At 46.8% G+C, this 563,120-nt stretch overlaps 48 protein-coding genes across 54 annotated transcripts; 21 read left to right on the plus strand and 27 right to left on the minus strand.

The window, feature by feature from the left end:
- Positions 1–33,608: 33,608 nt before the first annotated feature.
- Positions 33,609–34,909, plus strand: LOC128298459 (uncharacterized). Its single transcript, XM_053034209.1, has 2 exons — positions 33,609–33,710; positions 34,298–34,909. The coding sequence occupies exons 1-2, from the start codon at positions 33,609–33,611 to the stop codon at positions 34,907–34,909; spliced, it is 714 nt and encodes a 237-aa protein (XP_052890169.1).
- A 28,136-nt stretch (positions 34,910–63,045) lies between these two features.
- LOC128297868 (uncharacterized) lies at positions 63,046–63,939 on the plus strand. Its single transcript, XM_053033581.1, has one exon. It carries the CDS (start codon positions 63,046–63,048, stop codon positions 63,937–63,939), a length of 894 nt encoding a protein of 297 aa, XP_052889541.1.
- A 9,990-nt stretch (positions 63,940–73,929) lies between these two features.
- Positions 73,930–74,874, plus strand: LOC128298533 (uncharacterized). Its single transcript, XM_053034286.1, has 2 exons — positions 73,930–74,385; positions 74,473–74,874. Exons 1-2 carry the CDS (start codon positions 73,930–73,932, stop codon positions 74,872–74,874), a joined length of 858 nt encoding a protein of 285 aa, XP_052890246.1.
- Positions 74,875–101,210: 26,336 nt separating this feature from the next.
- On the plus strand, positions 101,211–103,028 carry LOC128298229 (uncharacterized). The gene is made up of 3 exons (XM_053033976.1): positions 101,211–101,351; positions 102,260–102,518; positions 102,709–103,028. Exons 1-3 carry the CDS (start codon positions 101,211–101,213, stop codon positions 103,026–103,028), a joined length of 720 nt encoding a protein of 239 aa, XP_052889936.1.
- An 8,077-nt stretch (positions 103,029–111,105) lies between these two features.
- On the plus strand, positions 111,106–114,842 carry LOC128298873 (uncharacterized). Its single transcript, XM_053034676.1, has 3 exons — positions 111,106–111,131; positions 113,596–113,780; positions 114,130–114,842. Exons 2-3 carry the CDS (start codon positions 113,624–113,626, stop codon positions 114,840–114,842), a joined length of 870 nt encoding a protein of 289 aa, XP_052890636.1. The 5' UTR covers positions 111,106–111,131; positions 113,596–113,623.
- A 5,989-nt stretch (positions 114,843–120,831) lies between these two features.
- Positions 120,832–122,088, minus strand: LOC128298569 (uncharacterized). The gene has a single exon (XM_053034336.1). It carries the CDS (start codon positions 122,086–122,088, stop codon positions 120,832–120,834), a length of 1,257 nt encoding a protein of 418 aa, XP_052890296.1.
- Positions 122,089–125,268: 3,180 nt separating this feature from the next.
- Positions 125,269–126,060, plus strand: LOC128298490 (uncharacterized). The gene has a single exon (XM_053034240.1). The coding sequence runs from the start codon at positions 125,269–125,271 to the stop codon at positions 126,058–126,060; it is 792 nt and encodes a 263-aa protein (XP_052890200.1).
- Positions 126,061–141,309: 15,249 nt separating this feature from the next.
- Positions 141,310–142,381, plus strand: LOC128305212 (uncharacterized). The gene is made up of 2 exons (XM_053042599.1): positions 141,310–141,745; positions 142,074–142,381. The coding sequence occupies exons 1-2, from the start codon at positions 141,310–141,312 to the stop codon at positions 142,379–142,381; spliced, it is 744 nt and encodes a 247-aa protein (XP_052898559.1).
- A 3,385-nt stretch (positions 142,382–145,766) lies between these two features.
- Positions 145,767–150,505, minus strand: LOC128305131 (major royal jelly protein 1). The gene is made up of 4 exons (XM_053042476.1): positions 150,350–150,505; positions 147,049–147,890; positions 146,788–146,982; positions 145,767–146,706 (listed from the first exon to the last, which is right to left on the minus strand). Exons 2-4 carry the CDS (start codon positions 147,879–147,881, stop codon positions 146,079–146,081), a joined length of 1,656 nt encoding a protein of 551 aa, XP_052898436.1. The 5' UTR covers positions 147,882–147,890; positions 150,350–150,505; the 3' UTR covers positions 145,767–146,078.
- A 6,490-nt stretch (positions 150,506–156,995) lies between these two features.
- LOC128299463 (uncharacterized) lies at positions 156,996–158,975 on the minus strand. The gene has a single exon (XM_053035439.1). The coding sequence runs from the start codon at positions 158,973–158,975 to the stop codon at positions 156,996–156,998; it is 1,980 nt and encodes a 659-aa protein (XP_052891399.1).
- A 4,361-nt stretch (positions 158,976–163,336) lies between these two features.
- LOC128298900 (actin-87E) lies at positions 163,337–165,465 on the minus strand. Its single transcript, XM_053034708.1, has 2 exons — positions 165,372–165,465; positions 163,337–165,068 (listed from the first exon to the last, which is right to left on the minus strand). Exon 2 carries the CDS (start codon positions 165,056–165,058, stop codon positions 163,928–163,930), a length of 1,131 nt encoding a protein of 376 aa, XP_052890668.1. The 5' UTR covers positions 165,059–165,068; positions 165,372–165,465; the 3' UTR covers positions 163,337–163,927.
- Positions 165,466–165,820: 355 nt separating this feature from the next.
- On the minus strand, positions 165,821–167,120 carry LOC128299032 (actin-3, muscle-specific-like). The gene has a single exon (XM_053034869.1). It carries the CDS (start codon positions 167,028–167,030, stop codon positions 165,900–165,902), a length of 1,131 nt encoding a protein of 376 aa, XP_052890829.1. The 5' UTR covers positions 167,031–167,120; the 3' UTR covers positions 165,821–165,899.
- A 3,505-nt stretch (positions 167,121–170,625) lies between these two features.
- LOC128310171 (band 4.1-like protein 5) lies at positions 170,626–193,447 on the minus strand. 2 transcript variants are annotated; one of them, XM_053046744.1, is made up of 8 exons: positions 191,398–193,447; positions 176,272–176,419; positions 176,013–176,189; positions 175,732–175,940; positions 174,422–175,646; positions 174,229–174,341; positions 172,346–173,281; positions 170,626–171,948 (listed from the first exon to the last, which is right to left on the minus strand). In XM_053046744.1, the coding sequence occupies exons 1-8, from the start codon at positions 191,548–191,550 to the stop codon at positions 171,811–171,813; spliced, it is 3,099 nt and encodes a 1,032-aa protein (XP_052902704.1). In that variant the 5' UTR covers positions 191,551–193,447; the 3' UTR covers positions 170,626–171,810. The 2 variants fall into 2 exon arrangements, with proteins under 2 accessions (XP_052902704.1, XP_052902705.1); XM_053046745.1 differs by lacking the exon at positions 172,346–173,281.
- A 917-nt stretch (positions 193,448–194,364) lies between these two features.
- Positions 194,365–196,122, minus strand: LOC128296915 (WD repeat domain phosphoinositide-interacting protein 3). Its single transcript, XM_053032446.1, has 3 exons — positions 195,786–196,122; positions 194,843–195,718; positions 194,365–194,778 (listed from the first exon to the last, which is right to left on the minus strand). Exons 1-3 carry the CDS (start codon positions 195,850–195,852, stop codon positions 194,672–194,674), a joined length of 1,050 nt encoding a protein of 349 aa, XP_052888406.1. The 5' UTR covers positions 195,853–196,122; the 3' UTR covers positions 194,365–194,671.
- A 558-nt stretch (positions 196,123–196,680) lies between these two features.
- On the plus strand, positions 196,681–198,450 carry LOC128310452 (histone RNA hairpin-binding protein). Of its 2 annotated transcripts, none has more exons than XM_053047096.1 (5): positions 196,681–197,156; positions 197,309–197,417; positions 197,581–197,956; positions 198,033–198,158; positions 198,252–198,450. In XM_053047096.1, the coding sequence occupies exons 1-5, from the start codon at positions 197,007–197,009 to the stop codon at positions 198,268–198,270; spliced, it is 780 nt and encodes a 259-aa protein (XP_052903056.1). In that variant the 5' UTR covers positions 196,681–197,006; the 3' UTR covers positions 198,271–198,450. The 2 variants fall into 2 exon arrangements, with proteins under 2 accessions (XP_052903056.1, XP_052903055.1); XM_053047095.1 differs by having other exon boundaries at positions 196,685–197,156; positions 198,036–198,158.
- A 164-nt stretch (positions 198,451–198,614) lies between these two features.
- On the minus strand, positions 198,615–199,677 carry LOC128310451 (uncharacterized). The gene is made up of 2 exons (XM_053047094.1): positions 199,475–199,677; positions 198,615–199,413 (listed from the first exon to the last, which is right to left on the minus strand). The coding sequence occupies exons 1-2, from the start codon at positions 199,576–199,578 to the stop codon at positions 198,615–198,617; spliced, it is 903 nt and encodes a 300-aa protein (XP_052903054.1). The 5' UTR covers positions 199,579–199,677.
- A 527-nt stretch (positions 199,678–200,204) lies between these two features.
- Positions 200,205–205,701, plus strand: LOC128304015 (protein dispatched). The gene is made up of 9 exons (XM_053041140.1): positions 200,205–200,622; positions 200,727–201,255; positions 201,328–201,740; positions 201,822–201,913; positions 202,018–202,295; positions 202,394–202,682; positions 202,772–203,004; positions 203,070–203,224; positions 203,313–205,701. Exons 1-9 carry the CDS (start codon positions 200,491–200,493, stop codon positions 204,879–204,881), a joined length of 3,690 nt encoding a protein of 1,229 aa, XP_052897100.1. The 5' UTR covers positions 200,205–200,490; the 3' UTR covers positions 204,882–205,701.
- Positions 205,702–205,742: 41 nt separating this feature from the next.
- Positions 205,743–211,346, minus strand: LOC128304026 (uncharacterized). The gene is made up of 3 exons (XM_053041151.1): positions 211,187–211,346; positions 209,073–210,043; positions 205,743–208,979 (listed from the first exon to the last, which is right to left on the minus strand). The coding sequence occupies exons 2-3, from the start codon at positions 209,226–209,228 to the stop codon at positions 207,366–207,368; spliced, it is 1,770 nt and encodes a 589-aa protein (XP_052897111.1). The 5' UTR covers positions 209,229–210,043; positions 211,187–211,346; the 3' UTR covers positions 205,743–207,365.
- A 1,467-nt stretch (positions 211,347–212,813) lies between these two features.
- On the minus strand, positions 212,814–215,004 carry LOC128297337 (protein C12orf4 homolog). The gene is made up of 2 exons (XM_053032963.1): positions 213,606–215,004; positions 212,814–213,525 (listed from the first exon to the last, which is right to left on the minus strand). The coding sequence occupies exons 1-2, from the start codon at positions 214,980–214,982 to the stop codon at positions 213,316–213,318; spliced, it is 1,587 nt and encodes a 528-aa protein (XP_052888923.1). The 5' UTR covers positions 214,983–215,004; the 3' UTR covers positions 212,814–213,315.
- A 579-nt stretch (positions 215,005–215,583) lies between these two features.
- Positions 215,584–218,343, plus strand: LOC128307298 (aspartate aminotransferase, cytoplasmic). Its single transcript, XM_053045063.1, has 4 exons — positions 215,584–215,880; positions 216,338–216,997; positions 217,088–217,396; positions 217,484–218,343. The coding sequence occupies exons 1-4, from the start codon at positions 215,772–215,774 to the stop codon at positions 217,618–217,620; spliced, it is 1,215 nt and encodes a 404-aa protein (XP_052901023.1). The 5' UTR covers positions 215,584–215,771; the 3' UTR covers positions 217,621–218,343.
- Positions 218,344–220,121: 1,778 nt separating this feature from the next.
- On the minus strand, positions 220,122–231,852 carry LOC128310176 (probable Rho GTPase-activating protein CG5521). The gene is made up of 6 exons (XM_053046751.1): positions 231,673–231,852; positions 230,465–230,575; positions 224,136–229,018; positions 222,967–224,027; positions 222,650–222,882; positions 220,122–222,555 (listed from the first exon to the last, which is right to left on the minus strand). The coding sequence occupies exons 1-6, from the start codon at positions 231,776–231,778 to the stop codon at positions 222,263–222,265; spliced, it is 6,687 nt and encodes a 2,228-aa protein (XP_052902711.1). The 5' UTR covers positions 231,779–231,852; the 3' UTR covers positions 220,122–222,262.
- Positions 231,853–232,550: 698 nt separating this feature from the next.
- LOC128310177 (serine--tRNA synthetase-like protein Slimp) lies at positions 232,551–233,912 on the plus strand. Its single transcript, XM_053046752.1, has one exon. The coding sequence runs from the start codon at positions 232,555–232,557 to the stop codon at positions 233,893–233,895; it is 1,341 nt and encodes a 446-aa protein (XP_052902712.1). The 5' UTR covers positions 232,551–232,554; the 3' UTR covers positions 233,896–233,912.
- A 3-nt stretch (positions 233,913–233,915) lies between these two features.
- LOC128310175 (lysosomal-trafficking regulator) lies at positions 233,916–246,323 on the minus strand. The gene is made up of 9 exons (XM_053046750.1): positions 246,208–246,323; positions 246,053–246,132; positions 245,561–245,780; positions 245,318–245,437; positions 242,501–245,231; positions 237,991–242,081; positions 237,757–237,916; positions 234,312–237,678; positions 233,916–234,246 (listed from the first exon to the last, which is right to left on the minus strand). Exons 1-9 carry the CDS (start codon positions 246,298–246,300, stop codon positions 234,120–234,122), a joined length of 10,989 nt encoding a protein of 3,662 aa, XP_052902710.1. The 5' UTR covers positions 246,301–246,323; the 3' UTR covers positions 233,916–234,119.
- Positions 246,324–249,827: 3,504 nt separating this feature from the next.
- Positions 249,828–251,024, minus strand: LOC128310179 (RNA-binding protein pno1). The gene is made up of 3 exons (XM_053046755.1): positions 250,786–251,024; positions 250,628–250,721; positions 249,828–250,558 (listed from the first exon to the last, which is right to left on the minus strand). Exons 1-3 carry the CDS (start codon positions 250,902–250,904, stop codon positions 250,142–250,144), a joined length of 630 nt encoding a protein of 209 aa, XP_052902715.1. The 5' UTR covers positions 250,905–251,024; the 3' UTR covers positions 249,828–250,141.
- A 115-nt stretch (positions 251,025–251,139) lies between these two features.
- On the plus strand, positions 251,140–253,207 carry LOC128310178 (uncharacterized). Its single transcript, XM_053046753.1, has 2 exons — positions 251,140–251,324; positions 251,470–253,207. The coding sequence occupies exon 2, from the start codon at positions 251,533–251,535 to the stop codon at positions 252,544–252,546; it is 1,014 nt and encodes a 337-aa protein (XP_052902713.1). The 5' UTR covers positions 251,140–251,324; positions 251,470–251,532; the 3' UTR covers positions 252,547–253,207.
- A 533-nt stretch (positions 253,208–253,740) lies between these two features.
- Positions 253,741–257,568, minus strand: LOC128310180 (ras-related protein Rab-1A). The gene is made up of 6 exons (XM_053046756.1): positions 257,209–257,568; positions 255,595–255,667; positions 255,472–255,519; positions 255,344–255,391; positions 255,036–255,263; positions 253,741–254,923 (listed from the first exon to the last, which is right to left on the minus strand). The coding sequence occupies exons 1-6, from the start codon at positions 257,220–257,222 to the stop codon at positions 254,729–254,731; spliced, it is 606 nt and encodes a 201-aa protein (XP_052902716.1). The 5' UTR covers positions 257,223–257,568; the 3' UTR covers positions 253,741–254,728.
- A 258-nt stretch (positions 257,569–257,826) lies between these two features.
- LOC128301680 (exocyst complex component 5) lies at positions 257,827–260,474 on the plus strand. The gene is made up of 2 exons (XM_053038307.1): positions 257,827–257,951; positions 258,019–260,474. Exons 1-2 carry the CDS (start codon positions 257,919–257,921, stop codon positions 260,128–260,130), a joined length of 2,145 nt encoding a protein of 714 aa, XP_052894267.1. The 5' UTR covers positions 257,827–257,918; the 3' UTR covers positions 260,131–260,474.
- A 37-nt stretch (positions 260,475–260,511) lies between these two features.
- On the minus strand, positions 260,512–262,252 carry LOC128301859 (serine protease easter-like). The gene is made up of 4 exons (XM_053038551.1): positions 262,117–262,252; positions 261,575–261,901; positions 261,358–261,466; positions 260,512–261,130 (listed from the first exon to the last, which is right to left on the minus strand). Exons 1-4 carry the CDS (start codon positions 262,196–262,198, stop codon positions 260,512–260,514), a joined length of 1,137 nt encoding a protein of 378 aa, XP_052894511.1. The 5' UTR covers positions 262,199–262,252.
- Positions 262,253–263,680: 1,428 nt separating this feature from the next.
- Positions 263,681–267,361, minus strand: LOC128301765 (CLIP domain-containing serine protease B9). Its single transcript, XM_053038429.1, has 5 exons — positions 267,289–267,361; positions 264,629–265,522; positions 264,429–264,531; positions 264,084–264,361; positions 263,681–264,018 (listed from the first exon to the last, which is right to left on the minus strand). Exons 1-5 carry the CDS (start codon positions 267,359–267,361, stop codon positions 263,681–263,683), a joined length of 1,686 nt encoding a protein of 561 aa, XP_052894389.1.
- Positions 267,362–271,101: 3,740 nt separating this feature from the next.
- On the minus strand, positions 271,102–273,559 carry LOC128296855 (uncharacterized). Of its 3 annotated transcripts, none has more exons than XM_053032361.1 (3): positions 273,309–273,559; positions 272,123–272,370; positions 271,102–272,033 (listed from the first exon to the last, which is right to left on the minus strand). In XM_053032361.1, the coding sequence occupies exons 2-3, from the start codon at positions 272,348–272,350 to the stop codon at positions 271,749–271,751; spliced, it is 513 nt and encodes a 170-aa protein (XP_052888321.1). In that variant the 5' UTR covers positions 272,351–272,370; positions 273,309–273,559; the 3' UTR covers positions 271,102–271,748. The 3 variants fall into 3 exon arrangements, with proteins under 3 accessions (XP_052888321.1, XP_052888320.1, XP_052888319.1); XM_053032360.1 differs by lacking the exon at positions 273,309–273,559 and adding an exon at positions 272,625–273,302; XM_053032359.1 differs by lacking the exon at positions 273,309–273,559 and adding an exon at positions 272,512–273,302.
- Positions 273,560–274,249: 690 nt separating this feature from the next.
- On the minus strand, positions 274,250–276,413 carry LOC128309760 (serine/threonine-protein phosphatase 5). The gene is made up of 6 exons (XM_053046223.1): positions 276,164–276,413; positions 275,656–276,045; positions 275,451–275,572; positions 274,659–275,380; positions 274,495–274,576; positions 274,250–274,403 (listed from the first exon to the last, which is right to left on the minus strand). The coding sequence occupies exons 1-6, from the start codon at positions 276,306–276,308 to the stop codon at positions 274,353–274,355; spliced, it is 1,512 nt and encodes a 503-aa protein (XP_052902183.1). The 5' UTR covers positions 276,309–276,413; the 3' UTR covers positions 274,250–274,352.
- Positions 276,414–276,573: 160 nt separating this feature from the next.
- LOC128296840 (uncharacterized) lies at positions 276,574–278,450 on the minus strand. Its single transcript, XM_053032341.1, has 2 exons — positions 278,191–278,450; positions 276,574–278,119 (listed from the first exon to the last, which is right to left on the minus strand). Exons 1-2 carry the CDS (start codon positions 278,448–278,450, stop codon positions 276,574–276,576), a joined length of 1,806 nt encoding a protein of 601 aa, XP_052888301.1.
- An 86-nt stretch (positions 278,451–278,536) lies between these two features.
- Positions 278,537–281,781, minus strand: LOC128296839 (TELO2-interacting protein 1 homolog). Its single transcript, XM_053032340.1, has 4 exons — positions 281,594–281,781; positions 280,693–281,529; positions 278,930–280,630; positions 278,537–278,831 (listed from the first exon to the last, which is right to left on the minus strand). Exons 1-4 carry the CDS (start codon positions 281,779–281,781, stop codon positions 278,537–278,539), a joined length of 3,021 nt encoding a protein of 1,006 aa, XP_052888300.1.
- Positions 281,782–283,923: 2,142 nt separating this feature from the next.
- On the plus strand, positions 283,924–286,493 carry LOC128298614 (uncharacterized). The gene is made up of 3 exons (XM_053034382.1): positions 283,924–284,205; positions 284,261–285,477; positions 286,358–286,493. The coding sequence occupies exons 1-2, from the start codon at positions 283,924–283,926 to the stop codon at positions 285,461–285,463; spliced, it is 1,485 nt and encodes a 494-aa protein (XP_052890342.1). The 3' UTR covers positions 285,464–285,477; positions 286,358–286,493.
- Positions 286,494–287,495: 1,002 nt separating this feature from the next.
- On the minus strand, positions 287,496–390,576 carry LOC128310611 (protein serrate). Its single transcript, XM_053047295.1, has 18 exons — positions 390,511–390,576; positions 368,116–368,233; positions 367,723–367,970; positions 341,041–341,095; positions 340,102–340,207; positions 339,842–339,990; positions 338,859–338,919; positions 316,950–317,083; positions 313,745–314,215; positions 309,472–309,585; positions 309,155–309,379; positions 307,016–307,143; positions 299,103–299,256; positions 290,198–290,353; positions 289,180–289,641; positions 288,705–289,099; positions 288,429–288,638; positions 287,496–288,344 (listed from the first exon to the last, which is right to left on the minus strand). Exons 1-18 carry the CDS (start codon positions 390,574–390,576, stop codon positions 287,496–287,498), a joined length of 4,101 nt encoding a protein of 1,366 aa, XP_052903255.1.
- A 52,351-nt stretch (positions 390,577–442,927) lies between these two features.
- LOC128298069 (synaptic vesicle glycoprotein 2B-like) lies at positions 442,928–444,641 on the plus strand. The gene is made up of 5 exons (XM_053033800.1): positions 442,928–443,054; positions 443,133–443,417; positions 443,494–443,908; positions 443,984–444,400; positions 444,476–444,641. Exons 1-5 carry the CDS (start codon positions 442,940–442,942, stop codon positions 444,639–444,641), a joined length of 1,398 nt encoding a protein of 465 aa, XP_052889760.1. The 5' UTR covers positions 442,928–442,939.
- Positions 444,642–445,797: 1,156 nt separating this feature from the next.
- LOC128299471 (synaptic vesicle glycoprotein 2B-like) lies at positions 445,798–447,600 on the plus strand. The gene is made up of 5 exons (XM_053035452.1): positions 445,798–446,059; positions 446,119–446,403; positions 446,480–446,894; positions 446,960–447,364; positions 447,432–447,600. The coding sequence occupies exons 1-5, from the start codon at positions 445,798–445,800 to the stop codon at positions 447,598–447,600; spliced, it is 1,536 nt and encodes a 511-aa protein (XP_052891412.1).
- A 489-nt stretch (positions 447,601–448,089) lies between these two features.
- Positions 448,090–448,977, plus strand: LOC128309338 (uridine diphosphate glucose pyrophosphatase NUDT14-like). The gene is made up of 2 exons (XM_053045694.1): positions 448,090–448,362; positions 448,432–448,977. Exons 1-2 carry the CDS (start codon positions 448,170–448,172, stop codon positions 448,872–448,874), a joined length of 636 nt encoding a protein of 211 aa, XP_052901654.1. The 5' UTR covers positions 448,090–448,169; the 3' UTR covers positions 448,875–448,977.
- LOC128309337 (NADP-dependent malic enzyme) lies at positions 448,962–453,906 on the minus strand. The gene is made up of 4 exons (XM_053045693.1): positions 453,568–453,906; positions 450,177–451,578; positions 449,813–450,107; positions 448,962–449,734 (listed from the first exon to the last, which is right to left on the minus strand). Exons 1-4 carry the CDS (start codon positions 453,585–453,587, stop codon positions 449,571–449,573), a joined length of 1,881 nt encoding a protein of 626 aa, XP_052901653.1. The 5' UTR covers positions 453,588–453,906; the 3' UTR covers positions 448,962–449,570.
- A 2,364-nt stretch (positions 453,907–456,270) lies between these two features.
- On the minus strand, positions 456,271–473,946 carry LOC128304622 (suppressor of lurcher protein 1). Its single transcript, XM_053041832.1, has 9 exons — positions 473,715–473,946; positions 460,222–460,370; positions 460,026–460,097; positions 458,617–458,782; positions 458,365–458,482; positions 457,912–458,001; positions 457,475–457,749; positions 456,561–456,696; positions 456,271–456,476 (listed from the first exon to the last, which is right to left on the minus strand). Exons 1-8 carry the CDS (start codon positions 473,944–473,946, stop codon positions 456,584–456,586), a joined length of 1,215 nt encoding a protein of 404 aa, XP_052897792.1. The 3' UTR covers positions 456,271–456,476; positions 456,561–456,583.
- Positions 462,302–468,554, plus strand: LOC128304633 (uncharacterized). The gene is made up of 4 exons (XM_053041843.1): positions 462,302–462,430; positions 466,236–466,357; positions 466,430–466,611; positions 467,293–468,554. The coding sequence occupies exons 2-4, from the start codon at positions 466,267–466,269 to the stop codon at positions 467,296–467,298; spliced, it is 279 nt and encodes a 92-aa protein (XP_052897803.1). The 5' UTR covers positions 462,302–462,430; positions 466,236–466,266; the 3' UTR covers positions 467,299–468,554.
- A 9,411-nt stretch (positions 473,947–483,357) lies between the features above and the next one.
- Positions 483,358–484,982, minus strand: LOC128298745 (myosin regulatory light chain 2, smooth muscle minor isoform). The gene is made up of 3 exons (XM_053034524.1): positions 484,812–484,982; positions 483,925–484,061; positions 483,358–483,541 (listed from the first exon to the last, which is right to left on the minus strand). The coding sequence occupies exons 1-3, from the start codon at positions 484,980–484,982 to the stop codon at positions 483,358–483,360; spliced, it is 492 nt and encodes a 163-aa protein (XP_052890484.1).
- Positions 484,983–485,391: 409 nt separating this feature from the next.
- Positions 485,392–486,108, minus strand: LOC128298627 (uncharacterized). Its single transcript, XM_053034397.1, has one exon. The coding sequence runs from the start codon at positions 486,106–486,108 to the stop codon at positions 485,392–485,394; it is 717 nt and encodes a 238-aa protein (XP_052890357.1).
- Positions 486,109–487,335: 1,227 nt separating this feature from the next.
- On the minus strand, positions 487,336–489,282 carry LOC128299897 (glutathione S-transferase D7). The gene is made up of 3 exons (XM_053036038.1): positions 489,083–489,282; positions 487,787–487,928; positions 487,336–487,688 (listed from the first exon to the last, which is right to left on the minus strand). Exons 1-3 carry the CDS (start codon positions 489,280–489,282, stop codon positions 487,374–487,376), a joined length of 657 nt encoding a protein of 218 aa, XP_052891998.1. The 3' UTR covers positions 487,336–487,373.
- Positions 489,283–496,172: 6,890 nt separating this feature from the next.
- On the plus strand, positions 496,173–500,346 carry LOC128299790 (glutathione S-transferase 1). 3 transcript variants are annotated; one of them, XM_053035872.1, is made up of 3 exons: positions 496,173–496,296; positions 496,532–496,692; positions 499,741–500,346. In XM_053035872.1, the coding sequence occupies exons 2-3, from the start codon at positions 496,558–496,560 to the stop codon at positions 500,233–500,235; spliced, it is 630 nt and encodes a 209-aa protein (XP_052891832.1). In that variant the 5' UTR covers positions 496,173–496,296; positions 496,532–496,557; the 3' UTR covers positions 500,236–500,346. The 3 variants fall into 3 exon arrangements, with proteins under 3 accessions (XP_052891832.1, XP_052891831.1, XP_052891833.1); XM_053035871.1 differs by lacking the exon at positions 499,741–500,346 and adding an exon at positions 498,392–498,964; XM_053035873.1 differs by lacking the exons at positions 496,173–496,296; positions 499,741–500,346 and adding an exon at positions 497,499–498,380 and having other exon boundaries at positions 496,537–496,692.
- Positions 500,347–502,009: 1,663 nt separating this feature from the next.
- LOC128299595 (glutathione S-transferase 2-like) lies at positions 502,010–502,639 on the plus strand. The gene has a single exon (XM_053035599.1). It carries the CDS (start codon positions 502,010–502,012, stop codon positions 502,637–502,639), a length of 630 nt encoding a protein of 209 aa, XP_052891559.1.
- Positions 502,640–502,767: 128 nt separating this feature from the next.
- On the minus strand, positions 502,768–534,438 carry LOC128299593 (cadherin-89D). Its single transcript, XM_053035597.1, has 11 exons — positions 534,369–534,438; positions 509,920–510,236; positions 509,275–509,721; positions 508,937–509,190; positions 508,615–508,747; positions 504,776–508,549; positions 504,316–504,686; positions 504,177–504,245; positions 503,908–504,114; positions 503,078–503,368; positions 502,768–503,000 (listed from the first exon to the last, which is right to left on the minus strand). The coding sequence occupies exons 1-11, from the start codon at positions 534,436–534,438 to the stop codon at positions 502,946–502,948; spliced, it is 5,988 nt and encodes a 1,995-aa protein (XP_052891557.1). The 3' UTR covers positions 502,768–502,945.
- Positions 524,916–526,194, plus strand: LOC128299594 (uncharacterized). Its single transcript, XM_053035598.1, has 2 exons — positions 524,916–524,957; positions 525,020–526,194. The coding sequence occupies exons 1-2, from the start codon at positions 524,916–524,918 to the stop codon at positions 526,121–526,123; spliced, it is 1,146 nt and encodes a 381-aa protein (XP_052891558.1). The 3' UTR covers positions 526,124–526,194.
- Positions 534,439–563,120: the final 28,682 nt, after the last annotated feature.

Below are 563,120 nucleotides of genomic sequence, written 5' to 3' on the forward strand. Positions count from 1 at the left end.
TGTTGGTCGCCATCTTGTCCGCCATCTTGGCCGCCATTTTGTCCGCCATCTTGTCCGCCATCTTGTCCGCCATCTTGGCCGCCATCTTGTGTCCGCCATCTTGTCCGCCATCTTGACCGCCATCTTGGCCGCCATGTTGTGTCCGCCATCTTGTCCGCCATCTTGTCCGCCATCTTGTCCACCATTTTGGCCGCCATGTTGTGTCCGCCATCTCTTCCGCCATCTTGTTTCCGCCATCTTGTCTGCCATCTTGTCCGCCATCTTGTGTCCGCCATCTTGTGTCCGCCATCTTGTCCGCCATCTTGTCCGCCATATTGTCCGCCATCTTGTGTCCGCCATCTTGTCCGCCATCTTGTCCGCCATCTTTTCCGCCATCTTGTCCGCCATCTTGTCCACCAATTTTTCCACCATCTTGTCCGCCATCTTGTCCGCCATCTTGTGTCCGCCATCTTGTCCGCCATGTTGTCCGCCATCTTGTGCCCGCCATCTTGTCCGCCATCTTGTCCGCCATCTTGGCCGCCATCTTGTCCGCCATCTTGGCCACCATCTTGTCCGCCATCTTGGCCGCCATATTGTCCGCCATCTTGTCCGCCATCTTGTCCGCCATCTTGGCCGCCATGTTGTCCGCCATGTTGTCCGCCATCTTGGCCGCCATCTTGTGTCAACCATGTTGGTCGCCATCTTGGCCGCCATCTTGTGTCCGCCATCTTGTCCGCCATCTTGTCCGCCATCTTGTCCGCCATCTTGGCCGCCATCTTGTCCGCCATCTTGGCCGCCATCTTGTGTCCGCCATCTTGTCCGCCATCTTGACCGCCATCTTGGCCGCCATGTTGTGTCCGCCATCTTGTCCGCCATCTTGGCCGCCATCTTGACCACCATCTTGGCCGCCATGTTGTGTCCGCCATCTTTTCCGCCATCTTGTGTCCGCCATCTTGTCCGCCATGTTGTCCGCCATCTTGTCCGCCATCTTGGCCGCCATCTTGTCCGCCATCTTGGCCACCATCTTGTCCGCCATCTTGGCCGCCATATTGTCCGCCATCTTGTCCGCCATCTTGTCCGCCATCTTGTCCGCCATCTTGGCCGCCATGTTGTCCGCCATGTTGTCCGCCATCTTGTCCGCCATCTTGTCCACCATCTTGTCCGCCATCTTGTCCGCCATCTTGTGTCCGCCATCTTGTCCGCCATCTTGTCCGCCATATTGTCCGCCATCTTGTGTCCGCCATCTTGTCCGCCATCTTGTCCGCCATCTTTTCCGCCATCTTGTCCGCCATCTTGTCCACCATTTTTTCCACCATCTTGTCCGCCATCTTGTCCGCCATCTTGTGTCCGCCATCTTGTCCGCCATCTTGTCCGCCATCTTGTGTCCGCCATCTTGTCCACCATTTTGTCCGCCATGTTGTCCGCCATCTTGTCCGCCATTTTGGCCGCCATTTTGGCCGCCATTTTGGCCGCCATTTTGGCAGCCATTTTGGCCGCCATCTTGTGTCCGCCATCTTGTCCGCCATCTGGACCGCCATCTTGGCCGCCATGTTGTGTCCGCCATCTTGTCCGCCATCTTGTCCGCTATCTTATCCGCCATCTTGTCCGCCATCTTGTCCGCCATTTTGTCCGTCATCTTGTCCGCCATCTTGTCCGCCATCTTGTGTCCGCCATCTTGTCCACCATTTTGTCCGCCAAGGTTTCCGCCATCTTGTCCGCCATTTTGGCCGCCATTTTTGCCGCCATCTTGTGTCCGCCATCTTGTCCGCCATCTTGGCCGCCATGTTGTGTCCGCCATCTTGTCCGCCATCTTGGCCGCCATCTTGGCCGCCATATTGTCCGCCATCTTGTCCGCCATCTTGTCCGCCATCTTGGCCGCCATCTTGTCCGCCATCTTGTCCGCCATCTTGTCCGCCATCTTGTCCGCCATCTTGTCCGCCATCTTGGCCGCCATCTTGGCCGCCATCTTGGCCGCCATCTTGTCCGCCATCTTGGCTGTTAACTTGTCCGCCATCTTGTGCCCGCCATCTTGTCCGCCATCTTGTCCGCCTCTTGTCCGCCATCTTGGCCGCCATCTTGTCCGCCATCTTGTCCGCCATCTTGTGTTCGCCATGTTGTCCGCCATCTTGTCCACCATCTCGGCCGCCATCTTGTCCGCCATCTTGTCCGCCATCTTGTCCGCCATTTTGGCCGCCTTCTTGTGTCCGCCATCTTGTCCGCCATCTTGACCGCCATGTTGTGTCCGCCATCTTGTCCGCCATGTTGTGTCCGCCATCTTGGCCGCCATCTTGTCCGCCATCTTTTCCGCCATCTTGTCCGCCATCTTGTCCGCCATCTTGTCCGCCATCTTGTGTCCGCCATCTTGGCCGCCATCTTGTCCGCCTCTTGTCCGCCATTTTGGCCGCCATCTTGACCACCATCTTGGCCGCCATGTTGTGTCCGCCATCTTTTCCGCCATCTTGTGTCCGCCATCTTGTCCGCCATGTTGTCCGCCATCTTGTCCGCCATCTTGGCCGCCATCTTGTCCGCCATCTTGGCCGCCATCTTGGCCGCCATCTTGGCCGCCATCTTGGCCGCCATCTTGTCCGCCATCTTGTCCGCCATCTTGTCCGCCATCTTGGCCGCCATGTTGTCCGCCATCTTGGCCGCCATCTTGGCCGCCAGCTTGTGTCAACCATGTTGGTCGCCATCTTGTCTGCCATCTTGGCCGCCATTTTGTCCGCCATCTTGTCCGCCATCTTGTCCGCCATCTTGGCCGCCATCTTGTGTACGCCATCTTGTCCGCCATCTTGACCGCCATCTTGGCCGCCATGTTGTGTCCGCCATCTTGTCCGCCATCTTGTCCGCCATCTTGTCCACCATCTTGGCCGCCATGTTGTGTCCGCCATCTTTTCCGCCATCTTGTTTCCGCCATCTTGTCCGCCATCTTGTCCGCCATCTTGTGTCCGCCATCTTGTCCGCCATCTTGTCCGCCATATTGTCCGCCATCTTGTGTCCGCCATCTTGTCCGCCATCTTTTCCGCCATCTTGTCCGCCATCTTGTCCACCAATTTTTCCACCATCTTGTCCGCCATCTTGTCCGCCATCTTGTGTCCACCATCTTGTCCGCCATCTTGGCCGCCATCTTGTGTCCGCCATCTTGTCCGCCATCTTGACCGCCATCTTGGCCGCCATGTTGTGTCCGCCATCTTGTCCGCCATCTTGGCCGCCATCTTGACCACCATCTTGGCCGCCATGTTGTGTCCGCCATCTTTTCCGCCATCTTGTCCGCCATCTTTTCCGCCATCTTGTCCGCCATCTTGTCCGCCATCTTTTCCGCCGTCTGGTCCGCCATCTTGGCCGCCATCTTGTGTCCGCCATCTTGGCCGCCATCTTGGCCGCCATCTTGGCCGCCATGTTGTCCGCCATCTTGTCCGCCATCTTGGCCGCCATCTTGTCCGCCATCTTGTCCGCCATCTTGGCCGCCATCTTGTCCGCCATCTTGGCCGCCATCTTGGCCGCCATCTTGTCCGCCATCTTTTCCGCCATCTTGGCTGTTAACTTGTCCGCCATCTTGTGCCCGCCATCTTGTCCGCCATCTTGTCCGCCTCTTGTCCGCCATCTTGGCCGCCATCTTGTCCGCCATCTTGTCCGCCATCTTGTGTCCGCCATGTTGTCCGCCATCTTGTCCACCATCTTGGCCACCATGTTGTCCGCCATCTTGTCCGCCATCTTGTCCGCCATTTTGGCCGCCATCTTGTGTCCGCCATCTTGACCGCCATCTTGGCCGCCATGTTGTGTCCGCCATCTTGGCCGCCATGTTGTGTCCGCCATCTTGGCCGCCATCTTGTCCGCCATCTTGTCCGCCATGTTGTCCGCCATCTTGTCCGCCATCTTGTGTCCGCCATCTTGTGTCCGCCATCTTGTCCGCCATCTTGGCCGCCATCTTGACCACCATCTTGGCCGCCATGTTGTGTCCGCCATCTTTTCCGCCATCTTGTGTCCGCCATCTTGTCCGCCATGTTGTCCGCCATCTTGTCCGCCATCTTGGCCGCCATCTTGTCCGCCATCTTGGCCGCCATCTTGGCCGCCATCTTGGCCGCCATATTGTCCGCCATCTTGTCCGCCATCTTGTCCGCCATCTTGGCCGCCATGTTGTCCGCCATGTTGTCCGCCATGTTGTCCGCCATCTTGTGTCAACCATGTTGGTCGCCATCTTGTCCGCCATCTTGGCCGCCATCTTGGCCGCCATCTTGTCCGCCATCTTGTCCGCCATCTTGTCCGCCATCTTGGCCGCCATCTTGTGTCCGCCATCTTGTCCGCCATCTTGACCGCCATCTTGGCCGCCATGTTGTGTCCACCATCTTGTCCGCCATCTTGTCCGCCATCTTGTCCACCATCTTGGCCGCCATGTTGTGTCCGCCATCTTTTCCGCCATGTTGTGTCCGCCATCTTGTCCGCCATGTTGTCCGCCATCTTGTGTCCGCCATCTTGTCCGCCATCTTGTCCGCCATCTTGTCCGCCATATTGTCCGCCATCTTGTGTCCACCATCTTGTCCGCCATCTTGTCCGCCATCTTTTCCGCCATCTTGTCCGCCATCTTGTCCACCATTTTTTTCACCATCTTGTCCGCCATCTTGTCCGCCATCTTGTGTCCGCCATCTTGTCCGCCATGTTGTCCGCCATCTTGTGTCCGCCATCTTGTCCGCCATCTTGTCCGCCATCTTGTCCGCCATCTTGGCCGCCATCTTGGCCGCCATCTTGTCCGCCATGTTGTCCGCCATCTTGTCCGCCATCTTGTCCGCCATCTTGTCCGCCATCTTGGCCGCCATGTTGTCCGCCATGTTGTCCGCCATCTTGGCCGCCATCTTGTGTCAACCATGTTGGTCGCCATCTTGTCCGCCATCTTGGCCTCCATCTTGTCCGCCATCTTGTCCGCCATCTTGTCCGCCTTCTTGGCCGCCATCTTGTGTCCGCCATCTTGTCCGCCATCTTGACCGCCATCTTGGCCGCCATGTTGTGTCCGCCATCTTGTCCGCCATCTTGGCCGCCATCTTGTCCGCCATCTTGGCCGCCATCTTGTCCGCCATCTTGGCCACCATCTTGTCCGCCATCTTGTCCGCCATCTTGTCCGCCATCTTGTCCGCCATCTTGGCCGCCATGTTGTCCGCCATGTTGTGTCCGCCATCTTGTGTCAACCATGTTGGTCGCCATCTTGTCCGCCATCTTGTGTCCGCCATCTTTTCCACCATCTTGTCCGCCATCTTGTCCGCCATCTTGTGTCCGCCATCTTGTCCGCCATCTTGTCCGCCATATTGTCCGCCATCTTGTGTGCGCCATCTTGTCCGCCATCTTGTCCGCCATCTTTTCCGCCATCTTGTCCGCCATCTTGTCCACCATTTTTTCCACCATCTTGTCCGCCATCTTGCCCGCCATCTTGTGTCCGCCATCTTGTCCGCCATCTTGTCTGCCATGTTGTCCGCCATCTTGTGTCCGCCATCTTGTCCGCCATCTTGTCCGCCATCTTTTCCGCCATCTTGTCCGCCATCTTGTTCGCCATCTTGTCCGCCATCTTGTCCGCCATCTTGTCCGCCATCTTGTCCGCCATCTTGGCCGCCATCTTGGCCGCCATCTTGGCCGCCATCTTGTGTCCGCCATCTTGTCCGCCATCTTGTCCGCCATCTTGTCCGCCATCGTGGCCACCATCTTGTCCGCCATCTTGGCCGCCATCTTGTCCGCCATCTTGGCCGCCATATTGGCCGCCATCTTGACCGCTATTTTGGTTGAGGGGGAAGGGGGGGAGGAGGAAGGAAGATGTCACCTCTAAAGTACATGCTCTCCTGGTATCGGAAATCTGAAAACAGCTGGTTTGTATGGAAAGTTAGTGTTTAAACATTGCATACCTTACGGCGCATTGAATTGCTAGTTGATTGCATACCTTCCGGCGCAGTACCAGGAGCTACCTCTTCCGTGGATGCTCTCCTGGTAAAATACATTCGAAAACTGGTAGTTTTCGAAGAAATTTTTCACGACCAGCGGGAAAGTTAGTGTTTAAACATTGCATACCTTTCGGCGGTTTTCGAGCAAAATTGCTGCAAAATTTTACTCGACCAACGGAAAAGTTAGTGTTTAAATATTGAATACCTTTCGGCGGTTTTCGACCAAAATTGCTGTTCAAAGTGCTACCTCTTCCGTGGATGCTTTCCTGGTATCGGAAATCGGAAAACAGTTGGTTTTGTATGGAATTTCGTACCAACCGACGGAAAGTTTGAGCGAGATGAGGGATGCTTTCCGTTTTATTGATATTACTTATTAGCGATCGTTCTCGCGTGTTTGATAGTATGCAATAGCAATTGTGATGGGCAAATTTGTTCCAAGCTGCAGATGTCACCTCTGGAAAAACATGCTCTCCTGGTATCGAAAATCTGAAAACAATTGTGTGCGCGGCTACGGTATAGTGGTTTTCACAGTTGCCCAGCTGATTCTGTCATTGGGCAAATTTGTCAGCATTTTGTCAACTCTAGTGGCACATATTAATGTGAATTTCGATCGTTCGCTTGATTTTCGCGTATTAAGTTTGATGCTCCAATTTTAGGTCGGTTGTCCGTGCGTCAAGAAATACAAGAATTTCTGGGTCAATCTCTTCGGTCATTGTGAAGACACTTGCGATCATTTCGTCACATTTACATCAGTATGAAACAGACTACGTGCTCCTCATGCACAATTTGATAGTCAGTAGCCAATTATAGGGATATAACACCACAGAGCACTCACTAATTTTTCTCAAACAAACTGAGTTTTTAATGCAAAAAAAGGGGACCGCTTTCAGCACGCACGACAATGTTTTAGCAAGACTACTATGATAGGTTCTTGACTAAATATATCGTTTTTATATCAATGCATACTTGATTTCTTCAATTATCTTTTTTCGTGCTCTTTTTTTAATTTTAATTTCGCGGCCATGATCGTATGGATTTAGAAATGGAAATTAAAACGATTTCAGTCTAACAACGATGCAAATGTTACCGAGATTATAACAATGTAGTTTGAACAGTATTCTACAAGGGGATATGATGAAGTGTTTGGACAGTTTGGGATGTGTGGACATAAGCTGGACCTACAATCCACCTTCGAATAAGAAATAATCAAGAAAGACAGAAATAGTATTCCAGACAGACAGAAATAGTAATTGTAATATCAAACGAAAAAGATAGTTCTAATAATTGCAATATGATTTTATTCATAATCTATGATAATGCTAGCTATGTCGTAGTACACTGACAGATTGTGTCGGATGTAACATCATTACCGGCTTGCAAACTTGCAGAAATTGTGACAATCGAAATACTAAACACAATAATCCACCACAATACTGTTCCGAAATACGCAGGCAGGACATTTGCACGGTTCAATCAGTGAAAGATATCACACCACGAGTATCGCAATGGCAATAGCTTGCGAGTATTGCGGAAGTGAAAACAAGCATGGTTTCCATTCTAGCATCTAACGGTAGAATCATTTACGAACAGATGAAAAAATATGAAAATCTTGAGATCGAAAAACCCGTTCAAAAAATAGAGTACATGAATAGGTTGAGGCAAAAGGGAATATAAGGGTTCACGGGGCGGCCAGATGGTGTATTGGTAGCGCAGCCAGACCGGCAAAAGACAGGACCACGGAAAAATTTCATCTGGACCACCAAACCTCCGTACGCAGCATTGACTATCCTACGGGTAAATGAAGCAAAAAAAAAGCCAGAAATGGTAGGCTAAAACATCCTAAAGATGTCGTGCCGATAAAGAAGAAGGAGTTTGAGTACACTGCATACTTCTCTTGCGTAGCCGTGTAACAAGGCCGATATAGCTAATCAAATAGAAACAAATGTTTTATACAACCAAGGATATATAAAATCCAAGGAAATTTTCGATATACCAAGGATATTTTCGATCAATTTTTTACCTTTTTAATAAGATTTTGTGCCCAAATTGTTTGGGGCCCCCAACACGGCGAGGCCCTAGGCGACCGCCTACTCCGCCTACCGTTTGATCCGCCGCTGGGTATAGTGGTTTCTTGCAGTTGACAAGCTGATTTTGTCAATTGACAAATTTGTCAGCATTTTGTCAACTCTCGTGGCCCTGCCCTTATTGAGCATCATAGATATGACGAAAATCACTTAAATATTCTCAGAGTTACCATTGCAAATTAATTGAATTCTATCCATCGTGGATAAACAAAACCTTCTGAGAATATATTATTTCTACGGCGTAATATCATGACCTTTAGCGTCACAAATCATTGAACCAAATAATCTCCAACAGTACCAACAGTTCAGCTATCCGTACCATACATCAGGGATTAACGATGCTGCCCATCTCAGATGCCCATTGCACCATCGGCATGTGGCGTTCCGTAATAAACGCCAATTTTGCACAGTTCCACCGGAAACGAGTTCAGTAGAAAGTTGAGCGAACCCCCCAGAATAGATCATAAACCGCGCTGCGGTAATGTGCGGAAAAGTGAAACGTGATGGTCAGCAGTACATACGCTCAAATTGTGTGTAGACGCCAACCGGCAGCTAATGCGCCCGTTCCTGCCGCGATCTGGGCCCGATTATCTAGATTTGCTCTAATCGAGCTACCCATATCAGCATGAGCCTCTTCAGCCTGCTCGCAAAGCCAGTGTGCGTGCTGGTTGCTATCGTACGGTTCCTTCCGTATGATGCGCTGAAATTAAGCTTTTCAGCGCAAGCTCAAAACAAGCACTCGTGCAACAAAAGACGAATCGAATCCAGAACGACGATAATCAGAACAACGCAATGGGAGATTGATGGATGGCGAATGATGGTTGAGAAATGAAGAAAGACAAATAGGGAGAGAGATAGAGATAGGGTAAATCACTCACGCGTAATGAAAGTAGCGGAAACTTCATGTGGAAAAGAGGTAAATAGGCCCAACGGTCACAGCATCGGTAGTGGCATCCCTGGAGACCGGGGACCGTCTAGTCTGATCTGACGTCTAAATTTTGGGTTAACTTCAAACGATTACTTTAATGAGACATTTTGTTAGGCTACATGTAGGTGATTTGATTTTTTAATGTTCTATTTCAAATATGACGTTCAATGTTTCGGAGTACATAAACATCCTTCGTTGAGGAGATACCATGGAGGAGCCTTGAGCCTTATTAATCTGAAAGGCCATTTTATAGCCTTATGATGAAGTCGGTGACCTTGTTCAATAAATTAATCAAAAGATCCTAGTTCCCATATGCCTCTGAAGTGTAATGGCATTTCACAACATCAAAAAGAGAATTTATGGAAGATTTTTCAGAACAAAAACATAAGCACACCACAATTTCAGATTGTTCAGTCTTGATGAAGAAGATCAGTAGATGAAGCCCTTTTACGTTTAAGAGAAGATAACTGATGTAAAACGTATCTTAAATTATGTCATCGGTAATAAAAAGATGTCGTTTGTTTATGGATGTATAATTTATGTAAGTAAAATTAAATGTTTAGGAAAATCTGTAGTAAAACAGAATGCTAAAGATAATGCTTGGAATTTGCCATGACTGATTAAATAGATAAAAAGGCGTCATACACCGCCACCTAAAGTAAAAATGTTTATACGAAAACAATAACCACAATTGTCTAAAATCACAAATTTTGTACAAATCACATCACGAAAGCCCGTTGTGCAATATCGACATTTGCGATGGAAATGTATGCAATGCGCAATACACAACCACATTGCCTACATTCAGGAGTTGGAAACGTTTTCTCACGTCGAGCACTTTCACCTGCGATGTCGCGCGAACGTAGGCAATGGACCAACACTGCTTTACCTTCATTCAGTAACGACACATTTCAATTCAATACTCAACTTTAATACATATTCAACTTCGTGCACAAGTATTTCCAGTTCTATGAAGCACACATTTTAATTAAATTCAATAGAGTAAATAAAATTAAACAAAAGACTCAAGTGGTGCATTCAATCTACCCTACTCCTTCATGCACATCGTCATGAGTACGGTTAACATAATCAGAGAAGCTTTCGTTCCATCACAACCACTTCGCAGCAATGCTACCTATTTTCGAATCGTTCGGATATCACCTTGTCCATTCGAGGGTTTCTTTAAGACGAAATTCTTAACTAGCTAACACACCCGTCCACCTAACACTAAATCCGGTTCTAATCCTAGAGCTACCACTAGCATTATTTACAAGTATGTCCGGACATCACCGGTTGCCTACTCACAGGCGCAAACAACTCTCGATCACAAATCAAACAAACGATGCTTCCTAATTCTGCTTGTTAATTGGAGCATGTTCTTCAGGCTCTACTTCTATGCCATTCTTGGTTAAAGTATTATGTTTACTACTGTGCCGATTTACACTAAAGTAAGCTGTGTTAGGCAATGGAAAGCAAAACGAATCAATTTAACCATGCACACCAACTGCACCATGATGTGCTGTGCAATGCGAAAGAAGGAACAGTTTGAAGAATGTTTCAGGGTGGGAGCTTTTGGAGTATTTCTGTCCCGTGTTAAAAGTGCCTCCAACTGCAGGTAGTATTGCGAAATTTTTCTCAAAATATCCATTGAAAGGGTTGCCCATTCGGGGAACAGCACTTAAGAAATTTAATTAAAACTTTACCAACTGCTCGGTTCCACCCCAAAAACCGAACAAATACTTGCTGCTGTTTGACGTAGAATTTAGAGAATTTAAGCACGTTCCATCGGGGATTCTACGCAGAAGGGTGCTGCACGGCTACGATAAATACTACCGTCTACAATCTCGATTCTGAGGTTGTTTTTCTGTCGGAGGTTGTCTGATATCGGAACGATGAAGCAAAATAAGCACATCGTAAGATTAAACATTCAACTTGGTCACCAAGGAGCAGAGAGCACCATCGTGAGTCGAGCGGAATCCAACCACGGAGGTGTTCGATTTTCGTAGTACGATACCCTGGCCACTTATCAATATTCCATCAATGAAACCTTCCTCACCATGGCAAAGGATCAATATCGTTCGCATGGCACGACACCTTCGTACATCACCAGCGTGACACTCGTCCAACTTGACGCAACTACCGAAAGTACAGCAAAGCATACATGCTAGCTGCTCATAAGCGTGATGGTGAAAAGCAAACCATACTGCCCATAAGTGCGTCGACGGGTGCGATCGATGCGATCGCATTTAAATGTGGAACGCTTTAGTGGTCCACTCCGGGGGTAGGGGTGCTATAAAACACCTCAGCTCAAAAACAAAACTTTCTTTTTCTATGCTGCACCGTCGATGTATGCCATCATACCCATTCGCACAGTGGTCTACGTAGAGCTCCAAACAGCACCGCGACACTGGACGAGTTTTGTCATTAGGCCCGTGGCGGATCGAAGGCGGAATACTTTATCGCTGCTGCGGTTTTGTCTCCGTGATTGTTCACGCACTCATGCGTCTGTGTGTTTTGTGTGTGGTCCTTTGGGGAGGGAGTGCATTTGCACGTACTAGCTACGAACCTGGTTAATGTTCATGTATGCTACGGTGATAAATGGTCATGTCACGTGCTGGATGCGATGGTCCAGCGAACCGGCCAACACACCTTTGATCGGTAGCACCTACGCCGGAATGCACTAATTTATTTTATCATATTATGTACATGTACGCTTGTGATTATTGTTGCCGATCATGTCTCGGGCGGAGCAATGAAAAATTACCATCGTTACGCATAATGGAGACTTCGAGTGACACACCTCAATCTGACAAGTTCCGGTAGTTAGGACACGTCAGTGGGGTACGAAATGATATGTAAGCAACGTAACGCTAATGATTATTAACTTCAAGCGATGGGTATTTCCTCTGGCGAGGAAACATTAGTGAGTCCTTTGATCTTTTTTCTTTCCATCCCTGTCGCTCTTCCGCTCTCTCTTTCTCGTATGATTTTTTATTACATAGTGGAAGCGAGTAAGTGCTTCCATCAAACGGAATAGTCAATTAAACGGATGATTTACGGATTACTGAAACGGTATTTGATTAAAGTAATGGGAATTTCACAGTTGAGGTTGAGTTACATTGCGCCATGACTAATGCACAACTTCATTTATAATCTATTGCTCTGTGCGAATGCTCAAAATGCTGTTTTGTAGCGCTCGATTATTATAAGGAAAACAAAATTTTCATCGTTGACTCTGCTGCAAATAGACATTTTATGACTAAAAATAAACATAAACCGACTAACACAACCGAATTCTTCGACATAACTCTTCGAACATAACTTTTTAAATTCTACCAGTCGGAGTGCCTCGCTGTAATGGTTTCGGTGGGTTTTGGGCTTTGGACTCCAATTAGTCGCTGCCAGTACTAATGAGAGTTCATCTCGAATTAGGCAACGTTCTTAATTTAGCGTTGCTAATTGCACTGAATCGACAACAAGATATTTGTTTTCTTCCGCTTACTCGAAAAAATAATTAAACGGAAAACTTAAATTACAGGTGATCCATAATTTCCAGAACAGCTTTTTTATTTAGAAATAAATCTTAAAGAAAGAATGAACGTATTCACAACAATGATAAATCAAGCGAGAAAAAAAACAGTCTTACCTTACGTTACCTATATATCCCTCTGTGGCCCTTAGGCCCTTAGGCTTATGAAAATAAAAGTTTTTCTAGGATTCCAGGATTTTATTTTTCAAGATTGTAAGTTTTCATATTATAATGAAGTAAACAAATCTCGAATAAAATAATTGTCAACTAATAACATCAATTCCAGCAGAAACACATTGCGTTTATGATTCTCACCACCAATGTTTTTCGCTTCCCATTCTAAAGCTCAAGAACTATTCAACATAAATAAAAAGCACATAAATGTACTGTAATCCATGTAATGCAATTTATGTATACGCAAAACAGCCATAAGCACACGGATGAGTGAATCAATTCCTCCAGCCAAAATGCGTAAACCAACACGCCCCAAAATGGTAAACCAACACGACCGGGAACAGGGTGAGGGGGAAAGCGAGAGTATTGGTTGATTCACGAATAAATATTTAACGGAATGATGAAATTACAAATTTCTCTGCCACCAGGTCCAAACACAGAACACACACGCCCACCCACTACCATCACGGGCCACCGACACCAATGCGAAAGTGGAATAAGAGACGAAGTTCAGCTGGGCCAGTAAAAGTTGCCGTTTGTGGGTCACTGTGGCGCGTCACTGGATGGGTGATGATCCCGGCGTGGTGCGGTGCGATGGTAGGACATCGAAGCCAACCATGCACAACACCTTTGTGTCATTCACATTCCAACCGATCGCACAGTCATCAGCGGGTTGTTTTCATGTAGAAAACATACACGGGAAAGTGTTTGGAAGCGGAACGGTCGCATTGTGCCGCTATCGGGTGACCACGGTTGGTGCTGCTGAAGTTTCACGGGAAGGTGTTGCGATGAAGGTCAAGGCCGAAGGAGCCGCCCGGAAGGTTTCCGCCTGATGCGAAAGAGCCGTTTGGCACGAAACGGATCCTTTTACGAGATGTTTCCATCGATCGCAGACTAATGGACACGGCTTGCTTTCGATACTCTCTCTTTCCTCATCTCCTCCGCCTTCCCACCACCACCTATTCTTACCCTTACACACCCTATCGTGTTTGGCTCGTGTTTGCAGGTGATGATTGATAATTGATAGTGCAGTCACCACACCACTACTCCCAGCCATCAGGGGGAACCATCGGGAACCTCACTAAAAGCTTTTGTACTCCAAGGCAAACAGTGCCGGTCCTTCTGGCCGGGTGTGGATGTAGGTTAATTAAAAGACGCCGCATCCCCGCTGGTGCTAGAGCACGAATAGAACGCCCACTGCCATCAATCAATCCAGAAGGAATGGAAATAAAAGCTCCGGAGAAAGCTTTCCTACCGTAGCGACTGACCAATTTCGATCACTTTGGGCTCGTCTAATGGGACTCCCCTAGCGGGCTTGTGGGATGGTACCACCGGCAAGCAATCACAGGCAAAGTGCGAAGTTGAAATTCAATTCGACCATTAACCTCCTCCCTTTCGGGTTCCAATCCCATCCCCAATATGCTGGGCGTGACATTTACACAGCTATGTCGCACCTTGCGAGGCAAGCATTTCCACGCGGGGCGCACCGGAATCAAAGTGCCAAACAAGCGTGAAAAATTAAATGACACACTATTACGATCACCTTTTAGGACGATGTAATTACGAGACGTTGTGCTTTCAGTCGCACAACCGAGGGAAGAGCAAAAAAAAAAGCGAAAAATCCCTTCCGCGTAAGCCGCACACAACGAACGGGAGTACGCACGGCACGTTTTCGGCGAGTCAAGGTTAATTAAACCGTAACTTGCGTGCACATTCGGCACACGAGTTCGTTCCAGTTTCACGCCCGTTTCGGGTTGGTTTAAGGTTTCGTCAATAGACAGAGCCCCAGGGCAACCGGGGTGGAAATGGCGGGTAGAAATAATGTTTGTTTACCTATAGTGCGCAAAGTTGACGTTAAATGAAGAACTGATTTGTCGAAAATTATTGCCTCGTTACGGTCGAGTGAATGAAAGTGAAAACTAGCATTTCAAGTAGCTAGCTTAAATAAACTGCCAGCTATTATTGGCGTTTGAATCTTAATTTGAAGAGTTGGTAGCATTTGTCATGGGTTCCTAGATGACTGAGATTTATCATTATTCTCATGATGTCGTCTGTCCCTTGGCATGAAGCCTAATGTCTATAATTGGTCTAAAGTCTAAATGATTTAAAAGTTATATTTTGTCTCTTAAAAATTACTCCCATGCAAGTAGTTTAAAATATTTTTCTATACACCATATTTCTTTTCTTGTAACATTTAGAATATCTTCAATCTCACATGTCAAACCATAATAAAAACATTAATAATCACTGGAAAAGAATATTCCACTAAATCCTCAAAGTTTTAGTATCTTCTTTGCCGACAACTTCATCGCCTGATTTTCCAAATGCCTGGTTTTATCGATACGTATTGAACCAAACTCTGCAGATATTACAGAGTTCTTATATAATTTGAATTCAAGGTTTTAAACAGACGTATGGTCTGTATTCTAGATGTCTCTATTTTTTTTAATTGAGAATAATATTAAAATTATAAACACCACAACATAACTTCATAAGTACACCTATAATACTTATTACAAAATTATAAACACCACAACATAACTTCATAAGTACACCTATAAAACTTATAATATAATATGTTTAAAGCTAAATTGTGTTGAGAGAGTTATTTATTTGAAATTTCAACGAATTTCCAACGACACTTTATATTACTTCTAACCTAAAGTTCCCAATTCTTACAGTATGAAACATCTTATTCATGCTAACTGATTAGAGTTCTCCCGAATGGTTTAATGTGAAAATTGTCGTTGCAATCCTATAACGGCAATGCTTCGTAGTCGCAACCTAGCGTAACCTAACTATCATTCGCCTCCATTATCTCTTTATCACAGTCTGGCATTAACGTTACCACCCTACATACACCGGTTGGTAGCGCCACTTACCCACTGCCCGTACATATCGCGCATAAATTATGAGAATTGCGTCCTCAATGAGCTTCCAAGCACACGAAAGTAAGTTAAATGAGTGGCGATTAATTAACTGCGCCAAGATGGTGAACTTTTCGCTACCTGAACGAAAGCAAGGAAAAGCCACCCTATCCGCATATCTTCCCACCGACCGTTCCGAAACTTCCGGCTACACTTGCGCCCCTGTAACCCGTTATTCACACGGCGAGCGAGTTCCCCGAACGATTTCAACCGCTAAAAGGATTTTATCGTCAACTTACCTGTGATAACATAATCAGTGTCGGCAAGCGTTTGCAACTGCGTCATTCAATAAAGAGTTACGAACGCACCGGCGCGTTAGACAGCGCGAGTTGGCAGTGTCTTGTAATGGCAGTTAATTAGACGTCATCACGTGGCACCGGTCACCGACAGCCGTTCCTGGCTGAGCTTCGTTGTGCGATGGTCGTTTGATGACGAGCGCAAGCATAAGTGTCGATCCGTAGCACCATCATCTGCCACATTAATGACACGCGTCGGCAAAAAACGAACGCCCTCTGTCAATTGTATAATGACAAGGCGCGCGTAATTGTGGGACCTCATGCTGGGAACCATTAATTTGCATTAGTCATTGACGTCCACACTGCGGGTCGGTAGTGCTGCGCTCAAGATTATCCGGCACGCATCAAGTGAGATAAAAAAGCAATCGGAAACTATATCGGTTCGAAGCCTAAAATAGATTCATACAAAATTTTATGATTATCGCTTCATCGCAAATACTTCCACCCATAATTAACTGCCACAAGGTCCTGGGTTGACCACCCTGTATCTCTCTCTCTCCCGATTAATTAATCTATTTGTTTGTCGCTTTTACTACACCGCCCAGTACCGTACGCAGGCCAAATTTTTTCACTGTTGGCCTTTGGTGCCTACTTTCCCGGGCACCCCGGCAGGTCAGTAACCTGAAGAGAAAGATCAATAAATAATTGGCATCCGGCTGGACGGACAGTACCCATTGTCCAATCGCTCTCGCTTACGTAAATAAACATTTCTTCCCTTAATTTATTCGCCCTTTATTTTTCGGACATTAATGCCACTATTAAACCACACTCGACAGCTTTTTGTTTACATGTGGAATGGGGTAGGAAATGAAAAACACAGCATCTGCAAAGATGGTACTTAAATCGGAAAATCAGTTAAACCATCTCGCGATGAAAACCCATCCCCAACTGCAGCCAAACGAGCGATTTCTCTTTCGCCCGTACAAAATTGCACTTATTAAATCGATTTCAAACAGCTCATCACCAGCTTGATGTGTTACTTTTTTGTGCTTTTGCAATAGTGGCACCGTCCAGGTGTTGTTTTTCTTCCTTTTTTCTCTGTACTCGCTTTTCCAGCTAAACTTTACCTCCAGTTAGTGATTACGCTTTTCTTTCGACCGGTCACACCAAGAGGTTCCAAGAGAAAAGCCATCCTAATGGACACACATACATGCAGCGATGAAGAAAAAATAAAGTGGAGTAAGGTGTGGGGAGGTGGGGAGGGGTGGAAATGCCAACGGCCGCAAATAGAGATTTCCGCTGCAACACCAATTTTAACAACATAGCCGCAACAGCAACAACATACAAACAAAAAATCCCTCAAGTGCATTAAGCGGCCCGATCGCCACCAAGCGCCGAGCAAGCGAAGAGGAAAAACAGTACCAAACGCCGCAGTAATCTGGCCAGTTCATGCTCGCTTTTATCTTCATCTCACCGGCTGCTGATGTACATCTGCGCATCGCTAAACGAACGATGATTAATTCCTATTGTGCCTGCACCGGAACCAACCATAACCCCCGGTGCGCTTTTTGGGTGGGACTACGCTTTTTCCCGCCCCATTGCGTTGCGGATCATCAGATGCAGCCGCAGCCTCCCTGCCGTGTGCTGCAATTGCTAAAAACAGACAAATTCACTTTCATTTTCAATGCCAACGCACATTTGGTGTGCGCACAAAAAACACAAAACCCCGCTCCGTGGAATACCCCCAAACAGGTTTCCATGGTGACGATGGTGATGCTTTTCCATTTCTATTTTGCACTTCCAACTGTCCGCTGCCGGGAGTTTTCCCATAAAGGGTTCCGGTTTTTCTTTGCGTCTTTTTTTTCTTGTTTTCAGCGTGCCGTGCACACCACAAAGCAGCAAGTCTTTTTTGCAAGCGTTAATGGTTCGGGTTGAATGTTTTCCTAATTATTCCGTTTGGGGCAGAGTTAAAAGTACCTCGCCGGTCCGCATCATTACGCTTCGGATGGGTTACGTAAAATGGTAGATGATTGCTAACCGGCCGACCTTCGTTGCGGATGGTTTTCATGATGATTGCTGCTTGCTACAGAATTTCATGAATTAAAGTATTTTTTTTTAATTTAAAATAAAATTGCATTGAAACGTGAAAAACTTGAAGAACATCACAAGGGCTCTATTCGCTCATTTGCAAGTGGAACGAAGAATTTAACTTCACCCTCTTTGTCAACAGTTATTTCTGTTTAACTGGAATATTTCCACCAGTTATTTCAGGCCCCTTGCATGACAAACTACTGAATACATCGTGAAAAATTAGTCCAGGGGTTTTCGCGTCCAAGTGTGTCCAACGAGTACAAGTGAAATCTATCGTGACAGATCTGCAATACGAACGTCTGGAGCTTCTGTAAAATTAAAACTGATTCTCGTCCAAGATTTCTTGACGGACACACTGAAGGCTAAGCAAATGTGTATGTGTATTAAAAATGATTTAAATAAAAACAATTCATACCATGCCAAGGTTTTAAAAATTGTTAAAAATTTCAAATATTTCCCCTAGTCTCACTTGAAAAGAATCGCAACAGTGGCTTTAACTTTGCCACCTGAACTAGCAAACCCTGTCACGTTACGGGTAATTCATCTTCTTTGGCCGCACGCCAACGCCGACACGTTTGATCTTGACAGTGAACAGTTGGCATACAAAACCGGGAAAGAAAACCTTCCACCCTCCAGCAGCCCATGGTGTGAAAACTCATTAGGCTCTAAGATGAAAGAGCGCGCGGGTGATGAATAAAGATTGCATAAAGAAAGGCTTAACATATACGCTTTCGTGACGGGGTGTCCAAAAACACAATGGCTGCAAAGAAGCGTTCCTCTCGCTTCTGGGTGACAGTAGCAAATAAGCCCTTTATGCGTTCTCATCCCACACACACACATACAGGGGCGCGCGCTCGCGAACACCGCGAAGCCCGGTGAAATTTGCAAACAGATGGTGGCCCACCACCGAGCATGGGCACAAATTGGAGCAACAAATGCCGGCCCATAAAGGATCGCGCAGATGGAAAGTAAAAGTACCCAACGGTGCAGCCATCGCCCGCGGTAGTCCACCCGATCTGTTTGCTCTTGCCCACAAACGCACCTTCACCTTCATCTGTACTTGGGGTCTTTCGCATCTTTTATTTTTTTGTTAAATGGTGAGCTGCAATTGTGCATTCGCTGCAGCAGCACACAGCGATCGGGCAAGGAAATTGGTGAGTGGGTAAGTGACCGCAAACGATCCTCCTTCCGTTCGCCGGTGAGGATTCGCGGATGTAAGCGTGGAGGCAGAACAGCAATAACATAAACAAACACCGTTCCGTCCCGTCCACGTATAGTAAAGACGTAAAGTAAGCCAGAAACAACCCACAGCCGCGGCAAAACCACATTCGGTCGGACTGATAAACTGCAAAGAAAACCGAACACGGTGAAGGAAAAGGAGCAAAACCGACACCTCTCCCAGGGCGGTTCGGTTGGCGTGTTGACGAAAGGAAAAGTTAACTCCTCGGCGCTGGCAAACGACACCGCCAGCAACCGGAACTGGTCTTGGCCGAAATGGAGAAAGAAATTACCGGGCCGCATGACGAACGGCCGGGCCGAACGGGGCCTGCAGCAAGACGGATGCAGCTCGGCGCAGGTCAGCGAACTCACCTGTTTCGCGGCGGCCACCGCGCGTGTGTATGTCCCGCATGCGATGGCAAGCGGCGAAAGAGGCTCGGTTGCTCTCCGTGGTCAATTTGCAACACCTCGGCAAAGCGCAAAACCGTGTCCCGGACGTGCAGTTTTACCCATTTTCCCGGCCGAGCGCGTCTCGATTTGTGCTGCAATGCTCGATCCCGAAAACGATCGCTACAAAGCAAATGGGCCTTCCCGAGGCTGCGTCGTATGTAGAACAGTAGGTTAGTGACCAGCGGCCAGTACCGCTGATGGCCCGACCGCAGAATGTGGCAAAGGAAGCGAATAAAATTAATCGTCCCGCCGCGGCTGACGGGCAAAGTGGACCGATAATCCACACTTGGAATATGGGGAAAAAAAACACATTTTATCTCACGGCCCAGGATGGCCAAGGAGAGTAGCCGGGAAGCTTTGAGCAAAACGAGAGCAAATTCTGTTTCGGTCGAATTTAAAGCGGTCACTTAATACACTGTTTTTGCCGAGGATGGTTTCTTGCCGTAAAGTGGAAAGCGGATGTTGCGAGTAATATTTTCTGCACAGCAAATTATCTGTTATGCGACCGATGTCTTGCAGCATTTATCAAAATGAACTTACTTCCAGACGAGCAAGCGCTATGAGTGCATGTCAAAAGGTTGGCTGTGATTCAATTTATGAAAGCAAGTTAGGTTCGCTCATGCTCTGTACGAGTAACTTTGATACGAGATTTAAAACTTCGTTTAGTGCTTGAGAGTTGTTATTTTTTTATTAAATTGTCTTTAGATTGAATTACTCACAGGGACTTATGCATAGTTCAACAAATTATTTACGATTTTCTGATGCATATAAAACAGATATCCTGTAAAAGTTGTAAGCAGAGAGCACCAACAGAGTGAAACAATTACTAATTGTCCGCCATCAACCAGCTTTGACGTTACGTTTGATTTAAATTCTTGCAAAGCTCTGGAGAGTATAATGAAGCTAATACTTCCAAGGTTGTGCAAAACTGCTATTAGATTGAAGTTAAAGTTATTCAAGTGAAACTAGCGCGCAAACCATCTCCCCTACTTTGGCTCATCACACACCAACGCTAGTGACTTAAAGCGACGAACCCTTGCTTCTTAAAATGTAAGCTCAAAAGCCATTTATTAAACTCCATTTGACACATCGCACTATCAATCGTACCGTACAGCCTTCAATCACACGTGTTCGATGTTCAGCATCACTGCGCCCGTACGCGGATGCAGCCAAAATGCTGGACTGTTAATAATCTTTCGATGCCGCGAAAGTGAAGAATAAAATGAGACCCTTTTTGGGTGAAAGTTTTTCTTTTGTTTTTAATTCCGCACCACCATCGATTCCGGGGGTAACTTTCCTTCGCTTCGCCTTTTTCTCGCCACTATCTGGTTTGGTTGGTGGGTGATTGAGGGGTGGAAAAGGGGGAGGGTGGAAGGAGGGGGCATCAACATTCCTTTTCCCCGTCGGCGTACAAAAATCACCGATGGTCAGATCACCATCATTTCACCCCAAAAATGGGCGGTAGGCGTGTGGCGATGGTGGGCATGGCGCACGCAGAGTGCCAACCCGTATGGAAATCTCTATCGGACCATCATTAGTGCGAGGCGTAGGTCGTAAAATAATCAATTAGTTTCTTGCTTAATGACGGGACTATTGTAAAAGTGAAAAAGGCCCCAACTGCGGAAAGGGAGCGTTGGCACTTGCCGGGTATACCCACACACAGGCGGGCGTATACTTGGGTGTTTCCGAAAAATACTCCAACCGTTTTGAATACTTGTCTCAATTGCGGCGGAGAAATGGTTACCCCAAAACGTTGCCTTATCACCAAACGCCTTCGCCTGGGTTCGTAATTTCCGTCTGGCGGCATATCGGAACAAAGAACCCACCGCGAACATAAATATCGAGCACGGCCCTGACGACGAGCGGCCGCCCTGATGACAGCGTGACAAATTCCAATCGACAAAAATGATAACAGGTTTCTGCCACCACGGTGACGATGCTGTATTACTATTATCATCGTTTGAGTGCAAAAAAAGAAGGAAAGAAACAAAACAACCACGAACAGCATAACAACGACTGCGCCCCAGCACGACAATGATCATCATCAGCAGCTCCGATTTGTCTTGCAGTGGAGCACAGCATCCACCGCACGGTCGAAGAAAGTGAACGGAACCGGAGATAGCTTCCATTCCACTCCATGCCCAGTCCCCGTGCGGGACCCCCGGGACCCCAAAAACAAAAAAAACCATCCCACGAAAACGGCATCCTGCCATCTGTCCGTGCTGCATTCCTTCACTTCGGGGGAAGCGAACCGCACGATGATGACGGGATGGCGTGAAACGCCTATGAGCAGGTACCGGGTAGAAGCGAGATACAAATTTCAACATGTATGAATAAATAACAACACCGAGGCACATAACGGCGAAGAAAAGTGACGCGAAAACCCGCGAATCCATTCACGAAGTTTTGTGCCGGCCGCATCGAAGCTAAAACGTTTTATTAGCACTCGCCGAATGTCCGAATGTCTCCGATTTGCTCAGCGGGCGGAGCACACACACGGAGGGGGAGGCTATGTGGAAAGATCCGGAACAGGTTCACGAATGCTTTCTACATTCTCCACATCATCGGCGAGGTCACCATAAGCTGCGAGCACCACCCTAACCGACCAACCTGCCACCTTCCCGGCGCCCGGTACAGCCAATCTACATGACATACTATCGATCCGGGAACTACTTGCGAGAAAGTGGTGCGCCGTCGGGAAACTAAAGGCACAGGACAACGGTGCCGGTGTTCTACGAATGTTGCCGTGAATGAATCGGCCAATCGGCCGAATATACACAACCCCCAAAACGATGCTTACGATTTGTGTTTGCATATGTCTTTTATTTTCGCTCCGAACGGTGCTTTTTTTACGTGCCACACACATTGTGTTCTTCGACATTCGACGCTTCGAGTGCTGGAGCTCCACTCCAGCGTATGCCGTGACAACAGCCCGGCGCCTCGTCATTGAGCGCTCGAGAGTACGGTTTTGATGATCATATGATGGGTAAACAATCAGGCCTCGGTATCGTACGGCGTACCACCGTGGGTTATATTAAGCTCGTCCCGAACCGAGCTGGGTGTAGACGAGACCCGAGAGCAGTAGACTCCGACTTGCCGTGTGCCTTTGTTCGCGCCCATACCCATACGCTTTATATCGTACCTTCAAGTCATGCGACATGCGTACACACTCTCCGGCAAACATTATGCCACCTTCGGCATCACTCCTCCTCCGGTCGCTGGCCCGCGTCACCGTGAAGGCGTGAATAAGTAAGGCAATTTTGCACACTTTGCAATGAATCCGAGCTATGCAAACGTCGTACGCTATCGAGGGAAGTAGGGAAGTAGCAGAGTGATGGACAAACAGTCCCAAACAGATTGTCGTCGGACGGAACATTGTTATTACAAGCGTTTGCTAACAACGGTGGATGGGACCATGAAACGCCTAGTCAGTGTTTACCATTTGTCCTTTGCTGGGTAAAGGATTTCATCGACCAGGGAGCTTTAAGGGATTTAAATTCCGGTGAAAGCTTCTGCATGTTGTGATGAGATTTTCCCTGCGGATTCTTGAGATCTTTAAAGGGAAATTTATGTTCCTTGGTGAGTTTATGCTGCATGCGACACATAAAGTTGCATCTACATCTTCACATCCCTGATTGGATTTGGAGAGGATTTGGGTGTTGAGTTTCAGAAATTAATTCCATTAAGCTCCAATCTTCGTCTATCTTTAAGGTGGCTATTAAAATCTTGTAAAGGGTAAATACTGAATATTTGCAAGTAATTGAAAGCAATTGCAAAGTTTGTTCATGAGATGAGCAAGATCTCTCCCCATATTCCAAGGTATTGCAAACACAACTTGACCTTCATACCCTCCATACATGCCATAAACAACATCACACTTCAGTCTGTGTGTTTATTTATTTTTTTTTGTCAGCAAGCGGGTCACTACTATCTGCTAGGAAAGTAGTGCAGAGTTCAAATTATAAGTTTAAAGCCACTCTTCAACCCGGCCAGCAGCAGCACTCACGCCTCGCCAATCTCTTTTCCAAACTCGCGCATCACAAACGATTCCCGCTGGCGCGCGGCAGGTTTGGCATGCACACTTGTGCTGAACTATTTCGATGCTCTTAATCCCCTCGCGGGTATCGGCATCGATAGCATCGATATGCTCGAAAAACGCACCAGGACAGCACGGAGTGGAAACGATAGTGGAACCCGAGGGGGGGCACGTATATAGTTGGGGAAGCACTCACCTATCAATAACCGTTTTCACGCCACGAGTAGCGGCTTCTCCATTAAGGCGGATTGCCTCCATTGCCCCAATGCTGGAAGGCTACTCTCGACGGTCAACGGCTCCAGCCGTTTGCTACTTCGTTTTTCTACTCTTCATTATACTGTGTGTATGCGTGTATGTGTGTCTGTGAGGTGTGTTTTTTTAATATCTGTTTCCACTAGTATGGCGCTTTTCTACTCCCCCTGCCCTGGACAAGACCGGTAAGCAGTGTGGCCGGCTCACCCGCACCATTCCATACTTTCACCACATTCTTTTCCGCCGGGATGGCCTCGCGGAACGATTTATTTTCGGCAGCTTACCAGGAATGCACCCGACATGTTGCAGAGCATCAAACCACGAACCGGGTGGGGGGGAGGCAACGTTGATAGGGTGAAGAGAAGAAAAAATGGGCCAATGGGATGGTTTTCGGACAATTATCTGCATCTTGCCCCGCTTATGAATGGGTTCGAGCTGACGGGGGTATGTTGGGGGATGCCGATCATAGTTAGTGGGTTGAATTTGGTTACCGCTCCATCTTACCTTTAACGTGTTCCATAATCCCGCCAATGCTTGACCAGCCTGGTTTTTTTTTGCTGCTGCTGCTTCTTCGTCCAACGCGTCCACTGCTTCCTACTCGTGGCTGGTATTTTTCACTTCCATTCAATTTTTCTTTCTACTATCATATTTCTTGTGCTTTTTTTTTATTCTCTCCCGCCCCGAAACTATCAGATACAGCCCATCATCTCATGTTGCACGGTCGATTTCCATCCACCCGAGGGCCGAGATCGCTTTCTGGCCGGTACCATCCTGCCTTTCCCGGCACTATTCCGGTACGTGGTTTTATTTTTTCGTTTTGTTTTTTTTTGTTGGGATAAAATTAGAATGCAAATGCGGATGACCAACAAAAAGCGCCCTACTAGCCCACGGGAGCTAGCGGTTCAACAGTTTTTCTGCCCCCCCTTGTGGAACGGAATCCCTTTCGGGTTGTGACGTGGGTTTGGTTCCGATTTGTTTCCGACCCCCGCCGAAAGCGACGCCGTTTTGGCCCATTTGGTAACTCCGCCAGACCTCTGACCGAACAGAAGCAACTGATAAAATCAAATTTAGGACAGCAACTTTCCCTATACCTTTGGATTTCGAAAGATATGGCAACCGCCGGAGACATCTCTCGGGCAGCTCAACCTTGATTCTTCAACTGATCCCAAAGCTTAGCTTTAAGGCATCCACGAACCGTGTTCTGGGTAAATGCTATTCTTTGAGCTTCATATTGAGATTTTCATCCGAGTCGACTTTTGGTCGAGTAAGCCATCGCAGCTTTAACATTATTACGCAAACTTAACACAGTTTTGCACACTGAAATCCTCATGAACTGCTATCGAAAGCGCCACGCAGTCAAGCAACCACCGGCAACCCGTTCACTCTCAACAAAACACTGATAATCGGTTTCACCCACCTCATAACTATTGCTCAGCATAGTCAACTGCCAGCCTGCTTGCGCAATGCCCAAGTTTCCCAAGAATACGATAAAGTTTACCGCACTGAATAGATGTTTATATTGGCCATGTTGAGGTGGGTTACCAGCTGCTGAATACATGTATGGCCACCCCAGGGCTAGGGAGAGAATTTGTAGTCCGTGCCGAAACGAGTCGCGTGTCTATTTGCCTACAGCTGCCGGAGGAATTACTGCAGAACAAATTGTGTGCTAAATTGTCTGTGATCTATTTACCCGGCGAAAGGTTCTCGCCCACAGCATTGAGGGTAACTATGATGTACTTGGTTTATGCTACGAGTGCCTTGATTGTTGGAAATTTTCCTCGAATACGTTCTTTGTTTCCGTGCTGGCGCTTTCAAGCTGATCTCCATCGAAGCCCACTTAGCCAACTGTTCTTTCGAAAATACCCGCCGGACTTTTGCTTTGCCGGACCTGCTTCGACGGACCGATAGTCTCTTCCTCCAGGCTTCTAAACTGAGCACGAACAACTTTGCCCCGAATCAATTTAACATAAAGTGCAACGAGTTTTCAAAGCTCCATCAAATGCTGATCTGAAGATGACAAATATTTCTCAGGACACCGAAGGGAAAAACAAAAACAAACTCAAACCGGCTACTCACCAACTCACTTAAAAAGCCATTTATCGATAGCATCTGGCAATGGCTTTGCTCGCAGCTCACAGCAGCGAATGTTCTGCAGCCAACGGCAATAACAGTGCGCAAAAAGAAATAAGTATTTTTGATTTAATCACTGCCCTCATCCGGGCCGCTCCAAACCCGTGGGTACACTGCGCTTTCTTTCACTTTGTTGCGGGCCCGGTGTTTGTTTCCCACTTCCCACAGGTGTGAAGCGGCGGCGTGCGGACGACGGAGGGGAAGGGCCAAAATTTCTGCGTCGACGCCACCGAACGTCTTCCATTCGGGGAAGGGCGGGGGGCCCATTGTTGGCTTTCCTTTTGACAGATGACTAAATGAGCAAGTAATTGCCCGATTACCTCTTCGGACGCACGCGAACTCTCCCATCGCTCCCGGCACAGCGCCTGGCCGTGATGGACTCCACGGTGAGCCCTCCACGGGGAGTTGATTTTGCTTTTGTCCAGAAGGTTGTTTGGGCTACGCTTTACCAGTTTCAATTTGTATCATTTTTCCACGGAAAAACACGGGAAAAACAGCTTTACGCTGGGTTAGACCGCGATAAAGATGAGATATTTTAACGTTACGAGTCCAGTGCGTGCAAACGTGCGAACGGCACGCCTCGTGACATCGCAACCGGAACCGGTGCATAATCACGCGTAATGGCACTGCACTTCGGTGTTCCGAAACCGTGGAACAGTTTGCCCTTTTTGGGAGGCGGAGGCAAAATTAGACGACCGAGAAAATGGCTCCAAGCATCCAAACGCATCACGGTTGGCGGAGGTTGTTGCACTTTCTCTTTCACTTGGGTGATCCGTCACAGGAGACTAAAGTGCGGGTGAAGATGGTGTTCGGAACATCTGTCCATTTTTTTTTAGCCCCGGTACGGCATTAATGACCATTCGCTAGTTTGCGAACGAACCGGAGACCATTTCGACCAGAAGGGTTGAGAAATTCCACTGCCACACCGGACACAAAATAATTATCCGTCCGGTGCGATAGTGGCGAAGAAAACTATCATCCACCCCCGGAAAAAGTTTGACTTTTGGCGGTTCGGTGTGCTTCCTTCTCTGATAATTCACACCCCAAGTGTTGGTTCCGGTCTGATTCCAGACGCACTATAAAGTACGCCTCTCGGAACGGTGGAAGTTTTGAAAACTTTGCCCTGAGCCTGATGTTCATCGAGTAGATTAAGTTTTTCCCTGTTGGTGAGCACTATTTTTTGGTAAACATCTTAAACAATACGCCGCCAACACCGTGTTGTGCTTTGGTGTGGATGATGGTAAACAGTTTCATGAAAGTTGTTGGCAAAACAATATTTTTTCCGCTGATGGCTTAAAAAAAGACAAATGGGCTGGAAGTAGTACAGCTGATTGTGAACACAAATTTTCACAAAAATCCCTCCACATCCATTAAATTAATTATAATTAATACGTTCCTTACCGCGTCACCCACGTATGGGTGACGCGAAATGTTTCTAAGGACCGGTGTCACCCAAATGTGGGTGACACTCTAGTGCACTGATAATGCCATTTTAATTTGCGTTTTTGGCATGGAGTCAACAAAGCAAGCTCCTTAGTGTGATTAGAAAATGAACAGCAAAACTGTAATCTTAAACTTTTACTGATAAAAAATACATTTCGTAAAGAAAAACAATCTTTTTAACGTGTTTGTCGCACGATGGTAAAATAAACTTTTCACATCGGTTTTAGACAGCGCAAAAAGCTTTAGTTGGATTAGTTTTCTTTTTGTTGAACAACAGTTTTCTCTGTTAGAAGTGAAGATGTGTTCATTACATCTACTTCTCCTTTAGTGACCCTACAACCTCAAGACGTCCAGGCCTGTCGTTTCTGACTTTCTTGCTGGATAGATAGTTCCTGCGTTGAGATAGTGTAGTCCAGACACAGTTAGGAATGGGATTTTGGACCGTTAGTTGTATGACAAAATTATTTTTTTTCCAATCCCTCGAATGAAAAGCTACCAATATTTATTGAAAACTTGTAACCCTCCTAATGAATAATTTTCCACTCATTAATCATACTACTCCAGGACAAAAACTTCAACTTCCAAAGTGTTCCAATTTTTCCCACCAGCTTTCCTAGCTTTCCATCGTCTGGTCGTGACGTCACTGGTAGCGGGCACACGGGTGTTTCGCCGTACTTAAAACAGCAAAACCGATCGTCAACTACCGATCCGCACGACTCCCCCGGCGGCGTTCAGCTACCGGGTGAGGATGCACAAGGTATAAAAGTAAAATGCGAAATTTACGCTCCTATCTCCGGTGCGGCGGTAGCAGCCCAGACAGTGTGGCAGGCAGCATTCGCACGAGCCACCGCACGCGTCTAATTAAATACGACCGATTGCGGTCATTAAAATGAAATCTACCAACGGAACACACATCTTACTTCTTCGCTGCGTTTGCAGGAGGGAGGTTTTTTTTTTCTCTCCAATTTTGATGCTCTTTTCTGTTCGTTCGCCAACCATTTTCACACTCCTGCTCGCCGTGCTGCTTGGGAATGCTGATAAACATTCGAACCCGGGCGCGGGAAGCGAGCGATAAGGAGGGAGCGCGACGGTGTACGCGGTCAACAACATCTGTGCCACGGGTGAAGGCGATAATTTTCCCAAATCTCGCGGACACCGGGACCATGAATAAGCATAAACCTCGCCCCGGAGTTACGGGGGCGCAAAAATTAGGCCAACCATCACGCGCGGGTCTCTGCGGCCCGGGGTTCACAGACGCGAACGGAACGGACAAAAAATCCGCTAACTTTACCCACAAAGGTACGGTGGTTACCGGGCATCGGTACCACGGTGCCCTGTCACGGCACCGGCACCTATCAGCGCGCTGCCTAATTTTCGGTCGTTTTCCTATGCCCGGAACGGTACTCCATCATTTTTTTACGCCTTTTTCCCCCCTCTTTTGCTTTCCCACTGTTTGACTGACGGATCTGACCCGTACCCGTTCGGTACACTCGGGCGGAGTTCGGAGGTTCCGGCAGGATAACGCGTTCCTTTGCGTGATTCACGCGCTAGGAAAGGTCACGAACGGTTCCCGCGCTGGTCCACTCTGGCCTCGCGTTGGTTTTCCGCCGCACAGACCTTGAACTGACTGCGTTCGGAGTGGATTGATCGTTGCAGCAGTAAACTGAGCTGTTTGCCAACAACGCTTTCCATTCGTCCAATTGGAAGATGGGTCGTTTTTGCGGTGAACTGCTTCTAATGAGGATGCAATTAATTTTCCAACCCGCAAATAGTTTGCTTCCGATTGGCGCATTACGCCCGATCCGCCAGCCCGAGCCCGGTACTACTTCCGATTTCGCTGCTTTCGATAGTGTAAACCCATACGGCTACTTTTCTCTCCATTTTCCAAACAGACGCTGAAGCTTCGTTTTGTAGTCTAATTGGAGGATTTAAGAGAAAGCTAAAACCAGACGTTTGGGTTTTTCTTCAACCCAACTCCGCCACCCGCCGCCTCCGCCGCGATCTTCCCTACCGCGAGAGGACTTCTTCAGCTACCCGGTTACCCCCGGGGGGCGAGAAATGGTGGCTTTTATGCGTCCAATATTTTCTGCACACATACAAAAAGCCTCCCATCCACCAAGTTTTCCTTTTCAATGCGTTCGAGTTACGTCCAAACGCGGTTCCACTACACTTCCAAGCGCTGGGCCAACACTTTCCACGGTGTCTTATATTTCCTGCCGCGGTCACTAGCCCATAGGGCACCGGGAGGGAACGATGCATTTGCATGGGCCGGCTCGGGTTTTGCAGCGTTCGGCGGGAAGAGCTGTGGTTTTTGTTTTGTTTTCAGCGAACCAGTGGCTCCTCAAACACCACTCGACAACACTTTGTTGAGATGTCTAGGGCACGGAGAAAGGTATGGACCACAATACCTCAAGGGCAAAAGTTCCCGCACAGCTTTTTTGTTTTTTGTTTGTCTTTTTGTTCTATTTGAATTCCAAACACTGCCTCACGCGGGACGGGCACAAGATGCTCGAGAGAAAGAAATTCATATTAACCTGCATTTACGGACGCGAATGGCGCTATGCTTTCCCCCATGATGATGAACCTGGCTTGAAGTGTGTATTTTACGTTGAAAATTTCGGGTTTCGATCAAATGAAACAATAAATAGATCCGTTTTACGGAGTCGAATAAATTACTTTCAATCCAACCAATTGCCACTCGGCTCCCTCATTCGAGTACTGCTTTATGTTTTTTTTTGCTGCATTGCCACTACCTTTTTCTGTTTGCTCTCGTCTAAACCAAAAAAAAACCTTGATTTGGTTTCGATTTTATGGACCAGTGAAAGTGTCCCTGCACAACCGAACGAAGCAAATGGCAAACAAAGATTCTCCAAAGAAGGAGCGCTAACCCGTCCAATGTCGTTGCAGTTTTGCAGGTGATGCAAGTGTCTCCAACGTAACGACTTCCCTGCCAAGCACGGTACCGTATTGGCAAAACCCTCGAAATGGAAACGGCAGCTGAAAAGAAAAGCCACAAACCGGGTGCATGATGCATTTTTGCACGCATTTGCACGATCTCTCCTACTGCCAGCAAGGACGACCCTAAAGCCGGCCCATCGACAGTCTTTCACTTTCATTGCCAACCGCCTACCGCACGTTACCGCGTGGAAAGAGCGCACAGAGCGGGTGAGCGGCATCTTGCTGAGGGGAAAGTCATTGACGTCACCGAGGGATAAACGCCATCCGCCGGATCTACACGACATCATCGACACCGGACCATTGCATCAATCCGTTCCGACAAAGGGATCGATCGAGCGGTACCTACACCACCATCGCTCCAGGGCGCACACAGTCGATGATGAAACGCACGTCATTCGCGAAAACAAAAAGAAGGTTGGAAAAACTAGCCAAACCACAACCACGCTTTCCGTACACCCTGGGCAGGAAAACGTGTATCCCGCAATCGGCTGTTTGGTTTTCGCGAGGACGCGATCGACCGATCACCGTTCCAAGATGTGAGTGAGTGTGCGGTGTGAGCATGCGGGGAAGAAACAACTTTCATCTTTCTACCCGTCACTATATGTATGTTTGCCGATTGCATCTTTATTGCGTCGACCGGATCTAGCCGGATCCGGTGGTCCGGAATTTGCGGACCATTTCTCCACCGCGGCCAGGTTGTTCGAGACCCCAGCCTGGGACCCTGACGCTTCATGCGGGTAGCTGGCCCCGGTGGGAAAGCATTGCAGCGCTTGGCCGAAACGCGCCGCGATCAACGTGCCAGTCACGAGTGCGAACCGCGTACTTCCGAAGCGAAACATGTGATGCAATAAATGCGGCGTATCAACGGCACAGAGCGGCCACAAATCGGTCGTTTGGAAAGTTATCAGGGCGGGAAGTCGGCGAACCTCGGCACAAAGGGTATATGGGTGTTTCTTTGTTTTTTTTTGTTTGTGTGTCGTTGTTGTTGCGTCTGTGTACAAATATGCTTGACCATCGGTAATTTTTTGGACGGAATATTATTTCAAGTGCGTTAAGCAGCCCGCCTTTAAGTCTTCACTAATTTCATGGCAGGGAAAACTTCACGACTCGATGCAATTGTAATAAGAAAAAGCGTGCTAGTTGTTCAAACCTTTGTAGGATTAATATTTATATTCTTCCATTTCACAAATGCATTATTGATACCATTTTGAGGAAAATTGTTTACAAAATTTTATGTTTTTAATGCTAATATTTATTTTTTATTAATTTAACAGAAGAACGGACAGGCCGTACATCATATAGACTATACTTAGACGCTAATAGTTCAACAATTTTTATGCTATGTGGTAGGGAGACAATTCCTTCTCGGTTTATTTTCAATGCTAATAGTATAAACAAAATGCTTCATTTAAAATTTATTATCAAATTAATTCATTATTATCCAAATCCAAAACCAAATTATTTTTTATCAAAATAATATTTACTTTATAAAACTGTATCCAAGTGGTTCCAACTCCGCCTTCTGGTGTAGGCTACATCTTTAACTTGATATACTCCCCCTGATACTCCTCCGGATATTAAACGGCTGTAACTGTCAATTTAAAACAGTGAATTCTTGTAGTAAAATAAGAAAATTCAACCATTTTTGTACGTATTTTTATATCATTCAAATCAAGCATACACAATTTTCCCAACAATAACCATTATCGGTCTATCAAAAAATGATTGGCAGTTGCCAACACCCAATGATTTACTAGGAATCACTTTTTCCAGCATCGTCCTTCTCCTTGGGAGATAAAAATAAAACGCCACCATTTTGTGACGAATGCCCAGTGTGTGGGTGGATGGGTTGGACAAAGCAAAACAGAAACATATTCCGGATGTTTACAAACGTACGGGTACTGCATTGAATCAGCACCGGATACAACCCTACTATTTCGTTTTCAATGCTCCTGGTCGAAACCCCACGCACTCCGGCCGCAACCCTTGCACGCCGGATAGGGTTCAAGATCCGGGTGGACAAAACCGTGACTGGTAATCGATCTTCCACACAGAGGCCGCTCTTTTCTTCGTTTTTTTTTTTGGGAGATCCGCCACACTTTAACTCTCACTCCGTGGAATGCTAATCGTATAATCAGCGGCAATCCGACAGTTAACAGCCGATACACTGCATTCGATTCCAATCAAAACGAATGCCCCCGGGATGCCGGTTTGATCGCGAAAAAGGGTCTCTCTAATTTGATTGCCGTCGAATTTCCGGCCCCAAAAAGCGTGCTGGTCCCGGTTTGCGACAACACGGAGAATCCTCTGCGTCATCAGCAACAGGGAAGGGGAATCGAACGGCCAAAAAAGCACATTAATACACAAACATGTAAGTGAAGCGACCAAGAATGAACACGCGCTTTCGCTGGCCAGAAAAGGAACGGAATGGAACGAACGAACGAACAGCAGAAGCAACAAAAATCACTCAGTTTCCAGTGTACCAATGTACCAAAATCAACGAACCCGTTCGCCAAACTGCGCGGGCACAGAAGTAGGAGAATGTAAATATTTGTGAATCGATTCGAAGCTGCCCCTGGGTAACGGTGAGACGCAGGAAAAGATGCAACGAAAGGGACGAAAAAATCGACATCCGGGCTCGAACTCCCTCCCCCTCCCTACAACTTCCAACCCTTCCACCCACCCCTCGCGGGAAGACGAAAAGCAGCTGCCCAGAAAGAAAGAAAGCCCCCGAAGAAAGCTTCTTCGATGGCGTTGCCACCCCAAAATAAAAAAAAAAAACTCCATCCCGGACCCTGGAGCCGACCTGCAGGCTGCGGCTACCCATGATGCTGAGCGCGTGCGTCCCAGTGTGTGCGTGCGCAAGCGCCACCACCTTCGCACCCTGCAAAACAAGAGAAGAGCATAGACCGAAGCCACCCGGGCGGTTCCACGATCCGCGATCGCCGCATCGCACAATCGTGAAGATCAGGAGAAAGAGAACGAGATGGATCGAGCCGGCGGCGAACGTGCGCGAGCGAGTGGGAACAGCAGCAGGAGAAAGCGCACTACGAAGAGAGAGGGTATCTGGGAACGCCAGCCTCTTATAAACACCTCGGTAGCGTGTGGAAAATTGTCAATCCGTGTTTAGTTCCGTACCGGTGAGGAGCCCGAAAAACCCCCAACGCTAGCGCTGGTGTTTGTGTGTCCCAAAGCTCGCAGTAGCCCAGCTTGATCAACGTCGTTTTTTTTGCCACGCACACCGTGATATCCGCCATGAAGTTGTTAATCTGTGTGCTGAGTGTGTGCGCCCTGGCCGCGGCCCAGGACTTCAAGGAGTGTTTGGAAAAGGATTCGATCTCCTGCCTGCAGCTCACGGTACGACATACCAGTGTGTTAACGATCAGCGTTACTGGGGGAGATGTGATCTGGGAGGGGATTCAGTGAACTTCAAGGACAGTTGCTAACAGCTAGTGCAAGAACAGTGTGCTACATCTAAATCTAATTCGTGAACATTTGTGATGGTGATGAACGGAAGCGATAGAAATGTGTCCCCATTAGAGGGGTTGATGCACCGAGTATCTCTGTTTGTTTGCTGCACAGATCAATTGTAATAAGCGAGTAGAGGATGTTCAAAACCAAACAGACAATTGCTCCAGTGATGATGTAAATAGTGCAGTTCCTTAGACCTAATTTACACTTCATGAGAAAACCTCACGCTTAAGCAAAAAATCAGCCTGTAACGTCATCTCAAAGCGAATTCGTAGGAAGTACTTCTGGATCTTTGAGTTTTGACATTTTAGACCAATAATCGACTATATCCAATTTGAAGATTAATTGGAGTACTGTTCCAGACCTCTAGATAGATTCGCTCACGATTGATTTGCCATTTAACTAATTAGACACTTCAAAGATGCAGATAAACCCCGACGAAAGCCTGACTGACCACCAAATTTTCTTTCCAGTTCTACCGCAAGGCACGCGACTTCTTCGACCAGCCACAGATTAGCCTGGCCGGTGGCCTGTCGTTCGTGAAGACGGCCGGTCGGGATTCCCGCTCGTACAGCGCCGACAGTGCCCAGGTCGAGTCGGCCAACAGCGTGGAGACGCGTGAGGATGCGCTGGAGAACTACGTGTTCGAACGCTCGGTCAGCTTCTTGCGCGAGCGCTCGCTGAACCTCGATATGGCCGGTGCTGCCCGCAGCCTGTCCACCGTCATCCCGGAGGAGGTGAAGGGCCAGATGCGCGCCATGGTTGCGGAGGCCCGCGGCAAGAAGAAGATCCTGAAGGCGCTCCTGCCCATCCTCGGACTGGTGAAGCTGAAGATCGTCGGTCTGGCCCTCTTGGCCCTGCTCGGCATCGCGCTGATCGCCAAGAAGGCACTGATCGTGTCCGTGATCGCGCTCGTCCTGTCCAAGTTCCTGTTCCTGAAGAAGCTGCTCTCCAAGAAGGACGACCACACCTCGTACCACGGTTCGTCCGGTGGCTGGGAGTCGAGCGGATACGGTGACTACGGTTCCCACAGCCAGCCCGCTCACTCGATCGCCTACGCCGGCCACAAGCCCGTGCGAAAGTAGAAGCTGCAAACCGAGCGACCCGCAGCAGCAGCAGAACGACAAGATCCCCTTAATTTATTAACGCTAGCGGCTACACACACGCTGCACGGGGCTTGGCACGCCTTTCGCCCCCACCCAAAGTGTGCTCCGCCCGAGATCGAGATTAATTTATTAACTTAGCCGATAGATGAGGAATTGATTTGTTCATTTGTTTTGTTGTGACCATGTTTTGCTCTACCGACAGGACCGACACTGTCCCGCACTAGACACACACACACATACACGCGCACGCATTAAAACACATACACGCGTATGTGCAGACGCATACCATTTCCTCCTTCAACACTGAAACCTGAAAGAGGCACTCGATCCGCGATCGTGCGCGATCGAATCTCGTACCAAACACACACTATCACTGATCACTCTGATAGCTGCTATTACTGTTACTATTACTACTACGTTTTACTACTACTATTACCGCGGTCTGTACCTTTAAACGTTTAACTTTAAATCCCCATCCCGAGCACTATTCTTCGATCTAGTCTAATCCTGTAATCCTTACGTCTCGTTCAAACCTACGCGAAACCAAGGCCGATTGAGGTAATTCGATCTGGCGTCCCAATCGATATATAGAGTTAGTAGCGGGCCCAACCGGGGGTTCGGGGTGGACCGATTTTCTTTACTACAAGAAGACGCACCCCGGCCCGAGCCCGCCCCGGGACCACGCCGTCACCCCGTAGACGGGTGACGGCGGTCTCCAGTTCTCACATCAAACACCTTCACTCACTAGACATTACCTATCCACATTCTTCGCACTCTGCACTCGATTTTGCCATCGGGCTGGTAGCAGTAGTGTGGCTGCCTGCAGCTGCCTACACCGCAAGCATCCGTTGAGCGTTGTCGTGTTTTTGGTTTTGATTTTTGTTTTCCAATTACACCCAATTCTCCCGAATTGGGTTCTAGTCTTCTAACCAGCTAGCTTTCCATCGGAACAGAGGCGAAGTGACGATAAGGGTGGGAAGGGACACGAGCGCGGACGGCGAACGAGAAGAAGCTTTTGATAAAGCTACACCGACTCCGGTCCCGTTTGGTCTTTGGCGGACGATTTGTATCCGTTAGTCTTCACTTCTGGGTGCTGGTGGGTGCCTTCCTGTGCATAATTTGGTGGTGTCTGAGCGTACGGTGGTTTGGCAATCTGCTTGCCTTACCACCCTGTCGGCCTACTCACCCTGGTGGTGGTGGTGTGTGAATAGGGGTGGCGGAAAATTCGCTTAACTGTTCAACCCACCCCACCAACCAAAAAAGCCAATTATGTGCCGAACCGTACCGCGTTGGAGTGGATTTCTTCTCCGGAGCCTCATCCCGTTCCGTCTCATCCTTCAACACGACCTCTCTTCGTGCCCGTATCGTCACAACGATGGGCAGCAAAACTCACTCACAATCCCAGCAGCACCCGCACTACAGGAACGGAACCGGTGATCTCTTCCGGGAGATCCCCGGGACGAAAGTCTTGTACGCAATACGCCGAAGGAGAAACAGAAATTCTCCCCCCTTTCCGTCATACATAAACCATTGTAAATAAGAAGAGCAAGTGAGAAAATGCAAGAGGCAATAAGAGCAGAAATCAAAAGAAATAAAGAAATGTGAAAATAAAGTTACGAAAAGTACATCCAACAACCGCCGTGAGTCGGCCCAGCCGGTCGTAGAGAGTTGGCTGTTGAGCTCCCCGAACGGGCGAGTAGGGTAGGGTGTACCGGGTGAAGAAATGTCACAGCTGGATCGAGCTCTGGTTCCTTTCACCTCGATCACCGCACGGAAACCTTTCCAGTGTAACGCTCGGCAACCGGAAACGATTCCACGCACGCAACACCAACGACACCAATGCAACGTCACGTCGTTCCCCGTCGGCCAATCGAAAGCGAAACGTTCTGACCTCATTACGGGCTGTGGATGGAAATGGAAGTGGGTGGCAGTGGCATTTGGACCACCCTCCCGTGCCGCATTAGTGACAACCGTTGGTTCCGTTATTGGGTGACACATTCAAATAGGACACACGGTGACGGAGCTTTGCGTGCACGGAGCGTGCGTTTCCGTGCCCGACTATCGCACACGATCATGCCGATAACGTCACGGACTGCTTATGCTACGCTGCCGGCTCCACGGAAAGTGCGTTCGGGACTTTGTTTTTGATTTCTCTACACAAAAAAAAACCACCCGCTCCACTGGTAGCCACCGGCACTACCCCTAATGCAGGGGGGATAAGTTCGGAATAGAGCAACAACGGCAAACATAACCAGTTCACGAGTCCAACCAAATCCATATAAAATTTATTCCACCGTCATTCCAATAAAACCATCGACTCCAACCAACCGCAACCGGGCGGATCTCCCCATCGGTCCGAAGATGCCGTTTGCCGTTGGGAAGTGTGTTAATTGCGTGGGGTTGAGGATTTCCACGTTTTTGTTTTGGCAATTATTACCACTATCTAGCGCTCGCATGATTATCTCGATTGCGGGACCGAGATTTATTCTTTCCCCTTTTCTGAATGCGCTGTTCTCGCGCTGATTGTAAGCTTCGGCCAATTATTTCCAAACCACCACAAACCAATTCGAATGAGCATTTTTGGACGAGGTGCAGTGCTTTGCTCCAGCGTTCCCCGATGCATTTGGGGTTTTATTAATTTATGCCCACCCGAATCCGTGGCGTTTGTTCGGGAGGATGGGCTGATATAATTTATAACCTCATTTAAACTTATTTGTGCACCGGCATACTGTCGGGTCTTTATTGACCCTAAATAATCCCGCCCTAGAACGCACCTATTAGTGGGATTCCAGTTTCGAAATTATTAAGTGGAATGAAATGCAACGGAGCGAAATTAATGCTTCACACCGCATGCCTGAGAACTTCTGACCACCCGTGATGAAGTCAGAGTATGTGTGTGCAATTTCGATTACGCTATGCTTTCACCGGGTACCGAACCACGTGTGTTGGTGGATAGTTGGCACATTCAACTGCAAGACTTTCACTTTTCTCTCTGTCAGGTTCCAGGTTCCGGCGGGAGAGCAATTCCGGTTTCCGGATTTCCAGGAGCAGTGTAGCAAAGGATACATACCTTGCGTGTGATTCTACGGAATCATTCTAGTTGTATCACTTCCCTTCAATCTTCCAACTAATAGAATTTACAAGCGGTACAAGCGAATCTCCCTGCCAAAAAGATATTTACAATACATGGTCTGCACTTTCACGAATCGCCTTCTAGGTTGTAGTATCACAAAGAAGCAGAATTAATATTGAAAATGTAGCAATACCATGTAGCTTGGTTTTCCTTTTTTATGTAAACTGATCCTCAAAATAAATACAAGTTACTCACTTGCCATGTGGTTTCATAAATATTTTTCAAATATATATATTTTTGAATGATCTTAATTTTCTCAACCATCTGGGCTGTTCAAAAATATTCATACTTCTTAAAAGAATTAGAATATTTAGTAGTAGTATTAATGTTTAGTGATTTCTAGTTGTAGTATTAGTTTGGGTGAAACAGCTTCAGAACTGGATCAAATATATCTGAGCCTTTATTCTGAAGATTCATGATCCCTCATAAATTCATGAATCGTAGAATATTTGAGAATCCTTGCAGATTAATGAACACCTACCATTGTTAATTTACAAATATGTTTCCAAAATATTTGCAACATATTATAATATATACAAGAATATAACAAATTCTCTTTCATTGATTTACGAATCTAGTAGTACTTGAATTACTTAAACAGTCAATAATCTTGCTTCAGAAACTTAAATCATATCAAATACAAGAACTTATATGCGAATCCTGAATTTTTGTGGACTCATGAATGATCAAACATTTATGAATCTTTGAAGATTTATTAGTCTTTGAGAATTCGATTATTCATTAATGTTTTGATAGTTGTGCGTGTGCGCGTTATTAATACAGTAAAAATTAAACAATAGACAATATAATATCAAATTAAAACGTGGTCAAGAAAATAGTTGTCTGCTACACGTACCGCTGTACAAAAAGGGAATTAAATATGATCACGAATGATCACATCCCCTTAATTTTTCCCATTGTGCGGAAAGCTAGACGTTTGAAACTCGTCATAGCATTGCTCGACGAGTTGAAATATTTCATACAGAACTACCAGAACTATTCGCAAGAGGAATTGATCCTTGCTCGGGTTTCTATTTTGTTTATTACACCCTAACAGATTATATTAGTCCGAAAACTACCCTTGTTTAACCATTAAAACTTATTTAATTCAACCAACATTTCTCTATGGGCAATAAATAAAGTTTGGTACTCATGCGATCAACGTACATAATCGATGAAAGATTTGAATCGAGTGATCGCATTTTTAAAATGATCGTTATTAATACCAGTTGGAAAAGTAACTTCATTTAACTCTTTTATTAACTAAATCTTACGCATTTTTATAATATCACTTACACCTTTGATTGTTTTAGTTTTAATTTTATTAATTTTTTAATATCCACCTTTGCTGATTTCACAGTTCGTTTTATTATTAATTCATAAAACACGCCACGAATGTTAATCATGTAGGTAGGTCTCGTTCTCTTTTATTCCTCCATCTTTTTATATTTCTTTCAATTTTGACATCAGCAAGTTTTCGACATCGCCAAAATTCTCTACTACGTAAACAAATTTTGATTAAATTAAATTATCCATTTTATTACTGTGAGCATTTTACAGCCTGATCAGCTCTTTCTTCGCGCAAAAGAAAAAGTTCTTTCTGGCATTATTTTTTCTTTCGTGTTTCATTGAAAATCTCACGCAATTTTTACGCTCGACGGTCCCTTGGAAACTTAATGTGAAGAAACTCGCAAATGAAAGGAGCTAAATCAGCTTTGCATATTTCCAATAAACTTCAGTATAATATTGAGAGCGTTCCGCCGTCAGCTTGAAAAGGACCGCTCCCTGACCTCTTCACCTCTCCGTCGGGGAAGTTTTGCCGGGCATCATTGACAGGGTAGTCAGCTGCAAAAACTTACCCAGCACGGCACTCAAGCCGCCACATCCAGCCGCCTCCGAATCGTGACCCGAACCCGGCCAGCGGTAAATCAGGACAAAACGGACCGAACAAAGTTCGATTGCGGGCGGTTGGGCGTATGCAAATGATGGCACAAGTAAGAAAAGGAGCCGATAGCAAGATGATAGCTTACGTCATTTCGATGTCCGCCTTTGATACCCAAGAGATACGGTACGGTTCTTGGTGGGAAATACAAGTTCATGCTTTCCTTGCGACCGTCCCGGCACGCGATGATGGAATAAAATGAAAAACGGTGATAATTTCTTAATTTCTCGCCTCATTTCATCGCGAGGTGGTACATTGCAGAGGGCGAAAAAAAACCGTTCATCGTTCATAACTGTCAACCCAGTGTTGGACAGCTCGATAAGTTGCCACGTTCCATGAACGTCGATTCTTTCTCCTCATCTGCGGCAGTGATCAAACGAAACCGGGAATTACAAATCGAACTTTTTGAAGTTAAATATTGAACCATTGATCAATAACCTTCGGCCGATTTGATTCACGGTTTCTAGGCCAATGGCATCGGTGCGTTGGAACGGGTGGCGCTCATCGTTCGAAAGTGCGCACACTAAAATCAAATGCATGGTACGCACCTCAGAAGCGGTTTCCGAACGACTCCGGTCTACACTTTGGTTTTTCTGCAACCAGCACCAGGGCCCAGCATACATGGGAAACGTAAAACGCTCAACGGGCGGCTCCACGACCATAGGAATTTTGCCCACCATACCACTCGGCATGCTCGCCAATCGTTTGCAAACAACGAGTGCATACTAAAAACGAAATGAAACCATTTCACAGCCTAGGCCGTCGCTGCCAACCGGGAGCACTGCACCGGATGCAATGCACTTTTGTTCCTTTCCACGTAGGACGGTTTTTTATTTCTTTTCGTTTCTTATTACATTTTCTCCGGTGCCAGTGGGCTTCAAGCAGCGAATGCAATTACCGAGCGAGTGCCATTCGCTGTAAACCAATGACACCCGGATGGTATGTGCTGCTGGCTAGGCGACGATGGCCCTAACATATGGTGAGCTCATTCGGGATGAGGAATGGACGAACTTTCGGTCGAAGAAAATGGAATCCACATTAAACTGCCTAATCATAATACATATGTTCGGTTAAGGGTTTCTAACGCAATTTGTTACATATTCTCATTAGAAAGTGCTGACCATTCCGAAGATTAGTAAAAAAAAAAAACAAATATAAATGATACATAAGATATTTGTATACTTTGAACTTATTTTTAAACTAAGCATAATAAAAGTAGCATCAAAATGTTTGATGAAAGGCACAATTTGCATATCCACGCCCGTTACCCACACATCACTAGCACAGTCAGCCAAATTAGAAAGAAAGCGTCCTGTGGCTGGATAGTGGATCGTACCCGATGCACGAGTAATTGAATTTCTAGCAATTATTCACACTTTGCTTACTTTTTCCGCTCGTTTGCACTTTTTTACAACTTAACAGTTTCATCTTGCTTTGGATGCTGTAGGCGGTCAAACGGGGAGAACGGGGCTTCGGTTTTGTGCCTGTGCTGTGCGTGTGCGCGTAGTTAATGATGCTGTTGACCTATACCTAATAAAATGAACACTTCACAAAAAAAAGGCAAAAGTGCTGCACTTTTCCTAATTGCAGTATCGACCGCGATTCCGATGGATTCAATTAACATTCGCTTTGTGATAGATTCTGAGCCACAGAGCCACATCATCTGATTGATTTTAGTTAGACTTCCTTACAGGGTTTGCGACTTACAGGATTTGCGAGTTCAAATGATAATGTATCAAACCATGTCTGGATTCTGGATTATATTTAAAATCATTTCCAGCACTCATAGTGATAATGGATTCTGTTCAAGTTGAAGATCTGCAATTCATCCCAATCTCCGGAAATTTTCCAAGCTAAAAAAGATCCTGTAGAAATGGAGAATACATTGTACAGAGTTGATTGCAGGTTGTAAAAGTGCAAAATAGTCCACATCTACCACAACATATTCTGAATCAAATTGAAAAGAGCTCAAACACAATTCCAACGTCGCCAACTGAACTCACAATCCCTGTATCTTAATAGCAGATAATGACATTAAGAGAATATATAAAAGTGTAATAAAATCTTTACAAGAAAATAAATCAGGCTTAACCCAGCACATTTCAGAAGCTTTACCATGGCAAACATTCACACAACCCATGTATTGTCTTCACGCGTAGAGCGGTACGTCGCACGTGAGAAGTATTTTTCGCACAGCGATTAACAAACTCTCGACCGTGGCTCGGGGACCGGAACGTGTCGGTGTAAATTATGGGTGTCTTAATTATGTTTTGATTTGATTTTAGTCCGTATCATCCCAATCAACATCATCATCATCATCATCATCATCATTATCATTAACATCATCTTCATCGACCCCTGCTTCGATGGGGAGTTTTAGTCGCACGCTGGGACCAGCTGCGCTGTCCCGGTTTGATTTTATTCGTTGCGTACGTATGACCCTCATTTAACAAAAAAAAAATCCCCCAGCCTTCGATTCCGGCAGTTACTATTTGCGTGCGGGGACTGCTACACACCCGGAAAATCTATGGGATGCAAGCTTCCGGTGAAAGTTCCAGATCGTCGAATCGAATCCCCCAAACGCGTTTGGTCACTAGTGTCGGTCCGAAAAAATGAATCGAGCTTACTATTTCGAACTGGCGTGCACGCAGCCCTACTCATGGAAAATATAAAATTACGGGCAACATCGAGAGAATAATACGTGTTCCGTGCCAGGAACGAGTGTCGATGTGATCTGGAGCACAGGGTCGTGGTCGTGTAGCCCGACCGCAGGAAAGTGAAACCAGTCTCGATTAGAAACGCACTCGGGAGGAGTTTAATTGCCCATTCCTTGCATGCATATACTAGGAGTGTTGGAAATGATTTTAATTTTTATTTAAATATAGCTAAACAATTATATTAATTATTTAACTATAACATTAATTGCAATACGCTATTTCTTTTCAAAAATTGTTTTGCATTACAGTCTATTTTTAATTTCGATTCTATTTTATTATTTTTAACGATGCAATCAACAATTCATAGAAAAGTTTAAGAAGAAAAACTTTGTTAAATATTTATCAATTCTTTACCATACAAAACAATGCTTAATAGTCTAAATAGTAAACGATTGTTATTTAATTCGGATACCTAAAAATGTTAAAAAAACAAATTTATATTCCATGAAAATATTAATGATCTGCATCTCTTCTGAGCGGTATTCATATTTAAAATCTCTCGCGCTAGTTTGATTATAACAAGTAATACTAACCCACCTCACGCCGTCAATGCTTGTCTTCCCTTTCTCCCTTCGCTTCACCACTGGTCATTGACCAAACGCCCGAAGACCAAACGATTAATCATCACGATTCGCTTCACCGAACATAGCCACCGTCCATCATGGATGCAAGACGGATCAGCCTCCAGTGCTCAGATGGCCACCCATCAGAGAACCGACCCCGGGGCGGGGCGGCACAACTGACCCAAACTGCTTCCGAACGCGCGGGCACCAGAAGTCGGCACGGAGGGCGAAGGTTGGGCAAAGATTTTCTCATCACAACGGGAACGACCGTCCGAACCCGGGGGACCTTCCCGGGTCAGTCCGACAGGCCAGGCCCATGGCCACAATTAACCGAGAGCGAAAGTGAGTGAAACGAGGGTAACTTATAAGTGTGTGCCTGCTTTTTTTTCTCACTCCCCTTTCCCGATGTACAAACTTCTTTGCCGTGCGGCTTATGCTGCTTTTATGCTCTGGCCCGGAGTGCCGTCAGGCTCGATATAGAAATAGAAAGGAAGCAACACACACGTACCGCGCCCCGGACACGGGAGGAGGATTTTTTTTTATCGTTTTCAATTTTACTTTTATTTCACTGCTCTGCGCGGACTCAGCGCCATCCCGTGTACCGTGGTCGGCTGTTTTACTTTCAATTTCCATCATTCCCTAACGCGCCTGAATCCGCCTGCGCGTGGAGATAAATCTTAGGAAAAGTACGAATTTGATTGTGACCAGTAATGGTTTTTCCTGTTCGACCGCGTGTTGGGGGTAAGGTTTTTTTTTTGTTGTGTTCACCCTTCGTCTTCTTGATAGGTTTTGTTGAAAAGTGAATGTACACAACAAACGATTAGAATGCGCAACGGCGAGCCAACACTTTCTTTTGTCCAATCTATTTACGGCTCGCAAACATTTCCGCTTCCTTTCGCTGGAAATCCACATCGGAACGATTCCTATCGTGCAAGCTGTTGGCGTTATTTTTCTATTGGATGAAATAATTATAACTATGCATTGCAAATAAAATAACATATCGAATTAAATCACCAAATAGCCAAACACAAATAATTTACAAAAATTATCATCAATTTCCTTTTCAATATATTTACAGCATGAAGTTCGAAAAAGGAGTTGTAGTTGTTGCAATTACATGAGTTTAGTCTAGCAGTTTTTGAGATACACCTGATGTTCCAAATCTTTATATAACCCTCAGGGATTCTTGGAATACTCAGGTATTCTTGACTCCTGCGAAATCCCTGATGAACTCCTTCAAGTTCCTCCAATATTTCGAGACTAATGGAACTACAGGAATTCGTAAAGTCTAGGGTGATTCGAGAATTTTCAGATATTCAACCAGTCTAATCACGATTCGAATGATTCTTCTCTAATGAGTGATATTAATGACTGAACACTAAATTAAACTTCCACAAATTGACACGTTGGTGCAGAGGTTTGGGTTTTGAGCAGATTTGCGTCAATTCTTTTGACATCTTGTGCTGCAAGAAAATGTAATGTAACTGTACTCGAACTTGTTGATTTAGTCCTTAAATAATGTTTTCATGTTCAAATCAACAATCACCAGAACAACTATTGAGTTACTGTGAAAAAGCAATGTAATCTTGTTTCATTTTGCCACCTTCAATAATTTGTTATCATTATTTAGTTTGATATTTATTCCGGTGAAGTTAGAATATGTATGTAATGTGGTTATAAATAAATAATAACGATTGAGAAAATATACACCGCCGTATCCGGGTACGTCTTAATCTGGTAACTGTTTCTTATGCAAACTATTACCAGCAGCACATATCATCAGCTCACTGTGTCACACTCTATTTGATCGATACGTGTCCCATGTCGGTGTCCCGCTCCTGCTTTACCCATTCACCGCTAACCACGAGCCAAACACGATACACCGTGAACGATAACTGCAGCTTTATAAATCATGAAAATGCCCAGCACCATAAAGACATTTGTCACACGCACAGCCTCACGCGCACATTACGGTCCTTTCTCTCCATCCATCATCGATCGCACCAGTGCACAGCGCGCGTTGTTGGGCGAGAAAAATGGCTACGTTTGTGCGTTCGATCGAACCAGGCACGCGAGCTCGCTGTGGCGCAGAAATTGCTGTTCGATTGTGCGACATAAAAGCAAATACCCGAGACCGGGACGGGATGAACGGTGGCGTCCCATCGGCGTCCCACCAGACCAGTTACACCGTTATCGCACCACCCGTACAATGTAACGCAAACGCACACACACGCACAAACAGACGCTCCCTCTCGTGGCAGCAGCACACGCAATTTCCCACCGCATCTTCAACCTCGATAAATTGTAGCCATCTTCAGCCCAAACCCCAAACTTGAACTTGAAAGCGCAAGTAAACATGAGCGTACCCTCCGCGGGGACTTGAAAGCACTGTTGTGGTGCAAACACACAGGCAAAGGGTGCCACGCGCAGAAGGGCTCCAACCGAAACCGACCGCACCGTGTTTATCTCGCGTGCAGCACAAGCACGGCTGGCAATACCGCTGCATCGAACCTCTCTCGTGCGCGCGTGGGAAATCACAAATCAGGGTCCACCACCCTTTTGCAACACCTCCCACCTACTGCAGCGCCATCTGCGGCAAACCCTTCGAAGGGATAGGAAGTGTTGTGATCGGGCGGGCGCTTGGAAAGGAAATGAAACATGGGCGCTGGTTTGTGGGGCCGGTTCGCTTACATCAGCGCGCGAGGGTCTTCGAAAAAAGGGCCCGTACGTAATACCCCACTCAATGGTGGCCCTTGCGTAGTGCTTGGGTACTTCTTTTTTTTCACGCGCCTTTCGCGCCTCGATCCAATGGTTGGTGGGAAAAGCAGGTGGCAAGCGTACGTTGATCACATTCGCGTCCTGGTCGTATTTTGCCGATGTGCGTGCCTATGTACGGTGGACGCCCGCTCACCCCATCTTAAAGGTAAAAATTGCTCCAGGGAGACAATCATAACGACCGGGAACCGGAATCCGTCGACAGGTTTCTGTCGATAAAGAGCCTCTTATCGGTGGCGCTACCTTAGCCGAACCGGAAGCGTTTGTTTATCGTTTCTTTCTCTTCATCAGACTCGCCGTAACAGTCCCCATCGGCAAGAACGTTCTTGCGTACGCCGTTCTTGTGTACTCGGGGCGGGATCTACAGGAAATGGCTTACTTGGTTGGGGAAAACATTGCGGAATGAAGTAATCTGCCTGATTTACGGAGTGCTACCTTCGTATCCCCTATGGCGGTTATTTTAGCACCAGTAAGAACGCTTATTCGCTCTCAGGTGATTGCCTCGGGAGTTTATAGGCCATTCGCTGCTTGATGGTCCAGTTTGTTTTGCCATTTTACTTTGTTACATCATCTTCATGACTCATGGAGGGTTGTTTGCAGTTCTGCAACGGTTTATTTACTACTTGCAAATTCTTATGTGTAGTTGTGTTTATATTCTTCTTTTAAAACGTTTGTATAACATTGTTGAATTCTTATAGATTTTTTTACGCGTTAGAAAATGTAGAAAAGTGTATGTACAAATATTCGATTTATAATCAAAGATAATTCCAATTCTTAATATACGATATTCAATATTGATCGTATCTTATAGTGTGTGTTAAAACCTTTTAAAACATTTAAAAACACACACTATCAAAGAAGATATGTACTAGCATGGTTTACTAGCGTTTACTAGAATTGCATGCTATCCGAATTCGGTATTTTTAGCATATAGGTAGTGTATTATGTTTAAGTATGTATGTTGAGAAAGTATGTAGATAATTTTTCTATATTCTTCACCTTCTTCTTGAAGTATTCACCTCATGTTGTCATGCCTGCTCTTTGTTGCTTACTAGACGAATTTTACCAAGTCAGTCTTATGGTATGTATAGTCAGTCTTTGCTATGGACGAATGATTCGGATAGAATTTTGTTTCGGTGCTGTCGTGTGGGACCGTTTCTGCTACCAAATACATCATCGAGTTGATGTTTGTATCTATTGCTTGTTCTTTTACCTCTCTTAAATTTCTCATAATATTATTATTCTCAAAGCAGTAAATGATCCTACAGTTATGTTAGGCACTGTTGTTACCGCTCCAACAGGCATTAATTGTGCATTAGAAGTAGGATCCAGATATGACATAGTCGGTTTATGCTTCATACTAAACCCTTTTAAATAACCATTTGCACACCTCTGTATTTTCATAAAACAAAAGTCTGAACCAAAAAATTGATTGAAGTCTATTGTACCATAGCGAATCGTTGACAACCGCATGCCAGATACCAACCAAACTGACATCAACACAGCCACTTGTTAACGATTTCCTTATCAGTGTTCAGCTACACATGCCGGATATTGCTTGGGAAACAACCATCCGAACGGTTTGCGGAAAATTCGCATGCAACGGAACCATCATCACCTGTTGTTTTCCTCACATGGCCGCACAAAATTGGAGTAACAGATTTGCCATCAAATTGTTCACCTCGTCTGCTTGTTCGTTCGCATGTGTTTTGTTCGTTGTACCCGGTTCTCTTCATGCTCCCTGCCCCCTCCGGTCTAGCTCCTCCACCACCAAGAAGACGAGAGCTACGCTACGGCTACGGTGAGACAGGGGTAGAAGTGGCAAAAAGCGAAAGTTACCCACGGATTGGGCCGCCCCGGCAGAGCAAAGATCCGCTTTCGGAGGAAATAACGGCAAACGCGAACAGCAACAGCCAATCAGCGAGCAAAAGAGCACAGCAACCGCTGGCTTCCGTGGCGCATTTGTAATCAGCACGTGGTCTGCACCCGCGAGCATCGCGAGCGAAGGTTTGTTGAACCCTTTCTGAGCGTCCGGCACGGGACGGGAGAAAAAACGCGATCCACGTTGGCGCGATGACGGCGCGCGCGGGTTGATCCGGTTTTGTGCGGTCGGATCTGATGCTGATTACGGCGCATTACGAAGCGATGCGTCCGCGCACCGTGCGGTCGTTGTGCCCGTACGTACGTGTCCGCTTCCTTGACGTCAGTGCAGGCATTTGTTCGGTGCGCTTTTCCTGCGCCGCCGTTTGCTGGCGTTACTCCGTGTGCAGCGTTGCATTTGTGGAGACGGTATAATGTTTGCACTGCCGGATGCCGGCGATGGTGAAAGTGAAGGATGGTATCACAGACTCAGAACGGGGCTCCTGACGAAAATATCCCGTGCTGTGGGATTATAAATGTTAGACAAAATGTATGTTTCGAGTATACATTATTAGAATTTACAAATTTCAAAACAAAACCCCGTGCAAGTTGATGCAAATTCATTAATAAAAAAAATATCAACATAATTTTAATTTTCACGAGAAATCTCGTTTAATTTCAATGCTAAGTTCAATTCATATTATATAAATCTACCATCTTCCTAAAAGATACCAGTAGGATAATCTCCGGGTTGATCACTTCCGTCACATTGAATCCGTTCGATTTTGCGAGCAGCCAACGAATTTGGTTAACTTCCAACGTAAATCTTTCCGGTCCGTTCCTGACCTTGCTAACCCAAACAGGCGTACGCTTTTCCCGCTAAACACCCTCATCCCGATCCGTTTTGGGTGGAACAAATCCTTAAATCGCAACCCCGATGCATCCACCCGGAACACAGTCGCTCGAAGTTCGAAGTTCCAATTCAAAATGAGGGTAAACGAAGGCAAAAGGGAAAGAAAAACAAAGCATAAGAAGCCATCAACTCCCTCCCCTCCCCTCTCACCCCTTTCGCACACACACACACACAAACTGAGGCAAATTCAATTCAGCCAAGAAGTCAATAACCGAGGTTTGCGAATCTTGTCGGCTTAGTTGGCCGGTTTGCTGTGATAGGCTTGCCCCACTCTGACCACCGGTCTGGCGATAACTGTTCGCCTCGTGGGCTGTATTTATCAGCCGTTGCATGTGTGTGTGTGTGTGTTTCGTGGGGCACCGTTGTCGATGGGGACCGTTGCGGACCAATAGATCCACCACCGGTACAACTGACCCTGTGAGTGAGCGCCCCTCATTCGACCGGTTCAGACGAGTCCGGGAGCGTCCGATACCCGGAGCCGTCGGACGGGCGAGACGGAAGGAACCGTGTCGATGGTGAGGAATTTAATTATCGGTCCGTGTGAGACCATGCACCGGCTGGTTTTCATACTTTTGCCACCATGCGCAACCCACCACGCCCGGCCCAATTTCCACGACGAACCGATCGAACTGGCAACGGGGCCTCCCCATAACGTCGGGCGTCAGTTGTGATCACAGTACGCTTCGGTACATTGTACGCTGGCACCGAGCAGATTGGTTACTTATGACAAAGATCGATTTTGTGCACATCCTGGAAGCAGTGCCGTGTACTGAAACGAGAGTCAATGGGCTGGAAAACTTAAGGACGTATCGGTTGACTGCACATCCCGTCCTGAGGCTGTACATATTGGCTACTCGCTTCTTAATATGACTGTACGGGCCGTTGTCTGTCGTCTTAGCTTCCCGGACTTATTTGTTGCACCTTTTGCCATAAAGTGGCAACTTCAACTATCCATGTATCTATGAACTGTTCCTTGATAATAAACTATGAACTTTGAACGATCAATTTACTCGACAAGTTTAAAATGCTTCTAGATACTTACGTTGAATAAAATCGCTAAAATATACACTTTGTGCTCGTTTTCGAATATTCTTCCAAGTTATTGAAGTAATTTATCAATTTATTTGTTCATAATTTAATTCGATATTTTAGGAAACTTACTTATCGCTTGAATCACCAGAAGTTCTCTAAACTGATGAAGATCCATTGCCGCCACATCATCGCCATCGCTTCATCTCAATTTGGAGCAACTACACATCGACGTGTCCCCATGTGGATGGTCTAAAACACCTTAGAAGTGGAAGTTTTGTTTTGAGTGTAATCTTTGACCTGAGAACGGTACAATTTTGGACGTCAAGCGGGTGATCAATATTTTGGTAGGAAGCCACAACTTAGGAGAACCGTAAACTAATGACGTCAATGTGATGAGAGTTGGTGTCCAAAATGTCCATACCTGAGTACCGGATGTACCCTACTGATTACCAATACCAAGCCAGAAGATCAGAAGGTCCTGAGAATTTCCCATCCATTAGCATCTGGCATTTTACGTTGATCACTGTTATTCTGACGAGTAAGTTTTCACGGGAATGCGAAAAGGACATCATGGCGTTATAACATACGGCAACGTTATCCTATGAGCAAGTCATGCAGGTTGGAGTGAAGGATATTCTCCTAATTCTCAAGAATCACGCCACACGGACGATTTTCCATTTCATAATTCCTTCTGATAGTTTCCAACGATTTCTTCAACGAAGTGGACTAATCGTTATTGTAATATCGGGGAAATTCTCTTGTAAGCGACAATCCTTCACTGTAACTTAATGCACTTTAAATTCTTTCAAACTTTTACATTCAGAGTATGATACACAATAAAGTGATGAATGGAATTTTCTAGTACTGCACCTCCATTTTGATTAGTTTTTTAATAATTTTTTAGAGTTGAAATATCTGAAATCCGACACAACCCGTCCCATAAAATGTTCTATCTACACAATTACACTAATAGCACTTATCGTACAAATATTAACTGGCAAACAACACGCGCCGTTTAAACAAAACAAACATAATATTTGCCCTCGAAGTGTGACGCGTGAATACGTGCTAAAACAACACCATTCTTGTTTAAAATGAAACACTCAAAGAGAACCAACACAATTACTGCAGCCAATTAAAACGTGAATATTATAGTGCCCAATGAGCAAACGTGCGTTAATCGCATCATTGAGCCCCAATTGTCCATTTCATCGTGGAACATGGTTACGCTAATCGATTACGAGTCATTTCGATTATGCCATACCGCCAACCCACGGACCCGCCTTTCATCCACCCGTCGCCTCCATTACCCGGAGCTGATTTGCATTTGCTACCATTCCCGAATGCCAATTTTGGGTACGGAAGGAGGCTATGGCTTGCTAATTTGTGTCAATTCACACAGGCATTTAAATGGCGATAGCATCATCACGAACACAGCTTTATTCATTTCCGCCTCGAAAAAAAAGGAGAACGAAGAGGGAGACGGCTCGATCTGCTAATCTATTCCTGGAATGAAGATTTTGTAGCAAAATCTGCCCAAAACAATAACTCTAGCAGGAGTGCTTTAACAGTGCACTGCGCACAAAACAAGAACGAAAACCCATCGAAAACAATCGACCATTTCACACTGACCTGGATTTTCGGATACCGGATCACCGTATTCCCAATGCCCTGTTCCTGCGTTTTTCCTCACCAGCCACATCCAAACAAAATTGCAACACGTACATGTACACGTACACACGTACACCGATGCAACACACCACCAAACCGTTCCCGGTGTCTGCACTGACCGGATGAGTTATCTCGCGGTCAGTCCCGCAAGAGGCCCGTTTGGCCCCAAAATCAACAAACAGCCACTTAATCCACACACTCACACATCTGGGACCCCTTGGGTGTTTGGCATACATGGACACACGGGCCGTTTGCTCCACTCCGCCAGCCACCGAGGCCGGCTCGGACGATCCGAAGTGGCTGCCGAAAAACCAGTTATCACGTGATGGATTGGAAAACTAGCCCCAAGTCCGGTGCGGGTTGGGATAAAACCAGAACCGGAAAACGTCTACAAAACGAACGTGTTTTTTTTGTTTTGTTTGTTTCGTCTGGAGCCCTCGTTTTTCGACATGGTATGGACGCGAATTAAAAATATGGCCACATTAATTAACGCTCCGATGAACTTCCCGGAGCGAACGGAATGCAACCATTTCCTTTATCGCTTTACCATCGAAAGAATGGTTCTGATTTGGGTGATCATGAAACCGTACGCCACCGCCGTGTTGGGGAGGGGTAAAAGAAGAAAGCAGGAGGAAGATTTATGTAGGACATTGAAGAAAAGCGTTCGCCCAAGAACGCCCGCTCGAAAGCTAACGGAGATTAGCCGGGGAAATGTTCTGACCGTGTGCGCCCAAAATTCGTATCAGCCTTCGCCCTGACGCTCACGGTCTGATATTAATTTATTCACGAACAGCCTTTTCTGCTGCCCTACCTTCTTCGAAACCTCCGTGGGGGTATTATCGGTTTGCTTCCCGCCTCGAACCGATACGGGGATGGCTATTTGAATAACAAATCCCACCCGAAGAGTCGCGCCCGATTCGTGCAGCAATGATCGTTGCCGCTTCAAAGCATGACATAATTTTCCCTTCCGTTTCCTTTGTTTTGTTTTTCACTCCACCCCACGCACCAGGGGGTTGAAAATTCGACTTTCCAAACTTACACCTACTGCAACAGCGGCGGAGGGGGAGGGGGAGGGGGACCGATCATGCGGGCGGGCAGGGTGCAGTGACCGTTCCGGGTGCTTGGAAGGGTCCCGGTAAATCTTATCTGGGTCAGTGTGGCAAAGTGTTTTTCCCCCTTATTGCGAAGGAGCACTTATCTAAAGTGGATTCGATTTCATTCGGTATGCCCGTTTGCCCGTTTGCGATGGATTGGTGCGATGCTTCCTTCCTTCCTGCATGCGATTTGATGCCAAAACCTTGATGCCTCCGACGGGTGCAACGGTGCCACGAAAATGGTGGTGCGCGCGCGGTACGCGATGTTTGTACTACTTTCCTGATGCGAGCAATCGTTGCTTTTTTATTCGTCCGCTTTGCTGCTGTTATTGTTTGGTTCTGTGCTGTTTAGAGGTGCTCGAGTGTCTCGAGAGGGAAAAATTTACAACGATGGCAAGTGGTTTCGGTGCTGGCACGAGTTACCGCCACACTCGGCACAGTTGCGATTCTCTTTAGCATAATGTTCCTCCCGCTGGGTGGGTTGTGCTGGAAGCTGTTATCATGTGCAGAGTAAGCCAAGGAACAGTACACGAAACTTTCTGTACATAAACACAAACATGTTCTTAACCGTGTGGCGTACGATGCATTCTTGCCGATGAATGCTCTCCATAGTGATTCCATGGCAATGCTGCAATGTTTAGTGGTGAACGAACAGTGCAGAGCCACGAAAGAATGTTTGAAAAGTTTTGCAACACTTCCTTTCTTTACTTACCATTTGTTTTTCAAACACTGTTTATTAAATCAAACATTCACTCTCACACGCTCTCAGGCGTTATTCCTCAAACGCAAAGGGTCTTTATTAAACGCAAAGGGGATTTGTGGGATGGACATTGCGACATAAAATCAGAGGATGTTTTTATAAAGCCTCGGATCTATGATATTTTTTATCAAACTCTCAACAAACACTTTATTTCCGCGGTAATGAAGAATTAAGTGCGATCTAACTATAATTAATTGAAATGGTGTGCTGTACCGTATTTTGGTACTAACAGTAGATCGCTAAACAGCGATCCTTTCTATAGTTGGAGGATAGGAACTAATGAACTTTAGGAAAATAGTACGCAGAGAACTATTTTTCAAGATGAATGCTGCATCCTCAACTTGTGCAGAGTTTTTTTTCGGGTGGATACACTATGACAGTAAAATGTATTTGTATTTCAGAGAGTATTCTCCTGAAAACTACCCAAAATCATCGATGCCAATTCCATGAATACTGAATTCACTATTTCTATTATCACCGCTTGCTTGTATTAAGTATTATAAAAAAAAAAACTAGAATTCTAACCCTACAGTGATGTCTTCCATGTAGACGTAAACAACCTTCAATGCATATAACCTCAACTATTTACATGTTTTCCCTATCTGAATAATAATTTAGGATATAAATTGGTTTTCCTTCTCTGTGTAATAAATGTTTATACTTCATTTTATACTTCATTTAGTTTACAATACAACTAGCAATTATCGCCGAGTGGGTAAAATTGCTAACAAAACATAATGCCAATTAGATAATGGACTTAAGCATTGCCGTTGGTGGCACATAAACGTTGCCGTTGAAGTCCTTCAAATATAAACGAGAATGTAAAAAAACCTTCGATTATGAGGGTTTTGCTGTTAGTAGTAGGAGTTATCAGTAGAAACAATGACCAACGGGAACATTTTAAAAACTGATGTGACTTATCATATTCATCTTAGTGTTGAAGATATGATGCGTTATAAATTAGTTTTAAAACATAGAAAATGATATCAATTATGAAAAAATACAAACTTTTTAAATTAGTTAAGTGGGATTTACGACATCCTAGGTAAATCCTTATCTTGTCAGTAAATCCTTACCCAAGCCATTAATTGTCGTTTGTCTATATTTTTTGTGCCAAATTAAACCTTCAATACTCCATTTTTTATTACTAAACTGACTCATGAGGTTCAATTGCGGCACGTATCCTAAAACTCATTTGTTCCAACCCCTAATTCATCGATGAGCCATTAGCAATGCTTTCATTTTTCGACCTCTTCTTCACACTCTCACACACAAACAGTCTGTGAAGTAAAAACAATCCCGTGCATGATCGCACCCGCTAGGAATTACCGTATTACTTCCAAAAAATTAGTACCCCCCTCTGATGCACCTGATCGCACCTTTGCACCCGATAAAAGTAGCAGCTTTCTGTCAATTTTCGAGATGAGCGTATGCTGTTGGTCATATTTCGGGTTCAATTTTCACAGAGCAGCGTTGATTTGGGAGCTGGGAGATTTGGGAAACACATCCGTGCAATCCAAAATTCCACCCATGGCCAAATATCGTTTTTGGCGGGTGGAGCACACACTAAAAAGGGAAGAGCAAATCCGTGTGCCTATTTTCACCAACGTGCCCAATTGATGGTGTACATGGGGTACGATAACTGTTTTGACACCGATACGGTGGCCACTTCAGGCGGTCGCCAGGGGTTCGTCGTCGGTGTAAAGCCGGTGGAGGCGAGCGTGCAGCTGAACGGAAGTAAACAAATCCACCAAAAACAATGCCAAACGTGATGACCACGTGTGGGGTAATAGGGCGATAGAGGACGGGGAACGATAAAAAATATACATCATCCGCACAAGGCACACACGTGCACACATGGCGCTCATACCATCAACAAATGGATGCAGATAATGAAATTTTTCGGCCACTTTCGCGAGTGGCCCTCTTCCTCGATTGCTATTATTATGATGCCTCGCTTTATTTTTTCGCCACTGTTGGTTGTTTTCCTCTCCCTCTCTTTCGCTTACCTTGCCCGAGAGTTCCGATATGGTTCCGACTCATAAACCATGTGCGTATGTTTTGCCCAAATTTCTTCTTGATTTCCGCTTTCATTCCGGAACCAGGTGGTAGTGGAAGCAGGGGAGAGAACGGGGTGGGTTTTTGGAAAAATTTGGACATTTTCCTCGCTAAGCTGCCGGACCCGTAACGATAGTGCAGCAAGAAAAGAAAACACAAACCTCTCTCCCCAAAAACGGTACCCAGATGCAGCCCCATCTTCACGCGGTAGAAGACTCAAACACCAAAATGGAAAGCTGCGGCGAGTTATTTAATTTATAGCAAATTAATACCGTTCGCATAAAGTCAGCGGCACGCGACCATGACGGAATATACAGTGTTTATTTTCGGAAAAGATATTCGTTCACCTAAGCGTTTCACCAGCTGCTTATCGCGATCTTTAATGTTAACTAACACAATCGGTCTCGGGGCTTTTGTCATCAAGCTTTGTTACTGCTGGTGGTCTAATTTTACTTCTCATTACAAATTGAACGCGTTTATAAACAACATTGATTTTGTTACGCTTTCTGACAAAAGCATTTAATTTGGATTCAAAAAGATTGTATTAATAGTACACCGAGTGGAAAGTTAAGTGACGAAAATAACAAAACAAAACTTATTAACTCAGTGTCATTTAAATGAACTTTGCATTTTTCCATACGTAATCATGCACGGATTTCCCGTGAAAAGTGCAAACTATATACTTTCAGCAAATACATCAGCAAATATTGAAGCACCATTTTAATTTTAATTTAATGTTTTAATTTCCAATGATTGATTATTAATTTTTCTTTCGGTGAAATATTTAAAAATTCACACTGTTCCTTAAAAGAATTGAATATTAGAATTTTATATGTTTTTTATTTATTTTTTATTTATTTCCATTATGACGGCCGAGGGCCGTATGATAAAGAATTTTATATGTTTTACGTAAAATTATTAAAATATATGATTTTGTTGATTTTGCGGCATGAAAGGAAACTTTGTAAACGTTAGATATATTTTTTTGTAATATCAGTTATTTAAGAACTACCTAAAGTGTACTCTTAAGTCTTGAGAGTCAAGTCTTCGCATCGATTATTTCTCAAGCCAATGATTATCTTTTTTGCAAGCATGTGAGTTTAACAGGTGGGCTGATAATTGTTTGGCCTATGACAGTGAAACACTTTTTTTTGGCCAAATTATTTTTTTGTATTCAACATACGTCCCTTCAAGGGCGATACACCGATTTTGGCGGTCTTTCAATTTTTCGATACCCTTTTTGTAGTAGTATTTGTCCTTTGCCTCAAAAAAGGCCTCAGTTTCGGCGAACACCTCTTTATCCGACGAAAATTTCTTCTCAGAGGACATCCTTTTGGGATCTTAGAAATGGAGTTAGTCACTGAGAGCCAGATCTACGAAATACGGTGGGTGGCGAAGCATTTCGTGGCCTAATTCATTAATTTTTGCCATTGTTTTCACTGATTTGTGGCACGGTGCGTTGTCTTGACGAAACAAAACTTTCTTTTCTTCAAATGCGACCGTTTTTTGGCGATTTCGTCCTTCAATCGCTCCAAAAATTTGATGTAATAGTCGCTGTTAATGGTTTTTCCTTTCTCAAGATAGTCGATAAAGATTACTCCTCGCAAATCCCAAAAAATTGACGCCATTACCTTACCAGCTGATTGTTGCGTTTTCCCCCGCTTTGGAGCAGGTTCTTCGCGTCCTATCCACTCGAATGATTGTCTATTGGACTGTGGAGTGAAGAGGAGAAGCCAAGATTCATCTGTGGTAACATATTGACGCAAAAACTCGGATTTATTTCGCTTAAACAGCTCCAAACACTGCTCCGAATCGTCAAATCGTTGTTGTTTTTGTTCAAATGTGAGCTCGCGCGGCAGCCATTTTGCACAGAGCTTTCTCATATCCAAATACTCGTGAACGATATGTCCAACACGTTCCTTAGACATCTTTAAAGTGTCAGCTTTCTCGATCAGCTTCACATTATGGGTGTTCTTAATAATTTTGTGATTTTTTTTAATGTTTTCGTCAGTAAACACCATTTTTGGGCATCCACTGTGTTCACCATCTTCAGTGCTCATTTTATCACTTTTAAATTTAGCATACAAATATCTGATAGTTGATTTTGGTAGAGCAGTGTCCAAAGACTCTTCATCATGCCAATTTTTGGCTTTAACCATATGTTTCCCCTTCAAAAACTAATATTTTATCATCACGCGAAATTCCTTCTTTTCCATGATTACGCAAAACACAAAAGTTGCGTCACACAAAATGCTCTAGCTCATTAGGTTATTGTCCGAGTGCTGTCAAATTTGGACAGAATTCGTTTGAAGGTTGGTACAAACGAAATATGATATGGATAAAAATCTTCTAGCACGATAAATGTGTTAGGCCAAATAATTATCAGCCCACCTGTTATATCTTCCCTTAATAAAGGAAAATTGCATCCTGATAGAAAGATTACGACAACATCCCTGCCGCTTAAATGCTGTCTGTTTAGTTCCCACCGTTTACCCAAACACAGCCCAAACATATGCGGATATACGGCAGACCACTTATTTTCCCAGCTACCATAAAAAACAACCAACTTCCATCCCAACTAATTAGTGTCAAACTGTCGCTGACCTACGTATGGCCGGCCAGGTCTTTCCACCCATGCTCGAAGAAAGTTTTGCTAAGCTTCTAAATCTTTCCACAGGCAAGTATGACATAATCCATGTTGTTATCACCCTACCCGAGCCAAACTGGCAGCTTACTTTCATTGCAGCAAGGTTTCAGCACGGTTCATGGGGTTAATGTGGTTTACACAGTTTGTTGTTACTTTTATAAGTACCGTCACTTTTATTGAGCCACACTCAAACAACAACGGCTTCGGGGAGGCAGCACAGGCACAACACTTTCCCCCGTGCAGACCAACACCGGGGGGCTTCACGTGTGACATGTGACCGGTGCAAATGTTTCATTTTCACTTTGACCAACCACTAACGGTCAACGTACTGGTGAGCCTTTTTTTTCCCCCTACTTGTTCATCGACCACCGCAGCATCGATGGCGTGCGCACCGTACATTGGCCGTATGCAATGGAAAGTGGTTCTCTGCTCGTAAGGTTTCAAAGCGGCTTCGTCGATCGGTAGACTTCGACCCGATGGAGATCGTATTTCCTGTTGCTGCAATATTATTGCAATGCACGGAAAACCCGCGACCACCGAGGCAAATAATCGCCCAGGACCTACGGCAAAGCGCCAGCGCAAAGTTCAAGTTCAATGAGCAATGGGCTGTCTGTCGGTACCGAGTGCGAGTGCAAAACTTCCAATCACCCCGCGGGTTGGGTTTTTGCGGTTTCCGGAATGGAAAGCTTACTTGCAACCTAATCGAATGCGTAGCCGCGGGACGGAGAAGAAAATTCGAGTCAGCCCTTCAGTAGGCAGATTCGCCGCTTTATACTGTCAAACAAGCATTCGCTTCAAGATCACGCATGCCCGACCCGGATCCAATCCGTTAAACCTTCACTAATCCACGTCCAAAAACGCAGCTACCTTCGGGACGGACGTACCGGTACCAGAACCGATGAACCGCACGGGATATCCATCCCGCAACATTTTAGCACCTTCGGCACGTTTCATTTCAGAATTTGACAAAACCTTCGCCAAAATAGCAAATCGAACTTGTTTTTGCAACGAGTTGAAAGAAATGAAGAAAAAAAATCATCCCCCGAACATCCGAAGGTGAAAGAAGCAAAACAACAACACACAAAACGCCGGTAGCAATTTAACTACGATCCGTAGCCGTACCTTCAGCGCAGATTGGCACGGTTTCGTTTCGGTCTCCGTTTTCCCGACTACCGTGGCGTTTCCGTCCCGTCCATCCGAGCCCTTTCCGATGGGGTTGGCGGGGGATGGATACGGTCGCGGAGTAAGAAGGAAGCACCCGAGACGCATCTCGCATTGTTACGAGATCCCCATCACCATCATTATCCACTTGGCCCGCATATGGTTGAACGGGGGGGAGGGACAACCGACCCGGGGGGGGAGAGGATGAGAGGGATGGGTTTTTAGGTCAAGAGATCCAAACGGTCAGATTTCGTCAGCGATCCCTCAAAGTACGTACCATTCGAAACCTCCAAAGGGCGCTCCGTTTGCTCCGTTCGAGAACCGACCCGCGCGGCGAACGTTTTCCGCGCGAGCCCCAAAGGGAATGTGTTGATGCGGTGAAAGAAGCCTTCAATGGCATATCTTCAAAATCATTAGAAAGGCACTACATTTAGAGCTCGTGCTTTTTTGTTTTGTTTTCTTCCCATCCCTCTACGGCATTTTGCTTTGATTGGTCAGTGTTGATGTATTTTTTCCCCTTGTCGTCCACTCACCTGTAAGCCGGCATTTGGTGCGTCTTTATTAAATTCAAAATCAACCAAAATCCACCCCGGAGAAAGGGACGCCAACAAAAAAAACCATGGGATGGGCTGATCCTTCTTATCACTTTCGGGGCCTAGATAAACTGGAAATGGTTCGCACCCTAATGTGTTAGCACATACTTCGCTCGCCTTAGATCGCAGATAAGCACACAGAACGGCTCGAACAAGTAAAGTGGTTCGGAGCGCCATCGAAAACACAAAACAAAAAAACAAACCAAACAACCTCTGCAAAACCTGGTGCGCTCAGCATTTCTAACCCGATGGTCCCGATTTTCCCTTCCCCCCAAACGAGGGGGATCGCTCGCCTTAATGAAGTGATGACACAGTAAAATGCGGAAAATTACGCACTAAGCACGGTAGTTAAAAACAACTTTCTCTTTCCTGTCCCCGAGAGGTCCGAGAAAATCACCATACGAAGCAATCGAACTGCGCCAGGAGATCGTGGAACAGTTGAGCGGTATAATTCGGTTTCTAATGTGAAGAAAATAGTGCGACAGATCGATATAAGTGTCGTCCGATGCAGACAATTCACTTTTGCTTACAAGGATTGGACCGGAATAAAACCGCAAGTTAAAGACCTCTGAAAGCGAATGAATGACTTCGAAGGACATGTGTCGGAAAAATTCTTGCTCCTTTGGATGCTTTCCAAGAGCATCAACCACATCGACAATATTATGCAGCATGGGTGCTCGGACAGATATGCATGTGAAAAATGCTTACGCTGTACAAGCACGTCCGGCAGAGAGCTTAAATTGCTCCAGAAACTGTGAGCAATGGGTGCCCGGGTTTGATGTAAAGCAGGCAATTTATCACACCCGACGGCATCGTGCGAGCGTACACTTCACTGCCGAACATTTTTCCTCACGCTCTCGGACATAATTGATGCAGAATGGTTATGGTGCTTGTTATGAAACTTCGGTATGTATATCGCAGGAGAAACAAAAAAATGAGGCTCGTCCCGTCAGCTAAACGCCCCGGTACCACGCAGTGAACTACTCGGCAGGAGGAAAGCTTTGTCCTAATCGCCACAGCAAAGCCTTGGCATGGTTCTTCAATTCCCCATTGCCAAGCTCCAGGCAAGGAGTGTAATTAGAATTTTGTTATCCTTCCTGCAAGCATTCCACGCGGTTTCCCTTCCATCGCCTTGCAGTAATGGGACGGCAAGAAACGTTAAAATGGAGAGCAATTTATTTATGATCATATTTTAACGTTGCTTTTGTCGGATGAACATGAAGCGTCTAAGCAAAACAGACAAAACAGACAAAAAACAACATCCCATAATTGGTCCTATGATGGAGTGAAGCGCTATTGTTCTATCCGCTTGCGGATAAGCATCGTGGATAATCCTGTATCCTGCGAAAGCCCTTTTCTCCGCATGGGCATTGACTAATCCCACGTCGTTTCGGTGTACTATTTCCCTGCTAAGCCATCCCACAACCCGGGGGCCGGGATTAATTGCACGCAAAGTACGACATAACTGACGGTTTGCAATTTTAGCTGTTTGTACGACGTTTGTATCTCCTTTACAGAAAAGAAAAGTTAAATTAGTTAACAAAGTTAACAATTCTACCAATGCAATACCAACACTAAAGAACGATTTGAAACGATGGTCAACTGTGCTTTTAACTAACACGTGTCCACAATTAATTTTAATTAAATAAGTGCTTTAATTCGCTTGGATCACTTTGTTGTTCTTGGGTGCGTCTGTCGAATTCCATGCTGCACCGTGTACAATCTCACCGGCTTGCAGGTCCTTTCGGTCCTTCATCCGTTCGTCAGCTCCAGTAAGATCGGATTGCACCCGGCACAAATTCCGCTCCGGATGATAGTTTCATTCATTAGTCATTCTTTCGTGTTTTGCGATGCTCAGAACAGTAGATGCCATCGCCGGAAGTTTGCGTCCGTGCAAACAACGCTAATTGAAGGATGTCCCTGTGATGTGGCGCTACCGGCACCCGTTACCCGGCTGCGCCCCCAACACGGTCAATCGTAAATGCAAAACTCAGTATCAACAGTATCAAGTTTAGGCTGGAATGGAAACAGCTCGGCGATGCCCGGTGATCCCGGCAGCAGGACGGAAAGGCAAAAAGGGAAAGAGAAATGTAGATGCGCAGTGCAGCAAAGGAAGCATTAGACACACTCGACATTGGATTGCGATGTGCGATGGAAAGGCATCGCGGGGCGTCGGTGTGCTGAGATTAAATATGCTTGTGGTGAAAAGAAAAAAAAGCCTCCAACGATACAACCCTGGTGGCTGGAGAACGGAAATGGGCCGAGGAAAAGTGGAGATAAAGCGAGATAGTGGTGCTGGGGTGCCCGGGAGTGCGAACGGGCCAGCGGGCTTCATTTGCCTGAGGTGAGCGCGCGAGCACCAGAAACATCAGCGTGAAGATGCAGATGAATGAAAGTTCCTCCGGGTCCGTGTGGTGGGTATGCTGGGAAAATTGATGCCTGCCTTCCCCTCCCCGGGCTGCACCCGAACGCCGTTGGTGGGTAGTATGTGGAACGCGTGTGCACCCTTTCCTCGAACGGGCGATCGGGCAGGGAACCTCCCGCGGTGGTGATACACCCCTTGGCAAGGGGTGCAAGGGGTGCAGTTTGCTCGAAATGAACTGTAATCGAGTGAACGTTCAACTTCCAATGCTGAAGCGAGAGCGATAGCCCCCACACACACTGGCGCGTGCATATGGTTGCGTGTGTTGGTGGTTGTGTGTGTGTGCGCGAACAGTGCCGAACGATCGCGGTGGAGAAAGGACGGAGAAAGAACGAAAGAAACAGGCGAAAGCGACGAACCCGTCGGCCGCGCGAAGGAACGGAAAAGAAACAGCCCCACAAAAGCTCGTAATATTCGGTTTCCTGCGGTTCGGTACCGGCGGGTGCAAAAGAGGGGTGGTTCGAGTTGGGGGGCTGAGTGACGCTGGCCGCAAACAGGTATCACATGCGTACGTACGTTTATATAAATTGAGCGTGCAGCGTTCCGGAGAGCAACAGATCCGCCATACCCGCATCACGGTCGAGATCGTCGAGATTCCTCAATTCCCCGTTGGACATCGGTGCCCAGTTTGTCCGAAAGCAAAACAAATACGACGTTCCCCGTGCCGTTCCGGTGTCCGTGTCCTGTCCGTGTGTCCGTGCGTAGTGTGTTATCCTTTGCGGTTTTCCCGGGCTTTTGTTTGTGCGTGTTTTGTTCATATCCAGCAGCCGAACGATGGCCTTCGCCTACAAGGTAGCCGGTGTGCTGTGCGTTGTCCTAGCCGTGACCGTGGCCCTGCCCGCCGAAGAAGCGGGCCGCTCGTCCCGTAATGCGATCGGTGGCGGCGAGAGCGATCTGGTCGGCAGCATCTACAAGGAGTGCCTGTCGTCGGATTCGGTGTCCTGCGTCAAGTACAAGCTGTTCAGCTTCATCGACCGGGTCGTGGCCAAGCGTAGCGTGTTCGCCCTCACCGATGGTGTGACCGTGGTCAAGACGCCCGGTGCGCCCGAAACGGAAGGTGCACCCCGTGCCCTCACCGGTGACGAATCGCTCGAATCCCTGCTGCTGTCCCGCGTCCAGTCCTTCCTGGCCACGCACACGATCAAGGTCGATCTGAAGGGGGCCGACATTGTCAATGCCGTGACCTCGACCGGCCGTGCCCTGGAGGATGTGTCGGAGAACCTGCTGGCGGCCGACGCGGACGATGAGGACAAGTCGGAAGGCCCGGCCGGTGGTGAGGCGCGCGGCAAGAAGAAGAAGGCCGCCAAGATTCTGGGCCCGCTGCTGTTGGCCGTCGCGCTGAAGGCCGCCGCCCTGCTGCCGCTGCTGCTCGGTGCGATCGCACTGATCGCCGGCAAGGCGCTGCTCATCGGCAAGATTGCCCTGGTCCTGTCCGCCATCATCGGGCTGAAGAAGCTGCTGTCGCAGGAGAAGCACGTCACGTACGAGGTCGTTGCCCACCCGCACCACTCCACCAGCCACACATCCAGCCACGGTGATGCCTACTCGCTCGGCGGATCGTACGGCGGTGGCGATGTCGGCGGTTACAGCGCCAGCTCCGGCCACGGTGGCTGGGGACGCTCGATCCAGGATGCGCAGGACGTTGCGTACAGCGGCCAGAAGCCTTGAAGCCGGCGCACCGATGCTCCACTAAAACCACACCAAACCACACCACCACCACCATCATCACCATCATGAACATTATTTATTTAATTTATTTAGCGTCAAGCGAGGGTGTTAATGTTTGCGTCCGATTGATTGAGGAGGTTAAGGTTGTTTAGAGGGCGACGAGGACTGCGGGACCTCGCCAGGAGCTAGGGTCGAACGGGATGGGGCTCGCCATCGAACCAAAGCCAGCGGTAGAACGGTTTGGTTTTGCACACCGTTTTGCCGCCCGTGTGGCTCTCTATTTCTCACTCTATCCCTCTGTCTCACTCACTGTTCTTAGCTCCATGCTCAATTAGATTTCCCACACGTTCCCCGGTTTCTCTCTCTCTCTCCAACTTCATTTTCTCTGACTAATTTTTCACACACGGGTTTTCTTTTGTACTATATTGTTTCCTTAGCTGAAATCTTAAATCTACTACCAAAACAACAACACGAGCAGTGATTCGTGATCGTTTCTTCAGTATTCTCGCATTTCCTACTGCATCCTTCCCCCTTTACACGGAACCCTTTTCGCGGAACCGTTCGATGAGCTTCCGGCGAAGGGAGCTCCAAAGCCCGAGCCCAATCCCGAGCCATCCACAGATCACCATCAAAACCAAGCGAAGGACGAAGAAATAAAAACTGAAATTATTTCCAAACCTGTACTGTACCGCGTGTGCTCGGCGTCTAAATAGCGTGAGAAATTCAATCCAACATCCACAGGCCCATTTTCTTACCAAAACCGCTGCTAATTTCTTCAGATTTGCACATACGACCCAGTACTGACACAGTTGCGTGCCAGTGGAGATGGAAAACTTCCCCCATACATTGTTTACTCCTGTTTCTAGCGCAACCCGTCTCAACCTCGGGAGTCGGTGGTTGCTCTGCACTCGGGTTCGGTTCCCGTTGTATTTACTTCGTTGGTTAAATTGCAGCTTCCCGGGTTCGCACGGTTACCTGATTACCGGTGGTCTCGGCTGTGGCCCTTTAGCATCGAGCGAACCAAATTCGCAATGACGTCCCCAACTCTAAGGGGGTACGCACCGGTGGAAAGTAGAGCACCAGCGAGTGGAAAATTGTGCGCTCCGAGCATGGGACGGTCGCATTTTCCCAGTGCAGCCCCATCGGCATTTGCTGGAAACATTTCATTTCCATAGAAACGTTCCGGGCCGTACCAGAAGGCCTGCACTATTTAGTGGGCGGCACACCGGAGACTAACGTACGAAGCGAACGTTGGCCTGCAAAATTCCCAAATGTACCCGTTGCGTGTTGTTATTATGTATGAGCGCAATGCCTCGACCGGCATAAACCGGGTACGTTTGGAATTTGATGGAAAGTTGAAATGAAAAAGGGGATTTCGCTCGAAACACTAATTTGAAAAGGTGATGCCTGCATGAATACGACTTTGAATTCAACCGTTGAAGATCTGCAAACTTAAATTGAATGTTTTTTGACAAAAAAATATTACATCCAGCAATCACGCAATTTGAAAAGAACAAAGCTTGAAGTTTTCAACACTTTGAAGAGTTTGCAAGCTGATTTATCTCGTTTCATGCGTTTGGCTTCAAATATATAAGCTCCCAGTACTTTGCAAAAAACATGAAATCCTTTTTTCGACATTCTTTTCCACAGCATATCACCCAATAAAGCTTAATAGAGAATAGGAATAAAGCAATTTCAGTAAACATAAATACAACAAGCAATCGACAAGGAAACCGACTATGAATAGTCAATCTTTGGCTAAACCGTCAAGATTATTCTTCCTTATCCATCCTTCATTCATTTCAAGAGCCGTGCTAGATAGCAACAACATAAAATATTACATCCAAAACCAGGTATTATTGCATAAGTACGAATAAAAATTATTATTTAAACGATTCCGTCACTCGCCTGTTTGAAAAACTACTTCTTTTCGCAAATCTACAGCAGAGTAATCCAATTAAAAGCTAAGTAAGCTTATGAAGTTGGTAAATGTTTCCCTTCTGAACTTTCTTTCTTTGCGCAATCGCGTGTATTCATAGCAACGTCAGTCTTCACACTACAGGACCGAGGAAATTTTCATCCAATCCAAACCTCCGTAACATAACGGCCGTACACAGTTTTCCTCCAGTTCAACTTTAAATGTCGAGAATCGAGAGAACAGTGTATATTATTTTTAAAACATTCGCCAGCGAACATTGCATAAGTTCAGGGGGAAAACTCCCCTGCCGATATGGAACAGCATCCATTGCCCATCGGCAATGGCTTGGCATCGGCTACCATCTTACATCCGGACAAATAAAAGAAAACGAAACGTATCTAAAGACTTAAAGCTCCTGCCGTGGATGCAATAACATCGCTTATGACTCCATTATGGCACCAGACAGGAAAACTTTTCCACCAGACCAACTAACAGTTGCTTGTGCGCTTTCACTGTGTAGATTTCTCCCGAACAGATCTGCTGCAAGACATTTCCAAAGCTGAAACCAGAGCTGCAGCAGAAAGATGAAGCTCGGCAGCGAAGAGCTTACGGCTCTGATTTTCTTCGTTTGTCTTGATTGCATAAATGTGGGCGATTTTTCTTCGCTCGGTCTCTACACTATTTCTTTGTAACTGGTATTACGCTTCACCGTTCGTACGATAAACTTTAGCCATCATGTTTAAGGTAAAACTGGTAATGACTTTTAATGGGAGTTTATGGCTGAAATTTTGAACAAAAACACGACATTGCTTTAATAAAAATCAGTTGACGATGTAATTCTTACATACATCTATTTAATAACGATTAACTGTAACTTTCTAATAGTTTTGTAGTATTTATATTTTCTGTAAGTATAAATTGTAATTATATTTGTCGTACAACACGAAATAGTACTTCACATATATTTACATTTTATGCTTGTGCAATAAAATGCAATACTTCAACACTATTTCAAAGTTAGAATCAATCCTTATTTTAACGACTAATTTAATTATATGTAGGTTAATATTTACACTCTGCTATCTTCATTCATTTATGTACTCGTTTTCAACTTTCCAGACTCTTTCCAGATTTTTCATCCTCTTTAAACTATTTCCAGCCCATTGCATTCCCATCCTGGAAGCTTATCGGAAGTTATTCAAAAACGAGTGCCCACCGAATGCTATTGAGCATTTTTCATTATCTCAACTATTCAAACTAAGAAACTTTTGCGTCTTTAAATACCAGGGCTTGCCGTACTTACGCTCGTGGCTCATATTTAACATCGTTTCAACTGATTAAATATTCGCGTACACTACAATATTCAAACTCCCGTTTTTCTTTCCTTCTGTCACATTAAGATCGTTTAAAAGCCCTCGATGGAGACAGGTTTTTATAGCTACTAGACTAGGCTACGCAAAAACGCACCAGACTTGCTTGGAAAGGTAGCAGCAGAAGGAAAACTACAACTACATACTTCATTCCTTCGAAAAGTGAAATGTGCTAAAAACGAAACCTGGCCACCCAACCAACGTACACAGTTGGCTGGTTTGCTTGACCATTTCCTTCCGAACGCCGAGAAGATTTTCACGAACCAGCTCGAAATATCCTACTCGAAACGGTGCTAGTGCGACAAGAAATCGTGGCCAGGGCAAGTGAACGTGCGGAAGCATACGAGTTATGGTATGCAGTCCGAAACCCGATCAGTGTTTGTAAACATTCCAGTTTTTCTTCCTTCCTTCACGGGCACTGTGAGGATGGCCGTGTGGACCATTCGGACCAGTTTTACGTTACCATTGAAACTAGGATCTTGCGACCCTGCACCGATGGTGCATCAGACCTTCGTACGATCGACTAATTCCGTCGTGGGTGAACTGTGTCTGCAGCAGGAAAATGTAATTGATGCGTTTTACTTCCCGAAACTGGTTCTACGCGATGCCGTTACAGCACGTGACGCAGCCTGGCCCGATGTTGGCAAGGGTCAGTATTTTAGGCCACAGTTTCGGAGGCTTTCTTCGTATGTGGAAGCCGCTTCTGGGAATCAATGAAAGGGTAGTTAATACTTTCGATGCTCTACTTACACGCGGTACCGGGAAGTATTAATTTCAAAAAGCTCATATAAGTTCATGTGATCCAAAGTTTTATTTTGGGAAGATTGCAAAAGATCAATCGCACTTTTTTATCAAAATTTCAATGGAATAAATAAAACCTTAGGTAAATTTTTACTTAATTAAAAAACTTGTTTTATTATGAAGTACTTTGCTTTTACATTGAAGCTGTATTAAAACTATTTAATACAATAGCCAGAAATAAAAGAATGACAAGATTTCTTTCTGGTACATGGAATGAATTTTTGTCCTGAACTATTTTGAAATATGGTGTTCAAAAATGTTTTAAAAATCCGTTTCGGGTCTCTTGGTGGTTGCAATAGCCTAGAATTAAGAATTAAGCCCATCCAGATTCATCGGAATACATCAATTTAAATATTAAAATGTGTATGAAAAGCAATGTATGCGTCGTAATGCAATTTAAAGGCATTGGCCTACGTTTACTTGGACGTCCAGAGTTCAATAAAATGTCAAGTGTTTACTTATGGTTGATAGTTTTTTTAACTACACTACATGCTTAAAACCCATAACTCTACGAAAAACAAACTTAAGATATTAACTTTGGTTAATCTTGAATAAATATGATACATAAGTTAATATTGCACAAATAATTAATCGCACAAATATCCCAATTTCTCGTATGTTTATCGACGGGTATTAAGTGGCCATTAAAATATTATCAAAACATTTTCTATCATTGCAATGATATCAGATCTGCTACAGAAGATTTCCTGTAATTGAACTAATAAACGACAACCCAAGGCGAAATATTTGCTAAGCAACCTCCTTTCCTCATGTCATCAGTGCCAACTTGCTTCATTGCCATTTTCATTGCTTTTATCCATATCAGCTCGAACAATCCATAATGCAACCATTGCCCGTTCGTATTACTCATTTTTTTAACTGCTATCTTTTTTCGTTCTACGAGTTGAACATTTTTAGATTAAAAATCTTCATTTTCACATATTTACGAATGTATTTCTCTTATTGGTTATGTGTTTATGATACATTAATTTCATTGTAAAACATTCTTTGGAAATGATACAAAATGGCACACAGTGATGTGTGTCCATTACCATAACGCATCAATGTTCACATTAAATGCTTATTAGATTGTAATGAAAATTAATATCGACATTTACCAGCGTTTTCCTTCACACGTAAACCGACATTTGTTCCCTACTCTTGAGCGTTTCTCGTCATATCATGATCCTCCAGAAGTCACCTCCTTACCACTAATGCACACAGTTGAACCACCGATAGCACATATTGCACATCGCATTGAGTGAACTTAACAATTCCAGCTACTTGCACATGATAACGGATTATCGTAAGGGTTCGCTGTGCACCGTCCTCGTCTCTTTGTTCACGTTTACGTTATTACGCAACCGCCACACTGATCCTATCTCAAACCGTTCTGTTCGCACCGTCCGTCAAGAAATTTACTCAATGTAGCTGCATGGCGCATTATCTAAACAGAGCACCTACGTATCCTTTTTACCAGCTCTCCCACAGAATGCGGCATTTCTGACAACGTTAAAGCTGCTTCCCGCTGAACCGATCTGCACCAGCGTCTAATTACAACTGATTCTAGCCCACCGTGTAACCGCTACAGACAGCAGCCAGCCTGTGTATTGAGAGCGTTGCCACTTAACCAAGGAACCGTGGCCACCTCCTGTCTGTCGTCGACTGATCAGGATGGTGCTTTCCTTTCGTACTTTCTGCTCGTTTCCCTGCAGCGTACTACATCTCGCCGCTTCCTGCAGACTGTGGCCCGTGTTGGACGCAGTCATGCCTTCCATGTTAGCACGCGTGACTCCAACGGCGAAACGTGCGGATATTGGGGCATGGAATGTAAATTCAATTAACAAGGCTTCAGCAAAACCGACTGCAGCACTTGGTCTTCGAAAGCACATCAATCATCGGAAAAGAAACAATGAATCGATAGAGGTTTCATGGAATGCAATTAAGAAATTCGCTTAATACAAGCAAAAGCTTTATTTATAAATATTAAATACATCGTGTTCTTTTCAAAAGGACATCTCTAGTGAATGTCTGTATTGTGAGTAATATCGTAACATAATATCAGTATGGTAGGACCAAAATCCCATCCGGACCAATCTAAATAAAATCTAAAAATAAAATAAATCTAGTAATCCAGAAGCGACAGACATAGCCTAGTAGGGTTGTTACGCCAAGAAGAGGCAGAGAGAAAGAAAGAGATTATAAGTAAATCAATCAATCAATGGATTTGGATTTAATTTATTTAAAATGAAATGCCATTGAGCTCTTTACTTTTTGCATCATACAGCACAATTTCAAGACGAAAAACAGATAAACATTAATTTAACTTAAAGTAATAACTATCATACTGCAACTGCTTGAGCTCATCTCTCAAAGTTGGACCTGTTCCAGGATTATCGAATTAAACAATGTTCATATCTCAAAAACACATTCTTTTCTTCCTCATAGCACCATTACGTTGGATGGTTTACTCTCTCATTTGTGCCATTCCTTGATTTGAATTTACCCATAGCAGATGCCTTGTAAGACCTTGAAAGAAAAACACTTAAACGCAAAAATATTTCCAAGCAAATAAGATATTTTTGAGTCTGCACGTAGCCTAACTGTATCAAATTCCTTTACCTTACAGTCTGAGGATCGGAAAGCGTTTGACATTTACTTCACCTGTGCGACTAGCTTTTTAAACACTTTGTCTGCAGAAGTGCACCTCTAATTGAATCACTTTACACCGTCTATCACTGCCTCGTAGTGTTTGCTTTCCTTTCCGCTCCCATAAACAATTCTCAACGAGCATGAAACGACGACCATAAATGGGCAGATAAAAATAACAATTTAACTCTGCAATGCTACTATATACAACAGCAACCTTAACCCTTGATGAGGCAGAGCGATGATCAGCTGGCCACTTTAGGAAATATCCTTCGTTGTGAAACTGCCTAACATTTGCTCATTTTCTATTCTCTAGCAGAAAATAAGATAACCTAATATAACAAATATTATAACAAATATACATAATATTTTCAGATAATTTTATTGTCCAAAAGAGGATTTCTTTTCCTCAAGAGTTTAAGAAGTATACCAAGATACTCTCTAAGTGATCGCCGATCGATTCAACCGACCATGATGCAAACACACGTTATCAGGTGCTGCAGAAGCGACGAAACCACCGCCCCCGCTTACACTCGTTCAAATTTAACTTCGCTGAACATCTTCTTCTAACTCACAGCATGAACTGGGCGATGGCCGAACAGCATCGCATGCCTCATCAGTAACAGCTGGTGTGCAGCCAAACGATGATGCGCTTTTCTCCTGTCCCGCCCTATCGGTAGGCTGGAAAGAAAACGCATTCCGAGCGCCGTAGCGATGAGAAATTCGCATGTTTGCATGCATTGCACCTCAATGGTAGAGCACTGATTCGTAGGTATACGCGTCTAATTGGCTTATAATTTGCGGAGTTTATAGAACAGAACGAGCAGCTCGGGGAGGGAATTGAAAGTGTGCAAAAGCGGGTTTTTACTTTACGGGGTGGCCATCCCCAGATACCACCCTCCCCCCGGTCAGTCGATGGTGCCGTAGAGCAAATGCGAATGGAAAGATCAGCTGATGCGTACCTGCAAAACAACACATGGCCGAGTGGAAAAGCGGGGCAGGATGTACAGAAGATTTTTTCCAAATAGCACCCGGAGCAGTCGAAATAAAACCAGCACAAGTGCCGAAGGGAAGCACGGCAAGCTGCACTGGAATGGAACATGATACACGCCGGGTGGCGGGAAGCTCAAACATCGGCCGGTTACAGGTGCACGGGCGTGATTGAATCGCACTCCAATATTCGATGATGGACTTGTTTTTTGTTGCACTCCAAGCGCTACATGGAAAGCAAACACCCGGTTGATTATGTTGTATGTTTGTTGTTCCCCCCTCCCAGGACGGATATTGGAACGATGGAATTGTGATGGATGCGTGCAAAAAGAGAGCACCGAGAGCACCCATCGAGGAGGCGACATGGCTGGTAAAAGAACCGGGCGTACTTCGGGAGCGGAAGTGAACGGTACTCTACCAACGATAAGGACTTTCGTTTTCATACCATCTCGCTACAGCACTGCACCAAGTCGAGCACAGCACTAACACTTCCGGTGCGACATGATGCAGAATATTGATTATGTCAAAGCACACACATACACACACACTACACCTCCTTGTGGAGGAAACTCAATCGGGGTAAGACGATCGATTAACTACCTGACCACACTAATCAATCAGATGAACCGGTTCCTACCGTTAGGGTGAAATTGCTACTGATTGCGTCAACGAGCCGACTCGTTCTTCACGCGAACATGCTGATTCTGCTGTAAGGATCCCGTCGTAACGTTGGGTGAGCACTAGGTTAGCAGGGGCACATTCCTAGACGGTCCGGCATCGAGGGCAGAACCGTTCTGAACGACGACGGCCCAACTAATTGTTCCTAACGGGACGATGAACGTCCGTTTCCTGCCCGTTTTGCTGTTGCCCGTGTTCTGGAAACCTACTGCCTCCGCTGGAAGCGTTTAAGATAAGCGTTGTTCTTGTACTCGCCTAACACGACCCTTCTGGAGGAGTTTATCGTTACACGAGAATTTTTCCTAATTGCATAATTGTGATAATCACTTAAAACATACTGCACTTGCAGCCATTAACAATCAAACTTCATCACTGTTTGCTTCTATTGAAGAGTGTGAAAATATGTGTGAATGTTCTCAACCGTCGTTCTTCGCATCTTCTCATGCACTATATTTATTTATGCTCTTCTTTCTGAAATTTATGCTGTTCTTTCTGAAATTTATGTCACCAACTTGTGATATTGGTGACGCAATGATCTTCGTGAAATTATTTTATCTACACTTAAAGTATCTAAAATGTACTCTAATGCTAGATATCTCCAATCAAGATCAAGATCAGTCAAGATCAAGGCATCTTTTACCTTATCAAACTGCAGTTCATTCATGTTGTCCTCGCATAGGCACTCCGAGAGCAAAGACTTGAATCTCCAAGATGAAAAGTGAAAAGCATAAGCGTACCAACAATTAGCACTTTCCATTATGCTAATGCTATCAAAAGCCAACGAGCCGCAAAATTACCGACCCGCTCCAGTAAGGGTCGCGATTGTCCACGAATCCTAAACCCTACAGCAAGCCCTCCTATGTTGTGAAAATTCGTGTAAAAGTGTCATCGATACCAAGCGCGCAGTTGACCGTGAAATCGTCTGGCCATCGACAAGGCCACCGGCCCCTTGCGATGCAGTTCCGAAAGGCCCTTGCACCTGCACTTGCCCATTGGCTCGGGAGGAAAAGAAAGGAAACGTACCCGTACCCAGCCCATCGAACGGATTCGTGGACACGGGTTTTTTTCTGCGGTGCATTCAAGCGGTACGGCCGGCCCCCGTAAAGCACGCGATCATCCGCCGACGCGGGTGCCTTTGCTCGGTGCAGTAGAACAGAACGGCTCAGCGGCGGCGGCGGCGGCCCTGGTATGCAGCTACGCGGCCACCGCATACGTGTGTGCACCGAACGATAGCAGCACACCGGGGGCGGGAGCGAATGAAAAGGCAGGATCGTGGCGCTGGCACGAAGAAAGGGGCCAAGATACGATGGATGCAAGTGCATCTGCCGCGGTGTGCGAACAGGATGGTAGGGCCGGTTTTGCGTGCAACGAGTCCAACGGGCGCTCGGAGTATATATTGATGGTGGCGGCCCACTGGAAGGCACAGTTTGAGTCCATTCGTCCACAGTTCTAGAGCCATCCACATAGCGAGCGAGTTGAGTGTGTTCGGTCTCGTGCAATTGTGGTCTGTTTTCGCCGTAAAACAGATTTACTAAAAACCGCTCCTAGCGCAACAAAACACAGCAAAAGGCCATTCCTGCAACGATGCAACTGTTCAAGTGCTTACTGGTGATCGGGTGTTTAGCGACAGTGTCCTTCGCCCACAGTGCTTCCGCCACGCTGCCGATCAGCTCGAACTCGATCGACGACAGCAACGGACCGCAGCAGCAGCAGCAGACGCCCCGCGCCGGCTCGTACCTCGGCGAGATCAAGTACCTGTACAAGACGTACCAGGACTGTGCCAGCGGCGATGTCTCCACCTGCCTGAAGATGAAGCTGTTCACCATCCTGGACCGTGTGTCGCGCTCGACCAAGGACTTCAAGCTGAGCGAGGGTGTGCGATTCGTGCGCGATCAGGAATCGGCCGCCGATGCGGCACCGCTCAAGACCGAGGCCCAGCTGGAGGCTGAGCTGCCCCGTTCGCTCGACGAGAAGGAACGCTCGCTCAACTCGATGCTCTTCGACAAGGTCCTGTCGTTCTTCCAGTCCCACACCCTGCAAGTGAGTAACCCGCGCGGATGTACAATCCTGCTCCCGATCACTAATGTCCTGAATGTTGTGTTTTGACTCGCTCTCCCGCTCCCAAAGGTCAAGTTCCCGTCCAGCGAGGAAATCAAGCGCTCCATGGATGAGGTCCGCGGAGGCGGCGGTGGCTTCGGAGGTGGTGTCGGAGGCGGTGGCTTCGGAGGTGGCAAGGACAAGGACAAGAAGAACGGCCACTGGATCATGATCCCGCTACTGCTCGGCAGCACGCTCGTCCCGCTCGCTTTCGGTGCCCTCGCCCTGCTCGCCGGTAAGGCTCTGATCGTTTCGAAGCTGGCCCTCGCCCTGGCCTCGATCATCGGCATCAAGAAGCTGATCTCGAGCGGTAACGGACACCACGAGTCGGCCCATGAAGTGGTCGTTTCCGGCGGACACGGTGGCGGTTGGGGCCGTATCGGATCCGGACAGGGTCTCGCCTACAACGGCTACGGACACTACGCCCAGTAAGCGCAGTTTCCATTGACCTGCCGACACCCCCCAAAACACATCCATCCCCCCAAACCCAGCAAAAAGAAGGCAGGTTGCTTGGTGCAACGGTTTCAACCGGAGGGCACCTGACGCACCGAAGAATGTATCCGATCCTTGCGCAATCGATCCGCCACTCCGCTCACCTCAGCCAAAACTCCCAAATCAGCGGAAGATGCTGATCGGTGCGAAAAACGTTTAGGATCGCTTCGTACATCTTCGGCAGCCGTCCGGTTCCCGGACAGACGCCAGCGCAACAAGCAGCGAACTCGCACAATACCGACTGACGAACTGATACCCCGCCGGTAGGGCATCGTTCTATCACGCCGTGTCACATGGAATTTGCATGCAAAACGTCATCTACAAAAACCGAAGCGAACATTACACACAACCAAAAACCGTACCTTCCTTATCCCACCCCCTCTCCCCCAACAACAACCCAACTACTCTCACACATCCTCATTACCCCCCACGGCAATGGCCCACCGGGTTCCGGGCATTCCCGTCCTCGAATGGGAAGCTTCCGATGGGCACACCAGCTTTAGCTCTTAGTGGTCGAGGCGGCTCCCGTTTTTGCCGGAGCGCGGCCCACCACACGACGGTTTATTTATTTAACTTAATTTAATTTATTGTACTGCTTCTCAACAGAACTGATAATTTATGTGTTGTAGTTTTTTTTTGTTTTGTATTTTTTTTTTATTCGTTTTCGTTATTTTTTTGTACGATACGTCCTATTTTTGTGTAAAAAATGCAGTCAAATAAAACTTAATTGAAGAAGTATCCAGTTTGTTTTTTTTGAGTATGCGCCAAAGATCCACAGAAAAACTGTTTCGCATTATCCGGTCGACACATATCCCAATCCACAGTCGGTAAGAAATAAATGCAATACAGGATGCGATCGCAATGACTTTCACTCCAGTTTTGTAGCAATCATTCATCTGTTCCGGTTTTACATTTTATTTCTATAATGGTGGTCTAAATTCTGCGAAAATTCAACATGAGGATTTAGAAGGGAAAATCGCATCATGCCTACTTTGTGGACATAAACAAACAAGTTCCAGTGCGTGCCACGTCGCTCGCACAGCTGACCCAAGCTCTCGAACGCACACTGAAACGGGCATTCGCGGAAAATTGAGTACACAGCGTCACTGCGCACCGGTTTCTGATGCGAAAGTTGTGAGGCAGGAAAAAAAAATATAGACGGAACCTGCTTAGGCTCATGACAGAACTAGCCCAACAGGGAGGAAACAGTTCCCGGAACAACCCAAATAGCCGAGGATATCGCGACCGACTGGGGAAAATGCATTTCACTGATTTCTCCTCCAACATTTCCACTTTCTTTCTCGGGCCAGCGCACGTCCAGATGGCAGTTTTTCAAGGCGGCCCCTCTAGAGGAACTGGATCATCTTTCTCATCTTTTTCAACGCACCGTACCTATAGAATGCATATCGATAGTCAGGCGAAGAAAACCCGAGCTAAATGCACTGTAAAGACGAGTGAAGAAAAGTGTATTTCAACGGAACCAACTTTCCAGCTGGTTATCAATATTGCACGACTCAACGAGCGCGACACGCATGTAAGTCATTGATGACTGTGTTGAGAAGGAAACTTGTCGAATATAATTTAAAGCTCTACAAAAACCACAGTATTTTCCTAGTACCTTTTGTAGGTAGGGGGTTTTCCTAGTTTCATACCAGTTTTCCATATTTCTATTGCCTACAATCATAAATCGACCCACATTTCGCACTCTTTCGCTTATTTGGTATTATTTCTCATTGAATCACAAGTTATTCTGATTGGGAAACTTTTTTCAGACATTCCTGAATACAAAAAAGATCTTCAAAATTAAATCCGGCGTCCATTTTTGACCATTTCCAACACATTTTCATTTCACTGTTCACAACGATCAGCAGCGATCTCAGAAACTTTCTACGGCTCAAAGCTTTCAGGTAACGCATCGACCAACCAACGTAAGATCAGGCATGCGTTATGCGATCATTCATCGATTTTCTTTCAACCCTTGCTTTCGCTTCATGGCGACTTTTTAATGGCATCGCGAGGGAAACATTTCAGCGTATCACCATCAGTGCTTTTACAGAGCTTTCGACTGATGAGGATTGAAAGTTGGCAGTTGATGTTGATTTCAAATATATTCACACCTTCGAACATAGTAACCTCTGCTATTCCATTTTCATTTTACACATGAATATTAACTTGGTAGCCATGATTATAATATTAAACACTAAAGTATATTACACTCGCGGTTTCTGTACGCTATTTTGTATTGTTTTGGATCAGTAATTGCTTCAATTTTATAAATATTATTATTATATTACAAAACCCATCATCATCGAATGGTGTTCAAGTTTTCATAAAATGGCCATATCTTCTACAATTGGTCGTAGCATAATGTTAAGGATTCATGGTATCACCATAAAAACATTTGTCTTCCACTTCATTTTCCCCAAAATGTCGCTACGTACATTGTTTTGTTACCAATCAGGCTCGTCGTTGCGATTTTATTGCTCATTGAACGCGTTCATAAACGCTGTTCAACACCGTTTGAACCAAACCATAACTTACCCACGGGTTATTGTTTTACCACTTCCGAACTAATAAAAACAGTCATTACTAAATGCACCGGCAAACGACCGCATAATCACATCGGTTTAGGTTCTGCCAGCGAACCAAGCGGAACAGCCAAAGCAACGCCGTTGCTCGTTATGCTCACACCGCATTGTTGACTTGGCTCATTGGCTCATTAAACAATTCAGCACAGGGCGCCTCTAAAGAAGCCATCATCACAGGGGGGGTTAAAGCTCATTTATACGCGCTTACACGATACGCATCAGCAAACCGTGCAAAATCAACTGGGAAAACGGTGTAAAATTGATTTGCTTCATTGTAACGAATTAACTCATCGGATGCACAAACTTTACTTTCATCCAACCAGTAAGATCAAATCGATCGAGCGAGTTTTGTTGCGATATATTTTAAGCGATCGATTGTTGCGCTTTTTGCAACCAGAGCAACAATTAGCACTGTACCAGCACATCGCGATCTCGTACCTTATTACGTGAAATTCGATAGCTCCGGCATCTTTGCCACCGGTAAATGCGTCACACGTCTTCAACCGGCGTGCCACGCTAAGTAGAAAGTGATCAGCGCAGCTCATCGCACAACACCACGCGCGGGGGGGTCTACCATCTACATCCGATCATCACGAACACGCTAGTTAGACGAGCGAAAGTGGTACCAACGGCGATGTGCCACCGTTGCATCATTAATTTCCATTACTTAGCACGCATCGCGGCCTACGGTTAGCATTAAGAAAATATGTTAAATCCATGTCCGGTTCCGTTTTGTGTCGCTTCGACCACCATGTGTCTACCGTAGCAATGGACAACAAATCGTTTCTAATGCCGTCCGCTATCGTATACAGACGTCACGACTTACACAATCCCAACAAAACGCTTTTACGGATCGCGCTGATATTTGGTTGGGCTTCTCAATTCGGTCCGATTACAGTGTACCCCAAATGCGACAACGAGCCAGATTGGTGCGAAGCGGTAAACTAGGTGCAGCGTAAATCATATTGTGTAATCAGCGAAAGTCCCTAATCGGTCTAAAAGTATGCAAGCGTGACAAATATACGTGCGACCAAACTCAAACATAATAATGATTTTAATTTAGTGACAATGTGACAAATATCTTTCGATTGTAATTCAGTCTAACCTTAGAACTATTGAGACATTACGAATGTAAAGCTCTCTTAATCTTCAATTGTCGGTGAAATAGAGCCGAAAAATAATAAAATGGTAGTTATAGTAATTATTATTGTTGTATTTGAATCAATATTAATAGTAGAAATTTTTTCACGCCATAATACGTCAACATTAAAATAAAATTAAACAATATTTATGTTGTTTAAAAATAAATGTTTAAAATAAATGTATGTTTAAAAATTAAACAAAAATTTAAAAAAAATATTTAAAAAAACAACATTAATGTTTGTTTTATTCAGATTCATCGCAATTCTACAATTAAAAGATACCACTACTTGAGAAGTTATTACAATACTATACTTATTATGTGCAATTCCAACATTTTGAAATGATACCGAAATAGTTGAGGTTTGAAGTTTAAAAACAGCAATTTTTAAAATGATTTTTTTTAGTATTATTAAAATTATTTATTTTTCTTCAAGAACGGCCAGGCCTATTTGCTCACAACTAAGGGTGACTTTATCTATTGTACAATTCACATTCGATTGAAAAATTTCCTTCTCCAAAATTATAAAAATTACTAAATAGAAAACAATCAGAAAATTAAAAAAAAACATTTAAAACTGTCAAGTACTAGTCAACAATAGAATCAATCAATAGATCCTGGTTTAAAGATTTATGAGAAATGTTGGCAACCGATTTATAAACGCGTTTAATTATTTAAAATTTAATACCGTAAATGTCGATTTACCATTATTAAAGATTTTTTTTTTTACAAAATTGGTAATTCCAGGAAAAAAATCAAAACTATGTCTGTCTATAACTGTTTGTCGTACAAACTGGCGATATTTTACATTCACAGCTTAACAACCTATCCAAAAACTCATAATTTTAGCAACATTAATTTATTTTTTATTTTTGAATTTATTTATTTCCAAATTATAATTTTATCCCCATATGGTATCGAATCATTTTCAATTTGTTTTTTTTTAAGGATAACAGTGTAAAGTATGGTCAAAAAAATTATTGTCTTACATCAATTGTACCAAACCTACAGAGACGCATCTCCGAACATAATGCCCCCCACGTCTCGTACGTGTTTGCTTTCCGAAGCTGCAATCTCGCTCCCATCAGCTAGCAAAGGCCAGTCATTAACCTTAACCGTGCGATGATACTGCGCAGCAAGCCGCGCGGGTTCGCAATCGATTGATCACGGCGCGCACAGTTAGCCCGCTCCTTCCAAATTCGATCACTTTCCATTTTCATTCAAAATGCCGCCCCAAAGCCGGATCCGGATGGTGAAAGAAGAAAAAAAAAACGGTGGAAAGTAAGCAAACAGTCCATCCGCAAGACGCGCCCGAGGAAGGCACAGGATGATGGTTAACCATAGGCTCGGACCGAACTTCAACCGAATCGGGGCGGCAGGGTCAAGCAAGGAGTGGGGCAATGATCATGGGGCAGAGTGCGAACCCAAAACCCCCGAAACATCCGACGACGTCTTTGGGACGGAAACGAACGTTTGCTTTCTTCGTCCTTCTGACCGCCATCGATCATCGTCCGAAATCACGCTGAGCGCAGCAATCACTCCCAGCTCCATAAAGCGCAACATAAAGGCCCACTCTCTCCTTTGCCCACCCCCAGCCACCCCCAGCGTCCTACCCTTAGCTAGTTTGGGCCACCCTTTTCGCCGTGAACCGTGAACCACCCTTTTGCCGATGCCGATGCCGGAACTGATGCCCGGCAGCATCCTTGCCGTCCCCAGTCCTAAGCAGCGAACTTCGCGTGGATTGAACCGTCCCGCAGTGACCGCGACAGGTCACGCGAGAGAAAACACGCATCGTGTGTTCCGAACGAATCCGGCAAATTCGGACAGCGTGGTTTTTGTTTCTTTTTTTGGTTTTTGGTTTTTCGCCCGCACACACACACACACTCCCACTCCGGCGGTGGCTCCGAGTGGCCCGGGTTCGGTAGGATTGAACAAATTTTCGAAAGTTTTACATTTTCGTTTCCACCCCGTTATCGTTACCGTTGCATCTCGCGTTTCGGGGCTCGATACGAAATGGTCGAACGCCGTGCCATTGCTGACTGACTGTTGACTTGCTGTGGAGCGGTGGTTGATGCGAATCGGGAGCGACCGGGCACAATCCGACCGTCTGCCGGTCGGCAGATAAGACGCGTACGCGCGTACAATAAAAGTTTTTGTCATGATTAACGATACTACGAGCGTGTTTTTTTTTTTGTTTGTTTCTTCTTGTTTAATGATTTTTTCTCATCGTTTTGTACTACTCTTTCCCTTTCTGCTTTGTTGTTTCGCGTTTTGTTTTGTATTTGCTGTTGTACATTGGGCATTGATTCGGGCATATCTTGTTAGCCAGTTTAATTTTTCATTAGCTATTGTTAGCTTGCTCTTGAAGAAACATCGCACAGGTTTAATGATGTTGCTAGACAGTCTGTATGAAGCGGAATTTTCTTTTGTTAGTTAGGTACATGCAGCTTATTTTCGGGATGTTTCTTTTCAAACCAGTGTCCAAAGAGTTCCCTCATGGTGATGCCTTCATGATTTTATTAAACAAAAAAACTCGCTTTCACTATATTCCTCCCAGCAATTAAGCATTGGTGTAACATATCCTTTATGATTTGTCGATCCAAAATTGCAAAGATTCCCAAAAATCAGTGCCAAATCTTCTCAAAACACTCAAGATGCTGGAAGGAACCTTTCGGAATCACATCAATCCACCATCAACACCGTAATTTTCGCCAGTGTGTTTTGCGATAGAAAGCGAAAACGTTATTTGCCCTTTTACGGCAGACACTTCAAACGCAGCTTGTCAAGCCATCGGGTTCGCATCCGTCCAAGCGATCGATGTCACTCGATCTTCCACCCTCCCCGTTCAATTCCGCTTGAGACGCAATGCTCAGTAAGCAATTAACACCTTTCCCAACCGCATCTTTAAACCGTCGATGGCGCCGCAAGGCATCTCGGCTGGAAGGGTTACCACGATCGCAAACTTTCAATTTTCATTCAGAAAATTTTACAGCCTCACCAAACCACGACCATCCTGCTAGCTAGAGTCGGGTGAATGAATTTATTTGTGGAAAGTTTATCAAACACTCAACCGTTTGGCCGAAAGTGAACGATCGACCGGCTAACAGCTACGGCAACCTGTCGTCAAGCGCACAAATCCTGCCACTTTCGCGACATTGCCCATCATTGGCGGGTCCACCGCTAGCTGTCACAAAATCCATTAGTGCTCGTAATGAGACACCAGCCTTTTCTTCACTTATCTCATCCCAACTCCACCACCCGGTCCCCCTTTCGCTCCCATATGACGTTGTCTGGCTGTGTCCGGCGTTGAGTTGAGGCGACATACAGAGTGGCGTGATGGTAGCGGCGATCTAATTTCTTCAAACACTACCAACATTTAAAACAGCACAGCTTTAAGCTGCAATCTCGCCCCCCACTTTTGCAAACTATCCCCTCGTCGGATGCACAAATGATGACATTGTCTTACCCACGGCACCTGCGGGTAATTTATCATACTTACACGCTTAAAGACCACCACCGCGTCCAACGTGCGAGCCCACCGGGCGCAGGACACGGTACGCAAAGTCGATGCTACACCGTGGGGAAAAAAGGGGAACAAAAAGTGCATCATTTCCCATCCGGGGCTGCGCGAACAATACGTACCACCAGACGCACGGTGAGCACCGGTTGCGAGGGCTTTCTTCGGTGGACCCACACACCGTCCGGTGAGCCGGTTTCGCTGGCCAATCAATGAAACTAAACGCTCCCATCATGCCCACGATCGAAGCGGAAGCTTGTTTGCGCCGCACAAATGCTGGGGCCGTTTTGTGTGCCGCGCTTCTCTCCGGTTTTCCACGGGCATTCGGGCACCGTTTCGCTGCCAGCAGGGATGTTTCGGACGGACGACGGGATGGTATACCAAACCAAACAACAATGCAACACAACGAAAAACACTAAGTAATACAAGGTACCAGCGTGTTCGGTGCAGCGGACATACCACGCGTACGGGAGAGTGTTTCGAGTGAAAAGAAAAAGCGAAAGTGGAGCCGGTTTCCTGCCATGCCATGCAAGCAAACTGCTTGTAAGCCTTCCGAAGGCCAACGTGCGGCTTGCCATTACGTTTGCTGGCTGGGGGATCCTGGCTGAGGGAAAGACACGCGCACACGAAAAGAAACAGTGGCAGAAGATGAAAAACATTGAACAGTTTTGCCCACAAAAAAACCTGATACTACAATGAGCGATGGGTTTCTTTTTTTTGGAATATTTTTGTAACGTTCAACTTGCTGTTTTGGTTTCAGTCAGTTTTACATAGGTACATCTATAAACTCTATATTTATGTCATTGTTGGGTTTTTCATAAATCAGCTTTCAATATCTGAACGAAATTTCAAACCGAACAAAACTGAGTATGTTCAAAAGTGAAACTCGTTTTTCAACGAACTATTGTTCCGATTTGCTGAAAATTTTCTGTGAAAATCGAATAATTTGAACCTTTTATGATCTTCTGTTTATACTACGAGGATACGAGGATTTGAGAGGAGAATTTATTATTATAATTAAAAATATAAAAGAATCAGAGTCTTCTTGGACCTTCTTAGCATAGAAAATCCTCATTTCTGAGTACAAATTGAATGAAAAATGTCCAAAATCTGGCTCGTCTATATTTTTAAATTACTTTCCATATTATATAAAAATAATTAATGTTTTATAGCTAGTAACTTCCTTTACAAGGCTTCCAAAACCTATATCACTAAGAAAACAAGTATGTGGAATTTAACACAATGCTAACTGACAATAAGGTATGAGAACATTCCATGGAAAATAAGCATAAAGTACCTAGAAGTCTATTTTGACAAATGTGAACCCATTGTAAATAATAGCAAATTATCAAAGTTAACATTGTAATCATTCACTGTCCAAATAAATCCCTCTACTACTACTATTACTACTAGACTTCCGATTTAGAAATATGTCATCTACAAATCATTTTCAAAAATCTCTAACAAGTTCATTATCAAAACCATCTCGTCCAAAATTTAAACTAGAACGTTTACCATTTTATTAAACTTCAAATTTTCCAAACCTAGATCGTCAGACAATAGAAGCATCTTCCATTACAATATACTAACCTTGTTCTCAGGTATTGCATTTACGACAATTCGGGATTTTTAGAGAATGGTTTTTGACTTGTAGTACTGTTTTAAGATAGATAGTTATTCCAGCTTTAATTGGTTTTAGTAACAAGATTTTAAGGACTCCATAGAGCAGAAAAGCCAAAATTCTAACGAGCGTATATCCTTTTCGAACTCCGAATATGAATATTTCTATTCACGGAGCAGCCAACAAATTACTGCAAGTACCAATATCTTCTAAAACTGGATGCTATCCATTTATTATCGATATTGTATACAGCCTGCTCATTTGTCTTTGACAACTCTTTTCGCCACAAATGGTGTGATTGTGGCTCATCTTTTCTCATACGAAACTTATCACCACCCTGCACAAAACGCCACGATCAACCCATTCTAGCTACCGGTTGTGTAGATCTCTCCCTCACATGTCGGGTGCGATCGCAAAACCCGGCGCTAGCGATGCAGTAATTTCTTACGACAATGTCTCGTGCAATCGCGACTATCATGCGACGCGCATGATATGCCCCGTCCGATAACGATGACTCGATCCCGCGCACCTTCGCAAGCCCAAACTAAACGGGCTCCCCATTGCTGTGCTGGATGTGCAATTGGATAATCACTGGGTCTAACGTACTGCAGGTCGGTGGAATGGTCGTCGGGCCGCATTTCCCGAGCCATTCACGACTGCCAGACGGCCAGACGGGTCGCACTTTCCAGACGATCCACCGGAAAGACGCGGCTCAAACGGTCGCGCGACGTTCGTTGACACTGCATGTGGGTCGGTTTTGTACCGAGCCAACCCCCATAGATCAGCGCTTGCCAGCATCCCTTGCCCGGTGCCAGGGACGCAACCGGACTTTGTTGGCGACCACACGAGTTTTATCTCTTTCACTTTCTCGAACTTGCAAGAAAGTTTTCCAATCGCTCAACTTTTACCAACCCCAACCAGCGGACGGATAGGAAAGGGGAAGGGGATGAGGGTGGAGGAGGATGAGGGAGGAAGAGAGGCGTTTGGGGTTGATGCTATCCGTGCCCGGAGACCTTTCGTTCGCTGTGTGGCGTTGATTTGGCGTCATCGTTGGCTGCGTGCGGCTATTCCTGCCTTATCCGCCAATCGCTCCGTCCGCGCGGAGTGCTATCAAATTTCTTTGATCATTGAGAAATTTGTACAATTTTCTCGGCCCGAAAGTTCATTGATCGCTGACCTGGAACTGGCATGATAAAGCAACCGAACCGAATACCGTAAAACCCGACAAAAAAAACGCGAGCCCCGGAAAACTAGTTCCGTCAAATCGCGACACCCCCGGCCATCTCGAAAGAAAGCCATCGGTTTTGGAAATCGGAGGATGAATATGTAAAATTTACCCATCCTCCTCTTCCACTCACCACCACCTCACCTACCCTCTCGCACCCATATCACTGCCGCTTGTGGAAGTGATCGGCTGCCATCGAACCGATCGGAATGAGATCCCCCGTTTGTAAACAGGTCAAGCGAAAGTCCCACTTTTTCGGCATGGCACAATAGCACAACCGGACGCAAAGGAAGCACACGAACCGGGCTGGTATGGCGAGATGAGGAAAAAAATAAGTGGCACCCGTACGGATCCTCAGCGTTGCGCAACGAACGGATCGCTCAAGCCGTTCTTTCCACTGGACTGATTTTGCATTTCGGCGCACGGCAGCTTTATTGTTTCGCTCGGTTTTCCTCAATTGCCCACCCTTCCCGTGCCCGTGCGCTGCTGTCCATCAGCTGACCCTTGGCAGATTAACAACCCGGCCGAGTGTGGTTGGCCGCGTCCGTTCGTTCACAACCGACCGACCTGATCGCTTCCGGGCACTTCCGGTGCGCGGTATGCCTGCTATCGGCCGATCAGCCGGCGGCGCGGGTTGCGCGAATCATGGGCAGGCTAACGGAACGCGCTCCATACCTTGTCGAGCGGATCGTACTATACCGGTTTTAATGTGTGGCACCATTCGACGGTGAAAATGAACTGTACCCCGAAACTTCGACACTCAAACTTCACATCCCACATGACTTGCTTGCGGGGAAAACTCTTCATTTACACAGACGGACGAGTAAACGAAACTTTCAGCTGATTTATTATGAAGATTGTGTGAAATTATCTTCACCCAAGATACGGATAATATGAATGATGATAACATTGTTATCAGATAAGGTTAAAATCGCTACTACAGTTTAATTTTACATTGCGCTACAATTTGTTCTCAGAAAGGATCTTTGATTTCAAGTCTACTACTAGATACATTTACTTAATTTACATGTCCTCATCTTCATATTTCTACTGTTTCCACCATTCGTTGCCAATTTAGCACTCCTTTTTTCATGGCAATCCTTGATCATTCAGCTTAACCTGAGTTAAAAGTAGATTTTGTTAAACCTAAAATATAATATTCCAATTGTTCAATCCCAATAAAAAGTTGGCGGAAAACTCATTTAACGCAAGAACGTCTTTTTGTACATTGCTTTTTAAACAATTTCTATGATATAGAATTTGTTTTTAATGTTCTCTAGAGTTTGTACTATATAATAAATTTTCAAAAGTCGTAAGTGATGATGGAAATAAAGCGCACCAGTCAAATTGACCGGCCATTTCAAAATGAACCATGTAGTGTGAATGCAACGCGAAAAATCGAATTTGTATATCCATTTTTATCGGTCTTTCTCCAAATCGCTATACACCACTTTTTGCGGTTCCCATTGGCATTTATTATTATGGTGTAACAGATGATGATTAAAACATTTAAATTTTCAATTCACAGAAAAAATACTTTTTATTATTATTTATATTATTTTTTTGCTTTTGGGCGATAAATGGCTCGGTATGTGGTATGCAAAAACATGCATATTCAATTTTCCAATCAAAAGCACTCGTTCACTACCAATAAATCGCACAAATTTTCAAGGAATTATGGCTACTAATTTGCTCAACCATGTTATAGGTCATATCGCTGTTTGTAACATTTTTATGAGCTATACGGGGAAGTAGGGTTCTGAGAACCATTAAAATTAATTTGCCTTTCAGACCATTCTGCCCTTACATGAAACTCGATAGATTGTGCATAGTACTGATGCACCCCATTATTGGAAGGCACTTTTCATACTTTTCATCGCATTAACATTCCAGCCCTTTTTAATGTTTCGTTAGTATCAGTTTTATGGGGACCCCCACTTGAGTGCAAAATTTAAAAGTGATGTGTTCAAACAATTAGTCCAACAGCGTGGTACTGACATTAAAATTAATTTTTCTCCACTTTTTATCCACCCGGTACAGTAATGCATGCCGCGTTCGTACATAAACAAACATCCACTTCCCGAAATTCATTCAGCAACAGATTTGTGGCCACCGTGACGTACCCAGTTTCGCTACAAATTAACTGTATTTTCACCCTAAGCAGGCAACGACTTCACCACTTCGCCCACACTGCGCTGTGGCTATAGTTTTGCCGTTTTTTTTTCTTCTGCTGACCTCTAACCGCACATCAGTGCCGGGGTGGAAACGCCGTCCCACAAACAGCCGGAGAAATGTGGTTAACGAGGGAAAATTAATTTTGATTCGTGGTGAAGCATGCGGTACGATCTTGGGTTTTCCTTTTTTTTTTTTTTTTGGCTGCAACCCGACGGAAGGCGCCTTTACGAGCGAGTTGCCAAATTGGACCGAGGACCGAAAATCTAACCACACGTTGCTACCAATCAATGATTGGAAAATTAATGGTGGCTCGTTGCTGAAATGGTACGTTTTGTGGCATTCGAATTTGGTTTCGCTCCTCTTCCTTTATTCCCTTTCTTTCTTTCTCTCTCTTTCTCTTTCGCTGTACGCACCGCAGGGAAATTAAGCTACAAAAAACAACAACAAATCTCTCGCAAACACACACACACACACAACACGATGAACATTCCGCTAATGGAGTCTTTATACGGTGATCAGCATGATGGAGCGGCAACCGAGTCCAGCAATTCCATGCCTTTCAGTGCTTATTTGTTTTACGGAAGCGTTCACATCACACACATCAAACTGACCAATGTGGCCATTGTGGCCAGCTGACGAACTGTGGGAGAAAGCAACACACAAAAACACAAACAACTCATTCCAGGTTGAAAAATGGGCCCAACCGCAACCAAGTACTGTGCCCGGCTATTGATCATGCAGGAAAAACTTCGATCGTTCCGATTTTCCGATTCCAGCGTTTCGCTCGGGGGCCACAAAAAGCTCAACCAAACAGACGGCCGTCTTGTGCTCTCCTTATCGGCGTTATCCGTTTCGTCCCCCTTTTTTTTTTTGGGTACAATTTTCTGCATTTATCATATGCGAGCTCAAAACTCGGGATGGATTATGTACGATTTCTCCCGGATTTCAATACTATCGAGACCCTCGGGGTTGGTAGGTCCGAGTGTCTTATCGGGGGTTGTTGGGCATATTAAGCGATAAATCTTGACTACCAAAAAAAGAAACAAGAAAGAAAAATAAAATCTAATAAAAACCAAAAAACGAGACAAAACGAAACGTTTTCCACCGACACCAGGAGGGAAACATGTCTCAACAGCACGGTATCTTACTGATGCTTTTGCTTCCTGGCGCAGCGTCAAGATCACCCTGCCAAACGTTTTTGAGCCCCCTGCCCGAAACCTGGTGCCTGGTGACGGTGGAAATGGAGCTGCATAAATAGCCAACCAAAAAAAAATAAACACACACACCACGCACGTTTGTGGGGAGCGAACGAATTTCCAACAGCGGAAGGAGCGGCATCCACCACAGCGAACGAACCGAACTAAGCCAAAGAATATACCTTAATTGATGGCAATAAATAAGCGCACGCTCACTATCGAATTCGTGGCTGCGATTTGAAACACCGCCGGATGCTGCCGGAGCCAGGGTTTTTTGCCCTGGTGACCGGTGTGGTCCGTCCAACGGTTCAACCTAATTCTCCGCCTTTCCGGCAGTAATCGATGCCCGATGCCTTTTCGGTACACGGGATAAGGGAGGAAGCCAGTACCATAAATAATGCAAATCCCTAATCAACAAGCGGCCAGATGTGGTGCCAGCAATTTCGGTTCCAGCAAGTGGCACGGAAGTAGTAGCTTGCCGAGGGCCGGTACCGTTGCTGCTGGAACCGGTCGCTGGAACGATGCCCGCTCGCATTGTTTCATCCGCGTGTGTGTGGAAATGCCTTCCCAATGCTCAAACGTACCAGCAAAAAAAAACCCCTAACCAGCTAACGGTAAATGCGTGAGGATCTTGCCACCTCAAAAATCCTGCTGCCATACTACAACAGCACCAGCAGCAGCAGCAGCAGCAGCAGCAGTATGTCAACCGCGCCGGGGCTGATGAGCACGCGAAACTTTCCAACCACCACACCCTTAGGAAATGCCGAACCCATTACGAAAGACTGGTGTAGTGAAATCGGTGCAAGCAGGATGTAGGATACGTACCAACACTGCAGGCCTGCAGGCAGTAATCATCATCAGTTTCATCCGTAGCTTCACATCAACGCCATCGGTTAAGACATCAAGACAATGAGAGCTGCCAATGCTCACGTTTCACCGTGGATAGAACGCCTCTTTAAGTTAAGGTTAAGTTCATCAAGAATTTATATCGATAGGGTTTTACATCCGCAACTTTATGGTACGTAATAATTCAGTTTAGTAAAGTTTGCTCCAGAAAGTCTCTAGCGAATAGTTGTAGAAGTTTTGGATCAGTTGGTAACGCGCACATCCATTGGAAACTGATACCAATCCGCGTCATAGAACGTTCAACTTTCCACAGCTGGATGCTATAACGATGAAGATATCCAAACCTGACGGTTCCCTTGACATTCAATAAGCTTCCTCACCGAGATCGATTGTCTTGCTCTGGAGCGAACTCTTGGAATTAATAGCCGAGTCCTACATATTGATTTCCCCTTTTATCCACTCAATCAATAACGCACGCATTCATGACCCGGTCCCGGGTAGAAGCGGACCGCAGCAAAAAGCACTCCGTACCGTACCGCGTAGATGATCGCCTCCGGCCATTCGCGTGGACTCAATCACTGTTCATGCACATGCTGCTCACGCGCCCCGTGCCGGATGAGAGCGAAAGCGGCTATCGCCGAAATTCCAGTCCCACTGTGGCGGTACGGGCTGAATTCTGGTACCATCCTCACGCCATCCCCGGGGTCCTGAAGGTCCCGCACCTGGGAATGCACCGGCACTTTGTCACCGTATGCAAATTTTGGCACGAAACACGGCGCCCACATTCACCTGTTGGCGAAAGACCGCCAAGCAAAACGAAACCGTGGGACTACCCACGGGAAGAAAAAATAAAACAGCAACCCACCCCAGGACCGGGGTGGGTTTGTGGGGGTGGTTTATGTGTGTGTGGCACGAAAATGGGGAGAACAAAAAAGAAAGCAAATCATACATCAACTGTCCCGGTGGTTCAGCGTAATGGACAGCGAGACAAAGCAGCGTCCATCAACCGATGCGTGTGTGTGTGTGTGTTTGTGTGTGTGTGTGTGTGTTTGTGTGTGTGTGGTTAAAGGGGTGATGCCACAATTCGCATGCCGATTCGGGATGGTTTCCCGTATGACGACGAGTGTCACCTTCACGAAAACGGGACGAAATGTCAGTGGCAATGAACGGTTCGTTCGAAACTCGTCCAGCGCCAGATAGCAACTGTGCGAATGGGAGTAGTGTAAATCGCACTCACACCGTATCGCTTTCACTTTCGGACCACCTTGCACCGCCTGCGCATGGTGATCTCCCATGCGGAGGGACACCGTGTTTGTTTCGCACTACAGCTGCCACGAGCTGCTCTGCGTTCGGTATCGAAACGGTGCATCGAAAAACTCAAACGAACCACCACGGGTTGCACCAAAGCCGATATTCAATTACGGTTGGCTACATTCCAACATTCCAACATTGTTGCTATTTTGTACATCCCCCTGGCCGACGCACCGTTCTACATTGACCACCCAACGCAAACCCAACGGGTGCCGTATGACTCACAGGTGCGTGTCAAATTCCTTGTTTTCTCTTCGCGCATTGCATTTTACTGCGAAACAGAAAAAAGAATAAACAAAGCGCAACCCAACCCCAACACCGAACCTTCTCCATTCCGACGATGAGCCTCACAACCGGCCGGCAGGGTGACAACTCGGGGACGCCGGACTCTCCGGCCGATACGCTGAACCCTGCTCATTACAGATACACACCGGGCTGGTCATGGTGCTGTCACCGAACTTTCGCTGAATTCAGCTCACAGCACACCTACTCCCCGGGTCCCGGTCGTCGTTCACTCATCAATCTACCAAATAAATGCGAAACAAACAGGATTCCTCGCACACACTCAAGCACACACGCACCCCCGGACAGACGAAGCTGGCTGAGAAAGTGGCACCATTTTTTGTTGTGGTGGCTTCTTTTCTCGCATCGGCTATTGCTGGGGCTGATGCTGCTGCTGCTGTTGCTGATGGTGGTTCGATTGTTGGTGATTTCAGTTCGGTATCGTCTCATTTTGTTTACATCCACGCATCCACTGCTGGCTGATCTGGGAGATGTTGATGTCTGAAGTTCCGAAAACGAACCCTTCCGTGGCACAAGCTGATACGGGTAACGGTGGAGTAATTGGAGTAGATACGAGTTGCCAGCCATCAAATGATGATACCAAGTTTGCTTCTGGAACTGTTTTATTACCCTCAGACAAAATTCGACAACATTGTTAGATAGTTAGCAGCATCCTCTATTTGATAATCTGGATAACTAGATTCCAAGAATTGTCCAACTAGATTCGAAGATTTTCGAAGATAACGTTTGAGGTACTTCGCTTCAAGGTCTTGGCCTGCTGCAGGAGTTCCGTTGTCAGTCAATCCGTAATCCTAGTCTGTTCTGTTAACGGGGTGGATCGTCCGGTATCATGTTCTTGACGTGATAAGCCCAACGAAGCCTGATGAGTCTAATCCCCTGTACGACAGCATTATAGCAGCTCTTCCATTGTCATTCCACACGTATGGGGCATAAATTCCTTCTGAGTATCTTCCTCTCGAACGCGGCTAAAGGGTTTCCTCAGTTTTGGACAAAGCCCGTGTCTCAGAGGTGTTTGTGAGTACTGGAACTATATAGGTTCTATACGGTCTCAGCTTCGTTTGTCGCGACAGGTACTTTGAGCAGAGATCCTGCTCAGACTACAAACGTAGAATGTAGCAGTATCTGCAGATGGAAATCGAGGGCAAAGTGATGTTATCTACACACCTGAAAGGAGAAGCAATCGGCCACATCATGAAGAAGTACCTGAACTACATGAACATAGTTATTTGATAATCTTATATAATCTAAATATAGCATCATTAACATTTTCATCGGAGCTGAGCTAAGGTTCTGACTAGCTGACGCATAGAAAGTCTGCGATAGGGAGTTGATGGTATTTGGAGGAATTGAAACAAAGAATGTTACATTCACTCAGTTTTTTAATACTTCACCACATTTGGAGCAATTCCTTCAATTTATTTCAATAATTGTTACTTGCACCTTAAAATAAAACGCTGTTATACAGAATGGTTTTGTGTGCACGTAAACAAGGAAAATCAATTAATCATGCTGCAATTAATTCCTAACCAATTCAATATTCAATGAAGCAAATATTAACCTGTCGGAAAAACCCGCCAATCAATGCCGTGACAGAGCAGAAACGTGATCCTTGCGCAGGGTAAAATGCTACGATTATAGCAAAACTGTACCGAGCAATGGAAAGCATAAAAAGTTATCCTTTCTCCTATTCGAGCTGTACGAACATTAAAAACTCCCATAAAAAACCATCGATTCCCTATTTATTCCTTCATCGCCGGGTTGTAATGAACTTCCCATTCGGGCAGCTCCGGCGCATAATGACGTCAATCAATTTCCTCACAATAAAGCCATCATCTAGAAGCGCTACAAAAATGTTCATCTTTTGGTGCTCGGGTGTGTGTGCGTGTTTTTTTTCATCCGATCATTTTTATTTGCCAACTTTTCACCGCACCAGCAGCAAACCCCCCCCCCCCCCCGCATTGGGAAACTTATCACGCGCGTAATCCCACCATTGAACTCTTCGCTTCGTACCGAGCGTCCATTCAAACACGATCTACATCCAAAACCGCCCAGTTTGCCAATGCGTACATGCCATGTTAAACACGAAGCAGTAATCATCCGGCCCCGAAGGGGGTGGCCCTGGCCACAACCCACATCCGAGGGTAACACGGGCGAGGCCGACAATTTTCGCCCCTGATGTGCGGCTCAATAGCAAAAACGGGCCGGGCTTGGAAAATTGATTCGCTCCAGTTCAATGGCGTACGATTCGCAACTCTTCAATCCTTTGACCACCTTTCTATGCGTGCGTGCGTGCATCTGTGTGTGTGTGTGTGTGTGTGTGCGGTGGCAATTTTTGAGAAAGTGCGACGCCACTGTACCAACAGCAAAACGGGCGGTGGCAATCGGATGTACTTTTAATATTCCTGCGTCCGCATTTTCTCCACCACTGGAAATGGGAGTCCATTTCCATTTCGACCGGTATCGGGCGATCGCCTACCCATCTCGCATATACGGGTGCGTTGCTTATTTCCCAATTGAGCAGAGGCAGGGCTACACAACGGCTTAAAAAAAATATATGAATATACTGCACACAGCGTCGACATGGTCGACACAACGTGCGACGACCCACCCCGTTGTGCCAATGACCAGGACCGACCGGCCGCCAGAGTGTCGACCCCGGTGGCGTGTAACTCTGGCGATCACTTTGCGCGTCCTCTTCCCTTCCACAAGCCTCCCTCTCAAACCGTACCCCCAGCAGCGAGGTATCGGTGCACAATTATTTTCCAATTTTCCACCAAGCCGGCGAGAAGCCGTTTCCCCCTTTGACGGGACACTCACCCTTTTTTTTTCTCCACGGGAAAATTGATTCACACTAAACGGTTTCGCCACTAACCGTTCGAACGGTTCCAATATGGACACTGTGGTCCATGCCCCCCGCAAAGGCGGCCATGCAAAACTCCTCCGGATGCTCTCGATCCCTAACCGTGGCGTGAACATGATCGTTGCGCTGATCTTCGGTGCTTCATAATAACCTATGCACGGTCAATGCCGCAATGGGGGAATTATCTGCTTCACTTTCACGCGGCCATCCCGCCGCAAAGCCGCGGTCCAGGAAAAAGGTTCCCGTTTAATGTACCTCACACTGCCCATATTTACCTTTTCGTTCGATTGCGAACGTTTCACAAATCGGTCTTGGTTGTGATTTTTTTTTTTTTGCTGATCAGTAAAATCTCTTCAACATCGGCGAATGCTCTCTATTTGTGTAAAACTTCGACCGCATGCGAAGATAAAATTGTTCGCGGTATTCAACAGTACAACCAGCACAGTGGAGCCAATGTGTGTGATTTTTTTTTCGCATTTGTTTAACAGTGAGCATACTAATTCACGCTAAGTTAATTAACATCTTCCACACACCATCCCACCGGCACGGGAACATTTCAAGAGGTCTCTAATCTGCCTGATTTCGCCTGTCAGCAAACAACACGTTTCCTTTGTTTTTGCTCCCGAAAAAAACGATGAAAATTGCACGACGTTCGTCGTCTGCATGGCAAATCGTCTCTTTAAAACCCATTCACCAACAAATTAACAGCCGATGAGCATCTCCATAATCACCGACGGCTTAACGGTAGATGAAGGCGTCTTTGGTAAGGCTTATTTTGTTCGGTTCCCTCTATTTTTCCGTTACCGTGCAAGCTCGATCGATTCCGTGCGTTTCGACGATATCCTATTAATGTCCTCCTGTACAAAGGTAAAAATGGGTGTATCAAAGCGTCCAAATCCTCAGCTTCATAAACCACTCCATTATTTATTTATTTTTATTTAATTTATATTATGACGGCAATGCCGTATTTTCAACACCGCTTGTGTTGAGCGATAATAACAATTGTCCCAAGGCATTTCCTCCTTGCGATTTGCCTTATCCCGGGCATACTCGGTTACTCCATTATATCTATTTCGAGATTATTTTTTTTTTCTGCATGGGTTCGATCGAAAGAGTACACAGCCAGAAAATAGCGTAAAATTGAGAGTTGCTAGCCATACATGGCCACACAGCACGTACCACTGCCAGTGGTAAGCACTATAAATCCACTGCTAATCCTCGAGTATACGAACCAGTAGATGACAACGGCTTTGAAAGCAAATTAGATCAGATTACGCTAGCTCTCGGGGGGAATTCTTTATAAAGCGTAGTACGTGACGCTTGTGGCAATTGGGTGCTATGGAGAAATGTTGAAAGTTTTCTTGAAAAAGTTGCATTTACAACCACTGACACTGTGCACACTGTGCTTCTTAATCCTGTTAACATGTGACGGTGGAAATTTTCACGTGTGGACCAATGCACTTAGAACCGCGAAAGAAACGACCTTTTCGTGATTTTTTTAAAAGACGAACTAGCGACTACTATTTATGGTATACTCACATAAAGGAATACACATTCAAAACTATGGATTGCAATTAAAAGTACAACTTTTTGAGAGACTTTTTTGTCAAATAAAGATGAAACATTTAATTATTTCCAATTCGGTTGATAATTTCATTTCAGATAAATAATAATTGATAATTGATTTTCGTTAATTATTTCAGATTCTTTCTGCAGCCTTATATACCTACCTGAATATCAGATAATGTTTTAAATTAGGTCTCAAAAAAGGTTTAATAAAAAATCGATCGTTTCGAATATTCGGCATTTTATAAAAAAGAGCGCTTTAATTTAGACACAAAAGAGTAGGAGAACGCAGAGAATACTTGAGCCACTTCCCTCGCAACTCACTTCATCAATTTTCTATACAAATGCCACCACCTGCAGTTTGCTTTACTTCAACCACTTCAGGAAAATGTACCTCGTTACAATAAGGCCGGTAAACTTGGCACCCATTTTTATTATGCAAATTATCAACTGCCATTATCAACTCCCATCCAGGTTCCCTATAAAGCTCCCGCACTATGCAATTACACATATCGAGATGGCGGTGCAGAATTGGGGAAAGGAACTTTTTATCTAGCTTCCAGGAACCGCAAACAAAAAAGTTTTACCATAAAGTTAGACTGGCAGCCAAAATTTGGCTCACTAATAAAATGTAATAACACGCTTGCCAAAGGGTGTCCAGAGCACAAGCTGAAAACTGCTCAAATTCGGGGCTGAATTCTCAGTTCCACCACTGCCGCCCGACCTGCATCCAGCCCACCATCCCTTGTCGCATCACAAATCGGCTAGAGAAAAGTCCCGCTAAATCGCTACCCAGCGCGCCGCGCAACGGTGTGAGGGGATCGCCCGGGCGAGGGATGAATATGGATCGGATTTCCTGTGCCTCGTGCCCCGATGGCCCAAAATGTAATGTGTGTGTGTGTGCATGTGATTGTATGTGCGAGAAGGTGGATCAATATTCGGAGGCTTCACGGGATACTTTTCACCCTTCGGGATGAATAACGTTGCTTTTAGCCTCTTCTTCTGACGCGGGATCCACCCTCAGCCACCACTTCACTTCTCGAACCGTCTTCGAACCCGCTTGAAGGCCACCCGATCTGGAAGGGTTTACCAGTGGGCACACATACAGCACATTCACAAATGAGGATGGCCTATAATTCTTGCCTTCACTAATTTGACCTAGTAATAAGGTTTCCCGCTCAGGGCATGCCCCGCCCTGGGTGCCGCGTGGCCGGTGGTAGCGCGTCCGTGGAATATTTATTTGACACTAACTTCCCTTTTTCTTCCCAATTCTCTATTCAATGGGATATAAGCTTGATGTGGGTACCATTAAGCCACGGTAGCAAACGGTTTATGTCCCGAGGAGGCTGTCCCGAAGAATAGGCTCCCTACGGGGAGGGAAGGCCTTTTTTTCTCGTCTCGATCGTTTCGAACTTCATTCAATGGTTGGATTTTCGCGCTTTTCAATTTGCCGTTTGCGGCGTCGAAAGAGGCGGCAACCAAGCTGGGTGGAGGTATATTTTTTGACTCCTCCAAAGTTCGCGTCCCCAAACCTTTTCCCGTTGCGTACAATAGCAGTCAGTTCACTGGGTCGCTGCTGACGGGCAGTCAAACCGTTCAGGTTTCGCTTCCGTCGTACGGGTTCGGGGAAGAATAGTCTCCCGAAAAAGCAAAATCAACCACCAGCAGCAGTCTCTTTCGGTCGGAAAAAAAAAAACCAGATAACCACCATGAGCGGGTCCGTGGCGTTGACGATGAAAATGGCCAATGGAAACTGGCCAGCCAGTACGATGATCGTGCAATAAATGGACTCCGTATGGGTGATGCGAAGCAGCGCAGCGCGAAGGTCACAATTAGTGTTACACTGCTCCCGCACACCACCCCATCACCACCACCATCAGCATCCTAATAACGGCCCGGCAATCCAGGCACCGTGGGCACCGTTGTATCGAATCGGCGGATCAATAAAAAGACTCCAATCACCCGAAAAATCTTGCACGCCGCATTTCCTTCACCCGGCGCTGACCGATTATTTCGTTGTTTCGTTGTGTTGTGTTCTTCCCGCCATTTGCGTTGCTTTCGTTCCACTCATCTTTTCATCCCGCGACTGGCAGCGCCTGGCTGAACCCACCCCCCAACAAAAAAAAGTGCTGCCCGCACCGATCGTCCAGCCATCTTTTGCTGCCCCGCAGGGATAGACAATATTTAGGCACTATCATTCCACGGCGAAAGAGGTTGATGGGTCGGTTGTAAGGGTTTTGGGGTTTTCTTTCCCACTTTCTTCCTTTTGTTCCTATATCAGCTTCCAGCTTCCAGGAGAATGCGTCCGATTTAGCTGTTTAGCTGTTGTGGATAGTGGAGTTGTTATTGTTGTGTTTAGTTACTACCCATAGCCAACGCATATCAGCGTGACAAGCGCCGACCAGCGGTGGCCCTCCAGCAGGAATCGAATGTGAAATTGTACTTTCGAAACTACATACAAAAAAAAACAAAACAAAAACACGACACCAAAGGCCAAAATTGACCGGAATCTGGAAACTCCTCAGCCTAAGAAAGAGAGAGGAAGAGGGCAAAATATATATATATATATATATATATTCAGAGACGATCAGACACATCCGAGTAGCGATTGATTAGAAAACGGGTCAATCGCTTTCCAAACGAGAAGAGCGCTATCCCAGATGAATAAGGTTCGATATCGGAATAGAAAAAGGTGAAATAAAATAACATGCATGTTCCGATAGATAAACACACGCACACACATACACTACCATTCAAGAGATGGACATACTCTTTGGGAACTATTTCACACAATTCCAAATGGTCCAACACATCCCAAATCTTCGGGTCTTCGGGACGACGATCGCAGATATCGAAGATCATTTTCAGAAAAAAGTTTCACTCGAAACCCTGTTTGAAATACACAAGCAAATGACTTTTAAGAGAAAACCTAACCGGGCAAGAATTGAATGCCTTTTCCCTTTCATGATGATCGATAAAAACGAAGTAAGATAGTTGTTTGCAACTGTTTTGCGTTATTGCATCATTATTGTATTACTAGGTTTCAATTTACAAAGTAAATCAAATGCGAATACAATACAAAAAATTTAATACAGCATGTGATATTTCATTAAATGTTGGATTAAGTTATAAATTATTGTCGCAGAATTTCATAACTTAACACCGATCAATGAACAACTCCCAGCTCTATTAAATCTCTTTTACCACACACAAGCCTATGATATTCGGTCTAATACACCGTTCTACAATCATTTGGAAAATAAAGCCCATTGTGATTGTGGTTTATTGATTATTTTTAAAGTTAAAATAAAAAAAACTCCATAGATGGTCAACTTATTTCATTGCTATACATTCTCAAACATTATTTGAACAAATCACCTTTTATATTTGTGCTGTGAAATTATTTTTGTTTTTTTTTTTTCATTTTCATATCGCTTGCCCCACAAGCCTCATACTAACATCCGGGTTAGACTTGTACCACGTCAACATAGACACTCGCACAGCTTGAGCGGATGTAAATGATCCTTATTTCGTTGATTAACACTACATCCTTACTTTCTTCTACTTTAATCCCACCCAATTTTACGAAAATTGTTCTTATCTCTTGCACATTCCACACCCCAAAATAGCCTGCCTCAATTTGACGGAAATCCCGCCACATTAGCTAAACACGTCCCAGAATGGGTGGCAATCACCCTTAGCTCCCCCGCGAGACCACACTAATGTATCGTCCATTAGGACTCATTGATAAAATCATTCGAGCCCAAATGCAAATAACCGCTACCACCAACCGAAATGACCCACAAACGCTGTAAAGTGAAAGAAAAATCATACCGAGCTGAACCGCAGCAATCGACCCTGGGCACCGAATCGATTCCGTCCCAACAAGCAGCAAGGAATCGAGGAATTCTCTATCGCTTGCCACGAGAGAAAGTGCTCCTAATCTACTCCTTGTTCGTGGTGAAAGATGAGAGCCGGAGGTACTACTTTAAAATTCTAATTTTGACACACAACTTTCGTTGGACAGCACAGCAAAACGCGCCACGGTGAATTCAACTCCGGCGCATCAGCTAATCGTTTGATAAAGTGTGTGATTTGCATTTTTGGATTAGTATTGCCCGCTGATGCGACACTGTTTTGCTGGTGTTCGATTGCCAACGGCTCATAAATGAGTATGATTCCATTTGGCCGTAATGCCATTTTTCCAATTATGCCGATTGCCAACGACTCATACTCGATCGGACCCCCCGGATCCATTTTGCTCACTGCGCATGGCTTGATATTGTATTAGCCAAGAACCAACTGATGCTGGGTTTGGATCATTTCTAGCAAACCAGCAAACATTATTTGTAGCCCACTAAACATGGATAAAATAAACCTCGAACGACCTTTCGGTAGTATCAGGGGCAATAATTTTCGGTACGCATTTCTCGGAACGGTATCATTCGTGCGAGGGAAAGTGAGCAGAGCGGTGCGTACGCAGGCGACGACGCACCGGGCCACTGCGCATAGTTGCGGTGAAAACCATCGAATTTGCTCGCCACAATCATACATGCGCTTCCTTCCCATCATCGGTCCGGGGGAAGAAAAAATATTTGAAAATTATTTAAATTAATCTACCCGATCCCCACCACAGCAGCCGAAACCTGGGCTCCAACCCGCTCGTGGTACGCATTCGTACGAGATACTGGTGCGGATACGAGCGAACGTATGCACCCGCGCACCCGATTCCTTCGTTTCCGTCGATGCGTGCTATCAGTGGGGAGGGGGTGGAAAACACACATTCACACGCACTACAGCACGGGCAAGGGGGATGATGGGACGGCAAGGGGGATGGCGGAGGAAGGACAGTAGAAAAATCAAACCATCGTCCGAATGGGAGAAGTTACGAAGCAACAGCACACAAAAAAAAACATACCGAGCCACAAGCAAACCGATCAAGTCAAAGCCGAAAACAAACGAAGAACATCAACGCCACGGACAGGCGACGAACCTCCTTTTTCTCTTTCTTTCCTCGAGCGAACAGTTTTGGTTCAAGCCCCCAAATGGGGGCACCGTACTGCGCTCGGGCATCAAGAGAGTAGAGTGAGAGGGAGAGAGTGAGAGAGTGTGAGAAAGAGAAGGATCGCGTGAAAGAAGGGAGGGAAAAATGGGGTGGTTTGGTGGACTGTTCGCCAGCAGAAACCCGATCGTGCTTTCTTCTTTCTCCAACCTTTAACCATGATCGTGATCGTGAACAGCACCGGTACGGAAGGCCAATCGCCGCATGCCGCCCCAAACCACCCCTACAGGCAGCGAGCCTGTCCACTCCCCTCTAAACCACCCCTCTACCCCGAACCCTTGTGTAGGTGTCGAATGGGTAAAGTGAAAGAAAACTCAACGGTACAGCGGTATGGTAGTATCGCATGTATCTATCCGTACGTGCGTATGTGTGTCTGTGTGTGTGTGTGTGGGTATGTTCGTCGGTTTTCCTCCCCCTCCCCCGAGGGTGGGCTGAATCCCGAGGATGATCGTGATGATGGCGATGATGATGATGATGATGCGATCGGGCATCACTCTTGCATCTCGCTCGGTACGTAGCCGCTCGCGTTTTGTTTGCCGGCCAACCCGGCTTCGGTTCGCCACCGGGAAACCCGAATGGCCAGCAGACGGGGCACCGGGCCCGGTTATCGGTGCTGGCTGGCAAAAGAGAATAAAACCCGCGGCAGCATTGTCTTCCAGTCACAGTTCACCGGTTGCTTTCCGACAATTAACAGCCTTCGCTAGGACTCGTCCAAGGCCCGGCAGTGAAACCACAGTGCGTGTGTGTACTAGTGTGTGTACAAAAAGAAACAAGGACTTGCAAGTGTGCAGTGTTTGTGAGAACCGCAGTGTGATCGCAAAGCTAAACAAACAAAACCAAACCAAACAAAAAAAAAGCAAACGCAATGAAGCAGTTCTGTGTGTTGTTCGCCGTCCTGGCCGTGGCCGTTGCCGCCCCACCACCCACCGAAACCGATGGATTACTATCCTCCGCCCTGAAGTTCGTGCGGGACTGTGGCGATAGGTCGATTGTGCTGTGCGCTAAGGTAAGCCGCCAGACCGATACGGCACGACCCGTCGTTGTTCTATTGGTTAATTTTGCTATCGGTGTTTCGGTGACATTACCTTACGGACGGGCAACTGATCGATACGGATCAGCTGGCAGGAGGCATCTTGCAAAACGAAAATGAAAACCAGAACTCATGCAATCGAAAGTAGTGCACAGTGTAATTGCAAGAGTTTACCGTTTCGCTGGTGCAATAGAGAAGACGAACCCAAAGATGGAGAGCGACCTAAACAGTAGGACGTTAAAAACGAACTACGCATGCGCATAGCCAGGGATAAGATGTGAGCTGGGGGAAAATTAGCACAACGGGCAATGGATGCAATACAAGCAATCATCACCGAAACCGGCCCTCCCGGGCTGCGATCACCCCGTTCCGTTGCCGTACATGATTTGTGTTACAATTATTATCACCTTCTGCTAAGGCTGCTGCTATGTGCTTTGCAGAATGGGAAGCGTGCCTGCGAACAGATACGCATTCCGCCGCATCTGCCGCTGTCTTTTCACAACCGAGACCCGAGCCGACTTGAAGCCGGTGTCGATCTGCTGGGCCGGGTATCCATGACTTCTATGGTCAACCCACATTCAGACCTTGAGGAAAATCGGCTCAATACCTGTTCGCACAAACAGATGCGAGTTTTGCTGCAGTCCGACAGGACTGATGGCAAATCGCTGGGAAAAGACTCATCAAGCGCTAATGTCGCGTTTGCGTTTTTTTTTTTGTAAAGACTACCACGTCCGATCTTGTCGCCGATTGCACACTAACCTATATATTTGTTCTCTTTCTTCAAACCCCCCACCGTCTCTCTTCCTTTCTGCGCTTGGGCCCAATGGTATCATCCGTTCCATAATTCCACCCCATCGTTCACATCGCTTGATGATGGATGGTAGGAGCGTGCACTACGCCTAGCTGACGTCGCCGAGGGCGATTACGAGATCACCGACGGTATCAAGTTCGTCCAGACCGAAAAGAACGTCCAGAAGGGCCGCTCCCTCAACGACATCTCCCTGCCCACCGAACCGGAAGCCCGCGAATCCGAGATCGATGGACTGCTCGTCGAACGTGCCGCCCGTTTCCTTGGCACCCACACCCTCCAGTTCCAGGTACCGAAGGAATCGATCGAGGACATGCAGCGCTCGCTGGATGAAGGTAAGGAGCTTATGTACATCGAACAGCAGCATCGAACTCCTCGCTAGACGAGATTCAATCCTCGTTCAGAAGTTCAAGAGATCCTAAGTCTTCGCAGATGCTCCATTAGCGAATATCGGCCATTAACATCTTGCCACTCGGGGTTTTTTTCTTTGCTTGTTCTTGCTCCGTTCATTTCCCCTCCGCACAGCTCGTGGCAAGAAGAAGAAGGTCAAGAAGCTGCTCCTCCCTCTGCTCCTCCTCCTCAAGTTGAAGGCCGCCGCTCTGCTCCCGCTCGCCCTCGGTGCCCTGGCCCTGATCGCCTTCAAGGCTCTGATCGTCGGCAAGATCGCGCTCATCCTGTCCGCCATCATCGCCCTCAAGAAGCTGTTCGACAAGAAGGGCGAGCAGAGCTACGAGGTCGTTGCACACCCGCACTACTCGCACTCGAGCTCGTACGACGATCATCACGGATACGCCCGCTCCCTGGACGCCGCCCAGAACCTGGCCTACGGCGCTCACGCTCAGTAAGCTTGCCATATTGTAGCGAGAAGCCAGAAACCACGGCCGCGGCCTGGCATCCAAAAGCCAAACCGTAACCGTTAACCGTCAACCGAAGTTTACCGTCACCGATCGCTGGGGAGGCAAATGGGGTTGCTGGGTGACAAGAGGGTCCCGGAAGCGTCCAGGACATCTGTCAGCCGACCATTACCTCTCCGCGCTCCCCTGGGATAGCTGTCTCAGGGGGGGAATGAAAAACCCCACCCAAAAAACAAAACACTAAAAGAAACCTTCCCCCAAGCACTAAATGCTAACCCACCACCCAGGTACCAACCCCCGGGGGGGTGATGCAGCATCTCAAAACATACTCAAACCAACAAGTGGCAGGAGATAGTTTAACATGAGTGAGTGAGAGAGCGAGAGAGAGAAAGATAAAGATAAAGAGAGAGAGACAAAAAACAGTGGGACAGATCGGGGATAGACATCAGGTGCCCGCGGAAGGTGTGGAGACCGAGCTTAGATTAATTTAATTTATTTGCAAAAAAACACAACCCCTCACTCGTTCTCCACCCTCCCCTTCCCTTGCACCAGCGTGCATCCCGTACAAACAAACAAACAAACAGTAGAGACATACATTCACACAAAAACTACAAAAACCGGTACGGATGAATGAAAACGTATTTAAATTAATTTATTAACCGTCAGGATCCGTTTTTCCGACCCCTTTTTTCATTTCTTTGGCTTTCCTTTTGCCGTGTGCACCTGCCAATCGGGCGGTGTGCCGCGCGAAAGAGATATTTATTGCGAGCTTACGATCCTTTCCTTTTTTTTCAATTTTTTTTTTTGTTTGTTTGCTCCACTTTTCCACAAACCCGCCAATCTCTCTTCCAGTTGTTTTTTCCTTCCATTGGCCCCGCTTGGAAGCACAAACCCAGGAAAAGCGTTGGTACAACCGTGCCGTTTTGGGGGGTGTTGATAGTTTTGTGATATCCGTGGGAATTTGGCCCTGACTTAGGGGATTTGTTTCCGTGCGACCTTAACCGACCTTGGGCGCCGTTTTGGATCGCTTGACCCTTTCTTTACGGCTCGATTGCACGGGCGCCTTAACACTTCCAATTGTAACGTCTTTCACTCGCGTCAACTATGTAGCATTTCACCGTGTCTCCTCTGTACCGTCTTCATCTATGTGCCATCTTCGCACCGCTAAAATAGTTCTTCTCCCCCAAAAGCGCTTAACGCCAAACGCGGCAACGAGAGCATCGATGATCGACAGAATCGATTATGGAAGCCGAAGTAGGTCAGCTCAGATCCCCGGGAGTAGGGAACCATCCGAGTTCTCGGATGGTGATGTTTTGCCTGCCCATGTCTTCTTGTGCCCAATTTCGGCACATTGAGATGTGTGCGTGTTTTTTTGTCAAACCGGTTCCCATCCAATGGGAATCGTGACAAATAACGGGGCTTTTGCGAACTCACAGCTCCACTCCGCTTCCTGAGGAGTACCCCTTCGAAAGGGCCGCAATCGGCGCTGTGCGCTCATCTATCCAGCCGGCACACCATAACTAAAACGAAAAGTTTATATTAAACTAGCTACTTTTCACTTTCTGCGCGGCGCACTATGTTGCGTTGCGGCTCTTCTTTCCACCTAAAAAATTGGGGCCCTCGGGGGGTGTTTTCGTTTTTTGAAAAGGCCCACCCTACCCCAATGTTCTACCTCTGTCCGGGGGAGGTGAATGGACGGACGCGATCGCTGGTAACCGTCACGATCGCTCCGTCAGCTCGCTCGGAACTCTGCGACAATTTTTCGCACCTTCACTTAGTGCACTATTATTAATACTAATGCTTCCTCAAGCCACTGTTCGGGGCAGACGTAAGGGTCAGGAGACACTAGCAAAGGAAACGGAAAGGAAAGCAACAAATTCACAAACACACACAAAAAATGTCACAATCCACGCACACCTCACAAACGGTGCCCCGTCTACGTCTGTTTGCCGGGGTTAGTACCATGCGGGCCCGGAAGGAAAGAACGTTTTGTAAGAATGATCTGTTCTGTTATTTATTGTTTAAATTATTGTAACTTTAATGCTTCCTGCACCTTGCGCTGCACGCCATCGTGGCGTTTGGGCGTTTGGGATGGGAGATCAATCCAAACAAAAATTTGACAGGAATGAAATAAAATGAATCGAGAAAAAAAAAACAATCCGCGCACTAGAAAGCTGTCAAATGGGGTGAATGTGTTTGAGAAATTGAAGATACATCTGTACGGTGAGGTTCCCTCGACAGGGAGGAAGTCGAATTCAATAATCCAATAAAACCAGAAAACGTAAAACAAACAACACACCGAGGATTGGTAACAGCGGAACGGCGAACCAGCGCGATCGTCATGGGTACACCCCAGACGGTGAAGTTCGTGCGACCGGCAAAACCGGCTTTTGGGAAAGTGATCTTCAACGGTGGTGACTCCACCGTCATCCCAACTCGTCATCCCGGTGCGGTCCTTAACCTTTTGGGTGCCCGTTCGCCTTTCGCTCCTTTTTCTTTTGGCTCGGCAAGAGTTCATGCCGGAAGGGAAAGTGCAATGTGTGTCAAGAAGTGGCACCACCGGAATGGTGCCCCAACCGACCGAAACCGCTCGGGACGCTCGGGTGTATTGCCAGTATTCCAAAAAGGCCCACGTACGCTGTTGCTCGAGATCGAAAGTGTTGTCTTTCGGTGTTCTCCGTCCGGTTTCACATAATCGCTCGTCGATAGCGAGATCGGAGCGTACATAGTTTTCGGTTTCTAGGACGCATGTGGTAAAGTCCAGAAGGGTGGTGGGTGAAAGGATGAAGGAGGGTTGAGGAAAGAGTGAAAAATAAATACCCAACAAATCCTTTCCCCCCCACCCACCGTTGCCTACACCAACACCGACGCAAACAGTGCTGGGTAGTCAACAACCCCGAAAACCAGCCAACAGCATGAATTAGAACGTGCAGGTCATTATTGGAGAAAGTTTTTTCGGACAGCATCATGCGCATCGAATAAACGATTGCCTCGATCGTTTCACCGAACCCCCACCCCGTTCACATTCTTGCTTCTTTCCGTTTTTCCCTCCTTACAGAAAACAAAAAGTTAAAACTGTGAAGCCAATCCAACCTCATTCGGTTGCTTTCGATAATATTTTTACTTTTAAGTGCTGCCACCACATCATCATTTTATTTTTTATGTTGGGCTTCTCTTTATCATGAAGCTATGAGGTGGGTGTGTGTGTGTGTGTATTTCTCCTTTTCCCTTCGTATGCCGTCTGCTTGCTCCTCGTGCCAGGTAGGTCGGAGAAACTTTTCCTGCCCATTTCCGAAGTACCTGTTTGATTTTTTATGATGCTGCTCGTAACAACTAAAACGCACCGACATTCGGGCTCGCTGGCCGGACCGGTGCGTCTGCATGTCGGGCGCCCATTTTAACTTACCCACTATGGTTTGTTTCGATTGCTTATTTGCCTGTAAAGTGTATTATTTTTATTTCATCATCCCAAAACAACTCACCCCCCCGAAAACACGGCTTCTCGCAATGGAAATTTGGAATTATACACCGGATCCGATGAAAAAAGCACTATTCTCTACATATTTATGTTCGTTTCGTTTTATTTCGGCTTTCGATAGAGCGTTTGCTTTTGATTCGACCACAAAACAAAAACAACAGCCAAACTGGCGCAAGGAACTTTCCTGGTGCGAATGTATGCAGTTTTTGGGAGAGTGGAAATGGACCCCCATCTCGCTCGCATCCGTGGGAAGAAGTGAAGCGCGCGTTGGTTTGAACGTTGCGTATTTAAACATATGCACAATGCTCCGATTTTTGGCTGAAACCGTACCGCACATTAGCCGGTTAAGTGCAGGATAATTGTGCTTGTGCCGGTTTGGGGTGGAAAATGGTATGCAGTACTTCCAGCCGTACCACATTTCACGCTGCAACCGGTAGCGTTCGCGCTGGAAAAGGTTAACAGTTGTTGTACGGGCTATGGTTGTGAGCTTTTTATTCGTTCGCCTTTCGTCCGCAATTTTCCCGATCAATCAACTTTACTTTGTTGCTGCAGTTTACCTAGATTTTGCTAGCTGCGGGTTTATCGGGTTTCATGCCAACACAAACACCGCGGCCAACAATGCGTTAGCCGAGTGCTGAATTTGGAGAAGCTCTAATTGATTTCCCGTTTGCGGTCGGTTGGAGTGTTTTAATGGCAATAGAGTGCATGATTCTGTTCCGACCCTGATCCGTATAACGTTACATTTGTGCAAAGTTTTTGACCTAGTGTGTGTTGTGCTCGAATAATACACTTCTGGAGCTAGCCAAAGATAGTTACAAACAGAAATGGATTGTGGTTCACCGTAAAATGGAATAAAAATGTATCAATAGTATGCTTTCAGGTGAATTTAATTTCATTCATCCAGAAAGGCCAGGTAATATTGATTGAATCTATTGGAATTATAATCTAAAGTTTAATTCCCATAAGCTTGGAGTTATTTCCTTCTCCGAACAGTGAAGAGGTGGCTTATTCCGGGTGTACTCGGTCGAAATTTTTATGTGTATATGTGAAAACCTCGCTGTAACGAATTTTTCCCAAAGGAATTCTGATGTAGAGTATATTAAATTCATATTGCATGATCTATCTATGAACGATTAATCTTCCGATTACATTGCATAACAGGGTTTATGAGCTCTAGTCATAGGAGTGAGGACATTTATCTTTTATATTCAACTCAAAATGGTAGTCATAGAATTCTGCATGCACAACGAATTTGATGCTGTTCAGAGTTTTTCTAACTGCTCCCTATCCGCCATGTTGGAAACCTTCATAGACGCTGAAGTTGAGAAAATGACTCCTCTTGAACCACTTACACTAAACAGTCTTTTAAACTCGAAATTACAAATCGGAAATTAGTCTTTAAAATTAATTGTCATTACGAGAGAGATTGAACATGGTATATTTAATAATGTTTAATTAAATCATGGACATTTGAAGCCTTCTAATAAAAATATTTAAATGATTTTGAACAATAATTTATTTTTAATTCAATCTATTTTTATTCTTATTTATTTATTTATTTGTTCTCTCCTTTATTTCACAGAAATTAAATAATCTCTGAAAAATATATATCTTATTCTTAATAGCTTATGTTGAACTTCAAATATTAGTAGCAACAGAAGCTGAAATTTATAATTATTCGATCTATAGTTCGACTTCAAAGTTTACCTAATATTACGTAACTAATTATGATGGCAGAAGGGAACTTCAGTCTTTTCGCGTCGTACCATTGTTTGAAGCAACATAATAAAATAATGTTGCATTTATATACCTACTTACTTTTACTTTTAATATTCAACACTAGAACCCCGACTCGCGTACCAAAAACCGTGCGGCAAACAATAAAATTTCATCCTACTTGAACCACTCGATTATAACCAAAAAAAACGATGGGGTGGGGGGTGGCCAAACTCTCCATGATAACCCCACTGTAATAATTACCACCTCTGCGAAGAGGAAGCATCCATCCGCGTAAGAAATGGGAGCAACAACAGCAAAAAACGACAGCGTCATCTTTCCATCAAAAAGATCACTTTCGCAGAAAGCAAGGAGCAAAGTGGCCTGACAAGACGGGGAAACAAAAACGGTGCGCCTTCGCGAAATGGCCATCCATCCAGCGATCATGGCTGAACTCGCGCGAATTTTACCCGGTTCGGCCATTGTTGCGTGCGAATACAGAGATATTCATTTCGCCGAAAAAAAAACACATTACACCAAACAAAGCGCACGACACACGTACACACGGGACGCGGGACCATGATACGCTCGGTCGGCGCTTCCGGCGACGGCAAGATACTTTCGGCACATTCTTTGTAGCTTTCGTTCCTGCACGGTTGCCATCCCAGACGGACCCGTGCGTCACTTTCACTTTCCGGCGGTGCAACGGACACTTTCGCATGGTTCGCAACCAATTGGGTGGTTGGTTTGTCATTATTTTTTTTGTTTTTTGCAAGCGCCAAATACGCATTTGCCATTTCGGATGGAAATGAGTTCTGTTGCTTTTTTCTATTATTTTTTTTTAACAGTTCATACAGTCTCTCACCAAAGTCTGACCAGAGGGTTTTATACGTTTGTTGTTTTTTTTTTGTTCCACCACCTGGTCGCCGGGTGGGATGTCTTTATCTTCCCATCGACCACCCGCAAACGGTCCCACTAAGTGGCCGCTACGCAACACCCGTAACGATGATCTTCCGTATAACCGCGGGACCAACCTTTTGACGGAACTAAACCTTTGACAGAAGCAGACGCACAAAAAAACAACAAACAAACGAAACCACGAATTGCTCCGTAACTGAGGGAGAGTGAATTCGCAACACAAAGCCCCCTGCACAACCGAAATCCTCACAGTGGAATTGAAATTGGTCTTTTTACTTTTTTGCGTTTGGTTTGCATAATCACTTCCGCTGATTACATCCTTCAACGGAACATGACTATGCTTTTGGCTAGTTTCCTCGAGGGAGGTTTTGTTTTTTTTTGCGGTGCACATCCCCAAATTAGCCCCACCGCTTAACGATACGTCCAACCAGGCAGAAGTGTCCTTGTTGGTTTGGCTTCTTTTTTTTCCTTGCATTGTTCTAACCGAATTATCTGTCAATTCTGTCCTTTAACGCATCCCCTAAAGTGTAATAGCAACGTTTTGGGACAAAACAACATTATAAAACCCGCAAAAAAATGGGTTCCTTTCCAGGTTAGATTAGCTTGTCCGCTTGCATTATGATGCGGCTCACAACCCTCTTCGTGGAGGGTGGCGTAATACTAGCAGCGTGGCTGTTGGGGAATTAGTTCATTGGGTTCATCATAAGACGGTACACTTTTTGTGGCTAGTTTTTGGTGCCAAAACTCGACCGCAATGATGTCACGATGGTCACATCAACTTAAATAGACGCCACCCTCTTTTACCTTTTTTCCGAAGGGTTGAAGGGACCCAAGGGTTAAATCATGTGTTTTTTTTCTGCTGTTGTGCCGTATAACAATCGGTCATGTTAAAACTACCCAGAGGCTAAAATTGTCTTCCTCCTCCTGGCCCATCATTGTCGCCGTAAGCCAACCACCCACTGGCCACTTTTCCTTTCATTTCCTTCCGTTCGGGGTTTGTAGAGGAGGGAAACATTTTGTTTTCAATTTGGAGCTTCCTCTTGTCGTGCGCTCGGTTGGCGCTTCTCACAAGAAAGAAACGAAAAAAAAAAAACAAATGGTTGGCGCGAAAAGTGCGCACGTAATTTCGAGTTCGAGGTTATGTAAATGTGCACTCATAATCGCAATTCAACTACACGACTAGGGCAACAGGGTGCAAAACGGGACACGGCACCGGAGATACGGATCGCTGATCGCAGGGATCGCCCGGCTCGGTTGATGGTGCATTGTTGTGGGCTAGTGAAGTTTCCCATACCGATCACCGGCGACCAGCCCGACGTCGGTGGGGAGGCGTCCATTTCTACCATTAAAATATATAAATTTCTTTCGCATTTCGTGCCGCGACGCCAAGCATCCGATTTGCGCGACTTCTGTGGACAGTGGAGAGCTTTTTTTTCTCACGCGTTCTCTGGCGGGGGAAGAATTTTCCAGCCCGCTTTGCAGCGTGACAAGCTGGCCGGTGGAGTATATATACATTTTAGAGATGATTTTTGCACTCAGTGCCCATCCGGAAGACGACGGGGTATAGTTCAATCGGTGCAAAAAATACCGATGCCGTGCCGTACAAGTTAGTGTCCCAAGTCAACCCAAGTGCTCCTGCAAAAAGGACGAGTGTAAGCGCAGTGTGAACGTCTTGCTTTCCGTGAGTGTAAATACGTAGTGTTACGTAGTGATAGCGCCAGCATGCATCAGCTCCTGACCTTGATCCTGTTCGCGGTAACCGTCCGCGCACAGCTCAATACGTTCGACTACTGCATTCGCATGACACCGTCGCCCGGTTTGCTGCAGTGTGCCGGCCAGCAAGCCCTCTCGTCACTGCAATTCCTCGAGGAAGCGAACAACTATACGCTCGCGAGCGGATTGCTCATGATCAAGGACGAATCGTTGGTCCCATCGTCACGCATCATTCCAAACATTGTCGATCACGATCCGCTCGATTTCAGGCAAGTTGACCACTCGACACATATGTACACACGAGAACAACACACACACACACCCGTAGCCACGGAAGAAAAAAAAACCATGCCAGTAGGACCGAAACGAAACGGAAACGTCCGCCAGAATGGAATTTGTGTCAATCGGCCGAATTGGGAACGGCCGGCCTCAAGAGTGTTTGTCCCGGCCCCGCAAGCTACCCAATTGATATTCCACTTTTTGACCGGGTTTTTGGGGTTGCGGTTGCCATACTGCCGGGCTGGTGTGTTTTGAATAAATTACGGATCAAGTGCGAAACGAAACGAAACGAAAACAAATGAGTGCCAACAGGAAGCCAACGATCACCGGTGCTGGGGAGGGGAGTGTTCGATTGAGTCTCAATAATGTGCTGGACGAGTGCCGCGGCGAGTAGCTATTGACTTTCTTTCCAACGTGCCCTTTTACAGTGTAAAATATTCGTCCAACTTTAAACTGCAGACGGAAATATTTGTGCATGCTTCTAATATATGCACATTCCACTTTGACAACAGTGGGTTCCGTGAGGTTTATGGGCCGCTTCTGATTTTGCCATTTCCTAATCCGTTTCGAACTACGCTCTGTAGCAGGTTGTGCTTAACCAACATGTATTATTTAATGTGAATAGCATTAGAACATCAAATATTCTTGCACAGTAACATACATAACTGCGATAAGTTTGATATTATGTGCAAGTTAAATTATGTGCATTAAAAAAACGTGTTGAAGTGATGAAGTGCCAGAATTCTGGAAGAAATTTCTAGAATTTGTGAAGTTCAAGATTGAGTTGAAGGGTTTTGTTCCAATTTTTTTTTTTGTATACGCAATTAGCTCAAATTATAACATCTTTTAAGAACGCTTGCTCTAATTCCTTAGTCTAAAGCACCGAAGACTGGGAACACCGTCTAAAAGTACGGATCGACTATTCTTGCGGACAAGAGTTAGCCAGGAGTTTGACCGAGAATCAGCTTGCAGCCCATGAAAAGAAGCTTGTGTCCTTATTCTTGGACTCTATGGTCAACTCTATTCGTCCTTTGTGTTGTTCAGGAAAATATTTGAAAAACTATCCTTTTCAAAGTTTCCCAGAATTTCATGTTTGAGAAACTACAATGGTGATGGTCATCATCAATCATGAAGCTCTGTGAAGAATTTCACTTGAAACTCTTTAACCAGAATCTTCAATTTTTTTTTCTTAATTTCCACTTGGTTCTTCGACAGAACTGACTTGGACAGACACTTCCACATATTATTTCGGGAAAATACTTTGGGTTATTCTTTTGGGCAAATACTTGTTATCCATTTCCCGTAGTTCCGACATCCCTGCCAAACGCATGGAAAATACTGACAATTTAGTCTTCTGCCTTCCGTTTCATTTTTTGTTAACACCTAACCGGAACCTTGGAACCGCCAGAAGTGCTAGAATATTGTCATTCAATCATACCCACCAATAGTTACCAAAATATAATTTTAAACAATTCATTTATGCGTAGTTCATAGTTCATCCTAAATTAACTTGAAAACCCATTCGGAGTAGTGACGGATGAGGCCCGTTTTAGGCCCTAGGGGGAATCATAGTTAAAGCTCTTAATTGCAAAATGGGCTAAAGGTTTCGTTTGGCAACTGATGGTCGGGGGCTCCTGTGGAATCCGCTCTGTTTTGGGGCCCTTCAGCATCGCTTTTTGGGTCCTTTACTACCACAAACCAAATGCTCTTTGCTACGTAACAGTTTTTTTTTCGAGACCCCCTACACAGTCTCTAGGCAGGCGACTATTCTACCTACTGTTAGATCCTTCAGGGAGTTGTGTAGCATATTTAGTCAATAATTATACAAATTCATTATTTATTAAATTGTAAATTGTTAAATTTAAGCGACATACTTATATTCCTCTTCATGAATTCTTAATCTATCTTCTTGACTGTTAATCAATACTTAATCACTTCTAAAGCTCATCTACCTACATTTTAATACATAGCATAGGCAAATTCTCCTACCGATAGATTACATTTCCTCACAAAGATTTCCCCATGCGTGGTAAAGATATCGAATGCCTTTGAATAATATCATATTAAACTAATTACCGTCCTAACCCACGCTTCAAATATATCAAACGTCTCAAAGCGTGATAAATCCTATTGATTAAAAGTTGTAGGCATGAAAAAAAAAATCATATTCGATTCTCTGTTCCTTGGTTTCACCGAAATGCCATGCTTTCTCCCCACCCGCAATGTCGCTTTGATCTTTTTCCCGCAACAGGGAAATATCCAGCAACATTCGTAACGGAACCATCCCACTCATACGCTTAATGCGTCACTGATCCACGCGAAAGGCTTTGCCACCGGAGTGATCGAACGTCGACCACCGGTTGTGATGAAAATTTTGCTCTACCCGTCCTAAATTTTCCTTTTGCATTTTTCACGCCATTTTCATGCGCACCCTCGAAATCCGACACCCTGCAGAGGAATTCTGGAGAATGCAGGCGCCGTGATGGCCCAGCGGCAGCTCTTGTGGGACATGGGTATCATCTACCCAGGGCTGAAGCTAAAGCTTGGCCCTACCATCGGTGCTGCCGGTTTGCTGGAGTTTGTGCTAGATCCATCCGTGCAAAACGACGAACGTTCACTTTTCGAAGAAAAATCTACTGGTGAGTGTGTTATATTTATCAAATGTTTAACTTAAAATTATAATCCAAGATACTTTTGTTCGAACGATACTCATTTCTTCTTGCTTTAATGAACAATGTGGAAAAACATGATTTTTATATTATTTTGTTTCTGATTATATTATTTAAATAAATCTCACACCCTTCATTTACCACCGTAATGAACCTTTCTTTGGGTCGAAGCGTTTTTCACTATCTACGAATAAAAGCCATACGAAAGCTCACTTTCCTTCCAAGGTTTAGCTTTCATCCCTCTTGCGTGCAAGCAAGCTCTGCCCATTTGCGCTTTCCTTGATGGTGATACAGCCTAACTTTCCCATTTTCCCCACAGCACGCATACTGACCAAAAGCTTCGTCGTACCGTTCCTGCTTGGGCTGAAATTCAACATGGCAACACTGCTTCCGCTCGTCTTTGGAGGGTTGATACTTCTCAGCAAAAAAGCGCTCATCCTAGGCAAAATAGCCCTCTTTCTGTCCGGACTGTTTGGCTACGGTTCGTTTCTAACTCCATCCCTCTACGGTGGCGGATTCGGTGGCTATGGTGGAGGCTATGGCGGAGGCTTTGCCGGTCATGGAGGTATCGGGGGGTTCGGGTTCGGTGCAAAACCCTTCCGTTACAACAATCCGCTCGCCGACAGCCCAGACTTTGACAATCACCAACATCATCAGCATCATCATCACGAAGACTACCACGGCGGTGGCGGTGGTGGTGTGTCCCATGATTCCCACACCAGCGGTGGCTATTACAAGAAGAAGGATAAATTCCTCAATCTGGATGAGCGTGTCGAACCGCAAACGGCTGCCTCGCTGGTGGATAAATTCTACGAGTACGAAAAGCAGCAAATGCTGAAAGATCGAACCGCGCGACTGTTCGAACGGAAGTTCTACGAACGGGAACAGCAACACCCGGCCGGTGGAGCAGCCGGCGGTCCGGATTATCCCTTCGTCACCGCAGACTTGGCTACGGAGCGTAACGAACGGTCGCTACCGGAAGGAGGCGGCACGGGAACTAGCGGACGTAACTTTGCGTGGAACGATCACTAACAAGGAAAAGCGAAGGCACGTAAGTGCAAGTATTGCTCTGTAATAGCGTACCAAAAATCTAAAACCTCAGTATTATGGGAAATGCTTTTGCCTGCCTAGCAGAGTCGAACCGTGATGAGTTTACTTAAATTTTAAACAGCTCCGGTTATTACTATCGGGGTTAACATTACCAGTATTTTCATTATATGAAGCTTATCGTTTTCAATCTCAATAAAATGCATTTGCATCGGTATCGTAACACTCATTTGGTCATTATTTAAAATTTCCAATTTGAGAAATTTTGTTTACAGTTTTCACCAGCAACTTGAGGAAAAGGTGTATTTTTCCCGAATAGTTTTCTAAAATTCACAGCTCAACATTTCCACTCAGTCAAAGCTTAAGTGTGTTAAGAGTGTTACGATAGTTTCCTAACAACAATTATAGGTCCGAAATAGTCGATAACTCCGCGGATTTACAACCCCTTTGGGGGTGCTCAAGAAGTGTATCCACAATTGCATACCTTCAGGCGCGCGCTTACTGCAAAAATAACTAAACAGGAAATAGTTGGGGTTGAATTGAATATGAATAACCAATTACATCCCAGCAGTACGAAATCTTAATCCAAATGTCATGAAAACGAGAGACTAGGAAAATATTTTCATTTGCTCATCTTATGAACTCAAAATTTCCTTACAACACGAATTCTTTTCCATACAATTATTTTGATGGAAAATATATTCTACCGCATATTTATTTACTTCTTCAATATGGTTGCCATCAGATAAAATGGTAAAGATACAACCATTTATGGATTAACTTCATATAAAAGTGGAATATGTAAAGGTGCATCAGAAGAATCTCTGCACCTTTCGCGAGTTTTAGCATAGTTACTTGTAAAGTTTACTAAATTTACACATTTACAGTGCTTTCTTACATGACACACACTGTCACTTGTGTAAAGAAGTGAATTTGATTATTTACTGAAAAAGTTATTATTTCTACTGACACTGTTCTGTTAGCATTTCAATTAGCTTTTGTTTTTTCAATAAATCAATAGAAAATGACTCTTACAAACAGATGCTCAGGAAAGGAAAGTGTAAGTTCCGTTCAGAATACGTATGTCCCCTTGCAATCCAATCGCATTCCATCCCAAAAACGCATTCAAACAGCAGAACATCCACTAATAAGCCATACGTTACGCTCTAATGGCCACCACTGAGCCCGAATCGGGTTACTAAGCCAAACGCCCTTACCCGCGATGAGCTGCCCGAGAGATGGGTGCATGGAAAATCTGAGACCCCATTTTCCTTTGGGAGATCGGTAAGAGGGTAGAGCGCTTTTTTTGTTGTTGTTCGCTTTTCGCCACAATCAACCATGCCGACACGCATATATGTTGTGCCTAATTAATCTACTGTGCACATACACCTTTGGATCCAACCAGCCCCACATTGCTTGCAGCGTAATGAAGAACTTGCCGGGGTTCGTTCCTGTTGGAATTTACTTTCTTTGTTGATTCTTTCCATCTTCTACGGTGGATAGATGTGCCATGCGATGCGCTGTGCGTCGATGCCAACCGTCAATCGGGGTCTTCTCCCAAATTTCATCTGCTCTTCTTTCCATACTCGCACACAAAGCATACAGTGAAGAAGACGGAAGAGTGGGGGTCAATTTTGGAAGCAAAACCATCAAGAATGAGGAAACATGTAAGGCGAACAGTAATTAGCAGAACGAACTCATTTTCCGTCTGGTGCTTTTCAAGGCCACGACCCTATGAGGATTGCTGCCGAAAAGCGTTCGGGTATTATCCCTCAATGGTGGTACGGTTTTTGGGGATATGGTTGCACTACTTTTTAACGATCCCCCAAACAAAACCAGAACGTATCACATCCCTATAAAACTGTCACCCATCTGTCACTGGACGGATATTTAACATTCGCCTGTCGGTGCTTCGAGACCTGCCGTGATCTCGACGAGATGTCGCGGAGTTGCTGTTACTGGTTAGGGCTAGTGATCGGATGTCTGCTTCGAGGATCGTGCGTAACCGAGGCGCGAGTGTTGCTAGATGCGGTATCGGCAGAGTCTACGACGAACGATACCCGTTCCCCTACGCTACAGCGACACCTGCTCAATCGAGCCCGCAGTTGCTTCGACAGTGGCCAAATGGTGGAATGTTTTCGTGGTGAAGTGCTTCGAGTGCTCGATCGCGCTATCGACTCTAACGTGACGTTTCGTGTAACCCCATTCGTAACCGTGCGCCGAAATCCCGATTGGTCCAGCAGTGATGCACGCAGCCCAACGGACGTTGCCCGTCTTTCCGGTTGGTCGGCACTGTTCCGGAAGTTGCGCGAGCTTCTGCTCTCGCGACTGTTTCAACTCAGTTTGGTGGATGTGGATGGACGAGCGCTGCTCGATTCCACCGAGGAAGGCCGGGGTAAAAAGCACAAGCAAAAGGGTGGCATGTTCTCGATGGCGCTGATGGCACTGATGGCGATGATAGCGCAGGTCATTCTTGGCAAGGTGGCCGTCCTGGCGGCGGTCGCACTGATCATGGCGAAGATCGCACTCGTCTTCTCCACCTTGGTAAATACGCTCGCACTGGTGTTCCGCGCGGTCCTACATGACGGAGGCGCCCACCATCACTGTACGTAGCTACGAAACGGCTGAAATTGGATTCTCTTTTCCCTCTCTCTCTCTCCCTCTCTCCCTCTCTCGCTTTCGCCCCTTTCCCCACACACGGCACTGCTTTCCTTCACAGAATGGGCTGAAGAAATCGAACGGTACGGGCGGTGGGCACGGAACGGAAGTCGTCTACGACCACTCGAATCATGGGGGCGGAGGTGGAGGTGGCTGGCAGCGGAGCATCGAACCCCGGAAACCCTACCCGCGCTACCATTACTACGAGGAGGACGATCTACCATACTGGAAGCGACGCCCCGAGCATCACGATTATCAGGACGCATTTGATGGCGCCTAAATGTAGGCAATCAGGACGCATTCGTTGACGCCTAAATCTAGGCAATGCTTCAAACCTTGTAAATAGCTCCACTTAGACGGGTAGGAAATTAACCGAGAAACAGACCTCGTTATCGAGGAAAGCGGTACGACGCTGTACACAGAAGAAATGAACAAAAAAACCCTTCCTTCAGCCCGCCAGTCTTAAATGAGCATGGCGAGGGCCCTGCTTAAGGCAAGTATAGGCAATAAAATTAACCCACTGCAAGCTGCATCTTAATAGACCACTTAAGTCCTTGAGGATCTCACACACGTTCGCACATCAAACCATCGCTAATAGCCGTGTGACTGCCGATTGATTGTGTGGGAAATCTGGTCAACGACCGACGGGAATGGGTTGATGCTACTGGAAAACAATTATATCACAACCACCAACTAGTTATGGTGATGATCCTCCAGCAGAACGTTAGGAACCGTGGGTTAAAAACTCCTCATAAAGACGTGGAGTGCGACTACCGTAATCGATTTCACTTTCATGTCACGAACCACTCGCTGCTATCCGCTGCTAGCCGTGGTTTGTTATGAAATCGTCCCCAACAGGGGGGAAATGGTTTCAAACGTTCGGAAATCGCGATAGCTTCCGCTGTCACCTCAGCAGGCAGCACGCTTAATCCAATCGAGCCAGCTTAAGCCATTGGTACACCCTCACCTACGCTACAAGCTTCCTTCCTCACACTGCAGAGGCATTTGGAAAATTAAAATTGCCATTCTTTTCACTCCTTGTCCATATTACCGTTTCCTTTTCTCTTCACTTTCCCGTGATGAGCTGCTAAACGACACGTGGGTCAGATCGTGAGCAAGCATTCGAAACATTAACTTAACCATGCTTCGCCTGCGGTTTGCATCCATCCCGTTGAACGTGTTGCCGGATTCTTGAGGTTATATTACGGTGAAAATTAGAAAACGCTTTCCATTTTGTTTCTTCTCGTAGCTCACGACCTTTCTTGGAGCTAAAAATAAGGGGATTAATTTTGTGCGATAAATTCTTACGATAACACGTCGAGGGGCGGATAAGATCACATGTTATTGTGCAGATATTGCTATCATTTAATTAAAACCTTAGGTGATCCATAAAAAAACACGAAAGTAAAAAGGAGAGTAAGCAACCTAAATGGCACAGAATAAAACAGTTTAAAGAGCATGTGTTGTCTGAACGATAAATATACTTACTGTTGTAACACATTTTTAAACCATAAATTTATCATAACAAAGTCCCACAACAGATTTACCCAACTTTTCATCATTAAAACAGCACCCAACAACACCATGTTTCTATCAAAATGGAAAAGCTACGCAGTTGAAATGTTTACGACCAACATTAAACACATTCACCTCGCGTAGGTGGGAACGATATGAATAAAGTGAAGGTGCACATCGACACGACCGGGAAAGGCAGATGCACCCGAGTGCAAGCTAATAAAATCAAACACACATACACATATTTTCCGGTGAGTGATGTAAAAGGGGTAAAAACAGGTTGCTGACTGCCAATTTCTTCCCTTACGGCAATCTCACCTTCAATTGCATCCCAACGGTGTACGGATGATGTGAGCCGTACGCCAAAAGTAACAGCGTCGAACAAAAGAATAAACTACCAATGGCACCAGCAGTCAAGTTTTCCAGTGGGAAAGAAACTACAAAACAACGGGCTGCGTCCCCTAATGCCAAGTGCAGTAGCCCTGCTTGGCTGCAGCTCAGTAAGAATGTGACAAGGCAGGAGAAAATGCATTGGAAGAAACTTTGATACACACACACCGACCAAAACATACACTTTAACCGTCTTATGGAGCCCTTTGGCAGCCCCCCCTCCCTTCACCTTTCCATTCACCTCACCTCTCCGTCCTAGTGTGGTACTCCCGGTACCACATAATCCACCACACCAAATGGGGAAGCTATAAAGCTTACGCGACCATGCAACCTGTGGCCGATGCGATTGCGCAGGGCTATACCTGGGTGAAAGTCTTACCAGCTGCATGTTGTTTTTCCCTCTCGCGACCTCGGGAAATGGGTGGAAATCCGCTCCCGCATTTGCTTCCTTTCTAGCCGAATCATTTTTTTTTTGTTTCGTTATTCCCTCCTTTCATTGCATTCGCGGATGGATTAGTCAAACAAACAGAGACGACTTCGACAGGGGCGACGGCGACAGAAGAACTTCTTTGCCCGAGCTTTGCCAAGGGCCCCAAAAAGAGAGCTAACATTTCTGCTTTCCTGTGTCGGCCGTTTGTTTGTTTTTTTTTTTATCTGCACACACATTGATGACAATAAGTCACCCTGGCCGGTACCGGCGGCTAATGTTGGCTGTAACAAAACAGGAAGTTTACGGGAAAAGGAAGGAAGCCAGGGGCCTTGGACAACACTTTTGCTTTCCCATTGGGAAATGGATGAATGGTTGGAAAAACGATGTTTCGTAATGGAATTGTGGCAAAAAAAAGATCCACAACCGGAGGTAGTTGCATGGACATCGGTTGCCCGGACTGCCAGCACGACAATGACCTTTCGCTTGGAATATGAAAGTTATTACGTTTCGTAGTATTTCGCTTCGAAAGGTATGGATGAAAGTGAGCGTAAGATTGATTTGCAATTGAATGTTTTTATTGGATGATTTTAATTTACAACATGCAAAAGAAGTAGACTTACGAGAGTTAATAAATGTAATGTTTTTATTTGCAAAGATCTTCACTTTATTAAGCAAATAATTCAAAATTTGTTGCACGTCAACATACTCTAAATCGATTTCTAATGTATTGCTCTGAAGGGCACATCAAGCACTATTCAGCCTGTCATAATAAGTAGTTAATCATACCGTAATAGAAAGATGTTTAATTTTCATCCTAGTTTTTTTATGTGAAATCTATACGTAGGCATCTAGTGTGCTGGATTCGTGGATCTGAAAATTCTAAACGAGATACGTCTAATATTTAGTAACAGCTCTCCTGGGAATTCTAAACATCGCGATCGCTAGTGGTTTACTGATCATCCAATAGAAAAATATTCTATATTAAATGTACTCGAATAGTTCATCCATTAGCTCTATCAAATGTGTCCTGTAGCTTTCATCTGCCTGAAAAGCCTTTACGCATACCCACACCTTCTTATCCGGCATGAAGCTTGCCGTCGTTTGCAAATCTCCGAAAATTTCCTCCAGAAACCGGCTCGGTAACGTCACCTCACCACTAATTATCGTAGAGTGAATAAGCCCTGCCAGACGATAGTGCTCGCAGCATCGAAGGAACGTTTCACGAGGGAAAATATCACTCGCGTTGAGCTGATTTCGCTCCAACATCACCCGAAAGCACCTGTAGTAATGATCTAATAGTGAGGGCAGATGCTCATCCCGCATTTGACGGCTTGTCGTGAGATACAGCAACAGATTGATGTCGTACGCCGGAGGCACATAACGCGCCAGCTGATAGTCCACCAATGCACAGCCAGTCGGCACCCCTTGTTCATTGCACTTGAACATGATATTGTTGCACCAGAGGTCACCGTGGTTCAGACAGTTCCGGAACTCTTGCGATGGTTCCACATACGAATAAATCCTTCTTATCAGCGGTGCTAGATGCTCCAGAATGGTTTGCTTACGTGCGCCCTGCCAGTGTTCACATATCTTAACCAGCTCCGCGTACAGTTTGATAACATTTGCCACATCTTTCACTCTGGTGCTGGTCGGTGTTTGGACCCAACCATTTTCGTTGAGAGCGTTGGGAAAAAGCTCCGACAATCGTGCACCTCGCTGCTCTTCCAGCACGATCGAGCCCGCATGCAAACAGGCTAACGTTTCGAGAGCTTGCTGGACAAATGCTATTTCCAATAGGCCACTCGGACACTTGATAGTCGTATAGCCGTCCGATTTGAGATTATTCATGACGAGCATATTTTTACCCTTGGCGAAGATCACTCGCGGAGCCACCGTTCGCCATGGGCAGTAGCGCTGGATCGATCCCACCATGCACTGCAACACACTACTTTCCTTACGGAAGCTGCCCATTTCTTCGATGTAGTTCCGCAGCACCGGGTTCTCGGTGGGAAGACATTTCACGAAGAAACAGAGCTCCTCCGTTCGAACGCTTCGCTCGACGGTAACTTTTAGCGCATAATGATCCGCTAGAAAACCTTCCGGGCACGGGCTAAACGGTTCCAGCAGTGCCCGCACTACGCGGTACGTTTGGTCCGGAAAACTCCCACTGGACGACAAGTAATCGCTCACTATTTTTTGTAGATCTTCATCGGATAGATCTAACTGCTTTGCTTCCATCGTTAGGCGTATACTGAGTGCAACTGACCCGAATCAAACTAAGCAGAGTTAATTTAAGATTTACCTGAAATAGCATTTTAAATGAGCACTCACAGGTTACGAATGGGTCATCTGTTTGTAAAGCGATTTTTTGATAATGAGTTCCACCTACCAGCGGAAACAAGAGAACATACACTAACGATAAGGAAAAAGATTTACCAGCTTTCCAGTGGCGTGTGTATCGTGTGAACAGTATATCTCTTGTTCTTACCCTTATGTATGTACCCTTTAGTGTAAACACTACACCACAAGTTTTATCTACCCAGATTTATACCGGCTTTCTTAATTTGTGCCAGAGAGGAACAACACGTGCAGATAACAAAAGGCCAGGCCAGTATGGATACATGTACTTACCACCAATCGTTTTCGGGTGGTAAAATAATATATCAGGTGTCGTATGACTCTACCGCACACCAGATTTGAATTAAAATATATACTCATATAAACGCTATGGTTAAAATAAATGTCCATAGAAGAATTCAGCTCAATATTTCAGCCGTTCTGAACAATGCACAATAAATGGAGATATTTTTTAATGTTAGAACAACGCAAGCGTCTATAAAAAATGGAACAGAAGTCATATCAACGATTCGGAGACAACAAAGTGGTATTGTTTGAAGCAGATGATAACACAGTTGAGGCACATGATATCACGACGATGTAAGTCAGTATGATTTGGGAACTCTTGGAAGGAAAAGTTCTGAGTTATGTTTGAATTTACGTGACTAAAGCTCGAAAAATTGAACGACTGTGTGTTAATTCAGTCTTCAGTTTTCATTCACTCTTGTAAATATTACAAGCAGACTACTAGATCATTACGTGATGAGATCATTCATTCTCTCAGCTTTTTCTAATTCTCTTTTACAAAGATTACAATAATAATAAGATAAGGTAATAAGATTGGTCCCGGCCTTGAGCTGTTTTATTTACATCAAGGACCTTTCTATTGAGAGGAACTCTTTACCAACTATATTCTATTTTTCGTCTTTGTGACATTCCAACTTCAGAGATCATGTACTTTATTTTAATTTTTTTTATGTGTGAACGTTTCGGATACGATTTGAATTTAGATAAGAAATCAAAAATGTAATGTTATTAAACAACTTATCAGAATTCCTTATGAAGAACTTTATTTCAAATGTCTATTTTTAACTCATTAAAGAAGGCTCGCTTGATTTTACAGAAAGAAATCCAGCAAATTTGCCAAATTGTAAATACAATCTGATATATATCTTCACCACAGTGACTTATGTACCGACTTTTCTTTCCACCAACACATCTGCTTTCACTGAAAATGACTACTGTAACGACATGACATAACGGACACCTGAAAACACGTCGTAATCCACAGTAACGATCAATACTGTAGGTTTCGTGTCCCGCAATGCAAACAAAAGCAAACATTTCACGGCACGCCAGTAGGCCAGGGTCATGGGCCTTGCCTGTTAAATATGCAAAACACTTCCGGGGTGCATAAATGCACACTCCCCCTCCCTTCCTCGCTCCTCCATAGACTCCATCACAACTATCATGGCCCGAGTGACATCGAACTCTCGGTAACCCATCCCATCACACCGCTTGCGAGGCAAATAATAAATCTCGCTGAGTGAAAACTACTGTTTATCTGGTGGCGAAAAAAAAAGCCACAGCGCTTCAGCACCCCCCAACCCCATCTCCACGGTCGTCGGGCGCTACAGTCATGGTCACGGTCTGCAGGACGCGTGCTGCTAAACGACCCGCACGCCTGCTTCGTTCGGTTCTTCGCGGGGCCAAGAATCGAAAAACACGAAACGAACCGTCCGAACGAGCGAATTAAAAGTAAAAATCCGTTGCAAAAGCGCATCGAACAGGTGCGATGAACACGCGCTGCTACCAGTGCCAGTTACCATTTCACCAAAGCATTAGCTGGTGTTTGTGTGCATGCGTAACTGTGTGTGTGTGTGTGTGTTTGCGTGTGTGTCCTAGTGATTTTATGCCTACCGTTCCTCCTTTCGTCTAAATCCCGCCGGTGCAACTGAAGAACGCCTTCGCTTCATTTTTTCAGCTAGTTTTTCCTTTTCGCTTTCTGCACAGTTCCACTACTACGGCGGGGAGCATCCACCGGGTATGCATTTTCTGACTGCATCAGGGTAGCAGCGGTGGAGGAGTGGAGGAACGGTGTGATAAAGAGAAAAGTTTTGCATGTCCATTCGAAGGAATCAGAGCTCACCGGATCGGATTAGTTCAGTTCGACTTTTTCCACCACCACCACCACCACCACACGAACCTTCTTCCCGCTGACTATGTTGCCGGCACCGGAGCTACCAGCGTGCATGTGTGGAGTAACTCGGGGGTTTCTACCTTTTTTGTGCATAACTTTTCACCACAACATACCACCCTTCCTTCCTGCACCCTCCCCCAACCGCCCACTGCTCCAACAGAGATCTCCGATCGCTGTAGGCATGTTTACTTTTTGCATGTTGCACAAATTAGTGAAGCAGTTAGGCGAACAGCCGCCAGCACGGTAGAAATCGGTACTCGGAGATCCGCCTCGCGCCCACCAACCTCGGGCTGCTAATATCGGCCCAGCAAAGGCAAAATATCGGTAACGCTCACCAATCCGGAGCGCCGTTCCTGGTGATCCTCCGGGCGTGCAGTTCGTTGCATTGCGTGCCGAGCGGTGTTGCAGATGGATCTTTGCTTTCACGCTCCAAAAAGTTCTAGCAAATGCCCTTTTTTTTTAAACGTGAAGCGATACTGATGATGTCGGTGCAGTCAGTCAGCTGTTTGGTCCGAAATGCATGCAAAAGCCACTTGTGGGAGGATGGTTCGTCTATGGAGGGAAGATGTACGTGCATGTGTGTGTGTTCACGTGCGTTATCGCTTGGCTGGCCAGCACCGGGCCCTTACCGTCGGGCGATAAAATCTGGCCACAGCTCCTTGAAAGCTATCAGTAGTATAAATACCTTCGAGCGGCCAAGATCGGAAGGAAGTGCATCCAGTATCCGATCGATAGTAGTCTAGCAGCAGCAGCAGCAGCTTGATCAAGACCGTTTTGTGTGGCAACACAAGCAAAAGGAAGAGTTACGCTCTCCTTTTCGTCCTTCGTCCCACCCCACCCCCAACAAACAAACACCCCCCCCCCCCCACCCCCACCGAACAATGGTTTCGTTGAAGTTTGTGTGCGCGGTAGTGTGCGTGCTAGCAGTGGCCGGCCGTGGATATGCCGCCGAGGACGGTACGGTGCGCGCCCTGCGCAAAGTGTACTCGCTGTGCGAGGATAGTGACGAGCTGCTGAAGTGCATCAAGGTGCAAGCCCTCAAGCTCACCGACCGGGCAATCAAGCTGCCGAGCATCAAGCTGCTCGACGGTATGTCGATCGTGAAGAAGGCCGACGGTGGTGAATCGAGCAGCCGCGCCCTGAACGAACCGAGCCTCGGCGAACACGACCTGGCCAAGCTGTCCTCGGCCAAGATCGATGAGCTGCTGTTCCAGCGTGCCCAGCGCTTCATGGACGGACACCAGCTGCAGCTGAATGTGCCGCGTATGCTCGCGTCGGGCCAGCAGGAAACCGGACGTCTGGTCGAGGAGGGCCGCAAGAAGATGAAGAAATACCTCGGACCATTCCTCGCTGCAATGGCTATCAAGGGAGGTATCCTGACCATGGTCTACCACTCGATCGCCATCGTCGCCGGTAAGGCGCTCATCATCGGCAAGATCGCCCTCGTCATCTCCGCCATCATCGGTCTGAAGAAGCTCGTCACCCCGGAGGGCCATGAGAAGACGACCTACGAGATCGTGAAGCACCCGCACGTCCAGCAGAGCCACACCTACTCGTCCAACCACGGTGACTTCGACACGCACGAGGCTGGCCAGTTCCACCGCAGCTTCGGCAACTCCGTCGACATGGTGATGCAGGACCGTGCCTACCGTGCTCACGTCCCGAAGAACTAGAGCCGTTCTTTCGTGCGTGAACTGTGTGGATGATGATGACGACGACGACTACCCCCCCAAAAAAAACCAAGCAACCCTGGCCATAACCGCACTAACAACTACGAAAACCATGTGTCGCCGGAACTGGAATGGAGGAGCAGAGCTTCGATGCGCGAACACGAACGCCTGCCGTCCAGCCGCCCGTGCTCCCGGTGTGGGTGGGGGACAGCAACACAGGCGTCTGAACCAGGGATCAGAAAACAACCAAAACCCATCCGGAACTGCTGCGGTCTGCTCATAGAATTAAGCTCCCCGTAACTTCATCGCAAGATCCCACCCCCGGGGTGTTCGCCGATGGAGCAGCCACAGTTCAACGTGCGCCAAGCAACCTGAAGAACAGATTGACCCCTCCAATACCTTCCAATCAGTCAGAACGCACACAAACACTACACGCTCCAAAAACCCTCGACTCTACACGTCACACGAACACGTACACACAGACACACCCCCAACACACCATTAGACATGGCGCGGAAGCGAAACTGCCGATTGGCGCAAAAGGGTTGATGTGTTTTGTATTTATAATGATTAATTTAAATTATTTATTTATTAAATCCCTGATTCCCAAACGAAGTAACCCCCCCCTCCCCCTCCCACCTAAATTCCCAAACCCCCCTTCGAACTCGCCCTTTTCATCACCAGCTCGTGTTGCTTCCACGGTTTGCCCATGTCTTTTCCACCGTTGAAAGGGCTGGGGTGTCGGACCGGTCGGACCAACGGATGCGGGCGAATCTTTTGTCGTCTTCTTCCATTTCCGCGAGCAGACGTTGAAATGTGTAATTAAATCTCCCAACAAATCGAGCAAAATAAAGAATTATCATTCAAAAAATATGATTTATGGCGAGTTTTTTGTTGTTGTTGTTATCGTTCAAGCATTTCCGAAATAATACGGTAAGTCATAAAAGTAAAGAATAAAAACCGAATATAATAAATAATCGTAAAATGTAAACAGAGTAAAGAAGTTGGCAAAACATTAAAATCATCTATCCTCAAGCAGTAATCCAAGCACAAGCAAGTTACCCCAAGTGAATGGGCTTCCCAATATTTAACAACTTCGGACTTCAGTTTTTTGCACTTTTACCGCAATTAGATTAGAGAAAGTGAATGAACCTGACTTACACACGGGGCTACCACCGTCGATCCATTACTGCCATTAACTGCAATTTATGCACATTGTTCAGCGAAATATTTACATAAGGCACATTTACCTACTTCAACTAACAGCGCTCCGTTCTGTCCGAACCAAGCACCGTTTGTTTGTTGCTGAAATTAATTCCGTTCCAAGCGGGAAACTCTTACCAATTTCGCTCCCAACGCAAACCGTAACCCGGTCAAACAACACGACAACGGCACCGTTGTTTTACAGTACTGCCACGGACCACGAAACAAGTAGCAAAGAATGCCAAAACCCAGCACCGGACACACTCGGTTGCCCTTTCTGCAGTCACTTTTCCTTTCGCCAAATCCGCCGCGCATCCGTAATGAGTTTGGGCGCACAAACGAACGCGTTTGTTCTCCAAGCGGGGCCAAACGTCAAACGCTACCGGAACCGTTTGCAAGGACCCGCAAAAACCCGTGACCCATGAGCGTCGACCCACAATGACTCATAAATCGGCATCGGCGTTTGGGGTCGAGTATACTCCCCGCTTCCATCGAGATGGGCGGCTTTAAGGGCTTCGGCAAACAGGCCAAACAGCAATAAATCCGTCTCGGCGTTTCGCGAGATTCGCTCCCTTTCAAGCGGCAGGCGGTGTCCAGAAGGCCCGGTAAAAACGGGAGCATAAATCAACCCTCGTCGATGGGTGGTTTTGGACCGCGTAATGGAAATGTGCAAGTCTGCCCATCATTACTGCCCTTTCAAATTCAATCGCGCACAATTTAGGTGGAGCTTTGTGCGCTTCGGCACAACTTTCTACCATGAGTCGACCGCTCCAGTCCATCAGTGTCCATCGTGTGCCGGCCAGAACTGTCGTGCAATTCCTTTCCCTTCGACTGACTGAACTGCAGCGCCTCTCGTTACCTATTACATGCTTTAGTACATGCATCAATGAATGTACACTTTCAATTTCCCTTATTTTTTTGTCAAAAATCAAACCCCATACATCTTAATTTAAATGCTTTGAGTGTACAACCAGCCAGATCGGAACCTCCAACCGCTTTGTCAGTTCTGGACGATTTGACAAAGCATCACTTTTACCTTAATTTCAATCAACAAACCGTGATTGGAGCTTTCTCAGATGCTCGGATTTAATCTGCCTGTCAAATGATCCCGGTCCGATCTTCACTTGCCGCTGGAACGAGCTGCATTCCCAGCCGTCCAAACACCAACTTTGCACACTTTCTCATGGGCCGGCTTGGTGTTAATCGCTTGTTTTACAAGCCATTAATCTTGCAACCACGGTTTTGCTGTGAACCGATCGGTAATCAACGTTGACGAGTTGTATGCCATCGGGGACGATGCGCCTATACCTCCCATATGATCCTTTTATTAATGGTGTTTTGTTGCATGTAATTTCACGCGCGTAACGATCTTGGTTGAATCATTTATTATTTTATTAAATATAAACACAAGTGCGAATCCCTACGCTATGTCCCATTCACAAGCAACGGGGAAAATTAGAATTTTTTGATAGAAAATCTGTGAGAATGTTTGTATTCAAGTGAGTGCTTTAGAAGCGTTGACAAATAAATATAAACTCTGATATGAACAAAATATATCGACACTAAGGATTTTAACTAAATTGTTAATATTAGTTCATTTTGCCTCGAATTTTCATCATTGCGTTCTCTGTCAAATATCGTTAAAACATTATGTTATTACTATAACAGCTTATGGAATTCAATCGCTCAGATTCAATCAGTATTAGTGGAAATAAAATATAAAATAAAATATGTTTGCATGTTGAACATATTGAAGATGAGAAGATCAGCAAATTTTTGTGAACTTTAAATAAAGCCTTTAAAGTCAGGAACTATAAGAACCCCAAATCAAAGCATGAAAAAGTTCATTTCTCATAGGCGTATAAAGCTGCCCAGCACAAAGTCTCTTTTAAAAAATACAACAACAAGAGCTATTTTAAAATCCTTTCTCAACTTCACCTTCTGGCAGGGTGCCTCTAATATTCTTAATCAACAGCGAACTTTGACGCATTCTCCTACTTCCTGCCACCGTAAAAGCGTACTGACCATTCGTTGAAATTGCACTCAAATCTTGCGCCGATCGCTAAATTGACCTCCATCGAAGGTCATTAGTGTACCGGTCGTTTCAAGGTGCTCAACATTACCTTGTCTCCCACGATCAAAGACACACACACATGGCTTCTAGCTCAACCTTCATTACACTGCCAAGTACCCTCCCCGTGCACGTATGTTTTCGATTTCGTTTCACACGCCAACTCTGCAATCCCTAAATGACCCCATACCGCATGCAGTACCGCGCATGGTCGAAAGAAAGTGGCCGCGCAGATGGCAAACTATCCAACAAAACGGTTGTATCCGCTTTTCGCCCTTCAGCGCGGTTTTTATTTTCACCCATCAATGTAGCTCGGCCGTTTTCATCCAGCTCTCGCGGCATCTATCATCGGGGCGTTACAGATTGTTGCAAACTAGCCACCTGTCCGGGTGCTTGTCAAGCTCGCGCAGGTTGGAGATGCTGATGCGCTATCAACGGCACCGGGCACCAGCAGTGAGATGGAATGTAAATTAATAGTTATTCAAATAATGTAACTATCCTTCTGCATCATTTCCGACGGAAACTAGCTATCGTGCGCGTCGCGTGAAATAATCGCTCGGTAAACTAATGGTAGTTAAAGTGTGCATTGCGTTGGCCACTTGTGTGCAGTGAGTTTGACGAAAGTGAAACGGTAAAAGCATCATATGAAGATAGTTTCATCAACAAAATATCATTAATGATCAATTGAAAGTAAACGTTAAAAGTAAGGTGGTGATCATTATGAAATATGCTTGTTATGTTCTCCGTTTCGAGCATATAACAACATTAGGCAACTATATCAAGTTAATTTGTCGCACTATACTTCAAACAATACATGAAAATCGAATGAATATCTATAAAATATGCAAAATAGTTGTTAATAAATATATCAATAATACATAAATAAATAAATAAATAAATAAATAAGTAAATAAATAAATAACAAACACTAAAGGTATACTAGAAGATCTTCTCTTTAAGATCGTAAATCGCACTTTTATAAATTTTCAAGCCGAAATTAAAGCTCTGTTCCTTCATTGGACATTAAATTTAAATTAATTAACTATTTTTATGTGATTTTTATTGCTAGCTTATGCCTTGTTATATGCGACTATAACGAATTTTTCAAAGTTTTCCATTGTAGCTATTTAAGCAGTGCGAGTACCATGGAACAGCAGTTTCTCTTTGAACTTCAGCATGCTCTCTCATTACTGATGTACATAAAAAAGCAGGATAGGGTGAAAAATCATACTCCTTATTGCTAACATCCTTCATTCAAACAGATATTCGAAGAGCTTCCTGGTTAGTACAAGAGATCCCTTTATCCTATTTGTCCTTCATCATGCTCACCGTATAAATCATTCTAAAACATCCATCATTGAGTGTCTGACATTCCTATGCAGCTCAATCTCACAGGAACACACTCACATCCATGATCACTTTCCCTCTTCGACCATTTCGACCGTCCATCCCAACGCCCACAACCACTCGATCATGCAGCTGTGTCTGTGATGGCACACACGAGTGTGTTGCACTACATTCTTTCCTGTTCACATCCCTCCGGCCACCATTTAATGGCATCCCGTGGGAGTCGTAAACGCTGCCACCATTTATAACCCCCAAGGAAACACTCCGGACATCCCGAACGATGAGGTCTAGGGCAGCAATTTGTAAGGAAAAGCTAAATGATCCACAATCGCCGCAGCAACAGTGCAACAGCCAAGTGTCAAAAAGGTGTGTATGTAGTACCGCACGACTGCATGGACTGCAACAGCCTCCCAAACAACGAGTTTCCCTCCCGGACGGACTACCCCCGGAAGGGCGCACCACTTTCTCACGTGATCGAACGGAACGAAAACGCGGCCATGAATCGAAAAAACCTTCCGGCCAGAACGAATTACCGGTCGGTTGCTAAATCGTTCATCATCTCTTCTAGCAAGTGGAGGCTACTTCCTGCAAGCCGGAGGACGATTTTAATTTAATTTTCCAATCGGGTGCCTCACCCGCACCTTCGCACCTCGGAGCACGCCCATCAATGAAACGGAGCGCCGTCATTGTTTTCGCCCTAGTCGTTTTTCGGAGAAAGCACTTTTTGCCTCGAAAATTTTCAAACGCCCGAGATGACTTATTAAATTCACATTTAAACTAAAGAGGCAAAAACTGAAACTCGAGGGCGAATTGTTTTCACAAACGTTACCCACACCCGCCAGCGCGTACGAAAATGTTACTTGCTTCGCAACGGTAGTCTCGGATTCACCCATTAACTGTGCCGGTTGGATAATTATGACGGATTTTTAGATGCATTAATCGAAAACGATCCATGTCCCCTAGTAGCCGGCACACTCAAACCCAGCACTGCTATGTTTCTGTGTTTAACCTCGCACGTTGGTCAACACTACACCAACCGAACGGCCGTTTCTGCCCGTTTTGCGTTTAATGGCGAGAGAAAGCCATGTCCTACGGTAACATAATTGAATTAAACTTTTTCGGTGTTTTTTGTTGGTGTTTTATTTCCTTGCCCTTACACACCTGTGCCCACACACCTGACCTGGTCCCAGGTGCGTTGGGTGGAAATTTTTGGTAGCAACAGCAGCAACATTGTTTTTATCTGCATGCGTACAAGCGTATCGGTTCCAGGCGAGCACTGCTCAGTAATGGTGGGTTGTAGTTTTCCTTTGTAGCGGTTTTTTTTTGTTTCCTCTTCTACACACTAGACAGTAAGACATTCATCCGGTTTTGTGCAATACATGTGTTTTCCGGACGATGGAAAAACAGCAGGACCAGAACGGGAAAAAGAGGTGCAAGAGTGTGAAGGAAATGAAAATGATTTTATTGTTAATAAACTTGCTTTTTCACCACTTCCGGTGATTGGTTTATGTTCTGTCAATGCTCCAATGTAACTTTGAAAATATTTTAGCAAATTCCAACTCAAAAATAGATCAGCGATCTCAGTACTTCGTTGAAATAATCAGCATAATTATTGAAATCATAAATGTTCTTCTGCGAAAGCATTATTGATCAAGGCCTTAACATCATTAGCCACAGTGCAATCTTTGTCACTCTGACATATCTCTTGTAATATTTAAAAATATTTAACTAAAATTTATAACAAAGTTCGGAATAAACATTATTTCTTCTTCTTCTCTACGAAGAATTCGCTGTAAATAAACCATATAATTATGAAAAATAGGACGTACAAAAGCTGATCGGTCAAGCCCTGTAGAAAGACATCAACAGCCACACAGACAACGAACCTTTCAAATGCACAATGACAGCTATGTTATGTTTTGTTAACCTTCCGAATTAAGCTTTAAGATATTTGTTTGCAATCAATTCCTCAATACAATATACACTCTAACCCCAAAACATATCATCTAACATATAACCCAACTAACCTCTTTCCATCAACCCACATAAGTATGGCAAACATAGTAGTTCTGCTACTGCAACGGTTGAACGGTGCGTTCAAGCGCACTCCAAAGACATCAACAGCCGTAGCGACAACGAACCTTCTACTTCATACTTCAAAATTATTCCCTTGTGCCCGTTCCCATTTTCCCGTGCTACTGTGCCTTTTCCCACACGATTCTGGCATGATCCGCTGTTCGGTGTATGTCTAACATTTCACAAATTAGTAAAGAAAATAATTCTACCACTCCTCCTCCACGAGCTACATTTTTGCGTAGCGCACGTCCCTTTCCACTCCAGCGGCCGTGCAACCAAACACACTCATGCACGCCTGTGAATCATACATTCGCGTCGGTTTATCTCATACGAACAATCATTGCTTCTCACATTAGATTACCAATCATCCGCCAGGAACCGACGTGCCAGCCGCCGGAAGAAAGCAAAACGGGAAAATAAAAACCCCCAGCCTCATAGAAATGGTACTATGGCCCGTTTGCAACCTGCCCCGCCATGCCATCGCACACCACCTTTGCCGGCCTTTGCGAAAACGACTTCATACTGTACCAACACACCGCACTCGGTGATTGTGATTGCAGTGACAACTAGGTTGCACTTTTGAGTTTTGAGAAGGGCGATAGAGAGAGAGTGAGAGGGCCTCCACGGGGGGATTACAATCGAGTGTGCTCAACATTAAACCACATCATGATGTGGTTGCGCTGGCCCCAGTACACAACAATATCAAATCCAGGACGCTTCTCTTGCCGGAGTTGAAGAACGGAGAAAGATAGATAAAGTATCCTTACGTCTTATCAATACTCGATACAAACTACCCTTTGCGCTATGTTTTGCCTGCAATCACTGGTGTACACTCCACCCCCAAACCCTCGTTACGTACCACGTGCATACCAACCAGGTTTCGTACACGGCAAAGTGCATCGAACCCATTCCCTTGCAGCATCACAAACTGCAGCATTGTTTCGCGACTTTGACACACTTTTCCGCGCGAACAAAAACGAGTTCATTCCATACCGTCGACGAGAGTGGCATTAAGGGCTTCCCCTTTCCTTCCCACAAATACTACCGCTCCTTACAGTTCACCCGCTTCGTAAGCTGCATCCGCAGGTTCAAAGGTAACTGAACTGAACTTCCGAACGTCGCTCGCGCAAGGGTTCAAATCGATTACCTACGCGTCATAGCTCGGATCGGGCAGTTTCTTGGCACCATCATCGAACGTATTGCTGCCGATATGCGCACATGCTGCACTGCACCGCACACTTCCGTTTGATTTTCACCCATTCCCGTCCGGTATTCGCATGCAGCCGACTGTGCTGGTTCGACCCCGCGAATGTGGCATTCGGTGGAAATTTCTCCACCGCACAGTGCATGATTTATCATCGCAAAAAGGCCGTACCCGCACCCGTTAACCCTGTGCAGTGCTGATAAATCGCTGATAAAATGTCGGCGCACCGTGGCCGGCGGAAAGTTTGCCACTGGTGAACCTCGATAATAGGTGGGTCCGATTAGTGGCCTTTCGTCACAAAAACGGGGTAATATTCGGAACGTAGTTTAAATTGTTGAGGCTTTATTGGTCACTCAGGAAACCATATTGTCTGTAACGTGTAATTTTAATAATTTGCACTGTTTTCATAAATAAAATCTGCAGCAATCCACTTGTTTAATTTAAAGCTCCTAAAGAATTATATTAAAATCTCCATTAATCCTTAATTCTAACAATGTTTTTCTTTGCGAAATCCCATTATTTTCATTCCCAATCATCTCGGAACTCGGCGAACAATTTCTTTTTCGCTGAAGAATGCCAAACACGTGACCAAGCGGCAGGAAAATTTCTCTCTCTCCTCTATTCTGCGTGAACACACTCCACAGTGACAAATGATTTTCACCTTCGATTCGTGCCAGCGAACTATTGCAATAGCATTTTGTTTTTATCTTGCCGAGGTGAACGAACGCGAGTCTGGGGTCATTCGTAATGTGATTAGCCAAATGAGCACAATAATCGGGCGGGTGACTGGCGAGGGCTGAATGAGTATGTACAATTCGATCGGGACGCCTTCAAACTGGCCGGAAGTTTAATCGGCAGTATGTTTGACACGAATCTTCTATCAACACGGTTGGCCCGCCATACTGTGCGGCGTAATGTTGTTAGGTTTTGCGTTCCTGCTTTCCTTTATTACACTCACGACCTGGACCAGGGCCCCGTTTCTATAACAGTCAACAGCCGCCACAGTGGTCTACGTGCCTGCCCGTGTGTCAGAATGACAACGAAGTTGCAGTACTTTCTCCCGCCTCTGTTCAGCGGGACTAGCGGGAACATTCCGATCGCCAAACAATGGCATACCGCAATGATGAAAGCAATTGGTTCACCCACGGTCAGGCTCGTCGACCATCAGCGATCAGAGCATTAATTGTCACGTGTTGAAGCGAATGAATTGATGGGAGGTGTATTTTTTTTTTTGCGCGCGTTCTCTTTGATCACCCTCACGATCATGCTTCGATCCTTTCCGATCGGTGCGCCTTTCGATGAGTAGAGTGTTTGAATGGTGATCGTTGATCCTCACTCTAGAGCAAACTTCTTTCCACCTTCTCGTGAGCGTGATAAATGACGCACGTCCGAAACCGTCACCATACGACTTCCATTGTTACTTTCATTCGCATCGGAGCGGAAAATATCCGAAAAAAAAGCTCAACGGACAGGAACACTGTCGAGCATAATGTGTAACATATGTTTCGCTCACGTGCAACCAAACCCATTCACACCCCTCCTGATGCAGTGTTTATGCAGATCGTTTATCCGATTCGATCCGCCCGGAGGATGGGTTTGGTTGGCGTGAAAAAGAAAAGTGAAAACGCAGCCCACTTCCGTTTGGTTGGATTTTCATGTTTTTCCAGCGTAGTTTTTTTTTCGTTTCTCCTTTATCGAATTAGCGAAAAACTCGATCGGCACCATCCCGCAACGCCGATGTGGGCCGAAAATTTTCCTCCGTTTGTTCCGCTGGTCCAAGTGGTCCAAGCGGGGGAGGGGATTGTGTGTGAAACGGGACCGGGTTGCGTCAGAGGGAAAGCCGACATTTGCTCATGATTTTTTTTCATTTTCGCCCCATACGTTAATTGCCCATGATCACGGTCGTGGCGTTTCGGTCTGTTATCGGTTTAATTTTTATAGGTGAGTCCAACGGACAACCCACAAACCAAAGGGAAAACGAAGAGGTTTTTCCGGGTGCCAAATTAGGGTGAAATTTTTTCAAGAAAGCTTTTCCACTGCCAAGCGCCACCCATGGTGCGAAACCGCACACACGCACGGTCGTACAAAACGCACGTAGAAAGGTGAACGCTGTGCGGGGGAAGATGTGTATGGGGCTATTTATTTATTCGCAATTAGGAGCGTTTGGTGCCATCTGGAGATGCAACAATCAGGCGTGCAAAGAGGTTTCGATTTGTGATTGAAAAGAGTACAATTCATCCATAAATGCTGGCCAATCGAAAGTACTCTACGCGATACTGCGTCTGAGCGTGTTTCCCAGCGGAAGAAAGAAAAGGAAAATGTCTTCTGCTTCCGCAAGCATTATTACACAGCAAATCCAACAACGAAACGCTCAAATCGAGCAACAACCCGCGCCACCCTAAGTGACCGAAAAGTGGTCTAATAATTGCAAACTCTTTATGGAGCGGCTGTCAACAAAATGGCCCAAAATCTGGTACCCGTAATCACGTTGGTGTTTGCTCTAAATCGTGAAGCACCACCACAAAACGATCCAAATCCGGCTGTCACACATTGCCCGCCGTGGCCGTTTTGGAAAAGGGAGAGAAAAGCGATACAATGATGTCTGATGCTTATCAATATTTAGACAATTTCGGCTCGTAACGCTCTGGGGAACGAGCCGTTTGCCGATTATTGTGCTGCTAAATTTTTGTACCGATTATTTTCCACTTTGTGCGTTTGTGCCAGATCGTTGTCGAACAGTTTTGGAACATTATTAAATTATTCTTTCGTTTTGTTTTGATTTTTTTTATAGCCTGCTCGTTTCTTTTTCTTTTCCGGACACAATTTGGACAAATTTCCACGATAAAGTAGGTCTCGTTTGTGAGATGCTCCTGTGAGTCATCAAACATGTGTTGACGAATAAATGCTGGTCGAAAGTTGGTCAAGCAATCACGTTTTTTCCCTTACAATTAACACTTACTATTCGGAACAATGTTTGGCAGAAAAAAGATACGCTACTTACTTGAAATTACGCTACATATTTGATTTTTTATTTTACTGTTATTCTACTATTTATTAATATTTATTTCACTTGTCGTTTTAAAATTATTTAAAAAAAATTTCAAATCTTGTAAAGGAATAAATGCTTAGAATAATACACCTGAGAAGGGGGTCATTAGTTTCACAAATTATTTAACTACGATCTTACAGCATTTTCCACTTGAGAGAATGAGAAATGAGAAAGTTGTAATCAACATACTTGAAAATAATACAAAAAATCTTCCAAATTGTCATTTTTCCTCGAATACCCTGTATTTGCAAAACAAACCCTGCAGTTGTGTTCAAAGCCAAAATGATTTCCTGTTCCCTTTTCCTCGCACGCAGTTGTTAAATAAGCTGAATTCTATTTTGCATCTTCTCCCAAAATCAACTGTGAATCTCACAGGACGTTTGATATTAAAGGTCGTCTCAAAGAACAGCCGTAATGGAGAAATTCAGCTCGTTAAGCATAGCCTACACACGAAACTGGAAACGCTTCTTCACTAAATCATCTTTTGAAAAACGAAAGTGGAAGCAGTTTTGCACATGCAAACATACGATACTTGACATCAGATAGCGGTACTAGCTCAAACTAGACTGGTAGTACCTGTTTTCGCTGGCCACTTCTAAGCAACAATCGTCCCACAGTTACAACCGCGCGCCACTCAACAACCAGCAGATTCCTTCCGAAATTCCCTGCCCTGTGGTGAAACGGACGCGCGAAGGTCCGCCAACCGAAATTTATTATTCCCGCACGCGAAGCTGCAGGAACTTTCCTGCACACATACACACTGGGCAGACACATCTGCGAGTTGGCGACGTCTGCATCAAGACTCCAGGGGAATCGGGGGGACCGAGATTAGGCGAGAAAGATTATTGCTCTCGGCCGCACTTAACCATGCAGCGCGATGCGATCGCACGGGGTGAAAGTAAATCTAATAAAATTGTAATTGTTAATTTCAAGTGACGGTCGCGGACGACGTGTGCGATTGTGCGACCCTTTGCACCTACCACGCTCTTTGCCCACTCGTAGGCCACACAGTGAATGGGGTAGCGTTACTCAAGACGAACGGACGCATCCTTGGAGCAGCCAGTGCCGGTGCCTTAATGGTAGGTGCGCAATGATTAAAGTTTATGCGTCCTGAGGTCCTCCCTTTTAGGATTCATAAATTATTGATGAGCAATCCACAGTTACGGAAAATACGGATTTGATTGCAAAAAAAAAATCAAATGCCACCAACAAACTAATCGCTGTGCGCAAATGAAAGTATTATTGGGAAAGGTTTCGTCACGGTTGGCGAACAAGTGGCGAACGCTTATTCCGGAAGTTGAACGCCTATATGTATTATTTCAATTTTAGATACGGTTTGCCCTTCACAACTTGAGCCAATACTCTCTCCTGTTATGGTAAAAGCACATGACATAAAACACAATTTATCTAAGCCTAAGACAGCTTATAAAATTAGTATTCACATTAATTAGAGATTACGTTTGAATGTTTTGAGTTTACAAAAATGCATGTAGCATTAACATAAAATATACTTTTTTCCAGTTTAATGGTGCTTGTTCGAAATATACAACCCAGTAGTAAGATGCTTGTGACATGACTATTAATTGGCATACAATTTTATTTCTTATTATTATTACTTCTTCTTTCTCTCTCTCTCTCTTCTTGCTGTAAGGACCTAATAGGTTTATCTTGCTTATTATTACTTATCTTACTTACCTTACTAAACTTATTTTATCATTTAACCGGATACCGGTGCTAGTGATGACCGAATACTTTTAAGAATTACTTCTTAAAGTTAGATTAAAAGGAAGTATTTATTCAGCAGGGTTGATAAAACTCATTTTTTTAATTAAAGTTCTCTGGAATATCTCAATTTTTTCTAAAGAAAGCAACATTTTTTATTTGTTTCCCGAATTTGGTCATTCTGGATCAATAAGTACTAGAAATTACGATCAATTTTCTAATTGCATTTAATTAGTTTTAATTTCATATGAAAAGCCGTCCAAATGCTTGAGAGTAATTCTTTCATATAAAATCTTTCTGCATCCAATGTTTGCTAATGTTTGCATTACAAATAACACAAAATAGACTGTGTTCCGAGCATTGAAGCTTATGTGTTCCCTTCATTTGTGCCCAAATACAATTAGAAAATATGTAAAACTTCTAAAATAGCGTGATAATTACTATGAACCCATTAGCTAGCATATCTGTGAGAGTTAAAATGTGAAATGAACCGTAATGGGCCAAGATAGATTTAGCTGTAACTGGTGCTGTTTTGAGAAATGTTTTTCCCTACTTTCAATTAGATTCACGATCTTGCACACCACACACGTATCAATTATCGTACTTACACGTAAATTCGTCTGCTGCGCCACCATACCATCCGCGGGGAAAACTGCCCGGAAGGAACGTGTGCCTTCCCAGCGCCAAAACGAACCGCAATGCCGTTTCTTACCCGTTCATTAAGCACCAACAAACAGGTTCATTGCTTTGACCTACCGAAAAACGCATTAAATACGTCGCGGTAAGCTGCCGTCATACCCATAAAGCCCCGAAGCGCTTCCCGCCCGATGGCCGGACTCCAGCACGCACTCCAGTTGAAACACACTCACCAAACGTATGTGTGTGACTTTCTTTGTCTAATAAAATGAAAATAAACACCGGGCCCCACCTGCTACATTTCTGCTCCTTCCTACCGTTCCCAGATAATAAACGCAGGAACAAAAAAAGCGATAGCGTTGAGGTCACCAAATTCATTACTTCCCTTGGGAGCCCTCGAAGGAAAAGCAGGGCGCCAGAGCAACAGAGCTCAAGTTAGTCGCGCGTAGAAAAGGAAGGCAAAGGACGTCGAACCGTTTTTTTTTTCTTACTATGAGAAATGTTTAGGGTGAACAAAAACCAGCAACAAGAAACAAAAAAACGTAGCTAAAACTATGGCAAGCATCTCATCATGCGAGTGTGCTTTTATGATACCGTCAGGTGAATATACTCCGACGCTTCAAGTTTCCACCAGCCAACCATCCCGCCACTAGCGTTCGTACGGAAATAAATCACAACCATTTGCCACAACCGGTGAAAAGTTAAATATTAATTATTCATTCCCCCCAGGATGGACGGGTGGTGGGATACAGCCGGTCGCGGTCTTATGTCAAGTATCAATGTTTCCACTTCGCTCGTGCACTTGCATGAGTCATTCTTGGGCAGGAATTTTCACTCCACCGTTAGTTTTCCAAACCACCCCATTGGGCTGGAGCGTCACACACAACAACAACAACTACAAAAACAGGTGAGCATTCCACATCGAAAAGGAAAAGTCATTCCAAAGGCCCTCCCCCAACCGCCACTCAACCCTCCCCATGACCCCTTGCACATCGGGGGAAGGAAATGGGCGACTAATGCTGGCGCTGGGAGACCATAAAGATATGTCTGTGTGTGGGTATATGCAAAGTGCGCAGAAACAAACGATCGTATGCGATCACACGCGCGTGCTGAAGTACTAGACACATCAACCATTTCAAAGCCATAGGGACTTCGCGTCCACCCCTACTTCTGTTCTGCTGCCCCGAAAAACAAAGTTTAGCCTGTACGGCACGGAAAAGAGAGTGTTCCAGGGTTTGCTCGGTGCTCCGGTGCAAACCGGGACACGCTTCGCTCCAATGTGGAAAGGTAAACTCACGACCACAAACGGCTCGTATGAAAAATACCCAACCAAATCCCTTCCAGAATGGGACAGCACACACGGGCATGCCGATCGTTTTGTGCATGGTGAAAACTATCCGTACGATTTTTCCCACCGTGAAAAGCGAAAACACTCGCCCCATCACACTCGGGCCTCGTGCGCGAACGGCTAAAGCGAGACGGAAAAAGGTCGGAGTTCTTCTCCACTTCCGCTCCGTGCGGCCAAAACCACGCGCACACACACACGCGAGAAAACGCGCGAAAAGGTTCGCCCTTGCTCCAGCGAGATTGAACTTTTCGTCCGCAGACGCGCCCGAGAGTGAGAAAGATCCGTACGGCGCTTTCTATACGCTTGCTCACTCTCATCGCTGTCACTCACGCGGGATCGCGCGGGAAAAAGCTCACCAACCGTGGTGGCGTGTGTATAAATATGACGTTACCGTTGCAGTACAGCATCAGTGATCTTGCAACCGGCGATCGTGCCTGAACAGTCTTGAACTCGTCTACCGCTGCAGAGCGCAAAACCAGTGCCAGGACATTACGTGTCGTTCCGGACATTCCGCGTTCTTTGAGCTCTTTGTGTTTGTGTGCGTGTGGGTGTACGTGTGAGTGCCTTTTTGAGCAGTGTCTAGTGCCGTCCGAAAAATGAATCCATCCACGATGCGTATCGTCTTTGCCGTTGTGATGCTGGTCGGTGTGGTTGCCGCCTCCACCGAGGACTACCAAAGCCAAAGCTTACGGGCTATCGTGCGGGTGTACGACGAGTGCTCCAAGGCAGAGACCGGGTTCACGCCGTGTCTGAAGAAGCGCGCCATTACCTTTATCGACCGGTTGTCCCGTGTGGATGCCCTTGCGCTCGGTGATCTTAAGATTGTAAGGAACGAGCGATCGGCGACGGAACAAACCAAACCACTGACCGAGGCCGAGCTCGAGCAGAGTTTGCCCCGTGGACTGGAGGCGCGCGATGAGGCACTCACCAACATGCTGCTCGAGAAGGTTGCCGGTATCTTCAGCAGCCGTACGGTGCAGGTTACGCTGCCGAAACTCTCCAGCGAGGAACTCGGCCGTGGATTGGAAGAAGGTGAGCTGTTCCGATAGGAAAAGTGTGTTAGAAGTGATGTAGCATTGCAAAGCATCTAAATTGAATCGAATCTCAGAATTAAGAATCTCTTGGAATTTAAGATCCCCAGGAACTGTCTGTTTGAGTGTTACAAGTCAGACTTTTGGCACTGTTTTTTATCATTTCTCACTATTACGGCACCGAAAGAGACTAGGATCTCTCATTTCTTCTCTAGGAGTCATTTAAAGTGATGACTCCAACTTCAAGAAGATCTTATTTTTCTACACCTCCTGAACTTTTACTGATCTCCACTGTCCTGTTGTATCTTTCCGGAATTCTTGATTTGCAGGCCGCGGCAAGATGAAGAAGATGATGAGCATGATGATCATGGGCTTCATGATGAAGATGGCAGCCATGGTGCCGGTCGCAATTGCCGGGCTCTATCTGCTCGCTGGTAAGGCACTGATCGTGTCCAAGATCGCCCTGCTGTTGGCCGGAATCATCGGACTGAAGAAGCTGGTCGCCAGCAAGCAGCAGCACGGAAGCGGCTGGTCGAGCGGTGGCTCCGGACACGGTGGCTGGGATCGACGATCGGCCGATGCAGCGGCGATCGCCCAGAACATGGCCTACAGTGCGTACGCCAAGAACCAGGCGTAAAACAGACCAATTTCCCTGGGAGCTCACCACCCAACCATCATCACCATCCCCGTACATTAGTTCTTTCATCACCGCGAAAACAAACAAAAAATCACCATCGTCCTCCTTTCCTTCGATCATCTCAAGACGGCCCACAAAACAGACGCGGACCGCGTCTAGAAACATATTTATTTATTTATTTAAGTTATTTAAATTATTTAACGTTCGACCGTTTAACCCCCCGCGCTCGGTTAGGTCCTTGTCAGCCAGAGCCCGGCACACAAATTGATACACAAATGGGGAAAAATGTCTTTTTTCTTTCTGCGATCCCACAATCATATGTGGCGCAAGGTAACCTGCAGCTTACGATACATTCCGTCCTACACCCCCAGCGCGCCCTACCTCTCGCCCTTTTCTTCCTACCGTTTTCCCATTCGCAACGCGTGACACTTTTCTTCGCGGTGGAAAAAATGGCAAGCGCCAATCTGCATACAATCGTCTACGACCCGTTTGTTTTCTTATTCGTTCCCACATTGCTTCAATTCTATCAATCGTCTATCAACAGTTGACCCTTTGCATACTTTCTCCACTCTGGCTGGGTGCCCTTTTTAACTTTTCATCGCCCTCCCTGTATTTGCCACCATTTCTCTCGCCCTACCGTTCTGCCAAACCGCCTAGTAGAAAATGCTTTGCCACGCGATTTCAATCTCTTTATTCAATTGTTTCGCGCATTTTCACGCTCGCGCATCATCCCCGGGCCTACATTCCCACGTGGGACAGGCCTCTCACCCCCCAATTGTCCCCAACTTTCACTCCACGCTTATCTTCGCGCCACCATGTATCGGGTGTGCGATTTTTCCGACCTAGCACTCACACAATTTTCTCCACCATTTTCCGAACCATTGTCAATTTGCAAAGAACGATAGACGGTAGACACGGGAGAGTAAGGGGTGGAACACGCGGAGAAGGGGAAGGGTATCACAATGCGCGAACAAACATCTTTCGTGGCACTCGTGGCGGCAAGTAGGACAACAACTTTGGCGTGCGATCGCGCACATTATACGCGGCATAAAATGATACCGATGCAAGTTGCTGTGTTATGTTGTCGTTTTTTGTTGTTGTTGTTGTTGCTACGGTATGCCAGAAGACGACAACGACACACCAACAAACACACATGCATGCACGCACACATACACATAAACTCACACTCTTAAATGGCCGCCCGAGTTTCCCGAAGCGATCGTTGTGCCTTGTGCATTAAAAAACGAAGAGAGTAAAAACAAACGGAACAGCAAAAACAACAGTATCATAGCGCAGCAGCATTCAAAGATGAGCCGAAAATAAGAACAGAAGAAATGAAAACAAGAAAAAAAACAAGCAGCAACAACATTTGTTATACGATGCAGCAGCAGTGAGGGAAACTTCAAATCACAGAAATGCAACCAAACAGAGTCAAATCAATTACAGACACGCAGTGTTGTGTTTTTTTTCTCTCCTTTCGTACACCATTAGTCTCGCTTTTCACCGGTTTTCCGTCACATTTTCATCACCTACACCTTTTTGTCGGAAAATTCCCCAAACCGAAAGAAATCACATTACGCCCCCAAAACCATCTCACATAAGGTCATTGAACGGTGCATTATTTCTTATTGCTTCGTATGGTTGGAAAAGTATGCTTTTCCTCCCAGTTGACCCTGGCCACGGGAACAAAGCGTCCATCATCGCAAAGCACGAAATGGGCGAAATATCGCGTTCGAATATCACACCATCTAAATATGATGAGATAGATCTTCATCTTGCAGATTATGCAGTACGATCGCGTAAAAAGCTCCTTCACGTTCGTTAACGTAAATTTTCCGGGTAAACGAAGAAAAGGTGGAAAATAAAGATTCTCACCCCGTATCGCATCTGTACAAACTTCGCACACAACGAGTTCCGTATCGGTATGGGGCGATCGATCAGTTTCGCGCACAACGGGTACCCGCCAACAGGCTTAAATCGTGCGTAGCTAAAAGCTGGATCGTTACCCGTACCACCGGGTTTTGGTAATCTAATATATGCTAGCTTCCCGTTCGCCGAGAACGTAGCAAATTATCATGCGCTAACTGCTCCAAAACTGCCACGGTTTGTACGGTAATGCTTTCAAGCTACCCACCCGAAGTGGGTCAGTAATCAAGCGGCCTAACTAGATGCGGCTATGGATAGCATCTTTAACGGATGATTAGCGATTAACTACGCGATCCGGATGCCTTTTCCTTCTGCGGTATAATTTAAATTGGTCTTTTAAACCGTTCGTCCGAAGTGTTGTAAAAGTTCTACCGGATGATCCGATGGATCCCCACTTAGCGATGATAAGTTACGGTGCATTGTGACATTTTGAACAATCACAATCAATTGGAACATCTAGCCGGAATTACCAGTCACCTGATTAATCGGATTCTTTCGACTTCCGAAAATCCTAGTCTTCTCTGTTCGTATTCCTGTTCCCTGTTCCCCAGTTAAGTTTACAATTAATTAGACATTTGAGTAGATAAATGTTCAATGTTAAAAAATACGGCCCACTGAAAGTCTAATAAACTCTTCATTAATAACTAATTACATTATAATTTCTTTCATTTATTTCACCAACAATTCGAGTTTTCAAAGTGTTTAGCTTGCATTTTCACCTACCCTACAGTGCCTATTTTGCTCGGCCTTCGCGATGATGCATGTTTGCGCCTAAATGTATGTAAATGGCTTACAATGTTGAACTGGTATACTGTCCAGGAAAAAGCATTGTTATACCTTAACTATTCTGATTTAACGGATTTCGTTTTCAATTCCTAGCTTGCAAAAAGCTGATGATACTAGATAGATAATACTATTTAGTATCATAAACTGTAAATATAAACAATAAATACATACAACAAATAATCCAAAATATTTTTAACATTCGCGAGAAATTATTGGTATGCTAAAACACTTCGTAGAAATACTATCCTAAGGTATTCACAGATCTAAACATCCCAAAGGAAATACAAATCGTTTCTTTTTGATAAAAAATTAGGTAAAACATCTAACTTTACACATAACCAATAACTGCGAAAATAGTTCAAAACGAGCGTTTTAATGACAATAAGAAAATAATAACTTAGCAATGAACAAACAAACAAATAAATATGCCAACAATTATATTATTTTGCTTTGTTACTATAGTTATTATTATATCATTACTATACTTCACACGATAGGACTATTACCAAAATCCTTTCCGGGTTTTAAATAGGACGGACAGGACCTGACAAAAAAATGGCAGGTCACATCTTTCTGAAGTTGTAGAGTTACCAAAGGAGACAATTTCAGAACAAGTCATATAAAATAAAAACTCAAATACAATACATCTTTCATTACTCTTGAGGATGGGATGATGATTCGCTTTATTTTGCAGAACATGAGCTTCAGCTTTAAATACAATTTACAAAAGAAATGTTGTAATCTTACCTAACGATGAGTATTTCGCTGCTCCGGTCGCGGAACCTTAGATCAATTATGGGCAGTGTTACTGTTTGAATGGCGCTGTTTTGTTTACTAGTCGCATCATCGTCGTACCGGCAAATGCCATACTTGCGTCTGTCACCGATTCGAAAGCTATTGCAGTAAAATCTCTCCTTGTGTAACGTCCTCTTACTTATCTTATATACAAACTTATCACTCGTGCGATATGCTCGACACAGCGTGCTCAGTGCACAGCCGTCTGGTTTACCGGCAAACTCTTCCTGTAACGCAACAGGTTCAGATCGTTGAAGTTTTGATTGATTTTCGGTACGAATATCGGTGCACCACTTGCGCCGTACTGTGGCCGCGAACCTAAGTTTGATGGTGGGAACGACATTTCACCGTTGTTCAGTGAAAATAATGGTTGCGATGGTTTTCCCTGGCCAAGGATGGTACTGTGTCCGAATGTTGATTGTTTGGTGAAAAGCCCATGATGACCGAACGGCATATTTTGTGCGTTGAACACGCTGACCGGCGTGGAGGTTGTGGCTGCCGGTGGCAACGCAATGCTTTGTCCCGGTGGCAGCGGTTTGTACGGTACCGGTAGTACGACCGATGGATGATAGTAGGCGTTTCCGTGCAGCGTATCGTAGGGAATCGTCGGCCGCAGGTGGCTCTGGGCCGCTAGCTGTCCGCTTGGAATGGCCACGCCATCGATGCGAAGGATGTGCGTGTTGAACTCATTGGCGTCGAGGTTTTTCAGGAAGAACCGATGGAATTTGGACGTCAGCACGTAAAGAGCCGTTGCGTCGCGGTCTGGTGTACGAAGATCGGCAGCAAACTGGATTTTCTCTTGATCTTGCGCAAGGATCCTGTAGGAGACGATCGTACAAAATATCATTTTAGGACCAATTCTTGGGACTTTTAACTAATAGTAATCCAGAGATACTTACTGATGCTCGTTCGTTCGTGGATTCCAAGATGCAACGGCCGTTTCGGACAACGGAGCATAGAAGATAGTACCACCGCGGGGAGAAGCACCCAGTCCAATACCCTGGGAAGACTTGCGTCCTACCAACTTCACGGGCAGATCTTTTCCAAACGGTAATGGTCCAGCACGGAGTGCAGCAGTAGTCACGGAGAAAATGCTATATTTAGACAAAACAAATTGAGTTGATTCCACAAAACCTGTTATGGAAATGAGGAGTTCTCACCGGTCAGTAGCTAACGGCTGGAAGTACACGATGCCTGCCTCCATGTCGAACGCCAATCCCACGATACCATCCATCAGCGTAAACCGGTGCTCAAGAATCGATGACTCCGCAAAGTCCGGATCGGGATACATCGCCGGATGGCTAACACGCCAGGTCAGATCTTTACCACTGTCGTACACAACAATACCCGGTGCAACCGTGTCCGTGATGTACACGAACACATCGTCACAGTTGTTCTCCGGCCGGGACGTAGTTTCGTCCACGATCAAGTTAGTGTACAACGATTCGCGGCGCACTACCTCCGGTGGAAAGTCGATACGGCGCACCACCTGATCGGTGTGCAGATCGTACACGAGAATCTTTGGCGGGCAGGTTACCTCAAAGTCTTCGAGCGAGCGCGAAACACCTGCATCCAGTGCCCACAGTCGGTTGCAGGAATCGATACGCAGCCGGTACACCGACACGAGCCCAATGTCGGAGCAGTTGTACTCCTTGGTTGCGGCACGGTGGTGCGTCCAGTCGGGGTAGGCCTGCAGCACCGGTGAGTCACCGTTGTTGCCGCGCGGAATGCTCGAAACCGTTGCCGGGACGCCCGAGAACAGGCGTGGAGTGGCAATAAAAATTCGATCGTACCCCACTTCCAGACCGGTGGCGACGACATTTTCCGGGTTGTAGTACTCCTTGCTGGCGGCCGGATAGTCCCATGGGAAGTTGTAGTTGAGCAGGTTCCACTGCTTCACGACCTCCATCTTGTGCGAACCGTCGGCCAGGCAGGGAGCGTATGCAAGCAGCACGCTGCTGCACAGGACCGCCACCAAACTCCAGCGGTGCATTTTGAACAGCTGCAACGGAAAGAGATTGGAAGTCGATTACATCACACGGGAATGCCAAACGTTGAACTCGCGTGACAACGAGCCCAGCGGTGTGCTGTAGATTGACCCGATCGAGTTTCGCGCAAGCAAAAGGTTTTCGCATCGTAGTACAGCTTAGCGTTGGTAAACTTGGTGGACCCTAATGGCTAGCCAAATGTCAACGGTTGCTGGGTAGGAGATGTAGCAAATACTTTCAGTTTCGTTTAACTTCGTTCGAATAGGACTTTAATGTAGCTGTGCTTTTAGGTATAATAAATGGAGGTCACGAGGTGATTTTTATATTACGAGTAATAAAAAAATTCAAAGTTGTTACATATAAAACAGACAACAAATTGTATTGGATTTAACTATAAATATGGAAAATCTCAACCCTAACTAAACTATTTGGAGTAGCTGCATATCATTAACGTCCAGATACGTTGATAACACGCTCAATTTCTTATGAATTATTAATTAAATTATCAAGAAACGAACCAATCATTTGATTACTCCATACGCAGTAACACTCTTATAACCTCGTTAAAAAGCTAAAAACAACTTACAGCTACATTTTATAATCCATTGTTGTGTAAACTACTGTACACAACTGCTTCTCTATGCACTGCACAACCATCCGACTACAGATGATTGTCAATGGCTAGCAGATGGTAGCCGTTGACAATTGGCAGGTTCGTGCTTGCGCAGACTAGATGAAGCAACGGAAGACAAAATCGTGTATTTTGCAGTATTTCTTTCCTTGACCGGTGCGTTGCAAAAACCCTGGTCAAAACATACGCCTACGAAGCGCATTTTGGGGGGCGGATATGACTCCATCCAATTATTGCCTGTTTCATTACGGTGCGTCGTCTACGCCATTCCGTCCACAATCACTTGTCCATATTTGGGAGGGGTAAAAGAAAACAGGAGAATAATCTTATGCAATCGCCCGATTGCACCGATGGAAAGCCTTTTTTTGTTGGACTCTAAAAGAGATAATTGCTTTTAAAAAAAGGACTCGAATAAATGGAGCTTTTGGGTGTTATTAAAAGTTGGTAATACAAATCAACTACAAATTAGTTCCCAAGCTCGTTAAATCACACCCCAAGAAGATGTAACAAGCTTTACGATTCATTGTTCTCATCGGAACTCTCACATAATGGCGTAACGTGGTGAGGAAGTGCTAGCGCCATCTAACGTTAGATTTAAATGCCTTCACTGCCTGGGCAAGGAGAAAAGCGTACAATGTCAAATCAAAAGGAGGGGATGAAAACCACGGAAACTTGAAACCGCACCAACATATCCGGCACTAAATGAAGTCAGACAAGCAACGTGGTAACGCGACGCGAAAATCCCACACGCGCTTCGCTAATTAAGTCTCCAGAGTGTCTCAAACCTCAACTCATTGCCGACCTCGGTCATCAGACCCGGAGGCTCGAAGACACCGTGCCAGGCGGGTTTCACGCATAAAGACAATCTTTCAACACCCGAATTGCAGCAGTTTGCAGCATTAGTATCGATGTAAACTCTATTCGCACAGCCTTCCCAACACACACACTACACACCGAGCCGAGAACAGTTTATTAAAGGAACAACTTCAATTTCCCAACCGAATCGCAAACTGGCTGGCTGACCGGATTGGCGTGAAAAATGGACCCCAAAATGACTCTATTTACACAATATGCATGTCGTTCACATTTTCTCGCTCAAAGCCCTCCTCTCGGTACAATGCGCGGCCAAGAGATTCCCATGACGATTGTCGATCGTACGGCGTGTCTCATTTAGCGACCCGTGTCATTTGCTCCATTGTTCGATCCGGCGTTGCCGGAGCGCACGATGAGCCGCATCGGCCTAGATCACTCTCTACATCGGAATTCGTCACACCTTGCATGTACCACGGTATGTACACATCCACACACACATCCACACACATACGGACACAGTTCACATGCGAACGGATCATAAGCGGAGCATTATGCAAACGTGCCATCCTACGGTAAGCCTACTTAACGTTCACACGATCGATCACACTCAAGGCCACCGCACGCAAGCCCACGGCGAGTCCGGAATGGAGCGGTTCTTCCCAAAAATGGACCGGACCACTCCACTCGAACGGGACACGTTCCCGAAGGAGCGACACCACATTCTGGGCCGATCGGCAATTAGCGCAACTCCCGCGAGCGCCCACCAGCAGCGAGAGTTCGAAGCGGGAGATCCGGCAGCGCACGATCGAACCGACCACCACTGACACAGAATGCACCAGCGGATCGGATGGGCTCGCCCTGTATGGGTTCGGTTGTCCCGTGTGCGCGTATGGCGGTCACCATCTGGACCGGTTGCACTCGGTTGGCCACCAGCTGCATGCTGTGCTTGCCTTCGCCACTGCACCGTTCATGGGCACCTTTCACTTTCCGCGATTCTGGTTCTAAGGACACTGGACTGGCACAACTTACATTGTCTCTTGTTTTGCTGCTACTTAAACACTGCGGTACGGCCCCGCAACAATGGGGAACACAAACACACCGCACCAACACTGGGCCAACGCGCACACTCCAAACCACCGAGTCGGAACGGACGGTTACTGCAAATGTGTCTGCACCGATTCGCAACCGAACGGCAACTGTGATCGTGCGCCGTTTGTCGAGGCTCTTTTGATGCGTTTCTGCGCGACCGAAGCCGCGCAACGCAACGCTATGAACCGGACGGTTTTGTCGTGGTACTCCTTCCATCTTGGCGGCGGACCACTGCTGGTGACGTAGCACAGGAACGTTTTGCACAGCAACCACCGAACGGCAACGACGTCCTTTCGCCAAACGCAATTTCGTCCTTAGCGCGTGCCATCGGCAATCGACAGCCACAAAAAATAATTTGGGAAGGTTTCATTTTAGCACGATTGTTAACAATCTAACATCTGTCAGGTGTATGCTGTCAATTTGATCTACGGACAGGTTAGCAATCCATCATTGTTTTATTCGGGGCAATTTTAGATGTAACGACGTGATATTGAGAAAGGAGGCGTGTTACGTAAAACTATGCATTTTCAACTGGATCAACATAATTACTTCTATTGGCAGCAGTGTTTTCTTCAAAATTGATTGAATAATCCTTCAATTTTATTAGTCACTCCTCCGCTCCTCAAGCATAAAACTGTTGGGTGAATCAGATTCTGTCTCATGAATATGAATGAATCTTTATTCTGAATGAATGAATCTGAATCTCTATGCTGAACATACCGGATTCTTAGAAGAGTTACGATTTCTTTATAGGATTAGGAATATAATAGGATTTATTTATGAATCTTTCAAGAGTCACCATTCTCTGAGGATTGATGAATCTTTGAAGATTCGTGGGTTCTTAAGTATTTGAGAGTCCATGAGGATTCGTGAATATATTAATAGTTGATTCTCAAATGATTCGTAATCAAACAATTACTGAAACAACTCTTCGCTAAAGATTCATATGAATGACTGCTCTCAAAATATTCATGAGACTTAACATCAGTCAGAATCTTTTGTGTTTTAAGTTAAGTTCTCCTATTTTATGTTTCAGTTTTAACACTACAGTTCAGACATTTACTCTACTAGCTTGTTAATTAAATAGAATTATTCATTTGTTCATTATTATGATTGAACCTTTATATCAGTATACAGTTTATATTAGTAGTTAGTATTTATAACAGTATGTACTCTTCACTGCTACAAAAGTCTGTTGTTTTTTTCTATTTCCATGGTTCATGGTTTCTTGGTAACTGAATACTTAAAAAAATATCAAAAAGGTTAATTCAATTTCATTTAATCAAAAGAAATAATTGAAACACTTGAATAAAGGAACTACTTACCAACCAAAAACTTTATTTAAAATTAATTCTTTTACAAATATTCGTCACTCATCGCTCACTGAAACTGGCATTATAAGGTAACGGGATGAATATCTCCTTTATTGCGGATACGTTCGGTTGTGGTCGTGTTGTTTTATTCATCATTTAATTAATTACAACAAATTGAAACAATTTTATTTCAGTTCCTCCATTGCTGACACATTGCAACGATGATTTACAATAACAGGGTAATAAATGCTTCATGACCTTACTTTGACGTAGGTTATGATTGCATTTTTGCTTAATGCTTATTTCTTAAGCCTTTTGTTGCAATTGTATTTCTTTTATTTACTGGCTTTATCCTTCGTATTTAAAACTTATTCATTTTTAAACCTATGTAATACAACATTAGTTCATTTAGCTGCATCAGCTTTGACTGAGCAGCTCAATTAGCTCTCATTTAGCTTAGGAGATGACATTATTTTATATTCACTTTTTACTATAAATCAATGTATTCTTATTTGTTTTTGTTTCGGTCGTTTAATATAAACTTACCATTTACGTTAAATAGTCATAAAATGGAGTATCCTCTTCTTATATAATGCATTGACCATCGTACGTGAACTCTTTTGCTTCCTTCAGCCTAGTTCAAACGGTCTTCACCCATTTTCCCACGAGTTGTACCGTTCCCACACCCAACACGCGAACACCGTACCCATTAAACGATAGCTCAATTTGGGTCCGTGCCTTTAAAGCACCTTCTCTTGATGTTTGACATTTTAACGGACAGCGGTCGTGCGCCAAATTTCGTCTTACTTCGAAACCGGGTTTCCCCAAAAAAAAATCCGGGGCCATATAATTCACACTAATAATCGCCTGGTAACCAAATTTGACAGGCACGTGGCTGATGAAGAATTAGAATTATTTTTTTTAGGCGCGCATGTCTTGCCATGTTCGATACAGCAGAAAAGGAAGGTGGCCCCGTCGTGATTGGAATAGAACTGAAATAAATAAATGTTTAGTCAGTCAGCCGTTACACGGTTCATGGGGCCAAAGCTGCTATCGACGACCACCGGTCTACTGCAGGTACTTGCGCGATCTGTTGCTGATCGTTCACTCTCACTCGCTGTCCAGGTTTAAAATATGTTTTTGCATTCGTTGCGATATCTTACGAAACAGGTCACGCTACACCTTCTGTCAGATCTGGCTAGCGGTCGAACATACTCAACACCAACCTGGCGTTTTTTCCTCTCCATCTCATGTACAAATTCTTACTCTTGAGACGACCTTCGGTTGTACTAAAAGTACTCCGCTTTCAGACGTTTAGTAGCTATATTTAGCTCAACAATGGAATAATCATAACAGTAAGAACGACAGAAAATACACTACCCAATCAAAGTCTGCTTATGATCTTGTTCACCGTCACTTAAAGCTTTGACCTCGGTCTACCATAGCCCGGCGGCGTGCACCGAATCAATCAAATTCTTTTTTCGGAATACTTTTATCTTTTAACTCCGAATTTTTTTTTACGTGCCACCTTACACAGACCTTAAGCACAGACACGTGCAGGCCCAAAAAGGAAAACAGCACTGCATTTACTTACTTTCATTGCCAAACCTGTTTCCGTTTTGCTATCGGTTCGCTTTCGATGGAGAGATTTTGCCCTGAACAAAAAAAAACCAGAGTGTCCCTATCCGTGTGTGCATTGCGCACTGCACGCCACGCCAAGGACCGGTGCGACGGGTCATAGCGCGTATTCACTTTACTTATTTTTTACATTCATGTATATTCCTTTCTTTCGCTATTTTTTCGTTGTTGTACGCGGCCATTCCAGGAGACCCGGATTGGGGGCTGGATTATTTTACATAATACCCCAATACCACTGCCTATTTCAGCACCGAACTTCGCACGCATAAGCTGACCCGGCCGCGCCATGATCTACTGTAATCTACAACCGGTCAGCAAAACAGTGCCCCGCATGTCAATGCTGCACATTGTTCACCGTTCCTGTGCGAAGGGTTGTTTTTAGTGGGAGGAAAGAATTACCTGCGACTTTTAGCTACGGGCCATTTGCCACCGTGGACGGTTAATAGTGGACGGTTTGCAATTAAAACTGCACGTATTCGATCGCTTTGCGAAGGTTAATATAAGCCAATTTGTTTCGTAGCTTACGGGCAGGTCTCACTTGCACCTCAGTTCAGCTCTAAGGAGGTCGTTTACTTGTTGGTAAGGGCCAACAAGATGTTTAATGCACTTATTGTTCATTGTTCATGTGTCTAGATCAAATATCCAAGTTGGCCAATTTATTAGAATGTTTGATTTGTGGGTTTGTGACCTTTTTGTCAAGCTGATGTGTCTAGAAGGTGATAATTATGTTTAAGCCCTTGAATGGATCGTTAGTTTTACATACATTACATAAATGTAACGAGAATCATTCAACGAACATCATTCAAATATTAACACTGAGAGGCATGTACAGATGAACTTACAGAAGGATATAGTGATGGGAATGTTGTTCCGAACCAAGGCTCATTCCGTTCCTTCTATGGAACAATCGAACCTAGGTGCGTAAACACTGATAAACTAGGGTTTTGGCACCTACATGTTTTGTTCGACTTGCGTAGATTGTAACGTCAACGTTTATTTGCTCAAAGCTGTATAGAAATGTAAGCAACACTCCTAGCAACACGAATGGGCCCACGTTTGTTCAATGATCTTTTGCAAAATTGATTGCCCTTTCTTTAGAGTAGCATTCCATTGCTGTTTTATTCCATTTTCATGGATGACAGCTGTCCGTGTGCCACGATATTATTGTGTAGGAATAGGAATGGATTCTGTACGAACCGAATTTTATTCCAAACTGAGCAGATATTGACTAAACGACAGAACAAATGAAGAAACAATAAATTCGTTTCACATAACAGACATAACATAACGGTCGTAACTGTTTTGCGTAATTGTGATCGGTTCGAATATTACATCCTTTCAATACACGTCTTACTTTTTGACATTTTTTTCAAAGTTTATTCGATCTTGAGATACCATTCATTTCCTTATTCCTTAAGTTTATTTGTTTAAATTTCTTCCTCTGTTTAATGATTTTTTCAGACCTCTTATACAAATACATGTAGTCGATAGTAGCGACGAATTCATAGTCGCAAATTTCAAATTAAAACTTTTTGTAATCCAAAAACAGTAAATAAGTAAATTATACAAACATGTTTAATAAAGGTAACTAATATGGAAAAATCATATCATACAGGATTGCTCGTGAAAGTAGGTTCAACGAACCTACTAGGTTCGTTCCGTTCCGTTACGAAAAAATGGAACTTTCCCATCTATCTTTCCCCACTATCCTAATATCGACTCCTAAGGGTAGCGTTTTTGTATAAAATCCCACCAAAATACAACTTTGTAACTTCCAGAGCTTAGATTTCTCTAACTCAAGCATAGAATGTTTGAGCTCATGCTTCCTCAACCAAGCATTTCAATTTACTTCTCCTTCGTTCGTAAGCACTTTAGAGTTTCCTTATGGAAACAATGTGGAAATGTTTCTTTTCATCCTGTATTTCGACGATATATTAGCTTGTATTTTCCACACCATCTATCACCTGTCGACGCAACATTATGACAGCCAGTAAAAACTGTGCGAGATTGCGAGAGACTACAACGAGTTGTGAAAGTTCACAACCAGTGGTGCGTCCAAAATTCATCTATCATTTTGTATGTAAAAGTGTTTTGTGGCGGCTTTCACTCGATCGCGTTTTCCTTTTTGGGCACAAGTATTACAGATAAATGGAACCAATATCAGCTGTAGAACCACTCCGATGTAGAACAATGCGTGATCTAGGAGTTTCGATATAACTTAACTCTGGTTAAGTTAAGTTAATCTAAGTTAAGTTAAGTTAAGTTAATCTAAGTTTAATTAACATTATGATATTATGGTATTAGAATTACTATTTAAATTGAATGTCTCTTCAGGCGATACGTCGTCAGATTGAAGTCAGTTTGGGCAGCCGAATCTATGCTACCATCCTTCAATCAACGTTGTCTTTTTTTGAATCTGAAATCCTAAATAGTCAGCAGGGTTCGGAGTTCTTGTAATTAATTTACACATTGTACTTCATATTTAATTATTCACAATTATTTTATTTTCCACTTGACTACACGAAGCGCTAGCTTTGCGCCGTATTGATAATTGCACATCAGGGACATTATTGAGCAATAGTTATTTACATTTTGTTCACATTTTCACAACAAATTTTACAACTGTATACACAAATATTTCTCCCACATTTAGCATTCAAACGTCTTTCCCCGTTACCGAATCCACTTGCACGCATAAGCGATTGGACGCCCTTCCTTTGGACAAGTTTAGGCTTAAAAAAACCGCCTAATCCTAACTGACAACTGTTAAAATTGTACGTTCGAACCTTCTCTTCTCATCACTTCCGCCCGCAGGGGCAACGGCGCACACTGAATAATTCATGTGTACTGCCAGCATTGAAGCATCGGGTAGTACTTTGCAAAACAGATTTCCTACAACCGATTTGGGGGGAGGTGGCCCGGTGCCCGGTGGGCATACGTAGGGATTTTCCGCACCCTAAACACATAGGTATCGCACCCCCGCACATTGGGGCTACACACCGTTAGCTCGCACAAGACATCGGTACTCATTTTGTACCAAACGCCGTGCTTATCGAGCAGGAATTTGCGTTTTCCGCACCGGCCGGAAATCGACGCAGGTTCCCCCTGCTGGCACTAATTACTACTCCCAACCCGCTATTGCTCCAAACCGTTGACAACGCGTTCCACCATCATGCATGCCTCGTGTGTGAGTACAAATGGATCAAAAACCGTCGGCTAGCCACAACCGAATTGGACCTTCTTTTCAAATGCCCTCCCTCTTCGGCAGGGTTCCGCACATTGGAATGTAAGCGAGTTCGTGAGCTCCCTTCCTCCGTATCGTACGTCACAAACGGAACAACATTCGTCCGAATAATAGGTAACAAAAAAAAATCAAACATTTACACTAGTTGCCCGTGCACCACATGCTCTCTAGGCCTGTCCGCAGGCATCAAACAGCAACAAAAAACAACAACGCACCGTATCTTGGCTACAAGTTCCTTACAAGCAGAGCGATCGCGGGTGCGCGCGCGCGCTCGTGAGCCTTCGATCGGTTGCACAAGGTCACTAACTTCCTTTCACATGGCACGCGCCAAGTTCCTCCACAATCCCTTCCATCCACCCCCAAACCCACCTCTCCTCCCTTGCTCTTTTTTTCACAGAAGCAACCGTTCGAGCGGATTGTCTCGCCATCGATAGCGCCGCTTCGCCCGATAGTATAACACCTCACCGATGAACGCGACCAGTGCGAGGATCAGCCCAGCGGCCCCCAAATAAAACGCACCCTCGATGTGATCCAACCGAAGAATGGTCTGCCCCTCTCTGTTCTTCTCCCCGCCGGTCCCCGGTCCATCCTCCTCATCCTGGTCGATGCGGATCTTTTCGCTCTCCTTCTGCCATTTGCCCAGCAGCCCCGATTCGCTGATCCGCCGGATCAGCTCGTTGATTTTCGGCAGCAGATGGAAGTCCTTCTTCGCCAGCATGCTCACCGAGTAGGTGTAGATGTTTTCGACCTTCGGAAAGCAATACAGCTCGGCCTCGCCGATCGCCCGGCTATTGCTCGAGTGGGCCCGGCTCATCGCGATCGCGATCGTACGCTCGATGCGCAGCCGGCCGAGACATTCGTCCAGATTTTTGCACACCCGATAGTTGGCGGCGATGTGGCGCGAGTTCGCGTCCGGTTTGTCGAACTGGCCGAGCGTATTTTCGGCCCCGGCAAATCCAAACCCGGCCTGGATCGCTTGCGGGATGGTGGCGATTTGGGGTTCGTAGCGCGGGCGCGTCAGCACCGAGATCAGGAAGCTGTGGTAGGCCGCGTTCCAGTGCAGCCCGTAAAACATGTAGCCGATCAGGAAGAGCCGGATGGAGACGCGCCGCGGCCAGTAGTGGGCGTACACGCTCAGCGAGAACGCTAGCGACTGGAGCAGCATCCACGTATAATTGACCCGGTACAACCGTTCGACGTAATTGAAGCGATACAGCAGTGCGGCCGCGGCAAAGATGATGCCGATCGCGATCAACCACGTCCACACGTTGAAGATGATAAACACGTTCAGCCATTTGGGTGCGTGCCGGGCCGTCGGCACGCACCACGTCAGGTCGTCCTGGTAGTACGGTATGGTGGCGGACAGCAGCTTGCGGCTGATCGGGTTCTCGTGCAGCCCGCCGACCATCAGGTCGGTGCGGCGCTGCAGCACATCCGCGTACAAACCCGTCTGGTTGTCGGCGGTGATGCGGGCCGTGGTAAGTGCCGATTCGATTACGCTAAATACCGGTACCAGCCGCATCCGGGCGGTAATCGCGTCCAGCATCAGCACCTCCAGCCCCTTCTCGATGTGGCTCGCATTTCCCACCACGAACGGTTCCCAGATGCTGGTCGACACCTTGAGCGGACAGTAGTGGTAGTACTTCGGTATCTTCGGCCCGTAGTCGGAGAAGTAGTGCCGCTCGCGGTACACCCACGCGGCCCGCACATTGTGTTCCGGTTCGGCCGCCTGCAGCGCGTACTCACACTCGTCGACCAGCCGCAACCGGTCGATATTGTCCGCACAGCCGCCGCTCTCGTACGGGAACCAGGTCCACACCTCCAGCACCGATGTGTTGTACCGCTGCACCATCACGTTCACGTTCAGCACCGAATGGTCGAACAGCTCCTGCAGCACATTGCGCACCTCGATCTCGAACACGAGCGGCGTCAGCTCGGCGGTAAACACCACCACCACCTGGGCGAGCGGGTTCCACGTCGGCAGCCGACGGAGCTGCCGTATCGGGGCGGCGAGCGCGGACGAGTCCGCTATCAGCATCAGATAGTTCTTTGCCTTCTCCGTCACGTGCGATGCGTTCCAGTGCGGTCGGCTCGCGTCCTTCACCATCACGCCCAGCTCGTGGCGCGGATCTTCGTTGAACGAGCGCAGAATGTGCTGCTGGAAGGCGGACGCATCCGGCTTGATGTTGATGATCGCCAGCGAACCCTTCATGGCGCGTTCCGAGCGAAAGTACTTCTCGCACAGCCGCCTAATGCAGGGAACCACCGAGAGCAGCTGCTCGTATTCCGACTCGTCCATCGGGATTTCGCCGATGGTTTGTGGTGCCGTCGCCAGCACCGCCAGCACTATCGCAAGCGAAACACGCACCATTCCGGTTGCATTCCGTGACTGAGCCTGGCGAGGATGCGACCCCGAATGTGTAGCGACCCCCGGCCGGGATGACCGGGGCGTATTTATACCACACACGGGAACGCTCGAAACAAACCCATCCGGACCCCCATTACGGTGTGAATTATTAATAGACAAAGCCCAACGGGGCGCGAGGGTGCAATTATTGTTATTGATTTATCATAACGACACGCCGATTAGAATTGGTCCTAATGCGGGACATGGATCATTACAGATGGTACGGTGATAGGACGAAACAAATGATTGTCTGCCGCGCGACGATAAATCCACAACACGACATTAACCTTTCAACAAACGATCAGCTCGCAGTGGTTTTGCGGGATCCCTGCGGTGGTGCCCGCCTTCTTTCGGGTGTCACATTACCTGGTGTCACCCGCTGCCGGTGAGTGGTGGTCGCGTCCAGTGCAATAATCATGTCGTACCGGGGACACTCACTCACAAAACCGTCCCAAAACACACCCGACACGGCGTTCGCTAGCGAAGGATCAGGTTCCGTATTCCAAGGTCGTTCGGCCCAAAAATAACACAAGAAACCTGTGCGCACCAGCACGTAAGCCAATTACAGGATAGTTAGCTACACCGCCGTGGTTTTTTACCGTATGTGGACCGTACACAAACCAGTTTATCATTTTGATTAAAAGCGCTCCATCCAGAAGCGGTATACAAGTGGAGTGTTTTAAAACCCGGGGAACAATAACGATTCTTAGCAGTATTACGAACTGGATTACAGCAGCTGTAAGCGTTATATCATCACAGGAAAGGATTGTATTAGGGGTTTGCGATACTTATGGTTATTTTATCGAAGAAACAACACAGTTACAGCCAGCAGCATTCTGCTTCTCTGCACCCCGTAAAGAACGATTAGTTCGCGTTCGTACACATTCTACCTACCGTGCGGATTCGTACCTTCATTAAGTGTGACTTTAACCTCGTTTTATGCCGTTTCATTTAGCACTCCCTCGGTGTCTGGTTGAAATGTGGCCACGCGATTGTCGCCTTTTTTTACGTTATCCGTTCCCTCGCTCGCACGAGGCGGACATGCGGACAACAGCAACAAAAACTGCCCAGCACATGCACATGGAAACCTCAACAACGAACAACGGGGTGGAAAAAAAAACGTCTACAAACCCCGCGATCGCTATCTAATTGGAAAGTGAATGTGAAATTTGATCCCTCGTTTGTGTCATCTATTTTTTGCCTATGGTTTTTACATTGAACCATTGAAATTTGATAATATTTAGTGTCAGCTTTAGGCGAGATGGAAAAAGCTAGCTTAAACTACAAGAAAGAACTGCTTGTAGTCATAAGTGCTCTAGATGAAATTGGATTCCACAAGGTCACAATTATATAATCACATCTAAAGAATACTTCATACAAGTTGTCTCTGCTATAGACTCCACTTCAAATGGAATAAGGTCTACCTTCGTATCTCGAGGACTTTAACATTAAAAATCATCGAACAGAAAGTTCTTTTTCTTACATCAGCAGACGGGTTGATTAAGTTCTAAAGGGCCGAAAGTTCAATATCGTGTACTAATGGTTCCCGCAAGAGATCAAAGTAGCCATGCTGCAAAGATGGACGTCATAATACGCAACAGGTGCCAACCAAACGGTGCAATTGAAGGAGCTGGTTAAAAATTTCGTGACTAGTTGCGTCCTGAGCTCCGACGACTCTCTCAACATATCCCCCAAGAAAGAACTTCTACGGTTGATGGACATCACGACTTGTGGCTTCCCATCCTCATGAAGAACTAACAAATAATATTCCTTATACCTTGCCATTTTCATCAAGACGCGAAAAAATATGAGACTCTTTGGTATGACCTACTTTTAGTCCATTACGCCAAGAGATCGCTGAAGAAGATGAACTGGTTGAAGATAAAACATTTACTGCTGCACAACCATCCGTTCCAATGTCTTTCACACTCTAAAATACTTGCGATGCCAAAAGGGAGAACCCAATTGACTGGCAAGGTCATGAACAATCGGCCCCAAACATTTATTTGTTTCATCGAGCTTTGCTAAAGTGCTGGTCATCTGCCGTTACAGTTTACCGGGCACGATTCTAAGCCAGCTCTCTTTGCTATGCGCTATAATTATGCATATTCATAGTTTATTATTGATTTGAAACGAAACACCACTATACGACAACAACTCATAATACATTATTTCTTAACCAGTCCCACCAAAATGTACAGTAGAATCTTCTTGATCGTAAGACCTGATTTGGCTATGAGTTTGAGTATGAGTCTGGGTCACGATTCGTTTGTCCTCACTCTCTTCCCACTTCTCACCATCCGGTCACCATCCGCTTTTGGATTTTTATTTTTCCCATCCTTGGAGTGGACCCTGTAATGGAATGTTTGATGTAAACTTTCCCTCCTGCACAAAAACTCAGCAGACGTTAAATTACAAAACCATTTAACGCACCACCACAATACAGCATGCTATCATTTTAAGCTCGTTGCGTTTCAAATATAGTGCACTAGTGGCACCACACTCAACCTCAGTAGATCGCCACGTTCATAATGGAGCAAAATGGAGCAAAAACAACATCACTAAACAGCCAAATTAAAAACCAGACCGTAAACTTTTGACCGCAATTAACCGTGCGCCACACGTTGATAGTGTTATAAATTCAGCCTCCTGCCTGCTCCAATAAAACACTCCAACATGATTCCCAGAAATGGCACAGGTACTACGCCACCCCACGTTTGTGCCATTCCTTTGCAGTGCCACCGGGCTACAAATTGTGCAAAAAGGGGTGCGAGCGCGCACTAACGCAATTAACTAGCCCACTCCTAATAGCATTTTTTGCGAACTTTAGCTACCGGTCATAGCTATAAATTATGCCACCGCCCTAAACCGCCCAGGTTCCATTTCTGCCACCGCGAAGCAATACATAAAATACATCTATTTAAATCAATCGCAATCAAATGGCGCACTCTTCTTGGGAGATCAAAATGCTTTCCAGCGCGATCAAAGGCGATCGAGCTTCCGGACCTGTAATCCATCCATCAATTCATGAAGGAACACGCCCGTAGGTGGTGGTATCGTTGCATGCCTAAGAATGGAAACTGTGTGCCTAGAGAACGTGGCATTTCGTTTAACCTTGATCACCAAACGGAACCGCTTGTTCGTGCAAAAACCCGGCACCGGTACCTTTGCTCGAAAGCTTTAGAACTTGTCCGAAAGTCTGTCGGGTTGGCAACCGGGTTGCATAAGCAGTGCGAGAGATAGAATGATTGTACACACACAAATCACTCCGAAGGCTCTGGAGTGCTGTGACGTGACCGGTGCCTTACATTGTCGCTTACCGGATTGGCCGCTTTGTGCGGCGACGGTGTAAACAGAACAGCAGTTTTACACTGTTATTTCCTTCGTCATTCTCGGCCAGTCCTTGGAGCAAAGTAGCATGATCACCTAGCGGAGCTGGAGTGAAGGACAAGCAGGCCCGTTAAACAATCCCGTTCTTGTGTCCGAACCGTAATATATTAGCGGATCGATAATGGTACTTTTGCTGTGGATCAATTATTTCGAGGGTTGCTTTGATAATCGGCCAATTTCCCAGCCAACTCCAACTACACTGTGCAGTTGAAACACTGGAACAAGCTCTAAATATCAAAATAATAAACAATGATAGATGTGTTCGCCCCGGTTTTCCTTTTCCCAAACTGCGGCAGCTAATCGGACACTTTCCCCAAGGCCGTCATAAAATTATTGTTCGTGAAAACAGCAGCAGAAAAAAATGAAACCGTTCCCGCTGCCGATTTCGATACTCCGGATCGTAAGCACAACAACAGATTTATGGCGTTTGTTTCATCACCATTAGGTTCGCGCAATACTATTCCAATACTAGAGGTTAGTGCGGTTTTCTTAAGCGAACGATTTGGACGAGGTGGGAATTTGTACATCCAACAAACACACAGCAATCGCTCATCTTCGCTCCGGACTGGCTCAGTAGCAACACGATCTTTATAAGCCGCTGACTTCATCGTGCCGCTTCGACTATTTGTTTCGTTGCACCTACTATAGATGGCCGCACGGTTCTTCTGGATCACGAACCGAAACGGACGGCGACGGCGCAAACGCATTTCGCAAAGGTATTATCCGAATGCTATTTTGGTATCCGAAGATAGATTCGAGCTGATGGTTTTGCACCACCCAAAACGATGGAGTCATTCACCTGCCTGTCATTATGCACTCTTGTTGCAGCATCTTGGAATGCCTTCGTATTACAAGTCCAGCCGAATAGTTGGACATCTTCTAACTCTAGCTCTAACGTTGAAATAAAACAAACCATAAACGGCACACTGTTGTTACTCTCTTCAAGTCCTTAAACATTCGCTTAATAATTTATTTGTATAGCTTTGCTTCCGTCGTAAATGTAATAAGTTAAAATAACAGTACAATTTATCGTTGTTTTTTTCTTCTCTCGAGCACGATTACTAATTATAAACAGGCGAGTTAAGTGAACAAATAAGTGCCGTGGGTCCGGCACTTCTCACGCTCACGATGCGATGCGTTTCACGTAAAAGCGGCAGTCTTCGTACTGTTCCAGCGGTACACGTCAGTACGTTCCGTATGAACAAAAACAAAACCCAAACCCAAGGCGACAAACAGTGTTTAATCGAATTTCTTATGTTCCGGGGTCGTAGATCGTCATGGATAAAGGGTCACTAAGGTCACCTAGGGGTGAGATTCAGGGATGGATGGCACGGGGCTAAAGATGCGCGGGGAAGGAGGTAGGGTAAAAATAAAGGAACCCGAGCCCGAGCAACAATTGCTCATTAAAGCTGAACCGGTCTATCCGCCGTTTACCGTCGTACGGCAGACGGTAGTCTGGATGGTATTTGGTGTAGCGCTGTGTATTAGTTTGCCTCCAATTCCTCTTCTAACCCAACTTAGACACCTTAGAAGCACTTGCGGTGAACGATTCCAGGGCCGGATTCGTCGTACTCCTGCTTGGAGATCCACATCTGCTGGAAGGTGGACAAAGACGCCAGGATGGAACCACCGATCCAGACCGAGTATTTGCGCTCCGGTGGGGCAATGATCTTAATCTTGATGGTGGACGGTGCCAGGGCGGTGATTTCTTTCTGCATACGATCGGCAATACCCGGGTACATGGTGGTACCGCCGGACATTACGATGTTCGCGTACAGATCCTTGCGGATGTCCACATCGCACTTCATGATCGAGTTGTACACGGTCTCGTGGATACCGCACGATTCCATACCCAGGAACGAGGGCTGGAACAGTGACTCGGGACAGCGGAAACGCTCGTTACCGATGGTGATGACCTGTCCGTCCGGCAATTCGTACGACTTCTCCAGGGCAGTAGACGCAGCGGCAGTAGCCATCTCCTGCTCAAAGTCCAGCGCAACGTAGCACAGCTTCTCCTTGATGTCACGCACAATTTCCCGCTCGGCGGTGGTGGTGAACGAGTAGCCACGCTCGGTCAGGATCTTCATCAGGTAGTCGGTCAGATCGCGACCGGCCAGATCCAGACGCAGGATGGCATGGGGGAGTGCATAACCTTCGTAGATTGGGACGGTGTGCGAAACACCATCGCCAGAGTCCAGCACAATACCGGTGGTACGACCGGAGGCGTACAGGGACAGAACAGCCTGGATGGCCACATACATAGCGGGCGAGTTGAACGTTTCGAACATGATCTGGGTCATCTTCTCACGGTTGGCCTTCGGGTTCAGTGGAGCTTCCGTCAACAGAACCGGGTGCTCTTCCGGTGCCACACGCAGCTCATTGTAGAAGGTGTGATGCCAGATCTTCTCCATATCATCCCAGTTCGTGATGATACCGTGCTCAATCGGGTACTTCAGCGTCAGGATACCACGCTTGCTCTGGGCCTCATCACCGACGTACGAATCCTTCTGTCCCATGCCGACCATCACTCCCTGATGCCGGGGACGGCCAACAATCGACGGGAACACGGCACGCGGCGCATCATCACCGGCAAATCCGGCCTTGCACATACCGGATCCATTGTCTACGACCAGCGCGGCAACATCGTCGTCACACATTTTCGGTTATCTACAAAACCCCAGCAATGAGAAGCGAGCACAAATGAAACGGGAATTACTATCAAACCGCCCTGTTGCAAAACACTTCAAAGACTAGCTCAGCACCGATAACGCTCAAGTTCGGTCGCGTCCCTGTGGTCGAACCAGTTGACCGATGATGGGTGGCGTCGGTACACTTATCTCGACAGGAAGCCCACCACTGATAGTGTCAGGGTGACTATTACTCGATCAACTGACCTTCCACAGCGATTGTCCACTTGAGCGCCATCCGCGACGTTGTGCCATCACGTGAGGCCTTGCCACACATGCTTACCTGGTGGGGATTTTACGCTTTACGCCGGGGAATAAATTCACTAAAACGCGACACACGCTGGCCGTATACTACTGCTGGACAAACTCTGCTGCACAACTGGCTAATTGGATTTACTATAATCCAATATTTATACTCTTTGGCAGCTCAGCTGTTGTCGCGACGCTCGGTTCGCTCGGGAAAACCCTCCATGGAACGCATGCGCATCACACATTGTCCGCACAACATCCATCCCGCTGACCATCGGCGAATGGTTTCCCTCCCGCGCAGCATCGTGCGTGCAAGAATACGAGTGGCAAAATCGGATTTGTACTCCTACACCTAACCTCAACGCATATCCTCTGCACACATTCCCCAAATAACCTTACCCGCTTTCGGTAAATTATTCTCCCGTCGGTAGCGTTACAAGAATTCGCATGACTCGAACACCCCTAGAGGACGCATGATTTAATATTAAAAGTGTGGTTTATTTTAATTTACTAACAGAACAACGCTTAATACATTAACAAAACAGGAACGGGTTGAGATGCTCTAGAAGCACTTGCGGTGAACGATTCCGGGGCCGGATTCGTCGTATTCCTGCTTGGAGATCCACATTTGCTGGAAGGTGGAGAGCGACGCCAGGATGGAACCACCGATCCAGACCGAGTATTTGCGCTCCGGCGGTGCCACAATCTTCACCTTGATCGTGCTCGGCGCCAGAGCATTAATTTCCCTATGCATACGATCGGCAATGCCGGCAAACATGGTCGATCCACCGGACAGCACAATGTTGGAGTACAGATCCTTACGGATGTCCACATCGCACTTCATGATCGAGTTGTACACCGCCTCATGAATGCCGGTCGATTCCATACCGATGAACGACGGCTGGAACAGAACCTCCGGGCACCGGAAACGCTCGTTACCGATGGTGATGATCTGTCCGTCGGGCATTTCGTACGATTTCTCCAGCGAGCTGGAGGTGGCCGCCGTATCCATCTCCTGCGGGAAGTCCAGCGCAACGTAGCATAGCTTCTCCTTCACATCGCGCACAATTTCCCGCTCGGCGGTCGTCGTCAGGGTATATCCGCGCTCCATCAGAATCTTCATCAGGTAGTCGGTCAGATCGCGACCGGCCAGATCCAGACGCAGGATGGCATGGGGGAGCGCATAACCTTCGTAGATAGGAACAGTGTGCGAAACACCATCACCGGAATCCATCACGATACCGGTGGTACGACCGGAGGCATACAGGGACAGCACAGCCTGGATGGCCACGTACATTGCTGGGGTGTTGAACGTTTCGAACATGATTTGGGTCATCTTCTCACGGTTGGCCTTGGGATTGTGGGGAGCTTCCGTCAGCAGAACCGGGTGCTCTTCGGGTGCCACGCGCAGCTCATTGTAGAAGGTGTGATGCCAGATCTTCTCCATATCGTCCCAGTTCGACACAATGCCGTGTTCGATCGGGTACTTCAGCGTCAGGATACCTCGCTTGCTCTGGGCCTCATCACCGACGTACGAATCCTTCTGTCCCATGCCGACCATCACTCCCTGATGCCGGGGACGGCCAACAATCGACGGGAACACGGCACGCGGCGCATCATCACCGGCAAACCCAGCCTTGCACATACCAGATCCATTGTCTACGACCAACGCGGCAATTTCTTCGTCACACATCTTCACAACCTGTTCACGTTCACTGTTCCAGCCGAAATATGAATACTAGCCAGAGTCGAGGCACACTACGCGCTGCCGCTGCCAAAAACACCAGGTTCAATGAGTACTATGATCGAAATGTGGAGTAGCATGTAGCATTTATAGCGATTGCTACGTCGAAACATCGAAACCCTTATCGAACAGCGTGCGATACACCTTAGCAGGCCAAATGCTTCACCGTGCGGTGCATTGGTGTTGGAGCGCTGTTTTATCATTCCAGCTTATTGTGATCGGTGTGATATGATAGCAGTTTCCGTACCGTCATGGTATACATACTGTCTTATCGCAATACTGTTTCCAACGAAACCGGTCCCCGAGAGAAGTACACCCAGCATGGCAGAAACTGCGACGGCCGGGTAATCGGTGCGAACGTGTGCGGGCATGTGCGGCCAGTGTTTCGTAAAATTTCGTTTGGAATTCACCCTCGTGGGTGGACACCGACACAGGGGCGCAGGGGACGTACTGAACGTGTCAACGGGTCAATCTGCGAATTGGCGCGAATATTTCGTAATTACCTTCGCCCAATTTACAACCCTCGGCGTTAGGTAGGCGTCATACCTGACCCGACCCAGACTCATTAGACGTCCCTTCGGCGTACATCACCAGCAATGGACGTACATAACAAACTCATCAACATCTTCCAATCTTCAACCGATCCATTCATGACCACCGATCGGTGTAGGAAGTTGTTGCGTTGTTTTTTTCTCCAACCGACGACGGATGTCACACGTACGTCCATCTCACCCACCCCCGGGTGCAGTTTGGGCAGTTTGAAAAACATTTCTATTTTCGCGTTGCACCATCGCACCCATCAACGGCACGCGCTCCTGAGGGTAGCGTCGTGGAACACTACATCAACCACTGCCCGCTGCCATAATCGGGAAGCGAGGGCCGACTCGTGCGTTTTGGTTTGTGTACTTTTTTTTTCGACTCGCACCTGTTGCAAACAACGCGCCACCCTCCAACAGTCGGTCAAACGCTACGTCACACCACGGTGGAAAACGACACGAGATGAAATTCCTCATCCCAACTTCATCCCAACGTCGCGCCGGAACGGGCACCATAAAAAAATAACGACCCATGTCTGTGTTTGAAAATAGATTCTCCAACCCAAGCGAAGAGTAGGCCGGGGATCGTTAGGGCGCCATGGAATTCCTCGTGCATGAATCGGCAAGCGCCCGGCAAATGATGCACACACGTCCATATTTGGTGATGTGCACGATGTTTTGGATGTTTCTCTTTCTACGCCTGTTTTCCCCCAGTGCGATATCTGGAACGGTGAGGCTGATAAGGAAAAGCGAGTAATGCGTTTGCCCACTTCTAGGTAAGTCTTATCTTTTATCTTGCACGTTACCGAATTCTATCAAATCCCATCCAGGCAAAACAAAAGTATCGAAACGAATGTTGGGAAACTGTTTCAGTGCTTCCGGTTTTATCGTAGATTGGAAACGATGATTCAAGGGCAACGCTCCCGACGCACAGGCAACGAGGAATTGTTTGTAAACATCGGTTTTTCGGCGTGGGACGGTGGCAATATGAATACGAGCACCTTATTTTCCGTGCCGTGACCACAAATGGGTGGGTGAAAAATTTTCCCCTACCTGTCCTGACAATTGTCGATGTCCGTGTGTCAGGTGATTGGCGACGATGACGCGACGATGCCTAATCTACCTCGCCCGCGTTCGATTGCCGACCGAATCAGCCGCGCGGTGGTGTGTCTTATCTAGATCGGGCCTGTGTGAGAAAACGCGCCACTCACTGGGAGCATCATAAAATGTCCCGCCCGATGACGGATTGTGATTTCACCGTACGCCGTGCCCGGCTAAAAACCGTTGCCCATGGAAAGCAGCGTGACCATATAAGGAAACAATTTGTAGCAGAGAACTGTACTTCACATTTTATGCTGGCTAGCATTCGATTGTTCTATTCACGGGGAAGGATTTCGTTTTCTTTGTTGAGTCGCTTAGAGTTTAGAGCTTTAGAGCTTTAGACAATTTAGAGCATATCTAATCGATATAGGAATGTATATTATAATTTATATGGAAGATAGTTCCTACACCGTAAGGTAATTCAACAAAACACAGACAAATATCACAAAACCATCAAAGCAACAAAAAAGCAATATGAATTGCATTAAATGAACGAATTAATGATACCAATCATGCTGACGCATTACATTGTTACCACATTTCGGTGACGAGTTTCAATGCTTCCCACCATTATGTAATCCCTCACCAAGCGTCACCGGTAATGATAAGCTCGTCGGTTATTATTTTTTTCGCAACTTTTTTATCGTTATCAACCCCTTTATTCCTCTTTTTTTCGCACGGCAATTCCACGGACAAATCACGTCAATTGCAGATTTTATGGGTATTGTCAGTGCGAAAGATGGTGGTGCGTTCTCTAAGCACTGCAAATAGCCCCAAACCAAACAATCAATTTATCACAAGTTCCTTGTGAGCGTATCGTGCCCTCTAACAATTGTGGTCTGATTTCGATGCAAGTTTGCGTTCCATTTCGTTCGGTGTCGTTCGGACATGGCTCTTGAAATAACACGCATTGGTAGAGGAACGCGTTGCAATTATGGATTGAACACTGACACTGATAAGTTTGTGTCAGTGTGCACGGAATGTGTGCAGATTACTTAAGCGCACTACGCATGCACTCACGCCATCGTTGGCGAAACAGTGCAATGCTTAACTATGTTTCCTATAGGAAAATATATTATAAACCTCAGCGGTTTCTTTCCAAACTCTTTTTATTGCATTTCTGCATTAAGGTTCCAGAGTTGTATCAACAGCATCAGTAGTATATTAATGCTTAAGCCAGACATAACCTTAGCAAGGTGCTCTATGTATAATAAACTCTGTCTTGTATAAGATGTTTTGAACTGATACTTCTACTGGAAAACAAACCACAAGAATTAAGCCCCTAGTCAGCCATGCTTGGTCAATCAGAAAAGCATAATTTTCTCAAAATATGCCTTTTTTATTCAGTAGTGCATACTGTGCCCAGTTCAAACAAGAATTGAACCTAAAAAAAGTGTATTCATTATTATTTAATAGGACTGCAATTGTAATATTTAAATATTATTTCCCTCAATTGAACATGTTGGTTAGAGAGGAAGACCAATGATTAATTTGTTGATTAGTTACATAATTTGTTGGGGCTTTAGTAATTTAGTTACTACTTAGGTGCTTGAAAACAAATTTTAAAAATATTCTGCACATAAAAGAAGTTTAATGCCTTCATTTAAATTTAAAATGAATTTTGTTCATAGCAAACTGGTAATGTCGACATAGTTATTCGATACACAAACCATTACGAACGGTAAGTCGACTTCACACCTGACTTCGCTCGTTCGTTCAATTTACATTCCACCGTTTCTTCAAATTTATAAAACTGAAAATTACAGGTTTTGTAAGAATTTTTACAGATACATAAAACATTATGAAATTATGCTTAAAATCGCATACCTTAGTGGGCTTTTGTCGCGTTCGGATATCTACAGCCTGTGTTGAATTTTAAATTGAGGCTACCAAATAACACCGCCATATATAACTTACACAGTTTTTTTTATTCAACAACTCGAATAAATTCTCTTTATCGAACAGTTCCTTCAGGTATTAAAATCATGCATCCTACTTGTCAGCATGTTCCACTATATTCAGTTTACACAACAGAGGCACACACATAGTTACTATGTAGTTTTGATTAATTTTCTTTTGCAAACCCCCTTCGTTTGTTTTGTCTAACCGTCTAACCGTCGTCATCTTCAATTCACTCTCAATTGCAGCTACTACTTATATACGAAAGGAGCCGAAGCAAATTATATACTGAAACATTTCAAATGCATGCACAATGTGCTCCAATCGATTCACTCCTTCCTCGCTCTTTCCATTCATTCTTGCATCCATAGCATTGCTTATTGTATAAGGTCACTTGTTGAAACACCTTCACGGTTAGCAGTATATATCGTACAACAAAAATACTAAAACTTCTATTCATGCACATCCACATTGGTCGGTCGTAAGACGGATACCAAACAAACAAAAAATAACGAAACTCGAAAACGCAGCATTTTCGTATTCTTTCCATAGCACTAAGTTTTGCAGATTAAAAATTAAGCGGATTTTTCCTACCGAATGCACAGATGTCGCACAATATCATGTCGGCGACAGGCACTTCTAAGTACGTTTAAATGTTTAAAATTCGTTGTATAGTTTCATACTGTTCAGTAGCAGGCATTTTTGCGGTGAAGTTTGAACGAGTGCAATTCAGCCAAATTGAAACGGATCGGACTGTATTCACCGCAGTGGAATGTACTGAGATCACGTGTAATACTAGTATGCAGTTGCCTCCTTTATTTCCTCGGCCTTCAAAAGAACACAATATACGAACTCGGGCGCAATCGAACCCTTTTAGCATATTCCCAAACAAGCACCCTTGCCTGGTTTTGATTCTCAGTAACGTCATAAAAAGCCCATTTCTTATAGTCATTCTCAGTTCATCAGTCACTCACTTACCACGCGCCTCATATTAAGTACAATGTTTGCTCTCATCTGATGAACTAGCGAAAAAAAAAAACCAGTACAAATATGTAATCTTTTAAAACATACACAATAATGACAGGAATGTGGTGTTTGCCTTTTCTATGCACATATAAAATAAGCACTCTCTAAAATTAATATCGTACCAACTGCTATCTGCATCGCCCTTCACGGTTCCTAGAGATTATTCGTTACAACTGCGTTGTAATGACCGATTTGCGAATAATCGTTGCCTCCTTGGGTTTGGTCGGACCAGTGACCACATCGGACGATACCAACCATGGCGATATGTCCACTGGCGATGGTTTGATGTTTTCCTTCATTCGTTCCTGCACCATGGAAATGGGAATAAATCGAAACGGGGTTTAGTTACTGCTTGCTGATATTATTCATGACTTACTTTAACAATTTGTGACCTCTATTCCTACTAATGAAGGTGTTTCGTAATGTTGCATTAATGAAAATGTTGGCAGTGATTGATCTACAGCTACATTCCCAAATCCATTCTAAACACTAGTTCAGGCTGTGCTTTAGCGGTACAAACAATCAAACATATCGGTGTGTGTTTACACATCATAATATTTACACGATCAATCACCAGTGTTAGTAATCAGTTACTTACCCATCTGCTTGCTATTCATACTGCTCGGTACTCTTCGCAGTGGTTAGTAAATAATAACCTCTCTACAATAGTACAACCACGTAGCACAAAAATTCAACACAAACCTTCAAAGTTGCGGTACTTGCAGTTGCACTGGATATGACAGTGGATGTGATGGTTGCCACACCATTACTATCAATCACATCCCGCTCTACAGTTGGTTTCGTTGTTGATACAGTTGTAACGACCGGCAATCCCTGACGTGTTTCGCCATTGCTCGACGCTGCTCCATAAGGCGTATGTTGTTTCGTTACATTTTTTGTTTCGCCAACCACCAGTTCGGATTCCGATTCCATCTTGAAAGGATTACTATTCTTAAACTCGCTTACAAGGGCGGACGTTAACTTTTCTCCTCCGGTATCGGGCGTCGTATCGGCCAGCGGATTCTGCTCGTCCTCTACCTGCCCAGCAGCGGGTGGAGGGGAAGAGGATGCGCCGGAAAGGTTATGGAACGGGTTGGTCGATTTAGTGTGCACCGGTGACGAAGGATTAGACATATTCAAGAACGGATTGTTCGCATTGTTGCGCGGCGGAGCGAGCAACACTTTGTCGAGATCCGATTCACCTGCCGCTGCTGCTGGAACGGTGCCGTTCGTATCGACTGTAACCAGTGAACCGCCCAGAGGGGACGATGTAGGCGAATTGGTAGGTACACTAATTTTCTCCACAACGCCACCTTGCTGTTCGGAGAAGTGCGTGACCGTAACGGTGTCTGTCGTAAGGGATGCTGCAGGTAGAGCCGCAATACCGTTGGTAAACGGTAGCGTAGGTGATTCGACCGTGCTCATCTGGCCTGCTCCACCCCCGTAGGTGGTGGAAACGGTCGTTATCGGTGGTCCCGGAAGGAAGCAGCTACTGCTGGCCGGACCTCCAGTTGGCGATGTGGCCGTACGAGTGGATGCGCTCGGTGAAGCAATCATAGTCGTAATCGTAGTATGGCTACTACCACCCGTAGGTATAGTCGTCGTACCAGTTAGATTTAATGTTAGCTTGTCGCCACCCTATATTATCGCAAGTGCCACCAGGGTTTTAGGTGCAGATATTTTGGTACAATGTTTTTACCAGAATTTTATCATTCATTATTTTTACAAACATAGCCGGACGGAACAGTTGAATGGTTTAAAACAAGGGACACGCACACACGCACGCAATACATAAAACCACAAAACAGTAACACATTTTACAAAAGATCCATAATGGAACGGTATGGGGTTAGGAAGGTTTTATGCATTACGGGAATTTTGTAACGGAAAAAAGAAAAGAAAAACGGAAAAAAATAAAAGGACGTGACAAATTATTTTAAAATAATGAAAAAAAAACACGAGCACACATATCATACATATAGCAGAAAGTAGCATCGTACGAGCCTGATAAGAGATCCGAAATAGGAACAATATTTCATATTTCTGAAATAGTTTTTTTTAAATTTTCTTTTTTCGATTTTTTAACTATTCCAAAGTAATTGATTGATTTCACGAACGAAATAATAACCACATGTGCCTGATATAAAACATTGTTCCTTCTCAAATCCTCATATCTTCATATTCAAGCTGCAAACAATACGTAAGCACGATACGACCACATAGGCAACACAATTACAGGATAAGCAAACGCTTTAGCAAGACAAAATGTAGATCACAATGAACCGACATTGCACACAATGCATAAGAACGGACATACTAACGTTATGCTTAAACTTAAGTGCTCCGATGATATTTCGACTGGCAAGAACTGTATGTGATGCGTGGATATGTCGGTGTAATGATACATTTTCGATTCGAGATGGTATGATTATTTGTGGTGCAAATATTGGACTAACATTAATGATCCTGTTTTATATTGCGTTCGTGCTTCGAAAGATGTGTGTATGTGTTGTGTGTACATGTGGTGCAAGTAAACATTTGATTTGTGGCTGGATTCGGCGCGTTTCGCTTAAAGCAATACATACCACCGATACGAATGTCGCCGCATTCAGAGACTCCGGACCGTCGTGTAGTGGCTGGCTCGGCACGTACAGTTGATGATTAGTAAGCTTCGGATGCAATTCTTCCTCAACGCGTGCTGCAATGGGTAAGCGTGTGCAGTTAGTAGTGCAAAGAAGCAAACGACCGAAAAAGGATTTTCATTCCCCGCGAACGTACCTTTCAAAATATTGCACTTGATTTGACCGGGCGGCAATGGTACACCACCACCGGCAGCTGCCGCCGCACTGTTCGACAGTTTGATCTGATTGTTCGGCTTTTCCGCGTGCGGTGACGTGGCCAGCTTCTTTAGCGTATCGTTGTTAGTCTCTAGCTCGGAAGTCTTATTGATTGTGATCTTAAAGCTACTAGCATCGTTTAGCTCCACTCCATGCAACGAGGGCGACGGATCCTTGGCGATCGTTTTCAGCAGTGTATCTATTTGACTATCCCGATCGGAGGATGCCGTCGTGTGAATGCTAAACCCGGAGCTTATCGATGCCTTGCCGAACGAACCACCGTGATGATTAGCGCCGGCAAACCGTCCAAAGGTGGTCATTTCATGCTCGACCGTGGGTAGTTTGACCGCTTCATCGTATCTGCTGGCGGACATGTGCGATAGACCCGCCTTACCAAAGGAACCGAGCTTGCTACCGTAAGCCACATCTTCACTCGACGAGATGGATTTGTTCGAACTCAGTGAGGGCAGATTGCCATTCATTAGCCCAACCGATAACAGGCCTGCTCCTCCAATGTCCGAGGTACTGCTACCCGACCCAGGCATATGGTTGTGTATCACCGTGTTCGCGGATGGAGTCGATGTGCCGGAGGTGGAATGCTGGCCCTCATCGGCCGAAGAACAGCTGGCGGTGTTGGCGATGTTGACCGAATGTGCGGCAGGCTGTTGCTGCTGGTGCAACAGATCTGCGGTGGACGATGATGGCGGTGCCTGCTGCTTTTGGCGCTCACGGAGCACGTGCGACTGACGGCGGGCGAAGCGTTGCGATGGCCGCCTCTCAAACTGCACCGTCCGCCGGGCACGGTTTTGCTGCGTGGTCTGAAACTCCGTCTTGCCCGAGTACCGGAACCGTGATCCCATTCGAAAAAAGTTCTGCCGCGCGGACGGACCCTTTACCGGGGCCCGTAACCGGAAGAATGCATGATGCTCGACCGCACATTTCCACAGATGCTTGCAGGCTTTCTCGTTGTGCAGCCGAAACACGAACGTGTGCTCCTGCTCTCGCCCGTGATCGTCGTCTTCCACGACCACCAGCGTGAGCTTTTTCTTCTTGAAGTCTAGCTTTCCAATTTTTGGCCAGAAGAACAAACCGATCTTCTGAATGCCTTCAAACACGAGGATACCGGTCGGCGTTAAACCGAGATGATACTCGCAACCGTCTTTACCCTGTGTGTGTGACCATACAGAACAAAAAATCATACAAATTAACACCCTTCCTTTTATCACGTTTGCCCGAATGGGAGTTGCTTACCAAAACGGTATGCATATCGACACCGTACATATCCAACCATTTGACTTTGTTGAGGAAACTCGTTTCCGCCTGGGCGGGCGTTAGACCGCGGCATTTCTTGTACTCCTCCAGTATAATGATCTCTAGCTCCTCGGTTTGATTCGGCACAAATCGAAACTCGGACACGGTGGCCGCCGAATGTACGGTCTCGTCGAAATCGCCCAGTTCCGCTGTAAATGATACCCGATTGTGTTAATTCATAAACGGAGACTCCAAAGCATACAACAATCAATAATACGTACACTGTAAAGCCAAGGCGGCCAGCTCGGATGCCTGCGGATCGGGACATTCTAATCTGCCGTCAAGTAAATCCTGCTTCAGTTGCAGGAAAAACTGATAGCGCGTTAGCTCTTCGCGCAATGTATTCGGTTCCGATGAGTAGAATTTTACCTTCAAGCGTAATGTGTATGGCGGACCAACTGAAACGTAAAACAAGAAAAGCAAATGTAAATTAGTAACATTCGTCCCAAAAAAAACAAAGATATCGAAGCGTTTACTCACTTTTCACCTGCTTCTTTATCGCCTTGGTCGGATCCAGCCAATGCTTCACGTTGTTCGCATCGGTAAACTGTAGTCCGAAGTAATCTTTCTCGATCAGATCGAGAGAATAGAAAACCTGCTCGTACAGATCGCTGGCCATCGCCTTTTTCTGCAAGTACAATTAAAGCAACAACAAAACATTAGTTAAACCGTACTCGGAAACACATTTGCTCCATTAGGCCGTTGATTTTGGCCGGTCGAGAAAAGTTGCAAGTGCAATTAAACTTTCCCAAACTTCCCCACAGAAATGTTTGTCCGTCGGTTTGGCCGCACAAAATCATACAAAATTACTCCTCGCCGTGCTGCTGGCCGGCTTCCATCTTTTGAAAGTCCTGATTTCTTTTCACCTGCCAGGTCGTATTATTTTAATTACTCCCATGGATGTGGATCGCACCAAACGGTCGCGGAAACTTTCTTCCGACACGAAATTATCGACACCGTGGTATGGAAAATGTATCGATCGGTACAAAAGCACGTACAGATATACAAACAGTTACATTATGCAACCCTAGACCCACACATCTAACCAGCCGTACAAATCAAAGCCCTTGCAAATTTGTATGGGAAAAAGAAAAAGAAATCCTCAGCTTACGATGTAGTTTGTCCTCGTTTCCACCAACACGGGACACGTATGTACCGGGGAAGGTATGCACTTGGAGGGGGCAGGGAAATGCTAACAAAGTAAAAGATGCCCGTAACCGTCACCTCCACGACGCAGTAGGGTTTCTTCGTATCATATCAAGTGACATATCCGCTTAAAGAATTCCATTACTAGTGACATAGCGCTCGCTTGCCGATACCTTCAGAAATAACATCAGTTCCCTGAGATGCAATAACTTATTTGGGAACTCTTCTGTTATGAATTGCCCTGGAATGTATCTATGTACGATCAATTTACACACTATTACTCAAAGTAACGATCAAGAACTACCCTTTGCATGCATCGCAAATATATATTACACTGTGGCTAATTGCATATCTTCATAAAACTGCCGCTGTGTATCGCCATTGACTGATGATCACGTACGAAGATGTCTGAGAAATGCATCTTCCGTCCCTTGACAGTCTGGTCCCTTCCAAGCGCTTCACGTTCCCTTTTACATTTCTCACCGACCACGAGGCAAAGGCAAAGGTACATGGTGCAACAATGAAGGTCAAACACTGGGCTACTACTGCCGTGCGAAAGCGATAGTTTCTAAAAAAAAAGTTGCCCAATTTTCCAACAAACGCATACACATCGAATTGGTCGGTTTGTTAAGTACCGGGCGGATCCCAGCCGAAGAAACGTTGTTAATGGATCGTACAACACTACTGAACAAAATGCTGCATTTGCTGCTAGATAATCGCACTCTTCCTGTAAGCAGCACGAAGAGCCGCGCGCATGGAAAACCAAGCAAAGCGATTCCCCATGGCACATCCTCACCCCCGAAAGGGGACGTTAATCGACGCTCTTTGGAGCTGATTGGTGCCTTACGCTGTTACGCTTCCATTTTCTACAACAACTCCAAAGCAAAGGGGTGAAACCATCCCGTAGAAGGGCTACTTTTTCCGGTCATCGAAAGCGAGCCGTACGCATAATGCCCTGGGTAGAAGGTGGCCGGGAAACGGGTTCCCAGCAAACGCTTTCGTTTGTTCCAGTTTTCCGGACGCGAAGAAGAGGTTTGCTGTCGCTTCTGTCTGCAGGCAGAAATGCAGACAACTTTAAATTAATATTGGAAAAACAACCTGAAGTCACTCTTGATTCTTGGAGGATATTAACTTCAGGCTGCTTATTGACAAAACGTCAACGCGGTAGATCGGATTAATAAGACTTAAGGCACAATGTACAAATAGTCATTTATCCACCAAAGAATACGTGGTCGGCTATTATGTTGTCCAAGACGAAGTGCTTGAATAAGTTACCATACACAGATAGATAAGATAGAGATAAAATAGATAGCGTCATATCCATAATGGACATCGAGGCGATAGGCGATGTTTTGATTGTCTATTTTTATACATCCCAGAATATCTGAGGCAATGTAAGTTCCACAAAAAATGCAACAGATAAAACCTGACATTTTCCTCTACTAATTCACTGATGTCTTTAACCTGAGATCATCTGCAAACACTTCAAAAACATCAAGTTGGTAATATCTAGGATACACAGTACCTCCACAAAGATTACTTCCATGAGGATCGCCACCTAACGTACTATTCTGCATTTTGCAAAATGATTGTCCATATAGGACAATGCAATAGCGATTTTTTTAGATAAGACTGTAGGCAAATGTGCAGCACACGATGTAGCCCTAAATCGGCTTTGATCTCTGTGCTTGTACAGTCTATCTGGAGACTCTTTATCCTGGACGTTGGTACGAATACGAAAACAAATGCCAATATTGCATTATTCAACACACACACAACAGTCACATTCTAGAGCCTAGAAATTATCAAAATAAATACAACGCGTTGATGCAACATGGTCACTGGACGCTTTGCAGCTCGTTTCCCAATTTTTCGCCAATGGTCAATGCCAATGTCAACCTTACGTACCGCACCTGACAGTTCCTATCGCAAAGAAAAAAAAACAATGCATTTCTCATCTGTCAACCGTACACGATCAACCCCTCCATTGTTCTGCATCGCTGCAGCGATCGCGTCGATCGCCCTGATGAGTCATTGTGCGTGGCACAGTTATCAATATAAACGCAAAAACCCAACAAAAGGGGGCGTAAAAACATTTCGCAGCCCTTTCCCCCGTGTCCCATGCGTTCGTGGCAGCCAAGCACATTCCAGCCATTTCTCAGCGCAGACAGCTCACACGTCCATCATCATTGCGCACCGATCACGGAGGTGGCGATATCATATCGGCCACTGGTAGTAGCAATAGTAGCAAACACAAGGGAAGGGGATGATCGTAAAACCGCGTGACACCGCGTATCGGCAATCCAATGTCGGGGTACCACCGTCGTCATCGACTGACACCTACCGCTGACGTCACGCGATATATATTTATAGCCCCTTCAGCCAGTTGGCTGGCGAACAATGAAGTCGCCTATGTACACCGGCGGTCAAAAGTTGAGTAAAAAAAAACGATAATCGCTGAGGTAATCGGTTTTCGGGGCCAACAGCCAGCCGGGTCCGGAGCAATGCAGCGATGCACAACCGGTGGTGACCGTGCCGTGTGGAACGTTCCACCAGTGAATCCAATAAAATCCGAACCAAAACAACGGTTAAATAACTTGCACGTTTGTTGTTGTATTTTAATCGCACTAGACGACGAACGACAAGCAACAAAAGTTCTAACGTACACAGAGTTTGTTGCGCTTTCTACGTGCGAAGCACTTGAGTTAGACATAATGTGAATTTTTGTACATCTTTTATTTAGCAATGTTTCGAAGCGCAACCACCATCCTCCACCAGTGCTGGTTGCATAATTGTAATTTTTGTATTAAACAACTGCAATAAAAAAAAAACATAAACAAAAGTGAAACAATCACAAATGTGACAAATAAAATTCGAACACACGGACGGGAGGTAATTGAACAATCATGCCAAATAATACACCGACCACTCCGGCTCAATGCGAACTGCTTGTGCTAATTACAAACGGGTTCCATCATTCCGCGTGCGACTCAACAACCGTCCCACTATCGGCGTTCAGCAATCAAAAATTAAGTTTTATTTTATGGCAACACCGTCCAGGCACTAAAGTGTGTGTGAGTGTGTAACGAAGCGGAGATAAAAATCAAAGCTAAAACGAAGCAATATAACAGCAAATATCACACAACCATCGCCCATAAAGCGCACTGCAGCAGTACACACAATTTACTGTCAACAACAATGATAATGTTTGTGTGGTTTGTTTATGTAACTAACGCTACGATACCCGTCCGTCTCGCCAAAGGAGCCGGCCGATTAAAGCAACCTGAAAACGATTGCGCTTTCTCGCCCGCAATTCTCGAGCTGTGAAGGGAAGGGGGGTAGTATACTGGGAGCGAATGGCACGCGGACGAAAGAATCTATGATCTTTTCGTCAAAGTTTGGTCGTAAACGTTGCGTCCGGGTACGGTAAAGTTTAGGGTAATAAATTGCAATAAACGACCCAATTACATGGTGAAGTTTATTGACTCTGTTTTGGCGAGTACAAATTAATATCTTTTTTTTCGAACAATTTTAAAATTTAAAAGTGAAGATTCAAATAGTCCCCAAGATGTACGATATCCGATATGTCCAGATATGGAGCTATTAAAATTTAACAGCTTAGTAAGTCGATTAGTAAGTTTGTTTGATAATGCAATATTATTCAATCCATTAATTTTTGTTTTAATTTTACATGTAAATTCTACAAACTTTCATCAAAAATATGAGACAGATTATCAGCATATAAGTGAAGCCGATTCAATACCTTTTTCAGTATAAATGATATTGCTTCCAGATTCAGAAATTCAAGACACTTGAGACTCCACTGTCCTCAATAATAGTGTATCTTTATAGGTTGCTATAAATTTGCTATAAATCTTCGTTGTGGGAAATTTAATTGAGTGTCTAAACAAACTACTTCAACCCCTTCTTAACTTAACTTATCAACTCGTGTGACACAGTTCCCGCTGTCTCCCATAAGGTGTCTGCGACTCACCTGGGGTGTGGAGGGTAGTCACCCCCAAGGCACACACAGCAACATCGAGAACATGCTGAAACGACACCACTATCCCGCACAACCGGCACAACAGATGAAGACAGAGAAAACTGTGTTGGTTTGCGTTCAATGGCAATTCTTCGCCCGGTAATGGGCGTCTTACAGACGTACCCACACGCCAACAAGTAACACGCCATCGCCGGTAAAAGGGGTTATGTGATTTGTGCAGCAGCGCTTTTGCTCTGCTTTATATAGTCGCAACCGTGCCCCGCAAAACCGCAGACCCCAACCGATCTTTGTCGTTACCATTGGCGGGGTGCCGAGTCGCACAAAGCCACACTGCACATCGGCCGCTCCTCGATTGGGGATCGGGGTTGCTATTCACAGAACGTCGTTTCCCAGCACGAAAGCTCCGTCCCGTGCACGGACGGGCAGCAGAGATACGGCCGACGTACCAAATAGAGCACGCGCAACAAAACATGCGAAATTTTGTGATCGAACTTTGTCCGAGCGAGGGCCCAAAACGTCAGATCGGTCGATGCCGTGTGGAGGCGGCACGAATGGCTGCTGGCTGGCACATCGTAGGAATAATAAACAATACAGCACAGATTACTCAGTTCGCTTTTCTCATTGATTGATACTAGCCACCAACGGCCAGATGGCAGACGATTTTGCGACCGGGCAAACAATTACAATTACATCCATTAATTGCTTTATTGGGAACGTTTAAATGGTCAAAAATTGGGCACAACTGGGAATGATGGAATGGCCCCCACCAGCCATGGCGCAATTGGTCGGGCGCAATATTTTCCATTAAAAATATGTTACCTTTTCTTTGCCCGCCAAAGAGCACCGATTCGTTACGCCGAATGGGCCCGAGAGAGGTGAAAGAACCCCAGACCTAGTTACATTTTCATCTGGATAAACCACTTTCGAAACTCGTTTTCCAGCCAGCTGACACAGTCCCCCGATGACATTTGGAAGCAAAAGGCTCCACTCGCCGATGACGATTGGTCCGGTGGAAGCTGTTACGAGCCGTGGCCGTACGCGGAGTTGGGAATCTCAATTGAATTGAACACCTGAAGGTAATGGACGGTTAACTGAAAAAGGTTTAGAAGAACTCGTTCTTAAAACTCCACAGGACTCAAATGCATGATCAACGGGTTTTAACATTGATGACTGACTGTGGGGTGCTTCATCGCAGGTGAATCATCAACTGTGCCATCGGTTGAAGTTGTTTTCAATGCGCCGTATGCTAATAAGTGTGGAATCATCACACGAGGATGACTTCAACCAAATGATTCATTTCATTTATTCGTGCTAAAAACGCTAGAGCTGACTGCATCAACATACAATAATTCAAACAACCTCAACAACAACCCTATTACACTGCACACACGGACTGCATTTCATGCCGCATCCAAGTTTTGCTTCAATTTAATTTCATTTTTCACGTCCATCTTGATCGAGCCATTCATCTCGCACATGGTACACACGTTACGTTTCTTCCTATCGTGGCACAACACCAATCGTGAAAAGTGTTATACGGGTTGCAGTAAAATAATCATCACCACCTGGGTCATTAGCTGCAAATGGGATGGCGCCCTCCCCTCTCGCGGGCAAACCGGTCAGAGAAGGTGTGGACCCCAAACGGTCACTTTCTACTTTTGGACATACTGAGAGAAGCGGATAGACAGCAGCAGCAGAGGGTACAAATGATAATACACATGTAGCCAACCGAACCAGATCTCATACTGCTCCCGATACTGCAACCAACCCCGAAAGGGGGGGGGCTCGAATCATCCAAACCCATCTCGAATGTCTGATGAAGTATATTCCGCAAAGCGTTGGATGGAGAAGCATTTTGCACAACATACTTGCCGGGGTCATCGGTTTTGGATTGGGTGTGTGTGTGTTATTGCTTTCTTTCCGCAGTAACGCACTCACTCGGGACCGGCCAGTGCGCCACACACCCACCGAGCGCTACGAAATTGTTTTACATTTTCGCCACAAATTATTCCACCACCACGATCGATGATGCTGCTGCACCGGTATCATCATGCTGGCCGAGTGCGACCTTTCGATATTTCGAGTGCCTTTACACGACCGCTAGCGATGGACCGCCAGACAGAGATCGCGAAGGAGGAGGAGGCGCCATCATCTTCGGTGAGCGCAATTGCCTAAAATTGTTTAACCAAAAAAAAAAAATGGGTAACAAATCTCACATTTAATTTCCACGTGCACGTCGTCCGCGGGTATTGTGGAACAATCGCCGGATAGCGGCAATAATGGGTGGGAATGCTGCAGCGAGCGAAGAAATGTTTTGCAACCGCCGTATACACAATAAAGCGCGTGCACACGAATTATCCGCCCGAATGCGCACCGTGTGTAAATGGATGGATGGTCCGCCACCCGTGGCCCGCGCCGGTTTGTTTCTGCTGTTTGCCGTTCGTAAACAAGCGCTGAGAGGTTATGTTTTCCGACCGGATGCATTTAATGTATGGGGAGACCGTGCGGTGACGCAAAAATTTGTAGATACGCGATAAATCAAGCACGGTGTTGAACGGTGTTGATTAACCGTAACTTATGGATTTATGATCATATTACAAAATCCTTTTTTCGAATTTCGAAAAATCGGTTGGATTTATGTAAGATCGCCTGAGGTTCTAGTTTGATTCAGGGGATCTATCATACCTTGCTTCGAACGACGAAAATCCATTCGACGACCCATCAGCACCTCTTTCTCGCTCTCCCTTGCTAAGAAAAACGAGAAAGCATGTTGGTTTGACAGTTGGTCGGCGAATAGATTTTCATCATTCGAAGCAAGTACTCGTCTCGCATAGGCAAACCCAAAGTCTAGACAGTATAAAGGTCGATGCATATAGAGTAAATTGACAAGTAGCCGTAGAAATGTTTTTGACACTAAGAATTATTTATCGTCCATACGCAGAGACGAATCTTCCGAAGAGCGGACTAAGCGGTCATTTAGGGGTCCTAGCTTTAAGTGACAAAGTTACCTACAACCGTTGGCTGATTCTACGGCATTCGACGTAGGGCTGCTTAAGGCTCCGTTGTCACGGGGGACTCCGAAGAAAGCTAGAGTGTAAAAAGTGTTTGTATTCGCCTCTGTTCATGTGAAATATAAGAGAACGGGTGAGAGAGTCCTTTACAGGTCGGCGAGCATCCTTTTACTTGTGGTCGTAAACTACCATTCCGCTCAAGGCCTCAAGTAATCCGCCATAGTTGCTACGTATTGTGCGTATTTTGTTAGTTAGTTCTTGTTAACACTTTTTCATCGAAATGTCAAAATTAAGCTCAAAATGGCGAACTAGATCTGGGCAGTGCATCGACCTGTATACTATATAGACTTTGGAGTCATTCATATGACTCTTTAATGAGGAGTCATTCGAATCAGGAATCAACTCTCAAAAGATTCATGAATCCCCAGTGCAGAGCAGTGGCGAATCTTGCGCTGTGGTGTGTTATTTTGAAGATCGAAGAGTTATTTTTCGAAGATCCCTCTATATAAAGTTTTTTTCATAAAAAAAATCATTGAAAATTAAATTAATTTTCACACTAAGCTCAATTTTTTTTTTTTTTTTCAAACCAAACCGAATAGAAAAATAATTTGTTTTGCCATTTTTCCAGCTCATCGAAACACCCATTATGTAACAAATCGTTTCAAGATAGCAATCAAGATAGCAACGGATAAATCTCCAAACGTCAAAACGCGTACAGAAAAGCTAAATTAATGTCTGATAGACCCCAACGTAAAGATTTAGGCGTCAACATTTAACCATAAAATATCCTTAATAATTAATGCAATCGTTGCAATACGTTCCGAATCCATAAGCACTCTTTTCATGGCGATCTCATTTTCTGCACTGCATTGAGAGTTGAAAGAAAGCCCGCCCTGGTCGGACACATGCATACATCTATCATACAACCTCTCTTACCGGCGCACGGGAAAATTCATTTTCCAAATTCAAATAACCTTTCCACTCAAAAAACCAAAAAAGAGATCCATCGCTGGTAGTTAGCATAAGCGACGTTACGAAGCCACACGCACGCTTCCGCCTTACCCTTCCCAAGGTGCGGTGTAAGATTACTTTCTACTTATGGAAATAATTACTGCTTTCGTTCGTGGAGTAGATTTGAAATTTTCCGACTCCAAAAAACAAAACCCTCCCCCAAGCCTATGGGCTGCTGTTCGTATGGGCGAGCAAGCGAAAGGTTAGACATTGGGTCGATCGCACCGAAAAACCATGACCGGTCGCCACCCGGTGATGCACCAGTGCAAAAACAAACCTCCCCTCGGAGAGATCTGCAATCTACGTGCCTCTCTTCCGATCTCAGCCGCACGTGGACGGTAATTGTTGTAGCCGCTGTTTTGTTTTCACCACACCACTACTGGTAGTAGTCTACTGCAGCAGGTTGTTTTACTCCAAAAAAAGAAACAATCACCAAAACGAATGGAAAATCAACTGAATTACACATCTCTCCTCTGTTTGACTGCAGCTTGGCCGGCAAGGCAGTGGAAACATCTTTCAAAAAGAAAACAAAAAAATACGTTAATGAGATTGCTTTTTGGCACTTTTCGCAACAGATACCATTGTTATCAGCTGCTGTTCGGCCACCGACGAACCGACGAACAAAATGCAACCTCTCTCCCTTGCCAAATGGACACACCACACAAGTTGTCGCTTGCGGTTGCTGGGGGATTTCTTGTGCTTGGGAGCGTTAATTTTTGTGAAATCGATTTTAATTAAGTTCTTCCACGCCGCCTCAGTTTGCTCTCATTCCGCGAGCCACACCAAGAAACCTTGGAATGTGCATTGTGTGCGAGTCATATTTTCACAGCGTGTCAAAAAACCATGCGAACTTATCAGTTGTAAAATCAGCCACAGGCTGGTCATTCTCTCCTAGCACTGGTAATGAATGGCGAGTATGCCGGCACAACAACGAAACCGATGGTTTGGTTAGATATTGATCGCGTTACGGTACCAAAACCGTCAAATTAGTACACCGAGGGGGGTGTTTTTTTTTCGCCGGGGGTATTTTCGAATAAAACTACATCAAACAAATAAATGTAATTGAAGATTTACCATGGTTAAAACACAAACCGATACCTCGAGAATCATTAAGACCCGTTAGGGCAGCGAGCTGTGTCGAAAGGAAAATTGGTTGCTTTATTTCGCTGATCACTGCAAATCAGCAACTGATGAAATTACTACAAATTTGAATTATTTAACACTTCAAGTTGTTGCTAATTTAACTGAATCCAGCGGAACATTGACATTTTCTTGGACATTACAAGTTCTCCAAGAGAGTTCCATGTTATCGTAAGTAGCCATTTTATTTAACAAGTATGCCACCGGGCCACTCCGCTGTAATCTCCAATAAATTCATTCAAAAAAAAAAATATTAAAATAAATTCAGTCATTCTATATAAAATATGTTGATCATGTTGGACATAATCACATTCATAATCATACTTAATATTTTGAGCTCCAATTCTCACTTTTACGATAAAATAGAAAGTGTTCCAATATATTTTTTTGTAAGCAAAAACCAAGCTTCCGAAACTTGCAGAGTATACTATCCCCTTGAACGTAAGAAAAACGGAGAAAATGGAACACGAGATTAAGCTGTTCAAACATTCCCTAACAAAACAAAAGTCTAAAGATCTCCACAGACACAAGCAGCAAAACAGCGCTTACGTACCAAGAGATCGCCGTTATCGCAAACGCGACCATTAAAAAAAAGCCATATCAATGCACACCCGGGCGACCGTTTAGCGCTAGATCATTTCTTCTGTCTCGACATGCGGGAGGAAAAAAAATCTTAAAGTCACCTTGACAAGAATGCGAACGATGGCCACAAAGCACGAAGCATTCGATGAAAAAAGGCAGAACGGGAAAGAAGGTAAACGAAACATTCCACACCATTAATAGGAAGGGAGAGCACAAAACAAACAAACCACCCGGCCAGCCAGCCAGCCAGCCAGCCAGCCATAGCGATTGTGCCCTTATGGGAAATGCTGCAGGTAACTGATCTACGCAGGAAGTGAAACCACTCCGGGGAGGGAAAAGGAGAGAAACGAAAACCTCCACAAGAAGACCTTTTCCCGCCCGGGGGCCAGCCAACCGGCGCAAGACGATCGCAAACGTAGGACGTTGTTATACGTGCCCGGAACGGTAGAACCCGAAGGAGGGATGAAAATGAGGTTTGAGATTTTAATAAACCAACACTCGGCAATTAAACTGTTATTATTCTCACCCATCGACGTACACGTGAGCTGCCTCCTGATGCCCTCCCAGCTGAATCCAGCCGGTTTTTGGCCGGAAGATGAACGAATTTGCCGAGGGAAAAGATTGGCTCCGGTAGATGGTGCCGTTGGTGCCCAGCACCACCAGAGCCCGGCCCCTGTGGGCGATCCCCTTGTGTGTGAGAAGATGTATCGCTTACTTCCTTGAAAAACTCCGGCCCCACTCGAAACCCTCCAACGTTTGGACGGGTTTTTCCACCATTTTCTCAATCCCGCCCCCTGAACTAATGGTATGAGAGAGACAGAGAGAGGGAGAGAGAAAGAGGCAGAGAGAGACGGGAGAAGCGGTTCCACACCATGGTAACCCTAACGCACCAGCAAACGTTAGATGTTCGATTGTTGTTTGTACCCGTCAATGGATCATGGGAGTGTGGTCTAGGGGATTTTTTCGGTCGTGGCACCGGTCGTAACCAATCCAGCACACGGATGAGAAAATACGAATTTAATCCCAGCGCGCGTTCCGACATTCAACAACCTAAAAAAAACCTCCTCACGAAAGAAGCTGGGCCCCCGGTGGTGGCCCTTTTGCGTGCGTTCCTCCTTCGCGTTAATGACACAGCACCGGAGCGGCTGGCGACACGCGTCGGCTTTGGTCGTCCGCTGTACAGATATACTCGAGCAACCGCGTTTTAAGCAGTGTCGGAAAATTCAAACACGATCAACCACCAAACCACACGGTGCGATGGTGCGGGCGCATGGCCTTAAGCTCGCTGTCGCATCAACAGAAGACTTCGGGTCTTCCGCGGCATTGGCGGATAGAAAAAGGGCTTCTAACGGGGTTTCGTGTGATTTGATTGTTTTTTTTTTTCGTTGCTTGAGGTGAGCGATCCCGGATGGATTGTTTGTCACAGCGTAGTCATGGCTGGCAGCGATGAGGAGTGTCACAACCTGCGCTGAAAAAGGAAATGAATGGATTGCGTTTGCTCGAAACGTTGTAATTATGGGGAGATGATACGAAATCACACAACAAAACCGGTGCACAAGAAGCAAGCGAAGAGTGAGCCTACAGCTGTTCACACAGAGACTTTTGTTTTGCTTCTACCGGCGGTAGTGCGCCGCTGTTTATATAGACGAGAACAATCGGTGAAATCAACGCGTGTCATAATACGGTGCCAATAAGGCACGACCTAACAACACGCCTGATTTGGGATGCACGTCTCCCCTAAACACTCTTATATCTTACTTTACGAGAAGTAAGCAAAAAAATCCAAAAGTATCAAAAATATTGAAAAATATTCAAGTCATCATTAGGTAAGGTTGAACAGAGACAATTAACAATTGTAGAACCGATTAAAACTGGGAAAAAAAAACTGTGATATTCGGTGACCCAGATAAATGCCAAACCAATAATGTACAAACCAACAAACAGGACATATAAATAAATAAACAAAACACACACCTTGCATCAGCCCAACATAATGCATCATGGCCAAACAAAACGCGTCAGACGCGAGATGTTGCTTTCCCTCTACAAATAACGGCCAGTGTTTCTAATGCTATGCTAATCAAATGATATACCGTTCTTCTCCAGCACGTAAAAGGGTTTAACATCGATGCGTGCAATGCGTGTGCGTGCGTGTTTGTGACAGTGCCATGCCCCACACCGGCATCAAAAGGCAAGCGTGTAAGGCAGCTTACTCACCAACCACACAGGGAGACGCAACAGAACAAAGCCGAAAAAGACTTTCAACGGCAAAGGCGACGAACCCGCCACTAAACGACGTCATCTGCGTCGTGTCTTTGTCGAGGGGTTATATACGGGAAAGAATTCTCCAGAACAGAAGAAATGCGTAGAATGATAGAAACTTGCGTCGATGGTCATGGTAAAGTGGGACAGCAACTGTTCGATTCACTTCGGCACGGTGGAGCTCATCTCAACTTCAACTTCTGTGCAGCACAATACAATATCGAACGCAGCGTTGATAGTACTGGAGGAAAAAAATTGTGTTCAAAGCTAATTATTTGATCAGCTGTTGCCGTGCAGGTCCATGCAGTGTGTCGCCTTACTTTACCATCCCCAACAGTACGGCGGCAAGCTTATCGAGTCGCACACACCACCCACCGAGGTGGACACCACACACCTTGGCATTGGCAGCCAAGGTAATAAAATGCATCAACTGCACCGAGTGCATAGCTACTGTTTGCATTCATTTTCTCCCTTTCTTCGGGTCTTCATCTCTCCCTTCACGTGGCAAGTACTTTAATGCACGAGTTAACAACAACGCGCGCTACATATTATCGCAAACCCTCTACCCCTAATGGGTTAGTTACTGTTAGTTCAATAGCATGGCCTCGTGATGACAAACGGTTTAAAAGGACGCTCTTAATGATCCCCATCGATGGGTTACCACCACCACCACCACCACCCGGCGGTCCCTTCCCTGCTAACCTCAATCAAGCTGATGATTCGCATGAAAACTTCGCTGATTATGCACGGGAGAAGAGGGAAATGAAGGGGGCCACTTTTAATTCCAACCCAAACCAGAGAAGAAGAAAAAAAAACATGGATAACGTTAATCAACACCACACACACACACACACGCACGATGCAACTTCCGTTAGACAAGCATGTTTCTGTTCTGTGCGTGCAAACGCGTTTTACATGGCTGCTAACACCCAGGTTAACATTTTCGTAAAACTTACTCGTTTGAGGTTCAATCAGGCACCCGGGCGCCGACGTACGAACTCGTTAAGTGGCAGACATTACGGCAGGGTTTCCCATATTGGTAACTTGCAGCGGGGAATGGTCGTGATGGTGGCCTAATTTGCACCGTTCGAACGGAACACATGCTCATGACTCTTGACCGACATTTTAAAAACGTCGATCATTGGAGGGATACAGTGATGCTTCACATTGTTTTAATCCGTACAATGCTATGAAGTCACTCGTAATCATTAAAATATGCAGATGGAAGCTAACGATCAATACGAATAGACCAAGATTTATATATTTACACTATGACGCAATCGGCTACTCTTGTGATGAGTTCTTTTAAAACTTTTAATATTGCTGACAAATAGCCTTCAAAGATTACTTAAAATACAGTCCAAACTGAACTGAAAAAGCTTTTCGTAATCATGTACCTATGCAGAAGGAGAATCTTTGCAGGCAGACTAAGATTTATGTATTTACATCCAATGCATTTGAGCTGATCGTATTGTGAATTCCAAAACAAGGATTTTGTTTTATCACATGTTTTGTACGATCGCACTTTGATCAGGTCCCACACTGTATAGTGATCTTATTATTGCTTCCAATAGCATTATCCTGCAAAGCTAGATAGCCGTACGTGCCAGATTGACGAGAATCCGAGAAGAACATAAGATCTTTATTTTAGGATTACTTAAAAATACTTTAGACTAAAACAGTTTTCATGTAATCACTAATGCACGCAGGTGTACTCTCAAAGCCCAAGATTCATATATTTACATCAAGTTGTAATAAGTAAGTACGTAATATGATTTCATTGCGAATTTCTTCAAACAATTTATGAAACTTAAACCTGCACAATTGCTTGAATAACAATAATACATCGCGTCTTTGACATGTCGTTAACTTCGCCATTCTCCTGCTATCGATACTCTCGCATATATTCCATCTGGTCTGGGGGCAGGTGTAAATAGTCGATAAAGTGATCAAAGTCGCAATCCCGGAAATAGTTTATCTTCACGCACACTCTACCGTAATCGATACCAAACGCCCGGGTAGGACACTCTCAAACACCCTGCTTCAAATAACAGAGCTTCCGAGTGTACGTCACACCCTAAAAAATAAGCACACAAAATTAATAAATACAAATATTTTACTTTTTTGCTTCCGATACCTTTTTTTTGGGCTGGCAATGACATTGCCCGTGTAGCGGCAACAGCGTTACGATGCCAAACATAACGAATAGCTAACAACAATTGCACCCCTTTCTTATCTTATCGATTGTATTTACCCACCACAACGGAGCACCTAATGAAGGTGGTAGCAACACTAAAGGTCCCCCGCCGTAGACAACGGCCAGACAAATGTTTGCCATCGTACTCCAACCCGTCCATCGCCCCATTTCGAGATTGGTATGTTGGGCCTATATATGCCTGCTGCCAAACAGGTTACGAAGACTACCACCAACGACACGATCCAACCACTTACCGTAAGATCCACCGAAAGGTCCGTGTTGTCCAGCAGTATCACGCGACACGGGATCAAATTCTTGTTGGTCGGGATGCGCTGGGACTTGATCTGGCTGTCGACCGTATCGGCGGCAGCACTGCGCCCCTTACGTCGGCTAAGAAATCGCAACATCTTGCGCCCGAATCTTCGATCCCTCGCTCCGTAGGAATGATTAATTTTCGCGAATCGCGACGTTTACCCTTCCCTTTTCTTGCTCCGTGTGTCGCTGTTGTGTGCTACACTTTGACGTTGCTAATGGCGACGACGACGCACTTTTTGGTGTATACTAAGGCGACGGCATCAATACTCCTTCCGGGCCCCGTTCATTCAAAGCGATTCTTTTCACCGCGTCCGTTTCCGTTATTGGTTCGGCTCGGGAAACGGGGCAAAAGGTACTGCTGCTGCCTAAACGTTGTCCAATCGATGTTTTCTTCCGTTCCGTCTCACTACTCTCCCGTCACACGTATCGGCTTATTCCGGTTTCTTTCTACCCTGTCTGCGGGCGGCTTCTGCCAGCAACTGCTGCACACGTCACATACACACACACACACAGTCCACTTTCCGGCAGGCTTTTAGAGGGCTCTGTCACTACACCCCGCACGACCCTTGACACGCCACGGGGGCCGTGGGGAGCCGACTGCTGCACCGAAAAACGCAAGCGTGGGCTATAATAATACCACCTTCGTGGCGTTGTGTTGGTGCGTTTTGCTCCCTCTTTTTGTGCGATATAATTTCGCGTACCTGCATAAAAACGTGCACCCCTTCCGAATTCTTCGCACCGCTAAGAACGTACCCCTACAGGGACACGGCGAAAACCGCGGGGGTAACTTGGGGGTTGGGAACTGGGACCACCCTCCCAACACAACTCCGCCGACTCTTTGCGTTCACGAATCCACTTTTGCTTTATTTCTGCTCACGCACACACACACTTACACACACCTACATTGGCCACATCAAGAACGGCCAGGGGTGACTTCGATGCGCACAGGCAAACAAACCCCTTCGATCGCTCTTTCTTCTGGGCTTCTTCTTGACCAACGCACACACACACACACACAGAGACAGCGCACTTCGTATGCAAGATGAAAAACACCAATACGCACACACACACACACATACACACACACACTGGCAATCTAAGCAGCCAGGTCAAAACTTCTTTACCACCTTCTTTCTCCACCCCGTGCTGGTGGTGAAACCTGCTTTTGCTTGCTACTTTTCGCTTCCCTTTTTTATCCTTCTTGCTCTTGCCCGTTGCGTTTCTCACTCGCACTCCGCTGGCCGCTTTCGACGGAGACGCGCGCCGTGGGTTGGCTACTTTAATGCACCTTCACTCTGCCCTTCCTCTTGTTTCTTTGGCACATCCATTAGCTTTCCCTACACACACACACACACACAATCGCTGGCACGTTCCTGGACAAGTACACGCCGCAATAAAAGGTAGGTACTGGGTCCGGATCTACTCTTCCAACCCCAAAACCGCGATCGTTCATCGATCGCTCGATGGCAAAGCGTCGGCGACAAGATCCCACAATGGTGGCCGGAGTTTCTTCTCAACCTTTCCTTCGGAAATATTCATTCTTGAGAATTTGCCACGAGGAGAACAAATCTGTTAACTTTTTTCCCGTTGTTTGGTAAAAACTTATTGAACTTGATCAAGTTACTGCATCACTAGATATTCCAACAAATTGCTTTCTTTGCACTGACTCCCAACGAATCGCCCCCAAAAAACAGGTGTTTGTGAAGTATCTGGCCACACCGTAACTCTTAATCCAATTAGTTTGAGGGAAGCACACTACCTGACATGCGTTGAGTGTAGGTTTAAAATTTGGCAAAGGAATTTCTGCGCACCAAGAACTTATCCTATAGAGGTGGTGCACAAAGTAAGTGCAAGAATTCGCGAATAGTATATCCTTAGTCCAACACGGGGAACCGCACAACGGCTACCAAACATCACAACATTGTGAATTTGTTTGTTTTGAACGGTTTAACTTGCACAAACCTTACTAAACTTTTGCGATCGCCACTCGACACGTTCACGTCCAGTCATAATACGAGAATGATTGTGTTTTCCATTCTCAGCTGTCACCTACCCCGATCTTTTGACCCATTTCGAAAGTTAAATCCCATAGTAGTGTGTGACCGTGTGGTAAAACACATCCTCGCCGTTGGCTCTTGCACACAGCAGAAAATCAAATAAATAGCAGTAAAAAAGTATGCCAAGAGAGCACCATATTTAAACAACAAAATAAATAAGCAAATTTACAAACATAATTTTAAAGTTTCTTTTCAACTGGCGTATACAATGTGCCGTTTTGCTGTCAAAAATGTTTGCTGGGTACGACGTGACAATAGTAAATGTCAAATTGTAACAATTCGAATGAGCAGTTGGAACATCAAATCCAATACTGCAGAGAAGCAATTGATAAGATTTGCTTACACAAAAGGTTTTATGAAACACTGAAATATCCCAAGTTTTCTTTTAACTCATATTAACAGCCAAAAATGAATGTTCTTCCAGAACAAAATGTTTCAAACGTTCAATGTAAATTTCTATACAACTGTTAACAGTATTAACGCATCGTGTTTCCACGAATGATTTACAGTATTCATAGCTTCAAATGCAATACAACTATCCGAACGTTCCAAGTAGAGCCGGTTGTGCAACGAAACGTGTCGTTGCATCATTTATCAGCCGAGGTCGATAAAAATAAAACCATACGACGCTCAAACGCAAAACAATACAAAACATATCCCAACGTACGCGGACTGATACACGAACATTACAACTTTTTTACATATCGCGCATATCAGACAACCCAAATGACCTCCCCACCATGAAGCAATCTAAATATAACCATGACGTCAGCCACTTGGGCCAGATAAATTATGTCGAAACAAATGCAGCTTCTTTACAATGCAATCAATCACGTATTAGCATGCAGCTATCGGATGAACCAAAACACAATGTAAATGTATTTAATTTACTTAGCGCTTAACGCTTCCTTCATGTAGTACATATGCATCGCTATTAAATATACCTGAAGGAAATAGATGTTTCCTTCAACCTTCCGTCAATACTCCTTGCTGTGGCTTTCCAGCCAGGATTTCTTCCCACCCGCTCGCTCTCCAAGAGAATCATATCCGTACCTAAATACATAATATAGTTTCCTTCCAAAAAACGCAGCTCTCTTTCCTTTCTGCAATGTTTTATAAACTCCTTGGTATCCAGCGCCGTTCGGCTTCGCCACACTTACGTTTGATCGTCGGACATTTCAAGAAACTGCGTACAAACTTCTCGCGAACATTCGCCTTTGCTGTTGTAGACAAACTTGTAATAATGCCCATCCGCACATATCACTGGAAAGGATCGAGAAAAACGGTAACGGTACCATATCGAACCGGCTAGTTACCACCTACTTACCAATTACGGAATTGTTCTCAGATCCAAACGCACAGATGCACGGTGGTCCTTGTGGGATGGAAAATTTGCAAAACGACCACTGGCTGGTGAAGTAGCGTGTCAACAAGCTGGAACCACCGACACCGGTCCCCAGCGAACCACCATCCCGTCCCTTGTTCGGTTCGTCCAGATTAAACACATGGATGGTGCCGTGATCCGACGATACCACCACGGAGGTCGATTGATGATTAAAGTTAATGCAATAGATCTTTGCCTGGTTCGAACCGCGCCGCAACTCGGCCACCTTCGCGCCGCTCGATGTGTCAAAGATGCGGATCAGCGTGCCCCGATCGCTCGCAGTCGCCAGCCGTGTGCCCTGCAAGTTCAGCGCAATACAGCTGATAGCCGCTTCATGGGCAATAATCTCGTGGGGCGCTTTTTCCGTATTGGCCAGATCAACGATCTGCACGTGGCCTGTACGCCGACCGGGAAATGCGAGCAGCGACTTGGTGCTGTTCGGACAGAGCACACACAGGCCCTGTGGGTTTTTGGACGTTTCAAACACGTGAAGCTGGGTGGGTGTCTGTGTGAAAGCGTACACCTTGATGATTCCTTCCAGCACCACCACAATACGGTCCCGGCGGAGCCGTACCCCCTTGACGGGGGCATTAAAATCAAGCGAAATCGCAGGTGCCTTCTTGAGATCATCCCAAACGAGCACTTTGTTCGGCGGGTAGAGTGGCCGCAAACCACCACCCACTAGTGCTAGATAGTTGCAGCGGAACAGCATCTCCACGTAAGCGACACCACCATCGGGGAAGATTTGTCGCTCCTTCTCCTTCAGCGGGTCACTGTTGTACACACGAAAACCATTGTCGGTCGCGCAAGCGAAACAACCTGTAGGCGGTGAGGCGTTATAGACTTGTGACACACAGAGAGACCACGACTAATCGTTAACACTCACCCTGATCTTGATTGAAGCCAGCATACAGCAACCCATTGCCGTAAGGGTTGCAATCAACCAGATTCATCTTTACGCTTCCGCTACACACTTCGAGGGGCTTTTTCGCGATTGATCGTTTTTCGTGCAATTCAAGCTACCAGCATATTATTTACGTCATTACTCACTCCTAGGAGCCGAATATTACTGCTGCGGTTGCTGCTGCAGCTACTCTACTACGCTTGGTGTATAATCTTTCAGCGCTCTAGCGTTTGATGCGTTCTATTTATCCTTGCATCCGCCCTCGCCTGCCAACGCAAACAATCAATTTCCTCCCCCTTTCTTTCCGTAATCTTTCTTCGCACACACACGCAACAATAACGTCGGTGCGTATTGTTATTCTTGGCTGCAGTTCTTGCAAACGCTTGAACTGACATCAACGCTTCGGTGACATTAAGCATGTGCTGTATGGTTTTCACTGGGCATCTGTCAATGGTGCAACGTTTTTCAGTGGAGAAATACTATTCAAATAATATTCTGCTCTACACCCAAAATTTGGAATACTTTGGTGTGCACTACGTTTACAAAACTCTGCGTATCTTCATCTTCCAAAGCCTGTTTGAAGATGCTAACAGGTTCTAATAAATCGGCGTTTTTTGCGCTTTTGGTGCTGTAAGCTCGTATCAAACCTAGACCTAGACCTACTACCTTCACCTACTAGACCTGATGAACCTTATTCGACCTGATTCTGAACCCAAGCGTCGGAGTCGGTTATACTTTTTGTACCTATCGAAATTGTTGCATCACTATTGTGTTGTTCACAACTGTCAAAAATGTCGTGTCGAGATGTGCATCGAGATCATGAACCAGCCTGGCTGCCACGCAGAAGCGGGATTGTTTTCCCGCGCGCAACATTCGACTGAAGGCTTGTTTTATAATCACTGAAACCATTAACGTTGTGCCTTACGCACCTAGAGTTAGTTTTATCCTCGGGCAAGGACGCATAAGCTAAAAATTCGTATTGTATCATACTTTTAGTTATGAGTCTAATTCTTGAACAGTGAACGTTTTCAATGCATACACAGTCTATGCAGCAGATAAAGAAATTTGTGCAGTTTTAAAATTGAACGACTTGCAATTTTGTATTGCGAACGATATTTGTAAAAACTACCGCCCCAAAACAACCAGTAGACAATTCAGTAATTGCTGAAGATTTCTTCGTTCCGTTCTTATCTCGTTTGAACAATGTCTACCTCAAGTGCAGTACAAAATAATTTCAGTAGCAACATTAATTTCACGGCCAGTTGGTACGAACCAACACCGGAAGAAGAAGAAAGGGCAGCTAAAATGTTGCGATCGGAGCGCGAATTGCAAGGGTCGAGCGAAACTGCATCGGTATGTATATCACCTTCGCCGCGTTATGGTAGTGTTTGTGAAGTCGCAAACGTCTGTTTCCCTTTGGTACGTCGCCTGCTACTAGTTGGTGCATAAAACAGTTTTTATCTTTTTGGCATCGACGAAAATCTCGGAACATACCAAACAAATAGAACAAAGAAACATACGAAGGGGAAGGCCTAAATCCGGAAGTGCAATCGAATGAAATGTCCGTCCTGTATAAAGCTTCCAATGGACGACAAATCGAGATCGATATTCTGGGTAAGTGACGCACTTCTGCTGCTTGCTGAAGATCATCCCGCAGCAACCACTAGACGGGTTTGGGTTGAGGTTATGGTGGTTTGATAGTAGCACTCTACTTACTATGTCACAAGCCGGTCCGGCATCCGGTATTAATCACATCATATCGTATGCATCATTGCAGATTCTGCCAATGTAAAGAAATACGAAAAGTTGGTACAGAATGAACTCATAAAATCTCCCTTCAAGAGACGTTTGTCCGGCGAGTCGAGCAGTGAAGAAACCGATGAGATAACGGCACCGGGAATGGATCCCGATGCTGACGGAGAAGTAGAGGGCCAACAAAGTGGTGGCCAGTGCAAACGAAGCAAAAGACACGAGAATGATCACGGTAGTTGGCGTTTGCGGCGCGAAAGTTCCAGCTCCGGTGCGTCTAGTCAGAACAGCCGCAAGCAGCTAGAGTACGAAACGGATGAGGCTGTGCTGGTCCGTCGTCAGAAGCAGATCGACTACGGCAAGAATACGCTAGGTTACGAGAACTTTATCAAGCAAATACCAAAGTATGTGACTGCGTGTTGCGAGTTCCATCGATCTGGACAGTGTCATTAATGTTTGTTCTCTCCCACGGTTCTCATGTAGACATGAACGCACCAACGAGCATCCCACAACACCTCAAAAGAATCTAAAATACAGCCGCCGTGCATGGGATGGACTGATACGAGTTTGGCGTAAGCAGTTGCACTGCTTTGATCCCAATAACACGTAAGCACCACGTTACTATAGCGAAGTAACGCAATAATTAAAGTAAGCAATCCAATCCAATGATGTCGCTGGTCTGTTGTACTGTCTTTGCAGCCTCGAAGAAACGGCCTGAAACGCTTACATCGATTGGCAATCTATAGGATACGTTTGAAAAAAGGGCATTGATTGTTCTACCGGGACTTGGTCGGAATCTGTTGCCGTATTTATACAACTTAGCCCTCCTCCCACCAAATGTGCGACAAAGGATGTGAAATGGTAGTTTTGTGCATGTACAAACCAACAAAACAACAACATTCGTTTATGACGGGTGTTACCCGTTATCTATTAGATTTTTTTGCAGCTTGAACAGAACTGAACATTATTTACAAGTAATTTCTCAAACTTCATGTAATAAACATCTCATATCCCTTCGTAGCTATTTGTCCCACAATGGGACACCAGAGCAACAGGGGACATTTATTGTACATTTTCTGTAGAATCATTCGCGTTCTCCTGTAGCAACGCTAATATCCGGTCGATCTTTGCGTTTTGGCGAGATTCTAATACGGTCAGCCGGTTATCAAGCATCTGCTGTAATTCGATGAACTTAGCATCTATGTATTGTTTCATTGCAATTTCCATTAGTGTAGTGTTCTGGGTTAGGCCCGTCGCAAGTTCCATCTTGCTAAACATATTCGATAAATTGCTATCCGTCCCGTCCTGTGGTGGTGAAGCAGCGGTCTGTTGCGTAGAATCTCCCGTTTGAGCATTATTGTTTACAATGTTTTGTTCCGACGAAAGCATAGAACCAAGAATCAAACGTTTGCATTTTTCCGCCTTTTCGGACAGGTCCGTTGCTTGCAAACGATGCTCGACAGCAACGGGATTAATTTTCCTCCCTCCCATCATCGCCATCATTGTGCGCAGGGGATCTGTGTTGCGCGACAGATACAACCGGGTACCGTACAGACAGAGCGGCTCACATTTGTTCGTGATGAATTTCAGCTGCAGCTCATCAATGTCCGTTGTAATGCGTATATCAAAACGGAACACTTTCACATCCTCAAGCGTATATACCAGCTCACCGTGATAGGTGCTGTAGTACTCATTCAATCTACCGTAATAACATTCTATAACCGGACATTCAACCACTAGTGAAACGGCTCGTGGCAGATACAGTGGAGCGATCGTCAGGCGCATTTCGCAAGCCTCCTGTTCATCGGTTCCAGATAAAATCAAACACATGTCCAAATCGAGAAGTTCTTCCAGCGGCACGCTAAAATTAAAATGCACTCAGTTAGCATATCCAACGGGTTACAATTCGGAATGGTACTTACAAATCTGGGTCGGAAGATGTGGCAACTTGGGGCGTTATTTGTTTTTCTATGTTGCCTTCTACCCGAGGCCATGTGAAACTGCACCGATACAGCTCGGTAGTCATGGTGGTGAAATAATTATAACAATAAGGATGTGTTATTCCCAGAACCGTATCTGCATCGCCTACTGCGACTTTATCGATCCGCACCCGATCTGGGGTAGATTTATTTACGAATGGAAAAAATGTAAACAAATCCGTAAACAACTGTCAAACGGTGCGAGAAAGGGACAGCACTTACAGGGTAGGAAGGAGAATGCAAGCAAAGAAAAGGCAAGAACGCAGCACACGTTCGGTCGGCACTGCTGCGAGTGAATTTTCCGCTTTATATCGTGTTTTGAAGCTTGATTTCTTTTAAAGTATGCTGCGAATACTATGTATTCTTGCATACGCTGCTGTACACCGAAAAAGTGAGTGAAATTATGTAAGGGTGTGTAGCATAAGCAGTAAAATATGTGTATCTATGTTCCGGGGATCGCTGGTATCGAGTAGTCGAGTGCCAACTTGTTGGTTTTTTCCGTAATGAAAGTTTAGTGATTCAACAGTTTGAATCAGTGTAGTCACCACCAAACAGGTTAGTAAAAGCACGCAAAATGAATCCTAGAATTGTTGTCGAAGCTGACCAAGCATGAGCTACACCAAGGCGTCGTGTTTAAGAAGCAGATGAAAGAAAAAAAAAACAATCGGGACCGTACACTTTTGCACACTCATACAGGTGTACCGGGAAGGTCCTTTCGCTGATGCGTGTTGGCGTGTGTGTGCGTGTTAGTGAATAGTGATTGCACACTATTTGGGAGTGAAAAGCAGCAGTAGCGTACACTATCGAGCGTAAGGACATGTAAATAGCATGTTTTGAATGCACCCTTTTTTCACTTCCTTCCCACTCCGCATGGCACACATGGAACAGTAGCTGCCCCTAGCTTCATGCGCTAGGACATTGTAGGGATGTGATTGTTTGATGCACCAAATAGGAAGAGCATGCAGTGGTATTACAAACTTTTGGCCCGCCGTCCCCAGTTAGTGCTGGTGGCCGTGGGTACCTTCTCCGTGGCCTGCATCGTTGTCGCACTGTTCACACGAAAGCTGCCCGATTTCGATGATCCAACACTGGTAAGCAATCCGACAGCAGAGCCTGCTTTGATATCGTGCATTTGGTTATAAATTTCGCATCCCTACGCACTCTTTGATGGTGTTGTCTGATATAATGTCTACAGGGATTCGAAGCACGCGGCACTTCAATTGGCAAGCGGTGGACGGCATGGCGAAATCTGCTGGAAGAAACAAGTTCAGCCGGACGTTTGGTGGCCAATCCTAAAGAGTTAACGCTCGGTACGAACAATCTCTTACACAGACCCATCAAAGGGGATGGCAGTTATCCCAAACGGCGGAAGAATAAATCGAAAAAGAAAACGTTAAATACTGTCGACGGAGAAACATCGGCCAAAAAACAGACAAAGTATAGCAAAAATATACGCATACTGAAGGAGCTGTATCATAATCAAAGTGCGACCAATGGGGAAATTATTAGCTTTGAAGAATATGACAACGAAACGATGCCCCATCGGAGTGGCAGGCAAGAAGTTTGGGAGTACGGTCGTAACCAATCGTACTACACGGAAGAGGTTGGCAATAAAACGATGGAAAAGAAACGGGCAAAGTGGGATACGTTACGGAAGCTAAAACCACCGCCAGAACCGATTGAAACGCACATACCGTCCGATGGATTCTTCTGTGAGTCACCCAGTGAGTATACCAAGGACTAGTTATGATTTTCCTGTAAAATATTTACGAATCATGTTATGTACATTGTTGCAGACAAAGAATACGCTCACCTGGTGGTGCAACGAATCAATCACAACCTGAACGAAAGTATGTTCGAGCTGAATGCTTTTCTGGCGCTGTGTGAACTTGAGCAGAAAGTGGTAAAAGTAGAGCACTATGGTGACATTTGCCAGCGGGAACTTACATCGGACGATTGTTGCCGGCCTTGGTCCATCGTAAACTATGTTACGTTTCTGTCGAACAAATCGTCCTGCTTCGAACTGAATGAGGAAGATGTGGCTATGGTAAAGACGCTGCTGTATGATTGCTTTCAGTATTATCACAACATGAAGCTGAGCAACGACTGTATAGGTTCGCGGTGTATTGCACCGAGCGAATGCAAGCAGCATAATGCGGTGTACAATATACTGCACTATTTAATGAATGTGGATTTCATTCGACAAAATGTAAGCATACTCATAAATGGGTTTCTATCAAAATGTAACCCTTCTTGTTTGCTATTTCATTGTCGCTTTCTTTTTGCACAGGAGTCAGCTGAATTTCTCAACGCCACAATGATATTTCTTCCGATTGCAAGAAGCATAAAATCGATGCAGTTTTATCATAGCTTAAGTCAAGTGTAAGTTTTTCGACTGAGCATAGGGGTACAATTTTACACTACAACTACCAAGTTTTTAAATCTTTTTTAACGAAGAACTGCAACTCATCTCTGTATATTTGCAGTAATCTTGCCAACGATCTCGTATCGGTTGTTGCAATGGATATGGGCTTGAAGAACGCACTGTTCGATGAATGTCTGCTACGCGATGGTTGGCTGATCGGACTCGGTGGCATATTCGTCGTGTTCTGCATGTGGCTATATACGGGTTCACTGTTTGTCACGCTTATGACGGTAGTAGCGGTTGCATTTTCTCTAGGAATTGCCTATTTTATCTATTCCTTCATATTCGAGCTTACCTTCTTCCCGTTCATGAACCTGCTCGCTGTTATTGTGGTTGTAGGTTAGTATGAGTGATTCCGAACGGTGGATATCGATGATTGTGCCGTTATTATCATCTTCATTATCATCATAAATGTAACATTATTATCATCTTCGCAGGCATTGGAGCAGACGATGCTTTTATCTTTTTGAAAATATGGCAATGCACCATTGCTGATCGTGTGAAATGTGGCGGTGGTATCGTCATACCAATCGTACCGTCAACATCGTCCTGCAATTCGGAGGGAAGCGGAACGGCGGGGACTCGCGGCGCATCCGATACGTTGGTGGAAATCATGGGCAGCACACTGCGACATGCGGCCTTATCGATGCTGGTTACGTCTCTAACAACGGCTGCCGCATTCTACGCCTCCTATGTTAGCTCAATAACGGCGGTTCGGTGCTTTGGGTAAGTTAATTTGGCAAATTGTCGAAAAATCGTTAACAGTCTGTTTCGTGTAACTTGCATTAATTTGCCATTTATTTTATATTATTTAGTATATTTTCCGGTACGGCCGTAATGGCGAATTATTTCCTAATGGTCACCTGGCTCCCGGCCGCTGTATCGATCGCCGAGCGAATATCTTGCCTGATGCTGCTGAAACCATTCGCTCGTGTAACGCATCGCTGCACGATCCCATTTATTTCGATTGCACACATTAGCAGACGCGTTGAAGATGCTGTAATAGACTTAATTATTAACCTGCCCTGGCTGTGGATCACATTACTTGGTAGGTTTTAATAGAGAAAGCGACGTGAAGAAAATGTTAACTGGTGTATTCTTTCTCTCGTTCAGGAACGATCGGTATTATGAGCGGCATATTGGTATTACACTGGCCCAAGCTGAGGTTACCGGACTCGCCCGACTTTAAGCTATTTATCAGTAATCATCCATTCGAGCGGTACGACAGTGAGTACAAGGATATGTTTTGGTTCGAGAAAATGTACACAGTAAGTATGAATGTGTGAATTTGTGGCGGGTTTGTTGTGTTGACTTTTGGCCGTGTACTTACAAAACCACATTCACTATTTTTTGTAGACGACGGAAACATTCAAAATTCCGCTGCGCTTCGTTTGGGGTGTATTGCCGGTCGACCGTGGCAACTTTCTCGATCCGGAGCAACGCGGTGATCTGTACTTTGACGATTCGTTCAATATGAGCGCACCGGAATCGCAACAGTGGTTGCTACAGTTTTGTCGACGCATTAAAAACCAAACCTTCTACCAGACGAGCTACGGACTATTGTTGCCGAACTGTTTTATCGAGAACTTCATTAGTTGGATGGCCCGCCGGTGTAACGATTCCATGGGTGAGATTGATCGGACGCCTTGCTGTGAAATTTCACCCTTTCCGTTCACACCCGACATATTCGACCAGTGTTTGCCGGAGTCGATATCTTCACTGTACGAGACACCGCGCGAGTTTTTCATTCCGGGCGTTGCAGGACCCAAATTTGACCGTAGTTCATTTGTGGTTAGTGGGCAACAGCAGGGAACGGTACCGATTACCAGGTCGCCGCATCCTAACGATAAGATCGTAAAAGCGGTCGTGATCGAGTATGAAAGTACGCAAATTTTCACAATGTCCTATCACGAGATCGAGTCGTTCGTGCGCACGGTCGAACGTTGGCTCGCCGAACAGCTGCACGATGCACCGGCCACGATGGCTAATGCGTGGTTTATCAGCGAGTTGGAGTTTTTCGATCTACAGGACACGCTCTCGACCGGCACGATGGTGGCGATCGCGATGGCGATGGCCGTCGCATTGCTCGTGCTGATGCTCGTAACGCTAAACGTGCTGATCAGCCTGTACGCGATCGTAACCGTAACGCTCACCATACTCACCACGGTTGCGATGCTTGTGCTGCTGGGCTGGAAGCTGAACGTGCTGGAAAGCGTGGCTGTTAGTACGGCGATTGGGTTGGCGGTTGATTTTAGCCTACACTACGGTGTCCACTACCGACTCTCGACCGAACCGGACCGACGATCGTCGACACGCTTCTCCCTGCAGCGAATGCTCGGACCAACGGCAATGGCTGCCATCACGACCGGTATTGCCGGGGCGCTGATGTTACCCTCGAGCGTGCTGGCTTACATACAGATTGGAGTGTTCCTAGTGATCGTCATGTCCATCAGTTGGGTGTATGCGACCTTTTTTCTTATGAGCTTGTTGCGCCTGATTGGGCCGCAGTATGGTTTCGGTCAATTTCGCTATCCCAAACTGCGGACCGGTTTGCGCAGCGGTGATGGGTGCAAGGTGACCACTCAACTGGAAGCTGGCGGATCGTCGAGATTGGGACACCACCATCATCACTTCCACGCGTCACACCATCATCAGGGTGTTGTGTCGGAACAGCTGCTATCTAATTCGAGCTCGGCGGCCGGTGATTTGGTCGGGTCCGAATCGCACGAGCTGGATTCGCTGACGTCCAACTCGGTCATCAAACCGATCAGCCTGGACATTGCGCGACCGATCAACTTTGACCGGGCATTCAAGAAAAAGTATTCACTGCCCCGTGAGCAGAGTCCTTCCACGGCTAGCGCCATTACGATGGTGTTGCCGGACGATATCGATACGAAAGGCGCTCACCACAGTGCACAACAGTAAGCGGAAGGGGTGAGTGAATGTTTCCGAACATGATGTGATGGTGGTAAAAGAATGAATATCATACGCTGTCGTCCACGTGTTATCCCGTAGCGTTGCGCAAATTTGTATGTACTTAGAACCGATGTGTTAGAGTTTTAAATAGGGTTTTACCTGTAGTAGGAATCACTTTCTATAGGCGCGATATGGAATGCGCGTGCAGTAGGTAATGTGTTTTGTTTCTCCTATCCCCGTTTTCATTGAGCTTCCACAAACAATCATTATTTGACCGGTGCCAAACACAGCGTGTATGGCGCGGTAGGTTTAAATATAGCGAAATTTGATAACTTTAGGGTCGTTCAAGTCCATAAACGACTACCCCGAATTATGGCACACAGACGCAGACCCAACCATAGATGAATGTTTTTTCAAATGCTGTTGTTCGAATTTAGTCTTTGGAGGCTGTCTTTTGGCAGTTAGTGGCAAACCAAAACAAAAATATATATATATATCTGTCATCTTTGTTGGAGAACCGTTGCCAAACCACAACTGATCTCACGTGAATGGTATAGAGAGGTCTGTTAGGAGCAAAAAGTTAAGTCCAAAACGGTTAGAGCAGTTTAGCGAGGAGCCTGCAGTAACTCTGTTTCATCAATGCAATGCAAAAATGCATTAGGAAATGGAAGCGCAATCTTTAAAAGCCATCCCTGGTACGGAAGCAACTTTATCCAGCATTATCTAGCAACTTCCGGACGAGATATCGCTGTTTATTGCCCAGGGTCAATTCAAAAGCAGAAATCGGAAAACTGGCGATTACAAATAGAGGATACACATATGTATGTTGTGAGAGAATTAGTGGAACCACTTTGTGATACATATATATATATATGAATATATTTACAGATAACTATTATTATGTGCGAACGATTTGTTGGAAGAAAACAGGTTTTACAGGCGAATCAGAAAGGAAGCAAACGTGTGAGGGTTGTGGATGGTGGTGTCCGTGTTGACGTGTACATTAGCAAAACCATGAAGTTTAAACTAGCAGTAGTTGGATGAACGTACAAAAACAAACAGTAAATAATACTACTTATTTCGAAACGATAGGACAAATTGTTCGCGTCCCTCGAGACGTCCAGACAAATCGACAGTTCGACGCTCACAGTATGACGCGACAGTAGAGTATTAAGGGAATTAAAATATAGAATGTGAAACTCATTATTAATCATCGGTTCTACGGTGTGTAATATGTGAAATACGGCTTACAGACGTTTTTTTGATATCCATTTCTCTCGTCCGAATACACATCCGCTAGATGGGGTTTTTTTTAGCTAAATGACCGATTGATTTGACCGATTTATTGTGTTAATAATGGGCCGGGGAAAGGTGTGTGGTGTGGGGCAAAACGAGGGGACCACCGTCCGTGGTGGTGTGACTCGTTTTTTGGCGAAAAAGGAGCGGGTGTGTGTGTGTACAATCAATCCTTAACTGTATCTGTTTTGCATTTATGTATATAATATATATAACTATATGTATATATTTCTTCACATCCTTCTTAACGCCTACCTATGACAATTTTTGCACTTACGGTCTAAGAGAAATAAAGAAAAAGGACCTTCGGGCGGGGTTATGGTGGAGAACGGTGGTTGGGTGGGAATATGGTAAAAGATAAAACGCGCGTCATTAATACAAACTGATTTTTTTGTTAAAAAAAAATGGGGAAGGAAATATCCACCCTGTGTCCCTAGCCTAGCTTGATCATTCCTCGTAAGGGAGATGGCGAGCGTGTGTGTATTACATAATGATTTTTGTTTCAATGTTTGTTTGTTTTTTTTTTAATCTACCATTCTTATCACACCATAGTATCCTGCTGTGCGTGTGATTCCGACCAGCATAAGGATTTGGTTGTAATAAGAATGGCGTCTGTCCTCACAATGGTGTCTCGTGTATGTTTTTTTGGGAGAGGTTTGAAAAATAGGGGATTACACAATTATGTACTTATGCAAAAATAAAACGAACAAATTACATATAATAGCGTAATGTAGCTGTGCCCCACCGCCATCAACCAAAGAGCATTTTGTCCAAAAGAAGGAAGAAAAAAAAGGCCACCCCTAAAATAATCCAATCTAACACCTCCCTCGCAGGAGAGATCCCTTAACTGCTAATGCGCGGCTTTTTTACATTTTTTTTCTTGCTATCAAACATGTCCCATTTACCGCCTGATTCGCGACACTTACCCACAACATACCGTCCCGTGTGGGGAGAGCGCTACCCACAGCACTCGCCACAGAATCATTCGATATGCGAAAAGCGACAGTTTATTACTGCTCCACAACATAGCTCAACGACAGATCTGCTTTATCCGGGTGGTCTGCCATTCCATCCCCGTGCGACATCTTGGAGCATTGACGGGAGGCGGGATGTGCATGACGGCGAACGTATTGGTGGTGGCATTAAAATGGCGGGGCCACAATTTGTTTCCTTTTTTTCGCATCGATGGCCGCCCGACTACTCGCTGTTAGGATGCAGTACCACGTGCGGGCGTATGATTTCCTCTATATCCATCGACATGGTTGTGTCGTCCTTGCCGACCACTTCGTCCACCACGCCCACCACTTCATGCGATGAATGATGTGGATGGTGATGGTGATGATGGTGCTGTGTATGGTGCCCCGTCGCCGCACCACCACTCTGCGGGTCAGCTGACGAGGAGGACGACCCACCGGACGTGCTAGTCGTGGTGGTGGTGGTGATCAGCTCACTGCCACTGTTACTGCTCTGCTGCACGAAATCCATCTCCGAGGTAAGGTCTAGCGTGGCATTGGCCGTCGTCGAGGTGCTACTGTTCACGGAAGCGTTCCCACCGGTTGTGGTGATGGCCACCACGGTTGCACCACCGCCCAACGTTATCGTTTCGCCCGCTAGCGTACCGCCGGCACCGCTCGTCGAACCGACACTCGTGCTGGCCGTAATTTTGTGCATCTCGCTCAGCTCCTCACTGTCCGATTGCATGATGAGGCTCTGGTCCGATGTGTTCCCGTTGGTCGGTTTGTTCGAGATGATCCGATCGCGCAACGACGGTTCGTGGTTGTGGGGTGAACCGACCTCCCGCACCTTCTGGTAGTCCTCCGTGATGTGCAGTATCGCCTGGCAACCTTTCCGTCCGTTCCACGCACACTTCCACGCCGCTATACCGTTACGGATCTTTTGCTGCGTCCGGAACCGGTACCCGTTGTAGATGAGAAACGTTTGGTAGCCATCTTTCGTAACGAGCTGGTAGTGGTTGCGCTTGTACGTGGTGACGTCGGTCAGCCACCCATCGCCGACCAGTATGTCGTTCGAGACCTTGCGCTTCGATGGTTGGTCACGTGCTTTTTTCTTCTTCGCCGAAGACGAGGTCGAGGATGCTTTGCTGCCGGGGCCGCCAACACCGGCGCGGGATGAGCTGTTCGCGATAACCGGTGAGCCGGTGCTGGTAGATAAAATAGCTGGCGTTCCATCTGTCGTCACCACGATCGTATCCTCCTCGTGTGGATGGTGTTCCTGCGTGTGCTGATGATGCTGTGTCTGATGGTGGGACTGTGGCTGTTGGTGCTGGGACTGCTGTTTGGTCGGTGTCGTTTCGGGCGGATTTTCCGGCACCGAGACGGGCAGCCCATGGTTGTGTTGCCCTATCTCCGCCACCACCTGTATGTTATCGTCCACCTCGATCGCGGCCGGACACTGGATGTCACTGCCGGACGCAACGCACAACCAGATACCGATCTGGGCCGGTGAGGCAGTGAACAGTTGCTTCTTAAACTCGATTATGTTACCGTTCAGTGGCGGACCACCGTCGATCGAGATGCGCTGATCGATTCCAACGTGTGGTTCATCGATACCGCCCGCACCGAGCTCGGAACCACTGCCCGCGCCGGTCGCTCCGTTCGAGGCGCTACTGTTCGTTGCGTCCGGCTGCATGCTGACGACGTTGTAGATTGCCGTCGCATGATCGACCGATTTGCGCTTCTCGCGCAACAGCAGATCGTTTTCCTTCACCTTCTCCTTGTACTCGAAGAAATCCTCCACCATCGTTACGCATTTGCCACATATGTACGAGTTTAGGTCCTCATCGAAGTTTATCTGTAAGTGGTGATGGACAACATCCATATCAGAGGCTAGGCTTTCAAGCTTGAATTTACAAATGGTCACTCTTCACCTGGTTGTTCTACTTACCGCGACGTTTAACAACTCGAGTATCTTCAGTAGTAGAGATTCATTGTCATTTCCTGCGCCCGGGAACAACTCGTACAAATCGCACGCTTGTGAAAAGCACAACCGACAGAAGGGAAGCTCTGTTTGAATCTGTGTCTGTAGCGGATCCATCTCCATCGTGTAACCGGCAAGCAATAGTTATCAATGATCCGGTAAATCAGCAACAAATAAAAGCACACACTAGATCAATCCAAAGTGCAGCTGTTTGTGGCTTGCCGCCGACTTTGAGAGTAGGGATTTGTTTACGTAGCCCGATATTGCCGAGCCCTCGCTGTTCCAGGTTTTGCGGAAATAACTGTACGTGGAATGGTGACAATACGACGCGACCTTCCGAAACGCTAACACGTTCGGAGAAACTTAAAAGCCACCGGGCGTCGCGCGTTCAAATAGAACCACTTGCCATTAAAGAATTGGTCCGTAGTAACGTGTTTTTCGTTCTTCTCTAATACCGGGAGTCTAGTTTAGAGTATATTTACACGATGGAATCCCAACAAAAAAAAAATCACACACACACAATTTCCGACGGAAGGTTTTGACGGATCTTTTTGATGGAATGAGTAGGCTCTGGCTCTGTGCTTCTTTCGGGCCCTTGTCGTTTCTTTCGCGTGCTTGCTCTCGCTCTAGCACACGCGAGCGTCTTTCCTTATGCTGCTCTTGCACTCACGCAGCGCTGAGATTTAACGCCGATCTTCCGTCTCCTTCACCGATGGCCGTGTGTGTGCGTGTGTGCTTGGTACCAAGCGCTTTCGCTTTTCCACACACCACTGTACGCGCTCTCCTTCTTTCTCCCTTGGAAGGCTTTTATGTTTTGTTTTTCCCTTCGGCTTTGCTCCGTTCCTTTCTTGCAACACTTTCCGTAAAGTGATGGGTATGTGTATGTGTGTGGGGGGTGGGAGGGAGTAAATTGGGGATGTATGTTTTTCACACGGTCACTATTAGCGGACGGGAGAAAGAGAGAAAGAGAGAGAGATGAAAGGACAAAAACGATTAGAAATAGGTAAAATAAGAAGAAAAACAACAACAACAAAAACGCATCCCCGTTTTTGCTCTCCCACCCAACAAGAACTGTCACTGTGGGAAGCGAAAGGGATGACGATGATCGTAGCGCATACAAACTGCAAGCAGACACTACCCCCACCCCCATTTCCCCGAACGCACCGACCAACATAAGGGGGTGGTTGGGTGGAAGACCACTTAAACTCCAGGTTTGCAATGTGTCCCCCTGAAACACTATGCCACGCGTAAATTTGTTTGACAATAAACCAAAAACAACCCCATTCAATGACACCAAGGCATTAACTCCAGCGACATGTTTAATTTTTCACACTGGAGGTTGTAAAAGAGGGATTTCATTCCTAAAGTTCGATCTGACCGTGCGTTACCGTGTTGGAAATATAGCATTTCCACGGAAGTTAAATGGTTCATCACTTTCTACGCGATCGTCACCTGCTGGCACTGGGGATGTTTGAAGCTGTCTGTCACGGTACCACTTCGCAATGACATCGACATGTTGCCATAATCGAACCACGCAATAGGGCAAGAAGAAGAGGGCGAAGGGGTGGATGTGATGCGGATGGGTCAAACAAAGTGCAGTCACGATTGACCCACCATTCGCACGAGCGAATAATATGCGGAAACTTTAAACTGTAACTTCAACCGTACCTAAATACCACTTCTGAGAATCGCTCATACACTCATTAACGCGATCAAGCGCTTTTAAAGAGTCTTTAAAGAGTCCTTTCGACACTCACTGCTTTTTGTATGTTTGGACGCGTCGGTCAGACCACACTGTGCGATTGTTTTAATGACAACATAATGCTAGCCACAATGCTGGACATACCAGCTCTTTTACAGCGTTCTTTACGTTTTTCGGGTTCGCGTACACACACGCCGTATGTGAGAAACACACGCACAAACGCACACACACAACCACATGCGCGCACTCCGCAGCTACAAACCAACGGGCGCTGCTGCTGCTGCTGCTGCTACTTTGCTGGGGTCCTCCTGTTTCTCTCTTACCATCCCCGTACGGCACCGTACATTGCGAACAACCCCTGTTGTTGGAACCAACTTACGCAGGGCACCAAACGGCATCCGTGTGCGGGGGCTTTTCCTACGCGGTGACGGTGCGTCGTACTCCGTTCGGTGCACACTCTTGCCGCAATCGGGGTTTAGTTAAAATGTATTATAAACAAAAATATGTCCAGTCCCGCTTCCAGTGCCTCCGTGCGCCCAGCCGAGATGAACTTTGCTTGTTGGCAACAAATGGCCAGCCCAAGTCAGTGTAAATTCAGGCCTCGTCGAAAGGCCGTTTTGACAGTCGACAGGGAAAATGGACGATCAAATAATACAGGGCTCGTTAGCTAGCTCGAACAGGCTTCAACCAAAGTCAGGCAGCGCGCTGTTAATTTAACCATTCGAGCAGCATAAAATTTTCCCGTTAAAGTAAGGGGAAAACATTTACAGAAGTTACGCCATGATATGTATTAAACTGAAATAAAACCATTCCATGTAAATGTATCATAAAAACCCACTGTTAGAACCGTTGCATTTTGAGACTTCTTCACACTGTTTCTACAACTCCTAAGCGAACCATACAGCCTGACGGAGTAATTTTCTAGAATGTGGAATTTAACTGCGCCCTGCCTGAGTGCGAAGTCTGTACAGCCTGGGGTCACTCGAATGACTTTGATAAAGAATACAAAATGTTTTACTACCTTTCTCAAATCGGAACATTCAACTGCAGTATCAAACTATCATGAACCGATCCGGATTCCATTCGAAATTTTATGTTTATAAGCTGAAGGAAGTTAAGTTTATGTTTCGGAAATGCTTAACTACATCGGGTGAATCAGAACGGCCACAATTGCTGAACTGCTGCGCGACGCGCGTTTTTGTGTCCCAGTTTCGAGCAGCTTTACCCTGTAAAATTGACAGATGTCAACGATTCGCATTCGTACATGATTGCAGTTGGGTTGGTGAAATGATTGCCATTGCAAATAGCAGGGCTTTTAGTCGTTTACTTATCATTGTTTCTTTTTCCATGTTTCAGGTGGTGTAGTAACCAAAAGGCATTGATTACTACACTGAAAACATTTTTAGTAGATCGAAACAATGGAACAAAAATGTCCATCAAGTATCTCTAGTATAACCCCCGGTTTCGTCTGAGAACTTCCAACATCAAATTCAAATATGTTGGAAGGAATTCAACTTGATCCTTGTTGAAGGATTTATACTCAACTCATTCCAATAATGGACCATCGTTAGAGAGGAATTTCAAATTTTACACTCATATTGCTTAATTTGTCTATCTCTAGTGGTGTAATTATTCTTTTATATGTCTTTGATTCATAGATCGTCTGAGATCATTCGTTCAGATCGTTCGCAAACTTCTCGCAGCAAAGAACCAAATATCATAAAAAATACACATGAAATAAGTTTGAGAAGAGGAAAATCTGGAATTTGGTACTAAATCATTCGGCAACTTCGGAATATATTTTACGAAACATTCCACAATGTCCATCAAATCAGTAACTGAGTCAACCGAAAACAGCGGATTCAGAAAGATTCTATGTTCTTCATACAAATTTTAACAACGATTAGAATTTATTCGAATAATCTCATGAATAAGCAATAAGGTTTAAATACAGCTACAGCTACAATTATTTGTATTAGAAATTGTAGGCAAGTATTGCTAGGGATAGATCATTTTTGACAAAGAACTACAATGAAAAGGGCATAGAGAGCCGCGTGCACAGCTCGCGAACCGTACTTTACCGACCGCTGTTCTAGGGTAAAGTTGCAATTTGCAAAACTTCATTCTGATACAAATTTGCATTTTTCCCATATCGTCTAGTGGATAGGATAATCGGCTCTCGTACATCTATGCACCACGTTTTGCAATAGTTGCTGATTCTGATCTTTCGCCAAAGGTAAGCAGTTTTTGATCTTTCACTGCAATGCAACTTTGCATGATTTGCATGAATATTTGACTGATATGATATCATTTCAGGACGGAAAACAATCTACGTTGCGCTTACAAATCAGTTCACATATATATATTACAATGGTAGCTAAATTTCCAAACGTTGACGTAACATTTCTCTGGAGCATACATTATAACCTCTGCGATAGGAAATATTTCATTTCAAATTGCGATAGTTTCTCCTTTATTACCGAGATTCCTACACTCAACAGCTACACTTCATTGGAGAATTTTTGGATTTGCCACACGAAACACGTGCGGTACCATGTCGGCGAGCGTACGGAACAACTCCTCGGAAATGTCGTGTGGTAACAGTAGCTGCAACGTGTTCAGTTCAGCTCCACCCCAGCTGGCTGATTCGATCATGAACCCTTTGGCGCATTTAAACACCAATTCCGCACGCCGAATGCACCAACTGACGGTCATATCCTACAACGAAGCCGTGATGAAAGTAATAGTAGTAAAATTGTACATCCGTTCTAGCGGAATGGTTTACCAGAAACACTCACCTCGGACATTTCGTGCCTCAGTAGACCCGGAATGGTCAACGTGGTGATGTCATGCCTGCTGGAGATTTTCAATATATTGCGCAACCCCAATATCACAGGATGGCGGGAATTTATTTCACTTGGGCTTTGGAATGTTTCATCCGATATGAGATGAAAGATGACATGCGAGTGAGACAGATTGGAATGGCGCGTAATAAATGCATCGCCCGGCTTTACTGTCACCACCGTACGATCTGGCCGCCGTCCAGCAGCCGCCGCTAGGCTTTGAGCACCACCCGCCTCAACCGCAGAACCATGCTGAAGGTTCCGCAAATCTTCCTGTATCTTTTCAATCTGTCGATCGATCTGATCGAAGTGAAATTCTGTCGACATGTTGGCATTTCGTCGTATCTCCCGATCGGGCGTTATCTTACCGGACGGCGTTAGCACTACGATACCACACAGCGAGCTGGAATACAGCCCCAATGCCACATTTGGTCCACCGAACGATGCATCACCGTACAGGGGACTGCAAAGATCCGACACGCGCGTACTGAGAATGCGTATATTATGCATATGCTTCAGCTGTGACCCCAGATGGATGGTGAAGCTTTCCTCCATCGATGGGGCCTGGGTGGAAATCATTGACCACCGGTTACCGATCTGGGTGGGGCTTTCGGAATGGGCCAGAAAACTTTCGTCCACATGCTGCGTTACCCAGTTACGGTACTCGTGCTTCTGATGTCCCCGCGTAGATTCCAGCTCCGACTCGCACTGCTTCCGGATCATATTCTGCATGCCGTACTGTTTGGCCAACATGTGGTTAATATTTTCCGGTGTTATCGATATATCCAGCAGTTTAATTTTCGAATCTATCTCCTCCTGATGCAGTGTGTTCATCGTGGTTATCTGCTGTGTCATTTGTGTGGCCAAACTAGAAATGGTACGCGCATACTCACGCTCTTTGCTTAATATTTCTGGCAGCAGTGACGAATGCACCAGCTGATGGTAACTTTGGGCGAATATTTCCTCATCCGTGGGTCCAATCCGATCGGCAAACTCGAGTATCTCCTCGCGGTAGAGTTTCTCCGTGTCGAGCGCCAACGAGTCCACGTCCGGTGTTCCATTGCGAAACTTTTCCAGCAAAAGCTCATCCCGATCGTCGTAGAACGTTTGATTTTCACGCTCGATAAATGATTGCAGCGTTTGGAGGAGGTTCCGATCCGCCCGGAGAAACTTCATGATTGGATCCATCCGAACGGACACGATCTGGTGGCTTAACTCGGCCACACTTCCTTTGTACGGAATTTCGATTGCGTACACCAGCTTTGCCGGCTTATCGTCCACGTTGGTGTATTCATAGTGAAAGTCCACAATCTTACTCGGTTCCAGCTCCATCCAGAAGTGTTCGAAGCTCCGTATTGCAATACGCCTACTGTGTTTAATCGGCCGTGGTTGGTTTATTTACGGTTCACGCATCAGGATGACGTTTGGTATTTTGGCAGGGTTGCTGTGGAAGCTTCGCTCCTTATCAGCTGGTTAGGGTTGAGTTGTCTTTCAACTAGGAAAAGAGAAACAAAATTCAGGATTAGATAGAATTAAGATCAGTTTAAATTTACTCTGCAATAACGCCCCTGTGTTGTAAATAAAAGTTTCAATTACGTACGCCACCAAGAATTGCGTGAAATTATGCTGTTGTTGTTTGCCAATTTTTTTTATCATTCCACGTGCGTTTGTGTTAGTGTGGGATTTTGAATTTGCTCTCTCGTTGTACGTTCTACATCGCAATGTTAGCCGGTCAAAACACACAGAGAGCCCAAGTTTTCTGAGCGACTTCCCAATGCTCCGGTTGAATGTTTGTACGCAATGATACGAGGAGGTGGGGGAGAATTCTTACACGTTTACATGTTTGTTTGTATTCCCACACACCACTATCCGGCTCGCAATTGGAGCGTTGGAGCGGCACATTAAGTTACACAATTGCGAACGGAAGCAAAAGGGTCGGACGAGAAAGTTGCAACGCGAAAGGGCAACCACAGTTTCACTAGGCAAACGATCCCGTTTCATTCGTTTATCTCCCGTGAACGGTGCCGGTCGGTGGTGCTTCCTGAGTAGCATTCAGCTCAACGTACTAGTGCGTCGTGTTAATTACGTTCCAGCAACAGTAGACAAACAATACGTCCAATCATGAGCATTTTCGCATCGGTCGAATTGGGTCCCCCGGTGGAAGTGTTTGCCCTCAATAAGGCGTGCATTGAAGATCCGAACCCCAACAAGGTTAATCTTGGCGTAGGAGGTAAGCAAAAATGTGTATGTTGCGCTAGGTCATTTTCCCCCATTGCATCACGGCCAAAAGTCTCTTCTTTCTCCCCTCCTTATCGATGGTTGACTGACTGTCAAGGTTAACCGAGGTCACGAAAGATTTGAAAAAAATGTCTAATTTTGCGAGGTTGGTGCGAAGCTATGCGCGATATTTTTTCCTCCTGTTGGTCGATTGGTAGAAATGCTTACGCAAACAGCAACCACATTGCGAGAGCATATCTCGTACCAGTGCTGTCTGGAAGAAGTACATCGCGATGGAAACGAGCCATTGCAAATGCCCCAATCGTAGCAATCGTTATCAAAGCAATCGAATGAACCAATCTGCTGGCTGTCAACCACTAGGATTCTCAATTGTTTCTATGCTGTATCTCCAATCCTCCCTTGTGTTAGCATACCGTCCGTGTCTCATATTCCTTTTCTTATTTTTGCAGCTTATCGAACGAATGAGGGCAAACCCTGGATACTGCCGGTGGTGAAGAAAGCCGAAGCAGCGATTGTTGCCGACGGGTCGCTAAACCATGAATATTTGCCCGTGCTCGGTATGGACAACATAACGAATGCGGCCAGCACGTTGCTGCTGGGCGAAGATAACGATGCACTCAAGAGCAAGCGTGCCTTCGGTGTGCAGTGTCTGTCCGGTACCGGGGCGCTTCGTCTTGGGGCCGAATTCCTGGCACGTATTCTTAAGCGCACCACCTTCTACTATTCCGACCCGACGTGGGAGAACCACCACAAGGTGTTCTTGTACGCGGGCTTTACGGAACCGAAAACCTACCGCTACTGGCACCAGGAAACGCGTGCAATTGATTTTGCCGGCATGGTGGAAGATCTCGGAAATGCGCCTGAGGGAGCGGTAGTTATACTGCACGCCTGTGCCCACAATCCGACCGGTATCGATCCGACCGAGGACCAGTGGAAGCAGATTGCGGATGTGTGTGAGAAGCGTAAGCTGTTCCCGTTCTTCGATTCCGCCTACCAGGGCTTTGCAAGCGGTGACCCGAACAAGGATGCGTTCGCCGTGCGATATTTCGTTAGCCGTGGATTTGAACTGTTTTGTGCGCAAAGCTTTGCCAAGAACTTTGGTCTTTACAGTAAGTTTTAGTAGAGGAGTGCCGTAAGGGGGAACGCACACTTGAAAAATGAGTTCTTTTAATCAATCTTTCTCTGTCTTATGCTTGTAGACGAGCGTATCGGTAATTTAACGGTGGTACAAAAGGAGGCCACCACAAGTGCCGCCGTCGCATCCCAAATTACGCTGCTTGTCCGTGGCATGTACTCGAACCCACCGGCCTTTGGCAGCCGTATCGTGAGTCGCGTACTGAACGATAAAGACCTACGCAACGAGTGGATGGAGTGCATCAAGACGATGAGCTCGCGTATCATCACCATGCGTAAGGCTCTGTACGATGAGCTCGTGGCACTGAAGACGCCGGGCACTTGGGAACACATTACCAATCAAATTGGAATGTTTTCATACACCGGACTCAACGGTAGGATGTGTGGAAGAGGATTTATTGCAAAAGTTGGTGGCAAAACTATTGTCTCATATCCCTTCAACTTTTCATTCTATTTTGCAGAAAGCCAAGTGCAGATACTAATCAAGGAGTTTAGCATCTACCTGCTGAAAACCGGACGCATCAGCATGTGCGGGCTAAATGAAAGCAATGTTGCATACGTTGCCCGTGCTATCCACGCCGCGGTAACTCGCGAATAGTACCCAACAGAGAAGGACAGTCACGGAGAAAGGGTCAGTTAGCTCGGATGACTGGTTGGCTGGCCTCTTTAAAAAAAAACATCACACAAGTGACCCGATTTAAACAATAATCAGCGGAAAACACCTCTACACCAACCACATTGCACCCAAACCTGAAGAAGAAACGTTTAGCTTTTGGTTTTGCATTTCAGTTATTTGCATTTCAACCAAAGGACACGGGTTGAAATGATATTGTAAAGATATCCACAAACGGATGCGTTCTACAGTAGCTAGGAGCAGTTTGTAAAGCACCGATAGAAATACCACTGAACTCACAAGCAATCACCTGTTTTCCTTTGGGAAGTTAAGTAAAGGCACCACAATGACGTAGCAAAATGCGTTTAAGTACGTAACGAACAATACAATACAGTACAATACAGTTTACACCATTTAAAGTAAAACACCACACAACCGAAGATACGCGGGTCGTCTGATAGGTAGCCGAGAATTGCATTTTTACATAGCTTGGATTGTATCCGTAAATGGAGTGTCGGATATTCGGATGCAAATATATGTACAACGGTGCGTTTAGTTAAATTTTTGGAGGAATTGATATACCATTGTCTATCTCATGTTATCTTTAGCGTAACGCATCTGCCGCTTTGATTCCCTTTCTAAAATACAATGTATTAAGACAACGACGATTCTATAATGTGCTTGCAATAAAGACGCGGTAAAAATAATATGCTCTACTCCTTTTTCTTGTTCTTTTTCATCGGTTCAAAGTCATCAAGTTGTACGATTAGCAATACAGAATGCGTGAGTAACTAAGTTGTGAATTTTGATTCTTTTATTTATTTATTATTTAGTGGATTGTTTAACATTGTGTATCCCATGAAGCAAACAACGCAAATTTTATATAATAATAATAATAATAATAATTTGTGTTATGCACAGCCGGATAGATTTGCATAGCTTTTAGCATTTGAAAACTAAAATGCTAGGCTAAGTTGTTGTGTTGAAAGAATATCTCCATTATTAAACAAACAACAGCAAAGTCTCGGAAAGAAACAAGCCTTGCGTACACCTCAGAGTTCTGTTACGTAGCCCTGTAAACGAGCCGTTAAGCTACTCTATATATAAACGTTTGTATGCGCTAAGGAAAACCATAACGCCACTACTTGGATCGCCATTAGCTGGTACGAAATTCCATACAAAACCAGCTGTTTTCAGATTGCCGATACCAGGAGAGCATCCACGGAAGAGGTAGCACCTAGTACAGCAATTTTGTTCGAAATCGCCGAAAGGTATGCAATGTATAAACACTGCCGATACCAGGAGAGCATGTTTTTCAAGAGGTAACACCTGGTACCAGCCGAGCAAACACAAATCATGCGGTTCCCGGTAGTTGCAATCCCAAGTTGTTGCATGTAAGATGTTGCATACCAGATGTTGCGCAACATATGTCGCGCAACATATGTTGCATGTCAGATGCTGTGCAACATATGTTGCGCAACATGTGTTGTGCAACATCCTGGTACTCGGCTAGTACCAGGTGTTACCTCTTGAAAAACAAGCTCTCCTGGTATCGGCAGTCTGAAAACAGCTGGTTTGTATCGAAAGTTAGTGTTTAAACATTGCTGTACTAGGTGCTACCTCTTCCGTGGATGCTCTCCTGGTACTATACATTCAGAAACTGGTAGTTTTCGAAGAAATTTTTCTCCACCGACGGGAAAGTTAGTGTTTAAACATTGCATACATTTAGGCGGTTTTTGTGCAAAATTGATGTACTACGTGCTACCTCTTCCGTGGATGCTCTCCTGGTACTATACATTCGGAAATCATGGTGCAATTTCGTTCATACTTTAAAGTCACAAAGTCGATATTCTTCTCTGCATTTAATTTATCACATAGAAACAAATGTTTTATTTAACCAAGGAAGATATTTTTGATGAACTGTTTACCTTTTTAAATAATTTTTTTGCTATAAATTAACTCTGCTGTTAAATTTCCAAAAATCGCACAATCGGCACAAATTTTTTGGGGCCCCCAACATGGCGAGGCCCTAGGCGACCGCCTACTCCGCCAACCGTTTGTTCCGCCGCTGAGGACACTCAGTTTCCTCAGGTCCAGTTTCATCTCGTATCATTCCGACATTCGCCATCGTCAAGATGTCTGCCTCACTCAGCTTCCGCTCCTAGATCGCCCATGGGTATAGAGGACTGCCGGATAACGTGTTCAAAATCCTATCCGGACCAAACCCCCGTAGCAAAAACTCACTATCCGACTACGTGGTAAAATAATTCTAGGTCTAAGCCAGAAATGGCAGGCAGAGGACCTAGTAGGTCGTTACGCTAAGAAGATAGAGGCAGCTAGTAACGCGTACACATTCCGACGAGACAACGAGGACGACGAAGAAGTCATCTCCAATAATGCTGGTACGAAATTACGATTTCGTGAACTTATTTTGGAGTAACAATTCGATAAAAAAAAACAGAACCACACCACGCTCGATACGGGCGCGCGATTATTTGGTTTGCGCATTTTATTATAGCTCCAAAAATTTGGTTTCAAATTAATCATCTATTATGTAGCAAATTCAGTGTTTTTGTTTGTGTGTGTGTGTGTTTTTTTATTAACCGTTCTTGAATGTGCAAAATTCTGTAGTTAAACACTATGCATTAGTTTGCAAGACATAGTCAATGGTTATGTTGTAGCTTTTCATGGTAGCACAGCTGAACGAGAAAAGATGTTTGATATTTATGTGGCATTCTAGCAAGTTGTACCGGTTTTGGAACTGTTGCATATACACGGGTCCTTATACAATTCCGTATGAAATATACATTATTGTAAGCAAGCGAGCGCGAGATCTTTGCTTTTGTTAGCAAACAAACAGCTGCAGTGAAGTGTGCTGTGGTGCACATTCGATGCACTCGCTTGGCCATCGTCATTGCTGCTTGCCGTTTGGAAATACTGAGTGCAATATTTAGCAAATTATCACCTCATGCATTATCAACCATGCTCACGGGCTGTTTTCTTGTTTCTATTGCTGGCTTGTGTAACTTTTTTGTTATTTTCGTTCACAACAATATCTGTTACTATCTATTAAACTTTTTTTTTGTTTAGGTCTGTCTTTCTCTCATAGGCGTACAATTGAAGAAAACGAAAACACATATCTACGACGGTTCGGTTTCGGGCCACCAGTACAATCAATCACATTCAGGGGGGCTCTGCTGCGTTGCTTTTGTTTAGTCAAAACGATTTGCGATAAAACAAAAAGCCAAAATGCGTATCTAGCTGTAGGTTTGATTTTGATGTATTCGTTTGCAGCGTACTGTTTCGAATTTTAAATCTCAAGTTTTTTTTAAATGATGAACAGTATCATTTTTCCCGAATTCTTCAATTACTTTTGGTTGTTTTGATGATAAGAAAAAAAAACGCAAAAAGCCGGACGTCAACATTCAGCTAGTCATTATGAAAAAAAAACTGCCACCTGTGCTCCTCAATAAACTATTCTATCATTCGATTGGATTTCCATTCCTACAGTTAACTTAACGTCTATAAAACGTGTGACGTGAGTGCATAACAAAACTCAATATATTCAAGTAGTGTGTAAATGTGTTGAAAGAAAAAAAGAAGATAAATTAAAAAAGAAAATGGTAAAACAAACAAAAGTGTCAAATATTATATCGATACTAACCGTAATAATAGTAATAAAATAGTAACAAATTAATACCTCACACTATGGTACGCTTTTCTAACAGTAATGGACGATTTTCTGAGTGCTGTGTGTCTGTGTGACTGCTTCTTCACAATTCCCAACGTTCCTGTGCCTTCTAATTTCCTTCCTAACCTTTTGATTCTTTCGCTGGTTCGTTCGCATTCGTAACACAACCCGAATCACCTACCCAATGTTCCATTGTTAATAATGTTAATAAATAAATACATAAATGTCTGTACTCGTCTCTCTCTCTCTCTCTCTCTTTCTCTCTATTAAATCATCTGTGACTCCTTCCCATTCGGCGCTTCTCGTTACTGATTTACGGCAAATGGAAAGGATCTATCTAACTACGGGGGCATGTTAAAGCTAATCATTTGTTGCTTTTAAACTATTTTTCACTATTCCGACCCAACTGATGTATGTCCTGGTGTCGCTTTTACGGTACGGGAATTGGGCGTAATGAAATAGGTTTTTTTTAGTCAACTGCGGCCATTAGATGTTGGACAAAGGCCTTAAAAAACAAAGGGGTACCAGCACCTACATAGGAAAAATATCTTCTCACCGTAAATCACTTGCCTGTGTTTGATGTTGTACATCGTGCTTGGCTACATTCTTCTTGGCAGCTGCCGGTAGCTGCTATTTTCCACAAAAACATGCTGTTATTCTTGCCACAATCGTTACATCGTATTGTTGACTTATGAACGGTGCATAACTGGAAGCTAACAGTCGATCTTCCGTTTCGTTTGCATCCTTGCTGCCTTTCTGGTTGTTATTGTTACAGCTAACGTTATTATTAATGTTAATATAATTACTTCTATCAGTATTGCTAGTCAAAACAGTGACGGTGGTGGCAGTCGCCCTTTCGAGTTCGCGAGAATCCTTAGCCTGTGATCGTTGCAACAAAGACAGCTCGATTGCGGTAGCCCGAAGCTACCACCAATCTCATTTGATCTTCCGTCCCGGTAGGGTTGGGCTTTCCGGTGGTGTGGTACCGGGTGCACCGCCAGTTCCAATCATACCGGCCACCGGATTCGACATCCCAGCACCATAGACGACCGTACTACCCATCGATCCCCCACCAGGTTGTTGATTGGTTTTGCCTTTCGGTACCGCCTTGAACGGATGGTGCAGCTTGCGTAGTGGTCTCGGGGACGGTTGGTCCAGCGATACGGACGCAAGCGTTTGCTGTGTCACCTCACGGGCCGTAGCAACCATTTCCGGATGGTGTATCCACGCTGCAAAGCATTGGGGGGAGGAGTAGGGGGAGTGGAGGAATTGAAATTAGTCCTATTGCACAAGACCGATTCCATAATCATGCGTAAAACCCACTTTTCGATGGTCCACGGCTGTGGTGATCGATCAGAGCTGCCGCCAATGGGGCCGGTGCATTCGTACCAGCAGCGATGGACGACCCTCCGGCCGTGCCGCTGGGTCCACCACCCACTTTGCCACCGTTCTGCTGCGCAATCGGACAGAAGATGCGGGCCGTAAAGTCTTCGAATGTGCTATTTTCCCGATGGCGCAACGCCACTGTGTCGATTGACCGATTGCGCTCTTCGTAACTGAAAGGAAAACAGATGGTTCATTAGTAAAATGATAGTTCTGTCTCTGACTATTAATAAAGAAACTGCTTAGTTTGCACTTACTACTGTTGGTATAGCGGAAGAGAACTCCGCTTGGCCCGACTTGCGTTGATCGCTGATGCCCGCACCAAATTAGCCAAACACGCTCCTCCAACAACCATCTCGTCCGACAGAGGACCAAACCATGGTACCTCGGGCTTTTTATTCACCGTCACGCGGAACAGGCCACTCTTCAGCGGATAGATGACGATAAGCACGTCACAAAACTCGGTCGGCAAGATGTCCCGCCGGTAGTCACGATTATGTTCGCTCCACACAATGTGCACCTCATCGTTCCCAAGGTGGCGCGTTTTGTTCAATATTGCTTCCGGTGTGTCCGATGGCATTCGGGTGGAGACGTGATAGATTACCTCCAGGAACGGGGTCGCATAATAAGGGGCCGTTTGACCACAACCTTGCCGCGGTAATCCACCGAGAAAACCGTTGTGCGACTCAAGCTCTACCTCCCAACCCAGCGCGGATACAAACATTTCGTAAGTACTGCTGCCGCAGCCATTTCGTAAAATGCTGCCCTTGTCCTCCTGCCCATTGGCCACGTAAATCACAGCCATCTTGTGCGTTTCGCGGCACTTTTGATTATCGAGATTGCGCAACTCGCGCAACAGCTTATCGGTGCGCTGGAGCAGATGTGTTCGCTTGCGCCGTTCCCAGCCGGCAAGACCCAGTTGGTTGAACAGAATGCGTCCGAGTTGGAATGGTTTCGTGGCGGTATCGTGCTGCTGTTGTTGGCTGTTCTGCATCGCGTTCGCAGCTCTTGTTAAGGTTCCCGTCCCGGAATCATCTGCGTATGATTGGCCTGGCGAATAACTACCGTAACCACTGCTCGGTACAAGTGTAGGATACGATGACGTACCACCGGACAATGATCGTTCAACGTTCAGTAAACCGTTCGAGCCGGAGTTTTGACGAGCAACAGCTTCCGCTTCGATCGTACGTTGGTTTAGAATGATCGAAATAGTTTGACCTTCAAGGCCGGCTCCCAGTGGGCTGGGTCCGGCTGTATTCAACGGTACTTCCGAACTGTCCAAACATTCCGGGCTGGTGTAACCAATGTATTGCAATAGCTGGGGAATGACGAAACAATGCGACATTAATATAATTACAATTTCAAATAAATGGAAACGACACGTCTTTTCTTCAAGTCTCTTAAGAAGTCTTTTCTTCTTACTTACATCATCTAGCTGGTCTAAATCGGGCGCCAAATCCTTTGCAACCGGTAGCTGATGTACCGGGCGATGCCGCAGAGTATGCCGTAGACCGTGCGACATCGGCAAGCCAATAGCGGTGGACATTAGCGGATCAATCGAAGTACTGCCGCTGGCAAAATGTCTTCCTGCCACACTGTTGCTTCCCGCCAACTGACCAGACCCCACCGGTAAGGTTGAATACGCATAGTGCCGGGAAACTGGCGCCGAGCTTTGGAATGTTGCATTGCGTTCATAATCAACTGGCGTCGATGATGGAACGGTCAGCGATGGTTCCTGATACAGTATAGAAGCATCCCAGCACGCTTTCCCGTTCAGATCACGAAGCAGCAAACGAACCTGGCGGTTTGCAGTGAGAAGTCCCGCGGTAGCTCCACCTCCCGGTAGCTTCAGGGCAGGTAACTCAATAAAGCTCGCCACCAATTCCGGACTCAACATAAGCAGCTGTAAATTTGGAGAAGCTAACACATGCTCCATCGCATCAACGCGAGCTCCCGCAATGGAGTTCTCACGCTGCAACGTTGCAACGGATGGTCCTGTACCGGAGGTTGCATGAACCGGTGCCGTAGCGACTGATGTACTCATTAAATCATCCTGCTCATCCACCAACGAACTAAGCCGCGTCGCACCAATGCCCATCGGGAAGTGGCCGAGATTGGTGATGAGATGCATTGCCACGGTTTTAGCGCACAAACGTATCGCCGACTGACAGCTGGCAATGGATTCGGAAGTTTGATACGGGCCGGTTTCTCCCATGCCGCTCTCACGCACATCGTCCACCACGATGGTCGAATCAAAGTCTTCATCGGTGGTGAACAGCTTAATGCGCTCGCCGTTTTGTAGTCCGGTGGCTATTTTGTACAGTATGCGAAACACAATCAGTATAAGCGGTTCCGTTGAATCGTGATGCTTTGGTTGTTGCAGTGTGCGAACCGAAAAGGACATGCACAACTCGCCTAGCGTCAACAGCAGCGATGTTAGTACCGTTTTATCCGATTCTTTTGGATGCGGAACGTTGTGGATATCTAGCGAGAGACACACCGTGTCGATGATCAGTTGCGGAAGGCGCTCAATCTGTTCGATTCTCGATCCCTGTTCAGCGCAAAGTTTCAACGTTTCAGACGCTAAACGTGCAATGGTGTGATGTTTAAACTGTAACGCCTGCAAGATGACCTGAAACGCTTCGCGAATTCGTGGATTGACGCTATTCGTGATGGATTCGCGTCGGGAATCGGTCTCGCTACTGTGATGGGGTACTTTTTGTTTAAATGCGGCCTCACTATCACCGCTCTGCTGAGCGCTCGGATTGGTAAGGTTCTGCAGTATCCACTGGCCGAGCGATGCGATTGCAATGCAGCGTGCTTTGGCCGTAGGTTCGCGACGCGCACACCGCAATACTACGTTCAGCACGTGCTCTTGTAGATCGGGACACTCCATCAGATCAATGTGAGGTTCGGACGGTTGCAGCACGGGCCCGGGAAGGGAAGTTCGGGGAAAGCATAGAAGCGATCCTAGCAATCCGGCCACATGGGCACGGGGAGCGTGTGGGCCTGTTTCCGAGGACGTGAGCACCACGGTTGCTGCGTGGACAAGATCAAGCAGCAGAAGCGTGTGACCCGGAAGCAGCAGACTGAGAAATCTTGGCCCGCCTAGATATCGCAGCGCTGTGTAGGCCATTGCACGATCCTCTCCGGTTAGTGCCTGATGCAGCGCATGGTAAAACAGTGGCAGCTGATGATTTCCCAAGCTAGCGCCGCTTTGAACGATCGTGCACAACAGCTGCATGGCGTACAGTTTGCCCTGCGCGTATTGTGCGTCGAGTGCGAGCGCACCATAGCACCAGGGCGCCACAAGTGCCACAGGCGGTACCAGATTCGTAGTGGCGGGTGTTGGCGTAGAAGATGACGAGTGTCCACTCCCATCAAGCGAAATGCCTTGGTTCATGCGGATCTTGATCAAACTTTCCGTCATGCTTACCAAATATTGGTAAACTTGAGCGTGCAGCTTCGGATTGAGGATTTTATTTACGTCCCCGAGTGCACCGAGCATGCGGCGCCACATCACGGCCGCTACATCCGGCAGCCAACCTTTGGCCGTTCCGCCAGCCAATATCGATCGACGGTCGGCCGTCGTTGCCATCGACGAAGATGAACCACCAAACGACTGAGGATCGTCCTGCGTATCGATACTGGAGCTATCGGCAGTAAGCGCATCCGCTATTTGCATGGGCGAGTCTTTGATCGATCCACTTTCAATTCCGCTCGAGGCTGTCGGCGATGGGCTGCGGGATCCACCTCCACCGGCTTCACAACTCGCTCCAACACGATGATGGCGATGATGGTAGCCGTCATCATCAGGGTGTTCTTTTTTGCCCGAACCGCCCGCTCCACCCGGTCGGACCGAATCGAGTGATACGGCACGGCGCAGGACGCTTCCACCGATGCCTGATCCCGCCTGTACTTCACCACCGAGCGGTATTACTTCAGTGCATTCGGAAAATGAAGCCATTTCTAAATTCTCGCTGCTTATGCTGAGGAATGTCGATGTGTTGGAAAGCAACCGGGAAAAGGAATGATCACCCGCGTGATGATGTTGCTCTGCTGCCACTGCATTTTGCTCCCGCGCATTGCTCCCCATTGTTAAGCCGAGTCCGGCGATACGTAAACGACGACGGGCACGAGATTTACGGAACGGTGCAGACAACAGGCTTCCCTCGCTGTAACTACGATTCAGTGACGGTGTACCCGGTATACTTCTGGGAATACCAGTCCGCATGCCCCCTACTCCTACTGTGGTTGGCGTACAAGTTGATGTCGTTACCGCCATTGGACCACCGGATCCGTTAGTCAATCGATCGTCATCCAAACCCGATCGGTTCTGACCGTTGCCACCACCATTGAGATTACCGCGTAAGAGAGTAGCACCACCATCTGAAGGTATCGTAGCGACCACATTACTTCCGTTGGTAAACGTAATATCATGCATACCTGCGCCATGCCTATCGGAACTGTTCACTCCACCCAAGGCCATCACGGAACGGCCGCTCTCGTTAGCCGTCCAATTGGACGGTGTTCCACGCTTTCGTTTGCCCTTCTGCTCGGCCAATCGATCCAGCGGTAAGTCGGAAAGATTAATGTTGTACACCTGCCGGGCAAGCACACGTGTAAGCGTCTGCATTGTTTTATCCCATTCTACAATCAGTTCCTCTCGGTGCGTTAACGAGGATAACACCTTCAGGAACCGGTCCCACAGTCCCGCATTGACCGGAACGTTCGTGTGCGCTCGGATCCACGTAACGATCAGTGTCTGAAAGATGGGCTGTGCCAATCGTCCTCCGAGATTGTTTTTCTTCGCGTTTGGTGGTGAGTTCTGGAGAATGACGGACGTAACCTGGAGCAGTACAAGCAACAGTTGCTCCCACGTCTTCGCTTCCATGCGCGTCTTCATAACCATCGTGCGGTATATGTTGAGCACACGCTTACAAATATCGGTCTGCTCGTCAAGCGGTGTTGCGTACCCGTCTGCGTTTGTTTTCGATTGAAAGTGTAGATTCAGGTGCGCCGTATTGACCATAAAGACGTTTACCGCATTCGTTACGAACACCTGCAGTACATTCTGCAAACCGGCCCGAATGGAACCATTCTCCTTGGTCATCATCATTGCGCCCAGATAGGAATCGGTACGCAATCTTTGGCTACCCGGTCGACTATTGCTAGCGGTCGGCGAGATGGTCTCCAGTGCCGGTCCTGCACCACCGGGAGATCCTCCTGCGACGGGTAACGCTTCCAGATCCGGTTCCAGTAAAAACGGTGGGGGTGGTATGCTGCTCATCCAGTCGCGATACACAGAGATGGCGATACGCATCGCTTCAATCTGCGATTTCGAGGTGAAGGCCATCAGGAACGCCTGTCGATAAATTTCGTGCACAAAGTTAACCGTCTCCCGGCTGGAGTACAATACGTCTCGTACTAGCTGCGTTTGTGTGTAACCCATGTGTCGCAAATTGGACAGCAAGCTGGCATGATCCAGCGAACCACCACCGGATCCCGCGCCCGGTTCATCCTCGATGGAAAGAATCTGCTCCAGCTTGCTGTTTACGTGCCGCTCGTGCGTATACTTCGCAATCCATATAATGAGCACCACCACGCACGAACTCATCACCTCCTCGCGCTTCGAAACGCTCCGGATGACGGGCAGATCGAGCTTCGGCTCATACACGGACGTGCTGTAGTCGAACGAAGGGCAGAACACTGGCAGGTACTGTTCGCGGAACTTGGTCAGCAAAAAGTTAAACGTGCGTATGTGCCGCTGGGGATTGTTGTCGCGCCATTTCAAACACCCGCAGGACTGTACCATGCAGTCGAGCAGAATTTCGAGGCCATCGCGTGGATCCGGTGCCGCCGTCCGTTCGCTCGAGCTCGGTGGTATGAGCGGTTGAATTTCGGGCGATTTGACCGGATGGGTGGCTGTTGTGTCGTGGAACACGGAACCACCGAGCTCGCCTTTCAGGTTCGGATGGTTCAGCAAATCGGTGGCAATGAACTCACTGTCGGATGGAACGGCCGGAGCATTTTTGCCACGTTGCGGTACCGACAGTCCTGGCACGAGCTCGGTGAACATCCCGTGAACGAAGGGCGGTGCATTGTCGCCGAGGGCTTGATACCAGAGCAGGAAATATTTTACGCCCTCGCGCCGTAGCTTCACGCTGTTGCCGTAATGCAATAATTTTGCAAGGATGCGCCCGAGCGAGTGACACTGCCATCGTCGCTGGACCAACTCCGGCAGCAGGCATAGTATTTTGCTCAGCAGCCACAACGATCCATCCAATTCCTCGCGGTGGGTTTTGTGTACTATGAGGTGGAAAAAAGGAACACAATATCAGCACATATTCATATGGTAACATATTACGAATAAACAAAACAAAACAAACGAATAAACTTCTGCATATTTCTATTGCAAATTGCTGCAGAGATTTGAAACATGTTAAAGAAAGCCATCATGAGAAGAAAAATATCTTTAAATTACTTGTTAAACGTTAAAATGAGCGCTAATAAAGCTTACTTAGGATTAGCCACAATACTTATCAAAACGATGCACTAAATGCGATTAATGGAAAATACAATGATTTCTTTGCCATTTGAAAATATGTTTCCATGGATATTGGTTATATCGTGCATATAGAACTAAATCATTCTTAGCATATATAAGACATAAAAAAAACGTTCGAAGCATGTGATAACACATTAACATGCAATATTTAGCCCTAGAACTTCGTTTTAGTGTTCCTAGGATGACAAAACAACGCATATTCAATATCTTTAAATAAATGCAAACGAATATTGAAATAAATACAGCAGATTACACAAGACAAGAGCATCAGGGATTGAGACAAGAAATCGCATCAGATCTTAGCATTAATTGTGGTACGTCATAGCACAACGCCAGCCAACCGTTTGCGTAAAGTACTATGGTTTCCTTTCAGATGCTGAATTTTAAACCAAAAGTTGGAAATAATCGCATGTATGCATGAGTACGTACTTTACTGGTACTGCCTTAAAGGCTTTGTATTATCTTGTGCCACAATTGTGCTATCGTCTGCTGCGATTGTATTATGTCTGAAGCTCTTGTCTCCTGTCATCTGATGCATTTGTTTTCAATGTTTCTCACTTTGTGCCATCAACTGAACACACAACATATCTACTAAGCCAAGCAACTGCAAACAAAAACGCAACCAGCCATAATGGGGATAGTTTAGCAAAGAACTCCCAAAACACAGTGTCCCGTGTTTCACTTACCGATGTGAAAGGATAGTTCTGGTAGAGATTATAGTATCAGTATAATTGCATTTACCATCGTATTTTTCGTAACAATTTCAGTACGCATGCCATTTTGCCAGATTTTTGCCAGAAATTGTTGTGTGTAATGATAGTACAATATTTAACGTGCATCGGGACGTGGTATGTAGAATTTTTCACATGTTTCATTCATTCATAGAGAGTACAGTGTATGATGATTTGTTTACAGGACAAGACGACACAGACGACATAAAGTATAAAGAAACGATAGAGGGGAACAGAACAGATGAGAGTTTTTAAAACCCTATCCTATTGCCTAACCGTTGCCATAGTAGCAGCGTGGGGGTTTTTCTGTTGTTTGTGGGATGGTGACATTCCACAGTGTATGCTAATATGCTGAATGCTCCCAATTTGGAGAAACAACTCGTGGGCGTTTTTTTTAAGATGGTCGAACTGGAAGTGGTCATGTAACCCCCGGCTTGACCATGAAATAACACTTACCACGCTGCTTCAGATTCGCCTCGGCCTGTACGAAAGTGTCGTAAAGGATGTAGTAGACGTGACTGTAGTTAGCTTCGAACAGATTTTTTGCCTCATCGCTGTCCACGTGTTCTGCAATAAAAACGTAAAAAAAAACATGAAGTAGATGGTAAAGAGACAATAAAATAGACAAAAACCAAACCGATCGACCAAATCCGGAATCGGTTCAGTCATCAGTACGCAAAGAGGTTCGTTGTTTTTCGTGTTGCATATTAAACAGAGGGCACATCCATCTGCGCCAAGCGGACGGTTTGGAACGGTCGCGGAACGGCATAGTTGTTGATCGTTTTGGCTCTCTCATGGGTGGTATTTCTTTGCATTCCACCAGTGCGCGCGTGTATAGGGGGACGTGCTACGTTATGGTGAGGGCGGTTGTTTGGTGGTAACATTAGCAAGTTATTGGGATCACTTCTGCGCCAAACGAATGATCAAACAATGGATCAACTTTTCACATCCCATACACGCATCGGGCTCGTCTGCGTACGTCGCTGCTACGAACCATGAACTTGTGGTAAATGGATTGTTTACGTTTTTTCATTCTCGCTCTCGCGATCTTTGCGCTCTTTGTGCTCTCGCAACAGCCTGCGTACGCTACAATAAACATGCGAACGTTTTTTTTTCTCACAGCTGCATCAGTGCCCGTTGCTATTGCTTTTACTACCATCCTCCGTTCGCATCTACACGCTCTCGCTGGTTTCGCTGTGTTGTACAGCAACGAGCCCCCCACTCTCGACAACATCCACCATGGCAAGCATGAAAATCTAATTGTTTGGCAACGTGTGCGTTGCGGTGGAGCAATCGTCGATGTGGTATGCACACTCCAGGAACGGGATAGGTTCATTTGTTTCCTCCTCATTGCCCGTGACTCGTCAGCACCAAGCAGTAACGTAGCAGGCCAGAACTTGCATACGAAAAGTAGCGGGAGGGTGGGAAGATTGAAAACATCGCATACAGGTGTGATTCATGTCCACTTTTCCCGTACCGCCAACAACTTCAGTGCCTACTGGCGACGTGTACCACCGGACTAGATATGTAAATGAATCCAACAACATTCGCCGTCGTCAAGCCTACATCGAGCAGGAATCCAACCCCAATCAGTGCTTGCTGGCGTTTCTGCATCCTAGAAAATTGATTTTTAAAATTCGGATTCGGAGGTTCCCCGTGCTTACCGAGTATAGTTTTCAGATGCCGTAGACGGGCAGCGGAATCTTTCTTGCTGTCTTGTATTTTTTGGGTCGACTTTTTCAAATCGATATTGGCCTTTTTGGTGAACATGTCGAACTTTCCAACCGTTTGGTTGCACTATTTACCATTGATACACACGATACGGTGAAGGTTGGATTAGCAATCGTCACAATATATATATACACTACAGTGCACAAATATACAGCACACACCGAGGGCAGAGGATTAGCGAATACAATTCGCTAGCAGTACGACCGAGAAAACAAAAACAAATCCTCCATGGTGGTGCGAAACGGATCACGGAACGGCGACCCTACCAGCTGCGGGAGCTTTGGAACAGGTTTTACAGCACATGCATTGTGAGGTCGGTTGTTTTGCGCGGAACGCGCCTCTTACAATTTCACGACACTAAATTAAAGTAAAACATCTGAAAAACACCACAATTCACGACGGTACAGTACAACACGGACGAAAGCTACGTTGTTGCGGCCGAGTTGCTTTTCCAAAAAATTGTGTTTCGTTTCTCTTGGCTACATCATCGTAATGACGTGCTTATACTGTCTGGTTGATTGCTTGGCCCTGCGTGTGTTGTGTCAGTCGTGCGTTGTTTTGAGTTGGTGGAATTCGTTTGAAAAATAGTCCCTTTTTCGACGGTCCTGCTATAGAGTTTAATTTCGTAATCGTGTAATCGTTTAATTGTAACTTAATTGTAATTATCACACATATTTGGCATACGAATAAAGAGCAAACCGTTCCAAGTGGAATAATCAAATTCATTACAAATGCCACCAAAACGGTCCGAATGAACAACCAATGTGTAGCCGGTTGCATAAACAAAACATTCAATTGTAAAATACGGTGTAAACATGACCAGATGTTGCTGGCGATTAGTTAATAGTTTTGCGCAATACTTACACCCAACGAACATGTTAAAGTTGAGCATATTACCAAAAATAAATGAAAGATTCTTCTCTTCAGCGCTCTACCTTACAGGTGATAAGGCACGGGAACAATTTGCTGTGCTAGTGCCGTATCTCGATTTCAAACACAAATTGGGTGATTTTGAACGATTGAAACGGAACATACGTCTTCGTAAGCATCAATTAGATTGCGACAATCTCATACACCAATGGGAAATGTACCGAGATGTGGAGAAGCGTAAAAAGGACATCGAACAGTGCCGGGTAGAGCTGCAGAAACGCATCCAGCAATCGATTTGCAAGGAGGAACAGCAGCAGCTCAAATCACGAGCCATTATGGCACGCGACGACTTAAAAAGGCTCAAAGAGCAAAGCTACAAGGTGGCGGACGCATTTATTGCCAACAATTTCCTTTCCATACCGAATGATCTGCACGAACGTACGCCCGATGAACGGGAGAAATGTATATACGAAAAACCAGCACCTACTGGGCTTAAACGAACTTCGAACGTCGACCTTATTCAGGAACAATTTGAAGAGTTCGGCCCTACATGCCTGTACATGACGGGAGATGCGGCCTGGATGGATCTGCTCTTACCGATGCATTGTTGTGAAACATTTCGCCAAAATAGCTGCATCATTTTCTGCAATCCTGACTTTGTAAGAAGTTTTCTAGTAGAGGCAGCTATGGTCAGTAAGGAGTCGCTGTTTCTTGTTCGGGAAGAAGATGAACCAGAGGACAAAGTAAACCTTCTGCATCTCTGTGGCGGAGGTTCTTTGTTAAGTTTCCTGGGATACTTTACCAGACTGTCGGTGTTTCCTTCTGCACTGCCTTTACGTCTTGTCGCCAGCGGTAAGCGCTATCATTTCCAAAAGGCTCAATCGAATGAAGTGCAGGTGTTTGGAGCCTGTAAAACAACGCAGGAAGCGGAGGACATGTTTGACGAGATGGTGCAGATTTATAAACAATTTTACGATCAGCTACCCATCGGCTATAGGATTGTACAAGTGGCAGCACCCGATCTTCGACCAATCGAAGCGATGCGTGTTGATGTTGAACTGTTTGATGACCGCAATCATAGGTACGTAAAGGCAGCCGAGGTAGGATACTATACGGATTTTCTCAGCAAACGAATTGCGTTTATCTACCACGAAGGCAAGGTACAACGCTTTCCACATGTGGTAGCAGGCACCGTTATGAGCTCTATCGAGTTGATTAAGCTTTTCCTTGGCAACGGTATAACGTTGAATGATTTACCAATGATAAACACATTCGAAGAGAAATAAACTGCTAGCCATTATTAATACCAATGCGATAGAACTGTACTTCTTTAGTTTTACTTTCATTCTTAACATTATCCAATTGATACGTATTGCAGCTGTAATAGTATTGAAAAACAAACATTAACACTTAACAATATACATACTACCCAACAAATATTACAAGTTGTTACGGGAACGTAAATAACTTCAGCCCAATTCATGCTCGTTTCAACGCTTCCTTCGATCACTTAAACACCGTATTGATATGGTTCCTGTATACTTGGCAAAACACCGGGAAGACCTTCGGCTGTCCACGTCTGAACGGTATTGTTTGCTGTGAGTAGCAGCAGATGTTGATACTTAGAAAAAAGGGCACTGAAACAAATAACATCAATTTTAGTTAAGCGCAGTTTAGTTGAATACTGTTTTGACCCACGTACCACTTGATCCCGTTCGGTTCGACGTTAATCTCACGTAGAAGTGCAAGATTCCAGCTTGAGTAAAACCGCACAATACCGCTCTCGAGTGCGACTGCGATACAATTCACACCGCAGCCTTCTTTGATCGAAGAGTACGTTATCGCTTGTATCGGACTTTCGACGAACACGTGCTCAATGTATTGCGCATTCACTGTATACAGGCGCAACTGGTCGCGACGATTCGTACCCATCGTGACGTTCACATAGTCCGCATTATAATTTTCCGTCACCTCGAAACTATCGTCGTCCTCTACCAGTGTTGCACTGCTCCATGATTCTGGTCCCCCAAACGAACGACCTCGACTGGCATTGGCAGAGTGTACTAGCACAATATCGCCCAACGTCGGACTGATAGCGATTTGACTGATCATCGAATGCAACATATTGACCGGTCGGGGTATTTCGCGCACGTACATCAAACTGTTCAAATCCCATATGGTAGCGCACCCATCAATCGACACGCTCACAACGATCTTGTACTCCATCGATACACGAATCGCACTGATCGGTGCACGATGTTTGAGCAACTGTATCGGATATGTCCACTCCATCTGATCGTCATCCGATAGCCGTTGTTCGGCCTGTGCTTGTTGCTGCTGTTCGTCCGGATCCATTTCCAACCGACGCCGCAAATTGGCACTCTTCCGATCGATCCATCGCCGGAACGAGCTTGATCGCGATCGTGACATCATCGTTACGGCCGGTTGCATATTCTGATTGAAGAACGAAACACGTCTTCTGCGGGAACGTTGTTGAAACACGACGATGCGCCCGGAACGGTGCCCAAAAAAGATACTCGTACAGTGTGGATCCGTACCGCAGGCCGTGATTGGATCGTAGGCAAAGCTACTACTACCGTAAAACATTTCTCTCGACCGTTCTGTTGGGCCACTATCCTGGAGCAACCGTATCCTTAACCGATCATCCGTTTCACCCCAGCTGATGGTATACTGCTTTTTTGCTCCTGTTCCCTGTATTGTCGCACAAAAGACATTCATCTTTTCTGGCAAGACGTATACCTTTTGTCCATCCAGTGTAACTAATGAAGCCGGTTGTAGTGTGCCTCTCTCTACTCCCAACAATTCCTTCGATAGCTTTTCCCACACGTCAACGAGCTTTGGATCGGCCAGTATGGGACTGCCACAGTACAATCCCCACCGCAGTCCAACGACAGTTTCCAACACTTTGGGAGGATTCGCTAGCAGCGGATTCATTGCCGGCGGAGGATGAGCCGTGTCAAATAGACGACGCGGCATCTGTCCGTACGTTTTAACCATCGTTTCGAGAGCGAGCTTCATGACCGGATCGTCAATATCGGCCGCCGTAAAATCACAGTACGTCGCCGGATGGAACACGTTGATAGCATCTATCGCTGCCTGGCCCGTCTGCTTGTACCCGAAGATTAAATCAATCCAATGGCTGAGCTGTCGGCGCACAATGTTTGCCTCCAGTGCCTGCCGATGTATCAGCACGAACAAACGTGCCGACCCGTTGCACCATGCGGGCAGCTCGACGTGATTTACCGGTTCTCCCGACTGTCTTGTGCCAAAATCGAAACCTTCCTGATTTTCGAGGAACTCGGGGAAGGTGAAAAATTCCGGTATCAGCTCTTTCACATCCGTCGGCGAATCCTTGCTCGCCAGATTCCACGTCGTTTGCAGCGAATGAAATGTTCGATCCGGTATGTCGAAGCTATCGTCTTGATACTGAAGAAACAGGGATGTAAACGGCAGGACACGCACCAAAAAGTGAAGCACCGTGCCGGAATTGGAGTAGTGTGAACTGTAATGGTACGGTTGAATCTTTCGTCGTCCACCATCGGGATCGCCACTCTCCGCCTGGCGTAAGTGGTTGTAGTTGTTGATGTAATGTTTTTCCAACTCACGATGCTGAACCGCGATAGGCTTCTCCAGTAGACGGAAACTTCGTTCGGCCAGAAGATCGAGCGTCCTAGTGTCATAGTTAGCCAGTACCCAGGGAAACACGGGATACTGCATGAGATCGTGGTACGTTCGGCCGGAGATTTGATTTAGCAGCATCAGGTACTCCCAGTTCGAGAGCGCACCTTCGCGCCACTGCTGTGTGTGTTGGTCCAACTCTTGCCGACCACACCGTACCACAAGATCGTGGAAAAATCCTTCAAATGTATCTCTTTCGCTTGGGTCGCGCTCGAACACAATGAACAGTGACTTTCCGCACTTGAGAAACACCTCCACCGCAGATTCTTGATGCTCGAAACGCTTCGTCCATATCTTGGTAATGTCGTGCAAGTCGTATATCTCTAGCTCACCGGCTTCGTACGGTTTCAGCACCAATTCTGTGCTCGTTATTATACACTCACACTCCAGCTCACGGCTGGGGGAACTTTTGCGCACGGTGAACGTGTACAGTACCTGATCCTCGACCGAATACTCATGACGGAAGTCGTTCGAGAAAAGATACGCCAGCAAGGGTTTGCGTTCACGTTCATTTTCTTGTTCATCTCTATTTTCCGGCATTGATTCCTTTAGCAAAAATCGACGATCGATAGTCATCTGGCAGCGGCGCATTCGTTTCAACGCCATATCCGGCCCGAATGTGTCGTCCAGCTCCCAAGAGTTCGGGTAATGCCGGGCAGCGTACCACGGTGCATCTTCGTGCGTCATCCGTCCTACCAACTGGTGCCATTGGTCGTAAAATCGATAATCGTTATCTTTCCGAAGCTGTATAATCAGCTCCTTACGCAGCCGATTCTGCTTCTCGACGCTATTGCGTGTTATTTGCATAGCCGCTACCGTACACGAGTAGATTAGCTTCTCTTGCCGTGCGATCGATTTCATTATCGTTTGCTCTTGATCATTCATACTGATCGCTCGCAAATATTCGAAATCTTTTAACGTCTGCGTCAAGTTCCAGCTGGCACCGTGCGCCAAACCGCCATCAATGGTTTGATAGAACGTATTTACCAGTCGCAAATCTTCCAGCGGGATGTGCTTTTGATTAAGCAGCAGTATGCTCTGGACAAACACCTTCAACATTTTCACGTCACAGATCGCCGACAGATGGTTGCCACCACTCTCCAGATAGTGTCCCAGCTGTCGGATGGTGTAGATTTTCAGCCGAATCGTACGTTTTGGCAAAAGGCACCAAAGGATAATATTTCCACCACGCGGATTACCATTCAATGTACGATTCATCAAGTGCCGAACGAGAGCCATTTCTGCATCGGAGAGATCGCTTTCGGGATCACTGTTGGTGACGAATTGTATTGCCTTATCGTGCAGTCGGTTGAAACGTGTCTTTATTTCAGCTTTCGAGAGATTACATCCTACCAGCTCGACGGTGAAAGCTAATGAAAGACAATCAATGATTATTTAATTATAATTCATAAGCAGGAACAAACATCTTCTTACAAAACGATACTTACAAGTATTCTTGTTGCCAATGATTGACTGCTTTGGTCGAAAGATAAATATTTGGAGCACATTGCGTAGTAATGCTGCATGAAGATCACGTACCGCTTTCGTAACACGTTCGTTTTTGTGCTTTTGCGCAACCGTTAACCCGTTTAATAAATCCCAAAAAGGCTGCAAATAGAAAAATGGTTCATTAAAAACAAACTATCGATCGTTTGAATGTTTCAAGGATCAAACACACTTACATTAGCGACATTGCTCAATATCATTAGATGCGAAAAGCTGGTCAAAAACTCAACCAAGTAGGTTCGGCTTTCCTCTTGGACGAGTTCTTCCTTTTCGTTCATCTTGGCAGCCGTTTTGACCAGTGCCCACACGAGCCCGTTATCGATCATATGCTGACCGGCACGGCGACGATGCTTCGTACAGATGTACTCAATCACGTGCAGCACACTGCGAAACAGCGTTGGATCGACGTGTGCCTGTATGAGGATCGCTATTAACACGTTCAGACCATTTTCGCGCACCACTTCCACCGAACCTTCGTGCAATAACGTCGCCAACGGATGATCTTCGCCTCGATCCATCGCTAGCGGTGTGTGCGATTTCGTGATCCACCGATAGCAGCTACCGAGCAGCTCTGCATTGACACTGTGCGTCCCGATCTGATTAGCCAGATGGTACCAAAACACCTTCGACTGTTCTTCGCTGTACTGCTGCAATAACACACCGCCACCAGATTGACCCAAGGCATTCCCATTAGGGCTACTACCACCCATCCTGGCACTATCAATCCGATCATCAATTACCGCCACCAAATTGAGCAGCATGGTGCGAATGCGAATGTTACCATTATTCGCCAGGATGAGCATCGTTTCGAGGATTCGGTTTTCGCCACTCAAGAACTTACACGCATCCCGGTCGGGCAGAATGAGCAGAAAGTCGCACATGATGCGCAGGAAACTTTCCTGCAAAAAGTCATTCCCGGTGGCGAAATAGTTTTGCTCGAAAAATTTGTACCGAATCGTGGCGGACGTTGCGGACGATGACGAGGAGGTTGGGGCGCTTTGTGATTGATTTTGATGCTGCCCACTGATCCGGTTTAGATCATTCCGTGGGCATGCTCTCGGTGATCCGCTGGCGGCAATCCTTGGTGATCCGATTTGTTTCTTTCTGCTGCCGGAGGTTGCTCTTATATTGGGTGAGCTTTTCAATCGTCTTAACTTTCGCTTTCCGTTTCCACGTTTGTCGATACTGTCGAGCAAACTTTTACGCCTCAGCTTACCTTCGGCAATGGCAATGTTAAGCTTTTCGTAGTATTCCTCACTACCCGCACCACCATCAGGAGAGTTAAGTTTGGGACTTTTCGGTGCATTCGCTACTGGACTGCGATGCTTCTCATCGGTCGACACCGTCGTCCCAGTGCTGCTGTTCGGATTCGTCGAAGCGGTCTGGCTGGCATCTATAATGAAGCTCGTTGTTGCTGAGTCGAGCGAACTGCTTCCACCGATCGTAAGTGGTATGATTTTGCGTAGCTGCGACTGTGGCCGAAGACGACGATCTCTTAGCTGCATCTTAGGCGTTGTTGGTCCACTGCTAGCGCCACTACTGCTCGTAACCGTCCGGTCACTGCGTTTCCCACCACCCCCGAACTGATTCGGGCTAATGTTGAAGTAAAACTTTTGACGATCATGCGTCACGTAGCTATCGGTGGGCTTGTGCATCAGCAGCAACAGCTCCATGATTTCATTCAACAGTGCCACCTTTGGCGGTGTGGAAGACAGGATCGCTATCAGCGAAACGAGCAAATCCGCTGCTTTGCGTGAGATTTTTACCGTTTTTGCCGGAATAACGAAGTTTACGCGACAAAAATCGATCAGGGCCGACACGAGCGAAGCGTCCTGCAAGCGCTGGCAGTTGTACATCATGCCCGGGTGTTTATCGCGTGTGGCAGCAGCCAGCGCGGATAGCAGAAGATCGAGCACTTCCTCCGACTGATCGATCCAGATTTGAAAGTTTTCCAACAGGAACGTTATCATGCCAGGGTAGCGAATGCGGGCAGATGAAGTTGCCAGTACGCGGTAGTGATCGCCACGCTTTGCCACGATTGGTTGGTCAAATGCCAACTCCAACAGTGCCGTCAGCAGTGCAATATCTTTGTGGCACTTTTTGCTCTTCAGCACCACTCCGATCAGTTCGAGATAGTTACACTGTACGAATTCGTTGAAGAAATCTTGATTAGAATGGGCGACGCGTAGCAGCAACTTGAGCGCGGCAACGTGTAGAGCCGGTGTATCGCTTATCTCTACCACACGGGCGAAGTACACGAGCATCACGGAAATACCGCCAGCGATCAGTAACGATCGCTGCAGGGATTCAATCTCCATCGCTTTTATATTGCCGGCATACGACATGAGACCAAGGTTCTGATGGCGTCCCACAAACGAATCCATTTTGTTGGGAGTGAAGTACCCGACGTGAGTCCGCTCCAGGAGTTGCAGCGAACCAACCATGCGTAGATCGTTAACGGACAGTTTGGATAAGTTTAGCGTGCCATAATTAGGAATCATGTAACCGGTGGCGAACGCTACAAAGCTCGTAACATTTGGCCCGATTGCGTACAGATTTGCCAACACGGCTTCGTCCGTAATGCATCGGCTGAACAGGTGAACACCTGCAAACCCATACCCGACCGAACATTCGTTCAATTCACTGGACCGATGGCCTACGGTGAGCAAGGTTAGGTCCGTATCGATGTGTATCTTGCAGGGATTCGGGAGCGAAAACTGTGCCAACTGCTGCACACCATCATACGTGACCGTAACCTGGACATCATCATCGTTCTGCTGCACGGCGAAGGTTAGCATCGACCAACAACCTTCTGGTACGCACCAATCCTGCCCAACCGTACACTGGCGTAGATTCACATCGATCGTCGCATTGTCTACCCGCTTCGATGGGGTCAACCCGATGCCTTGCTCGATCGAATCCTTCCGTCCCTGTCCGACGGGTAGCTGCTTGAAGCAATACACACATTGAGCACGTGGTGTATCAATCATGAACGTTTGTGATGAAGCATCAGTAATCCCACGCAGTAAATGTTTGTACATCCACAAGTGTTGCATTTCTTTGGCACAATTATCGCAGCACTCCGTTCTGCTGATTGCTTTGCTGAGATACTGTTTCGTGTTGCTGGGTGTTATGAGACAATCCGGCTTACTGTAGCGTACCACCAGTTGACGCTGGGTGTTAAAATATATCGACAACATTTGCTTCTCGCTGCCCACGGACAGTAGGTGCGTAAAGTCGGTTTGCTGACGATCCGTGAGCTGTGTCACCCGAACCCAAGCCGACACGGTAAATCCGTTCCCGTGCCAAGGATAAAAGTTTGCATAATTCATTGGTACGATTGTGGATGCATCGGTGAAGCCGCTGTGTACATTGAAACACAAATGATGCTCCCGCAGGAAGGTAATTTTCTTGGCCAACAGTACATCGCTTGAGGAAGTAAATGTGCGATCAGCGTGCAGCACTGGGAATTGCACACACTGATAGCATTCCACACCGGAACCGGCTTCGAACAGATTCGTTAGCTTGGTAAGAATCAATTGAACCGGGGGATCTTTATGGCTCAACAGTTGCATGAACTTGATCAACACCTCAGGGACGTCCAGATCTACGATCAAATCAACGATGGCCGCCTGAAGTTCCTTTAGCCGTCCGTCACTTGTTTGCAGCACCGTTGCAAACCCACGGATGAGATACAGCGAACCTCCGAGATGGTTGCGTATGATGTTTAGCTTCACGACCATCTGTGCCAGTATGGGGCACCAGTGTTCGGGACGCTCCACACAGCGGCCCGAAAGTTCTACCAGAATCTCCGTCACGATCGTGCAGATTTGTTCGTTCGCCAAACGGTTTGTGGTGCACAGTTTCATTCCGCCAACTGTGTCTTTCCTTGTGCTGAGTTCTGTTGGACAGTAATGGTCGATTTCAACATCTCCTTCGTACCCATCTTCACGTGCCGTTGTATAGGAATCATCCGTCGAGCTTAAATCATCGGTCTCATCGTCATGGTACAGTGGCACCGTTAACAAATCGATCTCATCCTCCTGCAGCGACATTTTGGCGTAATGACTCCTTTCCCGTCCGGAATCGATTTCCTGCCGCATAAAGTTTACTGATTGGGTTGATTCTTTGCGCATTTCTGCCACTTTTAGTAGCGCGTGTAGCACATTGATAACATTGTTAGCCGTGTTGGGACAGTCCCAGTCCTTCGTAGCACAGTTCAACAATAGTTTTTTTAATTCGATTAACGCAACCTGCATCGTGTTTGCTGTAAGAAAGACACACAAAAGAAACACTTCATCAGTGCAAAAGTTCAACAGTTATTACTTGATGTATGAAGCAATCTTTACAATTTAACTCTGTCCTCTCGTTGAATCGAATGAATGAGAGTCTTTCAACCGAAGGGCAAAGCAAATGTACAAACGGCTGTGAGCGTTTTCTTATTAAGTTCATGTGTGTGTGCGTAGAGGGCTTTTTCAGTTATAAGGTTTCACCGACGATATGAACGTTCAAAGATTTCCACACAACGCCGTACATCATATGAATGCCACAAAGAAACGAACATGGCCCTGCGTAGTACATTCAATTGAAACACAACCAGATCGAATTCCATTCGATTCACCTCTTCCCCCTCCACCCTGTCGTTACCATCGCCCTCTTGTACACCTTACATCTAGCAAAACTTACCAAACTCCGGTTTTAGGCTTTCACATTCATCAGCACAATCGGTTAAGCCATTCGTAAGCAGCTGCATCGAGGCCATTATGGTTTCGAGTAGGTTTGTTAACTTTTTCTTAATAATTGAATTTCCTGGATCTGTTAGCAGCTTTCTTGCCTCCAGTGGCAAAGCCATTAGGCGTCGTTCGATTGCCATTGAGTCACGCTGGCCGGAGTCCGCACCGCCAAGAATATCTTCCATCAGCTGGCTAAGGATCTGGCGTATGTTGAACAGCTCCGATAGGGACCATTTCTTTTCCAGTTTGCTGGTGACACTAGCTGATTGACCGGCTGGGGACAAAAATTCCCTTTGGAATTCGTCATTGATCGTGGCAAGTTGCAGTTCACGCAAGAAAGAATAATCGTCTTCCTCTTCCATCCAACCGCTAGTCGGTGTAGTGCGTTCCGCACCTACTCGATGTATGTTGTTTAAATCTCCGGTAGCACTGTAGTGCAGGCTTGCGCTAGACAACGAACCGTCCAAAAGTTGATCATTGAAATGAAAGATATTAAGTACGCTTTTACGTTCCGGTTCGAATAGAAAGTTTTGAATATTTTCAGTGTCGTTCGAAGTGAATGGAGAAGGTGGTTCGGTGACTAATGCTTCCGGTTCATGCGAAGTAATAGAGCTACTGTGGAAAAGACAGATGCTAGCAAGGTTGTGCACTAGCTCCAGGCAGTTCTTGACTCCAGTTACCCCATCGTATCGTTGCAAGAATTGCTTTCGGAAACGTTCACTTTCCTTCAGCAACTGACGAACTGTTTTCCAGTGCTCCAGATGTAATTGGAGCATCGTTTCTAGTGGAATTGTACATCGTTGCCTAGTTGTTGTCACAGTTTTACTAATAGGTTTAAGCGAAATGCCTACCTTACTGTCGGAAATCATTGCAAAAAGGCTTCCCATACAGCTGATCTGTTCATCCAAGTGATCGAAAAGCATTTCGACCAATTTCTTCACAAACTCCTCGGGTAACGATTCATTCCGAATGCCTGTGGTCATGATCAGGTGCATACTGTGTGCGAACTCGACACGCCCGCTAAGAACACGCAATAGTTCTAGATTTTCCTCTCGGTAAAACAAATTCATTTCCCGTTGCTCCTGTTTCGCGACAACTCGACAGATGATCAACAAACACGCATTAACGATCTCTTTCCAACCATCATCTTCGATGGATGATGCGTGGACGAGCTGCTCCGACTCCGGCCTTTCGATCAAACGATGCAATTCACTGTGCAGCTGCTTTTGTACCAACTCCTGTAGTATAAACGATCGCAACCGGTACGGAATAACGCGTGCAATATCGAGCAGATATCGCAAAAACGTTGGCATGCGCGAACGATTCTCTGTTCGTTTGAACTCACCAAACACCTCCCGGTGGGTGCGACAGAACTGCTCGTAGAACGTATTGGCCGCATGGTCCGATTCGCACGTTTCGCACTGCGATCGGTTGAAAATCGCATGTACGACGGCACGGCTCGCAAAGTTAAGCCGCAACTTCGGTATTAGCTCATCGTTCGAAAGCTTCATTAGCACCTCAAGCGTGTGTGCGTTCGTGTTGCAACAGCATAGTTGATACACCTTGAAGAAGTTCACCATTAACCGTTGGTCGGTGTGCTTTACTTGGGGGAACAAGTTTAGCAACAGATTCTCCAGTGCACACACATATCCGTGCCGTGCGTCCTGCCGGGAATGATGCAACCGGAACCGGCTTTTGCGCGTTCTTCTGCAGCTGCCTCTAGTAGGTGCAAGGGCATAGATGAAATTTTGCAACATCGTAATCAGTATTTCAATTAACCCAGAAGAGCACGTGTGGATCGTTTGCATCCACGGTAGCACGACACTGTTGTTATTACCGATCGCACCATACCGCGAACCGAGCTGCAGGAAGCTGTACGTATGCTTCACAATGTCGAGATTACTTTCCAGCAGTTTAAATATCGTCAAAAACAGTTGCTCACTAACAACGCTGTCGCAAAAATGCAGAAACGATTGATTTCCCGCGGAAACAATTGTGTAGATGAGATTGTACGTAAACTCGGTCGAAAGCGCATCGAAGCTTTGGTCGCGTAGTTCTTCCTTTAGCAACTGGACCATATCCGTAGCAACTGTGCGCAGGCTGAGATCGTTTGAATCGAGCGTTTGCAGAAAAAACATGTTGTTCAGGCACAGCATCACCAAACCAAGCAGTTTGTGACGTATAACGAACCGATTGTCCATGCTTTCTTCGAAACGTTCCTGGCGTTTTAATTGTTCCAGCGCAACGCGCAAACAGGACACAGTTACGGAGTTCTCATCGATGGTAAGCACATTTTCGTGTACGATCAAACTTTCCAGCAGGTTTAGTACGGTCAGCGTAAACTCGTCTTGCGTAAGTGTTTTCGCTGATTCGCTGATCGGGCTACGGTGCAAGTGCTGTGCCGCCTTGGAATAGTCGACTGTAGAGGCGAATGTGTTAGGACCACTCAGCTGGCGCATAAACGCCGTCGATTGCTGTGCTGATCTGTTCTGTGTGCTGCGCTTAATGCTATCGCGATGCCATTCACTGTTGTAGGTACGCATTTTTAAAACCGTTCGTAGAAACTGCCCGTATCCTTGTGGCAATTGTAACGGCACGATGGTAGGATAGGGTTCCGTGTTCCACTTCGTTGTCGGTAGAATTCGTACCAAAACGGCAGCTATCTCCCGACTATTTGCAATGTCCTACGGATGTAGGAAGAGAACAAACAGCAGTTACATTATTCTAGTCCCTTAACGAGGGGTTACCACACACACTATTATACACCTACTTTGGCACCAATTTTGGAGAGCGTCCTTAGTAACAGACCACCGATTCCATTGAGAAAGAAATCCTTCAACCACTGGCAACGACTTTCGCTGCTATCCTCCGCATGAGCGGGTAATTCAACCTGAAAAGATAATTTCATGAAATGAAGATAAGCACGAGGGTGATAAATAGAATATCACCCTTTAACGCCATCTGTTTCTTCGCTGCAAAAGTGCATTCAGTTTAGGAGTCATTTTTGACATACCTCTTCCTCATTTGAGTTGCTGTCTAGCTTGGAGTTACATTTCTCCGTCTCAGGGGCCACATCGTCATGTGGAGGAACAGTGGAGGAGTTACCATTGGGCGTTCCTTCCGCCCCGGACGTTGCATCAACGCGAGCGTACCGTTTTACGGTGGGATCACAGATTTCGTATATCAACAGCAGTAGCTGCCGTGATAAGGCGGATGAGATGTTCTCGTACCGGCTATGGTGACGATTCGTTGAAACGGAACGCATGCGGATGAAGTACGCATAGAGTGAGAGAGAAAGAAAAAAAAGGCGTAGATTAAAGCTCGCGTGTAGATTAAACAGACAGGGAGAAGGGATCATCCCGACGATTGAATCATCGACCCAGTCAACTTATCTACGAACGTAAAAACATTCATCAGCAACTCCAGCCAAACTGGAATAACTGCTTCCAGGGACGGATGATAAGAGAAAACCGGCTCGACCACATTCGCTTCGGGTATTACTTACTTCCTACGATCGAGATGTAAGCGATCTCCCTCGGTAAGCTGGTTGAATCCTTCGAGGAACTGCTCAATCTCCGCTTTTCGCTAGAACAATCGACGCAGTCAATCAACAATGGATCTAACTACGAAGTGATGCGTATGCTGCGGCATTTCACTTACCTGGTAAATGTCTACCGACGAGTGGCTGTCGTAAATTTGTGCCCATAGCTCACACAACTTGCCGATGACTCGGTCTGCCGTTTCTAGTGCCATCGTGATCGTGAGGGACGCGGTGTATTTACCATACGGTGGGGGTTATATTGCACCTTGCGTGCTTACCTTACCTCAGTATGTTTGCGCGCACAAGGCTTTCACACGACACTACACAAGGTCAATATTTGCGGGGCAGCAGGGCACTACTTTCTTGCAAAATGATCCTCTCATCGAAGGTTCTGTTTGATGCAGATATTACAGATCAAAGGAACCCTTTGCTTAGCTCGAACGATGTTACGTGAAGGGGGTTCGAATTAGACAATCTTTTCTCCGCAGTAAGACGCACTACAATCAACAACAACACCATACATTGGATGGTATCCAACAGCAGTCTGAAAGTTAGCTGGAAATGAACAAACTCAAGGTACGAGCGTAGAACATAAGCGTTTAACCCACACTCCGTACTGCAGCGTAAACCTTCGCGATGTAAACCTGCTCATCGTCGATCTGGTTCTGGCATTGCGGTTGTAATCGGACGACTGTTCCGTAGCCACTTTGGTTGCTTCACTTTAGCGCGCTCGAAACAAAAGATAGGACGCGCACACTGCACCACACTGCCATATTAATTGCGTAGGATTTTGGCTGTCGTCACAAGGCGCAATGTATGTCGAACGCGCCAAGCAGTCGTTGTGTGTGGACTGAGGGAAGCGAATGATTGTGGCCGGGGTGGAGGAGACTTTGTTTTGGTTTCATTTCGTCACACACTTGCTTCATTGCTTTGTATGCGCACACTAGCAAACAATTCGCACCACTACCATCACCGGGTTGTGTGTTTAGCACTAGCACTTGAATTCGCGAAACACTTTTGCAGGGATACCATTCCTTGACTTCAAAATACGTTCGTGAGATCGTTAATTTATATTTTTCGATGTTGTTCCTGCTTGCCTAATGCCTGACAAAATCAGTATTCAATTACAACCAATAGCAGAACAATTAGTACAGCGTTCATTCGATATTTTACCCATACAGGGCATATTTTTCCGCATTTATCGTTTATTAATTCCTTATTTTCTGTTTTCCGTTCGTTTGCTTTATCTTGTCACAAAAAGTAATTAACCTTCTGAAGAAAAAGCTCGCCGAAGACGATGAGGAACCGGAAGGCGAGCGGGAAGAGGAAGAAGAGGAACAGCGGAATGAACCGGCCATGGATCAGTTCGAACGGCGGCTGGCAAGGGAGGAAGAACACCCCAGACCATCGCCCTCGTTGCTAGGGACGAGCGATTCCGAGCCATTCCTGGTGGATAGTGATCCACAGGATCCGGACGATCATGGAACGCTGCCAAAGCGGACAAAGTATCAGCTAACGCAGCGCAGTGCGACAACCACATCCGCGAGCAGCATGATGTCTACGGTCAACCGGAAATCGCACGAGGAAGATGATGCTGCTACCAGAGAGGACCAAGATGGGCAACTGGAAGATTTGTACAATAAGGATACGGAGGAACTTTTACAACAGATGTAAACGTTGTATTTGGAAAAGGGAATTAAGGCATTTTTCTTGAAATGAAACTAGAACGAATTTTAGAATCAGATAGTCCCCCGCCGGGTGATTCGTCAAGGTAGTGCGTCAAAGCGAGAAAACATTTGCATGTAGTTTGTGCATTGGTTCTTTTTAGTTGCAGTCGAAATTTTTAGCATCATAATCTGATGTGTGCCCTGTTTTCTCTCCCTATTTAACACGGAAGGGCGAAAGGTCAGCAAGAAGCATATTAACCTCCCCGACCCCATCCCATCTCAGTTTTCCAGTCTCCAACATCCGGCCTATCTCTCCATTCCCTTGCCCGGTGTTCCGACTGATCCGAAGCCGGATCAATAGTAGTAGCTAAGATACGTTTTACTATCTTTTCCTTTTCGGGAAACAAATTCACTTCAACTTAGACTGTAACTATTTATTATTTTATATTGCCATTTGTGTTAAGCGTCAACAATCACCCACTTTTTTGATAATAAAAAAACGATAATCATCATTTGCGTTTGGAATGGAATGTGTTCAAATCGGAGATTCGCTATGCTTGAGGGAAAGTGATTCATGGGGTTTTAGGGATTATAATTATTATTGACGAATTCAAGCGTTATCAGATTAATGGTAGTCGTGCCGCAAATGCCGCCTTTATTATTACCACTAGCTTAAGAGGCCCGGTTACAGGGCTACGCACGTTAGCTCTGGGTAGAGGGAAGGAGGGAGGAACGGGGGAACTCGAGGGAAGCGCCTGGATGTCCGACCAGTTGGCCATCCGGTTCCTGTTGCCTGGCCATTTGCCCAGTCCGTTCTGTTGCCTGTTCAGTTACCCGGTCCGTTCTGTTTCCTGGCCAGTTACCCGGTTCTTTCTGTTACTCGGTCCATTCTGTTTCCTGGCCAGTTACCCGGTCCGTTCTGTTACCCGTTCCATTGTGTTGCCTGGGCAGTTACACGATCCTTTCTGTTACCCGGTCCATTCTGTTACACGTTCCGTTTTGTTGCCCAGCCATTTGTCCCGACGGTTATGTTGCTTGGCCAGTTGCACGGTCCGTTCTGTTTCCTGGCCGGTTACCCGGTTCGTTCTGTTGCCCAGTCCCTATAGTAGCCTGGCGATTTGTCCCGTTGCCTTGCCGGTAACCCGGTCCGTACTCACCTTAAGCACCGCAAATCCAGCAAACATTGCAAGTGGGCAAAACATTGCCCACAATCGTTATCGAACCCCGTACACCATTATGTAGTGTGATATAAAATAATGTGACATTTTATACTCAACTTTAGTTGTTTTTTAGTGTATAAAAACATGTGCTTTGCGTCCGTACCACATAGTGCTTGCGAACAAAGAGTGTATTAAAATGCATCGCATGAAACACTGATCATATTATGGAACATTAATAATCCTCTCATCAAACGCAGTATCTGGCAAAAAACCTTTCATGAGGATCTTTCGGGACGGAGGAACTCGAGGGAAGCGCCTGGATGTCCGACCGGTTTTTCAGCCGGTTCCTGTTGCCTGGCCATTTGCCCGGTCCGTTCCTGTTGTCCGGTCCGTTCTGTTGCCTGGTCAGTTACCCGGTTCGTTCTGTTTCCTGGCCAGTTACCCGGTCCTTTCTGTTACTCGGTCCATTCTGTTTCCTGGTCCGTTCTGTTACCCGTTCCATCCTGTTGCCTGGGCAGTTACCCGGTCCATTCGGTTACCCGTTCCGTTTTGTTGCCCTGCGATTTGTCCCGACGGTTATGTTGCTTGGCCAGTTGCACGGTCCGTTCTGTTTCCTGGCCGGTTACACGGTCCGTTCATCAAACGCAGTATCTGGCACAACACCGTATCAAAATCAGAAAATAAATGAAAAAGATAGAGCCGAGATGGGCGCATTTTACCATCCACCCACCCACCTTAAGCATCGCAAATGCAAATTAATGATTTTAAATGTAATGAAACGAATGAAAAGCACGATAAATCATCGGCAGCAATCGTTATCGAAGCCCCCGCATCATTATATAAAGTTATATAAAGTATTTTAACTTACTTAAGTTAAGTGATTTTTTTTATTTTAGAAAAACATGCGCCTGGCCCGTAAAACATGGTGCTTACGAACCAAAACAGTATGAAAGTGCTTTATTTTTATTACCAAGAGCAGAATAATCAGTACAGCGTTCATTCGAGATTTTACCCATACAGGGCATATTTTTCCGCATTTACCGTTTATTAATTCCTTATTTTCTGTTTTCCGTTCGTTCGCTTTATCTTGTCACAAAAACTATATTACATGTTTTGCAAGCTTTCTCCAGTTAGTTGCAGCCATACAATAGAAAATTATCAGCTTTCTTAAATAACTAGATTACTAGACTCTCCTAGAGCTGTCCTTCAAAGCCATTTACCATTCTTCACATCCGTTGCGAATTTTGATTTGCGGCTACCGACCGTAAATTACCGTACACCTTGCTGGCTGGCGACCCCAAAATCAGATGGCTGAGGGCTCGTTTGGCATGCTGGATGTACTTGTAGCTGCCCATGACGTGAATTTTTGAGTCCTGCAGTACGATGCGAGTTTTGGTCGTGTTTTCTATCGTGAACTTTGTTCGTCCACCTTTTCCGGCTAGTCGTCCGATCGCACGGCTAAGGTGATCACCCTTGAGTGCCTTCACATCCGTTACATCGAAGCTTTCGATGAACAGATCATCCAATCGGATCAGTGCCAGTGCATCTTCCACCTCGAAACCAAGTGCAAAGGCACGCACAAAGTCAGCCGCCTTCTGCAGGTAGGTTGGGTCTGGCGTTTCAGCAGTTACCTTTATTTCCACCTGCAAAACATAAGCATTACGAGAAGTTTACAGTGTTCAACATTTCCACAATAGAAAAGCCAAAAGTACCTGGCTGAGTTTAACGTTGTATCGTATCATTAACGACAATTGCTCAACAACTGGGGTAAAGATCTTCATCCAATGTTCTTTGAGTGCAGTTTTGCTACGGTGGAAAGGATATTTATTTATTTTAGATACTTTTTCGAAATGAAACCGCTGCAGCTTACCGTGTGCGTGGAATAAACACCTTCCTCATTTCACCAGATTTCCTTGGAGTTTTCGCCTTGCGGCTCTCTGGCAAAGACGAATCTTGTGGAATAGTTTCAACAGTAACATCGACGTCCATGATTGCTTCCACTTTCTAATGAAATTATCACCAAAAAAACGAAAGAATTTAACAAAACACCACTTTCGCTGAAAAAATTGTTTTGCCAAAGAAATGTAAGCACATGCGGTTTGGAAGCTGTCAGTGGTGTTGACAGCTTGTTTTGACAGTTCAATGGCGAAGAAAGAAAGAAAAAAACACCACCCCAAAAAGCTCGCCCATACCACCCCAAAACCAGGATGGACCTGTTTGTTTGATTGCTACAAGTTCAACCAGAGTAAATAGGGAAACGCTAAAGAAGGGCACGCAACGCACAAACGCTGCAGTGAAGAAGGGCAAAGTTGTTAAACAAGAAAGTGGAGGAAAAAACAAGTGCGCGTCGTCCGAACAGTGCATTTGTACCGTTGTACCATCGTCTTCTTGCTTTGGACGGTTTGGCTGGTAAGAAAAAGTTTTGTGAAATGAACTAAAGAATCTCTATGTTGCTGTCATTTTAGAAAATGGCCTATACAAGTCAATTCATGGATTGTTGATAGTTCGGTGGTGATTAATTACGTGTTCTTTTCACTTCTTTCCCATTGATTAGACTTCGAGACTGTACAACATCGTTCAAACATCGTCTTCTCTCTTGTCGCGTCGCGGGCCACAGATGCCAAGAATGGAGCTGGATAACATATTTCTGAACAAGCTTCCGATCGTAGCCGCTACGGGCAGTGAAGGTGGAACGTGGAACCATTACGCATTCATCGAAAGCACCTGGGGCGAGCGGAAGATACTGCTGAAGATTATTGTGTTCAGTCCGCTGTACAATACGCCCCTAAGCTTCCTGTCCGAGATAGACCACGAAGTGCTGCAGCAGACGGCCATACGATTAGAGCGTCCATGGAACGATTTTCTGCACGAAACGAAGCTGGCCCTTTGTACCGAGGGTGGCGCGAACGGTTTTAGCTACGCGGTCGAGGAAAACAATTTTGTGTGGCGTAAGATTGTCGGGCCCGCGTTAACCGTGGCGTACGGTTCGGTTATACTGCTCCGGTCCCAGTGTCTTCTCTCGGATGTGCTGTCGAACTCGATTGGAACCCAAAACCGGCTGCGCAATGACGTGCAGCTGAAAAACAAGGTGCTGCATGAACTGAAGGAAGAGCACGAGGAGCTGCTTGAGTTACAGCGGCAGCAGGAAGAGGACAGTCGGCTGTACGAGATAGAGTTGATAACTAAGTGCATCAGTATACTGAACGAGAAAAAGGAAGTAATTAACCATCTGAAGAAAAAGCTCGCCGAAGACGATGAGGAACCGGAAGGCGAGCGGGAAGAGGAAGAAGAGGAACAGCGGAATGAACCGGCCATGGATCAGTTCGAACGGCGGCTGGCAAGGGAGGAAGAACACCCCAGACCATCGCCCTCGTTGCTAGGGACGAGCGATTCCGAGCCATTCCTGGTGGATAGTGATCCACAGGATCCGGACGATCATGGAACGCTGCCAAAGCGGACAAAGTATCAGCTAACGCAGCGCAGTGCGACAACCACATCCGCGAGCAGCATGATGTCTACGGTCAACCGGAAATCGCACGAGGAAGATGATGCTGCTACCAGAGAGGACCAAGATGGGCAACTGGAAGATTTGTACAATAAGGATACGGAGGAACTTTTACAACAGATGTAAACGTTGTATTTGGAAAAGGGAATTAAGGCATTTTTCTTGAAATGAAACTAGAACGAATTTTAGAATCAGATAGTCCCCCGCCGGGTGATTCGTCAAGGTAGTGCGTCAAAGCGAGAAAACATTTGCATGTAGTTTGTGAATTGTTTCTTTTTAGTTGCAGTCGAAATTTTTAGCATCATAATCTGATGTGTGCCTGTTTTCTCCCCCTATTTAACACGGAAGGGCGAAAGGTCAGCAAGAAGCATATTAACCAGATTTTATATGTCGTAACAGTGTGTCATAGTGCAATGTTTAGGATAAAATCGTGTGCCAATAGTAGGCGGAAAAGTAATAATTTCCATCGTGAAAAATGATGCGAAATACAGCGTAGGTGCATACTTTATTCCGAGATATCATGTTTATGAAACTAAAAACCTCCCCGACCCCATCCCATCTCATTTTTCCAGTCTCCAACATCCGGTCTATCTCTCCATTCCCTTGCCCGGTGTTCCGACTGATCCGAAGCCGGATCAATAGTAGTAGCTAAGATACGTTTTACTATCTTTTCCTTTTCGGGAAACAAATTCACTTCAACTTAGACTGTAACTATTTATTATTTTATATTGCCATTTGTGTTAAGCGTCAACAATCACCCACTTTTTTGATAATAAAAAAACGATAATCATCATTTGCGTTTAAATGGAATGTGTTCAAATCGGAGATTCGCTATGCTTGAGGGAAAGAGATTCAAGGGGTTTTAGGGATTATAATTATTATTGACGAATTCAAGCGTTATCAGATTAATGGTAGTTATGAAAGTCTACAAAATGCCGCCTTTTTTATTTCTCTATTACAGATGTGTTGTATCTACACTGTTTGAGAGTTTATTTAGTTAAACAAAAATTGCTCAACACTTTGTTCCAGCAGTCTGCAACCGATCCACCAGTGCGGAATGCGTGTTGTAGTGTAACATGTGTGTATTATCTCAACGATCAAGGAAAACATATGAACAGTAGTCCCAAAAATGATACATAAGGATAAAGTACAATAAGTACAAGTACAATATTTAAATAGCTATTTTAAAATGAAATAAATAGCAAAAACGAACGCACACAAATTAAGAAAAGATGTTTGTATTATGCCCATACACGTGCGTCAGTCACAAGGATAAGTTCTTTCCGAATTAACAGATTTGCAATGTGCTCGAAGAGCATCTCCAATTTCCACTATTTATTATGTCTCTTTTAGTTTGCTTGTTTTGTTTATGTGTGTTGTGTTTTGTATTGTTTTTGTGGGGTTTGCTATATGCACCTCTTTCGATGAACCGCTACTATCGAATGCTTGAATTGCGTGGATCATGGTTACAGAACTTTCAACTAAATCCCTTATCCCTTGTCCACAGGCCTCCGAAAAATCGAAACAAAAATTATGCAGTAATGCACACAAGCATTTACGCGTTAGCCGTTTTCGATCTTATGATATTTATATTTCTACCTTTCTTTTTTTTACGGACACACACTCTCCTTCGCTCTCTGCACGGACTACCACCGTTTCGTAGGCAAAAAGGCATTGCACCCACGTGTACACAACTACGCACACACGTTCGCGCTTTGCTGCTTCCTTTTTTGTTTTGCGTTACAGGACACGACCATATCGCTCAAGGAGTTATGTTTCCCCACAACAAAAAGGTTGTATGTTGTATTTGATAACTCATATAAAGATATAATTATAATAGTAATAATCTATCCAGCAAAGATGTGTTTGTGTGTGTTTGATACTCGCAGGACACGTGAAAAGGGATCATAAAACCGAAAACATCACGATGCGCATTAGAGACAGACAAAAAAAAATCAACACCTTCAAAAACTGTGATCGAGTTCCTTCCTGCGTATCCTGGCTAGCTGTTTCGTGCCCTATCTGTCGAGCTTCATATTGGAAGGAATCGATTCTGGGTAATAGAATTTGATGTATGTTTTTGAGGATGTGTGTTGGTGATTTTTCTTACTTCAGCAGTTGTTTGCATCCCTTTTTCTGTAGAACTTTTGTTTCCATTGTTTGTGTTTGTGTGTCTATTGTTGTTTAATCATGCTGCTGTTACGGCTGGCATGTAGCTTTTAAAGAGGGGGAAAGGAGCATGGTGGTCGAACGGTTTGAGAGGATGATAATCATAATAATAACTGCTGACCCGAAACGAATCTGGTGTTCAGCAACAGCCCGACTTTGCCTCCACGTTGCGCCCCTTGTCGATCTTTACAGCACTTGGCGGATCTGCGGCACTGGACGGGGGTCCGACACGATTCTTTATTTCGGCCGCCATGGTCATGAATGCCTGCTCTACGTTAGTGGCATTTTTCGCTGAAGTCTCAAGGAACGGAATGCCCAACTGGTTTGCCAATTCCTGCAAACCGTACCATAAACAATATTAACTCTCAAACCAACTTTATATAATGCTGTATAAAGTTTTTCAGATTTTCAATTGGGGTTGTGATCGAGTTGCGAACGATTCTTACCATTGCCGTTGTAGTATCGACACGTTTCTTCGTCTGCAGATCACACTTGTTGCCCACTAGCAGTTTGTTTACGTTGTCGCAAGCGTAGCGTTCGATTTCCTCCAACCATTGCTTTACGTTCTCGAACGAATCGTGATCGGTACAGTCATACACCACGATGATACCATGTGCACCGCGATAGTAGGACGACGTTATCGTGCGGAAGCGTTCCTGACCGGCAGTATCCCACTGAAAGATGGAAAAGGGTTTCGAGATTGTAGGATGATTTCAAACCGATCGATAGTTATCGAACGTCGAACCCAACTCACAATTTGCAATTTGATTGTTTTGCCATCCAGATCTATGGTTCGAATTTTCTGCAAATAAATAAAACATTATTAGTCAACTAATCCAATTTCCGCTTTTCTTGCGGCTTATTGTCACACAAAATACTCACAAAATCTACACCAATTGTGCTGATGTAACTTTCCGTGTATGTATCGTCCTGAAGAATTGAGAATAATTGGTTCATAGTACGTGCTTAATGGGAAAGATTTCATGGCGCCAATTCAATACTTACGGCAAATCTTAACAGCAGGCATGATTTTCCAACACCGGAATCACCAATCAGCAGCAGCTTAAACAAGTAGTCGCTAATGGTGTTTAATACAAAGAAAGAAGCGGAAAGCGGAAATCAAATAAGTAAACCTCCACTAACTTTGATAACGGAATAAAGCAAAAACGCCCCTCCATACTACCAACTTGTAAGCAACATATAATGTTAAGTCAGCTAAACGCAATACAATAAACAACGATCAAGTTGAAAGAAAAGGTGATAAAAGAGGCACCTTCAAAGAAGTTTTCTTTGAACGTGGTAACCACAGCAAGGCAAACAACTGACACGACGTGATCAGTAGTAACGAATAAAATCATGACCCCCTCAGTGATCGATTTAATCGCATCCTCTCGGGTTAATTAATTGCGACGTGACACGTTTGAGTTTTTTTGCCTGGTTTAAAGTTCACTTCCAGTCCTCGTTGCCAGTTGCGACGATCTTACGAAAAAGCATACATTTAGCTAAACACGTTTTGTTTATATCCGTTATAGGCCTTGATCACGCACCGTATTATATTTAAAATACTAAAGCAAGTAAATGACACATTCTTTACTGGGTGCGTATGACTCATTGTTCCGGGAAGCATTAAGGGCGGAGATGTAAAGTCATTCGGTGGTGAACAAAGAACAATAACGTTTTGCTCTGCTTTATCAATATGCTTCAAATGTAAATCACTAGAACGATTTTCCACGATCGCTTTGAGTAATGGCAGAATGGGCGTTATATGTTCTAGATTTCCCCTTTTTTGTTGCTAGCATGACCGTTCCCAGTCTCTACCACCATCGGGTGGATTGAACAGTGTCAAGAACGCATTGTGCACTTGTGTATGTGTGCGTGCGCGAGCGTGTTGTTTACTCCTCACAGCAGCCCATCTCTTTCTATCGTAAGGTTTCACACTCCATGCTTCGAAAAGGTTGCCCCTTTTTCCAGTACAACACCAAACAAATAACATCCTGAGATCCGACTATTGCACAACTCCCAGCCTGGTTTATGCGATTAGGATAACTTTATCCCGGACAGAGTTCCGCTTTTTATCACACAGTGAATTAAAATCGATGAACGAGCGCCATCCACCGTACCCGATTTGCCTTCTCTTTTTCGCCCATTCGCACCTCCGCGGGTGCGGGTGCGGGTGCCGCCGATGGCATTACGATGACGGCGAAAGCTCGACGTCGTCATCGACGTAGGTTGGGTTGCGCGGGGCGGCGATGAGATGGTGGTGGTGTAGTTTAGAAAATGCCCACAGCGGAATATCTTCGTCATCATCGTCCACCGTTTGCGCTTATCGGTGGAGACAGAGGCAGAAAAAAAAATCTCGCAAGCAAACAGAAACGTTCTATGCGTTTTCTTGCACCATCGTTGCCTTGCTATATTCAGATGTACCACCGGGGAATAGTTCTTTGTTTCCTTCTGCTACCGCGACGACTCCTGCCCAACTCAAACAGGGCTGTCCCCAATAGCAGTAGCCGATTGACGCAGTAGCGAGACTCGATGCATTGCAGGAACGATGGGGAGGAACACCTTTTTTTCGAAGTTCCACTCCCCCCTCTCGTATTCATACTTCTAGTGGACACTTACTATTCGGGACTCATGGTCGTTCGTGGAAAATCTGTTTCCTTCACTCAGTTCCTGGGTATGAACGGCACACGGGTACGACGACGGGGCTTTTTTGCTTCGATTTTCTTTCCAGCACACCAAATTAACACGGATCGGAAGTCGCTGACGAATCGGATTCAAGCAACGACCGTTGCACTAGCGATAAACAATGTGGGGGCAATGTGCAGTAAAATAGGTATCACAATTCGGAATTTCACTTTTACGTCCGCCGTTTTTCACGCCACGGGACAGAGAAGACGGAAACCCGGAGCAGATTTTAGATCGGTATGAAAATGTACAACACTTCCAAGTTTTCTGGTTTCTTTCTTCCCTTGCGCGACACTGACACATCATCTTCATCGAAAACGTCATTTTACCGAACAAGGTATAGACATGGACGATGGACACGTCGGGCAAATAGTCGTTTGTTGTGGTTATTGGCCGAAAAATAATTGCATTAATTATGTAAAAATGCAGATTGTATGTAAACGACATTGTCTTGCAATTTATGTCCATTTTTATATAAAAAATGTGTGTTTGACGCCCTCGAATAATATTGAACAATCTTGACCACGATCTGACATTGGGAGCGATTGTCAACAAACTTTTATCGTCGATCCGCGATAGCAGCAAATCGATAGGCGTATTGCAGTGTAAAAACTGTACGTAAAGACTTTCCCCAAATCGTCAACATGTTATCGCAATACGTAGAAGAATTAGAGCAGGTAAAGTAATGCTGCTGCTACTACCAACTCGTATTATGTTATCACGCACTTTGCCGAATACTTTTAGGACCCATTCGAGGTGGAAGAATTCATCGAAAGACTGTGCTGGCGGACAAACAACGAAATCGGCTCGGACCAGTTCGACCCGGACCTGCTGTACGAAACGTTTGTCGAAACTATAAAGGATATGAAGATTCTACAGGAACGACAGCAACGGAAATGCGATAAGCTCGAAGAAGCTCTGAAAGAAGAGCAAGCAATCTTCGTGAAAGCGATCGATAAGTTCGTTGCCAAACATCAGGTCTCGGTCGATTACTTTCATCAGCTAGATGAAAAGATCAACTCAGTTGCGGGGAAAGTAATTCACCTCGGCGAACAGCTGCAGAACGTAAATATGCCACGCAGTCGCGCCGTGGAGGCACAACTTTTGCTAAACCACATGACGGAATTTCTCACACCCGGTCCGATCGTGAATGATATCTATAGCGACAAGAGCAAGCTGTACGAGGCGGCAGACATTATTCAGAAGCTGTTTCAAATATCGCAAGACCTTCCGGCGCAGCGGTTTGCCAATGCGAAGAAAAAGATCGAATCCAAGTACGATGATGTGGAGATGCAGCTGATAGAGGAATTTGCCACGGCACAAAAGATGGAAAATATCGAGCGTATGAAAGAGCTGTCGGACATTCTGTCCCAGTTCAAGGGTTACACGCAGGTGATCGACGTGTATATCGAACAGAGCCAGGCCACGACATACGGTGGGCGACATGTGTTCGAAGGTATAGTGCCGTTGTGTCACAAGCACTATAAAATCATTCAGCAGGTGTTTAATGCACCGGATAAAGTGATCAGCAAATTTATCCTGAACATTTATCAGCTTAAGATTAACCAGTTCGTGCAAACGAAGCTGGACGATCGCAAGGATGAGAGCAAGTATCTGAAAACGCTGTCCGAGCTGTATTCCCGCACGATGAAGCTAAGCGCAGAATTGCAAGAATTTTTCAAAGGTTCCGAGGATGATCTGTTGCAGAAGTTGACGGCTAACATTTTCGATCGCCATCTGGCCACATACATCGAGGTGGAAAGCCGCACGCTAGACGGAAAGTGTCAGGTGGAGTTGAAAAAATTCTACGAAAACAAAAACCACCAAAAGAAACAGATTGAACGATTCCAGGAGCTAAGGCGAGACATGCAGGCACTGATCGGTAGCAGGGCTAATATAAACATTGCACAGATCGAAGACTATGGCGGCGAAACGTTCCTATCGGAGGAGCTTGCCATCAATTTGTTGCAGCAGTCTTCGCACGCATTCGAAAGGTGTTGCTTACTATCGAAGGAAAACGATTTGCCGCGTAACATCCTTAAACTTACCGATACATTGTTGCGTTACCTGCTGCACGAGCACTGTGATTACGCGCTTGATCTTGGGCTGCAAGCGATACCGATCGCAGAATGTAAAAGCGTGCCGCAGATATACTTCTTTGATGTCGCACAAAAGTGTAACGCGATTGTACACCTGTTGGAAAAGACGTACAATGCAAGCGTCATTCCGAACGTGATCGGCACACCGCAGTACACGGACTGCATTCAGAAGAAGCGCTCCTATCTGGAGACGGTGGAGAATAAGATTGAAACGGGTCTGGAGCGTACGCTAAACGCCATTTTCGGTTGGGTGAAAACATACCTGGGAAGTGAGCAGAAAAAAGCCGACTTCAAGCCGGACACGGATGTCGATACGGTGGCATCGAATGCATGCCTGGCGGTGGTACAATATCTAAACCCACTGATCGGCCTCATCCAGAAGACAATAGACGGAGAAAATTTAGCTGCCGTACTGACGGAGTTCGGAATACGTTATCATCGGGTCGTTTTCGAGCATTTGCAACAGTTCCAGTATAATACGGCCGGTGCCATGTGCGCCATTTGCGATGTGAACGAATATCGGAAGAGTGCACGGGTTCTGCAGAGTCCGCTGGTAACGCAGTTGTTCGATGTGCTGCATGCGTTGTGCAATTTGCTGTTGGTAAAGCATGAAAATCTGCAAGAAGTTTGTGGTGGTGAAACGTTGAACTATCTCGACAAATCGGTGGTGATGAATTTTATTCAGCTGCGTAGCGATTATAAGACGATAAAGATATCCAACTCGTTGAAGGGCATATCGGATCAAAGAATGGTGTAGAGGGCAAGTGCGTAAGATATTACAAAGCGCTCCATACGTGCCTATAACAGGCGAATATTATTTAGCGAGAGTAACATTTTAACAAAGAATATGAATACGGAAAACAAAAGTGTCGTAATATGTTCCGAAATTACCATCCAATTCTACGGTAGAGTCAGTAAAGTAACCCTGCCACCGTTCATCACTTGTCATGATGAATCGCGTTCCCTATGGGGGAAATACCTAAATGATCAGAATGGTAATAGCTAATTGTGTTGAATATGTGAATAGAAATTCCGCCCGAACACAGAGGCCAGAACGTTTATTCATTTTGCACTTATGTAATATTCACTTTATTAAAATCTTTCTGTTACCAACCAAGCACCGCTTGCCCATTACGTTTTAAGCGACAATCGTGGCAGTGATCCAGTCTACGTACTGGTCAACTTTGGTGTAAACCCCGGGCCATCCGGCCTGTCCACACGGTGTCGGCCCGAAGGATACCAACCCAATCAGATACCAGTGCTGCACACCACCGGTCGTATGAGTGCCCGTCAGTGGGCCACCGGAATCACCTTGACAGGAATCCTTGCCAGCTTCACCTCCAGCACAGAGCTGCGATTGACGCAACAGCACCTGTTCGCGCTGGTACACTTGATTGCACGCATCCAGCGACACTCCGTCGACGGCTACCTTCTGCTTGACGTTGCTGTACCGTGCGGTGGCTGTACGACCCCAACCGGCCACCTGCATCCGGAACCCAACATAATCCCGTGCCTTCAGTTCGGGCTGTGTCGGCAGGCAGATTGGTTTGATGAAGTCCGAATACGGCACGGAAGATTGTAACCGAAGCAGTGCGATGTCGTTATACTGTTCGGTCGATGTTGGTACGTATTGGGGATGAGGTATTTTGCCCTCGATGGGGACGTCTATTGGTGGTGGCGAACAGTCCACGTCATCGCCCAGCCCTTCACAATCCTGTGCTGTAGAGGTGTCCCATTCACCGAGCCGTACCTCCGCACTGTGGGAAACAATGAAGAGTGATGAAATTCCAAGTTTTGCGAATAATTTCATGCGAACGACAATCGCATCTAATGCGCTACAATAATTATCCTCGATCTTTTCGAGATATGAGCAGCAAGTGGACTTAATGACAAGTTACTTTGAAGATTGTAAATTAAAGTGCAACAAGAACAACCTAACTGAGGAATGAATGGATCGCAGGTTCGCGTCCATAGGTGTACTCACAGATTCCAGGTTGTTGGGATGTCTTTGCCGTTGACGCAGTGCGAAGCGGTAAGAACGTAGCGATCGTTAATCAGCACACCGCCACAGTGGAACCCGAAAACGTTATTTGCTAAAATGAGAGGATGAAACGAACAACCAACAGAAGATAAATAACGCGAACAGGTGTTATATATCGCGATGATGCTTTTTATGTACACCGCAGAGCAACCGTACGTACGTTTAGCATACTTCAGCAGCGCTATCCACGGGAATTCGTCAATGCGCGTATTTACACCGCCAAAGATACGATCACTCGTCTGTATACCGCACTGTCCCGGTGTTGGCAACAGTCCGACACCAACGCGTACCGGTGCGACCAGCCCACTATCGGAACAGCACACCAGCGGATGGTTGTCCGCCGTCGACCACCCGCACTGTGTCCGCTGTAGATACATCCGGTCGGCATCTAGCAGTGGTTTTTTCTTGATCAGCGTCAGCAGGCTGTCACAGTTGCGCAGCAGTATACATTGACCGGCCGTGCTATCCGGCATGGTGCATTGTTGTTCTGCAAAAAGGGAAGTTTAGCACGATTAGATGAAGTGGCTGTAGAATGGTTTACTTTTCCCGATCACATCATCCGCCGTTGAAATTCGGTAGATTTCCGCGTTTAGAGTACGTTTCCCATTGCGATTGAAAGCGCGTTCGTCACAGGCCCCTTCGAGGTCATCCGGAATGCGACCTGTTCGAGTCCGAGTGATAACCGTTGACACACACACTTACGGGCAGTTGTGATGCTTAGAATAGCTAGCAGTAGAAACGGCACCAATTCTGGACAGCCTACGAAGTGACCGAAAGTACTCATGTTTGCTTACAGGTGTGGGAGCTTGCGTGTCCGGTCTTTGGCGATCCGATTTGTACGAAACGCTACGAATGACTAATCCGCTGCCATGACGCGCGACCCGGCTAATAGTGCGTTCGTGGGGCTGCGCGAGGCTTCTTTCAAGATCACGATCGCGAGACGCTCTCGCGATCGTGCGTGGGATAGAGATGGAGCATTCGTATGCATGCATTGGAAGGCAGACTGGCGCGAAAGAGTACGGACGCGATCAATGCATGTGTGATTTTTGCTTCTATTTTCTCAGTTTGCTTCGTTTCGCTGGGTGTTGATCAAAGTCGATGCGTGTTCGCGAGAATTTGCCGCGAGTACGAACGGAAATCCCAAAGTCAGGTGAATTGTAATGCAAACCTCCCACCCACCCGCTTTATGTAGTTCCCTTCCATGTCATTATTCGTTTGTTTGCACCTTCTTCCAATCTAAACTGTAACAAAGCCGCTTATTCCACGTCAAGGGAGTCCTAAAGACCTGTGCAATAGAATAGAATGAAGATCATCTTTTAAGTTAAAACAATCATGAAAGACAAAAACAATATTTGTTTTTTATAAAATTGGATCGATTGCAATGTACATTCAAATCAAATTTTCAAATTTTGTTGCAGTGCAATTTGAAATGATAAGTTAGTGATGTTGGTGTTAATTAAAACTGAAATAATGATCACCGATCGAAAAGGGAGACGATCGCTGCTGTACACAGCAGTGTCGGCGAGTGGAGACTGCGTTATTTTGTTTACAAAAATACCGGTTTCAGGTGATAAAACTGGTTTTCTGCATTACGAATCGGCCAGTCGAAGATCGCCAGGATTGTATTCGATCTGATCGATACTCACGAATCTTTCCCAAATGCGCGTGGCAATGCGGTGGTAGCGTGTGAAGGTCAGGCAAAAAGTCCTTAAAAATGGGTTGAAAGAAGTGGGAAGCAGTTTTGTTTACAGCGGAGCGGTAAAATTTGCATAAAATCAACGCAAAACAGCGGGCGACGAACTCGGCAGGAAATCCGTTTCTTCGTGGCGCCCTCTGGTGTGAACTAGCGCAAACCAATGTGGTTAGCCAATTTTTAGTGGATGACATGTTTGAATTGCAGAAATATACGTTCCAAGGTTGAGTTATTCGATGGAATGAGATGAAAAAGTACTCTGAGCATTAGACTTACTTCGAAACATCATTGATTGGCACAAGAGACGAAAAACAATACACCGGTGTCACACTATTCAGTCATGGATTGTATTTCAATTTCACTAGCTTTGTAACCTCGTGAAACACGAACACGAAACAAAAAAAAAACACAATATGGTTCGCTTAAAGACCTAACTGGACACAAAGAAACTAAGTTCCTACGCTCTACGTCTAAGTACTCGTATTCCCTCCCCGTCCCGTTAGTATACACCGTCCCCAGTGCTGACGATGGAATCCGTTCGCCACCGAAGGGCGAAAACTGCGGTGACCGCGACTAACGCATCACGTTGGTCAATATCCAACCAATGTACGACGAAATGCGCGTGTACACGCCCGGAAAGTTGGAAACGCCACACGTTCGTGGTCCGAACGACACTAGCCCGAGCAGCACGAACCGGTCACGTGTCGATATGGCCTCGTTCATCAGCGGTCCGCCGGAATCACCCTGGCAGGCATCTCGATTCTCCTGGCCCTGGGCACACATCTGGCTGTCCGACACGATGATGGGATTGCGCGAGTTAACGCTGTACCGGGCGTATGCGCTAGCACACCCAACCGTGTCCACTATCGGCAACCGTAACCACTGCAATGTGGGGCTCGGTGTGTTGCTTCCTGCAATGGGGAGAGTGCCGTGAGTGTGATGACCGAATGGCCGACCCGACTGTGTGCGAACTTACGATTGCTGGTCGAACCCCAGCCAGCAATGATGCCCATCTGGCCGGTAAGATTAAGGGCGTACGGTGCGTACTGATCCGTCGGCAGACAGAGCGGGCTGATGATGTTGTACGTTTCCGTCGTTTCGCGCAACTTTATCAGTGCGATATCGTTCGCGTACTTCGGCGTATCGTAGTTTTCGTGCGGCAGAATCCGATCGATCGCAAAGTCCTGATACCGGGCACTGCAGCGCGCATCCGTAACGGCATTACACTCCAAATCGCCCAATCGAATGCTGACTCTGTATTTGAAAAAGGAAGGCGTGTTAGTGATACTATGCTGGGATTTTTCCCTGGTGGCATACATACAGCTGAAGTTCATCAATAAGATTCGTGACACAGTGGGCTACCGTTATTACGTGCCGATTGGTAATGAGAGATCCCGCACAACGATACGTTACACGTCCGGAAGCTGCCAGAGTTCACATGGTCAGGATAAGAAAATACAACGGAAATAATTAATTTACTGATAAAGATGTCCAACTGCAAGATAGAAACACGCTACTTACTTCGATTCCGGTAAGCTAACCGTGCCATCCAGGGAAATTGACCAGGTACCTCCGTTTCGCCCCCAATAATCCGCGTGTTAACCGAAAGACCGCAAAGCGGTGCATTAATCATCGGTTGATCCGGTACCACCGTTGGCAATACGGTTGTAATCAGATCTGTTGTAGTCAGCGGCAAATCGGTCGTCACGGGTACAGTAGTGGTCGTTTCGGCAAAACGATTACTTCCCAGTGCTGCAGCAGGGCGCTTGGTTGTTCTCATGATAGGCGCAACGTACGCCTTCGTGGGGCGTAACGCCGCTTCGTTCGGATAGATCTCCGGCGGGCAATTCTTCATCGTTTTGGGATTTTCAAACTGCGCGATCGTGTTGCTCTTCTGGGGCTTTTGCTTCCACCAGTTGGTGGAGCTGGTGGTCCTGGTGTTGCTCAGCCGCTTCACATCCTTTTCCGCGCTCATGGGTATGTACTTGAAGCGTTCCTTCGACCACTGATGTCCACTGTCCGATTTACGGTTCGTGTAGCCTTCGTCCCACCCGATCGCAGAATGTGAATCATTTTCCTCGGACGAATGGCCACCGTCGTCGTCCATCACATCCCGCATCCAGTTATCGTCCAGCGGGCAGCAAATGTTCGGTTCATTGTCGGTACCATAGCCGCAGGCCAGTTCCTTTAGCTTCGCATTGAAGGTACCGTAGCTCGATTTGGGATTTCGCAGCATTTCCAGTATCTTGGTGCAGTAGCGAAGTTTGGTGCAGCGGCAATTGATCGCGCCGGACGATGCCGGTACACTGTCCGGCACCGTCCGGTGATGTTCGATGCGCTGGTTGTACTGATACAGCTGCGGTCCCGACGGATGTCCACCGTACTCGTAATAGTTGCCCCAAGGAGTGGCGAAAACTGTAACAGAAGAAATTCGTGCATTAGCATGGTGACATTATTCCCGCATCCGGTACAACCGGTTGTGCTGCAGTTGTTTCCCACCGTACATGCACCCCGATACCCGGTTCTACCTGTGCAAGCGGAGGGGTTTCCCTAGAGCAGCGCTTTTCGCACAACGAATCGGCTTGTGGCGTATGTGGATTGACGTAAGCAGTGGAAGTTAAGTCTCGTGATTAGTGGCGAGGCTTTGGTACGCAAAACTACCTTTACACGCGCCGATCGTGGCCGACTGTAGCGGGGCGATTCGCTTGCGAACGCATGTGAAGCCGAACGGTCAAGGTAACAGCGAACTGTCCGAAGGGCAAAGCAGGCCCCCAAGGAATCAGAAGATGGCCGTTACGCTTGAATTAGGCTGATGTAAATCATTTCCCTCAATATGGAGTTTTTTTTTCTTCGCTACCCAGCTAAGGGTGAGGAAACACAGAAAGGCTCCACGATCCGGTCGATTTGCACAACGTGGTTGAAGTAGAAAATGGTACAGACCAAACGAAACAAAAAATCATCAAGATCGATTAAACTTCGTACAATAGCCGGTGGTGATCATGATTAGCGCAAGTTGCTGCGAAACATCAAGAACACAGTGATGCAACAAATAGGAAACAACACTGTTTATTCGGCCAACGAACCGGATTAGACGGCGGAGTAATGGATTAACGACTGATCAAAAAGTTAAAGGTGGTACTGTTCAGGTTTTTGGTTACCCAAGGTTAGCGTCAGCCATGAATCCCGTTTGAAAGTAGTTGGCTATCGTTTGACAAATTCAAGAACACGAACGTTGTCACACAGCCAGGAATAGCCCGATTAAGAGCTCGATAAGGCAGCTTTGGTTTTAGAATAAGTTAGACACTGATCTACATTAACTCACAAACGAATGGGGTGGGTTAGAATATGATACTGCAATGTGGAATGGACTTTTTTGCTTTTGGAACCTTACAAGAACATTATGAAGGTGAATAGACCGAAGCGATTTCACAACATGATCACACCTAATCGATGCTAACGTTCAGCATCAGTTAATTTATACTTTTCAATGGCCAATTACTGGGGATCTTTTAACAGTTTTCTATCAACAAACAGTACTAATCTGGGGCGAACGACAAAAAAATCAACCGGAAATCCATTAAAATATGCATCATTCTTGTTTGTTTCTATCGTTTTGAGTCATGAAAACTATTTCCTTTTTGGGCATCTTTCGTCCGAAAGAACTAATCGCCACAACATGGGTTTAAAGATGCGTCACCTAATAATTTATGTTAACTAAAGCTAGTGAACAACATCAACATCAAGCGTTTCTGGTTCGTTTTCTGGTGAGTAACACATTCCATTTTAACGATCGCGAATGTCGCAAAACTGAAGATTTCGAGGGTTCGTCGCTTATTTTTTCCCTCCGTGCCAATCGTTGAAGTCTTTCGATGACAAATCTCTCAGATAACGGCTGCCTGACAGTTTGAATGGCTCTCCGCCGGGCACTGTTGCATTATCGAGAAGTGGGACATTGCTGTGACCATGGGCGGTCACAACATTACGGCACACGGCTTCTTTCCAGGCCCCCGAATAATGCACGAGCGTTCACTGAAGCGCGTACCGTGCCTCAAAAAACTGTAGACGGTGTAGCGTTCACGCGTTTACCGACCGCATCGTTTTCACTTTCGTTTTTCCGATTGCGCGCGCACCCAGACCGAGCACGTGGTTCGGTTCTTCATGTCACAAAACAACACACTCACCAAGATCGGCCAGAATGGATGCGGTCAGCACGATTGTTGCCGCCAAACTGGAGCGGGTTGCAATTTTGCACATGATGATCATTGAGAAGTTTTGCACGGTGGTATAACACACACAGAGAAAACACGCTGCTGACCGCTGCGTTGGCCGCGATCAAGCCTCCCTGTCGAAGAAACTGCTGCTCAACACTATCCTGGCCTTGATTTGGTTCACTTTTTTCCACTGGTTGGTGTATTAACTGGCGTTCGGTATGATCTTGAAGCACACTCAACTCATGCCGCCGACTTGGATGTCGAAAGTGGCCACTTATAGGCTATTTTAAAGAACTTTCTTCTCTCGTTCGCCTACTGTGTGCGGTAGTCATGGATATCTAAGACTAAGCACTACACTAAATAAACTCAATCGATCAAGACCCGCTAGTGGTGGTTTCGCGATCACTGTAAGCCACTGCCTTTTCAAAAGGATTCGCTTCCGAATTAGCCAGCTGGGTTTCTCTCGAGATGGTTCACTGTTATGTTTCGGCGTTGTATCACGCACGGCCCATTACAAAACATTGACACTCTTAAAACCACTAGCGTAATGTATTGTTCCGCACCGAGCACCGCAGCAAGTGTTGTGCCACATTCTGTCTTTCCGCGCACAATCGAAACCGACCCGAGCGGTGATCATGTTTATATAGTCCCCACCACACGCCACAAGATGTGCGGGGCGCGCGTGGGGGCCCATTTTGTTTGGGTTCTGTCTTTTTGTTCTGCACTCACGCATTCGAGGAAGGAAGGGGGGGGAGGTGCAGTTTGAGTGCCAATCGAGCGTTGCACTCATGCTCGCGGCTCTTGCTTCAGAATGGTCCGCCTGAGAGTGGTGCTTCTTCAAGGAAAACCCAACACTCTCCACTAGTGAAGAGGACTTTCCTTCCTTCCTTCCGTCCGTTCGTTCGTTCATTCTTTCCTCGCGCGGTTTCCTACCGCTCCATGTTCGATTAGGCCGTGAAATTGTCTGCAGATTTAATGAAAACGAATTGGCCCAACTGTTGAGTCATCGTGCGAGTGTCGTTTGGGTGCGAATCCTCGAGACATCGAAAACCGCTCCGATGGTTCGAATCTCGGTCAGTGGTGGGAATCCCCATCTGTAGCTCATTAATCGCGGGTGTCATTCACTTCCTGGCGAGTGACAACTTTGCAATCGGGCGGTAACATGATACGGGATGAAGCTGGACGGTGATATAGGATAACCAATTCCTGAGTCACGCCACATTTATGTATCAGCTGTCCGCTAGATCAAGCTCGTTTAAGCGTTTTCTAGCAACAGATAAAGAACTATATCGGATCTTTAAAATAGAGTGTACCGTAGTACGAAAAAGAAAAACCCACAATTAAACGAGCATCAACCCACAGATCGCATCGTCGGCTCGCATGGTCTTGAGCTGCTAACCTCAATGCGCCGAGAAAACCCTCTCACAAAGCAATGTGTCTGGCCAGTCTTAGCGCATCATATTCAAAGTTCATAGCTGCAACATGAATGCAAAACGGCTGCCTGTGCGTGCGCTCGCTTAGTTCTGGGTCTGAATCGAAACCTTCGAACTGCGTGTACAACTCCTCCGAGAGGGTCACAGGGGGCAGTGTGTGCGTTAGGTAGTCTGACGTACAGTTAATCGCACCATTGTCCTTTGCGTAGCCGTGAAATTTATACAATTAAAGCAAATCGCGTCTGGTCGAACGGCGCGCAGAAAGGTTTTCCACATTTTCACCTACCGTTTGGTTTTGACCCAGGTGTAAAGAGGAGCACAATTTCGAGATGTAATGTCATTCGAACATTTTGCGGTAACAGTTTTTTAACAGATGTTGTTAGAATTTGGAAGAGTTTACATGCTTTTGGTACTTACTTAGAATTATTTTTACAGCACTAAAATGTCCTTAAGGAAGGGGAGTTTTCCCATGGAAGATATACAGCTAGCAGGTTGAAGAAACCCGTAAATTGTGTATTTCATGTTCCCGAAGTTTCAGATTTTTGAAATATCTCTTTAAATTTTCAAATCATAATTAAATATCCCGATAGATGAATTGTGCTGTGCATCGTTACCCACAATTTCTAGAATACCTGCTTCTAGGAGGTGTCTTCTACATCGCTCAAGGTCGAACATTGTCGTCTGCCATAGTACGTTCATGTGGATGAGCTACAAGGACGGGTTGGGTCGTCCGGTGTCATTCTCCTAACATGACCAACCTCCGGAGCCTTGTGAAAAATTTAGACTGTTAAAAATTCCCAAAATAAGTGAAATTGTTCACGGTTTCAAAGGTGCGGTCACATTTCAACGTCAATCCTGAGTAAAACAGGAATTGTTAGCAAGGCCACTAGTGGTACACCATCATCAATTTAGGGTTTGTCCTCGTTAACTCGAGGTTTTCTGCCACCTGCTCGATGCTCAGATGAGCAATAGAAACGCTACCTTTTCTTTTGTTGGACCTTCTGAGCGTATATCTCCCCATAAACATTGATGTAGCGATTTTAGCTAACGCATCTAACATAATCTGTAAATCACGCACGATATTAATTTTATGTTCGATTGTTGTGAAAAACAAAACATCATTACATCTGCGCTATCGTTAACGTTATCGATCAAACATCATCGTACAGGCCGGATCGCGTGGCGCAGAAAACCACGCACGAATTTGATTCGTATTCCCATTCTCACCATTGTCCATTTAACTAACCTTTGATGCGCACAACGCCCAATACTTGCAGATGGTGGCAGATTCGACTGCTCCACCGCAGCGCAACTAATGTTGTGTGCCGTTTTTTTCCCCCCAGTTCATCACACATTCGAAAGATACACTACACAGGCGAGGCATCGAAAACGCCGTCAAGATCGAATACCCAATTTTGGCCCCTCGTGTGCTGTTTCATGTTCAAGGTGTTCAGTGGTGACCAGCATCATACGAGTGTTTAAAACTCGCCTCCCTAACCCAACCCAGCATGGTGATCATGATGATGATGATGACGAGGGTTTGATTGGCCCGAATCATTTGCTCTCGAGAGTTTTTCGGTAGCCGTGCGCGTGCATAAGACGTTCGAGTGTTTCTCCCCGACATCCCTGACCTTCGGGTGGATCAAACCGGACGGTGTGCGACTACCGCGAAAGGCGGTGGCCAATTTCCCTCGATGGCCGTGATTGGTCCTCGAGTGGACCGCGGGGTGCACACACGACGCGGACATAATAATTTGCCTTTTTGTATTATTTGCAGCTATTATAGTTCATTCTTTTGCTGCCTGATGCTGCCGTAGCTTTCAAGCAGCAATGTTGCCTTTGTCAAGAGCTTTGCCAATCAATTTCGTACCATTACCTAGTTCCGTTTCGATGCCGCCTGTGGCTGAGGCTTGCAATGGGGGTTTGAAAAGCGTTGAGCTTCCTTCTTGTGGATGTAAACATTATTGCACTCTACTTTTTGGGGGGGGGGGGGGAGGCTCTTGGCGGAGGTCTTTCTGCAGTGCGGTAACAGCCTTTTGAAGTTCAGCGATGCAGTTGATGCAGTAACGTGTAGTTGCTCCATTGTCTTTGTTCATTCGCTACACGGATGTTGGATTGATTCGGTCTCAGTCGAAACTATGTCAAAGTGCAGTCTGAGCAGCGGCAAAGCGCAATGCATCCATTGATACGTAGTACTGAGCACTGCCAATGAACTCAATATTTATGCATCGTTAATTCTTCCTTGTACTTTTCAGCGCACAGCGGTCGTTGGTTCTTCTTTGGCAGCGAAACGGCAATCAATGTGTGATTTAATTAAATTGCATATCAACGCGCGTTCGCAGTTGTTTCGTGAAGGGATTGTTAATATGTATATTTTATTCCGCACAATATGCATCTTACGCACTAGTCGTACAATAAACGGTAAACGGAAGAACGATCACGCTTGGACAGGTGGCATTCTAGGAAACCCCATTTTAATGCAATTAACTGTGTGGTTTTGTGTTCCTGGTTCTCTCAAAAAAAGAAAACATTGGAACATGCTTCGTTCCTCAGTCAGGTTTGCTCTTCTGTACAGCCAAAGCTTGACTGTTTGATTGTGTATGGCATGAGAAAGTGTTAATGCTGTCTACATGTTTTCCACTATTCGATTCTTGTTCCACACACTACGAATGCGAGATTCTTCGCGTCGCTTTTTAACAGTTACCTACAAAACCACCGTTGGAATGGTTTAGGAAAAAAAAATGTAATATTTAAATAATGCAATTGTGAACTGTGAATAGAGGATACGGTATCCTTCCCTCCCCTATCTGCTGGAATGGCTAGTTTTAACGATCAGTAATTAATAAATATTAGTATTTGTTGCGATATGCTACACAACTGTAATGGCATAGCCACGAAAATGCTCACTGCTCACGAACGGTTCTGCTTTCAAACAGCCGACCATGAATAGGTACCGAAATGTAATCTTGATATCATGCTATCGTACAGTTAACGCTTCTAGTCTTCATCTGCAACGAGAATGGCATTTGGTGCTGCTACAGCCGATTCAACATTCACGATCAATGCGGTTGGCTCTGATTCTTCGTCCAAAGATCTCATTGGGTCAGCATCTGCCAGTTGTGTGCCTGTTTCCTCCATGCAGCCGTTCATCGGCTTCGTGCCATTCGTCAGCTCTGTACGTATTCGTGTGCCAAATGCATTATCAATCTGCTCTAGACGATCGAGAAGCTTTGCTTTGAACTCTTCCGGCCATTTGATGCACCATTCGTTGAACAATTTTACCTACAATTGGAAGAATAATTAATTGAAAGACTAAGCTATCGTTTTGTATTTCATTAAGTTCTTGGTTCAAACTGAACGTTTTAACTTACCCTGCACTGAAACAAGCTCATCGGTTTGTCCTGGCCGGGGTTAATCTGTGCCATTGCGCTGATGAGTCCGTTTACGTACACAGCACCTCCACCGACTTGCTGGGACAGATAAGATACCAGGTACGGCACGAAGTCTTCTCGTTGGAAATCACTCCACTCTCCGAACCACTGAACGACGTATCGAAGCTCACCGTCGACGGTTAGGTTGTACGAACCGTTTGACGACATTTTTCTGTTCTGTTAATATTCTGTTGCAAAAAACTATCCCACAAGGAATTTGTTATTCGTACGAAGGTTCTGAAATGTTGTTGTATGTCTAGATTTTCTAACCCACGTCAAGTACCGAACCAACCGACGGAAAAGTGACTGAATGTATATCAAATTATCACCTTGCGATCACAACAGACAATGCCAGAAGTAAAACAACGGCACTTCGTCCGCTCTTTCTTCCAACCAGGACCGAGCCGTGAGCCAGCCAGCTGAAAGTCTTCACTGCGCCTACCTTTTGCAGACTGTGTGCTATGTGAAACTGGAACTATGCTGCCACGCGTTGGTGGTTGGTTAGCCTTCCGATACCAGTTTTTCCTCTCTCTATCGTTCGATTGCTTTCTTCCAGTATGCTTTCCACCGGTTCTAGTTTTCAAGTTTATCTAGGTTCCTGATCTGCAAAGCATCCCCGTTTGCGAGATAGCGCAACACGCCCCTCAATACAGTTCCTTCCTTTCACAGTAAATGTTGCTGTTATGTTTGTTTTCTTTGCGATTTTGTTGTTTTCCTGTTCTCTTCTCAGCTGCGGCTCTATCTCACGGATAGCCGCGGATCAAGGGGATCGTGAGCGAAAAATAACTGTAACGAATGCTAGCTGCAGCCACATGCACTGATCGTAGGCTACGATTACTCCCAATTCGTGGTCAAAACTTTGAGGGCTTCAGTCGTTCAACCTTTGGTGTTACAGCGGGATGCTGATGCTCCAAGGTAGGGAATCCACTTTGGTGATTTAATTAAATTGTCAACAATTGGCAATTACACCCTCGAAGCCACCGTTTTCACTGCAGTTGAGATTTTATCGGCAATTTTTGCAGCCGGTAATAACGATACACTCCAAACAATCCAAACTTCCGAAACGTGTAGCCTTCTGAACGAAGCAAAAGAAATGCACTTTCAATACAGAAGAAACAATTTCTACCTTTTGCAGCTTGTTGTTTACCGCTTCTACCCCGGTAGTCCTACGGTATCGCTCTAATCCAAAAGCTGTTTTCATTCTCTCATGTTCATGCATGCTCTCTCTCTCCCCTGCGGTGGCGGAACATGTTTGAACTGTTTAGCTGCAGCTTGAATCCAGTATCAAACGTTGAAGCATTTATTATAAACGTCCCATCAACCCATCAACGTTGAAGAAACGATTTTGTTGCCGGTTTCTCTTTTTGTCCGGCAGCCTGTATGGCCAAACAATTTATCAACTGTAAATTTTTATAATCGAAACACGCCTAAAACGAAACGTAATAAGGTGATAATGAGCAGGGTGTATAATGTAACTGATGGTGTATTACATTATTTCGGATTATGCAAAATCTATATCGTAAGTCAATTTATATTATTTTCCAACGGGACCGTTCCATCTATTCTAATGATCTATACAGGTTCGGCTTCATATGTAACCAAAAAGAGCAAATTGTAATATTACAAAAGCATTCAACCATACCATTTTGCTTACCTACCCATTTACACAACTGAAATTCTGACTTGTCTGCACTGAAACAAAATGTCTTTTCCTTAGCTCTATCTGCATCGCATGTTTAGTGGGATGGATACTCCTCAAAGATTTCTCTGCTATTACGATACTATGTTAATAGACTTGTCATTGCTCAGGCTAACGGGATAATGCATAACGTTCCGTAACACTTTCTTTACCTGTGGGTTTTACTTTCACTCAAATATGATGTGTTGTTGTACTTTGCAGAAGCCAAACAAATGGTATTCGGTTTACCTGAGCTCTGTGAGCTGCTTATTTTTAGCTTCCGATATCCGAAGAGAAAAACAACAAAGAATCAAACAAAAGGAACTTATATGATTTGGGTTACCTACCACGTGATCTTTTTCACTACCATCTACTGGATCACTACTGGATCCACGAAATTGCAAAACGGGAGATGTAAAACTAAAATTTCAATAGCAGCAGGGTAAAATTATTGAAACAACGTTCAATACCGTCTAAAACACCTCAGCAGTACTATGCCATTAAACTGTAAGCGTAAGCCATTGGCCGAATGGAGGGATGGGGCTGCAAAGGTAAGAAAAAGATAAGATATACACGGTTATGCAACCGATTTTTTGGAACAGTAGATTCAACTGTTTACCACTCCAATACTTACGGATTCCGAATAGGTAGTGAATTTCGGAGTCAAATCGTTTCCTTTTAGTGTGATGAACGCACCAAGATTCTTCATTTGGTCGCTGTTGATGAAAAAATAAAAATAAATAAACCATTAACATTCCACCTACTAGCATGGGAAGTCTTGATGTGCAACACACTTACCAGTAGTTAGGTGCCGAAAAGACGGTAATGCATTTTCCATTATGATCTACCTCATAGCCTTCCGCTTTCACCTCGTGGCTACGGATAATATAGTCCAGGCTGTTGTGCTTCAGGAAAGCTTCCGTAACATCCGGTCCAAACTCTATGCCGACGCCTCGCTTCGACGGAACACGTCCCGGTTGCGGATGCGGATCAGACCAGAGCAGTTCGCACATTAATCCTTCCTCCGGCGGTTGACAGTTACGATCGATCGAGCGCAAATCGTCCAGTGATACATTGTCCTTCGAAAACAAACCACCGTGCATGACCAGCACCTTCTTATTGATCAAATGGCACAACGGCAGCCAGTTGTAAACAAGCGTGAACATATCTGCCATGTTTTGCGAGTACTTCGAAACCACCTCGCCTGTAAAACCGTACAGTTGGTTCATGTTGAAGCTTTCGTGATTTCCGCGTGCCAGGAAGAAGTGGTTGGGGTACAGCAACTTGAATCCAAACAGAGTAAAAATACATTCCACCGAAAATGAGCCCCGGTCAACGAAGTCACCATTGAACAGGTAGGGATTAGTGGGCGATGGCAAACCGTTAATTTCGAATATATGAAGCAGATCGTAAAATTGACCATGAATATCACCGCACACGGTAAACTTTTTTTCGTCCGGCACCGTAATCTCCACCAGGGAGGGTTGCGTTTTCAGTAGTGTTTCCATGTCACAAAGAATCTGCAATAGAAACGTGATTCAATTTTGTGGTTTTGCTATTTAAATGCAAAATTACTGTTGTCCAACTTACCCTATAGGCAAAGTTTTTGTGCAGCTTGTTTTGTTTCTTGTACCACTCCAGCAGGTTCTCCATGAATTCCAAAGTTACCTTACCATTTTCCAGCTTTGGTCCATTATAGTCGTCCTCGATAGCTGTTGCAAAATGATAGCAAAACAATGGGATAGTACAACATTGATGATGCACCCAAGCAAAGTTAACAATGGGAGACACTTACTCGCGAATTCCAGATCACAGCACATTTTTTCCACACTCTTTTCTTGATGCTGAACCGAGATGGCTTTCTCGAACGCGATCTTGTTTACCATCTTTTTACATTCCGTGTACTTGTCCTGGGCATCCTTCGCACTGGGACATCGCTTCGCCACTAGCTCTAAATCGGCCAGCGCCTTCTTGAACCTTCCAAGCGCCATCAGAGCGGCCGCCCGGCGGTAGTACGCTTTGGTGTAGCTGTTTTTCATCGATATCGCCTTATCGGCATCGGTCAGCGCGTAACCGTACGATTCTTTCTTAAAGTGAGCAAAGCTACGGTTCGCATAGAACCGCTCGTTAGGGCACGTTTCGATAGCCTCCGTATAGAGCGCAATTGCTTGCTCATAGTTTTGTTCTGCAGCAAACAGAAGTGATACAGGTCAATGTTGTTTTATGTTGCAAACTTTATGGTTATGCTCCGAAACGTTCATCCGTTTTTGTATTGTGTTTTGGCCGTGCGGCCAGATACCTACCCTTGAAGTAGTCATTCCCACGAGCACCGAGCTCGTCGGCTTTCGCCTGCAAGGGATTTTCCTCGGGCGTGTTGTTTTCCGGTGCTACCGGCGCTGAAGCAGCCGTTTCCGATTTATGATTCGTATCTTCGGTCGCAGACGACATGGTTGTAACAGCTTCTCAAATGAGTCAAGTAAGGAATAAACTAGAGAAAATGCACGGCAAAAAAACGGAACAAAATGTAATGCACGCAATGCTTGCTTTTTATCGGTGTTCTGATTGCTGTCAACGATGACAGCTGATCATATTCAGCAGATAAGCTGCTGAATTGTGCCTGGCTGACTATGGTTGCTGAATATGCGGAACATTTAGTTTGATTTCAAAAAACGAGAATGATTTTTAAACGTAAAAAACATGATTTACTGCAATTTTAGTTTGACCGTAAAGTATTCACCACCTCCGAAATCATTGCCATTAGATCGTCTAGCTTTTTCTCGATTAGCACCATGTCCCTGTTATGCTCTGTGTTTTCCTCTTTGCTGTTTAGGTAATTTTGTTGAAATTTATCCATTTCTTGCATGAACATTTGGAGTCGATTTTTTACGAAGTGGTCCGAATTTGGGGAACATTTTGGGGCGGGATGTGTAGATTCATCGAAACGTTCAATGAATTTAACCGTTCGCTGAGCGGGTTCCGCTTGACAGACAAATTCTTGGGGTAAACCACCCTCTTGTTCGGCACACAAATCATCCTCATCGATGTAATCTTTCATTATGATCGATGTATAGATAGGCTTCTGCGTTGTTGCATCATCCCGCAATACATTTAGCCGCTCTGTAAGATACTGCCTGCGATGTGGAGTTTGCTTGGCATGGCCGTTAGAAGCTACCATTTTTCCCAACATTTCTTTCGTCTCGTACCGTAGACTGGAAAGGTCATCAATGGTCTGTTTAGAAATGTCCAGAAATTGTTCCATTTCTGGCTTTTTCCATATTTTAAGGAATGCTTCAATTTCTGACTGACAGGATTTATCCAGCTCGTTTGAAACAATATTCAGTAAAGAGATATCGTCCGTGTCCTGCGGTTCAACCAATGATGGCATAGTTTCATCCAACAGTAAGGAATGATTCCTGGTGATATCCGACAGCAGTTCTTTGCACTCTTGCAAGTTCTGCTTCAGTTCGTTTAAGCTTTGCGTGTTAGGTGTTTGCAGAACTTCTTCAAGCGAATGATTTAACTGAGCGAAAATAGTGTTCAACGATGCAGACACTCCATCGAGAAAACGTTCAGAGTTTTGCAGCTCGGACTCATGTAAAATCCCTAGCGAGGAACCTTCTTCTTCCGGTGTGGGCATATTTGCCCACAGCTGTTCTATCTCCCTTAAGCGTTTGGAAGCATCCTTGATACTTTGCGCGGTGAGCGAGCTTCGATTCATGAGATTTGCATCGATAAAGCCGGACATTTGCGTAATTTCTTCGGACAATGTTTGTAAGTCCTCAGCACAGTTGATAGTATTATGGATGATACTGGGAATTTCTTGTAGTGCGGCTTTTGGTACGGCAGTTTTTGCGGATTGTTTCGCATTTTTGTACGCACTTACACGCTGCTTTAGACCGTCGAGTGCCACCGTGCCTTTCATGCACTCTTTTACGAGATTTTCGATTGATGCTGATTTTGGGAACTTTTCCGACGCATCGAGAAGCGTATTGTGAAGTAAAATTTGATTCTGTAAACGTTTTAGCAAATAATTGATATTGATCTTAGATCCGGATGTTTCGAAGCTGTTGTAAGCCATCTGTGCGTCGCTTAAAATGCTGTTGGAAAAGTTGGAGGATTCTTTCTGGCTGTTATTTTGAAAATTGGTCTGAAAGCTTCCTAATTCCATCTCGTGTGATTGCAGCATTCCCAGCGATGCATCTGAATTCTCTTGCAACGATTGCGCTTTCGATTGGTCCATGTTGGAGAAATCTAGCCGTCTGTTTTCAAGACAGAAGAATAATTTCTTTTATATCTCTCATTAAGCTTGTTTGGTTGCTTTATTTCTTACCTCTCCAGAACGGTACGCCACATTCTAGTTTTTTCGTATAATGGTATTAAACGTTTTCGACTAAACCCGGGTGCAATGATTTTGGATGCATTGATCGATTGAGATCTAGGCATTGTTTCAACGCGTCGGTTACCTATCTTCACTGCTTGTTCCGTGGTGTGTTCTACCGTTAATTTAATTTCAAAATTTTTCTGCTTCAATGTACCGTGTTTGGAATTACGCTCTATACTCGTTTTAATCGCTCTTTGGCCTGAGAACATGTTTTCAAAACATGCCCAAATACACAACTATCTACACGGCTTCAAAATTTCCAAATACACTCATGGGCTGCTAAGCATGAACAATGCTACTGTAAAACAGCTTTACAGCCACATTTCAGAAATACAGCAAGCGAATTTATGCTTCTCAGACGATGCATACATTCAGCGGCTCGTTTTTTCAGCTCCCGTCGTTCAGCCTTTTCCCAGTACAGGCGTACTACTTCAAGCACATGGTCGAGTTGTTTCTCACTCAAATTAAGATTGCGCACCAGCTCATCTATTGAGGCGAGGAATTTGCATTGCAGTTTGAACACCTGATGTGCGCTAGCATCCGCATTCCAGTGTTCCTTCATAAATGTGTACAGTTTTGGAAGCACATCACTGTTCGTCGGGGAAATTTGATGAAAAGAACAAAAATAATCAAATAAGAATGTAAGTTAGCATACTCGCTCTTGCTATTACTTTACGAATGTACTTACGCCAGCGATCGGTTGCGTATGAAATCTTTTGCTAGTCGGGCCAGAGTGAGCAATAAATCGAAAGCATTGCTTACCACGGCAGGATTTCGATCGGAGAACCGTTCGGAAAGGTTAAACCAAATATTGTGCACCAACGGGAGAAGTTGATTTTCGTACCTTTGTAGCACGTATATTCCTTCGTTCAGGGTGCATAATGAAACAATCCGTTCGGCATCGTTGGAAGAAGCGAGATGTTTGAAGTTAACCGTCAGGATGCGCAATACTATCTTCACGTGTGCAGGTAATTCCTCTTCGTTGTTTACCTCCGTTTCGATTTCATTTTCTGTCTGATCGCCCACATCCATATGGCCCGTTTCATCGGCTAGTTCATCTGGTTTGAATTCAACATCTTCTGCTTCATTTGCAATTTCTCGTTGAAGCAGTTTTTGTAACCGTTCAATCTGCTCCGTAAGATTAACAGACGCTTTCTCATTAGCAGCGTCCGGTGGGGTTGTATCTTCGTGCTCATAACGTAGTCTTATGGAGTGGATAAATATTTGTAACACTCGCAAACAAATGATCGAGTTCCGTTCGCCGTACTGTGAGTAACTGTCCAGAATATTCATGACAATTGGTGTAACCGTTGATTCGAGCACATCCGATGTTTCGTACGGTACGAAACGTAGCACCGATTCCAGAATGGTCATACCATCCTGAAAGTATTCCTTGCGTCTTAAACACCGGGTTACTTGTTGCGAAATGTAGTCGAGATTGTGATGTATCAACTGTTCGATGCTGGGCAAGCCTTGTGAGTGAGCTACGATGTCTAAGGCCAGTTCCGTTGATTCGTTCACACAGTTTAGCGTGTTGCCGCAACATTGCAAAAGAATTCGTAACGTATCATACAGATACCAGTGAAAGTGTTTCTTCATTAACCGTGCAATTCGGGCGATGGTTCGAACCACGAGGCAAACATGCAACGCATTATACTTCTGGTCGGCGATGTTATCGTTATCTTCCAACTCCAAGAACCAGTGATGCGATTGCAACACTTCCGAGAGCAATGTTTTGAACTGTTCCAGCTGCGAAGGGCTGTAATCGTCTGTGTCCGGTATCAATTCACTCAAAATGAATAGATAACCATTGCTATTTATCCTTGAAGCGTAAAAGTTGTCCAAAATGTACATGAGCACGGTATTTACCGCTTGCTCGTGCATTCGCAGTTTGTGGATCAGATCGAGAAACGATTGCCTAGCTCGAGGAGACGACACGTTCTTTAGAACGATCCATCGGGATTCGTTTTTTTCCTTTTGCAGGTGGAATCCTTCTTCGTATTCGAAACGGTACGACACGTACTCTCTACGTATCAGCTCATCGACAGTCTCAAGTTCGGCTCCGGCCAACAGTACCATGATGAACTGTTCTAGAATGTTTTGGCACGAGAAAACGCTTGTCAGTTGCGGTTCGGAGAAGAAACCAAGGAATCCCGTAATCAGTCGAAAGTTGGATATTTGTTCATGCTCTTCTCCGCGATAGATGATACGGGGCATTTGGTTAAGTGTATCGTAAAACAATTCGTCAATACGATTTCCGGCGAAGGATATCGTAAAATAGAGCACCGATTGGTGACACTTTTCGCAGATATCACGAACCCGTTCCGATTCATCGTGGCTCATGGCGATCACGGTTTGCAAATAGTGGACGGTACTGCTGGGCATATTGCTGCAAAGAGAATCAATATTTGCTGTATCAGGGCAAACAGAGAGTCTTTTTTCCTAACTTACTAAGTGCAGTTTCGCAACAGTTCGCAGTTCATTTTGGCAAACTCCAGCCGTATCAGGTCCTCCTCGTGCCCACGAAGATGAAGAATGAGTTGAAGTACTTTCTCTACTTTCTTGTCCGCCTGCAGCAACCATTCGCGAGAACGTGACGTCTCATTAAAGTATTTGATTTTGTCGTCTGCACGCAAACCTAAACCTAACACATTAGCATTTTTGTCTTTTTCGGTGAAACTTTCTGCCAGCTGCCGAAATCGCTCGATGCAGTACTGATCGTTGGTTGCATCCTTTGAATAGTCTTCAAAGATAAGCATGAGGGTTCGTCCTAGCGCTTTAATGGCGATCCGGTACACGGCTGTACCCTGCTTCTCATCTCCATTGATAATGGACACGAAAATTGTAAGCAGTTTCGGCAATGTAATAAACAACAGTTCCGCCACCTGACACCGTAGCACTATATCGTTGAAATCGAAATCATCATGCACTTGTAGGAGCGATAGAATGGCATCGACTGCTTGGAAACGAAGCTTTCGGGCCCGTTCCGTTTCCACTATGCGGACGCACACAAAAATGGCTTGCGAAAGGAGGGTTAAATTTTCCTTCACATAAACTTCCTCTATCAGATCGGGCTGGATGTGGCGAGACGCGAACGTGAGCACTTTCAACACGGCTAGTTTGTATTCTTCAGACAGGTTGGGACGTATTTTACCCGAGTCCTTGTCGTATATTAGTTTGAGGGCGGCTAGAAGCGTTGTTTTCAGCGCTACCGCCTTTTTCAGTCGGCCTTTCTGGAGAATGGTGATGATGCATTCTAGCAGATGTGTTTTCAGTTCGTTTTGGTTTCTGTACGAATAAAGAAGTTTAGTATTGCAAATGAAACGAATGCACACCGACACCATTCACTTACAGCCCCGGTACCGCATCGACGAGTATGATCAGCTGTTGCAGAAATATGTTCTGCAAGATCTGCACACTGCTGTTGTCGACTTTCTTGAGATGTTCGTTGAGATTTAATATACCTTCCTGGGTAGGTTTTTTAATAACAGCGTCGAACAGTGGTTTAATGGTGATAAAAATTTCCGAAAAGTTCTCCATCGTGGTGATTTGTTTACGAATGTGAATTAGCGCCAGCGGTTTGACATTGGCGTGTTGACATAACAAACGTTACCTTTGCTATTCCGCGTTTCGGAGCCAAAGTATTGAAAACCCGTACACAGTTGCGGTTTGATAAATTATAGATCATGTTTGTCCATAAAAATGATATTTCTATTTAATGTATCCGTACATGCCCACGTTTGGGTATTGTGTCTTACATATTTAAATCACTCCAAGCTCATCGTAATGCTTGAGAAGACCGTTGAAAACGTTACTTTGTACCACTTTGTATAGCTATCGCTCGTATAACCAAACGGAAGCAAGCATTCTAACCTAAATAACCACAGTTTTTGACTACGTGCATTCGTTGTTTTCTTTGCGACGGTACGACTTTTAGCTTTTCCGTTTTGTGGTGTATCGACGACATTTGTGCCCAGCACACGTTGACTGGTTTCACGGTGCGATAATCAGTCCGTGCTTGGTCCTTGGGTTTCTGCACTACTGGAAATGGTCCACCGTTTGGAACAAGCCATCCATTAAGGTCAGTGAATGTTGAAATCCATCGACCGTTGATGATCCTTGTCAAGGTCGGACAGAGCGGAGTGTGCAGGAAGGAATGCATTAACCAATTTCCGTGTGTATCCCGGCAGGAACGCGTAGCTGGAGAAGATTAGCAGTCCTAAAATGGCAAATATGAATGCATCTGCGAGTGGGTCGGTTAAGGAAATATAGTATCGATGGTGTATTATACGGCGCACAGTCTCAGATGCCAACGAATGTAAAATTTGCATATATTCACGCATAGAAAAAGGATACTGACGAAGCGCTTTTCCCACGGGTCGAGCATGTAGATACAGGTATTGAGTTCGTACAGTAAATACACGGATGTAATCGATTTCCATATTTTACGAAACATAGTTACAACAGTCACAAGAACTATTATTCTGCGCCAACAAACGGTTTAGTTCAATCTTCTTGCGTACACTGGCGTGAATCAGTATCAGACACGATTAGGCTTTCCGTCGGGTTGTACTGAGTAATATTATTTCGTAATCAGCGAGGGACTACTCCCTTATCAGTGGTATATGTACACAATTGACTGTAGATTTTTTTTCTCATGTGTCCTAAATTGAAGGGGACGATTTTTAGATATCCAATGGTTCAGTGTTGCGTGGCAGGTAATTGATAACAACGACTGACGCAGCGTAAATTTTGGCTGTTTTTCTCCGTTGAATGTGCTTGGTTTACGCAGAGAAATAGGCTTGACCGCACTTTCTTATCAAAACTGTGTTAGAACAACTAGGTTGAGTATTTAAAAGAGTTTGTCACTACACCACACAGCACTGTCTTTCTAATTGTTTAGAAATCGCATAACTCTTAGAAGAATAGCGAATAATACCGTACGAAACCGCAAGGGAATGCGAATGAAAAGTTTATTTTACTCTATTTCGCAGATAGCGATCAAAACAACACCTTTGAATAGCAACAAGACCAGCAGCTGTTTTGACAGTGCTTTTCGCCCGTGTGCGTGGGATTTAATTTCGCCCTAATGTCATGGACCGAGTGGTATTAAGCTAGTTTCACGCACTGGTTTCAAACAGAAAATACGGTTATCCGCTTTTTCTTTTTCTATGCTCGTGGAACTATAAAACATGTTATAAAAATAGTTCGATTCACTGTTGGAAAAGGATACTGACTAGACATTTTTCCCACGGTTCAAGAAAATATGTCATGCTGTAGATTTGCCACCGTAGATAGAAGATGTCCCATCGTTTCTGCAATTTTTCCTTCCAGCCGGGAGTTATTTCCATGCTGTGCGAACGCTGGTAAATTTCTTTCTCCAAAGCCGTACCGTCGATACAATTTCACTTTTGAACTGATGTTGTCCATCTTCCCAGTGTAAAATATACCCCCGAGACGAACCGGCGTGTGGTGATAGGATACGATATCTTATCGTGCGAAAATCCGATATTCATTAGTCTGCCATGCGTGCGGTCGCAGACAACGCCGCCAAATGCGGTGTATCTAGCCGGCGGATTATCAGCGACGGTTCACGTACGATACCGTTTTATCGAGTAGCCAGAGGTATTTATATATGTTTAGTTTAGATAAAATTTTGGTACGATAAAATAGCAATAAAAAATGTCATCCAAATTAGAAGTTACCTTTGAAGAAAAACAACAAATTTGCCCATTCCGTGTTAGCTCACAGTCTTCGGTAGTCGACGATGCTGCAGAGTTTGCATTGTTGGAAGATCCATGCAGCAGGTTGGCCAGTATTGACAGAGATGATGAACCGCCCACTACCTCAGAATGGTATCGAAGGCAATCATTCATCTACGGCGCGACGACATTCCGAGTCATCGAAGAATTGCTGCAAACGATCGAGCAAAACCCATCGGCAAATGTGGAACTGGATTTGAATGTAAGTTCCGATTGATTAAATTAAGCTGTTTCTATTTAACATCCATGTTTTACAGCGCTGTGGTTACACAAATCTGCACGTGCAAATTGCTCTGGATGCGGTGCTCCGGACTCATCCCCACCATCTGACACGTTTGGATTTGTGTCGGAATCGTTTGCTTAATCCCGCGTTAGCCTGCATGTTGGCGAATGTATTGCAGGAGTTGCAGACGATTGTGCAACTATCGCTTTCCTACAATACGATCGACGACCAGTGCATGGGGATCCTGTGTAATGCGTTGTCCAACTCGGGGGTTTGTCTGCTGGAAGCAGCTCACTGTCAAATTTCCGATCGAGCCGGTTCACTACTGTTCGGTGCACTAATGTACAGTGATTGTATCGAGATGATCGATCTCAGCTGGAACCATCTTGACATTCATAGTGGACCCGCAGTTGGACGGTTTCTTTCCACGCAAAGAACGGTTAAGGAACTAATCCTGCTTGGGAATCATTTGTACCACGAGGAACAATGTATTGTTCCACTTTTGGTAGGAACCATTGGTAACGATACACTGGAGCATCTGGATCTCTCGTGGAATGCTTTGCGCGGTGAAGATTTCGGTCGCGCTATACTGAAGGGCATATCACAAACCAAACTGAAACGATTGAAATTGGAACATAATCTACTAGGCGCTCGAGAGATATCCTTTATTACACGGATGATGAAGAAAAGTGAAACACTAGAGCAACTTTGGCTCGGCAGCAACATGTTTGAGGACACCGTCACACTCGATCTAGTGCGAGCCTTTGTTCAACATCCAACGATGAATGTGCTATCATTGGGATCATGTCACTTCATTTCACGACCCGTTGCCAGGCTGTGTCGATTGGGCTTGCGCAAAAATCCCACCAAAAAGATCATCTACCAAGGAGTGCTCCTAGCGCAACCGGCACGTCCGGTAGACGTGCAGGAAATGCTGCTGGAGCGTTGTCGGTTCCTTGCGCTGAAGCCGAAAAAGCCAAAACTGAAGCGTGACTTTGGTCACCTGATGTTGCAGCTAGCGGCGGCAGAAAATACGATACTGACGCGTGAAGAATTTGTGCTCGTAGTGAAGCGTTTTCGCGTTAAGCTTGATCGGCCGCTAGCCGAGGCACTGATGGATGCGTTTGAAGTACCGAAGAAATTGGTAGATACGGGCGCGATGGCACGGAAATACCTCACCAAACACCCCACGGAACCACCGATCGTGAAGCCGGCGAAAGGAAAAGGCAAAAGATAAACACAACGACACAGGTTTGTATTGAATTTTCCATTTCATAATATGTTTATTGCTTTCGATTTTCTTCTCCCTAATTGATGCGGTTGTTTCTTGCTGCTGCTGTTACTACTACTGCTGGCTTTCCGTTACTAGTTGTGTGTTGTATGAGTTGTGAACGTGATGATGAACGATAATGAAACGATGAACAAATGAAATGTAATAACGGGTCTGTCACCCTGCAGGAGAGAGTTGAGACGTCTTAAGTTTAAGTACTATGTACTACCGATTGTATGACGTTGAGAGTCGTCGGACGTTGACCGCGTGTCGACCGCGCGTTCGATTCGTCCGTTGTCCTGCTAGTGGAATGTGGAGTGTGCTGTGGTTATCTTTCGTTCTGGATTTTTGTTTCACCTACCATTCTACCGAGGATGGTCCATTTTTGTTTAGTTTAATCCTTAAATCATACCATGTTTTCGTTTGTTTCTAATCTCCTTTTTAAAATGTCCGCCGCGCGGCGGGCGTTGTTTTGTCAGATGTTATACTCAGTTTTGTCTTCCTTTTGTTTTTTACATTATTTACACAATCACACACATCTCGTTGCTGCAACAAAAACGAGATTCACCTATGCTTGTTCCCCACTGCCATTCGAATCGCGCTATTCTACGTTTGTCTACTTTTAAATAATATTGAGTACATGCTTTTCGTTGTGTTTGTTCGTTAATGTGTTTTTTCCTTCGTATTTGTAATAATGTACATTCGGGTTTTTTGTTGCGAGTGGTTGATAAAAACACAAACGCAGCAAATGGAGTCCTAACCATCGACGTGACTTTCCCTATCGAACCTACTGCTACATCGCTTAATTGTACACTCACAAACAACACTAAACAAGGAACTATTTATTCCATTATAATCTAGTCCTAACGAACCTGCTGTACGGTCGCCGTGTACCGTAAGCGCACACACGTCTACTAGTCGAGATGCCTCACCGGGGTGTGTGTGTGTGTGTGCGAGTCGAAAACAACGGACGAAAACTCCCCATAAAATGGCAGACAGAAATAATTGGCCTCCACATGATGCGATGGTCGGGAATGAATAGATCTTTTGAGCGGAATGCATTCTAGGTTCTGTGTTTACTCGCTTGCGTTACGAGCTAGTAAGAAAACCGTTTTTTTACACGTACGTATCTAAATGGCCCTAAATGCTTATCTAAACGCAAAAAAAAAAACAATTCTATCCCTCATCTGATTCACTTATTTAATATCACATTACATTTAACTTCTGCCCACAAAACAAAAACCGTACCGTGCGGATGGTTTTTTTTCCGACGCGCGCACATGTCGTCCATCTTTGAGCGTACGTAAATGAGGATCCAAGAATTCAGACGTGTGGATCGGAAGCTGAGAAGAAGATAAGTAGCTTGTTAACACCCTGTTGTCATACGCATTATCAGTCCTTTACTTTGATCTGCGCTGTGCATGGTTAGCAATGTGCCTTCTGGTGCCCTGTCCCTACGTGGAAATGGCCCCGTCTTGCCTCATTTTCTGGCTCAATTTGCTAACGACTAACAGTCGGAATTATACGTCCGACCACTGGGTGTGTAGTAATGTCCGTTAGATAGTTTAAATTGCGAACGTTGTTTGATTGCACAGCAAACGAAAATTGGTTGGTTATCCCTAAGCTCCTGCTAACTCGCCGAACTAAAGTAACGCGCAAGGGTTAAGAAGATCTAGTGATTGTGAGCTCCGTATTCGCGTGTTTCGATCTTGCATCTCATGTAAGTCAGGTGAAATATTTACAAATACAAAAGAGACAATAGACAGACAGACAGTTAACAAACAGTGAAGCGCGTTGACGAATAATAAATTAGTTACTCATGTATAAAAATATACTAATAAAAATAATGAATTCTCAAGTACGCGCTTCTTACAGAGTTTGCGTGCATGTTCCACCACACTGCCGCATCGAAGCGTACAGCAAACAGATACACACCCACAACAAAAACGCGCAAATGATTTGCTAAGGATTCGCTTTCTAGGATGACAACCGCACGCTACTACACGTGCACTGTCAGGACGTCTGAATCGGGCGCCAACGAGCTCGGTGCGTTCGGTGCATCCGGCACAAGATGGGCGGACAGTGTCCCGCTGGTCGCACTTGGCGTACACCCGCTTACCGCACTCACGTTTGTCGCTGACGACGCGGTATGATCGTTGATCGATCGTTTGCCAAAGTCTTTGTGCTGGCTGTCGATCGCGCCGACGATGTTTTTCGTCATGATGTCGGCGTTTTGCGTTTTGTGCAGCAGTATGTGCGAGTTCCGGTTGGCCGTCTTCTGCTTGTCGGGATCTTTCTCGAACTCGCTACCGTCCGGTGGGCACGGTGGATAGAGCTGCTGCGATCGATGGTGCACCGTGCTCGGGCCGGCTATCTGGTTAATCTCCGGTGCCGGATTGAGACTGAGTTCCATTGCGCCCCGGAGCGAGCTGGAACTCGCCTTCAATGGATTGGCGTACCGTCGAAAGTTTTCCTCGTTTTGCAAATTGTTTGACTTTTCTTCGTCCATGCCGCGCGATAGATCCAGGTGGGGCGATAGGTTGGTACCGGAACCGCTGTGTGAGTGTACCCTCTGGCGCCATAGCAGTGCGACGACTGCGCCTAGACAGAGCGCTACGATCGCGATGCCGAAACCGACCGCGATGAGATAGTTGGAACCGCCGGTGCCCTCATTGACCAGTGCCGTTTCGACCTTCACCTCCAGGATCGAGGTGAGTGGGGCTGCCTCGACGAGGTCTGTCTGAAAGGAATCGTTCTGGACGCCCTGCTGTCGGGAGAGGATTTCCGCCAGCAAACGAACAGCTTCGGTCAGGCTTGACGCACCACCGACCGGATCGGTTGGAGTAGACTGTGAAGGAAAGTTAGGAAGATAAAATCAATTATTGCACATTTGCCGTATGGAAGGAAACTGAGGGGCCTTACGAAAACTTACCAGTGTCACTTCAATCGTATCGTTCGTTCCAGTTTTGAGATCACATAGTACGACAATGAAGACGGACACGTCGAAGGATGGATTTTTGATGAGCTTCTCGCCGAGTTGTAACCGGAGCAGATGGCACAGTCCGTCCACCGACGTACCACGCACGAGTCGGTTCAGCTCCAGCAGTATCGATACACGGGCACAAGCCGTTCCAAGAGTTGCCTGGTTAGGGGTGGGGAAGTAACGATTAGCTTCTGTCGTGCATAGCTTCGTAACGCAACGACTTACCTGATTTGGCCAGCAGTCGGTTGGTGCCGGTATCTTTGGCGGTGCCACACGCCTGGAGGGTTCGAACGTACGACAGTCTCCTCGTGGTTGGCACGGTGGCGTTAGACAGGATTCTTGCGATGTCGGTACACAGACCTGATGGCTTTCGCAGACCGCTCCGGCGCCGTTCGACTGGTTCCGGTTGAGACAGTTGCTTAGGCCGCACCAAAGATTTGAACAGCGGGGTTTCCCATTCACGCAAATACACGAATTGCAGCTACTTTCGTCTGGTGCCCCTGGTATGGTACCGCTCGATCCCATGCCGTTCGGTTTGCTGAGCGCATCGCTGCTAACGAGTGGATCGTACGGAGAGTTGGTAGTCGTATTCGAGCAGACGGACGATGGATCGGAGAGCACTAGAAATGGAAGCAAATAGGAAAGGCATAATCAATACGATTGACTTCATAAACCATATACCCAAAGAGAAAATACTTACGAATTTCACATCGCACACCACGTCGACCGACCGGACAGATGCAGGTGAATCCTCCAATGCCATCCTTGCAGGTTGCGCCACCCAGACACGGCTGAGGTGAGCATTCGTTGACGTTGATCCGACAATCCGGACCGGAAAATCCTTTCGCACAAAGGCACCGGAACCAACCCGGACCGGACTCACAGGTGCCGCCATTATGGCAGGGTTGTCCCTGGCACTGGTCGAGCGGTTCGCTGCAAAATGGGCCACCCCAGCCGAGGGTGCAGCGACAGTGTGGTGCTCCACCGAACTGGGACGGTATGCAGGAACCACCGTTCAAACACTGGCCGGGTAGACACTGGATCGCACGTTCCGTGCACGTCTTCCCCGTCCATCCCGGTTGACATTCGCACGAGAAATCTCCTTCCCCATCGATGCAGATACCGTTGTTGGAGCACGGGTTCGAGGTGCACTCGTTGACATCTGGAAGTAGAGAAAGAATACGTACGCTCAGTAAAAAGTGTTGAGGTTATTGGCTCTTTCGAGAAGAGTCATACATGTGAATCTGCAGTGAAATATCATTCCGAGCAGGAGTAAATCCTTGAAAGATTCATCAATATCTGACAGATGTCTAGAAGTATACCCTAGCTGTATTGTTAATTCTCCGAAGATTCATGAATTTGTAAAGATTCTCGAAACTCTGGTGATGCTTTAATATCTAGTTCTCTAAAATTCTTGAATTTCTGAAGATTTGGGAATCCCTAAGGATAATACTAGATATCATGAAACTACGGAGATTCACGAATATTAATAGATTCTAGATAGATTATCTTTTCAGAGATTCGTGTATCTTCATAATAGAGACTCAAAGACAGACGCTCGGGACGAAGATTCATTAAGATTGATGATTCTTCGTAATAGAATTTTAGAGACATTCACTTAGTTTGAAGATTCAGACATGAAGGTGGATCAGAGTTAGCCAACGTACGCTACAGATCCGATCAGTGCACCAGAGTGACGATCACACCAAAATACTTACTATGCTGACAGAATGGTCCGGTGAATCCACTTTGGCAGGCGCAGCTCGTACCCATCGGACCGGACTCACATTTACCCCGCCCGTTGCACGGAATCGGAACAATCTGTCCACCGAGAATCGTCGTATCGTTGCTGGTAGGCATCGTGCAACCTCCTTCTGTAAATGGTACAATAAGAACAAAACGATGACATTAATGCAAAAGTGTTTATTACTCCAGCGCCAATCCGTTGCTGTTCCTTCGAACGTGAATCATTACGCTGCTTGTCCGTGCGGACGGGGGACCATTTATGCTTCCACATCTTCATTAATGATTGTTTCATGCCGTGGGCAATAATTCATAACATCCGCGTGTTCTGTAGGTACGGAAAAGGTGCGAAAGAATTGCGAAGCAATCAAACACCGAGGGAGAAGTGTCCGTGGAAATGATGGTAATAAATAGTGTGAAGGAATAGTCTAGCTTCCAGTACTACTACTGCTGCTACAGCGAGGTTCTCTGCCACCCCTGCACACTGGGGTCGTGCGCGCAACGGCAATGTAAGCGATCAAATGCGGGATCCATTTTAATTGCTTAATCAGTGTCTTTGCATTTATTCTTTCTTATTTTTTTATTCCTATCTTAAGCTGTAGCTTCCTTGGCAGAACCGATGTTTATCTATTTGCTGGTGCCGTTTTTTTCTGTTGCTTTATTGTAGATAAATTGTTGTTTATTGTTGTTTGGCAGTTTCTTTTGCCTGTTTGTTTTGTACGCCTGAATGAAGTTATTTTGTTTTACACTCGAAAACAGATAATGCCTGCCCGGGCGTTGCACACGGCACAGCCTCAATACGGCCAGCACAAAACCCGGCGCGGCATCTTAATCGAGACTAATGCTCAAGAAGTATTGCTAGTTATCGGCCGGTTCTCTATCATCTTGGCATCCCGCGTGTCCCCGCGGTACTCGCTAACGAATTGAGGCTCGTTTGTGAATGTCTTTTTGTTTTGTTTGGTGTGCCCTGTTTTTTTTTGTGTCTCCCTTTTTGTATTCCTCTGCCGCTTTCCCATTCCCGATCGTCTGGGCGACGAGACCGTGCGCGGAGAGTGTGCAGCACATTAACATTCTTCCCACTGTGCCGGACTATTTACACGAACAATTTTCTTTTGGTTTCTCTGAGGGTTTTTTCTCCGTTGTTGTTGGTGGCTGTTGGATGGGTTGGATTGTTACACCACCCTCCCTTATAGGTTACAGCTCGCGCGAGAGGTTAAATCGGAACACCAGTGACACACCGAAGGTAGAAACCTTATTCGGCCTCATTTGTGGTACGGTAGTATCGGGTACATTGTCTTTCCTTCGCCCGTAACAAACTAGCAAACATCGTTAAATGGGGGAAAAACAGAGGTGCTTGATTTTTCAATTTACATTAATAAATGAGTGAGTTCTGCGGTCTTGACGGTGATCTCACCTGGGAAAAGAAGCAGTACCCCACACTCTAGAGCCCATTGATAGAATAACTTTTCGGCAGTCGGAATGTCTCCACGGGTTGGGCGTTGTATTATGGGCGTAGTTTTTTTTGTTTTGTTCGGTTAGTTTGCTCAAATTCCAGCAGAAGTACTTGGACCATTTTGACGCTGTCGGGCATCATTTTGTACGGAAGGTCTGTTTTTGTGCGTTTGTGCGGCCCGAAGATTTAGTAAAGCATTGAAGAAATAAACGATCAAATACAAATTATCACCGTAGGCAAGAAAGAGTGACAGAATGCAAATGGGGAGAGATTTAATTGGGAAACAGTAATAGAAAGCCACACGGTCAGCAGCAATGTGACCATGTTGTTGGGAATCGTCTTCATACCATGTGTTCCCATCGCACAGCAACCGGGCGTTACAATAAGCTACGACAAATATTGGCCGTAATCGTTAATTTATCTTCATCTTCACCGAAACCTTCCTTAGTCCGGTGTGCGTACGGAATGCATGGAAAAACCTCACGGCCCAAGTCACAGTCGGACGCGGCATCAACTTTTCGACGTCGCCGACGTCGCGGTGCGTTGATGCTCGTAATCACAAATGGAACTTTGCTGCCTTTCAATTGGAGATGCGATCGTTTCATCATTTCAAACCGTTCGCTGGATGGAGCAGCTTTTTCGAAACCATAAATAAGTTGTAAACAATTTATCAAAAATTAATCACAAAATCTTACATGCCTTCAGTTACTGGCTCTCTTCCGGGCACACATCCCCCTTTTCGAATACCTTGCAGGAGTAACCTTTTACCGCGTTGCTCCGAGCGCCAGCATCAGCTTTACCTCGTGGATGAGCAACTTTGTTCATCTTTCGCGCCTTTAGCGCGTTCTTATTCTGCTCACTGTTTCACTAATATCCTTGCTTACCCTTCCCGATACGCGGGCAACCCAAACAAAAACAGGCCAACTGAAGAAAATGGAGGAACATCGGCTTTTTTTTCCTTTCTCGCAACATCATTGTGTTTTGTGTCTTAAGCGTAAAAGAAAAAATATTCCCCCGTAGGAGAAAAAGTTCCATTAATTATACAAATATCGGTCCGGGGTCGTGGAGACTCCACACAACTCCAAGCTCCATCCATGCGCTCCACCGATGACGAGAGGCTGCCAAACGCGTGTGAGTGTGTGGCCATACGATAAAGCATAGCAAACGGTACGGACAACACCAGTCAAAAGGCAGCAGCCAGCATCCGAGCGTACCATTACGATCCATCGGGACAATGCGATCCATGGGCCGAGAAGCGAAGACTGCTGGATGTGGACGGAAAGCTCAATCATATTGTCATTATTTCACTATCCTTTTGCACTACGCTCGGTGGTACATAGGGAACGGTTTGGTTCTAAATTTGGAACGGCATTGTATTAATTACCGAGGCATTTAGGAACCTAATTATTCATCGCATGTGAGCGATCGAGCAAGAGCGATCGAGCGATCATTAGTCATCGGGGTGGTTCTCCCTGCGGCGACTCCTTCCGTATACCATTTGTTAGACTAGTTAGCAGAATTGATCGCCCACGGGTGTATGCGCGTGTGTGAGAAATGGTTATGCTTTTTTCTAGCCTTTTTTTTTTGTTTCCCCATAAGCTAGACAAGTCCAACAACAGATGGTGATTATTGGCTTCACGCTGTACGTTGATGGGCAAGTTAGAATCTTTCACGAATTGTAGCATGCAAATTAAAACGATCTAAAAATAGTATGTCCAACTTCATAATTTACCAAAGCTTCGGGTTGATTTGCTCCCAGATTCATATTCGTGTACACTGGGTGCATTAAATGTGCTCAGGAATTTTACCCCTTCCCAATCCATTACGGGACTTCCCAGATCGACCTGGCAAGATAGCCGCATCCACAGTGCGCCAGGATCAAAGAAGAATTAGTCCAATAAAACGATTCCATCTATGGGTTAATCCATCCAATTTAGCATCCATTTGGTTGGTGACGCTTGCCTAGTGGCCCGTGTGCCCGTGTGCTCTGCCATCTGCCATTTGCCATCTAATTACGCAAGCGGGATGGACAAAGCACACGCCCCGCCGCGGAGTTGGAGGGAAAAATTTGCCTATTGATCAGAGTGTCGTCGGCATCAGGATTTTGTGGACGGTGTGTGTCCTTTCAGGGTAACGGGAGGGGTGTATCACGGTAAAATAAAGCACGGATGAAATCAAAAGATCAGCTACTGGGTCCATACGACGAGGCAACATATTTGCAGAGTCTCGCCAGTTCCGTACTGCCTGTTTGCAGCACGTAACGGCAGGATCAATGTTCTGCTGCAAATCAAAACGTTCTCATTTAACTGACAATCACCGGCCGCTCAAGCGTTACGCCTGTCAGCGAGGACACTCGCTGCTCCGGCCAATGGATCTTCCGGGACGGAGCCTATGCCACGGGAGCCCGGAAAGTTAATTATGTGTACGGCACCGAGAACCTCCGCGCTTCACAATGGGGCGGCGGTGTGGTTTTTTTTTTTCGCCAATTGGGCTGCAACACATTCCTGCCCGCATGTGGTGGAAGCAATGTAGGGTGTCCCCGTCTCGATAGTGGGCAGCGGCGCGAACCGTTGATTTCCTTCGATCTCACGCCTTGGCTGGCGGGCAGCAACACAACACGGTGGCGGAACCGTGGTGCTTATGTTTGCGATGCGTCTCCGCGCGCACGTCGCAAACGTCGCGTGATCGGTGCGCATCCGAGATGCATCGCACCGCTGTTGCAATTCATGCAATTTCGTTCCGGTAACGAGGCGGCAACTCTCTGCGCTCGAGTGTTGCCAAACGTCATTTCTCAACCCGTTACCGCGTTCCCTCCTTCATCTCATTACACTCCCCGGCATGGGAATGGTGTAGGGGGACGGGCAAGATTTACCAGCAAATTTATTTATTATTTCAATTCAATTTATATAAACTTCATATTTACATCCCATTTGAAGGGTGGACTGGAGGGCCGCCCCGCCTAGTGGAAGCCCCCATAATAATGAGGCGCGGCACATAATTGAACAGCATTTGCGGCATTTGTATTTCCGATGTTCCGATGCATCGTTTTGAGCCCCCTTTCCTCCTCTCTTTATTTCGCAGCCGCGGGGGCACTGGAGCGATCCCACACGCGCCCGGGTAGCTGTGAGTGAGTGACTCACTCGGTGCGCTAGCGACGAACCGGATCGTTTGTTAACTGCCGCAGGAAGTGTCATCGTGGGACGCGATGCTACCGTTTGTGTGTGTGTGTGTTTGCGCACGCCACGATTTTCATTCACGTGATGCGCGCGCTTCGGTTTGAATTTTGAATCCAAAACCTTTCCTTACCTTCGGCTCAATTACCGGGTGAGAACATAAGTAGTGATTAATAGATGCGCCGGCGATGGACGGGAGATGCGAAGCGGACGGAAAGCGGACTAGAATTAGGGGATGAAGCAAAGCACACAACGTCGAAATGTCTCCGTGTTGCTAGTGTGACTAAACAGGGACGGAAACGCGCGCCTGAGTAGGCTTCGCAAAAGCTCCCTCGTTGTCCCGTGTCCCGTGGGCAGATAATTGGGAAGCATGACCTACCGTTTCCCTATGAAATTCAAATCAATTCCCACGTTTTTGGGCAAACATTATGAAAGTGAGCGGGGGAAAATAATTTAACCAACACAGGCGCACACTTTACACTCAAACAAACGTTCCAATTTCTCTGTCCGGTTGGATCCAATTAACCGGCTGCGGAATATTTCATGCACTCGGCCGCAATTAACGGTGATATCGGCCGGGAATTGGAGAGCAAAAAGCACCGAGGAACTTCACAACGTCCACGCCTGTTTTACTTCCGGAATCGGCAAACGGTCGGATCTGGAACGGTGTGGAACGGCGAATAAAATGGACATCCTAGCTCAATCGTCCACCCAATATTACCTTCTACGGGTGTTAGCCGATCTGCGCGTACACAGTATATTCGGATATTTGCTCCCCAAGCCAAACCCATCGCGTGTCAATCAAAATTCTTTCACTCACACTTAAAAATCGTCAATTTACGCGCGGTGCAGTGCCCCTTTCTCCAAACTCCAAAGCCCCAGAACAGTGCCGTAATGCGAGGCGACGCCGGTTGTTGTTGGGTGTCGTCGGGAAGCGACTGGCCGATGCTTTCCCAAATAAATAATTCAACATTTTCCATCCAAGGAGTCAATTATTCTTCCGCGTGTCTAAGACATTTCTGCTGCGGGGTGAGTGCGCACCCCACCAGATCATCGGTCGGACAATCTGAGGATCTCGCTTGTCTTTCTCGCCGTTCCTTCGGTAACGCCGTAACGCACTGAAGGGAACCCGTGTTGTATCCCGTATCTGGGCACACACTCGTGCCAAAACAAAGCCTGCCCAAGATGTTGGACACTAGCCTGCCGAGATGCCGAGAAGTAGCGCGGTCAGTTGGTGGGCTACAATTTTTGGCTAGATTATTTTCCCACCGCACCAAACACGCTAACGAACCCCGCCAGTTTTGGTGGCGGGGAGGGGAAGAGGTTTGTACGAACGGAGCGTACCATTGCAAGCGATCGCACGGTGACGATCGATCGACGGATCGCCCGCAAATTGGCAGTTTTGACATACAGCTTAATGTTATACAATCCCGAACCCCGTGCGAGATCGAAAACCGGGGTGAGCGTTCTAGCGTTCCACCGAGGGAGCCCACGGGAAAGACAAAAGCACGAATCATTATTTGATGCCGAGAGCGGGCGGCAGGGATTACGAATGGTTTGCGAAAACGAAGTGCGATAAATGCGATTCTGGCCATTCTTCTGGACCATGTCTATGGGGTGGATGGCAAGGTGGCAAACCGATCGCACTGATCCGTGTTCGATTGCGACCGCAGTGGAGTGTCGTCAGCTAGACAACCGTGTATAGATTGGGGGCCTAGACCGAATACGGGGGGGCGGTGGATGAGAGCAATAATCCATCCCCGACCAGTGGTGAAAGGCACCAATAGTGCTCAGGTGATCATGCATGATACAGCATGGGAAGGGGTCAGCATAAACCCCGATTCGCTTATGAGCGATGTAGAACGATATGGAGCTGGACAGATGAACAACTGTTAACAAACTTGTTAATTTAAATCGAGTGATCGTTGTACGCGGGCCGGCTGGATCGTGGCCCGCGGACATGATTTCCACTACCCAACGCCCAACGCCGATCCGTGCGCTTTCACGCGAGGGCAAGGTGCACACGCGGATGCACTGCGATTGCTTACGTTCGCGGTTGTCTCCTGCCGGGGAACGGGCCTGGCGTAGTGATGATGTATATCTGGATCACCAGGGGTACATGAACGGCAATTTGTTAGCGAACCCGATGGCGCGAAGGGCACAATCCTGCGCCCGTGTAGCCGATGATTCCTGCACGATCAACAATGACAATCATATCTTGAAATAAACATGTTAACGGACATTTCTCTCGCCCGTCCCTTCCGCTCCTCCCTTTCTTATGGCACGATCACCGGTGGTGGCCGATTGGCATTTCCAAACCGTCAAACCGGACCCAGAGCCGAGTGTGGCACGTTGCATTACTCTTTCCCCTGCTGTTGTGCGTTTCACCGGGATCGTGCATAGACGACGCGATGAAAATGAGCGATCGCGCCAATTCTAGCCACACACACACTCACTCACTCGGTGGGGGGATGTAATAAATATGTTCCGACGGGCAAGGGTCCGATGTTTGGGGTTTCGGTGAACGATCCTGTCCTGTCCTGCTGCGATTTGTAAGATGCACCAAACCGAACCCATCGTGACCGTCAATCTGAATCGGCCGGCGCACGCCTGAGCTCACCCTAACTTCCCCGGCATGTTCATTTTCCAATCGATTATGCCAGCACCCGAGAGCGTGGCAGCCATCCATTGGCACAAGGCGAATGGAAAAGGGATAATTAACTGCCGACTTTGAGAACCGGCAGACAACACCGGACCGGTGGTTGCAGCGGGAGCTACACGGACAAGACAACCTAACCGACATCTGTCAGGACGATGGACGGGCAACTGTTGGTACCAAAAAAAAATGGGGATTCACTTCAGCACCGCATCCTCCCGGGGCAGGTCCTTGCGAGATGTAGCCCGAACCACGCCAGATTTCCTCCAGCACGCGGCCGATAGAAGGCGAGTGAAACTTGACCGGAGCGTCGTGCAACATGATGCTGATTTATAGAGCCGTTCGAACGTTGCTAGGAATGGCTGTGTGTGCCGTACAGGAAACTGTTTTCCGCCCCGAGAGCGAGCGTTCCCAGCCCAGCGTTTCGGGCGTAGAAAATAAATTGCATTTGACAGATTTTCCCATCGACTTTCGTGATGGAGAAATCAAGCTTTTTTTTTGTAACAAAAAGTAAGAGAAAACCCAAACAACGAAACGTAAATAAAAACACCGTTCGTTGATGATAAAGTTGAACGCTCGATTTCACCCGAGAGCGATAGCGGTTGTGGCTGACAAAACAGTCGGCAAAACGCATCGGCGGCAGAGGATCATCACCTGAAATTGGCAACTGCTTGTCACATTCCTGGCACGGATCCTTTCGAGTTAGCGCAAAAACGGTGATCCGCCTCAATTTTTGTTGCCGTTGGCCCGCGTGAGTGGGAATCGAACGATCGCCACCGAAATCGCCGGCGAATCGGCACAGAGATCCCAACCGGTCAGATACGCCATAATATCGCCCGTTGTTGGCGGTTGATGGTGGGCAATAAAATACAACCAAATACGGCGCTGGCTGTAAATTATCCAAATGTTTCCACCGCCTCGCCCGGTTGGCTCGGGACGTGAAGATGGTGAGATCTTCTTTCGCATTTCGACACCTTCGCACGAAAAGGGACGCGAGTCGTCGCAGCAGCTGATGTTGATGCTTACTGATAGTGTGTGATAGTGTTGCTGTGAAAATAAACCCATTCACAGCACAACGGTGCTGGGGGGACCGAATGAAAATGGCAAACACTGTGGCGCTCTCGGTTTGCCCGTGCGCAAGCGCGTTGAAATATTATAATGAATTATTGTATTATTATTATAATTATGTGTTGCGATGGTGTTGCGATGGTGCTCCGGTGTAGCAGCCTGCTCCGTTATCTTTCCGGGTCGATACCGGACGAAGCAGCGCGACACCTTCGCTTCACATGCGACCACAGCGACGCAAGATGCTCCACACGACCCGTGGCGGCTGTCAACGCGGTGGCGTATATGGGACAATAAATTGGATGTCACGAATATGCTAATGCCGTGCCGTTCCGTTTGGGAAGCGAGGACTGTTGATCTGGTTTGATTTAGACACTTGGAAAGTCACACCCTGACCGCAAAAGAAAAAAAATCCCGCACCCTCGAAAGATTTGGCGATATGCTATTGGTTGCGGATTTTAACACATTCCTCCGTAGCAAATCCGCAACGCTCTTTGTTGGGAAGAATCTTCCCGATGCGATGAACCACTTACCATTTGCACAAGGGCCACCCTTTTCGCAGGGTACGCGCGGAAATTCGCAGTGCCGCCCGGCACGTCCCGGTGGACAATGGCAGTAGTAACCGCCCGGCGTATTAAGACACTGGCCCTCGATACACGGTGACGATCCGCAATGATCTTTGGCCTCCTGCAATGGAAAAGAAAACAAAAACACACATAACAATTAGTAGATAAACCGAAACGAAACGGCGGAAACGGAAAGAAAATGGTTGATGGAAATTGTGGCTGGAGCCACCGAACATCCGACGGGGTTAGAACAGCATCATAATAGTGTGCCATAAAGTATTTTACCTCCGGTGGTGGTGAGGTAGTAGTAAGATTGAATGGTGGAAACCAATCGAAAAAGACGCGTCGAAAACAATCGTTTTGAGGGGGGTTTGAAGTTTTGTTTACGTTGCGCGAGCATAAAATCAAATTTTTATGTTAATCTCCACCATCTCCCCCGAAATACCGAAATCGGAATCGACCGGTTAGAGACAGTGGCCCGCGCACCAGCTTTTATCACCACCTCCAACGCCAACTTCAACTCCAAACACGCACACAAAAACAGGTCCGCACCGTGGGCAAAGGATGCGGCAGAATGGTTTTAATTGGGGCCCCCGGTCCGCCCCGACATTCACGTTCACGAACAACCGCTGAGCGGCGGGATTATGATATTATCGCGTCCAGCTGAGCGCCGAATCTAACAGCAGCGGTAAAAGTAGCATTAACAAACGAAACGAAAGCTCACCCATCGAAGTGCGGTCCGCGGGGCTGTTGGAATAGTGGCGCGAGAGGAATGCGCTTTTTTTTCTAAAAAGAAAATAGTAAACCATCTTCTATGACACGAAACGCACGGTTTCGTTCCCGTTCTGCGGTTAATCTGATTAGCGATCAATTTTGGGTAACATGTGGCTATCTGGTGGACCGGCAAGCAACCAAGGTGACGTTTTAATCGTTACCTTTTGACGTTTTTGTCGGGCGTCATCAAATAATGGGGTGGTAGGGGGATGGGACGTCCTGAGTGAGGGATGAAGATAAGGCGACCAATAAAAGCAATCAAACAACTAAACAAGAGTAAACTACGGGGAATGTAATAAATCGGTCGCGTTGTACGGTGTGCCGTGAGAATGACCGTGTCGTGACACTTGTTACATTTAACACCTTCGGACACTCTCCCCCAATGGGAGGCAGGTTCGAGGCCGGCGCACTGGAAATTGTCAATCAATATTTGGTGTCTTAAGACGATCGACCAACGAAAACAAAAGAGAACAAAAATGCTGAAAGCTACTTACGGCCGGAGACACAACGAAGGATTTTTGGGAACAGAGAGAAAGAAAGAAAGAAAAATAAAACGCCAAACGATCTCGAAATAGATGGAAAGCGTAAAGTGAAAGATGGCCGGAACCGTTGTCACCCGAACGCAAACGCGACGTTGCAGCAGCGATGGGGGTGTGGGTCGGTTGTCGCATTAACGCAAGGTTTTGCATTTTCCAAGCTTTTGTTTCTTGACTGACAGTAAGCCGTCCCGGTTCCCTGAATGTTTTGGGGGGGAAACGTGATCGTGCCCGGATCAGGCTTTAATCGATTATCGATATTCGCGCCATATTTAATATGTGTTCCCCATATTCAGACAACCTTCTCTCCCACCTGTCGTCCCGGGGGCTGTTGTTCGTTGATCGTTCCCAGTCCAATCCAGTGGATGGGGGATTTTCACACCAATCGCCGGGCTTAAGGCGGTCGAAGGAAGGCTTTACGAAATTCCTTCCAAGCTAAACTCAAAAAAAAAAAAAGACGGTCCCGTTTGGTGGGTGCCGATGTATGTTCGGGTGGGTATGCCTTAAATTACCCCCCTCCTCGATACAGATCCAGTTTGCTTGTTAAATGAGTCTAGTGCAGTCATTTGCGCCACCAAGATGAGTGCTCCCACGGCACGGCGGCATCTCGACCGCTTCCGATCTGTGTCGGGCTGTTGTGCGCCAGGAATATGGAGTGGGACAGTTTGCACTCACTCACAGTGAGTGATTTAATTTAATGATCCACTGGGAAGGCGATTCAATTCGTTAGCAATGATTTAATTTGGTCCCGTATTTGGTTCGCTCCGGTGCGCGCTGGGAACGACGGCACCAGTTACGGGTAAGGGCGTCTTTTTTGTTTTCGGGGGTAGAATGCCACCGGCCAAAAGGGACAAACATTGCCATGGAAGCGGTAGAGGGACCAGCAGCAGAAAAGACCCGAACCTGAGAAATTCGCCCGGTGACGATGGTTTCTGTTTCGGGAACACCCAACGGATGCTGGCTGGGGTGGGCGATAAATTTTTCTCACTGTACAACCCAATGCAACCTTTCTCCTGGGCGGGGGGTGATTTTCGCTGCTTTTTTCCTTCGGGGTGTTTGCTTTCCTTTCCTGCTTGATAAGTTGCGGGAGCGGTGATTTGTTTCTCTGCTTGTTTGGTTCATTTTGTTGCTGTTTCTTCGAACCTCCCGAAACCGTCCGATATGGGATGATTTTTGTGGGACGGTTACACTGGTTAAAAAAGCGATTAATTGCTGCTGGTTGCGGTGTGATGTGATGAGACAGATGCGCGTATCAGCTTACCGCGTACTGTACGGGAGATTGTGCGTGCGAAGATTTGGTGGAAGATTAACGACCGATTGCGGCGTCGCTAACGAAAACGCTTCCAAACGTGTCGACATGTTGGCGTTGTACGGCGTGAAAATCAATCAACCCACCCGTGCTGTTTTGGCACACTGTTTAAGGGAATGGCGTTCGCGCCAGGTGTGCCCAAGGGTGTGCTGCAACCAGTTGGGTGTGAAATCGGCTATCAAAATTGGTTTGGCGCTCGCGTGATTCAATCCCCGAATGATCGATCCTCGGTTCGGTTCGGTTTCACAGTTCAATTATTATTTATGATTAGATGCATCATCTTCCAACCGAGCTGCACTTCGGTCCATCAATAGATCGGCGAATAGATCAGGTTGTGGAGGGTGTTAAGGAAAGCGGGACAGAATACATGCAAATAAAATTGAAATAAACAAGACTCCGCGGAGACTCCCGGCTGTGCCACGATCAATCAAACGAACGAACGAAGTACGAAATGAAGTCACTGCCAAGCGACGTACCCTCTCTTTTTCGATCATGAAGCACATGTTGCAAATATCAGTCCCGTTGATAACATCACACCTATCGCGCGATATTGCGCAAGGTAGCGTAATGAAATGCTCCAGCAACGGTGACAAGCGCCTTTAAGCGCCACCGATAACCGGAGGAGAGATGTTAATCAATTAGCGTCAACTAGCGCACGTTTAGCCGCTGGAGCCCCGTTCGGTTTGTCCAGTTTCCGGTAAAGGTATCCAGCTACACCCCATTTTTTTGTTGAGTTGTGGAGCTCGGTTTTCTATTTGTACGCTCACTAAACTCCTTCGCCTGGCAGCCCCAAACGGTTTGTTTTGCTTTCTTCACCATCTTACAAGCGATCGCTGGCGGATTTCGCATCTTTCGCGAGGTCGCCACCGTCACCGTCGCCGTTGCGGTGGCTGCGAAATAACCTTTAGGTGAGTTTGATTTGTTGTACATAATTGCCCCGGCAGCGCAACACACTTGCTTCGTCCAACCGGCCCGGTTGGACGGTTCGCCAAACGAAAACTGTATCGAACACCGCCAGCAAGTGCAACACTAATAGCAGGTGCATTCGTTCGCCACGGCTGCGAAAGGCCACCCGGCCACAGCCGGCGGTGCATGTGCAGTTTTATATTACATTTAAAATAATTTATTTATTTCATTTCAAAGCCGAATGACCTGTCGGGTGGCTCTGGCTTTGTTGGCCGGTGTGTGCGACTAACGCTTTGGAAAACGCGTTTTTGGTTTCTTGGTGGAGCGATTTGCACTGCACCGATCGGTAGCACAGCAGCACTTCGTGTTTGTTCGCATGTCGCGCATGTTCTTCTCCCATTCCTGCTGCCCTATACCACTCCCCAGGCCAGGCCAGGCCAGGCCAGTGTGAAACGAAATCCGTGCCATTTCGTAATCGGGTGCGACCGTACGGGCAAAAATCCGAGCTGGCCGGAGCAGGTTCACGAGGCCGCCGACACCGACGGGGAGAGGAAGGGGGGGGGGGGGGGGGGGGAGGGGGGGGGGGGGCGGTAAGGTGCACGCGCAGCAAACTGTGGCGTGGCGTTACAGTCCTAGTGTGAGAGATAATAAAAACGAGCGAATAACATATTAAATCTTGAACCGTCACTCTAGTCAACATTTCAACGGGATTGCGCGCACCGGAGGCCAGTTGCCGTTTTGCGATGGTTGACGGGGTTGCGCTTTTTTTTTTCTTCTTGCTGCTGCTTCTTTCTCTCCTGTGCGTTCGTTTGTGTTGTGTTCGGGGCGATGTACAATCCCCACTGCAAACCGGTAGTACGAAGCAAAGCCAACAGCACTGGCGCACACCGCACCATTTGGTGGATTCGCGAAAAACAGTCCGGCCTGCGTACGCACTATGGCGAGGGTTGGTGAGTCCACAGGGTGGAGAGAAAAAAAAATTGACATCACAACATAACTCTCTACAAGCACTCGCGGGCTTCTAGGTCTACTGAGGTGAGGCGGGAAAAAGGCACACCACACCGGGGGTGGGGGAGCGGAAGCGATAGCGGTGAGAAAAAAATAACGAACAGGAGCACCACCAACGGCACCCGGATCACACGCGCTGGTGCGGGAAAACAAGTGCAGCAAATATCAGTGCAGCAACGAAACAGGTTCGAAGAACGTCACAAACGTAAAAGCTAAATGCTTTTACACAGTTCTCGGTGAAGGGATTGACATCTTGCACAACGGGGAGAGGGAGGGGGGGAATTAAGAAAGGAGGGAACGGGTTTGGGGATGTGGCCCCAAAAGTTGCGTTTGACAATGCGCGAACCCTTTACTGCGGATGACCCTTAAGGTGTGTAGTAGACGAAACCGTCACACCTGCGCACTAGCGATAGTTCCCATTTGCATACTCATTAAGTGTCGCTTGTTTGCGTCTCGAGTGGTTTATCCCGGGGGGATGCAGTGCATGTCAGTGAGGCGCGATGGACAACACGCGGTAGGATATTGCCATCACATTCAGCATAAACTGACACCGGTGCGTGTCATGTGCTACTGAGTGTCTAATATCCGTTCCATATCTGCTGCTCTGCGGGATGTCTGCAGGGTACTTGCAGTGACTTTCTATTCTAGGTCAGACTCAGGTCAAACTTCCATGCGTTTAAGCGTTTGCAGAGTTCTTGAGCTTCAGTCGAGCTTCAAGCTCACAGGCAAAATTTTTAGTTTAGTGTCCGTTAGTGTCTGCACAGAATGAATTCCGACCTAAAAGATCAAAATCTAGAAGGTGCGAAGGATTCCAGATCTACTCTGTGACAGCCTAGTGTCAGTTAGGAAATCTCTGCACAGATTGAATTCCGATGTAAAATTTGTCTCTCATCGAAAGTGTTCAATAGTTTGATGCCATTTCTAGAACTTTTCCATGTTAAAGTGATATATGTAGAGGTAGATTTGAAAACTTCCGCCTTTCACAAGGTTTTTCCAGCTGAAATTAAATCTGTGCTCAGCTTTCTCAGCTCCAACGCTTGCTACGCTTTTTGTTTATTCGAAACGTAATCAAGTTAATATAGAATATGGAGGATTCTATATCTGACCCAATAAATTTCAATTTTGCTTGTAATAAAGCTAGAAATTGCTTAAACTGGAGTATTTAAACCGAACTCTAGTTAGCAAATTGGCAGATTAGTTGTGAAAGGTTTTATGTTTAGTTCAAGCTAAAAGCAACTATTTGCTCTGGACATATGGATCGTTGATTTTGTTGCAAACGGAAGGTGACTTCAATCCGCAAAGCGACGAACCCGGGGTTGGGCGGTATTCCCTGGCGACCACCGGTTGATTCAAGAGCTCATGAGCTGATAAATGGTTTTAACACGAAGACAAATTGCCTGCGTCGTGTCCTCGCACAGCCGACCAGACGGTGGTGGCTACTAGTTCCCAGCCTGATACCGAGGAGCTCCCCTCGGTATGCTGGTTACTCATCATCATCATCACCATGGTCATCATCATCACCGGCGTTGTATTTATCCGTTTTTGTTCCTCGCTTTACGTTCACGCATTTGCCCCCGCAAAGCCGTTAAAGGCCGTTTTTGGTCTTAAGCTTCGTGTTTTTTCCTCATTCAGCGTTTGTTTTGCTCCACCATTCTGCGACCATCCCCCCGGCTCCTTGTGGTCCCCTCCCTCCCGGTCCAAAAAAAGAAATAACGATTTTGCTATTATCTGGTTTTATATCTTTATAAATTAATTTTTATTTTATGACCGTTCATTTACATGCGGCACGATTCTGGCACCGGGAGGGGAAAACGATGAAACACGGAAAGATTACTCGCAATCGTCGAGAGGATGGTCCGGCTGGCGGAGGATGCTCAAACGACACGCAAATCATAAATATTTAAAGGGACTTCCATTCTACTAGTTGCGGCTAAACGAGCCGGCGCACAGCGCCAAGATGGGGCGCGATCGTTTAAAAAAAAATGGGGTGAAAATAAAATCGGGGAAAAACATTTCACTGCAATTTGGGCACCACCGGACGGGCTCTGAGATTGAAACATGCGACAGAGAAAGAATGCGATGGAGAAACCGTGCGTTCCGTGTGGGAGGTGAGTCCGAATTTCGGGACACTTCGTTGAACAGATTTCACTGTTGTCCCATTGATCGGCGATTACCCCGGAACGGGTTTTCCGTCAGCGATTTACGGCGTACGCGTCGGCGCTCCCATTCTCCCCCTTTTGCGACACGAGCAATACAACAAAGGTAACAAGATATTATTGTGTGTTAAGTTCGTTTAAATACTCGGCGGCCGGGCCGACCAACGCGGTTGTGATGTGTTGGCGTTTTGTTGCATTATGTTGACACGTTGTATTGTGATAAATGGCGGTGTGGGGTGGCTTCGGGGTTGGGTTCGGAGCGGAACAGAAATCCTCGTTTGTCAACTCGATCGATGGTCAATCTGTCATCCGACGAGGCTGACACACACGCACACACAAATGGCCTAACGTCCTATTTGTTATCGCGGGCTTCGCCTGGCGCGTCTGGCATCTGGTGCCGTGTGCCAGATCTACGCTTTTGTATCGCGTCCCTGCAGTTCGCTGGCCCGGTTCGAAAGGTTCACATAATTATCGGAAGTATTATTATGTTAAATCGCCATACGCCATACTTCTGTTGCTTTGCTCATTTTCGACCTGCGGCCGTAATGTGCGCTACGAGTGGTGGGTGTCATCCGTCAAATGGTGACAATATGTAGGGGTGTTCTCCCTTTTTATTTTCAGTTTCTTTTCTTCGCTCCAAAATAACGCTAGTGGTCCAGCAGCACGGTTGGTACCGCTATGGGCGAGATGGGCAAGAGATAGCTTTGGGACAAAGCTGACAAGATGTGAACACCCATCAGTGGGTAAAAACGTAAAAATTCCTGTCCCCTTTATGCGCGGGAATATGAAGGAAGAAAAAAAACACAGTGAACGAACGATTGGTAGGCGATTGGGTCCAATTAGCTAGCGCGATTGAATGCAGACAGGGGAAGGGGAAATGGTCAACAAAGGTGAGGGGAAGCAGGAGGACACCTTGTCAATAACAAGCATAATAAATAATCATACATTACGCTTTTGGATGGGTAATATTAGAACCGTTAGAAGAAGAAAAAACCACCCATCGTTACACGCTGATTGTCGCTCAAAATTTGAAAAGACTTCAATGCGACAGCTGCAACGAACCCGGCCCAAAAAAACATGTACGGTAAGACGCGGCGAACCGTTTTTGCATGTAAATTATCATTAATTTTCGTCAAACAGTGAAATTGAGGAACGAAAACCACCTTATCGTAGCAAATTGATGCCACTTACCTCGCACAATGTGCCGGAAAACCCGAGCGGGCAGATGCACTTGAAGTTGCCGATGAAATCTACGCATTCGCCACCGTTCCGGCAGGGAAAGTTGGCACACTCGTTAATGTCGGTGCTGCAGTCGCGACCTGAAAGAAAGATTAATACAGAACAATTTAATGTTGATTCCATTACTAGCTGATGCATTTGTGTAGATTTTAATCCTGCTTAACGTCTCGTTAAGCGGTGCTGACCGAGCGGTACTAGGTGAGATACGCTGTGGGCCAGCAGTACCGTGATGTTTCCCAGTTGCAGCCAATAGAAGCAGCAAGATGAAAATTTGTTTGAATGTAATGAACATATTTCATCGGCCTAAGTCCTTGGCATTCGGTCGTCTTTTCTTCGGTTCTCTTTTTCTGTTCACACTCCGTCCGAGCAATGGACGTTCCCCTCACAAACCGACGACTGCTGACTGCTCATCGTCACAATAAAAGCACACCCGTTTTCTTACACAATCCAGCCGGCAGTTTTTATCAGGTGCCGTGTTCCGTCCATCCGTTTGCCGGCGCGCAACGGATCGTTTTAATAGATGATATTTTAAAAAGCCCAAGATTAATCAAAAATATAAAAAGGCACGCTACTGGAATATGATTATTATCGTATTGTGGCGCGAGAAAAAAGCAGCCCTCCCCGCGTACGTAACCACCGTTTTGTGGCGAATTTGAATACAGCATCGTGGGTCCCTCGGTGGTCCGGCAAAAGGGTACAGGTTTATTAATATCTTTTCGCGCTCAACAGTTCGTTTCTCGGGATGTTTTATTTATTTATCTTTTTTTTTTGCTTCTCTCTGTTGCTACGGTTGTATTCATCCCTTTTCGTTATTCATCGCGCTTGGGGCTAAGCTGCGCGCGGTCCAGAGGGGGGCGCACGGAATGGATGTTAATTTGTCTTTACATTTATGAGAAATTGGAAGCATTATTATTTTTAAATACCTTTAAACGAACCACATTTGTTGGCGGGATGGAAAACGAAACGCGAACGCGCTTTACGCTGCAATTTGTTGGGATGTGGTAAACGCACCGCTCATTACCGATTGGAAACGATCGGATTAGAGGGGGTTGCATATTGGATGCAGTAGGAATGAAATTATCATTAGTAAGACATTATCGTGACTAACTTAATAGTTAATCGGTCCACTGAGGGAAAAAAAATGGATGAAGGAAGGAATGGCCGTGTATCATTTCCCACACGCAACGAACGCAAGACAATGCGAAGGAAGTCAAACGGATCGCTGCGTGAGCAGAGCAAATCCCGAGGAGAAATGATCAGCCGTACGATTGATCGTGGTTGCCCCGCATGTGACAGCCCGCAGTGTTTTCAATTTTGACAGACCGGCACCGGCATCGCAACAATTACGCTTCTAAATTGACAGCAGAAGCAGATCGGGGCGCATCCTGGCCCGCTAGGGAGCTACCGCATACTGTGCCCACCGGTGTCCCCCCCCCCCCCCCCCCCCCCCCCCCCCCGGTTATCGTGCTCCGCTCGCACAGCGGTACTCCAATCAACGGGCCCCGCCGAATGCCGCCCTTTAGCTGCCGGTTTGATTAATTGAAACTAGACGACAAGACGGTGAAGCCGCCGGTTTAGGTGCTCGTTCCGGAAAGGAATGGAATATATAAACAACAGATCACGCCACATACAAACAGGCGGACTGCCAAAAGCAGCAGGTGAGTAGTCAATTTTCTTTTCGGGGGGATGCACGAATTTCCCGCACAAATTAAGTCAAATCGGGCTGACCATGCACGATCGTCCGAGTGACGTACCGGCAATTGGGTGTGCTGTTGGACCGAATAGTCAAGCGGGTTCGTCGCTTGATCGTTTCGGATCCTGTCGGTAGCGCTTGATTGATGAATCATTGCACTTCCAGCTGTGTGCTACCCGTGGGTACGCTATTTGCCTGCTATGCGTGTTGTGGATGTGTCCGCGTGTAATCTCATTTAGTTTGTTTGTTTGGGAGCTAAGCATTATATGTTCAGCGTGCGCAGCAGCTTGGTAGTCGATCATAAATCATGAGCTCTTCCGGATGTGGGAGGGGTAGTGGGAGACAAATTGACTGACCGTGAGCCCTCACACTACCTGCTGCGGGACAAAATTCATTACCTGTGTATCCAACGGCGCAGGCGCAATGGTAATCGTTCACCAGATCGATGCAAGTGGCGCCATTTTTGCACTTGCCAACGCAGTCGTCCAGATTCTTGGCGCAGGTTGGTCCACCCCAACCTTCGAGGCAGGTGCACTGGAACGATCCGGGCAGGTTGCGGCATGATTCAGCATTGATGCAGGGCCCGAGTCCGGACGCCACGTTCGATTCGCACTCATCAACATCTATGCAGAAAGGGGAAGATGAATAAAAATGGTTGTTAGGCACCGCTCGTCTCCTAAATCGATTGGGTCAGGACGACCAGACGACCACTCACCGTTCTGGCAGGTGTCCCCGGTCCACTGTGGTGGACATTCGCAGCGAAACTTGCCGATAAGATCGATACAAGTGCCACCGTTTCGGCACGGTGCATCGGCACATTCGTCGATATCTGGAAGACAAGAGGAAGAAATTAAATTGCGCCGATACACGGTGTGCGCACAGCATGCGCTAATGAATGGTGGTGTAAATTAAGTGACCCTAACTGTCTCCACGGACTGCGCTATGATCGATCGAGACGATAAAATAGTACAATCAAGGCGGGAGCCACAACATGACCGTTATCTTTCGCTGTTATCTGGGGAGGGGATCGATCTGATGCAGGCAGGCTCGTCCGAAGGGAAGTCGTCCTCTTTCACAGGCTATGTCAAACGAAATCACACTGGCTGTATTATGACGTTTTGGGGTTGATGGGGTTGAGCGTGTACCGAGTTGATTGAACCTGAACTTCATCTCCCAGGGGTATGCTGCACTGCCGTTGATGGATTCATTCCGCCATACTGACCATTCGTGGAGGATGGTCATGATGTGGTAATTAGCTCAGCCCAAGAATGACCTCCAATCGATGAACGGGACTACACGATCTAGATCCCGGGCGACTTGGACGCCCGAGCAAGGATGCCCTATCAATCCTAACCGAACACGGATGCTGGGACTGACGTACGTGCCAAAAGCACGGACCTCGGAATATCTCCGAATCTTGAGGGGCGAAGGAGAGCTGAAGAATTTATCTCTAACGAAAGCAAATGGCGGCCGGATGTCAGATGTCAAGTGGCGTTGCTTTGTTTTGGGTTTGATTGGGCAAGAATTCCAATCCCCGTGCTGGCCAACTCCGGGCACCGCGGAGTGGCACAGTCTTGGGTTTCGGGGGGTTTTCCTCGCGCGTTTTTTTGATGGATGATTAATTGGGCGCTCGTACATCTTGACGGCACGTCCGCTGGTGTTTGTGTTTATTTTATTTTGCATGTTTTTCTTCTGGTTTTTTTTGCCCTGTTTCGTTTTGCTTCTCGATGCGATGCGGTGGAAGCGGCTGTCAGCTTGCAGAAGTTTTGTGTCAGGGGCAGAAAATCAAAGCAGTAGTAAAGTGCCCTCGGAGCCCTGAATGGATCGGCAATGTTTCCATGGCTTCACTCCCTGTTTTTCGTTATGGGACGTCACAGCGATGTGTGGGGGTGTTTGGGTGTGTGTGCGAGAATGGCACGAATGGGAGTTTATGCTGTTGTTGCTCTGCGTTTCCTAACCACAGAACAATTTCTGCCCGAAGGAGGATGATTGCGCTACAAATCGTCGGCTGATGTGCGCGGGATGCAAACAAGCTGCACCGGGTGCAAACCCATGCCGAGATCGCAAGATCTTACGCTTGCTGCAGAAAGCAAGAGAGGAACCGCAAAACCGCACCCGTGTAGCGCCTTGAGCGAAAGGTATCGGTTTGGCTTTTAAATGTGCCGTTTTTTTGTCTGTGGCTGTTGCTCCCCTTCGCAGCGACGATTCTTGGCGGCTGTGGCGGCCACCAATTGGTCTTTGCGGTTGTTGGTAACGAGATTGATTCAATCAGCATAAATACACACAAGTTCCCTTCGGTTGGCTGCACACGCGGACTCTCGCTGTGTGGCTTTAAACCATGCATCCGAGTGTGTTGCATCGGGGAAATTACAATTTATTTTCTAGCAGTTCAACCCTCTAGAATCGATGCCCGGAGCTGGTGCGGAAAGCGCCACGCAGCCATCGGTGGCATCTCGTTACGGCACCTTCGTTTGTGTCGCGCACCGTCGTTGGTGGCGAAGATGCTACAAACACACGGACGGCCAACATCCTTGCGACTTTTCCCAAGCACCCAATCGGCCGCATTAACCGTCCATCCCGCGCCGAACCCGGGCGACAAACTTGCACCAGTCATTTATTCAAATTAAAAAATATTTACAATTCAATGGGAAATAAATACACACGTTCTCCCGGGGGCCCGGGCTGATATCGATAGGTCTGCGTTGAGAAATCCTTCTCGCCTATTCCCGGCCGCAATGGAATTGTTGGGTGCCCTGTCTGCGATTGGTTTAATTTGGAATCGTTGTTGGCTCGCGTATACGACTTGCAACTGCATGTCGAACAGGCGAACTCTTTGGGCGTTCGTTAGCTACCGGTATTTTTCCTGTCGTATCGTAGTGTCGTTGCATTCAATAGCGACGATACGGAACAAATCTGAGTAGAAAACATGATACACAAGCATCGGTATGCAAACGCTCACACGTAGCTGCGCCGCCATAGATCCATCCGGCCGGGCAGATGGTAACGGTGTTGTTATGCTATTTGTACAACGATTAGGAGCGTGGACCACGGATCGTGCCGTTTTAGTGGAAGATTTATGCTCTCCCGGTGCGGACCAGTTCAGAGAACTGTCGCACTTCGGCAGCATAGTAGTCTGCTCGCGCGCGTACCCTTCGAAAGAACGATAAATTCACGCAACAATTATGGGGAACGGTTTTTGCAGGATGTTGTCACCCGACAACTGACACGGTGCGAAAACAAGAAGCCACAGATAATGACCGCACGCTCCGTCTGTGGCGTTTGCCGCCACAAAGCAGCGCCACAATTATCGTCATAATTGATCGACGAGTGGAGTGATCGCGCTACCGCTAAACGATCGATCTTGTTAGCGTGTGCACGTTTTGTCGGAAATTTGGGATGCTTGGGACGCTTGGGGCAGCATGTTGATGGTTGGTTGTTGTTCAGAGGACGCTGTCCTTCGTTGCTGCTTCATCATTATACACATTTTTATTTGGAGCACCCGCAGCGCTGACTCGGGCGCTGAATATCGTCGAAATTATGCAGAAAACGGCACCGATTTGCACCGTTTTCTTAACGCGCCCCTCATTTCATAAATCCGTCATTTCGCTTGATCATGATTGGTTTTTAATAATGTTGGGCGTTTTTTTAAATTTTCACCTGCGACGCACTGTGGCGACGACGATGCGATCGATGAGTGGTGCAATAAATAATACATTTAATGCGACCATGATGAAGTCTTCACAGCTCCGGATCGGAGTTCTGGCGCGGAAATATGTAAATATGGGGCCACAGTGTGGTGTCGCGTTCACGCGGAAGCGTGCTGTTTGATGATCAGAGCGCGCGCACACTCACACAAAAGAAGTAAATATGAAGCAAAGGCACCATCCCGAAACCCCAAAAAAAAAAACTATCCTCCTCGGCAGAAGGAAGTGAAGCGTTTGGCTATGGACTGATGTGTCCGCGACGAATGCTGATTGGATCTTTTCCGGTCTTGCCTGTTCTACGCTCACGTGTGTGTGCTTTTTGGGTGGTTCGTTTCATTAATGAAACGAAAATCAACGGCACTTTTCATGGTCGCGTTAGTTGCGCTTTGCAAGAAAAATCTAGCCCAAAAGTAACCAAAAATTGCTCTCATTTGCCGAGTGCTTCTCGGGCCTTCTCCCGCTTCCTCAATGTGGCCGTGAAATTGCTAATAAATCTACGTTCGGTGATCGATGCTCCGGGCATGCTAGTTTACCATAGAACGGGGCCGCGTGTGTCGAACGGATTATCCGTCCACCGTCCCGCGCGAGGGAAGTTTTTAATGTTTAAATAATAAGTTGTGCCTTTATACGTGCGGTCGAAGGGTGTTGGTGTTGGAAGGAGCAACCCAAAAGAGGGATTCCTTTTCTTTGTCGACAGAATCCTATCCTAGTTCAGCGTTATGTGTACAGCATTTAGAATGGGACAATAGGCAACGGAGAAATAGAGAGAGCGTAAAACTCATGAATACAATAATTTAGAATAATTAGCGTACAGTTAGATTTTCGACGCGTTCGAGTTCCTTCGCTTTTTCGACCGAACCTCTGAACCATGCTAGAATTAGGAATCTTCTCAAAAAAGCACGCTCAAAATCACATCGTAATGGAGCGAAATAGCTGACACGGTGGTACCCAACGTCCTTCGTTAGCTATCGTGACTGGTATTATTGAGCACTGGCCAGGAACCACTACAATCCAAAAGCTGGCAAGTTCAACCACCAAAAAGAAACAACATTGCGCAAGAGGAGTCTAAAAGCACGGAGAAGATAAGCGCCTGATGTCGAAATGCTGGAGTCTTCAAATTTGTCAGTTGTGTGATTAATGGATGAAATTTGAAATTGAAATGAAACGTAACGAAGCGCGGAAAGGGGCTGCTTCGAGTGGATCCTGCGAAGGGAGACCTCGTGTTCCCATCGGTAGTACGCAGCGGCTGAAATAGACAGGAGGACAAAACGGGTTCGAACTTACTTATCTCGCAGGTCGGGCCGGTCCATCCGGGTGCGCAGGTACAGACGAAATCTTTCATCGGCTGTGGACCACTGGACGACGATGCAGGAAGTCCGCCGGATACCGCAGACGATCCCGATTTCGGTTGATCGCTAGACTCCGCAGAACCGGAACCGGCACCAGCTGTGTTGGGCCCGGTGCCGCTACCGGCCACACTCCGACCGAATGGTTTCCCCATCGAGCTCATGCCACGCATACCACGGACAACGATGGACGCTACCGTGGAGGAGGCGACCGTTGGCGGTTTGTCGCTTCCTGTCAGTGTGCAAGTGCCGCCATTTTTGCACGGCTGTGGCGCACACGGATGTTCAACGATTTCGCACCGTGTGCCCGAAAGTCCTTCCGCGCAGGTACACCGGTACTGGTCCGGGGCAGTGTTTTCGCACGTACCACCGTGCATGCACGGTTCGTGCGTGCCGCAGTAGTTGAGATCTAAGAGAAGGAGAAGTAAATAAGTAAAAAAAGTTTATTACAGTCAACATGAAGTTTATTTAATGCAAACATGGAAACAGCAGATTAATGGGACAACTATCAACTAGGCGTAGAGAAAGGTATAATATACTCACAAAATAAAGGTTTTATACTGTCACAGATCTTAAGTCTTGTATATCTTCTAGCATAAGAAAATCACTAAGCTCGTAAGCTAGAGCTGGCAATTTTGAATTAATTATAAGATACTTCAGACATTTAAAGATTTCATTGGAATTCTTGCCCTGCAACTTCGTTATCTATAGGAAAATTTATTAGAACTTACACACCAGAAGTTCCTGAGAATTCTACGTCTACGAACAGACAACAAAGTTAATATTTAGGTCATGCTGATTGTACATCAACCTCGTCTATATTCCTCAAGGAATTCTTGAGTTTTTTTTTAACATGAAACAAAACTGCGTAAATGAACATGTACGCATTATGAGGACAGTTGGTATTGCGCGAGGAAGTGGTAACAGTTGTCCATAATCGATCCGGACACTTGTTGGATTTTCATTTTCCTCCCGAAGTGCGATCGTGTGCGCACACTTCGCCTGCGCCTCATAACCAAACAACAACACTCAAGAACACACGCGCGTGCGTGTAGCTTTGCAACCTGTGCGTTAATCGTGCGCCAGATGAGGGCGAACACGGGCGTTAAAGTGTTTTCGCTCGCGGCACATCGGCCGCAGATTTTTCCCTCGCCGGCACACGCCACAACTGCAAACTGCAAGGAGGGCTCTCGAAAAGGGGTTCCACGACCCTCGCTGCACCGCATATGTTAATCGCGTCGGGCAATTATGATGGCACATGAATAGGGATGTAATTGATCGCAATTACTCGTGGTAGGGTGACCGACGGCGTGATGGCAACTGTTCGTTGTTGATCAAAACCATAACTACCGCCGGTTTTACAAGTGTTCGGAAGTGGATAAAAAAAACACCCCTTCCTTTCTGTCCTCGTGCCCATCCCTTTCGTCCCCTCACTGATTGATCGATTTGGCGGTGGGACCCTTTTATTTGTTTTATTCGCTGTTCTTTATCGTCCGTCAGAACGGTAAGTCAACTTCCGTGTTTTAGTGCTCTACTGTTTCCCTCCCAGGGGGAAAATAGACAAAACAAACCCGGAATACGGTGCCACAGTTCCGCCAATGGAACCGGAAAAAGGGGGAAAATGCGGTGCACACTTGCCTTACGGTGGTACATATATTTCAGGGACCCTTTTTTTTTGAAGACCCATCCTACCGCTGTCTGTGGAAGTTCGTAAGGAACACACGGGGCTGATTTATGGGATTTGTCATCGCGAACTCATCCCTTTCCTGAATTTTCGGCACACACAAAAAAAAAACAAACCACAGAATGTCTCGTTTTCCGGTCATCCGGTTTCTGTTACGGGGGTGCCTTTAGTTTCCCGATTTGATTTCATCGCGACCGCTATTGGATTTCAACGGGCGAGTGCTACTACGAAAGGATCGCGCTTCGATGGTTAAATCGATGACCTATAATATCCTGTTTCGATGGGGGGTGCGCCCTTCAGCCAGTAAGTTAAATGTAAAATTGCACTCGAAGTCACATACATTAGCGAGTCAAGCGTGTATCGTAAATTGACTCGCGTGTGTGTTTGTGTGTGGCATCGACTCATTCGGCCGTGGCTGTCTGCTATGTGTGTTGGCTTCTGGCAACGAGGGCGAACTTTTTTGGAGTTTCCATTTTTCCCCATCCAAACATGCCAGACGAAAACGTTTTAGGGCAATATCGTATCGCCAAGCGATAAGATTAAACAATAAAAATTAAATTTTCAACTTAATTAGGTTTTTTTTGCGTTCCCTTCCCTCCCGAGAGGGCTTTTTCCATTCCCACCGTAGCGGGACGAGTCGGCCGTTCGGTATTATCGGGTTCCCATTTACGTTGGTTCAGATTGTGCGTACGGATAGTGTGCATGCGTGCATTCGATTTTACGTTGGAAACCACAAAAAAAGGCGCATCCGAATGGCGGGACGAGCGAAATGGAGAGTTAAAAGAAGGAAAATTTATTATTAATCGATTAATTAAAAGTAATGGCGACCGTGGCCTTCTGATACCGGGCACGAAAATCCATCGATTACATGGTTTCTTAGTGTGTGTGCGTGTTGGTTATAATTCAAACGAAGTTTGGGAGCTTTTTTGGGTGTTGTATTTTTTTGGTGTTGCTTGTTGCTTAATCGTGCACGCGAAGGGTTGGTTTTACAAAAGACGCTTGTAAAGGCGCTTTAATACCTTGCGTGTGGCATCACGTTATGCTTTCTCCCGTAGTTTCGCCATTTTGTTGTCCGGCTCTTGCGATCGAGGAACGGTCGGGCCCGGGGTAATTACCCCAGAAATGATCGGTATTTAATTACCGAAGCGAGCGGATCTTGCACCGTGCGGTCGTGTGGTAGACATACGATCGAAATCGATTTCATTTTTCATCTAAATGAGCTTGCATTAGGCCGCGGTGGGATCGGTGCGTTAGCAGTGCCGTATTGCCTCGACCGCACGATGCAACCAAAATGCCGGCAAAGGATGCGGGTTAGGGAATAAGGGTTTTTTCGACTGCATGTACACGCACGCGGTCACGCGCACAGGTGGGTACGTGCGCCACCGGGGCGAAAGTAAACCGGATGCTTCGATGAAAATCCGGAAGTGGTTTAGTTGGATTTGCCCCGATCGAAACTTACCTTGATCGCAGAGGATTCCACCCCAGTTCGTATCACAGATGCACTGCCATGCACTTCCGTTGCAGTAGCCGTGCCGGCAGCCCGGGTACACCATGCACTCGTTACACAGCGGACCACGCCATCCGGGGCGGCATCTGTAAAGGAAAACGATGAGAAATGAGAGACATTTTTAGAATTGATAACGTTTAAGCGCGAAGCGTGCATGAGAAACGAAAGGACAGCAACTAACAAACAAAAAAAAGATGCATTCCAATACCTGTAGGAAATGTAACGCACAGACAAAGCAGACAATCATCGATCAAAAGGAGCCGTTTCGAGAGTAATTATTCAACGTGAGCCTTTTAGTGAAACCCTTCAATTACTCGCACCGCAAGACGTGGTGCCGCGCAAGTGACAAAAGCGTGCTTTTTGCTGTTGTGTCTTTTCTTAACCGACAATATCCACAAAAAAGAAATGCTACGCACAAAACAATTGCGTGAAGTTCGGTTTGGAGAAAAGGTCCCATTGCCACTCTTCAAGAGCTGCTACCCCGAACCCGAACACTTTCCTGTAAAGCACCCCCGAAAATTCCAAAATGCCCATATGAAGGTAATCGATAGGGTAATGCTTTTTCGGTAATAAACGATCGCCGGCTGCTGCAGGTCACTTCCACCGCTGGGTCGCGCTGGATCGTTAGGTCACCGGTCAGCTCAAGCACAACCGGGTCGGGTGGCATTTTGGGAGTTTTTTTGTTGTGTTGCTTTTGTTTACGGTTAAATACGTTAAAGTACGCCAAGTGCCCGTCGATGGTACCCTTTTGTGGCGGCGGTGTTTGTGGTGTTTAACAATTAGCACGCACCGGCCAGTTGGGGGCAACTGGCTGTCGATGAGCGCGAAGCATCGCCGCTTGAAGAGTTCATCAAGATGGGAGGGAAAGAAAAAAAAAAACGCCAACTTGGACAATGCGAGAGGGCTGCGAAGAAAGTTAGGCCAAGTGTTGGGATGGGTGCAATGTAAATTATGTAGCTACTTAAGGGAAATACGCACCGGTAACGAGGGACAAAACGAGGTTTCACTTTTTTTGGAGAACTTATAATAGGTAGAAGAAATCAATCGCTGATTCATTTCGTCAGTAATGCTCGCAACGCTCCCCACTGCGCATGGTGACAAACTATCCGAAAATGTGATCGATCCATCGATAAGGATCGATCTCTGTCCTCACAATGATGAACGATGGCCTTTTCATGAGATCATTAAATAAAAGGCTTCGCTGCCGAAAAAAAAACAACAACCGTGCGCGCAGTCGATCGAAGGCAAAGATTGCGACCAGCGAGAATGAAGCGGGGCCCACCATCGTCGATTTGCAGTTGCCTTGAGTTTATGGTTGCTTTATCTTTTTGGGATAAAACAAAGAAGGAGCAAGCAGGGGGTGAAAAAAAAGTCCAAGCAGCGACTCATCCACCGTGCGTTCACAGATTACCCCCGGGGTCTGGTCAGAGCGTGTGGTGGGAAACAAAAAAATACGCAATGACAGTAATCGGGACGTGATTTAGGCACTGATGTTCTCGACCGGCTTACGGTTAGCGATATTTGTGCCAGACGGGAGAGAGAGCGAATGGGTCGGCGGGTGTGCTATGCTTCTGTTTGTTTATCGTTTCAAACCCCGCGCTGATGTTACCAGCTTGGTTTGGGGGGTGGAGGTTCCTCCACCAAACGCCAAAATCTAACACCGGGCCGCTTCATAAAGCAAAGAAGTGTTTTGTTTGATGTTGGACGAGGCAGCGCTCTTTAACAAACACTCACACACCGCGAGCTGGGGACGGTTTTTGGAAGCAAACAGACGGACAGGTCCAACCACAAAAAAAAAAATGATGACCGTGAGGACACGGTGGAAAAAAAGCAGTCGGAAAAAGAATACACACTGCACTAAACCGAGATGATCCCACCGCTACCATCTGCCCGGTTATGCGGAACGGATTTTGGGGTTGTTTTAACTCTCCTCCGCTCTCGTCTGTGCCCGCCAGCCGTTCATTTAGTCTCGGGCTTAACGAGGTTCAAACGAATGAGTCAAACTATCTATATTCAGAAGCGAGAGGACCGTGGGGTTGCGAAGTGCCTGCTGTTGTTGTGCGGTAAATAAAATGTCCACCTTCGAAGACCGGTACCGGCGTTAGTTTTGTCTCCTGGGTAAAGTATTTGAATATCTTTCTTTCGGTTTTTTTTCGAACGTTTCGGAACCACTTCTTAGCCGATCGTTCCGACATTCCGGCAGTGCTTTGGCGGCTGCATTCGCGCACGTTAATTAATAACGCTCGCGAAGGTATTGTTTCCCGCGCGTCAGGAAACCCCGATGCCGCGAGTGGCATTTATTTGCAGCAAAACGAGTGCTCATTGCCATTGGTACAAATGTCGGAATGTTGGAAATAGGGGTGAGTAAGGACGTATGTAAATGACGAGTCCTGGAACGGGTCTCGTTAGTTCGTCCATTCGATAAAGCGAAGCAAACAGAGCCGTGTCTGGCTATTTGAAGAATGTATCGATCGTGCGATGCGTTCGGATCTGTCCTAATGGGTAGAGCGGGGAGGATGATCTGATTCGCAAGATCTACAAATCCCTGCCGCGAATAGCATTCCTTGCTCCGTGAGAATGAGCCATGCCGTTGTTTGGAGTTCGGCGCAACACCACGAATGGAAAACCGAATTCGGGCCCAGTTTCCACGACCGTTTGATTTTGTCCGCCGCTGTCAAAATACTATCGGGGATTGCATGCCTGAACATGGTGCGGTTTGTGCCCGGTACGGTTCCCGATCGATCCCGATCATCAAATCCTGACCTCCCTTCCCTTTATCGAGCGAACGTATCCAATTACAACCGTTCGAGTCCGCATTGCAGCACGACATTATACAACGTACCGGCGGCGAGCAGAGAGCGACTGGGTACATGAGTTCGCACGATCAAAAGCATCGATGGGGCGTTGAAGTGGAAATGTCCAGTTAAGCTCTCCATCTGAACAAGCTGCTTCCGAAGTGCACCGCTAGACGGCGCCACCGGCGTCGATCAGGAACGAACCGACGGGCGGCGTTGATGGGGTTATGTTTTAGCCGATATGAAGCGGCACCCCTTTGCTGGCCGCTGACAGTCCCAAAAAAAAAAAACAATTACTCCACCAAGAGAGCCCCCTCCGGGTGGCGGGTCCCTTTGAGTGTGAAGGAATCGGGTTACACAATGTTGACCAGGGTGTGGGGAAGCGAACTGATGTGTACCTTAGGAACAAAAAAAAAAGATGCCAGTACAAATAACGTTCATGCGGCCCGGTGGTGGACAATCAATTACAAACATGGATCCCCATTATGCTTCAGCACTTTCTGGAGGCTCGGGACGACCCGACCCGACCGCAGCGCGTAAAATGATACCTGCGTTTCGGGTGTTTTATGATTTATGTGCCCACGGAAATGGAAGCCCCCAATCGTTTCTGGGCGAGTGCGTCGATCAACGCTAACCCGACCGACTGACCGAAAGATAACAATGCTTCCCATTTTTTGTTTGGTTTTGTTTTCACCCCTCTGTTGGGGTTGGTTTTGGCGGAAAGGGGGAGGTTTTTTTTTGAGGGGTGGGAAGCGTTGTGTTCCCGCCGTCCCGGGCTCGATGTTGAAATCGAAACTTTTAAAGCGCCCGGCTGCGGTGCTCGGCGTGAGCGTGCGAGTGCTGTTTAGCGTCTCGTAAAGCATACGCTTTGAAGGTGTTGCGAAAAGTCACAACTTGGGATATTTTCTTCTGGTGATTCTTCGCGGAACCCCCGGGTGCCCCGTAGCCTTACGGTTTTTCGAAGGTAGGCTCGAAACTTAATATAGAGGTGCAACTTGCTATTTGCTAGACAATCCCGGGCAGCCTCCACCGTACCGTTCGGGGCTGGCAACCACGCTCCGCTTTGTTTTGAGGACAAACCGTTTTGTTCTGCTGGCTTGAGGCTTGATGCTGCCGCGTAACAAACAACAAATCGTAGAGCCTACACGGAGCCAGGAAACACCATGGGTTGTTCACTCCGTCACGTCACATATCGTTACGATTTACATCATCCTTCGACAAGACAGGAGACATGGGTCCCGATCGCCCCGTACCTGCAGCTCCGGACGCCGCCGCCTCTTCGCCGATCACGATCTTCCCGCGGGGTTTGGTTTGGACCCGATGTCTAATCTGCATGTCTACTCTCGCGATGGATGGTGCACCGAAACAGACGATCGTGTACGGTTGATGGAGACGGTGACACACTCGCGCGCCCGGTGATGGGCCCGATGCCAGCCACGGTTTCAACCGTGTTCACCGTGATCGCGACATCCGGGGTTGCGGGATCGTTCGCGCGGGTACGGGCACGATCACGGCTTCCTTTGCGCGAAATCGCGTCGATGCGCGGGCGTTCTTAGATTTATTGCAGAATTAAAACTTTCAAACAATGTTCCGCTTGTTCAATTATGTATGATTAAGCGCTTATTTATTTGTTATTAATTTTCCCTGCCTGCTCGTGGAGGTGCACATGGCTTTCTTTGCTTGCCCGTTGCTTGCCGTTGCCGAGTGGCGGTACATATTCATGGGAAGCAAATTGTCACACGTGTTTCGTCGTATGGCGAAGGAAAAAAAGGATTATTCCCGACGAGGGTGGAAATGATCACAACATGATCGAGATCATCGTAAACACTCCCCCAACCTGGGTGGTTTCACAACACGAGTGTGTGTGTGTCCTACTATATTTGTCTAGCTCTCGGGGGGCACATGTGTCCCCTTCTTCACGGTGGCTTAGGTGTTATTGTTCCGCGACCACATTTGTCCGGTGGCCCGAATCGGAATATTGCGCTCGTTTATTAGTTAGTGCCTTGTGCTGGTGACATCCTTTCCCTGATGACAACGCGATAAAATGGTGAATTTATTTTACAATTGTCCTGCCGCTCAAGGCGCGCGCGGAGGCTCCCCACCAAGTGCGGCCGGAACACCATCGGGGCACGGGATGGCGCAGCACGGTGGGGCACGGCGTGGGTTATTGTTTTCGGAAACGGAATGCACAACACACCATCGGCACGAAGATTTATAGCACGTTGCATAACAATGCTATCAATCAAACCCGTTTTCCCACTAAGGGAAGCCAACAAAATTACACGGTGCCGGGGGCCGAAGCTAGAAGGGCTTGCAGTATTGGCGGTTAGGGGTCATAGCAGCAAGGCGAAACAAAACGGCGGCAAATCACTACGCCTTAACCTCCGTAACCGTAGGTTTGGCGAGCTATATTAGCGAGTTGCCCCGAACCCAGGCCGGCCAGTGTTGCACAATTTTAATCAGGTGCTATGTAGGGCGTACGGACAATACTGTTGCTCCAAAGCACCCGCGTGCCTTCTGCCGCGATTGAATTCATCCCAAAGCGAAACTAGCCTCCCTAATGATGGTGTGCAGTGGGATCGCGGCTAGCAGTTCGACATTGTATAGCACTATTTAAATTATTATGCAAAAGAGTCGGCAAGCCACAACCTTTCCGAGCTCAACTTCCATGCTTTTTCACCTCTGTGGGGCGATTATTTTCGGACGGGGAGAGTTTTGTTTGAGATGACGGCTGTCAAAAGTTACCCACCGCACCCCCCTGACTGTCGGTCTCGTTTACCAAGGACCTCAAATGGGCAAATGCTCAGCAGTGCCATTTTTGCGGGGGGTGCGAGCCCGGGTGAATAAATGCGAACCTCCCATCGAAAACGTACGGCAATTCACATCCAAATATCACATCCGCTTAGCTGAGTGGCTGAGTTCGGGACGGGTGGCCACTCAGGCTGAAGAAGGTTCGGAAATTGAAATGCGGTATGCCCTTCTGGGGCCCACCAGGGCCTGTTATTCGGTAGCGAAACAGCTTCCTTTTGGGTGGTGTGTGTGTGTGAGTGATTTTTTTGTTGTTGTGTTACCCTTCTGTTGTGGTTCCTACTTTTTCGGGGAAGATCGAGAGAGTGATGCGCCACACAGGGCAGAACGCAGCGCGCGAGATGTGTGGTTTTGGCGTTTAGGTTTGCTTTTGTTTTGTTTCGTTGTTTCTCGTTGCAAGGTATTTTTTTTTCTTCCCTTGTTTCGTTGGTTTTCACCCCCAAAATAGCAGCCTCAGAAGCGACCGCGCGAGGCAGCGTTATTGCGCAGGTGTGGGAAAATGTTCCTCGATGTAATTGGCCATCCACCGACCACCGACACCGCCGCCACCCCAAACATGCATCGGACCGTCTTCTTCTGCACGCCTTCCGCCACTTCCGCGGGACCACTTAGTGAAGGAGGAGAGAGCGGGGCGGTGTGTGCCAGAAGAGCAGATGGATGGAAGGATAGAAGGAAGAGCATATATAGAAAAAAACCAACACCTTTTGCAGCGAAAACAAAAAAAAACCGCCGTGGCACCACCGTCGGTGAACTCGCTTAACCTTCGCGGTCTGGTGCGCAGGAGACGCACACCCCGGCTTCACACAATCTGAGACGGGCGGATGCAGATGGTTTGCGGAATTGGCTCTCACCCACCCACCTGGAGTAGTTTGCAAAGTTGCCAAAGCTGCCACACTTAAATGACAATTGCAACAGGGGGCGAAAATCGGGTGAAACGGTGCGAAATGTCAATCACGGACCCGCGCTCCGTCCGTTATTGGAAGGTTTGGGGGAAGGTGTTGGAGCCGAAAGGGGCGAAAGGGTCTGCCTTCCGACCTTGTTTGGAGTTGTTCTCTTCTGTAGCTAACACGCTTCCGCCTGTCTCTTCACTCACTTTCGCTTATGGGTCGTCCGGATTGCCACGGTGTTGTACGATAGCTTCTATTTACTCCGTTCCACCCGGTGACAATAATAGCTCATACTTCCTTCGCATCTGTAACCGACCCTGCCGGGACATGATGATCAATGTTCTTTCCCAGCCCGAGTGTGCTGTGCGGGCATGCCGGGCTGGCAAAGTGTGGGGGTTTTGTTGCAAAATCTCATCCCTCATTCAAGTTCCTGTCCTCCGTCCGAAAAAGCAAACGACGCCCCGGAGAAGCGATGGTGTGTTGGGCCGGGTGTTATTGTCCTCTCTGCAGCACTGAAACAGGGAACACCGCCGAAAGAAAGTAGAGTGCAGCACAGCACCGTATCGCAGCACGGATCGCAGCACAATTGTCGTTTCGCCCTGCATTTGCGGGCGTCGAAATCTGAAGGTTCTCTTTTGCTGCCGGCCACGGCCACACGTCGACGTCGTCGTGTGCTAAAACGACGAAAGAACCGACGTCGGTACATGAAGCATACATGATCGCCACCCGCCACGGTGTAGGCAGCCCCATCGTAGCCACATAAACGGCGCGAAACGACGCCGGGTTCGTCGCTTTATTTATAGCCGAGTCCGCCGATGTCCCAGCCCCGTCGTTCGGCGGGTTCTACCCGTGATCGTAGTTATTGTTATTATTGTGTTATTGATATTTCATTAGGTATTATTTATTGCCGCGCTGGCGGGCATTTATTTCGCCCTGACATTTTGTACCTTTGGCGCGTTTACCCATTTGGCAGGGAAATCGTGGCCCAGCGGAACTACAGCGGGAGCGTTATCCTGCCAATGTTTAACCGCGTGTTTTTTTGCGCGCGGACGTAATCTTGTGGCCCCCATCAGCACACCACCCTGGGGTTTTTTGCGCTGGGGGTATGATAATTTGGACGATCTTCGAGCAGGAAAACGAGAGAGCGAGAGAGAGAGAGATGGACCAAAAAAAAATGCACATACCAAGCAGTGGAATAAAACAACACAAAACAACTCAACATTCCGTTTAAGTGCTCGTTTAAGTGGCCTAATCGAATTATTGTTTCACATGGCAGTGCGGAGTTTGGTGGGGTTTCTCATGGAAGGAAAACTGCATCAATACACAGCTTTCTCGTCACTCTCCTACCTTCACCCGTCTCCCCCCTCCCCCATTCTTTCCATGTTTGTGTTGTTTGCGTTTCTCATTTCTTCCACGAGCAGCACAGCATCAAGTGCATCACCCGCCGTTTTCTGCGGTTTCGTCCATTTGGCTTCCTTCTCGTCCGGCGTTTATTGACACATTTCCGCGCGCTCCGGCTCACCTGGTGAACGCGGCACGGCGTGAGTGAGTGAATAATGCCGAAAGCAAATGTTTAACCGATGTAAACAGTGACAGTGGCGGGGCTGGGGGGTGAATAATGTTAAGTAAAAACAAAGTCCTGCCACAAAGCCGAAACCCTTCTGCAAAGCGGTATATCATCGCCCGATCGCTCGACTTTAACCCTCCCCCCACCGGGGCCGCTGCCCGAAACCCGGTGGTGGTAGTGATGATCTTCATCACCTCGACTGTCGCTACTTGCGTCACCCTGTGCCACGGTGCCGATGTTTGTATGTTTGTTTCGGTTGTTTGATTTTGGACTTTTGTTTCAAAAAACGTACCATTGCACCGCCGCATGGACACCGTAACCATGGTGGAGGGACGAGGATGAGAATCTTTGCTGTCAAGATTTCACCGTCGCCCACACAATCGTTTTGTACGAGATTCCGCTGGAATGTTGGAGCTGGTCCGAAAAAGCAGGACGGCAGGAAGGAAGGAGGTTGTGGCCATCTATTTCGGGGACAGGACAGTACTCGCAGGCTGCTAGCCTCCGCCAGGTGAAGAATTTAGCGCAAATATTTAGAGTCGACTGTCAATCCGGCCATGCTGCGATCGCGATATGCGGGAGATAGATATAATGAGATACATAAAGCAAACGGTACATGGTGGGTTGGTTTGGTTGGCCGCGGGAGAAGATCCAGATAGCCATACCGGGCTGCTGCCGATGCAAACCCCAAGCAGTACTTGCATCTGCACATATTGGTTTACAATTTAGCGAGTCTTCCCATCGTTGTTTGTTAATTATTCTCTGCGCCATCGTCGAGTACCCGTTGTGCGGACATCTCAATTTGGGCGATTGTATCTCGCGACCAGCTTAACCGTTCCGTTCGAGGATCGAGTCGATGGTAAAGCCCCACAGTAACGAGCGCGAATTCGCAAACAGTTTTTGTTTTATCATAATCAACCAATCTCTAAGCGCTAAACGTTCAGTTCCGCGCATAACTTGCCATAGCTCAGGAAATGGTCCACAGAAACCAACAGCCCCTCGTGGTCCGGTGTTCGATGGGAAAGCAAACTGTATAATGATAACCGGGTGGCACGGGACGATCAAGCCTTAGCGTTGAATTATAAAAAAAAAAAACCGAAAGAATGGAGAGCCACCGGATGGGGTGTCAACCGTTAGGTTGGTCGAAAATCGAGCACTCGATGTAACGCGCCACAGTAGAAAGACGGCCGAAGGAACCTTCTTTCCGCGTGCGATTATTCGATCGCTTCCTCTCCGGAGGTGGATCGGTAAAGAAAATATGGTTTTAGTTTCTTTTTTCCTAGCAGCCATGCACTGGTTCGGGGTCGTCCGGCCGGGTCATCGGAGATCGGCTTCGTAACCGGACCAGGGGTAGTATACGGCGAAAGTCGATCCATCGCACCGATAAAACTGCGCCAAACTTCGCTGTTGCGCCAAACCAACCAAGGTTTTCCATCCAAAAAAAACAGCATATCCTCGACTACTAAAGACACCGAGTTGGAACCCCAGGTGCGAGGGTGGTGAGAAGACGACCAACGACTGGTGCGATGTTTTGTGGTCTTATAAATTGTTGAGCCTTGTCTTATTATGTAAATGCTTCTTTATTCGCCAAAGAGGGCAGCAGCTCTCACTGGAGAAGAGCAAACGAAAAGAAAAAAAAATACCTCCAACAAAAAGCCCCAGCATCCCACGGTCAATCAGCAGAGAACTGCTCCGAAAGCGATGGGGCTTTGTCTAGTCAATAAAGGCGTTGGAGCCCAAACGCGCTAAAGAAAGAAAACGCGCAGGAGGCTGCCCGAAATGGGTTAGATTAGTTCACTCCTTCCGCTGGCTAGGCGCTAGCGGTTCAAGTTTCTCGATAACGTCTTACACGGGGTTGGGTCCCGTGGCGGGAATCGCGCGGTTGTGTTGGTTGATGTTAGCGAGTGCTCCGGGGTTTGCTGGATGACACGTCGCGTGATTGCTGGAACTGTTTTGCAACACAAATCCCAGCCGAGATTGTCCTGGAAACGGCTACGGGGTTGGTTGTTTGATGTTTCCTGCGGTCGGAGGTCGCCTGGTGGCAGCGCTTCCAAACGGGCGTCTTGGTAGATCAATTTCTTGCAGCAGCCTCCTAAGTGGAGTTGACGCCGCCGCCGTTTGGCGAGCGAGCGTATCCTCCCGGCAGGAACCGTTGCCCGTTTGAACTTTTAATTTTGGACACAACATTTCACAACCACCGATCGCGATCGATCTACCGTGGCGCTCCGGCTCTTGCTGCTGTTTCAAACAGATGGGTTTTGTGGATCTATTTGGGGTCCCGTGTCTAGCGTCTGGCCGGGAACACGATTTTCTTTCCAGCGCCCATAGTGTAGTTGTGCCATGTCAACTTTGACCCGTGCGCTGGAATTGTTCCGAGTTCCCAGCTCTTTGCGGGAGAATATTTATTGAGACCATTCTGTGGTGGTTTTCGCGGCTGTGGTACGTCCCATAAGCGGTACTAGAAAGCCACCGGCGTCCGGATCTGGTGGTGTGAAAAATAAACCTACCGGTTCCTAAATCGTAGCGAATCGATTTGTTTCTACCAGGTTCGAGGATGATCGCCGGGGAGCACCCGAAGCACCGAGTGTGGTCGGTGATCAATGCGAAAAACAATACCCCAACAAGCAAACGGAAGCCAGCAGCGTATTGTGGCCACGATCATGGACCGAGTCCCACAGACAGCGGGAAGTGTTTGTGGTGCCACGGGTGGCTTTCTAACAAGAACAACATTATACGTATAGAATCTTAATTAATTGAACAATTTAAATAGCCACCAGGAGGTTCGGAAGCTACCGGACGGAGCCCGGCGGTGGGAGTAGGCTTGCAACAGAAACATTTTACCATCGACCGTTGGACGGTAAGGGATTGGTAGCGGATTCAATATTGATCTTGCTGGAATGTTGCTGGAACGCGTAACCTCTTTAAGCAGGTATCACACACACACCGTGCGGGGCACGGTAACAACAGTTTGCGAATGGTAACGTCGTTTTAATTGAATTCGAAAACATGGCAATCTTCGTCGCCGGCCCTAGGGCTCTGCACCCGATCTCGGTCCCATTATTCATTTGTCCGCGTGAATCTTTCCCTCTCTCTGCGCTTTTCAAGGGGGAAGAAGTCACCCCGTAAGCCGATCGGTGCGAGCATTCAATTCGTGCGATAGGAACGCCTGCTCCCTGGATTGGGATTTTGCCATTTCGATTCCGAATGGTGGGTACCCCATTGGTTTTGTAGTTGTACCGCAGGCAAAACGGATCGATACATGTTCCCCGCCCGGATTTGCGGCCGTGTCGTGTTGGCTACTTTACAAAGCGGGTTTGAGTTTAGTGTTTCTTTTTTTTTCCTACACTTACAAACAAAAAAAAAAACGGCCACATAGGCGCACCCTCCCCACACGGAAGGTGGATCGGTTGGTGCTTCCGTTCATCTGCTCGCTGCAATCTTTTGCCTGCCACGGCTGCCACTGTGGTCCCAAAACGGGGCGAACACGAAACACGGCCAACCGCAAATGCGCGTCGTCTTTCACTCGGAACTCAATTAAAATCACGCAATTAATTAAAAGAAACACCAAATAGGCAATCTTGTAACAGAATCGGTTACCTTGTGGCTGTGTACCGCGGTCGCTCGATGCCCAGCAAAATGCATTTCGGCATTGAATGTGTATCGTGTTTTCGTGAAATGCTTATTTTCCGGTCGGTATTCCCGGGTCCGTGCGGGAAACGCGATCGTGGCCGGTTTGCCACAGTGCATTGCCGGGCCGGAGAGTTAATTATTTTATCTGTTTTCCCATTTAACACTTTCGGTGACTTATTGGCAAGGGCACATCGAAAGGTTGCAGCATCGCGTAAACAGGGGGTGAGATTTCAAAGCCGAGACCATGTGTGCGCATCTTCATGGAAAGGTGTTGTACCCTATCTGGTGGTGGATAGTTCCAGCTGCTTACGGAAACGGTGGCGTTAACGCACCGAACGAAACGAAAAAACGCGAAGTATGGCCGTGGAAATTGGTTTTGTGTGAAGTGAATAATATAGAAAATTATATAAAAGAAAATAGTTTCCTAACCTCACAAATTTCCAACAACTTGAGTTTGTGTGGCAAAGGCATACAAATACTGCCAACGACTTGGAGTTCAAGAATTCGCCACTCTCTTCATTTGCAAACGACCAAAACCTACAGACTACGATTCCATACACCTTTAAGAACGACTTCCACTCCGTCAACTGTCAACTGCCAAAGCGATGGCCATCTCATCGGCACTCGGTGACACACTGCTTTCCTTTCGTCGGTTTTTCGTCGGCTATTCCACACACGGCTTTTGTTTCTTGTCGCAAAGAGGTCGGAACATGGGTAGAGCAATGCTACGGATCTTGTCGCTGAGAGTGGTTCAACCAGTGCGCATCACCAGCCAGAACCGACCAACCTCTGATAAATGATGTTCCCCCCCCCTACGCTGATCGTTTTGAGGCCAAAACGTACCTGCCAACACCGGGTGAAAACACAGACCGGTGGTAGACTTGCCGAGATCGATTGATAGCCGGCGGAAAAAAGGTTTGAAAGGAGTGAGCGTGAGCATAAGACACCCCAGGGCCGAGGTGACCGGGGATGAGCGAATGTTCCGGCACTGTGCTTAGCGAAATGAAGCCTCGAAACTGTGCTTAGACCCCGGTTCGTGACCCTGCTGGTGAATCTGCCCTGTTGCAGGCACGCAGAGAGCATGGATTTGCATTCCAGCCGGTTGCTTGTGCTAGTGAAGCTTGCTTTTCATCGAGGGGAAATGGAAAATGCGAAGCACAGTCGCACAGTCGCACCCGCTTGTCGCTATTTTAATTGTCCTTTCTTTAGAATTCCGTTCCGCGCCGGTGGAGGGTGGATCGCACGCGGGGTGTTATGATTTGCATAGAACATGTCGCTGCATTCACCCGGAGTGTGATGATTCAGTTACAAGTAGCTGTGTGACGGTGCTGTGCTGCGTTAGAGATGGAAGAATTCTATCCCATGCTGATACCGCGCGGAAGGTTCATTAAAATGTTTGTCTGTTTGTGTTTATTTTGCTTGCACTTGATCTACCTTGACGCGCGGGGAATGTCTTGCCAGATGGGGTTTTAGGGGTTCAAGCAATTCTATAAAACTTTAAATGTTGCCACAGCTCACGATTCTAAAGTACACTTCCTTTTTCACCATACCTTTCTCTTAATCGCGCAAAGAAATTGAACCTCCGGCGTGTGTCCTATCGTCAATCGAAACAAAGTAAAGGCTCTCTCCCAGCGTACCCGCTACGCGCGTGATGATCTGCGTAAAGGTTCAAACGCATTCGTTAGGGTCATTATCGTTTTGTTTGATGCTGTTTCGCTTTGATTATTCTCTCCGTTCGTCCCCGTTCTTGTTTCTTCTGCAGCGCAGCAAACCCTGAGCAGGGAACGCCCGTGGCCGGACGGCTTAGACACTTTGCGCAACTGCCCCGTTCCGCGTTCCGTCTGCAAAGAACCTGTTTTTTGTTTCGTTCTTGTACGGTGTGCATGTACAGCAGTTGGGATTTAGACTGTCTGTGCCCTTTTCGGACGTTGAAGCTTCCCGGCCGTCAGTCAAAGGCAGCGTCAGGCGGGCAGCAAGCTATGCCGTTCAACCTGTTGCTGTGCGCCGGAGTGGCCGTGTCCATTCCAAGCGATGCTCCGTCTCGTTCTAATAGATTTGATTATTTCGACGTAATTTACTATTAATTTTCAATTAGTTACTGGTAAGTTTTTTCGAAGCGTCGAAAAGTTCCAATTTTCTCACTTCCTTCCTAGAGAGCCTTCGGATATGGTGGAAGACCTTCAAAATTATGATGATGTCTGCATGGACCTGTGTGTATGTGTGTGTGCTAGATTGGAAGAATATTGGTAGTGGAAACACAACAACAAAAAAAAACTGATCACGGAGGAAATTTTGGATGTGCCGTCAGACAGACAGAAGCTTAACACCGATGGTTATGGTTTTGCGGGCTTATTCCTTCTAAAGTGCCATAAGCCGATGGTTGTATGTTAAGCTTTTTAGCATGTTTGGTCCACACACTACCCACACAGCCGTTCGTAGCGCGCGGACACAACACAATTCGAGTTCATCAATTCTGTACAGTTGATTATGCTTCATTATCAGCTTTGTTTTACTGGCGTGCAGCGAATTTGAGCTTCAAGGTCCGTCCGGATCCGTCAATCGGGGTTTTTTTTCGGGCGGGAAGGGCACAATCGATCGTACACGGTTCTATTAGGTTCCGTCACGCTTCCGAACCGCTGGAAAATGGCGATATCACGCAGAAATGGGGTTAAACATTTCATCACGCTTCATTAGAACTCATCGTTCCGGTTCGGGCGAAATGGTACGGGAAAGAAAGCGCAAACGGAAAGCTTAACGAAACGCTAAGAACGTTAGAAAAACAAAGCCGAACTGCAAGAAGAGAACCGTGTTTTTATTTTTTCTCCCCGCTATGCCGAAGTTCATCAAATCGGCCGTACAGGTTTTTCTTTTGATTGGGATAATTATGATACGTTCGTGTTTTAGGTCTGGCGCGTTGCATCGAAACGCAGCAAGTTGGCCTATTCTCCCGTTGGTGGGCAATCGAATGATCTACGATCCACGGTTTATACATCCCAGACAGCCGCTCTCCGGTATCGAACGTATCGCCACAACGGGCAAGATCAGTTAAAGGACCGCGTACACTAGCCGCCATCGTACTACAAGTTACCAATTATATTTCAATAAAAATTGATGATAAACTTCTCGACACACCACCACCGGTGCAAAGCAATTGCTACGCGAGTATGACGTCTTTTTGAAAAAAGGGGGGAAAACGGAACGCTCACGGAACTTAAAGGACGCCTTGGCCGAAGAAAATCAAAAAAAAGGTCCCATGCGTCCCATCATCCCTTCTCACGGTCAAGTGTCGCATATATTCCCATTACCGAGGCAGGTTTTTTTTCGTTGCTCTGTGCTCTCGGTGGTTTCTTGTTTTGTTACTTGTACAGAGTGGTGGGCTTTTTTTTCGTGTGTCTCCTCTACTCGATCGCAAAGATTTATTTACGTTTTTTAGCTTCTCTTAACCCCTATCATCCATCATAGGTCTATTCACCCTGGGCTCCACCAGGGTGTCTTTCGTGAAGATGCGGGGCATAATGAATATGCGGATACAGGTTTACCGGGTGCTTTCGCTTCCCCGGCATAATAATAACCACGTGACAATGGTTAATGCCATAATGGCGATAAGACGTGGTGCAACACCGTGGATGATTTTTTTCCTAGAAATCACTTGTATGATACATCTTAAAATCTGTCTCTACGTTGCGTCTATAATCAAGATACATAAATGCTTGTTACGAATCTATCGATGTCGGAAAATTCCGACGATTTCGTTAAGTCTTTATTCTTTTCACCGAATGGTAAATGAAACAAACAAATTTCCATTTCCATATTTATTCAGTACGCGCCCTGAAGGGTTGTTTCCAAGGGGTTCAATTATTCACTCCCAACCAAAGGCCATCAGTAGACCGCGGTAGAGCTGGGGCTGATAATTAGACCCATCTATCTCGCAACCTGCTGCTCCTGTGGGGATGCTGTTTGCTGCCTAGCGCCCCATTGCGGTTGCAATTTTGTAGCTGCTCGTCCATAAGCGGCCGCACTCGCGCCAGCGTCTTTGTGTGTGTGTGTTTTAAAAGTGCAAAAGTAACACGTATAACCATTAAACTGGCTGAGAAAGAATGGATAAGAACCCGGCATTCAGTTCCACACGAGCACCAACCAAATGGCAGAACGGTGCGAGCGGGAGTTAAATAAAAAAACACAAAATAAAAACGGATCCCATCCAACCGAAGGCAGCTAATAATAAGTAATGATATGTTTATATTTGTACTCCGTACGCTTCACGTGGAAGCTTTAGCTTTCCAAGCGCAATCGTCCCTCGACCAATCGTTCTTTTTTGCTGCTGCGTCGTGATTGCCCCTCTTCCCTTCCAGGCACAGAGAGTGTGTCTAGGACTTGTTCAAGTTTCTCGCAAGAAGCTCCGCAAGGATGTGGAATGGTGAAGAAATATTTCTCGCGCTTCGGTCGCACGTTCCGGGGGGTTGCTATTAATTATTACCGAAAACATAATCCTGTTGCACACTGCAAAACTCGTTTCATTGGTGCTCATTTAAGCAATGGGAAGAAGCGTTTGATTGGTGTTCGCCTTTTTTTGCTGCTGTTGTTTTTAGCTTGCAAAGCTTTTCGTATACACCGACCTGCCTGCCGAGCCTGTATACGTTCATAAGTGGGCGATTGCAAGGTAGAGATAAATCAATTAATTCTATACCGTCAATAAACTTTTTTCTGCTTCCGCCCGGTTTGCGCGTGACACGGTTGGGAGGAAATGCTTTCATGCACGCTCTATGTTTCTATTATTTTGCCATATCGATTGTCATTCGGTGTAGACTGTTGGGTATATGTGAACGAAAGCTCGCGTTCCAAACGAACGAGGCTCGCGGCGAACACGTACCGAACCGTCTCCTTGCTGCGGGATGCTGCGGGAGTTGTCTTCACTTAGCCGAGTTGTAGACATTGTAGATGCAAGAGCACGGTTAGGACAGTACACGGTGCTGGGCGACACGTCTTGATGTTTCATTTGTCCGCCAGGATTGCTTACATGCGGTACACAACATTGAGCGGAATGAAGACGAAGAAAAAAAAAGCAAGTAAATAGGGACAGATTGTAAAGGTCTCCGTCGTGGCCACTAAGAGGAGCATCGAGAAGGACACAGCAGCACGGGGGGAAAAAAAGAACAACCCCGAACGACAGTACAGCGCCGAGAGTCGTCTTAATATTAATGAATGCAGCGCGGACGCTCATATCGCTACTGTCTTATCTTTAATGTATTTATTATTATGCTACCATGCCGCCGGTTAGCCTACCGAATGCGTTCGGTTTAGCGTGGTTTTATCGGGGCTGCTGCCGCTGATCGGCCGTTCGGCAGAAGCGGTACCCCACCGGGCTGGCCAAGGGCTCCACAATCGAACAGCGATCTCGCATGTGAGAAGGGACAGTGTGTCACGCGATGAGAGAAAGGATTCTGTCGCACGAAACCGTTGCACTGGCAGTTTTGTTGCGCGGCACCGTATTGGTTCGCGATCCTTTTGGCGTGAATAATTAAGCGTTCATTTCGCGGCTCGCAAAACGATCCTTCGTTGCAAGGGGAAAAAGAAAGGAAAAAAACCCCCGAAAGTAATTGCCAACCGAAGCCAGCCGAAGTGCAAGCGGACACCTACTGGCTCTGGGGTTGGCGTTGTAAACATAGGGAACATTATGAACATGATTAAACAACCGTGTTTGAAGCGTTTTTACTGCTGCTGCTGCTGCCCAGGTTCCATCCGACGACGTCCGAAATGCGGGAAGTTGACGATTGCGACGTTTCGTGGGTTTTGTGGCTTTGTGGGGACGAAAATAATCGCGATCGGCACAGTGAAGCGCTGCCCGTGATTTGGAGAATAGACGCGTTGTTCACACGACACGAAGGAATCGGCGGATTGGACTTTTTTTTCCTTCTCGCATTGGTATTTAGCGCGATGGGAATTAACACGTGAACGCGAACGGTGTGGCGTGTAGATTGCACTAGTTTAGTGTTTTGTGTTGCATAGAGGTGTTTTAGGTGCTCAGAGGCAGCGTACGGCACAAACAGAACAGACTCGCTACGCGGATAGCGAACGGTCGCTGCTCGTAGCATTTCCAACAGAGCGTCCCTTTTTTGGCGATAGTTAGCCTGGCGAAAATCAAGATACGTGCCCAATAGCTCGCCTGGTACCAAAGTCGATGGTGGTGATCGATCTGATTGTGGTTAGGTGGTGCGAGTGGTGTGGAAATTTCTACCGACCGGTGACAGATTTATGGATCAGAAGAAAATTGATACCGTGGCGTGAGAAGCGATGTGAAAGTTATCAAACTCCTCTCCTTCAGATGTGTGTGTAGTAGTACCAGGACCTGTAGTGACGTTTGATTTGATCGCTTGCCAAGTGGCGGTCCCGGCCTAGTCCAAAACGGTGTCTCCGGTCGACGAGTCTCACCCTCGCTTTGGGGACCGTTTATCGATCGCCGCCGTTTGACAGCTGCCGAGCGCGAGAATTCGCACGCCATATTAACTCGCTCGGCACCAAATTGAGTCTATTAAGAGCTGAGACACTATGTGTGGGGGAGGGGGGCTTGCGATAGAGTTGCATTCCCGCGCGTCACCAGCGTAGAACACGCGATTCTCGTACGCTGGATGGTTTAAATTTCAATTCATTAAATTAATTAATTATGACGTAAAAGGTAACTAACATCGGACCCACGGATCGGACGGCTGCTGATGGACGAGACAGTGTGTGCGCTACCGCAATGCCACCGTGTCCGGTGGCAGCTAGAGCTTCCAGCAACGAGCGCAACTTCACCACCATTGCAGGGTGCGCGATCTGGCGCGATAATTATGAAATGGGAATCTGGATCGCGGGGCCATCTGGAAGGAAAGCTCTGCAACAGGGTTTTCTTCGGCAACCCTCCCCCGAACGGTTCACTCCCCTTCTATGGAGGGTTAGTGATAGCGATCTGTGCAAACGCTTGTTGTCGACAACGTATACCGGCCCCAAAACCCGGTGGGCATCGGTGGCGTGTGGAAGACGGGTCCGGAAGAAGGAACCGGGTCGGGTCTTTTGTGTTGTCAGTTTTGTGCGCGATAATCACGTTGATGGCTTTTGCCGGTGGGGCTTTTGCGCTCATTTGGCAAATGAAACGTGCGTTTACGGTTTGCGCGCGCGAGGGCCGGGAACGGACTAAATTAAGTCGCCCGCTGTCCCCCGCGTTGACAGGTTGCCGTCAATTAGGGACAGTCCGGTGTGCGTACCGGTGGAGCTTAATTGATTGTGGAAAAGTAAAAAACACACCACACGCACACATCATGATGGACTTTTATGAAACGCAACATGTGCGAATTCTACCAGTCACTAGTGGGGGCACAACTACGAAGCTGTTGAAGATATGGTCAGTTTTCGTGGAAATGATGTCCGAACCTTCGCTTGTGGTGGACGAGACTAGCCAACGAACCGACCATCAACACCCGCTCCGCATCGCATGCGGACGAAAATGAGTCCCAAAAAGGGAACGATCGGTTCCTTTTATTGCCAGGCGCTAAAGGTGTAATAGTATAATTGCGGCGATTTTCCGGTGCTTTAACCAGAGCTCGTTTAGGGGCAGGGGGTTTTGTATGGGAAGCTGCCGATAGCGCAGTCTTTGGCGCTGGATGAGGATTGGCTGGCATTCTTTTCGGTAATGGTTGTAAACCAACAACGCTGGCCGTGCTACCGGTGGATGCAATTTCATCGCAACAATTCTATTGTTTCAAGCGTTGCAGGATAAATTAGCCCGAGCCCAGGTCGGCAAACGAACGTCGATGCTCTTGCTTTTCCCAGTGTTTATTTACGCGTGCGTGTGTCCAGAGGGTGGGAGGGCCCAGTGCCGTAATGCATGTGCTGCTACCGGTACGACGTGTTTTATTAGCCAACAACAAGCGAACCATCCTCCACCTGCCATCCTTCGGGTGCTTCTGCAGCTACTTATTTAGCGCTTCGTTCTCTCCTACCGTATGCATCCCCCTATTTGTAGCGTGTAAAATATTTACTAGGGCTGTTGGATGTAATTTATGTTTCGGTATCATCCGCTTCCAGCCAACACCGCCAGTCACACTTGCAGTGAGTGTGGAGATTGGGCTGAAGTTTTCAGAAGCTAGCGTTGTTCCACATGAGATGCATGGTGTTTATAAGCTGTATTGCTGCAGGAATCACGGAATTTTCGTTATGTTCCCCGAACCACCACCCAGCCTGGATGAGTACCGATCGCGAAGATCATTTGTTAGCCGTTTCGGTAAATTTACAACCATTTCGAACTATCGATGCATGGGTTTTCATCGGCACGGCAGGATCACCTTCCGTGCGCTCTCCCCATCGAGAGGAAACAATCGGTACCGGGGGGCACCGGTAATTTCGAAAACTCGAGGAGACATATTACACGGGACACGATCAAACGACCGGTACAGCGCCATCGAGCAGCAACGGGCACGAGCATCGCGTACGGTAGTTGTGGCCGTCGTGTCGTACGGGTGTGTAGTAAACGTTTTTAAACTGTGCGAATTTAGATCGAAATGAAAAAAATATGTAAATATGCAAAACCGATCGGTACAAAACGGATTTTTAACCCGAACGCGCCAAACCATCTTCGAAGGTAGAACGGAGCACCAGGGAAGGAAGACGGCTGGAGCGAGCGGGCAGGGCTAACAAATCGTTGCTCGATTGTAATAAAATAGAAGAAAGAGCTAATTAGGGGAGAGAAGGTACTATTGCTACAAGCCGTTTTCGCGTGTTCGTTTGAGAAGCAAAATCAAACAAAAAAATAACACTCACACACACACATCCCCGTCGATCACCCACTTTCGCACCGCAGCATTTGAAACAGGGGTTGAACAACAATTCACAGTGCGATCACGACCGAGCTTTTTGTTTTTATTTCCACCCTTTTTTTTGTTTTGCTTTTTGTGCTCGCAAAAGGAGCTACAACTGACCGGCCCATCCATGCCCACGGTGCCCTTCTCGGATGGGAACCTCGGATGGCTAGGATTCAACGGCAAATTCGCGTTCATTGGCTGACACGGGCACGCTCATTGTGGGGTGCCGACACGATCGCCATTCCGGCCCTACTTTGTTCTACTTAGGATCGCACGTCGACGTCGCGATCGTGTCTCGATGGGCTTACGGTACGGTATTGGTTATTTTTCGCCCGCAAACTGCCCGGACGGTCGGTAGGCAGCCGGGTGGTGCACGACCGATGATTGGTTCGAGGTTTTGGGGGAGGTTGTTTTGGGTTTTGTAACCCACCCCCGGTGCATTCTTTCGTTGTGGGAGTGGTGGTTGGGTTTTGCATCGGTCACAAAATGCTACATTTGTTGAAAGCATTTCGCGCCGCAATGTTGCGTATGATAGAAAAACCGTGGAAGGGAAAGAGCCCGTGGAGGAATTGGTTTGGAAGAGTATGCTAGAGCATATATCATATAATCATAGAAATCTTTGGAAATTTAGCGTGAGTTTGCTTATCAGAATTACCAAACGAAATTAAAGTTTAACAATAGTTGAAGTAATGATTACAATATTTGATAAAACGTCGTCAATGATTAAAGGAAGTCAGATTTTGGTATAGCTTTTAAAAGGCCTTCGCGAACAAAAATGGAAGTTCAGTTGAGAGTGTTCGGTAAAAGTGCATCTTCAACTAATTCTTCCGGGATATTAGATCACTTTACCCATGATCTTCATCTTGGGGTTTTACGACGCTTTACGGTGACATCTGCTGTCTTGGGGGTTGATGTTAATATTATTGATATCAGATCGACTCCATACGGAGGATACGAAGCACCACCATTTGGCCGACTTCTTAGACCTCCAGGGATATAAGATTACTTTAGCCACGAATTTCATCTTTCGACGCTGAGGCACTTTACGTTGACGTCAGCTGTCTTGAGGCCGGAACTAAATTGTTATTCGATGATCTGACCTTGCTCCATAAAGGAGAAGGTATTAAAAATGTAGGATCTACTATATCCGGAGGATACAAAGAACCTAATGATGTAAAACTTCTTCGTTCCGGAGTGACTTCTGCAATTCGACTAAGTCTCGGCGTGTCTTCCAATACACCTCCGGGCCCTCCCGGTGATAAGGTTATCTTGGTTATATTTAGATACAGATTACATTTGAAACTCGTATTAAAAATCACTTTAAACATCATAGTGGTACTTACTCGCACTCGCCCGGCTGGTCACATTTGCCGTGTATTTGATCACATCCTGGCTTGCAGATTGCTGAAAGTGGCATAATCGCAATAGGAAAATGTAAGTATATTGTGTTAAAAGGGAAATTCGGCGACCATACATCAAATGAAATAAAAACGTAACGTACACAATCAGCGCGAGAGTGAAAGGAAAAACCTCAAACGTATCTGGTACGTGAAAATGAACCAACAGGCCCAACTGGGCAGTAGAGCGATAACGATGGAAAATGAAAGTAAAATAAAATACAATATAAAACCTCGAACCGGGCCCGTCACCGGGCGACGCGTCGAAAGACAATGCGTGCAAGTAGAAAACATCAATGTTGAAACAAATATAAAACCCCAGCGATCGGATAAGATAGTGCGCAGGTAATGAAGAAATAAAATTCCAAACGTAAGGAAAACAAAAACCCCGAAATCGAATTTTCACCACCGTGCACCACGTTGGTAAACTTTGGTAACAGCAGCCAGAGCTTGGAGGTCGTTGTTGTTGCCTTTTTTTACGTAGCTCATTCCCGCGCTCGGTTTCCCTTCAAACTTCCATTAGTCTAATCTCGCGAGCGTTCTCTTATCCACCGCGCGAAGGAAAAGCTTACCGAACGCACTAAACGACTCCAACCAAAGCTCGGGGCTCGATCGCGCACCGGCGCTTGAATGCATCTTCATCGAAACGATCCTCGTCCGATCGATTACATAAATTGACCTTTCACATCGGGTCGGGTTGCTACCAGTGTTTTGCTGTGAGATTTAGACATTGTATGGGTTGGTGAGGTTCGTTAATCGTTCCATGACTTTATCTTGTGTAAATGATAACATCTCGTCGGAATGCTGTTTTGGAACATTGGCCACAACAACGTACGTTGTACTTGAGATCTTCCTTGCTACGGTTGCTTCGATTGGGGTGTGTATGGCTTAGAATACACCTTGAGCGGTAACTAAGTAGCTGCACATACCTTTTTCACAATTTGCTCCCTGCCAGCCGGGAAGGCACACTTTATTGCCCTGCTTGCCGCAGGTATAATGCCCGAACTGGTCATTCCGGGGCCGACAGAACGTCGTACAGGTTGTGTTGTAGTAGTTGTCCGCACACTGCACTCGTACACTGCAAAAATAAAACAAAGCGTTGCACATTATTATGCTGTGACTTGCTCGCTGGCTTCGGCGAAAGTATTTTGGGCGTTTGATAAATGTTCGCCTGCTGATCGGTACTTACCGGTATGTTATTCGTGCGCTCTTTCCTATGTGATCTAATGTATTCCAATCGTGCGACGGTAGAATAACGCCAGAAAATGATGTCTCATCAATAAGTCGCTCGGAAACTGCAAAAAGAAGGCCAACAAAACAAAGAGAAACGTTAAACCACGGAAAGGTTAGCAAAGGGGTCAAATAGAGAAATCAGGTTTACTTTTTTTTAATTAGCACTGTTGATGGTTTGGTTTAGTTAGGGCTTGAAGTTACGCTGCGCATTGGGAAAACAGGAAGGGTAGGATGTGCCCAGCACATTATTCAGCTCGCGCACAAAAGCGTCAGAAATCACAGCAAGAAATGTGCAAGCGGAGAAAGAACGTGATAGCGAATGTATGGCACGATCCTTGCTATACATGGAACGCTACAAATTGTTAAATTGTGAGATTCTTTTTTGTACCGATCGTGTCTCGATGGTCCAGCAAGCAAAGGATGGAAAATTGACGGCAAAAAAAATAAAAACAACAAACAAAAGTGAAAGATCGTTATGCTAATTTTTAGTTAACGTCTGACGTAGTGCATGGTGGCAGTAACGCCACCTCAAAGACCTCGATCAAAAGCCCACCACAGGGCTTTACCCTCTGTTGCACGGTAGCACACTAGATGGGATGTGGTGGAGTCCATCACTTGCACCTAACGTTCGTCGCTTGCATTAATTCACACGAATCGACCGAGGCCAGCCGTGGTGTGGTGTGTTGTTTCACACATGTTTGAAGTACTGGTTGTCCAGTTATCACCCTCATGCAATCTATCGTTGTTTTACTCCAGTGGAGCAACAATTAATTGTAGAAGGTCTTGGTGGAATCCATCGAGTCGCATAAGTACGGGGATAAAAGGTATTTGGGTGATGGGGTAAGGTATATTAAACCATTTTATATCACGGGGTCGTGCTTAGCTCCATACTTACTTGAGTATGACTCGTTGTACATGTCTAAAGCTTGCAGGATAAGTGTGAACGATTTCTGAAAGTAGAAAAGAAAAACGTCATGAAAGAATGATGATTCAACAGATGAAACATGAAGTAGCGAAGCAAGCGTGAAATGTTTTACGAATCGGTCCACCTTCAGTGTCCGGGTGTCGATCCGGGCGATCCCAAAACCGGCACGGTCCCCGGTTTGCTCCCACTTGACCGAAGTAGATCGACCGGCAATGAGAATGTTTACGCACTTAATCGAACGTTCTAGACGAGCCATTCAGCCAAAAAAAACGTGTCCGTTGCCAGCCCGGGGGTTTCCGAAAAGATCGTGAGAATTTTTACATTAATGAGATTGCCACACATAATTCTCACACCGCCACCCGGGGGTGTGTGGGGACACCAAGGGGCGAAACCGGTGGAAAATATTTTCGGACTTGAACCGTTGTTTTGTTTCGTTTTTTTGTTGTTGTTGGGCACCGTCACTTCTGCATCGGCATCATTAGAGCAGAAAAGAGACGAATTGGAACGGTTATGCTCTCGTTTTTCTTTTTCGTTTAATTCCTACTTTTTTTGGCTGTGCTGCTGCTGTTGTTATTTTACACCCCGGTTCCTCATTTGGTGATTTCACACTTTTCGACAATTGTTATTGTTACGGCCCCGGGACCAGCCGTAGTCGCCTCCCGGACGCTATGAATTACAAATCAGGAAGGGATGGTCCGATGGTCGAACCAAATCGAGGCAATTCGGGAATGGGAGATCACTGTTGAAGTGCTTCTGGAATTCTTGATCAGTCGCTGGTGGGTCCTGCCCGGTGGGGTCACTGACACACCGACGCCAGTGAACGGTGAGCGCCATCTTTACCAAACTTTCCCTTAGCGGGTTTGATTTTTTTTTGTTTGGTGTGGATCTCTTCAACTCGACGTTTGACCCAGACTTGTGGGCCCGATGTTCGAAGATCCTTGTTAGGTGATAGTGTCCCCCCCCCCCCACATATGCACGGTGTGAATGTGGGATGGTGATGGGGAGCTAGGAAAAAGGTGTCGAATTAATGTGATATTTAGAAAACATGAAACACATTCGTTGTGTTCTCCCCGGCCTCAAATGTCCAAACACCCCACATCTCGATGGTATCGTACCGAACGATCGCTCCGACATCGATTGATCCGTCAAAGTGGGGTGTTAATTTAAGAGCGTGGCTCATAAAAAGAAAAAAAAGATCGGGTAGCTTTTTGAGAAATTCAACAAATTGACAAACAAGCGTGATCGATAAAAATCTTTCCAACGTTTTGTCCGGTTGCGGTGCGTCACACGTCCCCGTCCAACGCCACCGTCTTCGCGCACGTACTAAAACGCTTCAGCTCGCCAATCCATCGTGAATGATGGTGGCCCGGGGATGGGGGCGAAGGTGTTGGGGGGCGAAACATATGCGGAGATCATCATAAAGATTCATTCATAAACGTTACCGGCGAGTACCGGCATCGTGCCGTCGCGGGCCAATGGCCGTCCATCGTTCATTAGACGCGCGAAGCACATTCAATGGGGGCAGCGCAGCTACAGCTGTGCGGGCGCTCTTGGTGCGAACTATGCGAACGGACGAGCGTGATCGGGTGAGATCGTCGTTTCCTGCTCGTTATGGCACGTAGTATTCACACATCATAACTCAACACCCCCTCCCGGGTTACCCCACCGTGATACCCTTCCCCGTGTGTGTCATGTGTGGAAATGTTTCGCACTGGCGGATCAAATCGCGATACCTTGGCTAATGTGTCACCGGCACAAGTCGGTGGAATCACTGGAACTGGTGGAATAAGGGGGAGGGCGCGAAAAAAAAACAATACACTTAAATATGGTTGTCTACTTCATCAAACTACCTCCACCCCCTCCAAACAGACAATCCACCCGGCGGCTGCACGGGGAACTCCATTTACGTCTAAACAGTTGTCTCCACAGTGTCTCATCGCGTGATCTCTCACTTAATGTGTCCGAGAAACCGGAGCATACTGAGGGGGTAAGGTGTGTGTAAACACGGTGACAGAACATCCGATTCGTCACCCATCCCTTTCACCCAGCCGCGCATCCATCCCTCCCATCCTTCCGCCCCGGCTCCGTCAGCATCAGCATGCTGTTCTTCCTTCACCTGCACGAGAATGCGATCGGTTGCAGCGTAGGGTAAAACGATGTCGGTAAACCGCAATTTACATATCTTGTTCCGAGCGATACCTTCATTCATGCTGAATCTCCCCCCGATCCACGGTAGATCGCGATGCCCACCGGCAGTGTGCCACACACACAAACCGCTCATACACAAAAATGTCCGGAAAATGTAATTTAATTTGAATATAATATCTGCCCCTTTCCGTCGCAACAAATACCATCTTCCCCCCTCCAAGACCAATCTCTCAGTCACCCTTCGGGAAGGGTTCCACGTAAACTCTCCCGTACAACGACTGACCGTTTGTGATGGCATGGCAAACGACGAAGACGCGCGGTTAGGGTACCTTTTTCTTTGCTGCCTCGTTTCGTTGCATCGTTACGTCTCGCGGCACACGATAGCATCTAAGCGAGACCGATCTGGGTCTCTCGCGCAAAGGAGCTTTTATTATGATTGAATTAAAACGGTTGATAACAATAACAAAAGTATTCTATTCTTGCTCCCCTTCCTCGCGGGTCCTCGCGGCAGACGCGTGCGTTCCCAGGGATTCTTCCGCGCGGGGTTCTTCCCGAAGGGGTGCCGCCTGGTGATCACTTGCCCTGTCATCATCATCATCATCATCGTCGTCGTCGTCTTCGTCATGCGCATCGTAGAAATGGAAGGTAGTCTAGATTAATTTATCCATCTCTATCTACCCATCCACCTTACTTGGGGACGATCGAAATGCCACTCCAGGGGCGGATGTGCGAGTCTGTCCGCCGGTACAAACATTATGACACTCGGGTGGCGATCCCGGCCAGCTTAACGAGAGTATTAATTTATGCTTCCGCGCACGCACGACCGCACAATTAGTATCGTGCGCGCCCTTGCTTCGGTGGTGCGTGTGTTTTTTTTCTCTTCTTGGTTCTTCGTTGGGTCTCTCCCATGTAATGTAATGGAACCGTCTATTTTTTGGTGGTTAATTTTTGGTAGTTGCTGCTTCTTTCCGAAGGAAAGGGAACCCCACAAGAAAGGTTGTGGCCCCGCGTGTTGCATTTCATTGCTCCAGAGCGTACTTTAAATAATTGGGCCTGTTATTGAATGTGGTCGCCGGAGCAGAAGCCGGATGCATTGTTTGGAGGTGAACATTTTACATTGGGTGTTCGGACAGGGACAAACAAAACCGAAAATGCTTACAGCAGGTGACGGAAGCACAATTTGTTTAGCATTTGCTCGGAAGGTAGTCCCTTTTCCGTTTTTTGTGGGGTGTGGATAGCATAAAAACCATCCGATCGTGGAAGGTTAAATGTGTTGGTAAATATTCAAAGTCAACGTTCATAGTGATCTCCAAAAAAGCACCGACGACCTGGATGTGGTCGCTCGAGCACAATTTTGTTTTTAGCTCTGCCCCATCATGCTCATCGGCTGGTAGCGTGTGCTGCCAACTTTAAGTGATAGCAGCGCGCGTTGAAATAAACCGCAAGGGGCTCGACGGCACGGCCGTTTTGCAGTGGATGACGCATAGCCAAAGGGGAAAACGGTATATTGAGTTTGCGATACCATCGTGCACCCGTCCTTTACGACGGACGGGACGGACAGCTAATGTTTGACGTGCGACGCAGCCGCCATCAACCCGATAAAACCGTGGTCTACCGGGCGATCTATGAGCGCGTTTACCCCTAACGCGAACGCTTTATCTCCCGCAGTGCGCGGAACTCGCATTTTATGCTGTGAAGTTAATTGGAAATCAAATGGCGTCCAAAGCGTCCCGAAAATAACACAGCAAAACAGTGTATAGAAAAGAAAAAAAAACAGAAACCAAACCGATCGGTGTTTGGGTGTGTCGCTGGGGAGTACCGGGTGGGGGAGCATTCCCAGGGGAGCAGGACAAGCGACGGGATTGGGTGGTTCGGTGGATAGGCGTATCGTAAAAATAAAAGCCCTTAACCCGTCCAACCACGGGTTCCACCAAGATCTAGGATGATGAGGTTCTGGTTTTCATCATCATCATCGGTTTCCAATTCAAGCTGACCAGAAGAGATCCATCACCCGCGTGGTCCGTACGTGGAGTCCGTGTGCACACGACGGGCGGTAAAACTGGCCGCGGCAAACAAAGAACCCGTTTGTTTCCGTACCCGCCGTGTCTAGGCCGTGCGTTTAGCTTCCACCGCGCAGCAGCCCACGATTGAGCATTAGAAAATCTCTTAATCAGGCCCAGAAACCTGGGGCCATCATCCGGGGATCCGCGTTCTATCGCGTGTGTACCGATTACCCCATTGGGATGGGTGTCGTTTATATGGCGTTGTTTTCCAATCTACGTGTGCGTAGAATTGTTCGGTTTGTTTTGTTCAGGCTTCGGGGGGAAGGAAAAAAAAAGAGAGGGAGCAATAAAAATAAAAATGGGAGTACAATCACGATCCCGAAACACACGTTCGGACACGTTCGTAACTATTGTCTGCCCATAATTGCAGAAGTGTGGCCCGCGATCTCTAATCTTCATTGTTTGGCCGTACCGGCATGATGACTCCCTCCCCGGGGGGGATCTGGAGCGCAAATGGTTGGGAGAAGTGGATATCATCCCCAAAATCCGTTGAAAGACTAGCATATCTTGGCACGATTGTCCTGTCCCGGGGTCGGTGGGTTGCACGCGTTTATGGGAAATTAATTATCGCCAAACCATTTTACTGAACTCGCTTCGGGTTCGTTTGCCTTCCGATCTCCAGGTTGGCAATCACAAGGAAGGGATCGTATTGAAATTCTGTTTACTTCAAAAGTACTTTAAAATTAAAAATACACACCGTGCGGTCCGGTGTGCTTGAACTGCTTGAATTTCTGAGCACTCTCGATCCTTGCGTGGAAACGAGAATCGAAATAATAAAATACCGATCAAGCAGCACTCGCACCAATTTCCAACCGGAGCGCAATCGAAAGCCATTTTCCAACTTCAATATCAAAACTGCTCGACCGGACTCATCCCCCGGGGACCGCGAAGGCTCTTGTTGGTTTTTGATGCTATTTGATCGCTGCTATTCACATCACCCTTGTGTTTGAAGGAGATTCTTTTCGTTTCCGAAAAAAAAACGGTCTGCTCTCTTTCTCGAACGCGCGTTGTCCGGGATGTTTATCTTAGGGACCCGCGTTTTGTTTTCAAGCGCCCTTTGAAGCTGCTTGGATTTCACTTTACGGTTTGCTACGTGCGTCGATAGCCCGAACGTCGGCCTTAGCCGAATGTGTTGCCTACGAAAACAGTTCCGCTGCTGCCTGGCTGGGAGGGGTTTTTTTTTATTTCTGATTTATTAATCCGATGAATGGAAACGCATTCATAAATGGTGATTTGACGAGAGTTTTACGAGTTTGATGAGGTTCGAAATTCCTTAGCGAAGAACGGTTCACCGTTCGCCTTATCTCTCAACGGTGGCATTATTATTCTACGCAAAGCACGCACATTCCACGTTTAAAGAGTAATAAATGTCCAGCCGCCCTTATGCGCGGTCAGCCTTAAAACTGGTCGAATTGTAAAACATAGCTTTGTACACTTTTGTGTTTCGAAAATGGAACGTACACAACACATATAGGCGGCTGCTTTTTGTCGCGCCAGTCGCGCACCATAACTTGTCATTTTCAATGTTGGCACACTAGTTTTGGTGGCGTGGGTTCATATGCTGTCAAATCGCATAAAGAAAAAAAAAGACACTCCGCACCATTTTCTCCATCCCTAATGACAACCATTCTTGGAGTTGGAACCGGAGATTCCCGGAAGGAGGTCACAAGAATGCCATCACTTGTCAACACTTTTAGGGGAGGCGCACAATATCGCCACAAATATGGCTGCTTGCCCCAATGCGGTTGTTAACGGTTGTTGTTACGCCGGGGTTTGGAGAGTGGACGTACGGGTATGTTTGTGAAATGATTTATCTTTAATTGATATGTTCCGATGGGCTTTTTCGGAAGCGGGAATACCCCGCGAAGATCGACTCCTCGTTGGACTTGGAGCGGAGGATGGTACGGGGTTGGCGTACGTACAAAATTGGCCAGTATTGGTTTTGGAAGTGATAATTGAAGCCAACCCCCTCCAGGTCCTTACGTGGATGCGTGTAATGTGCCCGCTGGTGTTGGACGGAACATGGTGTCGAAGATAGGGTTTGGGTTTGTTCGCGGTCAATTTCAGCCTATCGGCAACGATCATACCGAACATGATGGACGGCCCCCGATGGCCGGATCGCGAAACCTGGAACATTGGTCCGATAAAGGAAAGTTGGGCTGGCCTCCCGCTGCGCTCCACGCGAGCTTGCGATCGGTTTGTATTGCGCGCGCGGCCAAGTTAATGAGTTAATTAGCTGGTCACCGTGAAGCATGGTGTACTCTTGCCCGCGGTACGGTAAGTCACGTTCCCCGACCGAACGCTCGCGATTGGCGTATCGCGTGATTTTAGATCTCGTTTTGATCGAGAATCAAGAAGAAAGGTGGTAGACGAAGCACAAAAAAGTACACTGCCTCCCTTGCACCTAATGATGGGGTCGCATTAAGGAGGACCTTTCGGTGGAGTTGGAGAAGCTGCTAATTAACCTTCTTTTTTTTCTTTCACTCAACCAACTGGTGTTGGTACACTATTCTTGTCACGATTCTCGAACGAATTTCTGTCGATCGCAAACGGGGACTATAAAGCTCACGAAGACGGATTATCCAGCGGGTTGCGTGCGGCCGAGCGCACACCACTGAACGTCGATCATTACGATCGGTTAACATTGGGCGAAAATCATAGACGCCGACGTACACCCGCAGGAAACCTTGAGCTTCCGGGCGAGCTAGACACAACGCGAGCCGGGGTCCTGGGGAACCAAAACCCTATCGCGCACCGAATGGGCACGATTCTGTAAAGATCAGTGCAATTCCGAAGCGCCAAAGGGAGGTCCCATTAATGATCGGTTATTTATGAGCGACCACCGCGCGATCAATTCGAGTCCCCGCGGACGTTCCCGGCGGCTGGACAGATGTTACCCGCGGCAACTCGAGATAAATCTTCAATTTGATCGAAGGCCGAATTCTGTGGCTGTCGAGCCAGCGTAAAGAGCATCGATTACGAAACGATAATGATGGGCGTCTTTTCGGAGGTTTTCTTTTTCGTAGCCGATTCCGATGCCTTTCTAGGCCGGTCGGTCGGTATCTTGTTAGTGCAGCGCACCGGGCAAAGGGGGATAACAAAACGCGCGGGGGTTTTTCCTGTTTTCTCCCCCAACACAACAGCGATCCTGCGACGGTGCACAAAGAGAGGAGAAGCAATTTGAGCAGGGAAAGTAAACCAACCAGCCAGAGGTCGCCGCTGGTAGCTGGGATGTATCCAGTAATTATGTAGCCTTATCCGTGCGCCGATACCGTACCCTCCAAAATCCTGACTGCTGAAACGGGTGGCGGCTTCGGTTGGCTGTGGGAAAATAGTTACATTTCGTAACGCAAACAGTTGATTGAAAATATAAAACAACAACGTGCCACACAGCGCCAGTGCGGCACTGAGCGGCACACAATTGGTCACCATTGTTGGGTTTGCGATTCACTTTCCGATAGCGGAAAGCCAGGGTGGGGAAGATAGGAAAAGGGCTAAGCGCTCACCCGGCGTAGGGTGAGTGTGACACCCACCCTTTTCGGTGGGAATCGATGAAACAAATGCAAGGCTGACATAAGGCTGGACCCGTGCAAACAAACGAACTAGGCAACGATAATAAAAAAAGGAATCAACATAGAAATGAAATACTACAAATACAGCCGAATGTCAACGACATCCATCAGCACTGACGCCGATACCACGCAATATCTTTTGTTTGTGGTAAATGTCAATGCAAATCAATTTGGCGTCGGCGGCCTTTTTTTAATGTTTTAAGCGCTCGATCACACGCGGAATCTGCATCGATGTTTGGTTCCGATTGTGGTTCGTACTTTGTGCTGATTGTGTGCTGCAAAAAGGGTGCCTTTCGGTTTCGGTCCGGAGTTCGGTAAAGCAGACACCCAATCTCTGCGTACGGGTGGTAATAAATTAAACAAAAAAAAAACAAGCGCACATTGCACCGTGGACGAGTTCGAGGCGGAAGAAGGAAGAATTATGTACGCCAGCATTGACCCGGCTGTGTCACCGAGGGAATATGAATCGGGCGTCCTCTTCCACCTCCGGCTCTAATATCCCTGCAACCCGCGGCGGTAATGTGAGAATGGCTAGGAAACGCTGCCATAACGATCGGGAATTGTGTTTTGGGTGGTTTTCATCCAGTGCCTGTGTGCCCCCAGCGGCTTTATGCTCATGAACATATTTTGTGGCGTGGCGGTTTTATAAATGTAGCTTTTTGTCTTTGTTTTTGCATAGTGTTAAAAGATCTGTTTCGTAACGTTTTTACAAGCAAACGTCCAACAGGCCCCACTCGATGCCGTTCGTTGTCTTATGGGGGGTGTGTGGAAGTTTACCCCAGGAAACATAAACCAGAACACACCGGTACAATACGCCCGGGCCAGTGGTGAACAGAACGTTTTGGGCTGCGGTTAAACAAAACCGAAAGGAGTCGCGCATAAAGCTTCTACATAATTTTAGCCCTCCCGAACGAATACCCCAATCCAATTCCTCCATAATGAGAGCTCTCCACAAAAGCGCTGGTGTTATGGGATGCTTTTGGTGGTCCACGGTCCCCGAAACGCACAATCCCCCCCCGGGTTGACAAATGGGTCAGTTTTAGGTTTGGTTTGGGTGGAGAGAATGCATCTTAATTAAATGTGTATTGTTGAAAGCACCGAAATGGTGGACGGACAGGAGAAAACAGAAAGAAGAAAATCCACAGATCACCCGCAACGGTCCGGCCAACCGGGGGTGATAGGACAGGGTCCGAGACTGAACATAAAACAAAGAATACGGAACCGTCGCCAGGAATTTGAACCAGCAGCAGCGCTTTTTATCCATCATTATCGCCGTCCGTTATCGCGCTTCCCGAAAGAAAGCCGATCGGACGTTTCCCGTGGTCCGAGCAGGCGAGATTTCAATCTGTGAATCTCGCCCCAAAAAATCATTCGCTCAATCCCGCAAACAGTGTCCCGGGGTTGCTGCTTTGCATGGTGGTGTTCCTTCTTTTTTTGGTTTCTCCTTTTCGCTGGCTCTGACGTTGGCTGCTTTATTTTTGTGTCGCGATAGTGGCCGTCGTTTATCTTCTGCTCGTAGGCACCTTATTGATTTATGTAAATTATCGCGATCGCCAAAAATCGGACACTTGACAGCATCGGCCGGGCATCTCCCCGATCGCGAACCATTCTACTCCGGAAAGCCGGAAAGTTAAAAAAAAAAAAAAACAGCCACCGAAGGTGCGCGAATTCGCAAAGAATCATTTTAATTAACGCGAAACATTCTCCGGCGAGCTAATCTGTCTGTAGCAATTTTGGGGAGTTGGAGTGTGTACCCTTCAGATCGTTTCTTAAACGGCTCTCGTGGAACTCGTGATCGTGATGCAGAGCTCACCGGTGGAACGGACGCTCGGTTTGTGATCTCCATTCGGGGCCATGTGAACCAAACGGAGAAAATGGACGCGTGATTGGTCGAACCCTTTCGTCATTAGAATTCCTGTGCGTAAAAGGGCACTGGGGTTCGGGAGTATCGACCAGTATTTCTGCACACATTACGCATTAAGCGGATCATATTCAGCGTTTGTCGTTCTCGTGGGTCACCTTTGGCAAGCACTTTGAGCAGCACGGGAGCCAAATTCGGGGCACGGAACAGTCCGCCCCTGCCAAAACTAGTTTTCTCGCACGTACCCGGGGTCGCGCTCTAATCCTCCAATAATACCATTTAAATTCGTGATTAGAATACTATTATCCCAAATCAGGCAGCCTTTTTTGTGTTCGCATTTCGAATTGTTAATCGACGACGTTCTGGTGTTCTGTGGTGCTCGAAATAATCCAAGCCGCCCCGTTGATGAGCGCTCCGTTTCATTGGTGGTTGTGGAATTGGTGGGCATGAGAAGGCGATCGAGGGCGAAACAACAAGCGAGACAAAATCTGGAACCACCGTAAAAAGACGGAACAGACGGAGCAAGAAGTCGAGGCGCTTAGAACCAACTGCCCAACGGTTCTGCTCTGGATGAGTTGGGGCATTGTGCAGGGTTTTTTTTCGTGCTGGAATAAAGAAAAATCCAGCACCGGTCCGGTGGTAGCCAGAAAGCCACCAAATTGGTGTATAATTTGATTTCTTTCTCTCAGTCCTTCAATGACTGGCGAGAGTCACTTCCTGCCAGTGGCCAGTTTTGGAGAAGATTTTTTCATCCTTCTTGCGACGAGCGAAACACCGAGCGAAGGTCTCTACCAGATCATGGGTAAAAGGGAACGGGTGTAATGTGTTCGCATTATTCCTTGAAATTTGATTAATTCCCGATGCGTGTGTAAAATCGTTAATATGACACGATGTCTGCGCATGGGGGGAAGTGGTCTGATTTTGTGGACCTGTTTTTCTTTTTTTGGCTTGCTCCACCGCTTTCACGAATCTCGCCCGAGAACGGCCAACAGTTAGTCTGGCAGCAGAAATGGTTCAATTAGACACTAAATGGCAACGGGATCGAAAACAGTGTTGCGTTCTCGTTGGACGAAGTTCTGGGAAACAGCGCAGTGGGTTCCACCAAATGTGGGGTAGTTTTTGCTCTTACTTTGAATGATACTTTCCAACTGTTTGTGGTAAACAAAAAAAGTAGAAATAACTCATTCAATTTGCATCGCTTTCGATGCAACAGAAAAACGGGTAGGAAGCAAGCTGAAGTTTGAAAGGGATTTCCTTTGCAAAGTACACATGCGGTGCGGTTTGGGCATCAATAAATTGCGCTTCTGAACGATAATTAACCGAGAAATTTGTTCCTGTGCCAATAATGAACCAAAAAGTGAGTGGTGAATAACCATAACAACAACGCAGAAAAAAGAGTACCAGTGTGCAACGTTCGGACGATCACATCACGATCTCGCAAGACAGCGATCTCCAAACGCATCTCCCATTATTGCCCAGTACTCGTGAAAAGCTCACATTTCAGTTTGTTGGGCTTCGTTTTTTTTCGCTCTCTTGTTGCTGCTTTGTGTGTACTCCACCCTTTTTAGCGCTAACCTGCTTTCATCCGCACATCCGCCCGCAGTGTGCGTTTCCTTCTTCCGATGGGAAAAGAAAAATGAGGCAAAAAAAGGCAGGAAAAGCGCTTTACTTTGCGCCACATTTAGTTCAGCGCAGCGCAGACTCCATTTTCTACCTTACGGTTTCGAATCAAATCGCATCGCGCATAATGTATGCGATGGTAATTGCCACTAGAAGCCGTGCTGCTGCCATCCTAACTGCATCTCAAAACGCAGCATAATGTAAGCACCTTTCGCGCCCGGTTGTGTTAGTATGTGCCATTTGGATCGTACGTTACCGTCCCTTGTTTTGCGATTTCGCATCGAGACCGAACGGCAAATAGAGGGGATGCATCCGCCGATGGATGGATGGTGAAAATATTAAAACACCATTTGGATTCGGTACGAGAGGGAACCCCCCCCCCCCCCCCCCCGGTCCAGGTCGGGAAATACCATAACCTGACGACTGACTGACGGACGGATGGACTTGCTGACTGGACCCGGGCATACCCTCCTCGTTTTGCCAGCATCGGAACGGAATGGAGTGATATTTATTTGAAAAATGATTGCTCTTTTGCGTGGCTCCCACAGTGGCTTCCTCGTGCGAGGCACCATATCAAAACCCCGCCATGTATCGCCGCCGCCGTCCGCTGTGATCGCGTAATGGTGGCGTAAACTTCCATACGAACTTCCCTCGTGCGGATTTATTCTGCACAAAATTAACCGTATTTACCGTGCAATTACAAGCGATTCACGACTTTCGCCTCGTTTGTTTGCGGACAAAGCGGCACAGAACGACGACAGCAGGGTGGGTACGACTTCCGAAGAAAGGGGGACTCTCTAGTGCGTCTAGTTGCGACGTTCGGAGAAGAACGCCGTCACATTTCCCTCGGCACACATTTCGCGCCGAGTGGTTGCATGCAAACGGTCAGTATTTCATGACGATCGCGACTACCACTTCAGCAGTGTTTGTTGTAATGAGCTAGGAAACAAGCGTGTACAAACTCATAAACACTTCGCGCGGAGTACAGCTTCCTTCGCAATAACACGCGCCGTGATTGAAAGGAACTTTTCTTCCGCCGTGCCTTCGTATGCGGATCCGTGGGCTCTTGGAAGGAAGAACGGCAATAAGTGCGCAAAGCCAACCGCGACCATCATCTTCATCCTGGTACGATCCGGTACGTATTAATTACCGTAACTTAATCGCGCCCGTGTTGTGTGTGATGATCCTTCGCCAATACCGGGCGGAGGATCGTGCGCTCGTGACGGGCCGAAAGATCGGACACGCATAAAGAACGGCTGCTGCGTCGCTTCGTTCTCGCTCGATCGCCCAAGGCCAAAGGATGCGCCCCTTGGGGTGGAAACCGTTTCCGGCCGTTGTCCGGGAGTGTGCTGCTGCTGCTGCTGCTGGAAGGAGATCAACGCCACTTGTTTTTCGCGAAGTCGGTGCTCACGCGATGTCGAAGAAGCCGACGGCAAATTGCTGCACAATCCATTGCTTCTGGTCGAACCATGCTGGCATATGGCACGACAAGGGTTGATGAGCTGTGTGTACATGCGTGCGTGTGTGTGTGTACAGTCCATCCTCTCATTGAGGTTCTGGGTGATATCATGAATACTTAATGATCCTTACGCGGGATCGTGAGAATAACCGAGCGAACTCTGGTACGGAAGAGAATAATTGGTTGTCTGATTTACCTCGAGCTCGGTTTCGCACCAGATGCATTCCCTTTTTTTGTATTTGCTTTTGTGCGGATGTGTAGGTAAGTTGGGTGTTTATTTTTCTTTTGCGTATGCGTTAGGCATCAGACGTGGTTGCAAAATTTGCCAAACTCAATCTCGCCTGAAGACAGACGACTTCCATCGGGCACTGGCGGAACACAGCGAACGCGTCAGCGAACTAACGGAGGATTGTCTCGCACGGATCGGGGCAGGTTCCTTTTAAGGGCAGTGGCATAAGTTCATCCCATATTGGCCCTCTTCCTCCAATCCCCGCTGAAGTCATGGAGGAAAGTGTCAGTGATCTAGCAGTGCCGAAGGATATAAAGTCTAACATGCGCGCGCACCCGGCGAAATGCAAATTCGCCATTCGGCGCTACTTCTAAACACCTTCGCGTGCTAGCTCATGAATATGCACGAGCCCTGCGGCTGTCGTCGATTGGACACTCCGGGGTTGCACACTCCCGGCAGAACAAAACACTTGCAGCGCCTAGCGCTTTCTTTGTCCGACCAGAACCCATCGAGCTTATCGCGCGGTTTCGGCAGGATCGGCATCATCGTAGCGTGTTGATGTCGCTTGGCAGCAAAAGGAGCCACTCCGGCTGACATTCCAGCATCCGGAACGGGCAACGTGGAGTGTGGAACGTGATGCGCGTGCAGTTGCAGCTTGTCCGTGCGGGTTCAAAGGTAGCCCACGTCGCGCCCGGTACGACGACGTGTTCTTCGTGACGGTTGCCCTCGACGCTGGGGCTGTTTCGCTGATAGGGCCAGCAGCCACCGTGCACGATCTCGCTCGGGCAAGTGGGCGAATAACCGAACCCGGCCGCATAGTAGCGATCGTGTAAAGAAAGCCGTCAGCAGGAAACCCATTCTCCAGCGCGGGAATGATGTTTCCCGGGTTGCATTATCCTTGCGTCATTTTTTGTTTGTTTGTTTGATGCTGCTGCTGTTGCCGTTTCTTCTCAATCTTCAATTTGACCGGGATGTTTTTTTTTTGGGGGGTTTTTCGTTCTATGCAAGACAGCTTTCCACGGCGTATGATGGGAAAATAAATTTCTGTTAATCGTCTTGAAACCATACTGGGTCCCGGGGAAAAGTGTAGTAAAACCCTTTTTCTCTCTCACGAGTTCGGCAATGACATGTGTGTGTATGTATGTGCGCTCGTACAAACCATTCTTCCATTTTCAGGTTTCAGATGGTGGCGGCAGTGTTACAAAAAGATCCGCAACACACAAAAGCGACAAACGAGGCAAGCAAAACGCAAAGAAAATGCAACACACAAATTCTTCCAATTGCACAGAACTGCAACCGTGCCGATGCTCGGTTGCACGAAACATCGAATCATTGTGGTTATTGATACGCCAGATGTATTGTTTTCCACGTGCTTTTATTTCAGCCCTTCAGCCCTTTGGTGGATCCCGAGTTGCATGGATGTACATGCCGAGAAAAGGATGAAAAAAACCCACACCGAGATATAGAACACAGAACAATTGAATGTAAGAAAACCGAAAACAACGGTTCGAGCATGTGTACTTGTTTGCAACAAACAGAGCGACGACGATTGGGTGATCGGGCGGATCGGGAAACAGTTCCACAAAACGCCGAACTCCTGAAGCAGTTCAAAACATGCCATAAAATATAATAACACGGTTTAGTGCATTGGCTTCCATCGCGAAAGCGATAGACCACGGCATTATTGTAACATCTTCATGGTCGCTGTGGATTGAGAGAACTGAGGTTGAGGATCTCTGTTGTTTACTACCCACGGGATTATTTGCAATAAAAATTAGATGAATATCTTTGCAGTTTTGCAGTATGATATTTGGGCTGGATATTTGGGTTTTAAATATTTTAATTATAGTACACATAATTACATTAATCGTTATTAATATTTAAATATTTTAAAGTTTCTAAAAAAATTGCAAACCCTTCTATGAGGACTTACGAATCTTTTCAGGAGTTATAAATCTCTGAGATGTAATGAATTCCCAATGAATCTTTGAGATTCATGATTCTTGTAAGAATTGACTCTCTGTTCGATTGATTCCACACTAAAGTTTCATATGAATGATTTTTCTCAAAAGTTTCGTTAAACACAACACTACCCCCATCGTATGCTGCTCCAACAAAATAATAAGGATCATTATTCACGGTTTGCGTTATCGCATTAAAAAGACGATATAATTCAGAGCAAACAGGCGTCTGGAGCGAATAACCCAATATTTTGGGCAAAGGTGAGAAAAGGATAATTAAAACTGACCATCATTAGGGTTGAACGTAATCAGCTTCATGTGATTTTTGCCATCCAGAATTCCACCGCAGCAAGAAGTAAAAGTGGTGGTGGTTCTGGATGGCACTTTTGGTCACTTTTCCCCATTTCGAATCGATTGGAAGCGAAGAAGTTGGAAGTAATCAAAGGAAGTAAAAGTAAAGGATCACAGGAACGGAGGAAATATTTCAAATTGATTAGTATTGGTGTGTCGTGTTTGGCCCGAACACCGGGTTCCACCGGGTGCGGCGGATGAGTCCGGTACGCAAGCTAACGTTTCACTTCTTGTAGCTGTTTTGTTGTGTTTGTCATTTCTCGTTCTCGTTGTCGTCCTTCGCCTCCGCGCACGGTGCGCGATCGCGTTAAAGATCGCGTCGCACAGCGTCCGCCTACCGGTTGAAAGCATTAAATTGAAGCCAATTAAGTGAATCGAGTTAATTTATTCGGTTTTCCCCCAAAATTTTACTCCCAGGAGTCCCCCGTCTGCACACACACAATCATACACCTTCGTTGGGACGGCCTATTGGACACATTGAGCGATTGAGCACGCTGTTCGATTCTTGAATTCGAATGGAATCGGTATGGCGATGGAATGAGAACAGTGTGTCCAGTGCTATTGCAAGGGTTGACAAGGAAGCAAGGCTGTGGAGTGAGCACAGGGAGGAAACGTGTGTTTGAATGCACTCTTCACAAAATGGGACGCTTGCGTAGTTTTGGTTCACTTTCTGTTGCTTATGCTAACATTGGCAGGACCTTTCTCACACTCAAGGCCTGCCACCGCGTGTTTGCGTGTGTATGTGTGTGTGTGTGTGTTTGCGTTCGAGGCTCCCTTTGTATCTTTCACTTTGTGGTTTAATGTTAACTGAACCATCGTGTTCGATGATTTGCAGCACCGTCCCTTGCGTGCAGCACCTGTGCTCGGTGTTCTTTGGGGCATTGTGCTTCTTGAGCATTCCCGTTCGCATGTCAGTCAATCAGCCGACGACGACGACGACGGCGTCTTCGCCGGTAGTCGTCTGTCTTTGATGAAAAGATCTCAGCCTGCCCCAGACCCCCGGGGGTCGGCACTGGGTTTGGGGCTCGGATCTGCAACCGCTTCAAAAGCTTGCCGCTTGCTCTCTATCGGCAAGCAACTGCAGCGGTGGCTACCGCACAACCAGCATCCAGCTTCGAGTCGGGTTTCGGGTTGAGCTGAATTGTGAATCAATATGGAACACGCAAACGCGCAAACGAGTACAAATCAGACAGAACCGATCGGACGGGACGGACCCCCTTGTGTACTGGGGCTTTTCTGTACCGTACGTGTCTGCTCCTTGCGCGCGCTCACCTCTGTGTGAGAGGCCCCATTTCAGTGCAGTTTGGATTTTGGGACGTGTGTTTCGATTTAATTAAAAATCCATCTCCACAAAGCGCGCATGGCGACTGTGGCAAACATTTGAATGAATCCCAGCGACGGTTTTCGTTGATAAACATCGTGTGCCATGGAAGTAGTGAATCCCGAAACCTAACCGTTCGTTCGAATAGTTAAGCGCGTGTGAGTTTGCCGCTAGAGTGAACCGTACAGCCCGAGGTTGACGTGATTGACGTGTGAGATATTGATTTTGAAAACCCTATAATTGCCCGCTTCCCATGTGCGGCTGTGGAGATCCGTGCGAACCCGGCCCGTCGGTTTGGTAGGAGTGCTTTAATTTGCTCTGTGCGTTTTTTTTTGTTGCTTCTACCCTTTTGCGCCATTGCGGCAAAACGAGTGCAACGCCCACCGAACTAAGACGCCGACGAGCAGGGCGCGTTGGTGTCCTAGCCACAGCGTGGGTACCGTTTTGGATGTTTTAGATTGTGGGGATACTTTTTTTTTTATTTCGTGTGTGCATACTTCTCATGTCAGTGCGTCAGCCCGATGTTTAGAAGAACAAACTTGGCCGCTGATTGACAGCTGTCACTTTGGACAATCGCTAACTTAATCATAACCGTCAAAAGGTTTCCAATTAAAATCCGAACCAAACGATGGAGTGCGCCGGTGGAAATTGCATCGTAATCTCGAAATGTTGTGAATTTTCAAGATTGTGAAAGATTTCCACTGCGCGTTGCACTTTTACGCTGCGTACTCGCTGCAGGTTCAATTATCGCCAACCGATTGCCATGGACAATTGGACGTCGTACTGGCAATCGTGGTGGTGAATTGATCGGGGGAGGTGAAATTTATTGCTGTGGAAGAAAGCTTAGCGCATTTTCTTGCTTACTTTTCCTTAACACGCACAGTGCAATAGAAGCAAAAACTGAAGATAAGTCGGTTTGTGTGTTTTTTTTTCAATCAACGATTCCCTTCGGACCCATTTAGCTGGGCAATGTGAGGCATTCGACATTTGGGGGTTCCACGCAAAACGGTGCGCCGGTGGTACGGCGGTGGTACACATTATCATTTCCACTCACCTCATAAAGTGCCCGAATGCCATCACATAACCGTGGTGTAATGCGATATCGACAGTATGATAGCGCGATACCGACTGCAACGGCGCGTATCTTGCTGTTGTACGCGATAAAAAGGAAAACGAAATCCCCATCCACAAGGCAATCCCGTCGTACAGATTCATCTTTAATTTATACACACATATATATATATATATATCTTCCTGATGGCGCGGGTTTTCCCGCACACTCTCCACCATCCACGGTCGATGCGAGAAAATGCAATTAAACATTGCGCTGTGCGATGTGATAAAATTATGCTTCTCTGGCTTGTCGTCCGGCAGGCCAGCTGGCGCGACCAGACGGCGCTCACACTGGCGACGCGAAGCACCTGCATGCAGTGTCGTGTGGAGTACTTATAACAACAACAAACTACTATCAACTAAAACAGTAGGAAACGTGGTTCTCTATGGTGGCCGGGTAACAAACAATTATGTTTCGAACGTTCGAACTGATCGATCACGTCCCCGAATCCCGATTGCCGATCGTACGTGCTGCGTGGTGGCGGAACCGGTCCGATATCAGTAGTTTCCTGTTACATATTTGTTCGCATCATTCGCCGCGTCAGTGCGTTGCTTTGTGCAATGGAAAAGCTTCCAACGCGTTGTGGGTATTTAAAGATACCGAGCTGGTTGGCAGCATAACAGCAAGATATAGGGTTCCGCAATAGATGGCATACGAGTTACGGGGATATCGGAAATAGGAGGATTTGCAGACACGTGGATTTTGGAATTTGGCCGATCTGAGAATTTTTGGTACCAGATTCAAGCTTAAATTGGTTAATGATGGCGTCTAACTAAATCCAATGTTAAATTTGTTGAAACCCTAACCGGAATACTACATTCGCGGAATTAGGAAATTGTATTGCAGGAAATTCCTGTTAATTAAATCACGCAATGCATATTTCAACCCTATTCAAAGTATAATCAAACTCTCAAACTCGCCTGTATATAAAAGTCACTAAACTATACACGCGAATCAATATCTAGAGGCATGTTTTCAATATCAAATGCCACGATTATGAATTCACACTACAAACACTCTTTATTAAACGCACTACAGTCACTAAACTATGCACGCGAATCATTATCTAGTGGCATGTATTTCAATATCAATTGCAGCGATTGTCATACTCATGTTGAATCTTTATTATAGTGTGTTTACTTTGTATCATATCGATTGCGGAACTCTGTACACCAATCGTCGCCCAGGATCATCCTTTCACGCTTGTCTTCGCTTTAACATTACGCGAAAAGAAAACAACGCATTCGTATCGCTGTAATCGATAACGCAAACGAGATCTGATAAAACTTCATTTCGGGACTGTTTTGTTGGTGCAAGTATTGCCGTTTTACGTATAGTTGTCTCATGTTGCAAGGCATGTTTTCCAAAGCATGAAAATACATTTTGTGCTGTAAATCGGTTCCGTTGCGCGTCACTAAGTAAGAGTCCGGTCAACATATAAAAGTACACTTCACACTAACCTTTCCGAAAACCTCACTCACCCCAAGCTCGTGCCTTGCTGGCCAAACGGGAGAGTGTAAATCTGTGCCCTGCTTTTTTTTTGTCATGGCTGCACTTCTTTCCAATGCGCGGGTCCAAGCGGGCCGAAGAAAATCGTGCGTGGAGACGACGTTCCCTGGGCTGGGCCGGGAGAAACGGTCCATTCTCGGGCGAAGGTTATTTCATACATTTATAAAATATCGATTTCGTTTCCGCTGTGCGCAATGCGCATCGATCGGATGATTTATCCGCGCCGTGGTGCATATTGCCGCCGATCTTGCTGCTGCTGCTGCTGCTGCTGCCATGTCTTCCAGCGAGGCTAGCGGCAGAAGATCATCGAGCAGCAGCAGAAGTGACCGGTGCCGCGGGTTTTTCGTTGCATGATCGCGAGATCGCTTGCCATCGTCGTCCCGCTCCCGTTTCGGGAGACTTTCCGCTCCCGCTCCCGGCTGCCATTTTCAATTGCTTTTTGTTCCATTTATAAAATCATAAATAATGGACGATACAATGAAATGGTAATAACATTTACTCTCCCATTCCTGTTTATCACGGGCTTATGGGTTGAATGCAGGGGTGCTTTTACCCTGAATCTGAGCGGTGGGCTGGTTGGACGAGTTGATCATCATCGAGGAAATGATCGTTTTGCAGGAGTGCGGGAGGCAGGGATGAAAAGCTGGTAGAAAGAAAGCGCGGAAATCACGCGGCCCCAGAACGGCAAAGATATTGGATAATAACATTGATAGATCTAATAATCCACTCGCTCTGTTGCTGTTGTTGTTTTGCTGGCAACGGTTAGCAACCGGAGGATTCTTCCGTTTTCACCAGGGTGTACTAACAGCCCAGCGACGACACCACGACGACAGTTTCCGTGCAACGAGATTTTCGTGAGGCCAGCGGTCAAACACCGGTACGTTGGGACGCGATATGAGCTTTCATATTTTATTCACATCGTACCGAGCGGGCAATGCTTTAAATGGAAAGTAAATTACATCTCTGACTAGATCGTTTTCCAGTTTGCCTTCCCAGTTTCAGTACCTTGTTTAGTATTTTTATATGAAAAATATAAGTATAATACTCAAATGATGTAACTTCTAAGGATTTTATCGAGTAAAGGTATTAAATTTAGAGGGGTATTTTTTTTTTAATATTAAGGGGTATTTTACTGCATTACAAGGAAATAAGAAAGGCTGACCCTATAATTTTTAAATATAAAGGATGCTGCTCCTGGGATATCCGAAAATCGGAGATGCTTCCGAGTTCCGAATTTCGAATGCTTAGCACAATGATGTAACTGCTTTAAATTGATGACTAATTCATCAGATATTTTTAAAACATGCAGTGATTTTAAATTGTTTGATCTGAGATGCACTATGATGGAATCTAATAACTCTTTCAGTGATGTTTTCAATGATCGAAAACCTGTCAAACACCTTTAAGTCAATTGTTTGATGCTGACACACGTGAAAGTGCCTCCAAAATCAATGTGCATTATATGGAGGATGACCCGTTTGTGTGTCTGTGTGTGATGAAGCGTGGAAAAACGATTTAGGATGATTTCGGAATCGCGTCCGGAGATAAATTTCAGTTGTGAGGAATTTTAATGAGACGAAATGTTTCGCTTCGTTCTCCGCTCCAAGCATGGCAGTGTGCGTCATCGGTCTTTAACACAAAAAGAAGAAGGTTTTCTCCTTATGTTTCCTTTCTCTCGCTCTTCACGTTAGACTCGTGAAGTCTAAGGTATGCTCCCAAGACCCAACCGACGCAACTCGACGCGTTATTTTTCGTCCGTCCGCTTTTGCAATCTGTGCGTGGGGGGGAAGAAGGGGTAGAAATGGGACGGGGTTTTCGCGATATTCCCCAGTTTTATCTGCATGAGAATTTTTGGCTTTTTGTCGATTTATTTTTCACCCATCCGCACCGGTTTCGTCCACCCCGTGCCGGCGAATTTGATAGCGCGAATGCACACGTGAAGCATATTCTCTCCTTCTTTATCTTCCGTCCTGTGTTTGCTGTGCCACGGAAATCGCGAGTCCAAATCAATGGCACATACCAACACTGTCAAGAACTGAAGGAAGCCTGCTTGTTAATTCTTTTTTTTTTTGGTCGGGTGAATTAATCTAAAAACAGGCACACCGATTCCCTTTCGATTTTTTTCAGTTCACTTCGCACAGGTGATGGGATGGACAGGATAAGGCGAAAATGCAAGTCGAATTCTTGCTGCTGGCCGGCCTGTTGATGGCAATGGCAGCCGTAACTTCGGAAAGTACCGAAACGCGAACTTACGGAAAGGAAGTATATAAATATGTATTGCCAAAGGAACCGATTTTTCTCACCGAAAGCGAAACCGTTTCGGGGCGTCCGTAGTTAGTGGCCCGGTGCTGCTACAGGGTCCCCATTATATGGTAATGAGATTGCAACAGTTGCAAATGCGAAGGGGTAATAAAACGATTCGCTGCAAAATAAACACCCAGACGGCGATCGTTGCACGGTGGAGCATCTTCATTTTCGGCATCGGCGCACGTTCCTGGTTTGGTAACGGTGGATTGTTGTTCGATGGCGTCCGCGGAACACTCCCATGAAGTCCCGAAGCCATATAAAACACTTATTAAAATCCATTTGGTGATTGTTTTTATTGTCTCGCTTCGAGTGTCGCGCGTTGCGCGAATGGTGAACTACATGAGATATTGCCCAAATTAGGGAGAACGAATTGAATTGTAATGCGCGCTTGACAGTGTAATTTGCTTGACTTCTGTGTGAACTTTTCCCGAACAATCGAATACCGAATTGATGAATGCACAGTCCATGCTCATTATTGATTTGATGACGATTGAATGATGAACGATGATGATGGTTTCCTCTTCATCACACCACAGCAGGTGGGTAAGTGGAGATCGCATATTCGTAAACCATTCAAACAGGGCCAACACACAACGAGACACACTTTGAATGAAAAAAGATGCCCACTCTCATTAGTCAGCAAAAGCGGAAGCATGCCAATACCTGGAGGGCGAAACGATGGTTTTTTTTTCGGAGGCAGTAAAATGTGAGCGTTGAAAGAATGTATTTCCTCCCGGGGTTACTGCTGGATGTGCTGTAATGATGTGACAAATGCTTATCGAAACCGCTGTATCGCGCGTGCTGCGGAAGGTTCCCGGTAATAAATTCGATCCCAGCTTCCTTCCCGGTGCGATGTGTAAAGGATATACTTAATAGAAATATCTTGCCAACGCTTATATGGACACACGAGCTCGTTCCGTAACGGTGGTGGGTAGATTTGCGGTATATTTTGAGACCTATCTTCGATCAAGCATGCCGCAGCCGAAGGGGCCCGTTGTTGCGGTAGGCAAATAGGGTTTTTCTCGCTTCCAATGTGGAAGACTGGAAGACGAGCGCCACCCAGCGCACCATTCGCCGGAATCCCTGCGCAATAAGCAGCCATTTAATTAACTTCGCAAAACTGCACCTCGGCTGATTGCGGTGCATTGGAGGGCCGGTTTTTTGCTGTCGTTGTTTTGTTTGCGTTGCTTTGTTATGCCAGCACTAGCACGCGAAGGAAATTGAGATGTCGACGCGATGGTCGTATAATAGAAAATTTCTACACACAAAAAAAACAATCTCCCTGAAGCGGTTCCAACACAATCAATTGATCTACATTCGACGCTAGATCGTAAGGCGACGCTTGGTTGATGTTGATAGTGATCATCGGTCGGGTTGGTTTTTGTCTTCGGGGTGGTTTAGAGTAATCCGTGTACAACGCTGGGAAGCATTTAGCTGGTCGTTTATCGTTGGCAATTTTGTGCTGAGCTATGAGCTTCTCGAGGGAGGAGAAGAATAAAATTATGTCCCCTGAATGGATTAGGTCCGGGGCCTGTCTGGTGATGATAGTATCGCGCCGATAGATGCCAAGTACAGCGAAAAACGGTACGGGCAGAAAGCAGTTTGTGCTTTTTATCTCTCTAATTACAGCTCAGCGTTGTATTTTCTGCTGGCTCGGCTGCCGAGCTTATTGTTCCGTTAAATGGGCAAGCTCAATTTAGACCTTTCCGCCGTTTAGACGATCGCGCATAAATCATGCAACTTTTGTCAGTACAAAAAAAAAGGCAGTTCCCCGTGAGGAGCAAACAAAATAAAAAAGCGACCAGTACGGTCTAGCTGAACACAGGGTGGCGCTGAAGATATCAAACAAGCGGGCACCAACATTCTCTACCCGACGAAAGACTTCAACGGGTGGAACAGCGACGAAAAAATAAATAGCACAGGCAAAACGAATTGAAGCATAAAATATAGTTGCACAAAATGTGCTCAATCTGTTATCCGTCCCGTTTTGCGGGTGATCGTTTTATTGCAAGCAAAAAAGGCTTTTGTCTTATCCGAACCACCTCCTTTGGGGGAGCTTGGGTTCGCACCGTCAGCTTGCAACTGCAGTTCTTGAAGCGGTCTGCTGTAGGTACTGCATCCTATCGCACTGCCAGCCAAAAGTCACTTCCTACCGCTGTAGTATTCTGTTGTTATGCTTCTGTTGTTTGCTAATGCCAATCGTGATGAGAACCACCGACCATCGTTTGACGAGTGGCGAGGTTAGAGAGCGAAGAAAAACGAGCACTCCGGATAAATTAGCTAGCCAGTCGATCAACGTTTCCGCGCCCTGCAGCCCAACTGCACCCAGTGGGATTGCCATCGGGAATCTCTCCCTCCCCCGAAGCAGGCACAATGGCACAAAACATTCTAAAGTAATCGCTAAAAGAAACTCCGCCTGTCCGTTGTGGGGAAGTTTTGCTTTCTTTCGCGTTTCGTTGTCGATTTGCAGCGTCAAGTCATGCAAGCGGTTCGTTCGCTCGGTTCGTTTTAATTTTACGGCCCACCGAACTGGTCAGCGCTTGGTCCGGCAAAGAGTGTGTCTTGAGAAATTAATAAGAGCGATCGCCAAGCACCGATTATCCGTTCTCCCGGCGAGCACGGAACGCTATGGGTAGGCGGCTGGGCAAAGCGTGCGGGAAGCACAGAACTGATGATGACGATGATGATTACGAGTGTCGATGACGATGAACTGAGCGCTGATGGAGCAAAACTGATTACAGTTTTTGTGCAGCAGCAAAATGTTACGCGTGACGCTTTTTTTCATTTGTTGGTGTTTGTGCAACTGAAGTAAAATCAAGCAAAAAGAAGCGTTGTTCTGTTGGATGTATAGAACTGGAGCCATCCAGTTTGTTTTGGGTTGTGGATATAAATAATTAATCATGAAACAGATTTGAATCTTGAGAACATCGCTGTCGTTCAAGAAGAGATGTTTTTTTCCGAAACACAGTTCAATACGGCAAGCGTAAGGTTCCCGTTGTGCATGAAAATGTGAGCATAAATCTCCACCTGCCGGAAGAAAATTCTTGCGCTTCAGTTTAAATTGACCCGTTCTGGTGTCAGTTAACCTTTTCGGTAGGAGGTGTCCGCAAGCTTTTCCGAATAAAGCAGAGGAAATGATGCAGAAAATATAAAGCAAAACAGCTTACATGACGAAACTCAACCATCAGCATCAATCACGCTCCATATTCATCGCAACGCCACACAGGAGCTGCTCCCGATCCGAACCCCGCGTAGCCGCGACGCGTTCGGAGTGCCGGCAGGAGAGTCCTTGCTAACGTGTCGTAAGTACAAGCATCTAATTTGAATTCAATCGAATTCCAATCCAAAATCAAGCAATAGTGCCACCGAAAAAGGGCAAATGAAAAATTTGAATTGAATTCCTGCACCCGCTCGGCAAGTGATCCAAGACTCTGGCACATCAGCATAAGCACCAGCATCGATCGTACGTGGATGAACAGTTGCGGTCTCGCGAATGGCCGGTGAGATCGCGACTGGATTATCGCATGTACGTACATGTGTGTGTGTAGATCGTTGAAGTATGCTGATTAACTCGAGCAGAAGGCTGTCCGTCGAGGGTCCGTCGGGAGAAAAGGAAATCCACCCCTGACAGATCGGCCCGATTTGCGGGCATTACGGTAGGTGTGCGGTACTGATACAGCGAAGAATTTATGGCACAACCATCCCTCGCAGCAGCGGGGAGATGATTGAGACGGTTTCGAATGGTAAATGCGGGAAAATATAGGCAGATCTTTAATCTACTTCGATGCCGTTCCGTTCGCCATGTATGCATATACTGCGGTTTTGACCGTGTTTCTTCGAAACGACAGTTACAGGGAGTGCTCGGGCAGCTATGATCGCGATCGGTCCATATCGGCAAGTCAGTCAAGTCAACGTGAAACGAGTCAATTTTAATGCACCGCGATCGTTTCGCCTCCACGTTTAGCGCAAATCGCGGCAAAGGGACCGAGTCTGTACCGAAAAAGGTTAAAACGAGCAAGCCGCGTGTAAACGCGGAGTGCAAGAAAAGTGTCTACTAAACTGTTAATTTAACGATATTTTACATAGAGTTTTGTGGTGGGGAGATTGTGATGGCAGATCACTCTGTCCGGGGAAGCCATCTAGGACGAAGGAATATGATTAATATTGACAAAGTATCCAAGATATTTTCATTATCGTTATTGAGTGTTTCATAAATGGTTCGATCGTGTCGTAGTGGATCTGCCTGTCCTGCTGATCGTAACATGACGCCAGTCAATCGGCGTGTAGCAGTGATCATTGCAATCGTGGAATAAGCATGGGTGGTCGATCGTTTGGAAAGCCCGGAGGGTTCGGTATTTTTATACACCACGGGCAGTTAAGTTTTGAATTTTCACAGAAACAACCACACAAAAAATTTCCTTCCTTTACTGCTACGTACAGGAAACAGAACATCGAGAATGTCTCAGAAATAAAAGCAAAAAAAATGTCTTAAGCTCCACTGTGCACGTGTTAAATACTTAGTGCCCGAACGTAGCAACTGCATGCAGAATACGGCGGAAAAAGGTGTAGGAAATGTGTGGTATACATGTCAGCGATACTTAAACCCTTTTTATCGCTTATTTCGAGATAAATCAACCCATACGCAGAAGTGTACAGTAGAAGGTACGTTTTGGTTATTGGAGCCCATTATCAAACCCAGTTCCGATACTGTCAATTGCGTGTTTCTTTTCTTCGCATCCTGCTTCAACTCTTGCTTTTTATCCCGCATGAAGCATTTCAATGATTTACATTCCCCGAGCATGCAAGGAACACACACACACAAAATTGCCAGCAAAGAAGTAATTATCAGAAACATCGATCTCAGCCTTGCAGGTGAACTGCAGATAGTTTGTTCTGTTATGCTTTGCATCGTGTGGATAAAATGGTTTGGGACCCGCCAAAAAACCAATACCCGCAGTCGCAACGATGCGCGATGTAATTCGGTCGTGCTCGAAACAAATGACTTCAATGCACGCAGTATGCAGCGCAAGCGACGAACCCGACGGTTACGCTGGTACTCATCGGGAATGATATATTTCTAAAAAAAAATGCAACACTTTTCGCACTCAAAGATAGAAGAGAATATTGTATGACTCACCGTCCAGCGAAAGGTAAAGGGTAATGTGATGCCACCGACTTCCGGGTCAGTCAGGACGAAGCTCGACCCACCCAGTACCGGCGTGCTGGCGTTACCGAACGCACAACCGTACAGACCGGACGGTTGTGGTTCCACGGCAATGGCTGTGGCCGGCTGTTTCAGCTGCTTTTGTTGCTGCTGAACGCTTGACGTCGTGCCCTGGTACTCCTTGAGGCACAAGCTGAACGCGGTCGCACATGCCGGACATCCTATATTTTGTGAGTGATGAAACGACAAAAAAAAGAACACTATTGTTAGCATCCATTATGGTGGCAATAGATAAATCCCGACCGTTGTGCGGCATTGTGGGTAACCACAAACCACGAATGTGGCGGTTAGAATGATTCGAGTTACCTGTCGTTTGGGTCTGTCGTTTCTCCGGTGGCAAACCGCAGCAGTATCCGGACAGTAGATGGCTGTTTGTGTTTGAAATCTCCAGTATTTGCAGTTCAAAGAAGCCGGATGAAGATACCTGCAGAAAGTAGAGGAAACACACGTACATGAGTGAATGTGAGCAATCAAAACGACGGGTAAACGGGTGGTTAGCATCGAGACCCAATTTTCGTACGAAAGGATGAGATGATACCGATAATAAATAAAACCGTAAAATGAACACCAATAAAACATTCAATAAGTGAGCGAAAACGGGATCAACGGTATCTTTGTTAAGCTCGGGTGCTCCCGTCGTCCCGTCCACCTAGTTCCATTCGTACACACCGATCGGTGCCTTCCAACGGAACATTTAAAAATGACATTAACTTTATTTTCTCTCGCATGGTCTCTCATCGCTTTTTTTTTTGGGAGGGAAGGTAGTGTTATGGTCATGGAGCAGCGTATTCGTGTATCGTGATTATTAATGAACGATCGTAATGATCCGTATCTGCATGGCTTCTTCTTCAGCTGAAACCAAGCACACCCGCCCATCCCCGTATGTCCATCCATTGGTAGCGGTAATGGATCACGGTTCGATAAATAGCGACCGGTTGAATTTTTGGGGCTAGAGCCACCCCAAAACCGCTCCATTGATTTGAAATTGGCAACAAAAACATGGGATTGAAAACTCTCCATGCGTGCATGTTACGGCACAGCAATTAATTAACAAATTAATTACCAATATTAGGCTTAATCAGCTTTACGAGATGCTCGTTATGGCCGCAGGGGAGAAGGTAGGTTTTACTTTTCCTCTCCTTTGGCAAATCCCATGCCCGGTATGAAATCGATCCTCCAATCGGTGCTCGCTGAATGGAAACCGACCGTACCTATTATACACTCACCCGCGACTTGCCGAAACGCTTACGGCGCTTGGTAAACCTTCCGCGGATGTCCTCGGGTGCAATAATTAGTGTGTTTACGGTTCTGCTTAAGGAACAGAGACAGCGAACGCACACCCTGTTAGCTCAATTGTCAAGGTGGCGGAACTGCAGCAGCACCAGTCCAAACGAGCAATATTGGACCCCATGCGTCAGAAGATGACTTCATTCGTTGGCGCAAATAAGCAACACAATAAGATGCTACATTTTGCGCATTCATTACGCGCGCGCAGATGATTTCGGTGTGGTTTTGCTGAATTTACCCACCGGTGATGAGGCTTGTTATGCAGGGAGCACTTACATTAACCGCGTAAAAGAACTCAACCCATTTGCCCGCACTTCGGCACAAAGCAGCCGAGCGGTCGGTTTGCGCTGTTGGCGGTTCGTCGTGGTACGGTTTGGCGTTGAAGTTTTTTTTGTTTGGCTTCCCGCCAAACCATGGGAAAAAAGTATCGAGCATGAGTACTACTTTAGCGTTTCGGAGGTCCCGCCGTGGAATGTTATTTGTTCAGTCGGTTGGAAACAAAATAGACGTTTCGTTGGTGAACCTTCTAGTAACCGGATCATCATGCGATCGGTATGCAATCATTTTCCTATTGTCAACGAAGGTTGAATGAAGCTACAATACTGTTTTCTACAATCAAACACAAAAAAAAAAACAAACATATTCGTTGTGCATGAACATGCAGCAGAAAGTACAAAAAAATAAAAATTTCTAAATCTTTGGTTTTTGTAAGCTAAAGTCAAAGAAAGCGCTTAATATGAGACAATAAAGAAGCTATTAAAGCCCACAGATAAACGACAATTTATTGCACGCACATTGAAACAATTAGGGTGTGTGAATAAGATGTCGTGGTTTTTTTTTTCGGTGGTAGCAGCACTTACAAAATCTACTGACGAAATTAATCGTTGACTACGAGAAAACTAAATAAACGCGTCTCATAATTTTCCGCACAAATGCGATGGGAAAGCGCCGGAAACGGACTAATTGTAAGCGAGTTAAATCACGCGCTAGCAAACTACTTTTGTGGTCATCTTTTTTTTGTGTCGTCCACAAGAGTGAAAACAACATTGTCATAGCGCTTCTTAAGCTATTAATAATAAATTCCATGAACAAACTGCGATTGTTAGCGGTTTGCTTTACACGGATGCTTCGCGATGAAGCTTGGTGCGCTTTTCGAAAGGGTTCTGGCCGGAGAACTTCGTTTTTGTTGTTGTACGGGCCCCCTGTGTACAGTTCGCCATCATGTACTGCTGCTGCTATCCGCGGTTTGGTTCCTTTCGCATTTACGCTTTGCTTTGATTTCGGGCATGGAGTTGGAGTTGTTGCTTGTTTTTTTCGGTGGAGCAATTTTACTCCCCCCGTTCATTCTTTTTTCCCTACGGTTCCGTTCCGTTCCGGGAGCCCTCCGGGAGAAGTTTAATTTCGAACCGAAAAGGTGACGCGAAAATGGTGCCCAAAAAGACTTCTTCTGCAGCCTGTACGATCGTGTCCGGGGATGAGTACGGTGCCTGCGACACCGTCCCCGCAGTCACACGCCCGTGGCTCACTGTTGTTGTTTGCGTTTGTGTTGTATGTTGTGGAATGTCTCACCGGAGGAAACTTGAGAAACTTCAAAGTGTACAGTGAGTCACTGTTGCGCTCGCTATTTACTCCCCTTTTTCTCAACCATGTGCTGCGATCACCTTATACAGCACTAGAAGATCGTAAACCAGAAAGATATGCGAGTGTGTTTGTGGTGTGGCGAATGGCGCAGCAAGGGGGAGCATCAAGCGAGAACGGTCCATGTCCTGCCGGTGTCGGTACAAATGCTTCCAACCCGGCTCGGACCATACATGCGACACAATAGGTGAATCTTCCCGGCAATCACTTCCTCATATCCCAACCCATGGCCATGGTTGATTCCCAGCCGGTGCGCGAATGACGAGACGGTACGACACCTTGGTGACGAGCAGTAGACGAGGTTCCGCTCCTCTCCCCGTGAGGTCCCGGGGCACGGGATGATGCGAACCGGACAGGCGCATCAAGTGAAGTAAGCGTTAAATTGCTTCTTTCTTTTGCCACTTTTTTGTTACGGGCACACACACACACATAAAACACGGTCTCTCCTTCTCAGCCCGGGCCTGCTGCCTTTCTTTTTATGCTCATTTAGCTGCCCTGCTGTGCCCAAGCCCATACCTTACGCGGGAGACTCCAAAAAAGGGAATCAACATACAAAATCATTAACGCAACCGACTGTCTATGGGGTTTTTTTGTGGGGAGTGTGTGTGTGTCTCCTCTTCCCCCCGAACGTACGCGCAATCAAACTGGGTATATTCTGGCGTCGTCTTGAGTAGCGATCCTCAACCCTGTTGCGACTGGTAGCAACACAGTTACAGGGTCAACAAGCATCTTTTTTTTTCGTTGCTGTCCTCATCTTCCCTTCCATGTGACCGTGAATTGGCGCGTACAGCATGCGAATGCGAAGTGTGAGGTAAAAAGGCTTCCTCGACGCCCGATGACAGTGACGAAAAAATTAACGCTAGAAAAGAAGTAACCTCTAGCGTAACGATTGCGTTCATTGTCCGGGTCCCCCCCTCCCGCGGGGTCATAGATCACATTCGGTGAGCAAGAACATCGTAAAAACGGGATGCGCCTTTCCAGCAAGCTCCGCCGCTGCTTGGAGAATACATTTATGATCAAGTACCATTGCGCTGGAACGCACGAAAATGGAACAGTTTTGAGCCAGCAGCAACGGTAGAAGAAAACAAAAGCTTCCACAACCCGCGGGCCGCGGGGCTGTATCCGATGCTGACCTTGAGGTTCAAAATCATTTCGCCGGCTGTTGTTCGAGCTGGCGGCATAAAAACACCGTCTTGCAGTCGCACATCACAAGCGATGCAATTGCCTTTCCCCGGGATGAGAATGGGAAAAATGAGGAAACGGCTTACAACCGCCCGGGTGATGTAAAACGAAACGCGCTGCCTCTGAGTAAATTACCATTCCCATTCCCGTGCGGTGGGTCAGATGTGGACCGGAATGCGCTAAATGCTTCATATCAGCGCGCATGAGAAATCACCATGAACACATAAAACACTCAACGACTGTTGCAAATCGGATATTTATTTGCACCCGAACCCGCTTCGAAGGTGCTGCTTTTTGTCCGGATTGCACATCGGCTTTAAATACTTTCTTTCAGTACCGCTCGGCGGTGGAGTTCGAGAGCCGTCGGAGCACTGATCCTGCGCAGAGGGATCATGTTACATGGCCGGCCGTTACGGGCGTGCAAAAAAGTGCAACGAATGACGCTCACGTCGGCCACGGAGACGAGTGGGGCATGTGAGAGCGGGCTGATTAAAACAACGAAAGCTCGAATGCCGCGATTGCTGCAAACACGTTCTCGATTTCGAAGATGCGATTTGCGCTGGCAATTGATTTTGCATATATTTCGACGCGCCATTTCAGCTTTACCGAATGCGATACCAGCTCGGTAAAAGAGCATGCCTTTTCGTCCGTAGTCTCATAAAGCGAAGATAAATTGTACACACGCTCGTGCAGGACGACCGTCGCCTCACATTTCACTGGTTCTTCCCAAAAAACCATTCTGGGGCGGTTTGGGTGACAGTGGTCATTTCGCAATGCTTGCTCATCACTACCAACGTTGTGGTCTGAAGTTTTATTTCCCCTTTGTATGGTGCGGTGTTTTTCCACGGTGATGTTTCTTTCTCACAGAGAAGAAGCATACGATTTTGTATCGTATCATAAGAAACGTGTGCTGTGTTCGCCTGCTAGTATCACATTTCGTATGCTTGCTTTATTGTAGTGTGAAACGGTTATGACTTGTGCTTTTTTATGTCTACCGTGTGTTAGATTTGCCTTATCCTTGTGAGAGTTGAATTCGTGCTGCAGGGGAAGGGTTTGCGGGAAACGAACCCTTCTGATGCTGATTTTACTTAGCATTCATCTTTAACAATTTAAAAAAAGTTAGTAGGTAAGAAAGTAAGTAAATTATTCTTCAATTCGTCATTCGTCTTTTTAAGCTCTGTGGAAGCCACTTCATCGTCTATACCTGGTTTTTTGGTACTTTCATTCCTACTGCAAATGAGTCGAACATTATTCATCCCTACTGAATTGGAATGATAATGATGGTACATAAGATGACCCAAACATATGTTTCACATTATTCAAGTTATCGTTGGAGCTTTGGAATTTGTGGTTCTCCTATATCCTATATGTTTGGCTGCCTTGATTAATCAAAGTTTTTGCCATAAAATAAGTTTGATGTCATAATAAAATATCTAAACCGCCTACCAAACAATTATTTGTTGATAAACTTGAGACTGAAACAATCCAAGAATTAGTAAATCGTCTACTTATGATTTATGAAAATCCCACAGATGTTGGAAAATTTGGAACATAGAGTGATCACTTCGAGTAATGGAAAAGCTTAATTTTACAGGTGTGCTATACATGTAATCGGTGTATGAATGTTGATTTTGATTTTATAAACTTAAAGTTGCATGGCCTAATATATACAAATTTCGACTTTTTAATGTTTGTTTATGTCTTCATTGTGGATTTTAATATTATGTAGGTATGTGTATGTTCGAACATAATATAGCAGTTAGCATCCAATAATATCGCCCATCCCTTCCTTTCCACTCGAAGGACAAATAGGAAGGCACCGACTCGATGAAAAGCAGATAAAGAAATAAATATGCCAACATTAATCCATCTTCACGGCGTTGATACATTCTACATAATTCGATCCACTTCTGCGATCGCACTGAATAGCTTCGGCAAAAGTGTCGGCCGTTTATGCTCGCGCACGCGCACACACCTTTCACGGCGCAGCAAGCAAACAAACACGGGCGCAAACAACCGCACAAACAGACAAACAAATAAACAAACAACCATTTCCAATCACTTGACGATCCCGGCCCGGTTGACCGAAAGCCTTTTTTTTCGTGCCGTGAATAGATCGGTTTGTTTGTTGCGGTTCTGTTCGGCAGGGCACGCCGAACTGAAGTGCGCTGTTCACGTTCACGAGTGTGTTCACCAAAGCCGCCACGGGCCGTGGGTTGTGCATCGAGCAGCCGAAAGGAAAGTGGAAGAATTTCGTTAATTTTGATTGATTGGACATCGAGCACTTGCCGCAATGCGTTTTCATTTTTCTTCCCATTTTTGGGGTTGCGGAGGTAAAAAGGGCAATGGGGTGCAATGAGAGAAAAAGATAGAAAAAGGGAAAGGATTTGTAAAAAAAAGCCCCCCCCCCCCCCTTCGCGATTGCGCATAGGCGTATGCGATCCGGTGCGGGAGATGTCAAATTTAGCATCAATTTTCCCACCCTCGGCACGGCGATCAGTTTCGGCTCGTCACGAACTGTGTACTGTGCTTTGTCAAATCACACGCGCAGAACGCAAACCTCCGGCCCCCAGACATTGAGGCACAGCTGGGAACGCTCGCCAACATGGGAGGGCACTGATGGGAGGGTCGGTCAGGCTGTGGAATAAATTTTCATATTTATTGAATGCTAACGATGCGATTATTACACCTTCACGCGGCACCGAAAAGGAAGGCAACGGCCGAGTCCATGTGGCGATCTGGACTTTCGGAACAGGTCCGTTTCCACTTGATTGCGAATCGTGCGTGCGTGCGTGAACCCGCTTCATGCACTCTCGGGTGCGGGTGCTCGTGCAATTGAAATGGAACTGCGCGACGCCATCGCAAGCCCAAAATGAAATATCGAAAGTAAAATGAGCGAACATTTACTGGGTTGAAGTCGGGACAGGATCAGTTCGACCGTCCTGTGACGAAACACGTGTTCATATGTTTAATTTCACAAAATGTAGACCAACCTATCGAACCACAACCTCAGCTCGTCTAGCGCTAGCGCTGTCGGTTTGAAGCGAATGGTCTGCGCTCGAACAGCACGCGGATACGGTTGCGATTCTGGTGGGCTAATGGAATGCATGCGATCGTGCAGAGAGTCGAAGGCACACTCGATATATGCTAATCGAGTCGCGGGTGCAGACTTGCAGCGCCTGATCAGGTGCCAGGGTGTGAGAGCAAAAACCTGCCCGCGCGGACTGGCATGGGCTGGGGCTGGGAGGCTTCCCGAAAGGCTGTCCGTTTGGTTCCCACCGTGTGCAGTGCACGGTGCTCGGGTCGGCATGCCCTTGCAACTTCACACAGTACGTACGAGCTGCAGCAAGTTCCAGCACGTTGAACTGGATCGCTGTGGACGACGGTATGACTAAATCAATTTGTGAAGATATTAATAACCTCGCGAATGGCCGTGTGTGACTGTGAGTCGTGCAGTTTGCACTTGACGGGTTCGATGCCGGAGTGAAAACGTATTTATTATTAATTAACTCATTGGGATTTGACCATGTGCCGCTGGGAGTTGAAGCGTTGGCGTTGTGGATGAAGATCAATTTTCAATAGGCGAAGGAAGCAGGCTCATTATTTGAAATGAATAGATCAATTAATCATAAATTACTCACATTTAAATAGAATTGGAATGTTCGGTGGAACTTCGTATATAAAAATGTCCTGTAACTTTGCATCGGATTATCTGTGTTACTCAAATAATTTAGGTTTAAAAATGTGAATGATGAAATATATTGAAGTTCATTTTCACTTAAAATTGAATAAAGGTTTAGCCCCAATAAACCCAATATTTATCATCAACAGCAGTTGATCCAGTGTGGTCCGCTTATTCGGAGGTAGAGTCCCGCTGAGGTAAGATAGATGGCGACTTTATGTAAATTAAAGATATTGCATTTTTGTCAGAGATGTTCAATTTCTGTGAGGACTTTCATTTTAATATGGCAATAAAGAAACATGCGCATATTATACAAACATCACTACAGCATTACTAAAACTTCTGAGTAATTAAATGTGCAGCGATATCTTCAATAGCCCATCTTGGAATGAGATTTCCTGCAATATCCACAAATCTCACCTTTTTTTTATTTATTGCACAGCATAAATTCCTTCTCACTGGGCGGTCACTACGGATCGTTTAGCGTATACTCGTTTCCATGGCACCCTCTAACTGGATTGCAATGTGTTTCGTTCCCGCAATGTTCTTCACCTTCATCCAAAACGACACCGGGAACGACGACGACACTAAACTGCAATTATGACGCCTAATCTTTTGCCAGATTGGCGTAACATCCCGACCGTGTTCTCATTCTTGCTTATCGCAGAAAGGCACTTCAAGCCCTGCAAGATTAGTTTGCCACCCTGTCGCACTCCCATCCCTCTCTATCGTCTACCCACTGACGCCACACACCGAACCAGAATGGCCCAAAACACTTGCGTCTCTCGCATTGATCGTGCTGGCGGGAGACAATCGAGCTTCGGTTGCCATTTTGCGCATGGAATCTTAGCGCTTGGCGAATGTCTTGGTGGCAGCAGCTGGTTTGAACCGGCCAGCGAGCGTCCGATAGCGCGCAAATGGTGCGTGCTTTGTGGGCAGCCCCGGCAGCATCGACGAAACGGCATTCCACACCGCGGCCCGCGGTCCTGCGCGGAAACGCGAAAAAAGCGGAACGGAAAATCTTCTCAATTAATCAGCATCATCACCACCACCCATCCTTTCCGCCGGGACGTGGGGTGGTATTAGGGCCGGTTTTTGGGGGGAGACCGATGGAGGCCATAAGGTTGATGGTTAATGTTTGCTGTTTCAAAACCCGCCGAGTGCCCGTGCATCCGCGCGAGATGGGGTGGAAATGAATCTTTTTGACTGCGGCTTTAGACGTTACTTCCCCTTTGGAGCGTCGCTGAATTTGTGAGGTTCCCTTTCGAGGGTGGAACCATCCGTACTACCATGACGATCGGGCGGAGAGTGAGAGAGAGAGAAAGAGAGAAAAAAAACAGCATGAACAGCAAGTGTACGGGCTGCCACCAGGGTGCTCGGTATTGCAGGGGCGCTTGGTGCGTACTGTATGATTAAAATAAAATAAAACAGGAAATGATGCGATAAATGCTTTCTTCCAGCAAAGCACGCATACCAGCAGCTCCCCAGCACGATAGGCATGCGGCAGGCAAGGAGTTTGTACAATGTAAAGAGAGAAAGAGCTGAGATTCATATTTAAGAAGCAAGGGAAGAAAAACGCTTCTCGAAACGTAGCGAGTAGCTTGCAAGAATGCGAACCGGCCCCGCCATCACAGCATCACAGTTTTGGGGGTTCCGAGTTCGGAAGAAAGATGCCGCGCGAAGCTTATCCAGTGTTTGAGGGTGTTTTATTTTTATTCTTTAGCTGTTTGGCTGTTGTTTCTCCGTTCTCCGTGGTGTGTGTCCAAGATTTCAATCTACATATGTTTTTTTGTGTGTTGTTGCTGCACTGCGTGGCTTACCCGCGCGATGAAACCCCGGTGCAGGTGTGCCGCTTCATCGCCCATCGATGTGCAGTGCGCCGCAAATCGTTGATTTATTGGAAGCTAGCGGTACCGCTGTACGAGGGCCAATGCAAAGCGGAACCGCGTGCTATGATGGCAGGATATGGTGAAGAACAGTACCCCGTCTAAAACTTCCGTGGCAGAAAGAAAGCAACAAACAACGAGCTAGGAACGATTCTTGCTTAGCCACCAGCACGGTCAGCAGCGATCGAGCAGCGACCATAAATAAGGGCCTCCACGAATCGGCTCCCATCGGGCTGTGTCCGATTGGCTTCCTTCTCGCTATCGCTTACACACGACAGGGAGGAATTAATAACAGGTGGATGGCGAATGTATCCGAGAGGCAGCATGATTGCACTGTTACCCCTTACTATTGACCCCGTGGTGCGTGGTGTTGTGCGAATTTTTTCCCGATTCGCACACTATTTGCCTGATCATCAATCTCGTGCGCGCTGTGTTCGGTGTATGCGAGAGATATTCCTCTCCTTCACAAAAGCCCTCGAGGCGTTGAGCCCGGCGAGGAGTTAAACGCACTTGGGACGGGTGATAGACTAACGAAGCGCTTGGGGTTTTTGTTTTTGGGGCAGGAAATCACGAATTATCGTACACAGGTGATCGGTTTTATGGATGGACGATTTTATTGTATCCTGGAAATTCACTACTAAACTACGCACGATATGTTCAGCCCGAAAACCGAACCGTTTTCACGCGATCGTGAGGGAAGCAACGTTGTTGTATTGTGGCTTCCTGTTCATGTATTTAAGTTTCACTTCTTGTGGTTGTTCTTTTTTCCGTTGTCCGTTTTTTTTTCTACCAAGTTCAACTTCGAATGTCACCTTGCGAGAGTTGATTCCCAAAAAATGTGCATTTACTGCACGTTCCAGAGTCGTGCATTCCAAACGGTTTAGCCTTGAGCACGTAGGTATGTCACAAAATTCCCATAAGGCTTTAGTAAAGGCATACGATGCGGCCAGATCCTTTAGCTCCAGTGTGGACGAGATAGTCATTTAATGCCACTCTAAGACCGAAGTACAGGCCGTTGGGTGCCGGCATATCAGGCGTCCCTCCAGTGGTAACAGTGGTTCAAGTGCGGCAAACAGGAGATATAATTTAAATGTAAAATACCCGTCAACAACCGGCCGCGGTAACACGGAGGACGTGGTACCGAGACTTACCACCAGTGCGCTCTTCATTTCTTATGCGATCGGCGGAATGTTTCTCGTTCCAAAATGGTTGCGGTTGGGCGGCGGTTCGGATGGTTTCCGTGCGGGTGTTAAGAACGGTCGGGGTTTTCACTCGAGTTCCGCCTAGAATACTAATTGCGTATTTTTTTGTTGTGCTGTTCCCCCCGTTTTGCTGAGTTTCTTCGCAACGCGAACAGTTCCACCTGGCAAGATTGTCGCTGGAGTGCGTGTTTCTCAGCAAGGCAGCGTACTTCAGCGTCTTGTTTTTTTTATTTCCCGGATAATCAAGCCATTAGTGTTTATTTATAATGTTATTACCGAGCGATTCATTTGCAATTTCTATAGCCGCTGTTCGAAGTGTGAAGTTGACCAGTTCGTTCGTGGAATTCTTTCCGTCTGGAGTTGTGTCACTTTTCTGTTTGTCGACACCATCAACGATTGATCGATAGAAGATCGTGATGATGACTACATTAAGGGTAATGGGAACAGAAGAAAGAAACTCCCGCGGGCAAAGTTTCGTCCTCGCTGGTGCACGCACTTCACATGACGCATCGAAATGCAATCGCCCCGCAAATGTCGTCCACAGCGTTGAGTGTGCGAATTGCACCCACCGTCCACCGAATTCCGAAAAGGGGACAAACTCATTACTGCGTGTACCGAACGGAACGATCAGTTAAAATTAATTACCACTTTATTTATCGCTAGCAATAAAGGGACGCAGCAATTCGAAGCGAGTGAAGCTCATCGGACGAGGGGAACTTTCATTCGGTGCAGTGGTTTCGAAATCGGAGCTGTACTGAACGGAACGCCTTGGACAAGAACGCGCATAAATTGGCCCCCGGCCCTACCATCCGAATAGAGATCACGTTTTATAGTGTCCTGGTGCGGTGTCCGAATATCTATAAAACGTCAGACGAGAGATCCAATGAGAAAAAAACGGGATCGTTCAGCGCAAGGCACTACACGCCTTCGGTGGGGGCACCAGATTCTGCTTGGTGACATTAACGCTCGCCGCTCCGAAGATATCGATTAAAATCCCATCCCAGTAATGATCCAAATTTCTCGACACTCGTCCAAAATCGTCAACAGTCGGTGGGACACAGCACAAAACGACTGAGGTCATGAAATCGAGCACCCCACAAATCTTCATCCGGCCCGTAAAGAGACAAGCACACACACACAAAAAAAGGCAAACAAACAAACAAATAAAACGTACTTAATCGACGGTGTTATTGATTGGTCTCCCGGCGTGTTTTACACGCAGCTGTCATCCCGCAACACACAGACCACAGGGCGATGGCGCTCTGTAGTACGTCGCGTAGCTGTCACATCGGTACGGTCGGTGCAAGGGAAACGCGATCAATAGTAAAACAGAGAAATTAAAATAACAGTCGATCGCGGCCGTTTTGTGCTCGAAACGGTTGTGGGGCCCTCGGCTCGGTGAGAAAAGTGTTCCAAGAAGCCACAATCACAAGCCACACACTAGCACTCGCATCGGCCGTAGAACAAAAACACTTATTAAACCTGTATCCAGAACCTGTTTCCGGGCCGATTGGATCTTGGTCCGCACGATTAGTGCGATCCGTTGATGATCCACCGTGGGCATGCCGCTCGAGATGCAGTGTTTTATTTGTACAACAATTAAACGTCAGCTTGAGATTGTCTTACCCGACCGGGGGGACAAGTGGGAGCCCATGGGATGGACGCGTTTGGACAAAACTAGAAATGACAAACGCGTCTCACGGGATGCATTTCTAGCATGGTGCGTGCTGAGACCGAGCCATGCTGCGTCGTTTTGTGTATGTGTGTTTTTTTTTCTCTTCATTTCCTTCTCCGTTACAATACATTCCATTTTCTTTAGATTATTTATTTCCCCCCGGTGGTTTCGGGCCCGGTGACGCTAAAGCGGGTCCTTATGTCGCGACACCCGTCACCAAAGGGATGGCAAAAAAACGGACGCACACGCATGTCCAAGCATTCCACCGTAATTGTGTACCGCAGGACAAGTGTGTACCGTTGCGGCTGCGAGTTGCACTTTCGCGCATCCCGGTGCCCGGTGGTGCGGGTTCGTGAGTGACTTTTCTCGCCCCGGGCATAATTATCATCGACATATGGTGCCCATCGGTTCCGCTGCAAAAATTGTCCCTTGCGCGGTGGACTATGATCACGCACACGATACCCGGGTCCGTCCGGCTACTATGTATGTCTGGCAATAGTAGTAAGCCACTTCGATCGAGCCCTTTCACTTTGATCGACGCTGCTTGAAGGTGTGCACGTCTGCTACACATCTCGGTCAAGATTTATTATGTTTTCATCCATATTTCCCAAACCATATCGGAAATGGAAAGGTGATGACGCGTCCCGTTTTTGGGCACGGAGTCTGCACGATTTTTTGTTTTCTGTGCTTCAAAGTCCCATCGCATACCGCTGTGGCTGTAGTGTCATATTTATCCCTCTCGACCCTTCGTCGGCGTCGTTCACTTTACATGCACGCAGAACCGAAGACGATAAAGAGAAAAAGAGCACAATCAAAGCGCGGAAACGACGTCTAGGAGTTCCCGTTCCGGCAGAGCTCAGTTTGGCGACTGGGAGTTTGATGGGAAGTTGTCAATTAATTCTATTAGCTGCCATTTTTGGACCTGGGCTGGATCGGTTGAACCAGTTTCGGGTCGGTCGGCTTCAGGCCGAGGGTAAATGGACTGAAATGATGGTCGAAGTCTTCTTCGCATCGCACGATCGTCGGCTCCGCTCACTCCGCGATCGGGTTCCGTCCCGCCTGTCAGCCCCGAGGCATCGTAAATCGTTTCGGGTTCAACATTTAATTAGAGTTATGAATAATTCTGCGGTTTTTTTTTGTTGTTGTCTAAACCAACGAGCTCGTCACATCTGCCGCCACCGCGACGTGGGCTGTAGAATGATAGTAAAACAGGTAGAGACTGGAGAGAGAGGAACCCAAAAAAAAAAAAAAACAGTGCCACAATAAAAACAACACAACGCCAACAGCCAAGACCACTTTATGAACGGTGAAGCATCCAACCGCAAGTTCCCGTGGCGATCATCGTGTATCGCCGGCTCATCGTAAAGCCACCAAAAATTGTGTCCGGACCAATTCATGCCCCACGCTTGCGGCTTGTTTAACTTTCGTCCGCATTGTGACCGTTTCCTCTCGCCCCAGTGGATGATTGTGGTGAGGGTTGGTGTTTTTTTTTCGTTCGGTTGTTTGTTAAAACAGCATGTTGGCGTAATTTTTCAGCACCTTCAGTTTTTAGTAGCTGTGAATTTCGCCTGATTTATAAACAGCTCGTTCGGGTGTCACGCGAATTGCGCGCCGCCAGCTCGCTTTTCAAGGGAAAGATTTACGATTGCGCGATTGCCTGCCGATTTTGCCGTTTGCTGCGCTCGTGCTGGAATTTCTATTTTCTAGAACACCCACCCACCCACAGCGCTGCACGTGCTGATAAGGAGGGCACGCGGCTGCAAAGTGGCCGAGCGATTGTAGTTTGCCCGGGTTTTGCGTCCCGACCACAGCGGCCATCCGCAGCCGGAATTCGCTGCCGTGCTTCTGCCGAAGTCCGAAAGAGCAAGATTGGCCTTCAAATCTGGTGCTGCATTTATCTCGTTGTGTTGACCCCGAAAAGTGGATAGTTTGTGGGGTTTAATTGTTTGATTCTTTCCCGAGAAGAAAACCAAAAAAAAAACCCCCAAGCATTGCATTGTATTGGGGCTGGTAAAATTAATGTCTGTCTCCAAACGGTCTCCCGGCCACTAAACAGACGGATACACATCTCAGACCCCGCCATCAATCCCTTCAGAAACCTTGTGCGACGGATTGGTGAAAATCGCACCCCTCTCCCTCTCTCCGGTCAAGATGGCATGATTTATTTCCATCTTCATCATTCTCCACGTCGTGTTGATCTCGCATACTCCCGCACCAATGCGCTGCTCCGAAAGGGTTAATTAATTCGGTTATCTTTTGACTATTTTCAGCCTCATTAGAAACGATAATTAATTGCGTTCGACCCCGGTTCGGTTCCCGCTCGGATAGCGTTTTTTTTTTTTTGAAAAGCCACCTTCTGTCGTAGAAGGAACAAAACAAAAACCCGTGGAGGAACTTTTTAGCAGCACCGGACACAGACGCCTCAAGCGATCGAACAACCGTGTGGAGTTGGCGTTTGGTTTGGCGCGCTTGGGGGGACGCAAAAGGTTAACTTTTGCCGTGGATTTTGCCAAGGGAATCGTTCACGGTACCACGGTACCCGGTGTCCGGGCTGAAGAGGAGAAACAAAACCACCAAAATACACACACACACTGACACTGACTCGAAGCTCTCGAATTTGTCCGAACAGGAGATCGCCACATCAATCGCGGTTGGGAAAATGTTCGATAGAAATAAAACAAAGCGAAAACGGAATGGGAATGAAGGCAAACGGAACCCCAAATGGGGACAGGAGATAAAGTTTAGAATTTTAAAAGTGGATGCAGAAAATAAAATCAAAACAAAGCGTTCTTCTGCCGACCGGTCGATAGGAGCCGCACAAAACCCTCGGTGCCGTTTACGCGAAAAGACCTTTAAACGATGCTCCTCCCGGATCGGTGCTGTGCTTAGGGTTTGGTGTTGTTGGGTTGTTGTTTGCATTTTGCTTTAGTTTTAACAAAATATTTCCCCGATCTATTCTGCCTGGTACGGTTACCCTATGCGATCACGCTGTAGCGCAAATTTATATAGATATATTGTGGAAACTGTTGAGACGAGTTCCGTGCTCCGTGTGCAGCGTACCTTTTGGCGACACATAAGCTCGGTGTGCGGTTGGGCCGGAGCATCGTGGAACTAAACCGACGATCGTACGGATTGGTTCAGAAATTAGCGCACATCTACTTTGCATATTGATTCTATCAATATTTTCCCTGGTTGGCGAATGAATTGGCGCATCGCAGGCCGCTTTCGCATGGTTTGGGCCATAAAATATTCTGCGCCGTGATGTGATCGCTTGGCTATTTGTAGTTTCGCTTTTTCGACAATTTCATTCGGCCCGTTTTGCCATGTGAACTCGAGAAACAACGAAACGAAAGGCAGATTCAACAACGACACAGCAAAAAAAAAAAAACTATATTGTCCAATATCTCGCCGGGGCAATCAAACTAGAGACATCGGGCACAACTGCGGACATCATCGATCAGGATGATACGCTATCCACCTACCATCGTGCCGCGGCGTGGAAGATGATCGGGATGAGATGCACTTTGCATAGGACACACACGAGCGCCTTGACGGTGCGAGCCAGAAAGAGAAGGATACCGAAGAGAACTAATAAAAAATAGGTATGCACACATTTTTTTCCTTGCCCCCATCTCAACCTTTCGCATAGTTTGGCGCGAGTTATGTTCATGTTTCGTATCCCCCCCTCGACGGGTGCGTCATGCCGGCCAAGCAATCGGCACACACGAGCGATTCAAAATTGCATCTAATTAAATGAAATTTTATATCTTTACAACGCCTTTCGGCATCGACGCAGGCAGTTTGCGAAGCCCGCGTTGTTTATACAGCCATAAAACAGCCAAACAAATCGTAACAAAAAACAACAACCACAAAAATGCAAACGAAAACCATCGGTGAGTTACGGAGCGCGCCCAGCCAACATTCATCGATCGGCAGACGGATGGGCGATCAAAGGCTGAGTGATCGATCCGTGCGTCTGTGTGTTTGATTTATTTTGATAACTAATCACCCACCAACGCGGAAAGCCGGTTGAGTCACTCGGAATGGGGGAGATTTCGTCAGTGGGCCCATCTTTAGGGGGCAGCAACTTGCACTTCAACAGCGACAGTTGATGAATTCAATTTGATTGCAGGGACCTTCAAAATTGCCAAATGTTCGAGTGATTGGTAAAGCTTTTTTTTTGTTTACTTCCAACCGGTACAATTGATTCGATTGGGATGATCCGTTTCATTAAGCAATCACATTCAAGGTCTTGCAGCCACTTCCTTCTTTGCGGTAAGAACGAGAATATGCCTCTCGAAGAACGCGATCGATAGTGGTCCAGTGCCGAAAGGGGCGCACACACGCAAAATGAACGAAGATTGAGGAAAAAAGTAGAACGAAGATTCTAATTAAGATAAAATTAAAACCGATACACACAAACACGCTGCTGGTGCGAGAGGGTTTTGGTGTGAAAGCGAAATCGCGCGAAGGCGAGCCAATCATCTGGCTTCGGACCGAAGAAGGATCCCGCAACGGGGGTTGTTTTTTTTATTATTTTGTCTTCCATCTGAAGGAGATTCAGGTCGATACGAACATATAAAATCCTGTCCCTTTCCATGTTTCATCATTTCGCGCGTTGGGTTTTGTTTCCATTAAGGGAGAAGCTACCACAAGACAGAACATCGCGAAAAAGTGAAGTTAGTGGCGCAAAATCTGGCAGAAGTTTTTTGGCAAAGGACCAACCAAATGAAACTTACCGGCACGATGGTGAACCAAGGGAAAATATGGCCCCAGAATTGAGTTGCGCTCGTTGAAGAATCCCAAGAGTTTCTTTTTTTTTTGTTTTGGCGCCTTTGGAATGCAAAGGGGAGTGGAAACTTTGAAACTTTATGAGAAAATTCTTTTTGCTTTTCTTGCCCATTCATCCAAAAACAGGACAGGGACACACAATCCTCACACACACACAAACACACACACTCAGTTTCATCGAGGCTTCACTGGGGTAATGAGTCAACAGTTTTTTTTGTTGCCTCCTTTTAAGATTTAACACACTAACAGCAGAATCACAAGAAAGCATAACATTGGGCGCATGAAAAACGAGGCAAGAAAACGAATCGAAACACGCTCCGGTTGAACAGGGTGCGCACTGTACACGGGGCGAGCATCAAAACGCAAACCCTCCGGTACCGGAACAGCCCTCGTATCAAACCCCCTCACAATCCGGTTCGATCGATGTTGTTCTGTTGCTGCCATGGTGTATATCGGGCAAAGATGATAATTCACCAATTCAATTAGTGGCCGAATAATGAATCAATGGTGCTGTTGGAGCATGATCTCATTATAAAATTATAATCTTTACTCACCACCACCACAACAACGATGGAAGAAGATGTGGTAAGAAAAAAAAACCCCAATAATAAAGAAAACGGAGAGCACCAGCGTACGCTAGTCTGGTGTGATCTCGATCATGGGCTATAATGCTCACAATGCATTGATACAGCCCAATGGAACCCATCCCGTGAATCCCGGCTCGAAGGTTGCCTATTTATTTACGTTTTTTTTTATTCTTGCTGTTGCTGTTATTGAGTGTTTGCTATCTGTGTAATCAGATCAGGAGCGCGGAAGTGAAGTATAAGTCTTGTTACTTAGCACAAAAGAGTTAGACGATGCCGCAAGGGTGATAATATTCATGGAGCTCTCTTTTTCGGGCCCGGTTGAAACGAATCTGTTGGGGCACGTTAACGGACAACGAAGGAAGAGAATGGCATAGGAAAATAGCACCAAAAAGCTATTGAAGAAAAACACGCCCGGTATGGGCTGGCCAAGCGTTCGAAATATGTTTCCTAATTTTTGTGCCAAAAAAATAAAACAAAAGATTTCATGACGGCGCGATGGTACAAGCGAGGAACCTTGAAATGCTGTTGAGCCCTACGCTTTGTGGGATGATTGAACGGGAAGTGCGTAAATATCAGCATCTCGTTGTGACAGCAGACGGCGACAATATCACCGATTCCGCACTGATCCATCGATCACGGCGGGTCCGGTGGCGTTTCATTCGATCAGCGTCGTCGCCACTATCGGACCATCGGCGTCGATTACCATCGCAATCAATATTTTACCTCTTTAGCACAGTTAACACACAAAAAAACCGTATAACGAGTTAAATAAAGAAACAAAAGAAAACCGAGCTTGGGCGCTTATTTGTGAGGACGGGCACAGCCGAATGACTTAACAAGGAGGCCTCCAAGCAACGGTTTGCACGATGAAGACGGGATGAGAACGAAGAAAAACCACTTTGTCCAACATTGTACCCAAACCTCCGTAAAGATCGACAAAATTTTCGTTTCATTTTCAAGATCACCGCGCGCTGATAAGATATTTAGTGCCTCCAACGAAAATGCGGGTAAGCAAACAGGACGGCCCGGTAGGCTCCTCATGGGATGGCGGTGGTGGCTGTTGGTGACATGGTATACCAAAAAAAAAGCTCCCCAAGCAACAGCATCAACCATCAAACAAATGAATCTCTGTCCACCAAACAAAAAAAAAGCAACCTTAAACTCTGAAGAAAAACACACGAATCGCGAGTGAAATCGATATCGCTCATCCCGTGCACCACACCACGCCACGTTACCCACGGTACCACAACCCATCGCCTGGTGGCTTGCGATGACGCGGGAAAAGACATTTCCAAACTCTTCCTCTCCGATCGCCGATAGGACGCTATTAATCAATGCCTCTCTTAAGCCCATCAGCCCGGACGACCGGAATAATGGGTCGGAATCTGTTTGGCTCGGAACCACCCGAATCGAGACGCTGAGCAAGTGTGCTTGAGGGTATGTGTGTGTGTTCGGTTTTGGGGTCTTCTGCCAGACCACCATCTCGTTTTGTTTTTAGCTGTCGCCTTCCAGGTCAATGGTTCGGCGGGGATCGGCATTTTGTGTCGATCCCACCGTTCCTACTAAACCGACCCGGACGGGGATGACACTCTCTCAGGGACAATTAATAGAGCTATTTTATTATTTTATCCATCGAACTTTAGTGTCCTAGCCTGTGGTACGGTTGTTTTTTTTATTTACAGACCGTCTGAGACTTGGGCTGATGTCATTTTCTAGGAAGAACCATATTAGAAGCAGTGCTGCCGTATTGGAAACTCAGAAAAGTGCCCGCTTAAGGTGCGTTGGCAGAAGGGTGTGAGTGAAGAGAAAAAAAAAACATTACGAGAGCAGCACAACGACCGCTTGCTTATCCGACCGAAGGTATAGGGACAGAGGACAGGAAATCATCATCATCTCGCTACATCCCGGTAGGCAAAGAGCGCAAAGGTGAGCGTAGGGCAAGGAACGCGTATCGATAGATTCACGGGACACGCGGTGGTGGTCTGCTTTTAATTGGAAATCTCGCAAAGAAACGCAAGCCGCGCGACGACCTCGACAAAAACCTCTGCGCCCGATTCTTTGGGCGTTCGATTCCGGGATGCGAGACTCGCAATCCGTTGCGCGAACATGAAGAGAGCGAGATACGAACCACTAATTAGGAAATTATTCATTATTTATCTGGGAGCTTGTTTTGGTTCTGTGTTGGTGTTGCGGCGACCGGGGACCGCGATCTTTCGATCGCGATTTGATCGGATTCGTTTAAAGGCGATCTGCCGTTTTAGCATGGACTGCCATCGCAGGCTGTATGTGTGTGAACTAGAACACGTCCGAACATGATGGTTTGCCGGCCAGGGTTGATTGGGCGCCGTAAGTCATTGCGATTGACAGAAGCATACCCCTGGGAAGGAACTGCAGTGAGACAAAATCACAAAACAACCACTCACCAGTAAACTGTTTGTATTAGTGAGTCGATCATTTCTGTGCTAATGTTAAATTATGAAGATCGTCCCCAGCACGATTAAGCATGAGCCGGTGTTAATTTGATAATCGCTGCATTAGCGTCAGCGGTATCGGGGCGGCTAATTAATGGGATTTGCTTGATACACCTTTAACGAGGCTAAAACCTTCTTGGCAAAGTCGCGCCAAACTCGCCGCCGCGATGAGGAAATGATTTATACAACTTCTAAGCGCGATGACGTGAGATTTGTGTGCTAAAAGAGCAACAGCATCCTAAGGTGTAACTGAAACATAAACAAAGCACACACACAAAAACAGAAAAAACCACCCAACGAAATTTGATCCGAAAGCACTTCCTCCTTCAAAGTTAGATGCTTTCGCATGTACCAATCGTTAAATATAGATGGACAGCCTTCGGCCACAGCGCGTTGTCGCGTTGTGACCGAAGTCCCATCACGATAAATCACCCGCCAAAATCGTTTGACTCGTTCGGAAAACGTTTCCCCGCGGCCGCGGACGAGTGGTCCGTAGGCTTATTGTTTCTGTTTTTTGATGTTGTTTGGGTGGTGGTAATTTTTTGTTTTGCTAGTGGCAAGCTAGCCAGTAACTCTCTCGTCATCTGGTATTTAAAGCCCTCGTGCCTTTTGGCCGGTACGACTCCAGCTGGGATTAATTGACTGTTTCCGCGGGAAGAAGGTCGGCGGGGATCTCGAATGGTAGGCACATTCGAAGAAGAAGCAAAAAAAAAAATCCAATGTCGATGTCATCACATCGTATCAACAAAATAGTCACACGATTGGGAAATGTGCTGATTGAAAGGATGAATGGTTCACTAGTGCTGTTTGCTTTATATTCATTCCGGCGTGATGGTGACGGAGCCAGTGTGTGTGGAGATATTTTTATCGAAATATTTGTTAAAATTGGAACCAGGGTGACCAGGGACAGCATAAATGATGTTAAGCTTTTCCCGCGATGCATTTCTAATAATATGCATAATGAAACCAAAGTGGAGTCATTAATGTACTAGAACGAGTTAACGCTTTGTTGAAGAAGCGATTTGTGGTTACGTTTTCCAGAACTTCGATGAAACGGTAGCTCTCTTAATTGATGCAATCTAAAATTAATCAAATTAATTAGCTCCGCTCGACGGGGTTTCCATTTGACTAGATGAGTGGATATTATGCACCAGCGCGGGTCCATTCTGTGGCATATGACTATGATTAATTTAATGAAACAGCTTCTCTTACGCCCGCCATCGATCGCTGGCACGGTGTAACTCCACACGGCAGTTTGAGTGAAAATTGTCGAACCAGCAACCTGTAATTCAATTTAATGCTTGCAACTGTTGCTCAATTGTTGCATGCCACTGGCTAGCTCCCATTCACCGGCATGGGTGAAGGTGGACGAAACATATCAGCAAACTCTTCCCATTTACCACACCAAAGCCAAGACGCATTAGCCGTGCGGATGGATAATACAAGCCCATCATCCGAACCGGGGCTACCCCGAGCCCGAGGAACCAATTTTGCGATTATTCGCTCCAAATCACTCTCTCACACTTCATTAATATTCAAATAGGGCTGCGGTACGGGCCGGGCGTATATGGTACGCGAAACGGCCATCGGAAACCAGTGAACGGGAAATCGGTGTTGTAGCGAACGTCACTAGCGTACCCCGAAACGCTAAACGCGCCCATGCGCATTCATCATCGAACCGACAGACGAAACACGGGTTTGAAAGAAGGTGTAATACGAGGATAAAACCTGAATTAAATATTGATAAGATTGGTTAGCTAGTGAGCCGCGAAGCGCGGAGCGAATGAAAAGCTGACCCGGGCAAAGTGAGAATCCGTGCCTCCGTAACTGTTCAGCCGCACAGGTTACACACACGCGCCGGACGGGAGCAAATCAACAATTCCGAATGGTGTTTGAAAATTTTACTTTCTTATCCACCAACTCTGTCTGAGAGGGGGGGGGGGGGAAGCTAGGGACCTGGTTGGGAAGCCCCAGGGAAAGGGATGGTAATGTGAAAGGGGATTTGTTTTAAAAGTATGCGATCGATGTTTTCATTCCTTCGGCGCTGTCGCCGGACCGGGTAGGAAAGACGTGCAACAAAACGCTAAACACGAACGATGCCACAAGTGACGAACCTGCCGAAAGTGAGAGAGAGAGAGCCCGCGATACGGGGACCGTGGGATCCGACGTTCCCTTTGCCGATCGGATCGAAGCTAACGGGATGATCACCGGACATCGCCGGGCTTCGGGATAAACAAAAAAACGGGGACAAAAGTCGCATACGAAACATTGACGTTTACCAGGGGGAGGCTTTGGCTTACCATTGAGATCAGGGTGAGAATTACGACGACGACGCTGGTCCACGAGCGGAGGTCGCCGATTCCCATCTTTTCGCCTTTCCTGCGCGGCTTCGCTTGCGCGCTATGCTTGCGCGCACGGGATAGTTGATTTTGCTTTGCTGCGCGTACCTAGGGACGCCACGCTACGGACGCGTCGGCGGCCGCTGCTTATCAGGCGCAACTGCAATTGTCGACCGCCCGTGTCGAGGTGTTGTGTTTTAGTCGAATAGAATTCCTGTCCAGTGAGAGCGTATCACCGGTGGCTATAGTTACTGCTGCGAATGTGCTTGCAAGGACATCGAGTGTGGCAAGAACTTTCATCACTGGCACCGCACACTGCAACACACCCGAACACTGCACTGCACACAAATTCACTTTCACACGCTGCAGCCTCAGAGCCCCGTCATATTTCGGGGGAGGGGACCGCCTTTAAAGATCTGGGTGCGTTACAAAAAAACGCGATCTGTAACACCATGCACTTGGCGGACACTTGGGTGTCACACAGGGGGAAAAAAATGGCCTTTCACAATTGCACCGTCACCGAGCGAAACATTCCGGGTCACATTTGCTCACTAGCGCACTAGTCATCATGAATTATTCCACCGCGTATCACCACGAATGCTGGCGATTCTGTTTGTTATCCGCGATGTTAAAGCTGATGGCTTCTTTTAGGGAACAAGCAAACACTCTCACATACGCACACAGAATTGGCACACGCCCAACACCCAATTAAGCCAACCTTTCAGCGGTTTGGAATGACACGAATTTCTTTCCAAGCTGTACCAGTGCGGGTTACATTCGGGTTTGGGGAAAAATGATCACGTGAAGTAATTAGTTTTCCTCGTTACAGGCACACGTGAAGTGTTTTGCATTCGTACCGCGAGCTGGTAACGCCGGTGCGTCTAATCGCGCTCCACGCGGGAAGGCAAACAATAATCAACGCCCAAAGGGGGCTAGGGTGCCCGGATTAGTGTGCCGAGGTAGCGAACCTGATGCACGGAAATCAAATCACGATCGTCTCGCAGCCGCGTTTGCGCGTTCGGTATCCCCAATTTGCCGTCGGCAAATCTCGTTGCCCACGTTGGCCTGCTTTTTTATCTGCAGACACTCGGCCAGCTAGCGGACGAGCTGCTACAAACATAAATACAATACACATGCATACACTCACACTACATACAGGCACTATAAAACACACATGGACAATATGTTGGTTGTGCCGGTTTCCTGCATAGCCCTCCGGGGGCCAGAAGGTCTTCTTCCCTTTGTTTCCGAACACTGCCACACGCTTGTTTGGTTGCGCGATCGGAGATGCGCGATCAAGCAATTAATCCACTACTTTATCACTTCGCGGCGGATCGGTGCTATCACCGCGGTATGTTATGATTTTATTTTTCGGTCGAATTTATAATCTGGTTCTTTTGCTACGTTTGCTTCTAACACTGTGAAGCACAATTTTGAAGCAATTTTCTAACGAGATCAACCACAATCATAGGCAATTTGCTTGCTAGTAACACTTTAATTTCACGCATGGAAATAGCACTCTTGTATCCTTAAACGCACACACCGGCAAGGAAGTATTCCAATTCAAACGAGTGTATTATCAAACAACGATTTTTCACATAGTGTCACACGATACACAGCGGTTAGGCGCGGTTTGCATCACGTCCAAGTAAGCCGGCTTACTGTTTTAATACGATTTGGCACACCGAATTGCGGTTATTTGTCTCCGTAGAGGCCCTAAACCGTGGCTTTGGAGCCTTGTGCTTACCGATAGTGCCCACTGAATTTTTCACCCGACAAATGGCTCACGGCACCGCTCCGAGTCGATGACGATGTATCGGGCGGGCTAACCAATTCTAGCGGATGCGATCTTTTCAGAGTGCACTTGACGCGCTACGCTACGACGGGAAACACGCTGAACACGAAACACGCACCCTTCGCTTCGACGGAACAACGACAAATGCGGAGCGAAAAACAACCCGCGGCGAAACTGATGCTCGGGGCGGTTAGAGTGAGAAAAACGTGTTGTGTGAAGCGCAGGTATGTCAAACGTAAAGTCTCTCCCATTGCCTGCAGCTCTCTCCGACGGTTGGTTGGATATTACATAGATGTGATGTTGCTGTTCCGTTATGGGACATGATTTTTGGCAAACTTCGGAGAAAACATCATAAAAATGTAATGGTGCAACACGAAAGCTGCGTTCAATAACAATCTCGGGGTTTCATCACAATCTTTTATAAAGTATATAATTCAAAGTTCATTATAAAATGAATTTTTTACTTTAACTCACCGATTGATGAGTATCTTAAACGATGACTAAAATTAACGATAAGTCATTGCTCTTCAGATTAAATCCATTGGCAATGCAGTAAAAACTGCTATCATCTATTGAATATTAGAATGTTTTATGGTTTATTTTTTATATACATTACTGTAATATGGTAAGTAAGCTTTTAGAGAAATTTCTCATATAAAAAGTACAACAAATTCTTGTGATACTCGTATTTGTCATCCAGATCAAACTACTCGTTATGCAAAGCTCAAACAGATGCTATCCGTTGATTAAGTTCGACAGCCCTGTACAAGCGCGAGCAATGCTCTCGGCACGTACATCTGCTTGTCTCGTTCATTCGTTTGCGTTCTCCCTTGCTTTCTCGCTTGTTTACAAAATCAACCGTCCATTCTCTCTCGCTCTGACAAAATGAAAGGACACATTTCTTGGGGTGGTTTTCCTCATAGTCCTCACCATAACCACAAGGGATGAATTTTCCACCCCATTCACAATCGTGCGCTTCCTTCGCCCTGTGGCTTAAAACGGCGTTTGCGGGAGATTTGTTTTTCCTGACCTACAAACATAAATGTATACATTTTCTACACCCTCCGTAACCTTCCCTTCTCTCTTTAATCTTTTGAACAACCATCACACCACCCTTCGGTCCGACGAACGTCCGCAACGAGTCCCTTTAATCCCTGTTCCGAAATCAATGGTAACTAGATTCGTCGCGGTGATCGCGGTCAAATGTGCCGGAACATTTTTATTAGTCCGCACGCTCCTTTCGTTGCGATGGTGATGCAAACCACCCAAACTCACACACCCAATCGCAAATCTTCTCTTCCAGGGGGTAATTTTAATCCGGTTGACGGTTGACTGTTAGGCGGTGGAAATTATTAGATCATTCATGCATTCTGGTTCCGGTATTAATCAAGTGCCCTCGGGGAAACATTTAAAACCGGCACAATGAGAAACACTTGCATCATGCCAGTGCACCCCTCCTTAAACAAACAAACCCCGAAAGGGATGTAAATTAGCTTTCAAAACTGCAACAGCTTTGGTTCGCACCATTGCACATGTCGAATTCGCTGGCGGAAGTAGACGGTGCAGTTCCTTCTGCGAAATATGTTTATGATTGACTAGTGACAAGTGGACAGATGTGAAGCTGTAGCATCGAGAAGCACTCACCCATGTTCACTTCCCAGCCAATCAATCGATCGGTAAGCGGATAAATAAATCTTTACCTTCTGTCTGTCTGGATCAGAACGGCTCCGTTAGCAGCTCAACCGGAAGTGGTAGCTTTGCGTAGGGTTTAATTTTAAAAACCGGCCGGTTGCTATTTCAGCTTCCAGTAGGAATCGGGTCACGCTATGCCATTCATGGGTACGTTTAAGGACAGACATCGATTTGCATGTAATATGGCTCATTTGCCTGTTCGTTGGATGTGAGCATGCTCTTCAGGTGCGAAAGAATTCATTGAGAAAACGATGGAAACGACATGTCTAGCTGTGGCGGATTGGGCGTTTTAGTTGCCCTTTTGCGTTTTACTTTTCCTCCTCAATTTGCTGCACATCGCTCGTCCTGCCAAGCGTCTGGAGATAATCTGCGCTGCAGTGGCTAATAATCCTCCACGGAAGCAGTCCGAATGGTTTCGGTAGGTTGAAATTAGTGTTCCCGTTGGCGAGGACGTCCCATGCTTGGTTTTGTTTTTTGTTTTTTTTTCGCTGGTTGTTGGCATCAACTGGTGGCTCCGTTGCATCGCCCGAAGGCATTCGACGTTCTTATTGGCTGTTATTAGGCGAGGTTATTGATAGCTAGAAGTAGAAATAACCAGCGCGAAGCAACACCGGCTGGCTCGACTGCAGAAGCTCCAAAACCATCGTTTGTTTTGGCAGTGGCAGGAATTAAAAAAGGAAAAAGAACAGCACACCAGCGCTGAAGTTCGAAAAAATATGGAAGGAACCAAACCCAACTCGAATCATCACCGGGATCATCCTTCGGCTGGCTTTGGGGAACAGGTTTCTTATGGCGAAGCGAAAAGAAAATTATGATTGCGATACGGCACGAACGGGTTCGGAAGCGTAGCGCCCAGAAACCATTCCGCAATCCACCGGCCTGTTGGTGAAGGGAGTTTTCCTTATAGAACAGAAAAAAAACATCTTTAAATACATCTTCTCAAAATCAAAACGGTGTTTCAAACGTACCGAAAACGCACACCAAGCTGCCCGGTAGAAATCCAGTTTTCAGCTTCGGTTGTTGTTGTTATTTTCTGGTTTGTTGTTCGCAAAATCGCTTTAGAACGATTCATCATCTTTGCACAAGTTTCAGGTCCGAGAAACCCGGCCGATTGCACTTTTGCAAGGCGAAAGGTAAGCATTTAATAAATCGAATCCACACAAAAAGCACAAAAAAGCGCAACAAAACTGCACACCAGCAGCAGCACGCAAATAAAACGAAGGGCACACAAAATTAAACTGCACGAACTGGCACCAGGTGCGGGGTGGTTTGGGGAGAACGCTCGATAACGCCAGCCGGACCGAAGGTGGGAAAGCGGCGTCGAGCCGCGGGTAGTGTGCAAGAAAAAAGGGCCCAGATAAACGGCAAAGAAAAAACAAACGCCAGATAACCGCTCGCTGCGAAAAAACCCCTCGCTGCCCGGGCCGAAAGGGAAACAAGCGTCCGTTCGGACGGCTTCAAAGCGCTAGGTTGATGTTGTTCGCTGCTGCCGGTTCGCTCTGCGAAAGATGATCGGTTTTGAGGATCGCCAAGTATCGCGGGATTGCTTCCCATCAAACGGCATCACACAACGGTCATTGCGTCCCGTGCTTGTTCCTTCCCATCCAATACCGCGTTTTCTCGCACCCGGGACGAACCGTTCCGTCACGAATCATCCGCCTGTATTACTACATGCCCCAGCACCGTCCACTGCGTCGCCGTCGAATGAATGGGACGATTTCGCAGCGCGAAAATCCTGCGAACCAACGAAAATCCAGTTTTGCGAGCGTTTTTATGTTTGCCCTTCAAGCGCACACACACACACACCGGTGGTGGTAAGTTTAGTTTCGCTAGTCCCGATCAGCGGGGTTTGGGTGGAGATCTTCCTTGTGGGCTCATTGCTTGAGGAGATCGCTCGCGGGAAGGTCGTGAGGAAAATCACGGCAATTGGTAAGCTGTGTGTGTATGTATGCACCACCAATATGCTTCCCTGACTCCACCAAAGGGGGGGAAATGTTGTCACCCCACCCCATAACCTTCCCTTCATTCAGAAACTTCAGAAACTCCGATGCGGTAAAACACACCGTAAGGAAGTTCCTGTAAAACGTGTCCTCGCGGGAAGGTTGTACCTTTTTCCACACTACAAGCGATATCCAAAAAGGTAGCGTTTTGCTCCGGTTGTGTCCAGTTTCGTCGATTTGTGTCGAAACCAACAGGTACAAACGGGGGTGAGCAGAAAGGCCGTTTTTTGTAGTTGGTGAGGGAAGAACACCAAAACGGAGAGACAAACAAAACTATAACCACAACAACGCAAACATCCACGCGACGAAAAAATCGATTACTTCATTTACTCTCATTTCGCGTGCTTTCTTTCGCTCGCAGGTTTATTTCTTTCACCATTAAACCGCGCTGCGGTAGACGTCTTTAATGCTTCATCCGCTGGGCAGAAACAACGCGTTCCTCCATTCTCTTCGAGTTCCTTCCCCCCCCCCCGGGGTGTGGCTGAGTGTGGTTGAAGATTTGTTTGCAGAACTTCGAATTGTTGCTGGTGGTGCGGGTTCTTGCAGCTCCTCAAGTGAGTCCCAACGAAAAGTATGATAAAACATTCCCGAACGGGCTGGTTGTGATTGGTTACATACCGGCGGGTTAGTCCACGTTTCGCGCTACTATCTTTTCCATTAGTCATGCTATTGAAACATTTGCATCAAGGTTTGGTTTTTATTGGGAATGGGTATTTAAAAAGAAACTGGAGCAGTAACATAATTAAAGCAGTCTCAAAAAAAATACACAAATAAAAATAAAGACATATTTGCACAGCAAACGATTTTGCTGGCAGTGCTGATGTGTTCGATAGCTTCATTTCGATATCAAAACTCCCAAATTCGGATGAAATAATTTCCCCAAACATGTTTGTTTGCGGGATTGGGCACTTTTGGGTGCCCAGGGATAAAATCACATCTACTTTCATTTGTACTTCACCGGGGTTGTCGGTGAGTATTTTTTTTTTGCCTTCCTCTCTCGGGTGGCCCAATGGGTGGCTGTCTCGTGATTACTGTTCCTTTTTTTATATGTTTTAAATAAACTTTTGCAACGTATACACGGGGTGAGGTGTTTTAACTTTAAGTGTACACTGTAACGCTGTGGAACGCTAGCCGAAATACGCTGGCACAAGTTTGCTCGGTGCTCGATTTAAAGTCCCTTTCGCTTATTTTCGACCCAACCCGCATTGCGATCGTGCAAAGGAAAGGGAAAAGAAGCAACAACAACAACTGAAGGAGGTACAAAAAAAAAACGTACACAATACCGCAATACAGACCCCGAAGGATGCGGCCGCACAGTGACTTTATACACTTTGAAACAATTTTACGATTATGATTTTATTATGATCTGTGTGATTTTTATTGCATCGAGCCTCAAATAAGCGCTTCGTGCTTCGAGTGCCTTTACGGATTGACTCCGTTATGGGGTTGGTTTTTTTTTCGGGGGGGGTTTATTTCTTACTCGCTCCCATACATTTAAAGCAATTTGAGTTCTTTATCGTAATTCTCCAAGCGACTCCTCCACTCTCACTCCGGAGATGGAGTAAAAACGGTACAAACGGTTCAGTTCAATTACGATCCACAGATCCCCCACCCCCTCCCCTCTCTCACCCCTTTCATATGCTGGAGGGTTGGAACGTCTGGGTGGAATCGACTTTTGTCTGGCTTTTGTCAATCTTCGACCGTACACGCGCTTATGTGTGAACTGTGTGTAATATTCCTGCTCCAAATTCGATACTCACAGCTTGGGCCCGCCTTGCATCGGCAGTAAAAGGAAAAGAAACAGGTTCGGGAGGAGGGTTGTCTTTTTAATCTATTTCCCAGCCGAATTCGAATGCGCGCTTTAGTGGATGCACACATGCATGCAATATTTCGTGGGGTCTCGGATCGAACCACCATTAACCGGGGTACCGCATGATCGTCCCCGGAACTGCTCGTGCTTGCACATGATATTCGAAAATAACTTCACAGTGGGTAACTCGATTTGTTCTTTTTTTTTTTGTTTGTTGACGGGATTGTGCACGAAAGTGATCTTATTTCGGTAAACTCGTGCTCCATTGCCGAAAGATAGTTCACTCGGTGTGTGCGCGAGCGCCTGTGTGCAGGTTTGATAACTCGTTTTAAATTTCGTCATGCCGGTCATGCTTTGTGAAAGGTGATGAAAACCGTAGGTGGTAGTTGTGAAAAGTTTTGAACGAAATACAAGCAAAGAGCTACAGTTGGGTATTGTTACAATTTCAACCGAGCTCTTTCTCTGGAGCTGTGACTACTTGAGAAATGAAAAAAAAAATAACAAGCCAAAACAAGAAATATGCTCCTTGCTCATGTGAAAATAAAACCAGGGCAAGTCATATTTCACCCCTCCAGAGAAAAAAAGCGAAGAAATAAACCCCCCTGGTACCCGGGGGTCGCTCGGCAATTACTTTTATTTACATTAATACGCGCGTTTTTCGGGCCAGTAGATTGGATCGGATTTCGCCTTTCCCACAAGGACTTCAGCTATGCAGGGTTCGGGGTGGGCCACGCAACAAACAGCCCCGTGAGCGTAACGGAACGTGCTTTCGGTCGTTCATCTCACACGCGGACGCAAATGAACCGCTAACGGGAAGGTAAACCATTGCCACCCGCTAGTTGGCACTTGGCTGGGTGGTGGAAACATTCCTCAACTCCACCCCGAAAAAAAAACAAAAACACAAAAAAAAGGCTCACCCAATTGCCATCCTCCCCCGAGGGCCGAAGGGTCATTCGCATTATACCCGCACTCGGCTCGGAGTGAAGTTCGGTGAACCGCGCGTGAGATGTTCCAATGACCCTTTTTTTCGCACCCGATACGGTTGCTTTTTTTTTTTTTTGGTTCGCTCTCCACGCTAGTTTGGTTTTTGTTTCTGCAGCCGGCGTTCCATCAATTAGCATAAGTGCCTGGCGGTAGAGTGAAATCTCGCGTGGTAGTCCCCGCTAGAAACACGTAAGGCACGGAACGAACGCGTACAATGCCTCTGCGCCACTGCTCGATACCGGAGCGGACCCGGGAGTATTTAAGAATGCTAGCATAAAATTCGTCGCAGAGCAAGAATCACCCGGAGCGGTTGCGAATGGGGACAAGGTGTAAAAGCCCCGAGGGAGAATGGTGTATGACGGGAACCGATGTACTTCTAAACGGATGGTCAACTTCTGTTCGTTGGTGTACGCAAATATTGCTACGCTGGTGGGGGGATAGCAAAAGGGCTAGTTTGGGTTTTCTTCTAAGGCAAACTGTTGACCCTAATCGAAAGAACTCATTTCTTGAGAAAATTTTCACGCAAGGAAAGTTACCAATCTCCCCTAGACCCTAGACAGGCCGGGCACGATATTCCAACCATCGAATACCCGCACACAGCGCTTGACTATGACAGTATCGGGGTTCGAGCGCCGTGAAAGGGCTACAGTTTCGCACCTTTTCATTTGCTTGTTTTTCCCTCTCCAGCTTAGGATAAGGCGAAAATTGATCCCGATATCGGATCCTCCAGGCGTTTTTTTTTCGCTTCGGAGGGTGATACGCCGAAGGTGGGTAAAGATCAACACCTTAAGCTCGTGATCAGCTTTATTTTGTTGTTGTTGCTTCCTTTCCGGTGCTACGATTCCACGGGTCGGGCACATTTTTAATGTCTCAAACTAACTCGCACTAATCTTAACCACGATGTTTCATTCCCGAGTGTGTCGACGGCGTAGACGACGAATATTATTTGCCAGTATCGGGCAGCGGTAATCTTAAACACCGTAATTACATTAGTTTTATTTTCGTGCCGGGCGTGTGTCTGGGTGTGTGGTGAGTAGTCAAAGTGCGCTTCCAAAACCCCACCCCCGGGGGGAGGATTTGCTCACCCTGCCAGCTCTGCCCATTCATTGCACGATGCACAAGGCGATGGCGGGACTGAATGAAGCGATGCCAACCAGCGTGAAACCACGCATATATGCTGGGGCCCGATTAAAAAGTGGGATGAGAAAAGAGTTTGGAGCAGATCTTCCATACTCACGGCGTGTCCTGTGCGGGATTTCAAAAACACGATCCGTCGATCGTGTGTTGATGCCGGTGGCATCCTTTATCTATTGTGCCATTTTACAACTAAATATTTGTTATTAATATTCCGTGCCACGTTGGTACGACTCTCCGTTCCTTAGCCCTCGCCCTTTACAGGCCCATGGTGCACTGACTGATGGCGAGCGAATGAATCAAACATAAAGGAAGCGATCGAACGGTTGAAGCGAATCGTGGCCCATACGAAGAGGTGACACAATCTTGTCGTAAGATAAAAGCTGAAACAGATGAACACTCTGCAGCTGCACGACAGTACCGATTGTAGGGGGTACTGGAAAAGAATAGCCGAGGAATGGAAGAATATCTTTTTTTGGGATGTTTATCGCGTGATGGATTTCATGAGAATTGCACATAGTTTGGAAAAATATAATAATCTTTAAAAGAAACAATATCGTCGTCTAACATTATCTTAAGTATTGTTATTTTTTGATTAAAATCTTGATGTTTTGAAAACCCTGAACTTGTTCAAAATTATTACAGGCATCAATTGGCATCAATTTAAACAAGTGTCTTTTTAATTATTAGCCACTAGTGTTGTGTTTAAAGAATATTTTGAGAAGAATCATTTGAATCATTTAAAAGATTAATTAAAACTCAGAGATTCATGAGTGTAGAAAGAACATAATAACGAAAGAATTCAAATATGCTTAAACTCATGGAATTCAATGAATCAATGATGATTCAATGAATCTTTGAGGATTTAAACTCATAAATCTTGGAATAGAGAATCAGATGCGTTCATTCAGTTCAAAGACTCCTTTAGATCCATGAATCTGAATCAGATTCGCCCAAAATTACTTACTGTTGCTCAGTAACACTGAAATTTGAATTGAACTTTATTAAACCAATCAAGCAAATCAGTTATCGCTTCTTTAAAGTTCAACGCCGAAACCAAAGCCGAACCATCCCACAGTGCGGTGAAATGGAGCAGGAAGAAAAATGTTCGCAGTGTAACACGATTCATATCGGATTTTCATCACGATTCACTTGTGACGTTACATGGGGCTGAGTTTCGTTTTGTTTTTTGTTTATTTCCTGCCGCATCGGAAGACGATACGGCGCACATGGTCGCGGCAGGCGAAAAAATGCGCTCCGCTATGCTCCACAACTGGAGTTTGATCTGACCCGCGCGATTTTGGGTTCTTCGCTTGCCCGTGCCCGAAATTCCCGAACGTCGCGCATCGGTGTGGAGCAAAAGGGGGGGTTGCCAGAAGCTCAGATGCGAGCAGTGGATGACATCGAACGAGTTGGATGTTGTTGCACTTGTCTTTCTTATCTCGTGCAGCAGCTCGAGGAAAGGAAGAGGCCGCTGTGGTGTGGTGTTCTTACGGGCGCAACACGTTCCCTGGGGCTTTGGGTCGAAATATCATCACAGGCGCCAATGGTGCACCATATGGCAAAAGCCTGCTCATTCGCTCGGTTGCTATCATTGGGAGGATGGAGCGGATTCGCAACGAACCGTGGCGGACCGGGCGGTCGTGCACACACGATGTAACGCGATGGTGTCGTAGATCTTCCCCAGCAACGCCACCACCGGAAAACGTGATTGAAGCTGTGGCCAATGTTCCGATCGATCCGATTGGTGGTTGGTGGATACTTTACCACCGTCACAGTACGGCTTCCCCGTATCGTAAGACGGGGGTGCAGTTAAAGTTTTGTTTCCCAACTCGCCCTTTGGAAATAGAATTGACCGGAGATCGGATTTTTCGCGTTATTTTACATTCCTTCCTTTTCCCAATGCCATTTCTATCCTTTTGCCAGTTGACCCACTCGTAGTGCACCTAATCAATGAGTTCAAATAGTATGACCGTTGTAAACTCAATCATAGCGTAACGAATCTAGCTGCAGTTACGATCAGCTTTAGCTATCGTTTTGTGAGAAAGCAACCCGCGAGGGAGTAACTGCGGTAAACACTTTTCGGGCACCGTCCAGCTTGCCCGGTGAGAATATGCAACCGTGTCTAACACTCGCAACGCTTTTATTATCATCGCCCAAGCCGCCCATTCCGAGAGTGCATTTCGCTCATCAGAATCCACCGTTGAAGCCCTTTTTTATGGTTCTCCTGCTCACCTTCTCGCTGGAGCGAATGGTACCCCAAAAGGCTTCACAGTTCCAACTGAAATGACCTAGCAAAACAACGTGCTCCTTTTTAGTTTTGCCCATTCCCTTCTTACCGACCATTGCAGTGTGATACGGTATAATCGCAATTTATTTCCAATATTAATTGTTTGACCCGTAACCCGTAATTTTCTACCGGTCGGTGTGGTTTCGCAGCGCGTTTCGTACGATCTCGCGCGAGACCTCGGGACGTGCCGACCAAAAGGTTTTGCTGGAAAGCTTGAAAGAGCGCGCGAGTTCTGTGCATGTGTTCTGGGCAAGCAATTTTTCGGATATTGATACCGTGCCGATACTGTTCAATCAGCGAACCACGGCAGGCGTGTGAGCTAAAACAGTCATAAAAAGGGATCCGGGTGCAATGAGATGCCCGTTAGAGATCGGAGAACGTATGCGCGGCTGGTGGCGTTAGAAGCCACCTAGTGCATTATTCGAATGTTGGAAGCATTTGGTCATCGATCAAGGATCGTCATGGGCAAAAGTCGGAAAGGTTTAACGGTGGTTAGGATTACGGTGAGACGGGATCGTTCACACGAACCGCTAGCAACGAATTGCTGTTGGTGGCAAATGGTGCGTAGAAGCACTAAAATTAACACTTGCTGCCGTCGTTGGTGTGCCAGGACCTGGAAGGGATAGCGGATTACGAGAATCCGAAATTTCCTTCGAGAAGAACAGAAACAACACAACCTATCGAGCCTACATTCCACCAAATCCCGATCTGAACCAAAAGAAACCATGGAAGCGAGCAACGATAAAGCGATGAAAGAACAACGCGCGGCAAAAGGTGTACGACGGCTGGACGGTACGGGAAGGCCGGCGTTCTAATGAAATTAAAACCAATAAAAGCCAGGAATCGAAAGCAAAATCATCAATAAGTATAGATTCTCACTCGCAGACCGTGCGGTCGCGTTCGGGGCAGAAGGCTTTTAATTCGTTTATAAACCCCTTAATAACATCCAAACCCCAAAAACTCCTGGAGCTCGCGGGATCTGAGTCTTGGAGGGCGCGGTAGAATGTTGGGGCAGCAACCGAGCACCGAAAGATGCTGTGCAGGAATGAAAGAGCGATCATGATGCAACAGAACGAGCACACATTGGATACCGCGCAAATCAAAAAACGTTTCCTCCCGGTGCGATTGATTTCCACGCAGTATCTTTCAAAAAACAGACCCGCGAGACAGAGAATATCTTCCACATCGATCGAACACGGAGAGCAATCGCGACGTGGAGAAAGAGAGAGAGATCTCGGTTAAAGATCGTTGCTGACAGCTTCTTTCCGTGAAGTTTTCTTACCGCGATCGTCAAAGGATAAGTTGAAACGATGAACCGATCGAGGAGGCGCTGGAAACACATCGGTCTGGTTAGTGTAGACGAGCGCTTTGCTAATTCGCTCGCAAGTAACCCCCTGCTCTACGATTTAGAACCAAACGTTAAATCAAATCAAATCAACTCGGATACAGTTTATCTATTACTTCGTGTGCGTCCACAACAGTCGTTTACGGGGTTTTTAATGCTTCCTTGTTCTGCCCAACTCGCCTTCGGCTGGGAAATGTGTGAGCACCGAGGTACCGCGTTTGTGATTTGCCTTTTACATCCGATTCCACGATCGCGAGCTTCTTTAGCCGCAGATGATCCTCGCACCCAGCTGCTGGCTGCTGCACGCTGCTGCAGGGTAGCGAAGCACAAAGGATGGCGTGGAGTGGACCGAGCGAAGCACGGAGAGAACGCGAACGCGAGTTACCAACCGAGATTGGGCTCCCGAGGAAGCATATACTTGCAGCAGCATCAGCGCACCATCGGCAAACGGAATTCTGATTCTTATGAAACGGAACAGGCTAGTGCCCGTGAGCGCGCACATATTTATGGCCCCGGTGGAAATAATACACCGGCCGCGGCCATAAATACCGGTGTGTGTTTTGTTCACACGCAGACCCTCTAGGAGCAAAACCCGTTTTCCTTTGCCAACCAGTATTCCGGCCGGTTCCCTCCGGCCGGTTGAAGATACACCACGGCGAGCCTGTTTAACCTCGTCCGGAGCTGCAAGCGTTCTCGCGGTGCTCACTTTCGGGCGTCCTGAGTTTTCTTCCGCCCGGTTGTGTTTCTGTTCTTCGCACAGTTCGCACACCGAGTGGACGAAGCTGGCCGCCAGCAAAAAGGGCACTACTCTCCTTGCGGGCCAAAGTGCATTTGGCGCTGATGCAAAGATGGACTTGGCAGAAACGGGGGTTCCATCTTCGCTTTCCCGATGCAGCGCGACTGCGTTTTTCTGTTTCTGTTTTTGGCACTGATTCCAATCCCGGCGCCGATAACGATTTGATAAAGCGGTATGATAAAGAATTTGGTCGAATTTTTGGGGTGCTTTTTGCTCGGCTACGTGCTGCTCACCCTGGTGCATCTCATTAATTTTGCTTCCGTTTGTTTCCATGGAGGATTTTGCTGGATGGTGGGTGGAAGGGAGAGTGCGAGTGTGTGTTGTGATTGTTTTATGGATGGCCCCGTTGGTTTCGTTCCTATTAACACGCCCGCCCGGGCCGGTTGCATTCGGTTAAAGGAGTCAGATCTTGGGCGGTTGATAAGCCGAACAGGACCTCGGTGGTTGTCCTCGTCAGCCGGCAGAGCAAAACCTTCCACCGTGAGGCAATACAATTATGTGCATTCGTAAATCGGGTCGGTTTTGCCGATGGTGTGGATTCGCACGATCGTTGGTGGACATTTATCAAAGCGATTAATTACGCGACCTATCGTATAGTACTGATGCTGTATATCTGGACATTGGCTAAGAGACTGTGAGATAGCGGATATTGGATGAAAATAGTGATTATCGATACATCAATGAGTCGTTCTTTAGACTTATGATGTTGTGAAAAATTCTGAGTCTGATATTAAAGTTTCATTATTATTAGTTTACACTTAAAGTTTAGCGAACATACTCAAGGTTTTTGTTATATTAAACCTAATTTTTACTAACATAAAGGACATGTTGGTAATTGTGAGTAAGTAAAAGTCGCTACTCCAAAAATCTTCAAGCCCATCATTACGCCCCGCTGTTTCCTGTTGCAAATCTGGAAAGCACATGTTGCATTGCTCGCTTTCGCGAATACCTCGCGCACAATCCTTCAACTGCAACCCGATAACGCCACTATCCTAGCCGATCGCGAATGTTGCGCCGTAATTAATGTGTTGTCAATATGTTTACCCTTTGCCTGCGACTGTTTAGGGCTGACCGTTTCGGTGTTGTAACGCTTGTGTGGGACTTTTTTTTTGTGTGAGTGTTTCCTCTGTTCGTCCTCATGGAAAAGAAGACCGGCCCAGGGGCAGTGCCCTCCTGGCTTGGGTGTAAGGTAGGGACACACACTCCACAGGATATCGAAATGCGCAATGGCAATGCCGACTGGTCCGGCGATCGGTTTTCTTCAAGATCACAATCAGATTGATTGTATGTATATGTTGTTAAACGTTGCATACTAGCATAAAGCGGTGGGGCCGTCGATCGATTGCACTTGAGAATGATAAACGAATCGAGATGGCGGCAATCGCGCCCGACAACCAGCAGAACCAGGCGACTGGTACGGGATGCAGGACAATATAAAGCGAGAACGAGAGAAAAGCAATCTTCCCTTCACGTGCAGCAAGCTGCTCGTGGTTACGATGCTGCTTGTAAACGTATCCGATCGAGTTGGTGGTACGTGTGCGAAAGAGAGAAACAAGAGCTAAAAAAAGGACTTTATCAGTTTACATTCCAATTGAATGCCGCAGCCCTTCGACGGCAAGTTGCGATGCGCGTAGGAAAAAAGTGGCAACTGCATCCGGTTTTGCTCGCATCGGCTGAGCATTGCCAACAGCCAGGGATGTTTTGTCGCCCCCCTCCAGATGGCTAGAAACCGAACGCGTTCTACGTCTGTCGGATTGCGTATCGAACTTTTCAATGAAACGGCGTCCACGATCCATTCAATAATTATGTTTTCAAGGTAATCATCCGATCGGTGGGGCTGATGATCGCGATGATGTGTCTAGTTTTATTTTTAAATCAATACTTCGATGCGAACTTGCAAAACAAGCGGAATTGATGAGAACTCCTGTAAGCGGTGACATTACGCCGAGCTCTTAACACAGGTTGGAAACAGAAGAATTACGGACTGTTAATTGTGGACGCGTTGGCTGAAAGGGAGATAAATCGGCAAAATTTTGCAACAAACACAAACACGGAAACTCACATCAATCTTTGCAACAGCGTCTACCGTGATTCTATCATCCCGAAGGACAATCTTGCTTGTCTCCTTAGTCCGTCAAGAGAAGTTCCTTCTCGATTTTCTCCCCAAGCGAGACGCGATAGAGATGGAAACGCGCATTGCCAAGTTCGATCAACTTTCCATCGATTTGGGGAAAATTCAGAGGCGGAGGAATTCAATGGTGGCTAACGTTCAGAGACACATTTGAAGGCTTAATTCACGAAAATCTCGATTAATCTTTAATCCAAAACATCCACTTTTTACGCGCGTCCTTAAAAGGAGAAGCCGCCAAGGTAATTGAATCTCACCCAGCGCACCACACACTACGCAACATACACGAAGCACTTCCCATTGCAACCGCTATGCCAGCTGCGCAAACTGTTCCGGCAAACCAACCACACAACCCAGCGATCACAACGCAAACACGTCAGACGACCCGAACGATTTGGCAACACTTACCCCAGCGCATTTCCTCATCGGTACATCCATGCATGCGGTTCATACACCCCATTACACTGGATCGAAGACGTACACTCTCGATGAACTCCAAAGGTGGCAACTGATGGTCCAGAAAAGCTTCCAGAAAAGCATTGGACAACGGAGTATCTGCAGGAATTGCAGAAAGACAACATGAGGCATCACCGAACCAAGGACATACTACCTGGCCGCTTAGTCATCCTGCTGGATCAATCCTTACCAACAAACCGATGGCATCTCGCACGCATCATCGACATGCAACCGGGCAAGGACCAACTCACATGAGTAGTAAAACTAAACACTGCTAAGGGGATCATCACGCGCCCGATCACTAAAATTTGCATTCTATTAGTAGACGCGGACACGACAAACAAGTGCTAACAACTTTAGTTTGTTTTGTTGACATGCTGTCATGGAGACCGCAGGCAGGAAGTTGACAGTTGACGATCGGTTTCGTTAAGTTTCGTCAACTGTCCGAGGGTGAGTGTCAGGGGCACTCAAAAACAAAACAATAAATAAGGGTGAAACGAAATAAAACGTCCTCTTTTTTCTACGTTACGTCAACTGCTAGTCCGGTAAATATTACGAAGGAAAATAATCGGAATTCCGCTATTCCATACACGCGGGTTACATCCATTGTGTTCGATGCAGTTGTAATAATTTCAAAAGTTTTTGTTTAAACACACACGGTTGTGGTAAAAAAAGGATGTGCCAGAAAAAAAATGATCACTACAATGTTGTTAGAATGTGCACTTACTCATTGGCTATCCTTGAAGTTCCGACATGACTGATGATTGCGTTATTAATTTTCGCCTGTAATCAGTCGAAATTTCTTACTTTTACAGTGTGGAAAGCTAAAGGCCAACAGGACTTCGGCATTCAGACGAGAGAAAAAAAACTCATCTGAAGCGGGATAAATGAAGCCCGAAATGCATTGGTTGGTTGTTTTGTTTTGTGCATTCTTCCAATTTTCGGTTTCTGCTCTGCTCCTTCCCGATCCGATCAATGATCCATGATCCTTCGTATTACGTACACGCAAAACCCGTCCGCAGTTCGGTTCGGTCCGATGTACGGGAATGGTTCTAAAATAAATTAAAATCATAAACGCTATAAAACCTCATCAGAAGCGATGATGATTCTAAAATGCGCTTACGCTCAGAAGGGGGTGTCTGTCGGAAATGGGTTTTCGGGCGTTACTTCCACTTCCTTCAGGCCGATACGCGTTCCGTTTCCCGAGCCGATGCAGTTACAATGGAGGTTGATCTTCCGAAAAATGAAAATGCGCTGCACGACGCCTCACATTAAGAAGTTCTCCGCTTCAAGACACGCTATTGAAGAAGTGCCACCGAACGGGGTTGATTCTGGCTGTGTTGTGTGCGTCCATCCCTGTACCCTGCTGCAGTGGATTATTTCGATGCAACCATGTGCTTCGGTGTTTGTGTGTATGTTTTATGCAATATTTTGATCTTCTGTTTCGGCTTTATGTTTTACAACACTTCCCGAAGGTGGTTGCTGGAGGTTTAAAAATGCTGATATTCTCGCGCCAGTTTTCGCCAATCGTTTGTTACCTTGTGCCGTCCGTTCGTCTGAAGGTAGCGAGCAGCACCATGCAAACACGGTCAGAGAATAACCAACAACATAGTAACTTCATTGGTTTTTTTTTCTGCGCAAGGGCAATCATAATTGCGCAGAGGAATCGATCGATACCGCTCGGTCGGCGGGCTGATTGTAAAATATTGCTCAACATTTCAGTAATAATCCAGAATTGCGGTGCATCCTCTCGTTTGAAGGATATCTGCAGGTATCATCATTTATTTTTTATTTATTTTTGTGTAGTAAAATACGTTACAACTTAGTGCACACAACCCCCGTACGAGCGTAAGGCTCGTAGATCATTGGGCTACGAGCGATCCTTGTTGTGATAGACCGGTTAGTTCACACGCGCCACAAACCGCACAACATGTGACAATCGAACGATCGTAACTATTACGCAATAGAGAACATTGTCATTGTGCTAAATTCCACAACCCACCGGGGCCCCATCAGCAGTGAGCACCGTTTCGCATGCCTTCATTCATGCGAGCTGCAATACGAATTCCTGCATTATATGCATCCGTAAATCCACCTTCCCAAGTCTGGCAGTAGCAGCAGCAGGTCCCGCAGACGCACCGCAACAGCAACTCCTGCGGCAACGAACGTGCGTTCTCCCGTCGTTCACCGCTTTCGCGCTGCCTTCTACACGATTCTTGTGAACCATTTCGCCGGCTACCAATCAGCCATCTGCCCTCACCCGTTCAGCTCTCAAGTCGCCAACGAAGCTGCGTGCTCGGTGGAAAACTGGCCTACCTTGCCGGCAGCGTTCTTGCGTGTTTGTTTTTTTTTACAATTTTCTTATACTTCTACACACTCGCAGGCGCTGACCTGTGCCAGGCCCGACCAGCGGAGCAGTGAACGGGGTCGGTAGGGGATGCAGTTGCGTTTTTTGTTTTCTGTTGCGTTGGTACTCGTTGCTTTGATTTGGCTTACGGATGATGCAGTTGCAATCGTTGTCGTCACTGTCTACGTTGATGATGATGCACGTCTTGCCCCGCCTCGACCGTTCCGTCTGCACGGGTTTTGTATCTTAGCTCCGCACTGAATAGACACCTGTAAAGTGGTTGATCCGTGCCAGATCTGTACTGAGGCAGAATTGCTGTAAATGATTGTAAGGAATGTTTTAATAACATTTTATACTAATTTTATAGGATATAATACGCAGCAATCAATAGATTATTATAAGTTTTCACTGGAGACTTGAATGCTATTAAAGAGACGAACTCACTGGCTTAGCTAGAGGAGGTTAGCTATGTTCTTTTTTTAGTTTCTTTTGAAAAACGTGCTTAAGGACACTATTTAATTATTGAAAAATAGAGCCTTAAATCCACAATTCTTGGCTCTTGGGATAACAATTAGAAAATTACCAGAGCGCTCACGACAGGAGATGAGTGAAGAACGCTGTAATACACAACGATGTACAAGCATCCGGAACATTTCAAACAGGTTCCTTTACATGCACTCGGCAAGAGCCCATCCGGAACCTATCCTTCTGGGCAAACGTTAAAACGGAGCAAAACACGCTTGTAAAACTCGAAATAAACCAGACACCAAACAGTTTGCAACCATGACCAAGCGGAGACTGCATCCTCCCGGTGCCCATTTGGCGCTGGCATAGATGCCAGACCCTCAAATGCAACGAATCACGATCGTTGACGCATCCTCGCACACATTTGAAAGCAAACGAAGACGAAAAAAACGGTATCCCGGGCGATGGTTGAACGTTTGAAAGGTATTCATTTTCGTATAAAGCGTTCGTTGCTGAATGTTGAAACGTTCGAGGCGAAGAATTTACATTCGCGACGCCAGGACCGCGAGTGTCTCGAGTGGCAGCGAGACGACGAACCCGAAGCGTACACGCGCGCTGTACCAAATTAAACGGGAATTGGATTGTTATTAAATGATTATTATTAACCATATTAAAGAGACATTAATGATTTTTCCTTTGCGATCGAATTAATTAACATACATTTGCGAACAGATTCCGTCTCCTGTTTCCTGTTGCATCCGACTAACACGGTTGAGAGTTGAGCCCGTTGCAGTGAGTTGCCCCGGGAAGGAACGATTTGGCAAGAACACACGATGAATCGAAATGATTGATCGAAGATCGTTATCATCGGTACAATCGGTTCGGCAGTTCGCGATTCGCACTGCGACTTCGATTGGCATTTTTGCCGTGATAGGCAGCATCGATTTTTCCTGTTTGTGTGTTTGCACTTGTTGTGTTTATTTTGTGTGTGTGTGTGTGTGTGTGTGTGTGTGAGTTTGCGTTCCATTTATACTTTCCGTTCCGTTGCATTTCCGGCCACGGCAGAGGAGGATTTGCAAAAAAAAAGAAGATCACCACACACATCAACAATACAGGCTTTGCGTGTATGTGGTTCGGGTGAAAATCGAATGACGTTTTCGACCGGAATGTGTGCTACACACTCGGGACCGATCGATCCTGCCTCACCTAATTAGTATTTTGTGTCGATGCCGCCTTATCGATGCTGCCGCCCGGTGCTCCCCGTCTCCGGTCCTCGTCCATCCGCACAGTTTTCAAGGTTCGAACACTGCACCTGTACGAACGTAAGGCGCAACAGGAGTGTTAGCAGCAGCTGGCAACCGGGAGAAAGGGATTTCTATCTTTTCGCTGTCTGTTGCATCGTAAGCTGGCAGGGAGTGCACTGTTACATGGTGCAGCACAGCACACACGCACACTCGCACTGGCGCGACAGGATGCCAACTGCATTACATTAATTGTGGAATTAATGAATTTGTTCTACGCTGGGCGTCGTCGTTCCCGTCCACCGTTGCCGATCACCGACGTGCTGGCGGTACTGTAACCCACAGGGTACAGGGTCGGAAAGTGCCCTCGCATCTACGTCACCCCTGTGGTCGTGATCGGTGAATGATAAGCGTGCCGATCACTGCGGGAAACCGGCTCATTACGTGGCGCGCCCCATCATCGTCGGGCTCCGCAACTGGAGCAAACCGAATGGGAAAGGAATTGGTAATAACAAAAAAAAAGAGGCTGATCTCAACTGAAAACTTGTAACAAAAACAAAAAAGTGCTGCTCTTTCGACAGTACCACCCGAGACGATCGGGGATTTATAATCCTCATTTGGCCACTGACCTTCCGCACGATTCCTGACCACCCGCCCCAAACAGCCCCCTTGCGGGAAGGCCAAATAAAGCAAGCAGGCACAAAAAAAGGGGAATAAATGCTTCCCATTTGCGTGGGGTCGTTCTGCATCGAGAATCCTTCCAGCCCGGGTGGGTATCGTCACGTCGGTAAGGGTAGGCTCAATTTGCATTCACCGCTAATAACTTCGACTTCGGCTGCATTAGCAGCGGGGGTGAGGGTATTCAAGTGCATACTTAAATGCGGAGGGAAAAAATACATAAACGGACTGTTTTCCTCTTTTAACGATCACTGGCTCATACACGATTGCATGCTACAAATTTGTACAGCAAAAGGGTGGCGCGCATGGATGCATACACATTTTCATGGATTTTCGGATGTTTTTGATGAGGTTTTCTTCGTTTTTCGGCGTTGGAATTTGTGTTCGATGCGCCAAAAGGGAGACTGTGGTGTGGTGTAATAAAATTGGGAACACCCTCTGAGACAGTTTTTTTTGTTGCTGCTGCTGCTGCTGCTACAACATAAAGTGACGATTACGATCAGATAACGTTTTCCGAAAGTAGTAACAACTACATCGAACGGAATCGGGGCGAACTTTCCGTTTTTATTTAACCGACGCATGTATCATGTAGTGAGCGGCTTCATGTGATATAATATGAAGGACTACCCTATCCGTTGGTATTACAGGTTTGTTTTTGCGTGGAGGAGGCTCTGTCTGGTTATTGTTCAAGTTGAACTAGGTAGATCTAGGATCCTTTCCATGTTCTAGAAGCTTTACTAATTGGAATCGAATCAGTACTTAGTACTGACACAACGAAAAAGGTTCAAGAAGTAAGAAGGATTTCAGATCTCAAACTCAGACATCAAGACATTGTTGATGAATTGGAAGAGAATATTGGGCCCTACTTGATATGGAAAACGCCTCAAAACCCTTAGAAATTCTCACTTCGACAGAGAAAGACAGAGATAGATAGATAGAGAGAGAAAGAAAGGAAGACCGAGAGAAGAAACACTCATCCTGGCAACCTTGTGTGAAAGTAAAATCATGCAGAAGGCAAGCCGTGTGAATGTAATCGCCCAAGGTATATCGCGTGTGTCCTGCAACTCCACCAAAGTAACTGCAGCTGTTCGGGCAACTTTCGGCCAAATTCTGGAGCAGTTGGGTTGGTTTTTGCGTGATCTCAATATTGTTGAAAGCTTCATCTACATTCGATCACACTGAAAGTGAAAGGTTGAAACCCGTGGACCCAACCCATGCCGAGATTGATGCAGCGCGCTTTTGGGAGTAAGGTTTTATCCGCCGACTCTTTGCACAGTTCGTTCTCATCTCGTCGGCAGGATGTCACTCGGCAGTGGATGCAGCAGCACACAACAAAAGGCACCCCGCTTCAATCGCTTCGGCAGAAGACGTGAATCGTGTAAACTATCATCAGTGGAGGCGGGTGGGGTCTTTACCTTCCCCAATCACACCAACTGATGAGGTTGACCCACAGAGGTGAACGTGCTGTGCACGAGCGTTGAACACAGCCGGAACGGAATTGGAAACACGGGGAAAACGGTGCACTTTTTACGTGATATTTCATTAGTTCTGTTTCGAACGCGGTTGCGAAGAGGAAGAGTCGCAACGGAGCAGTAAAAAACAAGAATTACACTTACAGCGAAAAAAGCAACACAACAACAAAACGGCTGCCCTCGCGGGGTGAAAAAAAACAACCAACCGATCATAAATAACAGAACTAGACCTCTTCTCAGCAACAACATCATCAGACCGTCTGCGAACCAAAACGGCAGCAGCAACCGGTGAACAGTAATGGAATCGATCGAACAAGATTCCAATGACTCCGGTGCCGGTGCCCGATGATGCATTTCTAGCAAACGGTTCCGTGGTTGGGCTCGTTGCAAGTTGCAAACCCAGGTGCAATCGTGTTGGGGCCGTTGATCACATATACAGCGCTGGGGTAAAAGGCCGAAACCGGGTATGTCCAGAGTATGCCGGAGTGGGATGGTTTTTTTCTCCTTCGCCCAGTACAGTACTGGTATAAATCCAGCGCGGTCAGTTTACGATCGGTCAGGTCGGGTGTCGAACCAGAAAACAGGCAACGGCAAAGTGGAAGGATCTGCGCCGTAGATTGTGAGGGTGCAGAATCACAACCTTTAAGCTCGCGTTGCACGCGAAAGCGAGTAGTTACGGGAACGCGAGGAAGCGATCACGATGCAGCACCGCGTCGAAGTATGATTATTATATTTTAATCGGATTATTGAAAGATTTCATTTGTACCAAGCAGTTCCGTGCCGGGTTTGGAATGCAAAGGGGGAAGGGCCGTGATGCTGGGGTGGTTTTTTTCCGTCTCGCTTCTTCGCTCAGGAATTGGAGCAAGGATGTACGGAATGGTAGAACAGAAACACAAGGAAAAAAAACCCTTCCGAGAGCGCTTTCAAACGATCGATCGGCTCGCGAGCGTTCATTACGATGCGATCTTCGGCCGGTATGGTATGGGGCGAGACAGAAACAGTGCAAAAGTTCGCGTGCGCCTCACTCAAAACGATTCGCCGTGGCCCTTCTGCGCTGGAAATGCATCCAGTGAACGTATAATTTTAATAATAACTCTACCAGCACACCAAACCGTCCCGGGGGTGGCAACCCCCTTGTCGGACGCATGGTTCAGCTTCTCAGCCATCTCAGGCAAGCTCGGGCACCTCGATCTCGGGCCGCGATTCTGCAACCTGCACCGCACCGTTGCACTCGCAACGCACGAAAAAGGGCAGCAGAGATGGGAAAAGGGACACAAGAAACGGTAGATAACAAGCAATTACACTTTTTCCTTGCGGAGTGTATAAAAATTTGTGTAATAAAGTTTTTACATACATCACTCCCTTCCACACACGCACACATGCACACACACACACACACACCCTCGCAGGGCTTAAAGGGGGGGGGGGGGGGGGATTGAAAGTGGGTGGAGGTTGGGAGAAGATATGATGAATGCAACAGCACTGGTAAGGGTCAGTACGGTAGGAATGGTGCCGTTTCCGGACCAAACGAGCTGGACCTCATCGGCAAATGTGTTTGTGTTTGTGCCATTTCTCATCTACGGTGGCATTGCACAGTATGAGGTTTTCGTTGCCGGGCTAAACACCATCCCCAGAAACAACCCCCTATTCACCTCACGCAAGGAATGCTACGGAGTCCCAAAAAACGTGGCGCAGGAAATACACTTAAAGCCAAACGTTCAGCTTCAAGTAACAAATACCCCGTGCACCCTTTAGCCGAACGGGCCGAATACACCAGGGCAGTGAGGCACGGGCGAAACGTGTTTCATTTCCGAGATTAGGATCAAAAATTGTCAAATTTCACCCGGTGCAAGACCGGTGAAGCAACGCCGAAAGGAAAGGAATGGCAAAAATTAAAGCGTCCCAAGTCCCAGGATATCCACCGATTACTCGGGTGTTCTTGCGCTTTGATGAGCAACGCAGCCGCGGGTTTTTGTAGAATGAAAATTAATGACCATATCCCAACACGTCACGTACACGGGACCAGTGCGATCGGCGACGGTTCCGGGTGGAAAATAATGAGTGCGGACAAATTTCGTGGAAATCGAGTCCCTTTTCGTGTCCCGGTTGTGCGATGGCAGGGTGGAGCGTCGGGTATCCCCAAGAAAAAAAAGAACACCTTCTTCACTGCACACAACTGTGCGACCGCATCTTCGGAGGTCTGTAACAGTACCCGTTTTTGTTGTGTTTTGTTTTTTGCATTGTGGCCACGGTTGGGGAGTTGGTCAGCGCATTTTTCGGCCGGTTCTGCTTTGTGCGTTTGCAACAGCGAGTTAAGCACACTAATTAATTGCAGCTCGAATGCAGTTCGCGTAATGCACCCCGGGTGAAATGGCAACCGAAGAGAGCACGTTGGCCGGCCCGTGCATGGATCAAGCAGAGTACTGTCAACATACCTGAGCACCGGGGTTTTTGTTGCTGGTTGCATTAAAAGAATGTAAAACTTTACCGCGTGAAAGGTGTTGAGAAGGATTTATTTCATACAAAACGAGATCGTTCCGTTAATCAACTTGCAATTCAATATAGATATGAAGATATTCAATGAATGCCTTTCTAATTTTTAGCGTTAATATGACCTTTTCATGTTTCCATTGGTTAGTGAAGATATAACAGACGAGAATGTCAGTTAGTATATCCTTACCGATATAGACCTTTGATAAATCCCAAGGGTATATGTGAAACTCTTCGTTGAAGTCATGGGCTCGCTGGACATCCACAACCACACCCTCTTGGCGGACGAGCTGACGCAGGCCATGACAACCGCCTGCGACGCGACGATGCCGAGATTGCCTGCGGCCCGAGGAAGACGACGATCGGTGTACTGGTGGAACGAGGAGATTGCCCAGCTACGCCGCAACTACATCGGGATGCGGAGACGGCTCAGGAGAGCACGGACGGACGACCAGCGAGAGGAACGACGGCCGGCCTGTACAGCAGCCAGAGCAGCATTGGAGCAAGCGGTCAAGCGAAGCAAGAGGGAATACGGCGAACAGCTACCTGAACAGCTAGGGCCCCACGGATTCGGGCCGGGTTACAAGATCAGGAAGCAGCAGTGGACTGGAGCGCGCGTACCGATGGAACGGGACCCAGCGAAGCTCCAGCACATCGTCGGCGAACTTTTTCCGGAGCGACCGCCCATGGATTGGCCCACAGCGGCCAGATTGTCAGAAGAGGACATCGACCGGGATCCCGTCACCGAGGGGGAGCTGTTGAGCATTGCAAAATCGCTCAACCCGCAGCGAGCCCCGGGCGACGACAATATCCCGAACGTGGCCCTGATAGCGGCGATGACGGCCTTTCCCGGTGTCTTCAGGAGAACGTTCCAGCACTACATCCGGACAGGCTACTTCCCGGACGAATGGAAGAGGCAACGGTTAGTGCTGTTCTCCAAGACGGGGAAACCACCCGGGGAACCGTCGTCGTACCGGCCAATCTGCCTACTGAGCGTCCTCGGGAAAGTACTGGAGCGACTCATTCAGCGCAGACTCACGGAGCATCTTGATGCGACGGGTGGTCTGTCTGACGCCCAGTACGGATTTCGAAAGGGACGCTCTACGATGGACGCCATCAACAGAGTGCTCGCCAACGGAAAGATCGCGCTCGACAAGAAGGGCAAGGGCGACCGACTGTGTGCGATGGTGACAATCGACGTGAAGAACGCCTTCAACACGGCTAACTGGACAGCGATCGGAGAGGCTCTGCAGCGAAGGAACACGCCACCGTACCTCCTGGCGATGCTGCGGAACTACTTCGAGAATCGCACGCTCCACTACGAGACGGACGAAGGATTGGTCTCGCTACCAGTGTCGGCGGGCGTGCCTCAGGGTTCGGTTCTAGGGCCAACACTGTGGAACGTCATGTACGACGACCTTCTCCGTCTGGAGCTGTTCGGGAAGCGTGCGGACATCATCGGGTTTGCTGACGACGTGACGTTCACCCTCGTTGGACGGGACACGCAGGACATCAGCGCCCTTGCTACGAGGAACCTGGAGACGATCGAGCGTTGGATGGGAGGAGTGGGATTGCAGCTGGCCCATCACAAGACCGGCTACATGATCTTCTGCACCCATCACACCCCGCAGATAGGCCAACTACGAGCGGGGACACACACGATCGAATCCACGGAGACGCTCAAGTACCTCGGGGTTGAGCTCTGCCGCAAACAGCACCACGGTCGACATCTAGAGGAGGTTTGCAACAAGGCGACTCGTATCACGAACGTCTTGACCGCCCTGATGCCGAACAAGTGTGGCCCAAAAAGCAGCAGAAGGAGACCCCTGGTGAACGTCGGGAATAGCATTGTCCGCTACGCTGCGCCAGCGTGGGGACGGAAGCTTCTTCAAAGGAACACTCACCGCACCACAGTCCAGAGGTCGCATCGCACCGGAGTGCTTCGAGTGGCCAGCGCATTCCAAACGGTTTCATACGACGCCGCCTGCGTGGTTGCAAGCACCATCCCGTTAGTTCTCCTCCTAGAGGAGGACATCCGCTGCCACGACGAAAAGGCAGCGAGGGGAGGTCCAGCACCAGACATACGGAAGCGGCAGCGAGAAGAGACCATGGAGCGCTGGCAACGCCAGTGGACAGCCGGCGCAGAGCAGCAGAGTTCGCCAGGTTTGAAGACAAGGAGGCTGATCCCGAACATCAGTTCATGGGTTGGCCGCAAGCACGGGGAAATAGATTTCTATCTTACCCAAGTCCTAACGGGACACGGGTTCCTGCGGAGCTACTTCGTCAACAAAGGTATCCTGGAGGGCTCGCCTAACTGCCCGGTGTGTGAGCACGACGTGGAAGACGTCGACCACGTGATGTTCCATTGTCCACGGTTCGCCCGAACACAACACGAGATGCAGCAACAGAGCCACACCCGCTTGACGATGGACAACCTTGCCACGGAAATGTGTGCCAGCCGCAGCACATGGGAAGCAGTCCGGACGGCCGCACGGACAATCTTCAAAAGCCTCCAAGTGAGGTGGAATGAGGAGAGTCCGCCGACGGCCAGAAGACGACGGCAGCAGCGACGAAGGAACGCGGATCAACGGAGGCAGCAATAGCGGCTCCCCGCCACCAACAACACCAGGACAACGGAAAACAGAAGCAGCAGCGGTAGCGACGAGTAACCAGAGCAGCAGCAGGAGCTAGGACCCACCCGAGAGTGGCGGCCACGGACGGGTGGATTCTGAACAACAGCAGCAGCAGCAGACGGAAGACACGAAGCGGCAGCAGCAGCGAGGACAACTAGGAAGGACGACGCAGCAGTGCGCAACAGCAAGGGTGCTACGCACACACGACCCCGCATGGAGTACTACGCACATCAGCGCATCGGCAGGGTTCGGATCAGGTCGAGGAGTGGTTTAGTGCGGTCGCATCGGCTGCTTGACTCGCTTCACGGGTCAAGCTTCATGATGAATCCCACATAACCCATCTCGAGGGGCGGTGTCTAGCACGCGATATGCCCCTCTAGGTGGGTACCTTTTGAAGGTTCCCTCCCCGTTAACAAAAAAAAAAAAAAAAAAAAAAGGGTATATGTGAAACTATGTTACAAATTAATCAATCTTGACGTCTAGATGATCATATAATACTTGAAAATGGCTTACAAATGTAGAGTTGCTATTATTAAAATACTAATGAGATGAAATAAATCTGGAAGACCGGGCACAACATTGGTTCTTTACAGCTCTGCCGCTTAAAACAAGATTGTGTTTTAAATTTTATATTTAAATCATCGTTGCGTTAATGTTCTTCGTTACGAATGTTAAATTTAACAAAAATTGGTTTTTTTTAAATTTTTTTTACGAATTTCATTATGAGCGGCTTGGTTTAATTGGTTTAATTATTTAATTTCTTGGTTTTACGTATTTATTTATGAGTGGCTTGAAGTGCTCCTACAGCAGGGTTGAAGCGCTGGATAAGTAAGCTAGTAGTTAATGAAACGTGAAATTTCTTCAACGCATGATATAAGAGTAGAAAGAAATCAGAGTTTAATTGGAAAATTGTGAGACATCGCTATGAATACCTTTCTTGATATGACGAATTAAACTTCAATTTTGGGATAACGATAATTGAAATCAACGACAGGCAAAGCGTATGTTACAGAACTTTAGTGCATTTGTTAAAACGCAAAAAATGCATCTCGAATATCCAGTAATATCGACAGTAAGTTTCGATTGGTAATAACAAATAAGTAAATAAATAATTAATAAAATAAAAAATAGCTAAATAAAGAAATTAATAAATCATTAAATAAATCGAGGAATAAATAAATAAATAAATAAATAAATAAATAAATAAATAAATAAATAAATAAATAAAGAAATAAATAAACAAATGTGTAAACGGATAAATAAATAACTATTGAACAAAACGATACAATTAAACGTCGATGTTGCGGGGGATGTAGTCCTAACATTATATGCTATCTGCAGCAAGGAGCTTTGCGCATTGGCATCCTGGGAATATGAAAATAATTTGCTTCCCCAGATAACTGACAAAAGACATCATAAAATTGAACCAAACACGCACATAATCTTTAAAAGCTATAAATAAAGTTATTAGAGACAATGAATGTCATGCCATGAATATATTCATCTTCTAATTGTTGATAGAAATGTTATTATGATCTACTCGTAGCTGAATACAATACCAAACACATATTTGCACATGTTTCAATCAGCAATTCGGCTCAAGCAATCTAATATTGGTTTGCAATTGTTCGCCACCCAAATTGAACTCCACTTATACCAACAGTTTTGCAAAACAGCATTTAGCGGAAAGTTCAATCCCTGGCTTGCAACCACCGTGCACAAAGGATCGCAAAGCTTCACCCGTTTGCCAACTGTCGACCAGGGGTTTTGGTTTTGGTCGTCCAACAAATCACTCAACCGAGGTCTTCGTATGAACTTTATGCAGCTGTGCTGTGCAGCTTCTAATTATCGCCCGCCAAACTCGATTACCCATGCCATTCTAAGCAGGGTCACCGCTTCTAACCCTCTCCCGAGTAAGGGAGAGACTCCAAAAATCGGTTTGTCCGTGCAATGGTTAGCACAGCGCTTGATCGTACGACCGAATGGCAATCATTTCGTCCGCCCGGGCTTTTTGTTTTCGGTTGCACCATTTGCCCAAACTCCTTAACCTGCCGCTGGAATCGATCCGTTCCGTTTATCTGCCCGCGGAACAAATGGCGAGAAGCAAACCGAGAGCGGCTGCACATCGACACGACTCCAGCAAGCGGAGAATCAAACGCCAACGACGATCCCATCGGAGCATAATTTCTTCTAAACACTCCTGTAGTAGTCGATCGATTAGTGGTACGTTGGCTACCTTTAATGTTCAATTCGTGATTGAAAGCGATCGGGGCCAAAACGATGGGAAGCCGGCACGTTACCATATGTTACCCTCGCTCGGGTCCGCCCCGCACACACACACATTCTGCTTGTACCATTCTCGCCCTGCTTGGATCTACCGACACACACTGCATGATGTATGCAAAAATAAGAAAATGCACTCAGCGCATTCGCACACCCATCCACCCATCCTTCGGTCGTCGGAGTCCATCGGGGAGCATGGGGAAGAAAATAAAAAAAAACAGCCAATGTAAAGCTTTGGGGTCGTTTTTCATAATTTCTTCCACGCTCTCGTGCATTTCCCTACCGACTCGTGTGATGACGACGCGGACGATGATGGGTGTAAAGAAACGTGCAATGGACGTGCGAATGCGTTTTGTTTTACAATAAATCTTCAAACGCTCCCAATCGGTGCGAACTGGCGGTCTGGCGGATGGCCTGGCTCGGGGTGCATGGCGCGATCTGGATGCAGTTTTTTGTTGTTGTTGTTGTTAATGTTTGTTTCGTATGCACCCTGTTGATGCTATAACATACCCGTGGTGGACGGGGGTTGTGATCGTGTTCCGTAGTAGTAGCGCGGTGGCTGCCAAGCACCAAGGGAAGGTTCGAAGCAGAAGGATTATTTATTTTGCCCCGACAGTGATGGCGTTTTATGCTTCGCCTGCAGTGTGCCTGCAGTTCATGTTGAACGGGAAAAGGTGCGCATTACACGGATCATAGCTGGTTGTACAATGTTGTGTACCCAATCAATCGCCCGGGTGCTCGCGGACGCGGAGTGTGTCGTTCTGATGGTATGGTTTTGTTAGTGGCCGCATTAAACGGAGTAGCCATTTTAGGTATACAGGCTGGCAAAAGGCTCTAACGACCGTTCTTCATCAAACTGCGTACAAAAGCCTGCCCGATAGACAGCGTCATCGTGAGAAGTGTGAAATTGTGCACTATTCAAGTGCTGGGAGTGTGTGTATTTTTTTTTATTTCGCATGGAAATCACATTGACCGTTAAGTTGGGTAATGATTCGATAATTGCGAACCCTGTTTCTAGGACACGACATAAACAAAATGTCTGTTTTAGTTTCTTATTTGTGAATTATATTTAGAAACATTTTTGTCTAACTTCTAGTGCAAAGCAGTCTTAGGTTTAAATTAATCGATTACATTCGAGGGATAGGAAATCTTAATCCAAATGGCATGATTTAGGTAATTTGATCCAAATAGGTAATTTTTTACTATTTTAAGAGGCCGCGTTATTTAAAGAATACAACTTCAATTATTTTATGTGTAATTTTTAGTGTTTTCTTGTAGTTCTTTTTTCTATTTGATTTTTCCTTTTTTTCTTCGAAGTTTGTACAAATACATGTACTTACAGAAGATTTTTTAATCTTTTTCCATAAAATTAAACAATATCAAATCCTTTACACATTATGGAAGCAGGCGTTAACATTTATTTGTGACATTATTGAAGCTCAGTTTTTCGACTCGAATCAATCCTAAATTTCTACATCGCAAACCACGACATAATCGCCCAAAATGGGTCTTAACAAACAACATTAGTTGCCTGACATATTAGTTTAAAACACTAAATTTTTGAAAGAACAAACACTCTTTTTTGTGAAATTTAATTATTCAGCCATTTAAAATATAATTCTTGAGCATAAAAATACTTGTTAAAATATAACAAAGGTAGTTATTTATCAACTTTCAGCAACTAAATCATACGCGTAACAAAATGTTGAAAGTTTTAAATAATCGCCTGCGATGGCCAGGTGCGCTCAAACCCGATCGTGCTGACCTCAAGCCCAACACTACAACCAGGCGCCGAAAGGATATTCGATCTTCGCTGCAAAAATTATGGCTTCTCGTTTCGCCCATTGACACACGACAAGAACGCTGGCACAGGTCGGTATATGTTTTTCCTGCCTTTCCGCTTCCACCGCGTTTGCATAGGTTGGTATTTGCTTTCATTTAATTTCTTTTCAATGTTTCCGACCGTTTCCTGTTCATTTTCCGCCCGGATCGGATTCCTCCCAGGTACGGATTGTTCGGACGGTTGGTTGTTGAAAGATTTATCTTCTCATTTCATCATCAACCCTGGTCGGCAGGGCAGCGCCACGAAGACGCTGCCCAATGGCCGTTCCAAACCATGCCGGCAACACGCAGTGGCCGCAATCCATCGTTGACTCACTGATCCGTGTTATTATTTATTAACAACAATCTTTCGTGAACCGATCGGCGAGTTATGATTTCATTAAGTTTAAAACTTGCCTGCCCTAGCTTGCCCACCACTCCGGCTCGGCAACGCTTCTGTTGCCCTTCGGTAGTTTGTCTAGTAATTAAGGATTGTGGTAGTCAATCATTTCAATCCCAGGATTGCTACCGGAATGTATCCGCAAGCCGAAGGTGGAATTGGGGAAGGAAACAATCGGAACAGAGATACGGTACGGTTCATCGGTATGATCTTTTTGACGAATTACGATCGATGACAGTTTCTTTTTTCCCTCCCCAAATGACAGTCCCAACCCAAAGCCCAGCAGTGCCCAATCATAGAAATTATGTCTTCCTTCCAAAACGACCGGCTCGTCTGCCACAGTACGGCGGCAGCGGTAGCGATAATTAGCAATTCTCCCAAGCAACCCTCGTGAGCCCGAGGGGGGTTGGGCCGGTTTTTCTTCGTTCCCTTCATTAGGCCCAACGATTGGCACGGATTCACGACTCATCAAATTAAATAGAAAGAAAGGCTCAAACACGTTACCAACGTGGGGACGGGTCGGGGAACAGAAACAGAAACCGGTGAATTATCAATAATAACACCTCCTAGAACGCACCACACACAACCATTGCCACGGTGCGTTCCACGTAATTTCCACGATCATTTGGTGTGTGGGTTGAGAGACGAAACTACACACCACCACCACCACACAGAGAAAATCTTCGGTATGTGACGGAAAGGATGGGTCGGTTCGAAAACGCACCATGTCGATGGCCATTCCACGCGTGTTGGTGGTGGACTTTTCACGTGCGAAAGGAATGCGAAGGGGAAAGGATTTTTCCGTTGGGAGGAAGGTGAAACATTCCAATGGGCTGTTCCGTTTGGGACCGGTCACATGAATCTCGGCCGGGTTCTAGCAGTACGTGGACAGCTCCCCGAAGGTGTAATGAGCCGTAAAAATCTTCTGGTACGTGCGGGCCAGATTCAAATCGCTCCGCACATCGAAGCACCGAGCGGAACTGTACGGCAAAAAGTAAGAAAAGGTTCACGTACCCAGGGAAATATGATTGAAGCCCAAAGCACGACGCCGTACTAATAGAACAATGCGAACTTCTAGCGACCCAATCGGGTAGAGTGGGCTCTTCTAGGGGGCAGGCTATAAATTATTCCCATAGCCGATTTGGAACCGATTGTTCGACTAATTTTTCCCAATTAAAACATGCGTCTCACCGCACGCGGGTGGGGACGAAGAGGAATCGGTGTTCGGGTCGGTTAGGCGTAACTAGAGGGTACCAAAAGGTGCTCTCGAGACAAGGAAATCACAATAGATCGGCGGCAGTGACTTGCCCGGTCCCGGGTGCTCTTGCCAGTTCTTGACGGAAGAATATAACACGAACCGCACCGTACAGATGCCTAGCCACTTATTAGACGCGTAGCACCGTCCACTCTCTCTCTCTCTATCTCTATGTTTGGCACCCGATCCGGCAAGAAGTTCTGACGGGCACGCATAGCCGGGCATTCGCAACGCTGTCACAACGCCGAAGGCCAGAGGGCAGTGGAGTGCTAGGAATGGTACCGCTCCGCTTCAAGGTGCCCGTGACTGTGCACATTCGCGCAACAAACTACCACTGGCCACAGATTTATGCACACACATCTTCGGCCAAGCGCGTTCCCAGTCGCAACCGGGTGTGCGGGGAGGGGGGTTTGTGTCGCAGGAAGTCCGCAACAGAAAAGTGAAGTGAAATAAGTCAAATTCGATTGGGATAATTACGCGGTTGAGGAAGATTTCTTCTCTCGTGTTTTTTTTACTTCCTTCTTTCTTGCCGGTCGGGGTTGTTATCTGGTGAGGAAAAATTGAAATTTATACGCTTCACCAAAAACGCTGGGTAAGTATGTGGCGTGACGGAAGCCGTGATGGGTTCAGTTACCAGTCCAATGACAGGATTGAGCGGACAACGCTTGTGTTGGGGTGTGTGTGTGTATGTACGCATCATCATCCGTCTGGAAGCGGAAGGTAAGAAGCTGTTGTGCAGCTAGAACATATACACCAGACCACTGGAATCGATATCGCTAAACACGATCTCGGGACCCACTGTCAGATCAATCAATCAAAGCAACCACGGCGCAGCAAAACCAAAAAAAAAAACCCCTCTCCGATTGAGTCTAACCTCACAAAATGCAAATTAATCAATTTGAGACTCGAGATTCTCGCAGGAGTCAGCCACAACCCGTGCGGGCCACAGCGGTTCAGAACGAAACCACCTGCGCATAAACAGCCGTTAAACGTACGATGATGGCCCGTGCGAATGTGGAGCATCTCCCGAAAAAACTCCAACTACACAGACCCAATCATCGGCGCAAGTCGTCGTCGCCGATGTCGTTGTTCGGTAACCAATCAAACTGACCGTTTGCTGGTTGCGGGTGAGTTTCCGCGTGTCGACTCAACGGACAGCAGCAGCAGAACCCTAGGATGCCTTCGCCACAATCACCTCCTACCGGACGAATGACACAAATCGGAGGTTTGAGGTGGAGACCGCGAAATGAATAACAAAAGTGGTCCTCGTTGATCAATCGAGCTGAGCGTCTTTTCATTTGATGTGCGTGCTTGTGTGTGTGTGGTTTTGTGCATGCCCGGTCAGTTGTGGCCATTCGATGCTCATTAACATATAGAGCTGATACATGGTGTCCACCAGGGATTTCGAGATCTTCTCACATCTCCTCCCATTCCACGGCACTGCGGTGTGAGAACTCCGCCGGATTCCACCGCCTAGCCCACCACGAATCGTTGGTGTCCGACGAAGGTTGATCAACTAAAATGTTAATTATTTATTATATTAAAATGATAATAACAGAGCGAAGAACCCACAACACGACGCTGACGGACACGGCAGCGCATTCAAGCATTGTCGGACCGGGCAGGCAGGTAAGTGACAGGTCTGTTGTTTTTGGAGTCACCGAAGGCACCAGGGATGTCTAAGCATCCTCAGGACGGTCCGCTGTCCGCTTAGGGGTCCCTATCCGGGAACCGGCCATAGGCACTGCATCTATCTCGCTCTCGCTGCCGCTTCCCCCAGTTTGCTAAGGTTCTTGGTGCTTCCGAGTGGCGGGAAAACAAAACAGAGAAAAACAAACAACAGCGGAGAAGTAGTCCAGCACAAAAGCGGGCACTAACCAGCCCGGGTTTCGGTCAGTTGCAGAATAACGTGGGACTATGATAATGCCGTGTCATCGCTGGTAACAAGTAAAATTGATTTAAATTTACGTCCTGTTTACTCAACCACCGGCCACGATCGGGTGCGAGCAGGTTTGGCTTCGATCAATCTGACCCCGGGTACTTTGCAACTCGGGGTACGGCATTTCGGGGCGAGTAATCTTTGGCCCGTTTGGAGTTCAATTTTTGGGCAACCACCACGAGTGGTTCGGGATGTTTGGAGGGCATTCTCGGCCGTGGAGATAGCCAAGCTCCCACCCTCCGGGACCGTGTCTCAGAATGTGCACCCATTTTCCACAGTCACACAGATCAATTGCCAGAGGGTGCTCTGGAGCGGAGGGAAGAAAAAAAAAACCGCCGGTGGCACTAATAATAGCAACTGGTGGAGCTCCTTCCATTCACCGCAAGACTTTCTTGTTGCCTCGGCTCGATCGTGTCACCGCGCCCCGAAGGAACGGTTGTTGTTCCTGGATCGGAGATTTTATTACTTTTATTGATCACTTATTTTCCACGATTCCGCTTTCGGGTCGCGTTCTTCGATGGACAGGTTCCACCGAGCTGCGTCACCGGTGTGTCCTCGCTGCTGGCCGCGGGTCCCCTTCCAGTCGTCCAGAAGCCTACTGAAGCTGTCCGGTCGAGAACCTATTCAAATCAATTTCCATCCCAAAGGTCGGTTCGTCAGTTCAGGGAAATGAGATGCTTACGGCATCGGCATCGAACAACACATCGACAGAGGGCGCTTGGTTGTGGCCGGTGTTCAAAATCAACCGATTCTTTGCTACCCCGTGTACTTGCAGTAGAACCGGGAATTGGAGTTCCATCCATAAAATCGCACCTCTGATCTTCTTCCGTGACCCGAGAACTCGCGGAGGCATTTCACACCACAATTCATCGCTCCGAGCGGGCTCATCCGTACCGGGAGGGAGGGTTAAGGTCGCTGGGTCATCGTCTACCAGGGAAATAAAAATATCTGTCCACAATTAGTTGCCGGCAGGCAAAAAAAAAAGAACCCCAAAGCAATACCAAGTTGAACGTACTATCGGGCATGCACAGACGGTGGCTCTGTATGCGTTTTTTTGTGGTTGTTGGTTGCGTTTAGCCGTTCCGTTGCCTTAATCCCATCAATCCGTGCACGGCCAACCACGGACAGCTTGTCAATAAACTCATTCACGCCTGCTTACGAAAGTCATCAGTAGGGTAACGGGGGCGGGTGAAAATTTAGCAAACCGTACCGGGTCCGGCCCGGTGCTGCTGCCAAGATGGAACTGGCAACACCAAGCCCGAATTCCGCGCCGGGATGAGACAGATCGGTTGTATTATATTTTTGGGAGTTTGCCCCAACCATTCCTTCCACATCGTACGGGAGTAATGTGTATGCATATACGGGCGGGAAATAAAAGACATGAGACCCCTTCAGCAAGGGATAGGGAGGGGGTGGGGGAGAGATAACATAAAATCAATGTTAAAATGCCGCGCTTGATGACAGAGAAAACTTTCTAATTGGCTTCGGCATCAAATATGGCGAATCTTGATGCACGACGGTCAGTCTGTGCTAGCCGACGGTGGTGTGATAAAAATGGATGATTTATGGGCAACGTGTGATGTGGCCGTCCCGGTGGTGTCGCCGGTGGTGCAAAGGGAAACCTTACTTCTGCCGAGGACATTGTTACCCGCCTACATCGCGCGGATTCGGTACGGTGAGAAACAACGGTCCGGGCTGTGCGCGATCGCGCCGATCGGTGATGAGCGTAGGAGTTGAAACTGGGAGTTTGTGGGTGGGAAGGGGAAGAAGGGGGAGTGTTGTGTGGGGGAGTGAAAAAGCAATTATGTTAAATTGCTGATCTATGGTTATTGTGCGTGAATTATTCTACCGCGATGGGAAATCGTCACGGCTGCTTTGAAGTGCACATTGTGTAAAAACGTTCTATTCAGCCTGTTTCTTTTTTTTTCGAGGCTCGGTAGAAAAGGTTTGTTTGAACGAATGACACCGAACGGACCAACATTCTTATTCTAAATGTAGTCATTTGGATGGATTGGGGGATATGTTATGAAGAATTGTTTGACTAATTGAAGAGTGCGTTTAGGAAAATGTGATACTTTGTTCTTGAAGTTAGAACTAACAGCGTAGAATGTTTATGCCATTTCGAGGTCATTAAATTCCGTAATACTACCTAAAAAAACGACAAAAACATAATCCAGCTCATTAAAATTGTTTATTAAGTAACTATCAGTATAAACGCCTAAAAAGCTTAGTAGCTCTACTGCGAAACCCAGTATCTGAAAACACAACCCTTCGAGCCTTCTCACGTTTCTTATCGCGTCTTTAAATTAAAGCCTTTCCTAAGAAAAAATCCTCCAGCCCCGTGAAACATCCCCAACGTGTCCACGAACTCTTTAGCAACATTTTAACGCTACTCATCCCGCCCCGGTTCCATCGAAACCTTCAAAGTAGAACAAATTTTCATTCTCGGTCGTGTCCCGATAGAGCAGATAAATCTCCCGAACCTTCCTCAACAGCAGCAGTGCCGCGCGCGTTGCATGCGGCCGGGGGTGTCGAAAACGTGAACCGAATGCGCAACAGCCGCGAACCCGATCCCGCGGCCACCCGATGCAACAGCGCGGTTCGGATGCAACCGCAGCTGGTTGGACGTGCCGATCCGATGCGCACGGCTGGGACGGGACGGTGGTTGGGTGGGAAAGGCGGCCCAGAATGTTTGTAGTTTTACGAGCAGCGAATTAGTGAAGGATGGAATTTGCTAGGAAATTGATTTTCACAACCGTGGCGGCAGTATCGTCATCTTCGTCGCCGCTTGTTGATGCAACAGCGAGAAAATTAATCGCCCGCCGAACAGAGTCGGCTGGCAGGAAAGTACAAAAAAAAAAAAACAACCACAACAACAATGCTGTCGGAGGAACTCTGCGCCGCTTTCTCGTGATCTTTCGGTGTAACCTCTCCTGTGTGGCGGCGGGGGGAGCCTTTGCCGTTCGGTGTTACATTAGCGTTTTGTGCTGTAACGGTGCGGTACCGATGGTGAGTAATTCCGTAGAATGATCCTTTTTTTATCTAGATTAAATCGTTATGCGGACATAATACCCGTTGGAACCGGCGGCGGCACGAACTTGGCGGGACATGACAGACCAGAAGCGGGAATGATGAAATGATGAGAAAACGAAAAGCTAACACGGTGGAAAATGGGCCCAATATGCAATTACATTGGGCTGGCCTCGGCCAGTTGTGCGCATATGTGCGCAGCGGGCTCTATTGCCCCGGATGGCCAGGTAACGTTACCCAGGAGCGGTAAGATTCGTTAGATGTGTTGGGGTGGTCGTAAAAGATGACTTCTGTTGTGCTTTGCAGCGTGGAGGTGGTACAATGCGGTATCATAGAGATGTTTTAAACATCTGATGTGTGCTACACAAGATCTCCTATTTACAGGTCTCTAATTTGATAATATTAAATAAGCAGACCCAGGCCATTGTATGGCGGACAAGTTTACTAATTAAATAGGTAATGATTTGGCACCCATAAAAAAAAAACAGAAGAATAGTACAAGAAAAGCTAAAAGTATTTAGACAATTAAAAAAGCTATACTATATTTAATTCCTTGTTCTGAGTCAAAGAGTTAGAGATTAAGCCCAACACTTTCTTCAAACCCAGTGAATTGTGTCTACTAAATTGGCTAGCGATACTAGCGCCCTCTACCTCATCTAGTGATAACTAAACCTACGACGTCAATGAACCGAAAACGTGCCATTTGTGAAGGAGGTGCGATTTACCCAGTTCAGTTAACCGTTTGGCTTAGAACCTGACCCCACCAAAAGGGACAAAAGGCGACAAAGAAAGCCTTTTCCCCTCATCGCACTTAACGAACGATGCGGGATGATCCTTAACCTGCGGCGGAGTGTGAAAGCATCCATTCTAAACAGGGAAAGAGTTCGAGTTGCATACAGATGAGTTCGGGATCCCGTTCGCATCAACAAAACACGGCGCGAGAACAAGCCGTACGCGACAATAAGAACCCGCGCGCCAGTTGAAGCGCAATACATCGTGCCAAAATGGCTTGACGGCAAAACGTCTTTAGAATGCGTGCTGCTAGCATGATCCTAGCATGAAATAGGCTTCTTCCTATGGAACACCAAACCGAAACAAGGAAGCAAGCACGTTCTTGTGTGCGTGTTGTTGTTTCTTTGCTTTTTACCCTTTCGGAGCATGTGAACAGCTCGCACCGACGGCGAACGGACCGAATCATTCAAATTAATCATAATAAGCGTTTCGAATTTTAATTTTCCCTCAACCGGTTCGGAAGATGGGCGAAAAAAAAAGGCAGGGGTTCTAAGTGGCAGTGTTAGGTTAGGTGGCTTTGACTTTCGATCATGGTCGGAGGCAACGTCATCTTCCGGCTCGGCGGTATCTACTCGCCCTCGCCGCCCTCCAAAAAGGCAATGCAACGTACCGGGAAAAAGCTAGAGCAGCGTTCCGGTGCACGGCGCACTTCACAGCCCAGCATCAGTTCTGCTGCCAGAAGAAAGGAACGCAATCCCGACGCTACTCGATTTCGCCCGATGTCCGTTCCAGTTCCCTCGATTCATCGTTCACCGCGACGTTCGTGCCCGCGTTCAATCGACTATTATTGATCGTTTCCCGCCAGGGTGATAGTATGTGGGAAGCATCTTCATTACCGCTTCCGTGACGCAGTGAACTGAAAGGCGCGGGGAAGCGAGAAACCCTACCGAAACAGGTACAAAAAATAGAAGGATAATGATCCCGCGACGCCTTTTAAGAGGTTTCTGTTTTTTCAGCGTTGCTCCTTTCCCGAGACAGTGGATGGTGACTTTTAATTTCATTTCCCCTTTTTTTTTGTGCTGCTTTACAGCGATCTGTTTCTATGTTGGTGTTGCTTCGGATTTTTTATTATTACTGTTGTCTAACGCACTAATAAATCCTCGCTTACCAACACAATGGTAAGCGCGTAATTGGTACCTCCCGTCCACCACCAGCGTCTTACCTCTTACATCTTTTTTCCCTTCGTAGCACAACATTGGTGATGTAGACGTTATGATAACGCCGAGTTTTGGGAATGTTGAATCATGGTCCATCGATCCATGCGCCGTGTTTGGTGCTGTTTGGTAATTCGGATAGTGCAAGACTGTTTAGTGATCGTGATCGCGATCGCACACACCGTTCAAGCATCAATAGAAACCGGATAACTCGAGCCGATCGGATGTGGAGATTTATGGGAAAATTAAGATCAGCAGGTCGTTCGTTTGCTCCAGTTTTTCCAACCGGGTTGTTGCCGGAATTTTCCTATTGGGTTGCCCTTTTTTCCCCCGCCCAGCGCTGCCACCGGCACTGGGACGGCAAGCAATTAGTGGGCGAGGTCCAGTTCACGGGCACCCCCGGGGCATTTGCATCCAAAACACCCGGCATTCTTCATCCGAGATTTTAATCCCAGCCGATCCCCGAGCCGCTCGGCTCATTCGGCTGGAAGTTGGTTTTATTTTCTCTTTTCATTTCAACCGGACCGCGGATTTCGGCTTTGCTTGGGTAAGTTGGACGAGCGGAAGAAAACGATTCCTTTCCGCTTTCGTTGTGGCGTTTCCCGGGCGGTCGGTTGAGGTTTTGCGTTGTTCGTATTTTGCCTGCATTTAACGGTCGGCGATTTGCCTTCCTGCCGGTAAACCTTCATCCGGGGCTTTTGCGCACATTGAAACTGGACCACTTATTTCCTCTTTTCGGTGGCCCCGGTCAACCATCTCGGTCCCGGGGAGGTGGGGGATCGTTCTGGTTGCTGGATAGATCCCGGCGGCACCCGGAGCGCAACGGATTCGCTACTCAAATTACCGCTTTAATCAGCTTCCCTCACGCGAACAAAGTGCGCTACCGTTTAATCGATCCTCCTAACCTATATTACATAAATCACAACCCCGAAACGCAGCCGGAAAGCAATGCGGAAAGCTTACGCGGCCTCACGCGCACAACGCGCAGCTAATCGAAAACTAATTCCCCGCCCGTGAGCCTTTCGCGGGGCGAATAGCGCTAAAACCCATCGCCCGGTTGCACCACAAAACAACCACAAACCCGCACGTGGCCGCTTGAACAGATGAGTTTTCTCGCGCAGCGAACCGTCCGCGGGACGCCCGGTAGCGCCCAAACCGAAAGCCACCGAGAGCCAAACAAAATCCGATCAATCAATCTATCAATCAATGGCGTTTTGCGCAAAAGGGTGGCGGCCAATAACGCAGGCGAACTGGCGGTGTAAGAAATGAAAAGTGCCCTTCCTATCCGGGACGATTCGTGTGGCTTTGATGAGATTTTACGCAAAATCTCATCACCTTCACTGTTGCGGCGCCCAGACAGTGACGCGCACCCCTCCGAACGCTGATCCGAACGAAATTTAATGTATGATGCGCGAATGATCTAGATTTCATATTTCACCGAATGTGGAGTGGCTTTTTTTTTTTGCTTGAGCGCATCTGGCGTAAGGGTGCGCGCATCTGATGAAAGTGAGTGCGGCTTACGCCACGTTTCCCTCTCGGTAGTATGGGCTTTTTTTGGAATTCGTCTATCAAAAGCGCGGTGTATTTTTTTTGTGTGTGTACACTTGATTAATATTTAAAACCCTACCCAGCCGAACGGGGAATAAACACTTGCGATGGAAATAGAATCGGACTCGAATTGATGTTGAGCTCTTTTGTGGTTGTTTTTGGCGCATTTTGCAAAGGGAACGAGTTTCACTTTTTTCACCCGCTGCACAGCACTATCAGACAGGTTGGGTTACGCGGTGTACTTGATCATCGCCCTCGCTGCCCGTACACCGGATTCAGCCTGTGTGTGAAGATGAACAAGTGCATTTTCTTTGACCCGCTCGAACCGGATGGCACATGCCCGGTGCAAGGGTGCCGACGATCTGCCACAACCAGGGGGGTTGCGCAACAAACAATAGGGATTAATTTAGGGTCCAGGGGTGCTGGAAGGTCACATGTGCGGTTTTTTTTCGGAACACTTCCTGTACCGACGGTTTGTTTGCCAAGCGCCCTTCTCGGTGCTTCGAGGACATGATAACAATTACGCACAAACCCTCCTGTCCGGATGTGTGCGGAGATTAATGACGGGATTAAACGGGCAGTATGGTTGTACGGGAACGGGACTTCCGCCTTCCGAAGTGATAGAACTACGGATAGAACGGACCCTTACGGATGAGTTATGTGATTGCAGGACCGTATGTATGCGTGTCGCTGAATGTAATTTAATCGTACGATTTTCCTGCTTTAAAATGTAGCAGTTTCTGATGGGTGGATGAAAGCCAACGGAGCCCATCGTTTAACCTGGACCGGACGGTTCGGCTCGGGTAACATTGGTCGGAAAATTTGATACAAAGCTGTGCGATAGTGTTGTTTGCTTTGTTTAATGTATAGTTTTGATTTTTTATCTTCCATACGAACCTTTAATTCCAAGATAATGGAGTGAGGATCCTTATTTGATTGCATGTCATGTACCTTCTTTTATGTTCAATTTGAAACAGTTGTTTTTGTTCCTTGTATAATGAAACGAAATAGTTTTTTTTCTGTATTGAATTATAAAATAATACCTAAATCAAATAAAAGAGAAATTAGGAACTAAGAGGGATTGAAGAGTTTCCATAATGTGTATGAATTGATTTTTTGTCTTTCGGAATATTATATCATCACAGTCAAATGCATTTTATTATTTTAGGTTATAAAGTTAAGGTTGTTTTTAACGATTCCCAGAGGTGTTCACAATATTATCGGTTGTTGATTTAACTCAAATACCTTGTAAATATCTTCGTGGAAATTATTTTAAACAGTATTGCATTGAGTGTTTCAAAAGTATGAAGTATTTCAAATGTCAAATGTAGCCGGAAGATTCCCTATTGACGGGGGTCCTGTCCTGTGGGACCGGCAGTTACAGTTCGGAAATCAATAGGTATTGCTTCCGCAGAGCAGAAAAGGCTAGAAATCCAAAGAAATTCTCTTTGGGGATTCGATGCTTGTAACTTACTATACTGCGAGAGTATTTAGTATTTTTGAAGGTTTATCAGATATATAGCCAATATCACTACCGAAGATGAGCTTCACTTAGGACTAATTGTACATTTATTTTCCATCCCACAAGAGCGATATTCATTTCCTCATATTCATATTCATATTCATTTCCAATGCGACTGTTTACTGTGATCTGTGATCCCAGACAAGCAGACCTGCTTGGAGCTGCCAACACATATAGCAATTGAGCTTCGGACACTTCTCGAATAAACGAATTCAGCGAAGACTTCAAAGGTATTCCCGACCGAGGTGGGACTTTTCATTATCAACAATAACAACTGTTTGTTTAATTAAAGCATGACACAGATCTGTCGATTACTCGTTTATCGCACACGCATTATCCAAAAAACATCTCGTTCATTACAATAAATTTAACCATTTCAGAGAACCTTAGGCACCCAAATTACCGGGACCAAATTTTGAACTGCAAAACAAATGACACAAACATGTTCCACCGCAAATGGGTGCCCGAAAATCGGTACGATCGAATTTTAATCGATAAGCGAATCAGAGCACATTAAAACCAATAATGATCACCGTTCGCTTAACCGTACGACGTGCTAATGTCCCAGTCAGCCTGGCAATCAGACCGGCTTCCTTTGGCAACCTGCGTATGCAGATGATAACATCATCAGTAAACAAAAAGGAAGCAAAGATTGAGAGAGAAAAAAACACGCCCAGCAATGCATCGCTAAAGTGTGACACCCATTATGCCGCCCCATGATTGCCTTTCTAATGAACACATTGATGTGTCGTTTCGTGTAGCGCTGGGACCCTGCGCTTGATTAGCGGGTATCGTGGGTACCGGTCTTAATTGAACGTCACCCGAGGACGAGATTGCATTTTAATTGAATTACCCACAAATTATCAATTTAACAGCCCCCGGGTTGCCGCTGGCTTCTCTCCCCCTTCTGCCCCATCCCGGTCCTGTTCGCCAACTTCATGATGCGCGCGACAAGAATACACACATGCGAAATCACTACACGGAAAAATGCCACCGGTACCCCCATTGGCCGATCAAGCCAAATGGTGTCCGACGGCTTTTCCCAAGCTTCCATCCTTCATTAAGTGAGACCCGGTGGTGAACAAATTGCTGTCAAAAATGGACAACCTATGCGACACACACACACACTATGGGTGGAAGCAAAAACTCAAAACGCAACCGATAGCCAGGCGCAAACGGAACGAACCGAGCACCGGAGAGCGACCGGATGGTGCATCAATAATTGAGCCCATCGCACTGCCCACCACCGGTGGTGAGCCTTCCGTGCGCGATGCCCACGGGGCAAAAACCGTCGCCAGCTCGCGCGGATCGTGGGCCGGGATCGTTTCGCACACCTAAACGAGGGTGTCAATTTAGCGTCGGCCGGGGCATTCCCGAACCCCCTCCCCCCGTTCGGTGTGTGGTGGCAGGTGGCCCCAGAACCACCAACAGTGCGCGCGATCACCAAGCACGAACGGGATCGCAAAAGGGATCGAACGAGCGAGTGCGATAGCAAGAGGAAAGAAAGGTGGAAAAAAGCGTGAATCATTTAATAAGACATTTTACCTTTTATTGACCGATTGCCGGGCTTGGGCAATGGGTTGCATGGTCCGGAGGGACAGGTGCAACGAACACGGACAACCCAGGCGCTCTCGTTTTTTTTCCACCACGACGACCGAGAGTGTGTGGGGCTCGCGCATTGTGGTTTGGTGTGACCGCAGGCAATGTAACAAAACGCCGTGCAAAAGCCCTACATGCGTGCGTGTGTGTGTGTGTGTATGGCTTCCGCGGGTTTTGCCATTTTTTGTTCCTTCTACCGTCCCAAGCGACAGCGTAAAAGGGACGCTTCGGTCCAGTTCGGTCCGGCAAAAAGTTGTGCCACGAAGCAGCCAGGGGACGGGATCGAGTGCGAGTGCGCAAACAAATTGCCACTCGCGCAAATTTGGCCCTTCGGGGCAAATGGCAAACGGTTTCCGATGCATACCGCCTGCACCGTGGACACAGAGCAGTTAGGGACCGTTGGGACGTCGACTAAGTAATTTGCTGCTGCCCGCTGTCCGGGGGCTCGCACGAGCTTAATCGATTATCATCTAAAGTCGATAGTTAACATGTAAATTCTGCGTTTCACGTCAAGCGTGGGGATGACTGGTGCAGCTACTACTACGACTACTACCTCGCTACTACCTGTACTTCGATTGCTCTGTGGCCCACAACGCTCAGGATGAGCTGTCGTACCGATGCCGGGCGCCATGAGTAGGCACATTTTAAGATGTGCGACAGGCCCACGGGACCCACTGTGCAAATGTGTCTGAATGATTCGGCAAATAGTTCACGACCACTGCCAATTAATTCGTACGAACGGTACGAATAGAATGCGGCCACTCTTGCTGCGTCCGCTTCTGACTGCTTCCTTCGATAGGCAATGTGTGGAGCGAAAACTAATTAAGAAAACAAGATGAAATGTATTAGAAAATGTATTATCCTGATACGCAAAGCAATTTTGAGAGATGAATATTTTTTTCATAAACAAAACAAAATTTTAACCCAAAATGCAGTATGATTTTATTTGAAAAGAAAGGTGGTGTTTTAAATGGTGTTTTGACATAATTTTTAGTTTAATGATGTATGGTTTTGCTGGTTCATTTGACGCTTTATGTTGCATTTTCTTATTTCAAATTTAGCTTCATTGCATTGTTTTGTTTTTAGTTTGAAGTTTGAAGTATGCTTATATTTTCATTTTTTTGCTGTTTCATTTATTTTTAATCTGCATTTGTTCTGGTTTTATTTCCTTTATTATTATATTGCAATTTGTTATTTTTTTTATTTCCTCCTGGCCGTTCCTGAGCAGCAATTTGTTAATTTAATATATTTTATTTTTATTCATTTTAATGTTTCGTTTTCATCGTTATCTCGTCGTTTTTACATGTATAATCTTTCTTTGCTTTTCTTTCGAATAAGATTGTATTTGGTGTTGCAATTTAACGTAAGTTTGATGTTGTAAGTATTTCAAATTTTGTTCGAGTGTCTGCTTTCTTTATTTGCTACTATCGACTTATTATCTTTAATTACACAGCATTTGTTTGCAAACTTATTTGTTTTATCATTTGATTTATATTTTCTTTATTGTTGATCTACTTTTTTTTCTATTTTCTCTTTCTTTCTCTACTTATATTCCAGTAATGGTTAATTTAAACATAATAATGCCTTTTAATTGCGTTAATTTGTTCTATTTAGCGACCATGTTGTAATTTTCTTCACGGAAAATGAAATTGTTTGCATTTTTATCTCATTTTAATGTTTTCACACTCAATACCAAATGCACTATGTTAAAAGAAAAAAAACCGCTAACCTAATTTGGGGCAATTAGCATGGGAAATTCATGATTATGCGCGCGGAAACGTGTACATAAATCCATCACGAGCAGTAATCGTTTGGGGCTGAAAATGGTAACAACACAAACAAAAACAAAGTACATTGCTAAAGGTTAATCGCATACCGAAACCGGCTTAGAAACCAGATCAAACCCACCAACCCTTCGTTCGCTTTTCTTTCTCTGCTCTCTCCGCTCGCCCCTCCGCACCTAACCCTTGCCCAGTCTGTCTGGGAATGGGGGGAATTATCCAAGGCATCATGTTTTCCATGCGATCGATAACATCGCTTCGCTTCCTGCGCGACCAGGAACCTGTGCCGTGGGCTGCGGTTCGATGAGTTTGCAGTTCCAAAAACCGTCAATCGGACTGCCTGATCCTGTCACACACGTACGTCACCGTTCAATGTTGGCAGCGGGCCGACGCGTAGAACCGCTGCACCGGTAGTACGAACAACTGCAACAAGTGCACGCGGTGAAGGTGGATACCTTCGCTGAGTGACACAGCACAGTACGTAGTGATAATAACGTACTCAGCGTCTGTGGGGTATCAGACCGCATGAAAAGGTAAATAAAAGAAAGATGGCAAACGGTGTGGTGCGCAAAACAAGTCTTCCCTGCACTCACCGATCGCAGAGAAAAGTGCATCATTTCGTGAAATGAATACATGAATATTTGATTAAATATGCGTTTTTCGCTTCAAGTTCAACGGCAGCATTTGTGCGAAGGGCACGCAAAAGTGGATCGACGCCGTGTGGTGGCCCGTGCATGCGTCCGGTATATGGCAAGGTTGAGGCTAAAGCGAGGATGAGCAAAATACGTAACTAACCGCCACAACCCCGAACTTCAAGCTGCTCAAACCGCTTTGCGCTGCTGTGGTGCCCGGTTTGGGCGAAAAGTGCCTCGGCTCCACCACAACAACAGCGACTCAACAACTCGCACCGAAAGGAAGATAATAAATACACATCCGAAGCGTTCGCACCGAACGCATCAAGAGGGTTGATCCTGCAATCCTGGTGGCGCACCGTGTGTTTGTGTGGATGCACTTTGACGGATGAGATCCATCACCGTCCATTTTGTACGCCGGTCTCCGTTTGCCTGGTGGGCTCCCCCAGTACAGGAGCTATTGCCAAAATGTTTCGTTAGTCGGTTGTTCCAGTGCAGGGCAATGAACTGGCAATGGGGGGATGCTTCTGTCAGGGGATGGCTGCAGGCTACGGCCAAACCCCACGTAGGGTGCGGAAATAAAACTGAAGTGAGTTGTTCTGCCGGTCGATGATGATCGGTTGATGAGAAATTGGCACATTGGTTGTTGTGTCGGGGTTGAAGAATCAACATGATTATGCATGATGGTTTTTGGGGGGCTCAGAAAAGGCACAAAATTAATGAACCTCACGCGAAACGGGGGATGCGCATTTCGGTGGTGAGAAATTAATACGTTGCGGAGTGTGTGTATGTGTGGTACGCGTATTATGCACCATTTCTTCTTATTATGTTTCGTGAAGGTAAAAATTATTTGTTAACCATGCACTTCCAACTGTCCCTCTAACTATCCCTCTGTCTGTCCGATGCAATGTTGTGCTAATCATGCGCATTGATCGTGCAAACCAATCATACGCTCAACATCGCTCCTAGGGCAAATTTTTCTCCCGGCCAACTCTCCAGATGGGACTCCCGGCTAGTGCAATAGGGTACGGACAAGCGGTTTGTCGATTGCCTGCTGTCGTGTTTCTTATTTGTTACATTTAATTTTCATATCTCTTCGCGAATGGTTGCGCGCCGGCCAGCAGAATCCGGACGAGAACCCGGGGAATCGTTCTCAGCGCATTCCCCAACGGGGCGCTGCGCGTTGTCCTGGGCGCTGGTTTTGTAGGGATTTAGATAAATTACCCACTATTTATGAAGTTTTCATTATTTTATTATTGCAAACAGGCTCCCTGGGTGATGTACCTCGTGGTGGACAGCACGGCTACAAAGCGCTGCAGAGAACGTGCCCGAACGGCCCTGGACGAGGAAACGATCGACGATGAGGACGATTGCATTTCGTTCGCTTTGATTGGTTGGTGAGTAAATATTTGCTTCCCATGTTTCCATCGTCCATCGCAATCACCACTCATCCAACGTCCAACCAACCATCCTCTGCAGCAGCCCCTCAGTGTGTCTTTGTTCGTTTTATGTTTTGTTGCTGGTTCTTCGGTTCGTTTCCTTTACTTTGCCTCACTTTGCTCAACCACGGCCGATGTATCGGCAGATTGGCGCGTTGTCTCCACATTCTGATGCAGCGTGGACGAGATCATCAGTAACATCGATTCTGTCATCGCCGGATGAATCGAGATCCGCGGGGCACAATGTTGCATTCGGCACAATCAATCCGATGCCCAACGTTTCCGGCATCTTAGACCAAAACCGTACGTGGAATGGTTTGGGTTGGTGTGCCTTCTCAAGCCACATACACAAGCCACTCCGCCACAAGGCACTGCAAAAGGTCCGCTCCGGAAGAAACGTTGCGGAAACGACCCTCGCTTCACTATATCCATTCGAAGCTATTAAATGCAACACGAGTGATAATCACGATTATGAACTGCTAACCGGTCTCGTTTACAAAAAGCGGGAGGCGAACGTGGTGAAAATCTTGCCGGCAGAAGCGTATTTAATCGTTTCTTATGCACGTGCAAACTGTTTCACTTATCACGCGATCGCGAACGCGGGGCGGACTAGTTGTGGGATAAACAAATCGCTCTGAAGTGTAATTAAAATAGTGACTCCTCCTCGTTGAATGGGGTTGCAATCATAGCAATTGCTAAATATCGTGAGGATATCCAAGAAAATATAAAGGTATGGAAGTTATTGAATGTAAAACTAAACATCAGTAAAGTTAAATCTCTCATTGATGAAGTTATTACGTAAACCTCATCCATCTTAGCGATATGCTGAAAAGCCCTTCTATTCCCAAGCGTATTGCGTTGGGATTCTCACGATCTCTTCCTACCGACAACCAACTCCGACTCCATTTGACCCAGTTCATTTCTACGCAACCGTTTGCATTGTTGTTTTGCTCTTCAGCTCTGCCAGAGTTTCTTCACCGTTCTTGCTGAACGTTCTGCTTCCCGTTCGCGTCGGTTCATTCTTGACGGAGGCCGATTCTTACTCCTGCCGGAACCATCCGGTCCCATTGTTTAGGGGCCCACCCGGAGGACAAAGCGGAGGACAAAAACTGCAACCGTCCCGGGTGCAGGTGTTGCTTGTACGAGGTGTCCTTACCATATAAGTCGGTGGTCCGTCCAACGTGTCGCCATCCGCGTCGCCAGTCCGTTACTAGGTACGGTCACTCAAAACCGGGGCATTCGGGACCGGGCAACAGGACAATGAACGGTAAACAGCGAACAAAAGCAAGGACATGGAAGCGTTGCGACATCGAAACTAACGGGTTCGGATTGTTTTGGGGAGTCCATTTTATGTCCATTTTTGTGAATGAACTCCATAAAAGGATCGGTGGTTGGTTGGTTGCGCATCGCGAAGCTGCTACATGATGCCGTTGAATGTTTGGTGAGAACATAAATCATAACCTGTTCGATGGTGGCAGTTGTTACATGCGTAAAAGCGTTCATGAGGCGAACCCTCTGCTCACATCTTCCAAAGTACAAGATGATAAGATACCAGCGAACCCTTCGGTTGGCAAACGAATCCAGCGTAATACTATCCGATCAGAGTGTGATTTGGGTCATCAACACATGGTCAAGTGCTCGGCATCGAGAACCCTCGAGTATGACACTGTTGCACTCAAAGCCCGACCCTTTCCTCTATGCAATATGCTGCAAATTAGGGTGCGTCCGCTAAAGGGAACTATCGGGGACTCGATGCCCTCGGAGCGCTTCCGAGTGTCACAGATTGCGGAACAATAATTCAATTACGAGTCGTTCCCATTTCCCCCTTTTAGCACGGAAGTACGCTCATCATGAGTGAGTTCCTTCCGAAATCCTCCCGAGAATTGCATTTCCCAACGAACGGAAGTCTAGCACAGATGTAAAGTGGTGCATCGTTCAACGGATTTCGACGACCGGAAAATCAAACAGCCGAACTGTGTTTTCTCTTTCTCCGCCCACTTCATGCGAAGGTTTGAACACCGTGCAGCTTCTAACGGCGTTGTAAACACCATCATCACCACCAGCACACCGCCGTATTCCAAGTCGTGGAATGGCATGACATTAATCGACTATCAGCGGAGGCACACCGCATCCAGGGCGTTATGAACGTGAGTCGTGGTTGTGGTAGCACGGTTTGCCGCTCATCGAAAAGGGCACGATCGAGGGACGTACCGAGCGGCTATGCACACTCCAAAAAGGCTACCATTTGTCGTCGATCTTGCTCTGGCCTGCGTACAACCGGGGAGCATCGGAAGGTACGTTCGGTCGGTAGCGATTCCCGGCCCATCCCCACCCAGAGAACCCTTCTATTCGAAACCGATTTCTACTATTTTTGCCCAACGATCTGCAACTCGGATTCTCGGTTTGTATGGCCAATAATCGTCCACACAGAATCGAGTGGCACCGCTTTTCGCACCGACCAGCAAATTGCGATCGCCAATGCAAACGCGCTGCAGAGGGCTCCAGAGGTGCCAGCGAATTAAGCAACTTCGAAACAAATACACACACGGGGAAAGGGAATCTCGGCTAGGTTTCTTCGAGAAGGGCAGATTTCTTTGGCAGCAAATGGCAGGAGGCCAGTTATGTTGTGTACTATGTCCAATGAAGCCAATGAGGCTGTGAAATAGTGGGAAAGAAAGGGATGTTTGGCAGTATTGGGTGCATCTGTAGGGTTCCCGACACGCCTATAAGACGCTCGTACCTAACCGAATTCGATTTGGATGCGAATCGTGAAGGGTTACAGTGAATGAGGAAGCTCGAGGATTTGGTTTCTTGCCAGATGAAGTCACATTAGGCAATGTTTGAGTAAAATGAAATCATTTTTTCGGTTGTACTTTTCACCTACCGCTGATAGCGAAACGCGGCCGCGATCATAATACACCGTACTGCAAAGGTTATTATAAGCTTATCGCGCGGCACGTTGATCGTCATCGTTATTTACCGTGATTCCGTGCCGTCATTCATCTGCTCACGGGGCCGGTACGCCTGATGGTGCGAATCGTACGCCCATATGCACGCTGATAAGCTCATTTTTTCCACCCCAGCACCATAGTAGAACCGCGCATTATTTACACTAGCGACTTTAAATAATCGTCGTCTCATCTGCTAGTGCCAACGTACGGAGCAGGAGATACGCGTTAGTTCCGCTTCAGAACCCCACCAAGACGGTCACCGTTAGCGGAAGTACTAGCAAAGACGTGATAGCTCGTGATAGTGACCCACTCTCGGTAAAATGGCCCCGTCAGCAGTGAGCATGGTGTTTACGGTGGAGAACGCCAAATCATCGAATTCGCTGGAAAAAGGACAAAAGCCCCCGGATGGGCATAGCTTCGACGAGGCACTGGAGCTGGCCGGGTTCGGCAAGGTACAGATAGTCCTTTCCATCCTTGCCGGACTCGGCATGATGGCCTCGATCAACGAAGCGATGGGAATGAGCATCATCTTACCGGCGTCCCAGTGTGATCTTGATCTGGATGCTGGGGAGAAGGGAATTGTTGGTGGTGCAGTGTTTCTTGGTGAGCTGCGATCGGGCGGGCGTTGAATCGCTGTGGTGTGATGTGAGAGTGTGTAGTAATGTTTCACATTCACAACAGGTACAATGTTTTCGTCCTACTTCTGGGGCTATCTGGCCGATACGAGGGGCCGTCAGCTGATCCTGAAGTATGCACTGTTTGCGACCTCGTTCTTTGGTGCGATCTCATGCGTTGCGACTGGATTCGAGTCGTTGTTGGTGCTCCGGTTTCTCACAGGGGTTTGTGTGGCCGCTCCAGCCTCTACGGTGTATGCTTACCTGGGGGAGTTTACTACACCGAGCAGACGCAGTCAAATGTTATCGTTTGCCTCTGTTTGGGGAGGTGTTGGAATCGTCTATGTGTCATGTGAGTCACAAGTTCAAAGTCAGTTGCCTGCAAATGTGGACATCATGTGGAGATCGCTCTTGATCATTCTTTTCAGTGGTCGGTTGGTGGATACTTTCGTATGATTGGGTGTTCGTCATCAGTGATTCCTTCGAATTCAAACCTTGGCGATTGTTGTTCATTGTCAACACGTTGCCCGCCTTCTTGAACGGAATCGCCTTCTGCTTTTGTCCCGAGAGTCCCAAATTCCTAGTGTCACGGGGTCGCAATGAGGAAGCTTTGGAAATTCTGAAGAGGGTTTACAAGATCAACAAGGGCACTGACACTGCAGACGGATACGCAGTGACGACTCTTCGACTAGATCCGGAAGATGCGATCGCTCGAGAACAGAATGGAGACGGCTCTGTAGGACTGTTCAGATCGATGGTACAGCAGACCTTACCGATTGTGAAACTTCCATATCTGGTGTACTTCATCATATGCTGCGTCCACAACATTGGAGCATTCGCTATGTAAGGACGAAGTGATCCATTTCTCGAACACAGCACGATCGTCTCTAATGGCTATTTTGCGTTTATAACTTCCAGTTACGGAGGACTTGGACTGTGGTTCCCCGAAATTATGAATCAAGTATTCTCGCAGCAGGCCGAACACGAGGACAGGAAAGTCTGTACGATATTGCAACGGAACGAAACGCTACCGGTTGTGACGGAGTTCGAAATCTGCGACGATGAAGTCAAGGTCGAAACGTTCCTGTACACGTTGCTGCTGGGCGTTATCGGATGCATATACGCACTAATCACGTCGGCCGTGCTGGGTAGAATCGATCAGAAGGTGATGATGGTGTTTAACTGCATCGTGGCCGGAGTGTCCGGCATTGCGCTCCAATTCATCGCCAACACGTACGCGGTGGCGATACTATTCTGTCTCGAGATAGTATTCGCCGGCTACTGTGTGCTGCTGGTGAACGCCAACGTGGTGGCCATTTTTCCCACGAACGTAAGGTAGGGGAAGCTGCATGTCCAAGCGCTGTTATCAAACATTTGTCTGTGTAACGAAAACAATTCTTCTGCTTCCAGAGCGATGGCAGTTGCGCTTACGAACATGATTGGGCGGTTAAGCTGTTTCGCAGCTAGTGCTGTGATCGGGTTGCTGATCCTAGAGAACTGTCCAGTCACGTTTTACATGCTGTCCGGGTTGCTGTTTCTGTGTGCGGGTCTTACATTTTTGCTGCCCAAAAAGTGACAACGCACGCAGCATAGGATGGAACCAGGTGGACTAGTTTAAGGTGCAAAGTACTTAATCGTATTATCATTATGTAAATATATCTTCCACAAACACCTTCCAAAGTTCACTGTGAAGTGTGTCGTTGCTTCGATCGAGCATGCGCATTGTTAGGCGGTGTTGGGGAGCAATTGGTACTGTAAAAAAGTAATAAACTGATAAATTATTGTATACTTACTTTTTTGCTTCACTTATAAGAAACGCACAACAGTGGAGGTGTAAGTTTATTGTTGGAACTTTAATAATGCACGATTAAACGACACTATAGCGCACGTGTTAGTTTTTCTATACCTGAATACTTGCTCATGTAGTTGATCGAGAGTCGATTACTTTTATAGTGAATTGTTTCTGTAGGTTAGAGCTATTAGTCTTACTATACGTTTCGTAACTAAAAGAATACATTTATATTATTAAGCTTTTATAGCCCATTGTTTTAATTTGTCAATAAAATATTTAAAAATTTTCGCACACAATTGTTTCAACTCTATTGAAATTCAATGGTACTTTAAAAAATACGCAAACAGTTAAACATCCTTCTCAATTAACCTCAAACATAGCAATAACTTCACTTTGATTTTGGTTGGAATCGTTTAACGGCTGTATAGGAACTAACTCGATTGGAAAATTATACCCCAGAAAGTCTACAAATGTTACGATATTGGAAAATAGTTTGTTCTTCAGCACCGGTCCAAATTGATTACACACATTGATAAGAAGGAACAAGTCCGATATACAATCTCTCGGTAGTACAACTTCAATAAACTTCTGTTTGTAAACGTTTTCGTTTAGATTCTTTCGGTTTGTGCAGCAGCGTGATCGTTGAAAGTTCGGAACTAGTCGCCCGCTCTCTCTCCAGAAGTCATCGAATTTGAAAACATTGTGATAAATCGGTTCTATGTGTATAGCCCTCTGATAATTGTTTCGTCCTGAGTGAAACGTCTTCCTGTGCATAATTTGTGTAGTGAATATTGAATGTTCTAAGCTGTCTGAATTATGAAATTATAAACTTCACTCTAGTTGCATCGATCATTGCTTAATAATTCCGAATTTTATTTCCAATTTGGAATTGACTCATTAAAGGGAAATATTTTTCCGCATTATTACACCATTAACTAACATGAAAAATGCAACACCACTCTCCGGTTTGCCTGTTCAGCAAACAACTATGCCCAAACCCCCCAACGGGCACAGTATAGACGACGCACTGGAGCTGGCGGGATTTGGTAAAGTGCAGATCACCCTGTCGATTCTTTCCGGAGTTAGTATGATGACGGTAGTGAACGAAGCTGTTGGTATGAGTATTATCCTGCCTGTGTCGCAATGTGATTTGCAATTCAGTGCATGGGAAAAAGGTATTCTGGGAGGATCAATGCTGCTTGGTAAGAATGTTAAAGAAAAGAACTCTCCACTTGTTTAAAGGACGAAATGTTACTTCCAGGAATTATGTTTTCATCATACCTCTGGGGATATCTGGCTGATACGAGGGGTCGACAACTGATCTTGAAATATACACTATTTGCCTCCTCGTTCTTTGGTGCGATCTCAAGCGTTGCGACTGGATTCAAGTCGTTGTTGATGTTCCGGTTTTTCACAGGGGTTTGTGTGGCCGCCCCAGCCTCTACGGTGTATGCTTACCTCGGGGAGTTTACAACACCGAGCAGACGCAGTCAAATGTTATCGTTTGCCTCTGTTTGGGGAGGTGTCGGAATCGTCTATGTGTCATGTGAGTCACAAGTTCAAAGTCAGCTGCCTGCAAATGTAGTCATCATGTGGAGATCGCTCTTGATCATTCTTTTCAGTGGTCGGTTGGTGGATACTTTCGTATGATTGGGTGTTCGTCATCAGTGATTCCTTCGAATTCAAACCCTGGCGGTTGTTGTTCATTGTCAACACGTTGCCCGCCTTCTTGAACGGAATCGCCTTCTGCTTTTGTCCCGAGAGTCCCAAATTCCTAGTGTCACGGGGACGCAATGAGGAAGCTTTGGAAATTCTGAAGAAGGTTTACAAGATCAACAAGGGCACTGACACTGCAGACGGATACGAAGTGAAGACTCTTCGGTTAGATCCGGAAGATGCGATCGCTCGAGAACAGAATGGAGACGGCTCTGTAGGACTGTTTAAAGCAGTAGTAAATCAAACCTCACCAATAATGAAACTTCCATATCTGGTGTACTTTATCATATGCTGCATCCACACCACTGGAACATTCGCTATGTAAGGATCATCGAAATTATGTATGCTATTGAAACAACGGTTTCTATCCCATATTTCTGTTTTAGTTACGGAGGATTTGGCGTATGGTTCCCCGATATAATGAACCACATATTCGCTCCAGATGTAACCGTAGCAGGAAACACAGTTTGTGCCATACTGCAACGAAACGGAACTCAAGCAATCGAGGTTGAGTTATGTAGTGACGAGACGGAAACATTCCTATACACAATGATATCCGGTGTGTTGAGCATCATACACGGATTCATCGTTTCGCTGTTACTGGGCAATGTCGGTGTTAAGGCAATGACAATATTCAACTTTACTGTTGCTGGTATCTGGGGAATTGTATTGCAGTTTGTCACCAATTCGTATGCGGTGGCAATACTATTCTGCCTCGAGATGGTATTTGCTGGTTACTGTGTGGTATTAGTAAATGCAAATATGGTGAACATATTTCCTACGAAAGTGAGGTACGGTCTTAAATTGTAAATCTGCTCAAATGTACATAAGAATTGTTGGCTTCTTCCCACATTTTAGAGCAATGGCTATAGGAATGGCACAGATTTTCGGCCGACAGAGTGGGTTCGTAGCGAGTTCATTACTGGGACATCTGATGCTACAAAATTGCGAAATAACATTGATCATGTTGGCTTCCCTGATGTTCCTGTGCTCATTTTTGACATTCTTTCTACCTAGAAAGCAGTAATTGCGAAGATATTGTAAATTATCGATTTCTGTTGCATTAAATAAATTTACTACATCCAAAACCAAATTTCCGTAAGTCTATTTTCTATCCGTAAGTAATCTATTGCTGCGGGAAGCCAATTCGGTTATAAAAATTCAAAATAAATTCCAATTTGAGCCGTGCTCAATGAAGCGTTTATCACTTCGCTGAAGCGTTGGAATGTTTGAAGCGTTTCGGGTCAAGGTAGCTGGTAGAAAGTAATAAAATGTTTTGATTTTATTAGTGAATCTGGGCAAATTTGGAAACAGGATGAAGAAATTGCATTTAATGATTTCGTATAAACAAGTTTCAAAAGTTTGCTGTTGATTTTTAAACACGTAAAAGTAATAAAAAGAAATTCCGTCGACTATTTTTACGCATGTATATGAACCTTGTTCGGCGCTTGTATTGACTTTTGTGTTTTTTTTCTATCCTTCGTTGTTATGTCAATAATATTTATATTTCGTTATTATTTCAAGGGCGAACTAGCATGTTCCCGGGGTAGTGCCGTAAGAAATTGGGTTTATCTGCAAGTGCTACAACGATCAATCATGAATAACATTACCAACATACATTACGGTCCGTTGCCGGCAGATTCACCGTACGTGAAACCATTCCGCTTCCATTATACGCAGAACGGGAAGCAAAAGTCGTGGGATCTATTGAAGGTGCACGATTCCGTTTCAATTATCATTTTCAACGTTACCCGGAAGAAGCTGGTTTTCGTGAAGCAATTCCGTCCTGGTATGGTTTCCGTTTTCAGCTTAGAAAGAGTTAACCTTATAACTTACCTCAACATTTAACTTTTGGCAGCCGTGTACCATGGTATCATCAGCAGCGATGGCGTACAACCCGGCAACATTGATATGACGAAGTATCCGCCGGAAATAGCCGTCACGCTGGAATTGTGTGCGGGCATCATCGACAAACCTATATCGATAGTCGAGATTGCGCGTGAGGAAATTTTAGAAGAGTGTGGTTACGATATTCCAGTGGATCGAATCGAGCAAATTATACGCTATCGATCTGGTGTCGGCACTTCCGGCTCGGAGCAAACGTTGTTCTACGCGGAAGTTGCCGATGCGGATAAAGTCCCTGCGGCCGGCGGTGGCGTCGACGATGAAATGATCGATGTCGTCGAGTACGATTTGGTGGAAGCGCGAAAGCTGACGGAAAAGGGTACGGTAGTAACTAGCCCACCATCGTTTCTGTTCGGATTGCTTTGGTTTTTCATGAACCGTGCGCCGAAGAACTAAACCACTGTGATAGGTGACACTTACAAGCGCATCCTTAGGATGTAGCGTTTGCGGAACGCAAATAAAACGTTCATATTCTCCTTCCAGAGCATTTATCTGTGTCTGATAAAACGGTTCATTTTATTGCAAGTATCGAATACCGAATCCTTTAGCTCGGTAAGCTTCCCTTATATACGTTTATTTTACTTTGACAACAAATGAGTGTGTGTGGCAGTGCGGTCAGTTGCACTTCAGCCAGCAAAACCGGACGCATTCGATTTAAAACAAACATTTACTATTCGCATTCGCCTTTCAACTAGAATTTTGCCTTTCTTTGTCGAAATTGTAAAAGAGATTTTATCTATTACGGTCCGTTTAACCTCGTTTCCGAGTCCGGGAGCACTGTGGTGAGACGTTTTTCCAACCAAACATATGGATATTTAATGCTAATCGCACGGGAGTGGTATTTTAGGTTCTTATGTAAAAAAAAGGAACATCGTTACGATTTTCCACTCTCTACAGCGCCGCGGTCCAAACGAGTTCACACGCCTGCAGGATGGTAGGTAAGTAGTAGTAGACTGTTCGTATCGGCATCGGCTAAACAGTGGCAACGCGGGTTAAAATAAATAAATGTCCTAATAACGTTGACAACATAAATACTGGTGGAAACTGATGCAGATGGAAATTAAACCTTCCCATATTGGTGGTTCCGACAGCTTATGCCTGCAGCTTGGTCGGGTTAATTTCCCGAGTTTTCGCCGATTCTTGCTGCTTCGGCCACGGCCAGGTGACGGGCATGGCGCTCTCGTAGTTGTAGTTGTACAGGTGCGCCTCGATGTACGACTTCTTATCTTCGGGTTCCGGATAGGTGGAGGCGAGACCTAAGATAAACCATAGCCGAAGGTAAATAGACAATTCATCATAAATGAAATCCCACGTGTGCTAATCGCTTCACTTACCCTTCTGATATGCGTAGTTGGTAACTCCGACTGCAATATCCATCGAACATTCCTTAATGGCACTTAGCGGAGGATAAAGCGAACCCTTCTCGAGATCCGCCTCGGACACGTGATCCGCGACGACTTGTGCAGCGATGAGGAACATGTCCTCCGGGATGTGATGCGTGCCGGTAACGATGACACCCAATGCAACGCCCGGGAAGATGTAAGCATTGTTACCCTGCCCAGTGACGTATGTCTTTCCACCGTACTTCACCGGAGCGAACGGTGAGCCAGAGGCAAAGATACAGCGACCCTGCAAACAGAAAAATGATTGATATGGTGAAGAACTAATGCGGATACTGACAGCGTGTATTACTCATACCTCGGTATTATCGTAAGCCGCCTGTGCCGTACACTCCGCCTTCGAGGTGGGATTGGACAGGGCGAATATAATCGGCCGCTCGTTGAACTCACCCATGGCCTGCAGAATTTCTGGCGTAAACGCACCACCGGCGGCCGAAGCACCGATCAACACCGACGGCTTAACCTCCTTCACCACATCGGCGAAGTTCTTCATCACGCTGTGATCTTTGGCATAGTACGCTTTATGTCCACCGAGCCGACCCTCGGGGCGGCCCTTCGCCAGCAAACCGTCAATGTCGAACATCCAAATCTTGTCCCGTGCCTCCTGCAAGCCAACGCCCTCCGCCTGCATCGCTTTCACCACCAAATCGGCAATACCGACGGCAGCTTCACCGGCACCCAGGAACAGGAACGTATTCTCCGAGATACGCTTGTTCGTGATGCGCTTTGACGCAAGCAGTCCAGCCACGGCTACCGAGGCCGTGCCCTGAATGTCGTCGTTGAACGTACAGTACGTGTTGCGGTACTTGTCCAGGAAGCGGAACGCATTATGGTTGCCAAAGTCCTCGAACTGGATGAGCGTGTTTTGGCCGTACCGTTTCACCACAGCCTGCATAAACTCGTCGATGAAGTCATCGTACTCCTTGCCCTGTACGCGCTTGTGCCGCAGTCCGATGTACAGCGGATCCTCGAGCAGATCCTTGTTGTTCGTTCCCACGTCGATTACGATCGGCAGACACTGGTGCGGTGGTATACCAGCGAGTGCGGTGTACAGGGCCAGCTTACCGACCGGAATGCCCATACCACAAGCGCCCAGATCACCCAAACCCAGGATACGCTCACCATCCGTAACGACGATCGCCCGCACGTCCGGTTCCGGCCAGTTGCGCAGCACATCAAACACATGCCCACGATCATTGATCGTCACGAAGAGACCGCGCGGTCGCCGATAGATCAAACCAAACTTTTGGCAAGCCAACCCGACGGTGGGCGTGTACACGATCGGCATCATTTTCTCCACATCTTCCGAAATCAAACGGAAGAACAACCGCTCATTACGATCCTGCAGATCGACCAGATAAAGGTATTTGTTCAGGTCTTCCTGGTAGCGCGAAATCGAAATCCGGCACAGTTCCAGCTGTTCCTCCTGCGACTTAAACCGGGCCGGCTGCAAACCATGGATGCCGAGAATTTGACGTTCCTCCAGCGTAAAGGCGAGACCCTTGTTCAGGCGTGGATCACGCAAATGATCGATACCCTGCACCATCGACGGTACGATTATGTCGCCGGTGACCTCATGATAATCGCGCGCCTGGAGCACCTGCACCGCAGCCGATGTTGCCGCCTTCGTGATCGATTTCTTTGGCGATGCAGTTCCAACCAGCGTCCGCAATGCATCGACGGTCTGTTTGGCGTTCAGGCTGCAAGCGGTAAGACAAAGAAAAGAAGTTTTGATTAAACCCTGCTAAAAAGGAAGCCGATCAAACATTCTTTAAAATTAAAGTAAACCCTTTAGTGGTTACCCTTGCTGGCGAATTCTAACAGTGGCAACACCTTGAAACGAACGAAGGACTTGACCCACACCAGATGAAAACGGAAACCTTGGGGCAGGTTCGACTCGGATACGCGGAACGTCGAATTATCCGACGGGTATCCGAACTGATTTGTCGTACAATTGCTAAGGTCGAGGTTTACGAGGCGACTCGGCGACACACACAACGTCCCGTTCATCTGTTCCCGCTTGCTCTATTTATAGGCCGTGTGTTGTATTGTGGACGACAAAATGTACCGTAGACCACCGTCGCTAATCGAAGTAGGCCCCCTGAAAATAGAATCCTTTGCGAGTGTGGCGAGTAGAATGCAGGGTTCAAGCCGCGGTGGACAATAAGCTGTGTGTTAGGTGTTTCCAATGCCGTAACCGTGCTGCCGTATCCTACTGTTTGCATAATCCAGTGTGTCACAGCGAGATAGTTTTCGGTGCAAACTTGCTAAATCCGGAACACCAGCAACCAGATTGCATACCGGAACACAATGGAAACCGTGTGTCGTGTGTGAATGTGACAAGATGCGCTAATATCATTTATCAATCATTCGCACAATCGACGTTATCGCCCCACTTCGCGCTATCATTCCACACTGTTATTGGCATGGGTAGGTGACCTTCCATTTCGCTGTGTAAATTATCGATCGAGGTCGCCCATTCTGTAAGGGGCCAGTGTACGCGGTTTGTTTACTACAGCTGAAGGGATGATTTTTAACCCGCTGCTCGCACGCATGTGCGTTACGGAAACTGGATCGAAGCAGCTGAGAACGGCAAAAAAAAAGTTGAACCAGGTTAGGTGCTCTCCGTGTGATTACCTTTTCTTTCAAGGTCATGTGACTGGTACAAGATTCGTTCAGCGCATTTGGAGGCTATTGCGTCCATATTCTACGGAAGATTGTTGCTGAGATGCAATTGGAGTAGAGCAATTTTTCCATTGCGAAGCATATTACGGCCTTACTGCATATCTTTATCAGCACGTTCCAGCACTAGCGCGACTGAAATTGGAAGGTGTTTTTTGCTCCGCTCCAATAGTAGCAGCAGCAGCATCATCGCTCACATGACGAACACGTACAGTGGCCGCGCAGCGTTACTCATCGTCGTCACACGAGCGCGCTTGGTTTGATGGGATCCGTTGTTTTTTTTCACTGCTCCAACGCTTCCCGTTTATCACAACAGCTTGGTGTTGCAGTTTGGAATCATTTGTTTGCCACTAGCGCTGTCGAAGGTATCACGTTGCAGTATCAATTAATTCAATTGTATACAAACATTTACCGTCCCTTGCAGTGCACACCTCTCCGTCAGCCCCTTCTCGTCCTCTCGTGGTGGCAACACACCGCCATACGCTCTGATAAAAATAATTTCAACACTCCACGGTTTCTTCTTCCTGAACACTAGCAACAACGCATCTGCCACCATTTGCCATTTGTGCTGCTGCACTTCCTATAAACCCAGTGCCAAGCGTAGCGATGTGTTCGGGGGTTTAGGGGTGGTTTTTGGCACGTTTAGGTCACACGCGGCGGAAAATTGGATACACTTCAATCAGTTACGTCATCCCATTTTCTCGTGCACCGTATACACACGTACGCACATACGCACACAGAGGGAACGGCCAATTCGTGAACGTTTCTTTCTTTCACCAATGTTGCCCCACCGGTAGCTTATTCTTCTTCACCATGTCCAGTTCGGCAATCGCTTCGCACGCTTTGCGATACATTCCGCCCAGCGAATTTTTCCATCGGGCATTGTAACGTGGAGAACCGGAACGGAATCCTTCGAAACTGTATTGCAGCGGGTGTTGTTTTTTTGTTTTTGCTACGATTACAAAACACTGTGAACGTAATGGGGCCAAAAGGGGTTCTGTACTTACATAACGCTTCGAGCCTGCATTTTTATCGTCCTTTTCTTTGTACGCGTAGCGAGCGGCGATGCGTGTGGGTTTCGTTGGGTGCAGCAGCGGTAGGCACGCGGTTCTGTGGTGCTGTTCCCAGGTGCTGCTTAGGTGACCGACAAGCTCGAAAGAGACCCTTCGACGACGTGCTCGAATCGCGTGACTAGAACTCCGGACGACCGATTCCTGGCGTTATCCTGCACACGGCAAACGCAGACAAACGACCTACGACACACACCAGAATGGCGTTCAGACCAGACTTGAGGCATCCGTCGATTCAGAGACAACGCGTTTTTTTGCGGCTGTTCTCGCGTTGCTTCGTTTTCTCAGCGCCTGCTGCAGTCTCGCGGTAGCGCGACATTTTGAGCGAACACATTGGCGAATATCGTGCTACGCGAGAGAAACTAGAGAGACTTTGAAGGGTCGGATGAGCGGATGCGAAATTTTGCCAGGAGCATAAATGCTCTCGTCGATTCGATACATAGTTGGTACGGACTGTGGTGCAATGTGGCCCGATATGTGGAAAGACATAAATGTTGGCCTTATTTATCGTTTGTTTTATCCTAATTTGCATAGTATTCTTGAGTACAAAGTGCTGAAGTGTTGGCAATGTTTCAGATTTAAAGGATAAAAATCTATTATCTCAAATGCAATATGGAAATTGCTAGCTTCGGAATTGTTTATAAAGTACACGTTGAATAACATCAACGGTAAATTTGGTTCTACAGCCGGTTTCATGGAACTAACAATAGAGGGCGCTAAAAGCAATCATCGATCAGCGGCACACGTGGAGTTCCGATCGTTAGAGCGAATGACCTTGAGGGGGTCTGGGTGTGCGGCACACTCTCACGAAATATGAATCATGTGATTATTTTGCTCGCGTATGGTAAACATGTTTAAAATCGTTGAAGTGTTTATTTCAGTAATGAAATATTCGGTTAAAAAGAGTTGCCGTCTACAACTGTATCCCTTAAAAAAGCAACACTGAAACCGATGTTCAGGTAGCATAGTAGTAGTCAGACGTCAGATGACAGAGCTGCTAATAAAAATCTAATTGGAACTGTTCCATCGTGGCATGGAAAAACCACCTGATTACATATTTAAAATAAGTTTAATATAACCTGCTAAATTAATACAATTAAATCGATATGCCAAAGGAACACATTATAAATTTTGGAGACAAAATTTTGTCAAATGCATTTTTAGTTTAACCTTCCTGTTTCATTAATATTACACAGTTTGATCAGGCTTTTGTACCCTTTCCAGACAGTGCGCATTCTTGATATTTATGATATAAATGTTAAACATTATAATTAAAGCAGTACTTTAATAAAAACAGTCCTGATATAACATATAATATAATAATAGTCCTGATATAACCGGGTAATATTGAAGCATTTTATTTTAAATCTAAATTAGCAATTTTGCAATAATCCTATAAGCATACTGAGAATCATTAAAATATAACGAATTTTATTAAATTGACAGTAAATGTGTTGTACATAAAACACGCAATTTTGTAAAATCACATAACACAGGCTTGGGATCGAATTTAATTAAAAAGACAGTAAATATATTGTACATGAAACAAATTTATTTGTAAAATCACATAGTACAGGCTTGGGATCGTTACCACTGTATTCACGATATCAGATTAACGTTATCTGATGAAACATTCTTCTAACTGTGGTTCTTAGAGTTGTTTGTAACACAACTCGATGGTTTGGCTCATTTTGTTTACTGATGGGTTTACCAGTTCCAAACACGAGAACAAAGCATTCCACGTTCCCAAGCAGAGAGGATAATAAGCTGGTCACGAAAATGCGTGCTGCTATCGTGTTCTGTGTAACCGCTACTCAACAACGTTTTTCTTTATTATCATCGTGTGATGTATTCAGCTGCAGGTGGGACATTGTTTTGACTAGATATGATAAAACAGGCGCAAATGTACGCACGACAGTAATCAGCAATGTTGTGTGTAAGCGGTGATAAAAATAAATGAATTGCCGGCGTAATAACCTGTGGCATTGGTGGTGTAAAATATTGGCAGTATTAATTTGTTATCTTGAATGTGCGCGTCTGGGTGTTTGCGTTGGATAGAAATATCAGATTTCTCGGTCCATACATGATTTATAAACACGCCGGAAAAGGTTTAAGATAGTAAGCTCTCGCATTGATCGATCGTTTCGCGTGGGAAAGATGGTAATGGTGCTAATAAAAATGAAAAGTGTTGAGGAAGAAACTGTGTTACAACCCAATTATGCTCAGATTTTAATCCATGATTTTGCTTTAACTTATAAGTTGTTTTCCATCACTTTATTTAGAATATATACTTGGTGTTTGTGTGGGGAGCAGGTCAGGGCAATTCGAAGAACTTCTCTTCTTTCAATATTCGAAAAAAATAAAAATGATCTAGTTTATAATCTACACATATTACACATATTACACATGTCTGATAAAGGTTAGCATTATAAGAGAAACGGAAAATGCCATCTTTTCGCAAAATTTGCAAAACCTTGTGACATGGCTGGTGTTGTAAAGTAATGATGTTCATATTCACCTGATAATTTTTATATGTTTCTTGAAAGTAGTAAAAGATAATTCTCTCTACAAAACAGAAAATGAAAAGTCCATCTTATGTTAAACTAGATTTAAGACGTTTATTTGTACAGTGTAAAAAATTGCAGGTTTTCTTTCACTACAATCCTTCATCCATTCGTTTCTATCGATATTAAAACATATTAAAATTATTTACTTTAACATCATTCAGAGTATTGGTGCGCGATCCTTTCAAAAGATTCGCTTGTTCTTTTTAGACATTTGATTTTCCATGCCTTGTTAGGCAAAACCTGAACGATGTTCTGTTTCCTCATGACCCTCACGAATGCCTATTGATAAAAGAGAGAAACAAAAAACAAAACATCAATGTACGGCTATTAAAATTGTTATTCCATTTGTTATGTTTTATGTACCGTAATGTGCTGGAACGTTGACATCAGTCTTGACGAAATTTTATTAACTTGTAGCTAATGATACTAACGATGGTGAATCTGGGCATGTTGGTGGGTGAAGAAACTGCCGTAAACAGTGCAACCGGGTACAGCAAGCCTAGAATGGTGAAAGCGACAAGACCTTGTGGATTAGATTATGTGGATCACGTATTTGTTTGTCTGTCGGCACGGTGCAGTGGGACGAAAACGAATAAATATGTTTGTTTGTCTGATACGATAGAGCAACAGAACCGAAAGCGCGAAAACATTGTTACTTTACCCAGGAAGGGCGAGTAAACTCTGAACGAACTGTGTAATTAAATGGTGTAGTAAAAGGAAAATATTGACAAAAAATCGCAACGTTCTTCAGTGAACACAATTTTTTATTAAACTAAACACTTGGATAGATAATACTATTGCAGGTTGAACATTTTATATTAGTAAAAGAAGCAGTTACAGGAGCGCCTCAAAAAAATGTATAGAGATTTTAATTGGTTGTTATATTGCTGTTCACACTAACGATCCGATTGAAAAAAAACGCCTGAAGGTATGCAATCAAGCGGCGTGAATACACAACATCGCCTAAAGTTATGCAATAATTGGACACGTAGCGTTACACCGGCAAATTCATGCTACGCTGAAACGTACATTCAAAGCAAATGATTTTTAAATGCAAACGAACATTCATTACCAATAATACCAATAGCTGGTTTGAAAAACACGTAAATGTATGTAAAGGTAAAGTCTTTGGAAATATTAGAAAATCCATAAAACGTTTAAATCTTTTCCTTTCTTATCGATTGTTATTGGCTAAATATATAGGCTGTTAGCATGCTATGTACACAGGACAACCGAAGAAAAAGCATAAGTAATGAAGGCAATGCAAATGTACACACCGTACAGCCTGCCGGCGGCACTGGTCGTAGTGACCTTGCCAATCGACGCTTCCTCGATCCGCTCCGTCGTCTCGATCTGTGCCGTTTCGAACGTGTACAATGCCCGAAAACCGGTCCCATCCAGACGATCGTTCGATGCCATCGTAATGCGAAAGAAACGACCATCCGAGCGCACCACAAGCTCACGCCAGTTACCACAGTACATGGCGTATTTGCGATCGCGCGTGACAAAATTAGAAAACTCCACGTAATCGCTGGCAGTGTCCTCGTCGCAGCTGAAAGAAAAAGCGTATCGGCTTAGGGAAAGGCAGCAGGTTGAACGACTCGCCGCGGAGGATGTGATGTCTATTGGTACGGTGGTTTTCCTTTCTTTTGGGCCATCTCGTACAGCAGCGAATGTGTGACGGCAAACAATGAAGCGGCAACATACTACTTACGGTCGTATTCCTTCGATGTCGAAGTATGTGAAACGCACGTGGACGAAATCGTTGGGTCCACCGTGGAAGAAATAGTTGCAGATGATGTTTCTGTTGATGCAAACAGATGGAAGAGAGATGGAATGATGACATTCAAAGGATGTTTGCACTTATTTGATATTCAACTAAATATGATTAAATCCGTATTCGGCGGAGAATTAAACTACGCACTTGTGCTGCGTACACATAATTGCGCACCCCGTTCATCATCCTTCCGAATAAGGTTAAACCAAAACTGTACCATGACGAGCATAATGATGGCATTTGGCAAAGTTGACAGCTGCCATCAACGAAGCCAAACGGTACACGCATGAATGACAGCGTATTTACCTCGCCAGCGGTCGCGGTTCAAAAATAGATAGACACTCGCAAACTGAAAACCGTTCAATACCATAAACAGACCGCTGGTCTTACCTTGGATAAGCTCCGGGGAAGTTCGGTGACTGGATCCACCCTTGGCTGGTAACGTTCCGGAAGTAGTGAAAGGTGCATTCCGACTGGTTCGGTTGATATCCGGTGGGAATACCAAAATCTGTAGCCAATTTCCCAATTTACACGGAATATCGCGATAAGGAAGAGGGAAACAAATGAGAGAGGATATTGAATTTGAGGTTCACCATTAATCATGCTCCGCATGCATGTGTCCGTGATGGAAAGGTAGCGCACTTGTGAGGAAGAAAAAGTCCCCGGTAAATCCCTTGTTTTCCGTATTGTTGTAGCTGCTGCGAAGTTCCAGCAGCAACCGCGGCCCATCGGAAAGTATCGGCTTAGGTAGTGTGTCACCGCACAGTGTTTCCACCAGCTCCTCGCGGTCGTTAACGATGTAGTAAACCTGAAAAATAGATTGACATCGTTTCATCAAACGGTGATGGGGAGAGTTTGCTTGAAGAGAAGGAATAAAATAAAAACACCAAATTGATCCAATTTGTATTCGGATAGCACTTGTTGTGAGTGCGCGAAATATCCAATACTCGACGCCGAACCAGACAGGCAATCGAATGCAAATGGATGGAGCGGTATCGGTAAATTAAAATTCATACACGGGTATCCGGAACGTATCGGTTGTAAAGCACCATGACTGATGTTGATTGTAACGTTCTGTAGCTTCTGTATTGTAATTGTTTCTTCTTTATTGGTTATTGTTTCCACGAACAATTCAGTTGTTCTCATTCGCCTGGGAGTTTCAGAAATATCTCAATGCCCCGAATAAGAGAACGAACCTCTAAATATGTTGCAATATTACAAGTTGTTTAAACTATATCGTAATGGAAGTGGGATCAGATTAAACATACATCTTTGTTTAGCTCAAATATCTCACCATCTTTCAGTGTTTTATATCCCTAAAAATTTGTAAAAAAATGCTGAGCGCAAGCTTTCTCCGAAGAATTAAAGTTGTTTTAGTGAAATTTCTGTCATAACCAAGTATTTCCGACAATCTGTTATGTTTACTATCAGTAGAACCTGCACTGTCCATCCGGCTGGTATCAGTGATTGTATTTATGTCAACAAATTGATGACGAGAATGTGCATAACTTCGCCTAAGTAAGCACCCGTGTCAACAGGGATGCTTGTGGCAAATAACACACGACCTACCGGAGCCGCCGGTTAGCAAAATGAATTATACGGCAAACTTTTCCCTCTGTCACATAATGTGCAAGCCGGCCGTAAATAATGGAGGTTAAAATCACTCTGCGTCGCTCGGTAGCGAACTTGTTATAGCGAGACGGAACGTTTCTCTTCATTCTACGGTCGATGGGGCGCGCAAGGTGTGCAGTATGTCAACGAGCAGGAAGTTTATCATCGAAACCTACAAAAGCGGGTCGATCCTTTCCTTGTTGCATCTCTTCCTCTTCTCGTTCCTCTCTCTCTCTCCCTTTACAATCCAAAAACCAAATCAACTTCCACGCACCTTTTCCCAGCCGAATGGATGTCACGCCTTTTGAAATTAAATGAAATTGACTGAGCCTACCGAACGTGGCCGATCACCCGGTAAGGCAGGACCCGGTTCGGATAAAAGACAACCGGTTCCCGGCCCTCGGCACGGAAGAAACGGTATGTAAGTGAAAATTAATTACCATTAGGATATCCGTGTCACCGCATTCGGTTGGGCCGAGCTTCGACGGAAGACGGAACTCCGAAAAGATGATCTGTTGGAGAGAAAAACGAGCCCGGGATTAGATAGACAAATGGGACGAAAAAACACTCACCCACACACACAATGGGGACACGTGTGGTTTGCGAAAGGATTGCCGGAAGGGACTTGCGGCTTACCTGAACACGTTCCGCACCATCGCCCACGAACTCGTACAGCTGGCACAAACTCGATGGGAATAGACCGGAATGTTTCGAATGGGATGGTGCGATGCTGCCGTTCCGGATGCGGCTAGAGCTGAACACCACTCGATTACAGCCCTCCGTCCCTAGAAGGGGTAGTAGCAAAAGAAGAACGAGCAGTGAACGAGGGAGAGTTCCAAACAATTAATGTACAAAATCTCTACGCCTTCGCACCGATATTTCGGATGCTGATGAAGATGGCTAACCGTGTTGGCGCACGGTGAGTGATTCGTTCCCGAAATGCGTTTGGCAGCTTACTCTTACACCTACTTGAAAAGCTTCTTAACGAAAATGGGTAAACAAATTTTGATCCGAGCAGAGAATTGATTGGCCGGGTAGATACCGCATCCGGACACGCATCAGGTACCGGGCGCCTCCATGGCTCTGCAGTACGACGTCTGCTGACTCAAACAACGGTGATACCGGACGGTATCTCAGCATCTCGTCAGCCGCCATGATTTTTGATACGCCCGTTTGCGTAACCGAGGCAACATAAATTTGTGCGTGAAGGATATCTCACCAAGGACTGGGGCGCTACTTTTCTAGGCCAGAGCAGTACGGCAAAGGCGCGCCCAGTAAGCTTCTTCCTACAAGGTAACCTATTTTGTGCTAGGATAATCATCGGATTAAAATGGTGTACCGCCAAACGATAAACAGTCGAAACCGTGAGCATTCCGAGGTGATATTTGGGACAACGTTTCGGAACGGCGGTAGCAGATCATGTAACTAGCAAGAAAGCAGGGGGACGCGAATGGTTGCTAAAAATAAGTGATCATTTCGTTTGTCTTTCCACCCCCGTTGCCTCCGTTCATGTGTATCCTGTTTTTTTTTACTCTTCATTGTGTTTTGCGCTGCGAACTAATAGATCATGTTGTTATCGGTGTTACAGAGCACCGATAAGCAGAGTGGTGGGGAAGAACCACAAATGAGGCGGTTCGGGAGAAAGACTCCCGTTGGAACGTGTTCGCGGGACTGAAGGTAGATGACGAATGACAAAGAAATAAACAAAAGCCCTATTTTTAGCGCACCCATGCAACATGCTAACGAGCGCGATAATGGTAACGACCATGTCTAGTGGTTGTTGAGTGTTTTTTTTTCTGTCTTATGCCAATGGTGTACTCCGTAGTGATCGCTTTTGCGTCACGATCCATACCAACTCGACCGTGAACCATAAATAGAAAAACCATTCACCTAACGGAGGTCAGGGGGGTTTGAAATTGATGCTGCCGCATCGATGTGTCATAATCCCACCCAGTCACTCGTAATACATTCGGCACTCATTGTGCTCAGGAACAAAGTGAGCTAAAAGGTAAGGAAGATCGAGCTAAACGTGGATCGTGCTCGAAGTACTATGAACTTCACATTGGATCACGGTCACTCGATCGATCAAAACAAAGCAGAGGATCGGGCACACGGGGAGGGGGGTTTTTTTGTTCAGAAGGGAATGTCAGTGCCATCTCCCAGAGGATCATCGTTCATCGATCGGCACGAAGCCACGTGCGATATTTTTAAATGTGCATTCGATTTTGAACTTTTTCCTCCCGCTTGCCTGTGATCGCCCACCCACCTCCCCGAACCCCATCCGAAAACCCCCCGGTCACGGCTTGGTGGAGTGGACATTCCATTGGGGATGTCCTACCGCACGGTGCCCAGCCCAGCGTCCTGCTCGACGATGACGTTCGCGCGTACGGGCCACTACTGCGCCATCACACAAGAGAAACACACGAGGAGTCGTAAACGCAGTTGAAGGTGGATTCGGATCTTTCTTCTAGCGACCGACACACACACACACTCTCAAACATAGCCGTTCGGGTTTTTGCAGGCACCGCAAGCGAGTGGTTCGGGTTTTTTGGCAGTGATCATTGTTTTACGGTTCGGCGCAATTGCAAGCGACGGTGCGAGCGGGAAAACCTCACCTACGGCGCACAAAGAGCACCGGATCGAAAACCGAGGTGGGAAAAGCGGGAAAGATCATCCCCGAACAACGACACCCCCCGCCCAGTGTGCGCACCCCTTGGCGCAGGGAAGGAATCCGACCAGTGGCGCTGGTTATTAAACCCTCACCAGTATCAGCCTAATCAGTCTTGAGTTATCTCGCACCACGAACAGTTGGCTATCCGGCAGCTGCTAGCTGAGTATTGAATCTGTAAGACACCAACGTTCTTTTTCGTTTTCCACCGAACGGTTGCTGACCATTAATCGCTCCATCGTTTCCACCGTCGGTTGCAAACGGGCTTGCCGGATTGTGTGCGCTGTGAGCTATTAAAAGTGATGGAAGGTTTTTTTGTGATAAGGGACTTGCCGAAAAATACCGGCCCAACACTACGCTAGGTGGTGATGAATAATTCAACTAGTGGTGATATGGATGCACAGGGACGAAATAAAAGTCAGGGAAAGGGAGACCCTTCCGTGGCTTCCTGGTTGTTTCCCTAAACGCGGTGAATGTGTGCGGTGTTCCACTTTTCCGGGACGTTCTAACCGGGAAAAGGCTGTCGCTAGTGTTTAGACCCGATTCGGTCGACCATTTTTAGTGACTGACGGGTTTGTGTGTTGACATTTTTAAGGATGGCCAACAGATGAACAAAAAGAAGAAAAAAAACGAGCTTCAAACATGCTTCAAAAATAAAATGCCTTTTTGTTGTTGTTGTATACTGAGTGCGAAAAACATGCGGTGGTTTGGGTTGGCTCCCTGTTGGCTGGCGAGGCTCGTGATGATTTAAATAATGTATCATGTTTTTTTTTGTTAATGTTTTGTTTTGTGCGGCATCCGTGTTGCAAAGCACCGATTATTTGTGCTGTTCTGGTTGGTTGGGAAATTTTTCCCAACAGATTAGCACATTTCCCTGCATTGCCTCGGTGCCTCATTACCTGCTAGCTCCAAAAAAACAGGACGTTAGTTATGAATTATTTGTTTTTGAATGAAAACTTCCTTTGCAGTCACATTGAAATCAGCAGGAAAATGGCAAAAGGTGATTCAAATTTAAAGATGAATTTGATCGATTATCAATGTGTTTGTGTGGATGAGTCTGAGACAGGAGGGAGAAGGGAAAACACCGTGTTACCACCGTATATCTTCACCAGAAATTGTGCTGCCAGACGCAAATTCGAGCCATTTCGATGGTGCTAAAAATAATTATCCTCCTTCCCTTTGGCCGCACCGGTGGTTGCGTTGGTACCTGAAGTTTTCGCTACGCTCTTGCGTAAATGGTGCCGTATGCCTTTATTTTCCCGCGCACGTCCATGCCGTGCCACTCCGCTGGATCCTTTCACTCCCTGCTGCTGAAAAACCAGTGCGCATCACGCACACTCTCGGCAACGGACGCGAGTGAGACCCACTCTGGGAGCAGGATTATCTTTCGATCTTGACTTACGCGCTAACGCGAACCATCCCGGTCGCGCACAAGAGCACCGAGTTACGATTTATGAGTACGGTCGTGAGCACATACCGGCAGACCGGTGGGGAATGGTGCCCAACCACTTGTACGACTGGTCTGCTGCAAGTGTTTATTTCGTTCCTCTCGCATTGTGCGCCGTTTTAATGTCTGGCCCATGCTCAGCACTTTTTGCCTGTTGTTTCGGCCGTCTGTGTCCCCTCGAGTGACACTTGAAACTTAGCAGCAGCAGCAGCAGCATCAGCAGTACACACATTCAAAGGTGGCATAAAAATAATTCCTTCGCCTCTTTTCGACCCCAACCGGTGTTCGGGTGTTACCGGTTATCATATCGATACGATTGGGCCATCGGAAGCGAAAAGTGGTCGAACAATGGTTGTGTGGCGTGGCAATGCACGCGAACGGGTCGTTGAAAAAAATGGGTTGGAAAGGAGTCTCCCCTGCCACCCCTTCTTCAGGTTGGTGGAAGAATATGTTTATTTTTGCCCGCTGCTCGTTATTTCTACATGTTGCGAGAAAAGCGAGAAAAGCACACAAACACACACACACATACAAGCACACCATTCCCCGACAGATTACCTTAACGTTTGGTGCTCAGGGTGGCTAGAAGTCGTTTAACGTGATTTTGCCAATCTTTCCACCAGCTGGTTGAGTCCTTGCCGGGTGGCTAGTGGGGCGAAAGAGAAAGAGCGAGGAGAGCGCGCCCGAGAAAAGCTCATTTGAAAATGTAATAACGGGTTCGGTTCAATTTTCACGCCATTCTGGCACTTGGTCCGTTTGTCTGCTATTCGGTACATTGCCGGGTGACTTACAGTCAAATGAAACTGCACCGTGAGCAGGATGTTTTTTTCTTTATCCTTTCTCTCTCTATCTCTCTCTCTCTCTTTCTCTCTCTACTCTGCCAATGTAAACGTTTGTGGCGCTTATATTGCCTGTTTTTTCTTTCCCCAACCGGATATGGGGAAGGGAGTTGTATTGCACTGCACCTCGTGATGCAACTCGAGAAGCCCCGAGCAGCGCCAAGGTGCCTCGAATGAAACGGGACATTCTGCAAGTGATTCATCACCCGTTTACTCACACTCAACAAACTCGTTTAGTTGAATAAAAAAAAAAAACGAACATAAAAAATCCGTCTAAACTGTCGGTAGTAAAACTGGCTCTCGCCTTTACGAGCATACGAGTCGGTCAAGCACGTCACGGCGAACGGTAGCATATTTTTAAAAATAGTTTCCCCACCCCACCGCCCAGAAACAAATTTTCCACCATCCGGGTCGCGCAAAGCCACGACCCGCCGCGACAATAATTGGCCTAGCCGAAGCTGAGATCTGCTGCAGAAGGCACTCGGAAGGGGGCAGGTCCCGTTTGGGGGCCAAATTGTGCAATGCGAAAAATGTTACTTCGAACCACCCAGTTGCACCATACCTCGCGAGGTTGTGATGCGGATGCGCTTGTGTGTGTTTTTTTTTGTTTTTGTTTTATTTCGTTGCTGGCTGGCCAGATTCTTCTTGCTCGGACTCGGCACCCGTACCGAATAACTCAGTAGCCGGTGCCGCTACTTGCTATGCGTGCCTAGGGCACCCGCAAAAGGTCGGAGCACCGTGCCGGGGCACATTCTCCGAGCGTTGGGTGCATGTTGGTGTCTTTTTTCCGATTCTTCGTTTGGATGAGGGAGGGAAAGGGGGAATGCAAGCACATTCCTCGACCCGCCCGGTCGATTACGGCCGGGAGGATCAATTACTCCCCAAAGGGCAACATCGTTCGCCGGCCAAAAAGTGAAACCCCGTAAGGGCAATGGGTTGAGTGAAATATTTCACCCACAACAAAATAAAAGCAACAATTTATGGAAGTACCCGTTTGCTGTGCTTGTAAATATTGCCCGCACAAAGATATGGTACCGAGGTGGCATATGGTTCATGTATCATCGTTTTGTTTGGGTTTTGTTTGCTGTACGATTTCATCCCGCTTTGCTACGGGTTGCCAAACTTTTGGCCCAACTCCGAGCTTTCAATTCAATGGGGTTGGGTTTTTGTTTTCTTCTGCTTGTAACAACGGGCTCTCTCGGTGGCATCATTATCACACCCCTTATGGTGCGTGTAAATGTAACGGAACCGGGTTACAAAATGGCAACGTCCGAATGTAAATATGCAGCATTTAAAAAGCTACAATTACGATCCCGCCGTCCAATGTCCGAACTCCTCCCGTTGCCATAGTCACCGCGGTTTGTAATTTATGAAACGAAAGCTTCTTGAAACCGTTGCCAATGGTTCATTTAATAGGGATAAGGATTTGCAGCGGCACCATTTGATGGTGCCAACATTTTTCGCTCGGTCGGCACATACATCACGCGTAAATTGTGGAATTACTGTACTCTGTTTGCTTTGGCTCAATTAGTTATCCCTTTTGTGGAGATATTACTATCGGAGCTCTGCGTGATCGAGGATGCTGGAAAGCTTAACCGAGGTGGAAACGGACACGTGCGATCGCATGGAATTGATTTTCCATTCAACTCCCACTTACTAATTCCCTCTGTTTTTTGCCTTTTCAATGGGTACATTTCAGTAACATCTCAACAAAAACCCCAAAACCGAAAATGTTCAAGTCGCACCTGGAAATGATCGGAAGCTACGAGCCCATCAGCAAGAAGGCTCGCTTCTTCAACACCTACCTTAAGTCGCTGAAGGGTAAGCGAATATTTTGGCCTTTTTTTTTGGCAAAAACTTGCCCCCAACTAACGCACCATAATTACCACGCAGGATCCCAAGACATCATGGCCAAGGAGAAGCGCAGCTACAGCTCGACCTTCGAATCGCAGAGCATCTACAGTGACTCGAAATTCGCCTGCGAAAGAGTCAAGTCGCCCGGCTACCATTACAACCCGGTCAGCAAGGACACTTATGGCGTTACGCCGAGAAAGATCAACGCACGCGATTTTTCCGTAAGTAATCCCGCCCTTTTCCCTGTCTTCATGCCCCCTCTCCCCCTCATCACCGTTATCATTTGGGGTCACATTCGTCAGCCGTGGGTTTGCGAGAAGGTGCTCACATACACAAAAATAGACCGAATCTTTAACGAACTAAAGCGAACAGGAACAACACGGTACGGTGAGCTTCGGGTCAGAGGTGTTATCGTTTTGGGGTGGCTAGCGAGACAGATGGACCCAACCGCCCAACTGCCTCACAGGAATGCGTTCAAGGTGATAAAAATAAGTTCAACACTCATTCGGGCTGGGGGAATTTATTTTTATCAAACCCAACACATAGAATCAATTCGGATTGTCCGCGAAGAGAATGGCGTGTTCCTGTAAAGATTTGCAATATATCTTCAACGCTAACGGGCGTGTAGCGTTCGGCACGTGGAAGCGGCTGTGCTCATTCGGGTTGTCATTCAAAACTGTGATAAATGAGCTTCAGCCCAGAAGTTTAGATGGTAGCCGAAGATCAGTTACGCGTACCGTGCGAGAGTGTGCATGAAGGGTGTGGGTCATTCCATCTGCTGTCAGGTTCATTCAACAAACTTCCGAGCGATAATAGCATCAATTAATTTCGGTTTTATCTCTCTTCTTCTTTCTCCCCGCTATGTGGCTGCCTGCATCGGTTTGACGTTCGTGATGGTGCAGCGCTAAATATCGTGTAGCAGTAATATCTTTTTTGTCTTAATGTGTCCCTAAGTTCTTGAACAAGTACTACACCAAGAAAACAAAACATCTACCAATGTAATGATATAGATTTTAACCTTCGAATGACAGAAAAAGACACACCACCAGTTCGAAATCACAGACACCGGTACATAGACCAAGCGAAAGTAAAATGAATACACGCAGAAGCGTTAGATGTTGATAATTAAGTGAGCATGAAAGGTTTTTATGGGTTTCTGCTCATGAGTCGAGCCAGGGAGGAGGTGACTCGTGTGTTCCCGGTGCGAATTATGACGCAAAACGTGACCATTCCCGGCAGGACACACACACACACTCAAGGGTGACAAGATCAACAGCCACACGCGCTGCCCGATAACAACAGCGGCGAGTTTCTATTTCTGTTCCTCGAGAAATGGTTGCAGCACTAAGATACTGCACACAAGAACATACACACACGCACACGTACAAGGACGGACGAACGGCAACAAACTACCAACGAACTCGAACCGCTCAAATATGCAAATTCGATTTATAAAGAGCGAGAGATTGAAGAACCAAATTGAAGACGACAACAATGCATGGACTAACTATTTTCGAACAGCAGCATGAATTAGTAGCTCTAACATCTAAAGCTAGAGATCCCAAAGAGATCCCCCCAAAACAACAAAGATTCAATCGATCAATCGAAAAATCCCGACCAGAGCAGCAACATCAGCATCTCCGGGACATTGGACACTATGGACAACAAACAATCTAAGAACGCCTTTCGAGGAATGGAATGGAAACCCCTTGTAATCACCTGCTGGGAATGCGACCTGCGGAACCTGCAGTCACCCGGTCCCACGGACAGCCAACAACCGGACAGAACCAGAGATAACTGACCAAGACATCTACTAGACATCTACATCTAGAACGAGCGAGTGCGCAATTTTAGCTGCACCAGCTGTACCGAAGTCAGCGCCTGCATCAGCGAAACAAGAGATCCACCCGACCAGCCTGGACGGATGCTGGGTAATTGCACGCAACGCAACCGTGTATCCTGCAAGGAATCTCCCAACAAGCAAAAACACACAGACATACAAAGAAAAGAAACAAACAAAACAAAACAAAACAAAACACTATATTTTTCTTTTCATTTACCATTATGTGTAAAATATTTTTTCTTTTATTCGTAAAGTCAAGGCTGTATAAGTTATGAGAGCGAAATGAATAAAACACCAAAAAAAAGTATAAAACCATCAAAACGGATAACGGTTTAGTGTTTTATTTCATGTAGTCGAATGGGGAGCAATTGGGAGGTTTCGTCGTCTGAGATGAAGAGTTTGGAAGTCTTTCGGTGCTTAAAGTGGTAAAGCGTTGCCATTTAATAGCTTCAGCTGGTTGGCTGCAAAAATGTGGAAAGTGTGGAGCATAATCGCGCCCAGCTTGGGCGTCTCATACACCTACGAGTCCTGCTGTTATCACCACGCTCCATAGTGCGGAATTCCTGGACTTGAAAAATAATTTACACGACTTTTCTTCGACAAGAGCACTAAACGAAGGCCTCATTACTGGAATGGGTTACGAATGAAAAAAAAAAGGTTAAAGCGCTATGAAGAAAGAATTTGCCGTTCCTTCTTTCGCTACGTTACGCTCGGGACAAATGTTGTCTAACGAAGGATTTATTTATTTTTTTTTTTACTCTTAAAATGCAATTATTTTCCAGTCCCTACGAATGTCCTTTACCAGCGTGCATGTAAGCAGCTAGTAGATCCCTACAAATTGCAGCACATATGTGCAGACAGAACGGTTGAAAATTAGAGAGCTTTCCATCAACTGGTGTAACGTTGAGTTGGTAAGAAGTGAATATGTTACAAGCATCAAGCGGCCAAAACGAGAACGCCAACAACAAATCGCAACCATCTTAAGGTAATCACTTTACAAAACTCGTCATATGTCGGCACACATTTCACTCCGACCGGCCAGAAGTTTAAAGCTAAGCCTGTTGCTGCAACGGTAAGCACTTTGCAGCATCAAATATTCATAATGTCAATGTTAGCCATGATGGCGAGCGGGAAAAGAACTGATGGCAAGAAACTTCGTTGGGTTCATGTTTGTGCACCGAGCAGTGAGTTTTGTTGCTCGTTGTTGATTTGCTGCCACGGTTGATCGATCGCGCACCGTCGAAGCGTTCACCTGACGGTATTATGATTTGGGGTTTTGCTGATAAAGTTTGTATGAAGTTTGGCGTGGGTTTGGGTGAGTGAAAGTAGGGCTGTCAAAAAAGCATAAAGGCTTTTACCTAACTTTTGGTGAAATATTTTCAACTCTCATAATAATAATCACTTCTTTTACACGACGTTTCTGTGCTGTAATAAATATCTTTGTTTTCTGTAACATTTTTGGATTTCTTTCATTTTATTTATAGTCCAGACATGACTTGGCGCCGATATCAGTGTGTAAAGATCGGAATTAGTGTCACCTAAGTTCCAAGCAGCCCTCGTACAAAATGACACATTAACAAATGGCATCTTCAAATTAAACAAACCTTAATAATAATTTGTCATAAAAACGTACACATCGAATAATTCCAAAGCAATAAATGAACAAAACCGATTGCAACGCCATCAAAAAGCATAAAGTTAATAATCGAATCCTTTGCACGTGGCACATTAACTCCCAGCGTTCATTGGTCGTCACGTGCGATCGGGGCCACCTGAAACGATTAACCGTTTTACACTCTCCAAAACGGTCGCCCCACACCGGCGAAGAACACGCTCATCTCGTCCGGACTCCCGGTAGCTAACACCGGGATGGCGATGAACATGGAACGATTACGGCAATAAGGCGTCACGGGCAGGATATTGTTGTGCCGTTTTGTGGCGCTGGCGCGGGAAATTGTGAAGGCGTGCCAAAGCTTTCCCCGGTTCCGGCAAATGGCGTACCGGAAGCGGAAATTTGATAGCAGCCGCTGTGCCGTTTGCGGTCGGTGGTAAAACGCCGTGTATGGGCGCTGGAATCGGATGGAAGGTTTTATTGAATTGCACTACTAACAGCATTACTATTGCCTGGTAATAGGGTTTCCTCTCCGTGCGGATAGTTCACCCGATCGTGGCGTAGCTAGTGGTAGCTGTGCGATAAAATAAATGAAGGTGCAGAGTATTGCATTATTCACTTAACAGAACACTAAGCGATGCATAGTTTTACAATCGTGCAGAAAGTATCATTACACTCACACAGCTACGGACGTTTTATTACTTACTCATTTTAATGATAGTTCCACCTTTTAAGTCTTACAACTACAACCCGCTTTTAGGAACGAACAATGTGGAACGTTGTTCGAAGAAAGGAAACAAAGGATGTCATGGAAGTTGCCATCAGATAAAAACCATCAGAAACCAAATTAATCCCAAAGGATGTAAAACTTTCTGTAGAAAAGCACTCATAGATATTAAAGATAGTTCTAAAATGTAACCTTACTACCATCACCATAAGGAACATGTGGGAGTTTTGTTGAAAAATTGAGAGTCTTCTGCCTTCAAGCAACTTTGTATCTATGAGAAATCATAACGAAACTTCCCGAAACCATCACCCGGAAGACGGGTGAAACTCCAAGAAGTTCTCCAAAGTGTGACGCACATGAATAAAATAATAATCGTTTTATAACCAAAGGACATCGGGGGGAAAAAAAGGGATGCTCATTGCTAATGATTAGATACAGCGGATGAAACATTCATCAGACCGGTGCCACTGATTGATGCCGACGAAACGCTAGCCGCTCCCAGCGATGCGAAACTTTTTGATCGAAAGGCCACCTAATGAAATCGTAATTACTTGCCATCTCTGTGGTCTGCGTTCGTATCGCTTCCGGGCCTGCACGACGAAAGCTATGTTTCATCTTGTCAAATGATCTTACCAGAAAACTGAAAACGAACGAAAAACACGCACCCATACGCACGCCTGTCCTGATGGACGTTACCGGTGTTCGAAACGAGCATAATCGAACTTGGTGACAAATGGCACTGAACCTCTTTTTTTGTTGATGGTTTGGTGGGCAGGATATTCTGAAACAGCCCACCCTACTGTAAGCCAGCTGGTTCACATTGCTCCAGCTGTGTATCTGTAGTGTGTCCCATATAGTACAGGATGCCGAAACGGCCCGGGGCAGGTCATTTCGATAAGTGATGCCAAAGAGCAGAAAAATAAGAGGAAACAAAACTCGGACGTGGTTCGTGATGCCGCTGGTAAATCGATTATTTTCCAATCGGCGTCTATGTTGCTTTTCTCTTTTTTTTTACTGTTGGGTTGCTGTTTTGGGTGATCATTTGCTCGCCAAAACGACCATCGGTGGAAGTAAGCGTTAGTGGTAACGTTCATGATTAGATTCTATCGTAGAAATCAATTCGGAATCGTTTGGAATGATAACCATCCCGCCGAGAGAGCTTTTGGACAGAGAACGTCCACAGCGAGCAAGCGATGTATGAAATCGATTTTATTTCTGGTCCAAGATCTCAAAAGAAGCCATTGCGTGGCTGGATAGGCTGTAAGGAACCTCTTCTGGGAACTAATTATTGTACCTTCGACTGGACAATACGGGGGGCTACTGAATGCTTTCGCCACACAGCAGAAGCCGAAGCAATGAGATCGTTTGATGTATCGGTTATGCTGCGGCGGCAGCTCTATTATTCGCCCGTTGGCTGAGACAATAAGCATATCCACATGAGGATGCACTACTTGGGCACTGCCTGCTAGACGTGCAGCCTGTTCTTAAGCTCGCTGCCAACCGTGATAGGTTAATTTCTCGCAAAACACCGTGACAGTACCAATTAATCTTGCTCGATTGTAGAAATTATGCAGCATTTATCAATGCATCGCTTGTGGGCTTCATTATACCGGCTTGCGAAGGTATTTCTCTGGCATTGACAGTTGCTACGTGAGTGCGGTGCATTTGTTTCGCACACAAGCGATTGGTGGGATTTAATGGAAGAGTAGACAATCCATTTCAGAAATATTATCATAAGCAAACTGTACAATACACAATTATTGTGATTTTGGGTTCTTCTTGACATCGCATTGAGAAGTGATATAGGAGCAACATCTAAAGGCAACTAATGTCATGTTATTGTCAATGAAATTAGTAGTGAAGTTAATTATTAAGATACTTTATTCCTTGTGGACAGCGTACGGAAACGAAAGACGATAAAAATGGTACACCCAACAAGAATGGAGCTCTGCTCACCGCAACCGTTTGCAGACCCACTTTCATACACCCTTTTGCGATGTAATCTTTTGTGACACCTGTTAGGAGACAAGTGTAATCAACTTTTGCCGGTTGCAACTTTACAATGGTGACCGCACGGGAAGCGGAAACGGCGAAAGTTTTCGTTTCCCCGGGTGCCGGGAAAGTGGTGAAGCGTCGTCAGACAAACTTTTCACCAACGATCCTCATTTCCGGCCTAGGTCTAGGTCATGCTTTGCCACGCCGTGCGTCCGTGTGTGCGTGTGTTAAAAGTCAACAAATTATAACATTCTCCCGGCAGAATGTGTAACCGTACCGAATACGAGGGTTGTGTAAAATGGTAACCACCCCACATTCCGGAAATGGAGTTGGTTGTAAAATCATACCCGGGTGAGATAATTAAGTGCGATAAAATAAATGGAACGCTGGAGGCATGCGAATACATTTCACTCTGCTCGAGTGATACATCGCTTAGTGCAGATGCTCTAGTGATATGGAGCAAAGTATAATAGATTGGTTATGTATTTTTATTTCATGTGGGAGACGTACTCAAGCTGGGTTTTGAAAGGATATAAATAGGTTTGAATCATTGTGAAAAGTCGACAGAAATATCAAAGAAAATGGAAAAATAAATATTTAGCGAAATGAATTAGGGTTAAAGAAACGTTTCTTAATTTATGAAGGATAGCTCAGGCTTTAAGGCTATGTAAAGGCTTGAAACATAAGGAAAGCTAAAGAGCAATAAGTAAGCACTCAAGCAATGCAGGCAAAGCCTTTCCTGTCAAGGGAAAACTATTACTTTAACCCAAATAATAAACCTTAAGAGCAAACCAAGCAAAGAGCCCGCGCCTTGCGTATATCCTCTCCGGTCCGACACTGAAAGACATTAAAATTGAGAAGTAGATTTAAAAGAAAACTTTTCCCACTTTACGATGCCTTCCGTTGGATACGCGAGCCCGTGAAAGCTCGAAAGTAATAAAATACAGACGATAGAATGAACTGCCATTTTCTTAACCGAACGTCGTCAGCTTCGCGAATTCGCCGCTTCCGAGCACACCGAAGCGCACACGCGGCCAAAGTCGCATAAGCCCGTGCAAGCAAAACCTCACATCGCACACATAGTGTTCGAGCAGACGACTAATCCCTATCTCGGTCGTAAATGGCACGAACTACGCATAAGGCTTACCTTTTAAGTGCGACCTTTCGCGCCCGCTGCTCGCGATCGCACCGATCGGGCCGGCGAAATCGGTTGGAGATTTTCCCACCGCACCAGCCGTACCGACGATGGTGTTGGCGCTTATCGGTGGATTTCCACCACCGCCACTGCTACTGCCGGTCGATGTTGTCTGCAGCGGTAGCAGCAGCATCAAGTGTAGCATGAAATTCGTCACCTTTACTAATTGATGAGCGTGTTCCATTATCACTGGCGGGCGTGTGTCACAACGGCGCAATGGCATCGGGGTTAGATTAGGTACACTGGGAGCACGGCGTTGGAACACCAATCAAGCCAAGATGTTCGTAGCTGGGTAGCAGCGCCCGATTCGGATACCCACTAATAACCTCAACAATGGGTGTCGTACATTTTATGTGGCACCGTTTGTTCCGCTGTAGAGCACTGTAGGGGTTTTTTTAGTTGATTTCGACACAGACGAACGACCGGGCAAAGAAGCGGTTAGGTGGATAATTTCATTCACTTTGGGTCGTACATTACACGAACGAAGCAAAATCCTTTCATGATTTTCTAGCTGGATTGTGGAGTAATGCTTCATGAATTGGAAAGCAGCACTGCGTTGGATGAAAGCGGTACAGAAATTGGGAGAACAAATGCATAAGAAAATTGCTGTTTTAGGTTCGTAATTGCATCAAAAGCGAGATGGTAAGATATCCTTGCAGGTGGATCAACGTTTACTAAGAAAGAGAAGCTTTTGATTCTGCTCAAGCGTCCTTGTATGTTGTTTAAGCGAAGGTAATCTTGCTCAATTAGACCTTGCCTTACATTTGAATATTTGAAACTAATATTCATTTATTTTCAGAACCAAATAATTATAAATAACAATATAAAGTAGGAAAATATTCTGAATAAAATATTAAATTTCAATCTTAAAAATTAATCTTCAATAATTGATTTTGTTATGATATAATAACATTTCCATAATTTGGTCACTTATAGGCTTTAGCTCAAGCTTATGACGAAAATATGTACAAGACAGCTAACATTAATATTAAATTTTTATTTTTTTCATTACTACGGAAAGTCATATATATTAGCTGTTAGGATATATTTGAAATAGCTTTAATCGTTTGCTAAAAAATCTAGAGGTCTTTATGCGTTTTTGTCGCTTTCAAAACGCTAACTCAAGCTTTTTTTTTATCTCATTTAAACAAACACAATTTCTATTCCTTGTCGGACACTGAACCATCAATGACAAATTGCAATATCGGGCTGTGTTCTGCATTTTTTACATTCCCAACCGTTAGCCCAACACGGTTCTATGCAATTTGCAATTCGCATTTGAAACGATACAGGTTGATAGCGTGATCCATTAATCATATTATGCTGTATGCTAATTAAACATATCCGTCACCGCATCAATAGCGGTGCTGATACACCATCCCGCTAATATGCTTTTAATTTTCACCTCACTCACTTTGCATTCCCGGGCACAACTGCGATACACTTACGATGCAACTCGTTTATTACAGGGCCACATCATCAGCCCGGCACATTGGGAGTCGGTTAGAATCACGCTCGATTTAATTAGCATATTACACAAAACGAGCTGCTAAGTCACGGTACAGACACCAACGGCTTGGACCATACTGCTCCCAGCATGCCACGAATGACCGATCGGTCCAATTTGCATCTCATAAACAAGAAAACGATGGGCTCCGTACACCGGCTTCTTCACCAGGTTTACTTTTTCCATAACATCCTGCCAAACGTGCACAGTAAAAACAGTGTATCTTTTCCCCCGAAATTGGACACTTTGATCGTAACCGGAAGCTTACGGCCAAGCTTTGTTGTTTGAAATTATGCCACATCCGGTGGCATACCGCTACCCAAAACCGAACCGAACGAACGATAATAACCAAACGCTTCGTCAACACAGCGCAAAAGCGACACGAGCGTGAGCCGTTTCGCGATGCCGTACAAACGTAAACTAAGCAGGCAGATAGCAGGAAGGACACTGCCAACCGTGCCAGCATCCTTGGCAGCGCACGTTCCAGCTCGGTGCGCTAGCTTCGGTCCCCATTCGGGTGGAGTTCGGTACTCGTAAAGCAGGGAAAGGAGCAAACATTCCGATCGGTTAGTCGATACCGGCGATACCGGGCAGCGGCTGGGTTGCTGAAGAATTGTGCCGCGGAGCCAAATTCCGAGCATCGAAACCGAAAACTCCCCAATAATATCAACGCACCGAGCTGAATTCGCAAGCCAGACCGGGCCGTGTTCGCACGCCGGATAGAGTTTTAATCTGCACCGTTTGCACTCGGCATGCGGGATGGTCCCAAACCCTCCGGGTTTGCGGAATCTGGGGTGCAATTTTTCAAATTACTCGTGTGGCCACGGTACGGCACGGTGAGCCGTTGTTTGGCTAATGCAGCTTAGGCGGCTGCCCAATCGGGCGGAACAGTACAGCCCGTCCGATGCATCGCCTGGACCTGGAACCTGCTTATTCCTGAAGGAGATAAGTTCCAGTCGGAACGATTCCAATAACGGAAGCAGTTCGTTTGTTACGGAACTTTTGTCGACTGCACACGCGGCATGTGAACGATAAATCCATAAAGCTCTCGTGTGGAGCTATAGAGAAGTTTATCAAATGTGGTATAAACGAATAAACATATGAGAATTGGTCTAATGTTCCAAGAAATCACCGACCAACTTGAGTGTGGGAAAACGATGAGTTTTTAATTTAATTCCAAGCTCCAACTGTAACTTTACAGATGAAACAAATCTACCGTGCGTTGGTGTAGGTGGAAGATCAAATTACGCTTCGATTGAAATTCAATCCATTCGGGATTACACCTTGGGATTACAGTCATTTCCAACGGCAAAGCTTCAAAGTGTTGCCGTTGCTAAAAGTCCATAAAAACCGAACGAAACCAAGCTCCCATCGTAGTGTGTACCCTGAGGGAGCACGTGGAAAGTAATTTTATGAAAATGATCTTCTTTCAAACTGGCTAAATTAGTGGCTAATGATAGTATGTGTTTGGTTTGGCTTTAATCCACACTCGTGGTAATTCCCACTCGACGTATGGCTGTTACAACTGCTTGCGCTAGCGTTATTATCTTTTCAAACATTTGCCGTTCTAATGGGAGCAAAAAAAAACAATACAAACCACATTGAAAGAACAAAACCGAGCACGTTAATACGTGAGTTTGTAGCATTACTTTTACACCGCTTGCTAAGGTGCGCCCCGTCACAGGGTGGCGAATAGAGATATTCCCAGCGAGGCAGTGTAACGCACAGGAACGTCGTCGAATGAACGGTTTCAATTTTCCGCGTATTTCAATTGTACTCGCATGAGCAATAAAGCAAACTTTACGGCTCCGCTCAAGTGTTGGTGACGTTGTTTTTAAGTTTTCCAGCCATTTTCCACGTCCCGAAGGGGTGGTTTTTTTTTCTGTTCTTCCTTTCGCTGACGAAAATAATGCGCGAAAGAAGAAGCGTCGAAAAGTCAAGCGGAGAAGCGGCAAAGAAACACCACACGTTTCCACTCATGTGTTGCCGTTTCGCGTGTTTACAACGGAAGTTACAGAAGTTTGTTGTTTGCTTTCTTGCATGGTTGTGCTTTTCCCGCTTTGTTTTGTTTACTTTCAATTTTCCGTCCGTGGCGGCTTTGTTTTTCGTAGATGGAATTGTAACATGCCATGTACAAAATATGTCCTAGCCCCATTTCCTTCATTTCCGTTGGCCTACATTCGGTATCGGTTCGTTCATTGCACACGAAAAGGAAATTACAGCATCTTCCGGGTGAGCGTTTTTGTTCGCGTGCTGCTTCGACTTCATTTACCATTTACCCACCATCGTTCGGCTAAGTGCCGGATGGTACGAACTCAGGCCGGTGCTGACGCGACCGTCGTTTTACCCCTTTTTGGCAAAACATGCAAGATCTGGAAGTGAATTTAACGACCATTCAGACCCGTGCAGCTTTGGATAAGTGTGAACGGGATGGTCAGCAAGATTACACATTTGATGCACACACCGCCGATCTGGGTTGGGCGGTAGATCTTCCTACTACATTTCGGCGATCCCTGATATCAGTTGGTCACGCTGACTGCAAGCCAAACACCCCAGACACACATTCGTGGACAAATCCCACAAATCTATGGAGGATATCCTGTCGTTCATGTGCCAAGTGTAGTCAAGATCATCGGTAGAATGCTGCTTTTTGGCGCCCGTTATCGATTCGGAATCGAAAACCTGGAGCACACTCGAACAAGCGGTGGCTCGCACAAAAAAACGAAGCGCCACGCTCCGGCTAGCGTCGCGTGAAATGAGTCGAAACGAATGCCAAACGGGCACCGGGACGACGACAACTCTCTGCCGAAAAACTGCTTGCCGGCATCGACGATGCCGTAGTCGTGCGGATTCTTCAAACACTGCTCGCTCCTGGCGTTTGATTTCTGGCCGTGTGCAGCCATGTGCGAATGTTACTTTTTCACGGCCGATGACAATGGGCTTTCAGTGTTCTGGTGCAAAGAAAAAAAAGCAGGATTTCCCGTGCCATTTCGGGGTGAAGCAAGAGCAATCCTGAAATTTGGTGACTCTTTCGAGCTAAATGTCTGTGCTGTCTGTGAGTGTAGGTTCTGTGTGTATGTTTGGGTGATATCAGAGCTGGAAAACGAACTCCTTCCAAACACACTTCCGTCTGTTCCGTTCCCGGAAGGACTTGCAAGATGTCTGCCCGGCTCTGGGTTGTGTGATTTGCTTACCGGTGCTGTGCCAAACTCACGACAAAGCTCTGTCAGCGAAATGGACACGTTGAGACAGCACGACGATGGCAAACCCGTTTCTTCAGATCGTATCGTCCCAGCACCCGGTTGCTCACCCGGAAGGTGCAAAGCGTCTGCAATTCATATGTATACGGACCATTCGTTAGTGTTTGGCCGGGGTGCGTGCCCATGTTCAAACGAAAACGGTCTGTACGTGCCCGACGTGGATGGTTGCCATTGCCCATGGTTACAGATCTTTTTCTTTCGCCATTTTCGCCAAAGCACAGGATGTTTACCTTTCCCGGGGGCGGTCGACTACGAGGACGAGTTGAATTTTTTAAGCCCTCCGGTACGTGTTGTTCTACAACATTTCGATGTAGCTGGTGCTGTTGCGTCTGTTAAATTGCAGGATTTGAGGAACCAGATACACACGGTTTGTTAACGTTCCGGGCCACCTTCTAATGGGCAGTTGGGCTGCTTTGTGTTTCTTTGTGTAGTAGAAAACATCCACTGTTGAAAGCACGTGTTGCTCTGGTCGGAAATCAACGAGAAAAACATTTTCCCTCCGCGCATGGAAAAAACACGTGACGAAACAAATCAAAGTTGTGCACAGCTGGTCGCAAAGGCAACTGCTCGAGGATATTTATGTGTCCCTATTTTTATCATATTCTAAGCCTGCGCCTAATGATGCAAAGAGTTTAATTTCAACCCAACACATGTGACGTGATGCAAGTAATTTCGGTGAATATTAAACGCCCCAGAGCAATGAGTGAATAAAGCCATCAAGAAATGGCCATCCTGTAGTTCGAAAAGAAAAAGTCTCTCCTTTGAAAATCACGTGGTGGCATGTTGTCTCTTTTAAAGATATTGTTAAATTCCTTCTGCCCACTCTAGTGTGTGCTCATAAATTGCAACCAACTTCTTTTCGTTGCTGCATCACTGCTTTCTGATTTAGAAAATGGAAGCCATTACGATCCGATTGCTCCCTAATGCGGTGGGGCTCCCGTACGCCTCACAGAAACTCAATGTTGCATCCGAACACTGTCCTGACGTTCTATCCTTTCGCCGGGATTTGTGCAATGAATTATGAGACAATGCGTTGACTTCGGCAAAAGGATAAAGCTTTCTAAGCATTTTACCTGGCAGCGTGTAGCGACCATACGTTTGCGTGAGGCAAGGCTACCATCGGTTAGATCATTCAGTTCAGCACAATCCCCGAAAATATCCGCAAGCATGGATAACTTTTCCTCAAACGAACGAACAGCCGAATTACGGACACGGGTGGGAGTTTGCAACAGTCCTGCAGCTATTGGTCAAACATGGTCAGGTTGCGAGTTTCGCATGGTTTGTGGACGGTTTTGAACGTCGAAAAAGTTTAATGAACCCACAGTTCCTGCAAGTTAGTCTTGAAAGGACGCACCAACATGTGTTGAATTCTAATACGATTTACCACAATTAGAAAACATTGAATCGATAGGACGTATGCACCGGTTATGATGTTGTTTAAAACTAACTTTGTTTTGAATCATTTTCAATTAAGATGTAAGTTACGCTTTTTTCGTTTTTTAATTAATTTATAAAATTTGGTTCCTGTGGTAGAGAAGGTATCAGTCAAGCGAACCGTGTCCCAAGTGTCAGCGGCGGATCAAACGGTAGGCGGAGTAGGCGGTCGCCTAGGGCCTCGCCGTGTTGGGGGCCTCAAAAAATTTGTGCCGATTGTGCGATTTTTGAAAATTTTCCAACAAAGTTAATTTATAGCAAAAAAAAAATAATTTACAAGGTAGAAAATTGATCAAAAATATCTTCCTTGGTTATATAAAACATTTGTTTCTATGTGATAAATTAAATGCAGAGAAGAATATCGACTTTGTGACTTTAAAGTAAAAACGAAATTGCACCAGTACCAGGACACTAATTTTCCCGTTGGTCGAGAAAAATTTCTTCGAAAACTACCAGTTTTTGAATGTATAATACCAGGAGAGCATCCACGGAAGAGGTAGCACCTAGTACAGCAGTTTTGGTCGAAAACCGCCGAAAAGTATGCAATGTTTAAACATTAACTTTCCCGTTTGGTCGTGAAAAATTTCTTCGAAAACTACCAGTTTCCGAATTTAAAGTACCAGGAGAGCATGCACGGAAGAGGTAGCTCCTGGTACTGCGCCGTAAGGTATGCAATGTTTATACACTAGGTATGCGCCGTAAGGTATGCAATGTTTATACACTAACCTTGCAACCAACTTGCAATGCAAGTTTGGTGCATGCAAGAAACTTGCAGCAAGATGGCGCGCAAGATGGCGCCCAACTTCGTACTTGCATGCAACAAACTTGCATACAAACTTGCATACAAACTTGCATGCAAGTTTGCATGCAAGAATTTGCTTGCAAGAACTTGCATGCAAGTTTGCATGCAAGCTTGCATGCAAGTTTGTTGCATGCAAGTACGAAGTTGGGCGCCATCTTGCGCGCCATCTTGCTGCAAGTTTCTTGCATGCACCAAACTTGCGTTGCAAATTGGTTGCAAGGTTAGTGTATAAACATTGCATACCTTACGGCGCAGTACCAGGAGCTACCTCTTCCGTGGATGCTCTCCTGGTATTATACATTCGGAAACTGGTAGTTTTCGAAGAAATTTTTCACAACCAACGGGAAAGTTAGTGTTTAAACATTGCATACCTTTCGGCGGTTTTCGAGCAAAATTGCTGTACTGGGTGCTACCTCTTCCGTGGATGCTCTCCTGGTATCGGCAATCTGAAAACAGCTGGTTTTGTATGGAATTTCGTACCAGCTAAGTAGTGGCGTTATGGTTCTCCTTAGCGCATACAAACGTTTATATATAGAGACTAGCTTACTAGCCCGTTTACAGGGCTACGCAACAGAATTCTGAGATGTACGCAAGGGAGCTTTCTTTCCGAGACTTTGCTGGTGTTGTTACATCATGTTTGAAGTACATCTCCCTAACACCGATAATGGCCTAACACCGCCGTAGCAAAATTATGGGCCCCCCTTGAAAAATTCCGCCCTGGGCCTCCAAGGGGATTGATCCTCCACTGCCAAGTGTGAAGGAGACAAAGTAGACGTATTATAAAAAATGATCAAAACATAAACATTAGTACACTTTCAGGTAGATAATCAAAAGTGCCTTTCAGTATAATGCTTCCTACTAATCAGATTTATATCGTTTTTATTGGAAGAGCGCATTAAAACCAACCTTCACTGAATGGCTAATCTAATTTGCGTTAAAAATCAACAAAACAAACGCTTAATTTCATGATAAACTAGCTCATCAAAGAACCAATGTTCAGCCATTTGATTTTTAGTTCCTGTCAATACATCACCCCACTACCTGCTGGATACATGCTTTACATCCCTCCCAGAGCAAAACATTTTAATGGATGATTTTTGCGGGTTAACAACATTTCACCAGCATCTTAAAATATTCGCCAGATCTTTCCGATGTGGCGGTCGGCAGCCGTGTTTAGTAGCCAAGCGATTTCGTGCGCGTTTCTCCCGACTACACACCGAAACGGAGCAACTCTCGGAATCACTGACAGAAGCTGGTTGATTAATGAACTTCGCAGCGTACTGCACCACACTATCTTTGCCATCGCTTGCCCGTACACTGCCAGTGCCAAACTCCCCATCCAGCAAGATATGAATGCTGGTGGGGTTTTACGGGTTAAAGGGAAAAATGCTTTCCACGGAAAGAAAATTACCATCGGTACGGTTTCAGGCGCCAAAACAGCGCGTTTCTACCCGCCCGAGGGATGCTTCCGTCCGTTTTGGCAGGGTATGACGTTTAGGGGCCAATTAAAGTTCACCCGCTGAAAGCATTTCACTGTTTTCCTTCACAAGAGTTTGCGATGCAAGAGTGAAGTTTTTTTCTCCTTCTTTAACCGCCAAACTTATCTCGCTCTCTCCGTCCTTTACGGTGCATCCGATGACCAGCCGTTGATGCAAACGCGTGTAATGTGACTGGGATGGTCCGTGTGTTTGTAATTTTATGATGTTATGATCAGTGAAGGAGAATCAATCTGTCAAATTAAAACCGTTTTTATTAATTATCACTGATGAATATGAACATAAACCCAATACAAATGCTAGTCATTTCACAGAATACAACGGAAACATGATAACTTTCACCAACTGGCATTGTACGCATTCAAGGAAGATTGTATTGTATTTGGTCTGCTTTCGCTTTGCGGAAATAATTACTTTTTCCAATAGCAACCACCAAAACCAAACTCTCTGGACTGGCTCAGAGTGGATGTGATCATGTGCTGTGATTGTGATGGTTAATAGAATGAAAATTAAATCAATTGTTCCATTTGTTTTGTAGCTTTTTGCTGCAACTGTATGAAAATCAAAATTTATAATTCAATTTTTATTTTCCAATTTTCTAAAGATGATTTAGCTGAAGTCTTTGCTTTGTCTTTGGCTGAAAATTGAATAATGCATTAGATAAGTTACGATAATTAATTCTCTAATTTATTGTAAAAGTACGAAGTGACATTTAATTGAATAAAGAAGCCATTTGTTACAATTTCTTAAAATTTGTGAGATAATTTAAGTTTATTATCAAATGGCTGTGCCAGGCGTAATGAAACTGCTCTGCGCTTTTGCAATGTTCCATAATGCTGGCTAACCTTCCCGTCGTTTCGATGTACTTCTATGCAGTACATCTTCGCTGTAACTTGGCACTGTCTACCAGTTATGAGTTCTGTCGCATGTTTATTGAAATTCCGGCCGTTTTTTTCCCCCTCATGTGCAATAGTGCTTTGTGTTGATGCGCATTGCATTGCTTCCTACCAGCTGCAAACTCTCGTTCTATGTGCATTGGCCATGTTTACTATCCTCACTGGCCATGTATCGTCGTCCTAGAATGCCAGCAGCAGCGTTACTTGTGATCTGTCTTCTGAAAGCCGGATATATTCTCCGCGAAATCCATATAGTCCAGCTTTTCCAGCAGCTGCCCTTCGTCGTTGAGCTGGGGGCCGCGTGTGATGGCCGCATCCGCTACTGCATCTTTGGCTTCGGTCAGAGTGAATCGATCACCGTATGTTGTTATGTCGTGAATAAAGCTACAAACAAACAAAATCAAAAAGGAAAACCAAACAGTGGAAATGGAAGTAGATGCAAGAAAAAAATCGACATTAAACAAAATCAGCTAAAAATACTAAACAAAGCAGTGGAAATTCGATGCGAAAAATTCGAATCCCTTGCAAACAACAACCCCACTGCTGGCTGGAATCGGTTGCTGGCCTGGTTAGCCTCCGGGCCGAGTGGCCTTATCGGGCGGCAAGCCCTAGCGATCACATTTCACCATGCAAGCTGCCGGCGGAGCAAAAGTTTTTTAATTAAACCCCATTTTCCGTACCGCTTTTGGCAAACGGTTTCGCGCTCGACCTAATTCGTCGTATCGACCCAGCACCCGTCCCCCAGCACCCGAACTAAGACGCCTTACCGTTCCTTGTCGATGAAGCCCGTGTTGGCCTTGTCCCACATGCGGAATGCACCGACCATAACGTCTTGCGGTGCTAACCCGTTGGCACGTTGCAGCATCAGCAGCAAGAACACGTCCAAATTGAGCGGTTGCACTACCTGAAAAATCATGAAGCACCACGGGCTGGTTAGGGATGGCAAGAATTTCCTGGGCAACACTCGAAAGTCGGTCTGTAGTCGGTCAGGGAGCCGAATTTGAAGATTTTAATTGAGTTCGTGTAATGGGCAGCGTGTCTTTTCCGTCCGGTGGTGGACACACGGGCGGCGCATGAACCCTGCCCCCGATTGCAGGAGGCACTACAATTTATTCTATCTGGTCCGTGGTTGCGCCACAGCGCCGTAAGCCGGGCCTTGTGTTGGGAGATTATTTGAATTTCAAATGGACTCATTTTCCACCGGTTTACATCGGGACCGGGGCATCCGGGGCGATGAACACCGTTATGGAGCGTGAGTTGTAAATGGGCAAAACGGAAACTTCTTTCAGACTATGCTAATGACGGTAATTCTTGCTCATTTGTTTCCTTATCCTGGTTCGGTGAGTGAAAATCAGGTTATAAGAAGCCTTTTTTTTGTTGCACAACGTGCAATGACTGTTGAACGCTGTGGCACTGTGCCGTTCAGATAGTGTGTGTGGCGTTAACATTTTCTTGTCAGTGGAAAAGTTGCGTTGCATGAATATATCCTTTCTTATTGAAGAGAAAACGATACGAAGGCAGGTAGGTGTACATTTTTCCAGTAAAAAGGTTGTGGCTTTAAGTCGCATTCTTGAATCTACCTGATAATATCTCTCAAAATAGAATTCTTCACTCATTCTTCACTCAATTCTACGCATAATCATTTAATACTCACCCCGTCGAACATTTGATCAATGTCGTACTCGGACTTATCCACACCGAGCGTTAAGAATGTGTTTTTCAAATCCTGCTCACTAATCACTCCGTCACCATCGAGATCGAACAGGCAAAACGCTTTCTTCAGCTCGTACACCTTCGGTTGGTTAAGATCCTTTAGAAAATCCATCGCCTTACAGAAACCGCCGACGACTACTCGCCGTTCGTTCGCGCACTATTGACGCTCTGCATAACCGAGGGAAGGAGTTTTTATAGTTTGTGGCATGCAAAAAGAAATGATCGCCGAAGATCGGCAACGCACCTGTTCTGGCAGTTCTGGAGCAGGAGAAATAACTTTCAAACCACAAATCATCGTTCTTATCAACATCAGCTAGCGGCGGTAAATGATCGCATACATTGAAGAGGGTAGGCAATTAAGATGTTTTTCGGAAATTTTTAATGAGATGGAATTCCGTACCATGCCCACTAATCGAAATAGTACATCAACGTTCTGCGCATGAGGATGGGGGATGGGTTTTATTGAGAGTAATGACACAAATGTTTGATGACTTAGTTGGTAAGGTAGCATTGGCGATGAATCAGCTTCTTGCAGCACCGGCGGCGGCGGCGGCGGCCTTTCGTTCGGTTGCCTCCTTTACTACGTTGTTTAGTCGCTGGAAACGATCGATCGCGGTGTACAGGAATTCGGCCGCCCGCTTAACCCGCTCGGGTGTGACCTGTTCGCCCACCGTTTGGGCGATCTCCTGCGCGGTTTCCTGAGCACCGGTGAGAAACTTTGCGTTGCGGAACGACAGCGTACAGAATGGGGTAAAGAAACAGGTGAGCGACGTGAGGATCGTACCGAAGAACAGTACGCCAACGGAACCGACCAGCACCGACACTAGCCGGCCAACGAACGTGACCAACGATCGGGCACTCGGAAGTAGTGTGCGCATCGAGCTGAGCAGTGACGGGGCATCCTTCTCTACCGTGGCGGGAATGAGAAACCCTTCGAATCCACCGGTCGGGATGGCAGCGAACGCGGTGGCCCCATCGAACGGAGCCCCACCGAAGTAGGGCGTCGCCGGGTACGGATGTCCGGTGTACGAGTGCACATACTGCTGGACGGCATCCTGCGGCAGAAACTTCTGGTACAGGGACGGATCGTACGCGGGATTCTCCAGTTGCAACGGTTTCTCTAGCGTTCCGAGCGGTTTAAGCGCTTGCTGTTGCGCCTGTTGTGTTTGCTGGCCTGCTTGTTGTTCGGACTGGGCCAACGTGACTCCGAACAGCAATAGTAGCACAATGTACGTCATCACATGCGCGACACAGTAAACTTTTCGTCCGAAAAAACTCACACTTGCACTTCTGCACTGGGCCAAGGTCTGCTTTCAACTAACGCCTGTAACCCGCCTATCCTCGTCGTCTTATATGGAAGCATCGGCCAAACAGGCAGCATCTCATCTCGCACCCGAGGAAAGGAGGCACTCATATTCCAGGAATCCCCGGCGAGCGATAAGGTTTCCGATGGTGAACGATTTACATTGGTTTGCAATTAGCTTTGACCAGCTCACGGAATCGCCCACAGTTGCCGGGTGTCGTACAGTGCAAAAGCATCGCCAAAGAGAAGACTGTGAGCATAAGAGTGGGACAAGGATCAAAAACAAAGCAAAACAAAAAAGGTGCGTTACTATCTACAACATCCTGCCCCGAATGCTGATAATGTGTCTAATGGGTTTTCGAAAATCCATCATTTGCACTACCATGTCCTGCAGATCCTGTTGCAGGTGCAGCCACCGAAAGTCGATTGGAAATGGTTCCCGAACAAAATGGAATGTGCGATAACACCCTGGCAGGTACGCTTCAAAACTTTCCATCCGTTGCAATGTGTCCTTTTTGGTGGTGCAAATACCATCCGGTTGCTGGTACCACGATCGCCACGGTGTCCTTTTTTGCCCTTCGGGTGTGCTTTGGTCCGAACAGCTCCGATTTCTTTGTCTCACTCGTCACCATTTCCTGTCCGTCCCGGTGCGTCAAGAGTGTCAAAAGCATAATCGAGGTGCAATATTGAGTGTGTTGACCGTAAACTTCGGTGTACAACCCGCTCGCACGGGAATGCCGTGTGTTTTGACGACCCGTTCCAGTCATTCATTTGGCATTCGACAGTCACAGCTTCTCTACTACCTGTTTCGGTTTCCTACACATTTGTATCATTCTGACCTGTGTTAATGCGAGCAAAGTGGATTATCTTGTAGGTTTGCTAGTTTGGAAGGATTTTTTAAAGATCCTTTTTGCATTCTGGATCTATTTTTTGTCTGATGTTCTTTTTGTTCTAAGAAAAGTTTGTGAAGTTCTGTTTCATTCTTATTCTTGTAAATTTCTTCGAAAGGTAAACATCACTTTAGTCGAAATGTTTGTACCGTTAATTTGTTTGATATGATTTATTTAACAAAATATAGCTTTCGTCAACAAATTGCCTACAAACTAAGCGTCGAATGACGGTTTGGTAATGATTTTCGCGAGCACAATGCTTCATTGCTTATAGAAAAGTTGGGGTTTTTCCCGAAAAATTGGCGTTCCACTACTGCTTCAGCTTCGAACGAAACAGTCCCGCTAACGTTTCGGCCCCGGTTTCGTTGATCTCCTGGTAACCGTGACCCTGCAGCTCATCCTTACACTTCTGCAACCAGGCCCGGACACGTGGGTAGGGATGCAGATCGAACTGGAATGCTTCTATTTGCGACACCGTCACGCACAGCGCAATGTCCGCTATCGTGAAGTGGTTAGCCGCCGACCATTGGTACTGTTTCAGCATTGCTTCGAACCAACCGAGCGCTTCGCCTAATTTTGCCTTCTTCGTTTGGTCTAGATGTGCACCGAGCTGGATGGTTGGAAACTGGTTGGGTGTGGAGAAGGCGGAACGGAAACAGCAGACACCGGTAGAATAAATGTTAGTTTACAGTATCAAACGATTGGATTGCCGTGCATGCTTACATAGTAATCGACGACCCGTTGGTAGAGTGTGCCGAGATCGAAATGCAGCCGCTGATCGACGATGGCACGGGAGCGGAAATCCTTCGGGTAGAGATTCTCGTCCTTACCGTAAGCTGACACCAAGTACGATAGAATAACTCGACTGGAAAGTAATTTAAAGAAGGCAATGAGATTTGTATCAACAAAGAGAGAATATTTCCTACTGAGATAATTTACTTCTAACACAATTTCGTCTTCAAGTCGTGCTATTTTCCTAAGTTTGCTTTGCATAATAATCAAGTCTCAAATTATTTTTAGATTTCAAATCAAATTATTTTCCTTAAAATGCAAGTAACTTTCGTTCAAAAAAATCAGTTCTGATGTTCTAAGTGGCTAAAAAAAAGTGATTTTCAATCAACAATTTTAACGCCACTTGTCGTATCATTATTTCGCTGGTGGTCTTAAGTATACTTTATCTTAATGCACTCATCAATCTAATGTACGTTTTACTCCACTCCTGAAGGTAATCAACTAAATTATGATGCATTTTACAATGGGGAAAGGGTTACAAATATGAGGTCAGCTGCATACGACGATGAGTACCAGCCGTATGGTATGAATGGTATGGTATGGTGTTCAAATAGTCCTCAACACGCACACAGGAATACTTCATTCAATGGCACGCTTGACATTTTCAACTGTTCGATAATGCATTAAAATTATTCCTCTGCCCATCTATAACGACACAACTTCGAAAGTGAAGTCTGGAGGGTTGAAACTCACACATACACACAACAACCCATCTAATGTCAACACTTCGTCTTCATTGTGTCCCCGTTGTGCACGCTAAGGATAACGAATGGGCATTCCATTAATAATCATTTACAGCTGGATCTTCGAGTTCAAAGGCACCCGCGAATGGGACTTTTTCCGAAACTTGTACCATTGTGATTTTCATCGATGTGCCGTGTTTCCCACGCTTACAACGCTCTTTTTATTTTGCGACCCCGCATCACGTGCACGGTCCGAAATAGATCAAACCGCGTAGGTGAAAATCCAATAAATACACGCACACGGAAGGAAAATGGAAAAACTCCGATAAAATACACACATACAAACACAAACACACGCGCAAACATTCACGATACGGTAGCAGCAATCGAAAATGATAAGAAAAACACATCACGCACTACCTTGGACGAGGTGCAAGGTTTACGTTTAGGCTCGCCCTTTTCGAGTGCTCGAACAGAAAACGTTGAACAGGAACAAGTACTGGAGCGGCTGGGCAAAATCGATAACCACGCTAGTATTGCTTACCTTTCCCACAGTATCAGCCCGTGATCGTCCAGCGTCGGTATGCAGTGCTGGGGGTTGAGTTCCACAAAGTCTGGCTTTAGCTGTTCGCCCTCCATGACGTTCAGGGCCTTTAGTTCCAGCTCGACGCCGATCATTTTGGCCAGCAGTAGCACCGATCGGCACGGAGGCGACGGTGGCAGATAGTACAGCACCGGTGTCATTGGACCGCGCCTGCAACGGATGCGATCGAGAGGCGATATCAACAACGTATCCCGTGCTAATTACACTTTCATATTCGTGCAATAGCTTAGCCATCGTGCCGGTTCCGTCTGGACCAACCTCTTCGGAGGGCAAGGATTGGGTGGGGGAAGGGGAATGGGGTTCCGGGACCATCAACCAAGGCAAGGATTAAATTAACGACCAGAACAACAGCAACGACAGTGCGGAAAGCATCAACGAGGACACGAACGTTATGCTGCACGCACCGGGCTAATCACCCAATTAACGTTTCCGATTACCGCTTCCGGCACACTTACTTGACAAATTTGGATTGTATCACGGCAACACTTTCGATGCAGTTACCCAGCTTGACGGTGGTGGTGGTTTTTCTCGTTTCAACCGTTTACAAACCAGCGGAGAAGACCATCCAGAGCAACGTGGTTCGAGCTGTAGGACCAGGCTGCCAGGTCTTGTACACCTATCGCTCTATCGGCACTCCAGCCAGCGAACGTTACGCATCGAACGTGACAACCCTGCCAGCCACCCAAAGTGTGTCCGCGTGAACCGTGCACCGAGAAGCCGAACAAATACCAGCCCGAAACGATGCCGGTGGCCTTGCTTTCGCAAAGATTCCCAGGATATTTTAAGCAAACCTTGGTCCCGCTTGGTCAACGCTGTCGCCCGCACCGTTTCGGGAGCCGTTTTGCTTGAGCTGTTGCTAAAATGTGGCACTGTCCACTTGGGACCGTACTGCTGCACGTAATGGGGTTTTGTCGAAGGTATTTCCACCCCTCGGTTGAAGTTCCAGCAGGAACGCACGATGCGTCGTTGTGTCACTGCAGAGTCGTTGGCCCTTTGAATAGCTTCCGCAAATAACTCCGTGGATAGACGAATCGACCTGGCACCGCGTAACAACACTCACCGGACGATGGAACGGAACTGAACCGACGGTGGAACGTGGACACGGTCGACTTTAGCGCATCTTTGCCAGTCCACCGTTACGACGCGATTGCAGCAAACAAACACCGTTCCCGGGTATTGTTGGAACCGAAGCAAAGGAATCGGGTTGTGCACGTGCATGCAATGTATGTTACGGCGGTAGCCCACATTTGTCGATACCTGCCCATTGCTTTCCCCAACCTGAACAGGTCGAGCCCTTTGAGGAAATCAGTGCCACACCGGTGTGGTGGCGGCGGTGGTGGGACCTGTTACTATGGTACGGTGTTTTGTTATGGTACCTCAAGGTTCGGAATCCGTTGCCTAGGCGAGTGGGTAGCAAACTACGTTTGCAAACCGTTCGTCATCGTGCGAACTTGACGGCTAGAACGTATGATTTCCGCGTGTCGTCACTAGTTTGGGTGCTAGTACGGTACGGCGTACATTGTACAGGGTTACGTCGAGCGCATCGAATTTCCCTCACTTATATATCTGTTTTAGTTCGTTACTGAAATATATCTAACTCAGTACATCGTTCGATATTGTTAGAACAAATAATTCAGTTGGAGCCCAACATATCTTTCACAATTCTAACATTTCCAATATTGATTGAGCACACACAGTTCGTAATATAGTTCTAATTTGAATTGCTCGGGAAAAGCACATTGTAAACAATCAGTTTATGTTGATTTACACAACAAAAATACATCAGTCAACCACTGTTCGCCATTACGTCACCGAAGTTCCCCATCCATTCTGGTGGTACACCCTCAACCATACCCTTCTTCATAGCAGTACCGCAGAATGTAGTACAAGTGCGAAATTGCGATAATTATACTGCTGGTAATACATAGTACAATCCCGTGCCGACCCTTGGTATCATGCTAGGTGTTTTGTATAGGTTTTGTTTCGGAAATTGAAGCTTATCACCCAGTGGTCGACCCATAATTACTTGTGGTGCAGGTATGCTGCATTCATGCTTCACGTGCTCTATGCACTAGTAACGGTGGGAGCTAGAAATGGTCGTTATGGAATAAATGATGAAGTCAATAGAATTTTCGATAATGTTGTATTTTTTTTTATTTTGAATGCAATATGCTACGTCATCCTGGGGTGATGCAGCAGAACTGGAGAAAACACATGTTTGATCGTGTTAATGAAGCAACGTATGCATTGTATGCGATCGCACGGTTGAAGAGTTTACAGCCGAATGGATAATGATGATGCTTGTTTTCTAGGCGCTGTATGAAACAGTTTAACAACTCCGCACTATGATGAATGAAGCTTTTTTATGCCTTTATTTATGTAGTTTTTTGATTAAAGATTTTAACTCTATATATAAGACATCCTATTTAAGCGAAACTAAACTGTAATAAAAGTCAAAATTCAAAATAACAATTAAACAAAAATAATATTTTATCATATGTCAAAGTGGATTAAATATTGCGCATAGTTTCAGACCTTTCAAAAACGACAATTATTCTGTGGAAACCAAGACATTCTAGGATATTGAAGAAAGATTGATTAAAGATGCCCTTGTATTAATGATAGAGGTAAATCATGGTTTTTTAAACATCTTTCACTATTTTATGTAACAAATTCTTATATTATATGGGTAAAACTAATATAGTTACATCTTCAATGTACACTTCCGTTTAATATACCCTTTACCACTTGTGTTCCAGTAACCGAAACGTTGCTCGAACTATTGCGTGACTTTTACACCACACCGTACACGAGGAACGATGGAACGGTGCAATTAGTGTAACGTATTTTTGTTTATTTCGTGCTCTAGTTCACACCGATAGGAACTTTCCATTTTACTTCCCTTTTCAGGTGGCTACGTGAGGTCAGGTGCGCAAGTTTCCAGCGGTCAAGATGTGAACTAGTTTCGTCCTTGTGCATTATTTAACAAATCATGATCGTTTTCCGTTGAAGAACTCCAAACAACCATTCCGTAACTACCGCTGAAGTGGCTGAGGTGGATGCTCGTTGAAATTAATGTTAAACTACGATAATAAAATGGAAAATTAATTGTGGAACAATCCTTAAATTCAAACAGTTAAATTGACATAGAAGTTGAAGATAAGATTGTCGTATTACTTTAAATAATGAATGATATAGACTTTTGACCAAACTGTAAATAAGTTGCTAATTGTCTATCTTTCTCAAACAGTAGTCAAATAAAGTAAAGATCTCATGTTGATTGAATTAAATCCCAAATGAAATAAAAAACCGTCATATTTTGTTCGTGCCAAAGCAAACGTTGACGCGACTAGTGACATCTGTGGGACACTAGCGGCACTACAAAGAAATCAATTCAATGTGCAATTTTATCAACAACGCAATAGTAAAAAAACTACAGTTTTAATGTTAATAGTGTAATCAATCTTTATTTTAAAATTATTACCTTTATAAAACATTTCAAATTTTAAGATAAACTTCTGAATGGAACTCTTAGCACTAGGTTTGACATAAATTTCAATTGTTTGTAATTAGTATAATCTGCGCATTTTTGTTGGGATGTTTTTGATTGTTCGGATAAACACGAAAAATCATTCGTAACTGCTTTCATTCTCCTAGCTATCGCTATACAAATTTTAGTTGGAGGCGACGCATAACGTTGCCATGTTACCATTTCCCACATCCTTGGATCTTTTTTTTGGTGTGAAGCATTTTTGATTTCACATCTCTTCTTTAAACTGCTTTCTTTCGCTATGCCTTCTATGATACCCTCGCCAACAGCTTATTTTTCCATGTATACTATGATTTTACCAAATGGACCAATTTTTACACGTATCTACAAACGCGCAATTTGAGAATGTTTTTAATTGTTGTCCTTGGGTATTCGCGCGTTTTCTTGCATTTGCAATCGGATCCTTTACAAGATTTTCAAAAAGATTTTAATGTTGGTCGGTGATGCAATGTGAACGGTTTCTTAAACCACAAAGCTGGTACAAAATCCTATTCGAGCCATACTCCTGCAGCAGCACTCACTTCTTCTTCTTCCATCGCAACAACAACCTTAATAGGTCTGGGCCTGCCATTTCTGGCTTTCTGTGTCTTTATTTACCAGTAGCTGAATAATCAGTCTTAAGTACGGGGGATTGGAACCGGGAGTACGTGTACAACGTGACGACGAAAACCATGACCGCTCTGCCGGACCTTGAGGACTACTGGACTGGTATTGTAACGCACGGCACCGGGATGGGTCCCGGTCCGTTCCTGTGAAGACCAGCATCGCTACCATCAAGCCACCGGGCCGCCCCAAAGCTTCCAAGTACCACGTGAACACAGGACTCACTATCTTGATTAATACAAATCAAGGAAGACCAGAAATGGTCATTGATTTCACGAAGATAGCAGCATAGAAAATAATGCCATGTTTTACAGCAACTTATACAGCACTATACTATTACAGCAAGCAAAAGCTGTTTTACTGCTTGATTCGCTGAAATTTGTCATGTTTTTTACTAACAGATATGCGAGACTGTTTCAGGAGCAGTTGCTGTTGTTGTTATGCTGTGTTGTTTACTTCCCTGTTTAAATAGAGAATATTTTATCAAACCAGGTAACCAGGATTCTTGAACGCAGAATTTTGTGGAGTCAAGTCCCAATGGCTAAAACGCCATCAAATTCAAATAGGAAACTTCTTTTGAATGAAAAGCTCGGCAAAATCATAGGCAACAATCGTCAGTTCAAATCTGACATCAGCCAAGAGAACTGACTTCCATCATCATCTTGATCATTGTACTTCACCGGATATTTCGGGTTTGCGATTGCACTCCATGTTTGGAGTTTTTACGGAACAAGAAGATATTTAGTATGGCAATTTTTTTTTGTAAATCGCCTGTGCTTCAATAATCCATTACACAAGCTGAGCACAACATCCAGAGAACTTGGCCTGCTAATTCTGGACTTTTTAAACTTTATTTACCCGTAACCTGGATAGTTGTTACTGGGAACGAGGGATTGGTCCAGGTGAAATTTTATACCAGTTCTGTGCCGCTACCAAATACACTCCCAGGCACATCTGATAAAATGGCACCGTATGAAATCTAAACATGTATGTGCCTGTTACTAGAAAGGCATGGCTCAAATATACTTATCTGAGGAAAAAGTCAGAAAAAAAACTTGGGTAATCTGTGGTACCTGATAGTAAAAACATTGACTTTAGATGAAATTATATGCGGAGCCTACGAAAAGCATTAATGCATAGTAAACAACAAAGGGTATTATCTGACGCAATATTCTTAAGAACTGCTGAAGTGTAATTTGGAGTACTCATGTTAAAATAATATGATGCATATGGGTATCACAGTCCAGGTGGGAGCTGAACGCAATCAGGAAGTGTCGTATATTTTTGCGATACATTTCATTCTTGATAACTGACCAACCCCGGGACTTCGGGTTCAGGACTAATCAACTGTAATGACTAAATATCTACAACACGTCGCTAGATGTCCAGATCATACGAATGGCTATATCAGACTAAGAGACGAACGAAGCCACTAATGTTCAAAATCTGTTAAATCCAATAACAACAATATTAGCTATTTGTGACTTGGAATATGCTTTGCCAAATAGTTTTTATGAGAGTCGAAGTGGCCGGGCAGAGAAATTTGATAATTTATTAAACTAAATGAAATAAAATTAACAACGTCCACCAATTGGGAAGAAAACTATTTTTTAAACATCTTTGAGTTTACGTACACAACGGAATTCTGTTGCATAGCCCTGTAACCGGGCCGATTAGCTAGTTCTGTCAAAACACGATTCTATCACCAACACCTGTGGGGGTTAGCAAACAGCCAGCATCCGCCGGGCCTAAACGATGAGCTAACACGCTGGCAATGACTTTCAATTTTTCGATCGTACGTCGAGGTCGCTTGTAGTTCTTACTATAATGAGGGTAGTTTCGAGCGAGAGAGAGAGAGAGCGACCTCCAAACTGCCCTTCTCCCTTGACAGTGAGAAGACGCGTTGTTTGGTGGAGTTCCGGCGCGTCGTTTGAATCATTCGCCCGAAACGACAAAGTCATCGTCCCCCACGATGTTTCATGCACGCAACTAAACGCATCGGTAGACGCTCAAGCGAAAAGATAGAAGCAATCGATCCCCACCAAAAAAATTAAAACGTTTCTGGATGTTTCGCGAGTCGAATATAATCATCGAACCTACACATACGCACCACCGTTAGGGGATGCCTATAGCAAGGGAATTTTGGGACACACTCTTGGTGGAGGTATGTGTGGCGAATTTTACAACATAGGATACAGCAGCGTTACCAACTAGGCAGATTGCAATTGCACAGTTCACTGCACTGCACCCTCTAGTGGGTATTTTCCTGCTGGTTGTTTGATATTTTGCTACGAAGCACACATTTGCTGTGGGTCAATATTTGAAAGCCATTTTGACTTGGTCATTGGGTGAGATGAGTGGACCACTTCTCATAGTCTATGCATGCAAAACCGGCCGGCAAATGTTTGAGTGTGTTGAGTAACGCGGCGCGATGCTGCCCGTGCGTGGGTATGCTCCACAGACACGACCAAACATGGGAAGGAACGCCACACTATGGTGTATTTTTATGCTGTAATTGTATGTTCAATGAAATCATTAAATAAATGTGGTTGTATATTCAGTCATTTGCACATAATTTATAAACTGATTACAAACCAAATGACGGAAAAATGAATAATGAAATTCATCAAACAATTTAAATAAAATGAGAATAAACATTAATTCGTTCATTTTTGCCTTTTTGGTCGAATTACACAGTAAAAGAATCACGAACTGTCAATAAGTTATCAAAAAGGGATTTTTAAAAATTGTTTTTTATCAAAACTTCACTTTCGAGGCTTAATAATTCTGACCAAAGTGATTCTACCACGTAGACCCGTTGTGCTCCATCTCGGTTTGCGTGTGCTCGCAGCAGGCGTCGGTCGTTTATATCTTGCCCGGCACGCCACCAGATCGCGTATTACTGTCGAAGTCTTCGCTGGTTGAGGATCATCGTCGCAGCAATCGTGTGGTGTCCCCCGTTTTATTTGTCAGTGCTTGCTTAGTGTTCCATTTTTGTGTGGTGAGTGTGTTTCTGAGTTCATTTTACTGAGCAGAAAAGGGAATGGTGAACAAATATCTATCAATCCATCGTAGCGCATTCTCGGGATTGTGTGTGCGTTGGGATATGTCTCTGGATGACGCGAGTGCTGATTATACAATATTATATGCGTTTTTATCATACCCGTCGCGTTTTATCTATGATTTGCATGTCTGTGTGCGGTGTAGTAATTTTTACCCATTCGAATCGTCCCCAGAAATTACAACTCATTACCTCATCGCCATGGATTTCTACTACCTTCCCGGATCTGCCCCGTGCCGTGCCGTGCAGATGACGGCTGCCGCCGTTGGCGTCGAGCTGAACTTGAAGCTTACCAACCTGATGGCCGGTGAGCACATGAAGCCGGAATTTCTAAAGGTAGGTCATAAATGGTTTTCGGGACTCAGCTTTCAATTCGAACGGCCATCACGGTTGTGTCGTCTGCATGTCTTTTCAACTGTGTGTTGCTCTGTCTGCGTGTGCCTGTGTGTATTTACTACGATATAACACCAAAAGTGTGCCATTACAGGAGTATAATCAATATCATTTCCATTTTCACCCAAATTTGGACATTGGTTGCGTGTTTACTCGGCAGCGCGATTAAGAAGTTTATCCAATCAAGAACGAAAAAAATCATTTCTGATCGTAAAACGAAATGGCCGTTTGTGACGCCGACAATAGGGGGTTTTTTTCTGTATGGCTGTTACCATGCCAACCAGAGGTGTAACAAAATATCGCCATTTTGGTTTGTTGAAACCGTTTCCCCCCCTCCGATTCAATCAATCGCCTCTTCATCCGCCATTCGTGCTTGTATGGAGCGGAGTTACATTTTCAAACGAATACTTGCGAAAACCTAATGCAAATGCATGCCGCCCCACAGGAAATGATGGAGTTCTCCGCTCCTTCTTTGTGACCATTCATTCGCGTAGCCGAAGCTTCGTTCAGATTAGCAACGAACAGCGAATTTTTTCACATCTTTCCGTCATCCGCCATCAAAAGGGGGAAGCAATCAACGTTCATTGAAAATGAAATCGAAACGGGAATTCGCTCACCAGCATCCATTCGACCAAAGGGAATTCATGCTACTCCGCTCATGTTAACCGTTGTATGCTGCTTAACGAATCGTGCACTTGCCCTTCTACCCCATTCCAACATTTTCCAATAAAAAAAAATCAACAACTAAGCTGAACCCGCAACACTGCATTCCGACGCTGGTCGATGAGGAGGGGTTCGTGCTGTGGGAGTCGCGTGCAATCCAGATCTATCTCGTCGAGAAGTACTGCGCCCACGATGCCACACTCGCCGAGCGTCTCTATCCACAAGACCCACGTCGTCGCGCCGTCGTACATCAGCGGCTGTTCTTCGACGTGGCCGTACTGTATCAGCGGTTCGCCGAGTACTACTATCCGCAAATCTTCGGCCAGAAAGTGGCTGGTGATCCGGGCCGGTTACGGTCGATGGAGCAGGCGCTTGAATTTCTCAACACCTTCCTGGAGGGTGAACGGTTTGTTGCGGGCGGGGACGATCCAACGATCGCGGATTTTAGCATTTTGGCCTCGATCGCAACGTTCGAGGCAGCTGGTTATGACTTGCATCGGTACGAAAACATTCACCGGTGGTACGAACGCACCAGTGAGATAGTCCCGGCTGCTGATAAGAATTTGGAGGGAGCCAAAATATTTGGGCGTTACTTTACGGAGAAATGATTGGGCCCCTAGCGAGGATTTGTTGGCAGAGAATGCAGCATCCTGAAATCGGTGCTTGCTCATGCTACACATTTCAGCTTCATTTCTTATCATGTTTACAGTTGCAGTGTTACTTTTACCAATTGAATGACATAACTAAGATTATTCTTATCTCCAGCTTCCGCTTAGTCTCCATGAATATTGTTCAATTTCAAATCTGTTGAAGCGTGCAATGAACTGCTCCGTCGTTTGTTTTTGTTTTGTCTTTTGTTGTGCAATTACCCCGAATAGATGACTAAAGCACCTACGATTGCCTTTGTTTTTATTTTTCCCTTGATTTCTGTTGATTTTGTTGCATTCCTTCCCAATTCCCGGCCCGTACCTAACCATAGATTAACCCACAACACTGCATCCCAACGCTGGTCGACAATGGATTCGCACTGTGGGAATCGCGCGCCATCTGTGCCTATTTGGCGGAGAAATACGGCAAGGACGACAAGCTGTACCCGAAGGATCCTCAGAAGCGTGCCGTCGTTAACCAGCGGCTGTACTTCGATATGGGTACCCTGTATCAGCGGTTTGCTGATTACTACTATCCACAAATCTTCGCTAAGCAGCCGGCAAATGCAGAAAACGAGCAAAAGATGAAGGATGCAGTGAGTTTTCTAAACACCTTCCTCGACGGGCATAAGTACGTTGCGGGCGATAGTCTGACGATCGCTGATCTTACCGTGCTGGCCACGATTTCGACGTATGACGTCGCCGGTTTCGACTTATCCAAGTACCCGCACGTAGCTGCGTGGTACGAGAACATCCGCAAAGAAGCACCTGGTGCTGCGATCAATCAAGCCGGAATTGAGGAGTTTAAGAAGTACTTTGAAAAGTAAACCCAACCATCGAGATGGCGTAGGTTTTCATGTGCAATAACAATAAAAAGTCCAACACTGTTGATTTTTCTTGATGAATACGTTTGTTTAATTTTGCATGGAGTTTCTTGCGATGGTTTGCTTCTTGAGTTGCAACTGTAGTGCTTTGTTTTGATAAACGTTTCCATCCTCTGCATTTCGGTGTAATGAACAACACGCTCGTAGCTAAACCCCCAACACTGCGTGCCGACACTGGTGGACAATGGATTCGCTTTGTGGGAGTCTCGAGCGATCATGTGCTATCTGGTGGAGAAATATGGCAAACCTGCGCAAATCGAATCCTTATATCCAAACGATCCTCAGCGGCGAGCGACCGTACATCAACGGTTATACTTCGACATGGGAACTCTCTATCAGCGCTTCGGTGACTTCTACTATCCACAGATCTTCGAAGGTGCTCCTGCGAACGAGTCGAATTACGCGAAAATCGGTGAAGCTCTAACGTTTCTTGACACGTTTCTCGAGGGTGAACAATTTGTGGCGAAAGGCAATGCCATTTCGTTGGCGGATATAAGTGTCTACGCAACGCTTACTACGTTCGAGGTGGCAGGGTATGATTTCAGTGCGTATGGTAATGTACAAAGATGGTACAAAAGTATGGCCGGCTGTATACCCGGCGCAGAGACCAATCGCAGCTGGGCTGAGGCGGCAAGACCATTTTTTGATAAGGTTAAACATTGAAGACTTTTGGACAAAAGTCGTTAGGTGATGCAAATAAAGCGCACACAAGGGAAAAGACATGCTCGCTGGTCAACATATTCTTCACTCTCTTCTTGCTGGTTAGATATGCGTAATGCAATTTCAATCTGTTTTAGCTCAACCCACAACACTGCATTCCGACGCTGGTCGACAACGGCTTCTCGCTGTGGGAGTCGCGCGCCATCCAAATCTATCTGGCGGAAAAGTACGGCAAGGATGACAAGCTGTACCCGAAGGATCCCCAGAAGCGTGCCGTCGTTAACCAGCGGCTGTACTTCGACATGGGTACCCTGTACCAGCGGTTTGCCGATTACTGGTACCCGCAGCTCTTCGCCAAGCAGCCCGCCAGCCCCGAGAAGGAGGAGAAAATGAAGGAAGCCGTCGGTTTCCTTAACACCTTCCTGGAGGGCCACGACTACGCAGCCGGAAACGATCTCACGATTGCTGATCTGAGTCTGGCGGCATCGATCGCCACCTACGTGGTGGGTGGATTCGACTTCGCACCGTACCCGAACGTGGCTGCGTGGTTGGCCCGCTGCAAAGCGAACGCCCCCGGATACGATCTGAACCAGGCCGGTGCCGACGAATTCAAGGCAAAATTCATGTCCTAAGCCCGGTGCTACCAACCTTTCTCTGGGGTTTAGGCCCATATTTAAGATAGGGAGGTAGGGCAATTCATTACAGAAATATAACACCTAATGCCTTACAAAAACAATAATAAATTGAGTTTTCTTTGATTCCGTTGCGAGCTGTTCTTCATGTTGCGAGATAAACCATCGTTTGAGGCTGTCGGAGACAGGGTAAGAAATTGAACGGTGATCGGAATGCGGTTGTGGCACGCTAAGGGCAACCAATCTGGCCTATTCCCTTCACGCTCACAGTTCCACGACCACGCGGTAAAACTAATTGGAAACAACGCGCTAGTCGGTGCGCAATTCCGGTTTTGCTCTCGTTTTCTTCCTCACGGCCGTTTCAAAGCCTTATTTTGCAGCCGTACTCATTCTCTTGTCCTTCGCGTGATGGTTTTTACCGGTATGTTTCAGCGGTGAGTGAGTCAATCATTACAGACGTTGTGAAGCAAAGATGGAAAAACATTGTCATTGCATTGCACAAGTATTACACAAGCCAACAAAACAAAAAAGCCGGCTAAAGTTGTTATTATTTACGCAACATATGTTCTATGACGAGATTTATGTTTACACAGACTGAACACTGGTTTTATTCGTATTTCATGCGCCAGTTGTTACCTGAAAACTGATTATTAATGAAAGTGTTATATTTATAACACTTTATGTTTATATTTATTTATTAGTGTATAAGTGAAAGTGAAAGAGAATATGTTTTTTTGAAAGCACCAATACGCTGTACAACAATCAAATGAAAGCAATAAGATATTAGCTTTTTTTCTTAAATCAAACATAGCAGTTAACCGTTTAATTCTGAAAAGTTCGGTACAAAATGCGAATGAAGGCAGAATTTCAAAATTGTAGCTGAACGATAGTATGCCATAATGTACACGTGACTTAACGAAACTATTGAATCGTTAAGTCACGTGTACATTATGGCATACTATCGTTCAGCTACAATTCGCAAACGTTAAATTCATTACTTGGACGTAATTAGTTCTTGCTGGATGATTTCGATGCCAGTTTTATTTAGTAAATACTCATTTGTTTTCCTTCACACTGACCAAACAGCGGATTCCGCAATTGTTTTGCTGACTATTATAAAGCTGCTTGGGTATGTATTATGGCTAACGTCACGCACGCGCGCTAGCGTCTTATTATAGCAGCACGGATAATTGGGTAGCCCGCGTTTCAGACGTTTGCTTTTCGTGTCGTTTGTAATGGCAGTTGGATGGAATTTCCTTCGCATTACATAAACAAATAAAAAATATTATCAATGGTAAAATCTTATAAAACATAATAATTCTAGTTACATACTGAAGCATCAGTTCAGTATTGTTATGAGTATATAAGTCTTCGAATATGAAATGCGATATGTTTTGCATAGCCTTGCATGTCTTGCGACCACGTTTTGCATGCATCTGAATTTATTTTAAAATTTGTTTGCTATTGCTTAATAAGACAAATCTCAATAACGACATTCAAAATCAAAACCACCTGCCACCGTGTTGCATTTCGTCCAAGGTAATGAACCTTTCACCTCCATGATACTCCCATGCGCGATAAGACGGCCAGATGTTAAAACAATTAAAACAAAGTGAGCTTCACATCATCAAAAAAGGACTAATTGTTTTATTTGTTTTTGGTATTGCGATTGCGATATGGCACGCGCTGCTCAAAACATCTATAAAAAGCCACTTCCACACACGGCGCTAGCAGTCATTTTCGTTTATTCGGCACGCGCAACCTGCACATCGCAATGTTGGATTTCTACTATCTACCCGGGTCAGCTCCTTGCCGCGCAGTACAAATGGTGGCCCAGGCAGTGGACGTGAAGCTAAATCTGCAATACCTCGATCTGATGGCTGGAGCTCATCGGTCAGCCAAGTTTACCAAGCTTAACCCGCAGCAAACGGTACCGACGCTCGTCGATGGTCCGCTGGTGTTGTGTGAATCTCGTGCAGCCTTGATATATCTTTGTGAGCGATACGCGAAGGAAGGTAACGACTGGTACCCGGAGGATATCGTCCAACGCGCCACCATCAATCAACGGCTGTTCTTCGATGCCTGTGTGTTGTATCCACGATTTACGGACTATTATCACCCGCAAGTGTTTGGAAATGCTGCACCGGATGCTAAAAAACGTTCTGCCTTCGAACGATCCGTGGAACTGCTGAACGTCTTCCTGATGGAGCATGAATTCGTGGCAGGTGCGAAGATGAACATCGCAGACATAAGTATTTTCGCAACGCTAACTACGGCCTGTGTGTTGGGCTTCGATCTCAAACGATATGCTAATGTGGATAGATGGTACCTCACCATGATGGGCTCATGTCCTGGAGCGATGGTGAACGTGACGGGAGCGAAGGAGTTTTTAAATTACAAATAAAACGAAGGTTCAAGAGTCTTTCCGCACTGTGTCTTCCGCTCGGCGAGGTGATAGAAAATACGAGACGTTGGGTTTAAAAGTAATTGATGAAGCATACGCCTTAAGTTTTATTTACACAGTCTCTTGCATCTTCAACGAGGCCAGCGAGTGGACCAGCTGTTGAGATGTTGTGGTGGTACAGCTCACTTAGTCTAGCTTAAAAACGAATCAACAATCGTACAATGGTGCCGCGCCCTAACTCTCCGGTTCACCCTTATGTCTAAACTGTACAGTGTAGTAGGTCCTCCCGGGAGGGTTCCCCGATTGTCATAGGCTCGTATTGGACGTCAGTGAGTCCTTTAGCGAGTCCTCGTAGCTATCGCTAAACGGGATGCAAAGAAACAAGATCGCTTGGTAAATCGAATGCGCAGATCGTAACCCGTTGGCCCTCGGTCTTACCTATTGTTTCCCTCGTTGCTGTGCTCTGGGACCGCTTCGGTGCTGATGTTGGTCACGAACTGTCGATGGAAGTTCGGATGGAAGATAGAGCTCTTCAGGTCGGATCGATTGATTACCGGCTGTATGTCCGCACCGGTAATGGGTCGCGTACTGCCGGTGGTGTTGTTATTGCTGCCGAGCCCAATCCGCGACACCGTGCTGCGCACACGCACGTCCTCTGCGGACGTATTGCTGCTGCCTCCTCCGCCCGCTCCACCACCGGCTCCGACACCGTTCGGTAGAGGTATAAGGCTGTTTTACGCCGAGGAACGGCGGGATCGAAAGCAACGGAAAGGGCAAACGGGTGGAGAGGGAAACGAGTGGGGGAAAGATTAGTTGCGACCTGCTCATACCGGTATTATTATCATCGCGAAAGTTAAAAACAAGCGTGCAGTATTTACAAAACAAGCAAATGGACATTTGATTTGGACACCTTGGCTGGTGAGAGATTAGTACAGTCTGTGAGCAAACAGTACGGGACAGTAACATCTTTCGTGTGTATGAACCAAATCCCAGCGGACCTACCATATCACATGTTACAATTATGAATAATGAGGATTATTCGCACGATAATCCCGTTTACAAGGTGTGTTAGTGTTCTTGCACCAAATAAAAGTAGACGATATGGCGTGTGTGTGTATATGTGCTGATGGAGATGCAGATCTTTTCAATATCTTGTATATCTGTTGATGAAATGGTGTGATAAGCGAAAATGGTCGAGAAGTGCAAAATGAATGGAGGTGCAATGGCGATGAGATGATAATGGAGACACTCAGACTACCGATACTAACCGTCTGTAACGCGCACATGCGATGCAGAGAGCTGTCGCAGTTCCGCCGGCAAATATCAATCCACCTATTACGACCGTTGCCAGCTCGATACCTTTCATGCCGGCCGCATCGAAAGAGTGCGGCTCGATCGAATTGACCGCCAGTTCGGTTAGTTCGATGATGGGTAGGTTCGGTTTCAGATTGGACATGTCTAACCGGGAGAGTGACCTACAATATTGAAGAATGATCAGTAGACTGGACAATTGGAGCCTTACAACTGTTTGCACTACCTTTGAAGTTCGGTCATTTCTACAAGTCCGTTGGTCTTCCGATCGATGGCATAAAGGTAAAGATTCGTCCTGCAAATAGTGAAACGCAGAAAATGGTTAAAACATGAAAAGGACTCCTAAAAACTCCCAAGTGTCTTACGCATCGTCCACTTTGGTGTTGGTTTCGAGCGCCCGTATCCGAATGTCGTAACCGGTGGCAGTGCTCAAACTTGACGAGATCATGGTCAGTTGCTTTTCAATGTCCACAGGCAGACCGGCCAAGATCAAACACACCTCCTGATGTGCGTGCAGTACGTACACGAACACGTTTGCTATCGTCGACTTGCCATCGTCAGCTCCCTCGCGGTCCGTTGCCTTTACGTCGAACCCAAACACCTTCTCCTTGAACGTTGCCAGTGAGTTTAGCAATCGAATTTGCCCGGTGAGTGAATCAATTGCAAACAGGCGTGCCGGTTCGTTGAGAAGCGAGTAGCGTACTTCACCATTGCTTCCAGCATCGTCATCAGTGGCCTAAGAAGAAATAAAGTCATAAAGATCAGTAAATCCGCCACCAGTCATCCAACCATTCGCAAAAACCAATCTGGATTCATGTACCGTACCTCCACTTTCATGACTGCATATCCATAGTTGGCTGTGTCTGGCACGACCGATATGATAGGACCGTAGTTGTCACGGAACACGGGTGCGTTATCGTTCACATCTACCACCTTGATCATGATCTCCACCTCGTTATCGTACAGTCGATTGCTTTTCCGCTTGACCGGATTGTCCAACGCGTACAGCACGCTGGGAATGTTGCGCGTCTCGCGCTTTACCCTCTGCACACGGATACGAACCTCGTACGAGTCACGCTCCTCCCGATCGAGTGGCCGCAACAACCACAGCGAACCGTTCCGTTCGTCGATGCGAAACTGATCGTCAAACGTATCGCCCACGATCTCCCATCGGAATGGATCGTTGGCGTAACGCTTCGAAAGCGTTACATTCAGCACAATGCGCGGTGCAGGATCATTCTCGCGCAGCTCGATCTCGTAGTATTTGTAAGGAAACAGTGGCGGTTTATCTTCAACCGGTTGCTGCTGACGCGCATCGCCCTGCAGATTTACGATCAGAAGGGCCATACTGGAACGCGGTGGTGTACCAAAGTCTGAAGCCACCACCGTCACGTTCAGGTGCTCGTATATTTTACCATTTGTTTCGCCCGGTGCAAACTTTGAAGCCGTCGTCACTACGCCATCTTTTGGATCGATGCTGAACTGCAGCACGTCACTCTGGCCGGTGAGCGAATAGATCACCAGTCCATTGCCATTCTCCCGGAAGTCACTATCACGCGCCATCACCTGCTTGACGAATGTGCCCACCTTTGCGTTCACGTCCAGATACGCTACGTACACTGGCAATCGTTTAATGTTGTTACGGTCACTTCTTAGGTCGTCGTACGCCGTGAACTCGGGACTGTTATCATTGCGATCCATCACGATCACCTCGACGTCCACCATGGCTGACAGCTTAAGATCGAAGTTGTTGTCCGAAGCAAGCACCCGAAATCGATAGGAAGCCACCATTTCGCGATCGATCTCTCCACTGACGCGTATCGTGCCGTCCAGCAGTGCGATCGAGAACGGAATCTTCTGGTCGCCTTCAGTAATCAGCATGTACGTGACATTCCCGTTCATGCCAGTGTCCTCATCGTTAGCACGCACCTGGCCGATCTTTTTGCCCGTGATTGGGTACGATCCTTCGTCAACGTTGAATGTGTACCACTGCTTCTCAAACACGGGCGCATTATCGTTGACGTCGTACACCCGGAACTGCACCTGTAGCATATCGGACAGTCCGCCCACATCCTTGGCCGTAATGTTTAGCTTCACATCGCTCTCCGGCAGTAAACGGTTCGCTACTCGCAGTTCTCCATTGTTGCGGTCGATTTTGAAGTAGCTTACCCGCTCACCACTGTTGAGTTCCGTTTGGCCAACGACTTCGTAGAACACTTTTGAATTCTTCTCGAAATCGTCATCATTAGCCGTGAGCTTGAAGATCACCTTACCCACCTCGACGTTTTCGGGCAGCGCAAACTTTAGCTGCGATTTCTTCGCAACAGCCCGGGTATTACGTCCTCGCTGACGAACTTTCTGTTTGTACAGCTTGCGACGCATCGTTAGCTGTTCTCGGTCGGCAGTTCGGTTAGCCATCACCGATTGGCTGTCATAAAGTCTAGGCATGCCCACGTATGGTGCCGACTGGACCATCTCGAACAAGCTTTCTACCCCGTACGAAACGCGACTACTCATCTCCATGAGGCCCGCGTCCAGAAACTCAGGCAACACCTCCGTCTCGATCTCGTCCAAGTACATCAGCTCTAGATCGCTCGTGTTTTCGATCATTTCGCAGCGACTTTTACGAAAGATGGCAATTCGTTCAAACACCGGCGCACAATCATTGACGTCCAGTATGAGAATCTTCAGCTCCACCTCCGACATCAGGTTGTCCCGGTCGGTGGCCATCATTTTCAGTGTAAGACTTTCTATTTCCTCACGGTCCAGCTTATTCGGGCCCATAAAAAGAATGTTGTAGTGTGGTGTGCTAGAGTTTCCGTACTCCAGCTGCTTGTTCGGGCGATAGTCAGTGCGAACTCTTGAATCGCCTGGATCTATGTTAGCTATCTGAAGATTACGGAAAATGTGTGCCACCGTTTTGTTGTAGTTCGACAGTGTGGAATTGGAGAACTGAGCAACGAAAGAGTTCGACTCGCCGGACAGCAGCAATTCGTACTCACTGTTTGGCCCGGCCGCATCCATGTCGGAGATGATGATCGGGTTGTTCAGCACAATCTCTGTCCCAATCGGAGAGTTCTCCGCTATCACACCCAGGAAAAACGGCTGATTGAACGTCGGTGGGTTGTCGTTTTCGTCCTCGACCACTATGAGCACCTGGTAGATACCGGCAAAGGTGCGTTGTTTGTAAAAATACTCGGCTATAATCGTCACTCGTATGACGTCCTGCTTCTCCCGATCTAGACCCTTGATCGTCATTAGTTTACCATCGTTGGTGAGTCGAACTGTATCCGCTACATCGTAGCTGTTGACCAGGGAATACTGTACACCGCTAGTAGGATTACGCGAATTTCTCGCCTTTCTTGTGCCATTTCCCGCTGAGCTAAATACGGCATCGAACGTCACTAGCGGGTACAAACGTATTAAATTCGGCTGACCTGACACGTCACGTGTAAAGCGGCGTGCGTAACGTGTTCGATTTTTTCCTGCGTTCAGCTGAAACACTTGCCGATCGCCCCGATTCTTGTCGCCCCGTACCGAGATCAATGGCGGTGGTCCCTTCTCGTCCGCATCGCATTGCTCCTGGAAGTCTTGGAACTTGAGCTGCCCGATCATGGTGTTTGGTTTGTTCTCCTTTACACGAAACTCGATCGGTGTGGCGTTGGTGCCTCGCAGCAGCATGAAGTTATGCTTTATAACGTGTATCGTGACGTTTGTCACGATAATCTTCTCCAGACTGTTGTACGCTTCGGGCGTTAGCTGCTCCACATTCTTGCCAGCGGAATCGGGCAGGTAGGATACAACCGTTTCAAACTCATAGCACCGCCGATCGAATTTTTCCATCGATTCGATCACCGTCACAATGCCGGAACGCTCCTCGATCGCAAACGGTACACCTTCCGGGTAGGAGTGCAACAGGTCGAAAAATATCTCCTCGTCGGAAACCATATCGAAGGTGGTTCTAATTTGCCCGACGGACGATCCGATGGCAGCATCGGCTCCAACCCAAAATTCATAGGGTGCCCCGATAAACTCGATATCTTCAATTGACTGACAGACGATATCGATCGTGACCAGCGCTACGTTGAAGCGAGACTCCGACGGGTTCTGGGGCTGATCTCGTGCTTCAACGAAGAATGCAATTTTGCCATACGTAAGCTGTTCCGCCACGCGGATGTCTCCCGTGTCCGGATCGAGCTGAAACGGAATGGCAAGGTTCGGACGGACGTTTTTGATGTTGTACTGTACCTTCCCGTTGCCCAGGTCGTCCGGATCGAGTGCTCTGATGCGGCCCACCTTCGATCCGATCGTAGCATTACAGTGGGACTTGAACTCGTACAGTGTGCCCTGCTCGAACTCCGGCGTATTGTCGTTCGTGTCGAGCAGTGTGATCTCCACCTGTACCTTGCCATAGTTTCGGCTGTGATCGTACTGCTCAATCCTCTCCACCGCGTGGACATTCATTTTCAGCGAACTGCGCTGCTCCTTATCGAGGAAGGTTTCATCCCGCACCACAATCCATCCCGAACCGTGGTCGATCATGAAGGCGCCCTTCGGTTCCTCGTCCATGAGATAGTAGTAGAACTCAGCATTCTCACCCTGCAAGATCAATACTTCTTTGGTTAATAGGGTGTGTCTCAAATCTTCAACTCCACTCAGCGTACCTGATCTCGATCGATGGCATTCACCTGCAGTATACTGAAACCTTTCGGCAGGTTCTCGATGATCGAGATGTTGTACAGATCGACCTCAAACTCGGGCACATTATCATTCAAGTCGATCACCTCGACCTCCAGACTGTCGTCGACCCACCAGCCCAAAATGTTTGCAATGGGAAACAAGATAAGGAATTAGAAACTTTTCTCACCCTTTCCACGACGATCCGGTGGTATGATGTATGATCCATAGGGTCATGATAGTTTCCTTGCCTATTGTTACCAACGAAAGGGAAATCACGCCCCAGCCTCCCATCGCCCCGCTACTTACCGCGCAAAAGCACTCTTGGTCGGGTCGTTGATCTGCTGTGCCTCGATCTGCAGCGTGAACGTATTGTCCGGCAGGCTTTCGCTGTCCAGGTCGATCTCTTTCTGCAGGAACAGCACGCCCGTTTCCGGCGATATCCAAAACAGTTGACGCTCGTTACCGGCCACTATGCCGTAAACGAGCGTTTCGTTCAACGAGTCCTGATCGAACGCCATGATCGGTGGCTCAATGTACAGCGGTATGTGTATCGGTTTGCCCTGCGAAGTAAACACGGGTGGGAAACAAACGATTTAACCGATTCCGTCCTCGTTTGCGCCCGTACGTCGGTTGACGCCGCTTACCGTCAGCGGAAAGGACTCCTTGATGCGTGTCCGGTACTGGGCACGGGTAAAGATCGGTGGCAGATCGTCCACATCGCGCAGGTTCACCCGGATGGTGGCGTTGGCGGTGCGGGCCGGATTGCCCCGATCGCTCGCCACGATCTGCACGCTCATCGAGCGCCAGCCGGCATCGTAGTCGAGCGGGCGCTGCAGCACCAACGATGGCCGCTGGGAACCTTCCAGGCGAAACGGAAAGTCGCCGCTCTTCATGTGCTTTGCCGCTAGCGCGTACTCGAGGTCGGAATTCGGCGTGTTTGGCTTATCACGATCAATTGCCTTAATTCTATTAAACACCACCGTCTCAATTGGCGTTGATTCGTCGAGCGTTACCACGTACGGTAGATTGATAAATTCGGGATCATTATCGTTAATATCTTCAATGTAAACAGTAATTGTAAAAAATGATGACTGCTGCCGTTGGTGTGTGTGTGTTTGTGTGTGTGTGTGCGTCGCGTTTGTTCGCCGTTCCGGTCGAGTGGTTTGCGTTGCGTGTCATCGCCGATCGCGACCAGCGTCCAATAGAATGGGAGAGAATCAAAAGTAATACGTGGTTAGGGAAAGAGGGATTAGCGGTCCTGGACGAGGTGTGCCTGTAACGATCCTTACATTGTCCTGTTTGGCGTTGGTCGCCGATGTTCCACTGCAAAACACGCTAAACTTGAGGATACTCTGCGGATCATCCGAATCGACTAGACCGTCCAGGCTGCGGTTGAGGATGACGCTTACGACCGTGCTGTTGATTTCCTTCAGCTTAAAGTACTCGTAATCGCTCGAGTTCTCCGTGCGTGGTATCAGGATGGAATTGCGTGGATACGCATACAGCGAGACGATCTCGCCCCCAACGGGAAAGTCTTCCTTCAACCGCAGGAACTGTACACCGTCGGATTTGGTGCGTAGATTGCTTTTGGAGTACAGTTTGCAAGCTGTAAGCAGAACATGAACCATCAGTACAGCGCGCTCAAATCAATTATTATGCTTTGCTCGCAGTATGTTTTAGCGTTTCAGAATTCGTCTAACAACTACAATTCACTCCCCAGTGAAAAGAAGTGTAGATTAACCGGTTCTTGCCGGGTCCACGTTGTGGTTTAACGGGCAACACCGCGACGATGTGAAAGGGCCCGTACGGGAGGGTGAAATATGTTAATTTAATTGGCGTGCTAGTTGATGTAGCTCTGCTTCCCGCCGAAATGATTCGACAATTTGAAGCTGATCGAAGCCGCTGCCCAGGGTTTTCGGTAGTCCGCTTTCGTTGCCTAATCAAGAGATTTGTCCCGATCGAGCTGTATACGATTTATATAGCACCATGGCTCATTCCTCAACCTGTTTGCTCGGAATGGTCTCCGGAATGGTTCAGAAACCGACAAATCGATGCCTCAATACAAGTGGAATGTTTCTCGATCTGGTTGTTCGTTCTCACACATGTTTGTTTCGTTACCGTGTGGCATAAATTAATATTAATTAAGTCGAAACCATTCATCAACTTCGACATCAGGTTCGCGACCGAACCAACCGAGTGACCGGTGTTGAGTGGAGTGATAAACTACGAAGCACAAAAGCAACATCGAAATGGTTCGATATTTTTATTCGTTTTGGTTGTCATTAGCATTATTGAACAGTTTTTCAAAGAACTAAATAGCTTTTTTTTTGCTTCCCCTCTCCGGTGTGGCGCTGACTGGGGAACCTGCTCCAGCAAATGGGCATTTATGGGCGCCTGCCATCGATGCAGTGACATTGTCGCGATCGCAACTTAACGAGCGATGTGGTTAGAGTTTTGTCCGCTCATAAAACCAACCACGCTGTGCAGTGTGGAGTAAAAAAATGACATCAAAAGTGAAACAATGCGCAACACTCACGGTTAGAAGAATAAACTATCGCTCCATCGCCACCATCGCCACTTTCTAAGTCAAACAATTGTTGCACACAAAACGGCCGACCAAACCCAGCCATTCCTGTTCGCTGGGAGCAACATAACGATGGTACGGAAAGGTAGAAATAAAGCAAACCTCACTACACCACCGAACAATGGTGGAGTCTGCGAGTGGTGTACGCCTCCATCAGTGGAGCAGGGCTTTCCAACGAGACGATAAATTAATCCAACCGAAAAACGGGTGCAGGTGCTCGTGCTCGTGTCATTTTGCAGCCCGTGTGTTTCCGGCCCGGCAACCTGGCCCGACGCCTTTTTCGTTCATTACGATTAGCGGCTGATTAGGGCAGTAACGGGTAGTAACAACGCCCCACCCAAACTGCCGGCAAAAGAGGGGGGCAGTATTCGCTTTAGCTTCAGATTCAATTGGCCGGGGCGATCGGGACGGCAAATCTACCACAGTGAACAACACAAACTCACTTTCTACCCGAGGCACACCCCGCAGGGGGGTTGGAGTGCTGGTTGAGAAATCTGGTGATGCTGGTTACCGGCCGCCCCGGAGTGGAACTTCATTTCTACAGAATGATCCATTAATCTGATTATCTTTCTGACAGAACACACTCATCGCCCCCGGGGAGCGCGTTCGGAGAAACGCGCGAGTTTATGCTTCGGAAAGGGTGTATCTTAGGCAGAGCCTCAAATTTCCTAGCGGCTTTTCATAGATTCTTTGCTCGTCAAACTCGTTTGGCTGCCATCCCAGAAACTTCATCACTATAGGCATCTCATCGCTTTCCTATTAATTCATTAGCTTCGTCGGTCTTGGATGGCTTTGAATCGTTTGCCAGTAACAAGTTGAGTCGACAAAATCTGGACCTATTTCTCGATTTCTATTTCCGTGCTATCGTCGCCCTAGACACCTAGCGGTGGATTATGGAATCCCAGCAATTCCAATTCCTCATCATAGCGTATGTCTGCGCTCGACACCGTTTCCCGGAACGGGTTTGAAATATTATGCAAATTAGCAAGAAAGTGAATCCAGTTGCGTTCCAACCATCGATCCGAATTAGCACATGAAAGTGAAGCTCCCAGCGTACGGGGGACTTTGTCTTCGGTCACATTAGCAAACAATGTTCAATTGCGACGCGTGCTGGGAAAATCGGGCTCGCACTCCTCTAATGAGATCGGCTTTGTGCGCAAACGGTGGTGGGCACGACAAAATATTAAAAGTCAACGGAGCAGCATGTGCGACGATGTCAGGACGCTGTCATCATTTGTCGCATGACGATGAACTGATCCGCTAGTTCGCGGTCTCTTCCGAGAAGGTCTAAAACCCCATTAGTACCAGTGGTGTGTCGCTGGTACGCGCTGTTATTGCTGTCTGCCCGCTCTACACGCGCCTGGCCAACATTTTCCAACCCATCGAGCATGAAAACGGTACAGAAACAGCATATCGCTACATATGCGTTCTCATGGCTGGGGATGGGGATGATGCCGTGCCGGGTATTTCACACGGGCGCAGGTGATTTCCATCGCTGCAAGCAATTCATTAGGGTCTGGTTGGTTAGGCGCAGCCCCCGGGGAACTCAAACGCAAAGCCACATGTGAATCCGACAGGAATGAGCTTTTTTTTTTGTTTTGCTGTGCACCATTTGCCGGATCATGCGAGGAATGTGAAGAAAACACTAAAACCCGGTGCACCACCAGAATGCAGAACAGCCCAACAGTGAGCCGGGAGGCTTTGAAAGTGAAAAACTGCTGTATGATGCGGAAAGCGCCTTTTCGGGTAGGGAGTAAAGTGGACCGAACTCAGCGGGCGGTAGGCTGAAAAGAAAACTCTCGCTCACTGCCAATGGTGGAACGGATTTTTATTGTTCTCACCCTGTTTCACTGTGACCTCTCCTCCCACCCCCCACTCCCACCCTAATACTGGTACGAGAGGGAAGTGGCAAAACCTTTTTTGTTTTCCCTTCGCTGTGGTGATATTTTGCGTCACTCCCCGCGGGAGACAAACTCGGCGAAAATGAAAGGAAAATCTTCTCGATGGAAAATTATGAATATTTATGAATTATTGTGTGAAGTTGGTTCGGTTCGGTTGGGTTGTGGAGGGAGCGAAGAGAAAGAGCGGGAGGTTGACTTGCTCTTGATGCTTCCACTGGTGGTGGTGAGGTTTTACGCGTGGTTTTTGGGCTCCCACTGCTGTCAGCGATAATGAAGCGAAGCTGACGCTTCTGCGGGAAAACGCTGACGATGGTTTTCCGCGACGTCAAACTAAATCACAAACAGAAATGTGCCCGGGATGGTTCGACAAAGGGGGAGGGGGGGGGGGGGGGGGGGGGGGATGGGGCCAAACCGTTTGGATGGAAGTTTTCTCTTAAACGCGATTTTCCCAACAGTCGGGGTGCTGCGTGTGTGTGTGCACTTTGGCGTTGTTGTGAAAGGGAAAGGCTTTTTGCCTGCTCGAGCTTATGTGCCCGATGGCTATGGGTTATCAGGCCTTAGGTTCGTGACACACACACAGAAGCTAGGATATGCTATTGCGAGTGAGAATTGGCCCTTGTAGAACGGGGGCGCAAATTGTGTGCGAGACAAACAGAAGGCACTGAAAACGGAAGCCTGTCTCTATTGGCTTCACTTTCGATGTGATTAGTGGATGATCGTCCTGTAGTAAATTAGCTATTCCAGATGGGTTTGATTTATACTGTAAGGTACTGGCGTGTAGCTTATAGCGGGGAAAACTTGGACTGGCATTATAGGTGATGCTTTCGTGTTAATATTTGTGGTTTATCATCTGAGAACCTTTTTCGCATAAAGAAAATATGATTAACTTAATTTTGAAGTGAAGCAGTTCAAAGCATTGGTTCATTTCGTTGTGTTTTTTGTTCATCATAAAAGGACCTTAGCAGATGATAATCGAACGTGTAGCGGCGAAGATAGGCGAAGACACGATAGGGCGGGTCCAAAATCCCATCCGAACCAATCCCCTGTACCTTGCAATAAGACCTGCTGCGATTTTCCTCAAATGATATTGACGCAAGATTGACTATTTAGCCTCAGATAACTGTTTGTTTAATGTTTTTTATTCAGTCGATGGACAGAGAAGCCCTCTTAATATCGTGTTACAATTACAGTTTTACAGGAAACAGATAGACGCAATTAAAAACATGAACGCAATTTAAAGCATTCTATGGGACGGAATTAAAAGTGACAAAGGAAGCACAGTTCACGAAATTAGCTGCTGAATTCCCCGGCTCGAAAACATCGCCATGATGGTCATATTGATGACCAGTCCAAGCACTCTACTACTGCTAGCCATGGGGTGGTCGAGCTGATCCTTAAAGGAAAGCAAGAATCCTAAATCAAGACACACTGTTTCCCCTGCCAGTTTAACCCATCTAGTGCATAGTCGTACGAAAAAATACTAAAGAAAGGTAAACATGATAGGTCTAGCTCTATTGAGGTTGTTGTGTTACATGATTCATGCTTTATGATTATTATGCCACTTTGAAACATAATAATACGATAAAATAATTCTATACATTACGAATGTCTTCAAAATGTAGTTAGATTGTTCGATAATAATTAAAAAATAAAAGAATTAATTAAGAATTAAAGAATATTAAAGAATAAATAAATTACCGAATTACTCTTACTTTTCTTCCAAGGGAATATTGGGAAGATGAGAATAACTTCGCAATAAAATGTGTCATGTTTACTTGGAACACTATGTAAACTCATCAAATATTGATCTGATAACCTGGTGCATCATAGACCTCATACCGTAGGATTTAATTTAGCTAATAAATATTTAAACCTAACAACCCAAGACGATGTTTGAACTATTATAATTATCGGTAGAACCTGATAAAAGGAATGTTAAGAAATGAATTACAGTGTACAATATGGAATTAGGATTGTGGTTCCACGTTCAAAATATCTCTTTCGAAGAGAGTAAGCATTTCTAATGCAAAAAATGTTGTACGAAAGCCTTAGAATATTATCACCAGTAATTACTTTGTCATAATCGTAATGCAAAATTGAGCCAATTGACCAAAGCAACATTAGGGTCTAACAACATACATTGTACAAAACAGACCCTCCTTAACGTTTCGTGGCGGTACATTGTCAAATTGGAAACATCCAAACATGCCCACGGTTTGCCGTCTGCCCACTAATCTAGATTGTTGACCTGCATCGCGCCCAGTGAGCGCCGCAACAGGTGGCAATTAATGGATCGCCCATTAGTCCGTTCACACTTCCTTCCGCCCTGAACGATATGATTGCGTTACCTTGGTAAGCTATGGTGCTTCCTTCGCTCCCGGCTGGATGCTGGATGCTGGATGCTTCCCGATCGATCAACGACTTTAATAGTCCACGCGTCACCGCACAGCCCTAAAGCGGCCCACTTACGGCACCGGTCGGGGTAATCAATCAAAATTCTTCAGCGAAACAAAAAAAAAATGGACTAAAACCAACTCTCCCGAACAATAATGTACCAGTGGCGTTTAACGCACAGTTTTTCCTTTTGTTGGTTAATTTCTCTCCCGGAGCTCCGTCGAATTGGGTGCATTTTCCACTGGGAAGAGTTTTCTTTTTTTTTTGTTTTTCTTTTCGTGGTTGCTCCGATGGGTGGTAAACACAAAAAAGTACAAACGCACACGCACTGCACTGTACGCGATGGTGTGACCCAGTTGTGGTAGCGTTTTTTTTCTTTATTTTCGGTGTAAAACAATGCTGCCGGTGCTGTATGCGTAAGGTTGGAAATAATCAAATTTAATCACGCCAAGGAACCGCATGTACTTGAAGCAGGGAGCATACAACATGCGCTCGATTCGGACTCGCAGAAGGTTTGCAGCTTTCACAAAAAGGTTGCATTGGAAAATTCGGTACAAAGATGCCGTGCATAATTTTTGGGATGTACATTTGGGGGTAACTTTCATCCCAACATTTAACCTTGATCGCCACATTTGGGAGGGCTTTAGCGCGGGTAGGGTGCGAATTGGGGTTCTATTTATTTGTGGAAACAGTCTTTAGCCATCCAATTTATCTCAACTGGTTAGGTAACGATTTGAAGAAGTACAGAGTAATGCTTATGGTTATGCAAATCGGACCCTATCGTTGAAACAATGCGTACAATGGTGCTTACATAAAGCAAGCTCTTCGTTTAGCAAATATGTAAATTTGTCCACTGTTACACTGTGCTTCACTAAATGGGCAAAAACCGGCATGCTGAGATCAAAAAGCAAAACAACTGTATAGAGAGATCGTACAGTGGTCGTATCAAGAAAGAATAACACTTTCCAGCCCATTTTTCTCTACGAGATCGTGCGTAGTGTCTGAAAGCCACGGTGTGTACACTTCGAATTAAGATTAAATGCCAAAAAAACCGCTAGCCACACAAATGAAAAAGAGCACGGAAAAGAAATCTATAAAAGAAGCATAATCTAACACAGGAATTAGCAGAAAATGAATGAAACCCTCTAGAAGGGAGGGTGTTATTTTTTCGGGAAGACCAAGCGTGCAGAAGATATTATTGCCGTGCTCACTACGCTCTATTAATAAACCTCCCTCACCGCGATGGCGTTCTTTCCCTTCCAGCCTAAACGATGGATTACAGCAACAGAACAGCAGTTTGAACAAAACGATAGCAAACGAGCGGAATTGGGATGTTATTCCCGCGTTCCCGAGTTTTCGGTCAGTAGCTTAGACCCACTCAAGTTCACCGAGACTCTCCCTCCATGCAGTCTCCAGCGAGGGTGGGCATCGAGAGGAAGGAAAGAAAAATATTTACCCAACCCAAACCGGGCAAAGCGATGGTGGAAGAAAATAAAGCGAACCCCCCCCCCCCCCCATGTACCGACGGGAAAGCCACCAGAAGAAACAATACAGCGACGCAACACACAGCTGACTAAACTTTCCGTCAGACAAATAACTCAAAAATAAAACGCAACCCCATTTGCCAAAAGAAAACCTCCGGTAGATGATCGAGTTCTCGCAAGGCGCTCGTTACCAACCCCCGGGCACGGTACTTTTCACCCGCAAGGGACACTTTTTTCAAATCGGTCTGGAAAACAGGGAAAGTGGAAGTTTTCCTTCACCCCAAGCGGTGGATGGCGGGGGAGGGGGGGGGAAGGTCATTGTTTGTTTGACGCCGCGCTGCCATGGCCAGGGAGTAAAAAGGAAAACAACCGTTCCCCCCGTTTGGAGTTCGTTGCGAGTGGGTGCCGCCGCTGCATGCGCATAATTGAAGTTGCGTGCGTGGGTTAACGAGACGGAGGCCGTGAGTGTCAAAATATTGTTGATTAGGTTTCTCTTTCACATCCCGGCCCGGTTTCCCGACTGTTACGGTGTCAATTGTGTGGTTTACACTCGACTCGTTGTAAATTTTAATCATGCGGTGCTAATGAAGTACGCTGGGAATGGGAAATAGGGACGGGATGAGCTTGGTGAGGTAGTGACGGATGTTACGCTTCTTCGCTTTTGGTTAAATAAACAAAAAGGGTAAGTGATCTTGGAAAATTAGTCTCAGTGGGAAGCCACACACTGGGAGAGTTGAGATGCTATTTTGTATACATGAGTAAATTATTCTTCAGACACCATAAACCTGAGGAGGTTTGGGGCTTCCATTTGTAGCTTTGCTTGAGCTAATGGACTTATTGTTGGAAAATCCAAAGTCATGTGTATGTATGAAGATTCATAGTCAAATATAATCTCCTAATCTCCAAGAAATATCGTTAAGTATATCAGTTCAGTTCAGTATTGCTATCAGATCACTAAAATAGAAAAGGATTTTATAGTCGATCCTGAGAGTGAGAGATCGTCCCGGAACGGATTTAGTCTTGTGAAAGGCGACTCCGAGTATTCCAGGATTTGACTATGCTATTCTAACTCATGCGGTCAATTGCCACATCGCAGTATCTTTTGTCAAGAAGTTATCGAGTTCTTTAGGGTTTCTGTATTCTTAAGGTGATTCAATGTTTCATTTCCTTGGTAACGTCGAGGTTGTGAGTCATTTAACGATCTTCACGAATTAAATTAATAGACTTGTTGTCTATATCCATCCTTTTATTTTCTAGTCTACCCATCCCATTTGTTATCGATCATCGATCAAGTACAAACCCATTTGAATCAATATTGAAGATAAATGGAGCAAACAATTCTCTTCCCACTGACCAAATTGGCAATTCGACCAACGACCGAATGTGCATGAACGAAATTGATGTTATTATACACATCTTGGCCCGAAACTGTCGCTCAAGTATGAATTCACTTCCCATGAAACGTCACCAGCATGTTCAATTAAAGGACACTCCCCCGGGGTGGAACGGAGGGGGGTCATTAAAACGCTACCGACCTTCCCATCCATCCTTCCCAGAGCTCACTCGCCCTCCCTCGCTTGCGATTGATGCTGTAGGTACTCTGTCTCAGTTCACTTTGTCTCCGTCTCCGGGCATGATTTACGATTCGGCTGCTGAAGTGGCCACGAATTAAAGGTATCCCGGTTTGTTTTGATGGGCAAACATTAGCGCTTAAGTGGCTCGGGTCACCCGGACGGGTCGTTGGTGTGATGTTTGCTGTGTTTTTTCTTTACCTTTTTAACTATTCGTTTCGTATTGCACGCGGCGTTGGGCGTTGGGAAGCGTCTCCATCGTGCCCGTAATGCTGGACGGCAATGCAAACAGTCCCATTCGCAACGACGCCCGAGGGAATAACAAATATTTTTTCCCCTACACATTTCCTTGTTCTTTTCACCCGGCCAAGAGAATTGGAGTGTTGAGGTTGAAAATTGTTAAGTGCCGGCTTGTCAGCAGCAGTACGACAATATCTGGTACGTGTTTCGGTGACATGTTTAGTGTTTCGGAAAGGCGAAAAACGGTCGAGTAAAACAAATGCCGACCACAACAAAGGGAAGGCAACGCGGATAAAGGGTTTAACCACTGCCAAGGCCTTTCGGTATGTTGACCCATTCGGAATGCACTTGGGATTGCGGGTGGGCGAGCAACATTTCACGCCACGATGACAAGCGAGAACATTAATCGTACGATTAAACACGATGAGCTTAATCGGCCTATGCGGGGATGACCAACGCATTACGTTGGGTGAGTATGTTTGTTTTATTTTCCTGCTGCACAATCCAAGCTTCATTGTACGTTCGAGTCACGGATTAACAAAGAACCTGCAAAGTCAATGAACAGGTTGGATGTTTATGAGGTTGTGATTCCCATCAATTGGGCACAGCGGAGTAATCCGTCTGGAATGCAGTGCACAACAATTCGTGACAAAAGATTAAGCATCTATCACCAATTTCACCGAACCTTCGACGGCCGCGGGTGAATTACAAGCGATCATCGACGAGATGAAACGGGACATCATGCTCGGTCCATAATCGCTGCGAATGTGCCTGCAAGCGAGCAGTTTTGTACCACGCGTTGCATCTTCCGCGTGCCCTGAAAATTATAAGACAATCTTCCTGGCCTTCTCCAATCTGACTGCAATCGAAACGGTACCGTTCGTTTTGTGCTCGTTCGATATCGGTCGAGCTCGATCTATGGTGGCTATTACATTACTTCCTATCTGTTTTCCTCCCGAGCTAGATTGGTTGCTGGTTGAGGCGGATTTGTTAGCTGAGCAGTTTTGTTTTTATGTGTGCAACGCGTATTCTTTACGCCCAGCACCGTATTGCGTAGGCTTAGTCCGATTGTGTTGATCGCTCTTGGAGCAGCTGATTAACTCATTTCATCTGAACGATCGATTTGAATTCGATTACGCGCTTCGGAGGTGAAGCTTTCAAGAATGGTGTTAAGCGGAAAAGCTGTATTTAGTTTAAGTTTTTTGTTAACTACATGCTTTAACTGTGAATACAAATTATATACCATTAACGTAGCACACCGCAGTAATGTGTAACAAAACTACGTATTATTAAGTATTATTAATATTTAGTCCGCATGTTCCTGAAATTCTAACGTTTAAGTTTATGTTTCAGTAAGCTTTATTGCATAGTCTCAAGGTTTAAGGTTTCTGAAATATAACAGTTGCTGAAAAAGCATGCAAACAGTGGAGGATCAATCCCCTTGGAGGCCCAGGGCGGAATTTTTCAAGGGGGGCCCATAATTTTGCTACGGCATTATCGGTGTTTGGGAGATGTACTTCAAACATGATGTAACAACACCAGCAAAGTCTCGGAAAGAAAGCTCCCTTGCGTACATCTCAGAGTTCTGTTGCGTAGCCCTGTAAACGGGCCTAGTAAGCTAGTCTCTATATATAAACGTTTGTATGCGCTAAGGAGAACCATAACGCCACTACTTGGATCGCCATTAGCTGGTACGAAATTCCATACAAAACCAGCTGTTTTCAGATTGCCGATACCAGGAGAGCATCCACAGAAGAGGTAGCACCTAGTACAGCAATTTTGCTCGAAAACCGCCGAAAGGTATGCAATGTTTAAACACTAACTTTCCCGTCGGTGGAGAAAAATTTCTTCGAAAACTACCAGTTTCTGAATGTATAGTACCAGGAGAGCATCCACGGAAGAGGTAGCTCCTGGTACTGCGCCGTAAGGTATGCAATGTTTATACACTAACCTTGCAACCAACTTGCAATGCAAGTTTGGTGCAAGCAAGAAACTTGCAGCAAGATGGCGCGCAAGATGGCGCCCAACTTCGTACTTGCATGCAACAAACTTGCATGCAACAAACTTGCATGCAAGCTTGCATGCAAACTTGTATGCAAGTTCTTGCATGCAAGTTCTTGCATGCAAGTTCTTGCATGCAAACTTGCATACAAACTTGCATGCAAACTTGCATGCAAGTTTGCATGCAAGAATTTGCTTGCAAGAACTTGCATGCAAGTTTGCATGCAAGCTTGCATGCAAGTTTGTTGCATGCAAGTACGAAGTTGGGCGCCATCTTGCTGCAAGTTTCTTGCTTGCACCAAACTTGCATTGCAAGTTGGTTGCAAGGTTAGTGTATAAACATTGCATACCTGACGGCGCATACCTAGTGTATAAACATTGCATACCTTACGGCGTAGTACCAGGTGCTACCTCTTCCCTGGATGCTCTCCTGGTACTTTAAATTCGGAAACTGGTAGTTTTCGAAGAAATTTTTCTCCACCGACGGGAAAGTTAGTGTTTAAAAATTGCATACTTTTCGGCAGTTTTCGACCAAAATTGCTGTACTAGGTGCTACCTCTTCCGTGGATGCTCTCCTGGTATTATACATTCAAAAACTGGTAGTTTTCGAAGAAATTTTTCTCGACCAACGGGAAAATTAGTGTCCTGGTACTGGTGCAATTTCGTTTATACTTTAAAGTCACAAAGTCGATATTCTTCTCTGCATTTAATTTATCACAAAGAAACAAATGTTTTATATAACCAAGGAAAATATTTTTGATCAATTTTAACCTTGTAAATTAATTTTTTTTTGCTCTAAATTAACTTTGTTGTAAAATTTTCAAAAATCGCACAATCGGCACAAATTTTTTGGGGCCCCCAACACGGCGAGGCCCTAGGCGACCGCCTACTTCGCCTACCGTTTGATCCGCCGCTGCATGCAAAATCGTATACGTTTAAAGATCGAACTCATAATTCAAATGACGTTTTGCAAATCGTTATCCAGCGAATTTCGGAGTCTTATACACCGACTGAATTATCTTTGATATGAGATTTTCGTTTTATTTGTAATTAATTATTAAAACATTTAATAAACGTCACAATTAATCGGAAGTTCGATAATGTAAATGACGACCCGGTGGAGCTTTGGCGGACCGTTTCCCAGTGGTAAATACTGAAGATATGGCTGAGTCTTAAAAAACATTAAATCTAATTTGGCAAGAATATTTATATTTCCATATTTCCATTTTCTCCTTCATTATTTCCATTTTCTGAGTGTGTATTTCAAAGAAAAATATTTATTTGCATTAAATATTTACGTTTAATATATGTCTTCGATTTATTTTACTTAAATGTAAAATAATTGTTGGTTTTATATTTAATAATGCCACACTCTGTTGCGAGCACTTTAATTGGAAGGATAGCTTTAACTGATTGTGTATTTTATCCGGCTACATAACGGAAGGAAGAGTTTATAAAACCACACTCTAGACAATCTCCTCCTTGCACGCGATGAAGGGAAGCCAACTATTACTTAATTTTTCCACACATGACTGGGCCACACCACGTATGACGTAAATGCATCGATCGATCAAATCATCCTCACGATCATCCTAAAAACTCGCGTTAGACAATAACTTTATCCTCCTCCTCCTCACCACCCGGCTATCGTGCGTTCCTTTCGCCCTCAAGCTTACCGGTCGGAAAATTCCTCCCGCGGCGATTTTAGTTTCGTTTCGATCCGACCGTGTTAAGCTTATTTTTCCATGCGCGATCATATACACCCGACCCACTACACCGTTTGCGATGCCATAACAATAACACCACCCGAATGCACCGGCGAAAGAGGAAAAGCAAAACAGCGTTATATTTATTCGATCAATGGTCCATCGCTGCTCTGGGTGGGTGGGCGGGAAAAACAAACCTCACGGGGTCCACCCCTTGCGCACGTAGTCGGCCAAGTGTGAAATCATAATTTCGTGTTTGTTTGCCCATTCCTTTCCATCGAACGGCCGGCCGCGGCTAAAACACAACCCACAACAGGGGTCTCTTAGTGTGACGTGATGCGTTTTGCTTGGGCTTCGATTTGTTTCGTTTTGTTTTATCTTTTGTTTTTCCTTGGTCCAGCATTATCCTCCGCAGCGGTAACGAGTGAAGGTTTTGTTTTCGGAGCATTTCTGTTCTCTCTGTTTATTTGTTTTTATTTATTGTTTTCCATAATTTTTCCTCTCCTTTGGTCCACTCGGTACGTGCCGAAAATCGCATTAAACATACGACAGCGCGTGCCCTTTTCACGCGGGTGGGCATTGTTTACCCACATCCCACTAATATGCACCAAAATCGCATCGCATCTTCGGCTGCGAATTCAACCAGTGGGTTAAGTCAATAGTAGGTGTTGCACAAGGGTTTGGGCTTTTGCTTTCCGTTTTGTAGTGGCGCTGCTCTTTGAAATCGATTACCAGATATGTCGGTAGAAAGGAAAGAAGAAAAAAAAAGCACACGAAAGAAAGGTAAATGACGTTAATGTGTGACCACCTCGGATTGGGTGGGAATGGTACACATCATCTCACGGCTGCACGGCGTAGTACAACGCACGTGCCGCACGGTTGCATCAGAGGATCAATAGCTGAACGGACAAAATCGTCCAATCGAAAGTTTTTTGATGAACGAAAACACACGCAAACATGCGTGTTAAAATTAGGCAAATTCGTGGCAGTTTTCCATGGATGTCTGTCAAATTGCAGGTAGGAAGCAGATCGGAAATGGATCTGCCCAATTCAATCATTGGTAATATGGAAAATGTCGGTATATCATTAATCCGTCCTTATGTAATGTGGCCTACTATACCTTATTATTATTTTTTTTTATTACGAACTGGAGGTATAAGCTATCGTTAAATGTTTATGGAATAATTTAAACATTCGTAACACTAAACATTATCAAATTAAACAAGGAAGTGGAACATGTTGTTCTTATGACGGGAATTATTTTGAAGTTTCATTTGATATCAAAGGATATCGTTCCAACATTCCAAATTATTTCCAACGAAACTGAAAACCCATTGCTTCTGCGTCACAAAGTGCAGGAGCATAAACGAAGATACGTCTGAAAATTGGTGTCTGTCACGCAACATCACAAGGTTTTATGAAGTCCCATCATTGCCTCTTCCAGCCAGACAGAAAATCTGGCTTGGACGGAAGTGATGCCGGAAGGGACTACTGCAGGCTCTCAGTAAAACGCTAGGGACCACCCACCATTAGTCTACACGTCTGCTCAATTGTCAGAGGAAATCAATGTAAATTGTCCTCTTTCCCTGAATGTCTACAAATGCACAAAATTGCGCTTTTGTTGCCAGTGGAGCAATAGTACTGTGTTGCTTTCTTTCTTACCTATATGGGTCTTTTACGGTTTTTCAGAACGCGTCTAAAGCGGTCTTCTAATAGTTTGGGGGGAGGAATAAAGGATGTAAAGATAAGATAAAATTGAATGCTTCTGAATGCCCTTCTGAAAAACCCTGTACGGGTTGGAATTATTAGCTTACAGGGATGAAATAAAATGCTTATCCATCTCCCTGTGCACACCGCAAATCGTTAGGTCTTTGGGGGGCTATGAGCGCTTTGCTACCTTCTCGTGACGGTGGTGCTTAATGTTCTCCCATCAGCTTTGAGTGTTCGAGAAACCGTCAGCTCTGAAATTGTTTACACGACGAAACACACCATTATACACAGCATCATCATCATCATCATCGGTAGTCATGGTTTCGGGGATTTTAGTGTTTGATGAGAATAAAAATAAACATTACCACCCTGTACTAGGGGGGGTGCACGGATTTTCTTTCCCAACCACCAACCCCAAAGACGCGAAGATCAGTGACGCTTTAAGTGATGATTATTTGCAAACAAATGCAACTAGAGCAAGATTGCTGACATGCGCCTAGGTGGTTTGACGATGGCAGCACATTACGTGAGCTCTCTCAGAGCGCTTGTCAGCTGAACTTGACATTGACGACGCACTGTGAATGATCGTGTAGGGTTGATCATTTTCAGTAAATTCAAAAGTTTTACCTAGAACTTATTTAGTCCATCAAGTGTAACACGTGTTTTACAACCATCAGAGAGTCTAACGTGCAGGATGAGTGGAGGTGATCTTCATTTCCATCATCTTCCTTTCGAGGTAAGCAATACCAAAAATCACCCTGAGCAAAAGATGACAGCACTTTGTTATTGTTTCGCTAGTTGGTGTGTGAAATCTTGGACTACTTGCCACTACCGGATATTAAAAATGCCTCCATCGTTTGTCGCCGTTGGAATGCAATCATCTTCTCGGAGGTGTACATCCATCGGTTCCGGTTGCAGGTGAACCTCGACCACTCGTTGCCGGTGTTGAAGCAGATGGCACAGCTGCTAGAAGCGAGTGATCGCGAGTACTACAGTGTGGTGCTGAGGGCTAACCTCGGCAGTCCACTGACGGAAGCACGGTTGCGCATAGTGAAGCTGATGATACGCCTGCTGGCCTATCGCTCCGAGTCGCTGTACTTCAACATGGCCGACTTTAGGATTGAATCGTGCGTCTCCGAACGGTTGCTGCGTGGCCGCAAGCTGCAGGTGATCGACACCCGCGCCAAGTACATACCACTCGGGATGGGTTTGAAGGAATCGATGCTGGCCGCAATTTGTGAGTATGCCGTCGATCTGGTTGACCTAGTAATTGCCGAGATGAACATTAACAACCCGAAAGCCCTCGTACCGCTGTCCTCGCTGACGCAGCTGAAGCTGTTGCTGATTAGCGACTACTACCCGTACGTAAAGCCACCGGAACCACCGATCCATCTGCCCAACCTGGAGAATCTGTCGCTGATCAAGGTGACGGACGAATCGTGCCACTACTTTCGGGTGGATAATTTGAAGCGTTTCTTCATCCACTCGACCGGCACGGATGCACCGCGCACGATGGACTTTATCACGCAAAACATTACCGGCGTGAGCAGATTGTGTCTGCACTTTACCGCTCGGTCGATACAGGCCGATGTGATCTTTGGGTGGCTTGATCGATTCCCAGGCCTGCTTGCGCTGGAACTCGCCGGCGTAGCGCTGCCCGCCGATGTGCTGAAGCATCTCAGCCCAGCCAATCGGTTGCAGAAGCTTATCTTCGTGTCCTGTCATATGGAATCGATACGGCTGGATGGGTTGAGTGAGAAGCTAACCCACCTACGGCTACTCTGCTTCGATGGATGCTCACTGTTCCACAAGCAGTCCGGCTTTCATCCCGTCCATTACGACGACATTGAGGAACTCCGACAGATACTTCCGCGCTGTACGGTGATGTTGGATTACGACTGATAGGGGAAGAATGCTACACCTTCCTGCTAGCACCTCTTCGGATGGTGCTTTCGAGTAGAATAAACACATCATACGTCAAAAATTGTTCGGAGTTCACATTGTTCATTGTACCAAGGGAAAGTTGAGTAGCGTCATGTAAGAATGTCTTCCCAACCATCATGCAAGACGTCTCGCCACAACAAAAAAAACCCTCCGGAGCAGCAGCAAAAGTTGCAAAACACACATAAAGAGAGTAATCTCCTGGAACACTTCCTTGTGGTGCGATACTACACACAGCCATGCCTTGCCACCGTAATCGTGTTACGGAATTTAAAATGCAAGACCCTCCCATACCGGCCGCTCCCGTGCCGTTCCCGTACGCCTCCAAAACGCAACCACATTCATCCGACGGAGATGAACGCTAAAGTGGACCACAAAGCGACATCATCCATGCATCGCATCCCGTTTTGCACTTGACGGCCACAGCATAAAAGCTTGCCATGCTCGGGTGATATGTCTCGGGCTTTTATGGATCGGGCACTCCTCGATACAAGGGCACTTCGTCCCGCTGTGCCATTCCGTATGCGATGCACTTTTTGCTGCGTGATCCTTGGCCCGGTGGTCCCGGGGTGTGCAGTGAATCTATGCATGCGTTATGCTGCACACCGAATACAGAACCCGCTCCATGGCAATCAGTGGTGGATAACAGGCGGCGAATGGGGCAACTAGCTAAGGTATGCTCATGTTGCCGTGGTACGGGTATGGAAGTTGATTCTAGCGTTTGCTTTCTTCGTTTGCCGGTAAGAAAGAATTCGATGCACCAGCTCGTCGAAATTTCCATCTGCTGCTGCACGGTTTTATCTCGCCGCTCAATTTGCACCCAGAACGTCGGATGATGGAGAGTGTCAATTTTTGGGAGGAATTGTTTCTTTGTGCTCAAATGTATGTATTTTGTTGTGTTTTTTTGTATGTTTTTGCAGCAACTCTCTTCGGACAGAAGAAATTCAATGCTGCAAGATAAAACTGCATGCGCTTTATTCAACGGCGCTCGGCTTTCGATTTCCGTTTCTTTATGGAAATGAAAGTAGTGTGGTGTGGTACGTTCAAGAAAGGATTATGTTTGGAGCTTAAAGATGCGAGAAAATAAAACATACATTGCTACACTAATGATGATGCACGTTATCAAACCACAATAGAAAAAATGCGCATGGATACGTTTCCATTCGATATCATTGAAGTTGATGACAACTGCTTCTCGAAGACGATGCTGCTTAGAGCAGATATGACGGCGTGTGGTTACGTTTGTTCTGCATCTATCTATCAAGCATTGTTGCACAAAGTTGTCCTTTTTCACCATGCATCAGTGTTACGAGAGCGTCAGTAGCAGTGACAAAAGCATTGCTCTACCCCATTAGTGTGCGAACAGATGGAAAAGCGTTTTGCTGTTTTTGCTGCTTTCTGCCCTTCGGCACGGGAGTTTCCAAGCGCAATCTTTAACGTCATTCCGGTGCGAAATTATATTCTTCCCTGTTGGTTTTTTTTTTTGCTTCATTTTCCGCACTTTAATTACAATGGCGTTACGGACTTTTTGCTCTCACCGAGTGGTTGTGCGATGGAGGACCGAAAGGATGTGCAAGAATAATCGTAAATGAGCGCAACTTTGCATCCTTGATGATGTTGTGTGTTGAAGGAAGCTGTAGTAAAAAAATCGCACACAACATCCCCGAGTGCGATAACGAGAACAGTGAGAGATAGCACTATAGCCAACACTCCCACACATTCCCGAGGTGTGGATTTTGGATTTGAAGGGCCGCACAGAGAGACGACCGGTGAGCGATGGGTTTCATTTGCGCGTCCAATATGTAGGTCACCAGGGAACGAGGAAATAAATCGGAAAGGAATTAATGAGAGAGAGAGAGAGAGAGAAGGAACCAACAACAAAAACCAGGCCCACGTTAACGGGTCTGGGCCGGGGGAAAGGGATTGGTCCCCGCAACCGGTGAAGCTCCCCGTTTCCCCTGGTGGAAAACCCTTGAACTGTATGGAAAAACCGGTCAGAGTCCCGGTCCCAACCATGGCAGACGAATGGGACGGTAGACTGGCGGCAGAAACTCGGCACTCCGGCATTTACCTAGCATCGCCTGTTGATCGGCACTGTTGTATGCCACAAACGGGCGTCTAGGGTGGATGGGACTAGGGAGCTAACCTCGCGAGTCCCTCTGCCCTAAAGCCGCTAACCTATCCAGCTAATTCGTTCCGATGATGGAAAGAAATCGTTACCGAACGCGGATGAAATGTTACTGTGCATATTTTTTTCCATCCATTCATCCCCCTCTCACCCCTCTACCTGCAGGCCCTTGCACCTCCCACGTCACCCACGCTCGTGTGTGCTTACTTAATCAAGAATGTTTGCTCGCCTAGTACACCGCCACCGCCGAGAATGGGGAGAAGGAAAAATTCATTCATCACGGCCGTACATCATGGATAATCGTTCCGATGATGCTTACCGTTTCGGTCGGAAATTCGCCGAACTAATGGAGTTCCGGAAGGAACGAAAGTTGCGAAACCATCAGCTATTGACGAGCCGAAACGAGAGATATATTGGTAAGATCACCCTGGGAGGCTGGCAGCATTCCGCAGCACGCTGCAAACAAGTGTGAAGTTAAGTCAAACACTCACATCACCGCTTCAGCGAAAGATCTCCGATGGGTGCTTTTTGCAGTACTTTGCGTTGCTTTTGCTTTGTTTTTGTATCTCTAATGCTCATTCAACGCAATGTTTCCGTTTTTTTTCACATTTTATGTTATTACCTTTCTTGCCGTCCGCCTGGTAGGTAATACAGTCGAGAGTTTGTTACAAATTTCGTTATGTACATAAATTTAACCTAGTTCTTCTACGGGCGGTAAGGCGGTTCGCTCATTGCATTCAACGCTGTCAGAATGAGGAAGTGTTTTTAATTTTCTCCATTTTCCCATCGCAAGGGCCTGGTCCCGATTGCGTACAACGCAACGGTAATGAATTTCGCCGGTCCCAGGGCCCAGTGCGGTGTTTTGTTGGCTTCTTGGCTTCAGTCAAAATGACCTTTCGTGCTTACATTTGTCACCAGAAGTGCTGTACCAGTGGGCAGTTGCGGCCACTTGAAAAGACACCGGCACACCGGCACTATGGACGCGTTTTAGGTAGCAAAACGCGTAAATTACTCACACGAAGCAGAGGCCTGTCCAGTCGGCGCTGTTTGGTGGTAGTTCTTTTTTTTTCTGGAGCAAGTGGGCTTAGTTCGCCAGTTTATTACAAGTGAAATGGGTTCAAATTTGCCTGCGGGGCATTGCCTACGTCGGGTATCTGTCGGCTCAGTGAGTGTTTGCGGTTGAGCAGGTTACTGCCACAGTTGGGACAGACCGACTAATTAGAAGAATGTCCGTCCGCAAGAAAGTAAAATAAAGGGAAAATAAAGCGCTGGAATTATGAGATGATTTGCTGGGAGCTACTTTTGCAGCATTGCTTTATATTGTACTCTGTTATGCAAATATGGCGGTGTTTCTGCTTGAATCTGGTTGAAAAACTGAATACATTTTACTATTTTCATACCAAATAAGAACGTTAGACGAAAAATGTCTCAGAATTATGTTGAACAAAGTTCCAATTAATTAATTAAGTTTTTGATTGTTTTTAATGCACAAAGTACACCTCCTCATAAACACCAACGCGCCCAGAAGGAAATAAAAGGTTGTGTCTATTTCATGTTTATTACTAGGGTTATTAATTAAACTCCTCTTAAAATAACTTTATTGTCAAACTTCGTCTGATATTAAAAATAAAGCAAAACATCAAACCACACCTACACCGACTTTATGGCGGCAACTTCCCATCACACTGCATCATCTAATTCCACCCAGTTTCCCAGCCTGCATCTAAACACTATCAACAGCAACAAAAAAAAACCGCACGCGATCGTTAACCCACCGAAAGCGATCTCCAACCGAAGTGGGCTTACTTTCCTTCACTAATTAGCAGGCTATGGCTATGGTAAGCGATGGTGCAGCCAGCAGTGTCCCAATGTCTTTTTGGTCGCTTGGCAGCGCCGAACAAACTTCGACGCCATACACACACCAAAAGTGTGGCGCATTAGCGGCACAGACGAATTTTGCGATTTTCGTAGTGCTGTGAGATGAAACTGTTGGTGGGAACAATAGCAACAAAAGGGAGAGTGGATGGAAAACAGTGGTAACAATTGGCAAGTCGGAGGCTCCCGCGCAAAGGGAGAGAACGTAAGAGGACAAAAATGGAAAGTATTTTAATGTCGCCCACCAAAGTTTGTAAGTGCGATTTTTTTTTTCGTTTGGTATGCGCTCGCTCGGACGAATACTATCACATGGTGCCGCGGTTCCATCTCTGCCAGCCTCGTTAGAGACAATCTGCGTGGTTCGCAGATAAGACAAGTCGTGAACTTTGGTGCTTGCCGTGGTGCAAAGAAAACGCACAATGTGAGTGCGAGAAAAGCGACCACTAATGGGCGAAGGCGAAGGTAATAATCGTAGCAGCAGACAATCGTTTGCCGGTGGATGGGTATGCAGACGTGCGGATGAGGTTTTCATTAACCCTCCACCCTTCAGTTGCAGTGTTGTGCAGTTGTGACAAATTTCCATGCCCTTCACATACGAGCAATGTCTCTCGCACGAGACGTACGCCGGGAGCACATCGGTACGTATGTGGCACGGAGAAATTTCGCTCCATTTCCACCGGCGATGAGGGCACTTTCAGGGTCGAATGTTGCACTTTGCAATTTTTTTTCTCCACACACAACCTACGAACATACCGAACCGCTAGAAAACACCCAACGGTGCGAAGATAGAACGAGCGTGCCCCCTCTGTGCAGATTTAAGTCGTCACAGACAAAAGGGAAAATCCATAGCGCATCTTGTGAGAATGGAAAGCACCCAAGAAGCAGCATAATGGATGGGAAGGATGGGAGCAACAAACACAATACGGTTCATATCTGTAATTATGAACACCTGTCTACGGCTCACGGTTCACACCTCCACCCGATACCTTCGTTCTGTTTCGATCTTTTCTGCCCACTATCGCGCGCTGCCTCACCACAGACTACCGACTATTGCGCTGTTCTCCTGGCTCGTTCGTACAGCGATGGCCAAATCGACCAAACCCGGAATGCTGAAATCAATCATCGCAATCTTAACTTTCTCCAGCTTCCGTGCACACCCGTCGGCCAGAAGCTTTACTGCCGCACGGATGGTACTTATTTTTATCCATTTTTCATCACACCAGCTGCACGGAACGGGACATCGTTGAGATGCAGAAATGTGCCTACTTGCGTGCGATTTTTGGTGCTTGCTTTGAATACACATATGAGCAGCGAACCCGTGGCAACAGCACGTGGAGGGTGCTAAGTCTTGAAGTACGCTCTGGTACAGAATGGTGTACGGCCATCAACGCGCTAGCGACTGCTGCACTGTGTTCTTAATAGCAGAGCATCGTTCTAGCGCGGGACGTGTTGATTGTTTTATGAACTCGCGAGCCCAAGCACATGGTTAGGATCTTGTGCGAGTGCGTCAGCTGACGTGGAAAGGAGATTTTAAATTAACTACTGCATCAGAAGTATCAGGAAGTGAAAATTGGGATTGTTTATGGGTTTGCAATAAACGGAACGCCGATTGGTGAAATTTTTCACACAGTAACGAATGTCCAACTCATAGATTTCTAAATATAAATGCCAGGCTCAACATCAATTTTTTATCTTTTACTTTATCGTGAACAGTAGTATGACCATATATTGAATAGGATGTTTTAATTTCAGAACATTTCCATTACTTCCTTCCGATAGCATTAGTCAAAATGTTATGTTTAAAAAATTCTTCTCAGTCCAGTACAGCAATCTTTTAAGATTTATTGGTAAAATCGAAGGAAGTTCATAATTTTAGAGAAATCTTCAATCATCGAAGACGATTCGTGAAGCTTCGAAGATTCATCCTTAAGGAATCTTCAAGGATGTAACTAACGGGAAACGATTCATGATTCGAATGACTGTTTATAAATAATTCAATCAAATTACTTGAAATTGTACAAATTGAAAAGAAAAACATTATTAAACACTGCTTTTAGCTTCGATTGTACATCGATTTTCCTTCCATCCCCGTTCATCCATTAACTTCCAACAAATAATTCTACTTAAAACTGAAGTGTTAACTACATTTACAGTGAATTGAAACGATTTATTCATCACTCCTGCATCTGTTTCTGCCCGCCAACTGCTGTTTCACCAGTTACGGTCGAATGGAAAAGGGAAACCTAAAGCATCTCTAGCAGTGTAACGTTCGTTAGCACTTCTGTCCCGATCGATCGGCAACACGACTGAAAACAAAATCTCAGCACCGGATTCGATCGAAAGTAAACTTCATGATTTGCTGTAATTGAATTCGAAGGTGAACATTGTAATTCACGGCATATCTCATCGCGTCCACCTTGACTCTCTTTCTCGTAAACCAGCGTTCGTAGGTCCATGAATAAGTCTAGAGTCTTCGCCGGAAGGAAGGAACTTCAAAACACCGGTGCCAACGTTGTGGTGCCGATGCCGTTACAATTGCCACGCCGGGTTCTGAAAGATGGCAGATGGAAAGTGTAAGCACACCGCTGGCCACACCGGGAGAAAGTAATTAATTTATCATCCGATAGCTGTTTCCCGCCCGACGGTTAAAAGAAGAACTGCTCCAGCAATGAGCAACACAGAACGGTGCGTGAAGCCTTTAATATGACCCCGCACCCGATACAATCGATTTGCGTAGCATATGATCCCATTTAGGTAATTGGACGCGCGAAAGATAAGACAAACAACCGTGCGGTGCAAACAACAAACAGTTGATACAATTCGAATAGTATTGTGGAAAGTTTGAGTAATGAAGATGATGATGATTGTGCCGAGAGAAGGAAAACGCGTACGATCCGCGTAGAATGGTTCAGAATGCCGGTTTAAAACGGTGCACCCACAAAATGGTCGGAATGGTTCGTTGAACTTCCGTATTTTCCTTTTCCCCGGACGCTTTCAACCGGAGGCAGGCTTCATGCAAGGCTGTCGGGCGCTATTTTCCACCAAGGATGATAATAGTTATCCCACCCAGCGCGCAGCAATTTGAAGCAAGGAAACGATATTATCCTGTGTCTAACTGCTCCACGCGATGCGCACTTATGCCAACGACTTGCCCTCTTTGACCTTACACTCCTGAGTTAGGGCAGCAGCAGACAATCCACCAATAATAATAAAAAACCGGAAAGGACAACACGTTCCGCATTTTATTTTGATTACATTTCGTGTCGGGAAGGAAAACTTTGCACTCATTTATATATCGCCCCAGGGCACCCGCCGGAGTAGAATTTCCCACTTGGTAGAATGTCTTCATTGTGCCAGGAGGTGCGGTCGGAAAATTCAGTTTTTGAATGGTACGCTTTGTATTGTTTTTTTTTTTTGGCGAAGGGTAGTATACGCAAGCACACGGTACAAGGAAAAGGTGGAGTCAGTAACTACGCGCTCGCAGTGATACGCCAACTAGGGCTGGGCAAGATCATTTGCACCACCAACCAAAAGGGGACAGCGGAATTTAGTGCCGCCGAAGGCACGGGGGTTGGAAAACATAGAAAGGAAAAACAAATGGCATCACTACGTCGTCACCGTACCGTACTTCCTTTGGTACGCCCTTCGCGTGCGCACAATTAATTACGCACAATTTATTGCGCGTTCTTTTGCAACACTGACAACGTCACCGTCACAGGACGCATTTGCCAGCGATACCGTGCGGCCAATGCTCAACTGCATTGGTATCATTACCGGAGGGCCGCCTTGGAACGGTTCGGAACCGACACCCCGAAATGGGTCGCCGTGCCAGCCGGTTTCGGTGTCTTGCTCCAGCATCATCCAGCCCGAAAGGTGGGCCGGAAAGGAAAATGAAAGATAAAAACAATTTAGGAGAAAACATAACAGTACCGGAATGGGGCAGTTGCGTCTTGATTCCGGTCAGGGAAGCAGGAAACGTAGCCCGTTGCCCCTTTGGGCGAAGCTACCCGAGTTTTTGTTAGCAATCCCTAGCCTAGACCGCACCAGCCTGCCTGCGTGACGGGCACTGGATGAAAGGAAAAATGTGACACACTTACGACTGCCCGCGACCGACCTACGACGGTCCTGCGGGATCTCAACGGCGAGAACAGGTTTTGTTTTGCAAACGCTTGCGAAGTCTGTCCCCGATACCGTGGTACTAACCTTGATTCGGCTTGGTCACGCCAGCTAGCAGCAGCAGCAGAAAGACGGTGATCCTGCTGATGAACTTCATGTTGCGGTGAATTTGTTGCCTGCTCACGAAACTCCTTCTCGAATTTGGTCGTTATGTATTTATTGAACAATTTTTACTCTTCGCGTTGTTTTCCCCTATTTTTGGTATCGTTTGCTGTGCCAGTGAACAAGTTAAAACTACACGCATCTAGGCACTACTCTCAACTCCCCTCTCGGGACGGGACACTAATATTGCACTTGGTGTTGCGGTTAAGCCCAACTTTCAACTGGTAATTTCTCCATTTCATTTGCCAACTTCCCGGTTTTGGCGATCGCTTGCGAGTTGTTGCACCTTCGTCACTGCCATATTCGCGCACATTTCCCTGCCAAACAACACTAATTTTACACTTATCTCATCATCGCGTACGGCCACAGATCAAGATCTTCCCGCTTCTCGAGGAGCACGCCGGACACGGGTACCAAACAAGCAACAACGAGCCACACGGTGTTATCTTTGGGCAGCCGGACACCGGTCGATTTCACACTTTGCCTGGTGGTGAAGTTAATACCACACTTTACGCTCAAAACCACACCGGGATATTCCACTTTTCCCTCTTCAACCAATCTGATCTGATGCGATCGCGTAATCTGCACCACTTCTTGATTGCTCAATCGACAGCAGAAACGCTGGCGAGCGCAACAAAGAGCAACAATGATCGTTTCGAGGGCTCTTGTGCGAGGGCAACCACGTACCGCAGCCGGAACCAGCCGGAGAAAAAGGGTGGAATGAATGGTCACAGGTAAATCACACACCACCCTACCACGCACACTTTTTGTTCCGCTGCGAATAGGAAGTTGTCGGCGCGTCCGATCGGTGCGATCGTCTAACCGCGAATGCATTGGCCGCCCACCGGGCAGAGCCAACTTTGCCAACTTTGCGGTTGGATCAACTTCCGCGAGCTGGATCGAGATGCTGCGAGAGTCTGCACAGGGAAAAAGCCTTCGCTTTAAAGAGCCTTCGCACGAAAGTCACTTCACGCAATGAAGAGAAAGGTGCCGAGAGCGAGAGCGAGAGAGAGAGAGAGCAACACTGCTGGGCGGAGAAATGGCTCGTTGGAATGTTGCTTGCTCAGGTGAGACTTGCTGTGCTTTTGCAGGTTGAGGTTGCAAAGCAGGTGCCACAACATGCTGGGAAACTTGGACCGAAGCAGTAACGTCAGAAAGATGCCCATCTTTCTTACCGTGGTCTGCGATCGAAGTGAGCTAGCTTTTCCAGCCCCAAGGGGGGGGGGGGGAGGTTATCCGTTGCAACAAGAGCTTTCACACAAAGCTCTTTTGAGGTTTTCCGTTTTTGGATGCTTCTTGAACATAAAGCTTTGTGCATCGTTACGATCTGGTGGATATGGAAACTGTGGATACACTTTTATTGGAGCTTGTCTCGCCTGCAAACGCCATCACGCGTTTGTTTAAGGTACGTCGCCGAGGAAGACAGCGGAGACAATCGAGCACGGAGACAAACACAGATAGGTGTGCCGTCATCAATGAGGATGGTGCCCAGATGGAGCCGAAAATGCCGCCTACTGCATATCCTGGCGGGAGATCGCTCATTCTCTGATGTATTGTGCCGCGTGACTGTACCAGCAGTACTGTGTCGACCAGTACAGCAAGGTGGTCGGCCAGCAATGCAGCGTCTTAAATATACATATGCGAGAACGTTAGGCACAGCTTCGCGGGGTTGATAGATCTTGCTGGTGCTGAACAAACCGTAGCAGATCTACAACCACATTTATCCAATTGTCCTATGGAAGTCCCGGTGCAAGAGTCGGTTCCTGTCGCAACACAAACAACGCAAATTTTATACAATAACAATAATTTGTGTTATGCACAGCCGGTTAGATTTGCATAGCTTTTAGCATTTGAAAACTAAAATGCTAGGTCAAGTTTTTATGTTGAAAAACTACATCCATGATCGAACAAACCAGCAAAGTCTCGGAAATAAAGAAGACTTGCATTTACTTCAGTGTTCTGTTGCGTAGCCCTGTAACCGGGCCGTTAAGCAAGTCGATATATAAACGTTTGTATGCGCTAAGGAGAACCATAACGCCCAGCGGCGGATCAAACGGTAGGCGGAGTAGGCGCTCGCCTAGGGCCTCTCCGTGCTGGGGGCCCCAAACAACTTGTGCCGATTGTGCGATTTTTGGAAATTTAGCAGCAGAGTTAATTTATAGCATAAAATCTAATTAAAGAGGTAGAAAATTGGTTATCCTTGGTTAGATAATTTTTTTTTTTATTTCATTAGCTATATTGGCCCGGTTACACGGCTACGCAAGAGAAGTATGCAGTGTATTCAAACTCCTTCTTTATCGGCACGACATCTTCAGGATGTTTAAGCCTACCATTTCTATTTTTTTACTTTATTTACCCGTAGGATAGTCAGTGCTGCGTACGGAGGTTTGGTGGTCCAAATGAAATTTTTCCGTGGTCCTATCTTGTACAGACCGACTGCGCTACCAATACACCATCTGGCCGCCCCGTGAACCCTTATATGCCCGTTTACTTCAACCTATTCATGTATTCTATTTCTTGAACGGGATTTTTTCATCTGTTCGTAAATGATCCTACCGTTAGATGCTAGAATAGAAACCATGCTTATTTTCACTTCCGCAATATTCGCCAGCTATTGCCGTTGCGATTCTCGTGGTGTGGTATTGTTTTCTATCCCCGATTGAACCGTGAAAATGTCCTGCCTGCGTGTTTCTGAACAGTATTGTGGTGGAGTATTGTGTTTAGTATTTCGATTGTCACAATTTCTGCAAGTTTGCAAGCCGGTAATGATGTTATATCCGACACAATCTGTCAGTATACTACGACATAGCTAGCATTGTCATAGAATATGAATAAAATCATATTGCAATCATTAGAACTTTCTTTTCCGTTCGATATTTGATACTTCACGGTTCTTGGAATACCATTTCTGTCTTTCTTGATTATTACTTATTCGAAGCTGGATTGTAGGTTCAGCTTATGTACACCCACTTTCCAAACAATTCATCATATCCCCGTGTAGATTACTGTTCAAACTACATTGTTGTAATCTCGGTAACATTTGCATCGTTGTTAGACTGAAATTGTTTTAAAATTTCCAATTCTAAATCCATACGGTTTAAGATCATCACTGCGAAATCGTTGGTCTTAATTAAAAAAAGAACACGAAAAGAGATACTTGAAGAAATCAAGAATGCATTGATATAAAAACGATATATTTAGTGAAGAACCTAGTCTTGCTAAAACATTGTCGTGCGTGCTGAAAGCGGTCTCGTTTTTTTGCATTAAAAACTCAGTTTGTTTGAGAAAAATTGGTGAGTGCCTTGTGGTGTTGTATTTCTATAATTTGCTACTGACTATCAAATTGTGCGTGAGGAGCACATAGTGTGTTTCATACTGATGTAAATGTGCAAGTGTAAATGTGACGAAATGATCGCAAGTGTCTTCACAATGAGCGCAGAGATCGGCCCGGAAATTCTTGGATTTTTTGACGCACGGACAACCGACCTAAAATTAGAGCATCAAACTTAATACGCGAAAATCGAGCGAACGATCGAAATTCACATTAATATGTGCCACTAGAGTTGACAAAATGCTGACAAATTTGCCCAATGACAGAATCAGCTGGGCAACTGTGAAAACCACTATGCCGTAGCCGCGCACACAATTGTTTTCAGATTTCCGATACCAGGAGAGCATGTTTTTCCAGAGGTGACATCTGCAGCTTGGGACAAATTTGCCCATCACAATTGCTATTGCATACTATCAAACACGTGAGAACGATCACTAATAAGTAATATCAATAAAACGGAAAGCATCCCTCATCTCGCTCAAACTTTCCGTCGGTTGGTACGAAATTCCATACAAAACCAGCTGTTTTCCGATTTCCGATACCAGGAAAGCATCCACGGAAGAGGTAGTACCTTGTACAGCAATTTTGGTCGAAAACCGCCGAAAGGTATGCAATGTTTAAACACTAACTTTCCCGTTGGTCGAGTAAAATTTTGCAGCAATTTTACTCAAAAACCGCCGAAAGTTATGCAATGATTAAACACTAACTTTCCCGTTGGTCGTGAAAAATTTCTTCGAAAACTACCAGTTTTTGAATTTATAATACCAGGAGAGCATCCACGGAAGAGGTAGCTCCTGGTACTGCGCCGGAAGGTATGCAATCAACTTGCAATGCAATGCGCCGTAAGGTATGCAATGTTTATACATTAACTTTTCATGAAAACCAGCTGTTTTAAAATTTCCGATACCAGGAGAGCATGTACTTCAAGAGGTGACATCTTCCTTCCTCCTCCCCCCCTTCCCCCTCACCCAAAATAGCGGTCAAGATGGCGGCCAAGATGGCGGCTAAGATGGCGGCCAAGATGGCGGACAAGATGGCGGACACAAGATGGCGGACAAGATGGCGAACAAGATGGCGGACAAGATGGCGGACACAAGATGGCGGAGAAAATGGCGGACAAGATGGCGGCCAAGATGGCGGCCAAGATGGCGGACACAAGATGGCGGCCAAGATGGCGGCCAAGATGGCGGACAAGATGGCGGCCAAGATGGCGGACACAAGATGGCGGCCAAGATGGCGGCCAAGATGGCGGACAAGATGGCGGCCAAGATGGCGGACAAGATGGCGGACAAGATGTCGGACAAGATGGCGGACACAAGATGGCGGCCAAGATGGCGGACAAGATGGCGGCCAAGATGGCGGACAAGATGGCGGACACAAGATGGCGGCCATGATGGCGGCCAAGATGGCGGACAAGAGGCGGCCAAGATGGCGGCCAAGATGGCGGACAAGATGGCGGCCAAGATGGCGGCCAAGATGGCGGACACAAGATGGCGGCCAATATGGCGGAAAAGATGGCGGACACAAGATGGCGGCCAATATGGCGGACAAGATGGCGGCAAAGATGGCGGACAAGATGGCGGACAAGATGGCGGACAAGATGGCGGCCAAGATGGCGGCCAAGATGGCGGCCCAGATGGCGGACAAGATGGCGGACAAGATGGCGGACACAAGATGGCGGCCAATATGGCGGACAAGATGGCGGCCAAGATGGCGGCCAAGATGGCGGCCAAGATGGCGGCCAAGATGGCGGACAAGATGGCGGACACAAGATGGCGGCCAAGATGGCGGCCAAGATGGCGGCCAAGATGGCGGACAAGATGGCGGCCAAGATGGCGGCCAAGATGGCGGACAAGATGGCGGCCAAGATGGCGGCCAAGATGGCGGCCAAGATGGCGTACAAGATGGCGGACACAAAATGGCGGACAAGAAGGCGGACAAGATGGCGGACACAAGATGGCGGACAAGAAGGCGGACAAGATGGCGGCCAAGATGGCGGCTATGATGGCGGCCAAGATGGTGGACAAGATGGCGGACAAGATGGCGGACAAGATGGCGGACAAGATGGCGGACACAAGATGGCGGAGAAAATGGCGGAGAAAATGGCGGACAAGATGGCGGACAAGATGGCGGCCAAGATGGCGGCCAAGATGGCGGACACAAGATGGCGGCCAAGATGGCGGACAAGATGGCGGACACAAGATGGCGGACAAGATGGCGGACAAGATGGCGGACAAGATGGCGGACAAGATGGCGGACATGATGGTGGTCAAGATGGCGGCCAAGATGGCGGACAAGATGGCGGACACAAGATGGCGGACAAGATGGCGAACAAGATGGCGGACAAGATGGCGGACACAAGATGGCGGAGAAAATGGCGGACAAGATGGCGGCCAAGATGGCGGCCAAGATGGCGGACACAAGATGGCGGCCAAGATGGCGGCCAAGATGGCGGACAAGATGGCGGCCAAGATGGCGGACACAAGATGGCGGCCAAGATGGCGGCCAAGATGGCGGACAAGATGGCGGCCAAGATGGCGGCCAAGATGGCGGCCAAGATGGCGGCCAAGATGGCGGACAAGATGGCGAACACAAGATGGCGGATAAGATGGCGGACACAAGATGGCGGCCAAGATGGCGGCCAAGATGGCGGCCAAGATGGTGGACAAGATGGCGGCCAAGATGGCGGCCAAGATGGCGGCCAAGATGGCGGACACAAGATGGCGGACAAGATGGCGGACAAGATGGCGGCCAAGATGGCGGCCAAGATGGCGGCCAAGATGGCGGCCAAGATGGTGGACAAGATGGCGGCCAAGATGGCGGACAAGATGGCGGCCAAGATGGCGGACACAAGATGGCGGACAAGATGGCGGACACAAGGTGGCGGACAAGATGGCGGCCAAGATGGCGGCCAAGATGGCGGCCAAGATGGCGGACAAGATGGTGGACACAAGATGGTGGATAAGATGGCGGAAACAAGATGGCGGCCAAGATTGCGGCCAAGATGGCGGCCAAGATGGTGGACAAGATGGCGGACAAGATGGTAGACACAAGATGGCGGCCAAGATGGCGGCCAAGATGGCGGACCATATGGCGGACACAAGATGGCGGACAAGATGGCAAACAAGATGGCGGACACAAGATGGCGGACAAGATGGCGGATAAGATGGCGGACACAAGATGGCGGACACAAGATGGCGGCCAAGATGGCGGACAAAATGGCGGACACAAGATGGCGGACAAGATGGCGGTCAAGATGGTGGCCAAGATGGCGGACACGATGGCGGACAAGATGGCGGCCAAGATGGCGGCCAAGATGGCGGCCAAAATGGTGGACAAGATGGCGGCCAAGATGGCGGACACAAGATGGCGGACAAGATGGCGGCCAATATGGCGGACAAGATGGCGGGCAAGATGGCGGACAAGATGGCGGCCAAGATGGCGGACAAGATGGCGGACAAGATGGCGGCCAAGATGGCGGCCAAGATGGCGGCCAAGATGGCGGACAAGATGGCGAACACAAGATGGCGGATAAGATGGCGGACACAAGATGGCGGCCAAGATGGCGGCCAAGATGGCGGCCAAGATGGTGGACAAGATGGCGGCCAAGATGGCGGCCAAGATGGCGGACACAAGATGGCGGACAAGATGGCGGACAAGATGGCGGCCAAGATGGCGGCCAAGATGGCGGCCAAGATGGCGGCCAAGATGGTGGACAAGATGGCGGCCAAGATGGCGGACAAGATGGCGGCCAAGATGGCGGACACAAGATGGCGGACAAGATGGCGGACACAAGATGGCGGACAAGATGGCGGCCAAGATGGCGGCCAAGATGGCGGCCAAGATGGCGGACAAGATGGTGGACACAAGATGGTGGATAAGATGGCGGAAACAAGATGGCGGCCAAGATTGCGGCCAAGATGGCGGCCAAGATGGTGGACAAGATGGCGGACAAGATGGTAGACACAAGATGGCGGCCAAGATGGCGGCCAAGATGGCGGACCATATGGCGGACACAAGATGGCGGACAAGATGGCAAACAAGATGGCGGACACAAGATGGCGGACACAAGATGGCGGACAAGATGGCGGTTAAGATGGCGGACAAGATGGCGGCCAAGATGGCGGCCAAGATGGCGGCCAAGATGGTGGACAAGATGGCGGCCAAGATGGCGGCCAAGATGGCGGCCAAGATGGCGGACACAAGATGGCGGCCAAGATGGCGGACAAGATGGCGGCCAAAATGGCGGACACAAGATGGCGGCCAATATGGCGGCCAAGATGGCGGCCAAGATGGCGGCCAAGATGGTGGACAAGATGGCAAACAAGATGGCGGCCAAGATGGCGGACACAAGATGGCGGACAAGATGGCGGACACAAGATGGCGGACAAGATGGCGGACACAAGATGGCGGACACAAGATGGCGGACACAAGATGGCGGACAAGATGGCGGACAAGATGGCGGACACAAGATGGCGGACAAGATGGCGGATAAGATGGCGGACACAAGATGGCGGACAAGATGGCGGACACAAGATGGCGGACAAGATGGCGGATAAGATGGCGGACACAAGATGGCGGACACAAGATGGCGGCCAAGATGGCAAACAAGATGGCGGACACAAGATGGCGGACAAGATGGCGGTCAAGATGGTGGCCAAGATGGCGGACACGATGGCGGACAAGATGGCGGCCAAGATGGCGGCCAAGATGGCGGCCAAAATGGTGGACAAGATGGCGGCCAAGATGGCGGACACAAGATGGCGGACAAGATGGCGGCCAATATGGCGGACAAGATGGCGGGCAAGATGGCGGACAAGATGGCGGCCAAGATGGCGGACAAGATGGCGGACAAGATGGCGGCCAAGATGGCGGCCAAGATGGCGGCCAAGATGGCGGACAAGATGGCGAACACAAGATGGCGGATAAGATGGCGGACACAAGATGGCGGCCAAGATGGCGGCCAAGATGGCGGCCAAGATGGTGGACAAGATGGCGGCCAAGATGGCGGCCAAGATGGCGGACACAAGATGGCGGACAAGATGGCGGACAAGATGGCGGCCAAGATGGCGGCCAAGATGGCGGCCAAGATGGTGGACAAGATGGCGGCCAAGATGGCGGACAAGATGGCGGCCAAGATGGCGGACACAAGATGGCGGACAAGATGGCGGACACAAGATGGCGGACAAGATGGCGGCCAAGATGGCGGCCAAGATGGCGGCCAAGATGGCGGACAAGATGGTGGACACAAGATGGTGGATAAGATGGCGGAAACAAGATGGCGGCCAAGATTGCGGCCAAGATGGCGGCCAAGATGGTGGACAAGATGGCGGACAAGATGGTAGACACAAGATGGCGGCCAAGATGGCGGCCAAGATGGCGGACCATATGGCGGACACAAGATGGCGGACAAGATGGCAAACAAGATGGCGGACACAAGATGGCGGACAAGATGGCGGATAAGATGGCGGACACAAGATGGCGGACACAAGATGGCGGCCAAGATGGCGGACAAAATGGCGGACACAAGATGGCGGACAAGATGGCGGTCAAGATGGTGGCCAAGATGGCGGACACGATGGCGGACAAGATGGCGGCCAAGATGGCGGCCAAGATGGCGGCCAAAATGGTGGACAAGATGGCGGCCAAGATGGCGGACACAAGATGGCGGCCAAGATGGCGGCCAAGATGGCGGACAAGATGGTGGACACAAGATGGTGGATAAGATGGCGGAAACAAGATGGCGGCCAAGATTGCGGCCAAGATGGCGGCCAAGATGGTGGACAAGATGGCGGACAAGATGGTAGACACAAGATGGCGGCCAAGATGGCGGCCAAGATGGCGGACCATATGGCGGACACAAGATGGCGGACAAGATGGCAAACAAGATGGCGGACACAAGATGGCGGACAAGATGGCGGATAAGATGGCGGACACAAGATGGCGGACACAAGATGGCGGCCAAGATGGCGGACAAAATGGCGGACACAAGATGGCGGACAAGATGGCGGTCAAGATGGTGGCCAAGATGGCGGACACGATGGCGGACAAGATGGCGGCCAAGATGGCGGCCAAGATGGCGGCCAAAATGGTGGACAAGATGGCGGCCAAGATGGCGGACACAAGATGGCGGACAAGATGGCGGCCAATATGGCGGACAAGATGGCGGGCAAGATGGCGGACAAGATGGCGGCCAAGATGGCGGACAAGATGGCGGACAAGATGGCGGCCAAGATGGCGGCCAAGATGGCGGCCAAGATGGCGGACAAGATGGCGAACACAAGATGGCGGATAAGATGGCGGACAAGATGGCGGCCAAGATGGCGGCCAAGATGGCGGCCAAGATGGTGGACAAGATGGCGGCCAAGATGGCGGCCAAGATGGCGGCCAAGATGGCGGACACAAGATGGCGGACAAGATGGCGGACAAGATGGCGGCCAAGATGGCGGCCAAGATGGCGGCCAAGATGGTGGACAAGATGGCGGCCAAGATGGCGGACAAGATGGCGGCCAAGATGGCGGACACAAGATGGCGGACAAGATGGCGGACACAAGATGGCGGACAAGATGGCGGCCAAGATGGCGGCCAAGATGGCGGCCAAGATGGCGGACAAGATGGTGGACACAAGATGGTGGATAAGATGGCGGAAACAAGATGGCGGCCAAGATTGCGGCCAAGATGGCGGCCAAGATGGTGGACAAGATGGCGGACAAGATGGTAGACACAAGATGGCGGCCAAGATGGCGGCCAAGATGGCGGACCATATGGCGGACACAAGATGGCGGACAAGATGGCAAACAAGATGGCGGACACAAGATGGCGGACAAGATGGCGGTTAAGATGGCGGACAAGATGGCGGCCAAGATGGCGGCCAAGATGGCGGCCAAGATGGTGGACAAGATGGCGGCCAAGATGGCGGACAAGATGGCGGCCAAGATGGCGGACACAAGATGGCGGCCAAGATGGCGGACAAGATGGCGGCCAAAATGGCGGACACAAGATGGCGGCCAATATGGCGGCCAAGATGGCGGTCAAGATGGCGGCCAAGATGGTGGACAAGATGGCAAACAAGATGGCGGCCAAGATGGCGGACACAAGATGGCGGACAAGATGGCGGACACAAGATGGCGGACAAGATGGCGGACACAAGATGGCGGACACAAGATGGCGGACACAAGATGGCGGACAAGATGGCGGACAAGATGGCGGACACAAGATGGCGGACAAGATGGCGGATAAGATGGCGGACACAAGATGGCGGACAAGATGGCGGACACAAGATGGCGGACAAGATGGCGGATAAGATGGCGGACACAAGATGGCGGACACAAGATGGCGGCCAAGATGGCGGACAAAATGGCGGACACAAGATGGCGGACAAGATGGCGGTCAAGATGGTGGCCAAGATGGCGGACACGATGGCGGACAAGATGGCGGCCAAGATGGCGGCCAAGATGGCGGCCAAAATGGTGGACAAGATGGCGGCCAAGATGGCGGACACAAGATGGCGGACAAGATGGCGGCCAATATGGCGGACAAGATGGCGGGCAAGATGGCGGACAAGATGGCGGCCAAGATGGCGGCCAAGATGGCGGACACAAGATGGCGGCCAAGATGGCGGCCAAGATGGCGGCCAAGATGGCGGACAAGATGGCGAACACAAGATGGCGGATAAGATGGCGGACACAAGATGGCGGCCAAGATGGCGGCCAAGATGGCGGCCAAGATGGTGGACAAGATGGCGGCCAAGATGGCGGCCAAGATGGCGGCCAAGATGGCGGACACAAGATGGCGGACAAGATGGCGGACAAGATGGCGGCCAAGATGGCGGCCAAGATGGCGGCCAAGATGGTGGACAAGATGGCGGCCAAGATGGCGGACAAGATGGTGGACAAGATGGCGGACACAAGATGGCGGACAAGATGGCGGACACAAGATGGCGGACAAGATGGCGGCCAAGATGGCGGCCAAGATGGCGGCCAAGATGGCGGACAAGATGGTGGACACAAGATGGTGGATAAGATGGCGGAAACAAGATGGCGGCCAAGATTGCGGCCAAGATGGCGGCCAAGATGGTGGACAAGATGGCGGACAAGATGGTAGACACAAGATGGCGGCCAAGATGGCGGCCAAGATGGCGGACCATATGGCGGACACAAGATGGCGGACAAGATGGCAAACAAGATGGCGGACACAAGATGGCGGACAAGATGGCGGATAAGATGGCGGACACAAGATGGCGGACACAAGATGGCGGCCAAGATGGCGGTCAAGATGGTGGCCAAGATGGCGGACACGATGGCGGACAAGATGGCGGCCAAGATGGCGGCCAAGATGGCGGCCAAAATGGTGGACAAGATGGCGGCCAAGATGGCGGACACAAGATGGCGGACAAGATGGCGGCCAATATGGCGGACACAAGATGGCGGGCAAGATGGCGGACAAGATGGCGGCCAAGATGGCGGACAAGATGGCGGACAAGATGGCGGCCAAGATGGCGGCCAAGATGGCGGCCAAGATGGCGGCCAAGATGGCGGACAAGATGGCGAACACAAGATGGCGGATAAGATGGCGGACACAAGATGGCGGCCAAGATGGCGGCCAAGATGGCGGCCAAGATGGCGGCCAAGATGGCGGCCAAGATGGTGGACAAGATGGCGGCCAAGATGGCGGCCAAGATGGCGGCCAAGATGGCGGACACAAGATGGCGGACAAGATGGCGGACAAGATGGCGGCCAAGATGGCGGCCAAGATGGCGGCCAAGATGGTGGACAAGATGGCGGCCAAGATGGCGGACAAGATGGCGGCCAAGATGGCGGACACAAGATGGCGGACAAGATGAAGGACACAAGATGGCGGACAAGATGGCGGCCAAGATGGCGGCCAAGATGGCGGCCAAGATGGCGGACAAGATGGTGGACACAAGATGGTGGATAAGATGGCGGAAACAAGATGGCGGCCAAGATTGCGGCCAAGATGGCGGCCAAGATGGTGGACAAGATGGCGGACAAGATGGTAGACACAAGATGGCGGCCAAGATGGCGGCCAAGATGGCGGACCATATGGCGGACACAAGATGGCGGACAAGATGGCAAACAAGATGGCGGACACAAGATGGCGGACAAGATGGCGGTTAAGATGGCGGACACAAAATGGCGGACACAAGATGGCGGACAAGATGGCGGACACAAGATGGCGGACAAGATGGCGGTTTAGATGGTGGCCAAGATGGCGGCCAAGATGGCGGCCAAAATGGCGGACAAGATGGCGGCCAAGATGGCGGACACAAGATGGCGAACAAGATGGCGGACAAGATGGCGGACAAGATGGCGGACACAAGATGGCGGCCAATATGGCGGACAAGATGGCGGCCAAAATGGCTGCCAAGATGGCGGACAAGATGGCGGCCACGATGGCGGACACAAGATGGCGGACAAGATGGCGGTTTAGATGGTGGCCAAGATGGCGGCCAAGATGGCGGCCAAAATGGCGGACAAGATGGCGGCCAAGATGGCGGACACAAGATGGCGGCCAAGATGGCGGCCAAGATGGCGGACCATATGGCGGACACAAGATGGCGGACAAGATGGCAAACAAGATGGCGGACACAAGATGGCGGACAAGATGGCGGTTAAGATGGCGGACACAAAATGGCGGACACAAGATGGCGGACAAGATGGCGGACACAAGATGGCGGACAAGATGGCGGTTTAGATGGTGGCCAAGATGGCGGCCAAGATGGCGGCCAAAATGGCGGACAAGATGGCGGCCAAGATGGCGGACAAGATGGCGGTCAAGATGGTGGCCAAGATGGCGGACACGATGGCGGACAAGATGGCGGCCAAGATGGCGGCCAAGATGGCGGCCAAAATGGTGGACAAGATGGCGGCCAAGATGGCGGACACAAGATGGCGGACAAGATGGCGGCCAATATGGCGGACAAGATGGCGGGCAAGATGGCGGACAAGATGGCGGCCAAGATGGCGGACAAGATGGCGGCCAAGATGGCGGCCAAGATGGCGGCCAAGATGGCGGCCAAGATGGCGGACAAGATGGCGAACACAAGATGGCGGATAAGATGGCGGACACAAGATGGCGGCCAAGATGGCGGCCAAGATGGCGGCCAAGATGGTGGACAAGATGGCGGCCAAGATGGCGGCCAAGATGGCGGCCAAGATGGCGGACACAAGATGGCGGACAAGATGGCGGACAAGATGGCGGCCAAGATGGCGGCCAAGATGGTGGACAAGATGGCGGCCAAGATGGCGGACAAGATGGCGGCCAAGATGGCGGACACAAGATGGCGGACAAGATGGCGGACACAAGATGGCGGACAAGATGGCGGCCAAGATGGCGGCCAAGATGGCGGCCAAGATGGCGAACAAGATGGTGGACACAAGATGGTGGATAAGATGGCGGAAACAAGATGGCGGCCAAGATTGCGGCCAAGATGGCGGCCAAGATGGTGGACAAGATGGCGGACAAGATGGTAGACACAAGATGGCGGCCAAGATGGCGGCCAAGATGGCGGACCATATGGCGGACACAAGATGGCGGACAAGATGGCAAACAAGATGGCGGACACAAGATGGCGGACAAGATGGCGGATAAGATGGCGGACACAAGATGGCGGACACAAGATGGCGGCCAAGATGGCGGACAAAATGGCGGACACAAGATGGCGGACAAGATGGCGGTCAAGATGGTGGCCAAGATGGCGGACACGATGGCGGACAAGATGGCGGCCAAGATGGCGGCCAAGATGGCGGCCAAAATGGTGGACAAGATGGCGGCCAAGATGGCGGACACAAGATGGCGGACAAGATGGCGGCCAATATGGCGGACAAGATGGCGGGCAAGATGGCGGACAAGATGGCGGCCAAGATGGCGGACAAGATGGCGGACAAGATGGCGGCCAAGATGGCGGCCAAGATGGCGGCCAAGATGGCGGACAAGATAGCGAACACAAGATGGCGGATAAGATGGCGGACACAAGATGGCGGCCAAGATGGCGGCCAAGATGGTGGACAAGATGGCGGCCAAGATGGCGGCCAAGATGCCGGCCAAGATGGCGGCCAAGATGGCGGACACAAGATGGCGGACAAGATGGCGGACAAGATGGCGGCCAAGATGGCGGCCAAGATGGCGGCCAAGATGGTGGACAAGATGGCGGCCAAGATGGCGGACAAGATGGCGGCCAAGATGGCGGACACAAGATGGCGGACAAGATGGCGGACACAAGATGGCGGACAAGATGGCGGCCAAGATGGCGGCCAAGATGGCGGCCAAGATGGCGGACAAGATGGTGGACACAAGATGGTGGATAAGATGGCGGAAACAAGATGGCGGCCAAGATTGCGGCCAAGATGGCGGCCAAGATGGTGGACAAGATGGCGGACAAGATGGTAGACACAAGATGGCGGCCAAGATGGCGGCCAAGATGGCGGACCATATGGCGGACACAAGATGGCGGACAAGATGGCAAACAAGATGGCGGACACAAGATGGCGGACAAGATGGCGGTTAAGATGGCGGACACAAAATGGCGGACACAAGATGGCGGACAAGATGGCGGACACAAGATGGCGGACAAGATGGCGGTTTAGATGGTGGCTTAGATGGCGGCCAAGATGGCGGCCAAAATGGCGGACAAGATGGCGGCCAAGATGGCGGACACAAGATGGCGAACAAGATGGCGGACAAGATGGCGGACAAGATGGCGGACACAAGATGGCGGCCAATATGGCGGACAAGATGGCGGCCAAAATGGCTGCCAAGATGGCGGACAAGATGGCGGCCAAGATGGCGGACAAGATGGCGGCCAAGATGGCGGACAAGATGGCGGACAAGATGGCGGCCAAGATGGCGGCCAAGATGGCGGCCAAGATGGCGGCCAAGATGGCGGACAAGATGACGGACAAGATGGCGGACAAGATAGCAGCCAAGATGGCGGACAAGATGGCGGACAAGATGGCGGCCAAAATGGCGGACAAGATGGCGGACAAGATGGCGGCCAAGATGGCGGACAAGATGGCGGCCAAGATGGAGGACAAGATGGCGGACAAGATGGCGGCCAAGATGGCGGACAAGATGGCGGCCAAGATGGCGGACAAGATGGCGGCCAAGATGGCGGACAAGATGGCGGACAAGATGGCGGCCAAGATGGCGGCCAAGATGGCGGCCAAGATGGCGGACAAGATGACGGACAAGATGGCGGACAAGATAGCAGCCAAGATGGCGGACAAGATGGCGGACAAGATGGCGGCCAAAATGGTGGCCAAGATGGCGGCCAAGATGGCGGACAAGATGGCGGCCAAGATGGCGGACAAGATGGCGGCCAATATGGCGGACAAGATGGCGGGCAAGATGGTAGACACAAGATGGCGGCCAAGATGGCGGCCAAGATGGCGGACATAAGATGGCGAACAAGATGGCGGACAAGATGGCGGCCAAGATGGCGGACAAGATGGCGGCCAAAATGGCGGACACAAGATGGCGGCCAATATGGCGGCCAAGATGGCGGCCAAGATGGCGGCCAAGATGGTGGACAAGATGGCAAACAAGATGGCGGCCAAGATGGCGGACACAAGATGGCGGACAAGATGGCGGACACAAGATGGCGGACAAGATGGCGGACACAAGATGGCGGACACAAGATGGCGGACACAAGATGGCGGACAAGATGGCGGACAAGATGGCGGACACAAGATGGCGGACAAGATGGCGGATAAGATGGCGGACACAAGATGGCGGACAAGATGGCGGACACAAGATGGCGGACAAGATGGCGGATAAGATGGCGGACACAAGATGGCGGACACAAGATGGCGGCCAAGATGGCGGACAAAATGGCGGACACAAGATGGCGGACAAGATGGCGGTCAAGATGGTGGCCAAGATGGCGGACACGATGGCGGACAAGATGGCGGCCAAGATGGCGGCCAAGATGGCGGCCAAGATGGCGGCCAAAATGGTGGACAAGATGGCGGCCAAGATGGCGGACACAAGATGGCGGACAAGATGGCGGCCAATATGGCGGACAAGATGGCGGGCAAGATGGCGGACAAGATGGCGGCCAAGATGGCGGACAAGATGGCGGACAAGATGGCGGCCAAGATGGCGGCCAAGATGGCGGCCAAGATGGCGGACAAGATGGCGAACACAAGATGGCGGATAAGATGGCGGACACAAGATGGCGGCCAAGATGGCGGCCAAGATGGCGGCCAAGATGGTGGACAAGATGGCGGCCAAGATGGCGGCCAAGATGGTGGCCAAGATGGCGGACACAAGATGGCGGACAAGATGGCGGACAAGATGGCGGCCAAGATGGCGGCCAAGATGGCGGCCAAGATGGTGGACAAGATGGCGGCCAAGATGGCGGACAAGATGGCGGCCAAGATGGCGGACACAAGATGGCGGACAAGATGGCGGACACAAGATGGCGGACAAGATGGCGGCCAAGATGGCGGCCAAGATGGCGGCCAAGATGGCGGACAAGATGGTGGACACAAGATGGTGGATAAGATGGCGGAAACAAGATGGCGGCCAAGATTGCGGCCAAGATGGCGGCCAAGATGGTGGACAAGATGGCGGACAAGATGGTAGACACAAGATGGCGGCCAAGATGGCGGCCAAGATGGCGGACCATATGGCGGACACAAGATGGCGGACAAGATGGCAAACAAGATGGCGGACACAAGATGGCGGACAAGATGGCGGTTAAGATGGCGGACACAAAATGGCGGACACAAGATGGCGGACAAGATGGCGGACACAAGATGGCGGACAAGATGGCGGTTTAGATGGTGGCCAAGATGGCGGCCAAGATGGCGGCCAAAATGGCGGACAAGATGGCGGCCAAGATGGCGGACACAAGATGGCGAACAAGATGGCGGACAAGATGGCGGACAAGATGGCGGACACAAGATGGCGGCCAATATGGCGGACAAGATGGCGGCCAAAATGGCTGCCAAGATGGCGGACAAGATGGCGGCCAAGATGGCGGACAAGATGGCGGCCAAGATGGCGGACACAAGATTGCGGCCAATATGGCGGACAAGATGGCGGGCAAGATGGTAGACACAAGATGGCGGACACAAGATGGCGGCCAAGATGGCGGCCAAGATGGCGGCCAAGATGGCGGCCAAGATGGCGGCCAAGATGGCGGCCAAGATGGTGGACAAGATGGCGGACAAGATGGCGGACAAGATGGTGGCCAATATGGCGGACAAGATGGCGGCCAAGATGGCGGACAAGATGGCGGACAAGATGGCGGCCAAAATGGCGGCCAAGATGGCGGCCAAAATGGCGACCAACATGGCGGCCAACATGGCGGCCAACATGACGGCCAAGATGGCGGCCAAGATGGCGGACAAGATGGCGGGCAAGATGGTAGACACAATATGGCGGACACAAGATGGCGGCCAAGATGGCGGACAATATGGCGGACACAAGATGGCGGACAAGATGGCAAACAAGATGGCGGACACAAGATGGCGGACAAGATGGCGGATAAGATGGCGGACACAAGATGGCGGACACAAGATGGCGGACAAGATGACGGCCAAGATGGCGGACACGATGGCGTCCAAGATGGCGGCCAAGATGGCGGACAAGATGGCGGACAAGATGGCAGACAAGATGGCGGCCAAGATGGCGGACAAGATGGCGGCCAAGATGGCGGCCAAGATGGCGAACCGGATGGCGGACAAGATGGCGGACAAGATGGCGGACAAGATGGCGAACAAGATGGCGGACAAGATGGCGGACACAAGATGGCGGACAAGATGACGGACAAGATGGCGGACAAGATAGCGGCCAAGATGGCGGACAAGATGGCGGACAAGATGGCGGCCAAAATGGTGGCCAAGATGGCGGCCAAGATGGCGGACAAGATGGCGGCCAAGATGGCGGACAAGATGGCGGCCAATATGGCGGACAAGATGGCGGGCAAGATGGTAGACACAAGATGGCGGCCAAGATGGCGGCCAAGATGGCGGACATCAGATGGCGAACAAGATGGCGGACAAGATGGCGGCCAAGATGGCGGACAAGATGGCGGCCAAGATGGCGGACACAAGATGGCGGCCAATATGGCGGCCAAGATGGCGGCCAAGATGGCGGCCAAGATGGTGGACAAGATGGCAAACAAGATGGCGGCCAAGATGGCGGACACAAGATGGCGGACAAGATGGCGGACACAAGATGGCGGACAAGATGGCGGCCAAAATGGCGGCCAAGATGGCGGCTAAAATGGCGACCAACATGGCGGCCAACATGGCGGCCAACATGACGGCCAAGATGGCGGACAAGATGGCGGACACAAGATGGTGGCCAATATGGCGGACAAGATGGCGGGCAAGATGGCGGACACAAGATGGCGGACAAGATGGCGGTCAAGATGGTGGCCAAGATGGCGGACATGATGGCGGCCAAGATGGCGGCCAAGATGGCGGCCAAGATGTTGGCCAAAATGGCGGACAAGATGGCGGCCAAGATGGCGGACACAAGATGGCGAACAAGATGGCGGACAAGATGGCGGACACAAGATGGCGGCCAATATGGCGGACAAGATGGCGGACAAGATGGCGGACAAGATGGCGGACAAGATGGCAGACACAAGATGGCAGACACAAGATGGCGGCCAAGATGGCGGACAAGATGGCGGCCAAGATGGCGGCCAAGATGGCGGCCAAGATGGCGGACACAAGATGGCGGACAAGATGGCGGACAAGATGGCGGCCAAGATGGCGGCCAAGATGGCGGCCAAGATGGCGGCCAAGATGGCGGCCAAGATTGTGGCCAAGATGGCGAACAAGATGGCGGACAAGACGGCGGACACAAGATGGCGGATAAGATGGCGGCCAAGATGGCGGCCAAGATGGCGGACAAGATGGCAATCCGGATGGCGGACAAGATGGCGTACACAAGATGGCGGCCAAGATGGCGGCCAAGATGGCGCCCAAGATGGCGGACAAGACGGCGGACACAAGATGGCGGATAAGATGGCGGCCAAGATGGCGGCCAAGATGGCGGACAAGATGGCGGCCAAGATGGCGAACCGGATGGCGGACAAGATGGCGGCCAAGATGGCGATCCGGATGGCGGACAAGATGGCGGACAAGATGGCGGCCAAGATGGCGATCCGGATGGCGGACAAGATGGCGGACAAGATGGCGGACAAGATGGCGGACAAGATGGCGAACAAGATGGCGGACAAGATGGCGGCCAAGATGGCGGACAAGATGACGGACAAGATGGCGGACAAGATGGCAGCCAAGATGGCGGCCAAGATGGCGGACAAGATGGCGGCCAAAATGGTGGCCAAGAAGGCGGACAAGATGGCGGCCAAGATGGCGGACAAGATGGCGGCCAAGATGGCGGACAAGATGACGGCCAAGATGGCGGACACGATGGCGGACACGATGGCGGCCAAGATGGCGGCCAAGATGGCGGCCAAGATGGCGGACAAGATGGCGGACAAGATGACGGCCAAGATGGCGGACAAGATGGCGGACAAGATGGCGGACAAGATGGCAGACACAAGATGGCAGACACAAGATGGCGGCCAAGATGGCGGACAAGATGGCGGCCAAGATGGCGGACAAGATGGCGGACACAAGATGGCGGACAAGATGGCGGACAAGATGGCGGCCAAGATGGCGGCCAAGATGGCGGCCAAGATTGTGGCCAAGATGGCGAACAAGATGGCGGACACAAGATGGCGGACACAAGATGGCGGCCAAGATGGCGGACACAAGATGGCGGCCAATATGGCGGACAAGATGGCGGGCAAGATGGTGGCCAAGATGGCGGCCAAGATGGCGGCCAAGATGGCGGACACAAGATGGCGGACAAGATGGCGGCCAAGATGGCGGACACAAGATGGCGTACACAAGATGGCGGACAAGATGGCGAACAAGATGGCGGACAAGATGGCGGCAAAGATGGCGGACAAGATGGCGGACACAAGATGGCGGCCATGATGGCGGCCAAGATGGCGGACAAGATGGCGGACACAAGATGGCGGACAAGATGGCGGATAAGATGGCGGACACAAGATGGCGGACACAAGATGGCGGACAAAATGGCGGACACAAGATGGCGGACAAGATGGCGGTCAAGATGGTGGCCAAGATGGCGGACACAAGATGGCGGCCAAGATGGCGGACAAAATGGCGGACACAAGATGGCGGACAAGATGGCGGTCAAGATGGTGGCCAAGATGGCGGATACAAGATGGCGGCCAAGATGGCGGCCAAGATGGCGGCCAAGATGGCGGCCAAGATGGCGGCCAAGATGGCGGACAAGATGGCGGCCAAAATGGCGGACAAGATGACGGACAATATGGCGGCCAAGATGGCGGACAAGATGGCGGCCAAGATGGCGGCCAAGATGGCGGACAAGATGGCGGACAAGATGGCGGCCAAGATGGCGGACAAGATGGCGGACAAGATGGCGGACAAGATGGCAAACACAAGATGGCAGACACAAGATGGCGGCCAAGATGGCGGACAAGATGGCGGCCAAGATGGCGGACAAGATGGCGGACACAAGATGGCGGACAAGATGGCGGCCAAGATGGCGAACAAGATGGCGGACACAAGATGGCGGACACAAGATGGCGTACACAAGATGGCGGCCAAGATGGCGGACACAAGATGGTGGCCAAGATGGCGGCCAAGATGGCGGCCAAGATGGCGGCCAAAATGGCGGACAAGATGGCGGACAAGATGGCGGACACAAGATGGCGGACAAGATGGCGGCCAAGATGGCGGACACAAGATGGCGTACACAAGATGGCGGACAAGATGGCGGCCAAGATGGCGGACAAGATGGCGGCCAAGATGGCGGACAAGATGGCGGCCAAGATGGCGGACACAAGATGGCGGACAAGATGGCGAACAAGATGGCGGACAAGATGGCGGACACAAGATGGCGGAGAAAATGGCGGACAAGATGGCGGCCAAGATGGCGGCCAAGATGGCGGACACAAGATGGCGGCCAAGATGGCGGCCAAGATGGCGGACAAGATGGCGGCCAAGATGGCGGACACAAGATGGCGGCCAAGATGGCGGCCAAGATGGCGGACAAGATGGCGGCCAAGATGGCGGACAAGATGGCGGACAAGATGGCGGACATGATGGTTGTCAAGATGGCGGCCAAGATGGCGGACAAGATGGCGGACACAAGATGGCGGACAAGATGGCGAACAAGTTGGCGGACAAGATGGCGGCAAAGATGGTGGCCAAGATAGCGGACAAGATAGCGGCCAAGATGGCGGCCACGATGGCGGACACAAGATGGCGGACAAGATGGCGGACAAGATGGCGGACAAGATGGCGGACAAGATGGCGGACAAGATGGCGGACACAAGATGGCGGCCAAGATGGCGGCCAAGATGGCGGACAAGATGGCGGCCAAGATGGCGGACAAGATGGCGGACAAGATGCCGGACAAGATGGCGGACACAAGATGGCGGCCAATATGGCGGACAAGATGGCGGCCAAGATGGCGGACAAGATGGCGGACACAAGATGGCGGCCAAGATGGCGGACACAAGATGGCGGCCAAGATGGCGGCCAAGATGGCGGCCAAGATGGCGGACACAAGATGGCGGCCAAGATGGCGGACAAGATGGCGGCAAAGATGGCGGACAAGATGGCGGACACAAGATGGCGGCCAAGATGGCGGACAAGATGGCGGCAAAGATGGCGGACAAGATGGCGGACACAAGATGGCGGCCATGATGGCGGCCAAGATGGCGGACAAGATGGCGCCCAAGATGGCGAACAAGATGGCGGACAAGATGGCGGCCAAGATGGCGGCCAAGATGGCGGACACAAGATGGCGGCCAATATGGCGGACAAGATGTCGGACACAAGATGGCGGCCAATATGGCGGACAAGATGGCGGCCAAGATGGCGGACAAGATGGCGGACAAGATGGCGGACAAGATGGCGGCCAAGATGGCGGCCAAGATGGCGGCCTAGATGGCGGCCAAGATGGCGGACAAGATGGCGGACAAGATGGCGGACACAAGATGGCGGCCAATATGGCGGACAAGATGGCGGCCAAGATGGCGGCCAAGATGGCGGCCAAGATGGCGGACAAGATGGCGGACACAAGATGGTGACCAATATGGCGGACAAGATGGCGGCCAAGATGGCGGACAAGATGGCGGCCAAGATGGCGGCCAAGATGGCGGCCAAGATGGCGGACACAAGATGGCGGATAAGATGGCGGACAGAAGATGGCGGCCAAGATGGCGGCCAAGATGGCGGACAAGATGGCGGCCAAGATGGCGGACAAGATGGCGGACAAGATGGCGGCCAAGATGGCGGCCAAGATGGCGGCCAAGATGGCGGCCAAGATGGCGTACAAGATGGCGGACACAAAATGGCGGACAAGAAGGCGGACAAGATGGCGGACACAAGATGGCGGCCAAGAAGGCGGACAAGATGGCGGCCAAGATGGCGGCTATGATGGCGGCCAAGATGGCGGCCAAGATGGCGGACAAGATGGCGGACAAGATGGCGGACACAAGATGGCGGCCAAGATGGCGGACAAGATGGCGGACACAAGATGGCGGACAAGATGGCGGACAAGATGGCGGACAAGATGGCGGACACAAGATGGCGGCCAAGATGGCGGACAAGATGGCGGACACAAGATGGCGGACAAGATGGCGGACAAGATGGCGGCCAAGATGGCGGACAAGATGGCGGCCAAGATGGCGGCTATGATGGCGGCCAAGATGGCGGCCAAGATGGCGGACAAGATGGCGGACAAGATGGCGGCCAAGATGGCGGACACAAGATGGCGGCCAAGATGGCGGACAAGATGGCGGACACAAGATGGCGGACAAGATGGCGGACAAGATGGCGGACAAGATGGCGGACATGATGGTGGTCAAGATGGCGGCCAAGATGGCGGACAAGATGGCGGACACAAGATGGCGGACAAGATGGCGGACAAGATGGCGGACAAGATGGCGGACATGATGGTGGTCAAGATGGCAGACAAGATGGCGGACAAGATGGCGGACAAGATGGGGGCCAAGATGGCGGACAAGATGGCGGACAAGATGGTGGCCAAGATGGCGGACAAGATGGTGGCCAAGATGGCGGCCAAGATGGCGGACACAAGATGGCGGCCAAGATGGCGGCCAAGATGGCGGACAAGATGGCGGACACAAGATGGCGGCCAATATGGCGGACAAGATGGCGGCCAAGATGGCGGACAAGATGGCGGCCAAGATGGCGGCCAAGATGGCGGACAAGATGGCGGACACAAGATGGCGGCCAATATGGTGGACAAGATGGCGGCCAAGATGGCGGACAAGATGGCGGACACAAGATGGCGTCCAAGATGGCGGCCAAGATGGCGGACACAAGATGGCGGCCAAGATGGCGGCCAAGATGGCGGCCAAGATGGCGGCCAAGATGGCGGACAAGATGGCGGACAAGATGGCGGCCAATATGGCGGACAAGATGGCGGCCAAGATGGCGGACAAGATGGCGGACAAGATGGCGGCCAAGATGGCGGCCAAGGTGGCGGACAAGATGGCGGACACCAGATGGCGGACACAAGATGGCGGATAAGATGGCGGACAGAAGATGGCGGCCAAGATGGCGGCCAAGATGGCGGCCAAGATGGCGGCCAAGATGGTGGCCAAGATGGCGGCCAAGATGGCGGCCAAGATGGCGGCCAAGATGGCGGACAAGATGGCGCCCAAGATGACGGACAAGATGGCGGACAAGATGGCGGCCAAGATGGCGGCCAAGATGGCGGACAAGATGGCGGACACAAGATGGCGGCCAAGATGGCGTACAAGATGGCGAACACAAGATGGCGGACAAGATGGCGGACAAGATGGCCGCCAAGATGGCGGCCAAGATGGCGGACAAGATGGCAGACACAAGATGGCGTACAAGATGGCGGACACAAGATGGCGGACAAGATGGCGGACAAGATGGCGGAGAAAATGGCTGCCAAGATGGCGGCCAAGATGGCGGACAAGATGGCGGACAAGATGGCGGCCAAGATGGCGGCCAAGATGGCGGCCAAGATGGCGGCCAAGATGGCGGCCAAGATGGCGGCCAAGATGGCGGACAAGATGGCGGACACAAGATGGCGGCCAAGATGGCGTACAAGATGGCGGACACAAGATGGCGGACAAGATGGCGGCCAAGATGGCGGCCAAGATGGCGGACAAGATGGCGGCCAATATGGCGGACAAGATGGCGGGCAAGATGGCAGACAAGATGGCGGCCAAGATGGCGGCCAAGATGGCGGACATAAGATGGCGAACAAGATGGCGGACAAGATGGCGGCCAAGATGGCGGACAAGATGGCGGCCAAAATGGCGGACACAAGATGGCGGCCAATATGGCGGCCAAGATGGCGGCCAAGATGGCGGCCAAGATGGTGGACAAGATGGCAAACAAGATGGCGGCCAAGATGGCGGACACAAGATGGCGGACAAGATGGCGGACACAAGATGGCGGACAAGATGGCGGACACAAGATGGCGGACACAAGATGGCGGACACAAGATGGCGGACAAGATGGCGGACAAGATGGCGGACACAAGATGGCGGACACAAGATGGCGGACAAGATGGCGGACACAAGATGGCGGACAAGATGGCGGATAAGATGGCGGACACAAGATGGCGGACACAAGATGGCGGCCAAGATGGCGGACAAAATGGCGGACACAAGATGGCGGACAAGATGGCGGTCAAGATGGTGGCCAAGATGGCGGATACAAGATGGCGGCCAAGATGGCGGCCAAGATGGCGGCCAAAATGGTGGACAAGATGGCGGCCAAGATGGCGGACACAAGATGGCGGACAAGATGGCGGCCAATATGGCGGACAAGATGGCGGGCAAGATGGCGGACAAGATGGCGGCCAAGATGGCGGACAAGATGGCGGACAAGATGGCGGCCAAGATGGCGGCCAAGATGGCGGCCAAGATGGCGGACAAGATGGCGGCCAAGATGGCGGACACAAGATGGCGGACAAGATGGCGGTTTAGATGGTGGCCAAGATGGCGGCCAAGATGGCGGCCAAAATGGCGGACAAGATGGCGGCCAAGATGGCGGACACAAGATGGCGAACAAGATGGCGGACAAGATGGCGGACAAGATGGCGGACACAAGATGGCGGCCAATATGGCGGCCAATATGGCGGACAAGATGGCGGCCAAAATGGTGGACAAGATGGCGGACAAGATGGTAGACACAAGATGGCGGCCAAGATGGCGGCCAAGATGGCGGACCATATGGCGGACACAAGATGGCGGACAAGATGGCAAACAAGATGGCGGACACAAGATGGCGGACAAGATGGCGGACACAAGATGGCGGACAAGATGGCGGTTTAGATGGTGGCCAAGATGGCGGCCAAGATGGCGGCCAAAATGGCGGACAAGATGGCGGCCAAGATGGCGGACACAAGATGGCGAACAAGATGGCGGACAAGATGGCGGACAAGATGGCGGACACAAGATGGCGGCCAATATGGCGGACAAGATGGCGGCCAAAATGGCTGCCAAGATGGCGGACAAGATGGCGGCCAAGATGGCGGACAAGATGGCGGCCAAGATGGCGGACACAAGATGGCGGCCAATATGGCGGACAAGATGGCGGGCAAGATGGTAGACACAAGATGGCGGACACAAGATGGCGGCCAAGATGGCGGCCAAGATGGCGGCCAAGATGGCGGCCAAGATGGCGGCCAAGATGGTGGACAAGATGGCGGACAAGATGGCGGACAAGATGGTGGCCAATATGGCGGACAAGATGGCGGCCAAGATGGCGGACAAGATGGCGGACAAGATGGCGGCCAAAATGGCGGCCAAGATGGCGGCCAAAATGGCGACCAACATGGCGGCCAACATGGCGGCCAACATGACGGCCAAGATGGCGGCCAAGATGGCGGACAAGATGGCGGACACAAGATGGCGGCCAATATGGCGGACAAGATGGCGGGCAAGATGGCGGACACAAGATGGCGGATAAGATGGCGGACACAAGATGGCGGCCAAGATGGCGGACAAGATGGCGGGCAAGATGGTAGACACAATATGGCGGACACAAGATGGCGGCCAAGATGGCGGACAATATGGCGGACACAAGATGGCGGACAAGATGGCAAACAAGATGGCGGACACAAGATGGCGGACAAGATGGCGGATAAGATGGCGGACACAAGATGGCGGACACAAGATGGCGGACAAGATGACGGCCAAGATGGCGGACACGATGGCGTCCAAGATGGCGGCCAAGATGGCGGACAAGATGGCGGACAAGATGGCAGACAAGATGGCGGCCAAGATGGCGGACAAGATGGCGGCCAAGATGGCGGCCAAGATGGCGAACCGGATGGCGGACAAGATGGCGGACAAGATGGCGGACAAGATGGCGAACAAGATGGCGGACAAGATGGCGGCCAAGATGGCGGACAAGATGACGGACAAGATGGCGGACAAGATAGCAGCCAAGATGGCGGACAAGATGGCGGACAAGATGGCGGCCAAAATGGTGGCCAAGATGGCGGCCAAGATGGCGGACAAGATGGCGGCCAAGATGGCGGACAAGATGGCGGCCAATATGGCGGACAAGATGGCGGGCAAGATGGTAGACACAAGATGGCGGCCAAGATGGCGGCCAAGATGGCGGACATAAGATGGCGAACAAGATGGCGGACAAGATGGCGGCCAAGATGGCGGACAAGATGGCGGCCAAGATGGCGGACACAAGATGGCGGCCAATATGGCGGCCAAGATGGCGGCCAAGATGGCGGCCAAGATGGTGGACAAGATGGCAAACAAGATGGCGGCCAAGATGGCGGACACAAGATGGCGGACAAGATGGCGGACACAAGATGGCGGACAAGATGACGGACACAAGATGGCGGACACAAGATGGCGGACACAAGATGGCGGACAAGATGGTGGACACAAGATGGCGGACAAGATGGCGGATAAGATGGCGGACACAAGATGGCGGACACAAGATGGCGGCCAAGATGGCGGCCAAGATGGCGGACAAAATGGCGGACACAAGATGGCGGACAAGATGGCGGTCAAGATGGTGGCCAAGATGGCGGACACGATGGCGGACAAGATGGCGGCCAAGATGGCGGCCAAAATGGTGGACAAGATGGCGGCCAAGATGGCGGACACAAGATGGCGGACAAGATGGCGGCCAATATGGCGGACAAAATGGCGGGCAAGATGGCGGACAAGATGGCGGCCAAGATGGCGGCCAAGATGGCGGACAAGATGGCGGCCAAGATGGCGGCCAAGATGGCGGCCAAGATGGCGGACAAGATGGCGGACACAAGATGGCGGAAAAGATGGCGGACACAAGATGGCGGCCAAGATGGCGGCCAAGATGGCGGCCAAGATGGCGGCCAAGATGGTGGACAAGATGGCGGCCAAGATGGCGGCCAAGATGGCGGCCAAGATGGCGGCCAAGATGGCGGACACAAGATGGCGGACAAGATGGCGGACAAGATGGCGGCCAAGATTGCGGACACAAGATGGCGGCCAAGATGGCGGACAAGATGGCGGACAATATGGCGGACAAGATGGCGGCCAAGATGGCGGACACAAGATGGCGGACAAGATGGCGGACACAAGATGGCGGACAAGATGGCGGACAAGATGGCTGCCAAGATGGCGGACAAGATGGCGGACAAGATGGCGGCCAAGATGGCGGACACAAGATGGCGGCCAATATGGCGGACAAGATGGCGGACAAGATGGTAGACACAAGATGGCGGACAAGATGGCGGCCAAGATGGCGGCCAAGATGGCGGCCAAGATGGCGGCCAAGATGGCGGCCAAGATGGCGGACAAGATGGTGGACACAAGATGGTGGATAAGATGGCGGAAACAAGATGGCGGCCAAGATGGCGGCCAAGATGGCGGCCAAGATGGCGGCCAAGATGGTGGACAAGATGGCGGACAAGATGGTAGACACAAGATGGCGGCCAAGATGGCGGCCAAGATGGCGGACCATATGGCGGACACAAGATGGCGGACAAGATGGCAAACAAGATGGCGGACACAAGATGGCGGACAAGATGGCGGACACAAGATGGCGGACAAGATGGCGGTTAAGATGGCGGACACAAAATGGCGGACACAAGATGGCGGACAAGATGGCGGACAAGATGGCGGACACAAGATGGCGGACAAGATGGCGGACACAAGATGGCGGACACAAGATGGCGGCCAATATGGCGGACAAGATGGCGGCCAAGATGGCGGCCAAAATGGCGGACAAGATGGCGGCCAAGATGGCGGACACAAGATGGCGAACAAGATGGCG

This window comes from Anopheles moucheti, chromosome 2 (assembly GCF_943734755.1).
Source record: "Anopheles moucheti chromosome 2, idAnoMoucSN_F20_07, whole genome shotgun sequence".
Lineage (NCBI taxonomy): Eukaryota > Metazoa > Arthropoda > Insecta > Diptera > Culicidae > Anopheles > Anopheles moucheti.

Excerpts from the sequence above, each read along its gene's own strand:
- LOC128298069 (XM_053033800.1), top strand. The coding sequence starts at position 442,940 with ATGATGGCCTCGATCAACGAAGCGATGGGAATGAGCATCATCTTACCG. Across the intron at positions 443,055-443,132 it reads TGGTGGTGCAGTGTTTCTTG|GTACAATGTTTTCGTCCTAC; the intron begins GTGAGCTGCGAT and ends CATTCACAACAG. Across the intron at positions 443,418-443,493 it reads TGGAATCGTCTATGTGTCAT|TGGTCGGTTGGTGGATACTT; the intron begins GTGAGTCACAAG and ends CATTCTTTTCAG.
- LOC128296915 (XM_053032446.1), bottom strand. The coding sequence starts at position 195,852 with ATGAATCTGGTTGATTGCAACCCTTACGGCAATGGGTTGCTGTATGCT. Across the intron at positions 195,719-195,785 it reads TGGCTTCAATCAAGATCAGG|GTTGTTTCGCTTGCGCGACC; the intron begins GTGAGTGTTAAC and ends CACCGCCTACAG. Across the intron at positions 194,779-194,842 it reads TGAGAACAATTCCGTAATTG|TGATATGTGCGGATGGGCAT; the intron begins GTAAGTAGGTGG and ends GATCCTTTCCAG.
- LOC128304622 (XM_053041832.1), bottom strand. The coding sequence starts at position 473,946 with ATGGAACACGCTCATCAATTAGTAAAGGTGACGAATTTCATGCTACAC. Across the intron at positions 458,002-458,364 it reads TTCCCCGGAGCTTATCCAAG|AAACATCATCTGCAACTATT; the intron begins GTAAGACCAGCG and ends TTGCATCAACAG. Across the intron at positions 457,750-457,911 it reads GACATCGAAGGAATACGACC|CTGCGACGAGGACACTGCCA; the intron begins GTAAGTAGTATG and ends TTTTTCTTTCAG.
- LOC128310180 (XM_053046756.1), bottom strand. Across the intron at positions 255,392-255,471 it reads GCACAATTGGTGTAGATTTT|AAAATTCGAACCATAGATCT; the intron begins GTGAGTATTTTG and ends ATTTATTTGCAG. Across the intron at positions 254,924-255,035 it reads TCGATACTACAACGGCAATG|GAATTGGCAAACCAGTTGGG; the intron begins GTAAGAATCGTT and ends TACGGTTTGCAG.
- LOC128297337 (XM_053032963.1), bottom strand. The coding sequence starts at position 214,982 with ATGGAGCTGGAACCGAGTAAGATTGTGGACTTTCACTATGAATACACC. Across the intron at positions 213,526-213,605 it reads TGAGGCACGAAATGTCCGAG|GATATGACCGTCAGTTGGTG; the intron begins GTGAGTGTTTCT and ends GCTTCGTTGTAG.
- LOC128299595 (XM_053035599.1), top strand. The coding sequence starts at position 502,010 with ATGTTGGATTTCTACTATCTACCCGGGTCAGCTCCTTGCCGCGCAGTA.
- LOC128310175 (XM_053046750.1), bottom strand. The coding sequence starts at position 246,300 with ATGGCACTAGAAACGGCAGACCGAGTCATCGGCAAGTTGTGTGAGCTA. Across the intron at positions 237,917-237,990 it reads TATTGAGCAATGTCGCTAAT|CCTTTTTGGGATTTATTAAA; the intron begins GTAAGTGTGTTT and ends TTCTATTTGCAG. Across the intron at positions 237,679-237,756 it reads CATTGGCAACAAGAATACTT|CTTTCACCGTCGAGCTGGTA; the intron begins GTAAGTATCGTT and ends GTCTTTCATTAG.
- LOC128305131 (XM_053042476.1), bottom strand. The coding sequence starts at position 147,881 with ATGCACCGCTGGAGTTTGGTGGCGGTCCTGTGCAGCAGCGTGCTGCTT. Across the intron at positions 146,983-147,048 it reads CAGCCGTTAGCTACTGACCG|CATTTTCTCCGTGACTACTG; the intron begins GTGAGAACTCCT and ends GTCTAAATATAG. Across the intron at positions 146,707-146,787 it reads CCACGAACGAACGAGCATCA|GATCCTTGCGCAAGATCAAG; the intron begins GTAAGTATCTCT and ends CGTCTCCTACAG.
- LOC128310171 (XM_053046744.1), bottom strand. The coding sequence starts at position 191,550 with ATGTTGCGATTTCTTAGCCGACGTAAGGGGCGCAGTGCTGCCGCCGAT. Across the intron at positions 176,190-176,271 it reads GATAAAGAAGCAGGTGAAAA|TTGGTCCGCCATACACATTA; the intron begins GTGAGTAAACGC and ends TTTACGTTTCAG. Across the intron at positions 171,949-172,345 it reads CAAGTACCGCAACTTTGAAG|GAACGAATGAAGGAAAACAT; the intron begins GTTTGTGTTGAA and ends TCCATGGTGCAG.
- LOC128298614 (XM_053034382.1), top strand. The coding sequence starts at position 283,924 with ATGTCATCCAAATTAGAAGTTACCTTTGAAGAAAAACAACAAATTTGC. Across the intron at positions 284,206-284,260 it reads ATGTGGAACTGGATTTGAAT|CGCTGTGGTTACACAAATCT; the intron begins GTAAGTTCCGAT and ends CATGTTTTACAG.
- LOC128299471 (XM_053035452.1), top strand. The coding sequence starts at position 445,798 with ATGAAAAATGCAACACCACTCTCCGGTTTGCCTGTTCAGCAAACAACT. Across the intron at positions 446,895-446,959 it reads ACCACTGGAACATTCGCTAT|TTACGGAGGATTTGGCGTAT; the intron begins GTAAGGATCATC and ends TTTCTGTTTTAG. Across the intron at positions 447,365-447,431 it reads ATATTTCCTACGAAAGTGAG|AGCAATGGCTATAGGAATGG; the intron begins GTACGGTCTTAA and ends CCCACATTTTAG.
- LOC128304026 (XM_053041151.1), bottom strand. The coding sequence starts at position 209,228 with ATGGAGATGGATCCGCTACAGACACAGATTCAAACAGAGCTTCCCTTC. Across the intron at positions 208,980-209,072 it reads TCGAGTTGTTAAACGTCGCG|ATAAACTTCGATGAGGACCT; the intron begins GTAAGTAGAACA and ends CACCACTTACAG.
- LOC128296840 (XM_053032341.1), bottom strand. The coding sequence starts at position 278,450 with ATGTTCTCAGGCCAAAGAGCGATTAAAACGAGTATAGAGCGTAATTCC. Across the intron at positions 278,120-278,190 it reads TGGCGTACCGTTCTGGAGAG|ACGGCTAGATTTCTCCAACA; the intron begins GTAAGAAATAAA and ends TCTTGAAAACAG.
- LOC128298745 (XM_053034524.1), bottom strand. The coding sequence starts at position 484,982 with ATGGATTTTCTAAAGGATCTTAACCAACCGAAGGTGTACGAGCTGAAG. Across the intron at positions 484,062-484,811 it reads TTGATCAAATGTTCGACGGG|GTAGTGCAACCGCTCAATTT; the intron begins GTGAGTATTAAA and ends ATGATTTTTCAG. Across the intron at positions 483,542-483,924 it reads GGCTTCATCGACAAGGAACG|CTTTATTCACGACATAACAA; the intron begins GTAAGGCGTCTT and ends GTTTGTTTGTAG.
- LOC128309338 (XM_053045694.1), top strand. The coding sequence starts at position 448,170 with ATGAATAACATTACCAACATACATTACGGTCCGTTGCCGGCAGATTCA. Across the intron at positions 448,363-448,431 it reads CGTGAAGCAATTCCGTCCTG|CCGTGTACCATGGTATCATC; the intron begins GTATGGTTTCCG and ends AACTTTTGGCAG.
- LOC128307298 (XM_053045063.1), top strand. The coding sequence starts at position 215,772 with ATGAGCATTTTCGCATCGGTCGAATTGGGTCCCCCGGTGGAAGTGTTT. Across the intron at positions 216,998-217,087 it reads CAAGAACTTTGGTCTTTACA|ACGAGCGTATCGGTAATTTA; the intron begins GTAAGTTTTAGT and ends TTATGCTTGTAG. Across the intron at positions 217,397-217,483 it reads TTCATACACCGGACTCAACG|AAAGCCAAGTGCAGATACTA; the intron begins GTAGGATGTGTG and ends TCTATTTTGCAG.
- LOC128304633 (XM_053041843.1), top strand. The coding sequence starts at position 466,267 with ATGTTCAAGTCGCACCTGGAAATGATCGGAAGCTACGAGCCCATCAGC. Across the intron at positions 466,358-466,429 it reads CTACCTTAAGTCGCTGAAGG|GATCCCAAGACATCATGGCC; the intron begins GTAAGCGAATAT and ends ATTACCACGCAG.
- LOC128298459 (XM_053034209.1), top strand. The coding sequence starts at position 33,609 with ATGAAGTTGTTAATCTGTGTGCTGAGTGTGTGCGCCCTGGCCGCGGCC. Across the intron at positions 33,711-34,297 it reads TCTCCTGCCTGCAGCTCACG|TTCTACCGCAAGGCACGCGA; the intron begins GTACGACATACC and ends TTTTCTTTCCAG.
- LOC128310178 (XM_053046753.1), top strand. The coding sequence starts at position 251,533 with ATGCCAAGAATGGAGCTGGATAACATATTTCTGAACAAGCTTCCGATC.
- LOC128299593 (XM_053035597.1), bottom strand. The coding sequence starts at position 534,438 with ATGAAGTTCATCAGCAGGATCACCGTCTTTCTGCTGCTGCTGCTAGCT. Across the intron at positions 509,191-509,274 it reads AGGAGTCCTTTCCGCTGACG|GGCAAACCGATACACATACC; the intron begins GTAAGCGGCGTC and ends TTTACTTCGCAG. Across the intron at positions 503,001-503,077 it reads AGCAACGAGGGAAACAATAG|CGATAGCTACGAGGACTCGC; the intron begins GTAAGACCGAGG and ends CATCCCGTTTAG.
- LOC128309337 (XM_053045693.1), bottom strand. The coding sequence starts at position 453,587 with ATGCAGGCTCGAAGCGTTAT. Across the intron at positions 451,579-453,567 it reads ATGCAGGCTCGAAGCGTTAT|CCTGAACGCCAAACAGACCG; the intron begins GTAAGTACAGAA and ends TACCGCTTGCAG. Across the intron at positions 449,735-449,812 it reads CAACTACGCATATCAGAAGG|GTCTCGCCTCCACCTATCCG; the intron begins GTAAGTGAAGCG and ends GGTTTATCTTAG.
- LOC128298627 (XM_053034397.1), bottom strand. The coding sequence starts at position 486,108 with ATGACGTACATTGTGCTACTATTGCTGTTCGGAGTCACGTTGGCCCAG.
- LOC128310451 (XM_053047094.1), bottom strand. The coding sequence starts at position 199,578 with ATGACTACCGAGCTGTATCGGTGCAGTTTCACATGGCCTCGGGTAGAA. Across the intron at positions 199,414-199,474 it reads ACATCTTCCGACCCAGATTT|CGTGCCGCTGGAAGAACTTC; the intron begins GTAAGTACCATT and ends TTTTAATTTTAG.
- LOC128310452 (XM_053047096.1), top strand. The coding sequence starts at position 197,007 with ATGTCTACCTCAAGTGCAGTACAAAATAATTTCAGTAGCAACATTAAT. Across the intron at positions 197,157-197,308 it reads GGTCGAGCGAAACTGCATCG|AACAAAGAAACATACGAAGG; the intron begins GTATGTATATCA and ends CCAAACAAATAG. Across the intron at positions 197,957-198,032 it reads TTTATCAAGCAAATACCAAA|TAGACATGAACGCACCAACG; the intron begins GTATGTGACTGC and ends ACGGTTCTCATG.
- LOC128309760 (XM_053046223.1), bottom strand. The coding sequence starts at position 276,308 with ATGTCGTCTGCGACCGAAGATACGAATCATAAATCGGAAACGGCTGCT. Across the intron at positions 276,046-276,163 it reads TGGGAATGACTACTTCAAGG|AACAAAACTATGAGCAAGCA; the intron begins GTAGGTATCTGG and ends TGTTTGCTGCAG. Across the intron at positions 274,577-274,658 it reads TTTTCGGCACCTAACTACTG|CGACCAAATGAAGAATCTTG; the intron begins GTAAGTGTGTTG and ends TTTCATCAACAG.
- LOC128299032 (XM_053034869.1), bottom strand. The coding sequence starts at position 167,030 with ATGTGTGACGAAGAAATTGCCGCGTTGGTCGTAGACAATGGATCTGGT.
- LOC128310176 (XM_053046751.1), bottom strand. The coding sequence starts at position 231,778 with ATGTTCACCAAAAAGGCCAATATCGATTTGAAAAAGTCGACCCAAAAA. Across the intron at positions 224,028-224,135 it reads ATTTAGACCAGCTAGATGAT|CTATTGCAATACATTGGTTA; the intron begins GTAAGTAAGAAG and ends GTCATTCCCCAG. Across the intron at positions 222,556-222,649 it reads CAGCCGTGGACCATCGAAAA|CGTGGATACACCATCCGGAA; the intron begins GTGGGTTTTACG and ends AATGCTTTGCAG.
- LOC128304015 (XM_053041140.1), top strand. The coding sequence starts at position 200,491 with ATGCAGTGGTATTACAAACTTTTGGCCCGCCGTCCCCAGTTAGTGCTG. Across the intron at positions 201,256-201,327 it reads ATTCTTCTGTGAGTCACCCA|ACAAAGAATACGCTCACCTG; the intron begins GTGAGTATACCA and ends ACATTGTTGCAG. Across the intron at positions 203,225-203,312 it reads GGTTCGAGAAAATGTACACA|ACGACGGAAACATTCAAAAT; the intron begins GTAAGTATGAAT and ends TATTTTTTGTAG.
- LOC128310177 (XM_053046752.1), top strand. The coding sequence starts at position 232,555 with ATGACCAGATGTTGCTGGCGATTAGTTAATAGTTTTGCGCAATACTTA.
- LOC128298229 (XM_053033976.1), top strand. The coding sequence starts at position 101,211 with ATGAAGCAGTTCTGTGTGTTGTTCGCCGTCCTGGCCGTGGCCGTTGCC. Across the intron at positions 101,352-102,259 it reads CGATTGTGCTGTGCGCTAAG|GAGCGTGCACTACGCCTAGC; the intron begins GTAAGCCGCCAG and ends GATGGATGGTAG. Across the intron at positions 102,519-102,708 it reads GCAGCGCTCGCTGGATGAAG|CTCGTGGCAAGAAGAAGAAG; the intron begins GTAAGGAGCTTA and ends CCCTCCGCACAG.
- LOC128298873 (XM_053034676.1), top strand. The coding sequence starts at position 113,624 with ATGGCCCAGCGGCAGCTCTTGTGGGACATGGGTATCATCTACCCAGGG. Across the intron at positions 113,781-114,129 it reads TTTCGAAGAAAAATCTACTG|CACGCATACTGACCAAAAGC; the intron begins GTGAGTGTGTTA and ends TTTTCCCCACAG.
- LOC128299790 (XM_053035873.1), top strand. The coding sequence starts at position 496,558 with ATGGATTTCTACTACCTTCCCGGATCTGCCCCGTGCCGTGCCGTGCAG. Across the intron at positions 496,693-497,498 it reads TGAAGCCGGAATTTCTAAAG|CTGAACCCGCAACACTGCAT; the intron begins GTAGGTCATAAA and ends TCAACAACTAAG.
- LOC128299463 (XM_053035439.1), bottom strand. The coding sequence starts at position 158,975 with ATGGTGCGTGTTTCGCTTGCGATAGTGCTGGCGGTGCTGGCGACGGCA.
- LOC128298490 (XM_053034240.1), top strand. The coding sequence starts at position 125,269 with ATGGTTTCGTTGAAGTTTGTGTGCGCGGTAGTGTGCGTGCTAGCAGTG.
- LOC128299897 (XM_053036038.1), bottom strand. The coding sequence starts at position 489,282 with ATGACACCGGTGCTGTACTATCTGCCACCGTCGCCTCCGTGCCGATCG. Across the intron at positions 487,929-489,082 it reads GGGCTGATACTGTGGGAAAG|TCGAGTTATTCTATCGTACT; the intron begins GTAAGCAATACT and ends ATTACTTTCCAG. Across the intron at positions 487,689-487,786 it reads AACGGGTCGTCGATTACTAT|TTTCCAACCATCCAGCTCGG; the intron begins GTAAGCATGCAC and ends ACACCCAACCAG.
- LOC128301859 (XM_053038551.1), bottom strand. The coding sequence starts at position 262,198 with ATGAGTACTTTCGGTCACTTCGTAGGCTGTCCAGAATTGGTGCCGTTT. Across the intron at positions 261,467-261,574 it reads GCTGCTGAAGTATGCTAAAC|CAAATAACGTTTTCGGGTTC; the intron begins GTACGTACGGTT and ends CTCTCATTTTAG. Across the intron at positions 261,131-261,357 it reads ATCCCAACAACCTGGAATCT|TGCGGAGGTACGGCTCGGTG; the intron begins GTGAGTACACCT and ends TGTTTCCCACAG.
- LOC128296855 (XM_053032361.1), bottom strand. The coding sequence starts at position 272,350 with ATGTCGTCAAACGGTTCGTACAACCTAACCGTCGACGGTGAGCTTCGA. Across the intron at positions 272,034-272,122 it reads TGAGCTTGTTTCAGTGCAGG|GTAAAATTGTTCAACGAATG; the intron begins GTAAGTTAAAAC and ends TTCCAATTGTAG.
- LOC128301680 (XM_053038307.1), top strand. The coding sequence starts at position 257,919 with ATGTTATCGCAATACGTAGAAGAATTAGAGCAG. Across the intron at positions 257,952-258,018 it reads ACGTAGAAGAATTAGAGCAG|GACCCATTCGAGGTGGAAGA; the intron begins GTAAAGTAATGC and ends GAATACTTTTAG.
- LOC128297868 (XM_053033581.1), top strand. The coding sequence starts at position 63,046 with ATGGCCTTCGCCTACAAGGTAGCCGGTGTGCTGTGCGTTGTCCTAGCC.
- LOC128305212 (XM_053042599.1), top strand. The coding sequence starts at position 141,310 with ATGAATCCATCCACGATGCGTATCGTCTTTGCCGTTGTGATGCTGGTC. Across the intron at positions 141,746-142,073 it reads CGGCCGTGGATTGGAAGAAG|GCCGCGGCAAGATGAAGAAG; the intron begins GTGAGCTGTTCC and ends CTTGATTTGCAG.
- LOC128298900 (XM_053034708.1), bottom strand. The coding sequence starts at position 165,058 with ATGTGTGACGACGATGTTGCCGCGCTGGTCGTAGACAATGGATCCGGT.
- LOC128310179 (XM_053046755.1), bottom strand. The coding sequence starts at position 250,904 with ATGGACGTCGATGTTACTGTTGAAACTATTCCACAAGATTCGTCTTTG. Across the intron at positions 250,722-250,785 it reads GTGTTTATTCCACGCACACG|CAAAACTGCACTCAAAGAAC; the intron begins GTAAGCTGCAGC and ends TTTCCACCGTAG. Across the intron at positions 250,559-250,627 it reads ACAACGTTAAACTCAGCCAG|GTGGAAATAAAGGTAACTGC; the intron begins GTACTTTTGGCT and ends TATGTTTTGCAG.
- LOC128310611 (XM_053047295.1), bottom strand. The coding sequence starts at position 390,576 with ATGGGAATCGGCGACCTCCGCTCGTGGACCAGCGTCGTCGTCGTAATT. Across the intron at positions 368,234-390,510 it reads TTCTCACCCTGATCTCAATG|GTATCTTCATCCGGCTTCTT; the intron begins GTAAGCCAAAGC and ends TACTTTCTGCAG. Across the intron at positions 367,971-368,115 it reads ACGACAGACCCAAACGACAG|GATGTCCGGCATGTGCGACC; the intron begins GTAACTCGAATC and ends CACAAAATATAG.
- LOC128296839 (XM_053032340.1), bottom strand. The coding sequence starts at position 281,781 with ATGGAGAACTTTTCGGAAATTTTTATCACCATTAAACCACTGTTCGAC. Across the intron at positions 281,530-281,593 it reads GTCGATGCGGTACCGGGGCT|AAACCAAAACGAACTGAAAA; the intron begins GTAAGTGAATGG and ends TTATTCGTACAG. Across the intron at positions 280,631-280,692 it reads CTGTTGCGAAACTGCACTTA|CAATATGCCCAGCAGTACCG; the intron begins GTAAGTTAGGAA and ends TTCTCTTTGCAG.
- LOC128301765 (XM_053038429.1), bottom strand. The coding sequence starts at position 267,361 with ATGTGCAAAATTGCAACCCGCTCCAGTTTGGCGGCAACAATCGTGCTG. Across the intron at positions 264,532-264,628 it reads GTTAGCTTACCGGAATCGAA|CTTCCGGACGTGTAACGTAT; the intron begins GTAAGTAGCGTG and ends GAACTCTGGCAG. Across the intron at positions 264,019-264,083 it reads CTGGGGTTCGACCAGCAATC|GAAGCAACACACCGAGCCCC; the intron begins GTAAGTTCGCAC and ends TCCCCATTGCAG.
- LOC128298533 (XM_053034286.1), top strand. The coding sequence starts at position 73,930 with ATGCAACTGTTCAAGTGCTTACTGGTGATCGGGTGTTTAGCGACAGTG. Across the intron at positions 74,386-74,472 it reads TCCAGTCCCACACCCTGCAA|GTCAAGTTCCCGTCCAGCGA; the intron begins GTGAGTAACCCG and ends CCGCTCCCAAAG.
- LOC128298569 (XM_053034336.1), bottom strand. The coding sequence starts at position 122,088 with ATGGAAGCAAAGCAGTTAGATCTATCCGATGAAGATCTACAAAAAATA.
- LOC128299594 (XM_053035598.1), top strand. The coding sequence starts at position 524,916 with ATGAGTGGAGGTGATCTTCATTTCCATCATCTTCCTTTCGAG. Across the intron at positions 524,958-525,019 it reads TCCATCATCTTCCTTTCGAG|TTGGTGTGTGAAATCTTGGA; the intron begins GTAAGCAATACC and ends TTGTTTCGCTAG.